Genomic DNA, 576,716 nt, shown 5'->3' with positions numbered 1-576,716 from the left:
CCTACCTATTAAAATGGCTAAAACCTAAAAGTCTGAAAACACTGTTAAGGTGGACGCAGAGCGTGGGGGCTCTCATTGCTGGTGGAAATGCAAAGCAGCACAACTATTTTGGAAGTTTCTCACAGAACTAAACAGAGTCTTATCATATAATGTAGCAATTGTGGTTCTAGGTGTTCACTCACCTGATTTGAAAACTTATGTCCACACAAATCCCTGCACACAGGGGATTTTCATAATAGCCCCCAAAACCGGAAGCAATCAAGATTCTTTCACGGAATGAACAAATAAACAAACTGTGGCACATTGATACAATGGAAAACTACTCAAAAGTAAAAAGAAGTGAGTTATCAAGCTACAACAATACATCGGTGAATCTTAAATGCATATTGCTAAGGGAAGGAAGGCAGTGTGAAAAAGCCACGTAACTCAATGATCCCAACTATATTACATTCTGTAAAGGCAAAACTATAGAAACAGTTAATAGATCAGTGGTTACCCAAGGTTGGGGAGGGCGGTAGGAGAAGAGTTGAATAGATAAAGCACAGGAGATTTTTTAGTGTGATAATACTTTTCCTATAGGATACTATAATGGTGAATGCAGGACATCAAGCATTTGTCAAAACCCACAGAACTTTACAGAACCGAGAATAAACCTCAAAAGAATGTAAATTAAAAACCAGAATTGGGGAGGCACCTCGGTGGCTTAGTCGGTTAAGTGTCCGACTTAGCCTCAGGTCATGATCTCACGGTTCAGGGGTTCAAGCCCCGCATCGGGCTCTATGCTGACAGCTCAGAGCCTGGAGTCGGCTTCAGATTCTGGGTGTCCCTCTCTCTCTATCCCTCTCCCACTCATGCTCTGTCTCTCAAAACTAAATAAACATTAAAAAAAAACATTTTTTTAAAAAGCCAGCATTTGGGAGGCAGAGGGATCCCAAGTAGAATGCAAAATATGACAAAAGAATCTAAATGTATCACAAATGTATGCATGGGTAAGGAGGAGAAAGCTCTGACCACAGTGACTTTGGAAATGCGTGGAGTCTGTAAAACCCAAAGCAAACGGAACTACACATAAATACTGTTCTCCAGTTGGTAAAGCTGTTCCCCAGGAAGGTAACGATTCTGAAACCACAATACGTGTATACTGGAATTGCAAAGTTAAGTAAATTTCTAGTGGATGGTGGAGGCTGAGTTCCTCACTGTTGCAGTGGGAAGTTACAGACGAGCAAGAGAAGGAAGCTAGAATGATCCAGTAGTAATTGAGTAGTATTGGAGACACCAGTATGAACTCGATTATTTTAAAATGGATACAGATCGATACAGAAATATTTACATATATAAGCATATACATGGGTCAATGTTCAAATATATTTCTTTGCTCTGTCAGCTGAGAAGCCCTAGAAGCCATAACCCTCCAGGAGCACATCTCCTGGTTCTTCTTCTCTAATACCATTTTTCCAGTAAAAGTAACCAAAGCTCATTGGAGAAATGTCTGATTCTGGGCATGGTCCAAGAAATAGACTAGAGGAGCCTAGAGCATTTTTATGGTCAGCAAGTAAGCGACAGCTCAAGACACAAAACAAAGCAAAACCCCAGGATGATGGGGAATATCAAACAGATACAGGAACCAACTGAAAGAGCTGCCAATAGCCAGAGCTGGAAAATTTTGAGCCACAAAATAGAATAGTAATGGATAGTATCCCCAAGTGTAAAATAAATATCCAGGAGTCCATTTTGATATAAATAAATGATTGAATAAATAAGTAAGTAAATAAATAAATAGGGGAGAATAGAGAAATGTCCCATGCAGGAGGATTTTAAATAATTTATATAGATATTTATATATCTATATTTATATAGATATTTATATAGATATATCTATATATATAGATATATATATAGATATATATAGATAGATAGATATATATATAGAATATATATAAATATTTATATAGATATATCTATATATATAGATATATATATAGATATATCTATAAATATATAGATATTTACCATTAAGGAGTACACCATAACTCCACACTTGGTAAGCCTGGGTTGTGCTTAGTGACTTTCATCCAAGGAGTACAGTAGGGACGGAAGAGAAAAGAGTAACTTCACTGTGAAGAAACCCGGATAAACGCTACCCCGGCCAGGTGGTCAAAATTAACAGCAAAAGGGCTAATCCCATTGATACTAGGCATCCTTGATATGACGTGATGAGAATGGCAATTTACTCCTCTGCTCTTTCTTCTAAAATGCATTGCCTCGGTCCAATCATGAAGAAAACCTCAGTAAAATCCTAACTGAGGAGCAGTTTAGAAAATATTTGATCAGTACTCCTCAAAACTGTCCAGGTCATCGGGGCGCCTGGGTGGCGCAGTCGGTTAAGCGTCCGACTTCAGCCAGGTCACGATCTCGCGGTCCGTGAGTTCGAGCCCCGCGTCGGGCTCTGGGCTGATGGCTCGGAGCCTGGAGCCTGTTTCCGATTCTGTGTCTCCCTCTCTCTCTGCCCCTCCCCCGTTCATGCTCTGTCTCTCTCTGTCCCAAAAATAAATAAAAAACGTTGAAAAAAAAAAATTAAAAAAAAAAAAAACAAAAAAACTGTCCAGGTCATCAAAAAACAAGAAAAATCTGAGACACTTTTACAGCCAAGAGGAACTTAAAAAGCCAAGACAACCAATTGCAATGTGGTATCCTAGATGGGGTCCTGCAACAGAAAAGGAACATTACACATACGTTGAGGAAATCCAAAGACAATGTCTTTGTAAGTGTAGGAGATCTCAGTTAGAATGAGAAATTATGGGACTAAAACTTTCAAGAGCTCATCTGTCTTTAAACGCTGTCTTTCGGGGCACCTGGGTGGCTCAGTCAGTTGAGCGCCCAACTTCTGCTCAGGTCATGATCTCACAGTTCGTGAGTTCCAGCCCCATGTCAGGCTCTGTGCGCTGACAGCTCTTTGAAAAAGAAATAAACATTAAAAACATTATTAAATGCTGTCTTTCACACAAGAAGTTTGATTCCCATGCTCACCCCCCAGAACCTAGCAAAGATTTCACAATATCTATATGGCATTCATCAGACTACGTCTCTGGCTTTTTATTCCATTTTCATTATTTCCAAGCTTATAGTGAAAGGTTATGATTCCCCAAATTCCCTAAATTCCTTTTATTATGCTCAAACCATTTACCTGAATGACACTTTTCCCTCTAAATCTTAAGTTTATAAAATTCCATCAATGCCTGATATTGGGACGGTTTATATTCTCAGAAGGAACATCTTCTGCAAGGGAACTGAATAGACTTGAATTTTGTCGAGCCACTGACACTGGTATTCCAGACCCATGATGGCACTGCCGGCTTGCCTCCTGCTTTCGGGGCTATGGACAGACAAGGACTCCCTCTTGACTCCTCTGCCTTCCTAGAACATGAGAAATGCTCACCCCTGATATTCCAAACATCCTTTAAAATTCTGCCTGGGGGGCACCTGTGTGTCTCAATTGGTGGAACATGCAACTCTTGATCTCTGGGTTGTAAGTTCAAGCCCCACGTTGGGTATACAGGTGACTTAAAAATTAAAAAAAAAAATCTTTTTTTTACAATATAAAATGTATTGTCAAATTGGTTTCCATATAACACCCAATGCTCATCCCAACAGGTGCCTTCCTCAATGCCCATCACCCACTTTCCCCTCTCCCCCACCCCCTATCTACCCTCAGTTTATTCTCAGTTTTTAAGAGTCTTTTATGGTTTGGCTCCCTCCCTCTCTAACTTTTTTTTTCCCTTCCCCTCCTCCATGTTCTTCTGTCAAGTTTCTCAGGATCCACATAAGAGCGAAAACATGGTATCTGTCTTTCTCTGTATGACTTATTTCACTTAGCATCACACTCTCCAGTTCCATCCACGTTGCTACAAAAGGCCATATCGCATTCTTTCTCATTGCCACGTAGTATTCCATTGTGTATATAAACCACACTTTCTTTTTTAAATTTTTTTTTTCAACATTTTTTTTTTTTTTTTTTTTTTTTTTTTTTGGGACAGAGAGAGACAGAGCATGAACGGGGGAGGGGCAGAGAGAGAGGGAGACACAGAATCGGAAACAGGCTCCAGGCTCCGAGCCATCAGCCCAGAGCCTGACGCGGGGCTCGAACTCACGGAGCGCGAGATCGTGACCTGGCTGAAGTCGGACGCTTAACCGACTGCGCCACCCAGGCGCCCCTAAACCACACTTTCTTTATCCATTCATCAGTCGATGGACATTTAGGCTCTTTCCCTAATTTGGCTATTGTTGAAAGTGCTGCTATAAACGTTGGGGTACAAGTGCCCCTATGCATCAGCACTCCTGTATCCCTTGGGTAAAATCCTGCTTGAGCTGTGGAATCTTATTTCAGTGCTTTGATGTTGGAATCAAGGATGAAGGTACAGATACTTTAGGAGAAAGAGTCACCTCAAGACACAATCACATCTAAGAGCTGTCATAGCAGCTCAAATGATGTGGCATCAAGTTAACTTGATTATTGACATGGGCGTGATGTCTTGAGCTGGATTCTTATTCAGAGAGCCTAGGACAAGAGACCTGTGGATCCGGGGGACACTGCAGTATTTATAATAGTGTTATGAAAGATAAACGATGGATACGGATTCTATTTGATGTGCATCTATAAAGCAAAAAATAAAAACCCATATCCTAGAATATTTTCAAAAGGGTATTTTATATTTTCAAAATATAAATGTCCTAGAATATTTTCAAAATTCTGAGAATCTTGCCTCAGCACGTGCTACCAGCTTGCAGAATGACTCACACCCAATAACACCTTCTCTGTTGTCACAAGCAACGATACAAAAGCCCAGAGGAAGAACCGGCTTCTACTAGTAGGAATCTATGTCCACGGCACTCATATTCCTGGAAGAGACCAACTCCAGGAGCTTACCAAAGTGTTCTCCTGGGAATCAGAGACTAAGACTAATATAATTTCATTTGAAGATGACCTAAATTTGAGTTCTTCCTCTTTTGTTCAATATTTGTATAATTTAGCTAAAGCACTTGACTTCTGTGAGTCTTATAGGAACCCTAGAAACTTCTTCATGGGGTTTAGGTGCTAGAAATCAGATCAATCAGTCAAAATCACCTAGGCCAAGTCTAATGTAATACATTATATTAGAATGTAATTTTAAAAGAGCTCCTTTATTTTGAGATCAAGAGAAATTAGTTTGATTAAGCTACAAAGAGTTTCCTTTTGTTATTTTTTGTTTGTTTGTTTATTTATTCTTAAGAGAGAAAGAGAGAGAGAGACAGAGTTCAAGCAGTGGAGGGGCAGAGGGAGAAGGAGACACAGAATCCAAAGCAGGCTCCAGGCTCTGAGCTGTCAGCACAGAGCCCAATTTGGGGCTCGAACTCAAGAATCACGAGATCATGACCTGAGCCCAAGTCAGACGCTTAACTGACTGAGCTGCCCAGGTGCACTGTTTTTTTTGGGCGGGGGGGGGGGGGGGGGATTGAGAGATAGAGAGAGGAAGAGGAATGTGAAAACTTTCCCCCACCATGCTGAGATTGAGACTACCAAAGGAAAAGAAAGATGATGTTTCCATGTACAATTGCTTCCCCTGCTCTGTACGTTTCATTAGGGCCTTCCTTAAATTCACTGCTGCTGACGAATAGAGTCTGAGTCCCCCCGTATCACAGACAGGATGATACACGAAGGTTTGTGCAGAGCACGAAGCTCTAAATGCTTGACTTCTCCCTTGCTTCCATTTTCTGGCCTAGGCCCTCCTTCTCCTTACCTCTTCATTGTCTCCTCTGGGAATGCTGTCTCCGAGGCGGGAAGAACACTGAAAAGATGAGTAACAGTTGAAAAGTGTTCACCTTGGACATGGCTGTGTAGGCACCTCACAGCCTATGGGCCCTGATGCAAAAGGCATCAACGGAGACAGCTTCATTTTTATTAATGGTCCCTATGAAAGCCATAACGGCGAATATAAATGACAGTTTTAACTGATAATGTTAGTGTCTTGATTCACCCATTGCATCAGTTCACTTGAACGGTAAAAATTTATCTTCTGCTATAAAACAGAGAAATGAAGACTAGTTTAAACAGCTCAGAAATATGCGCTTTTAAAGAGTCACCGTAACAAGTGGATTAAACAAATACTGCTTGTACTTGAGGTTAATGAACACAGAAGGGGTCAGACACCTTAACTGAGGGAAGAAAATGAAAGTCAACAAGCTAAGAATCAATCTTGTTGTAGCAGGATTCTTGCACAGAATCATGACACCGAGGTTTTCTTTCCAAGAAGCAACTTTATTCGTGCTGGCACAGCTCACTTGGGTTCACATCCGAAGAACTGAGTCCCGAACCACCACGTGGCGTAGTTTTTTTTATACATTTTTTATTTCTTTGCCTCCCATATATGGTAACACGCAAACATGCAGTCTGATTAAGTGGTCTCATGTTACAAGGTCATGAGGGATGTCACATATGAGTATAGCCAGGTTGCCTTGTGGGTTTTTTTTTCCATTCCTTAGGGAGGGGACCCTACCACATTGTCCTACCTCAAAGATGTTATGAACAAGCAAAATATGAGTATTATGGTACTTTACATAGAACGGGTGACTTTGTACTGGAATCTCCATTCATATGTGAAGAAACTTAAGATGTTGAAGATGAATAAGAAATGCTGTATTTGGAAAGACAAACCAATAAAAAATAATTGTGGACGGTGGTCAACGAAATATAGATCCTGGGGGGGCGCCTGGGTGGCTCAGTCGGTTAAGCGGCCGACTTCGGCTCAGGTCACGATCTCGCAGTGCGTGAGTTCGAGCCCCGCGTCGGGCTCTGTGCTGACAGCTCAGAGCCTGGAGCCTGTTTCAGATTCTGTGTCTCCCTCTCTCTCTGCCCCTCCCCTGTTCATGCTCTGTCTCTCTCTGTCTCAAAAATAAATAAACATTAAAAAAAAAAAAAAAAAAAAGAAATATAGATCCTGGGGGAGGGAAAACCTAAGTGGCTCAAAAAGAGCTTTTTCAAATTTATGAAACAAGAGATGAAAATAGCTAAGAATGGAAGATAAGCAGCACCTGGGTGGCTCAGATGGTTGAGTGTCAGACTCTTGACATCAGCTCAAGTCATGATTTCACAGTCATGGGTTCAAGCCCCACATCGGGCTCTGAACCGGATGTGGAGTGTGTTTAAGATTCTCTCTCTCTCTCTCTCTCTCTTATCCTCTCCCCCATCTCTTTCTCTTTCTCTAGACATAAAAAAAAAAGAAAAAAGAAAAGAAAAGTAACGTAACCTTCCCAAGATCAGGGTAACTGATGATGCCTTTAGTCAGAACTGCCTCAGCATAAACACAAACTTTTATGGCTGGAACCAAACTAATATGTCTGAGTTAGAAAACCAGCAGCTACCAAAGCCTGACTGGGAAATATCAGAGACTGACCCCTTGTTCAGACCAGCTTCAGAGCCTACTGTATCAGTCACGCCCTTATGCACCTCGTTGCTGCCCACCTCACAAGGTTTATTCTGTTATGAAGAACATTTTTCTCTATTGTATATACTAACCGTGTATACAATAAGCCTGCTGAACGCTCTTATTCTAAAAGTTTGTAGGTTTTCTTGGAAGCTTTTATATGTCAATATCAACAATTATGTCTTTTCCTTTATAAATAACCCTATGCCCTTTTCTTTCCTGCCTGCCTTCTTTCCTTCTTGATTTCCTTATTACATTAGCCAAAACTTCCAGGATAATGTAAAATAGGAGGATGAAGGGCGCCTGGGTGGCTCAGTCTGTTAAGTGTCCGACTTCGGCTCAGGTCATGATCTGGCAATTCGTGAGTTCAAGCCCTGCATCGGGCTCTGTGCTGACAGATCGGAGCATGGAGCCTGCTTCGGATTCTGTGTCTCCCTCTCTCTCTGCCCCTCCCCTGCTCATACTCTGTCTCTCTCCGTCTCAGAATAAATAAACATTAAAAAAATTGAAACAGGAAGATGACAGCAGACATCCTTGCTAACATTACAGTTGACTAATTATATTGAAGGATTATACTATGGGATGAACAGACTTTTGAAGGTTTCCCAGGGAACGTGACCACAATATAAAATATTTATTTCCATATAAGTATATTCACCTTTATAAACACTTGATTTATTAATGAATTTTTGGAACATAATCCCTTGGTAAACTAAGGATAGCATCTTTAATAAATTGGTAATATACATAGAATGTCACTGTGGAACTTTCTGGAGCTAGAATTAACATCAGGTTTAGCAATTAAATGGTTGTAAATTGATAATGATTTCATATTCCTACCTTTAAGTTCCTACCTTATGAAATACATAAATATCCAAACATATCTTCATGAAATGTTAAAATATTTGCAGTAATGTATACTTAGAATAGAAAAGAAAGCCTTCCCACTAGGTGATTTAGACAGATACACTATTCTCAAAAAATAATAATGAAATACATAAATTGAAAGCATTTCTTACTTGGCCATCAACATATATGTGCAGTGCTCCTGCTAGACCATTTCGCTGGTAAAGACTCCCTGAGCACAAACACAGATCATTCATGGGAGAAACAAGCCATTTTTTTTTTTTTTTTTTTTTGAAGTCAGCCTCTATAGATCACCCTGATCTGGGAACAGAAAACCACTGCAAAATTCTATCAGCGACAACAGTGTGGAATAAAACATCCTCCGCAGATAAATAAGAGATGCAAGAGTTAGTGTTATATATGAAATTCTCTTTGTACTACATATAGGTGGTCAAATTAAATCTTGAGCTTAACGACTTAAAAATCATTAGCAACTCTTGTGGCCACTGGGTGGCTCAGTCAGTTGAGGGTGGACTGGCTCAGGTCATGATCTCAGGGTTTATGAGTTCTGCCCTTAGTCGGCTCACTGCTGTAAGTGCAGGGTCCGCTTTGGATCCTCTGTCCCGGTCTCTCCCTGCGCTTCCCGTGTTCACTCTCTCTCAAAAAGAAATAAACATTCAAATAAAATAAAATAAAATAACATCACTAGCAACTCTGCAGTCATCAAGGAAAACAATACAGTAGCAAAAGAGGAAATGGTTTTCGAGGAATTTGGTTTTTAAATATACAGGTATTTACTACTAGAGGCCATTTATAGCTATGCAAATTTTAGCATTAACAAGGTACGCAGTGCATGCCTGTAAACATTCCTCTGGGGGTTCCCAAACATCTTATTCATAATATTTACCACTTGGGTGATTATGGTGCCCTCTGACCTCAAGCACAAGGATCAAAATATCCTCCTGGTATTTATGTAATGGTGTATAATTTAATAGATTTTCCATTTTCTGCCTCCATGATTTTGTGCTCTAGGTTCTGCCCTTGTGTTCCTCTACCCAAATCTGGGTAAAACATACTGCAAACGATTGTTCCATCAAGCTTACAGCAATGCTCCCTGCACTGAATTCCTATGCTCAATCACTATTCGTTTAGTAAATGGATGAGTTACCTTGACAGTCATTTGACATCTTTATAAGGTCTTACAATGTCCATTTCTTTCCTTATGGTCCTCATTCTTTCCAAACAAGGCCCAGTCCTTGTCTTGTATTTCTTAGTATCTCTCAATAAGAAACAGAGTAAGCACACAATAAATTTGTTCATTAAAGATTTCTTAGAATTTCATCCTATAGCAGTATTTATTCCAAGTAAAAGAGCAGTGATTAAATGCTTTGTGGAGGTTTATTACATATTTATTGGTTTAATACCTATATTTTATCTGTTTATTTTATTTTATTTTATTTTAGAGAGAGAGCATGAGCAGAGAAGAGGGGCAGAGGGGGAGAGAGAGAGAGAGAGAGAGAGAGAGTCCCAAGTAGGCTTCATGCTGTCAGCACAGAGCCCGACACAAGGCTCAATCCCACGACCCTGGGATCATGACTGGAGCTGAAATCAAGAGTCAGACACTCAACTAACTGAACCACCCAGGCACCCCAATACCTGATTTTAATTAGCAGGAATAACTTTCAAGATTAGGAATCTCTTCTGGTTTCCTTGGATCCATTGGTAGGTGAAGAGGAAATTCTTTTGGCTTAATATGCTTTTAATGTTATGTTTGTACATAAACCTTGACTTATTTGGGGCTCATTTACTCAATGAATGGTATGTTGTGTCTCATTTCTCTATGACATTTTTCAAATACCAAGCAGTCTTACTTATAAAGTCAATAAAAAGGGGTTGACTCTGATCACTAGTTTGACATTAGTTTTTTACATGAATCAAGTTTGTTTTGTTTTCTTCCATAATCTCTACTAATCATTCCTTCTTGTTTCTCAGGCTTATAGTGGCATCATTTTGTTTATATTTGAGAGGCATTCTTTAGAATTTCTTAAAATTTCTAAACCCGGAGTGTTAACCTCTCTATTTTGTATGCCTGAAAAAAAAATTTTTTTTGTATGCCCTTGTTCTTGAAAAATAGTTTCGATGGATATAGAATTCTAGACTGAGACCAGTTTTCTCTTATCACTGAAAATATTATGCCATTGTTTTCTAGTGTTTACTCTTGCTGTTGACACAGTTTTAATTGTCTCCTTTTATAGGTCATCTGTCTATTCTCCAGCTGGTTTTAGGATCTTCTCATTATTCTTCTGTTATTTCATGACTGTGCATATAGTTGTATAGAGGCCAAAGGTAGACTACTCCAAGATAGGCCACTTGGGCATGACGATTATTTTGAGCTGAAGGCAATCGATAGCCTGTGGGCTCAAGAGAAATTTTGCCCTTCCCTTAACTAACCAGAAGAATCTGATTGGACGTCTTTCCCAGAATAAGGGTTATTACCAGAGATAAATTTTATCAGAATGACCCATCTATATGGCAAGGCAAGCATTTAGTTGCCAAACATCTGCTCTTTTTACTGTCTTGTGAAGTGCATCTCTTTCCTCCGAAGTCCCAGACCCCTGCCCTCTTCTCCTTAGTTCAGGATGACATATAAGCCTCATTTTGCCCAACTGTCTTTGGAATTTCCATGTCTGTGTGTATTCCCTTTGCACCCAATATTAAATCTGATTTTCTCCTGTTAATCATTCTCATGGCAATTCTTGAGATTTTTAGTCTGGCTTGAAGGACCTTGAATAGGACAGGAATTCTTTCTCCCCAACAGTTGTGTATTTCTTTTTTGTGTCCTGCTTTGGGTTAACCAGCCTTCCTGGACCTGAGATTTACTGTTTTTAAATAATTCTGGGAAATTATCAGTCACTGTGTTGGAATCCTTATTTTCTATTATTTTTATCTGGAAATGCAATTAGAGGGGCTCCTGGATGGCTCAGTAGGTTAAGCATCTGACTCTTGATTTCAGCTCAGGTCATGATCTCATGGTTCATGAGTTCAAGCCCCGCATCGGGCTCTGTGCTGACAGTGCAGAGCCTGCTTGGGATTCTCTCCCTCCCTCTCTCTGTTCCTTCCCCACTTGTGCTCTCTCTCTCCGTCTCAGAATAAATAAACTTAAAAAAAAATTAGAAATGCAATTATATGTGTGATAGTCTCACTATATTCTCCGGATCTTTTAAATTCTCTTACATATTTTTCTTAATCCCTGTATCTTTTAGTGCTATATCCTGGAAAATTTCCTCTGATCTGTCTTCCATTTTACTAATTCTTTCATCAGATTGTGTAATCAGTCCATTTATTTCTAACTTAAATTATTCAGATTTTCTTTCTAAAGTTTCTTTTCATCTTTTCAAAAAGTCTGCTTTACTTAAAAAAATAATCTTGGGGCAGCTGGGTGGCTCAGTCGTTTAAGCCACTCGACTGACCCTTGATTTTGGCTCAGGTCATGATCTCAAGGTTGTAAGATCCTGCCCTGCATTGAGCTCCGTGCTGACAGCATGGAAACTGCTTAAGATTCTCTCTCTCTCTCTCTCTCTCTCTCTCTCTCTCTCTCTCTCTTTCTCTGCCCCTGTCCCTTGCTCGCACTGGTGGTCTCTCAATAAAAAAAAATGAAAAAATAAATAAATAAGAAATAAATATGGTAACTTAAAATAGCCTCATGTTTCTTACACTTTCAAGTCTTTTATTTTTCAAAAAGGAATTAAAAGATCCTTATTTCATATTTTGTGTCTGATCAAGACAGTATTTGAAGTCTTTGTAGGTCTGATCCTATTGTCTATTACTTCTATGGGTTCCCATTCACAATGACTTTCTTCCTTAAGTATTCTATGATTTTTTTCTAGTAAACTCTTTCGGTGGAAATCTTTTGGAAACTGGAAGGAAGCACATTACATTCCTCTGAAGAGAATCTGCTTTTGCTTTTGCCGGTAACTTAGGGTCACTACCAGAATTTAAATTAGTCTCCACTTGGGGTTTTTTGTACCACAGACGTTTCATGAATCCGAGCAAAAAAAAACTAATGTCGGATTGAGCTCGTGGTTATAAATTTGGGATTGGGGGAATTATTTTTCTCTTCAAATCTGTGCCAAGATCAAGACAACTGTGGTTTTTTTGTGTTTGGTTTTGGTTTTGGTTTTAGTTTTTGGTTTGGTTTGTTTTTTTGCTGACTACTTCCACACCGTGGGTCTATTCCCTATTCCTATTCACAATTAGACTGAGTACGTAACGCCTTGAGTTTCCATCTGAGACACCCAACCTTAGGCCAGTCTTAACTTTTATATCCTGCTTCCCACAAAAATCGCAGCCATAAGGGAAGCACCTGGTTACCCAGTTTGGCAGATACCCTGAGGGTGAAAACTCACTTTGGCGTTTTACTTACCTCCCAGAGTTTCATTCTTAGATACCTCGTGTCCTTGTTAGCTCATCAATTTAATTTTAAAAATTAAAAAAATATATACTCAATCTGGCTTTCTTCTTGCTGCTTTCTTTGGAAGGGCTTTCCAAGATTTCTAGTTTACCTTACTGGCAGAAATACAAATCAGCAGCTCTCATTTTTACAAAAACGATAAAGCCATTAAAATATATACATACCTACATACATATGCATATTTCTAAAAGGTATATCAAGTATCGTAGTACAATTTACAATCCACCACTAATCTACAATGCTATTTTCTCATGCTCTAATTTTTCACATGCATATGAGTTCAATGTTGGAGTGTTTCATCGATCTTTTAGTTTATTCACATAACAGTCCCAAATTCTTTTAATTACTGTAACTCTACTATGTTTCGAAAACTGGTAAGGCTAGTTCTCACTGGCTACCCTTCATTTTCAGAATTTTTCTGAATCCTTTTACATGTTTATTTTTCCAGATTAAATCTTCTTATTTTGGTTAATACAACATTGCATTTATGGATAAATTTAGTAAAAATGGCTTATTTTTGATGTTAAATCTTCCCTTTCATAACTGAAACATGTCTTTCCATTTATCCAAGATTTCTTTTATATCTTTAAAAAGAGTTAAATATTCTCCTAAGTGATGTGTATTAAATATAATAAAGGTTTCCATTTAAGAGAATATCATTAAGAGGGAAGGAGGCAAACCCTAAGAGGCTCTTAAATACTGAGAACAAACTGAGGGTTGATGGGGCTTGGGCGAGAGGGGAAAGTGGATGATGGGCATTGAGGAGGGCACCTGTTGGAATGAGCACTGGCTGTTGTATGGAAACCAATTTGACAATAAATTATATTTAATATAAATAAAATAAAATAAAATAAAATAAAATAAAATAAAATTTCTCTGCAGCATTATGGATCATCTGACTAATGTTCCAAACTGGTTTATCAAGGGAACTGGGTGGCTCAGTGGGTTAAGCGTCTGACTCTAGACTTTGGCTCAGGTCATGATCTCAGGGCTCATGGGTTCAAGCCCTGTGTTGGGCTCTGTGCTAACAACTCAGAGACTGGAGCCTACTTCGGATTCTGTGTCTCTGTCTCTCTCTGCCCCTCCCCTGCTTGTGCTTGGTCTATCTGTCTCTGTCTCTGTCTCTCTCTCTCTCTCTCTCTCTCTCTCTCTGTCGAAAGTAAATAAACAAAAAAAAAAAATTTGTTTTAATTCAAATTAGCTTATCAAATGATTATTCCAGTGTTCCAATTTATATAATATTCCACAGTTTGGAAGAATTTAAGTCATTCTAATTTTTTAATCATTATTAATATGCCATCATAAATAATGTTACAATAAATATCTTTGTTGACACATCTTTGTAACATTTCAGAATATTTCCTTGGACTAGATACCTAGAAGGAAAATACCATTTCAAAAATTAAACATTTTCAAGCATATACATGATACACATGAATAAATAAAATCGTCAATTTATTAATAACCAATTATATCTTTTTATAGATTTGTAAAAATTAAATTTTATAGTTTTTTAAAAATTTATTTTGAGAGAGAGATAGAGAACAAGTTGGGGAGGGGCAGAGAGCAAGAGACAGAGAGAGAGAGAGAGAGAGAATCTCAGGCTCAGCACTGTCAGTGCAGAGCCCGATGCTGGGCCCAAACTCACAAACCATGAGATCGTGACCTGAGCCGAAATCAAGAGTCGGACACCCAACCAACTGAGCCACCCAGGTGCCCCATATTAATTCAATGTTAATGTATTAATCAATTATTTTCTGAAAAGGCAAAACTAATATTGTATTCTCACAAAGAACATTGTACATAGGAGAGAATGTGGGAGGTGGGGAGGGAGACACAAAGAACCAGAGTGTGTGTGTGTGTGTGTGTGTGTGTGCACTCTGTACTAGCCTCAGAGTACATCGTGGCCGACGGTGCATATTCTTATTTTTTAAAAAGTCTTTGTTGATTCAATACGTTAAATATGACATGGTATTCTAATTTCTACAATTGTTTATTGTGCCAAAGATTGTTTTTTAAATATTTTTGTAGGAGTTTTGGCTCAGGTCATGATCTCGTGAGCCATTTTTATCCAAACATCTTACAGATCTGTTGTTACAAAGAATTTGCAGACTTGAAGCTTCACAAATGCAAAGGGTACAGTTTACTTGAGATTTACTTGTATTTGCATTAGTAAACTAGAGTGACGGAGTCTCTTGCTGGCCTTGGAGTCTCTGGCTGGTGAGAACTGAGAGAATACTCAATAAGCAAGGTGAGAAAACCATTAAAGAGTACACCATGGTTATGGCACCCCTGGCTTCCAGCCTGGAAAGCCAGCAGGATCAGGTAGAGAATATCAACCCTGAAATCCCCAGTCCCTGCGAGCAAGAGGTCACGTGCCATTCCCCTCACTCCCCTATGACGTGGGAAGGAAAAGGAAGGTAACAGCCTTTTTAACACTGAGTATTTTTAGGTTTTCAGCCAAACAAGAGCTTAAAGGACTGTTTAATTACAGAATTAGAATAAGTTTAAACAGCATCAGATATTTAATGGATTTGTTTATCTACTGACCTGCCAGTGGAGTACAACAACCCCGTCCAGTCTCTGTAACTTTTGCAATGCTGCTATAACTGCAGTGACATAATGTTCTTCTGTTTTCTATTTTTATTTTATTCTGCCTTTCCGATTCTGAAAAGAATGTAGAAAGATTAGAAAGTCCAGCAAAGAATGAAGAAGCCTTGGGGAAAATTATCCATAATTGTATTATGTCCATAACGGTAGATAACCACTACTAATAATGTGACAAATTTATTTAATCTTTTTCTTTTTTGCTCCTCATTAATAAAAGACTTAGTTTTATGTTCTGGATTTTATATTCTGATTTTTCTTACTTGAGTATTTTCAAAATTTCCTTTTAAACTTAATTTTAATGGCTATGTGATATCAAATCATATGAATGTATGAAAAATTACTTAACAAAATACCTTTTGATTCTTTCTGATCTTACAACGTTAAAAATAGTATCGCAGTGATGAGGCTTGAATATTAAACTATATCTGCAGTTTGTCTTATATATCTATGAAAGGTTCCTAAGGGATATTACTGCACAAATTGATACGACTGTTTTTTATTGCTCTTTTTTTCTTTTTTTTTAAAGCAGCAGTGATGACCCAGCTGAGTCTTTTTTTTTTTTTAACGTTTATTTATTTTTGAGACAGAGAGAAATAGAGAGCATGAACAGGGGAGGGGCAGAGAGAGAGGGAGACACAGAATCTGAAACAGGCTCCAGGCTCTGAGCGGTCAGCACAGAGCCTGACGCGGGGCTGGAACTCACGGATCGTGAGATCATGACCTGAGCCGAAGTCGGATGCTTAACCGAGCCACCCAGGCGCCCCTTTATTGCTCTTTAAATATGTAGCTGGATTCCTTTTCACATGGATTTCAACAATGCATAATCACATCAACAAAGCCCTTTTATTCTTAACCTCTACAGATCCACTTATAATGTGATTACTTATGTAATGGAGTGTCTTCTGGAGATTTAAAAAATGCAATTAAAAAAACTCTTAAAATTTTCTACCTTCTGTATGAAAACTTGAATTTGCCTTTAGAGCGTGGTTTCCCTTTGTTCTAGAGGAGAATTGTGTGGCCTGTAGGCGGCCTGGAAGTTAAGGTGAAAGCTAATGGACCTTCCAGTGAGGTCCAATATGATGCGATGATAGAGGTTGTGTGTGGGTGAGTCAGGTGCCTTATTCCTAGGGCACAGATAGGGAGAGCGGTGCCTAGTGAGTAGAATTATAAGGGAATATTTCCTCTGGGAAGGAATAGAGTTTGAACGGTTAATCATGACTTCATCACCCAAGGACTTCAGCGCTACTTGATCTCAGAGCCATTTTTATCCAAACATCTTACAGATCTGTTGTTACAAAGAATTTGCAAACTTGAAGCTTCAAAAATGCAAAGTGTACAGTTTACTTGAGACAGAGCAAAATTAGAAGTGGCTGTTCAAGCCCAAAGAACACAGGGTAGTTTATACCTGTGTTTTAGATATTAACCATGACGTTATTTGCAAAAGGGAAGTTCCCTGTGTTAGAGAGAAGAGGAAGGCTGAATTGATCTGATGTGGCTGATTTGCAGGATAGACGTGCTAGAAAGATAAGGAAGAGAAAGGGTGTACTGGCAAGAGAGTATTTATTTATTTATTTATTTATGTATAATTTATTGTCAAATTAGTTTCCATACAACACCCGGTGCTCATCCCAACAGGTGCCCTCCTCAATGCCCATCACCACTTTCCCCTCTCCCCCACCCCCCCATCAACTCTCAGTTTGTTCTCAGTATTTAAGAGTCTCTTAGAGTTTGCCTCCTTCCCTCTCTGTAACTACCCCCCCTTCCCCTCCCCTCTGGTCTTCTGTGAAGTTTCTCAGGATCCACATTAAGAGTGAAAACATATGGTATCTGTCTTTCTCTGCCTGACTTATTTCCCTTAGTATAATACTCTCCAGTTCCATCCATGTTGCTGCAAATGGCCAGATTTCATTCTTTCTCATTGCCAAGTAGTATTCCATTGTGTATATAAACCACATCTTCTTTATCCATTTGTCAGTTGATGGACATTTAGGCTCTTTCCATAATTTGGCTATTGTTGAAAGTGCTGCTATAAACATTGGGGTACTAGGGCCCCTATGCATCAGCACTCCTGTATCCCTTGGGTAAATTCCTAGCAGTACTATTGCTGGGTTATAGGGTAGATCTATTTTTAATTTTTTGAGGAACCTGCACACTGTTTTCCAGAGTGACTGCACCAGTTTGCATTCCCACCAACAGTGCAAGAGGGTTCCCGTTTCTCCACATCCTCTCCAGCATCTATAGTCTCCTGATTTGTTCATTTTGGCCACTCTGACTGGCGTGAGGTGATATCTGAGTGTGGTTTTGATTTGTATTTCCCTGATGAGGAGTGACGTTGAGCATCTTTTCACGTGCCTGTTGGCCATCCGGTTGTCTTCTTTAGAGAAGTGTCTATTCATGTTTTCTGCCCATTTCTTCACTGGGTTATTTGTTTTTCGGGTGTGGAGTTTGGTGAGTTCTTTATAGATTTTGGATACTAGCCCTTTGTCCGATATGTCATTTGTAAATATCTTTTCCCATCTGTCAGTTGCCTTTTAGTTTTGTTGATTGTTTCCTTTCCAGTGCAGAAGCTTTTTATCTTGATAAGTTCCCAACAGTATTTAAAACAATGTACCAAGAAGTCAGGGCTGGATCAGGAGATAAAGCTAGTTGGAGGAGTACACATGTGCTTCAAGAGAAAGAACAGGGGCATTAGTGATCTCTGTGAAAATGACAAAGAGGAGTAGAGGAAAAGTGGAGTTGGGAGGTGGAGAGATAGAAATTAGGGCTGGTGAGAGAGAGAGAGAGAGAGAGAGAGAGAGAGAGAGAGACTGAAAGTAAAGATTCTAGAAGAAGTGATGTCATTCAGCATTGGAGGATCTAATAAATCTTGGGCACTATGTTTGGCACTGGGGATTAAAATATATATAAAACCCAGTCCCACCCTTCAGTTGTTCATTAGTACGTGGAAGAAGACAGATCTAGTAAACTGATCATGTCAATACAAAGAGGCAATGGTTATGTAGGTGTAAGCACAGGACAATGGAGGAGTGGGAACATTTACAGAGATGCAGAAGTAGGAGAAGGCAGAGAAGTTCACAGACAGTAGGATCAAACAAGTTTTCCGATAAGAGGCACTGTCTCATATGGGTCTTAAACGAAGACTAGAAAGTAGACACACAAGGAACTGCAAGAGGAAAGGTTCCAACTTCCTACAGCTCTATGGCACCTCTCTGCTCCCGTGGGTCTTCCCACGTGCTCCACGTGTACTTCAAACACACAAATATCTCCCTTCCTTTGGCTATTGTTGCCTAGCGGGATTCTTCCCAGTTTTGCCTCACATCTAACAGAGTCATCTCTCCTCTTCCCAGCCAAAAGCTCCTTCTCGCTTTGATCTTATCTCTACTCTCTGCCTACAGTCTGGATCTTCTTTGTTTCCAGTTGCACTGCCACCTGGGCTTCAGACTCTTGCCAGAGGTCCCAGCTGGGCCACGGTCTCACATCACTTGGGAAGACAGGTCAGAGAGCAACTGCATGAGAGCAGCACCAAACTGCTGAAGCTTAAGGAAGTGGTAAAAACTGGAAGAGAGAGAGGGCTTCGTGTTTTCAAGAGGCAACTTCAGCTGCAGTGTGGAGAACAGATTCAGGGTGAGCACGACCCACAAGTACGGTCATGGCCAGGCAGTGACTGCATTAAGAATGGGACATGAGACAACAAGATATGAGCAAGGTGAGTGGCCGTAGGGAAATATTTTGGAGATTACATCAGTAGCCTTGGAGATGGATTTGACATGGTACTTGAAAACAAATTAAGGACACAGCTCAATGTTCCAATCTGAATAGTTGGGTAAAATCATGGTGCCACAACCTAAGCTGGAAACACTAAGAAAAAGGTTTCTGGATAATGATCATGAGTTCAGTCCTGGTCTCACTGAATCAGAGGTGCTCATGGGCCATCCATCCAAGGGCTATATCCAAAAGGCAGTAGTTACAACAGTCCAAAGTCACTCTCCCCTCAAAGCTTTGCAAGAGCTTGCCCTTTGACTCATAGGAAAACCCAGCTCTTTGCCATGGCCTGCAAAGCCCGGCCACCTTCCTAACCTCGTCTCCTTGTACTGCTCCACTCTACTCCAGTCCTTTGGTCAACTTGCTGTCTTTTTCTTAACTTGTTCTATTAGTCAGAGTTCTCCAGAAAAGTGGAATCAATAAGGTATGTGCGTGCATGTGTGTGTGTGTGTGTGTGTGTGTGTGTATGTAAAGAGATTTCTCTTAAGGAACTGACAGAAGTGATTATGGTAGCTGGGGAGTAGAGACATAGGGAAGAGCCGATGTTGCAGTTGAAGTCTAAAGGTCATCTCCTGCAGATTTCTCTCTTGCCTGAGGGAGATAAGGCTTTTTGTTTTATTCAAGCCTTCATCTGACTGGATGAGGCCCATCCACATTGTGGAGACCGATCGGCTTTACTCAAATTCCACCTATCTAAATGATAATCTCCTCAAAAAAGACCCTCCTGGAAACATGCAGAACAATGTTTAACTAAGTATCTGGGCCAAATTGACACATTAAATTAGCCATCCACCTGCCTCAAGACCTTAGCACTGGCTGCTCCCTCTGCCTGGGGGACCCCTCCCCGACTGTGAGACCTACTGGGACCATACCATTCAAAACAGCAACTTGTCCCTCGACTCCCATACTTGGGCCCCTTTCACTTGTTCCAATTTCCCCACTGCATTTCTTACTTTCTTACTGTGCAACACACCACAGAATGTACTTATTTATTGATTTATTGTGCTTATTGTTCATTTGTGACTCAACCCCTTCACCCCAGCTTGATCGCAAACTCTGCAAGGTACAGGTATTTGCCTGTTTTGTACACTGCTTAGAGCAGTGCCTGACACATAGCATGTGCAGAAATAAATATTTATCGAGTGAATGAAAACTGAGATTATTTTTTAAATAAAGGCTCTAAATTATGCATGGATTTTATCATTGCTTTTCTTAACTCCTGAGAGAACCTTAGAGGTTACTATCTGTCACTATGAAAACCTAATCTAAAGTTCAATGATTCATTGAACTTTTCTCCTTTATTTTCCTCTATTATAGTCATAAGATTACATTTCATAATTTTCATTGTATCTGGGGACCTTTTGGCCAAGGGACCAAAGTCAAAAGAATCAATAATACATAGTTCTAATATCATGTACCTTGATAGAGACAATCAGAAGAACACTTCATCTTTGTGGTATTCTTCCCCAAAACTCATCTTCCCTGGTCTCATCATAAGCAAACGTTAAACACAAATTGACAGACATTTTAAAAATACATGACCAGTACCCTTCAAAAGTGTCAAAGTCATGAGAAACAAAGATTAAGAAATTGTCACAGACTAGTAAGACATGAAGACTTAATGCAACGTGGTATCCTGGACAGAAAAAAGACTTTAATGGACAGACTGGAGATACCTGACTAAAGTCAGTACTTTATTATTATTGTCTTTCAGTTTCCTTATTTGTTTATTTTGAAAGAGAGAGAGAGAGATAGCACACAAGCAGAGGATGGGCAGAGAGAGAGAGAGAGAAAGGGAGAGAGAAAGAATCCCAAGCAGGTTCCACGCTGTCAGTGCAGAGCCTGATGTGGGCTTCAAACCCACGAACCATGAGATCATGACCTGAGTTGAAATCAAGAGTCAGACACTCAACCAACTGAGCCTCCCAGGCACCCCTAATAAGATTATTTTTATCTATTCACCTATACTTTAATCCATCCCTCTATTTGTGTATAGAGGTGGAGAGATACTTAAAATAATGATCACTCAGTGTTAACACTTTATTATTCAATGGTGGGCTTTTTACTTTATTGTTTTTCTTTGTACTTTTCTCAACTGCTTAATGTTTAAAATTATTTTAGATCAATAATAATAGAAACAACAAATATGTAATAAACACTTACTATGAACTAGAATTTATAGAGTTAGAATTTCATACCTTATTCTCAATCCCCACAATAACCTATGAGTGTGTTTAATGTTTTTGTTATTAGAATTTAACTTCCTAAGTTACATATTTATAGCAGTAAAACTCAGTTTGACAAGGTGTTCTGTGAAAATGGAAGTCTCTTCTTACATATGTATCCAATTTTTTGCACTTCCCAAAAGCAGCCGTTTTAAACTTTTTAGTTGTTTCTTATAGTGTTTATCTACATATTTCTTCCCCCTAAACGTGTGTGTGCAAGTAATTCTTTTTTTTTTTTTAGGTTTATTTATTTATGGAGACAGAGAGAGAAAGACAGTGAGTGGGGGAAGAGGAGAGAGAGAGAGAGAGAGAGAGAGAGAGAGAGAGGGAGAGAGATTCCCAAGCAGGCTCCACACTGTTGGTGCAGAGCCTGACACAGAGCTCAAACTCACAAACTGTGAGATCATCACCTGAGCAGAAATCAAGAGTTGGAAGCTTAACCAATGGAGCCCAAGAGACCCATGATGCAGGTAATTCTTAATTTTTAGTTTTAGATGATATTTCTTGACTTTCTACTATGGAAGATGAGTATATAGATCTTTTAAGCTGTGCCCCTTTTAACTACACCCATAACTTTGTTAGGTCAATATTCTGTGTTTGCATTATTATGTCCATGTAAATATAATTCATAACTAATCCATGATTATACCTTCCTGGAATAATGTATTTTTCCCCTGGAGTTAATCATTGTTTCTTTTTCTTCTTCTTCCTACCTAGAATTTCAACTCATCTTCTTTTAACCTTATCGAAACCCTAATTTTATGGGTACCCATCACTTCCAATTCCAGCCTTTCTGCAATGAAGCATCATGCTCTTGGTCTCCCTTAGGTCATAGATTTCACCCTCCTTGGCTCTGCTAAGTCAGTTGACACTGGTCAATTTGCTTTCCAGCCTCCAAAGTTTTTTTGCCCAGTTTTCACTTTAAATAATGAGCCACATCATTTTTATGAAGACAAAGCTATTTAGTTAAAAAGGAAAAAAAGCCCTTAACATCTTCCTGTAACCCTTTCAGAGTTAAGGTCAGGTTTCTCAGCATATCATTGGAGACCCCTTGGGAATTGGTCCTCTCTCTACGCAACCTCTTCTACCATCTAAGCAGGGCCTCTGGAAGAAATCGTGGACCGGGATCCTTTGGATTACTCTCACTATTGCCTCCTTTAATATTTCTGTGCCTAATTGTTTTTCTTTTTGTGCAATAGAAACCATGACATTTATCTCATTGAATGTGTTTTACCAGACCAGGCCAGGAAATCTCATGCTACATTGTGAAAAGCAGCCATTTTAGAAATTTCTAAAGCTTCCGCAGAAACACCAAGGTATTGTCGATTAGGTAACTTACCTTCTAAGGCTTATCTAGATGAGCCGTGTTTCCAGTTTTGTGTAGTTACATAAGCATTTCATTACTCACTTTGGTTAAAGTTGAATTGCCAATTCCCCACCCACTCTATTAAAACAAAAGGAACTTGAAAAGGCAAAGGACAGCATAGATTGTCAAACTGCAGAATCTTACGTGTCCTTTAGATTTCATCCTTTCCCACTTAACGAAAGAGGAGATTCAGAAGGTGGGGTCCTCTCAAGCATCTCGAATGAATCCAAAGAACCAGTCAAATGAGAGCTGCTCAACTCTTAGAGGGTAAAAGTGGCCACGTAGCCATGGAATAAGTTTATTACTGTTTGAACTTGTCTGTTTATAAGGTGATTGAACAGGAAGGGCCTGGAAGCTGAGCTCTCCATGGACTTAAATGCCAATGTAAACCCTGCCCCCAGAAAGCTCGGACACAGTTGTGTTGATGAAATTAATATAAGCCCTGACGCGATAATGTTTTGAGAATATTAAATAGGTTGTTTTTTATTTTCCTTGTTGAGCATCTTCTCCAGTACCCTATGTCATTCACACTGTGCCCGATGCTACCTCAGGGAAGAAGGTCCAAACTACAAGAAAATTCCATAAAATGGGAAGGATGTGACAGAGGGCAACACACTTCAAGATTAGGAGGTGAAGAAGAAGCCCTTGGGAAGGGGAGGGAGGTAAGACAAGAGGTCAGAAACCGGGGTCCTTTTCCTCATTCATCTGCCAATCCTCTCTCTCCTTGTTCCTCCTTCCTTGTCCAAATTGCCTCTTCCTAGAGTAAAATCCTTTACTAGTTCTTTCAACAAGGATCAGGAAGAGGTAGATATTTTCTGCCTTATTTTACCCTTTCAATTGAATAATAATTTAGCTGGGGAAGGGACTCTAGGTTAACAGTTTTGAAACCTCTGTTCTGTTGACTCTGTATGAGTCCGGCATCAGGCTCTGTGCTGACAGCTGGGAGCCTGACCCTGATTCAGAGTCTGTGTCTCCCTCCCTCTCTGTTGCTCCTCTACTCACACTCTGTCTCTCAAAAATAAACACTAAAAAAAATTGTTTTAACTTGATGAGTTCTATTGAAGTCTATTGTCATTTTTGTTTTTATTTTTTTAATATTTATTTATTTATTTTTAACATTTTCAAATGGTTATTTATTTTGGGGAGAAAGAGACAGAGTGTGAGCCAGGGTGGGGCAGAGAGAAAGAGGGAGACACAGAATCCAAAGCAGGCTCCGGGCTCTGAGCCGTCAGCACAGAGCTCGCCACGGGGCTCAAACCCACAAACCATGAGATCATGACCTGAGCCAAAGTCGGACGCTCAACGGACTGACAGCCACCCAGGCCCCCCTGAAGTCTATTGTCATTTTTAACCAACGTTCTCTTTGAGTGTAACTTTTAAAAATCTCGGGCTCTCTTAATATTTTCTTTTTATTTGACATGTTCTGTAATTCTTTATCCTGAACATTCATGTTTTTCAATAATTCAAGAAAACTGTCAGCCATTATGTTTTGAAATACCGCTGTGCTTTCCCTGTCCACTCTTTCCTTTGGAAATTCCTACTACACACAAGACATCTCTCTTCTTTCTTTCATACCTCTTAAACTCTTTTTCATATATTCTGTACCTTAAAATCTTTGAAATTGACATTCTGTGTATGTTTCTACATTTCACGTCATGAATTCCCCATACAGGGAATTAAGTTTTCGAGTTACAACTATTTTTCCATTTTTATTTTTAGGAGTTCTACTTTTTAAAGGCTGTTTTTATATAGACTCTTACTTTTCTATACTTTGCATTATTTATCTTTTAAATTCTTTGACACATATGTATTTTATAGCGCTATAAGCTGAAGTTTTGAGAATGTATATATCTACTCTTTATTGACTCTGACAACTTTCACACATTATGAATTATATCCCCCTTTGTAATTTTTAAAACTTGGGTTTATCTTCAATGGGGATATATATTTTTTTTCTACAACCTTGGATTTGAAGAGCCATCAAAAGTAGCTTATTTGTTTATTTGTTATTTGGATTTTGCTTTTTCTGGGTTGCTGAGTGGTACCATCACCAATGGGGACAAGTTTTTATGTTAACTTTTTGACTTGGGGCAGAGGGGCAAGTTGGGTTTTCTTAGACCATGCAGGAAGCTTCAAACGCACAGATTGAGTAAACTTGAGTTATTTATTTCTTGTGGGTTTTTTTTCTTCATACCTAAAGACCTAGGAATTGGCCAATTTAAGTCTCCCTGGGGAGAGTGGGGAGTTCTTCTCATCTTTCCATCTTGATACATAGACATTTTCAAGATTTCATGACCATTATATGCAATAGTAAATACACAATGAAAAAATTTCCTAAAACAGTGTTTTTTTTTAATTTTTAACTGTTAAACAGGGTGAAACACTATTAAATGGAACATTTTACTGAAGTAATAAATTAAGTTTTAAAATATCTAGTTCATTGTTTTCTTTCAGCAAAATCCCATTATTTCATTAAGAAGATGTTGATAAATTTATTTTTTGTATTTTTTTAGTTTTCTTTTTATTGTATCTTTAAGATTCTTTAAAATGTTTATTTATTTATTTTGAGTAAGGGGGAGACAACGTGCAAGCAGGGAAGGGTCAGAGAGAGAGGGAGAGAGAATCCCAAGCAGGCTCCATGCTGTCAGCATGACGGCCCGATGTGGGGCTCAAACTCACAAACCATGAGCCAAAATCAAGAGGCGGATGCGTAACTGACTGAGCCACCCAGGCGTCCCTATCTTTAAGGGGTTTTTTAATTGTTATTCATATAGTTTAATAAAGATACGTGAATCGGAGGTTTATGTTTTGTCTATGTTTGTGCATTATTAACATTTAAATAGAGACTTGGATTTTCAATTCAGTTGAACCATAAGAAATTGCCATACAATCATTTTTTTTTAACCTACAAAAATTGCAGTAATACATAATAACTTTTTAGCCTTGAGCAAGATGTTTAATCTCTTTGAGTCTTCCATTTCTCACCTATAAAGTAAAGAAAAATAGACCTGACCTACCCCACAAAGTAGTTGTTTATATATTAGAACAGGATTTCTTTATGTTATCTAATGGATCTTTTTTTCCTCCCACTAAGGGATATGTCCCAAGAAATCTGGGTCTTTTATAATCAGACAGCTTCCTCTGAGTTAGTAGAGGTGCCTTGATGTCCCAACCACTGGGCAAAAGGACAGAGGAGAACTAACCAAAGGGTAGAATTTTTCCAAGGAGATGGTAGCTCCAGCTCCTTCCCTCCACCACAAACCTCAAAAAAAACCTCTTTCTTTTAAAGTTTATTTATTTATTTTGAGAGAGAGGGAGAGGAGTGGGGGAGGAGCAAAGAGAGAGAGAATCTTAAGCAGGCTCTATGCTGTCAGCATGGAGCCCAACTCAAGACTCAGTTCCACAAACTGTGAGATCATGACCTAAGCCAAAATCAAGAGTTGGATGACTAACCAATGGAGCCACCCAGGTGCCTCTCCATTCTTATTCTTTTTTTTTTTTTTTTTTAATTTTTTGTCAAGTTAGCTAACATACAGTGTAGTCTTGGCTTCAGGAGTAGATTCCCATGATTCATCATTTACATACAACACCCAGGGCTCATCCCAACAAGTGCCCTCCTCAATGCCCATCACCTACGTCCCCCACCTCCTCAAACCCCCCACCTCCATCAACCCTCAATTTGTTCTCTGTGTTTAAGAGTCTCTTATGGTTTTCCTCCCTCTCTGTTTGTAATTATTTCTCCTTCCCTTCCTCTATGGTCTTCTGTTAAATTTCTCCAATTCCATACATGAATGAAATCATATGATATCTGTCTTTCTCTGACTGACTTATTTCACCTGGCATAATACCCTCCAGTTCCATCCACATTGTTGCAAATGGCAAGATTTCATTCTTTTTCATCACTGAGTAGTATTCTGTTGTGTATATATATATATATATATATATATATATATATCCCCCACATTTTCTTTGTCCATTCATCAGTTGATGGACATTTGGGCTCTTTCCATAATTTGGATATTGTTGATAGTGCTGCTATAAACATTGAGGTACGTGTGCCAGTATGAAGCAGCACTCCTGTATCCTTAGGATAAATTCCCACTAGTGCTATAGCTGGGTCATAAGGTAGTTCTATTTTTAACTTTTTGAGAAACCTCCACACTATTTTCCAGAGTGGTTGCACCAGTTTGCATTCCCACCAACAGTGCAAGAGGGTTCCCCTTTCTCCACATCCTCGCTAACATCTGTTGTTTCCTGTTCTTTTAGCCACTCTGACCAGTGTGAGGTGGTATCTCGGCGTGGCTTTGATTTGTATTTCCCTGATGAAAAGCGATGTTGAGCATCTTTTCATGTGTCTGCTGGCCATCTGGATGTCTTCTTTGGAGAAGTGTCTATGCATATCTTCTGCCCATTTCTTCCCTGGATTATTTGTTTCTTAGGTGATGAGTTTGGTAAATTCTTTATACATTTTCTATACTAACCCTTTATCTGATACATCATTTGAAGATATCTTCTCCCATTCTGTGGGTTGACTTTTAGTTTTGTTGATTTTTTCATTCGCTGTGCATAAGCTTATCTTCACGAGGTCCCAATAGTTCATTTTTGCTTTTATTTCCCTTGCCTTTGGAGATATGTCAAGTAAGAAGTTGCTGCGCCTAAGGTCAAAGAGGTTGTTGCCTGTTTTTCTCCTCTAGAGTTGTGATCGTTTCCGGTCTCCCATTCAGGTCCTTCACCCATTTTGAGTTTATTTTTGTGAATGGTATACGAAAGTGGTCTAGTTTCATTCTTCTGCATGTTGCTGTCCAGTTCTCCCAGCACCGTTTACTAAAGAGACTGTCTTTTTGAACTGGACCCTCTTTCCTGCTTTGTCAAAGATTAGTTGGCCATTTATTTGTGGGTCCATTTCTGGGTTCTCTATTCTATTCCATTGGTCTATGTGTCTGTTTTTGTGCCAGTACCATACTGTCTCGATGATTACAGCTTTGTAATACAAGCTAAAGTCTGGGATTGCGATGCCTCCAGCTTTGGTTTCCTTTTTCAACATTACTTTGGCTATTCAAAGGATTGTTTGTTCTAGCTCTGCGAAGTACTATTTTGATTGGGATTGCACTGAATGTGTAGATTGCTTTGGGTAATATCAACAATATTTGTTCTTCCAGTCCATGAGCACTTCCATTCCTATTCTTTTTTTTTATTGTTTTTTATTTTTTTAATTTAATTTTTTATTTTTTAAACTTTATGTCCAAATTAGTTAGCATATAGTGAAACAATGATTTCAGGAGTAGATTCCTCAATGTCCCTTACCCATTTAGCCCATCCCCCCTCCCACAACCCCTCCAGTCACCCTCAGTTTGTTCTCCATATTTATGAGTCTCTTTTGTTTTGTCCTCCTCCCTGTTTTTATATTATTTTTGTTTCCCTTCCCTTATGTTCATCTATTTTGTCTCTTAAAGTCCTCATATGAGTGAAGTCATATGATTTTTGTCTTTCTCTCACTGACTAATTTCACTTAGCATAATACCCTCCAGTTCCATCCACGTAGTTGCAAATGGCAAGATTTCATTCTTTTTGATTGCCGAGTACTACTCCATTGTATATATACACCACATCTTCTTTATCCATTCATCCATCTATGGACATTTGGGCTTTTTCCATACGTTGGCTATTGTTGATAGTGCTCCTATAAACATGGGGGTGCATGTGTCCCTTCGAAACAGCACACCCGTATCCCGTGGATAAATGCCTAGTAGTGCAATTGCTGGGTCGTAGGGTAGTTCTATTTTTAGTTTTTTGAGGAACCTCCATACTGTTTTCCACAGTGGCTGTACCAGCTTGCATTCCCACCAACATTGCAAAAGACATCCTCTTTCTCCGCATCCTTGCCAACATCTGTTGTTGCCTGAGTTGTTCATGTTAGCCATTCTGACAGGTGTGAGGTGGTATCTCATTGGGGGTTTGATTTGTATTTCCTTGATGATGAGTGATGTGGGGCATTTTTTCATGTGTCGGTTGGCCATCTGGATGTCTTCCTTGGAGAAGTGTCTATTCATGTCTTTTGCCCATTTCTTCATAGGATTATTTGTTTTTTGGGTGTTGAGCTTGATAAGTTCTTTGTAGATTTTGAATACTAACCCTTTATCTGATATGTCATTTGCAAATATCTTCTCCCATTCTGTCGGTTGCCTTTTAGTTTTGCTGATTGTTTCCTTGGCTGTGCAGAAGCTTTTTATTTTGGTGAGGTCCCAATAGTTCATTTTTGTTCCATTCCTATTCTTAAACCAATGTTGCATGAAGGCTTCTACTACTGTCATAAATAACATTCTAATAAAAGCCAAAACACTCATAGTATGACAAAGTTCAAGAAGAGAAGGATAGGTTCCTAGATGGAAAGGCCATAAAGACTCAGGCTACTTTCATCAAAATTCATATACTATTTTGGTTCAGAGAGAGTGAAGCTCATGGTTACACTGTATCTATCTAGCAGAACAAGCTAGCTTTTAATAATAATGACTATTAAACAACTGTTATATTTGTAGAATCTCAATTTGGTGGATAAAATGAAGACAATCCATGCACAATAGATTTTCAATAGAAAATAAAAAAGGACAGCTAACAAAAAGTTGTCAGTGAAGATTCCTAAAAATAGGTGAAGACTGGAAGGATGGGGGGGGGGGAGAATACATCTATGTATGTATGTAGATATATAAGATCTATACATAAATACATGGGCATATCAGTAAAAAATATATAGCTTTTGACTTAGCAGATACAGAGACAAAAAAATGTTTGCAGGCAATCCTTGGAAGGAATACTTAAAAAAATTTTTTTTAAATGTTTTTATTTATTTTTGAGACAGAGAGAGACAGAGCCTGAGCAGGGGAGGGGCAGAGAGAGAGGTAGACACAGGATACAAAACAGGCTCCAGGCTCCGAGCTGTCAGCACAGAGCCCAACTCAGGGCTCATACTCACAGACTGTGAGATCATGACCTGAGCTGAGGTCTGACACTCAACTGACCAGGCGCCCCAGGAAGGAACACTTTGGAAGGGACATCTTACGCAGCATGAAGAATTAAAAATTGCCAGATGAAATTTACTTGTCATTTTCAGACAGCATCACTATACATTTACATTGCTTGCCAGAGTGACAGCAGATTTGGATCTGGAGTCCAGGTGTAAGGATGATAATAATAATTTTTCAACGACCAGCCTCAGGCAGTCATGAGAAATAGTATGAAATGAGATTTTGCAAGGGGCTGTTGCAGACATGAATCATATTTATCACAAGAAATGAATACTACTTTTTAAAGTTTATTTACTTATTTTGAGAGAGAGAGAGAGAGAGAGAGAGAGTGAGGTAGAGAGAGAATCCCAACCAGACTCTGCACTGTCAGCATAGAGCCTGATGTGGGGCTCGAGCTCATAAACCGTGAGATCATGAAACCAAGAGTCAGACACTTAACTGACTGAGCCACTCAGACACCCTTCTACTGTTTTTTATGTTACCAATTTTATTTATATGGGGGGACATAGAGAATAGAGGACAGAACACAATGCAATTAATTTCTAAAATTCAAGTCCTTTTATGAGTCTCTTCATTTGATTCTGGACAAAACTCTAGTTGTAGGAGGGAGATTTTCAGTTTTCCCAGAAACTCTGATGAAACCTGGTTTTTATTATTACTGATGCAATGTAAATCTTTCCCATTCAGGATTCCTGTGTTCAGGAGCTATGTGGAAGCAGCCATAATTTTAGATTTCTGTTTTAATATTCTCCTAAGAATACTCTAGAAAAATAAGTGTATCTGGCGGAAATATTTCTTATTGTTACGGGGACGCTCCCACCCTCCAGAACGCATCACAAATTGCAAAAACGAGCATGTAGGCACACACACACTCACGCACGCATGCGTGCACGGCCCAAACAAGTGCCTCCTTATTTTGCCTATTCAAATACATCTGAATTTTTTAAAAGTGATTCTCATGTGATTTTCTCATTTGATTAATAACTTTAGCAAATTATACATTAAAGGTAAAAATTAAGTCTCCTCGTGCCACTGGAGCTTACAGGAGAAGAGGAAAGAGAGGAGTGGGGTCCCGCTTGTAGGGGTCTCTGACAGGTCAGACCCATACAATCATGTCCTAAGCATCTCGCTCAAGTGGCTTAGGTAGCTTTTGCTTCAACCGACTTTCTTTCTTTTTCAATTTCCCCAAAGTCTACCGTAAGCTCATTAGTTATTCACTAATCAAATACAATCCCAAAGCACTTTAACCTGTCCACAACCTCTCTGATGTTAATAGAAAATACAGAATGGAAACAGGCTCACCTCCGCCTTTGCAAGGTGACTCAGCTTTACATGAACACAAACTGTCCCTGCATCTCCTAGGCTAACAAGACTGTAATAAACACATAAGTTTGCAGCTCTTTCTGAACCACTGAAATATTCCTGAACTAGACCTTAGTCATCTTTCTTCTCTTCCCCTTCTTTTCCTCTTCCCTCCATCTACCTTTGTCCCCAGACAGGATATTCCATTAACAAACACCACTCTTCACACTGTTGAGAGGGAGGACCCTGGGCAAAGGGACCAAAGGTTGGTTTTCTTCCTCATGTAGTGGTGCTAGTAGGATCTGTCTGTTAACACACACTAAATTGTGCTTACAAAGGAAGACACTGGGAATCACGAAAAATTTGTGTGGTGCAGACTGGATCCCAGAGTTTGGAAACTCCGACATAGCTCTTGGTGACAGCCCCACGAAGCTTTTTTTTTTTTTTTTTTTAACACTACACATTCATTTTGATGTTAAAGAAAAAACATATTGTCTTAGGATTTCTTATTCCAAAACGAGAAATTATTTTGGTTGAGGTCAGTCTGCCAGTGTCAACCCAAGAGGGACCTGTATTAACATTGAAAGTTCCAAGTTTGCTTGTTAGAAAGCTCTTACCCTGGCTCGCTTTACATTTTCTACTCCTCTGCCAGGTTGTAAAGTCTTAAAGGCCAGTGACTATGATCCTGAGCACTACACTGAGTAGACGTTCGTAGAATAAATTAGGGAGAGAAGGGAGTCGCGCTATCCCTAACTCACCCTCCTGGCGCAGTCAGCACCCAGTTCCCCAGAATGTGATCAACCTTTTCAAGTATCACAGTGATCTTGACTGGAGCAAAAAGGAAACAAATCTCTCAGGAGAAACCAGGAGGTCTCCTTCTAGTTAGTCAACACATGCAGGACAGAAGATGACTCATATAATCCCCATGAGGCAATCATTAGGCAGTAGGATTTAAAGTCAAGCAGCAATGTGAGTGAGTCACAAGAGTCATGTTTTAAGTTTGAATATCTGGGTTGTTTTGCTCATCAGTTAAACAATGGGCAGGATACCCTAAATTCAGACAAAAACAACAGGCTCAGATTATTTTCTGTTTTCATTTAAATACTCTTTTTGCACAAAATTATTTTAGTTTTATGACTATGGAGGAAAGCACATAAATCATAAATATTTCTTCAATTTCTTAGGTCTTTTGTATGCATTCCTAGGAGTTAATATTTATTTCCAAATTAAATAATCATTCTAGGGGCACCTGGGTGGCTTATTCGGTTAAGCATCCGACTCCTGACTTCGGCTCAGGTCATGATCTCATGATTTGTGAGTTCTACCCCACATCGGGCTCTGCACTGTCAGTGTGGAGCCCACTTGGGATTCTCTCTCTCCTTCTCCCTCTGCCTCTTCCCCGCTTATGCATGTGTGTGCTCTCTCTCTCTCTCTCAAAATAAATAAATAAACATTAAAAAAAATAATCATTCCAGTAACACATATTAAATTATTGTGGATACTATTTGAAGTGAGGACAGGACGATACAGTTTTTCCACAGGAAAGCCTCTCCTAACTCAATCGGAATAACGGTTGCTCTTGAGATAACATGAATTCTGTTATATTTTAAGCAATATAACTGATAAAACATTAACACAATATTAAAGGAGACTCAGTAGCAAAAAGAGGGAAGCTTAGAATCTCATTCATATGTTACTGTAAGTTAAAACCAAGTTTTTCTCTTGGCTTTTGGTAAGAATGAGGTAGGTCACTTCTCTTTCTTAAAAGCATTTTCAACCTCTTTGGATAGCCCTTGGCATGAGTAAGCTTTCTCTGGAGGCAAACAACCTTAGCAGTTTTGGCTTCCCATGAAGGGCCTTCTGCACAGTATACATTTGGTGAATGAATAAGTGAATGAGTTAATACATTTCTCAACTTTGAAATGCTGGGCTTATGGCAATTCCTCCATACAGTCTTCTTGAACTGTTTTGACACCTTCTCAACAATTCTGTCAAAGGAGCTTCTCCTCAGGACACCTGTTGACTTTGAAAATTGCCAAATATACATTTGTATACCCATCCCTATGGGTATGACCCTAACTAGACTGTTCTGTTGTACTCTGGTCATTCGACTCAAGGCTTCCTGCTCTGTAATGATCTAGGTGGGTAAGAATAGAACATAAAACGTAATTCCTTCCCCCAGCATTAATGGCTGTAATGTCATTTACCAGTCTTAGTTCAGTCATCACAGAGTGCCTGACTGATAAGCTTTATAAATGGAAACCTAAAACTCATGACCCATCAGCACAAGTAAGCTATGCATGTTCCGCTGTAAGGTAAGCTGTTTGGTATAATAGTAATCCACTTGGCATGTCTTCGATGAGCTGTAACATAGTAATGAAGTCTGACTACAGAAGCTTCCTGAATTTTACTATTTATATAACTAAACTTTGTATATGACCATCTTAATCTTCTTGTTACTTGTGTAAACTTTTTTTTGAAAGTATTTTTTAATCCAGGGTCAAAATCCAGGATTTTTTAATCCAGTTGGTTAAGCGTCCAACTTCGGCTCAGGTCATGATCTCACAGTCCGTGAGTTCAGGCCCCGTGTTGGGCTCTGTGCTGACAGCTGGGAACCTGGATCTTGCTTCAGATTCTGTGTCTCCCTCTCTCTCTGCTCCTCCCCCATTCATTCTCTCACTTTCTCTTTCAAAAATAAATAGACATTAAAAATTTTTTTAATAAAAAAAGTATTTTTTAATCCAGATCTTTCAAAGCTTATTCTGATAATAACATGTACAAGAATTAATAGTCCAACTCCTCTGAAATACTAGTTCAGAAATTCATATAACTTGTTAATTAAAAAAAAAAAGGAGAGGGGGCACCTGAGTGGCTTAGTTGGTTAAGCAGCTGACTTTGGCTCAGGTCACGATCTCGCAGTTTGTGAGTTCGAGTCCCATGTCAGGGCCTGTGCTGATAGATCAAAGCCTGGAGCCTGCTTTGGATTTTGTGTCTCCCTCTCTCTCTGCCCCTCCCCCACTCATTCTCTGTCTCTGTCTCTCTCAAAAATAAATACAACGTAAAAAAAATCTTGCCTGCATGCTGCTTGCAACATTAACTGAGTAGCTCCTGACCATGTTCCTGGGATGCTCAAACAAGTGAGGGGGGTAGTAATCATTTCACAGTATATACCAATATTAAATCATTAGGTTACATGCCTTAATTAATACAGTATTATAGGTCAATTATATTCCAATAAAACGGGGAGGGGGGGAAAGGGCGGACTGATAGGTGGATTGACCCTGTTTCTCTGTCAACATCAGAGAGAGCCAGTCTTGAATGACCACCACTGATTCTGAATCTTTGAACATGTTTCTTTCAATTTTTTTAATGTTTATTTATTTTTGAGAGAGAGAGAGAGTGTGAGCAGGAGAGGGGCAGAGAGAGAGGGAGACGCAGAACCCGAAGCAGGCTCCAGGCCCTGAGCTGTCAGCACGGTGCCTGACGCGGGCCTGACTCATGAACCGTGGGATCATGACCTGAGCTGAAGTCAATTGCCTAAACGACTGAGCCACCCAGGAGCCCCTGAACATGTTTCTTTAAGAGCTTGTTGCCCTGGGCATCTCGAATGCTCCAAAGTGGAGCACAGGGAGCAATCCCATCTCTGCTCACGAAAGCAGGGACGCTGAGGAATCTAAGGCTGCATTACTGTACATGTGACACCTAAGGAGTTAGTAACTGGGATAATTCCACATCTGGATGAGATTTCCAGAAAAGCAGCAGCCCCACTAATTAACACCAAACACTACAATACAAAAGAAGTACACGTAAGGGATAGACATGCGTTATTTAATTCTTCCTCTCCAGACAAGGGTGAGTTTGGTTCAATGGTTTCTAATAATGGTGAGTCGATACACTTTATTGTTTTTGTGTATTGGGGAAAGACATGCACACTCAGAGTCAAAAAAACTCAAAAGTCCTAACCCTGCCCTTTACTGTCAGTATGTCCTTGAATGAGTTACTTAAGTTCTGTGAGGCTCAGTTTCCTCACCGTTAAAGTGGAGGCAATAATATCTACCTCAAAAACACGGTGCCTAGTGTAGCTGGAGGTCAATAAATGCTCATTCCCTGTATTAAATTTTCAAATGTTTTGGGGTGCCTGGGTAGCTCAGTTGGTTAAGTGCCTGACTCTTGATTTCGGCTCAGGTCATGATCCCAAGGTCGTGGGATTGAGCCCCGCGTTGGGCTCTGCACCGAGCATGGAGCCTGCTTGGGATTCTCTCTGTCTGTCTGTCTCTCTCCCTTTGTCCTACCTCTGCTCACACACACGCATGGATGGTCTCTCTCTGCCCACCCCCACCCCCCCCAAAAACAGCTAAGTTAACAGTGGTGTTATTTGAAGCTTCCTGTATTTCCAGAGTATTACTAGCTTCTCAATGTCCATTTGGAAAATTCAGGAGGTATAAAACAGCTTTCTTTTGCACTTACACCATTGTGAGGTGATGAGAAGAACCTTCCAAATCGGTACTTCAAGGAAAATAAAATTCGAACACCAAAAAACTTGGTGGTGGTTACAAACCTTAGTATTACCTTACAGGGCTTGTGAAAAGTGCAGATTCCTTATATCATCCAATGGACGATCATTCAGCCTCTAATAAGAAGGCAATTCTGGCACATGCTACAACACGGATGAGTCTTGCAGACATGCTAAGCGAAATCAGCTACTCACACAAAGACAAGTACTATCTTATTCCACTTATGTGAGGCCCCTAGAAGAGTCAAATTCATAGACACAGAAAGTAAATTGATGGCCGTCAGGGCTGGGGTCGAGGGAAACGGGGACTTATGTTTAAGGAGTATAGAGTTGAAGTTTTGCAAAATGAAAAGAGTTCTGAAGCACCTGAGTGGCTCAGTCAGTTAAGTGGCCGACTCTCGGTTTTGGCTCAGGTCATGATCTCACAGTTTATGAGTTCGAGCCCCGTGTCAGGCTCATTCTCTCTCTCTCTCTCTCTCTCTCTCTCTCAAATAAACTTGAAAGAAATGAAAAGTTTCAGAGATGGATGGTGGTGAAGTTTGTACAATGGTGTGAATGAACTTGATGCCCCTGGACTGTACCCCTAACAGTGGTTATGATGATAAATTTTATGTGTATTTAACCACAATTAAAAATAAAACTACTAAACAATAAATGCAGATTCCATGTTACTACCAGTGATTCTGATTCTATGGGTCTGAATGGGCCCAGAAATTTGCATTAAAATTTTTTTTAACGTTTATTATTTATTTTTTAGAGAGAGAGAGCACACAAGCAGGAAGGGCAGAGAGAGAGGGAGACACAGAATCCGAAGCAGGCTCCAGGCTCTGAGCTGTCTGCGTAGAGCCTGAGACTGGGCTCCAACTCACAAACCGCCAGATCATGACCTGAGCTGAAGTCAGAGGCTCAACTGACTGAGCCACCCAGGCGTTCCAAGAAATTTGCATTTTTAACAAGCAACCCAGCTGATGCTGATCTTCAGATAATTCTTTGAGAAATACTAGTTTATAACAGAGATAAAATACAAGGATGTACTGAGACCAGATAGAAATGTATGATTTGCCAGAAATGCCAGGATATAGCTTTCTTCGATGAAGACAAGTTTTAAAAAATGGTTCATGGAGAAGAGCTCTGGAAAATAATAGGACAGAGTCCCAGGGCTTCAAAAATGTCCCTAGATTTGACCTAAGAGAAGGCGATCGGCAGGCACACAGCACCTTGTCTGACGCAACTGTGGGTGGAGACATGAAAAGTTAGTGAAGGGGAGGGATTGTTCACATGCATAAATCACCCTGTGAGGAAAGTGGGTAATTGCGTGGCATTTAGGTAATTATGCATGCAAATTAGAAGAGCATATAAAACAAAGACAATTCTTAGTACATTCTAGAGCCAGCATGCCAGTCACACCATCATTTCCAGCTGCTCAGATGTAAGTACCAGCAATGACATAGTTTCCAATTGTTTGATGCTCTGATAGTCATGGATCAAAGCAAGAATGTTTTATTTGGAGGGCATTTTGTACGTTGAATGAAGAAAAACTATGATGGAGTCTTTTCCAGTTGACCTTATATTCTCCCCCACACTAAAAACCGCACACTATTTGATAAATATAGGCATAAGTAAGTGCTAAAAATAATTCTTATTCTCTGTGTTGATATTGAGTAGAAATTCCAGAATTTTTTTTCTTTCAATTCTCCCAACTCTTCAAGACATATGAGAGAGAAGCAGATAATAAAGAGAACAAAGAGAAATGAGGTTCTTCCTCCCTTTTTCTAAAATTCTATGTTGGATAGTGATATTTTCATTAGTAATGTTTTGAATTTGTGTTGCCTTCGTATCTGCTCTGGGATAGCTTCTGTTCCTTCTGACATTCATATTTCAAAGTATTTCTGGGGAAGAGCCTGCCTTTTAGACCTCCTCATCTCTCCTATTTCTCTTGAGTTTGAATTTCTCAATTTGATGCCTCTTAGGTGGCCACGGTGAAAAACCCATCATTTAAGATCGTCATAGTCTGTGAGGGTGAATGGATGTGTTCTCAGTGGTTCCTAAATTTTAAAAATCAATTAGTGGCAGGGAAAACTGGGCCTGGAGCAGATGTATGAGTCGAATAAGATAAAAACAATTAAGATCCGGCTCTTGTATACCATCTAGCTATGGGAGAGAAGTATGTAAACAAAAAGTAAAAGAATTCATTCTAGGCGCTGTGATAAAGGTCTCTATGGGTAGCGTGAGGCTTGAGGGAGGGAGGTCAGCAGGCTGGGATGAGCCACGCGGGGAGAGGTTGGGAAACCCTTCATCCGCAAAGTGAGTCTCCAGTACTAAACTCCTGCCTTCAAACAGCTTAAAGTAAAGAAGTCTACAATCTCATTAGAGAGTCCAAAATAAAACTATACTTAAAAATGGTGAATAATTTGTTTTTCAGATGTGTGAGAAGGATTAATAGGCCAAAAAAGGTTATGGAAGAGCAGGGCAGGTGGGTGGGACTGTGAACAAAGGACTTTTTGAAGGAAGGAAAGTGGAGCCCAGCCTCAGGATGGGCAGGAGGGCAGGAGGGCAGGACATAGGTAAGCACAGTGGAGGAGATGGGGGAGCACAGGGAGGGGAAGCGTCAGAGGAAAGACAAGGACCACTAGGAAACCACCAGACTGGAGTAGGTGTGGAGGGATTGCAGGGTCAGATCAAGATGGGGTTTTGGAGACAGGTAGTTCGAGGATTGATGGAGATGACGGTGATGTCCCACAGATTCCTGATCAGGGAAAGTCACGTGCTGAGAGCACTCTGAAACATTTCCGGGTTTTCCTGAGAGGAAAGCAAGCGTAGTTTCAGCTTCCAAAGCTGGACTACAAGGAGCTTAAAGTGGAGGCCGGGAGGCCAGAACAGGGGCTCAGCAGTCCTCAGCAGGGGAGGCAGCGGCACAGAATGGGGAGGGGTGGGACAGTCAGTCACCATCTCTGATGGCAACTTAATACATTTGTGTTTCTCTTCCTACTTTTTAAAACGATTCATCATCATATGTGTCCACTGTGAGGTGGTCACAGCAAACAACACTATCTGTTGTGATCCATCAGAGAAGCTGAGTCTTTTCAAAGGACACAGAATTAGCAATGAGGCAAGCGTGTCTCAGAACTGAGGGCCTCTCAGTCCAGATCACTCTGATACAGGGCTTCTCAGCCTCAGCATCGCTGACGTGTTGGACCAGATAATTCTTTGTGGGGGGCTGACCTACCACGTGGTAGGACTTTCAGCAGCCTCTCTGGTCCCTACGGTAGGTGCCAATAGCACCCCCCTTCGCCCCTGGTTGTGACAATGAAAAACATCTCCAGGCTTTGCCAAATGTCCCCGGGGGTAGCAAAGTCACCCTTGGTTGAGAACCACTGCTCTGATATATCATGTGGTTTAATTTTCACAGGAATAACGTTTCCTCCTATGCTCTCCCTAGGCAGATATTTTCCATTACCTTCTCTGCGAACAGCAGGTTAGGGCAGGTCAGACACCGAGTCTTTGCAGGAGGCCCAGAATCCAAGGAGCAGGGTCACCACTTTCACGACCAATTCATTTTAGAAATGATGGCTAAGATTCACTAGCAGTGAAAGGCCTCTCCCTTGAAGTGTCCTTCTATGGTGTTTCACCCTCACAGCCCGGTTCCACCTGGCACTTTGAGAATGATGGGTTGATACTGTCATCTCAGAAAATTTTTCTACCTCCTGAGACTCCGTCCCAATCCCTGTGATTTTGCTCCTGGGAATGTCCTCATTGGTCCCTGACCTCTTTCTTCTTTATTCCCATGCTCTTCCAGACTAGTCCCGTCTAAGTCAGCTCCGAGAAACTCGGCCTTATTTCTCTAACTCATTTACTCTATGACTTATGAAATCCTTATTGACTTTACCAAAATTTTCTATACCATTACAGACTTTTTCTGAATGTTCCTTTCCCCTTTAGCCAAAAACTAATTTTATCCTTGTGACTCAAATTTCCTCCTTGACCAAAGACAGTGGCCATTTCTTGAGCTGCCTTCTTCCCGTTGACCCCGTTGAGGGTCCTTCTTCCCAGGACCCTCAGGTACTGACATAATCCTTGACCTCCACACCCACCTCTAGACCACTTTTCTGCCTTCTGTCGGTATCCTCTTTAAAAGTCATCTTCTGCACATTCCTGTAACCATCCCACCTTCTCAACTATAGACTAGGACATTTGACTGTAGAAAAGGGACTGGGGTCCAGACCTCCTCAGCAGGAAAATCTCTCTGAGTTCTTTTTTTTTTTTTTTTTTTTGATGTTTATTTATTTTTTGAGAGAGAGAGAGGAGAGACAGAGTGCTAGAAGGGCAGGGGCAGAGAGAGAGGGAAACACAGAATCCAAACAGGCCCCAGTCTCTGAGCTGTCATGACATCACAGAGCCTGATGTGGGACTTGAACCCACGAATTGTGAGATCATGATCTGAGCCAAAGTGGGACGCTTAACCGACTGAGTCACCCAGGCGCCCCAAACCTCAGTTCTAAATGCAATAATAATATACATGGAATAAATACTGAAAATACCAAAAGGTTGGGTAGAATAATAAGGAAAGAATTAATTGAAGAGAAAATAGGTTCCCTCTCATCAGCAAAAACATTCAGCCCTTTCTCCACTTGGGCAAAAATAACTGCCTGCCTCCAAAAATTACTCTAAAACAGATCAGCTACTGTCCAAACATCTTCTTTTCTTCCCTGGACCACTACATATATCTCCAATGTGTATCTACTTAGGGATGATAGTCTTGTGGTGCTTCCTCAGTGTCATTCTGGAACCCCAGCCTTCTTATCCCCTAAATCTCAGAAATCTGCCCCTGCTCCTTCTAGAAACAGCCTTTCTTTTTTCTAGGTTATGCCACAGGATGTCTTGCTCCTTCAGAGTATTAGGTGTTAGTAGGAACGCTTCTCTCCACCCACAGGTGATGGTATTTGATCCAGCAATCAAAGTCATGTGGAACAAACAGGCCATAGATCGGAACAGAGTGACTGTGCCTTGTGAGAGTTTACAACCTTGACTTAATGCTCTCCTGCTGGACTAAACTTTAGCTTCACGGTTTGAGAAGATTGAGTTAGTAACAACACTACGTTTGATACACTGAGTTATATTTGGACTATTCTCTACACTAGTGGGGTGAAAATGGGAAGGCCTATAATTTAATCAACATTGACAATGTTTTAAGAAATTTTTTATTGGGTAAAATTCATACAGCATAACATTATCCATTTTATTTTATGTTTTTAATTTTTTAAAGTTTATTTTTGAGAGAGAGAGAGAGACAGAGAGCGAGTGGGGGAGGGGCAGAAAGAGAGAGAGACACACACACACACACACACACACACAGAATCTGAAGCAGGGTCCAGGCTCCAAACTGTCAGCACAGAGCCCAACGCGGGCTCAGACCTATGAACTGTGAGATCATGACATGAGCCGAAGTAGGATGCTCAACCGACTAAGACACCCAGGCACCCCAGCATTAATCATTTTATTTTATTTTATTTTTTTTAAATTTTTTTTTTTTCAACATTTTTTATTTATTTTTGGGACAGAGAGAGACAGAGCATGAACGGGGGAGGGGCAGAGAGAGAGGGAGACACAGAATCGGAAACAGGCTCCAGGCTCCGAGCCATCAGCCCAGAGCCTGACGCGGGGCTCGAACTCACGGACCGCGAGATCGTGACCTGGCTGAAGTCGGACGCTTAACCGACTGCGCCACCCAGGCGCCCCAATCATTTTAAAATGAACACCTCTGTATAGTTCCAAAACATTTTCACCACCCCCAAAAGAAACCATATCCATCAAAATAGGATTTTTAATCCAACCGGGAAATTACATATGATTTGGACAATATTTGCAGCAGGCATTGGGTTTCTGTGTTCTTTTCTCATCCTACTGGTATCTTATAACCCACTGGTAAATTATGACTGTCTTTATGGTGAATACAGTGTTAGCAAGGTGGGAGTCAAGGATGACAATACGTTATGTGAAGGAAAGCCCTTTTAGTCCAGGTAATCTGCCTTTCTGGAAAATTGTTGGGTGATACAGCTCTCTGCACAGTACATTCTTCAAAAAAGAGAGGTGTTGGATGTCGGGGAAAATAACTGCTTAAATGACCTCTCTAGGAATTTGGAGGAAATGAAACTTAAAAAAGAAATCAGAATAGGGAGGTAAAAAACAGTGTCTGGCACATGGCAGGTGCCCAATAAATATTTGTTGGATGAATGAATGAATGAATGAATGAATAAAAATAGCCTTAAGTGAATGAATGAAATAACCCAGAATGAATGAAGGATGGAAGCATGCATTAGAAGTGGATACAGGATACAAGAAGCAGGGTTTCTTTCTTTTTTTTTTTCTTTTCAATATATGAAATTTATTGTCAAATTGGTTTCCATACAACACCCAGTGCTCATCCCAAAAAAGTGCCCTCCTCAATACCCATCACCCACCCTCCCCTCCCTCCCACCCCCCATCAACCCTCAGTTTGTTCTCAGTTTTTAACAGTCTCCTATGAGAAGCAGGGTTTCAAGTTGTGTTCCATGACAGGAAGCCCATTGATGATTAACCATGTCATTGTAGTTAGACCAGCCTTAAAAACAAATAGGAAACAGATGTAAAGAATCCATCATTTCCCAAACATCTACACTTTAGGCAAAAAGATAAAGCTTCCATAGCTTTTGCTCTTTATCATGTTTAAAGATTTGAAACCACCGGAACTCTTTAACACCTAGGGGAAACGGTGTTGAGAAGAAAATATTGATTGGGTCACCGGGTTGGCTCAGTTGAGCGTCTGACTCTTGCTTTTGGCTTGGGTCCAATCCCAGGGTTGGGGATCGAGCCCCACGTTGGGCTCCGCTCTGGGTAAGGAGCCTGCTCAAGATTCTTTCTCCCTCTGTCCCTGTCCTCCACTCACACTCTCTCTGTCTCTAAAACAAAAAAAAAAAAAAAAAAAAAGAAAGAAAGAAAGAAAGAAAGAAAGAAAGAAAGAAAATATTGATTGAATTTCCGTACTTAAGGTTTTTAAAAAGGGCCCAGAACTTGAAGGGCATCTGTTATTATATAAATTGTTGTTTACAAGCTTGGATTGTTCCTCGTGTGGTCATAAGTTTATATGACCATTTCTTAGTCAGTCTTGGGGATATTATTTCTAGTTTGCACTTCCTTGTATGGGAAGTACGTTTTCTTTCCTATGACTATTAGTTGAAGTATGCTGTTCATTGTTTTAAATTGTCTCTCTAGTAAACCCCTTGACTAGAAGAACATTTAATAAGATACATGTCACCACGTGATTATCGGTATTATAACATTAATTAGAGCTCTGGCATATTTTCATCTACACAATAATTAGTTTGACAGGATTTACCAAGACCTAGAAGTTACTCCATTTTAAGAAAGTATTGATTTCTGCTCAGTTATAGTGAAGTTAGACATTCTAACTCAGGGGCAACAGGCATATGTGGCATATTTTTTATCTTCAGGAGGAATATTCTGTTACTTGCAGGAAGCCCTCTGTTGCAGACCCTTCTTTCGCATCCACAGGCTTTGCTGGAGGATTTAGCTTGCTTCGGAACCCACAGCCACAACCTTCTGTGTTCATCTGCTCGTGTTTAGAGGCGTCTATGTGCTCATCCTGTTCGAAGTCACTTGATAATGCACTTGTCCTCCAACACGGCGCTTGACAATTGTCTTAGCCTGTTTGGGCCGCTATGACAAAATACCATAAACCACGTGGCCAACAAACAATAGAAATTTATTTCTCACAGTTCTGGAGGCTGGGTGGTCCAGGATCAGTGGGTCAGCAGATTCAGTATCGGGTGAGAACCACTTCCTAGTTTATAGACAGCCGCCTTCTCACGGTGTCCTCGCAAGCCAGAAGGGCCTAGGGAGCGCTCGGCGGGTCTCTGTCCAAGAGCATTAATCCCATTCGTGAGGGTTCCACCCTCGTGGCCTGATCACCTCCCAATACCACTTCCCGATACCATCACACTGTGGGGACACAGACATTCAGTTTATAGAAACAATAAACCTCTAATCATGCAAAACAGCGAATACAGCCAAGGAACATAATCAGGTGCCAGGACAAAGGTGATGTCTCAAACCCTGAAATTTGTGTGGTTTAGACACTGTTTGAAGCATGCCGCATAAATGAGAACAAATGACTAGGTGAGGCAATGAAGTACCAGAAAGTAATTAGAATATACCCAAATTAAGTTACAGAGGTTAAGTTAGAGAAGACTCGATTAGTTAGCTCTGCATAAACTTCTAATCAGACACTGCCTTGGTCCTGGTAATGAATTTAGAAATAAGACATGAAATTATCAAATTCTATTTAATGGAAATTTGCCTGCTTAAATCACAATACAAGTTTTGAAGAATTACAGTCTTGGTAATATGCTAGTCACATGAAACAGAAACAGTTTTATCCAGTTTCTCGAAAAACCTGTTTCTTAATCAAAAAGAAAAAATTCCAAATATGTTAATAAATTCTTTAAAATGCACAGATTTGGGGGCGCCTCAGTGGCTCAGTTGATTAGTCTGACTTCACCTCAGGTCATGATCTCACCGTTTGTGGGTCTGAGCCCTGAGTTGGGCTCTGTGCCGACATCTCAGAGCCTGGAGCCGGCTTCAGATTCTGTGTCTCCCTCTCTCTCTGCCCCTCCCCCACTCCAGCTCTGTCTCTCCCACTCACACTGTCTCTGTCTTTCAAAAATAAATAAGCGTTAATTTTTTTTAAATGCACAGTTTTTTTTAGATTAAGTTTTAAATTTTAGTTTCAGTACAGATAACATACAGTGTTATATTAGTTTCAGGTGCACAATAGAGTGATTCAATAATTGTATACATTACTCAATGTTCATCATGATAATTGTATTCTAATCCCCTTCACTTGTTTTCCCCATCCCCCACCCACCTCCCCTCTGGCAACCACCAGTTTGTTCTCTACATTTAAGAGTTTGGTTTTTTTGTCTGTCTCTTCTTTGTTCATTTGTTTTGTTTTTTAAATTCTACCTATGAGTGAAACCACATAGTACTTGTCTTTCTCTGATTGACCTATCCTATTTCCTTTAGCATTATGCTCTCTAGCTCCATCCATGTCATTGCAAATGGCAAGATTTCATTCTTTTTTATGGCTAAGTAATATTCCATTGTGTATATATACCACATCTTCTCTCTCTGTTCATCTATTGATGGACACTTGGGTGGCTTCCATAATTCAGCTATTGTAAATAATGCTGTTATAAACATAGGAGTGCATGTATCCCTTTGAACTAGTGTTTTTGTATTTTTGGGGTAAATATCCAGTAGTGCAATTACTACATCAAATGGTAGTTCTTCTTTGGAAAAGAAGATGTCTTCTTTGGAAAATTTTCTGCTCAAGTCCTCTGCCCATTTTTAAATTGTATTATTCGGAGGTTTTTTTGCTGTTGAATTGCATAATTTCTTTGTATATTTTGGACACTAACCTTTATTAGATATGTCATTTGCAAATATCTTCTCCCGTTCAGTAGTATGCCTTTAGTTTTGTTGGTTGTTTTCTCTGTCGTATAGAAGCTTTTTATTCTTCTGTAGCCCCAAGAGTTTATTTTTGCTTTTATTGCCCTTGCCTCAGGAGACATATCTAAAAGGATGTTGCTACAACCAATGTCAGAGAAAATATTGCCTGTGCTCTCTTCTAGGATTTTTATGGTTTCAAGTCTCACTTTTAGGTCCTGAATCCATCTTGAGTGCATTTTTTTTTGTGTATGGTGTAAGTGGTCCACTTTCCTTCTTTTGCATGTTCCATCCAGTTTTCCCAACACCATTTGTTGAAGAGACTGTCCTTTTCCCATTGGATATTCTTTCCTGTTTTGTTGAAGATTAATTGACCATATGATTGTGGATTTATTTGTGGGTTTTCTATTCTATTCTATTCCATAAAATGCACAGATTTTGAAAAAGCTTCCAGTTTAGTCTGAGTCATCATTTGATTTGATTTAAGTGGTATATTAATTAACCATAATGGTCCACTTAATTAGAGGTTACAGAGAGGCTGTTGTGCACCTGTAGACGGAGACAGGACAATGCAGTTTTCAATCTCAGTCATTTCATTCTGATGGACATTTCTTTGAAGCTCGGAAGACGCTGAGATCAGGCTTCTGTATTAGAATTTTCCCTGACTCTTTCTGTCCCACTTTCCCTCACCCTGGGTTGGCAGTCTGTTATCAAGGCCTCCATCCCATCATCATTGCGAGCGCTCCCACTTCTCCTGCTGCTAACTGGGGAGAAGTTTCCCCAACAACAAATGAAAAAGATTTGTTTTCCAGATGTCCCTTGATGTGTGCTCAGAAACTGAAAGGGCGCCTTCTTCTGAAAGGAAAAGCAGACACGGTGGAGGTAGGCAGAAGTGCTGTAGGTAAGAATTTCCAAAGAATGAATGCTATAAACCGCTACAACTGCTTACTGAGGTATTACAAGAAACGTCAGTAATCTTTTTTTCTATAAAACACTCTAAAGTTCTCAAAGAGTCTTCAATATTTTTTTATCCCACTAGATTGTGAAATCATCTTCTACAGAGGTCTTTCAGTGACAATACTAAAAGCCTTTATCAAAATGTGCACGGTGATGACAATTGAGTTCTAAATATGCATGTGTTTATGTATGTATACACGGCTGTGATTTTAACTAGACTATCTATACACACAGACACAAATGGGCAAGAACTTTAGGATGGCATTCAAACAAGAAAAAATACCCCTTGAATTAGGATGATAGGATTACAAAATATCTTTTTTCTCTTTTACTACTTTGGTGTCATCATGCTGTATTACCAGTTTGAAAACAATTTTGGTCCTTATGGCTCAAATGATTTGAAATGAGTTCTGCCCATAAGGAAGATTTCCTCCATCTCGGAAGCAGGGCGAGAAGAGATAGTATATGGAAATCCTTCTTATCCTGGAAGCTGGCCAGGTGTGAGGAGGAAACTAGAATCCAACCAGCCACATGGCTGGGGAGGACACTCTCTGTGTCTGTGTCTGTCTCTGCCTCTCCCTGTCTCTGTCTCCCACATTATTTCATTAGAGCTTACTACGTGCTAAGGACTTTATATACATTATCACTTTTAATTCCACAGCCTTATGAGATGGGTACAATTATTACTCTCACTTCACAGATAAGGAAGTGACATAACCACCCAAGGTCACACATCTAGTAAATTATGTAAACAGAGCTTGAACCAAAGACTCCTGACTCCCAGCCCATGCTCTTAGAATAGCATCTAAAGTCCCTTGCTTTGGCCTGACTGGCTTATGTTATCAAGACCATGCCTCTCTCTCCAACTTTATGTCTCTCTTTTCCCCCCTCGCCCTACACTCCTAATTACCATGATGTCCAGAGACATTAGACCAGAGTGTCGATCTCTGTTCTGTATCAGCACCTTTGCATTTGTCTCTGCTTGAAAAGCCCTTCATCTAGCTCTTTTTTTTTTTAAGTTTATTAATTTATTTTGAGAGAGAGAGAGCAAGAGAGACAGAGAACATGAGCAGGGGAGGGGCAGAGAGAAAGGGAGAGAGAGAGAATCCCAAGCAGGCTCTGCACTGATGCTTCAGAGCCCGATGTGGGGCTCAAGCCCATGAACTGTGAGATCATGACCTGAGCTGAAAGCAAGAGTCAGACGCTCAACCGACTGAGCCACCCAGGCGCCCCTCATCTAGCTCTTAGCGAGGCTGGATTCATCACATCCTTCAGATTTCCGATTACGTGTCAGTGTCTTGACCAGCCCATGTAAGGTAGTCCCCTCCCCCTCAAAGTTGCTCTCCCTCACATCACTGTTAATTTTCTTCATAGTATTTCTCACACTTCTCGTACTCATCTCTCATACTTATAAAAATAAGTCTTTTATTTATTTACGTATGTACCATCTTTTTCCTCAGGAATGCAAACTCCATGAGGACCTATATCATGTTTGTCTTTGTACCTCTGTCTGGTTCCAGCACCTGGCACAGGGCTGGACACACAGCAGGCTGAGTAAATACTATGTGCCCTTCACCACATTGCCTGGGGCAGGGAACCCAAGAGATTATTTCTTGTATGAAGACGAGGTAGGTTCAAAACATTTTGTAAGTAGCTAGATAAATCTACTTTTTGCCCACGTTTTGTGCAAATTCAAGCCCCTCTGAGGACTTAGGTATATTTATTTTCCCAGTTCTTCACATGTCTGGCTTCCAAGCATTCAGGTTCCAGCTCATATGGCATCTCACAGGAGCCTTGGCCGGAGCCAGACCCCCCTCCAACCTTCCCATCCACCACTCTGTTATTTTGGTTCACGGATCACACCCCAAATTTATGTGGCTGTGTTTATTATTTTTTTTTCCCTCTGCCCATTAGAATGTAATGTTCGTGAAGGAACGCTTCATGTTAACACTGTATATGTGGCATCTGAAACATTTCCAAACACACTGGATGTTCCATAAATAAATTATCTGTGGGATGAGTCAGTACCCTGGCCACTTATACATATTTTCTTTTTGGTTCTAGTAGTTTTGAGATGGATTTCCTTGGGATTTTTGTAAGGAAACAATCACCATCTATGGTCAATTTTTTTCTTTTCCAAGTGTTACACTCAATACTTTTTCTTTCTTTACCGTACCGACTAGAACTACCGGAACAATGTTATATACTACAGGAAATGGCAGGCGTATTGGATTTTTTTCCACTGAATCAATTTACTGTTAATTATGATATTGGTATGGTCTGGCACAGACATTCCTTAACCAACTGAGCCACCCAGGGACCCCTCAGACATTCCTTTCCACACCAAGGAAATATGCTTCTAATCGTAAAAAATTAGGGCTTAAAATTTAACTTAATTTAATTTAGTTCGATCCAAGAGAGAGAGAGCTCTTTGAATTTTATCAAAGAGCTTTTGATGGTGTGGTTTTCTTCTTTTGAACTCCTCATAAAGTAAAATACGTTAATATTAACATATATCTCGCCTTTCTGAAATAATCTCTACTTAGTTATTTTTCATGCATTTCTATCTTTGACATACTGGCATTTTTCTTGGGGTTTCTTCCTACATCTATAGTCACAAGGGAAGACGTACTGTGTGTGTTTTGGGTTTGTGTGTTTATTTTTTGACTTAGCTTTCTCAGGTGCTGCTGTCAGGATAACAGCGGACTGGAAGAATGCCTTGGGAAATGTTTTACCTCTTAAGTTTTGGAGTCGTGTGTAGGATATTCGTATAAATCTCAGAGCCCCCTTCTTCCCTCCTTCATCCTTCAGGTGGAATGGAAACGTTAAAGACCCTTACAATGGAAGATGTGGAGGTGAGGCAGAATCGAATGTCTAGGGGTGCCTGGGGGGCTGACTCAGTTAAACATCCGACTTCAGCTCAGTTCATGATCTTGCGGTTCATGGGTTCAAGTCCCGCATCGGGATCTGTGTTGATAGCTCAGAGCCTGAAGCCTGCTTCTGATTCTGTGTCTCCCTCCCGCTCTACCCCTCCCTGGCTTGTGCTCTTTTTCTCTCTCTCTCACAATAAATAAACATTAAAAAAATGTTTAAATAAAGAATTGAATGTCTAGGACTAGGATGAATAGTAAGTGTGTATTTCTTCGTTCCTAGATTTAGTCAGATTTTGGGGGTTTTGTCAGGCAGATTTTGAGATCTGCCCCTCACATATAGTGACTTCTGACATGAGAAAACACAAGGCTCTTATCCCCTTGCCTGACATGATATTCTTTTTAAGTTTATTTTTGAGAGAGAGAGGGTGAGTGGAGGGGGGTGCAGAAAGAGAGGAGGAGAGAGGATCCAAAGCAGACTCCACACTGACAGCAGAGAGCCTGATGTGTGGCTTGAACTCAGGAACTGTGAGGTCATGACCTGAGCCAAAGTTGTACACTCAACTGACTGATCCACCCAGGAGCCCAACCTTATACGATATTCTAAGTTTCAGAACCGTACTGATGCTATCTGTCACATCAGGGCTTAGTGACTTGTTTAAACACTCCAGAAATCTTTACGAATTTTGCATAATATTTCTATTACTCAGAGGGTCATGGCACCTCCTTATCATAGGGAGCTCTATGCAGCCACAAGAAAGGACATTATAGAAGACTATTTAGTACAATGCCATATGTTAGATATATATGGAAAAGGAAGGATGTAAAGATATAAATAAAAATATTAAAAATAAAACTAGTAGTCAGGTGCCTGGGTGACTCAGTCAGTTAAGTGTCTGGCTTCGCCTCAGGTCATGATCTCACGGTTCATGAGTTCGAGGCCGGCGTTGGGCTCTTTGCTGACAGCTCAGAGCCTGGAGCCTGCTTCAGATTCTGTGTCTCCCTCTCTCTCTGCCTCTCCCCCGCTCGTGCTCTGTTCATCTCTCAAAAATAAATACTTGAAAATTTGTTTTAAATAAGTAAAAATAAAACTAGTAGTTGGATTATAGATAATTTCCTCTTTTCCATATTCTTACATTTTAGTGTAATGAACAACCATTCTTCTATGAGGGGACTTCCATGACTGGTGTAATTTCCCAGCCAGCCTCTCTCCTGGATCCTTACTTACTCCTCAGGGTAGATGGAAGAGTAAGTCCTCTGAGGGGAGGGTGATAAAGGTAAGAAATCCCTTGATCCACCCTTTTTGACTGGATGGAACTAATCCATCAGAAACCTCGAAGCACTTGGTGGCCTTCTCCTACCAGCTTCTTGTCACTAATTTTCGCACTCTCCACATCCACGTCTCCCTCTGGTGCTCTGCCCCAAGGTGGAGTCTTGGAAGGAGTGGTACCCATTTCACTGAAGAATCAAGTCACATTTTGCTGTTAACTCACCAGTAACGCAGCTGAGATTTTTATTTCCACCTGTTCGACTCTTGCCTTTTATTTTCCAGTCTTTGCCAAACCCTAATAAATAGGTCACACTTATGTAGTCAGAGAAAATGTTCCTTTTAAAATTGTAGGTCTCTCTGTGTGCAATGAATATTTTTAATAGCTGCCATTTACTGCAAGCTGGCCTTGATAACTGTTTGATGTGCGTCATCTCCGTGAATTTTTTTCGGTGAATTTCTATAGTAATCTTATAAAGTTGGTTCTATTGCTATCCTTGCTTTTGTAGAAAAATGAAAACAAACAAAAAAAAGCCCTAACATTCAGAGAGTCGAAGTTGCTGTTCTCCTTGGAATCTTGATTCCATAATTGTGCATTCAGGACTGATGCTTCAGGGGTAGTTAAAAAAAAAAAAAAAGAGTTTTTCTATGTGGATTTGCAAAGTTCTTCACTGAACAATTGGAATAGTAGAAACAGAAATGAACAACTTGGCAGCTGCCTTCCCAGTTCTCCATCTCTTGTTTACTAAGAAAGACCTGTTACCAACATCTTACATTCAAGCTGGCTTGTGTTTGCTTGTTTCACTGAAAGCTACCCCCCAAACTCACCCCATAGTGTGCTGTTGAAAGAAAATATATTACGGTAGGAAAACTATCCCCAATCTACAGAGGTGATTTTCTCTTATAAAAAATTTTTTTAAACATTTATTCATTTTTGAGAGAGAGAGAGAGAGAGAGAGAGAGAGAATCTGAAACAGGCTCCCATCAGCACAGAGCCCCACACGGGGCTCAAACTCATGAACTGCGAGATCATGACCTGAGCCGAAGCCAAATGCTTAACCGACTAAGCCACCTAAGTGCCCCTACAGAGATGATTTTCAATAGCCTACTGGGGTCATAGGTGAATTTCGGTGACAGAAATTCAGACATTCAAGCAAATATGTGATCAGCAGTTCTCTTGGCTGGGTCAGCTGTCAGGGAAGAAAAACATTCTAAACCAGCCCTCTCTCTGCTGGGGATTTGGCTGGCAGACTGGAGAAAACAGGAGACTAAGGGAGGTTTCTAATGATGATTGCTATCTATCCAGCTGTTGCTTTCAAAACCAAACTGATGACTATCTCTCCAGTTGGAAGGCTCCTGGGTTACCAGATAAATACTATGGTCAAAAATGGCTGCTTGGAGCTGACAGAATGAGCCCATGAAAATAACCCTTTGAAAATTATTTTTACTTTAATTTTTTTTTATGTTTTGAGAGAGACAGAGACAGAGCATGAGCATGAGTAGGGTAGGGGCAGAGAGAGGAGACACAGAATCCGAAGCAGGTTCCAGGCTCTGAGCCGTCAGCACAGAGCCTGTCTCGGGGATCAAACCCATGAACCATGAGATCATGACCTGAGCCAAAATCGGATGCTGAACCGCCTGAGCCACCCAGGCGCCCCTGCCCTGGCTTTCTTATTGGGCCACAGGATTTTGGCCATCACCTCTGAGCAGATGACTTCCAAATCTACTTCTCCATCCATGTTTCAAGTTTCAAGTTTCTCACTTTTGCTGAATAGCTCCATGTGGACAAACTGCAGATTACTTCAAACTCTTTATGTTTCAAACTGAACTGATATTTTTATAAACATTATGCTTCTCCTATCATCGAAGAGACCGCTCTCCTTCCAGACGCTTCTCTCGAAACTTTGCATTATCTTTGTGACTCCTTTGTTAACCCTCGTATCTAACGAGGGTCGAAGTCCAACCGATGCCTTTGGATCGCAGCCCTCTTCTATCCCCACCTCCGCTGGCTTTCATTCAGGTTACCTTCCCTTCTTCTCCTGCATCAGTGTTCCAGCAACTTGGGGTCCTTCCCAACATCCTCTTATCTGCTGCTACCAGAGTCATCTCCCCAATGTTCTTCAAAACCTATCTTGACTCATCACTGCCCACGCAATGGAGTCCAGATTCCTTAGCGTGGCATTCATAGTCAAGTCACTGCCTTATTTACTCTTTAAGTGTCCTATGCACCAGCCCAGGGTTTTTCAACCTCTTATTCATTATTGTGCCTCCAATATCACCCTTATTTGGAATGCCTACTGTAGCCAAAACAGATCATTTACCAATCCCTGAATTCTCCAGCTCCCAAGATTTTGCTCACTTTGGCCGTTAGAGGAGATGAGGGATTATGAGCGGGTTCCTGGAGTGTAATTCTGCTATTTGGTGCACTGTATCCCTGGTCTAGAGTAGACACACATCTCCTCCCACCACCCTCCATTTCTTTCTGCAGAAATCTGACCCTTCATGTTACAACCCAAACACCACGTCCTCCCCCTGATCACTCAGCTGGAACTGACCTCTTTCTGTGCCCTAATGGAACTTTCTTGATACATGTATTATGTTCTTCTTTGTTATGCAGTTGTTTTTCTGTTTGTGTTCTCTCTCCCACTGTGTTATAAACTTCATAAAGATAACAGTATCTTCTTCACAGTGCACAACGGCCTTCACACAGGAAGCGACATTACATGTTAGTTGAAATCAATTCACTGATACACCAGGAGGATAAAAGCCTACCAGTGCCCACATGAAGAAGTCCCATATGTATGTGGAATAAATGAACACATTAATGAGTAGAAAAAATGGACATCGTACATAAACCACACTCCTAATCTACCATCATTAACACAGAGACTATGTTAGAGGGGTGCCTGGCTGGCTCAGGTGGTGGAGTGCATGACTCTTGATCTCAGGGCTGTGGGTTCGAGCCCCACATTGGTGTAGAATTTACTAACACACACACACACACACACACACACACCACACACTATTTTATTATTATTTTTTTAACGTTTTATTTATTTTTGAGATAGAGACAGAGCATGAACGGGGGAGGGGCAGAGAGAGAGGGAGACACAGAATCGGAAGCAGGCTCCAGGCTCTGAGCCATCAGCCCAGAGCCCGACACGGGGCTCGAACTCACGGACCGTGAGATCGTGACCTGAGCTGAAGTCGGACGCTCAACCGACTGCGCCACCCAGGCGCCCCAGGAAGTAGACTTTAAATGTCAGTAATCCTCACCACTATGCAAGATGCGATTAAACGAAGGCTATGGGACAGTCACATTGATCTGATAAAGTTACTTTTGGGCAGAAAGATGAAAGAAACATGTCTTCCGCCAAAGGCTTGATTATGAAAGAGGACTTCAATCACCTCCATCCATTTCGTCCTCGGTCTGCACTTTTTAACTGATTAAGACCTGATTAGCTCTTCCCAGTTTATCTCCTAACTCAGGCAAAAGATCCTGAGGGCAAAGCATCCCCCCATGGGACCTAAACTACCCTCCCAAGCACTAAGGTCCGCCCTGAGCTAGCTGGACCACAGGTGGCTGACCCCATGACAATCACCAACCTGACCTTTACTGCCCACCTGCATGTACCCATGATCTTTGTCCCACATTTTTCTTATCTGAATCTGGTACTTTGGAAGTACCAGTACTTTGGAAGTACCAGTACTTTGGAAACAGTCTTTGTGACGCTGGCAGTCTGCAGTCTCCCTGGTGTTGGTCTCATGGAAATAAATCCCTCATTTCACCACTGCGAGTTCCTCTGCCTTTGGAATCTGTCAGTGGCCAGTGGCCAAATCTGGTCTGTTTGGGACCCCTGGAGCCAGGCTTTCTTACAACCCTACGCCCAGGCTCCAGTAATTTTTAAAACGTATATATACATGAATACATTTGGAAACTTCCGTATCTCAGAATAATACTTTCTAGGAAAGCTATTTCTGTGGTTTCAGAGGATTACATTTCCCTTTAGTCCGAGGATTAGGTGTTTGAAAGTGGCACTTGAATCACCTCTCTGAGATTATTAAGAAGATGATCAAATTGGGGCGCCTGGGTGGCTCAGTCAGCCAGCATCTGACTTCGGCTCAGGTCATGATCTCATGGTCCGTGAGTTCGAGCCCCGCGTCGGGCTCTGTGCTGACCGCTCAGAGACTGGAGCCTGCTTCAGATTCTGTGTCTCCCTCTCTCTGACCCTCCCCTGTTCATGCTCTTTCTCTGTCTCAAAAATAAATAAAAACATTTTAAAAAAAAAGAAAAGATGATCAAATCTTACAGAAAACTACAGACAGGTGATTTTCATCACCCTTGCCCCGGGGCTGTCTTCTCCTAAATCACCATAAACCATTCTGCGGTTGTAAAAGTTTTTTGTTTTATTTTGTTTTGTTTTGTCTTGTTCCTTAAAGCCTGACAATGACTTTTGTAGGAGGGTGGCTTGGGGGTGTCTGTGAGAAGGGAGGCTTGGCAAAGAACTCATTTCCAGGAACTACATTTATCCCTTGGGCCTGGTCAGGCCACAGCCCCCAGTGCATTGAGTTCAGCCTTCTTTCAAATAGGGTAACTCTTGTGCCAGTTCCAAAGCTCCTACTGCAATTCTACTTCCTATGGGCTCTTCTTTGAGAAGGAGGATTAACTGTGATTCGCATTCTTTCTCAGCCCTTCAACTAGTCCAGCTCGAGTTCTGAGAGCAAAGAGCAGCAGCGAAAACACACAGTACGTTGGCGCCAACCCTTCAGCTCCGGCCTCCTCTAGGTGCGGCCTTGTGTAGAATTGTTAGTTTGATTAAGTCTGATAGGCCGAGGCTGCGGGTGGGGGGGAGGAGACGAGGGAGGCCCCGCCCCCTTGGAATGGGATAGGTTCCCTCTGTCGGTGGGGCCGTGCCTTTCGCTTCCCGGTTGGATAGGTGGAGCGAAACATGTCATTAAGGTGTTGTCGACCTGAGCCCCGTGGGTGTGGGCTGTTCCCTCACTTTGTGGTTTTAGATTTTCAAAGGGGCGGCCTTCTTATTGGTTGTGGGATCAGGTTCCTGAAGCTGGTCTTCTGTACCTTGAAAAATGTCCTCGTAACAGAAGGCGCCAAGGAGCTGAAGTGCAGTTCACACACAGGAGAGAAAATGACGAAGGTTCCTCAGGGGTTTGATTTCAGTTTCTTAAATGACGAAGAAGCCAGGAAGATCCTTCAGGTGCTGGAAAGAAATGAGGAGCTGCAGAGGGCAGACAAGGACAGGATCAGGTACACGGCCAACTCCTCTCACTCTTTTCCCGGGGCCTTGCGGGGGCGCGGGCGCGCGCGGAGGGGGCGCGCGGCTGGGGCGGCGCACCTGTCGGGGCCTCCGGGGCAGCGCGCCGCCCCGCGGGGGAAAGCGGCGCTCGGTTTCTCCCGCGAGGGCCGTGGGCGTCCCGGACGGGCTGGCCTGCGAGTCTCCGGGGCGGGCACGGCCTTCGGAGCGTTTCTCTTTCCGAATGGGTCCCGCCGAGCCGCCCCGGCCGGCACACGTGGGCGGCGGGCGGCCGCGGGGGCCCGGGCGGGGTGGACTCGGACGTCTCCGGAGCGGTCGCCGGGGGCGGAGGCCGGCTGGGCGGGCGAAAAGGGGCGGGGGCGCTGCGCGGCGCGAGGTCCTGGCGGGCGCGCACCCACGTGCTTACTGACACCGGTCCTGCAGGCGGTGCGCCCTCGCCAGTGTCGTTCTCCCTCTGCCCCAGAGACGCCTCTCTCCGGCCCTCGCCGACAGTCGGCGGCGCCTGGGAGAGATGGCATCTCCCCGGCGGCGAAGTGGTCCCACCCCAAGGGCCGGAACTCCAGCAACTTGCCAAATTGTGTGGAGTGAGCTGGCGTCGGATTGGGACGCGCGGAGTGGCCACAACGCGTGGGTCTCCTTGCGGGTAGTGCTGCGCAGTTTCACCCTTAACCTTACTATGCAGTGTTACAGGTGAGGGATTAGATACCAGAGAATAAAATCGAGAGATCATTGCCTGGGATGTAAATGAACCCGTTTTTCTGCTGGCAAAGTGCCGGATAGGCCCTGGAACGAATACGAGGACTTTCTCACCGATTCTAGAATAGACCCATCCAAGGCCTTCTCCGGTTGACCCTGGAAGGGAATTCGGGCCATCACTCTCAGACCAAAAAGTGTGTCATTGATTGGAATTTGGCAAACTGTTTCGTTTGTGAGCCGTTTCTTGGTGATGTGGGTTCTAGGTTTCCCCCTCCTTTCAAAGATTCCAGTGCCCATCCCTCGCCCCCCAGGAAAAAAACCTCCAAAGATGCGCTTCACCTAGGAAAACCCTAGTTGGTCTTCGTAGAAGCAGTTAGAATACACTGAACCCAAAGCCCTGTCTTCACACCTCTTTAGTAGATACATCTCTTGAAGTTGGAGGATGTACATTTCACATCATCATATTCTGCCTTCAGAAAAATAGGCTCCATCATTTCCTCATTGCGTGTCCACACCCATACACATCCACGTGCGTGCACCCATACATATGCACGTGCACCATCCACAGGCACACCCAGCCTGGGGAAGGAGGACTTTAGAATTGTATGTAGTTTGTTTTCAACACATTTCCCAAAAGGACTAAGGAGCTGGGGGGCTGTCGGTGTGTCCTTGGAAGTGTTTCCTGTCTCTGGAGAGGATGGGGCTTAAGTGATCCAGTATAGATAGTTGGGGAAACTGAGGGGAGAATTAGGGAACAAGAGGAGGGAAGGAAGTATCCACTGAGGATGCTTCATGGCTTCTCATGAAGTGTAGTTTTAGAAATAGTAGTAATATTATGTATTTTAATTTTCATTCAAGAGAATTTTGGCTTTTTATATTTGACCTGATGTTTGCCTTGTGTTTCCTCAATAGTAGCTCATGGTGTCCATAGCAGTCGCCTTTGGGGGGAGTTAGAAGTATTCGTAGGTGGCAAGGCCATTGGGCTGGGCCTTAGAAGGAAGGCGGAAACACCTTTTCCGACTGCATGAAACTCATATCCTAACTGGGGCATCAACAGAAAAAGGCATAATGCTAAGACAAAATCAGTACTGTAACTATTCAACTATTAACAATAATCACCTCAATAATTTTTAAAATGTCATCATTAAAATATAAAAATAACTTAGGGGGTACGCCTGGGTGGCTCAGTCGGTTAAGCATCCAATTTCGGCTGGTCATGATCTCCCAGTTCATTGGTTTGAGCCCCGCGTCGGGCTCTGTGCTGACAGCTCAGAGCCTGGAACCTGCTTCAGATTCTGTGTCTCCTTCTCTCTCTGCCCCTCCCCTGCTTGGTCTCTCTGTCTCTCAAAAATGAATATACATTAAAAATTAATTTTTTAAATAATGATTTAGGGGGGCGCCAGGGTGGCTCAATCGGTTGAGCGTCTGACTTTTTTTTTTAAGTTTATTTATTTTGAGAGAGAGTACAAGCAGGGGAGGGGCAGAGAGAGAGGGAAAGAGAGGATCCCAAGCAGGCTCCATGCTGTCGGCACAGAGCCTGATGTGGGGCTTGAACTCACCAACTGTGAGATCATGACCTGAGCAGACACCAAGAGTCAGACGCTTAACCGACTGAGCCAGCCAGGGACTGCTTCGACTCTTGATTTCAGCTCAGGTCATGATCCCAGGGTTGTGGGATGGAGCCCTGAGTTGGACTCCGTGCTGAGCATGGAGCCTGCTTGGGATTCTCCTTCTCTCTCTCTCTCCCCCTCTGCCACTCTCCTCCACTTGTGTGCTTTCCCTGTCTCTCTCTCTCTCTCTCTAAAAAATAAATAAAAATAAAAATAAAAATAAAAATAACTTAGGGACATTGGACACTTGGGCCAAATGCTCAAGGCAATTATTTCTAGTACGTTCTTTCCCGCTGGTTAATTCCTGAACCCCACTATCACATCCCCATCACTCGGTAGCAGTCTGATGGCCTTGCGCTGCTCACCAGCTCACGTGCGTGGCTTTAGTAGCAGATGCTGACATGCAGAGAAGACCTGAGATAACATGTCAACTTGGCTGCCGTTGCTCATTTTGTGATCATATTTTCCAAATCAAAAGTCAGGACACGTGACTTATCATGCAAGAGTATTATGTAGGAGACAGTACAACAGGCCTGTCTGAGAGACTCTGGGAGGGCTTTTTGCTCTACAGGTTTTCCCCACTATCCCAAAAGAAAACATTTCCTGTGAAAGCTTCATAAGCCAACGTGGCATAAAACAAAGAGGCAATTACCATTAATTGATACGGAAGAAATTTTGAGCTTTCCTAGCCCCCAAAATAACCTCTTTCAGGTGTTTCTGAAACCTTAGGACACATCTTGATGAATGATGCCCAGAATAAGTCAAGGTAAAGCATAGACGCTCGCACACACGGTTCCAAACCTCACAGCTTGTGTGCCGAGTGTAGCTCCCCAGGGAAGGAGCTTGGCAGGGCCACTCTCGCCACTTGGGGTGCGCGGCCTCCACAAAGCCTCCCTGCGAAACGTGCTAAATGTTATTTTTGCTTTTTACTTTTTTCCATAAAAGTGAAAATCTTCTTCGGATTTCATTTGGTTGGTGAAAACAGGTACTAATGTCGGACTTGCATAAAAGCGAAGTGGCTTAATGCAAACTTTGGAATATGGGTGGGGAAGAAGAGTATCTGAATTGAGAAAGAGTCTTAAGATATCTTGGCTAGAACAGGGGCGCCTGGGTGGCTCAGTCGGTTGCGTGTCCGACTTTGGCTCAGGTCATGATCTCATGGTTTGTGAGTTCGAACCCCGTATCGGGCTCTGTGCTGAGAGCAAGGAGCCTGCTTCAGATCCTCTGTCTCCCTCTCTCTGCCCCTCTCCCGCTTGTGTGTACGTGCATACTCTCTCACTCTCTCTGTCTAAAAAAATAAATAAGCATTAAAAAAAAAAAAAAAAGGCATCTTGGCGAGAACAATAAGGGACCAAATGGAGAAGTTTGTCAAGTTTGCTGGTTGGGCACAACTGAGGAGTTCATTTATATCTATAATAGGCTTGAGGTGTCTACAAAGCACCTTACAAAGAAGTATCTTATAGTCAGAAATATAGAACCACAGTGTCATGCGGGGCCAGAGATGCCCAGAGGTGGATGTTAAAGGCCAGAGAGTAGTTGAATTCATTGTGTGAGACCCAATAGCCCCACCCATAGACATGGTCCTGAACACACAGAACTTCCCCTGCTCTTCCCTCATCGGTATCAGATCTCTCTGGCCCCAGCTTAGTGGGAAAGTATTTGCATTAAATATTATTTATGTTCCTGATAAAGAGTTGATTCAAATACTGAAGAAAAACACTAAGATTCAAACTGATAAACAGGCAAAAGATAAAAATAAGTTGTTCATGCTCGAAGATATCCTAACAGTAAACAAAACATTATGGGAAAATGTTCACCCTCACAGTGATAAAGAAATGCAAATGGGAGTAATATCAAAATACCACTTTTAAAAATAACAGGAAAAAACTGTCGGTGAGGGTTGGCATGAAATGGATAGATTCAGCATCTTGTTAGTGGCATATAATAATAATAACAATTGTAAGTGGAATACAATCCTTTTGATAAACAATATGGCGCTACCTATAAAGTTATGCCTTAACCTTGACCCAGTCCAATTCTTGGATATTTCTCATTAGTAGGAGTCTGGGGTAGAGAAGATGGCCACACCAACATTTATTAAGTGCTGCCTTTTATAATAGTAATTACTGTGATTTTGATAACAACTCACATTTATCAATCCCTTACTGTATACTAGGCACTGTACTAAACGTGTTACATGTGTTTAATTGTCCCAATAACCTCGTTATGCACACACTTGAATTTCCGTTTCACACAGAAGGAAACAGCTTAACAAAGGTTGAGTATCTTGTCCAAGTTAAGCAACAGAGCCAGAATTTAAATCCAGATCTAACTTAAAAATTATTTTACCCATCAGCATTGAATAATCCTCACCACCATCCCTTGGGGGTAAGTTGTGTTGATGGCTTTGTACAGAAGGAAACTGAAATGTCTCAGGGTTAAGGAACTTGCCCAAGGTCACACAGATCCCCAGTGACAGCTAGAATTTGAACCCAAATAAATTCTTTCCACTGTACTGTATTTTTCCCCGAGGAAAAACAAGATATTTACTCTCAGATAATAATTACAGTATTAAAAAATAGCAGAAGAGTGGGAAAATAAAACCAACATAGTGGAGCATTTCTAATCTAAATATCCAATAAAAGTTCAGTCATTGTGATCGACAGTTATGAAGATAACTGTATCTTGCCCGGTTCGATATTTTAATTTTACCTTTACTGACTATCTTGTTGTCAAGGTGGTGTAGACCCCCAAAGCTCAGCACGAATACAGGTGAGGGGCAATGCTTACGAGTCATTGGTCTGTGAAAAAGCAGACACAAAATACTGACTGTGTTGTTATTTCAGTTTCTTCTGGGGACGGCAACTAGAAGAAAATAGGCAAAAATCTACGCTTCTCCTTTTGGTGAATCTCTGGGGCCTGACGTGGCTCCCGGCACATGGTGGACAGACAGTAAACATTTGCTGGAAGGACTGGGCTTGCCTGGCAGCCATGAGTGTCTCTTGTCTGCCCTCGAGCTCAGCACTGCTAGGATGGGGAAAGGATGTGTGATGTGCATTGCTGGGCAGCACTGCTGGGCACTGCCGTCTCCTGAGGCTCCAGGAAGGCAGAGGAGGGGAAGGGTACTGGATTCCGTGGCTTAGAGGTCAGAGACCCCGAGGACAGGCAAGGTGCCAGCATGCAGTAGGCTTCCAGCGAATACTTCCTTGATGGGAAACTCATGGCCTGCATGGGCCAGAGTCAGGGTCTTCTGAAATCCCTAGCTTCTCTCCCCACTTCAGCTCAGTGTGTTTTACCTTCTTCCCCTTCCCCAGATCCCCTCCACGCTCCAGACAGGATTCCTCCCACCTCTGAACCCCGAATCGCACGATAGTCTGTGTTACATTTATCCGGCTCTGCCCTGTGAGTCTAGAATCTGTACTACAGAAATACTTTGAGAGCCATGTAAAGAGGTGGAAATTACCACTTTGGTTCCAGTCTGACAGTTCCAGGTAGGACTTCTCAGGCCTTGCGCAGTCTGTGGTTCTAGCCACAGTGAGGAAAAATGGCTGAGAGTTAGAGTCACAGTTTATTGGCAGGTGGAAATTTTCCCCATACTTGTCTCATACTGTGGAGGCAATTGTGTGTGTGCATGTGTACATGTATATACACAAATACATGTAATATATATATATTCATATATGTATACATATTTAATACATAAAATCTAAAAAGCATCTTTTTTAAACATTATTTTTTAAGTTTTATTTACTTATTTTCAGAGAGACAGAGACAGTGTGAGAGGGGGAAGGGTAGAGAGAGGAGGAGAGAGAGAGAATCCCAAGCAGGCTCTGCACTGTCAGCCCAGAGCCCGACATGGGGCTTGAACTCTTGAAACCATGAGATCGTGACCTGAGCCGGAACCGAGAGTCAGATGCTTAACCGACGGAGCCACCCAGGTGCCCACATCTTACTTTTTTACAAATCTTTGAAAAACACAACTACCTTCTTGTCACCCCCCATGTCCATCCCCCAACGCCACCTATCCCTGTCTCATAAATGTAACCGAAACAGGATGTGCCGAGAGATTATACCAACTACTCAGCTCACAGAACAGATACCAACAAATCAAAAATGTTTATTTTTCCTCTTTCAGAAAACTTACAAAGTATAAGACATCACAGCACCTGATGCAATCAGGTTGTAAAATGGCAAGTCTAAATTTAGACTATCTTTGCTTAATGGCAAAGCTGTGGCCCAGGAGGGTTTTCCAGAACTTAGTTGTTTGTTTTGTTTGTTTTTTTAATGTTTATTTTTGAGAGAGAGAAACAGAGCTTGAATGAGGGAGGAGCAGAGACAGAGGGAGACAGAATCTGAAGCAGACCCCAGACTCTGAGCTGTCAGCGCAGAGCCCGATGCGGGGCTCAAACTCACCAACAGTGAGATCATGACCTGAGCTGAAGTTGGATGCTTAACCAACTGAGCCACCCAGGCGCCCCCTGAACTTAGTTATTTCTGATTGATGTATACTATCGTACTTGAGCCGCGGCTCCAGAGGGGGAATGTTTATCAAAATGGTGGAGGGTCCATAGCTGTGGACGCTGTAGCACCTTGCAGAGTTTAAAAGCTAAGACACACAGTCTCCTGTCCTAGGCTTTCTGCCTGTCCTCTGCTGTCCCAGCCGGTGAAGTCAGCCTCTGGCTAAGAGATCAATTTTCAGGAAACACTGGACTCCTATTTATGGGACATCTACTATGTGCCAGACATTGTGTTGGCCCTGAGAATACAGCAGAGAATAAAACACAGATTCTGCACCAAATGGCTTCCATCTATGAAAGTTTTTGGTTGATGGTCAATGCTGTAAGGCGAAGTGTTCATACTAACGCAGCTTGCCCTGGAGCAGCCCCGTGTGACCTCGGGAAGGGACCATGAAGACCACCTGGAAGTCACAGGAGGACCAGGTAGGCTTGCTTGTTCTGATCGTTTAATAAGACGTGGATTAACATGGATCTCCAAGCTGTCTGCAGTTTCCAGTAACATCCAATTTAATTAATTCCTTTAATCCTAGGGGCCATCTTTCTGTCAAACACATTCTCCTGTCTAGTTACTGCCATGGATGGGTCTCCCTGTGCAGTACATGTGGGATTACTATAATAGCGTAGTTTCGTACTGCAAGGTTTGGGGACAGTGTCGTTTTTTAGCCTTTGTGACATTATAACTCTTTTAGCTTTTAAAGTCTTTCATATCTGTTTAGCCTTATCATAATCTGATAGAGCAGGTATTTTTTTTAATGTTTATTTATTTATTTTTTGAGAGAGAGAGAGAGAGAGAGACAGAGGGAGAGTGGGTGAGGGGCACAGAGAGAGAGGGAGCATAGAATCCGAAGCAGGCTCCAGGCTCTGAGCTGTCAGCACAGAGCCCGATGGGGGGCTTGAACCCACGAACCGTGAGATTATGACCTGAACCCAAGTCCAATGCTCAGCCGACTTGAGCCAGCCAGGTGCCCCCAGAGCAAGTATTTTTATCGTTGTCAAAACCTAATGATAATGACAGTAGTAATAGCCCATATTTATTTAGCCCTTGCTCTGTGCTGAACTCTTTATGTACACTTTCTCATTTTAATTCTCACACCCCTCTGATGAGTTAAGGGCTCTTTTTGCTAATCTCCATTCTACAGGGGAAGGGTGGGGGAGATAAGTAACGTGGCTGAGATAATAGTGCAGGGAGTATTGGATTCGTGAAGTCCGTGTGCACTTAATTACTACACAGCACTGCCTCCCACCATGGCGTGCAAAAGGTTGGAGTGATTAGCCCTACACCGCCCATCCAGCTTGTAAGAGGACAGATGTTTTCACTTGAAAACTCTCATTTCCAGGGCGCCTGGCTGGCGCAGTCAGAAGAGCGTGTGACGTTGGATCTCAGAGTCGTGAATTCAAGCCCAGCCCCACGTTTGCTGTAGAAATAACTGTAGAAAATAAAATAATAATTTTTAAAAAGCCCTCTTATTTACACTGAGTATGAAATTAGAGAACATACAATTCTAGCTTGCCATGTGCCCAACTAATATCATTAAAGAAAAGGGCCTAAAAAGGGCGCCTGGGTGGCTCGGTTGGTTGAGCGTCCAACTCTTGTTTTCGGCTCAGGTCATGATCCCGCGGTTCGTGGGTTCAAGCCCCAAGTTGGGCTCTGTGCTGACGGCTCAGAGCCCGGAGCCTGCTTCAGATTCTGTGTCTCCCTCTCCCTGCCCCTCCCCGGCTCATGCTCTCTGTTTCTCTCTCTCAAAGAGTAAACATTAAAAAAAAAAAAAAGGGCCTAATGGATGTTAGGGTACAACTGGTGGTTATTTGCCATATATAGAAAAAATTGCAGGTAACCATTTATGTTTTAAAAAGGATGTATGTGGGGTGCCTAGGTGGCTCAGTCCGTTTTGCATCTGACTTCGGCTCAGGTCATGATCTCTCAGTTCATGGGTTCGCACCCTCTGTCAGGCTCTGTGCTGACAGCTCAGAGTCTGAAACCTGCTTCAGATTCTGTGTCTCCCTTTCTCTCTTCCCCTCCCCTGCTTATACTCTGTCTCTCTGTCTCTGTCTCTCTCAAAATTAAACATTGAAGAAAAAAAAAGAAAAAGCATGTATGCATTTTGTAAGGATATGCTCCAAACTGTTAAGATGGCTATCTCTTGGGCATGATATTTAAAGGGACTCTAACCATTTTCCTATTATTTTATTTCTAATAATTATTATGGGTTATTAAAAATGACGGCTATTTCTTTTTTCTTTAAGATTTTATATTTTTTATGTAATCTCTATACCAATATGGGGCTCGAACTTACAACCCTGAGGTCAAGAGTCACTTGCTCTACCTACCCAGCCAGCCAGATACCCCGATGGCTATTTCTTTTGATAATAAATACAAATATTTGACTATCTTTTTAAACTTCATATCTTTCAAAATAATTTGTCTTAAAAAAAACCTGGATGTTTTTCTGCCCTTTTCTTGATTATGTTTTATACATATTGTAATGTTAATATATCCGTGGGTACGTTAGGTTCTGTACAGTCAATCTTGACATGGTCAAGGATTGTCTTAGGGATGGAGAGTATCACACACCTAGTAGATGCTTTAATTAATTGGACCTTGACTTATGTCTGTGAAGGAATGCGAAGTAAGGGAAAGAAAGATTTGGGGAAGCCAAGGACAAAAAAAGGGTCAGGTTAAGCCTAGTCAGAAAACATTTTTATTCCTGTTGGCACACATGAGTCTTAAGACTGAACCAGCTGGCTTCGAGCCCTGCTGAAGCAATTTGGGTCTGTTTTTCTGCAGTTAGTTCTGCATAGGCCCCATATTTGAGAGCTGTAGGCTCACCTCTCTTTCCTCAGGAACGTTTCCTTATTGGCATTGTCAATGGCCCTGTTTAAAGGCCATACTTAAAGTCTCAGCTTGGCATACCACAGGAGCCAGCTTCCTCATTCCACGTGCATTAGGCTTTCTAGATGAAAGAGGAAATTGGGGGCTGCCGTGACCAAACTCCCCACTTCCCAAGGAAAGGTTGTGGTGTTTTATATTTCTATCAAGGTTGCTTTGGTTTCAACTTTAAAACAGTGCATTTCACAGCAGTGGAAGGGGGAAGGGGGCTGGGGGCAGACGGAAGAGTAACGCGTCAACCACAGCTCTGTTCTCCAGATTTGTTAAGATGTGTTGTCCAGGTTTTGGGAGGGGCCGTGCTCCCTCTGAAGGCACTCAGGAAGGATGTGTTACCGGCCGCCTCCTAGTTTGTGGTAGTTCCTTGGCCCATGGCAGTGTAACACCAGTCTTCACAGGGCGTGTATGCGTCTGTCTCTGTCCACATTTTCCCCTTTTGATAAGGACATCCGGTCCTATTGGATTAGAGCACACCTTAATGAGTTCATTTTAATTTGAATAGCTCTGTAAAGTCCCTATCTCCAAATAAGGTCATAGTCTGAGGAACTGGGGGTTAGGACTCTCCTATGTCTTTCTTAGAGGACACAATTTAACCTGTAACAGTAAGGCTGGTTCAGTACTTTAAAATAGATTACTGTAAACCACCGTATTATCACATTAATTGATGCAGAAAAGCATTTGACAGAATTGAACACGCATTCATGATAAAAACTCTTGGCAAGAAAGACATAGAACCTGATGAAAGGCATCTGCAAGAAAATTTATAGCCAACATCATATCTAATGGTAAAAGACTAAATGCTTTTTCCCAAAGATCAGAAACAAAGCAAGGATGTACAATCTTTGTACAAGGATGTACAAGCGTCTGACTGTGGCTTAGGTCATGATCTCAACAGCTCGTGAGTTTGAGCCAGCCCCGCATCAGGCTCTATGCTGACAGCTCAGAGCCTGGAGCCTGCTTCAGATTCTGTCTCACTCTCTCTCTGCCTCTCCCCAGCTCACATTCTGTCTCTCTCTCTCTCAAAAATAAATAAAAACATTTTAAAAAATGTTAAAAAAGAAAAAAGAAAATCCCCCAAAAACATCTGCCAAAAAAAAAAAAAAAGTCCTGGAATTAAGAAGTAAATGTAGCAAAGTGATAGGATATAAGATCAATAAACAAAATCTATTGAGTTTCCATATAGTAGGAATGAACCATTAGAAAAGCAAGGGAATTGAATAGAGAAAACAATTTTGAAAATGAAGAATAAAATTGAAAGAATCACAGTACTTAGATTTTAAGGCTTTACTGTAAAGCTACTATAATCAACATAGCATAGTATTTGTGAAGGGAAAGACCTTTAGATTAATAGAACAGTATAGAGTACAGAAGTAGACTCCAAAATACAACCAATGGATATATATACATATATATATATGTGTATATATATATATATACACACACATACACACACACACACACACACACATATATATATATATATATATATATATATATTTTTTTTTTTTTTTTTTTTTTTTTACCAAGGTGCAAAGGCAATTCAATGAAGGATAGTCTTTTCAACAGATGGTGTTGGGATAAGTGGGCACAAGGCTGGAAATGTTTTCTTCACCCCAAATGAAACCCATTAGTTCTTCTTAATTTCAGCCCCTCCTCCTACCCCCCCACCCCCCCCACTCCCCCCACCCCCACCCCCCCCACCCCCAGTTACTGGTAATCACCCATCTGCTTTCTGTCTCTATGTATTTACCTATTTGGGATGTTTCATATAAATGGAACCATCCAATATGTAACTTTTTGCATCTGCTTTAGTTAGCTTAATATTTTCAAGGTTGACTCACCTTGTAGGATTTATCTACACTTTGTGCTTTTTTATAACCGAATGATATTTCATTTGTACATACCACAATTTGTTTATCCATTCTTCTGTTGATTAACATTTGGGTTGTTTCCGCTTTTTGGCTATTGTGAATAGTGTTGCTATGAGCTCACCTACAAGGATGTGAGTCCCTGTTTGCAATTCTTTTGAGTATAGACCCAGGAGTGGAATTACTGTGATATTTCGTAACTCTGTATTTAACTTTTTAGGAACCATTGAACTGTTTTCTCCCACATTGACTTTATACAGTTGTGATCATATTGTGTATGTTTTTGTTTATTTATGTAACATCTAACATAAAAATCACCCCTTCAAATTAAAGATTCATAGTCAACATTATTTTTTGTGGCTGCATACTGTTTTATATATATTTTATAATTTAATCTTTTAATATTTTAGCCACTTTGATTTTTTATTATTTTTAAAATAAAAACTTTTTAACATTTATTTATTTTTGAGAGACAGAGAATGGGGGAGGGGTAGAGAGAGAACGAGACACAGAATCCAAAGCAGGCTCCAGGCTCTGAGCTGTCAGCACAGAGCCCGATGTGGGGGTCGAACTCAAGAACTGTGAGATCATGACCTGAGCTGAAGTCGGACGCTTAACCGACTGAGCCACACGCCCCGATTTTTTCTTATTTTTTGCTTCGTGTTGCTTTATTAGATAACACTGTGACAAACCTTTGTGATAACATTGTTAATTCCATTTAAATTGTTTCTGTAGAGCAAATTCCACAAAGTAGAATCATTAGTTTATAGCACATTTTCTAAATTCTTGTGACCTGTTACCAAATTACTTTCCTAAAAATGTTCTACCAAATTTCACCTTTACCGGCAGTATGGGAAGCCTACTATTTTACCTTACCCTCCCAGACCTGGATGGTATTATTATTATTATTTAAAAAAATTTTTTTTTCAACGTTTTTTATTTATTTTTGGGACAGAGAGAGACAGAGCATGAACGGGGGAGGGGCAGAGAGAGAGGGAGACACAGAATCGGAAACAGGCTCCAGGCTCCGAGCCATCAGCCCAGAGCCTGACGCGGGGCTCGAACTCACGGACCGCGAGATCGTGACCTGGCCGAAGTCGGATGCTTAACCGACTGCGCCACCCAGGCGCCCCGATGGTATTATTATTTTTAAGAATCCTTGCTAATTTTGTAGGAAAAAAAAAAAGAAAGAAAATTTTAATTTAATTTCTAGCACTGGTTATAATGAACTTGAACTTTTTTCATATGTGTACACTTCATGGTTTGTGAGTTGTCTATTCATATCTTTGCCTATTTTTATTTCGGGATTTGTGTTCAAAATGCTCTTTGTCATACGTAACGGATCTAACCATGGCTTTAACAAATTTGGGACAAATTTTTCTGACATAACAGGATATCTAGAAGTAGGCACCCACTGGCTGGGTTAGTGGTGTAGGATGTCAGGATGGTGTCTTGCGACACAAGATGGCTGCAACTGCTCTGAACATCACATTTCTGTCCCAGGCATGAAGAAGGGAAGATGGTGGAGCCAATTATACCTGCCATTTATCATGGAAGTAAAAGCTTTCCCGTATGCCGTCCCAGTAGATTCCTCCTGATGTCTCATTGACCAGAACCGTATCGTAAGGCCACCCTTGCTACAAGGGAATTGAGAAACCAGGAAGTGGGATTCAGATGTTTGGCTTAGACCAATCATGATCCCTCCCCTGAAACTGAATGCTTTGCTGCCCACACCAAAACCAGAAAGGAGAGTAACTGGAGAGATTAGATTCTGTCTGACATAGTATCTCATTGTGTGTATATATTTTTTTTTTGATTTATATATTTCTGTATACTTAAGGAAATTGACTTTTGTCCTATTTATTACAAATACATTTCCTAGTTTTCAGTTTGCACTTCTATTTATCTGAATCATAAGGAATTTTTTTCCCATCTTTATAGAACAAAATGTACCAGGTTTTAAAAAATGTTCTTTTTAAGATTAGAAAGTTCTACCATCTAGAGATTAGGTCAACATTCATTTACCTCTACCTTTTAAAAATCTTTTTAAAAAACTAACTTTTTTGATGTGCCTTGGTGGCTCAGTCAGTTAACATCCGACTTCGACTCAGGTCATGATCTCACGGGTTCGTGAGTTTGAGCCCCATGATGGCTCTGTGCTGACAGTTTGGAGCCTGCAGCCCACTTCAGATTCTATGTCTCCCTTTCTCTCTGCCCTCCCCCTCTCAAAAATAAATAAACATTAAAAAAAATTTTAAAGCTCACTTTTTAATGATCTGATATATATTTTATCTTTAGAGTAGGATAATTCTGCAAATTGATTTTTTTTCCCAAATGGCTAGCAAATTTATTTCCATCTACTTCTAAGGCCTGCGGTTGTTCCTTTTAGAGAAAGAACTGGGGAAAACATAATAACAGCAACAAAGTGTTGATAAGGCAAATCCTATACCATCAGCTATCGTGAAACTAAGAAGGAAATTGTAGGGAAGAGGCTCTTGTACAGAGAAGTGTGATTTGTACTCTATTAATACACATAGATAATGGGTCATGTTTCAGTTTTCTTCCTCTTCCCATTTTCTATGCCAGGTAGCAAACCCAACTGAGGGTAGACCATTCATCCTGAGATCTGCTTCAAGTGACCTGGTTGTCTTTTTGGTTCTTTTGACAGCCAAACCAGTACCCTGGTAAGATGATGTAAGTTTTTAATATGTAACAGAATTAATCTGCTTTAGAAATTAATCACAAGGAGGGGTACCTGGGCAGCTCATTTGGTTAAGCGTCCAACTCTTGACATCGGCTCAGGTCATGATCTTATAGCGTGGTTTGTGAGATTGAGTCCCACGTCAGGGGCTTTGCACTGACAGCCGGGAACCTGCTTGGGATCCTTAGTCTCCCTCTCTCTCCGCCCCTCCCCTGCTCTTGGGCTCACGCTCTCTCTCTCTCTCTCTCTCTCTCAAAACAAATAAACGTTAAAAAAATTAATCACAAGGATAAGTGATTAACAAGATTACTAGACAAACAAGCAAACAAAATTAAAACCTCACATGTTGTGAATTTAATGTTTACCTCTCACAAGGGAGCTGGCACACAGCTCTTGAGGATATCATCATCGGCACATCAATCACGGTTCCACCAGGAAAACAGAAAGTAGTCCTCATGTAAAATAGAATGTAGTGCAGCGAATTGGTTACAGGGTGGTAAAAAGAGATACCAATCAGGGAACATTGAGGCAAAACTGAGACTGGCAGCTACAGGAAGCCTGGAGGGAGCAGTGTGCTGGTAACTAGCTCCCCCTGGAGAAAAAAAAAAAAAAAAAAAAAAAAAAAAGCCTTGATTTGTAGCATTGGCCAATTTCCAGCTAGCATTAGTTTAACAACCAGCTTGCAAAATTCCTGAGTATTTAACAATCTGCCCTTGTGAGCCAGTACAAGCCAGCTCTGGCACACCCCTGGTTGGGGAGGAAAAGGGAGCAGGTGGTGTTATCCAAGCCTAGGCTATGATCCCCACCCCCGCCCCGAGAGAAACTGCAGCCAACCGTGCAGGCCTGTCTGGGGATTTGGAGGCATGGGGAAGGCAATCACTGCCAGAAGTTTTGCATGAAGCGGAGGAGGAGAAAACCCTGACTTCTTCCTTCTTCTCGCCCTCCAGTCTCCTGCCAGTGTCTGGCTGGAAGCAGCTGACAGGTGGTGACAGCCTAGAGATTCAGCTTGCAGAGCTCATCGGCCAGCAGCACTGAGCAGAGCAGGGGAAGGACAGTTCCTTGTTGTCTTTTCTCTCCTGTTCCTGTTGTCCTCTTCCTTCGTCCTGTAGAGTCTGCACTTTCTCACTGCCCAGGCTTAAATTGCTGAAGCTTTGCTTCCTGCCAGATAATTCTTACGCGTTTTCCTTCCTGTTATCCTGTACAACTGTCCATGGTCATTCTGTGTTGTTTCACCATTCCCCTCACTTCGGCACATTTTGGGAGTTGCCGCCTTCTGCTCTGGCTTCTCCGGGCTGCTGCTTCCTGTGTCCTGCCCAGTTTCCATCTTGCTCCTGTGAGTCAGGGTCTTTGGGTAGAAAGGAGGAGTCTCACTAAGGGCACCTAACGTAGAGAGGGCTTTGCAGAAAGGTTACACGTGGACTGAAACTGGAGTTTGAAGGACGTGGGGAACCAACACGGCTCCAGGGACCAGCCACACACTCTGCTTGCACGTCACAGCCCACACTGCCCTCTTAGGATGCCCTTGATTGTTTGGCTGCTGCTTTTCACATTCTCTCATGGGCATGACCATCATGCCAGGTCACATGACACCTGTCTGGCCAGGCCGTAGATGGTCTGCCTTAGGGTCAGTCTGCAGCACCCTCTGGGGGCAAGTGTAGTAACTGCAGTTCCTGAGCAGGGGCCATAGACCATCTAGTTCAGCTAAAAGTGATACAGTGTTGGTGTGGCAGGTGCTAAGAAGGGGCTTGCATTTGCTTTCTGTGTGCCCACCTGTGCACTAAGATACTTGTTGTCTTCTTGGTCTCTATGATGACAGGTCCTGGCCCACAGGCTCTGCTAAGACATGGGTTCTCAAACCTGGCTGAAATGACAACCACCTGAGAAGCTCTCAAAATTAACCAATGCCAGACCCCCACCCTGACATTCTGGCTTAATCGGTCTGTGATCAGGCTGGGCATGGGTATCTTTTTAAAGCTCCCTAGATGACTCCCTTGTGCAGGAAGCAATCCCAGCCTGGCTGCCTGGGCATCGGGCACTGACTCCTCCTGGCACATCTTTCCTACACTCCTTTGCACAACTTCAGGGAGTGTTGATTTTCTGGAAACCCTGTGGTTTGGGAGGGGAGAGCCAGGAGTCCTAGCAAAGGACAATGGAGAGGGCTGTGCCTGCGTCAGATGTAAGGAACCTTGTTTCTAGTGCTTTCCCACTTTAAAATTACTTGGTAGGGGGGCGCCTGGGTGGCTCAGTCCATTGAGCGTCCGACTTCAGCTCAGGTCATAATCTCATGGTTCGTGGGTTCGAGCCCTGCATCGGACTCTGTGCTGACAGCTCAGAGCCTGGAGCCAGCTTCGGAATCTGTGTCTCCCTCTCTTTCTGCCCCTCCCCTGCTCATGCTGTGTCTCTCTGTCTCTCAAAAATTAATAAACATTAAAAAAAATTTTTTTTAATCAAAAAATAAAATAAAATAAAACTGCTTGGTAGGATCAAAAGGGAACCTTCTGTCCCTGGAGCTGTTTAGTCTGGCAACGGGAAGAAGTGCTTTTTGCTTTTTGTTGCTTTGTTTTGTTTCACTGCCCACTAAGTGTGGGTTATGCACAAACACAAACGCTGTCATATCCACAAGCAGCTTAGATCCTGTTCTTGGGAACTTGCTGTCTTGCTGTAGCCACAGGTCCTGCACACTGACTGTTGAGTGGTCATGTTCAAGGTCAGGAAGTAGGAGGGAACAGATAAAGAAGGCCACGGGGAAGCCCAAGGAGTTTCTGAAAGGGAAAAGCAGCCTGGGGTCAGTACAGATTGGCCGGAGGCAAGAGGAAGGAATTATGTACCTCTCTGTGCTGATGCTGTGATTATTCAGGAATACTTGACTGGTGACATCTTAACTATATGCACTAGTATAAAGCCTACTGGGTGCACTTGAGCCCCCTAAACAAGGTAGAAAGAATGAATACGATTATCCTTATTTTCCCCGGAAATTATTAGCCTGATTTCTCTCTTTTCTCAAAGAGTCTCAGGACATAGTCAGGTCCATTGGTGGATGTGGGACGTGAACACACGACTCTGACGGTGCCCAAGGCACTTGTGCCGCATGTTCTGTGGCCCTGTGGGTGAAGTGATCCAGGCAAGGGATGGTGGAGGCAGGTGGACAAGTGTCGGTTCGAAGGGAAATTAATACCTCAGTTTTAAGGGCGTTAGATGGCAGTTGAGAGGACATGTGATCAGAGTTCGTCGCAGTGGCAGTGTGGGGTCAGGTCGAGGGCCCCTGTGATCTCCATCAGTCCCACCCCGGAAGCCACACCAGTGAGCTCACCATCCACGTGAGCCCCGAGGCTGCCCGCGAATCGAGGCTCTCCCCCTCCCCCCCACCTCCGTTAAGTGGGAATCCTTAATGGTTGTCCAATGTAGCTGACACGCAGGCAGGAGTGACAGCAGGGCCCTGGAGCTCCGCAGACAAAATCGTCACAGGCTCCCCCATGGCCAAGGACCATCTGTGGGTCTATATGAAACCCCCTAAAAACAGCCAGCATGTTCATTTAAATTGTGGCAGAGCTCAGCTGGGGACCCAGGTTTTTCCCTTTTTATTTTTAGGCTTTGAAACTGCAGAACCTTTTTTTAAATGTTGATTTGTTTTGAGAGAGAAAGAGTGAGCGGGAGAGGGGCAGAGAGAGAGTCCCAAGCAGGCTCTGCGCTGTCAGCGTGGGGCCTCACGCAGGGCTCAGTCCCATGAAACTGTGAGATCGTGACCTGAGCAGACACCAAGCATCAGACGTTGAACCGACCCAGCCCCCCAGGCACCCCTAAACTGCAGAACTTTTAACAGCCTATTTTTTAAAAAATTGCTGTTGTGTGTTTTATGTGTGGTTTTCTTCTTTGCTTCCAGATCACAGCAAGCTATATAAAAACAGCTTTTTGAGGGGGTGCCTGGGTGACTCGCTCAGTTGAGCGTCCGACTTCGGCTCAGGTCATGATCTCACAGTTCAAGAGTTCAATCCCCACGTCGGGCTCTGTGCTGACAGCTCAGAGCCTGCTTGGGGTCCCCTGTCCCCTTCTCTCTGTGCTCCTCCCCTGCTCATGCTCGCTCACTGTCAAAAAATAAACTTTTTTTTTTTAAAAAATGGCTTTTTGGACTGTGTATAATTGAGGGTGGTCTAAGCTGCCGGCCGAATTCCTGTGCGTTTGTGCATGTCGTGGCTCCCCGTCAGGATGCACAGAAGCCACACAGCACAGAAGTGTGTGCTCTGCTTTCTGAAAGCCGCCCCTCAGTCGTGGGTACTGGTGCTTCACCCCCCAGAGTAGGCAAAGCACCACAGCTCCGCTGGGCTCGTTCCTCGTGGGGGAGCGTGTCAGGGAGGGCCTGGCCACGCTCCTGCTCTCTCTGCTCCGCTTCCTGGGGATTCCCCCTCCCTCCTTAAGGACATCACTCTCTCCCCTATTCTCAGCACCCACCCACCCCCCATCCCGTCCAAACACATTCTCATTTGTAGGTGATACTAACCTCGGCTCCACGCAAGGCAGCTGGAAGGGCCAATAAATTAGGTCATGTCTGTCCACAGCAGTTTAATTGCTTGGCCACTGCCGTCCAGGCAAAAGTCTTTAAAAGGTTTATGAGTAACATATTCCCTGCAGGGTAGCTGTCTCCACCTTCAAAGCACACCGTACCCCACCCTCGCCTCACTCTGCCTGGCGTTCTGTACCCGGGTTCCGCGGAGCTCTGAGTCCAGCCTCCCGCCCAGCTGCTTTTCATTTGCCCCATGTGTCAATGTTCCACACCCTGCTCTGGGCCTTACGGGTGCTTCAGGAGCGCTTACGGCCCCAAAAAGATACATACGTTTTTATTGTAACTTTTTTTATTAGAAACAATTCCCATGGGTCTAAGGACCCACTAACAAGTGTTGTAAATGGCACAATTTCCCAGCCGTGCTTCCGAACAATGATAGTCTCATCGTGAAAGTTGATAAAAAGGCTTTTCTGTTCTCAGCTCATCTGACCTTCCTCTGTGAGGTGCTCCAGGCCACTCACGGGTGGCAAAAATGGAAGCGTCTTCACCTTTAGGGGCCTGGGTCTCTTGGGGAGGTAGGGGCCCCACCTCCTTTGGCTTGGACCGGCCTACCCTCCCGGGATGCAGCAGTCGTCAGGACATTTTAATTGCAGGTCGGTCAGTCGTCAGCATCAGGTGTTGGGAGTTGCACTGCAATTTCACGTCTTTCTCTTGGCATTTCCAGGTGTGACGAGCTCCTGTTGGCAGCGTGAAGGCCTTTGTCTGTGGAGCCTGTCGCTGCCCCAGGACCCTCCTCGTGGTGCCTCGCAGCACTGGGGGTCAGAGGCTGGGTACCCCTGTGTTCCTCTTGGGGTGAGAGCCCCATAAGATAGATTTTTTCCCCCATATCGTGGATTCAGCAGCACTTCTGTGGAGCAGCTCTCATTATTTAGCAGATGTCCTTGAGATTCTGCTGTGACCCTAGTACCAGAGATACAAAACCAGGGAGGGAGAACGTTTTAAAACAGCGTCTCTAAGGGCGCCTGGGTGGCTCAGTCGGTTAAGCGTCCAACTCTTGATTTTGGTTCAGGTCGTGATCTCACGGTTTATGGGTTCAAGCCCTGCATGGGGCTCTGTGCTGACAGCACACATCCTGCTTGGGATTCTCTCTCTCTCTGCCCCTCTCCCCCTCTCAAAAATAAACAAACATTAAAAAAAAAAAAACAAAACAACCCAGCTCATCTCCTGTAACGTGGCAGACAATAAGCTAGCTGTGCACAGGGACACAGAGGTCATTTAACCCCACGTGAGGTCTCAGGGAAGACGTGGAGGAGGAGACGATGCCCGACTTGAGTCTGGAAGGGGGTGTGGGGTGAACAGAAGTGGGAAGCAGATTCTGAATGGGGTAAACGGTGGTAGGGAAGACATGGGGTGTGGAGGACTGCGGGGACCTATGGGCATCGCCAGGAGTGAGGATCACTAGAATACAAAGTGCAAGCCAGTCCCCGGCCAGAGGGCTCGCTACAAACTGAAGGCCTGTGGAGCCACTGGGATGCCTGTCGCAGTAGAGTGACCGTCAGTGGTAGATGGCTCTGGGTGCGGCGGACGCCAGGATGACACGAGGTATGTGTAGGGGACTTGACTGGTGATGCAGAGAAGGGGAAAGGCTCGAGAGATATTTGGAAAATTAAACGAGCAGGCCTTGGGGCTGATCGGCTGGAGAAGGGAGAGAGGACCGTTCGTGTGAACTCAGGTTTCTCACTTTGAGGAGCTTTTGACATTTGGCCTGCTGTTTACACTGAAACTGGGAGATTCCAGTAAATTCTACGCTCTGTGAGTCCAGAGAGTGCGAAAGGACCTCAATTCCTCCACCACCTTTTAAACATCGAGCTACTTCATCTCAGGATGTACTTTACCTCTTGGCAACGAAGGTCACATTTTAGGCCTGGATCGCCATCCAGGGAGGGGTGGGCGGAATTCAAAGCAGAGTCCTGGCAAGGGAGACTGGAACTCGCTCCCCGGGTCCAGATGGCCTGGTCAAGGACTCTCGGGCAGAGGCTGCCAGCAGCCGCCTGACGGCCGAGGAGGGACTGACCCACAGGAACCACCACACGGCGGGCCGAGGTGAACAGCCTGCCAGACAGCAGGCGCCCAGGCAGCCACGGGAACCTGCAGGTGCTTTCATTTCCTCCCCGTCACCTTGGGACTCCTGTCGGGAGCTGTTGCTCGCTCCCGTGCTCAGCAAAACTAATTGAGGCTGACTGATTAAGGCCCTCTTCCCCTCCAAAAAGAAAAAGCCAAAGAACACAAAAAACACAAAACACCAGACATCTCAAGCGCTGTTTCCCTTCGTGAAGAAGCGGCAGGCTGACCTGATAACAGTGCCCTTCTCTGTACGGGTCAGCACGAGGGGGGAGTCTCCTCTCTCCGGTGCACCCCCGTGCTCCAGGCTCGGGCACCGGCGATCTCGGTCTTGAAGCTTGTCCCGAGTCACTAAAGAGAGAGAGAAAGGCAGCATTCTACCCCGTGCCACCTAACACCGACCAGGTAAGCTGCTGTGTGCCGGGACGGAGCCCCTGGCAGCTCGTCTGGCCCGGGTAGTCCAGAACCCGCATGAATATATCGGACGTATGTCTCTGGGTTCAAAGCAGCCACGCTGAACGCAGTGCCATCAGTGGGCATGACGAGCAAGGGAAAAGATGCCCCTTGCCACGTTTACCGTGACGGGAGTTTATCTAAATAAATGGCAGCTTCTTTGGGGATCCAGATTAGTGATATTTTCATTTCAGTCAAATAAGACCTACTTGACAAGTATTTTGAGGACCTGCTGCGGTAAACGCAGAGTGTAGAACCCAAGAAATGTATAATCTCTTTGGGCGGACAGGGCATGAAAATTGAAACCGTATACTGCACATGACCAAGTAACTAATGGGTGGCAGGGGTTTTGGAGAGAGAGAGAGACGGAGGGGTTGGTGGTGAGAGGCGGATGAGCGGGCTGCGGATGAGGGGAGAAAGACTCCCAATTCCGGCTTCTTAACGCTCCCTTTGTGCCAAATCTGCATCACACACTTACAGAACTTTAATCGGCAGTTAGACGTGCAAATCTTCAATTCAGAAAGGCCATTCTGGTGTCAGTGTTGGGAACTAAAATCCTAAAGAATGAGGCTGGTGTTTGTGTATTGTGGGTAATGGCAGACTGACTGTGGTGTTTCCTCACCCCTGCCTTCATCCCCGCACCCCCCCCCCCCACCCCAGGATCTCTTCACCCTCAGTAACTTCTGCTACGTGTTCGCTTTTTTTTTTAAGCAGAAATTGCTAAAAATAATTTTTTAAAGTTGCACAAGGAGAATGAGATTTAGGCTACCTGTTTACACTTTATCACTGAACTTATTAATCTGTAAATGATAACTGGAGAGGCACAGAATCACTTCTGATGAAACAGGAGTTAACTGCGTGTCGAAAGGTGATGTGTCATTCTCCTTATCTCCGGCATTTAGGTGAATCTGCTGAATCGAGGAGCAGTCACCCAGTGTATTGGTGTTTGTGTGAGTGACAGACATGAGGCCAGAAAAAGAAAAATATTTTTAAGTTTATTTATTTATTTTGAGAGAGAGGGAAAGGGAAGGAGAGAGAATTCCAAGCTGGCTCCACACTCAGCACGTGGAAACAGGATGGGCTCAATCTCATGACCGTGAGACCACGAGACCATGACCTGAGCCAAAATCAAGAGTCAGACGCTTAACCCTCTGGGCCACCCAGGCGCCCCTCGCGAAACGAAATCTTTAACTTCCCCTCCAAGATCTGTTCTTTATAAGAGAGTGTAGGAAGCCTCCAGAAGACCTGTATGATCTTAGTACTGAACCTTCTCCCATATGTGTCTAACAAGGAATTGAGAGAATTTCAGAGTCTCTGGGACCCTTATTTATAGCCCAGTGACACAGGATAGTAACAAAAATATTAGTAGATAATGACTGACTTCCATGAGGAAGCTTGGACGATTTCTCTTGATGCAAGGCCAGCAAATAAAAGCTTACTAGGAACACAGAAATAAGACAAAAACAAACCAAAGCCACTTCCTTTGCTCAAATTTCTCTCTACCAGTGACGATCTTCAACTATATCCCCTTCCTACACACACACAATCTATTTTCCAAATCCTTCAATCATTCACTGAAGAACAAGCATCACTAGTGAGGAACAGTGGCAAATTGAGACTCTGCCCTAGTAGGGCTTACACTCCAGGAAGTATATTCCCACCTGTCCTTTACGACCCCTCTCCGCCAATGCTTTCCCCGCACTAATCATATCCTTCTTGATTATTGCAAGGCAAGAGTCTTGGTTTCCTATTACATGATTGTGATATAATAAGAAATATATATATTTGATCTTTGTCTCTGGTTCCTGGAATCGAGCTTCTAAAACCCTTGTAATTTCATGAGTGGCAGGGATGAGAGGAGTCTTTTGTTATTCATAATAAGATCCTTTCACCCTAACCTGGGTCTGTAACTCCTGGAAGTTGGGGTCAGAGGAACCAGGATTGGAACTTTTAGCCCCAACCCGTGACCTCCAGGGAGAGGTGGACAGGGTAGGGGCTGGAGACTGACTTAATCAATAATGGCTGATGGTTAGATCACCCGTGCCTACATAATGAAGCCTCTATAAAACCCTAAACAACAAAGTTCGGAGAGCTTGTGGGTTGGCCAATGAGAATGCATGCACATGCCAGGAGGTGGCACACCCCTAAACTTCATGGGGACATGGGGACAGAGCTCCCCTGCTCAGGACACGTCTGGACCCTGTCCTATGTATTTCTTAATCTGGCTGTTCATTTGTATCCTTTACAAATACCCTTTGTAATAAGTCGGCAATAAGAAGTAAACTTTACCTGAGTTCTGTGAGCTTTTCCAGCAAATTCTCAAATCCAAAAAGAGCGGCCTCGGGCGCTCAGTCAGAAGTACTAGGAGCCTGGGTTTGAGATGAGTGTCTGGAGTGGGGTCAGATCTTGTGGGATTGAGCCCTTAACCTACGGGGTCTGCACGAACTCTGGGCACTTAGTGTCAGAAGCGTTGTGAGTAGAGAAACTATTTTTCTTTTAAGAATCTATCATGTCCCGTGTTGTGACACAGCTATTTTGTACATGTCCTTGCCTGCTGTTAGAGCTGCCATCTCCTAGTGTGTTCACGGCGTCCTTGCAAACTCACATGCTCATTATAGTTGAATTAGATTCATTTTATTTTCTTTTTTTTAATTTTTTTTAACGTTTTATTTATTTTTGAGACAGGGAGAGACAGAGCATGAACAGGGAGGGTCAGAGAGAGGGAGACACAGAATCTGAAACAGGCTCCAGGCTCTGAGCCATCAGCACAGAGCCCGACGCGGGGCTCGAACTCACGGACCGCAAGATCACGACCTGAGCTGAAGTTGGCCGCTTAACCAACTGAGCCACCCAGGCGTCCCAGATTCATTTTATTTTCAATCCTTTAGCTCATTGCCAGCACTGAATTGAATGATGGGACAAAGAACACGTCAAGAAGGGCATTGCGAGCAGAGGAGACTAACTTGGGAAAAAGCCCGGAGAATATGGCCATAGGGTTTGGAATGGTTGCCCCTGGGGTTTAAATGGGAGGACAGTGGAAAACAAGTCCACGTGGGTAAGTCGGGTGTCTGGTCACGAGGCACTGAGTTTACAGGAGAGGAAAATGAGACGCATAAATGTTACTTGATCAGCCCAGGTAACAAAGGGATCAGAACCCCACCATCTGAGTGTCCCCGCTCTCCAGGCCCGGCACCCTCACACACGCGCAGACAGGGATTCTGTGCAGCCAAGCCAGTCTGGGGCAGTTGGATGGGAAAAGGTGAAGATAGTGCTAGAGAGTGGCTCTGACCGTCCTGTCTGTGTCCTGGGGCCACAGAACACCTCTCTTTGTATTTACCAAGCAGCCTGAACAGAAGCAAGAGGAATAATGGCAGGTAAACAACCAAGAAAACTCTTTGAAGACAACATTCAGCCCTGCTCTGTGGTCTGTTGTAGGAGCCAGTCTGAGCTCCTGCTTGATGCCATAGGGCCCGTCTGCGAGCTACTCTCTGAAGCAAATACCAGCAGTTACCAATTCTGACATCCGTTTTGTCCTTGGCCTTGAGCTTCAGAGAGCTGATATTTTCCATGACACCTGGGTTAAAATAATAAGCAAAGGTGTTGAGCAAGTAAGTCATAAAACACACATACACACACACACACACACACACACACACACACACACACACGCATATGCAGTTAACATACAAAATAATAGGGGCGCCTGGGTGGCTCAGTCGGTTAAGCGGCCGACTTCGGCTCAGGTCATGATCTCGCGGTTCGTGAGTTCAAGCCCTGTGTCAGGCTCTGTGCTGATGGCTCAGAGCCTGGAACCTGTTTCCGATTCTGTGTCTCCCTGTCTCTCTGACCCTCCCCCGTTCATGCTGTGTCTCTCTCTGCCTCAAAAAATAAATAAACGTTAAAAAAAAATTTTTTTAAAACGTACGAAATAATAACTTCTCCAGTAATCAGACCTTTTTTTAACGAATCCCTCCCTCTTTTTTCTGCTTATCAGGTATCAGTTTAGCAAAGATTATTAAGAACAATAATAATTCATGTTGGCAAAGACGTAGGGAAATTTTCCTTCATAGAGAATCTGCTGGTTGGAGAAAATTTTGATATCACATTTCTCCTGAGCAATTTTGTGATACATTTCATAAGTCACTGAAACATGTCTGTCCTTTGTCTCATCAATCCCACTTCAAACAAATTTATTATTCTAAGGAATTAATCGTAGAGGTACACAGCGCTAAGTTTAAACTATGTGCATTTCAACAATTTTGCTTGTGAAATAATAAAAACAACTCCTGTATCCAACAGTAAGGGAGTAGGTATATATATTATGGAACCGAGATAGGATGATAAGAAAATATCGATGTAGCACAGCATTCTTAATATAATGCTAAGTGAGAATTCTTAGCTGCAAGACAGTATTTGTTGCATAAAGGCATTGTTACAAAACGCATATGCATGTAAGTGTCACGTTGACCAAGCTGGACTCCTGGGACATCATCAGAGAGCGTCTCTGGTTTTGCCTGTAATTGCCACTGGGTAAAACATGACCAGTCCCATGACTTTTCTGCTCGCCGTTAGGTAATAAAAGTCCTTGGTCACTTGAAGCCACAAAACAGTGTCAGGTCAATGTGGTGATTAGACCGGTTGGTACCTGACTAATGCCGATCTCATTCCCAGCAGCAGCCATTCCCCCGGCACACTCACTGTGCGCATCAGGGAGAAGCCCAGAACGGCGACAGGGATATGATCCTCCCTTTCCCCCAAAGCCTCCACCTCCCCCTGCCCTGAAGGGAGGAGGTAGGGGGTGGGTGGGTGGGCAGAGAGGTACAGGCTTGGGTAGGGGTGTGGGGGTGACTGAGATGGCTATAGGATGGCGCCCACACTCTCTGGGGAGACAGATGTTTACATTTGCCTCTTGCGAGCTCACGTGGGGTTTTTAGGCTCTGTTCTCCTGCAGCTTTTGGTGAAAGGGTCTGGTGTCCCCTGCTCTCTGCCCAACCTCGCCGTGTCCCTAGGAGCCCAGTGGTTCGCCCACAGCCTCTTTCCACCAAGGACTTTTTACCTCTTGAGCTAGCTCTGGTGGAAATGAACTAAGAGAACCCCACACCTCCCCGGCCTCTTCGGGGGTTCATGTCTCGTCCGTGGGAAACACACACAGTGTTTCTGCCCGAGAAACCCTGGAAGTGAGGACTGATTGCCAGCTGGGCAACCTCCCTTCAGTCTCCCTTTACTCTGCGCCGGCTGGCACCAGCTTCTGGAACTTCGTCTTCTTGCCCTGGAGTCGGACACCAGGCAGCCTTTCCCCTAAACTGTCGGCAACATAGATGAAAGCCCAGCGATGCTGTTAAAGCCCCCCTCTCTGAAGAAAATCTGCTCACGGCTCCTCAGTCTCCACTCTTCTGACCCAGTGGGGGTAGGGGACTTGTAATCTTAACAAGAAGGCTTTGGACTTGTTTTTGGTAAGGACGCTTAACGTGAACTCTACCCTCTTAAGGTTATCGGCGCGTAATACAGTGTTTTTATCTTTTGGCCCCAGTGTTACTCAGCAGATCTCTAGAACGTACTCGTTTATGCAGAACTGAAATTTTATACTTGATTAGCGGTTCCCCATCGCCCTCCCCCTCACTACCACCGTGCTATCCTTTGCTTCTATTAGTTTAACTATATTAGAAACCTCATATAAGTGGCATCACTCAGTGTTGGTCCTTCTGTGTCTGGCTAATTTCACTCAGCATCACGTCCTCAAGGCTCATGCATGTTGTCACATTTGCAGAATTTCCTTCTTTTTAAAGGCTGAGAATGTTCCGTTCTATGTTTCTATCACATTTATTTTTTTAAATTTATTTTTCTGTTTCTATCCCATTTAAAAAGTCCACTTGTTGATGGAATTTAATTCTTTCTACAGCTTTCCACCATTGTGAATAATATTGCTGTGAACATGGGAGGTGCAGATATCTTTGGAGCTAGTGTTTTCATTTCCTTCAGATGTATTCCCAGAAGTGGAATTGCTGGACCATATTCTATTTTTTCATTTTTTGAGGAACCTCCATACCGTTTTCCACAGTGGCCGCACCAGTTTGCATCCCCATCAGCACTGTACTAAAGGGTTCCAATGCCTTCCTCCCTGCCAACATTTTCTTTGTTTTGTTTTGTCTTTAAAATAACCATTCTGACAAGTTGTGAGGTGGTATCTCACTGTGGTTTTGATTTGTATTTCCCTGATGATGAGTGGTGTTGACCATCTTTTCATGTGTCTGTCGGCCATCTGGATGTCTTCTTTGGAGAAGTGTCTATTCAAGTTCCTAGCCCATTTTTATTTTATTTTATTTTATTTTATTTTATTTTATTTTATTTTATTTTATTTTATTTTATTAATGTTTGTTTATTTATTTTGGCGGGGGGGAGAGGCAGAGAGACAGGGAGACAGAGAATCCCAAGCAGGCTCTGTGTTGTCAGTGCACAGCCTGACATGGGGCTCGATCCTACGACCGTGAGATCATGACCTGAGCCGAAATCAAGAGTTGGACGCTTAATCAGCAGAGCCACCCATGTGCCTCCAGCCCATTTTTAAGTCAGGTTATTAGTTTTTTTGCTGTTAAATTGTAAGAGTTACTTAGATTTTTTGGAAATTAACCCTTTATCAGAGATGTTATTTGGCACATGTCTTCTCCCATCCCATAGGTTACCTTTTCACTCTGGTGATTCTTTCTTTTGCTGAGCTGAAGCTAATTTTTGGTTTGATATAGTCCCACTCATCTATTTTTGCCTGCCTTTGGTGTTATATCCATGAACTCACAGCACACTTTCTAATTCCAAAATACACTACAAAGCTACAGTAATTAAAACAGTATGGTACTGGCATAAAGATAGATCTTTAGATAAGTCCATGGGACACAGTCAAGAGCCCAGAAATAAATTCATGCCAGTATGTCAACTGATCTTTGTGCCAAGAATACACAGTGGAGAAAGTACAGTCTCTTCAACAAATGGTTCAGGGGAAACTGGGTACCCCCACACAGAAGAATGAAACTGGACCCTTGTCTTACACCACACACAAAAATCAACCCCAAATGGGTTAAAGACTTACACATAAGACTGGAAACTGTAAAACCACAATAAAACATAGGGCAAAGGCTTTGGCTGTTTTTTGGTTTGGTTTTTGTTTTCATTTTTCGGTTTAATAAATCCTACCAAGCAAGTTCTCCTGACTGGTCTCACAATTCACCTGGATGTGTGGAATCTCTTGCTTTCACGCCCCAGCTAAAACCGAGACAGGCTGGCTCCCCCTGTAACATCCTAGTATGCCTGCTTTAAAATGCTGGGTGAGGGGCGCCTGGGTGGCTCAGTCGGTTAAGTGGCCGACTTCAGCTCAGGTCATGATCTCGCAGACTGTGAGTGTGAGCCCCGTGTCAGGCTCTGTGCTGACAGCTCACAGCCTGGAGCCTGTTTCAGATTCTGTGTCTCCCTCTCTCTGACCCTCCCCTGTTCATGCTCTGTCTCTCCCTGTCTCAAAAATAAATAAAACGTTAAAAAAATTAAAAAAATAAAATGCTGGGTGAACATTTGCACACACAGCAGTGTCTCTGGTTGTGGGGATGATGAGTGACTTTTTTTTCTTCCTTTAAGCTTTTGCAAGTCTCCTGTATTGAGTGTAATTTTACTTTTGTCATTAGAAAAAAAAAAAAAAGAGGGGGCGTGTGGGTGGCTCAGTCGGCTGAGCATCCGACTTCGGCTCAGGTCACGATCTCACGGTTCGTGGGTTCGAGCCCCGCATCAGGCTCTGTGCTGACTGCTTGCTCAGAGCCTGGAGCCTGCTTCAGATTCTGTGTCTCCTTCTCTCTCTGCCCCTTTCCTGCTCATGCTTTGTCTCACTCTGTTTCTTAAAAATAAATAAATGTAAAAAAAAAAATGTAAAAAGGAAAAAAAAGAGAGAAAGTAAAAAGTGTAGAATGGCAAATCAAAGTCCGTTTTGTTGACACTTAGGATCTCCTGTCCCAACACTGAAGAATTCCCTTTGAGCAGATTCCCATTGGTTGATTATGGCGGCTGCTTTTGTTATGCTCTTGAAGGTGATAAGGGTCAGGCGCTGGTTTACCTAGCGCTGGGCACTTCACTGGAAGTCTGGGGCGGGGCCAGTAAGGAGACGCAAGGAACGGCGTCACCTTGCACAGCCAGTCTTTGGAAACTGGAACACTGATCGGCACCAAACAGTGGGGTGGTAATCAATCAGTCGGTGGCTCCCGACGCTGCTCTGCTTGTCCCTGTTTACTCCCAATGTCATCTCTTGTTGCCACTTTCCTCTCGGCCCCATGGCTTCAGTCTGTTCAAGACTCGCAGACGCTACGCTATGTCACTTCAGTTTGTCTCACTTGCCATCACGGTTGCAAGACACGTGAAGAGGAAGAACATGACTCAGTTGTTAATCACTGACCGAAATAGAGCACATCGGCCCAGCAGCATTCTTTGTCTTGTTTAGCTTTCAGGTCAAGCGAATTCCTGGTTCAGTTGATGAGGACCAGGAATGTGGAAAACTGTGGATCCCATGACCCAAAACACAACTTGTGTATGAGTGGGACAAGCCCCCAACACTTCACGACCGCCCATGTGCTTGCTAGGAAAGTGGCCCGTGTCTCTCAGATGACACCATGCTTAATTCATTACTGTTGAGTCCTATTTGGGGATATTGGTGATGAGAATAGAGCAGCCGGAATGATTCCAAGCAAAGCAAAACAAAACAAAACGATGAGGGAATCAGACATCTAATTTTCTTCTTCTGTGCCAAGCATTATTTTATCCTACCTGAAAGAAAATAACCATTTTTGCAAACGAGGCCTAAGTGACTCAAAGCTAAACAGATGATGACTTTTAAAATCTAAGGTCATTGTTCTTAAAGAATAGGCCACGCCTACATATGTATGCCAGGTAAACAGTTCTTTTTATTTCCCCCTTTCTTCTGTAAAATACACCTAGCATTACTGCCTCATTACGTTTTGACACTTCATTTCTGAGAAATGGGTGGGTTGTTGACAGGTTGTGTACAATTTTGTACCTCTTCTTGACGCACTGAGACACACTCCCTTCAAGTACACACTAGCCACCAATGTTACATTATCATTTTTGTTGGGTCGTAAAGCTTTGTTTAGGCCTTTTCTCCAAAGACCCATTGAGACCTTATGATAAAGCACTGAAGACATTATGAAGAGTAATCCCAAATTTGGTTGGTTATTGAGAAAGAAGAATTTATTTTTTTTTTAATTTTTTAATGTTTGTTTATTTTTGAGAGAGAGAAAGAGAGAGACAGAGGGCAAGTGGGAGGGGCAGGGAGAGAGGAAGACACAGAATCCGAAGCAGGCTTCAGGCTCCGAGCTGTCAGCACAGAGCCCGACGCGGGGCTCGCACTCATGAACCCATGAGGTCATGGCCTGAGTGAAGTCGGACGCTTAACCTACTGAGCCACCCTGGCGCCCCTTCCCAAGAAAGAAGAATTTAAATACTAGAATCTGGAAGTTAAAATGGTAGCAAATAACACATAACAACAATGTTACCAGTAAAATGTCTTTCATAGGAATGTTAAGTTTCCATCAACAAGTTACCTAATTTGGAGTAGACACGTGCATTTGTACTGCGCCTCTCATACTTCATTTCACCCCACTACTGATTTTGTTACAGAATCATTCTAGGAGTACTTCTTTGGAGTGTGTTTGGGTAAATAAATGTAACTACATCTAAAAGCAAAACCTAATAGGCTCTTCTGGATAAACAATACCATATGAAACATTGTGTGTGTTGGATATAACTGATCAGCAGAGTAATAATTCTAATGAGAACATTTAGTTCAGGGATTCAGGGGGAGATGTTCAAAGCAAAGCCTTTGCCATGTGATTCTGTAGTAATTTCTGAAGATGTGGAGTGTTGATTTGTCAGGTTGATAGATGGAGAAAAACAGTTTAAACCAAACCCATCATGAGACAGGTTTGCTAAAGTAAACTTGGAAAAGGCAGAAACCATTTGGATAAGGGTTATTTCAAGGATTAACTCTTTTTGAAAATGTGTTACAAACTGTGATCCAAACCAACGAGCCTTCACTGATGTCCACATCAAACTTGCTTTGACCCTGTCATTGAATTCTGCAGTGGGTAATGCTTTGCAAGTCACGGACTTTCTGAACCTCCATTATCCCAGATGGGGATCCAGGGACACTACTCTTCATGGTGGTGGCATTTGGGAAACGTCAGGACATTTTCTCCATTCTGTGTCCTGAGAGCAAAGACTGAATAGCTGATTGTAATGTCTCTTTCTTTTTTCGTTCTGGGTTGCATAATTGGTCAGGGCGTGGGGTAGGGGTAGGGAGAGAGAGAATGTCATATTTCAGCATTAAGTTTATTAAAGGTACTTCCGGAATGTTGGGCTTGAGTTGGTTTTCTGACATCGCTAAGTTTGCAAGGTACCAGGTGAATTAAATTGAACACGATCTATGTGGGGATTAATTACAGTGCAGGCAATGTAGTCTTGTGACCTTTCCGCCTCGATCTGGAATAAAGCTGCCTGGGCATCGCTTTCTTTCAACCTTGTGAATTGCCTAGGCTCCCCTGACACCGTTCCTCTTCCTGTATTTTTTTCCTGGCAGGATGTGTTCTAAGAATTAGCATTAAATTGCCTGAATAGGAGAGAAAAAACAGGCTCTGCGTTCTTATGCATGAAAATGAAGGAGGGACGCACGGATATGCACAAGTGTAGTTCTGTCTTGTTACCTGATTACATCACTAGCGGTACAGAGGGTGTGGCCCAAACTTAGGATGCAGTCGTCTTTGGAAAGAAGCCATGAATAATGTAATATGCAAGCAGATCCAAGCTGTTGAGATCATATACTCTTTCCGTGGATCAGAACTTACTGGCTCTCACCTGCCTTGCAGTTGTGCTGGGAAGAGCCCCCACAAGAGGCACTTAAGCCCGTTTTTGTAGCTCTAAGCAACTTCCCTACACTGTAGAATCCTAACCCACAACTGGAATTAGCCTTTGCCTTACAAGTTTCTGTGGAAAGATGTCTGAACATCTCTATATACGTGGAGGCGGGGGAGGGGGGAAGGGGGGGCACCTCGGTGGCTCAGTCGGTTGAGCGTCCGACTTCCGCTCAAGTCATGATCTCCCTGCTCGTGAGTTTGAGCCCCACGTCGGGCTCTGTGCTGACAGCTCAGAGCCTGGAGCTCAAATTCTGTCTCTGCCTGTCTGCCCCTCCCCTACGTGCTCGCACGCGCTCTCTCCCTCTCTCAAATATAAAATAAAAAAATTTTTTAAAAGAAGTGTAGGTGGGAATCAAAGGCAAAAAACTCTCATCTTTAACTCACTTGTATTCATTTGTTGGGTTTTACCCAACACACATTTAGTCACTGCTTGCTGTGTGTTCAGAAAGTCTGGTGCTGTGGTTAGGGAGCTGACACCCCAGTGCCATGAAGGAAAGTGCAGAGACAGGCCAAGAGGTGAATAGTTGAGGACCTGAGGAAAAAAAATGTGTACTCACTCTGGAAATAACACACACTACCATGCTGAGTCGTTGGGGTCTGAAGCTAGATCAAAGTGCTCTTTGACTTCCCATGGGATGACCACAGGCATGTTTGGTTTTGGGTTTCATGGTTTCCATTTTTTTAATTATTGTAATAGCACCTACCTCCCTGAGCACCTGTGGTGATTACACGAGATGATGCGCGTGGAAGGGCCCAGCACAGTGACTGTCGCACACGAGCTTATCATTTAATCCTAGCTCCACTTCCCGCCCCTGGGAGGACGCGCGGTGTGCACGGTTCCCATAATGCTCAGCAGCATCACGAAGGTACTGGAGGTAACCCAAAATGTTACCTTCACCTTCCATAGAGGTATTGTCAGTTTGAATCTGGAATCGTAAAATCTCTTCTAGTTTATATTCATCACATGCTGGATCCAGAGAGAGGCAGCAGAAAGAAAGAATGGAGGGGGCGGGGGGGGGGGGAGTGTAAGGACACTGGACACATGAGAACCATGTAAAAGTTGGGATTTCTCAGGCCAAAACACGGCAGCCCCGGGGGCCACAGAGCTGGAATCTATGTGATCTCAGACCTGAAAACAGATTTGTTTACCATGTTCTTAAATATGAGGCTGTACTCCCTTGAAACATTAGCAAAGACATGCTTAGAATCATAAGAAGTGGGAAGGTACCCCTGGGAGCTTCTAATTCAAACCCCTTATTTTATAGATGAACAAATGCAGGTGCAGAGAGAAGAGTTTCCCAAATTCATATCCATTTGTTCACCAAGGGCTTACGGAGTCCCTACTGTATGTCAGACATCACTCCAGAAGACAGGAACAGGCAAGGTCCTTGCTCTCATGGAGTTTGCTTTAGTGGAGCACAGAGGAGATGACTGACAAAAAAGCAAATGAATGAGGGTGTTTTCATAAGAAGATTAATGAGACAGAGAAAAGTAGGCCAAGTCCCTTGATTGAAAGTATGGTTGGGAGAAGGGACTATTTCTGTTGGAGGGTCACAGAAGGCCTCTCTCCGACTGTGACATTTTGGCTAATGCCTAAAAGATACAAATGAATGGCCAAGCAATAAAGTAGGGAAGAACGCTGCAGGTGGAGGGACCAGCAAGTTCAAAGCCCATTGGGGACCAGAGTGGCTTTCGAAAGGAACAGAAGGAAGGCCAGCTGCTGACTGGAGCCGGGAGACGCATGATGAAAGTGGGAGAAAAGGCAGAGGTCTAGACCGTGGAGTTTGGGATTCTAAGGATGGTGGGAAGCTCCTGGAGAGATTTAAGCAGGGCATAGTGACATGATATAACGTACATTTTTAAAATGGCGGCTGGGTGGAGCCCGAATGATAGAGGAACCAGAGTATGAAGCAGGGAGAGCAGGAGGGAGTTCCTGCAGTCACCCAGGTGACAGACAGCGGTGCTTTGGGCCAAGGAAGTGGCCGTGGAAATACCACCACTTGCTAGCTACAAACTCCAGGAAAGCTAGGGGCTGTCTCTTTCGTGTGCTAGTTAATCCCAACCTTCTTAGAACAGTGCCTGGCACATAGTATGTGCTCAAAAAAAAAAGCCAAAAACAAACAAAAAACCCAAGCTGAATCGCATGTGTGACTACTGACTTTCTAAAGTTAGACTGGAATCCAGGATGAGATAAATACAAGTGTAAACTATTCTCAGCTCAAGGGCTGGGTGGCTCAGTCATTGAAGCACATGACTTCTGCTCAGGTCAGGATCTCACGATTCTTGAGTTGAGCTGTCAGCACGGAGCCGCTTTGGATTCTCTGTCCACCCCTCCCTCTCTGCCCCTCCCTTGTTGGTTCTCTCTCTCTCTCTCAAAATAAATAAACTTAAAAAAACCCCGACTATTTTCAGTTCAAAGATGCTTACCTTAGGAGAGTTTAGAAAAGTAAGCCTTTTTAGACGTTTTACAAAAAATGTGCAAGAGTCTTAGCAATTGTGTGCCCGAACCTTGGTGTTAGTGCATTCAGTGTGGTGTGAGGGCCGGTCTAGTAACTGGCAGGGAGCTGACCCAGCATGCTCCCCCTGTCTGAAATCTGCACTGCAGATTAGTTTTCTAGCGGTCACACTGTTGACTTACGTCCAGTCTGGAGATCTGGGAGGAGGAGGTGGCCCACCCTTAAATAGTTGATGCTTTTGAGCTTCTTTATAGGGAAAGGAAAAGCCCAAGGGTGATTCTCTTTTCTGCCATCCAGCTGTTTTGCTGGGGAAGGTGATAGACGTTTCCAGCCTCACTCCTCATCCACCAACACATTTCACAACATCACACTCACTCAGCCCTTCATTTTGCCAGGCATGGGTGTATGGGCCTTCCATGCATTAATTCGCTCAATCCTCACCCAAACCCCATGAGATATTATGACTCCTACCCCCACTTCATAGATGAGAAAACTGAGGCACAGAGTGGTTAAAATCACACAGTTCATGAAGATCAGGGATGGTGTTCAAACCAGGCAGTCTGACTTGAACGTAGCCAGTCAGTATTTTAATGTCTTCATTGGAAGAATGGAATAATAATATTTACCGACCACCATTCTTGCTAAGATTAAATGAACTAATACGTGTAATTACGCCTGGCCTAGAGTATGCACCGTGGAAATGTTAGCTAGGACTAGCTTTCCTGTATCATTATTATAGAAAAATTACTTTTACATCCATAATTTTAACTGGCACCCAGGATCCCATCTCTCACTTACGTCAAATGTTGATTGAGTTGCTTTGCCACCAGGGCACAAGTTTGTAGAACTCATTCATTACCCCAGAGGTTCGGCAAGTACCTATTGATCAACCGTTAAGTCAGGGACCGTGCTAGGCCCTGGGGATGCCGAGACAATGAGACATGGTACCCGTCCTCAAGAAGCTGACAGCCTAGTGGGCGGCCAGGCAGGTGTAATGACAAGTGATCCGGCATAATTTGCAAAATCAGAGGTGACACGGCGGGCTTTCCCAGGTGGCTTGGGTAAAAGGAATGGATGGAATGGATTAAAAAGAGGTAAGATGAACCTAGGAAGACAGAAAAGCCATGATGGCTGGCTGCATGAGAATTTGGCACTTAGTCTGATTCAGAGTGGACAGCCAGCCTTCCTTCAGCACCTGCTTTAGGACGACTGATCAGTAAGATGTCACTCACTGTGATGTGACCCGGTGTGGGAATTACACATCTTGGTGTTACCTAGACCACTTATTTTCTTCTTTGTGTCGTGACTTCATCTCGTGTGGGAATAAACATCCGGGAAGGCTCTAATGGCCCATTTAAGAAATACAGAAAAGGTCGCCTTTTAGTCCAGATTGGGTGATCTCAATCACAGCTATTCAAGGAACCTAAAAGGGCTTCATTATCTAGCTTGGCTTGAACGCTGGTGCCATTATTTTGCGGCCACTCTTTGAGTTCTAAAGGTTCGTGTTTTTGTTCTTATTGTTGCTACAGTTCATCCCTTCTCTTTGAGAGTTCCCTTCCTCCAGACTTCCCTCTGCGGTTTAACTTTGCTGTCAGCACAAGAACACATTTTTCAAGACACCTGCTTGCTTGCTCTCATCCCTGCCTCTCCGTGAGTCATGGTTGTGGACGGAAGCGAACAACAGGCTGTGATGTCAGGGACAAAGGCTCTCAGAAAACAATCTTCCGAAGAGCCAGAGAGAGAGATTGGAGGCCAGGCCCCGGGCTGTGAAGCTGCTGGTGCAGCCGTGAACAGAGGCTTTTACTTTCTTTCCTCCGCCTCATCCTGGCTGAGAACTCATGTTTGTTTTAACACTTTCCCTATCAGATGAGCGATAAGAAATCTGTGCCTGGAAGTGCACCTTTCAGGAGCAGAAAAACAAAGGGGCTCACTTTCCTGAAATGCGTTTCCTTGGGGTTTCAGGGTTTGGAAAAGGTCCTTAGTTGGACAGCCTGATCCAGACTCCATTATAACATTCACCCGACGTCCTAGCTCTGACTCAGGAAACAGCTCCCGCCCTGTGTCTTCGTTTGTGATTTTCTCTGTGTTGTGGTTGCTGGGCAATATGAAACCACAAAAAAAAAATTATTGAATTTCTGCGTGGGAGGAAAAGTTTAATGCTGCTTTGATCTACGATTCAAGCGACAAATCCACTTGTACAGGATTCAGTTGCACAGTTTTTTCTAGGGTTCACTGATGTTGAAGCCTGCGAGCCCAGGAGAGGGTGTGAGATTTGGGAAATATTTTGGCAAGAGGTCCATGAAGCCGAGAGGGGAGGGTTGATAGAGATCAGTCTGCTGGGCTGCCTGGAAAGCAGAACAACGTGTAACAAGATAGTTCGTGAACAGGAAGGCCAGCTGTAGGTGTCCAGAAGCCGAGGACATAAGAAAAGTGGAGAAAAAGTGAGAGTGAGGAGATGAAAAGGGGGAATGAGAATAGCACAAAGAGGAAGGGATACCCTCAGCAGGAGCAGCTCCTAAGGGAGCAGTGTTGAGAAATGTTTGAGATCTTTCTGCCAAGAAAACGGAAGGTATAATTGGTGCTTTCTGGCCTAGGGGAATTGTCTGCTCTCAACGTTTGCCCGCCTGTACGCTCCTCGGTCATATTTGGGTTATCGTTACTACCTTTTTCATTGGCGAAAGTCACTCTGAGCTAACGTATAGCAGTTGCATGCTTATCAAGTCATGAGTTCTCATCCCAGGGCAGTGCTCTAGCCTGCGGGCCCAGTGAAGTCTCCGGAAGCAAGGACATCAAGTCCAAACGCAGCATTGTGAGGATTTAGCAATAATCACTGCAAAATCCTGTGAGTAGGAGCCCCACAGCACCTGCTGTGATTAATTTTTATAACTTCACCCGGAGACCGAGAGATTGGCGAGGCTGTTTGGTTTTTGTTTTTGTTTTTTTTTTGTATGAGATTTTGTTTTAGGACCCTTTTCAGACTTATGATATTTCTTAATGATTTAATTCTGATGTAGGAATAATGAGTCTTTTCATTTCACTGCACATTTAATTTTATTTAATCTTTTAAAAAAAATTTTTTTTAACGTTTATTTATTTTTGAGACAGAGAGAGACAGCATGAATGGGGGAGGGGCAGAGAGAGAGGGAGACACAGAATCGGAAGCAGGCTCCAGGCTCCGAGCCAACAGCCCAGAGCCCGACGCGGGGCTCGAACTCACGGACCGCGAGATCGTGACCTGAGCCGAAGTTGGATGCTTAAGTGACTGAGCCACCCAGGCGCCCCAAATCTTTTAATTTTTTTAATGTTTATTTTTGAAGGAGAGAGAGAGAGACAGTGTGAGTGGAGGAGGGGCAGAAGAGAGGGAAACAAAGACTCTGAAGCAGGCTCCAGGCTCTGAGCTGTCAGCACAGAGCCCAACGCGGGGCTCGAACTCATGAGCTGTGAGATCATGACCTGAGCCGACATCAGATGTTCAAGCGACTGAGCCACCCAGGCACCCCTTCACTGTACATTGGAAACCAGAAGATATCTTCAAGATAATCTCATCTGTGTTTATGTTTTTAAGTTGTGCATAACAAATCATCCCAAGGCTTCAAGGTGCAGAAGGACTTCTGTTTATCAGCTCACAATTCTGTGGGATGGCCATTTGGGCTGCACTCAGTCGGGTGGCTCTCCTGGTCTCGCCTGGACTCTCCCACCGGGCTCAGCTACATCTGGATGGGCTAAGGTGGCTTCTTCACTCACAGGTCTGGCAGGTGGCCATGCTGGTCTGCTCATGTTCTCATTCTCCCAGAGGCCAGCCCGGGCTTCCTTTTGCACCAGAATCAAGATTCTGAGAGGCAGAGAGAAGGCAGAGGCTGTGAGGCTTCCTGAGGCCTGGGCTCAGAAGTCCGACCATACCTCTTAATTACTTTCAGTTGCTCTAAGCCCAAGGCCAGCCTAGATCCAAGGGACAGGAGTGACAAAGTCACATGGCAAAGAAAGAAGTTTGGGGAAGTGAGGAGTTGTGCAGACCTGTTTTGTAACAGTCTGCCTCATCATCCAACCTCCTTTCACAAATGAGGTAAATAAAGCCAGGAAAGTTAAATATTTGGCCAAGATCACCCAGCTCGAACCTGACCCTGGTCCAGTGCTCTTTGAACTCTCTGAGCAGACAAGGGGTGCGGGGCCAAGAATGGAACATAAAGAGACAGCTGTCATTCACGGAGCACATGCTAAATGTTAGTAGGAAGTGAACCGGGAAGATGAGTACAAAAGTCTGCTCAGGGTAAAGATGAGCAAAGAAAAAATGAGTTGGAAAGGTCAGCAGGGGCACAGCGGGAGAAGGGAGACAAGATTCATGACGTCAGGAGGAACCTCGGGGGACAGACTCGTTCTGCGGGTGCTCGAATGGCATCACAGCAGCACGGGGACGACGAAGATTTGTGGGGATGAGGAAGGAACATTGGGAGTTGGAGCAGAGGGCTGAGATTGTGGCTCAGCAAGAAAAAACCTGATTTAGTGGAGTCAAGTTCATCAGCCTGGGGGTAGAACAGATTACAAGTGTAGGCACCCGTCCCTCCTGATATGTTGAGTCAGGCCGGACTGACGAAGCCAGCAAGGTGTGCGCTTGTAATTCATCTGTGTGCCTGTCCTCTGGAAGCCTCAAGGGTCTGCTCGTTGGCGTAGATTGCATGGCCTGCCCCACATGGCTGCCTGAGTATGTGACAAGCCCGAGTAGAGGAGGAAGAGCCCGGGGAAGCCTGCCTGGCTATGAACTTGGTTGAATTCCGTCTGCAAGCGAATGTTCTCTCTCCCGGACTGAGGCCAGCTGAGACTTAAAATACTGTCCTTTTAAGGTTGACATGTCTTCAGGTTAAGATTATTTGTTTTTTCTGCTGGTGTTGAGCTTTGATATATTTTTTTAAGTAAATAGATCAGTCTAAACCACTGGTTTTACCGTTGTGTTCTTTGTGATAGAAGCAGCTCAGTCAGCCATTATAAAAGTACTGACTATACTTTATAGGACGTAGGACTCTTTGGTGTAAAACATTAAGGAGTTGAGTTATAGGTACCTAGAGAGTTTAGACTTGTATGTCATTCACAGCTTCCCTTCCTGGGTTTTCTTCACTTCAAAGGCCAGAACTATTTATGTTTTACTTCCTTTAATAATCGGTAAATGCAATGCCTTTTTTTTTTTTTTTTTTTTACTCCCTGACCCTTGGGTTTTCTGGCTCTTGGCTGTACGTATTTACCCACTTTCCTGACAGCTTTGGAATATCTCTGCTTTAAAAGCCACTGCATTTCTTTTTTTTTTTTTTTTAAGTTTATTTATTGAAAAAAATTCTTTTTTTTAACATTTATTCATTCATGAGAGACAGAGCATGAGTGTGGGAGACGCAGAGTGAGAGAGGGAGACACAGAATGTGAAGCAGGCTCCAGGCTCTGAGCAGTCAGCACAGAGCCCGACACGGGACTCGAACTCACAAACCGTGAGACCATGACCTGAGCCAAAGTCAGACCCTTAACCGACTGAGCCACCCAGGCTCCCCTTATTTATTTATTTTAAAGTAGAAATTACTTTACCCCAAGGTGGGGCTCAAACTCACAACCCCGAGATCAAGAGTTGCACGCTGTAGTGAATGAGCCAGCCAGGTGCCCCAGAAGCCACTGAGTGTCTTTGAAATCATGCCCTTTTATGTATCTACATGTACTACTGTCTACATTTCATTTCTCATTGCCTACAGGAGACAAATATTAGCATAAGCACATCCACAGATTATGTTTTCCTTCCCTAAACCTAATCAGAATGAAAGTCAGAAACCTGGGGGGAATAATTAGAGTAAATAAGAAAAGTAACGAGTCCGTGTTTTATTAAACGTGCCTCATTCCGGTGAAAAACCCTGAGGCATTGTCATAAATTGATAAAATGTACAATTGCCAAAACACAAAATGTCATTAGTAAGCAGACATGTGGGAATGTAATCAAACCTCCCTACTCATCAAAGAAATGTAGCATTTTTTTTTTTTAAGCAAAGGAAACAAAATTCCTTAAAAATAGCTGCAGCACCCAGGTGGCTCAGTTGGTTAAGCATTTGACTCTTGATCTTGGCTCAGGTCATAATGTCACCATTCGTGAGTTTGAGCCCCGAGTAGGGCTGTCAGCATGGAGCCTACCTGGGATTCTCTCTCTTTCTCTCTCTCTCTCCCTTCGCTCTCTGCCCCTCCTCCGCTCACGTGTGCTCTGTCTCTCTCTTTCCTTCTCTCTCAAAATAAATACACGTTTTAAAAAGAAAGAAAAATAGTGGCCCGCAATTACAAGCATGGTACCTTGAAAGTATTAAATTCAGAACATAAAAATACTCAAAATAATGGCATGTAGTATTCTGTAGGTATCCAGTTACCATCTTGTACATCACTGGTGTGAATAATATGCTGCAGCCTTTGTGAGAAGCATTTTGGGAGGGTGTATAAAGAATGAAAAAAAAATGTGATTGACTCTTGGATACAATAATTCAATGTCTGTTAAAGGCACTGCAAAAATTGAAAATTCACAATGGTGTTCCCTACAGCGGTATTTGTAAGGGAAAATCGTCATGTTCTTCACCAGAGAAATAGTAAATAAATTATAGAAATCATGCTAGCTTGAATATTATGCAAATATTTAATGATTGCTCCAAAGAGGAGTAATGGTAAAGGTGTTCAATATATAATGTTGTTTTTTTGAAGATTACGTATGCCCCATCTCTGTGAATGGCATCATCTGTGCACCTGTGTGAATCAGAAATTGAGGCATCTTCCTTGACATGTCTCTGACTGCTAGCTCTCCAGAGTCACTTCATCACTCGGTGGGCACTTGGAGGTAAATTTTACCCACAAAGTAGCTCTGAGCACGTTCTACTTTTCTTCTGCTTCACCACCATCCTCCTGGTCTAAGAAAACACCTCTCTCTCCTGGACCCTGCAAGTACCCTGACTACTCTCCTCTTCTCCACTGGAATCTTCTCCCCACCTATAGCTGGGATGTTTTTTCTTTAGTTATTTTTCTTTAATTATTTCTATTAATTATTTTTCTTTAATTATTTCTTTAATTATTTTAAACAAATTAATTTTCTTTAATTATTGAGGTATACTTGATGTATAGCATTATATTACTTTCAGGTGTGCAACATATGATTTTCATATTTGTGGACACTGCAAAATGATCACCTCAGTAACATCTATCACCACACATAGCTACAACTTGTTTTCTTGTGCTGATGACTTTTAAGATCTACTCTCTTAGCAACTTTCAAATATGTACTACTCTGTTATTGACTATGGTTGTTGTGCTGTACGTGACGTCCCCAGGATTTATTTATTCTGGAACTGGAACTTGGTTTTGACTCCTTTCACCCATTTCTCCACGCCCCCCCCCCCCCACCCCGCCCCATCCCTCACCTCTGGCAGCCACCAATCTGTTCTCTGTGTCTATGAGCTTGGTTTGTTGTTGTTGTGTAAATCCCACATGTAAGTGAGATCGTCTGGTATCTGTTTTTCTCTGACTTATTTCACTTAGCGTAACGCCCTCAGGTTCTATTCACGTTGTGGCAAATGGCAAGACTTCATTCTTTTTTATGGCTGAATAGTATTCCGTTGTGTGTGTATAATTGTGTATGTATTGTATTGTACATATATATTATACATATATAGTTTCATATTACATATAAAATTGTATTTGTGTCATATTTTGTTTTTCCATACAATTACAATTCCAGAGGCGCATGTACTTTTTGAGTTAGTGTTTTCATTTTCTTTGGATAAATACGCAGAAGTGGAATTGTGGGTCATCTGTGGTAGTTCTCTTTTTAATTTTTTGAGGAACCTCCATACTGTTTTCCACAGCGGCCGCACAAATTACATTCCCACCAATGGTGCGTGGGTATCCCCTTTTTCCACATCCTCACCAACACTTGTTATTTCTTGTCTTTTTGGTACTAGCCATTCTGCCTGGTGTGAGGCGAGAACTCATTGTGGTTTTGATTTGCATTTCCCAAGTGATTAGTAATGTTGAGCATCTTTTCATGTGCCCTCAGGCCGTTTGTATGCCTTCTTTGGAAAAATGTCTATTCAGCTCCTCTGTCCATTTTTTAATCAGATCGTTTGGTCTTTTTGCTACCAACTTATATGTGTTCTTTATGTATTTTGGTAATGAACCCCTTATCAGATATATGATTTGCAAACAGTTTCTCCCTTTCCATAGGTTGCCTTTTCATTTTGCTGATGATTTCCTTTGTTGTGCAGAAGCTTTTTAGCTCAGGGTGATCTTTGGAAAATGCGAACCTCGTGTGCCATGCCACTGCTAAGTCAGTAATGCGTTCTTGCTGCTGCAGGACTAAATGCCAGACTGCTCACCCCATGCTCACGCTGCATGATCTAGCAGCCGCCTCTCGGCTCTGCCCTACGGCTAGTAGGTCCGTCGTCTCCACGTCCACACTGCAGCCAGGCTGGCCTCATTTCAGCTCCTTGCTTCTTTCCTTGGGGGCACTTGGTCTATGGCTGCGCCTCCTCTGCCTGGAAAGCTCTGTGCCAGAACCACCTGCCCGCGACCCCTTCATCCTTCAACCTTCAGGCCATGTGTCATCTTCGCAGGAGAATCTTTGCTCCCGCCTCAGACGAGGCTCCTTGTTTCATGTTCTCCTAGCACCTGTTTACTTTTCTACTGTTTGCCCCCAAATGGGTGTAAATTCCATGAGGGCGAGGACTTGACTTGTTTACTGCTCTTTACCCAGAGTTTCAAACGTGTGTTGAATGAATAAATCATACTCACCACTTTTTGTTACTTTACATCTCTGTTGTTATCGGGCTCAAGTCTGCCTCTTATTGGATGGAGAGTTCCATGGTAGGAACCGTGTCTGCTCTCTTCAGCATCGTATCCCTGCATTGTACCATAGGAGGCCTTCCACACATGAATATTCAGTAAATTTTGTCACAGCCATGTGAAAAATCACGCCAGATGGGTAATAGTGTTTGTGTTAGGTTTGTGAAAACAACTGATTTTTTTCCCCTCTGTCTGCAAGAAAAATCATAATGGAAAAAAACACAACAATATAAATAAAAATTCAGACAGAAAGAAAGAATAGGTTCATATATTACATTTACTGAATACACATAATAAAAAAAGCTAAAGATAGAAACGATATCTATAATTATTCTGAACTAAGAGATCAGATGTTTTGTTTTCTTCCCCACTATGTCTACATGGGTGCAGCATTTTACGTAGCTCATAGTCGATGAAACGTGCATTTTGTTTTTCTTGCTTCATTCTATGTCACGTGCATTTCTCCAGGATTCTGCATTGCTTTTGCATACTTATTTTTAGAAACTGCATAAAGGGGGCGCCTGGAGAGCTCAGTTGGTTGAGCGTCCAACTTCGGCTCAGGTCACGATCTCACCGTTCACCAGTTCAAGCCCCGCATCCAGCTCTGTGCTGACAGCGGAGCGTGTTTGAGATTCTCTCTCCCTTTCTCTCTGCCCTCCCCCGTCTCAGAATCAAATCAACGTTAAAACAACAACAACAACAACAACAACCAGAAACTACAGAAAGTTCAGTTCAATTAATGTACAGGGAAGGGGGCTAGTTCTTCGAGACATAGTTCCTAGAGTAGAGTTCACACCGTATGAGCATTCCCGCAGAGATAGGGATTGCGGACTTCATTGGCCAGAAGCTGAAGAAGAAAGAAGAAGAAACAGGCAGCAATGGATGTGAGTGTACGTGTAGAGTGAGAGCTTGAGGTGAAATTGAGCAAAGTGTGATTATGTTCAAAGAGAGTCCCTATTGCATCAAGGCTCTAAGAAGAACCAAGAGATACAGTCACGCTGATGGGAGAATCCCGAAGTCAGGTAGCTCGGCTGTCCTCTGACGCGAGGTGGGTGTGTCGACGCCGGGGCTGGTGCTGCAGGTTGGGCTCTAGCGATGGGGGAGGACTGGAAGGAAGCGGAGGTGGTGAATAAACGTGGGGCACTGATAAATAAGGTATTGAGAAGTTGGAGACGGCCAGCACCCGGTAGGGACAGCCACTTGGGGTCTCTGAGTCTGTTCGGAAGGGACGTGGCAGGACAGGGGAGTGACGGCATTGGCACACGGAGGCCCCGAGCGGATGTTGTGGGCTGGACGTGACATTGCTGCCTGATGCTTTTCAAAATGCAAGTCTGGGCAGGATGGCCTTTGGCTTCCTTCTCGATTATTTTGTAAAACGACAGTATCGTAGCCCCAAGCAGGAGCGTGGGTTGCAGCCACCTCAGTTCAGCACCTTTAACCCCAGATTTGCTGCTCTGCGGCCGGCTTGCTCCCGTCTACTTAGTGACACCAACTCCCCCGCACTTGTGTTCCACAGAGGACCTCGCATAAAGGGGCAGGTGATGCAGAGTCACATGCCATCCTTCCCCAGACGGCAGAACTGCCCAAGCTCGGACCCCACCCACGAGCCCGACGTGTTCAGCAGCGCCACACCAGCCTGTCACATCATGGGCTCCAGTCTCCCCTTGCTGCTGTTTGTCTCCGTCCAGGGCACGCACGCTTGCTCTTGCTCTCTCTCTCTCCCTCTGGATTAACTACCTTTCATTTCCAAACAGTTCTAGCCTTTTCCCGAAATAGAGCGAAACCGTCTGCTTTGAAAAAAAAAAAAAATCACCACCAGTGATTCAGTTAAGGACTTAGAGCAGCATTTCCATTGGAAAGAGGACTGAGCATGAGAGGGCAGGGAGGAGAAGGAAGGCATGGTGGGATTTGGGGCCTGGCGTGGGGCCGACACACTTGTGCTCTGGGCGCCTTCCCTTCCCATCTCACATCCCAGTGCCCTTGCAGATTTGGCATTACCTGTGGGCTCCTCCATGCACTTTTGTGGTTTGGGGTGTAAAGAATTTCGCTACTTTTTAAAGAAATTCCTTAAATGGCTTTATTTTTGAGAGAGAGAGTGAGAGAGAGAGAGACAGAGCGTGAGCGGGAGAGAGACAGAGAGGGAGACACAGAATCGGAAACAGGCTCCAGGCTCCAAGTTGTCAGCACAGAGCCCGACGCGGGGCTCGAACCCACGAACTGTGAGATCATGACCTGAGCCGAAGTCAGACGCTTCAACGACTGAGCCACCCAGGTGCCCCAGAGAATTTTGTTATCTAAAACTAGATTCAACCGTTTCTTCTCTGCATGTTAACTCTATCTTTGGCCACTGGATGGACAAGTAAGGACCCTGTTATATGCAGTGTTGAATCCCCACTGTCCACACTGGGACTGGTACATGGACATTGCTCAATAAACACTGAATGAATGAATGAATGAATGAATGAGTAATCAGAACTAGAATATTCTGGGTGGCTCAGTCAGTTAAAGCATCGAACTTCGGCTCAAGTCATGATCTCACGGTTCATGAGTTCGAGCCCCGTGCTGGGCTCTGTGCTGACAGCTCACAGCCTGGAGCCTGCTTCAGATTCTGTGTCTCCCTCCCTCTCTGCTCCTCCCCTGCTCAAGCTCTGTATCTCTCTGTCTCTCAAAAGTAAGTAAACATTTACAAATATTTTTTAAAAAAAGAACTAGAATATTCTGGTTTTTCCATATCATTAAACTATCGATCATTGCTCATCCCAGGTTGTCATTACCAGCTTGATTATTTTAATGACTAGCAAAACTTAGATTGTCATCGTATTTACAAAAACACAGCCAAAAATGGACACAGTGGTAAAAACGAAATTCTGACTAGAGCAGCTTTCCCCCCAGACTCCGTTTACACAGTTCTTCTACTAGGTCAAGTTTAGCCTCCTGTCACATGAGTTTGCACTTGATGTGAAGAAATTTAAAGGGCACATTGATATTTTTGTTTCATTTCAGCAAACTCCAGAAGACAAAGAGGGATATCAGATGGCTTCAAGGAGTGACTGGTGAATGGTTTGAAGAAATTCAAAGAAAGAAGTTTTGCAATGAAACAGACGTTAGCCAGATGTTGAAACAACCACTCACATACAGGCTAAGGAAAGGGATGGCAGAAAATGGTGAGGAAAAAACTTACACATCTAAATTTTTTTTTTCTTATAGCCTGGTATGATAGATAAGGACTCCAATGAACCAATCCATGTTTTGGGCTATTTTAAAATCATAAGGTACAAGAGTTTTATAACATAACATACAGTAAGAAGAGTCAACTGAGAATGTACTGTAATGCCCTAGGGGTGTGTTTTTAGAATAGGGCAAGATAGCATAGTGGTTAAGAACACACATGTTGAGGGGCGCCCGGGTGGCTCAGTCAGCTGGACATCTGACTTCGGCTCAGGTCATGTTCTCACGGTTTGTGGGTATGAGCCCCAAGTTGGGCCCTCTGCTGACAGCTCAGAGCCTGGAGCCTGCTTCCAATTCTCTGTCTCCCTGTCTCTCTCTGTCTTCCACTTGTGCTCCCTCTCTCTCTTCCTCTCAAAATAAATAAACATAAAAAAAAAAAAAAGAACACACAAGTTGATATCAAAGGAGACTTCGATTCAGATGTCCACTCTGTCTCTCTGTATTCTCTATTCTTTCAGAATCCATGTGACTGTTTAAGTTACTTATTCTCTCTAAGCCTCAATTTTCTCATCTTTAAATGGGTGTGATGATACCTACCTCATAGGGCGGTTGTATACGTACAAAGTGCTGAGCTGGAACATGGTAAGCACTTCTGTGAATGGGATGATGAGGCAGAAGAAGGAGGAGACAGAGGAGGGGGGGTGGAGAATGGGTGATAGGAGAAGAGAGGGGGAAGGTGGTAAGAGAATTGCCACCTTTCTGGAACTTTGGTAAATTAAGCTCCGTAGGTAAATGCCTTCCCGGAACGTGGCAACTATGTGACTATTCACATGTCACTTACCTTCACCCATCACTTGTGTTTTTCTTTTTATTTTATTTTATTTTTTTTTTCACTTGTGTTTTTCTAATCTGTAGATGAGGATAATAAAACCTGCTTTCACAGGACTATTGTGAGAATAACAGAGTGCGTTGAAAATTATAACCTACGAAAACAGTGTCGAGTATCTTCCACTGATACAGTCACGTTGACTGCTTTGACTAATGTGTTACTTACAGTAGCAACAAGAAACATGTAATAATATTTCCACACTTTATATGGACAACATTATACAGCCCCCATAATAAATAAACCTCTCTAAAAAGACTCACAGTTCAGATTTTGAAGTTAACCCAACGTATACCATGGCTGCTTCCCCCTTCCGTGGAATCCCTCTAGTGTTTATAAATTCAGCATGTCCAAAAGTATGACAGTATTATAGACTTCGTATACGTTCATCCTGCCTTAGGATTTTTAATACTCACATATGTAACTATACATTACCTCTACACCTATTAGACCTGTTTCCGTTATAGGCACGCACACATAGAAACCACATTGTAGCAAATAACACGTACACAGAGATAGATTTTTGATGGAAATAAGGAACACTTTAAATGGCTTCATTTCCTTTTCCTTGACTTTCTTTGGTTGCAAAAAGTTACATGTATAGTATCTGTCACTATGGTTTTAAAGTACTAAAATAAAAACGTCTGAAAGACGGGGCAGCTAAAAGCCACTTGAAAGTTGAATGAGGTCCCTGACACCCCACCTTGGGCCTCGGACGGATTGGCACAGCTGGTTTACAGGGAGGGATGTCCCACGGAACTGTGGTCCACGGTGCATATTGAAAGCCTCCCTGCCCTTTCCGAGCATTTTCTCTGTTCAGCAGAACCGTCAGGGGCACAGAGCTCCCCTGATTCCTTGGGTCTCCATGGGGGAATGCCTGCTGCGTTTTCAGTCTGCAAAGGGAGGTGGGAAACAAGATCAAAGTCTTAGTTCTCGGAGATACATTCACCCGGAAATACTGAGTGATGCCACCTTTCTCCAATGTTTGTCTAGATCGTGTGGAATTACAAACATCAAGATCTAAAACTACACCCCATCAAAGAAACCCCATGTCTGTTTCTTCCCGGCTGAGCTTCAGATCGTCATTTTCTTCCCTGTTCTCATTCAGAAAATCCAGAAGGGAGACTTCAAAGCTTCTGTCACCGGCACAGAAAGGGTGAGTGAAATTCAGATCATGTGACGGCTCACTAGTTATCTGATGTCAGAGGCCGGTGGCCTGTTTTGTGTTCAGAATGTTTAATGTTTGCTCTCAGGCTTTAAATTCAGATAGGAACAAAGGAGACGGGACTTAGCTCTCATAGGGACAAAGTCCTTATGAAACCACGAAACTTGACTCTTTGGGAATCCAACTCCTAACCAATTGCACACGTCGCAGGTAGTGCCCTGGGTGGATGAAGGATTAAATGTTGGGAAGAAATGGGGCGCCTGGGTGGCTGAGTCGGTTAAGCGTCCGACTTTAGGGGCACCTGGGTGGCTCAGTCGGTTAAGCGTCTGACTGTGGCTCAGGTCATGATTTCATGGTTCGTGAGTTCGAGCCCCACTTTGGGCTGTGTGCTGACCGTGCGGAGCCTGGAGCCTGCTTTGGATTCTGTGTCTCTGTCTCTCTCTGCTCCTCCCCTGCTCTCTCTCTCTCTCTCTCTCTCTCTCTCTCTCTCTTCTCAAGAATAAATAAACATTAAAACATGAAAAAAAAATCCGACTTCAGCTCAGGTCATGATCTCGCCGTCTGTGAGTTCGAGCCCTGCGTCGGGCTCTGTGCTGACAGCTCAGAGCCTGGAGCCTGTTTCAGATTCTGTGTCTCCCTCTCTCTCTGCCCCTCCCCTGCTCATGCTCTGTCTCTCTCTGTCTCAAAAATAAGTAAAAACATTAAAAAAAAAATGTTGGGAAGAATCATTGACAGTTTCCCCCACTGCTTCCAGAGGCTGGTGTGTACCCTGGTCAGGAAGATATTTGTAAATGAAAACTACTGTTTCCTTGGGGATATAGGTATCTGTGGTCACAAGGAGAGATGACGTGTAAAGATTGAGGTGAAAGTAAATAAGATGAGGACAGAGAATTGAGGAAAATTGTATTTTTTAAACCGAGGGAATAAATGTGTTCCTGTGACTGGCAGGTTTCAGGACAGCTTCTCTGATGTGGTTACCCAGAGTTTCAGCTTCAGGCGCAGGAAGGGAGGTTTTGGGGAGAGTGGAGGCATAGTTCCGGATCGTTCGCAGTGTGAACCCATGTAAATCAGTTCGTCTTGACTCATGGGTCGTTAGATCGTTTTGTGAAAAACAAGCCACGCTTTGCTTACGTGCCGTTGAGCTGACTGCTAAATATTTTCGGCCTGTCTTCCTGGTTGAGAAGCTTCCCGCCCTCTTAAGGTGTCGGCCTCACATGTGATGTGTCCACAGATTAGGAAGGGGGCGTTGCTGCGCTGGATAGGAGGTGCCCGAGGACACCCTCGCTGCACAACAGCCCGTGGCCTGCCACCGGTGGGCGTGGGGAGAGGCTGCCCGGCCTGCAGAACAGAACCCTGGGCTCCCCTCTCCCCTCCCGGGTGGACGAACGGTGTTTCGCGCCCAGTTCCCACCTGAGCCTGCTCTTGTCTTTGCCGAAATAGTGGAGGGCTGAGCAGCATGTCGGTTTCTGTGCCGGTCCCTCCCAGAGCCGCTTGTCAGGAAGTGCTCTTCAAACAGGTGAGTGGCTTTTGCTTCATGAGAGTGTTTGCCACGCTAGGAATCCCCTCGCCTGGGGGTTTAAAGCCCAAGAGTGTGTCCTTTAAAGGACAGGCGTTTTATAAGGAGAAGAGAAATACTCCTGGCACGTGGTGTAGCTGGAACTTGTGACGTTATTTGTGTTTTCGGTGATTTTCTCTAAGGCAGAGTTTTAGATAGCTCAGCCGTCTCACATCGGGAAACCAGGAAAAGTTGAGGAACCTGTTCATTCTGTGGGCAAGTTATTTCCAAGCTCATGTTGCAAGTCACTGCACAAGTGGGTCCGAGGAGACAGAAAATCTAGATTCTCCATCTGGGTATCCTGTGTGTGTGTGTGTGTGTGTGTGTGTGTGTGTGTGTGTGTGTGTGTGTGTGTGTTTTAATGTATATTAAATTTTGAGAGAGAGAGAGACAGAGCACTAGCAGGGGAGGGGCAGAGACGGGGGAGACCCAGAAACCGAAGCAGCATCCAGGCTGTAAACTGTCAGCACAGAGCCTGATGTGGGGTTCAAACTCACAAACCACAAGATCATGACCTGAGCTGAAGTCGGACACCCGACCGACTGAGTCACCCAGGCGCCCCCGTGTTTGTTTTTTTTTAATGTTTATTTATTTTTGAGAAGGGCTGGGGGTGGGGGGCGAGGGGCTGAGAGAGAGGGGACAGAGGATGCAAAGCAGGCTCCAGGCTCTGGGCTGACACCAGGGAGCACGACAGGGGGCTCGAACCCACAAACTGTGAGATCGTGACCTGAGCCGAAGTCCGACGCTTAACCGTCTGAGCCACCCAGGCAGCCCCATGTTTTTTTGGTTATAGACCAAATTGGAAAAAAAAAAAAAAAGGAAACTTTTATTTAGCAACCGTCCTTCTTGTAGACCAAAATGACTTGTAGCTTTTTTACAACTGTGCGCACTGAAACATAAAAATAAGCATGCAGATGTGAAACAGATTTTATCCTTCAAGTATATATGTGGATGTTCGGCAGTTTTCCAAATGTGTCTTCTCTAAATACAGTTTTAGTTGCAAAGTGGAAATGGAATGTGCGGGTACAGAATATCATGAAGGCACAATTTTTTGCTCTTAAGTTTCAGTAGGTAAGCTGTACAAATATGTCCTTTTCATTTTTAAATATGTGCATGACGTAAATATTTGGATATAAATTCTGAGTGTGTGTGTGTGTGTGTGTGTGTGTGTGTGGCCAGGAGGTGGTTTAAGGTAGGAATATACATCATGTGCTGTCCTCTTCCAGACACTCTTTCCTCTTAAGTAGAACTTGACTTTCTTTGGCAGTTCTGATCTTTTGAAATACAAAATCAGCCTTCTAAATCCATGATTCAAGAGCTCCTCCTCGCCTATTACTGCACCAGGAGGGACTGGCAAAGGGCTCCGGAAAGCACAGTCATCCTGTGCCAAGTAGGATTCAGGTTTCTACTTGCCTAAGCCATCAAGGCTCAACGTTGTCACACTGGGTGCTCTGGAGAACAAGTCAGCAAAGCAGTTTAGAGGATCTTTTGCAAATCACAGAAAGGGAAACAAGCCCTCTGGGCAAAATACAGCCTTCTGTTCAGCCCTGAAAGATGTGAGTATCAGAGAAATTACTTTTCATCTTTTAAGCTGTGGTTTAACTGAGAAATGCTGCTGGATAATGGATAACTCTCCCCAGAAGAAAATGGATTTGGTCATTTCATCAGGTACTCACTTTAAAAGTTTTTTTTTTTAACTTTATTTATTTTTGAGAGAGATGGAGACAGAGCGAGAGCGGGGAAGGGGCAGAGAGAGAGAGGGAGACACAGAATCCGAAGCAGGCTCCGGGCTCTGAGCTGTCAGCACAGAGCCCGACGCAGGGCTCGAGCTCACGGGCTGTGAGATCATGACCTGAGAGGAAGTCGGACACTTAACCTACAGAGCCACCCAGGCACCCCAGGTACTCACTTTAGAAAGGCCCAGCCAGGGGTGCCTGGGTGGCTCCGTCAGTCAAGTCATGATCTCACAGTTTGTGAGTTCAAGACCTGCATCGGGCTCTGTGCTGACAGTGCAAAGCCTTCTTGGAATTCCCTCTCTCTCTCTCTCTCTCTCTGCCCCTCCCCACTCACACTGTCTCTGTTTCTCTCAAAAATAAATACAAAAACTTAAAAGAAAAAGAAAGGCCCAGCCAGTAGAAGTATATGATATATTGAAGCTTTAATGTTCTAATATCAGTGGTAAAAAGCCATGGGAACGTAGTGACTTAATGGAGTAACAAAAAGGCAAAAAGTTTTGCCATTTCTGCTTCAGATATGACTAGTTTCTTCTCTCAGATACATGTGTTTCCCAAATTATCCCATTATTATTTTTTTTTTTATTTAAAATTTTTTTTTTTTTCAACGTTTTTTTATTTATTTTTGGGACAGAGAGAGACAGAGCATGAACGGGGAAGGGGCAGAGAGAGAGGGAGACACACAGAATTGGAAACAGGCTCCAGGCTCCGAGCCATCAGCCCAGAGCCTGACGCGGGGCTCGAACTCACAGACCGCGAGATCGTGACCTGGCTGAAGTCAGACGCTCAACCGACTGCGCCACCCAGGCGCCCCTCCCATTATTATTTTTTTAAGTCTATTTATTTATTTTGAGATGGAGAGAGAGCACGAGTAGGGGGAGGGCAGAGAGAGAATCCCAAGCAGGCTCCATGCTGTCGGAGCCCGATGCGGGGCTCGAACCCACAAACTGTGAGATCATGACCTAAGCTGAAATCAAGAGTCGGATGTGAGCGCCTGCCCATTACCCTGTGACTTCAGGATAATTTTTTCCCCTTGAGATGCAAGCAGCTTTGCTGAATACACCTCGCTCCTCCTCAGACATGCCCAAATTTGCCTGATGCACAGGGTGTACCCAGTTTGGGCGCTCCGGCTGCAACCTCGCATTACATAAGCAAGACATTCAGATACTATTTTGGAAAGTTGAAAAGGCAGATCAGGGGCGCCTCGGGGGCTCAGTCAGGTAAGCATCCGACATCGGCTCAGGTCATGACCTCATGGCTCGTGGGTTCGAGCCCCGCATCGGGCTCTGTGCCAACAGCTCGGAGCCTGGATCCTGCTTCGGATTCTGTGTCTCCCTCTCTCTCTCTCTGCCCCTCCCCTACTCATGCTCTGTCTCTCTCAAAAATAAATAAAAACATTAAAAAAAATTAAAATGTGCAAAAAAGAAAAGGCAGATGGTATTTTTCCCCCCTGGGTTCTGGTTGTTTTATTCATTCATTCATTTATTTATTGAGCCTCTTACTCACTACAAATGCCTGAGTTTGAAGATACAAAAATCTCAGACACCTCGATGGAAAGGAGTAGTCAGAGGGAGCAAGATCCTTCTTGGGAAGTGCTCCTTCGGTGAAGCCAGGTGTGGTCTCCGCAGGTGGACGGCAGCGTTCTGATGACAAGAGGCAGGACAAGGGGAGTGGTTTTGGGTTTCAGCCCGGGTGGCCCGCGGTTCAGGTGATTCAGCTGATCATTATTATAATCTCATCAACAATTTAAAAATAATGACAGATCCTCAGATCCCCACATCTGAGATCCTGATTCGGAAGGGCTGCCATGGGGCACAGGGAGCTTTATTTATTTACTGATTTTAGATTCTCCAGGATATTTGGATGCTCAGTCGGGTTTGGAAACCACAGCGGTAGAGCTTCCTGTTCCGCTGTGGTAATAAGGGTTGTCGGAACTCCTGGCAAGGGTATTGCTAGCCCAGGTGATGGTTTCTCTTCTGTTTTTTTATGGGGCTTTTATCAAAGTCTTACTCTGGATCACGTACTGTGGTTAGTGCTGGAGATAAAATTGTGAAACTAAGGCAAAGTCCCTGCCCGGAGAACTTCAGGCTAGGAGGGGACGCCAGAATCCTGCATGTGGTTGGGTGTGAGTTGCGGCACAGAACTCTGGGATGTGGTGGGACATCGTGGGCTCATGTCTTTCCCACGGCAGTTTTCTGGAAAACGACTGAAAGTATCTTGAGAAAGGGATGCCCTGTGGAGTTCACACGGGGATACCGTCCAGCCTAACTGCAGCCTGGGTGGCAGCCGATTCACCAGAGATGACGGTGCAATGTGGTGAGTGCGAGGGAAGGCGCGTGGTATTCCTGCCGTGAGATCGTGTAGGAGAAGCGCTTAACTCAGACTGGAGGACCAGAAGCCTTCCTGCAAGAGGAGAGCCAATTGTGAATGGACATATAGGACTGAGCTAGGTAATTAAGAGTCGGGAGGTTGCACTGGGCAGAAAGACTGACACAGCCAAGGTGTAGAGACTGGACAAAGTAGAAACTCATGTAGGTGGTTGAGGTTCAGTGCCCTGGTACAAGGTAAGACCCATGAGAGGTGGAGTGAGAGGCCGGTAGAGGCCAGAACACAGGGCCCAGCAGTGCTAAGGATGTGGAGGGCTAAGAAGCTTGGACTTGATCCTGTAGACAGTGGGAAGCCATTAATTACTTTTGCTAGTAATGGCGTTTTTCATATATATGCATCCATATATTTCATATATATAAAGTCACCCACGACCTACTGGCCTGGACAAACACTAAAATATTTTGGTGTATTCCATGCAGGTGTGCAGGGACACATGTATATTTTACCCATTGATAGCTGTTAAACAGAGGAATGACATAATCAGATCGTCACTTTAGAAAGATCACTTCAGCTCGGCGCTTCTCAGTCAGGGGCAATTTTGCCCCGCAAAAGACATTTGGCAATGTCCGAAGCCATTTCTGCTTTTCGCAACTGGAGGGTGAGAACTTAGGGTGTCTCGTAGGTAGGGGTCAGAAATGTTGCTAAGTATCCCCAAAGAAATACCAGTAGAGCCAAGGCTGGGAAAGTGATCCAGGTGCGGCCCCAAGAACAGACTTGAGGGGACAGAGCTCGAGTCAGACCAGGTAGGGTAGTGCTGAGAGAGTGGCAGCCTGAACTAAGGAGGCAGGCCAGAGGAGAGCAAAAGGCAGACAGATTCGTGCACGGATTTAGATTGTGGAATCATGAGAACCTGGTAATTGGATGTGTCGGGTGAAGATGAAGGAAGAATGGAGATGAACTCTCCTCTCTGCTTAGGAAGCTGTCGGTTGGTGGGGAAGAAATATAAGAGGAGGGGCAGATATGAGGATAAAAATGAACACATTTGCTGATTTCTTCAACGAAGAGGGCTCAAGGAATACCGCTCATGGCTCTGAGGAGCAAAGCTTACAGCTCTTGGTTTCCCGGGTTTTGGTCTTTTGAGGACAACAAAAAGGAAATAGAGAAACATAATAGTGCTAAGATGGGGGGCAGTTCCACATGCTCTGGGAGCACATATGTTGTGTTTGTTAGATTGTCTTGAGCCTGGAAAGCTCTTCCAGGGAAAATGTTCAAGGACAAGAGTTATCCGGGCAAACAGGTGGTAGAAAAATGTTTCGGGCAAACTCTGTGCACATGCTCAGAGGTGTGCCGATTCCTCATGGCAGAGGGATATGCAAAGGTGAGAGACGAGGCTGGGAAGTGTGTGGGGACTAGATGGTGTAGGGCCTTACGAATGCAGAGAAGAACTTGAACTTTCACCTGGGAGCAAATAAAAATCATGTAAAATGTTCAACAGGGAAGTAGTGTGATGCACTTTGTCCTGATCACTCTGGCTGAAGTATGGAGAATGGACTGGATTGGAACAAAACTTGGAGGGAGAGGGACAAGAAAAGGACTAGTGCAGAAACAAAGCAGATGATAAATGTCTTGCGTGGGGTACAAATGGGGGGATGTAGAGCTATGGGTGGTTTTGAAAGGGATTTCTGAGTTTGAATCAACAGGATCTGTTGGTTGATTGGATGGGAAGGAGTAGTCATGCAGGAGGACCATGCAGAAGTCCATTTTGGACATGAGGGTCTGACTTGCCCATGGTCATCCAGATGGAGTTCTTCCATGGCCAATGCTTAGAACATGTTCCATCAGTATGTGGGGGAAGTCACCTGGGGTTCTGGTTTTTAAAAAGAATATTCCTTGGTTTTTTTTAAATTTTTTTTTAATGTTTTTAAATTTATTTTTGAGACAGAGAGAGACAGAGCATGAACGGGGAGGGGCAGAGAGAGAGGGAGACAGAATCAGAAGCAGGCTCCAGGCTCTGAGCCATCAGCCCAGAGACCGACGCGGGGCTCGAGCTCACGGACCGCGAGATCGTGACCTGAGCTGAAGTCGGATGCTTAACCGACTGAGCCACCCAGGCGCCCCTTCCTTGTTTGTTTTTGAGAGGGAGAGAGAGAGAGACAGAGAGAGACAGAGAGAGAGAGCGAGCAGGAGAGGGGCAGAGGGAGAGGGACAGAGAAAGAATCCCAAGCAGGCTCCACACTCGGCGCAGAGCCCAACGTGTGGGGCTCGATCTCATGACCCTGGGATCATGACCTAAGCCGAAATCAAGACTTGGATGGTTAACCAACTGGCTAAGACACCCAGGTGCCCCTTTAAAAATAATATTCTTGAGCCACACTCTAATCTACTGAGTGAGAATTTCTGAATGGTATCTGCAAAGGTATAGAGACGAGAAGATTTTATGGAAGTGAAATAAATTCGGTAAGCCTAGCATATAGGTACCTACAGATGACTGGAGGGCGGGGCAATAAGGCTTGAAAGGTGAGGGGTGGTCTAGGAGGCTCATCAGATAAAAGAGTCTTGTGTCAAGTGAAGATTTTGGATAATACCTTGTAAGATGTTAAGCAGGGGATTGATATGATCACATTTGCGTTTTAGACAGATCTCTGTGGGTAGTGTAAAGGATGGAGAAGAGTCTAGGAGAGAAATGATAGTTTAGTCGGCAGAGTGAGTGAGCTAGAGACGTGGGGTTGGATGTGAGAGATCTTGAAGATAGGGCATCAGGAGGGCTTGCGAGCAAATGCAGAAGATGAGGTAGCCACGTGTCCCATGAAGTCGCCGGGTCCATGGACTCTTACCAGCCTTGCTTCCAGTGACCCCACTGCTGCTTTTATTTTTTATTTAAAAAAAATTTTTTTTTAACACTTACTTATTTTTTTGAGACAGAGGGAGACAGAGCATGAACAGGGGAGGGTCAGAGAAAGAGGGAGACACAGAATCTGAAACGGGCTCCAGGCTCTGAGCTGTCAGCACAGAGCCCGACGCGGGGCTCGAACTCATGGACTGTGAGATCATGACCTGAGCAAAGTCAGGTGCCCCACCGACTGAGCCACCCAGGTGCCCCCCACTGCTGCTTTTGTTCGCTCTGCCAGCGAGAGCTGTTCACATCAGAAACATGAATTCACCTTTAGGAGGGTCTGGGAGTGGGTGCAGAGACTCTGTGCCTCCAAGCCACTTGAGTCCTGTGCCCGGCCAGCAAATCCACAAGGTCACCCACGCTCGGCCTTGCACACCATTAGGGGAGGGGCGGGGGGGAGGGCACGCATCCCCTCCCCACCCCCTGCCCCACTCACAGCTCGCCTCACCGTCGGTGCCTCTCCATCCCAGTCATGCTCCTGCTATCCTATGGGTCACATCATCCTCCCTCCTGCCCTCCTTGGGGACAATATCCCTGCCCCGGCTGGTGAGCTGCGTGGGTGCTCTGTGGGCACTGCAGCCCCCAGGGCTCTGGAAAGAGTCTTCACAATCTGGTATGTTCTCTTGGCTCCGGCAGATTGAATTACTTTCCAGTTCCCAAGCGGCCTGGCTCCTTCCCATATCTGGGCCCTTCCTCCTGCTGTTTTCCACCTTTCATACCAGTTCAACTGTATTTCTTCTCTTTGTGTATCTACTCTTTCCTACTGTTTGATTTGGATATCTTTAACATATAAACATTGTTTGGCCTCCCAGATTTTATGCCCAACTCTGGGGAACCACGAAGCAGCTAGGAGTTCAAATAAAAGAAAACTGCATCTTTCCAGTTTTGACTGATCTGACCTGAAGTCCCAGTTTGTTAATTCTTGATTCCCTTTGCTGTTCTCTTGGGGGAAGACAGGACCTCATCTTGTACAGAGCAGTGAATCATTGCCGTCTATTAAATCTTGAGCTGTAATTCAGGCAGAGCGCTGCTTGGCACAGGATTATGGATCTAAAAGATTAAAATCGATCTCAGTTTGGGACCCATGTCTTGTAAATTTTTTACCTACTGAATTTGAGTGAAGCAACATAAAGGGTAAAAGCATAATTATTTTCCAAGATGGCTTCATAGCAAATAAGGCACCTTTTTCTTTTAAATGTTCATTCATTTTTGAAAGAGAGACATGTAGCACGAGTGGGGGAGGGCAGAGAGAGAGGGAGACACAGAATCTGAAGCAGGCTCCAGACCCTGAGCTGTCAGCACAGAGACTGATGCCAGGCCCGAACTCACAAACTCTGAGATCATGACCCGAGCCAAAGTCAAACGTGCAACTGACTGAGCCAGCCAGGCGCCCCAAATAAGGCATCTTTATAAAAATAAACATCCAGAAGCCACCTTTACAGGGCTTGCTTTCTAAAGATTCCTTTGTGAATTGTCGTGTCTGGCCCTGACCCTCTTTAAAATAAAAATGTACGGAAATCTATTTCCCATTTGCAAGAAGAGTCCATGTGCCTTACTTAAGAAGGAGTGCTCAGGATTTAATGAGCCTGTGGCCAGCTCTAAGCTCATGACTAACTGTGTACATCAGGCAGTGTCTTCTAACTTCTCTGTAAAATGACAGCAGTCATAGTATCCCCTTCTAAAGAGTGACGTATTGAAATGAGATAACATGCGTGTAGAGCCCGAGAACACTGACATATAGTAAGCGCTCGACACGTGTAACTATTTTTGTTTTTATGTCTTTGTGCTGCGTTCCAATCCAAATCCGGTATTAGGTAATTTCTTCTTGGCTGCCTGACATATGAAGATGTAAAATGTTGAGCCTAAACAATCATAGGAAAAAGTTTCTGAAATTTTTTCAACAAGCATTAGCCAAGAAGTATCTCCCTAGAGAACATTAGAAATATATCTTCTCAAGATACCAAGATATCACGGCAGAGGTACTGTTGATTGCTTGTCCTCCTGGTGAAAGCGAGGCACTTGTTCAAAGAAATTATTTCACATTTTTTCCACAGATGTGACAGCCATGCAGGACCTTCGGTGTCTGTGAGGCGAACCGCTACGGTGAGTAACCAGAAGCGAAACGCTACGCTCAGGAATTGTGCCTTAATGAGCCCCCTCGTTGGCCACCTATGTAAATAGGCTTCTCCTTGGCTCAGTTTTACATTTACCTTAGACATCTTAGATTTCTCCTAGGGAGTTTAAAGTTTCCCAACTGTGGTGGGTTTCTAGGACTGAGGCCATCGTGTACCACTCACCCCCTCAGCGGCATCTCTGACACTCTCCCACGGGCCACCCCTGTATATCCCTAAAGCACTGGGCAGAGGAAGACGTGAGAGGCATTCACTGCCACCCTTACAACATCATTTGCGTTCAGAGTGGAAGCGAGGATTGGCTGGAGCAAGTTCACGTGGGGCGACTGACCCAACATAACCCTCCACCAAGGGCTTAGACTTCAGTTTATCTGTTCACATGCTTACAAGATGGAGAAGCTGTAAGTCTTTGTGTCTCGCTTTTTCATGGTCTTAACTTTTGATCTTCACGTGCTTCTGTCTTACTGTGTGACTCATGTGTTTGGGAGATGAAAGAGAATGTTGGAAAGGCCCCAAGAGTGCAGGAGGAGGATAGAGGCAGTTTTCAATTTATTGCGGTCCTGGTACCAGTGCCCACATTTCTCTCGCTCTCGCCCTGTGCCCCGCCTTTTTTTTTTTTTCCCAAAAAGCATGGTAGAATTCTAGTGAGGAGTACCTACAAACAGGGCTTCTTTATTTCAGAAACTTTTAAAAGAGAGTCCCCTTTCTTCTTCAGCCTAATGCTACCTCTTTGTGGACAACATGAGCCCTGTCTCCTCTACATGCTTGAGCCCCGGCCAGATGACCAGCACCAATAACTGCTTCCCTCTCTTTGCGAAGCTGCCATCATCCAGGCACCTGATGTAGATCATTTCGCTTGATCCCCAGAGACAATCTGTAAAGTAGACTATTATTATCCCCATTTGAAAGATGAAGAAACTGAGGTTCAGAGAACTTGAAGATCATGTTCAAGGTCACTGGTGAATGGTAGAGTCGAGGTTAGAAGATCTGGGTTTCTGGGAGTCCACAGGCAGAAGTCAGTAATGCCTGGGGTTCTGTCAGCCCGGAAGCCCTGCTTGCTTATGATCACAGGGTTGCTCACCACCGGTAGACTGTCCTTTAACTGAGCGGGGGACCGAAGGGTCATGTCTCCAGCCCTGCTCCCGCATGCTTCTGGACTCCTGCTTTTCCTTGGAGAAGTACTCAGAGCTGACCTCCCTCTATCGTTCGAGAGCGTTGGGGTCTGAAGCAGACGAGGGACCAAAAACAATTGCAAATGCAAATGCAAAAGCCCTAAGAGACTCTCAACAATGAATTGCAGGAATCTACCCCCAAAACCAAGAGCACATTGCATACACCGCATGTTAGCCAACTTGACAATATATTATATTTAAGAAAAAGAATTGCAAATGCCTGGAGGTTGAAAACAGTAGAGCTAATTTGGAACTCTCAGGACGTGACAATCCAGTCTGAGGATTAATAGGTTATCTTTTGCTGGCCCTCTTGATTGCCGCTTGCATTTAACCATTTCACTACTCAGAAGCACACCCTTCTAAAAGGGTAAGACCTGGGAAAAGAAATGAAACTGAAGCCAGTGATTGTTGACTCCCGTTAATAACTTTTATAAAAATTCAGAGAGAGAGGGGCACCTGGGTGGCTCAGTCGGTTAAGCGTCCAACCGTCAGCTCAGGTCATGATCTCGCAGTTCGTGAGTTCGAGCCCGGCATCAGGCTCCGTGCTGTCAGCCTGCTTTGTTCTGTGTCTCCCTCTCTCTCTCTTCCCCTCCCCCACTTGCCCTCTCTCTCTCTCTCTCTCTCTCTCTCTCGAAAATAAATGGCACATTAAAAAAGGAAGTCAGAGAGAAAAAATAATGAAACTGTCTAAAGCAAAGGTTTTGTGTGACGTGTAGATTTCCATTACTTATTCATGGAAGTCTTATCTCCTTCACCTGCAAAAGGCTAGAAGTTGGCCATTGCTGCTGAGGCCATTGCTGCTCAGGTAATAAATTTCCCATCACTTGGTTAGCAGCCTGTCAGGAAGGGTACAGAGGGGATTCTGGTATTTTACAGGAGATTGTGCTACATTGTTAGATGACCTTCCACTTAAAGAAAGCTGCTATTTAAACGTTTTTTTAATGTTTACTTATTTTTGAGAGAGAGAAAGAGCGTGAGCGAGCAGGGGACGCCACCACAGAGCCTGATGTGGGGCTCAAACCCACGAACTGCAAGATCATGACCTGAGCCGAAACCAAGAGTCGGATGCTTAACTGACTGAGCCACCCGGCGCCCCAGAGAGCTGCTATTTAAACATTTTCATCAGCTTAACAGCAGCCAAGGTTCTCAGAAAAACGGAATTTTTAGAGCTAGAGAGAAGGTTAGAGATTTGTAGCTCAGAGTTTCTCCCAACCTCAGCACTACTGACATTTTGGACCGCGTCCTTCTCTGTTGCGGGGCCGTCGTGTGTTCAAACTCACAGGTAGGGAATGCCTATAGTTCTCCTCCACTCAAGTGTGACCATCAAAAATATCTCCAAAACATGCCAGTGTTCTCTGGGGAGCAGATCTCCCCCAGTGAGAGCCATCTCCTTATAGGTGAGGACACTGGGGTCAAAGTGGTCACCATTTCTGAGACAAAAGACAAAGACAGATAGCCTTGGCCACTTGATCACTCCTCGTCTCTGAACAGATTTTGGCTGGGCCTGATGTTAGGTGACACACCAGCTGTTTCCACCACCTCCCCCCCGCAACAACACACCGCCCGCGTACTCAGCACACCGGGCCAGCATGAGCTCCCCAAGGCCAGGACCATGTCTGCGCTCTTGTCTCTCCCCATGGCTTGGCACAATCTGAGCACTCAGAAATTGAAAGAAGAAATGAATGAGTGCTTCTAAGCTGCGGGTGCATTGGTGGATTTGGCCTTTGCCAGAAAACAGAGAACACATTCAGGAACACTCTGAAAAATTAATCTGTTGGCTTTGCCAAGGCGTTTGATAATATCACTGAGCTCAGGCTTCAGCTCCGACAGCTGTTGTACAGGTTTGGCCGCCCTAGGAAGTTCTCAGATAGTCTAAGGTTACTCTGTGACAGAGGTTTGTCTCATCATGTCAGGATTGAAGACAATATCAGTAGAGTGAATTGGGTTGAGTAAAAGCCCTCATTTTGCTTAGCCTCTTTTATGCACCGTGTTTGAGAATGTAACGGACATCCTAAAAGCCAGCATTTTCGGACTCTGGTGTCTAATTCTTTGGAACACTTTTCTAGTTCTTTTTTTAAAAAAGTTTTTTTTAACGTTCATTTATTTCTGAGACAGGGAGAGACAGAGCATGAGTGGGGGAGGGGCAGAGAGAGAGGGAGACACAGAACCCGAAGCAGGCTCCATGCTTCGAGCTGTCAGCACAGAGCCTGACGTGGGGCTCGAACCCACAAACCGTGAGATCGTGACCTGAGCAGAAGTCGGTTGCTGAACCGACTGAGCCACCCAGGCGCCCAACACTTTTCTAGTTCTTTAGACTATAAGCATTGGCAGGAATCCTCCAGGAAATCCTCTGTAGCCCCAGAAAAATAGCGATGACTAACAATGAGGACTCAGTAAGTGCTGGCCACCATTCGAAAGTGTTTTACAGCGATTAGTTCATAATCGTCAGCACCACCCAATGAGTGGGGGAGGGGTGCTGCTACTCTTATCATCATTCTTATTTCTTCATTTTACTAAGAAAGAAGCGAAGGTAGAGACAGGTTAAGTCACTTGTCTAAAGTTATGCCACTATTAAGAGGCAGAAGTAGGGTTTTGAACTGGGTGGAACTCATGTGTTTGACCATTAGGCTTTCTTCCTTTAGATGTGCTTTTCCGAGTCCTAATACTATACATATTTGGTGTCTCAATTTTTGTAATCTTTACTAGGAATCTCATACGTGTAATTTTCCACCTTGGTCTGCCATAAATCAGTCCCTAACTGCATGTACGTGGAGGGCATGGAATGCTTAAAGCAAGGTTTTTATCCACAGGGTTTATCAGCTAAATAAGGATCGTGTACGTGAGTAAAATACCCGTAAACAGCAACATAAAGAACAGGGTTAGGGGTCAGATCACATGAGTGTGAGTAGCCAGTGCCACCAGTTATTATTCATATGACTTAAGTAAGGCACTTATCCAGGATTCAGTGTTTCATCTGCAGAATGGGAATGATAATCCCTACCTCACTTGCAAATTTGTTCTAAGGATCTGATGAGAGAGGATATTTTGAAAGTATATTGAAAACGGAAGAAATGGGTGATTTTGCTCAAATATAAGATAGGTGGTATCGAGTGACTGTACAAAAATGGGTTGGAGAAGCAGGAAAAGGTATGGCAGGAAGAGAGGTGTTGGAATTCTGCTCAGTAAATACTAGCGAGTCACTTACACATGGATGCTATGCTGGGTGCACAGGATACAGAAGAGAATACTAGTTATTTTAGAAGGTGGTCCAACCTACAGGGTCCTAACCCATTTGTCTTCAAATGCTTGGTTTCTTGGATCAGGGCGGGGACTGAAATGTGTGGTAGGCAGGAAGGAGAGAGGTCTAGTGGTAAAGTAGAAGTGGAAAGAAGGTCAACACTTCAGTAGGATATCATGGGTATAATAATATGCACCATGATGGGTGTAAAACCACGATGGTAACTAATTCTTCCCAGGGAGAAGAGCTCGCAGAAACAGAGATGAGCTGGACACTGAAGGGCGCATTGCCATTTCCTGAGAGAACAGCGGAGAGGGCCGAGATAAGAGCAGAGACGTGGAGGTCTAGGATGAAGGGCACGACATTTTAGAGAACTGTGTGTAGTGAACTTGGAGCACAGGGCCCTTGAAGAGAGCTGGGGAGAGGAATGGCTGAAATTCAAGGTTGGAATAGCATTTCAACCCGATTTTGCTGCATGGAGGTGTTTTGAACCTCCTCGTCTAGGCTAGGATGGAAAATAGGCTTCATCTGTTATGGCAACTTCGTGGCGCGGAACATGGTTCGGAGGAGGGTTCTGAGTCCAAGATGGAGTCCTGACTGAGGATCTGTGTGTGCTCTGGGCCCCAGAGGGATTTACCTCCATTCTAGGTAAGAGGAAACCTCTTCCCAGCGGCCTCAGAAGATGCTTCTAGCTAGGATAGGGTGTGCTAATAAACCAATATAACAGTAAAGACAGGTGATTCGGCCTGGGCTCTGGAATCTCACGGACTGGGAAGAAATCCTTCCCTCCACCAGTGTGACCTGAATCAATTGACCTGACCTCTTGAAACCTCTTTTTTCTCAAAGTGGTCGTAATAATAGTACCAACTTCATCGGGTGGTTGAGATAATGAAAGAAGGTAACCTGTATAAAATGCTAGGCACATTGCCTAGACCATCCAGCTGCTGCTGCTGCTGCTAATAAAAACTAATTATGATACTACTCACATACAGCTCAAATAAAAGGGATCTATAGAGCAGTAATAGTGTTCAGTCTTCTCTGTGTTTGGTACCTACCGTTGCCTAGCATGACTTTTTTCTTTCTAACATTAGAGACAGAGAGAAAGACGGAGAGAGAGAAAATGCATATGAATCCCAAGCAGGCTGCATGCTCAGCGAAGAGCCTGATGTGGGGCTTGATCCCATGACCCTGGGATCGTGACCTGAGCCAAAATCAAGAGTCGAGCTCAACCAACTGAGCCGCCCCTAGGAGTGACTTTTTAAACCATTTTGTCACTGGAAAAAATACCCTTGCAGAGTTAAAATTGAGTGTAAACAAACTCTCTGTATTTTCTCTTAGTCATATAATTTGTACCTCTATGTAGGGGAAACATCCTTAACATGTTGGACGAGTAGTGTTGGTCTTGACGCAGAGGATTCGGGCAGACGTATGACCGAAGGCAGTTATATTCAGGGTCTCTAGTGGGCGATAATCCCTCCCATCTTTGAAAGGTTCATTTTCGGGGCGCCTGGGTGGCGCAGTCGGTTGAGCGTCCGACTTCAGCCAGGTCACGATCTCGCGGTCCGTGAGTTCGAGCCCCGCGTCGGGCTCTGGGCTGATGGCCCAGAGCCTGGAGCCTGCTTCCGATTCTGTGTCTCCCTCTCTCTCTGCTCCTCCCCCGTTCATGCTCTGTCTCTCTCTCTGTCTCAAAAATAAAAAATAAACGTTTAAAAAAAAAAAAAAAAAAAAAAAAAAAAAAAAGAAAGGTTCATTTTCGCCTGAGCCCTCAGTCCAAGTATTTTTCACTTATGTATGAATTTGCATTATAAAAGGCATATGATCCAGGGGGCCAAAAGGAAGGTATTCTGGTCTAGATAGAGGAAATCTGGAGTGTGTTTGGATGTTAAAAATGGTTGAGAGACACTGATGCCGGCCATTCTCTTAATCAGATGCATGTAGTCCACACAAATGATTAGTTTCTGGTTACATTACCTCCAAATGGGATCTTACTGTAGTTTTGTTTTGCCTCTAATATTTGTTTACTTCTGAATTTTATATTAGTGTGTTAAGTTATATCCAATGATCTACATCCTAAGTTATCACAGGATTGTTTCTCTGTTATTCATAAATCTCTGTGTATATTCCATTACACATAGAACCGAAAATCACAAGTCAGTGAAATTGGGGCGGGGCTCCTACAAGACATAATGACTTAGATCTTGAGGAAGAAACTAGCAGGAATAAAAATACTGGATTGTGAGGAATATAGAAATCAGGAGAACCTGGGGTTTGGAATTGGACAGACCTGTGATAGAGAAGTAAAAAAGCTGGAGCTTTGGAAAAGTTAGAGATTGGTCTTGGGCATTCAAGGGAAATGAAACATAATGGCAAACACCAAATGGAAAGAGAAAACTTGGGGGGAAGAGGCACCCAAGCAGCAAGGACTGGGGAGCAGAGTGAGCTGACCACAGTGGCTGAATGGAAAGTGCTGGCCTTGTTCAGGGACGGGTGCAGAAGGAGTTACAGACGGAGTCCTCGGAGGTGGCGAAGAGATGGTGTGACAGAGGAAATGCAAATGGTGTTTTGGCAAAAGAAGGTGAAGCTGTGGGAGGGGGTAATCCCCCAAGGTCAGGGAGACAAATTAAGCTTGAATGTAGGGTAGTGATGGATTTGGAGAAATCAAGATAGGGGGCGCCTGGGTGGCTCGGTCAGTTAAGCGTCTGACTTCCGCTCAGGTCATGATGTCATGGTGAGTTCGAGCCCTGCGTCGGGCTCTGTGCTGACAGCTCAGAGCCTGGAGCCTGCTTTGGATTCTGTGTCCCCCTCTCTCTCTGCCCTTACCCCACACTCGTTCTCTCCCTCTCTCTCTCTCAAAAATAAGTAAAAATTTAAAAAATTAAAATATATCAAGATAAACAGTTGCTGTAAAGAAAGGAAAACATCATTAGCTCTACATCGTCCTCCTAAACCCTGTAAAACCAGCAATGGTGTTTCAGAAAAAACCCAACCATTTATAAGGTCATACTTTGTAGCGCCTTTGATTCAGAGCACCGTTAATCAGTTCCTTATGTCTGTCCGGGAGGTTCTGCCATTCTGCATGAACGCTATGGATAGAAATACTTTTTGTTTTCCTCTAAATGCAAGTTCACAAATCTTAAGGTCCACTACAAGCTTCAGGTAGCCAGCTCTTGACAGACCTGAGGACGGTGTTAAATCGAAAATTCCAGCCACTGGGGCCATGAAGACCACACTCCCAATTCAAGAGGTCGATTTCTTCACTGTTTTCCAGGACGCTCCCTAAGATTTGTGTGGTGCTGTGTAAGTTTGTAGGAGTGTTTGGCAGACAGACGCTCAATAATTGCTTGCAGACTCATACTAAAAACCATTAGTGTAGGTACAGAGAAGTTTGTGATCACTTGCAAATGACAGAAACAATGAAACACTGTACGTTGAGAAAGCAGTGTTAGAAAAATTGATGTGTGGTCCTTAGACTTTACGTTTTGGGAAATTTTTGCGGAGACACGTGAGTGTTCTGGCTAGGGAAGGTCCACAAATAATCTTGCATTTTCTGTTTTAAAATTAGCAGGCCAAAATATACAGTTCACCTGTGGAAAATCAACCGGTTGACAGTGTCTTTGTCCCCGGGCGAGCAGGCATGAGGGAGGGAAGTGGTATGCCTCCCTGGGATGCTTCACAGCTGGAAAACGAGTTTTTCCAAGGTAAGTCTATGCCTTGAACTGCCTTGGGACTCCCTGCGCTAAAGCAAATAGTGATTACAGTTTGTATTAAAATGCTCGAAACATATCATACCCTGTACTTTATTTTTGAAATCCTTTTATTTACCTTATCTGAAGAGGAGGCCGTTATGCTATTTATTGTATTGCTTTATGTTTATTGATTTATTTTCGAGAGACAGAGCGAGAGTAGGGAAGGAGCAGAGAGAGCGAGGGAGACAGAGAATCCCAAGCAGGCTGTGTGCTGACAGGACAGGGCCCATTGTGGGGCTCAGTCTCACAAACCGTGAGATCATGACCTGAGCCAAAATCAAGAGTGGGATGCTCAACCAACGGAGCCACCCAGGTATACCTGTTATGTGCTATTAACACAAATATTAAAGAATCTTATATTTGAATATAATCTAAACAAATATGCCCAGACCAAGGCTGATAAATCTGTGGAGTGAGAGTAATGTTTAATATTAACCTCCGGTAAAAGGAAATGCCTTTTTAGGAAATATGTCTATAAAGTACTGTTCCTAACAGACGTTTATTGTTCCCAATCAGTACCTAAAGGCACAGTGGTGAAATCTGTTGTTGAACAATTAGTCTTGTACAACAGATGACAATAAAGACTGAAACAGATTCCAAAAGTAACTACATGCACATGAATGTTATTATTATATAAGCATAGCTCCTTTTTTAAAAATGTTTTTAATGTTTATTATTTATTTTTGAGAAAGAGAGAGAGAGGGAGAGAGCGTGAGCAGGGGAGGGGCAGAGAGAGAGGGAGACATAGAATCTGAAGCAGGCTCCAGTCTCTGCACAGAGCCCAATGCAGGGCTTGAACTCATGAACCATGAGACCATGACCTGAGCCAAGGTCAGACGCTTCACAGACTGAACCACCCAGGTGCCCCAAGCATGGCTTCTCTTTGCATAAGTTATTCGGTATCAAAAATAAGGCTGGGCATCTAAAAGTGAACTCTGAAGTCATTCACCAGCTTCACCCCGAGGAACTAAATCCGATTGGCAAAGACAAGGGCACTGTAGTTGGGACAGGTGGGGTGGTCAGTGAGGGATGTCCAGCTAGGGGGTCAGCCTTTCAGTAAGATGGCTCCTGGCAGAGAACTTGCTTCAGAGAAAAGAAGCCCAGAGGAAAATCTCTGTTCCAAAACACAGCTTTCGCTAGTACAGGAGAGCTACTGTTTACAAAATGAAAAAAAATGATTTGTCTTCTCTAAAAATAAAGAGGAAACACAGATTTTTTTTTTTTACCTCAAGAGTAATGAATAAAACAGCACTACTTGGGATTATAAGTGGCTTTGAACAATTTAGAAGCTTTCTCTGGGGATGTTAAGAGGTGTTATAACTGGGGAGGATTCCAGGTGATTTCACCTCTTTTGTTATACTTTCCTCTATTTTCTGTTATTACCATATATATGTTGCCCTTGTAGGCAGCAAAAGACTTTAAGGGGAAAAAAACTACGAACAGCTGGAAACAGAGACCAGAAATCAGAGATTTTATTACAATTTGTTTTAAAGACGGATTTTTACTCATTACATAGTTTTGTTTCCTTTTTGCCTCACCTTACGGTTTGGCACTGTTTGATTTTTGTGTGTGTAGATATATGGAATTATTTCAGAGACTGGAGATAATTTTCTTCCTTCATTTTTTTATTTCAGGATGATTCCCTGAAGAATTCCTTAGTTATAGATCTTTAATGCTCAAGATTAGTTCTTCTGCTGGCTGTGCATACTTAAATAGCACCAGCTTACAAATAAAATAGGGTGGGGAAAATCCAGAACATCAAAACTCTCTTCAGTACCTGCCTTAACCTAGTTGACATGTCCGCAGATACATCCCACATATGTTCACAAATACTGACTCTGTCACTGCAGAGTTAAAAATCAGAATTTTTAAATGATTATTTATTTACTTTTGAGGTGGGAGGGACAGAGAGAGAGACACAAAGAATCCAAAGCAGGCTCCAGGCTCTGAGCTGTCAGCACAGATCCCGACGCGGAGCTCGAGCCCACAAACCATGAGATCATGACCTGAGCCGAAGTCAGATGCTTAACCGACTGAGCCACCCAGGTGCCCCCAAATCAAAATTTTTTTTTTTTTTCAACATTTTTTATTTATTTTTGGGACAGAGAGAGACAGAGCATGAACGGGGGAGGGCCAGAGAGAGAGGGAGACACAGAATCAGAAACAGGCTCCAGGCTCCGAGCCATCAGCCCAGAGCCTGACGCGGGGCTCGAACTCACGGACCGCGAGATCGTGACCTGGCTGAAGTCGGACGCTTAACCGACTACGCCACCCAGGCGCCCCCCCAAATCAAATTTTTTAATGACAAATAATTTTAAATAACCAAGGAGAGAATGTATCATTTTATGTAACAGAGGAAGAAAGGTATGACTTCTCCAGCAGCTTAAATAATCCCATAACTTATTTCTCAGACAACTTTTGATTCTCATTAATGAACATTTCTTCAATAAACACATAATCTATGTGTTTGTATTTATTGGAACATGAATGTGGTAAAGTATATCCACTATAGGATGGCCCTTAGGGAATCTTGAGACCTTAAAAGATTATGGTTCTATTTAAATTCTGAGAGGTTTTTATTGAGGAAAAGAGGTCAAATATGATTAAATAAACACAATTCAAAGACACAGAACCTGTGGTCCTTGTAAGCATGATCTCTGGGGCTCGGATTGCCCTAGGTCCTCTGTATTATGAAGAGGTCACTGAACTCTGACATGGACACCGCCCTCTGACCTTGCCATTGAGAGAAACAGGAGCAAACATTGCTTAACGGCAGCGACTTCAAATCCTTGTAACATTATGAGCTTATAGTGAAATCATCTTTATAGTTCACTGAAAGAAAGAATGAAAAGCGAGCTTTTATGGCACAGGCGCTGCATTGTGCAGACCCAGGAGACTGCCTGGATCCACTTACTAGCTGTGCGTCCCCAGCAACTGAATCTGTTCATGCCTCAGTTTCCTCATTTATAAGACAAGCACAGTAATAGTACCAATCTTATAAGGTTATGTGAGGATTTAATGAGTTAATAAATTAAGTGTTTAGAACTGGACCTGACACATAGAAAGTACAATATTATAGGGGTGATAATGGGTCTCAATTTTTCTAGGAAAAAAACAATCGACCATGAGCATATCATTTAACAATATTGTATAGAACTCTAAATTTTATATGTTGCTCAAATCCATCCAAATAAGAATGTTTATAAATTTTTTTAATTTTTATTTATTTATGTACGTATTTATTTATTTAGAGAGCTAGAGCATGAGTGGGGGGAGGGGCAGAGAGAAGGGAGACACAGAATTGGAAGCAGGGTCCAGGCTCTGAGCCGTCAGCACAGTGCCCGACGTGGGGCTGGAACTCACAAACTGTGAGATCATGACTTCAGCCAAAGTCGGATGCTTAACCGACTGAGCCACCCGGGTGCTCCTATAAATTTTATAAAGTGTGTTTATAAATTACATGCTTAAGCTTTTGGTAGTAGTGCCATTTGCTTAACAGTACAACTAAGAAATCACGCGTTATTTATAGACTCTCATTTTTATTGCAATCCTCTGAGGTAAGCATGGTGGGAAATATCTTAGCTACCCTAGTGACACAAAAGATGAGCTAAAAAGTAAAAACACCACAATTAAAATGTTGTGGTTAGAAAACAAAAATGTAGCTTTATGTTCTTAAGGCATCGTGGAAGGTTAGTTTTGAAAAAGTATGATTTGGAAAAGCGTGAAAAAAGAAACTTCTACAACAACCTTGTAAAAGTCACAGTCTCTTAAAAACATAATCTAAATTAATGTCACCACATTTATATAAAGAGTCTCCTGGGTGGCTCAGTCGGGTGAGCATCCAATTTTGGCTTGGGTCATGATCTCATGGTTCATGGGTTCGAGCCCCACGTCGGGCTCTGTACTGACAGCTCGCAGCCTGGAGCCTGCTTCAGATTCGGTGTCTTCCTCTCTCTCTCTCTGCCTCTCCCCTACTCATGCTCTCTCTGTCTCTCAAAAATAAACATTAAAAAAATTTTTTTAAATAATAAATGATTTTATTTCTTGAAGAAGGACCTCAAAAACTCATTATTATTAGACTGTAAAATCTCATACAAAACAAAACAAAACAAAACAAAACCTGACTCATATTCTCCTTTCAGTTTTAGACGACTTGGATAATAAACTGGCTCAGGAACAATGTCCAAGCTCGGGGAATACCACAGCACCTCTCAACTATGGATCAAGAGCACAGTGCAGTCATTTTTACTCCAGGGGGAACACGCACGGAAATATCACGGGAAGGTACCAAAAACACCATAATGGAGCTTCTAATATGTCTATCTATGACATCCTAAGACCAGGAACCCCTAGGGAAGGTTTTAAAACCTTTTCTCCTAGAACAAAAACAATTTATGATATGTACAGGACAAGGGAGCCCAGACTCTCAAAAGAAGATTACGTGCAAAAGAGTAGTTTCGGTAGTACTTCTCTGTGTTTCGACAGCAGGCAGCCATCAACTTCACCGGCTACAATATATTTCACAACAAGAAGCTTACATTTTCCAACAATAACTCAGAACAAGAGTGGGTTTATACCACCAAGACACCAGCAGAGCCCCAAGAGAACTCCTTTATCATCCATTATATGGAATAGATCAGATTCTTCCGGAGGTAGGCAGAGCCAGGAAGAATTCCTGGGGGCACCTTCACCGATGGAGATTGACTCTGCTGACCAGTATGTGTATCCCAGGTGTTTTCAGGAGAATAGGAGATACGAATTCTACCGTTCGCAGAGTGTTTACCAAGGTGTCCATTTAGACGCCTGCATGGATAATGCAATGAGTCCTGACCCATTTGAGAACTCAGAAAATATGCCATTCTACCATCAAGAACACCCATTTGCTAGATCTTTCTCTAGCAGTACCTTTGGACGAAACAGGGAACAGAGATTTAAACAAAGTCCTCTTTGGGGCCAACACGAAGAACATTCGTTCTGGTCTGACTTCCCTCAAAGTAGGCATCCATTCACTTCTCACAGAGACTCCGAAATGATATCCATGGAAGTGTCAGCTGGTCACAGCCATAGCATTCACTCTCAACACTGGGGATCATTTTCTCCTGGTTACAAAACAAATATTTTCAGAGATCATGAAGAGCCACATCTCTGGCAGTTTGACTCTCAGACAACCACACTGGAGAGCACGGAGGTGTCGCGAGGCAACGAGAGCCAGACGACTCATTTCAGCATGCCGAACGTTTGCCCTGGGACGGGTCCCAGCTATCACAGCACGTCTGGCAGGTCAGTATGCCAACAGGGCGGTCCTCCTACAGAAGTACGCCTGGACAAAGAACCTTGCTCGTTTGGAAAGACTCAGACGACTCTAGCATCCTCATTGAACACCTCCTTCCCCCCGATTCCCGATGACAGAGGGAACCCTCAGAGGCCGAGCCTTCAGGATCCCACAGTTGCTGTGCACAAAATTAAGCCTGCCTCTCTGCCAACAGAAAGCTATACGGAAGTCACTGTGACCAAGAGCGATTCGGTCGATTCTCCACCTCTTACTGAACGCCCACCCAGTATCTTGGTCACACAGGTGACTAAGGAGAAAGTCTTGAAGGAATCTCTTCGGGAAGAAGACAAACAACTACACAAGATGGACCGGACACACATGACAAGTGAAGTCCCCCAACCGGTCTCACAGACAGTAACCTCTAACCATGCCTCTGATGTTCAAAATCCCCTCTCCCAGGACTCAGCCGAGGGCAAAGGGTTTGCTTTTAATGCATCTACCACAGTAAGTTCAAAGAGGTCACCTGGAGTCATTTCCAGGAAAGAGAGCCCCAAAATTCATATATCACACAGAGAGCGTTCCAGTGAACTTAAAAAAGATAAGAATCACACGGGGGACAGAAAACTTGGCTCAGCAACTTCCCTTGCTTTCGTTCAGGAACGCACAACAGCGTCTTGGCCCAGCCCAGATCAAGGTTGTCACCAGGAAGTAAGAGCAAGTACTGAAGCTATTTCAGGCATTATTAAAAATAACCACTGGAGCTCTGGACCTGCTGATGGTCAAAAGGCACAGTCTGCAGAAAAGCCTGCTATTTCAGATACCAAGGAAGAACAAGGTACCACAAGTCCTTCCACCAACTGTAGCAAACCAGCTGCTCGTCGTAAGATCCCACGCGATTCTTCAGATCTGTCATCGGGTATACTACCTGGCTCCTCACCATCGAATAATTCTTTCCTTGACACTCCGGCGATTCCTTCAACAACAGTGTTCTCCAGGAAAAGTCCTTCGGGCAAGGATCCATCTCCGGGAGAAAGAGCACAAAAGGACAATGATAGCAAGGACCAAAGTGATCAGTTTGCCCTAAGCCCCTCAGAAAACCCAAAGCGTAACGATGAGTGTGTACTTGTACACAATGAGGCAGTTGATGTTGCCAAATGGCGTTCTCACTCTCCTTTCAAGGATGGGAAAGGAAAAGGAAAAGTAAGGCGACGCATAGCCTCTCTGGAGAAGTTAAGCCAAATGGAAAGGAGATCAGCACCCACCAGTGATAACAGTAGCTCAGTGGAGATGAATCAAAGCAATTCCAAGCCTCCTGAAGTTCACACGACTTCCTGCACCTCACCAATGAAATCAGCCAGATTTCTCATCAATAACAGGAAGTCGGAAAGTAAGATAATGGCTTCTCCGTGTAGGAATGAACCACTTCCATTCCAAGTCAAAAATAATGTGGAACACCCAGCAGGGAAGTATACATTGAACAAATTCGGTCCCACTTCTTCTGAGTCAGAAAGCAAATGTTCCAAAGCAGTGTCAGACTCGGTCCCAGTAGCACCTGAAGCCACAGAGAAGGTGACAAACCTGAAAAACATTGGGTTTGCTTCTGTTAGAAAAGGACCACTTCCGTTCCTCATCAAGAGGGCCGTGTCATGTCCCTCAGGGGTACCAGATGCCTCAGATGGGAGAGACAAAAGAGAAGAATGCTTGGTCTCAAACACAGATGATTCTGCTGTAACACTAAAACCTTGGGAGGCGATCATTAGCCCTCTGGAAAATAATTCACCTGTCAGCGACTTGTCTTGGCCAAAAAGACACCACCAAAAGGAATACTTTCCAGAATGCACTGAAAAGGATGGTAAAATTGCTGCCTCCGGGACAGGCCTATTTTCCCTTTCAAATGAAGACCCTCTGCCTTTCTCTTCAGACGCGTCAAGAAAAGAAAGTGGGAAAACGTTACGTAAATTTAAGACCACTAGTACGTTTTCTGTTTCTGGCGATGAAGATAATGTAAAATGTCTTGAGGTGGTTTCAGTATATTACACTCTACCAAGGAAATACAGCAAAAAATTCTCTAACATTCTTGAAAAGTATACACGATATATCGATTCACTTACGGAATCAACTAAAGTGGAGACTGAAACCTTTCCCAATGCTTTTGAGAAAGAAAAGCTAAATTATTCTACCCAAGAGCAGTCAGGAACACCTTCATCTGAAGGTCTAAAGATGCTGGTCACCTCTGCTCAGGAGAAGACCCACTGTCTTTCTCACACCGGTGAAAATATGACCGTTTCACAATTACCAAGCCTTTGGCCCTCAGAACCAACATTACAGGAAGTGGATTCTACTGAGGCACGTGTTTCTCTTCATAAACGAGAATCTAAAACTGGAGGGATTTCCCCAGATAACTTCGCTAAAACACCCCTAGGTGATTCAGAGAGCAGAAAAGAGAGAGGGAAAAGATCACAAAGCGAAACTCTGCCTCCTTCATCAATGCTTCAGGAAAAAAAAGTTACAGAAGAGAAAGCTGAAAAGTGTCAGCAATCCAGTAAATCGGGCAACAGTGGTCCTTCTAATCTCCCAGCCCATTCAGAAGAGAATGTTGGAAGTTCCCAAAATGGAAGAAGTTCCGGGGAATGTGTAGGTACTAGGATAGCCATCACAGCTCCTGGAACTGGAGAAGGCCTTCCGAGAGAGATCGCGGACGGCAGTTCCAATGGATTGCAGCCTAGTCAAGTAAGAGGGGAAATTGGAACAGATTTCCAAAAAGAGACTAGTAAACCACTTTCTGACTTGGAAAGCCAAGTCTTTGCTCTTACTCCAGCTTTGCATAAACTACAGCTTTTTGAAGGGACTTGTTCAGGTGAACCAGATTTAGACAGTTTGCAGTCTGAACCCAGTGAGCTACCTCCAAGGAGTCAGGAGATAAGCATGACAGAGAACAGCAAGGCTGAAGATGAAATGCTAAAGTTGGCATGGGATCAACCTTCATTTCCTGGAGGAAACAGTAAACAGAAAACCAGCTTGGATGACCCAGAAAAAGGGAAAAACAGATCCGTAGTTAAACACAGATTGGCAGCCATGTCCAAAGCAAGCAGAAAATTTCCAGCTAAAGATTTAAGCCCCAGAAGACACGTAGCTACTATCTTCCCCCAAAGTGGGAACAGTTCTGGCTTTGGCAGCTTATCTCTTGGCACGGCCGAGTGCAACCTGCCGTCCCCTGAGCCTACTCCAAAGTCCATAGAGTCCAGAAATGAAAGCAGGTTGAGTTGCGATATAACGGATGTGGAAAAGTCAGAGAACTCTCTCCAGGTTCCTGTAATACCCAGTAGAGAAGCTTCCACACACTTAAGCAATCCGAAGTCTAACAGCATTTCACAGCTACAGCAGAATGGGTCTAAAAATATCTCAGAATCATCACCAAAGTATGAGAAGTCTAAAGATGTAACAGCAGCTCAGACTTTGGAAAGAGAGTCCAGAACTTTGGCCCAACCCACATTCCCCAACCTCGGGGAAGCAGACTTCTCTGACCATCAGAGAAGAATAAACCCTCCTTTTCCTTTGGAGCCTACAGAGAAATCTAGAGTAAGCATTCCATTGGCCAGTTATCAGCAACAACAAAGAAGTGCTTCATCTCTGGAGTGGGGACCTGAACTGCACCCCTATCGTTCAAACAGTTTAAAAAGCATCAATGTGCACGGTGATCTGGTACGCAAAAGTCATCCTCCAAAGGTCAGGGGGCGCCATTTTTCTGAGAGCACTTCTATTGACAATGCCCTGAGTGAACTGACCCTTGGGGATGAATTCTCTGGCAACAGCGGATACAGTCGAAGATTCAAATCCTTTTCTGAGCTTTCCTCCTGTGATGGAAATGAAAACCGGATTTTGGGTGGCGGCAGAACAAAAATGGGGCCCAAGTTTGCAACATCTATATCTAGACCTATTGACTATGGAATTTTTGGGAAAGAACAACAGTTGGCTTTCTTGGAGAATGTAAAGAGGTCACTCACACAAGGGAGATTATGGAAACCAAGTTTTCTTAAGAACCCCGGCTTCCTGAAAGATGATGTAATTAACCATCCTCAGCCAACAGAGCTACCAAGCTCAGATTCTCCTAGCGGCCAGATTCCGGAAGATGCCTTATCTCCAGGCGCACCACTTTGTATCTATGAAAAGACTCCAGTAGACTCAGATTGTGACACGGACACAACCACGGATGACGAATACTATCTGGATGAAAATGACAAAGAGTCAGAACTGTGAGGCTTCTTCAGTAACATGCATATAACCTTTCCACCAAAAGTTTGTAATGGAAATCAAGTGTACATGTGTATGCCCTTGAGAAGGACACATATAAAAAAGATCTAGTGTGGGCAGCACCTGCTCTGAAACTACCCAGATTCTCTTTTTTTCCCCCCACTCTATAATATATAAACATATATAAGCATTATATGCTTCCTAAATTCTAGAACAAATGAATTCTTGTTTTGGGGGGGGGGGGTTCTCTGCCGTTTTCTACATATATATATATTCTTAGCCTTTCTCCCCTCCCTCCACTTCATCTCTAATTCACTATCCAATTTTGGCTTTCTGCTTTACTTTCTCCCTAACTTTTTTTTACACCTTTCACTGTCATTTATAACCCTAGTGTCCCAGGCGTACACAAAACTTATTAATTACCCAGAACAACCAGAAAATTCTGTATGGCCTCTTCCAATCCATGCCCTATATTCAGGACATTAAAAAACATGTAGGGATTATGACAATGGAGTAAATATTATCATCCTGTTTGACTCATCAGCATTTAGAAGGATTAGGGTTTTTTTTTCTTTCTTTCAAACAAAGATAAGGAAATTTTCACAAGGGCATGGTGTTATATCCATAGTGAAGCCAGGGAGCAGATGTTTGATGTATTTGTTGAGGTTACAGAAGAGGAGCTGAATCCCTTTCAAACCAAAAAATATGAGTACTCCTGGCAATACCTTTGAAGACATTGGTATGGTCTGGATGACTTGTTAAGGACTGAATTAAAAAAAAAAATTTTTTTTAATATTTATTTATTTTTGAGAGAGAGAGTGCAAGCGGGGGAGGGGCAGAGAGAGAGAGACAAAGAATCTGAAGCAGGCTCCAGGCTCTGAGCTGTCAGCCCAGAGCCCGATGCAGGGCTCCACCTTAGGAACCATGAGATCACTGCCTGAGCCGAAGTTGGACGCTTAACCCACTGAGCCATCCAGGCATCCCTAAGGGCTGAATTTTAATCTAGTCGATGAGACTCAGACTAGGCAACATGCTGGTGCAGAAGGTGGCTTGGCCACAGACTGTGCTTAGGAAGGGAGCATGACTGGGCCTGCAGGTACGTGGACGTCTGTCATGAGACTGGCTTATCCTCACTGCAGCTTTCTCCTCAGCTGGTTTTTCTCATTTCTCCAGGACAATCCGTTTCTCTATTTTTATTTGCAGGATAGAACACTTTTTTTTTTTTTCTGTGCATGTTCTTGTCATGAATATCCAGCGGGAGCACTGGCCAAGCCCCTCAAATGCTGCTGAGTCAGATCAGACGCCCTGGGATTCAGTCTTCTTTGCAGGATCATTTACCAAACCCATGGGGAATTATAAGGCAGAACTTTTAAGGGCTTGTCGCTAGGATTCTCTCAATAATTTATCTAGGCTAAATACATCTCATACTGATAACTTGATTTCTAACTCTTTAGTTGCCAGGCAGAACTTCTGGAACTTTCTCTCCTAACAGGATCAATACCAGTAGATGGCAGTGAAGATAATTGACTAGAACTACAGAAAGCAATGCCATCTGGGATTTTCATACTATGAGGGTCAGTGGGAGTGTTTTTCATTTTGATTGGTTTATATTTGCTTCCTGGCCTAACTTTATTCTCCATTTTTCTCACCTAGTCTGTTTCATCCATGTAAATTAAGGATAATGGTAGTGCTGGTGAAGGAAACCGAGATCTGGAACTGATAGAAATGCAAGAAAGAACTATATTATTATTATCCTCGTAACCATTGCTTTGCCCGGAAGCAACATGCCACAGCTGTTTACATCATTTCCGGGACTCTCAAAACCAGTAAACATGTGGTAACTAACATGAAAGCTATTCCCTGAATCTGTAAATTGTTTTAAAGTCCAGGCTCCCACCAATACCAAGCTCAAAGAGACTAATCGTAGCATTTTAAGTCAACTGTTCTGAATATTTGAATTTGTATGGTAAAGAGCAAATAACATTCCATCCCTTTTTTTTTTATGTTTGTAAATTCTGCCTTTCCCCTTTTTGTATTTATCTGATTATTTAAGTGAAATTTTCATAAGCCATGACTTAAGTTTTCCATGTAATTTTTAAGATATTCAGAGTTAATATTTTAATATTAAGCTTCTCAGTTTTTGAAAAATGATCGGCTTGCAAGTTCTATTTCAGTAAATACTCTGAGTTTACATGTATGTTACAAAAGGTGAAATGAAGTTAGCTTATTTTTCACTGAGTTTAGGCTATAGCAACCGTCAGTTAAGGTGAGGATGAACAGCTACCCCGACGTCCTACTTCTCTGCACTAGAATCTACTATTTGAATTCGAAGGTAATTAATTGATGACCACTATTGCCCTATTTGCCTGTTGGTCTGGCTCAAGAATCAAGAAATCCGAAAGTTCACACAAATAGCACCTTCTGGAGTTTTATACTTTTATAAAAATGCTTCGTTAAAGAAGTACAGCCAATTTCTATGTATTTTAACATACAGACTGCTGCTTTTTAATATTCATTTTTGGTATAGCTATAGTAATTTATAATCGTCATTTTTATACCCCTGACTTGTTTTCTCAAGGATACAATCATTATTAAAATAAACATTCACGTAAATGGAGGAGTAAATCATGAGGGAATCTGTTCTAAGAAGTACCTTTAAATTATTAACTTGTTTAGATAATGTACTTCAACTGTACCCTGTAAAGTTTATGTAAAATAGGGCTTCATGAGGTTGTTTCCATTTTTAGAGACCTCCTTCTAAATGATTTACCCCTTTACGTTGTAAATACAATGATGCTTATCAAACTCCCAGCTGCTACTAACAAGGTTTTGACTGGTAGAAAGTGAATAAAAGCAACTTTGCATAGAAGGTAAACGGGTGCCTGTACTAAAGTAGAGAAACTCGCACCTCCATAAGAGCACTATTCTCTGCCGAATGCTAGAAGGTTGAAGTGGACTTATTGCTAAGTTTACTGTTAACAGTAGTGATAATGCTTTAGAATATCCCGTTTAAATGTGCGGGGTAAATATGTACATATGTTACTTTCCAAGCAAGTTTGTGAATGTATTACCACTTAGGGGCTCTCTGTGATTGGCACACCTGTGTTTCTGAAGCAAGCAAGCCTTAAGCACTTTTATTAAAATGTTAAAATGTCAAAGAATCCTTTTATGTATCTGTTCTCAATCGTTTTCTCTAGACATGAAAAGTGTTAACAAGACAAGGTGCAGATTTAAAACAATGCCTGTGTTGAAATAAATGATTTAAACAGATGCACCTTTTGACTTGTTTTTTGTTTTTTGTTTTTTTTTTTATTCCCAGCCTCAAATGATTATTTTTTAAGTGTGAAAGTTTCAGGAAAAATTCTAAAAAGGTGGCAGGGGTAGAAGGGGGGTGCCAGATGCATTCAAACAAATCTCTCTGGTTGTTGAATGAGATCAGCCTTATATGGAGTTTTAAAAACACATTGACTTCTCTTTTTCATTCATCTGCAAAAGCAATCAACCAACACAGGGAGATCAGTCTATCTGGTTGCAGACCAGGGGAGGAATGAAGAAAGTCTGGCATCTCTGTCTGAGAGGAAGAGGGAGCTCCATGGAGTTGGGTTATCCATTGCCCAGTAGCATTGGTGAAAACTGAACAGTTCTTTCCAGTTGAAATATAAGACACGCAACATTAACAAATCAATAGATTTGTACTCATCTTGTGTCTTTTCTAGAAAAGCAACTGAAAGGCTCTTTCTCTACCAAGGACAGCAGAGTGTTGTCATCTTGAATACGTGCGGTGTCTTATTAAAATTTACCACAGTACATTGGTTCAGCCAGGATTTTTAGTTGCAGACAACATAATCCTCTTGAGATTGGCTCAGAGAAAAAAGGCCTCCTTGTAAAGCATCTGCAGTTTGCTCACAAACACACTGATAGGGAAGACAAAACAGATATTCAGTGGAAATTCCAGCACCAGTATCTCGAATCATGTCACAGCATTGGACTGCCATGGGAGCAGCTGTCTGTCTCTGTTATGAACAGGAAGATGCCACATCAGGAGGGAACCAACACACAGACTCACTGCATTCACCCCGGGGAAGTCACTGCAATAGAAACAGCATCACTAGTATGGACAGACTTACACGTAAGCATTTTTATTGCTACGGTGTTCGTTGTGCCAAAACTGGCAACGGCACACTCAATGAGAAATGACCGAGGGGCACCTGGGTGGCTCAGTCGGTTGAGTGTCTGACTCGGCTCAGGTCACCATCTCGCGGTTCGTGGGTTGGAACCCTGCATTGGGCTCTGTGCTGTCAGCACAGAGACCTGCTTTTGATCCTCCGTCCTCCTCTCTCTCGGCCCCTCCCCCACCCACGCATACACTCTCCCTCTCTCTCAAAAATAAACAAACATTAAAAAAAGGGGGAGGCGCCTGGGTGCCTCAGTTGGTTAAGTTTCCGACTTAGGTTCAGGTCATGATCTCACTGTTAGTTTGAGCCCCGTGTCGGGGGCTGTGGTGACAGCTCGGAGTCTGGAGCCTGCTTCAGATTCTGTATCTCCCTCTCTCTCTCTCTGCCCCTCCCTGGCTCACACCTGTCTCTCTCTGTCTCTGTCCCTGTCTCTGTCTCCGTCTCTCTCTCCCTCTGTGTTAAAAGTAAATAAACATTAAGAAAAAATTAGAAAAAAAGAAATGACTGAAAATATGATGCAACATCCACCTATGTGATATTATGAAGCCATTAAAAAGAATAAAGTAGAACTGTATCAGTTGACTTAGGAGAATTTGTATTAGTACTATTGAGTGAGAAAAGCAAAATCTCATTTTCTAACAAGTATTAATAAAAAACCTGCATATGCATGTGTACATATGAGAGGATACAGAAGAGGCTAACATGTCATTTGCTTTGTGGCCAGGTAGGGGTTGGGAGGTGTATTTAACAAGGGAAGGGAGAGAGAAAGGGTAGCCAAGATCACCTCCAAAAAACAATATGTAGAAATATACGTGTGTATGTACAACTATGATTATATTTGTGCATTTAGAATTATATATCGGTATATAGATAAAGAATTAAAGACAATTGTTTTAAAGATTTACTATCCAGGAGAATATTTAATGTTATTTTCTGTTAAAAGGTAAAGAAAAAAAACCTTTAATTTCTACTTAAATTTTCATGACATATTGTGTTGTTATGGTTTTTTTAAAGTGTATTTATTTTGATGGGGCGAAGGGTAGAGCCTACAAGGGGCTCAATTTCTGATCTCTCTAACCAAACCATGAGATCACGAACTGAGCTGAAATCAAGACCTGAACTGATACTTAACCGACTGAGCCACCCAGTCACCCCGGAAATATTCTGTTTTAATAAAATAAATGCTGGTACTAATTTTCCCTCTGAAATCAAGACCTGAACTGATACTTAACCGACTGAGCCACCCAGTAACCCTGGAAATATTCTGTTTTAATAAAATAAATGCTGGTACTAATTTTCCCTCTGAAATCAAGACCTGAACTGATACTTAACCGACTGAGCCACCCAGTAACCCTGGAAATGTTCTGTTTTAATAAAATAAATGCTGGTACTAATTTTCCCTCTGAGCTCATGCTTTTTTCCCCTACCATTCTTTCCAAGTTTTCCTGTCATTCCAGTCTAGAGTAAACTTGGAAGAAGTTCTAGAAATGTTTTGGAGGTATGCAATGGAGACCGATATGATTGTCTCACCAGCAGTCACTTTTTGTCCTTTCCTCTGGGAACTTCATTCTCTCTTACACACACACTCGTCTCACCACCATCCCCACATACATGCTTATTGTGGAAGAATCGATGTTCTTACAAGACACTAAGAGTGTGAGCACAGTTGACTGTTTCGGAGATGGGTGCCTGACTCAGGCTGGACCAGTGAGGAGTGGTGCCTGGGGTGGAAATACCCCTATATGATGAGGTTCTAAAAGCAAGTTAATATTTAAAGCACTTGTCTCACAATCTAAAACCCATGCTAGGAACTGCACTATATAAAAGGGCAGACACTGAGGGGCGCCTGGGTGGCTCAGTTGGTTAAGCGTCCGACTTCAGCTCAGGTCACGATCTCGCGGTCGGTGAGTTCGAGCCCCGCATCGGGCTCTGGGCTGATGGCCCAGAGCCTGGAGCCTGCTTCCGATTCTGTGTCTCCCTCTCTCTCTGCCCCTCCCCCGTTCATGCTCTGTCTCTCTCTCTCTGTCTCAAAAATAAATAAACGTTAAAAAAAATTAAAAAAAAAAAAAAAAAAGGCAGACACTGACTTTAAATCCCCAGCACCCTGGAGAATGAAGGTGTTGAAGTAGGTGTTAAATATTATTGAAATAATTAATGTTTCACGCATGTTATGGGGTCTAAGCTCCTCTAACCCCATGTAAGGTTTTTATTAATTAATGACACTGAAAAAGACAATTCTCTGAAGTCAGAAGAGTAATTTATTACAAGGATACAAAGATACCCTAGAAACCAAGGGCAGAGATGCCACTTACGAACTGTAGCAAGCCTGTATAGTGCACCAGAGAGTTTTGTGTATTTATCCTCCATTTACAGTCTATAAAGCAAATGATGGTGAAGTTTCCAGTGCCTCTGCTTAAGAGATCAGCTACAAATTGAAATCTTTTTTTTCCCCTTAATATTTATTTATTTATTTATTTATTTATTTATTTATTTATTTAGAGGGATAGAGAGCAAGCAGGGGAGGGGCAGAGAGAGAGAGGGAGAGAGAATCCCAAGCAGGGTCTGCACTGTCAGCATGGAGCCCAGTGCAGGGCTCAAACCCACAAACTGTGAGATCATGGCCTGAGCCAAAACCGAGAAGTCAAATGCTTAACCGACTGAGCCACCCAGGCGCCCCCAAATCTCTTCTTATAAGGACCCCAGTTAGATTGGATTGAGGCCCATCCGAATGGCCTACTTGTACTTAATCATCTCTTTAAAGGCCCTACCTCCAAATACACATTCTGAGGTAATGGAGCTTAGTGCTTCAATATATGGATTATGGAGAAACACAATTCTGCCCAGATCGGGGAACATGAGGGTCCAACACAAACCAACATGAAACTCTGACAATGACTAATAAAGTCCTTTGTCTCTGACCCAGGAGTCTTGTGTCTTTTGATAGCATCCGTGAAACAGTAACAGGCTAATCTGTTAGTTTCTAAGAGGCTAGAATCTCAGTCCCTGTACAGTTCTCAACACCCATATTTTAGCACCTACCGCAATACACTGTGGTCTTTCCACTAAGCCACACGAGTTTTATAGTCAAAGTATAATGTCTAAAACATAGTAGACATTGAATAAGTATTTGAAATTTGATTTATGATAAAGAATCGAGGGGTGCCTGAGTGGCTCAGTTGGTTAAGCATCCAACTTCAGCTCAGGTCATGATCTCACAGTTCGTGGTTTTGAGCCCCATATCGGGCTGTGTGCTGACAGCACAGAGTCTGGAGCCTGCTTCTGATTCTGTCTCTCCCTCTCTCTCTCTGCCCCTCCTCCTCTTGCAGTCTGCCTCTCTCTCACAAATAAATAAACATTAAAAAAAATTTTTCACACTAAAAAAAAAAAGAATCTAGTCAAGGCATTGGTTGATCTGAAGAGATGCTTTTAAAGATACAGATTAAAATGAGAAAAAAAACAGGTTGGTATAGATTCAGTATTGCTAAACAGGAGTTCAGATACAATTGTATGGCTTGATAATGTGCTCAAAAAATACTGGGTGTTACCACAAGTATTATGTAATATATTAGGATATATTATGTAATATATATATATGTATATATATATATATATATATATATATATATATACATATATATATATATATATGGCCATATTTTACAAATCATATCCTCTCATATCAGCTAACCCTCAGATTATTTCTCCAGAAATTTTTTAAAGTCTGATTTTGGAAGAATGTGAATAAAATGTGTTCTACACAATTTTTAAAGTGATAGCTAAAGCACAGCAATGGTTTCCATTTAAAGCATGCAGACAACTCCACAAATAAAACCTCTCAATGAAAGTAGTACTAAATAATGCTACACTTTAGCCTTATCATTTACCACTGATTTACTACCAGTTTCTGAAGATCTTTCTAAAATACAAAGAACACTGTCTACAACCTCTACTCAGTATTACTAAAATGGGTCAAGAGAACTGGGACGGGTTGTGCCCTGGTAAAAGGGAATCATAGCAAGAATGCTGGGTAGTCCAATTACCGCCAGGAGATGAACAGAGAGGGTGCCTGGTTCTAGCGTTTCTGAATAGGGGTCCTGAGTCAAGAGGGTGCAGAATCCCTGTGTCCACTCCACTTCGGGTTCGCCCCGGCTCACGCAGCCCGAGCACAGTGTTTATTTTCTTGGAATAGATTTGAACCATAAGCAGATAAAAGAAACAAAAATAATTAACAAATGTGGATCAGTCAGAAGACAAGGCAGCCAGTGGCTTCCAGCGCTTAGGGATCCTGCCAGTCTCTTCCCGAACCCACCTTCCACATCTGAGTGACCAAGACCAGTCATACCTCATCAGTTTCAGGGGACAGGAGCCACCTGACAGACGGGAAGCTCACCGGCCAGGCTCAAGGTAAGCCTTCCGCCCCGAATCCGGTTACCCCGGTGCCCAACAGCTCCCTTGGGGTCTGTCGCAAACCTAGTGGACGCTCCGAAAACACTTGTCGAGAAAAGCCGAGTGTAGGGGGAAGGAGATTAGGGAGAAGCTGGGGGAATCTCAGAGCAGAGGACCACAGAGCTTTCAGAGGTGGCGTGGGGAGGGGAGCCAGGACCGTGCCAGTCGCTCTGCACCTTGCAAACCCAGTGAAATCGTGGGCTAAAGGCATCTTCCTAAACGACTTGGAAGTTCTTCGCTGCGGGGGCCCTTGGCTCGCCCCCCTCACCCCCACCCCGCAATCACCACTGTGCTGGCGTCCTTTAAAAACAGTTGATGAGCTCCGGCAACCGGAGGAGGGGGCGGCCGAGGGCGCAGGCTCGCAGCCTCGGCCGCTCGGAGCCGCGCCCTCCGCTGACCCCAGGGCGAGGCGCACGGGGCTTGGGGCCCGGAGAGGGCGGGGCGGCGGGAGGCCGCGCACAGGCCCGGCCCTGGAGCCCGGCCCCTCCCCGCCGCCCCGCCGCCCCGTCGCCGCCGGCGCCGAGCTGACCTCCGGGCCCGGCGACCATGCCCCGCCTCCCGCGGGCCGCGCTGCTGCCGCTGCAGCTCGCCCTGCTCGTGGGCGCCGGGGCCCCCGAGGCGTCGGTGAGCGCGCCGCGGAGCCTGGTGTGGGGGCCCGGGCTGCGGCCCGGCGTCGTCCTGCCCGTGCGCTATTTCTACCTGCAGGCCGTGGACTCGGAGGGCCTGAACCTCACTCGCTCGCCCCCAGGTAGCGTTGAGCCGCCGGCCTCCGCGCGCCCCGGTCCCCGCCGCCTGTGTGGCGTCCTTTCCCGACCCCCCCGGTCGCCCTTCCCGCGGGTCCGTTCGCCTCCCTTGGCGCCCCGCCTCCCCGGATGCACCGGGAGGGCGTCGCAGGGCTAAGTCCACTGAGTGAGTGAGTGAGTGAGTGAGTGAGTGAGTGAGTGAGTGAGTGAGTGAATGAATGAACTCCCAGGGCCCTAACTGGGACGAGGCGTGGGCCCTGAGGTCCAGCTGCAGGCGCTCGGCGAGGCCGGGGACTCACACGCCTTAGCCGACCACCCCAGCTGTGACGCAGGGAGCGCCCCCACGCGGTGAGTCATCCAGCCCCAGAAATCCTCGGATTCCGTGGTCGAGGCCTGGTGGCTTGCGGACAGCCAAGTCCTATCCCCCGGGGAGATGTCAGAGCAGTGCGCACAGGGGGCGTGAGTGTGAGATGTTTGCCTTCTCAGTTTGGAGTTGTCACCAGCAGCTTGCAGGAATTAGTGAAACTCTCGGTCCGCACGGTGGATCTTGTCCTGAGTCTCCTCCCACGCTCTCCTACACGTCTTGCCTTTGCAACGTCTTAACGACTTGTCCTGGTGGTTTCTGGGTGTTGCCAGTCAGGATTTGCTAATTTATGTCTAATTTATGTTCAGCCAACTGGCATCCTGTTTTATCAACCAAGAGGCAGTATAACCCGGCACTGTTTCCATCGCCAGTGGGAAACCATGACTACTTGTTTTTAGTTTTAGAAGGACTTTACATGGCCCTAAGGATCAGAACAAAAGATTCTTTTTTTAATGTTTATTTTTTTGATGTTAATTTATTTTTGAGAGAGACAGAGAGACAGGGTGAGCAGGACAGGGGCAGAGAGAGAGGGAGACACAGAATCTGAAGCAGGCTTCAGGCCCGGAGCTGTCAGCACAGAACCAGAAGTGGGGCTTGAACCCACAAACCTTGAGAACATGACCTGGGCCGATTTTGGACACTCAACCGACTGAGTCACCCTGGACTCAGAGAATCCCAAACAGGCTGCACCCCCCCCACCCACTGTCAACGCAGAGGTTGATGGGGGCTCAGACTCACAAACAGTGAGATCATGGCCTGAGCGGAAATCAGGAGTCTGTCTTTTAACCGACCGAGCCACCCAGGTGCCTCAGAATAAAAGATGCTCAAACCCAGGTTCGAAGTCTTCCACTATGGGGTGTTAACTATAGAAATATAGAAAAGGATAAAGTTTACTTTCTAAAATTAATTTTATAATGTTATAATGGGGTGCTTTAGAAAGAAAAGGGAGGGGCGCCTGGGTGGCTCAGTCGGTTAAGCGTCCGACTTCGGCTCAGGTCACGATCTCGCGGTCCGTGAGTTCGAGCCCCGCATCGGGCTCTGTGCTGACTGCTCAGAGCTTGGAGCCTGTTTCAGATTCTGTGTCTCCCTCTCTCTGACCCTCCCCTGTTCATGCTCTGTCTCTCCCTATCTCAAAAATTAAAAAATAAACGTTAAAAAAAAATTAAAAAAAAAAAAGAAAGAAAAGGGAAAACTAAAGACAAATTAATTTATACAGGAAAAAAAAATTATATGATCCAAAATGGCATGCTGCTAATCTTACTATTAATGAAAGAGCTATACATTCAATTAAAATTCTAATTTTTAATCTAAAAATATTGGCAAAGTGTTTTTAAGTGGTACTACTCAAAGCTGTTAAGGGAGCATCTGGAGACTCTCAGTGACCTTCATGCTCTTCAGGTGGCAGCACAAATTGCCAAAAAGTTTCTGGAAAGCCATTTTCCAAATGTACCAAGAGTGTTAAATATTTAAAAATTGAATGTACAAAAAGATAATGTTCAACACTTAGAAAATATAATTTCTGAAAAGATGTCATTTGCAAACGATGTCCATGCCCTTTAATCTCGTAATCTGATTTCTAGGTATCTGTCCTGAGAAAATGGTCAGAATGTGATTTACATGCAAGAAATTCTTGCTGCATTGTAATTACTTATGGTAACAAATTTAACTAGCCAACTATAAGGTAGTTGCTAAATAAAGTTTGGTACATTCATGTGATGGAATGTTTGACAGCCCATTAAACTTAACATTTTAGATTCCACTCATAGGAAGTATTTAAAATAGTTAAATTCGGGGGCGCCTGGGTGGCGCAGTCGGTTAAGCGTCCGACTTCAGCCAGGTCACGATCTCGCGGTCTGTGAGTTTGAGCCCCGCATCAGGCTCTGGGCTGATGGCTCGGAGCCTGGAGCCTGTTTCCGATTCTGTGTCTCCCTCTCTCTCTGCCCCTCCCCCGTTCATGCTCTGTCTCTCTCTGTCCCAAAAATAAATTAAAAACGTTGAAAAAAAAATTTAAAATAGTTAAATTCGTAGAAACAGAAAGTGGAATGGAGGTTGCCAAGGGCTGATGGAAGAGGGAAATGGGGAGTTGTTGAAAAGGTATGGTACAAAGCTTCAGTTTTACAAAATGAAAAAGGTGTAGAGATTTGTTGCATAAAAATGCGAATATACTTAACACTACTGAATTGTACACTTAAAAATGGTTTAAGCATCCAACTCTTGATTTCGGCTCAGGTCATGATCTCATAGTTAATGGGTTTGAGCCTCACATTGGACTTGAGATTCTCTCTCTCTCTTTCTCTCTGTCCCTCCCCAGCTTTCTCTGTCTCTCAAAAATAAATGAATAAACATTAAAAGAAAGAGAGTTTAAAAAAATGGTTATGATCAATTTTATGTTATATGTTATAACCATGATTTTTTTTAATTTTAAAAGATTATTTAATAATGCTTATACTAGGGGCGCCTGGGTGGCTCAGTCGGTTGAACATCCGACTTCGGCTCAGGTCATGATCTCGCAGTCTGTGAGTTCGAGTCCCTCATCGGGCTCCGTGCTGACAGCTCAGAGCCTGGAGCCTGCTTCGGATTCTATGTCTCCCTCTCTCTCTGCCCCTCCCCCACTCATACTCTGTCTCTCTCTCTCTGTCAAAAATAAATAAACATTAAAAAAAATTAAAAAAAATAATGCTTATACTACGTTATCAGTAGACTAAACAGGAAAGAAATTATATAGTTTCCTTCTAATTTTATAATAAACAGATGAAACTATAGCTCACTCAATGTTCTCAGTGGTTATAGCAAGAGAATAAGGATTTCTTTTACTCTTTTTTCCCAGGAAAATCTCCCCCCAAATAATCTTAATGTTTTCATAACCAGGAACAATTCATAAAAACCAAAAGATTTCACCAAGTCTTTTCAGACACCCTCAATTTCGTACCCTTCGATTCTCCCTATTTCCTATCATGCCACTTGATTTTTAGCTTCTATTAAATGGCTGTCCTGTAGTTCTGAAAAGCTCACCCAACCAGTTTTTTACATCTCTACCACCATTATTCACTTGCAAATCCCAAAATTTTCCCTTCTCCAGGAACTTAATGAAAAAGAAGCAATTAAAAAATGTTTTTCAGTTTTATTCTAGAGCATAAGCATGGGAGAGGGGCAGGGGGGGATGGGGGAGAGACAGAGAGAGAGAGTACCTTAAGCAGCTCCACACTCATTGCGGAGCCTGATGTGGGGCTCAGTCCCATGACCCTGGGATCATGATCTGAGTTGAAATCAAGAGTCATGCCAGTGAATGTCAGAAGAAAGCCGGAGTAGCCATAATTAGACAAACTAGATTTTATTTTATTTTATTTTATTTTATTTTATTTTATTTTATTTTATTTTATTTTATTTTATTTTATTTTTTTAATTTTTTTTTCAACGTTTTTTATTTATTTTTGGGACAGAGAGAGACAGAGCATGAACGGGGGAGGGGCAGAGAGAGAGGGAGACACAGAATCGGAAACAGGCTCCAGGCTCCGAGCCATCGGCCCAGAGCCTGACGCGGGGCTCGAACTCACGGACCGCGAGATCGTGACCTGGCTGAAGTCGGACGCTTAACCGACTGCGCCACCCAGGCGCCCCTAGACAAACTAGATTTTAAAACAAAGGCTGTAACAAAGAGATGAAAAGGACATTATATCATAATTAAAGGGTTTATCTGTCAAGATCCAACAGTTGTAAAAATATATGCCCCCAACTTGGAAGAAACCAAATATATAAATCAATCATAAACATAAACAAATGTATAGATAATAATACCATAATTGTAGGGGACTTTAATACTCCATTTAGAGCAATGGACCGATCATCTAAGCAGAAAATCAACAAGGAAACAATGGCTTTAAATGACACACTGGACCAGATGGACTTAACAGATATATTCAGAACATTTCATCCAAAAGCAGCAGGATACACATTCTTCTCGAGTGCACATGGAACATTCTCCAGAAGAGATTACATACTGGCTCACAAATCAGCCCTCAACAGGTACAAAAAAAATCAATATCATATCATGTATTTTTCACAACACTGTAAAACCACAAAAAATTTGGAAAGCCCTCAAATACATGGAGATTAAAGAACATCCTACTAAAGAATGAATGGGTTAACCAGGAAATCAAAGAAGAAATTAAAAAATACATGGAAGAAAATGAAAATATAAACACAACAGTCCAAAATCTTTGGGATGAAGCAAAGACAGTCCTAAGAGGGAATATTGCAATCCAGGCCTATCTCAAGAAGCAAGAAATGTCCCAAATATACAACCTAACCTTAAACCTAAAAGAGCTGGAAAAGGAACAGCAAATAAAGCCTAAAGCCAGCAGAAGAAGGGTAATAACAAAGATCAGAGCAACAATAAATGATATAGAAACAAGCAAAAAGACAAATTAAAACACATCAGTGAAACTAAGGTCTGGTTCTTTGAAAGAATTAACAAAATTGGGGCACCTGGGTAACTCAGTCAGTTAGGTCGGGTAAGAGTCAGACTTTGGCTCAGGTCATGATTTTGCCATTCCCAAGTTCCAGCCCCACGTTGGGCTTTGTGCTGACAGCTCAGAGACTGGAGCCTGTTTCAGATTCTGTGTCTCCCTCTCCCTCTCTGCCTCTCCCCATTAAAAAATAAACATAAAAAAAAAAAAAAAAAAAAAAAGAGGTGGCTCAGTCATTTAAGCGTCCAACTCTTGATTTTGGCTCAGGTCATTATCTCATAGTTAGTGAGTTCGAGCCCCACATCGGGCTCTGCACTGACAGTGCACAGCCTGATTGGGATTCTCTCTCTGCCCCTCCACTGCTCATTCTGTCTCTCTCTCTCTTTCAAAATAAATAAACTTTTGGGGCGCCTGGGTGGCGCAGTTGGTTAAGCCTCCGACTTCAGCCAGGTCACGATCTCGCGGTCCGTGAGTTCGAGCCCCGCGTCAGGCTCTGGGCTGATGGCTCGGAGCCTGGAGCCTGTTTCCGATTCTGTGTCTCCCTCTCTCTCTGCCCCTCCCCCGTTCATGCTCTGTTTCTCTCTGTCCCAAAAATAAATTAAAAAACGTTGAAAAAAAAATAAATAAATAAACTTCTAAAAAATGTAAAATAAAAAAAAGAATTAAAAAAATTGATAACCCCCTAGGCAGACTGATCAAAAAGAAAAAGGAAAGGACTCAAATAGATAAAGTCACAAATGAAAGAGAAGAGATCGAAAACAACACCACAGAAAGACAAACGATTACTAGAGAATACCATGAAAAATTATATGCCAGCAAACTGGGAAATATGGAAGAAATGGGCGAATTCCTAGAAACTCAAACTACCAAAATGGAAACAGGAAGAAATAGAGAATTTGGACTGACCCCTAATCAGCAAAAAAAAATGGAATCAGTAATCAAAAATCTCCCAACAAACAAGAGTCCTGGGCCGGATGGCTTCCCAAGGGAATTCTACCAGATCTAAAGAAGAGTTAATACCTATTCTTCTTAAGCTATTCCAAAAAATAGAAATAGAAGGAAAACTTCCAAACTCATTCTACGAAGCCAGCATTACCTTGATTCCAAGGCCAACGACCCCACTAAAAGGGAGAGTTACAGGCCAATATCCATTATGAACATGAATGCAAAAATTCTCAAGAAGATATTAGCAAATCTAATTCAACAGTACATTAAAAGAATTATTCACCATGATCAAGTGGGATTTATTCCTGGGCTGCAGGTCTGGTTAAATATTCATAAATAAATTAACATGACGCACCACATTAATAAAAGAAAGGAGAGGAACCATATGATCCTGTCAATAGATACAGAAAAAACATGTGACAAAATATAGCATCCATCCTTGATAAATACCCTCAACAAATTAGGGACAGGTGAAACATATGTCAACATCATAAAGCCCATATACAAAGACCAGCAGCTAATATCATCCTCAATGGGGAAAAACTGAGAGCCTTTCCCTTTAGTCAGGAACAAGACAAGGATGTCTACTCTTGTCACTACTATTTAACATAGTACTGGAAGTCTTAGCCTTAGCAATCAAACAAGAAAAAGAAATAAAGGCATCCAATTAGGCAAGAAAGAAGTCAAACATTCACTATTTGCAGATGGCATGACCCTCTGTAGAAAACCCAAAAGACTCCATCAGAAAATTTCTAGAACTAATACATGAACTAAGCAAAGTCACAGGATATAAAATCAACATGCAGAGGGACGCAACTGACTCAGTCAGTTAGACGTCCGACTTCGCCTCAGGTCATGATCTCACAGTTTGTGGGTTCGAGCCCCGCGTCGGGCTCTCTGCTGACAGCTTGGAGCCTGGAGCCTGCTTCAGATTCTGGGTCTCATTCTCTCTGCCCCTCCCCGACTTGTGCTCTATCTCTCTCTGTCTCTCAAAAATAAATAAATGTAAAAAAATTTTTTTAAATGAATAAACATTAAAAATATATATTTAGAAAAACCACATGTAGAAATCTCTTGCATTGCTATACACCAATAATGAAGCAGCAGAGAAAGAAATCAAGGAATCAGTCCCATTTTCAATTTCACCAAAAACGATAAGATAACCTAGGGATAAGCCTAACTAAAGAAGTGAAAGATCTATACTCTGAAAACTATAGATCACTTTATGAAAGAAACTGAAGAGGACACAAAGATAAAAAAGCATTCCATGGTCATGGATTGGAAGAACAAACATTGTTAAAGTATCTATACTATCCAAAGCAATCTACACATTTAATGCAATCCCTATCAAACTACCATAAGCATTTTTTCACAGAGCTAGAACAAACAATCCTAAATTTTGTATGGAACCACAAAAGACCCTGAATAACCAAAAAAATCCTGAAAAAGAAAAACAAAACTGGAGGCATCACAATTCCAGATTTCAAGCTATATTACAAAGCTGTAGTCATTCAGACAGTATGGTACTGGCACAAAGGTCAATGGAACAAAATAGAAAACCCAGAAATGGACCCACAACTAACCTTCAACAAAGCAAGAAAGAATATCTAGGGGAAAAAAGACAGTCTGTCAACAAATGGTGCTGGGAAAACTGGACAGTGACATGCAGAAGAATGCAACTGGAGCACTTTCTTACACCAACACAAAAATAAATTCAAAATGGATAAAAGACCTAAATGTGAGACAAAAAAAACCCATCAGAATTCTAGAGGAGAACAGAGGCAGCAACTTCTTTGACCTTGGCCATAACAGTCTCTTACTAGACAAGTCACCAGAGCTAAGGGAAACAAAAGCAAAAATGAATTATTGGGACTTTCATGATAAAAAGCACAATAAAGGAAATCATTAACAAAACTAAAAGGCAACCTACAGAATGGAAGAAGATATTTGCCAATGACATATCTGATAAAGGTTAGTATAAAAAATCTAGAAAGAAATTAGCAAACTCAACACCCCCCCTCCAATAATCCAGTAAAGAAATGGGCAGAAGATATGGATGCTTTTCCAGAGAAGACATCCAGATGTCTAACAGACACAAGAAAAGATGTCCGACATCACTCATCATCAGGAAAACAAATCCCAATGTGATTTGTATCATCTCACACCTTTCAGAATGGCTAAAATTAACACAAGAAACAACAGGTATTGGTGAGGATACAGAGAAATGGGAACCCTCTTGGTGGGAATGCAAACTTGTGCAGCCACTCTGGAGAACAGTATGGAGGTTCCTCAAAAAACTGAAAATAGAACTACCCTACGATCCAGCAATTGCAGTATTAGGTATTTACCCAAAGAATACAAAAATACAGATTCAGAGGGGTACATGCACACCAGTGTTTATAGCAGCATTATCAACAATAGTCAAACTATGGAGAGAGCCCAAATGTCCATCGACTAGTGAATGGATAAAGAAAGTATGGTATTATACACACACACACACGCACGCGCGCACAATGGAATATTACTCAGCCATCAGAAAGAATGAATTTTGCCTTTTGCAATGATGTGGATGGAACTAGAATATATTATGCTAAGCAAAAAAAGTTAATCAGAGAAAGACAAATACCATGTGATATCACTCATATGTGGAATTAAAGAAACAAAACAGATGAACATACAGGGTTGGGGCAGGAGAAAAGAGAGGGTAACAAATCACAAGAGACTCTTAATGACAGAGAATAAACTGAGGGTTGATGGAGGGAGGCAGGTGGGGGATGGGCTAGATGAGTGATGGGTACTAAGGAGGGCACTTGTCATGATGAGCTCTCACTGTTGTATGTAAGTGATAAATCACTGATTCTACTCTTGAAACCAATATTGTAAGGTAAACTAAAATTCAAATTAAAAAAAAGAAAATATGTGAATAAGCATGGCAATAAAATGCTTTTAAAAGAAAGAGCGCCCAACCAACTGAGCCACCTAGTCACCTTGAGGCAATTTTCCTCTCAAGATTTAGACCTTCTTACATGACTTACCAAGATTCCCTTAATAATTATTACTCCCATTTAACAGTCATATTTGTCTGAATATTGTTATTATGCTGTGTATCTCCAGGTACCTAGATAACAAACATGTGATCTTGAATGGTCTAAGCAAAGGATTTCAAACTGGATTCCAAAGAGAGAAATTAGAGGGTCTGTGACCTTGGATAAAGGGGAAAGGAGCTATCTTTCATGTGTATTTTTACTCCCTTCTGACTTAAATTGAGTATTTCGTTCTGTTCTGAACGTAGGCAAAACCTGTTAACATTGTTACATTCCCAGCATCTGATATAATGCCTGGCAGAGATGCTCAGTAAATACTGTAGAGAAAAGAAAGGAAAGGGTGGAGGCAGGGTGGTTGGAATATCCCAAGATGGCTGGATACAAATACTCACTTTCTACTCAGTCCTCCTTTACCTTCACCAGTAATAGTATATTCAGAAAATAATCTTACCTCCTACTTGGGTAGCACTTTAGTGTTTTAAACTGTGTCATGTTTAATTTGTTCTCCTTAATCATCCTGTGAGATAAGAAGGATAGGTACTATTCTCTCCGCTTTACACGTAAGAAACTGAGGCTCAGTGAAGCTAAAATGTTTTGCCTGTGGCCCCACAGCCATTAAGCATCAGAGCCAAGGTACACATCCATGCATGCTCTTTCCGTCTAATCAAATCTCCCGTGATATGATTGTCATGCATCGGCTTTCAGCAAGTTCCTGGAGAGCATCCATGGTCAGCAGACAGCCAGACATTTTTAGAAGATTACGTTTAGCCTCAAGGCAAAACAGCTTGGCCTTCTGGCACTCTGTTCCCTTGGCCATACGGGGTTGACACTCGTTCCAGCTGTCAAGCCTTCATAATCTTCCTAAACAAAACGGGAGGCGGTGACTCCATTGTACCAGGAGCTCTGGAGGTTATTCCTCCAAGTCTGAATTCTGCAGACCAATATGCTAACCTTACATAGCGTGACTGGGTGGATTCAGGAGGGGCTTGGAAAGAAGAAGGATTCAAGCTCGCTCTCCTACCTAACATAGGTGACTTTGGTCAGGTTACTTATCCTCTTGGAGTCTTGGTTTCCTGATCTGTAAAATGAGGCTGACAATACCCACCTTACAAATTCTTGTAGGAAATAAAGAACGTAGAAAATGCAAATGAAAATCTCCAGCTCAGGCACTGGCACATAATAAATGCTAAGTAAGTGATTAAAAAAAAGTATTTATTCCTTTCCAAACCAAAAGACTTCAGAAGCTCTGATTCCAGTAATAAAAGGCTTTGATCCTGTGAACCTCCTTTGGTGTCCATGGACCCTGCAGCCTCATTTAACTCACTCTCTTAAAGTCTGAATTTGTGAAGTAGGAAAATTCAAGCTCGGCTTGAAGTCTGTTCAGTATGCTGGTGCCTGGGACCAATGAGAATTCACATTCCTTCCACTGAAGCAATTTCAAAGTGCCCTCTTCTAATTCTCATTCTCTCTCTCTCTCTCTCTCTCTCTCTCTCTCTCTCTCTGTCTTTAATGTTTAACTTCTGAGAGAGACAGGGAGCACAAGCTGGGGAGGGGCAGAGACGGAAGGGGACAGAGGATCTGTGCTGACAGCAGAGAGCCTGATGTGGGGCTTGAACTTGTGAACCGTGAGATCATGACCTGATCCAAAGTCAGATGCCTAACTGACTGAGCCACCCAGGCGCCCCTCATTTTCTCTTTTATGAGGTTAAAATTGCTTATTTCTATTTCAGTCCTGGCCATTGTTAAATTGTGTTGATTCCAGCATTAATGTCATGCCAACAATGACACAGGCATGTAAGATTACTATAAACATAGCTGAACATTAAAATATTAAAAATGGCTATATTTTATTTTTATACATATATCTTGAAATGGAATGTTTAAATGCTATTTCAGAGACAAATTTTATAGTTGGAAGAGACAAGACAATATCTAGTCCAATTCTTTGAATTTAAAAATAAGGAAGCACTTTGGAGCTGTTTTTTTCTGTAAATCTATTTTTTCCAAAAAGATCACACAGTCACTAATATGTTTCTCTTATATCTGTTTTGTTTATTTAAAATCATAAATTTGTGGAGAACAGGACTCTTTGATCAAGAGACAAAGCTTTTCTGTTTCCTATTTGGGGAGAATATAATGGAAATTACCTCCTAGTTCCCAGGCTCTGCCTGCCTGATTTTCAGTTTGCCACACTGCATTGTCTTTCTGAAACCAAGTGAGAGGGGCACCTGAGTGGCTTTGTTGGTTGAGCATCTGACTTTAGCTCAGGTCATGATCTCACAGTTCATGAGTTTGAGCCCCTCATTGGGCTCTGTGCTGATAGCCTGGAGCCTGCTTCAGATTCTCTCTTTCCCTCTCTGTCTGCCCCCTTCTGTGCTCATGTTCTGTCTCTGTCTCTGTCTCTCTCTCAAAAATAAATTAACATTTTTAAAAAGTCACTTAAATAAAAATAAAACCAAGTGAGAAATAACATGAAAGCAATAACTAATATGCTTCATTTAAGCATTTCAGGTAAATGGCTAACATTTTAAATAATTTCACACTAAATTCTTTCCTTTTTTCTTACAACATTCCCTATGTTGGTTATAGTTCATTTATTTTATCAGATTGCTTTCATAATTTTATCACACTCATTTCAATGCTAAAATAAAATAGTAAAATTTAATAGCAAGATGTCAGATACTACATTACTATTACAAACTGAAGAGACTGAGGGACATCTCTCCTGACCCACAGGAAAAAGTAAAACCCTTGAAGATTAAAAGAAACTAGAAACTTCACTCACTAGATTTAGAAACTAAGAAACTAGATTTAGGTTCACTCAGTAATTTCAAAAATACATATATTAAATATACTTAATTTCATACTATGATAGATGTGGGATCAAAGACTACTTTGGTCACCACTATTTTTTTCCAGGGCTGTGAATTTCAGAGGATTCACCACCTTTTTTTTTTTTTTTTTTTTTTTAACACATTTGCCTTTGATATAGTGATTAACTGTGGTGAGGACATTAACTGATCTTTATTCTCAAAGCTCCTGGGGATCAGATCTGCCCTGATCTGCAGACTCTCTGAAGAAAGATACTGCAGTGTTTATCCCTGGATCACGGTGATATTAATCACAACAGTATTGTTTCAAAGTCTAAATCAGTCAGTATACTACAAAAAGAGAAGGGGAGGTTTACTAAGGAGGTGTTATTTACTCTGGAATAGAAAACCCACAGAATTTTGGAGTTGAAAAGGATGTTAGATCATCCTAGGATAACTTTCATTTCAACATGAGGAAAAAAGCTTAGAGAAGTAAACTCTAGCATTTACAAACGTGTGTGAAAATTTGTGTGTGTGTGTGTGTGTGTGTGTGTGTGTATGTAAGTAAGTGTGTGAGTGATATTTGTGCACAGTCTACTAACTAGCTATAATCTCTATTTAGGGAAATAAACTTAGAAGTATAGCTAGAAATTTGGGTTAACAAACGGGAAATTTCCTCAGAAATGAGGGTTATCTGGTATGAACATGGTTTACAAGAAAGCTGGTGTATATTTTACCAGGAGAAAGTTGGATCGTGATAGAGCCCTGTCATTCTAGGAGTTTATGGATTTTTAAATACCTGAACTGTTTTAAACCCACACAAAGGAAAAAAGAGCAAATAGACAAAAAGTTCTTCTCTTCTTTGCTTTTTTAATGTATTGATTTTGTTCATTCAGTAAATCTTTATTGAATGACTAATGAATCAAATGTTGACTTAGATACTTGGTTTCCAGGCATAACCCAGACATTGTTCCTGGTCTCAAGGAACTTCCACACTAAAACTTCTGTTTACAATTGATGGTATAGAAAAAAGTAACTTCAGTATAGAGACATCTATCCAATAATTGATAAGACAAAATAACCATGAAATAGTAGCATTACGTATATATATTTTTTTTCTTTCAGGTCAAACACTATTCAAGGTAGTAATCAAATCTCTTTCACCTAAAGAGTTAGTCCGGATTCACGTCCCCAAACCTTTGGACAGGAATGATGGGACATTTTTGGTGCGATATAGGATGTATGAAACTGTCAGTGAAGGGCTGAAGATAGAGGTCCTTTATGGTGATGAACATGTGGCTCAGTCTCCCTATATTTTGAAAGGTAAGTGATTATTATACAGTGCAGAGCCAGCCTTATATGTGTAGACCCCATGTGTTGCAAAATGGGTTATGATGACCTTGAAGTCATGTACAACAGAGTAAACATTGTATGCATACCTCCTGGAGCTCACTTTAAGTAATTCCATGTCTAATGGGGGGCTTGAACTCACGACTTCAAGACCAAGAGTTGCATGCTCTAAGCTGGCCAGGAGCCCCTCCTGGAGCTCAATTTAACTTGGAATTTTGAGGGATGGAAAACTAGGTAAAGAAATTTAAATGATAAGCAACAAAATCTTGTGTATTTATCGAGGTAGTTAACATTTCCAACACTCTTAATTCTTTGGCATATCTGTATTTCCATCTAGTACCATTTGCCTTCGGCTAAAGGATTCCTGTTAACATTTCTTTTAGTGTGAGAATGTTGGTGATGAGTTCTTCCAGCCTTTGTGTGTCTGAAAAAGTCTATCTTTTGCCTTCATTTTTGAGAGACATCTTTGTTAAATATAGAATAATTAACAGGTTTTTTTCTCCTTTTAGTACTTTAAAGATGTTGTTCCACTGTCTTCTTGCTTGCATTGTTTCCAACAGTAAATCTGCTGACATCTGTCTCTGTCCCTCCATCCTGCTGAAGGTTTTCTCTCTCATGGCTCTTTTAAACAATTTGATTATTATGTGCTTTGGTGTAGTTTTCTTCATGTTTCTTGTGCTTGGGTTTGTGGAGCATCTTAGATCTTTGGGATTATAGATTTCGCTAAATCCAGAAAAATTTTGACATTGATTTCTTCATTACTTTTTCTGTTCTACTCCAGAGTTCCACCAAGAATTAGTTACCCCTATATCGGACTTGAAATTATCCCAAAGCACACTGATGCTCCTTTCATTTTTAAAATTCTTTTTTTTCTCCATTTCATTTTGTCTACTTTCTTTTTAAAAAAATTTTTTTAATGTTTATTTATTTTTGAGAGAGAAAGAGACTGAGTGTGAGCGGAGGAGGGGCAGAGAGAGAGGGAGACACAGAATCTGAAGCAGGCTCCAGACTCTGAGCTGTCAGCACAGAGCCTGACGTGGGGCTTGAACTCACAAACCAGGAGATCATGACCTGAGCCAAAGTCGGATGGTTAACTGACTGAGCCACCCAGGCGCCCCTCATTGTGTCTACTTTCTATTGCTACGTTATTAGGCGCACTAATCTTTTCTTCTGCAATGTCCAATTTGTCATTAATTGTATCCAGTCTGTTTTTCATCTCTTGGCACTTTCTCATCTTCTTGAGCTTTTTTCTAGAATGCAGTTAAGTTACTTGGAAATAGTTTGAATTTTTCGAATTTTGCTTTTACAATTTGTTAGGTGAGACCAGAGCCACATTTGGTTATGGCTTTTTTCCCCCCAGCACTCAGGTAATATCTCTCTGCCTGGTCTACCCAAGCCTCAGAAATAAGGATGCTTTCCAGTCTGCCTTGTGTGAACAGACACTATTTCCAACCCTCTATGACCAGTGGGTACTACTGTTGCCTCTAATCATTCTGACTCATTCTTTCCCTGCCTTGGATCCTTTCCTCACTTATATACACACTTCAGAAACCCTAAATACTTGAGGGGGAACCTTTTGCAGATCTCTGGAGTTTTCTTTCTGCATAGTTCTCCCCTTTCATAGACTATGCCCTATAAATTCTAGCTGCCTTGTTCTCCCTGGACACTCTGCTCTGCCTCCTCAACTCAGTGAGATTGCTGGGCTCAACCTATATTTCTCCCCATTTCCATAACCTAGAAACTCCCTTAAGCAGTAACCTTAGCAATTGTAGGGTTTACCTCATCTGCTTCCTATTTCTCAGACTCAGTGTCCTTTATTGCCTCATGTCTGGTGGCTTAAAAAACTGTTTCATGTATTTTGCCTGTTTCTTGATAGTTTCAGGTGGTAAATCCATATTACTCACCTTGGTCGGAAGTAGAAATAGTCAAGAGACACAATCGTTTGTTAGAAGTTTTTATGTTAAGTTAAATATAAATATATTTTGAAGTAAAACATAAAATTTGTATAAAGTTCTTTTAAAATGAGTCCTCAGAGAAGTTTTATACTTATGGCCGGGTATAAAATTTAAATTCTTTTTTAAAAATTACACTGCCGGGGGGGTACGTGCATGGGTCAGTTGGTTAAGCATCTGACTCTGGATTTTGGCTCACATTATGATCTCGTGGTTTGTGAGTTTGAGCCCTGCGTCTCGCTCTAAACGAACATTGCAGAGCCTACTTGGGATTCCCTCTCTCTCTGCCGCTCCACTGCTTGTGCTCAATCTCTCTCTTTCAAAATAAATAAATAAACTTAAAAAAAGAAAACAAAGAAGAAAATTACACTGCCAGATACCCCTGGGTTATGTATGTCTTCTCTGAGTTGTGTTGACAGAAATGATTTTAGAGAGTCAGTGATTTAGAGATTTAGAGATTCTCCATCTTGTCTTTAAAAAAGTCACCACCCCTACTATATAATAATGCCTCAAAAGTAATACATTCTCTTTTTCTTTGCTAAAAGGTAAGTTGTCTTATGTTCCCCAGGCACTTATAACGCACTAGAACTGAATTCAGCAGCTAGTTGGCTGAGAGTGGGTGATATGGGGAGAGAGCGTATGCTCTGTAGGTCGTCTAGAGGCGTACAAGACGGGGATGGAAAATGGAAGCATGGGGCTCTGACATAACTGCTTTCACCACTGATTTGTTTAGGGCAGATTATCCCCATCTGGATAATCTTAGAATTCACCAAGAAATCATCCCACACTCATATCAGGGGCAGAAACAACTCCCCGTGTTGTGGTGCTTGTTAATGGAGCATGGCATTACACGTGTTTTGCCTTCCCTAGGACCAGTGTACCATGAGTACTGTGAGTGTCCAGAAGAGGATCCTCAGGCCTGGCAAAAAACTCTGTCTTGTCCAACCAAGGAACCACAGATTGCAAAAGATTTCGCTTCTTTCCCCAGCATCAATCTCCAGCAGATGTTAAATGAAGTTCCGAAAAGGTTTGGGGATGAGAGGGGTGCCGTTGTCCATTACACGATTCTCAACAACCACATCTACCGGAGATCTTTAGGGAAATACACAGACTTCAAAATGTTCTCAGATGAGATTTTACTGTCACTGGCAAGAAAGGTATGAGAGCATGAACTCATTGGTTCTAAAAACAATATATAGTTGACCCTTAAACAACATGGGTTTGAACTGCGTGGGTCCACTTATACATGGATTTTTTTTTTAAATAAATACAGTACAGTACTCTAAGTGTATTTTCTCCTCCTTATGACTTTCCTAATGGCAGTCTACTTTCTCTAGCTTACTTTATTGGAAGAACACAGTATATAATATAACATACAGAGTATGTGTTAATCAATAGCTATGTCATCGGTAAGGCTTCCAGTTAACAGTAGGCTATTAGTTGTTAAGTGTTGGGGGAGTCTAATATTATACACAAAATTTAGGTTGTGTGGGGATTGGCACCTCTAACTCCTGCATTGTTCAAGGGTCAACTGTAGTTTAATTATGTAGTTGTAACATTGCGATGCCTGGAATAACAGTGGCAAAGGATAGAAATGGCTTCTGGCCTTGCAAATGTGTAGCTAAGATGTCCACCACCTGAGTGTTCATCAGTTCTCCCCTTTTATGGATCTTTCTTTCCTTTAATATTTAAATTAAATGGCTTGAGCCCCCATCCCAGGTAAGTAGGCCCTGCATAAAACTCCCAACGCTTTCGTGCACTCCCAAACATTTTTAGCCCCAAGGTCACTTCTTGTAGTTCTCCCTCCATTCAGATTTCACTTTCTGCAGCTCTTTTGTTTCTTATTACCTCAAAATGACTTGAACTTAGACCACTTTTCCTGGTTTTATCCTAACCATCTCGAAAAGATAGTATGCATGGCACGTTTTGTTGATGGTTCTAGTAACAGAGAGGTTGTTTTGTACCATTGTGTAGTAAAAGCCAACCAAACAGAAATTCTAACATTTAAAAATAGACATCCCTGGGGGCACCTGGTGGCCCAGTTGGTTAAGAGACTCTTGGTTTCGGCTCAGGTCATGATCTCGTGGTTGGTGAGTTCAAGCCCTGTGTCGGACTCAGCACTGACAGTGCAGAGCCTGCTTGGGATTCTCTATCTCCCTGTCTCTCTGCCCCTCTCCCACTCATGCTCACTCTCTCTTTCAAAATAAGTAAGTAAACTTTAAACAAACAAACAAACAAGTAAATAAAAATAGACATGCCTATATTAATCAGACTCAGTCATCCTTGCCTCCAGGAATTTCTCACTGGCTGTCATTGATGTTCAGGTCCTGGCTTCTTAGTAGAATATGCTTGGGCCTCTATCTTTCAGAAGACTTCTCAACTCTGCCCCCACCCCCACTCCCCTCTACTCGACCCTTCTTTCCACACCTGCAAAACTCTCAAGCAGAGCAGTTCAAATTGCCTTTTGTTCCTCCTCCTTCCTGACCATGCAGAGTGAAGGGTGAGGATGGGAGTTTTTCTACCTTTCCCACTCAAGATTGTCAAGGTAGTTGTCTAAACCAAAAGCCAACTTGGGTGATAGGAGTTACACACTTTCCCAAGTGTGCTGAATGTGTGGCTGCAGTCACTTCTTATTTTATCTTATTTTTTAAATGTTTATTTATTTTTGAGACAGAGAGCATGAACGGGGTAGGGTCAGAGAGAGAGGGAGATACAGAATCCGAAGCAGGCTCCAGGCTCTGAGCTGTCAGCACAGAGCCCGACGTGGGGCTCGAACTCACGGACCGTGAGATCATGACCTGAGCCGAAGTCAGATGGTTAACCGACTGAGCCACCCAGGCGCCCCAATCACTTCTTATTTTATTTATTAATTTAAAAAAAAATTTTTTTTTCAACGTTTTTAATTTATTTTTGGGACAGAGAGAGACAGAGCATGAACGGGGGAGGGGCAGAGAGAGAGGGAGACACAGAATCGGAAACAGGCTCCAGGCTCCGAGCCATCAGCCCAGAGCCTGACGCGGGGCTCGAACTCACGGACCGCGAGATCGTGACCTGGCTGAAGTCGGACGCTCAACCGACTGCGCCACCCAGGCGCCCCGAATCACTTCTTATTTTAAAAAGCAGCCTCCTCCCCGCTCCGCACTCGCCCACGGTATGAGCACAATGCAGGTACCTGATCACAAAGGTGGTGCTTTCTTCCTGGCCTACCGCCACCAGTCCACTCTGCCCTGTGTCATACCTTGTACTCATGTTGCTGCCTCTAGAGCAGTGGTTTTTCCTAGTGATTAATTTGCCCCTTAGAGGACATTTGGCAAAGTCTCGAGACAGTTTCGGTTGCCACAATTTGGGGGTTGCGACTAACATCTAGTGGGTGGAGACCAGGGATACTAGTCAACATCTTACAATGCACAGAACTGCCTACAGCAAACAACTACCCAGACCAAAATGTCAATACTGCTGAGATGAAGAAACCCCATTCTATAGTGAGAACTTCTGGTATGGAGTTTGTTGTTGTTGTTGTTGTTGTTTTGTGTTTTGTGCGTTTTTTGTTTGTTTTAGGTTTTTTTGGTTTATTTTATTATTTATTTATTTATTTATTTAGGTGTGGAGTTTATTAATGAGTTTATAAACAATAGTGGGGAAGCACGAGGTTGAGTAGTCCCATCCCTGGCCCTTCCCTCTTGTTCCGGGTTCTTTGCCCAGTGGCTGGGAAGAAATCCAAGACAAATGAGACTCATCTCTGGACTTCGAGCAGCCTGCTCTGGTGGGACTTGTTTTGTTATTTGGAAGTTGGAGTGGTGTATGGATATAAACAAATTGTACTTCATCATGGTAGCTTGTAAGGAAAGTAGGTGCCCAGGGTGAAAATGTCTGAGGAGGGGGAGTCATAGAGGAGGTAACATCAGGTCTGAGTTTGAAGGATGAGAAAGGAGACCACCAAGTGAATAAGGAGGAGAAGAATATTCCAAGTGGGAAGGGAATTGCATAGGAGAGTGGCTGGCGTTTTCAGAGAGCAGCCCGAAGTTGACCGGCACCTTCTCGGGTGGAAGGTGAGGCTTATAGCTTAGCTGGAACGAGATAACAGGCCTTGCCTTCTAGCCAGACAGTTTACACCTTGTCCTGTAGGCTTAAGGTTCTCTTAAGCTTCTAGTAACATGAATTTGGGTTTTAGACATTTAGGCAGCCAAGTGAGAGCTAATCAGAGTGGGCCTCGAGCAGAACACCTAGTGAGGAAGCTACTGCGCCAATCTAGGCAAGAGATGGGAAGAGCCTAAACCAAGGCATTGACCGCGGAGATGGCCACGGAGTGGCAGATTCCGGAAGCAAATGTAGACGTGACGTGGAGGTTTGATACTTAAGGAAAACAAGGGCTTGGGTCTAACCTTGTCAATTCTTTAGTAGGTAGCTGGCAGAAAGAGTTCTTGAAGCCCTTTATTTGTACCGTTCCGTACCATGTCCACTGCTAGAACAGTAAGCAATTTTGATAATTTATCTATATTTTTATTAAGTAATCTCTATGCCCAACATGGGGCTCAACCTCACGACCCCAAGATCAAGAGTCACACGCTCCGCCGACTGAGCCAGCCAGGTGCCCTGACACTAAGCAATTTGAAACACCATCTCTGGACGGAAGGAGCTTACTCCTGGTTGCGTGAATTTGCCATCTGCCATCCTCACCCTTGACTTTCTGATGCTGCTGATGACTGACGGGCAATTTTCTCGCCTCTGCTGTTTCCATATGTTTACTTTTGCCAGCCATATTTTAAAAAGCCAAAGAACAGAAGCGTGTAGTACCCAAAACTGAGGTCTTTGCAGAACTGATGTCTCATCTTTTGTTTATTTAGGTCCTTCTCCCCGATATAGAATTTTATATTAATCTTGGAGATTGGCCTCTGGAGCATCGAAAAGTCAATGAAACCCCTGGCCCTTTACCTATCGTTTCGTGGTGCGGCTCCCTGGATTCACGAGACATTATCCTTCCAACATATGACATCTCCCACTCGACACTGGAAGCAATGAGGGGTGTCACAAATGATCTCCTCTCTATTCAGGGAAATACAGGTAAATAAAAGTTTGTTCTCGAAGACAGAGGTAAAAGGGAGTGTTCAACCAGAGAGAATAAAGGTATATATTTAAATAACCATCATTCTTCTTTTCTAACCGAGAAAGAAAGGGCAGTGTAGGATTCCTCTAATCCAAAACTTAGATGTATGGGTTGGACTAGTAAAATCCAGACCTGCCGTAACTGGGTCTCCTTTGAGTTGGTCCTTTGTAAATACCATTTGAAAATATATATTTGGTAAAATTGTCACTTAATTCTGACTCCAGTGCCTTTATATTGCTGGATGGAGCCAGAAAGCATTTTGAAAAACATAAAATTATATGTGGATGTAAGAGAATTGTTATAGCAGTGTTATTTGGATATTACCCCCTCCATCATGTAGTGAGGAATTTTCTCATTTCTTCCTTCTGCCTTACTTGATCCTTTACAACCTGAATTCTTTCTGCCCCTCCCCCACTCCCATTTGATGGCCTTACATTTTATGGCCCGACACAACTTTTTATTAAACCAGACTCCCTGAGTAGAATGAACCCTGCCTAACCCTGCCTGTCTTTATAAACTCTGTTCCCATTTATTGTGATTTGGTGGACTTATTTGGCAGATGCGACCGAAGACTCTTTGCAAACTACCTGAAGATAGCATGGATTCAAAACTGACTTTTTATTTGGTAACAGTGAATTCTTGAGAAGTGTACTAAAATATTAAAGAGAGTGAGCCTCTCCAGTTTCTATGTTTTACAATTTATCCCTTAGAAGAGTAACAGGTGTTAACTAATGACCTCTCTTTAGAATCATAGAAACAGATTTAGTTAATTCTTCTAGAATATTTCCTTCTAGGGAAAGAAACCCCCCCACACACACACACATATTTACACACATGCATATAGTTGAGTGATATATATATATATATATATATATATATATATATATATTTTTTTTTTTTTTTTTTTTTTTTTTTTAAATTTCAGAGCATGTTAGATAATCCTCCCTGTATTCAAAGGTGATGTGCTCAAAAATCTGAGCAACCTAAGGATTAAAGACGTGGGTGTTACCTAGTTATATAGTTTGTTCTGGTCACCCAGTCTAAGAACAAAAGCCTAGCTCATTTTTTATTGTGAAGCACAAAGGATGGAAGAAACTAATGCCTGGGTGAGTGGCCAAGTTGCTGAATGCTTTTTGCTTTGAACTTGATCTAGCGTTATTTTGGATAACTCCTAAAGTCATACAACAGACACTCTAGCATTTGAGTGAGCTCTCACAGGTAGACAAATAGGAGAAATGAGAGAATTCTTTTATGTGATACAGCAGATAAAAGGGCTGTTTTTAAAGTCTAAACTGGAAAGTATCTCAGGAAGGTACTCAATCCCCTATTTTTTGGAAACAGCACCTTACTTTAGGAGATGAGTTGATGATAAAAGAGCTTTAACATCTTAAATGACAATGGTATATTAAAGATGATTATGCTTACCATTTTTATAAATGTCAAACTCATAATCATATTTTTTTATGGCTTCAAACCTCTAGGGCCTTCCTGGATCAATAAAACAGAAAAAGCTTTCTTCAGAGGTAGAGATAGCCGAGAAGAGAGACTCCAGTTGGTACAGATGTCCAAGGAAAACCCAGAGCTCCTAGATGCAGGAATTACAGGATATTTCTTTTTCCAAGAGAAAGAAAAGGAGCTTGGAAAAGCTAAATTGATAGGTTTCTTTGATTTCTTTAAGGTATGCGTTTATGTCTTCCTGTATGAATATGAAGTGATAAACTTGCATTAAAAGTCTCCCAAATCACTGGGTGGGCAGATTTCTCGTCTTTTGAGCTGGCACACCCACACTTTCTTACTTTCTCCCTTCCAACAATAGGGAATTAGAGCATTCATTGTGGTCTTCTTTTTGGTATTTTTGTTTTTGTTGGTTCTGTCTACCCAATGGCCAGGACTGTATTTAATACTATAGTATGAGGATTAACCTGGGGTTTTGGGTGCATGTATTCATCTGTTTTTTTCTTGTTTAGACTTATTTTATAAGCTGGGACTATAAATACCTTTTACATAAAGTGATCTTAAATGCCTTTTGTAAACAGAAAGAGTATAAACTCCATATAAGTATGGAACTATGGTACGCGTCCTGCCTCTGCCATTAACTGTGGGACCTTCATCTCTTAGCGCCCCTAAACATGCAAGATGCCTGCCTTGCTCCTTCAGGGCACTGTCATGAGGCCCAAAGGATAGAGATGTGAACAGTATGACAGAATCTGACTGGCTAGAAAACTCTTTGGTACCAATTACTTAAGAAAAAATTAATTACCAAATCTGTGAGTACATCCTGTTCATATCAGTGTGATAGAATGAAAAAAACATTAGATTTGAACTCAAAGAATAGAGGTTTATAAATTTATCTGAACACCAGTTTTCTCATTTGTAAAAAAAAAAGAAGTTGGGGGGGGAAGAGAGGTTATCATAATATGTGCTTCACATTGTTATGATCAAGTGGGGTTTAATTCCTATGAAAAGTGATTTTGAAATGTAAACCAAGCCTTATTAATCCAGCAAATATGTAAACCGAGTACCTATTATGTCGCAAGCCATCACACTAGTCCATGAACTTCTCCACATTTCTATGTGCTCAACTCTAAAATTGAGCTTTCTGGAGGTAACACTTTCCTTTTTCATACTTATGTAGGTATAAGGAACAAGGGAAATTAGGTATACATGAAAGTGTAAATTGTTACCAGAAGTCAGTTTTAATAAACCTAGAAAATAAAAAAAATTTTTTTTCTAATGTTTATTTATTTTTGAGAGAGACAGGGTGCAAGTGGGAGAGAGGGAGACACAGAATCAGAAGCAGCCTCCAGGTTCTGAGCTGTCACTACAGAGCCTGACCTGGGGCTCGATCTCATGAGCCATGAGATCATGACCTGAGCTGAAATCTGACGCTTAACCGAGTAAGCCACCCAGGCACCCCAAACATAGAACTTTTGAAACATTTTCCTCCCTGGTCACAGAAATCTGAATCCCCATTACATAGAGTTGAAAAAAGTACTCCTATTTCCTAAATTATTTCCTAAAACTATTGATTATCTTATCCTTAAATACATCATATTTCTTTTTTTTTAAGATTTTTTTTTTGAGAGAAAAAGAGCAAGTGGGAGAGGGGCAGAGAGAGGGAAAGAGAGAATCCTAAGCAGACTCTGTGCTGTCAGTGCAGAGCCCGATGGGGGGCTCGAACTCACGAACTGTGAGATCATGACCTGAGCCAGATCAAGAGTTGGATGCTTAACCGACTGAGCCACCCAGACACCCCATTGCATTGTATTTCCTAAAATCGATGTGCTAAAAGCTGCTTATGATTTTAATACAAAGAGAAAATGTGAATTACAAAATGAAGTGTATAACTTTTCAACAGTGAAATTGGAACATGGAAAATAACTGCTTTATATTTAGTATTATGGTGTTGATGACAATCAGAAGTGAAGCAAATGGCTGTTAAATTTCTTCTTTGTTTATGTTTGTTTTAATCTCTTAGTACAAGTATCAAGTGAATGTGGATGGGACTGTGGCTGCGTATAGATACCCGTACCTCATGCTGGGTGACAGTCTGGTTCTGAAGCAGGACTCAACATACTATGAACATTTCTATATGGCACTAAAGCCTTGGAAACATTATGTCCCAATTAAAAGAAATCTTAGCGATTTACTAGAGAAAATTAAGTGGGCCAAGGTACGCTTTCTGCAGTTTTAATTTCTTGAGGTGATAACACACTTACCAATATTATTTACATGAGTTCCATCATGATGCAATTTACCTTGACATAATTTAGTCAGAGAAATGTTATTTTCTGGAACTTTTGTTCCCTTGAAATGGCTAAAGAATCAACATTGAGGTCATTTTAATACCCTTTATCAACATTTTTGAGGATTTTTTAGAAGAGTTGGAAGTCCAATGTTATATGGAATGTATATATTATATAGAATATAACAGTGTTATATAGAATATAGATTTTTCTGAAGGAATCACTATTCATGCATACACACACTAATCAAGCAAAAACACACTGAATGCAAATCGCTGATTGAAAAACCCAGGGTTAGAGTCCTTTATGCACAAGAAGACATTAAAGGCAATTACGATGCTCTTTTCTTGTTCCCAGTTAGGAAAAAGGCACAATCGATGCATGCTATACAACATTCCAAGAATTACAAGTTTTCCATAAAATATGATTTGTTTTCGTATTTTTTAAAGAAAAAGTATTAAAAAGCTGTTCTGTTTTATTATGAAGCTCTAGAAATTTACCCTTTCGTTATAAGATTTTGTTCTAAGTTTCTGAGAAGCAGTGTTTGGGTATGCAAATAAGTGGGTGCCCGAGGCAGAATCATTTTTGTGACCTTTAATAAAAAGTAAGGATTGCTTGCCAGTGGCTTTTCCTGTGGGCAGCAGAGTAGAATATTAGCTATTTTCCAAAAGTATAATTAGGAATGCTGAGTGTTCCTGGTAATGAAGGAACAGCCTGCGGGTACCAATCACCGAATTTACTATTACAGCAGTAAGATCGACTTTCACAGGTACTGCTTGGTAACAACTTTGGGGCTCTGACTGCAAATTAAAATGGAGCTCTTAAGAGATGTTAGAACATAAAAAGTGATTCATTCTACTCCAGTTTGCATTTTAATACCAAGCAGAGAGGCTAGGATGGGGGAACAGAGGATGAGCCCTAAATGTCCTGGGGAGCCAGGAGACACAAGAGAAGCTGCATGTTGGGTGAAGGTATGGGGCGGGAGGGGGTCGGGGAAGCTTCTGAGCCAGTGGAACAGGGTCCAAACATGTGTGACCATTGCTGTGTAACAGATGTCTAGCAAAGTACCTTGTCTATTTTTCAGAGCCTCGTTCTGAGGCTGTTTTCATCCCGTTCTGCGTCTTCCATGCTGTTCACATTTAACCCGACATCGGCCCTGCTTCACACTCACCAGTAGCCTTCTTTGGGAGGGTGGGTGGTCACAGGAGTACTTTTCATTTATCGTGTTGTTGTTTTTTTAAACCTTTCAGGAAAATGATGAAGAAGCCAAGAAGATTGCAAAAGAAGGGCAGCTGAGGGCCAGGGACCTGCTGCAGCCACACCGGCTTTACTGTTACTATTACAGAGTATTCCGGGTGAGTGTCCGAGGACCGTCCTGCCAGGAGGGGGTGGGAGAGCATCCTCAGACCCCATGCTGGGCCTGGGTGCCTCACTTCTTCATAGGGTTCTGAGAGTCAGTCCACGGAACTCTGGCCAAGCCGAGCACCAGCCCGCAGAAAGACAGGATCAGTGCTAAGTCTTTTTGTGGCCCCTGTATTTTTATCCCACCTCGGTATTATGAAAAACAGTGCACCGAGCCCTTCCAAATATAGATGAAAAGCTCCCCCTACCTTGGCAGTGCTTTTATGAAGTGCCTTGTGGAATTCCTAGTTTAGGTATTTTCTGAACCTCAGAGGATATCTTTCCTCCTCTAGAAAGTAAGGGGGTTGGACTAGAGATCATGAACATCTCTTTCTGCTCAACGTGTCTGCCTCTTTGTTCTTACTACTTAAGATTCATGCTTTTGGTATCACGGTATAGGATGGAAAGCCAATATTCAGCTTGCTGTAAAAAAACAAGTGAAATACATTTATTAAAATTTTTTTTAATGTTTTATTTATTTTTGGAGAAAGAGAGACAGAGTGCCAGTGGGAGAGGGAGACACAGAATTGAAAGCAGGCTCTAGGCTCTGAGCTGTCAGCATAGAGCCCAACGTGAGCTCGAACCCAGAAACCGTGAGATCATGAACTGAGCCAAAGTCAGACCCTTAACCGACTGAGCCACCCCGGCACCCCAAAATGAAATATATTTCTAATGGTTCTAACACCTGAGGCCTAAAATACGGAAATGCAAGGATTGGTTCTTTGAGTAACTATCTTGTGTTTTTACACAGTAAAATCTCACCAGGAAGAAAAAAAAAGAGAAATAATACTTGTGTTTTTAACCTAAACTTATTTTTCTGTGGGCAGAAGAAAAGTACATTTCTTCAGATGCTGGGGGATACTGTTCTCTCGTAGAAAAATTAAAATGAGGGGCGCCTGGGTGGCGCAGTTGGTTAAGCGTCTGACTTCAGCCAGGTCACGATCTCGCAGTCTGTGAGTTCGAGCCCCGCGTCAGACTCTGGGCTGATGGCTCGGAGCCTGGAGCCTGTTTCCGATTCTGTGTCTCCCTCTCTCTCTGCCCCTCCCCCGTTCATGCTCTGTCTCTCTCTGTCCCAAAAATAAAAAAAAAAAAAAAAAAAAAAATTAAAATGATAAATTACACTATTTACTAAAAGTAGCCTTTCCCTTAAATGAGTTGTGCACCCTCTGTTGGTCTGCCTGTAACTTGAATAGTAGGGGTTTTTCACCCTAAATTATTAAGTTGGTTCCTGTACCCGTGTCAGTATTTTTTGGGGTTGGGCCCCCCACCAGGAATGTCCAGCTCAAGGTATATGGAACCACTGAACTGGAAGTCTAATTTATAGGAATATTTCAGTCAGTGGCCAAGTAGGAGGACACCACGCAGGTCTGTAGCCAAAACATATGTGGCTATGAGCCTAAAGGGAAGGGTGTGTGGGACCGGCAACTTTATTTTGAGATACATATCATCTTCGTTGATTTGAGTGTTCAACACATTTAATTATTCATTCATCACTGGCGGGTAAATGCCAAGAGGTGCTGTTATTTCAAATGGGGATGCCTGGCTTGACCTCCTTTTGTGGAGGCTTCCTACGTCCACAGAAAATTATAGATTGGGGTTCCTTGTTAGATTATGAAATACTGCACTTAGTACCCGTAACAACTGAAGTTGGGACTGGAATAAAGCAGACCTTTGGTTGTAGTCTCAAGATACACAGCCACTAGGGGCGCCTGGGTGGCTCAGTTGGTTAAGCGTCGGACTTCAGCTCTGGTCATGATCTCACAGTTCTTGAGTTTGAGCCCCTCCTGGGGCTCTGTGCTGGCAGCTCGGAGCCTGGAGCCTGCTTCGGATTCTGTGTCTCCCTGCCCCTCTGCCCCTCCCTCACTTGTGCTCTGTCTCTCAAAAATGAATAAACGTTAAAAGAAAGAAATTTTTTCTAAAGATACACAGCCACTAGGAAGGATGGCGTGAGTGGGGAAGGGAGGGAGGATCCAGTGGGATGACGTGGGGACTAATCTTTGAGTTGCCTTCACACGCACATTCCAGGAATATGCCGAGCGCCAGTCCAGCAAACCGGAAATACGTGACGGAATGGAACTTGTTGCTCAGCCTGATGATGACACGTCCGTGTGCCAGTGCCACCGGGAAAGACCTTCCAGAGAAGAGCTGTAAGTCAGCTCACACTCACAGCCCTGCGTGTGTGGCCGAGGAGTTGCCTGCAAGCATTCAGATCATTCAGGTAGAGGCCACCCTGTGTCGAGCGCAGTTCAGGAGACTGAACGTGCATGGATAGAGCAGTAGGAGAGCCAGCATTACATGTGTCTTTATTATTTTCTTTTGTGTAAAAACTGCTATCATCGGCATCAGTTTGTTTTTTTAAAAAGAAAACTTGCGGGTCATAGTAGATAGGCTTGCCCAAATATCACTCTCTAGGAAACTGTTGGCACCATATTTCTTGGTGTGTTCCTGCCCCTTGTTCACTTTCCCTCCTCCTCTTCCAGTTATGAAGAAGAAATGCTTGTGCAGGGTCCTTCCGTCTCAGTGCGTAATTTCTTCTCCTGCAGGCTGCTTTTGGCATTCAGTAATGGCAAGCCTCCTCCTGGAAGGTCTGATAAGAACAGTTAAGGGAGGAGAAGATGGTTCCCTTATTAAAGGTAGCTTGGAGACTAGGGAGGCAGTATTGTCTTAAAGCTCACTTGGATCTTTTTAGCTAAGTTTTACCGAAGCCTGGGACAAAATTAAGGAGAAATTGTGTCGTAAGCTAGTAATTTCCAATCTACCTGGGTGGGACACCCAGCAAGGACAACACAGTTATTAAAGTACATGAGAACATCCTATGGGAACCATTCATTATCTATCTATTGAACAGAGGGAAGATAACGATAGTCAGGTGGGGATCTTTACTTTTTTTTTAATCTATAAAAGGATACTTGAAAACATCTGCCAGAAGCAACAGTAATAAGCCTGGTATTTTGGGAATTCACTAATATGCTGACAAGAAAGGCAAACATCCTGAATGCATCCTTGCTGTTGCAGTGGTTTTGCACTGCCAAGAGAAAAACTTTGAAATTTCCTTCGCCTTTTTTGGACGGGGTCAAGACTTAAGACTTAACGCCCAGAATTTGTTACACACTCCTTGTAAAACCACCCATCCAAGAGTCGTTGGTCATGTCACTAATGAGCACTTCCCCAAAGCAAGAGCTATCTACCCTCCCAATCTAAAAATATTGACTCCTCTCATTGAAATATTTACTTAATCTGGAAAGCACTGTAATGTAACCACTTTAAAGTAGTCATATCTTTTTCTGAAGGTCAATAAGAACACAGAATTGTGTAACTAGACAAAAGCAAAACCATATTTAAGAGCAGTGTAACCAAAGCCAAGTATCCAAGGAAAACCAATACCCACCAGTTGTTCCCAAGTACACGGTCACAGGGCAAGCTGTACTGGGACCATAACCTAATGAATCCATGTCCTGTATATATTGTACCCGGAGTTTGGGGTTTGTCAAGGCCGAGATTATGGAAAGAAAATTTGCCCTCCCTCATACCTCCCTGCCCACCAACCCCTGCTCCTTCCTTGTGGCTGATGGCATCTTGTTCAAAACATCTTAAATTTTTTAAATATCTATCACCAGCTGCCAAACAAGACTGAGAGTGAAAAGTGAACTGAGATACATCAGGCAGCCTCTGAGCATGGAACAGAGAGGATGTACTTAAGAAATTAAGTGGAGCCCTCAAAGTTAGCTTAAATGGTTTTCTGGTTTGTTGACATGAATATAACCTAATAAAGTAGTTTTACTAAAACCATGATTTTTCCCTTCAAATTCACACATTACCCACATAATCCATTAGTCATTTTTAATACTTCAACTGTCATTTAAAAAATCTGATATTTCAAAGAAGAGGATTGTAAGGATGTGCAAGTAAATATAGTAAGTGCATTTGTCTAAATAAGCTGCCAGGGTATTTGTTGCAGCACCGTTTTTATTAGTAAAATGTCGGAAACACCTTGAATAGCCTTCATGAAGGAACTGGCCAAGTAGATAATGATATATAAAGGAATATAATACAACCATTAAAAAGAATGAAGTATCTCCAAACATACTATCATGAAAGATTTCCATTACAGTATTCAGTGGAAAAAGTAAGTTACAGAACAGCATGTATAATGTGAAACCATGAATATAAAAAACAAAAATATGTTTGTATGGTTGAAAGTTTGGAAAGATTTTATTTACCAATATCTGAAGGGACGGAGAGAAGGGAATTTTTACTTTTTGCTATATACCTGTCTATGATATTTGTTTTTACTGCAAGTATGAATTAGACTATAAAATAAAGAAAAATGTAAACCTAGGAAAAGACTGTAAGTGCACAAAAGATATATATAAGAAAATGGATATTTATATTTTCCATTATGCTGTTTTTAAGTCTACTATGTCTAGAATTTTGTATCATGGGACATATTTTATACACTTTTAAATAAAGTAAATTTTCTAAATAATATTTTGAAAAAGACAACTTTCGTTTTGAAGAAAGTGGGGTGCCCGGGTGGCTGTCAGTTAAGCGACGACTTAGGCTCAGGTCAAGAGTTATCGGAGCCCTGCCTTGGGCTCTGTGCTGACAGCTGGGAGCCTGGAGCCTGTTTCAGATTCTGTGTCTCCCTCTCTCTCTTCCCCTCACCCCTTCTCTCTCTCCCTCTCCCTCTCCCTCTCTCAAAAATAAGTAAATTTAAAAAAAAAAAAAAAGATTGTAACAACCTATAGCCCTGGTATTTCTGCAACTGGGTTGGTCTAATTATAATTTTATTGTGTCTTTATGAGTGAATGAACCCAAATTTATATCACCACCACTCAGTCCCTAGTGGGATTTCCCTAATATTAGGGGGAAAGAAATTTGGGCTTGACACCATTATTTTTCTGATTCCAGCTTAAAATAACAGGAAGTGCAATGTCTTAGACAGTTTAGGTCGTCATTATACTGATTTAGTTGTTATACTGGTTTACTAAGTTATACACGACTTACTGTAGTGATCACTTAGCAATAAATTATACACGTACGAAATCATTATGTTGTACACCTGAAACTAATGTATATGTCAATTATACCTCAATTAAAAAAATAAAACTGGTTTAGGATTTACCAGCTAAAGAGCTTACATTTAGAAATCTCATTAGATTACAATCACGTGTCACTTTTTGATCCTGAGCACTAGATGCCAAATCGCTAGAAGGATCAGTTTTCTTATTTACAAATGAATAAATTACTTACATATGAAAGCTTTTGTGTATTTCTCCCACATCCTTAAAGCCCTTGGTGGCAGTGACCAGGCTTTATAATAAGTTTAGCCCCAAATCGCGGAAATGCACTGTGGTTTCCATTTCAAAATGCTTTGCCTCAAAGCCTTTAACAATCGCAGCGAGAACTAACAGATTCAACTAGCCTCACATTTTTTTCGTTTTGGATACGCTGGAGACGGAGGCGGGGCCGGGGGTGGTGGTGGAGGAGGGAAGCTCGGCGCTGAGGGGCGGGGCCTTGGGGCGGGGCGGGGCCGAGGGACAGACCGGGGGGGGGGGGGGGGCCTTGAAACGGGCCAGAACGGAAGTAGAGGTGCGTAGCTTCCGTTTGCAGTGCTAACGAGAAGTTCTGCGGAGCCAGGTACAGCGGCGTAGAAAGGTGAAGGGAAGGTTGTACCCCTACCGTGTGTGCCCATATCACAGCTGGTCTCTCCTCTCTGTAGCCTCTGTTCTAAGACCACCCTTGTCCAGCGCCCTCAAGCGCCCCCCCCTGCGCTTGAGTTCCGCTCCCCAGCCGACCCCCGTAAAAACGTTTGGTCTCCCTGAAGCGCCCCCATCCCCGGGCCTCCAGCCTCCGGTTTCCAGCGCTGCCCACGATTGAGCCCTGCGTCCTCAGCTCGGCCTCGGGGAACTCGCGCGGCCCTGGCTGACGCGGCTCCTGTTCGGCCTACAGCCTCACGGTCCCCGATCCTCGCCCCTCCGCGGAGACGCAGTTTCGTCTCCCTGGAGGCCGGGGGCGAAGTACTTGTTAACCCGCCTCACCTTTTTTCCGTTCTACCCGTGAAATGGTTTTCGTTATGTAGAGATGGAAGAGCGTCTGCCCTCCTCCGTCCTCGGCAGAAAGCACAGGAAAAGAGGAAGAGCGAGATTACAAAACTGAGAAAGGTCCTGAAACACCTTGGTTTGTTCATTAAAACAAGATAAGAGGTTCCGATCCCAGCAAATTAACTTTAGTACTCCTTCCCAGCTTTTAAAGTAAGTGGAACTGAGAATTCAGAGACTTACCTTGTAGGCTTTTTCTCATGAAGATAAAAGACTAGTGGAGCCATAATCGATTTAATAAAAATCATCACCGAGTTGGGGTAGACAAAAACCTTCCATTTCTGAATCTGTAATTGGAAGCTGGTGTAGTAAATTCCTTCATTACTTGAGCAGTGGTTTTATAGTACTTTCTAGTGTCTTACAGTGTATGTAGTGTTTTCAGGTTGGTGCATTTATTTAGAGCCTCATAGTAACCCTGTGAAAGCAGTGTCACTTTTTATCTAAGGCCACCAGCTGTCCCTACCCCCTTTCTTGACTCTTAAACCTCCTCCAAAGACTTTTTGCCACCCTTCAGTTTATCCCTTTTGCACTTAAAATTTCTCCCTCACTATGGGATCATACCTAATAACATTTTAATATGCTTTAATGTCTGTCCTATTAAAAAGAAAAACAAAAACAAAAACCACCCTGGGAATCCACTCCTGCCCACCAGCTGTTGCTCTGTATCTGCTTTTTTTTTTTTTTCCCAATGTTTTTATTTATTTTTTAGAGAGACAGACTGAGCGAAGCAGGCGAGGGGCAGAGAGAGGGGAAAACAGAATATGAAGCAGGCTCCAGGCTCTGAGCTGTCAGCACAGAGCCCGACGTGGGCTTGAACCCATGAACCATGAGATCATGACCCAAGCCAAAGTCGGACACTCAACCACTGAGCCACCCAAGCGCCCCTGTAGCTTCTTCTTGACAGAATTCTAAGCACTTGTTACTGTACCTGCTGTCTGGATTTGGCCTCTTCCTCCACCCAATCCCTGGCCTTCTTCCTTGCTACTCTGCTGAAAACTACTTCTCAAGGTTACCAGCGACTTTATCTGGCCAAATGTAGTTTTTTATTCTTAATTTACTTGACCCTTCAGCACTTGATGCATTTGAGCACGTTCCCTTCCTTGAAATATGTGGGATAGCATCACTCCTCTGTGGTGTGACTGGTTTCCGAATCATGTCAATTACAAATACCGGAAGATACTGTGTCAGTATTTTGTGCTATTCCTGATGTAATGGTGACCTATACAGCACGTTTATAAATTTAGTGTCCGTTAACATTTTCTATACCACTTTGTTAAATCTAGACAACCAGCAGAACAATAAATCAAGTCCTGGTTTATAGTTTTTGTCAGTTTCTGTGATGAAAATAGCCTGGCCACGACCAATTTCGAGACACCGAAATGACCTCAGGTATTGGGAAGACGTGTGGTAGTGCACCATGACATTATTTACACCACACATATACCGATAGACAACATATGGAGACTAGTAGTTTTCAACTACAGGTGGTTTTGCTCCCCAGGGGACATTTGGCAGTTTCTGGAGACATTTTTCGGTTGTCACAACTGTGCTTCCAGCGTCTGGTGGGTAGAGTACGGAGACTGTGCTCAACATCCTACCACATACAGGGCAGGGCCCACAACAAAGAATCCAGCCAAAGTTGTCAGTAATGCCTCTGCAGTGAACGTAAATAACCTCAAGAAATAAACAGTAAAATGTATTGTAGGAAAGGAAAAAACTTTTTCTCTACTATTTTAAGTTTTAAAATTGAGACCTGCACATTAAACTGACAAAAGACAGATTGACCAGAGAAAAGACAAATATTTTATTTGATGTTAATATTTCAATTTTACATGCATAAAATTGGGGGTCTCCCAGAAAAGGAATTAAAAACCCAAAGAGGACGTTCATTAGACCCAGGGATTTATATACCATTTTAACAAAGAGTGATGAAAGGAGTTTGGATTTATAGAGGTAGTAAATTGTGGGAAGGTAAATATATTGGAGAAACTATTAAAAGGTAGGGGTTATTTTAGTTAGATTTGTAAAGACCTGTGTCAGTGTCAACTTTTTGTGTCTAGTGATCGTGGTTATTTTTCTCCTATTGGGATGGGAAAGCAGAGAGGCAACACCTTTGCAAAGGCAAATTTGTGTCCTGCTTTTAAACAGGTGGGAAGGATAGAGAGATTTTCCTGCCTCTGTTCTTTCTAGATTGCCTTCAGCTCTAAATAATTCTTACGCAGGGGCACCTGGGTGGGTCAAGTCAGTTAAGCGTCCGACTTCGGTTCAGGTCATGATGTCACAGTTCATGGGTTTGAGCCCTGCGTCAGGGTCTGTGCTGACAGCTCACAGCCTGGATCCTGTTTCAGATTCTTTGTCTCCCTCTCTCTGTCCCTCCCCGACTCACACTCTGTCTCTTCTCTCTCTCTCTCAAAAATAATAAACGTTAAAAAATTAAATAGTCCTTGTGCCAGAGTGGCATGTTTTCAGGTGGTATATTACGGTCCCCTGTAATAGTAAGATCACTGGTGGGGGATAAATTTTGAGTATTAGTTAACTTTATTTTACTCTAAGTTTAAAGAATCTTTAGTAGTCCCTGTATTTAAAAACCAGCTCACAAAATTCCTGAGCGTTTAAATTTTGGCTCCTCGCAGCCAGTACAAGCTGTGGTGCACTGTCCAAACCAGTAGTTGATAAACCAGCAGTTGATAGTCCACTTCCCACCTGATTATAGTGCGGCTCCTGGTACCTCTCTCACCTCCCCCCACCCCCACCCCCCAACTTCTGCCTCTTCTCAAAGCCCCAGCAATACTGTTTGCTTGCTTTCAGCCACTTGAACACACCAAGCTCTTTTATCTCAGGGCGTTTTTATCTTCTCTGCCTAGAACAGTCTCCTGCAACTGTCCTGTCTCTTTGCATCTTGAAAATTAATGTCTTCTTAATAGAGGGGCCTTCCCTGACTACTTGTGCCAACATAGCCCTGATCATTTTTCATCCCACTGTTCTGTCTTTATTGCACGTGCATTTCCTTGAGTTTTTACCTCCATATTTTAAATAACATGTTAGTCTACTTGTTTTGTATTTGTCATAAGATTTTATTTTTTACTAATCTCTATACCCAACATGGGGATCAAACTCCCAACCCTGAGATCTAGAGTTTCATGCTCTACTGACTGAACCAGCCAAGTGCCCCTGCTCTTGGTGTCTTTTCTTTATTTTTATGGTTTGTTTATTTTTGAGAGAAGGTGGGAGAGGCGCTGAGAGGCGGGGACAGGGGATCCAAAGTGGGCTCTGAGGTAACAGCAGAGAGTCTAATGCAGGGCTCGAACTCACAAACTGAGACCGTGGCCTGAGCCAAAGTTGGATGCTTAACCCACGTGCCCCCTTGGTGTCTTTTAGATTTAGTTATTATCTGGTAACTTCCTGTTGCAAACCTCTTGGACCGAAGTGCCGCAACACACCTGTTTACGCATACTCATTCTCTGCCCTCATCTTCCTGATTAAAAACACAACAAGAATCCTGCCATCATACTAGGTAGGCTTAAGAAATTTTAATTGCATACAGTATAAGCTTGAGTTGTTCCAAAGTCAGCCTGCTTTGGAGACAGGAGCCAGTCGCCAATCATGTGATATTCAAATTCATATTATCATGGGTGGTATTATCGTAGGCTATGTAATTATGGGGTATTACTGTTGTAATGCCAGTAGAGTTAATACTAATATTTACATAGTTATGACTGTATAATTACTCATGGCGGAGCCAGAGCGATAGCTTAGTTTTTTAGTTTCCTTTTGCCACCAGTTGGAGAGATACTTAAGAAAACACAAGATAGGTGATGTTGCTCCTCTGGTGTAACCCTCCCAACAGCCACCCGTCACACTTAAAATTCTCACTTTCCAGGATTCAAGGTCCTGTAGGACCTGTGATCCCACTCCTCCTCTGCCTTTATCTCCCACGTCTTCTCTGTCTCTGGCTACAGTCACACTGGCCTTCGTCCTGTCCCACCTTCCTGTTTTCAGTGCCTTCACTCCTGTCTACGGAGTTCTTGGGGTGTGAGAATGACCCCCTCCATTCAGCTTTGTGCTCAAGCCAGTAACAAATTAGTATGTACTACTTTTAGCCTTCTTTATCATCCGTTGTATAATTCACTTCAATAAATATTTATTCAAAACAGTTTTTAATGGCTGCATGATATAAATGAAATGTTAAAATCTGCCCTAAATTCCCAACACCCATCCTACTAAACCCCATCCAAACAAGGGGACTGAAGTACCAGTAAGAACTCAAGCAAGATTAAGAGCAAGATATATATAGATATAGATAGATAGATATAGATAGATAGATAGATATCATATATATCTTATATATCTATATATATATCTTATATATACATATATCTTAATTGTTATGTATATTTATTAATATATCAGACACCACTTGTAAGGATCATAGATATATAGAGATATGTATCAGGTATTGATAAATAGATGCCAGTTTTTAGAAAGTTAAGCAGACACTAAAAAAAATTTTTTTTAATGTTTGTTTATCTTAGAGCGAGCGAGTGCAAGTTGGGGAGGGACAGAGAGACATGGAGACACAGAATCCGAAGCAGGCTTCAGGCTCTGAGCTGTCAGCACAGAGCCCGATGCGGGGCTCCAACTCACAAACCGTGAGATCATTACAAACCGTGAGATCATGACCTGAGCCAAAGTCTGACGCTTGACCAACTGAGCCACCCAGGCACCCCTGTGAGTCCCCATATTTTACAGATGAGAAAACTGAAGCTCAAATTAGCTCTATGAGATCAGTACTGTGAGTCCCCTTATTTTACAGATGAGGAAACTGAAGCTGGAATAAGTTAAATAACTTACACAAGATCACACAACTGAGTATGAGGTGGACTTTTTTCTAAGATTCAAACCCCAGTTTATCCTACTTTAGACCCATAGACTTAACCTATATCCCTCTGCCTCCTATATTGTTAAAACTATTTGAAGAGAAAAAATTCAGACACTTTTTCACAGAGCACTTTGTCCCTACCCTAAAAATGTCAATTTTTAAAACTCTGTAATAGGAAGAAAACATTTCCTGTTTTAAGCTTACAAAAAAAAAGAGAAAATAACCAATTAAAATATATAGATTTTTTCTTTAATTTTTCCTATAAATGGCATATCCTTTAGAGAATTTTTGTGTTTGGTCTTTGTCTCTTTAAATACAATACACGTATTAGTTGATGTCTGTTATGTATTTAAATGCTTAACGGGTTTGGGATTTATAAATCCTTATAACTCTCACATTTCACAAGTAAGTAGAAGTTGAGAATTTTAAATTTTGAGTAAAATTTATTCCCTTAGGTGAGACTCTGATAAAGCATCTCACAACCACACTGCTGTTATAAAGGTAGTGAATAACATTATTTATACTGTGAAGTATTAGTAACAGAGATTAAGTAAAACCCAATGTTCTCCCTGTGTTCAGTGCGGTGCTTTTTTTTTTCCTTTATATTTGACTATTGCAGCATTGTATCCTTTATAATGTAAACTCACAGAATTGTGACACTTGAAAGTGCTGTTGGAGTTAATTTATTGCAGTGCTTTGATTTTACAGTTTATGAAACTGAAGCTTAAAGATATTGAGCTGTTCGTCTCCGGTTCTGTTAGGTAACAGTGTGAACGGAAACTAATCCACACCTGCAGGCTTTCAGTTCAGTAGTCTTCCTCCTGGGGTTATGTGTATGAAAACTGCCACAAACAGGGGCTTACTTGCAAAGCTTATGTATAGCTTGCATTTCCTCTCTGTGTGCCGCCAACAGGTAGAATTGCAAATCGTTTATATAACCTAGGCAAACAAGATTCTTGCATTACACTTCTCTGATAACACTGGAGTAATATTAGAACAGTTTCATTATTTGACCTAATCAGTCATTCAGTTTTGAATGACATCCTTTTTAGGGTAATAAGTGCTTAAAAGGATTGAGCGTACTACAGCTTTATTTTAGGTGTGATAAAATATGCATCTTAACCACTTTTAAGTGTACAGCTTAGTGGTATTGAACACATTCATGATGTTGTACAGCCATCGCCACCATCCATCTCCATAGCTCTTTTCATTTTACAAGACTGAAACACCATGCCCAGTAAAGGATAACCACCCCGTACCCCTTCTGTGCCACTGGCAACCACCATCTACTTACTGTGTCTATGATTTTGACTACTATAACTATCTTGTACAGGTAAAATCATACAGTATTTGTCTTTTTATGACTGGTTTTAATTAGCATAACATCCTCAAGCTTTATCCATGTTGCAGCACATGTCAGATTTCCATTCTTTTAATGGCTGAATAATATTCCATTGTATGTCAATACCACATTTTGTTTGCTCTCCATCGATGGACGCTCAGGTCACTTCTGTGTTTAGCTGTTGTGAATAACGCTGCTATGAACTTAGGTGTACAAATACCTCTTTGAGACCCTCCTTTCAATTCTTTTAGGTTTATGCCCACAAATGAAATTGCTAGATCATATGGTAAACTTATTTTTAGTTTTTTGAAAGATTGCCATATCCTTTTCCACAGGGTTGCAGCATTTTATATTCCTGTCAGCAGTGTGCACAAATGCCCATTTCTCCACACCTTTGCCAACATTTCTTTCTGGGTTGTTGTTTTTTTTTTCTTTCTTTTTTTTTTTTTGACAGGCACCATCCTACTGGGTACGAGGCAGTATCTCATGATAGTTTTTATGTGCATTTCCCTAATGATTAATGATGTTGAGCGTGTTTTTGTGGTGATTATTGGCTATTTATGTATGATATTTGGAGAAATATCTGTATTGTCCATTTTTTAATCAGATCGTTGGTTCTTTTGTTGTTGGGAGTTCTCTGGGAGTTACTCTGGATAATAAGCCCTTCTCAGATACATGGCTTGCACATATCTTCTCCTACTCTGTGAGTTGCCTTTATATTCTGTTGATGGTGTCTTTGGCATAGAATTTTGATGTATAGAATTTTACTTTTTCATGAAGTCTCGTTTGTCTATTTTTACTTTCGTTGCTTATTCCTTTGGTGTCATACCCAAGAAGTCATCACCAAATCCAATGTTTTAGGGCTTTTGCCCTGTTGTTTTCTAAGCAGTTTATGGTTTTAGGTGTTACATTTAAGACTTTGATCCATTTTGAGTTAATTTTTGTATGTGGTGCTGGAAAAGAGTGTAACTCCATTCTTTTATACGTGAGTATCCAGTTTTCTCAACACTGTTTGTTGAGAAGATTGTTCTTCCCCCATGGAATGGTTTTGGCACCTGTCAAAAATCATTTGACATGTATGTAAAGGTTTATTTCTGGGATGTCTATTCAGTTTGTGTGTTTGGCTTTAAGCCAGTGTTGTATTGTTCTGAGTACTGCAGTTGTGTAATAAGTTTTGAAATTAGGAAGTGTGTGTCCTCCAGCTTCTTTCTTTTTCAAGCTTGTTTTGGCTATTCTGGATCCCTTGAGATACCATCTAAATTTTGAAGTGGGCTTTTGTATTTCTGCAAAAAAAAAAAAAAAAAGTCATTGGAATTGTGTTAGGGATTGCATTCAATCTGCAGGTCACTTTGCATAGTATTGACATCTTAAAAATATTGTCTTCCAAACCATGAACATGAGATGGTATTTCCATTTATGTCTCTTTAATTTCATCTAACATTGTTTTATAGTTTTCATTGTACAAGTCTTTCACCTCCTTGATGAAATTAATTCCTAAATATTTTATTCTATTTGATGCCTATGTGTGTGTGTGTATATATATATATATATATACACACACACACATATATATATATGCGCACATATATATATATATAAATCAGTTGTACTTCTGTATAATAACGATAAACGATTTGAAAAAGAAATTACAAAATAATCATATATGTATACATATATATACATATATGTATACACATATACATATATGTATGCACATATATACATATGTATACACATATACATATATGTATGCACATATATACATATGTATACACATATACATATATGTATGCATATATACATATGTATACATATATACATATGTATGCATATATATACATATATGTATACATATATATACATATATGTGTGTATACACACACGTATATATATGTATACATATATATGTAGTGTATACACACACGTATATATATGTATACATATATATGTACTTCAGTTGTACTTCTCTATAATAACGATAAACAATTTGAAAAAGAAATTACAAAATAATCATATATGTATACACATATATATACATATATGTGTATACATATATGTATACATATATATGTATACACATATACGTATATATTTATATACGTGTGTATATATATATACACACATATGTATATATATACGTATATATATGTATACATATATATGTATACATATATATACGTGTGTATATATATACACATATATGTATATATATGTATACATATATGATTATTTTGTAATTTCTTTTTCAAATTGTTTATCGTTATTATAGAGAAGTACAACTGATTTATGTGGTGACTTCATATCCTGCTGCTTGCTGAATTCATTTTTTAGTTCTAAAGGTTTTTTTGTGGAACAATTAGATTTTATACTTTTAAGATCATATTATCCAGAATAGATAGTTTTACTTCTTCCTTTCCCATTTGAGTGACTTCTGTTTCTTTTTCTTGCCTAATTGTTTAGACTGGAACTTCCGGTACTATGTTGAATAGAGGTGGTGAACGTAGACAAGCTTGTCGTGTTCCAGGTGTTACAGACAAAATTTTCAGTCTTTTCACTGAGTATCAGGTTTACTGTGGATTTTCATAAAAGGTTTTTATTATATTGAGGCAGTTTTCTTCTATTCCTAGTTTATTGAGGGCTTTCATGAAAAGGTGTTGAATTTTGTCAAGTGCTTTTTTTTTTTTTTTTTTGCATCAATTGAGATGATCACAATCTGTTAAAGTTGTGTGTTAAATTGATTGATAGTTGTATATGGAACCACCCTTGAATTCCAGGAGTAAATACAGTTTGTTTATGGTGTGTAATCTGTTTAATATACTGCTAAGTTTGGTTTGGTAGTATTTTGTTCAGGATTTTTGCATCAATGTTCGTAGGAATGTTGGTGTGTTGTATCAGGGTAATGCTGACCTCATAGAACAAGCTAGAAAGTGTTCCCTTCTCTTCAGTTTTTTTGGAAAAGTTTAATAAGGATTGGTAATTTCCTTAAATGTTTGGTGTAATTCACAGTGAAGCCATCAGGTCCAGGGCTTTTATTTGTTGGGAGATTTTTGATTACTGATTCAATCTCCTTATTCTAGTTACAGATTTAATTAGATGTTCTGTTTCTTTGTGATTTAGTCTTGGTAGGTTTTGTATTTTTAGGAATTTGTCAGTTTGTCAGTTTCATCAAGTATATCAAACACAGCTATAAACTGCGACTAGTTCACAGTACTGTTAATGTTTCTTTCATTTCTGCAGAATAAGTAGTAATTTCCTCACTCTCATTCCTGAATTACTAGCAGTAAATTTCTTCTCTGTCTGTCTAGCTAAAGATTTGCTAACTTTGTCGATCTTTTCAAAGAATCAGCTTTGGTTTCATTGGTTTACTCTATTGTTTATCTGTTTTCTGTTTGTTTTTATCTCTTGTTCTAATCTTTCTTCAACTAGCTTTGGGTTTAGTTTATTCTTTTACTAGTTCTGTAAGTTTTAGTTAGATTGTTGATTTGAGCTGTAAGCTTTCCTCTTAACACTACTTTCACTGCTTTCTGTAAGTTTTGGTATGTTGTGTTTTAGTTTTCATTTTCCTAATTTCCCATGTGATTTCTTCTTTGATACATTGGTTGTTTAGGAGTATGATGTTTAATTTCCACAAATGTGTAAATTTTCCAGTTTCACCTGTTATTGACTTATAACTTCAAAAGAAGTATATTTCTTTTGAAATATATTGAGATGTAATATGTTGAGGCCTAAGGTATGGTCTATTCTGGAAAATGTCCATTGTATACTTGAGAAAAATGTGAATGCTGCTGTTATTTGGTAGAATGTTCTGTATTTGCTGGATCAAGTTGATTTATTGTGTTTTTCAAGTCCTCTGTTTCCTTGTTTACCTTCTGTCTGGTTGTTCTATCATTATTGAGAGTGGGGTATTGATGTCTCCAACAATTATGGAAAAGTTATATATACAAATATATATATAATATTATAGATATATATAGATATTATAGAAAAGCTATCTAGAGAGACATATATCTGTGGCATATAAATGTCTAGTCTTCCTTTCAATTCTGTCATTTTTTGCTTCTTATATTTTGCTGGTCTTTTACTAGATACATAAATGTTTATAATTGTTATTTTTCTTATTGTGTTGAACCTTTTGTTAATGTATAATATCTTTTGTCTATTATAAACTTTTTTGATTTAAAGTCTATTTTGTCTGATATTAAGATAGCCACCTGTCCTCTCTTTTTGGCTACTATGTGCATGGAATATCTTTTTCAGTCTTTTCACTTTCAATCTATGTGTGTCTTTGAATCTAAAGTGAGTCTATTTTAGATAGCATATAGTTTTGTGTTTTTATCCATTCTGCAAATCTCTGTATTTCGAATAGACAGTTTAAACCGTTTACATTTAAAGTAATTACTGATAAGGAGGACCTTACTTATGTCATTTTGCTATTTGTTTTCTTTATGATTTATGACTTCTCTGTTTATCATTTTCTGCCTTATTGTATTCTTTTGTGTTCAGCTGATTTGTTTACAGTGAAACATTTAAATTCATTTCTCATTTCCTTTTGTGTATATTCTATACCTGTTTCCTTTGTGGTTACCATGGAGATTACATCTAACATCCTAAAGTTATAGCACTCCATTTTGAATTTATGCCAGTTTAACTTCAGTGCCATACAAAACCTCCTCTTTTACACCTCTATCCCAACTCCTTTCAATTGTTGTTATCACAAAATTACACCTTTATACATTGTATGCCCCAAAACATAATCTAATAGTTATTTTATTTTAAATATACTTGTCTCTTAAGTTACATAGAAAACAGTATGTGAAATTACAAACCAAAGTTACAATAATACTATTTTTAGACTAATAATTTTTTAAAATATATTCTCTTAAATCGTGTATAAAACAAAAACTTTAGTTACAAACCATTGTTACAGTAACACTGGCTTTTATAACTATCCATATATTTACCTTTATCGAAACTTCTGTTTCTTTATACAATTTTGGGTTACTGTCAAGTGTCCTTCATTTTTGCCTGTAGGACTCTCTTGAGCATTTCTTGCAGGGCAGGTCTAGTGGCAATGAACTTTTACAGCTTTTGTTTATCTTCAGTGTCTTAATTTCTCCCTTACTCTTGAAGGACAGTTTCGCTAGACATAGGATTCTTGCCTGATAGTTTTTTTTCATTGAGAAGTTTGAATATATTGGCCCACTGCCGGCCTCCAAAGTTTCTGATGAGAAATCTGTTACCATATTAACAATTCTTTGTATGTGATGAATTTTTTCTCTCTTGCTGTTTTCAAGAGTTTCTCTTTATCTTTGGCTTTCAAAAGTTTAATTATAATGTGTCTTGGTGAGGATGTATCTTTTAGTCCATCTTAATTGGAGTTTGTTGAGCTTCTGGGATGTTTATATTTATGTTTTTCATCAAATTTGGCATTTTTCAGGTGCCTGGGTGGCTCAGTTGGTTGAGCGTCCGACTTCAGCTCAGGTCATGATCTCAGAGTCTATGAGTTCGAGCCACGCGTCGGGCTCTGTGCTGACAGCTCAGAGCCTAGAGCCTGCTTCGGATTCTGTGCCTCCCTCTCTCTCTCTGCCCCTCCCCCGCTCATGCTCTGTCTCTCTTTCTCTCTGTCAAAAATAAATAAACATTAAAAAAAATTAAGTTTGGCGTTTTTCAGCCAGTATTCCTTGAGATATTCTCTCCTCCCCCTTCTTCTCTTTTCCTTCTGGGACTCCCACAGCATGCATGTTGGTCTGCTTACTGGTGTACCATAGGTCTCTTAAGCTCTGCTTATTTTTCTTTCATCTTTTTTCTTTCTGTTTCTCAGACTTGACAATTTCCATTGTTTATCTTCAAGTTATCTTCAAGAATCAAGGCTGGTTACTTTCTTCTGCCTGCTCAACTCTGCCTTTGAATCCCACTAATGAATTGTTCCTTTCAGTTATTCTACTTTTCAGCTTCAGAGTTTCTGTTTGGTCTTTTTTTAGTTTTTGTCTCTTTATTGATATTTCCATTTTGTGCATCATTTCTTGAATTTCTCCACATCTTCCTTTAGTTTTTGAGCATCTTTAAGACATTGGTGTTCAGGTCTTTGTCTAGTAGATCTGCCGTCAGGTCTTTTTCAGGGTCAGTTTCTATTGATTTTTTAATTTCCTTTGAATGAGACATAATTTTGTGTTTCTTTATATGCCTTATAATTTTGTATTGAAAACTGGATATTTCAGTTTAATAATGCAGGAACTCTGGAAATCAGATTCTTTCCCTTCCCCTGAATTTACTGTGTGTGTGTGTGTGTGTGTGTGTGTGTGTGTGTGTGTGTTACAGGCTACAAGGATCAGTCAAGGATCAGTTTGAATTGTAAACTTAAGGTCTTCTCAGTTCTTTTGTGAGTCTGTACCTTTCTCTGGAAATGACTGATAATTTCTCAGTTTTCTCCATATGTGTTGTTATTTTTGAATGTCCTCATTTTTAATATCTGGCTCTCCTAAGGGGAAAGGACAACAATCTAGAGGGAAGGAAAAACACTTTAAGTTCCCTGGAAGTTGCCAAATGAGAAGGGCTTGCAACAACGGTGGGGGGTGAAGGTGCATCACCAAAGGCTGCCTGCCTATTTGTCTACACCTGTGTGATCAGAAGCAGCAACCAACAGTCAGAGCACAGATCTCCTGGATTGGAGGACAGAGTCCCTTTTTGTCCACCCTGGCTCCCACAAGTGTGCAAGCTGTTCCAGAAACATGTACACAGCTGCCTGCTGCTGGGGCTGCGGTGAGGGAATGGGTAGCTGCTACTGGGCTAAGAGCAGAAATTGACTGGAGTTAACCACAAGTTACCCCCCAAGCCTTCCCCTGGAAGTTGCAAGCCTTCAATAGACACCAGAGTTCTAAAATAGTTACGTTAGATTCTGCCAGCACAGTTGTCTAGAAGTGGAGACAGATTCCTGGTGCTTCCTAGTCCACTTTCTTCCCAGGATCCTCTCTGTCTACTGCAGCTTTTTAAAGGACTCATAAACCGTAATGTGTTTTTGACTTCCCTATTACTTATTTCTTCACAGTATTAATAAAAATTATGGGTAGAACTGGTGATTTTGTTTTGTCTTAATAGTCATCTCTTTTTCTGACAATTTAATGCATGATTGACTAGTCAGCATATTTACAAAGAAGGAAAAATTCTATAACCATCTCTAATTCTAGGTTAGGGGCCTGGGTAAGTTTTTGGGTGAAACTCTGTCACTGTATATGTTGAATAAGAACAATTTATTTGAAGTCATTGAATGGGGCCGTGAAAGGTTGTGGATTTTCAATACTAGCTGCCTTGGGTTTAATACTGGCTTTGTTAATCGCTATTTGACCATAGGCCTGGAAGTGCAATCTCTATGTCTCTAGCACCAGCATACTGGTAAAATCTATTATGCAAGGTTGTTGTTTAAATTAGAACTGGGTGGCTCAGTTGGTTAAGCATCCAGCTTCAGATCAGGTCACGATCTCACGGTTCATGGGTTTGAGCCCCACATGAGGCTCTGTGCTGACAGTATGGAGCCTGCTTGAAATTCTCTGTATCCCTCTCTTTGTATCCCTTCCCCTCTCTCTCTCTCAGAAATAAATAAACATTTTTAAAAATAATTAAATAAATTAGAAAAAAGAAATTGGAACATATAAGGCAATCAATAGTAGGTAACAATTTTTATTTTTTATTATAATTATCTTGATACCACATCTCATCTTTATTATTTCCTTTATTCAACTTTCTATTTAACTTTTCGTGAGTTCTAGTGAGTTTCACATTGGAGTTTATAAAGAAGTTTTAGATATACACTTTTTGCTTATTTTAGGACTTTCAAATGCCTTGGGAACAGGAATCAGAACTTACAAAGAGGGATAAAGCTGCCAGAGTCATTCAGAAGGCCTGGAAACGTTTTCTTGTGAGTTTGTTTCATTGTTTTGTAATCTTATTGTGATATAATTTATATAGCATAAGGTTCACCTGTTGAAAGTGTATAATTCAATAATTTTTAGTATATTTACAGATTGGTGTACCACCCTTTGCTTTAAAAGCACCCATTTTTTAGAAGTTCAGAAAGTTAACATTAATTAATCATTCCATTAGCCTCGCAAATCCTTACTGAGCTCCCGGTCAGGGTCCAGGCACTCTGAAAATAACTATGATCAGTGAAAGTATCATGAATAGGATCTTTTGGCTTTTACCTCTAAAACTATTTCTTGACTCAGCAATCAGGTTTCTGAGAAAGTGTTAGGGATACATTCATTCACTCATTAAATAGTTATCGAGTACTTGACTCTTGAAGACTTAAAGTTTAATAATAAACTGTATCTGAGTTAATGCACTTTGTCATGCTTTAGTCTGGGTAGAGCTGGTCTCATTGGTGAAAGGAATATTCCAGGTTGACTTACCTGGTTGAGTGAGAGCCAATAACTAAAATGACTTCACTCTTTCTTCTGTGTTTGTAGCAACACTGTCTGCGCCTGATAATTATACATGAAGTGCGATGGCTCTGTTTCTAACACACATGATCCGTTAATCGAGTCTTACAAAATAGCTTCCATTATGTGTTTCTTTTGCCTCTTTCAAGCCATAAAACCCCTAACTCTTGATCTCCGATACTAAAATAATAATTTCCTTAAAAATTTTTTTAATGCTGGGGCGCCTGGGTGGCACAGTCGGTTAAGCGTCCGACTTCAGCCAGGTCACGATCTCGCGGTCCGTGAGTTCGAGCCCCGCGTCGGGCTCTGGGCTGATGGCTCGGAGCCTGGAGCCTGCTTCCGATTCTGTGTCTCCCTCTCTCTCTGCCCCTCCCCCGTTCATGCTCTGTCTCTCTCTGTCCCAAAAATAAATAAAAAACGTTGGAAAAAAAAATTTTTTTTTAAAAAAAATTTTTTTAATGCTTTTAAAAAAAATTTTTTTAATGTTTATCCTTGAGACAGAGACAGAGCGTGAACAGGGAGGAGCAGAGAGAGAGGGAGACACAGAATTGGAAACAGGTGATTGGGGCACCTGGGTGGCTAAGTCGGTTAATCATCTGACTTTGGCTCAGGTCACGATCTCACGGTTTCTGAGTTCAACCCCCGCATCATGCTCTGCTGATGCTCAGAGCCTGCTTGGGATTCTGTCTCCCTCTCTCTCTCTCTGCCCCTCCTCTGCTCTCTCTCTCTTCCTCTCAAAATAAATAAAAACATAAAAATTTTTTTTAAATTATTTTAATATTTATTCATTTTTGAGAGGCAGAGACAGAGTATGCATAGGAGAGGAGTAGAGAGAGAGGGAGACACAGAATCTGAAGCAGGCTCCAGGCTCTGGGCTGTCAGCACAGAGCCCAACACGGGGCTGGAACCCATGAACTGTGAGGTCATGACCTAAGCTGAGTCAGACGCTTAACCAACTGAGCCACGCAGGTGCCCCTAAAATATCTTTCTTAAAATTGTGATCAATTTAGATAAGATCTGTATGTTGAAAGGATTAAAGCGGGTTGTATCTGGAGATAAAATGGTGTCCCATGCAATAAAAGGTGTGACTGAGCAGTTGGATTTAAAAAGTGGTTAGAAACTGAAAAAAAGCAACCATGAAAGCCATGGTTCAAATCTAAGGATAATTTAAATAGTTCTAAGACTCAAAGAGAAAACATTTGATCTTAAATCTCGATATATTCTTTTTCAAGTGGCTCAGAGGATTTCTAAATAAGGATGCTTAATTTTAACACATTACTTGGCCCAGTAAGTGAGTAATTTGCATAGTCAAACTACTGTAAATGAAGGTATTTTCTTTTGTGTGAATATTTTAAGTCAAAATAATGTATATATTTCTTTCAGTAAAATAATATAGAAGAACTTACAAATAAAAACACATCTTTTACCCCCTCCTATTCTTCTCTACCCTCATACTCTAAAGGGAAGCACTTTGAACTACTTTTTGTTTTAGATGTTCTGGTAGTTATTTCTGTTTCTATATAACATGCTTGTGTAATTATTTTTTATTTGCCAACTTCAGAAGTGACCTGTTGATTTTCTGCAAAGATAATTGAGAGCTTATCTTACTTACCCGTTACACAGCCCTGCCAGTACCATATGTAATGATTTTTTAGTTCTTCTATTTGTTACCTTAATTTTTGTTTAAGTTTATTTATTTTGTGAGAGAGATGGGGTAAGAGGCAGAGAGAGAGGGAGGGGCAGAGAAAGAGAATCCCAAGCAGGCTGTGAGCTGTCAGCACAGAGGGGGACATGTTGCTCAAACTAACAAACTGTGAGATTATGACCTGAGCCAAAATCAAGAGTCAGGGTATAGCCGACTGAGCCACCCAGACGCCCTTATTGCCTTATTTCTTTACAGCACAGAGCCTGGAGCCTGCTTTGGATTCTTTGTTAATGTCTCTCTCTGCCACTCCCCCATTCACACTCTGTCTCTCTATCAAAAATAAATTTAAAAAAACATTTAAAAATTAAAAAAAAAAAGAATTTAAACCTGGGGCGTCTGGGTGGACCAGTTGGTTAAGTGAGCTACTTTGGCTGAGGTCATGATCTCATGGCTCATGAGTTTGAGCCCTGCGTCGGGCTCTGTGCTGACAGCTCAGAGCCTGGAGCCTGTTTCAGATTCTGTGTCTCCCTCTCTCTCAAAAATAAATAAACGTTAAAAAGAGCATGTTTAAACCTTTGTTTCTTGTTCCATCATGTTAACATAGGATTATGTGACTCCTTATTATGTCTGATGAAGATATAAATATCCCAACCCCCACCTTTTTTTTTTAACCTATTCTCCCAATCTTCAAACCCCTAAGTCCCATTACATCTACTAGTACACTGTCAATACTCACTTGGAGGAGTTTCTCATATATCCTGGGCACAAGTCCTTTATTGAATACATGTGGGGCAGGTATTTTCTCCAGACACTGCATTCTTAAAGATGTTTTTTTGATAATGAGAAGTCTTTCATTTTAATTAAGTCCAATTTAATCCCTTGTTCTTTATGGTTAGTACTTTCTGTGTCCTGTTTAAGAGATGTTTGCCCAGGGGTTCCTGGGTGGCTTGGTCGGTTGAATGTCTTGGGTCGTAGTCTCAGGGTTCATGGGTTTGAACCTGACATCGGGCTCTCTGCTGTCAGCATGGAGCCTGCTTCCAATCTTCTGTTCTCCTCTCTTTGCCCCTCCCCCACTCATTCTCTCTCTCTCTCTCTCTCTCTCTCTCTCTCAAAAATAAATAAACATTAAAAAATGAAAAAGAAATGTTTGCCTAAAGAGGTGACAATATCAGAACTTTCCCAGTGGGAAAAGATCCTAAGGCAGACGTCCAGCTCAGCCAACACAATATTACGTGTCAATTATATTGAAATAAATCTGGGGGGAAATGTTTAATCCAAAGCCAGGATATATTTTCCTTAAGCTTTTTCTAGATGCTTGATTGCTTTTGTTGTAGGTTGAGATCTAGTATCCTCTCAAATTAATGTTTGTGTGTGATAAGAGGTGTAGGCAAAGTTCATTTTTGTCTTTATGGATAACCAAATGATTAAGTACCTTTTACTGAAAATACTAGATCATGTCTCCATATATGTGAAGTGTTTCTGTGGTCTCTGTTCATTTGCATTGGTTTATTTGTCTTTATTTGGGTCAGTACCACACTGTGTTAGTAACTATAGCTTTGTCATAAGTATTGGTATCAAAATCCTCCAACTGTGATGTTCTTCATGATTATCACAGCTATTTTAGGGCTTTTGCATTTCCATTTAAATAGTAGAATTAATTTATTAATTTTTGCAAAAATATTTGTGGGGATTATAATTGGGATTGCATTAGGATCAGTTTGGATCAGAACTGACATTTTACTACTCCAAGTTTTCATGAACCTGGTACATATCTTCCTGTTTTAGATCTTTAAAAATTTTTCTCCACAACGTTTTATAGTTTGCAGTGTAGAAGTCTTATGTATCTTTCATGTAACTTATGGGTATTTGACATTGTTTGATGCTACTGTGAGTGGTATTAATTTCAATTTTATTTTCTAATTGTTCATTTCTAGTTTATAGAAATACAATTTATTTTTATCTGCTGACCTAGTATGTGCTTATTATTTCTAATTGATTTTTTATAGACACCTTTGGATTTACTACCTAATCATGTCATCTCTGAATGACTTTTGTTTTTTTCTTTGTAAACTTTATACCTATTACTTCTTTTTCTTTATTGTACTCCAGCACAATATTGCACTTTATTACCCTCCCAGAGAATCCCATGCAGGCTCCATGCTATCAGTGCAGAGCCTGACACGGGGCTCGATCTCACAAACTGTGAGATCATGACCTGAGCCTGAGCCGGAATCAAGGGTTAGACATTTAACCAACTGAGCTACCCAGGTGTCCCTATTACCTTTCACTTTAAAATATTTTACAGTTTCCATTGTGATTTTTTTTGACCCATCGGTTATTTAGAAGTATGTTATTTAATTACCAAATATTTAGGAGTTTTCTAGTTACCTTTCTGTTACTGATTTCTGGTTTGATTCTGAAGCCAGTTGTTTATATGATTTTTTTAAATTCAATTTAATTTTTTTTTTTTTTTTTTTTTTTTTTTTTGGGACAGAGAGAGACACAGCATGAACGGGGGAGGGGCAGAGAGAGAAGGAGACACAGAATCGGAAACAGGCTCCAGGCTCTGAGCCATCAGCCCAGAGCCCGACGCGGGGCTCGAACTCACGGACCGCGAGATCGTGACCTGGCTGAAGTCGAACGCTTAACCGACTGCGCCACCCAGGCGCCCCTCAATTTAATTTTTTATTTTTTTTAAATTTACATCCAAATTAGTTAGCATATAGTGAAACAATGATTTCAGGAGTAGATTCCTTAATGCCCCTTACCCATTTAGCCCATCCCCCCTCCCAGTAACCCTCAGTTTGTTCTCCATATTTATGAGTCTCTTCTGTTTTGTCCCCTTCCCTGTTTTTTTTTTTTTTTTTTTTTCAACGTTTTTTATTTATTTTTGGGACAGAGAGAGACAGAGCATGAACGGGGGAGGGGCAGAGAGAGAGGGAGACACAGAACCGGAAACAGGCTCCAGGCTCCGAGCCATCAGCCCAGAGCCTGACGCGGGGCTCGAACTCACGGACCGCGAGATCGTGACCTGGCTGAAGTCAGACGCTTAACTGACTGCGCCACCCAGGCGCCCCATCCCCTTCCCTGTTTTATATTATTTTTGTTTCCCTTCCCTTATGTTTGTCTGTTTTGTCTCTTAAAGTCCTCATATGTGTGAAGTCATGTGATTTTTGTCTTTCTCTGAATAATTTCACTTAGCATGATACCCTCCAGTTCCATCCACATAGTTGCAAATGGCAAGATTTCATTTTTTTTGATTGCCGAGTACTACTCCATTGTATATATATACCACATCTTCTTTATCCATTCATCCATCGATGGTCATTTGGGCTCTTTCCATACTTTGGCTATTGTTGATAGTGCTACTATAAACGTGGGGGTGCATGTGTCCCTTCGAAACAGCACACCTGTATCCTGTGGATAAATGCCTAATAGTGCAATTGCTGGGTCGTAGGGTAGTTCTATTTTTAGTTTTTTGAGGAACCTCCATACTGTTTTCCCGAGTGGCTGCACCAGCTTGCATTGCCACCAACAATGCAAAAGAGATCCTCTTTCTCCGCATCCTTGCCAACATCTGTTGTTGCCTGAGTTGTTAATGTTAGCCATTCTGACAGGTGTCAGATGGTATCTCATTGTGGTTTTGATTTGTATTTTTCTGATGATGAGTGATGTGGAGCATTTTTTCATGTGTCATTTGGCCATCTGGATGTCTTCCTTGGAGAAGTGTCTATTCATGTCTTTTGCCCATTTCTTCACTGGATTGTTTTTTGGGTGTTGAGTTTGATAAGTTCTTTGTAGATTTTGGATACTAACCCTGTATCTGATACATCATTTGCAAATATCTTCTCCCATTCTGTCGGTTGCCTTTTAGTTTTGCTGATTGTTTCCTTCACTGTGCAGAAGCTTTTTATTTTGATGAGGTCCCAGTAGTTCATTTTTGCTTTCGTTTCCCTTGACTCCAGAGATGTGTTGAGTAAGAAGTTGCTGCGGGCAAGATCAAAGAGGTTTTTGCTTGCTTTCGCCTCAAGGATTTTGATGGCTTCCTGTCTTACATTGAGGTCTTTCATCCATTTTGAGTTTATTTTTGTGTATGGTGTAAGAAAGTGGTCCAGGTTCATTCTTCTGCATGTCGCTGTCCAGTGTTCCCAGCACCACTTGCTGAAGACACTGTCTTTATTCCACTGGATATTCTTTCCTGCTTTGTCAAGGATTAGTTGGCCATACAGTTGTGGGTCCATTTGTGGGTTCTCTATTCTGTTCCATTGATCTGACTGTCTGTTCTTGTGCCACTACTGTACTGTCTTGATGATTATGGCTTTGTAGTATAGCTTGAAGTCTGGTATTGTGATGCCTCCTGCTTCGGTTTTCTTTTTCAGGATTGCTTTGGCTATTTGGGGTCTTTTCTGGCTCCATACAAATTTTAGAATTATTTGTTCTAGCTCTGTGAAGAATGCTGGTGTTACTTTGATAGGGATTGCATTGAATATGTAGATTGCTTTGGGTAGTATCGACATTTTAACAATATTTGTTCTTCCTATCCAGGAGCATGGAATCTTTTATCATTTTTCTGTGTCTTCTTCAATTTCTTTCATAAGCTTTCTATAGTTTTCAGTGTATAGATATTTCACCTCTTTGGTTAGATTTATTCCTAGGTATTCTGTGTTTTTTTGTGCGATAAGAGGGATCGATTCCTTAATTTCTCTTTCTGTCGCTTCATTGTTGGTGTATAGGAATGCAACTGATTTCTGTGCATTGATTTTATACCCTGCCACTTTGCTGAATTCATGAATCAATTTTAGCAGTTTTTCAGTGGAATCTTTTGGGTTTTTCATGTAGAGTATCATGTCATCTGCGAAGAGTGAAAGTTTGACCTCCTCCTGGCCGATTTGGATGCCTTTTATTTTTTTGTGTTGTCAGATTGCAGAGGCTAAGACTTCCAATACTATGTTGAATAACAGTGGCGAGAGTGGACATCCCTGTCTTGTTCCTGACCTTAGGGGAAAAGCTCTCAGTTTTTCCCCATTGAGGATGATATTAGCGTTGGGTCATTCATATATGGCTTTTGTGATCTTGAGGTCTGCTCCTTCTATCCCTACTTTCTTGAGGGTTTTTATCAAGAAATGATGCTGTATTTTGTCAAATGCTTTCTCTGCATTTATTGAGAGGATCATGTGGTTCTTGTCCTTTCTTTTATGGATGTGATGAATCACCAAGTTAATTGTTTTGCAGATATTGAACCAGCCCTGCATCCCAGGTATAAATCCCATTTGGTCGTGGTGAATAGTTTTTTTAGTGTATTGTTGGATCCGGTTGGCTCATATCTTGTTGAGGATTTTTGCATACATGTTCATCAGGGAAATTGGTCTATAGTTCTCCTTTTTAGTGGGGTCTCTGTCTGGTTTTGGAATTAAGGTAATGCTGGCTTCATAGAAAGAGTTTGGAAGTTTTCCTTCCATTTCTATTTTTTGGAACAGTTTCAAGAGAATAGGTGTTAACTCTTCCTTAAATGTTTGGTGTAATTCCCCTGGAAAGCCATCTGGCTCTGGACTCTTGTTTTTTGAGAGATTTTTTTTTTTATTACTAATTTGATTTCTTTACTGGTTATGGGTCTGTTTACATTTTCTCTATCTTCCTGTTTCAGTTTTGGTAGTGTATATGTTTCTAGGAATTTGTCCATTTCTTCCAGATTACCCTTTTTATTGGCATAAAATTGCTTATAATATTCTCTTATTGTTTTTATTTCTGTTGTGTTGGTTGTGATCTCTCCTGTTTCATTCTTGATTTTATTTATTTGGGTCCTTTCCTTTTTCTTCTTGATCCAACTGGCTAGTGGTTTATCAATTTTGTTAATTTTTTCAAAGAACCAGCTTCTGGTTTCATTGATCTGTTCTACTGGCTCTTTTGGTTTCAGTAGCATTAATTTCTGCTCTAATCTTTATGATTTCCTGTCTTCTGCTGGTTTTGGGTTTTATTTGCTGATCTTTTTCCAGCTCCTGAAGGAGTAAGGTTAGGTTGTGTATCTGAGATCTTTCTTCCTTCTTTAGGAAGGCCTGGATTGCTATATACTTTTCTCTTATGACTGCCTTTGCTGCGTTCCAGAGGTTTTGGGTTGTGGTGTTATCATTTTCATTGACTTCCATATACTTTTTAATTTCCTCTTTAACTGCTTGGTTAGCCCGTTCATTCTTTAGTAGGATGTTCTTCAGTCTCCAAGTATTTGTTACCTTACCAAATTTTTTCTTGTGGTTGATTTCAAGTTTCATAGCATTGTGGTCTGAAAATATGCACGGTATGATCTCAGTCTTTTTGTACTTACTTAGGGCTGATTTGTGTCCCAGTATATGGTCTATTCTGGAGAACGTTCCAAGTGCACTGGAGAAGAATGTATATTCTGCTGTTTTAGGATGAAATGTTCTGAATATATCTGTTAAGTCCATCTGGTCCAGTGTGTCATTCAAAACCATTGTTTCCTTGTTGATTTTTTTATTAGATGATCTGTCCATTGCTGTGAGTGGGGTGTTGAAGTCTCCTACTATTAAGGTATTACTATCGATGAGTTTCCTGATGTTTGTGATTAATTGATTTATATATTTGGGTGCTCTCACATTTGGCGCATAAATTTTTATAATTGTTAGGTCTTCTTGGTGTATAGACCCCTTGATTATGGTATAATGCCCTTCTGCATCCCTTGATACAGTCTTTATTTTAAAGTTTAGCTTGTCTAAGTATGGCTACTCTGGCTTTCTTTTGTTGACCATTAGCATGTTAGATGGTTCTCCATCCCCTTATTTTCAATCTGAAGGTGGCTTTAGGTCTAAAGTGGGTCTCTTGTAAACAGCATGTAGATGGGTCTTGTTTTCTTATCCATTCTGTTACCCTATGTCTTTTGATTGGAGCATTGAGTCCATTGACATTTAGAGTGAGTACTGAAAGATATAAATTTATTGCTATTATGATGCTTGTAGAGTTGGAGTTTCTGGTGATGTTCTCTGGTCTTTTCTAATCTTTTGTTGCTTTTGGTATTTATTTATTTATTTACTTACTTACTTACTTATTTATTTATTTCATCTTTTCTCCCCTCGGAAAGTCCCCCTTAAAATTTCTTGCAGGGCTGGTTTAGTGGTTACAAACTCCCTTTAATTTTTGTTTGTCTGGGAAACTTTTTATCTCTCCTTCTATTTTGAATGACAGCCTTGATGGATAAAGAATTCTTGGCTGCATATTTTTCTGATTCAAACACAATATATCCCGCCACTCCCTTCTGGCCTGCCAAGTTTCTTTGGATAGGTCTGCTTCCAACCTGGTCTGTCTTCCCTTGTATGTTAGAGACTTTTTTTCCCTTGCTGCTTTCATGATTCTCTCCTTGCCTGAGTATTTTGTGAATTTGACTATGATATGCCTTGTTAATGGTCGGTTTTTGTTGAATCTAATGGGGATCGTCTGTGCTTCCTGGATTTTGATGTCTGTGTCTTAAACACAGGAAAGTTTTCCCCCTATGATTTGCTCACATAACCCTTCTACCCCTATTTCTCTCTCTCTTCCTTTTCTGGGACCCGTATGATTTTGATGTTCCTTTGTAAGGAGTCACTGATTTCTCTAATTCTTAAATCATGCTCTTTTGCCTTAATCTCCCTCTTTTTTTCTGCTTCCTTATTCTTTATAAGTTTGTCCTCTGTATCGCTGATTCTCTGTTCTGCCTCATCCATCTTGCCACCACTGCATCCATCCGTGATTGCAGCTCTGTTACAGCATTTTTAATTTCATTCTGGCTATTTTTTACTTCCCTTTATCTCTGCAGAAGGGGATTCTAATCTATGTTTGACTCCAGCTAGTATTCTTATTATCGTGATTCTAAATTCTGGTTCAGACATCTTACTCCTATCTGTGTTGGTTAAATCCCTGGCTGTCGTTTCTTTGTGCTCTTTCTTTTGGGGTGAATTCCTTCGTTTTGTCATTTTGAAGGGAGGAAAGTAATTAATGAGGTAGAAAAATTGAAATTAAAAAAATTAAAATTAAAATTAAAACTATATTGAAATTAAAAATTAAAAACAGACACACACAAAAATCGAATAGATGATGCTAGATCCTAGGTGTGTTTTGGTCTGGGTGTTGAAAGTGGTTTGACAGATTAAAGAAAAAAAGGTGGGGGGGGGGGGAAGGAAAGTGTTTGAAAATTTGAAAGAGTGAATACACTGAAGTAGACTAAGATGATGGGGGTAAAATAGAATTTGAAAAAATACACACAAAAGTAAAGAATGTAGTAGAAAAAAATTAATATTTTTAATGAAAATTAAAAATAAATATGAATTTTTTCATTTTCTGTTTTTAAGAAAAAAGAAAAGAAATGAAAAAGAAAAAAGATAAGAAAAAATCGTTTGAAAATTTGGAAAAGTGAATACACTCTAGTAGACTAAAATGATGGAAGTAAAATAGAATTTGAAAAAATTTACATAACAGCAAAAAATAAAGTAATAAAAATAAAATAAAAATATTTTTAATAGAAACTGAAAGAAAAATGAAGTTTTTCTCTTTCTGCATTCAAGAAAAAGAAATGAAACAAAAAGAAAAAAAGAAAGAAAAAAAGGAAATTGAGAATTTGAAAAGGTGAGTACACTTAAGTAGACTAAAATAAAATGATGGAAGTAAAGTAGAATTTTTAAAAATTTACACAAAAGTAAAAAATATAGTAATAAAAAAGATATTTTTAATAAAAATTGAAAAAATGAATTTTTTCTCTTTCTGTATTCAAGAAAAAGAATTGTAAAAGAGAAAAATGAAAAAGAAAGAAAATTGAATAGATGAACCTGCTAACAGATTGAAGTAGGACTGAAATTGCTTCATTTTCCCCTAGAAGTCAGTCTGTGTAGCTCTTTATAGTCCATAAATTAAGCCGGCAGTGAGGTTTGTGTCCTTGAAGAGCGAAGCTGTCCCAGTTGGGACAGCTCCGCTGTCCACTAGATGGCGCTGCTAGCCTACTGGGGTGGATTGTTGCAGGGCTCGTAGGTGCGTACTCGCATGCGTGGGAGCAGTGAAAATGGCGCCACTCAGCTACCCAGTCTGTTCTCCTGGATCAGCAATCGTGCACTCGTCCTCTGTCTTCAACTCTCGTCCACTCTCCGCTTCTTCACTCTTCGTGACCAGGCTCCAGGCAGCACCTCTCTCCCAAGCCTTATCTCAGATGCGGCTGTTTTCCCTGGCCTCCTACTTCCGAAGGACTGCGGCTTTGACCCGTTCTGCCCCTCTGCGGGATGGTCTCACCGAGCAATGGCCGAATGAGCAATGGCTGAATATCGGCTGCACCCAGCTATGCCCGTTGGACCCTGTTTTTGCCGGTGCCCCGAGACTGCGGCCAGAATGCCAGCCCGCCCCAGAAAAAGTTCGCGAGACAGTGTAGCAGCAGCGTCTCAGGGATTATGGAAAATTGCAGCACACATCTGGCACCAGGCTGCACCCTTAACAACCTTGTCCCAGCACCAGCGAATGTGGCCGCCTTCCGGGGTCTGCTGGGACCAGGTGGCTTCAACAGTCTTTACCAAATGTCCTTCCAGCAGTGGAACCGCTTTTCCCCATGAGGCCCGAGAACCTCCTGGACCCCACCCTCTTCCTGGGGGTTTGCCCTTCCCACCAGAGCACTGCCAGGTATTGAGCTGAGGAGTTGCAGCCTTTGTGCTCCCCTTGTTTACAGTCTTAATGGAATTTAAACTTTCTCCTTTCTCCCTTTTTGGTTTAGTCCCTGCGGCTGTTTCCAATTTTCTACTTTCTCTCCAGCTGCTTTTGGGGAGGGGTGATTTTCATGTATTCTCCCCCCCCCTCCCCAGTCTCCATCCTCTCTCTGCCCACAAAAGTGGTTTCCTACCTTTCAGGGCTTCTCGCTCCCCAAGTTCAGCTCTCCGCACCACATACCTGCTCTATTCTGTGGTTCAGGTTGTGCAGGTTGTTGTGTTAATCCTCCAATCAGTTTTCTAGGTGTGTAGGATGGTTTAGTGTTGGTCTGGCTGTATTTCATGGACATGAGACACACAAAAAGCTTCCATGCTGTTCCGCCATCTTGGCTCCTCCTTCTTATATGATTTTAATAACTTGAAGTTTGTTGAAACTTCCCTGTCCTAGAAAAAAGTCTATTTTGGTAAATGTTTCACATGAACTTGAGGAAAAAAATGTACTCTGACATGGTTTAAGTCCTACTGGCTAACCATGTTGTTCAGATCCTTAGTACTTGTGTTGGTCCATTTGGGCGGCTAGAATGAACTACCACAGACTGGGTGGATGATAAGCAACAGAAATTTATTGCTTACAGTTTTGGAAATAGTCTTCTTGTTCTGCCCTTAAATACTTAAAAATCACTTGTTCCATAACCTTTCCATCAAGTCCCAATCTTCAGCTACACCACAGCAAATTGGCCTCTATGTTGCCTACATAGGTTTTCCTATTGCTTCATCACCACTGAGGAAGCCTAGGTGATCAACACCTTTCATCACCCTCCCTTGAGCTCGATCACCCACCTTCCACTTTCGCTGACTCCTTACTGGCAGAACAGGAGGGGATGATAAGCTGTGGCTCTGTGTTTTCAGCATCTCCTAATTTTGTCTACTGTGTGCCCCAGTCTATCACACAGGCCGGCAGCCCTCCCGCCAGCTTCCTCCTGGTCTGTTCCATGCTGATTGGGGCCAGAGATGTGTGGCAGGAGCTATCTGACCATCCACAGCAGGGCCACCCTCTCCATCTGCGGGGGGTAGGGGAAAGGGAGGAGCCGGGAAGCCCAAGCAGAAGTGAGAGAGCAGCAGGCTGGTCAGCTGCGGCCACCACTTCTGCCACCTAGGCCAGAAGGCCATCCCACCCCACCGTGGCCCCCTCCCCCTCTCTGTCCCCTCCTCCTCCCTCCTGTCCCCACCCTCTGATGGCTTTCTTTAGTGATATTACTTGGATTCCTTTCTCTTTGTTTTTTTACATATCTATTAATAGTTTTTGATTTGTGGTTACCGTTAGGTTTATAGATAACATCTTATGCGCATAGCTGTTTATATTATGTTGATGATCGCTTAAGTCCGAACCCATTCTAAAAGCACTAAATTTTTATTCACCATCCCCCAAGGTATCACCATAAATTTTTCTTGATACTCAACTTGGGGTTATACCTACTGGAAATTATATCTTCCTTTCAGAAAGAATATTATCTGTTTTGATGTGGGCTACACCATCTCCACAGGTAATGTGCTTCATTGAAGCAGTGGGGATTCAAATTGTCTTATTAGTGATGTGGATTCAGTTTGAATTTATTTGATTTAACGTAAGCTCACGGGTGGGGTAGGGGGAGTTTACCAAGAGTTAGTAAGGGTTTTTTGGGGGATAGAGTATGAAGAGAGTGTTACCAAAGAAATTGTTGTCTGAGAGAGAAGAATTGTTTGGAGGGGTGCTTGGGTGGTTCAGTCAGTTAATACCCGACTTCAGGGGCCCCTGGGTGGCTCAGTCGGTTAAGTGACCGACTTCAGTTCAGGTCACGATCTCACGTTCCGTGAGTTCGAGCCCCGTGTCGGGCTCTGGGCTGATGGCTCAGAGTCTGGAGCCTGCTTCCGGTTCTGTGTCTCCCTCTCTCTCTGCCCCTCCCCCGTTCATGCTCTGTCTCTCTCTGTCTCAAAATAAATAAATGTTAAAAAAAAAAAAATCCGACTTCAGTGCAGGTCATAATCTCGCGGTTCAGGAGTTCAAGCGCTGAGTCAGACTCTGTACTGACAGCTCAGAGCCTGGAGCCTGCTTTGGGTTCTGTATCTTCCTCCCTCTGCCTCTCTCTCTCTCTCTCTCTCTCTCAAAAAAAAAAAAAATTGTTGGGAGTTGTTTGACCAAATATGTGTCCTAACATGAATAGTAGGTAGGGTTTGTAAATCAGTGGAATTACTACAGTAATGAGGTTTCTGTAATGGTAATAATAGAATAATAATTATTTAGTGCTTTCTTGGGCCAGAAGTTGTTCTGAGTGCTTTATGAATATTAACTCATGAACTCCTCACCATAGCTGTAGGAGATAGCCACTATCATTCCCATTTTTTAGGTGAGACACCGAGGAGAGAATTTAAGCAACTTGTCCAGGGTCACATGGTGAGTTGGTACTAACTGTTGAACTCAGACAATATGATGCCATGCTCCATGTTCTTAACCAGTAGGCTCTATTTTGTCTTCCTCCTGGATGACTCTGGAACATGCAAAAGCAACTCAACCAATGTCCTGGGTATTTTCTTTACAGTTGCTAGTGATGCACTTCCAAAGTGAAGGGTAAAACTCGTTGTGAGAATAAAATTGGTATTGCCTGGCTTGTCAAAGTAAATCGTGAGTGGTAATATTTCTAAAATCTAGTTTACACACATAAAATCTATTATATGGTTTTTACTCATTTTGCCCTAATTAGGCAAAAAGCTAATCAGAGGTACAAAATCCAGTTTTGACCAGTCTTATGTATTTGAACCTTTAGAATGTCACTGTCTTCCAACACTTTAAAAGACTGATTGATCTAAGAAGACGAGGAGAGCCACATCAGATAGTGAGATACATCAATCCTAAAGAGGTGAGGACACTGTTTATTCATACAGCATCTGTGTTTTCCCTTCAAGATGTGTGGCTGCTTTATAAATGTGCTTGTATTTGTTTCTTTTAAAAAACTTTTTTATTGAAGCATGTTATAGAAAAGTTCATGAAACATAAATGTATAAGGTCACTGAATCATCACAAACAACCCCCTGTGTAACTTACATAACCCAGATCAATGTTTCCTACTTCAAACCACTGCCTTCCAGGCTTTGCACATCACCGCCAATTTCCCTGCTCCTGAGAGGCAACCACCATTTTGTTGTAGCTTTTGTTTCTTTAGTTTTCTCTGTTTTTGAACTGTATGTAAATAGAATCTTATGGTGCGCTTTTGTTCGTTCAGCATTGTGTTTGTGTAGCTGAATTGTATTCATTTTATGAAAAACAATGATAATTATTTCATTATACACACACACACACACTACTGTTAATTCATTCAGTGGTTGACATTTATACATATATATTTTTTCCAGTTTGAGTCTGTTATAAGGATTGCTTTGGGGAACATTCTTATTCATCTGCCCTGATGCATATGTGCACGAATTTCTTTTGGTTTCTATTCTACCTAGAAATGGAATTTCTGGGTAACGGGATGTGCCAAACTATATTCCAAAGTTACTGTACAATTTGTATTAACCATCATCCGTCTCTTGGAATTCTTGGTGCTTTACATCCTTATCAATGTTTAATTTTAGCTTTTTAATTTGCCTTTCCCTGATAGCTAGTGAAGTTGCACATCTTTGTGAGGAGTTCCGCTCCTGGTTACAATCCTGTGTGCTCTTCCTGTGTCTGTAATTGTGACCAGACACAATTACAGGGACTTTATCCAACAGGCCCCACACGGGAAAGCTGTCCCCTCCTCACAATCAGACTTGGTGCATGGTAGTGTCCTGCAGCCTCTCAAGGGAGCTCAGGCTGGGACTCAGACACCCTGAGCGGAACCCCCAACCCCCGACATATTTAAGTATCTAGTCCCAGCACTTTCATTTTTAGTTCTTTATCTGAGGCTTTGAGCTGAGGTCTTCAGACACCTCTGCTGAGACCTCTTTATGGGGGAAACCTTGAAGACCCTTTTCCCACTCTGACTCAGTCCACTCAGACTGTCCTCCCTTAATCTCCTACATACCTCCTACCCCAAATATACACACCTTATGGTCCCTACCACTGCTGGAGCCTTTTGTTCAGGATTCTGTGCTGATCCACCTGACTCTCTGTCACTGCATTGCTCACGGTGGGGGGGGGGGGGGGGGGGATGGTGAGGGTGAGATGAAATAGGTGGATTGGTGCCTCCTCTAGTTGTAGACGCCCTAACTCTTGCTTATTATCATGTAGTAAGTGGTCAAAAGCTTTCTTTCCGTTTGTGCTTGTTTCCTTAATTGGCTACTCTGACACTGACATCTCACGTACTGTTCTTCCAGATCAGCTGAGCTCCTGACATTTTTTTGGTGTCTTTTATGTGTATATTGTCTCTTATTCCTACTAGTTTAAAGCAGTTCTTTATATAGTCTTCATAAAAGTCCTTGTCATTTCGTGTTCCATTCTGTGATTTGACTTGTCACTCTTAGGATGGTCCTCACTGTGTGTTTTTTATCATGAAAAATGGCAAACATATTACAAAAGTCGAAAGAATAAAGTAATAGACTACAGGTACCCATCACCTAGCTTCAACAATTAGCAATTCCCCGCCAGTCTTGCTTCATCTATATTTCCACCCTCTTTCCCCAATCCCTAGGTTAGTATTTTGAAACAAGAATGTCTTTAGGTGAACAGAGTTCTTAATTAAAAATTTTTTAATGTTTTTTATTTTTTTTTATTTTTATTTTTTTTTGATAGTTTATTTATTTTGAGATTGGAAGAGAGAGAGAAAGCAAGCCGAGGAACAGAGAGAGAGAGAGAGATGGAGGGAGAGAATCCCAAGCAGGACCTGTGCTGTCAGCACAGAGCCTGACATGGGGCTCGAACTCACAAACTGTGAGATCATGACCTGAGCCGAAATCAAGAGTCAGACGCTCAACTGACTGAGCCACCCAGGCGCTCCTTTTTTTTTTTTTTTTTTTTTTTTTTTTTTGTTAGAGAGAGAGAGAGAGAGTGTGAGTGATGGGTGGAGGGGGCAGAGAGAGAGGGAGACACAGAATCTGAAGCAGACTCCAGGCTCTGAGCTGTCAGCACAGAGCCTGATGCGGGGCTTAAATCCACAACCACGAGGTCATGACCTGAGCTGATGTCGCATGCTTAATCAACTGAAACACCCAAGTGCCCCCAACATTCTTGATTTTAATGTACTTAAGATTATCAGTGCTTTTGTGTATGATTGGCGCTTTTTATAAGCTTCGCCAATCCTGAAATCATGAAATTATTCTCCTATATTATATAAACTTTATTGATTTTCTTTTCATATTTAGATATGCAAACTACTTGGGATTCATTTTTTTGTGTATGGTGTGGGGTAGAGATCCCTTTCATATTCTTCCTTATAGATATCAAAATGATCAAACACTGTTTATTAAAAAGATAGTCCTTTCTCCACTGCCTCCACTGCTCTGCCATGCCACTTTTATCATAAATCAAGTAACCAGTTATGTATGAGTCTGTTTGTGAATTCTCTATTACCTTCCATGATCTATTTTTCTACCCTTGTTATAATTACTTTGAGTTTGTAACAAGTATATTATATGGTAGACAATACTCCCATTTTGTAGTTCTTCAAGAAGACACTTCCAGGCTATCGTTGGATGCTTTGTATTTCCATGTAAATTTTATTTATTTTTTTAAGTTTGTTTAATGAGAGAGAGAGAGAGAGAATGCAAGCTAGGGAGGGGCAGAGAGAGGGAGGGAGAGAGAATCCTAAACAGGCTCTGCACTGTCAACACAGGGTCCGTGGGGCTGGAACCCATGAACCAGGAGATCATAACCTGAGCCAAAATCCAGATTGGATGCTTAACTGACTGAGCCACTGAAAACCAGGCACCCCTATGTTTTTGGTATTTAGAGTAATGGTATTTAGAGTAGTGTTAGGAACTGTCCCCTTTGCTTCTGTTTTCTGGAAGAGATAGTAGAGAATTGATATTTTTTTTCCTTAAATGTTTTGTAGAGTTTACCATTGAACCCATTGAGGCTTGGTGCTTTCTTTTTTGAAAGGTTAATTATTCATTCAGTTTCTTTAATAGGTATTAGTCTATTCAGATTTTCCATTTCTCCTGTGTGAGTTTTGTCAGGTTATGTCTTTCAAGGAATTGAACCATTTATCAAATCTGTGGGAATAGAGTTTTTCATAATATTTGTTAATTATCCTTTTACTGTCCATGGAATCTGTAGTGATGGACCCTCTTTTCTGATATTAGTTATTTGTGTCTTCTTTCTATTTTTTCCTTCTTAGTGTTTTTGTACAGAAGTTTATTGGTTTTATTGAGCTTTATTGGTTTTAATTTCTTTGATTTTTCTCTGGTGATTTCCTGTTTAAATTTCATTTATTTCTGTTTTTTTATTCTTGACTTTTGCTTACTTTTGATTTAATTTGTTTTCCTAGTTTCTTAAGATGGAAGCCTACATTATTGATTTCAAGTCCTTCTTGTTTTCAGATATATGTAGTTAGTGCTATAAATTTTCCCCTAAGCACTGTTTTCAGTGCATTTCACAAAATTTGATAAGCTGTGTTTTCATTTTATTTTAGTTCAAAATATTTTAAAATTCTCTTGAGACTTCCTATTTGATCCACCTGTTATTTAGAAGTGTGTTGTTCACTGTCCAAGTCCAAATGTCCAAATGTCTGGGCATTTGTCACTGTCCAAATGTCTGGGCATTTTCAGACTTCTGTTACTGATTTCTAGTTTAATTACATTGGAGTCTGAAAGTATACTTTGTATGATTTCTCTTATTTTACAGTTGTTAAAGTGTACTTTATGGTCCATAACATGTTCTATGTTGGTAAATAAAAGTTCTCTGTAAGCTTGAGTAGAATGTATGTTTGCTGTTGTTGGATGAAGTGTTGTAGAAATCTAAATCCAGTTAATTGAAAGTGTTCTTCATTTTCATAATAGACTGCTGAATATGTCAATTAATGATAGAGAGTTGTCAAATTCTCCAACTATAATAGTGGATTTCTCTAGTTCTCCTTGCGGTTCTTTCAGTTTTTGCCTTCATATTTTGATACTATGTTGTTAGGTATATATACTTTATGGATTGTTAGGTCTCCTCAGAGAAGTGGCCACATTATCATCTTGTAATCCTCTTCTTTATCCCTGATGATTTTTCTTGCTCTGAATTCAGCTGTCTCTGAAATTAATACAGCTTCTCGGTTTTTGTTTAATCAGTGTTAGTTAATATATTATATCTTTCTCCATTACTATGCTTTTACCCTATCTGTGTCTTATATTTTAAATGGTTTTCTTACAGACAACATAGAGTTGGGTCTTTTTTTTTTTTTAATCTATTCTGTCAGTCTCTGCCATTTAACTTGTGTATTTAGACCATTGATATTTAGTATGGTGATTGATGTCTAACATATTTAATGTTTTCTACTTCTTGCCCTTGTTCTTTGTTTCTTTTTTTCTATTACACCCTTTTTCTGTCTTCTCTGGTTTTAATTGAGCATTTTATATGATTACATTTTCTTTCCTCTCAGCATATCAATTATACCTCTTTTTTACTAATTTTTGGTTCCCTAGAATTTGCATTGAGTATTTACAGCTAATCTAAGGCCATTTTAAATAACACTACTATACTAAATGAAATTCCCCATAGGCATAGGAGACAGAGTCATGCTTAAGGGAAAGGAACTGCCTCAAATACACAGCTGACTCTCATCCCCATTTGAGTTTGTAGATGGTAGGTAGAAGGATAAAGAATTAAGCTTAAATCTTCTCAAAGTACTTTTGAATTTCCCATAGGCTTTCATAGTTGAAGAGATAGAGAGTTGCCATATCTAAGAAATAGGGGAAAACTGGAAGTGGACAAACCAGACATAGATTACTAAAACTGCAGTCCAGGCTTGAGCCAGCTAAATTTTTGATTGGATTGACATGATTAGCACCTCACCCTAACTGACTGAAATAGGAAGGAAAAAATTCCATGAAGCTGTACACTTAAGATTTGCCTACTTTAGTGGACATAAAAGTATATATATAATGAATTGTGTTTAAAAAGTATATACAGTTGACCCTTGAATAACGTTGGGATAGGGGCAGTGACCCTCTGCCCATGCAGTAGAGAATCCATGTGTAACTTGTGACTCTCCAAAAACTCAACTACGGATAGCCTACTGTTGACCGAAAACTTTACTAATAACATAGTCAATTAATATACATTTTGTATGTTACATGTATTATACACTGTACTCATACAGTAAGTTAAGCTAGAGAAAATAACGTGTTATTAAGAAGGTCGTAAGAAGAAAATACATTTACAATGCTATACTATAAAAAATCCGCATATAAGTGGACCCGTGCAGTTCAAACCCATGTTGTTTAAGGGTCACCTGTATAAATTTTATAAATGTAAGTTTAAGATCCTGTTATAAAACATATCTTTCACGATTGAACTATGACCCTACATATGTATGTATGTATGTATGTATATGCTTTTTAGTCAGGAGAAAATTATGCAAAACTTAAGGTAGTCTTTCAGGCTTTATAGACTGAACAATTTAGGATAATATGTATATTCTCATCTAACAGTACTATCAGGTGGTAAGCTTGAACTCTTCTGTTAGAGGACCCAAAATTGTTTTCTCTCTTTTACATTTGGTGCAAGGCATTAAAATTTAGAAGACCAATTCTATACAATTCTTAAAAAATTTAAGCATGGATTTTTGATTTAAGAAAAGCTACTTAGGAATGGTCATCTTGTGTTAAACATGGATTAGCCAATGACATTTTTTTTACTCTGAATTTACCTGTAAGATAAATATGTAAGTCATATGTTTGAGGACTTATTTAAAATTTCTGTTTTTGGAATAACAAATCACTTGGCTTTTATACTTATATGTTGCACAGAAAGGGAACATATTTGGTATCATTTTTCCAGTTACAAAAGCTGTTTTACTTATTGGATGCCCATTAGAAGTTAAATCTTAAAATATATTTTAATTTAAAAATATTATTTAAGGCTTATTTACTTGACCTATTTCATAAATAATTAATATTCAGCACTATTTTAGCATGATAGAGTGAGAAGTGGTGAGTTGATACACACAGAATTTTGAAGAGTCATGTATTTTTTTGTAGGCAGAGCTGCTAGATGCTGCTGCGGGCATTCATGTACGATTCAGATTAGGTGGTGTAAGTATGGGTGAATTCTTATTTGATAATTTTAAAGCACATTTATATGAAATTTAAAAGATTTAAATTTTAAAAATATAAATCATTTTTTGTGATTACAGTGGTCCTTTGAACTTTTCCATATACAGGTTAAATTTCCACCTGATATATACTATAAAATTTTCACTCATAGACCTATTGAAGATCTGTGTGCTAATAGCCCTAGAGATTATACAAAACTTCCAGCAAAATATACGTCTCATATTAAAAGTGATAATCTTCAGGAAGAGGATCATCGTGGCTGGTATCGTCGTATCGAGAACAATGGCTGGAGGCTTGTCTCTGATACAGTAAGAAAATAAAAATATTAATAATTTTGAATCTTACATATTTAGGAACTCTTTTGTCTTTTTGAAAAATAATTTTAAAATAATAAATCTTGGTAATTTAACTGATAAAAACTGATGATGGTAAGTACCCAGAGGTTACTAATAATACTTCAAGATCAACAATGTATCTTTTTTTTCTTTACATTTGCTTATACTTCTAGTAATCAGCTTTGATCTAGGCCATATTTATTTATTTATTTTTATTTTTATTTTTTTTTAATTTTTTAACATTTATTTATTTTTGAGACAGAGAGAGACAGAGCATGAACAGGGGAGGGTCAGAGAGAGGGAGACACAGAATCTGAAACAGGCTCCAGGCTCTGAGGTGTCAGCACAGAGCCCGACGCGGGGCTTGAACTCACGGACCGGGAGATCATGACCTGAGCCGAAGTCGGCCGCTTAACCGACTGAGCCACCCAGGCGCCCCCCGATCTAGGCCATATTTAGATACTGTTTGGAACTCAGCAGTTTAGTATCTTTATAACAAAGCAAATTGGAAAATGTTGTTGACTCTATTAATCCTTGGACTAGAGGTGGGAATTTTTTTTTTTAGTGTTTATTTATTTTGAGAGAGAGGGCGTGAGCAGGGGGAGGGGCAGAGAGAGGGAGAGAGAGAACCCCAACCAGGCTCCACCGTGTCAGCACAGAGCCCAACACAGTCCGATCCCACGAACCATGAGATCATGCATGACCTGAGCTGAAATCAAGAGTCAATCACTTAACTGACTGAGCCACCCAGGCACCCCTAGAGGTGGGAATTCTTAAGAAAAAGATGACATTTTCTCTTACAGAGCTTGTAACGATAGATACTGGTGGAAAATCATCTGGATTGTCATGGTGTTTGGAACTTTAACATGTCGTCATATTAATTGAATGGAATGATTTTAAATATACATAGTTCTTAATATGTATATGTGATGTAGGGACTTTTCCATAGACACCCATGTTTTACCTCCTCTTTTTGTGGGGATAATTTCTACCTAAGCATGTTTGGTTAGGTTAACATGATCAGGTTCTGTAGCTCTAGATGTCTGTTTATGTGGCCTCATATCTTCATTCCAATTTTTAATCTCTGGTATGTAGATTATAGAATGTAGTATATTAAATATACTAAGAATGAAAAGTGAACATGATCGAGTTGTGTATTCACACATTTATTCAACAAATTTTATTGCATACCAAACATATGTCAGGCGTCGTACTAGATGCTAGGGATACAATGGTAGATAAAATAGTCCCTTCTCTCAAGTAGTTTGCCTTTTAATTTGGGAGAGACTTAAGTAAAAAAGAGTTTTTCAGTACAGTGTAGTAAATAAGTGCTTTGATAGAGACAAATACGTAGTGCTGTGGGGGATAGAAAATTCTCCTCCTTGTGTTTTAATATGTGGTGAAGGAGAGGCAATGAATTGGAAGTAGGAAAAATAGGCAGCCAGTTAGGATAGCATGCCATACAGGAAACCACAAACTCTTGAGACATCATGATGAGACTTCCCTGTTCTTGGAGGGTGCCTGTCCTCCCTGAGAATTAGAGTCTTCGAACGTCAACAGCACTGAGAGTAGGTGAGTTTGTTCTTACCAGTAAAGAGTTTGTTCTTATGAAAAACGAAAACACTATTGGAGTATGTCTTTTCATTTACCCATTCAATGAATAGTTATTAAGTACCTCAGTATGCTAGTGCTTTGTTAGTCTTTCTGTGACATGTGCCTCTGAAAGCTCAATGCGCTATTCACCTGTGGCATAATAAGAAATACCTTAGAGGAGGTGTATTCTCTCCTCTGTTTCTCTCTTGGCATATTCCTACTGAACACACAGAACTTTTGACTGTAGCCAAATTACCTCACAATCAGTATTTCAACACTTTGTATATTCATTTTCCATTTCTCAACAGTTTTGGGTGTCTCCGGAAAACGTAGAGGTGGGAGACAAAAAAGAAAGCGAATTCCATTTCTCTAAACTGAAGAGAAGGCAAGATATGGAAAAGAAAAGAAAAATTAGAAAAATAGAATGGATGAGGAAAATGTAAGTTGATGAAATAGACTTACTAAATATATACTGTTTTAAGTTCTTCTTAAAAAAATGGTATCACTACGAAAAGAACTGCTTGTTATTTTTAAAAAGAAAATGTAAGATAATGTTTATGTTTTAAACAATATTTAGATAAGCAAACACTTAACAAATGCCTGCTATCTGAGACACTGTTACTCTCTGAGATATAAATGGAAAAAAGACATGCCTTTGATCCCAAGGAAATTACAGTCTATAGGAATATCAGATATGAAAATAAGGATTTACTCTTACATATTGGGTAACTTGTATTTTGCCCTCCAGATCCACTCTGTACCCTTCTCAACCCTTCTTTCTGTCCTAAGACACTGACCTAAATGGATTATGCTAAAAGTCATTCTGGACCTTTCTAACAAATGTTTAAAGCAAGCCAAAAAATCAGATTGCTTACAAGTTTACTTCACTGCATACCCAGAACAAATCCCCACAATATTTAAAGGAATACAAACACTTCAGTATCCCAAATCATATAAAATTCACAATGTCTACTATATAGCATTCAGTTACCAGGCATGAAAAGAAACAGGAAAATAGACCCCATTTAAGAAGAAAAATTAATTAGTAGCAACAGACCCACCAAAATATCTTTTGAAGATGAAGGTGAAAGAAACTTTTTGGACAGATAAAAGCTGAATTCTCTTATTATGAGCGGACCAGCACTACAAGAAATTTTTCTGGCAGGAAAAAAAATGGTTCTAGGTCGAAACCTGGATCCATGAAGAACACCAAAAGTGGTAATTATGTAAGTAAATATAAACAACTTTTATTCTTACTATTTAAATCTCTTTAAAAGATAATTAACTATGGAACTGTACACCTAAAGATAGATAAGATGATAAATTTTGTGTTACATGTTTTTTACTGAACTTTTTAAAGATAGGTATTAAAGTTGTAAAGGAATGAATTAATATTGATATTACCAATCAAGTTGTACTTTAATTTTTGATCCCACAATTATACTCCTTTTTCTCTTGTATTGAAAATCTGCATTTCAAGCAAAATATAATTGCTTATTTTCCTGACATTACAATTAAATTGTTCAAAAAAACCCCAATATAATACCATTATATGATGCAATTAATCACTGAATAAAATTTTTAAAAATTTAAGTTTTTAAAGTTTTTTTACTATTTAAAGCAGAAACACCAAGAACACTTAGAACAGTGCAAAAGTAAAATGTATGATAATGATGCCATAAAGGTTGGGAGAGATGAGATGGAAATGTACTGCTAGAAGGTCCTGAGTGTGCATATGAAGTAGTATAATAGTGCTTAAAGGTAGACTGTGGTTGTTAAAGATGTATATTACAAACCCCAAAGCAACCATAAAATCAACAAGAACAAAGACGTAAATATAAGAATGTAATGATGGAAATAAAATAGCATCATAAAAAACAATCAGTCCAAAAGAAGGGCGAACAAAGAGGGAAGGAAAGAACGGAGAGGACAAAGAGAAAGCAAATAGCATGATGTAGACTGAAATCAATCATATCAGTGATAATTTTAAATGCAAGTGGTCTGAGCACCCCAAATAAAGGCAGAGTTTGACAGATTGGATAAGAAAACTATACACAAGGACAGAACAGTCCTAAATACTTGTTTCCTAATAACAGAGCTTCGAAGTACATGAAACAAAAACTAATAGTACCGAAAGGAGAAATAGGCAAATCCAAAATTATAATCAGAGATTTCAAAGCCCTTTCATGAGTGATTGGTAGAACAAGTGGACAGTAACTTAGTAAGGCTAGAGAAGACTTAAGCAAAACTGGACATAATTGGCATCTCTAGAGCACTGTACCCAGCATGAGCACTGAATATTCTTTTCTAGTGCTGGTGAAAAATCCCACCAAGATACATTGTATTCTAGGTCATAAAACAACCACAAGTTTGAAAAAATTAAAATCATACAGAGGATGTTATCTGATCACAATAGAATTAAAAAGTAATTAAAAACATAAACATGAATTAAAAGTAATAAATCAATAAAAAAATTAAAAACAGTAATAACAGAAAATTGTCTGGAAAATGTCCAACTATTTAGATATTAAACAGCATACCTCTATATAATCTATGAGTGCAAGAAGTCACAAGGGAAATTTGAAAATATTTTTTATTTAATGGAAATGAAAATACAACAAAAATTGAAGGATGCAGCTAAAGCAGTACTTACAGAGAATTTTTACTTAAGAGAATTAAATACTTATATTTAAAAAGAAAGATCTTAGGGCACCAGTGTGGCTCAGTTGGTTAAGCGTCTAACTTTGGCTCAGGTCGTGATCTCATGGTTCACAGGTTCGAGCCCTGCATCAGGCTCTGTGCTGACAGCTCAGAGCCTGGAGCCTGCTTCAGATTCTGTGTCTCCCTCTCTCTCTGCCCCTCCCCTCCTGTGCTCTATCACTCTCTCTCTCTCTCTCTCAAAAGTAAATAAATATTTTTTAAAAATCTCAAATCAGTAATCTAAGCTTCCAACATAAGAACCAGAAAAGAAGAGCAAGTTAAACCCGAAGCAAGTAGAAGAAAGGAAATGCTAACAGTAGAAAGCAGTAACATTGCAAACAGAAAACCATCAGCAAAAATGAAGGAAATCAAAACTTGGGTTTTTTTTTTGAAAAGAGCAACACAGTTTATGAACCTCTAAATAAAAATTTGAAAAGAGAAATAACACATGTAATTCAGAAACATCAGAAATAAAAAGGATGTTTAATCCTATAGGCATTAAAGCAATATAGATGTATTATGAATAATTTAATGCATACAAATTTAAAAAATTAGGTGAAAGAAAAATTCATTGAAAGGCATAAACTAAAACTCAAAAAAAACAAAAAGCATAAATAGGTCCTGCTATTAAATTGAATTTTTAGTTGATAGAAATCCCACAAAGAAAACTCCAGGCACAGATAGATTTCCTAGTGAATTCTAAGAAGCATTTAATAGAGTACAATTTTATACAATATTTCCAGAAATAGGAGGGAATATGTCCCAAAAATATCTATAAAGTATTAACTGAGACTTAAGACTTATAAAAAAAGATATCATAAGAAAATAACAACCAGTATCACTGAAGAACATATATATAGGATAGTAAACATCATAAATGGAGTTTGAGGAATACACAGTTGGTTTAACATTTGGAAATCAGTCATTGTTATTTATCATACTAACAGACTTACAAAGCAAATTGGATATGACCATCTCAATAGATGCAGAAAAACTACTACAAAAATCCAACAACCATTCATTATGAACACTCTTATCAAACTAGGAATATAAGAGAACCTCCTCAACCCGATAAAGGAAATCTACAAAAATCCTACAGCTAACATTATACTCAGTGGTGAAAGACTGAATGCTTTATCTCTAAGATGAAGAACAAGGCAAGGATGTCTGCTCTCACCACTTCTTTACAACACTGGACCGAAGGTCCTAGTCCATGCAGTAAAGCAAGATGGAGGGGGAAGACACTGAGATTGGAAAAGAAGATCTGAAAGAGTCTTTATCCACAGTTGACATGATTGGGTACACAATCCTAAGGAACCTACCAAAAAGCTACTGGAATTAATAAGTGAGTTTATCAGGGTTGTGAGTTACAGAAACCAACTGTACTGCCATATTCCAGCAAGAAACATTGGGAAATCGAATTGTTAAAAAATAACATTTACAGTAGCATAAGGAAATATGAAACACCTAAGAGAAAAAAAATCTGTATGACTTGTACACTAAAAACTGCAAAACATTGCGAAGAGAACTTAAAGAAGACCTAAATAAATGACGAGATATATGGTGGTCATAGATCAGAAGACTATTGTTAAGATGTCCATTGTCTCCAAATTGATATGTGCATTCAATGCAGTAACAGTCAAAAGATCCAGCAGGTTTTTTGGGGAAATTGACAAATTGATTTGAAAATTTATATGGAAACGCAAAGGAGCTAGACTAGCCAAAACAATTTGGAAAAATAAAATTTAGAGAACTTAAGACATTGTGGTATCAGCATGAAGATATATAGATTAATGGGACATAGCTGCGAAAACTTACCAATATACATGTGTATCTCACACAGGTGCCAAGGCAATATAATTGGAAAACAATATTCTTTTCAACAAATTGCATATTAAAATCAGAAAAATGAAACTTGATTTTTATCTCACACCATTTATATGAAGTTTTGTATCTGGTGAGAGATCATAGATATAAATATAAATGCCCAAACCATAAAATATCTACAGGTAAGCAAAGGAGAAAATCTTAGTGACCTTGGTTCTGGCAAAATATTTTATTTTTTATTTTTACTTATTTTTAATTTTTTCCTATTTTAAGTTTTTTATTGAGGCATAATCTGTATACAATAAAATACACAGATTCTAAGTATAATTAGATGAGTTTTGTCAATTGAATACTTCCATATAACCACCACTCAAACTAAAATTTAGAACATTCCTACCAACATCACGTCCCATTACAGTTACCCTGACACTCTCACCCTTATTCCATTTTATATCGACAAGCAGTTCATGATAAAATAAAATACAACAACATTTAAATTTTGTATGTCAAATAGTATAACAGCCCCACATAAATCAAAGCATGTTAACATCTTTAGAAGAAATTAATTAAAAACTCAAATATGAAAAACCTATTTATCTAGGACAATGGAAGCATCAATTACTCTATTAATAAAGTTATATTAATATGTGGAGGACAAGATATCCTTATATTTTAGCACATCTTGAAGGAAGAGGTACATTGAGACCCAATATTTACTAACAAAAAAAATTCAGGTATTTTCTTTGGGCTGTCTGTACATTTGAGTTCTCCTAATACCTCTCTTATTTTATGATGGGCAGTTTATTTCCACTGCCTCTAGTTAAAGGTTTGGTGTTTTTGTTTTGTTTTGTTTTGTTTTTTGGTTTGGTTTGATTTGTTTTTTTTTTTAATAATATAATTTATTGTCAAATTGGTTTCCATACAACACCCAGTGCTCATCCCAACAGGTGCCCTCCTCAATGCCCATCACCCATTTTCCCCTCTCCCCCACCCCCCATGTACCCTCAGTTTGTTCTCAGTATTTAAGAGTCTCTTATGGTTTGCCTCCTTCCTTCTCTGTAACTTTTTCCCCCCTTTCCCCTCCCCTCTGGTCTTCTGTTAAGTTTCTCAGGATCCACATATGAGTGAGAACATATGGTATCTGTCTTTCTCTGCCTGACTTTCCTTAGCATAATACCCTGCAGTTCCATCCACGTTGCTGAAAGTGGCCAGATTTCATTTTTTCTCATTGCCAAGTAGTATTCCATTGTATATATAAAACACATCTTTATCCATTCGTCAGTTGATGGACATTTAGGCTCTTTCTATAATTTGGCTACTGTTGAAAGTGCTGCTATAAACATTGGGGTACAAGTGCCCCTATGCATCAGCACTCCTGAATCCCTTGGGTAAATTCCTAGCAGTGCTATTGCTGGGTCAAAGGGGAGCTCTATTCTTAATTTTTTGAAGAACCTTCACACTGTTTTCCAGAGCGGCTGCACCAGTTTGCATTCCCACCAACAGTGCAAGAGGGTTCCCATTTCTCCACATCCTCTCCAGCATCTATAGTGTCCCGATTTGTTCACTTTAGCCACTCTGACTGGCGTGAGGTGGTATGTCAGTGTGTTTTTTGATTTCTCTTTCCCTGATGAGGAGTGACATTGAGCATTTTTTCATGTGTCTGTTAGCCATCTGGATGTCTGCTTTGGAAAAGTGTCTATTCATGTCTTCTTCCCATTTCTTCACTGGATTATTTGTTTTTCGAGTGTGGAGTTTGGTGAGTTCTTGGATACTAGCCCTTTATCCAATATGTCCCTTGGCAGATATCTTTTCCCATTCCATTGGTTGCCTTTTAGTTTTGTTGATTGTTTCCTTTGCAGTGCAGAAGCTTTTTATCTTGATGAGGTCCCGATAGTTCATCTTTGCTTTTAATTCCCTTGCCTTTGGAGATGTGTCAAGTAAGAAATGGCTGCAGCTGAGGACAGGGAGTGAATTTTAAGCAGATTCCACACTCAGCACGGAGCCCCACATGGGACTTGGTCCCATGACCCTAGGATCATAACCTGAGCTGAAGTTGAGTCCTCTGCTTAACTGACTGAGCCACCCAGGAGATGACAGTGGGGAAAGCGGTGATGGGATTGGTTCCTTTAGCTCACAGGAAGAGTGGAACTTTGAAGTGGTGGCGGTCAGCTGGTCACACAGACTGCAGCTAAGTTCCTTTAATTCAGCAAACCCACACAGCCCCTGGCCCCTGGTACGCTGCTGTTGACCTGACCCGTGTTCTTTCCCATCCCAAGCAGTAAACAAAAAGAGAAGCAATTGGCATTGGCACGGAAAGAAGAGGATGTGCCTCTACATCTTACTCTCAGGGCTGTCGGCTCTCCTGCTGTTTTCCCCCCGGGGCTTGCACATCCCCATCCCCACAGACCATCGTGCCTCTCCATTACTTTGGTGACCTTATACTAATCAGATGCAGTGAGCAGAAAATAAGTCCCCAGATGACTTAATAAGACAGATGCACACCAGAAGGAGAGAGAGATACATTTTGCACAATGTTAAGGGTTTGCCACATAACTAAAGCTAATGGACATTTGGGGATATCCTTTCTAAAGTGAGAGACAAGTTGCACTACCTTGTACCGTCCACCTTGAAGGCACACAGCACTTAGAGGGGCTCCCTGGATTAAGGGGGTAAAATATGCCCCATTGGGGCATGCTGCCCCAACCCACATTAGAGGTAACCTACGGAGGCTGCCAGGCTCTAGCGGGACATGGTCTTCTTACAAACATGGTAGCAGGTCCACGGTGTGGTCAAGCTGCCCCACCACTTCCCCTTGATGGCCAAGCAGTCCCGCCAGTATTGGAAATGTCTATGAGAGACTGTGAACTTGTGTATGGAGTCTCCCAAGAGTTTTAATAAGAAGATCTCAGCACAGAGGGTTTAGGAGAAAGGTAGTGCCCTCTTCTGCCTACAACTGTGTTACATTTGAAAAGCAATTCTGGCTCTGCTACTGGGCCCTGGCAGAGACTGGATGCTTGGCAGTGGGATTCCAGGTGCCCTGTGGCTATGAACTGACCTGGGCTTTATCTAATCCAATGAACCATAAAACTGAGAGTGAACAGCATCATCTCAGAATGAAATGGATGCAGGATAGAAAAGAATGGGTCTGAGAAGGTCCAGAGAGCTCTGTAAGCTGTATGAGCCAGTGCCCAGGTTCCTTCAGCACTGTTTATGTTCACTGGCTCTGCTTCATCTCCATGCCTTTGGCTTCGTAGGGAGTCCCCTGTGACCAGCTAACAGAGAGAGACTACATTAGGTCTCATTCCCCATGGATCTGCACAGGATTCTGGCAACATCCAAACGTGGACAGTCACTAGATTACAGCCCCTCAATAGGCCCAGAAAATGGCCAAGGGTATCCTCCCAGTGAGCCCAGCTGGTTTTACAGTTCATGTAGGAAGGTGAAATAGCTTGAGACAGGGATCTTATTGACTGTGGGCAGTGGCTAATATCTTCTCACATAATTGGGTACTTGGAATTAAATTGGAAAAGTGGTGATTGGGTGTGGGGACATGTGTACTCAGAATGGGCATAGAGTATACTTGTGTCCTTGTGAATGCCCTCCAAAGGGTTTATGAAGCAGAAAGCCCTAAGTATTCAGATGGACAAGATGATCCATCCTGTGGATGTCGTTTTTTTCACCTGGTTGCTCACTGGAGCCATGTACAGAGTGGTCATGGGTATCAAGATCAAGGCTACAGATAGACTCATAAACATGGTCTTTTCCTCACGGAGTCTGTTCTGGCTCTATAGTCACAGCTAACTGTACAGCAAAGGCCGTTGCTTTGCCTCTAGCAATGGGATGTGCTGGCTGCCTGGCGGCAGGCTGATGATACTGGACCCTTCCCATATAGAGGTGGCATCCCTTTATATGTACAGTGATAAATATTCTGGATGTGTATTTTCTTTCTCAGCTTGCCTTACTTCTGTCAGCAATACCATTTATTATAGAAGCTTCATCCATCATCATTTTATTCCATACAACATTGCCTCTACCCAGGGGGCCCATTTGCAGCAAAAGAAGTGTGGTAATAGGCTGAGAACAACAAAATACACTCACCATATGTGCCATCGCTTAGAAACAGCTGGCTTTGACAGAATGGCAGTGTGATTTGCTGAAGATCAGGCCAAGCACCAGCAGACACACACCTGGTAATAAGTCGTTGCACATGGATGCTAATCTGTCTTATTTCTTTTTTTCTTTCCTCTATTTACTCTCAAAACAGTCCTCATCCTAAGTGAGCTCTGTTTTTCTTTTTTTTTTTTCCTTTTTTTTAATGTTTATTTTTGAGAGAGAGAGACAGAACATGAGCGGGGGAGGGGCAGAACGAGAGGGAGACACAGAATCCAAAGCAGGCTCCAGCACAGAGCTGTCAGCACAGAGCCCGACAACGGGGTTCAAACTTGTGAATTGCAAGATTATGACCTGAGCCGAAGTCAGATGCTTACCCGACTGAGCCACCCAGGTGCCCTTGAGCTCTGTTTTTCTAATTACATGGACATTCCCAGCTCAGATTCAACAGGTCTTAAGCTGAATTTCTTACATTCCTCATCATAAAAGTTGTTTCTTTTCAGCATTCCTCTCGCCCTCGGTTTATGACACCATCATTTGTTTACCCAGTCATCCAAGCCAGAAGAGTAGAGGTTATGCTTGACTTCTTACCTTTCATTAGCCCCCATGTGTAATCTGTCATAAAGTCCTATTCTACCTCCAAAGAATCTCCCAATACTGGCATTTTTCTCCCTCCCTGTGGCATCTTCTCATTGTTCTCCTCTCTCCTGCATCTGCAGAGTCCTTCTGATTGGTTTCTTCCTCTCTCATCTTCTCCCCATCCCTGCATAAATACTGAAGTGATGTTTCCAAAGCACAAATCACCTCCTTACCGGAGACATGACAGGGACTCACCCTTAGCTCTCCCCACGTGATGCTCCCTCTCCCTAGGTTGCTCTTCTCTGGCTCAGTTACATGGCAACAAGATCTTCATCTTTTTTTTTTTTTTTTTTTATTTTTGGGACAGAGAGAGACAGAGCATGAACGGGGGAGGGGCAGAGAGAGAGGGAGACACAGAATCGGAAACAGGCTCCAGGCTCCGAGCCATCAGCCCAGAGCCTGACGCGGGGCTCGAACTCACGGACCGCGAGATCGTGACCTGGCTGAAGTCGGACGCTTAACCGACTGCGCCACCCAGGCGCCCCAAGATCTTCATCTTTGATACTTGGCTCACATACCTCCTTAGCTAGGAGATGCCTTCCCTGATTTAGCTAGGCACGGGCACTTTTTTTTGGCATGCCCTCATAGATGTCTTACATACTCATTTGTCACACTTCTGCAAATATCTGTATATTTGTCTGCCGCCTCCATTAGGAGCTCTGAAAGGACAGCTTCATTAGACCTAGTAGATGCTTAATGAATATGTGTTGCTTCTTGAATGAGTGAGTGAGTGAATCCTTATAACTGGATGTTGTAATGTTTCCTTTTTGTAAGGTTGCAGGGGATGGAGAAGAAATGTTCAAGGGATTAAGCCCTGTTGGAATTCTCTCTCTCCCTCTCTGTCTCTGTCCCTCTCCACTGGTGCTTGCGTACTTTTTCCTTCTCCCTCCCACTCTCTCTCAAAATAAATAAATATTTTAAAAAACCACTTCAATTCTTACTAGGTATTTTGCATTTTAACTTCTTTCCCTGTTGGTATATTCAGAAAAAGTATTTTTGTAATGTTTTCTCTCTTTCAGTTTTCTATCGTAGAAAGAGTAGATCATTCAAAACTGGATATATTGCGGGGCGCCTGGGTGGCTCAGTCGGTTAAGCGGCCGACTTCGGCTCAGGTCACGATCTCACGGTCCGTGAGTTCGAGCCCCGTGTCAGGCTCTGTGCTGACAGCTCAGAGCCTGGAGCCTGTTTCAGATTCTGTGTCTCCCTCTCTGTCTGCCCCTCCCCTGTTCATGCTCTGTCTCTCTCTGTCTCAAAAATAAATAAACGTTAAAACAAAAAATTAAAAAAAAATAAAACTGGATATATTGCAACATTACTTATAAAGCCAAAGTTTATATTGTTGTTTTAAATATCACTCATTTATTATAAGACAAGGTATGATTGTTATGAGGTAGTCTTCATTCTGGTCACTATTGTTTGTTTTCTACTTGCTAGTCTTTTGTTTGATTACTATTATAGTCCACTTAACTATAAATAGTGACTAATATTTGAAGAGTTTAAAACAGAATTAAATTATTGGAATGAGTATTATAATTCTCTTTAAAACAAATCGCCTTTCTTTATATCCTTGATGAGAGCAGAAATAGGTAACTGAACTGTCATAAATCACTGTTGTCAAAGGAAAAACAAGTATCGTCCAGGTTTCCAAATCTAATGTCGTGTATATTTGCAAAGGTAAATTGTGGAGGAAGTCATAAAAAATGTGCTCACTCTTAGCCTTCAGAAGTTTCTGCTTTCTAAATTCATTTTTGTTGTGGCATGAACACTAGTTCATAAACCTAGGCCATTCATTGGGTACCATCATTCATTCATTCATTCATTCGGTACCTACTTTTTTTGAGTGCCTATTATGTTCAGGGAATTTGGGTAGAAGAATGCAGGCTCCACAAAGGAATCCCACCTCTGTACACAGTGCTTTGCAAATGGCGGTGGTAGAAAAGTTGTGAATTCATACTTTCTTAGAATTTGTGCTCTTACTAATCAATATAAATCAAGAGGCATGTTCCTGCTTTTATGAAATTAGCTCCCATGGATCATTATCTATTTAAAGTTTGAGAAAGCAGAAACTTCATGAGGGCAGAGACATATCTTGTCACTGCCCTACCCCTTGCCATCCAAGAGTTGGTAAGCCTTCTTTTGTTGAATGCTTACTATGTGCTAGTCATCATTCTGAATGCTTTATAGGGTCTTAACCTCTCAAGAATGCTAAGAAGAGGAGTGTTGTGATTACCATTTTAAGGTAATCTCAGGCCCAGAAAGACTAGGTTATTTGGCAAAAGTCATAGAGCTAGTAAATCACAGAAGCAAGACTCAAAGCCAGATAGTTGGATATCGGAGTCCTACCTAGCTCTACACTCCCACCCTGCCACTTCCTAATCAATGTTGACTTAGTAAGTGAAAACAATTTCAGAGCAAGTTAACTTTAAAAATGGAATACAAATGTAGATCTTAAAATGAGAAACCAAAAGAAAAATGCACCTTTCTAATATTCTTTGTGAGGAATGCTAACTTGTCTCTACACACTCAGTTCACGTTTTGTGGATGCATTCATTCATGTGCTCAGGCTACTGTAAGACAGAACAGTGCTGCCCAAGAAGTCTGGACTTGGAGTCAAATTCAAACACTGGCTCTGACATCTATTTACTATGTACATGATCTTGAAGAATTTAACTTCTCCAGCTTTTGACTTCCTCATCCATAAAATGGAAATAAAAATAGCTGTCACAAACGGCTTTGTCTTTTTAAAGTGAATTAAACACGATGATGTATGAAAAGTACCTGACACAAAAAAAGATGTTACCATCTTGTCTTCCCTTTGCTTCTCCCTCCCTTTCTCTTTCCTCCTCCCCTCCCCTTTCCTCTTCTTACCCGCCATTAGCCATGTGACCTCATAAAAGTCAGTCAACTCTTCCAGGACTTAATTTCTCTCCTATAAGACAAGAGGACTAGTTATTTGGTTTCCAAGATCCTTTGACTCTATAATCCTATGATCCAGTGATTTAATAACTTGCTTTTTCATTATATCATAACAGCCCAATGTACTGAGGGGTGGGTTTTGAAATGAGGCCTCACCGTTTAGTGCGGTTGGCTAAGTTGTTTTGTTTTGTTTTTTTCCCAAACATCCCATCACATAGAACCTGGTCTGAATGTATTTGAGTTAAATAGGGTGAGAACTTGGTTTAAATATGTAAATAGTTTTGCAATAACAACACATCTGTTAGCTGCGTCTACTAGTAATCACCTGTCTGACAAGGTTTATATCTCCCTTCCCTTCCCCTGTTTAGGTACTATACAGGAAGCCTAGAGGCCAGGTCAACAAATGCTAAAACTCTAGGTTTAATCCACACAGCAACGAAGGGGCTAATGAGAGCTGTCGAAATCGGTGGAATAGATTCGGTGATGGAATGGGAGGTGGATGAAGTGCTCAACTGGACAAACACGCTGAACTTTGATGAGTAAATACATGCTGCTTTTGTTGGGGAGCAGGGCAGGCCTCATATATTTTTCTGTTTCCTGCTCCCGTGTTGAATCTTGGACCCACAAATGTAATATTTACTTAAAAAAAGAGTATTGTCTAGAAAAAAGAAGAAATGAAGGAAGAATATTTAAAAAGATGATGTAAAAGTAGAAAAAGAAAATTAGACTTAGGTGTTATTATTATTTTTTTTTTATGTTTATTTTTGAGAGAGAAAGAGAGTGTGAGAGGGGGAGGTGCAGAGGGAGAGAGGGACACAGGATCCAAAGCAGGCTCTGCTCTAACTACAGACAGCCTGATGCCGGGCTCGAGCTTGCAAACCACGAGATCGTGACGTGAGCCAGAGTCGGAAGCTTAACCGACTGAGCCACCCACTCACCCCTAGGTGTTCTTTTTTTTCATTGAAGTGTAGTCAACTTACAATGTTATATGAGTTTTAGGTCTATAACATAGTGATTCAGCAATTCTATAGATAGCTCGGTGCTCACCACATGAAGTGCACTCCCCATCTGTCACCATACAACTTTACTACAACATTATTAACTGTATTCCCGATGCTGTACTTTTCACATCTGTGACTTACTTATTTTGTAACTCGAAGTTTGTACCTCATGATCTCCTTTATCTATTTCACCCATCCCTCCACCCACCTCCCCTTTGACAACCACTAGTTCTTTCTATTTTTTGTTTATTCATTTATTTTTTTTCTTAGATACCACACAAAGTGAAATCTTATGGTACTTGTCTTTCTCCATGTAACTTATTTCACCTAGCACTATACCTTCTAGGTTCATCCATATTTTCACATATGTCAAGATTGCATTCTTTCTTTATGGCTGAGTAATATTCCACTATATATCCATTCATCCATCAGTGGACACTAGGATTGCTTCCATTTTGTGGCCACTGTAAATGTTGCAGTAAACATATATATCTTTACAAATCTGTATTTTTTTTTTCTTTTGGTAAATACCCAGTAGTGAAATTACTGGATCAAATGGTATTTCTATTTTTAATTTTTAGGAACATCTGTAATATTTTCCACTGTAGTGCACCAATTTACATTCCCATCAACAGTGCATGAGGGTTTCCTTTTCTCCACATCCTCACCAATGGTTACTGTTTCTCGTCTTTTTGATTCTAGGCACTTTGACAAGTAGAGGGTGATATCTCATTGTGGGTTTAATTTGCATTTGCCTGATGATTAGTGATGTTGAGCATCTTCATAAATTTGTTGGCCATCTGTATGTCTTCTTTGAAAAAAAATGTTTATTCGTGTGTCTTCTGCCCATTTTTAATTCTTTGTTTTTTGTGTGTTTATTGAGTTGTTAAGCTCTTTATATATTTTGGATATTAACCCCCTATTGAATATTTCATCTGTAAATATCTCCCATTCAGTAGGTTGCCTTTTCATTTTGTTTACAGTTTACTTTGCTTTGTAAAAACTTTTTATTTTGGTGTAATCCCAGTAGTTTATTTTTGGTTTTGTGTTCTTTGCCTGAGGAGACATAGCTAGAAAAATGTTTGTAAGGCCAATATTGAGAAATAACTGCCTACACTTTCTTTTCCTAGGAGATTTATGGTTTTAGGTCTCACATTTAGGTCTGTAATCATTTTTAGTTTATTTTTCTGTGTGGTTTGAGAAAGTAGTCCAGCTTTGTTCTTTTGCATGTAGCTGTCCAGTTTAACCAGCGGTATTTATTGAAGAGAATATTGTATATTCTTGCCTCCTTTGTCATAGACTACTTGATCATATAAGCATGGATTTATTTCTGGCTCTGTATCCTATTCCACTGATTTACATGTCTGTTTTTGTGCCAGTACCAAACTGTTTTAATTACTATGGCTTTGTGTAGTGTATTTTGAAATCTCGGATTGTGACACCTCCAGCTTTGTTCTTTTTCAAGATTGCTTTGGCTATTTGGGGTCTTTTGTGTTTCCATATGACTTGTAGGATTATATGGTTTGTTCTGTGAGTAATGCTCTTGGTATTTTGATAGGGATTGCAATTAAATCTGTATATTGCTTTGGGTAGTATGAACATTTTAGCAACATTAATCTTCTAAAGTGCGAGCACAGTATATCTTTCTCTTTGTGTTGTGTTCATTTGCTTTCATCTGTGTCTTACCGTTTTCAGAGTATGGGTCTTTTACCACCTCGGTTAAGTTTTTTCCTAGGTATTTCGTTCTTTTTGGTGCAGTTGTACATGGAATTGTTTTCTTAATTTCTCTTTCTGCTACTTCATTATTAGTGCTCAGAAATGCAACAGATTTCTGTATTATATTAATTTTGCATTCTGCAACTTTGCTAAACTCATTTATGAGTTCTAATAGCTTTTTGGTGGCATCCTTCAGGTTTTCTATATATAGTATCACGTCAACTGCAGATAGTGACAGTTTGACTTCTTCCTTACCAATTTAGATGCCTTTTATTTCTTGTTTTGTTGTTGTGGCTAGGACTTCCAGTATTATGTTCAATAAAAGTGGTGAGTAGACGTTCTTGCCTTATTCCTGATTTTGGAAGAAAGGCTCTCAGTTTTTCACCGTTGTGAGCTATGGGTTTTTCCTATGTAGCCTTTATTATATTGAGGTATATTCCCTCTAAACCCACTTGTTTGAGAGTTGTTTTGGGTTTTTTTTGTTTGTTTATCATGAATGATGTTGTATTTTGTCAGATGGTTTTTTTCCCGTCTATTGAGAGGATCATATGTTTTTTCTTCTTCTTGTTAACATGATGTATCATATTGATTTGCAGCTCCTGAGCCCCTTTTGCATCCCTAGACTAAATCCCACTTGCTTGTGGTGAATTCATCTTTCAGTGTATTATTGAATTCACTTTGTTAATATTTTGTTGAGGATTTTTGCATCTATGTTATCAGGTCAATTAGCCCATAGTTTCGTTTGGTTTTGTGTTTCTGTCATGTCTGACTGGTTCTGGTATCAGGGCGATACTGGCCTCACAGAATGAATTTGGAAGTTTTCCTTTCTCTTCTATTTTTTGGAACATTTGAGAAGAATAGGTATTAACTTTTCTTTAAATGTTTGGTAGGGGCACCTGGATGGCTCAGTCGGTTAAGCATGCAACTTCAGCTCAGGTCATGATCTCAGGTTTGTGGGTTCAAGCCCTGTGTCTGGCTCTGTGCTGACAGCTCAGAGCCTGAAGCCTGCTTCAAATTCTGTGTCTCCCTCTGTCTCTGCCCCTACCCTGCTCTCACTCTGTCTCTCTCTCTCTCTCTCCAAAAATAAATAAGCATTAAAAAAATTTTAAATGTTTGGGAGAATTCACATATGCAGCCATATAGTCATGGACTTTTGTTTGTTGAGAGGTTTTTGATTACTGATTCATTTTCATTACTAGTAATTGACGTGTTCAAATTTTACTCTTTCTTCCTCATTCACTTTTAGAACATTGTATGTTTCTAGGAATGTATCCATTTCTTCCACATTGTCCAATTTGTTGGCATATAATTTTACATAACATTCTCTTATAATCTTCTGTATTTTGGGCATCTGCTGTAATTTCTCCTTCATTTCTGATTTTATTCTCTTTTTTTCTTGATGAGTCTAAAGGTTTATCAGTTTTGTTGATCTTTTCAGAGAACTACCTCTTGGTTCCATTGATCCTTTCTATTTTTCTTTTAGTATCTATGTTATTTATTTCCTCTCTAATCTTTATTATTTTTTCCTCTTACTAGCTTTGGGCTTAGTTTGTTCTTTTTTTTTTTTTTTTTTTTGGTTCCTTAGGTGTAAGCTAGCTTGTTTGTTTGAGGTTTTTCTTGTCTCTTGAGTTAGGCCTGCATTACTATAAACTTCCCTCTTAGAACGGCCTTTGCTGCATCCCACTGATTTTGGACTGTTGTGCTTTCATTTTCATTTGTTTCCGTGTATTTCTTATTTCCTCTCTGATATCTTGGTTGACCCATTGGCTATTTAGTAGTATGTCGTTTAGCTTCCATGTGTTTGTGATTTTTTTTTCAGGTTTTTTCTTTTTTTAACTGATTTCTAGTTTCATACTGTTGTGGTCAGAAAAGATGCTTGATGTGATTTCAGTCTTTGTAAATTTATTGACACTTGTTTTCTGGCCTGGCTTTGTGGTCTAACACTTGATCTGTCTTGGAGAATGTCCTTTGTGCATGCACTTGAAAAGAATACATATTCTGCATTTGGATGGAATTTTCTCTAGACATCTGTTAGCTTCATCTGGTCTAATATGTCGTTCAGAGCCACTGTTTTCTTATTGATTTTCCGTGTGGGCAGTCTGTCCATTGACATAGATGTGGTGTTAAAATCCCCTAGTATTATTATATAATTGTCTGTTTCTCCCTTCATATCTGTTAACATTTGCTAGGTGCCTCTGTGTTGGGTGCAGAGATATTTACAATGGTTATATCATCTTGTTGGATTGATCCCTTCATCATTGTGTAATGCTATTCTTTGTCCCTTGCTTCTTTGTTTTAAAGTCTATCTTGTCTGATATAAATATTGCTACCCTGGCTTTTTTTCTGCTTCCATTTGCATTATTCCATACCTTCACTTTCAGTCTATATGTGTCTTTAGTTTGAAGTGATTTCTTACAGGCAGCATATAGGTCTTGTGTTTTAATCCATTTCCTTGCCCTTTGTCTTTTGATTGGAATGTTTAGTCAGTTTTCATTTAAAGTACTTGTTCATAGGTAAACGCTTATTGCATTTTGTTAATTTTTTTCTGCTCGTTTTTGTAGTTCTTTTCTGTTCCTTTCTTGTTCTCTTGCTTTCTTTTGTATGGTTTGATGGCTTTCTTTAGTGCTGTGCTACAGTATTCTAACTTTTTCTATTGAGCCCTGGACAACAAAAGTTTCCCAGGAATCCAGCATGATAACTTGGGAATATTTCATTAACATTACTGAGCTCAAGCTACTGATTATCTCAGGCAAGACCAAACTTGCAAAGACCTTCCGCTACTAATGGCAGATGTCAGGTGTAAGTACCTTTTCCACAGCATATTCATGGTCTTCACAGTCTTCTCTTTGTTAGATCTTTGTAGTCAGTTAGATGTTTGTAGCTGTCTTAATGACACCTTGTTTGTTGAGAATTTCAGAGTCTGACATTTCCCTTCAGGAAAATTTGTAGCCACTGAAATCTGTGGACGGTTTTCAATAGTCAGATCATTAGAATAACATCAATGTGTTGAACATTGATGTTGAATGGTACAAGCCAATCTCTTCCCAAAAGGCTTGTGTGCCAGCCCCTGGTATGACAGATGGACCCTCCACTGGGAACCGTCGTGTGCGTCTTATGATGCACATTATAACAGTACCAACTGAGTACAATATTGTTATTATGTACTTTTTTTTTTTTTAATTTTTTTTTAATGTTTTTTATTTATTTTTGGGACAGAGAGAGACAGAGCATGAACGGGGGAGGGGCAGAGAGAGAGGGAGACACAGAATCGGAAACAGGCTCCAGGCTCCGAGCCATCAGCCCAGAGCCCGACATGGGGCTCGAACTCACGGAGCGTGAGATCGTGACCTGGCTGAAGTCGGACGCTTAACCGACTGCACCACCCAGGCGCCCCTGTTATTATGTACTTTAAAGAATAGGCAGAGTCAACTCTTGAACTCAAGTACACTGATGAGTACTGTCGTCCTTCTGCGGTATCCACAGCTATGTTGCTGCAGGCACTTAGAATGTAAAACAGTCCTTGTGTTAGTGTCACCGACTCAACCACAGGATGGCCACGGTGACTGTTGCCAGCGTTTATCCCGCTGGACTTCAGGGTCATCTTCTCTATCAAGATGGATGTTCCTCTTCCAGGGTCTTCCTATTTTTCAAAACTGCAAGTGAATTTTGACATAACCTGTTACGCGGTCAGCTGCTGGATAGCTTTGTCTCCTGATATTCTGTGAATCCTGTTGGTGAGAGCTCTTTGCCCATGTGTGTTATGGGTAGTCTCCATGTCTGGAGCTGCTCCTTTGATATCTAAGACGTGTAGTTATGTGGCCTTTCTAGCCAGGGACTTTTCCTGGGCCATTAAGATGTTAAGTGTAGACTTCTGAGGGATTCAGCATAGATTCCATATACACTTTATTCTGTAAAAAAAAGTTCCAAAAATATCTTCGTGGGAAAGACAGATGAGCTCTATGATATACGCAGCATGGTAATGCTCTCATTAGATTGCTTCTGTTTGTAAAACTTAGATTTCTTTTTTTTTTTTCAACTTTTTTTTTTTAATTTACTTTTGGGACAGAGAGAGACAGAGCATGAACGGGGGAGGGGCAGAGAGAGAGGGAGACACAGAATCGGAAACAGGCTCCAGGCTCCGAGCCATCAGCCCGGAGCCTGACGCGGGGCTCGAACTCACAGACCGCGAGATCGTGACCTGGCTGAAGTCGGACGCTTAACCGACTGCGCCACCCAGGCGCCCCGAAAACTTAGATTTCTTATCAGTTACAGCTGGTATGTTCATGATGTTCATGATGAGAAAAAAATTTTTATCAATTTTTATCAATTAAATAAATTCATGTCCTAATCGCAGGTAGAACAGGGTTATCGATCAGCTTAAAGATGAGATATGTTTGTGCCCCAGACTGTTAGGTCATAGAATAAATTGATTGAAGGTCCTTTATCTTGGTTCCTTGAAAGTGGAATGAGAACTTTCAGTATATGAACCCAAGGAAGGAGGATGATTGACCAACGCCTGATAGCGCTCCTATCCGAGCAACCACTGAGGACGGAATTGGCCTAAAGTTTTTTTTAAGTTTATTTATTTATTTTGAAAGAAACAGAGACAGCAAGAGCGGGGGAGGGGGGAGAGAGAGAGAGAGAGAGAGAGAGAGAGAGAGAGAATGAAAATGAATGAATCCCAAGCGGGCCTTGCACCACCAGCACAGAGCCAGACACAGGGCTTGACGTCACAAAACTGAGATCATGACCTGAGCCAAAACCGAGAAACGCACGCTCAGCTGACTGAGCCCCCCAAGCACCCTGAATTTGCCTGAATTTAAGGTCAAGCCAGATTGAATTGTCTACCAAGACATCCTGGAGGGAGTTTCCACTGCCTTCTGTTTTGTTGCACCTTTTTCATGTGACAGTAACCCAGGAGCACCCATTTAAGGCTATAAAGTTCTTGGAGCAAAGGTACCAGTAACAGGAAGGAGACAAGTTAGACACGATACTTTGTTTTTTTTTTTTTAATTTTTTTTTCAACGTTTTTTATTTATTTTTGGGACAGAGAGAGACAGAGCATGAACGGGGGAGGGGCAGAGAGAGAGGGAGACACAGAATCGGAAACAGGCTCCAGGCTCCGAGCCATCAGCCCAGAACCTGATGCGGGGCTCGAACTCACGGACCGCGAGATCGTGACCTGGCTGAAGTCGGACGCTCAACCGACTGCGCCACCCAGGCGCCCCAGATACTTTGTTTTAATTAAATACTCTTGGATAATATATACCTTCCTATAACAACAACAACAAAACTTCAGAAACAGCAGAACTAAAAATTCACATGGAATATATAAAGACTTGAAAAATCACAGAGTTTTCTGAATTATATGATTCAGAATTCTGATTTTTGCTCTACGAGGTCCCTTTTCAGCACCTTTTGGTACCAACTCCTTACTTGATTTTTTGGGTGCAACCACCTCCTTACGTGATTTCAAGGAGGCTTGGGAAAGGATGAAATAGGGTAAGTCTGAGGAAACCTGCCTCTTGAAAGGCATCTTCACCTCCTCTTTGTAGCTCATCAGGTAGCCTTATCCCTTCCTGTTCTACCTCTTCCTGGGCTGCCTTGTCTACCTGTTTAGGGAACATTGTGGCAGCCCTGAAGTTGTGCTTGATTTAAGTGTCATTGCTCATATTTACTGGACACGACAAAGGTAGCATTGTTGTCCCAGTAAGATCATAAAGCACACACTTTTCATTTCCGTTGACAGGCTGAAAACCGTTAAGTCTGGCAATCCAGAGCCAAGGAGAAGGTTTGTTGGGTTGTTGTTGTTGTTGTTTTCCCCTGGCTTTTTCCCTCCCAGAGAATTTTCTGTTTGTACTTTTAATTTAGAAGTTAAGATCTTAGTATGCCCTCAACTGAGGACATGGTCTTGCAAGAAGGAAACAGGATAAAATAAGAAGAGGTGTGCTGGACGGAGCTCAGAGGGCACGAATATGGTAGATGGTAGGCACCATTTTTATTCCTCCTCCAATTCCTTGTTCTAGGGGTTACTTTAGATACATGAGAGTTAGTTGGACATGGAAAAGTCATGAGAATTAGACATTTGCACCTGTGAATTAGTCGGCATCAGTTCAAGATTTCATAGAGAAAGTGGAATTTTAGAAGTAGTCTAACACGTACTAATGGATCAGTTGATTACTAATACGTTGATTCAGTTTAATGAATGCCCATATAATGTGCTTAGGTATATTGCCAACTGGAAGGAAATTGCTACAAGCAACTCTTCAGCTAACTTCAAAAGTAGGTGATTTTGAGGGTTGCTGGAGGGGAGGTGGCTGGGGGATGGGCCAGATGGGTGATGGACGTCGAGGAGGGCACTTTTCGGGATGAGCACCGGGTGTCATATGTAAGAGGTGAATCACCAGTTTCTGCTCCTGAAGCCAAGACTACACTGGATGTTAACTAACTTGAATATAAATTTTTTAAAAAGTAGGTGATTTTTAGTAATACTTTATGGGAAATTCTTATGAAGAAAATGATACATTCCACACACGGACATGCTTCGAAGCACCTAGCATTTCAGCACCCTACACTGTGCAGAGACACCAATGAATTTGCCAAGTCATTTGTACCTTTATGTGTAAGATAGTTATTTGGGAATATAAGAAAATTTTGTTTTATTTAGGTTGGAAAAATGGTTTAAAGAAATGAATCCTTCCCTTAAAAAGTTGCTTCTCTCATGGTTTCCATAATTATTTTTAATGAGCAAGCTTCATTTGGCGAAATAAACGCCTCAAAATGTTAGGAGTGTTCTTGAGGCTCTATGCCGCCCCTGTGCTGCCGCGGATAGCGTGTTGAGGAGGCATAGTCTCATGTCCTAGAAATATCACTAGTCCTAACATAGCTAATGCCTAACTGCGGTTGTTGTACATGCTGGGGGTCCGGGTTCTGTCCTGCGAGCGCCAGTGAGAGGCAGTACAGCGGAGAGGTTACACTGGTGGGGTGTTGATTCAGGCTGCCTGGCTTTGATTTCTGGCCCTACAGTGTACTGGCTGCATGATCCTGGGGAAGTTACCAGCTCGGTTTCCCCATCTCTAAAATGAGAATAACAGTGGCAGCTCTTAGGTCGTTGTGAGGTAATAAGAGATAATACATGTGAAGAGCTTAGAATAGCGCCTCGCATGTAACACGTACTCCCTAAGCGTCAGCTGTCATTCGCCTTAACCTACCCACTTATTTCCGAGCCAGAGCCGCCCCCACGGTCCAAGCGTCCTTCATCCACTTCAGGCTTCTCCCAACAGCCTCCAAACTGGTAAGCAGCCAGGGTGCTCCCCTCACAATAGGTAATGATCTTTTACAGATTTAAATCAGTCCAGTTAAAGCGTTTGTTTAACAAAATCTTCTCTTTCAATTACTGTGTGAAGTGCTGTCTGAAAGCGCTTTATAAGATTAATTCGATTAATTTTCAGAACAACTCAGTGAGACGAGGTTCCTGTTACAGATGAGCAAAGAGATACCGAGTTACTTGCTCAAGGTCACCCAGTCAGTTCCTGGGATGGCTGGGATTTGAACTGAGGCAGGCTAGCTTCAGAAACCACGCTCTTTAATGATGAGGACCTTCTGCAGCTTCTCCTAATTTTCCACTGCATTTGAAATAAAACCTGCCGTCATCATGGCCTTCTGGCTCCGCCTCTGGCCACCCTTCCACTCTTACGCCCTGCTGGCCCCCCCTCACTCCCAAACCTGCATCACCAGCCTCTCGCCTGTTCCTCAGAAATGCTCTGCGGTTTCCGCTCGAGGGCTTTCATGGAGTTGATGGCCTTTTAGAAAACAGCTGTAGGTAACTACCCTGACTTGACCGCAGGGATTTGTCTCTTTGATACTAAATCCCCAATATGTAGCAAGTAGTAGGTCCTCAATGGCAGAGGAAAGAATATGAAGGAATGACAAGTATAAAAACCGAAGCAGGGAATATAAATACTGAGTTAAAAGAGATTACTGTGAAGAGAAGGAAAGTGATAGCATGGTCATTGGAAGGGGCATAGAATCGAGTGGTGGAGATTTGCACTATGAGCGAAGTCAGTGGAAGATGACACGTTGTGGTTGGTGGCATGGGAGAAGAGGAGAGAATGTGTGTCATTACTCCAAGAAGCACGAGGAAATCAAATCACGAGAAGGTTTGGAACCTTTTCTCTGGAACCGTGAGCTGATAATCATGGAGCACTAGCTAAATGTCAAACTAACTAAATGCTAGTTTTTTTACATGCACCATCGCACTTAACTCTCATGATTATGAGGTACGTATGTGCTATTGTTATCCCCGTTTTACAGATGAGGACATTGAGAGGCTAAGTAACTTGCCCCAAATTACACAGCTACTTAGTAGTGGATCAAACCTCAAATCCAGGTCCTGCAGAAGCTTTTGTAGACCATGGACCACTATGGTAGTGAAAAGTAGGATGAACCAAGAAACTTGAGACACGTATGGTTTCAGTTAAGTAGTAGGATAGGAAAGTGCCTGCTTGAAGCAGGGTAGGAAGGAATGGGAAAAGGACCTTACGTGGCATATAGTGAGTAGCATATTGAATGAGTCGACGCCTTACATGTGGCGCCTTTCTAAACATTTGTCATTTCTCTCTAGGTTTCCCATTTGAGCAAGCACGGAAACGAGGATACGACTATGCGGATATATCAGAGGAGAAATTGGGAATCCCAGAAGATACTTTAGATGGAAGTTTTTATGAAAAACCAAATTTTCCGAGACTATCACCTGATCTCACTTACGGAGTATAAAGTTCTCCGCTTTCCTGAGCGGTAGCCCTTCACACCCCGACTCCATCAGTTACTGTCAAGAATCGTTTACTCTGACTGGAATGACTTGTGTGTTCTTGGCACAGAATCTGTCTACCTCAAGTAAATAAGGAAGCCTAAAGAGAAATAAGACATCGGACTCAAAACAATGGTCATGAAAGTGTAGAAATTATTCCTTGTATTCAAAGAAACTGCAGTAATCTCACAGTCACACGTAAATAAATACATTTAGGTGCAAAAAAAAAAAAAAACTTTGGATTTTCTTCTTGAAGCATTCTTCGGGTGTTCATGTCAGAGCTCTTTTTCCATTTAAAAAAGGAAAGGGGCACCTGGGTGGCTCAGTCTGTTAAGCGTCCAGCTTCGACTCAGGTCATGATCTTGGGGTCAGGGAGTGGGTCAGTGAGTTCGAGCCCCACGTCGGGCTCTGTGCTGACAGCTCGGAGTCTGGAGCCTGCTTCGGATTCTGGGTTGCCCTCTCTCTCTGCCCCTCCCCCACTCATGCTCTGTCTCTGTCTCTCAAAAATGAATACATGTTAAAAAAAAAAATCTAAAATGAATAAGGGCAGTGTAACAAGTTTTCCTTTTATCTGAAAAGCAAAAGCCCAACCAGAAGCCCCAGCGTTAGTCACCTCAGATCCTTGAAATGAAACTAGGTCACGGGGCACCCTTAGCTCAAGGAGCTAGAAGAGCAAAAATGTGTCTTTCATCTTCCACAGGGAGAGGAGTAGAGGAGTGGAGGTAACTGCTGGGCCTCCCATATCCTTCAGGTCTGAATTACTGCGTGTTCCCAGAAGCATCCTTTGCTACGAGCCCTCATCACCCTGGTCATTCTGGGTCTTTATTATTTTGTATTTTAGAGAGAGCATGTGTGCAAGTGGGGTAGAGGGACAGAGAGAGAGAGAGAGAGAGAGAAAGAGAATTCCAAATAGGTTCCATGCTCAGCACGAAGCTGGACACGGGGCTTGATCCCAGGGTACTGGGATCATGACCTGAGCTGAAATCAAGAGTCGGACGCTCGACCGACTGAGACACCCAGGCGCCCCATCACACTATACATTTAAAAGCCTGGGTGGCTCAGTCGGTTAAGCATCCGACTCTTGATTTCAGCTCAGGTCATGATCTTGAGGTTCATGAGAGCAAGCCCAATGTGGGGCTCTGTGCTGAGAGACAGTGCAGAGCCTGCTTGGGACTCTCTCTCTGCCCCCTCACACACTTGTGCACATGCTCTTTCTCACTCAAAATAAATAAACATTAAAAAAAATATCTATATACAAGCCTAATAGACTAGGGGCTTGTACCCTCAAGTATTAAAAAAAAACACATCATTCAGAGGATCTACTATATATTTAAGGAAAAGAAATCAGATTTCTTGAGCTATAATTTACATCTACCCATTTTGAGTATTTTGAGTTTTGACAAATGTATACATTCATGTCAATTTCACATTCAAGCTAGATAGTATTTCTATCATCCCCAGATTATGCATCTGTAGTCAATCCACTCATTTCACCTTGAGCCCCTGGGAAACCACTGATCTTTCAATCACTACAGTTCTGCCTTTGCTAGAATGTCATGTAAATGGAATGATTCTATATGTAGCCTTCCTTGGTTTAGCTTCTTTCATTTAGCATAATGCTGTTGAGATTCATCTTGTCGCTCTTATCAGTAGCTCATTCCTCTTTTAATGACTAGTGTTCCATTGTATGGCTTTACCACAGTTTGTTTATCCATTCACCAGTTGATGGATGTTCGGTTGTTTCCAGTTTGGGATCGTTATGAATGAAGATGCTGTGAACACTCATGTAGAGTCTTTGTGGGGACATATGTTTTCTTTTGTCTTGGGAAATACCCGTGAGAGGGAACTGCTAAGGCAAACTCTATTTTGTAAGAACCTGTTTTTTATTCCTTTTTTTTAATTTATCATTGGAGTATAATTGACATACAGTGTTATATTAGTTTCAGGTACAGAAGATACTGATTTGACAATTCTATCAATGTATACAACAGTCACCATTGCCCACAACTACTGTTTCATATCCTTATTTATTTTCTACCTGGAAGTTTGTGCCTCTTAATCTCCATCTATTTTGATCAACAGCCCCCACCCACCTCCTTTCAGCAACCACCAGTTTGTTCTCTGTATTTAAACTGTTTATTTTTTTGTTTTGTTTTTAGATTCCACATATAAGTGGAATTATGTAGTGTTTGTCTTTGACTTATTTCACTTAGCATATAATAATATCTCAAGGTCCATCCATGTTGTCACAAATGGCAAGATTTCACTTTTTTTTATGTCCAAGTAATATTCTAGTGTGTGTGGCACCTGGGTGGCTCAGTCACTTAAGCACCTGACTCTTGATTTCGGCTCAGGTCATGATCTCACAGTTTGTGATCGAGCCCCACATTGGGCTCTGTGCTGCTTAGGATTCTCTCACTCTCTCTCTGCCCTTCCCCCACTCAGGTGCACATGCAAGCTCTCTCTCTTTCTCCAAATAAGTAAACTTAAAAAAAAACATTCCAGTGTGTGTGTGTGTGTGTGTGTGTGTGTGTGTGTGTATCACATCTTGCTATTATAAATAATGCTGCAATAAAAATAGTGCATAAACCTTCAAATTAATGTTTTTATTTTCTTTGAATAAATAGTGGAATTATGGGATCATATGATAATTCTATTTTTATTTTTTTTGAGGACCCTCTACACTGTACTCCACAGTGTTTGCACAAATTAACATTCCCACTGAGAATGCCTGAGGGTTCCCTTTTCTCCACATCTTTGTCAGCATATTATTATTTTTTTAACTTTTTTTTTTTTTTACATTTATTTATTTTTGAGACAGAGAGAGACAGAGCATGAACGGGGGAGGGTCAGAGAGAGGGAGACACAGAATCTGAAACAGGCTCCAGGCTCTGAGCTGTCAGCACAGAGCCTGACGCGGCGCTCGAACTCACGGACCACGAGATCATGACCTGAGCCGAAGTCGGCCGCTTAACCGACTGAGCCACCCAGGCGCCCCATCAGCATATTATTATTTTTTGTCTTTGATTCTAGCTATTCTGACATGTGTAAGGTGGTATCTCGTTGTGGTTTTGATTTCCATTTCCCTGATGATGAGTGATGCTGACCTTCTTTTTATATGACTGTTTGCCATCTGTATGTCTTCTTTGGAAAAATGTCTGTTAGGTCTTCTGTCCATTTTAAAATCAGATTATTTAGTTTTTTGGTGTTGAGCTGTGTAAGTTCTTTATATATTCTGGATGTTAACCTGTTATTAGTATCTATCATTTGCAAATATCTTCTCCCATTCAGTAGGTTGCCTTTTTGTTTTGTTGATAGCTTCCTTTGCCGTGCTTTTCATTTTGCTGTAGTCTCAGTAGTTTATTCTTGCTTTTGTTTCCTTTGCCTGAGGAGACATATCCATAAATACATTGCTAATGCTTATGTCTAAGAGCTTACTACCTATGTTTTCTTCTAGGAGTATCATGGTTTCACATCTCACAAATAAGTCTGTAATTCACTTGGAGCTTATTTTTATGTGTGGTTTAAGAACGTGGTCATTTCGTTATTTTGAATGTGGCTGTCCAGTTTCCCCAACTGTCTTTTCCCTGTTTTATATTCTCAGCTCCTTTGTCATAAATTAATTGACCATATAAGCATGGGTTCATTTCTGGGCTGTGTATCCTGTTCCATTGATCTGTATGTTTATTTTTGTGCCACTGCCGTACTATTTTGGTTACTATAGCTTTGTAGTATATTTTGGAATCTGGGATTGTGAAACCGCCAGCTTAGTTCTCTCTCAAGATTGCTTTGGCTATTCAGGGTCCTTTGTGGTCCCATACAAATTTTAGGATTGTATGTTCTAGTTCTGTGGAAAATGCTATAGGTGTTTTGGTAGGGGTTGCAATAAATCTGTAGATTGCTCTGGGTGGTATGGACATTTTATAATATTCTTCCAATGTGCAAGCATGGTATATCTTTCCATTTGTTTGTGTTGTCTTCAGTTACTTTCATCAGTGCCTTACAGTTTTCAGAGTAAAGGCCTTTCACCTCCTTGGTTAAGTTTATTCCTATATTTAGTGCAATTGTGAACGAGATTGATTCCTTAATTTATCTTTCTGCTTCATTATTAGCGTATAGAAACACAACAAATATCTGTATGTTAATTTTGTGTCCTGGAAGATTAGTGAATTCATTTATGAGTTCTAATCTTTTTTTTTGGCAGTCTTTCTGGTTTTCTATACACAGTGTCATGTCATCTGTAAATAGTGATAGTTTTACTCTTTTCTTAGAATTTGGATGCCTCTTATTATTTTTTTTTTTTTCTTGTCTGGTTGCTACAGCTCGGACTTCCCAACACTATGCTGAATAAAAGTGGTGAGAGTGAACGCCCTTATCTTGTTCCTGATCCTAGAAGAAAAGCTGTCAGTTTTTCACCATTGAGGATGATGTTAGCTGGGGAGTGTTCATTTATGAACTTTATAAGGTATGTTCCTACTATGCCTGTGTTGTTGAGAGTTTTTACGGTGAAAGATGTTGTATTTTGCCAGATGCTTTAACTGCATCTTTTGAGAGGATCATACAGTTTCTATCCTTCCTCTTGTTAAAGTTATGTATCGCTTTAATTGAGTATGAATATGAACCACCCTTGCATCTTGGAATAAATCCTACTTGATCATGGTGAATGATCCTTTTTTTTTTTTTTTTTTTTTTTTTAAATTTTTTTTTTTTAACGTTTATTTATTTTTGAGACAGAGAGAGAGACAGAGCATGAACGGGGGAGGGGCAGAGAGAGAGGGAGACACAGAATGGGAAGCAGGCTCCAGGCTCTGAGCCATCAGCCCAGAGCCCGACGTGGGGCTCGAACTCACGGACCGCGAGATCGTGACCTGAGCTGAAGTCGGACGCTTAACCGACTGAGCCACCCAGGCGCCCCTGAATGATCCTTTTAATGTCTTGTTGGATTAGATTTGCTAATATTTTGTTGGTTATTTTTGCATCTGTGTTCATCAGAGATACTGGCCTATAGTTTTTTGTGTGGTGTCTTTGTCTGGTTTTGGTATCAGCGTAATGCTGGCCTCATAGAATGAATTTGGAAGTTTTCCTCTCTCTCCCTTTTTTTTGGAGTAGTTTCAGAAGAATAGGTATTCATTGTTCTTTAAACGTTTGGTAGAATTCACCTATGAAGCTATCTGACCCTGGACTTTTGTTTGTTAGGTGTTTTTGTTATTACTGATTCAATTTCATTACTGGTTGGTAATTGGTTTGTTCAGATTTTCTACTTCCTTTTCTAAAATTTCTTTTTGTTGTTGTTGTTAATGTTTATTTATTTTTGAGAGCAAGAGGGACAGAGCTTGAGCCAGGGAGGGTCAGAGAGAGAGAGGGAGACACAGAATCTGAAACAGGCTCCAGGCTCTGAGCTGTCGGCACAGAGCCCAATGTGGGGCTCGAACCCACGAACTCTGAAATCATGACCTGAGCCAAAGTCAGACGCTTAACCACTTGAGCCACCCAGGCGCCCCTCTACTTCTTCCTGACTCAGATCAGGTTATGTGTGTCTAGGAATTTATTCATTTTTTTCTAGGTTGTCTAACTTGTTGGCATATATTTTCCATTATATTCTCTTATAATCCTTTGTACTTCATGGGATGTCAGTTATTTCTCCTCCTTCATTTCTGATTTTACTTGAGTTCTCTTTTTTTATTGATGAGTCTTACTAAGGTTTATTAACTTTATTTTTTCAAAGAACCAGAGTTTACTTTCACTGATCCTTTCTATTGTTCTTTTAATCTCTATTTTATGTATTTCCACTCTTTTTTGTTTTCCTTCCACTAGCTTTGGGCTTCGTTTGTTCTTATATTTTTTAGTTCCTTTAGGTGTAACATTAGGTTGTTTGATTTTTCTTGATCTTGATTTAGGCCTGTATCATTATAAACTTCCCTCTTAGAACTATTTTCACTGTGTCTCAAAGGTTTTTTGACCACTATATTTTCATTGTTATTTGTGTCCATGTATTTTTTTGAATTTCCTCTTCATTTATTTGTTGACCCATTGGTTGTTTAGTAGCATATTGTTTAGCCTCCATGTTTTTGTGGGTTCTTTTAGCTGTTTTTTTTTTTCTTGTGATTGATTTCTAGTTTCATACTGTCGTGAGCAAACAAGATGCTTGATATGATTTCAGTCTTCTTAAATTTATTGAGACTTATTTTGTGGCCTAACATGTGATCTATATTAGAGAATACTCCGTGTGCACTTGAAAATAATGTGTATTCTTCTGTGTTTGGATGGAATGTTCTGTATACATCTGTTAGGTCTATCTGGTCTAATGTGTTATGTAAAGCCACCATTTCCTTGTTGGTTTTCTGTCTGGGTGATCTATTCATTGATTCAATAGGGTGTTTAACTCTTGCCTGTTTTTCCTTTATGTCTATTAATATTTGCTTTATGTATTTAGGTGCTTCTGTGTTGAGTGCATAGATATTTACGGTTGTTATATAGTCTTTTTGGAACGATCCCTTCTATCTTTATGTGATGCCTTTCTTTGTCTTGTGAAAGTCTTTGTTTTAAAATTTATCTTGTCTGGATTAAGTATTGCTACTCCATCTTTTGTTCCACTTCTGTTTGCATAGAATATCTTTCCATTCCTTCACTTTCGGTCTGTGCGTGTCTTTAGGTTTGAAGTGATCTCATGCAGGCAACATATACATGGGTCTTGTTTTTTTTTTTAGGGGGGGTGGTCTGGTTTTTTATCCATTTTGTCACCATGTGTCTTTTGATTGGAACATTTCATCCATTTACATTTTAAGTAATTACTGACAAGTATATACTTATTGCCATTTTGTTGATTGTTTTATGGTTTTTAGTTCTCTGTTCTTTTTGCTGTCTTGCTCTGTTTCCTTGTGGTTTGATGGCTTTCTTTAGTGTATGTTTTGATAACTTTCTCCTTATTTTTTTTGCGTATCAGAGTTTTTTTGATTTGTGGTTACCATGGGTTTCATATATAACATCCTATGTGTATAGCTGTCTATATTAAGTTGATGTTCACTTAAGTTCAAACACACCATTAAAGCACTCAATTTTTACTCCTTCTTCCATGTTTTATGTCTATAGTGGCATATTTTACATCTTTTTATTTTTTGTATCCCTTGACTAATTTTTATAGACATAATTGATTTTATTGTTTTTGTGTTTTATCCTCCATACTGGCTTTATTAGTGATTAATCTATCATTATCATTATTGTATGTTTGCTTTTACCTGTAACATTTTTCCTTTCATATTTTTCTTACTTCTAGCTACAGCCTCTTCTTTCAACTTAAACAATTCCCATTAACATTTCTTTAAAAAGTGGTTTAGTGTAATGAACTTCTTTACCTTCTGTTTTTCTGGGAGTGACCTTTCCTTCACTCCCACATGATAACCTTGCTGGGTAAGGTATTCTTGGTTGTAGGTTTTTTCCTTTCAGCACTTCAAATACATCCTGCCACTCCCTTCTGGCCTGCAAAATTTCGGCTGAAAAATCAGCTGATAGCCTTCTGGGGTTTCTCTTGAATGTAGCTGTTGTCTTTTGCTGTTTTTAAGACTCTCTTTTTATCAGTACTTTTTGCTATTTTAATTATTATGTGTCTTGGTGTGGACCTCCTGGGGTTCATCTGGGCCTCCTGGACCTGGATGTCTGTTTGCCTCCCCAGATTAGGGAAATTGTCAGCTATCATTTCTTCAAATAAGTTTTTGCCGCCTTCTGTCTGTCTGTCTGTCTGTCTGTCTCTCTCTCTCTCGTTTCTCCTTCTGGGATCCCTTTAATGTGAATGTTATTCTTGATGAGTCACAGAATTCCAGTAACCTAGTCTGATTTTTTTATTCTGTTTTCTTTTGCTGTTCAGCTTGGTTGCTGTCCATCACCCTGTCTTCCAGGTCACTGATCCGTTCTGCCTCCTCTGATCTGCTATTGATTCCCTCTAGTGTATACTTTTCCTTTCAGTTAACTAATTCTTCAGCCCTGACTGGTTCCTTTTTAGATTTTCTAGTTCTTGGTTGACGTTCTCACGGAGTTCATTGACTGTACTCAAGTGCGTGGAGTATCTTTATGACCATTACTTTTAATTCCTTATCAAGTATATTGCTTATCTCTGTTTCATTTAGCTGTTTTACTGTGATTGTTTGTTGCTTTTTAATCTGGGGCCTATTCCTCTGCCTCCTCGTTTTGTGTCTGTGTTTGTTTCCATGTGTTAGGTAGGTCAGCTCTGTCCCCTGGGCTTGGAGGTAATAGCTTTATGTAGAAGAGGTCCTGTGGTGCCCTTGGGCACAGACCCCCGTAGCCACCAGAATGAGGTGCTCCAGGGGCTTCCCTGTGTGGGCTGCAGGCATCTTCCTGTTGTGGCTGGGGCGCCGTCGCCTCCAGCCCAGCCTGAGGCAGTGACCCGCTCTGCCTACAGTGGGTAGACTGAGCAGTGTTTGTTCCCCACACTGTTGGGAGCCCAGCCATGACTGCCACAGGCTTCCTGGTGGGCAGGTCGGGCAGTGAGCCTGGCCGTCTGCAGTCAGCCTCGCTGCCACGGCTGCAGGTGCACTGGACGTTGGGGCTTGCTCCCCGCACAGCCAGCTAAAGGGCCCGACTGCGGTAACCGGGGGCGCGCGATGTGGGTGGTTATCTCCCTCACTCCCCAGGGTGGGAGTCACTTGGGAGTGGTGCTGGTCCTGGCCCGGGCTGCCTGCGTGTGGTGGGGCAGAGGTAGGGTGGGTGGGTCTGTAGGGGACCAGAGGGGGAGGGCCTGCTCTGCCAGCCAGGTGGATGGAATGTGTTAGCATTGGCTCCTTCAAGCTTCTGTCTCTCCAGGCTGGGGCAGGGGAAGAAAACTGATGCTGCGAGCACTTTCATTCCTGGAGAAATCCCCTACAGATCCCTGCCCCCTGGCACGTTGTCCTTCACGAATACCGCAGGGACTTTTCACACTGCTTCTCCTGTGCTGTGCCTTGGGCAGAGCTATTTAGTATGCCGGCTCTTCAAGGCTGAGGACTCCATTGCCTATTGCCTTCACACTCTCCTGGAGTAAAACCTGCTGATAATTAAAACTTATGAAGTTAAGATGCCCTGATTTTTAAACTTCCTGGAGTTAAGCCCCACTTGCTCTCAAAGCTAGTTTTCATGGGAACTCCTCTTCCTTATTGCCTGTTCCCGTTGTGGGGGTCTGGGGGGGGTGGTGTCTCCCAGTGTGGGGTCTCATCCTCCAGCTTCTTCCTGCTGGTAATGCCCCTCCTGGTTTTGGTCAGTTGCTTGGGGTGGGGGTATGGAGTGGTAAAGGGGTTCCCAACAGTGTCTCCACCCTACCTTCCTTTTCTGGTGTGGGCTTCTGTTGAGGACGAGCTGTGATAGACCTGTTCTGCCAGGCTGCAGTCCGTTTTCAGAGTTTGTTACAACACGTGGAGTTGTTACCTTGGTGTGTCTGTGGGACAAGGTGAGTCCAGACCCTCCTACTCTGACATTTTCCCTCCGTTGAACTCAAGAATCTGTTTTTTAAAGTGGCTGTACCGTTTTGTATTCCCACCAGCAGTGAACACATTTGACTTGGCCACTTGTGCTTTGTCTCTTAGTGTTGTAACATGTTTTAACTGGTCTAGTGGATGTATAGTGAATGGCATCTCATTGTGATTTTAGTTTGCATTTCCCTATGACTTAGGATGGGAGGTTCTTTAATGTGCCTATTTGCCATTTGGATATCTTCTTGCTGAGGTGTCTTGTAAAATCTTTTGCCATTTTTAAATTAGATCGTTCATTTCCTTATTGTGTTAAAATATATTTTTAAGGTGTGCTCTAAAAACAAATTCTTTACCTGATACTATTTTGCAAGGCTTGGCAGTTTTTATTAATGTCTTTTAAGGAGAAAAATGTTGTCATTTTAATAAAGTCCAGGTTATCATTTTTTTTTTTTCTTTTCTGGCCAGTGTTTTAATGTGTTATGTACAAAATCTTTGCTTAAACCAAGTCACAAAGGAATTCTTATACAAATTTTATAACTTTAGCTCTCACATTGAGGTATATCATCTAGTTCAAGTTAGTTATTATATATAGTAGGAGAGAGGATTTGAGATTTGTGGGGGTTTTTGCATATAGATATGTTTTATTGTTGTTGTTATTGTTGTTTTTGCAAACACTGTCTTTTCCCTATTAAGCTACCTTGGAGCCTTTGCTGAAAATCAGTTACCATATATAAGGGTCTATTTCTGGATTCCTTATCCTGCTCCATTGATCTGTATGTCTTATCTGTATGACAGTACCACCTTGTATTTGTTTCTGTGGCTTTAGTGTATGTCTTTCAAACTTGTATTTGCTTTCCAAATTGTTTTGGCTTATTCAAATTCCTTTGCATTTCCATTTGGATTTTATAATCCAATTGTCAAGTTACAAAAGGAAAAAAAAAGAAAAAAGCCTGCCTGTATTTAGATTGGATTGCATTGATTCTCTGTATCAATTTGGGGAGAATTGCTATCTTAACAATATGGAGTCTCCCAATCCATGAACATAGTACATCCCTCTGTATATTTAGGCCTTTGCTTTCCTCATTAATGTTTTATAAATTTCAGTGTCCAGGCACCTAACATATTTTATTGAACTTATGCCCAACTATTTCATCTTTTTGATGGTATTTTTTAATTTCAATTTTAAACTGTTCATTACTGGTGATAAAGGAAAATTTCACAGATACATAATTTCTGGATGTAATTGACTATCATTTAGCAATTCATGATTTGGGAAGAATCCAGTCTAGAAAACCAAAAGGAGCTTCTTAAAGCAAGAGGGTTTCACAGACTAAAATGAAGAGGAAGTTGGGCATTTAACTGGTTAAAGTAAGATTACTTTATTTATTTTTTGATTTTTTAATGTTTTTATTTATTTTTGAGACAGAGATAGAGCATGAGCGGGGGAGGGGCAGAAAGACAGGAAGACACAGAATCCAAAGCAGGCTCCAGGCTCTGAGTTGTCAGCACAGAGCCTAACGTGGAGCTCAAACTCACAGACTGTGAGATCATGACCTGAGCTGAAGTCGGACGATTTATCGACTGAGCCACCCAGGCGCCCCAAAGTAAGATTACTTTAAATGGAGTAAAGGGAAGTCTTGGAGCTTGGTTAAGAAACTTCTGCTGAGCAGGTAAGTGCCAGTTGGTTGGCTTGGGCCTTCTTTTTCTGGGATTGCTGAGCATAGAAACTCAGTTAAGTTTTGGTTTGCTGATAATGGGACTTAGAAAAAGTGACTCCATCTTGGGCCTAGTCTGGACACTTTGACACTGATACACAGAAATATTGTTGACGTTTTGTATATTGGCCTTTATTATTTGATCTTGTTAAACTCACTAGTTCTAGAACATAGGGGCGCTTTTTAATATACAGAATCCTGAGGATTTTCTACATAGATGATCATGTCATATGCAAATGGAAGATAATGGTACTTCCTTTTCAAACTGTATGTCTTTTCTTTCTGTTTCTTTGCTCTATTGCAAGGGTAGAAACTCCAGTACAGTGTTGAATAGAACTGGTAAGAGTGGGGGCGCATGGGTGGCGCAGTCGGTTAAGCGTCCGACTTCAGCCAGGTCACGATCTCACGGTCCGTGAGTTCGAGCCCCGCGTCAGGCTCTGGGCTGATGGCTCGGAGCCTGGAGCCTGTTTCCGATTCTGTGTCTCCCTCTCTCTCTGCCCCTCCCCCGTTCATGCTCTGTCTCTCTCTGTCCAAAAATAAATAATAATTAAAAAAAAAAAAACTGGTAAGAGTGGCATCCTTGCTTTGTTCCTCATCTTAGGGGGAAAACATTTAGTCTTTGACCATTAAGTATGAAGTGAGCTGTGAGGGTTTTTTTTGTTTTTGTTTTTTTAATGTTTATTTGTTTTTGAGACAGAGGGAGACAGAGCATGAGTGGGGGAGGGGCAGAGAGAGAGGGAGACACAGAATGTGAAGCAGGCTCCAGGCTCTGAGCTGTCAGTATAGAGCCTGATGCGGGGCTTGAACCCATGAACCGTGAGATCGTGACCTGAGCCGAAGTCGGATGCTTAACCTACTGAGCCACCTAGGCGCCCCAATGAGCTGTGGGTTTGTTTTTTTTTTTGTTTGTTTTTTTTTGTTTTTTATTTATTTTTGGACAGAGAGAGACAGAGCATGAACGGGGGAGGGGCAGAGAGAGAGGGAGACACAGAATCGGAAACAGGCTCCAGGCTCCGAGCCATCAGCCCAGAGCCTGACGCGGGGCTCGAACTCATGGACCGCGAGATCGTGACCTGGCTGAAGTCGGACGCTTAACCGACTGCACCACCCAGGCGCCCCAGAGCTGTGGGTTTTTAATAGTCCTCCTTTATCAAGTTGAAAATGTTCCTTTTATCCCTAGTTTGATGAGTTTTTATCATGTATGCTGAATTTTGTCACATGCCTTTTCTGCATCTCTTGACATGATATGGTTTTTCTTTGTTAGTTTATTAAACTGACAGCAAATATTAAGCCAACCTGGTATTTCTGGAATAATGTCATTTGGTCATGATATACTTTTTTAATTGATGGAGTTGATTCACTAATATTTGTATCATGTTCATGATATTGGTCTTCAATTTTCTTGTAACTCTTGTAATTGTTGATATAAGGGCGATACAGGACTCATAAAAGGGCTCTTACTAATATCAGGAGCATTTCTGTAGCACTGGTGTCATTACTTCCTTAGAAGTCGAAGGCATTGATTCATCAGGATTATTTTCATTGTTATTTTATCCTTTCCATGCCATGAATATGTTTGAGAGGTAGGAGATCCATTTTCCAAGTTGGTTTACACTGCAATGACTTTCAACAAATTTGTAATCAGCTGATTACCCATTTTTCTCTTAGAGTATTTCCAACTTTTATAATCATGAATATCTAAAAGAAAGTTTTTAAAAAATACTAAGTTTAGGGTGTGTGGGTGGCTCAGTCGGTTGAGTGTCCGACTTCAGCTCAGGTCATGATCTTGCAATTTGTTGGTTCAAAACCCGCGTTGGGCTTTGTGCTGACAATGTAGAGCCTGCTTCAGATTCTCTGTCTCCCTCTGCCCCTCCCCTGCTTGTGCTCTCAAAAATAAACACTAAAGGGGCGCCTGGGTGGCTTGGTCGGTTAATCGTCCAACTTCGGCTCAGGTCACGATCTCATGGTCCGTGAGTTCGAGCCCCGTGTCAGGCTCTGTGCTGACAGCTCAGAGCCTGGAGCCTGTTTCAGATTCTGTGTCTCCCTCTCTCTCTGCTCCTCCCCTGTTCATGCTCTGTCTCTCTCTGTCTCAAAAATAAACGTTAAAAAAATTTTTTTAAATAAATAAACACTAAAAAAAATCTTTGTAATATTAAGTTCAGCAATATTTACAAAGATTTGTAAGTCTACAGTGAATATTCAAACACTACATATACCACCAGGAAACATTTTGGGGTGGTTTTCAAATAACCTAACATTAAAATCTACTAGCAAAGTTAACAACCCTACTCAGAATCTGGTTTCAAAACTGTCGGAGGAGATATTTTGCTTCTAGAACTTCTCTTTTTCTTTTCTTTTTTTCTCAGCTCTAGGGTTAGAGGCTTAGGAGATATTGTGCTTCTAGAACTTATTTTTTTCTTTTTCTTCTCAGCTCTAGGGTTAGAGGGTTAGGGTTAGTTTATGTGTGTGGTATTTTGCAGTTCAGAGACTACAGAGGGTTAGGGTTATAGTTATGGTTATGGGTTAGGGTTAGGGATTAGGTGTGTACCTGGTTATCCTGTGGTTCACAGACCACTCAACAGACTAAAACCCCAGATTTCTGCCCGGGTGAGAATAGACATAGCAGCCATCCACTGAGCTAAGGCAAGGAGGGATTGGCGGCTCAAAATACTCTAAATACGTATTCAGTCGGTTCTTCTGTTTTTATGTCTACTGTCACAACCATTTTCTGAAATACTACCAATACCTAAATGTTTGAGGTCTTCTCCAGGATAACTAGGCCGCTTTTCTCATAGCATATTCAGGAAGCCACTCTTTTCACATCTACAGTTAGGTTACTTTTAGGATCTGAGCTAGGTGTTAAGTGTTAGATTCGGGTATTAGGGTATGTACGGGCCTGAGATTTTACAGCTCCCAGACCTCCCTCAGGAAAACCGTAGACCGCTGCTGGGGCCAGGGGTAGGGCTAGAGGTCCCCGCAAGGACTGAGTGCAGGGCAACGGGCCGGATCTGGGTAGCTGGCTCCCCAGCTGACCTGCGTACAAGCTGCCTGTCTGCGCCAGACCCCAGGCTCTTTAAGGGTCCGCTGTGCCCGCCTCTTGCTCACCGTTGTCTCCCGGGAACTAGCACCATGCCTGGCACACAAGACAAACATCTGAATAAAATAAATGAGTCCTAGCATGTATTTTCTTTTAGAAAATTTTATTCAAAAACAGGGAACAGTGCAGGCTTTAAGAAATACATTCAATGGTACTAAAGTCTATCTACGGAAAATATATAATTTCATTAAAGTGCAATTAAAATACTTGAAGTGGCATATATTTCTAGGTTTCAAGTCCGTATACTAGCTTTCTACTTTTTTAAAGAATTGCCTACTGTAACTAAGAAATCCACAGCTTTTCCTATTTCCTTCATACCGAATTTCTAAGTGCATATATTTTAAGTATATACTGTAAGGAGAGCGGGACTGACCACAGAATGAGGCAGCGCTTTCTCTCCTTTAATCTAGACACGAGTGTTCAGTCTACAATCTATTAGCCTTTCTATTGGCTTTCATTGAGCAATTGGTGACGCCTAGATTCTTCTTACTTGAAAGCTTCTAAAGTTAGAGACTGTCCATTTACACTTGTACCTTCACTGTACTATATTCCGGTCGTGGACAGGTTACTTTTACTTTCTCTCAACTTCACTTTCTCCAGATGTAAACTGGGATAAAATCACTAATCTTCCAAGAGATGCTGCATATATTTCCGGTACTCAGCATGCAACAAATGAACAAAAAATTCATCTCCAGACAGTGTTCCTGTCGGAATCTTTGAGAAGCTTAATTCTACCACCTGTGAATTAACTCTTCCTCCTACATTTGTTATCTGCACATTTGGCAGACTGGACAAAGCCATTATAGTAAGAATATGTGCAACAGGACAGAAAACTTACAGCATACCTCAAGGCACCTCGAGGCTGAAGCGTAGATTAATGTCATTCAAAGCTCTTTGTTTGCATCAACTAGCAAGAATTAGCCACAGTTCATTTACCTATACTGTCATCTAGCTCATTATCTCTTATTCCATCCATGAAGATTCCAAGGCTTTCATAAAGATGTAAGTTTACTACATTCCCTTGATTCACTACAGTAATAAAACTTCCTATATATACCAAATTATTCATGTAGGCAGTGTATAAGACAAAGATACGTCAAGATTAAGTTGGTAATTTGAAATGCAAAATGATCATTTCAAGATGAGTTCTCCAGAAACCTAATCTGGAAGGAACTGTTCTTAACCCTGGTCACTCAAGATTCCCACAGAGAAAACCCAGCTGAAGCTCACCTTACAAAATCACGAGACACACGAATCAACAGTCCGCCACATACGAGATTCAACAGACACAAGCGCAGGAATGTGATTAATGTAGAGCTATTACACTATAAAATGGGGATGTGTGAAATGCTTAGTGACAGAAAAAGAACAGAAAAGTTAAAAACAAGTGGACGTTACAAAACAAGTAACAGATCTGACGAATGATTCAGAGCTAAGAATGAAAAATTATTCTTGAAAAAAGAAACCTGATGAATGGTCTAAAAAGATTATGCATAGCTAACAAGAGAATTCATAAACTAGAAAAGGGATTCAAGTCATCAGAGAAAGAGAAAAGAGCACAGAAGGGTTTCAAAGATGAAGAGAATAGAATGAGAAGGGCCAGTATACATTTTTTTTTAAAAAAAAAATTTTTTTTTTTCAACGTTTATTTATTTTTGGGACAGAGAGAGGCAGAGCATGAACGGGGGAGGGACAGAGAGAGAAGGAGACACAGAATCGGAAACAGGCTCCAGGCTCTGAGCCATCAGCCCAGAGCCTGACGCGGGGCTCGAACTCACGGACCATGAGATTGTGACCTGGCTGAAGTCGGACGCCTAACCGACTGCGCCACCCAGGCGCCCCAACCAGTATACATTTTTAAAAATAGAAACGATACGGTGTCTTTGAAATCTGTTCTCCATAATGTAACAACTTCACAATCTAGTAACGCTGAGTGATCTTCCCACTGAAAACCCAAATATGTTTCTTAAGTACTAATTTGCTTTTAACGTTGATTATAATTTTTTCAATTTACTTATTTTTGAGAGAGAGAGCGTGCACGCAAATGGGCGAAGGGCAGAGAGAGAGGGAGAGAATCTGAAACCTACTCTATGCTCTGAGCTGTCAGCACAAAGCCCAACACTGAGCTCAAACTCACAAACTGTGAGATCACAGCCTGAGTGGAAGTCAACGCTTAACCAACTGAGCCACCCAGGTGCCCCTCAACATTGCTTAATTTTATTGTAGCTTTACTATGATATATAAACAGTTACAATTGTAAAAGTTTTTTTCCTTTTATAAATACCAAATAACTTATTCATATATAATACCTGAGAAACAAGTTTTAATTAAAAGCTACCTCAAACTTAGCAGTTTATTTCCTTTAATTCACTGTCAGTTATGTTCCTGCCCTTAAGCTGAAGCAGAAGTCAGTGGTTATACTGCGAACAACACAAGTATGTACTTGGGAAGAAGAAATACACGTTCAGCCCAGAAGTACAGCATGAACGACACTTCTAAAATGTGAGAGAAGAGATTTTCGTGGAGACTGTCGAGGCATCTTCTGGTGACCAAGGCAAGTATTAAACATTTTTTAAAAACACAGTACACAGTTCATTTGGTTGTACATTAACGCCTATTCCAAGTACGCCGGCTGTGTTAAAAATGAAGGCCGTGATGTCATTTCGAAAGGCTGAACCGCAGGGCGAGGCACATGCTGCCTCACACCCACGCTTTCCATCCCGGGAAGAGCCGGCTGAGGTTCTTGGGGTCCATGGCCTGCTGTATGAGCAGATTCACCTGCCCCCTGACGCTGAGCACGGTTCCTTCCTCCACCCCTTTCAGTTTCTCTTGGAGCCGCATCAGGACGCGTTCGGCCACTTTGTTCAAACTCTGGTCGATGTCACTAAGGACAAACACAGAGGCTGCATGAGGCGGAGCGGGTTAAAGGGCCTTGGGAAGAGGAGGGTCTGAGCAGGCGACAGCAGGGCTCACCCGAGACCGCGTCTGCACTCCTGGTCGTCCGCACTGGGAGTGGAGTGGAGCTCCGCGTCGTCCTCCGGCCTCTGCTGTAAATACAGAGCTTTCAAAGGATTCATGGTCCAGTCAAAGAGGGGATCGTACAGGAGGACCTAGGCAGGGAGAAGAACAATGTGCACCTGGACGTGTATTTAGACACAGAAGAACCCGCGTGATAAAGGTAACGGAGGTCAAATGCTAGGCGGAAGGATGGAGGGGGGTGGAATGGGCCAGCCTATGGCAGGCACCCCCCACCTCCTTGTGGAGGAGACCATGCGAGCACAATACTCCGGGCTTCTCAACCCCCCAAACCATTCTTCTTGTGTGGGGGTGCCGACCTCCCCCCACCTGGAAACTGCTCTATTCAAGAGATAAGGACTAGTCACTTTCCTCCTCCTCTCTCCTCCTCACTGCTATGGTCCTGGGCAAGGGCACCTGCTCTGCCCACCCCAGCTCCCCTCGGGCTGGACCCAGGCAGAGGTCAGGTGTGGGAGTTGGACAGGACCAGCCAGCCTGTCTGGGCTTCACCTCTAGCCACGTCTCCAATGATTTTATCTGTACTAACCCGAACATTTTGATTTCTACCTTATTCTTAAGGCTTTTTCCTTTTCTCTCCATAAGTTTCAAATTTGGAGAAAAGAAAGGGTATACTTTATTGAAAACTCCTCAAAACCGAAGGTCTAGTGCAGTGTGGAGACAGATGTATGTAGTAGAATTTGAAAACCAGAACAACTGGCATGGCCAGAGCAAGGGACTTTAGGTCTTAAATTTTAGTAAATGAGGTCATGAGACATTTTTGACCTTGGCAATGTAGAACAGCTAACTGCCCCTGCTGTTTATAAGCACAGACTTTTTTTTTTTTTTTTAATACTCCTTAGCAAAAATGCTTACCGCATAGGTCTTAATAAGTGCAAACTCATTTCCAGGGATGATGACTACAGAACTGTACCATTTTTTTTGCTGCTTCATGTTTTCTCAGTTCTGTGGGCTGCAACTATAAATTGCCTTTAGCGTTACATGTTCAATTCCAAGACAGGTACTGATTCAGCAGTACCAAAATTGGCTCATCCATTTCATGCTTTTAAGCAACCCCCAGAGCCATTAAAAACCATAGGGGCACCGACCCTGAATATATGTGGTTTGTCTGCAAGTTCGAGGATTCCTGTGTGACATTAAGTTGGGCATTGACATGCTCTAGAGCGGAGGCATCCAAACCAGATTCACCCACACAAGGGAGGTACATTTTTTACAATTCCAGTATAGTTAAAACACAGTGTAATATTAGTTTCAGGTGCAGGATACAGTAATTCAATACTTGTATACATCACCCTTTGCTCATCACAAGGGTTCTCATTAATCCCCATCACGTATTTCCCCATTCTCCCACCCACTCACCTCCCCTCTGGTGACCATCAGTGTGTTCTCTATACTCAAGAGTCTATTTCTTGGTTTGCCTGTTTCTTTTTTTTTCCCCCTTTGCTCATTTGTTTCCTAAATTCCATATGGTATTTGTCTTTCTCTGAATAATTTTGCTTAGAATATACACTCTAGCTCCATCCATGTTATTGCAAATGGCAAAATTTTATTTTTTTATAGCCACGTAATATTCCACTGTATATATACACCACTTCTGTATTCATTCATCTACTGATGGATGTTTGGGCTGTTTCCATAATCTGGCTATTGTAAATAATGCTGCTGTAAACATAGGGGCGCATGTATCCCTGTGAATTAGTGCGTTTTTTAAGGTAAATACCCAGTAGTGCAACTACTGGATCATAGGGTGGCTCTAGTTTTAACTCTTTGAGGAAACTCCATACGGTTTTCCAGAGTGGCTGTACCAGTTTGCATTCCCACCAAAGGTGCAAGAAGGTTCCCCCTTTCTCTGCATCCTTGCCAACATCTACTGGTGATTTTACCATTCTGACAGGTGAGAGGTGATATTTTATTGGGGTTCTGATTTGCATTTCCCTAATCATGAGTGATGTTGAGCATCTTCTCGTGTGTCTGTTAGCCATCTGGATGTCTTCTTTGGGAAAATGTCTATTCGTGTCTTCTGTCCATTTTTTAATTGGATTATTTGGTTTTGGGTATTGAGTTTTATCAGCTCTTTATATATTTTAGATACTAACCCTTTATCAGATATGTCATTTACAAATACCTTCTCCCATTTAGTAGGTTGCCTTTTAGTTTTGTTGATTGTTTCCTTCACTGTGCAGAAGCTTTTTACTTTGACAGAGTCCCAACAGTTTATTATTTTTACATTTGTTTTCCTTGCCTCAGGAGACATATCTAGAAAAAAAGTTGCTATGGCCATTGTCAAAGGAGTTACTTCCTGTGTTCTCTTCTAGGATTTTTTTTATGGTTTCAGGTCTCACAGGTTTTTAACCCATTTTGAATTTGTTTTGTGTATGGTGTAAGAAAAGGGGTCCCGTTTCTTTCTTTCGCATATTGCTGTCCCGTTTTCCCAACACCATTTGTTGGAGAGACATTCTTTTACCCGTTTTATATCCTTTCCGACTTTGTCAAAGATTAATTACCATATAATTGTGGATTTATGTCTGGGTTTTCTGTTCTGTTCCATTGACCTATGTGTCTACTGTTGTGCCAGTACCATACTGTTTTGATTACTACTGCGCTGTAATGGAACTTCCGAGCCTGGAATTGTGATGCCTCCAGCTCTGCCTTTCTAAGACTGCTTTGGCTATTTGGGGTCTTTTGTGGTTCCATACGAATTTTAGGACTGTTTCTTCTAGCTCTGTGAAAAACGCTGGTGATTTATTAAATGTGTAGATGGCCTTGGGCAATCTAGACATTTTAACAGTATCTGTTCTCATACATTAGCACGGAATGTCTTCTTCTTTCCTTGGGTCATCTTCATTTCTCTCATCAGTGTTTTATAGCTTCCAGAGTACAGCTCTTTCACCTCTTTGGCTAGGCTAATTCCTAGGTGTCTTATTTTTGATACAATTATAAATGGGATTGTTTTCTTAATTTCACTTTCTGCTGCTTCCTTATTAGTGTATAGAAATGCAACAGATTTCTGCACATTGATTCTATACACTGTGTCTTTACTGAATTCATTGATCAGTTCTAGTCATTTCTGGAGGAATATTTTAGGGTTATTATCTTTTTTGGTACCGTGTCAGCAGCAAATACCGAGCTTTACTTCTTCCTTACCAATGTGAATGTGTCTTCTTTCTTGTCGTCTGACTGCCGTGGCTAGGACTTCTGCTGCTGTGTCGAATAAAAGTGGTGAGGGGGGCCGTCCTCATCTTGCTCCTCATCGTATTAGGGGGAAAGCTCTCAGTTTCTCACTATTGAATATGTTGTTTCCTGCAGGTTTTTCACATAAGGCCTTTATTGTGTTGAGGTATGTTCCCTCTACACCTGCTTTACTGAGGGCTTTTATAATGAATGGATGTTGTACCGTGTCAAATGCTTTTTTCCGTGCCAACTAAAATTATCATGTGGTTTTTGTCTTTTATCGATGTGAGGCATCATGTCGATTGATTTGCGAATACCGAACCTACATCTACATCTGTTTGTCAGAGATACTGGCCTGTAGTTCTTTTTATGGTGTCTTCATCAGGGTGATACTGGCCTCATTGAATGAATCCGGAAGTTTTCCTTCCTCTTCTATTTTTTGGAATGGTTTGAACAGAATAGGTATTAATTCTTCTTTAAATTAACATTCTTTAAATGTTTGGTTGAAACTGTCAGTGAAGCTGTCTGGTACTAGACTTCTGTTTGAGTCGATGATCAAAAAATCCCAACAATTTCATTGCCGGTAATCAGTCTGTCCAATTTTTAAATTTCTTCCTGCTTCAGTTTTGGTAGGTTATGTTCCTAGGAATTTATCCATTTCTTCAGGTTGTCTAATTTGTCTAATAGTTTTTCATAATAATTCTCTTATAATTCTTTGTCATTTTTTTTTTTTTTTTTAAAGTAGGCTTCATGTGCAGCGTGAGCCCACCGTGGGGCTTCAACTCAAAACCCTGAGATCAAGACCTGAGCTGAAATAGAGTCGGATGCTCAACCAGCTCAGCCACCCAGGTGCCCCCAATTGTTTGTATTTCTGTACTGTTGGTTATTTCTCCTCTTTCATTTGTGATCTTGTTTGAGCCCTTTTTTTTTTTTTAATGAGTCTGGCTGGAGGTTTATCCATTTTATTGATCTTTTTAAAGATCCTGGTTTCATTGATCTGTTCTCTTGTTTTTTTTAGTTGCCATTATCATTTATTTCCGCTCTAATCTTTATTTCCTTTCCTCTGCTGGTTTTAGGTTTTGTTTGGTGTTTTTTTTCTAGCTCCTTCAGATGCAAATTTAGGTTGAGATTTTGAGGTATTTGAGTATTGCTTTATACTTCCCTCTTAGAACTGCCTTTGCTGCATCCCAAAGATTTTGGACCATTGTGTTTTCTTTTGTTTCTTTGATCTCTTGGTTGACCCGTTCATTCCTTAGTTACTTAATGTCCATGTATTTGTGGTCTTTCCAGATTTGGGGGTGGGTGGGTGGACTGACTTCTAGTATCCTAGGCCAGAAAAGATGGATGGTATGACTTCAGTCTTTTTTAATTTCTTGAGACTTGTTTTGTGGCCTAATATATGATCTGTTCTGGAGAATGTCCCATGTGCACTTGAAGAGGATGTGTAATTCCATCCTAAAACAGATGGAATTTTTGAATATATCGGTTAAATCCATCTGGTCCAGTCGGTCATTCAAAGCCACTACTTCCTTGTTGATTTTCTGTTTGGATAATCAGTGTGAATGGGATGTTGAAAGTCTCCTTCTGTTATTGTATTACTGTTGATTAGTTCCTTTATGTTTGTCATTAACCGTTTTACGTATTTTGGTGCTCCCCTGTTATGTGCATGCTTACAATTATTGTATCTTCTTGTTGGACTGTCCCCTTTATTATTATATGGTGTCCTTCTTGGTCTGTTCTTACAGTCTTTGTTTCAGAGGCCATTTTGTCCGATAGAAGTATTGCTACTTCTGCTTTGTCCTGACATCCATCTGCGTGATAAATGTTTCTGCACCCCCTCACTTTCAGTCTGCTTGTGTCTGTCTTTAGGTCTGAAATGAGTTTCTTGTAGGCAACATATAGATGGGTCTTTTTTTTTTTTTTTTTTTTTTTAATCTACTCTGTCACCCTATGTCTTTAGATTGGAGCATTTAGTCCATTTGTATTCAAAGTAATTACTGACAGATATGTAATTATTGCTATTTTGTTATTTGTTTTGTGTTGTTTTTGTGGTTTTTCTCTGATCCTTCTCCTGCTCTTTCATGGTTTGCTGACTTTCTTTAGTAATTATAATTGGATTCTTTTCTCTCTATTCTTTGCATATCTATTAGTATTTTTTGATTTGTGGTGACCATTAGGCTTATATATAACCTTTTCATATAGCAGTCTATCTGAAGTGGATGGTTGCTTAAGTTTGAACCCATAGGGAGGTACATTTTATTAATCGACCAAAAGAAATGGAGGCTTCTACTATTATAAAAAGCCTGTATGTTCTTCTTGGGTTGAAGAAACATAAATTATTTCCAACTCTAGGGCTTCTGCTGGAGTCACAGTTGCCAACTCCGAAATCAAGGAGGAACCAGAGTATTTCAAAACTTGACTTTAGTCTTACTATCAGAATGGAACACAATAAAGGGACACAGCCTGATTAAGCTAGAACAGGGTTTCTCAATCTCGGCATTCCTGACACGATCGGGCTGAACGCTTTGTTGTGGGGGTGTCCTGTGCACTGAAGGAAGCTCAGCGGCATCCCCGGCCTCGACCCAGTACAGGTTGATAGCTCTTAAAAACCACAAATGTTCCTGCCCTATCCCCAGAAGTATGGTTTGCGTATGGTCAGCCTCAACATTTTTTTAAAAGGAGTGCAGGTGATCCTAGAGCACAGCCGGTCCGGCACCACCGGGTAAAGGCATAAAAGCTGAAGACTCTAAGGGAGGGAGGCTCGCCTATGCTCTGGCCCCCACGTTGCCTTGTGGAGGAGACACTACTACCTCTTGCTCCACACACCCTTCTCGCCAGCGTGGTGAGTGCCTGCTCCAGGTACACAATTTTGTCCTGGGTAGAGCTGGTGTCACAGGCCCTGCAAATCTGCTTTCCTTCCTTCCCTTTCTGCCTGATCAACATGAGTCAGTGACTCAATGGTTCTGAACCTGGGCAGGGAAAAGGAGATACGACCTCCTGATTTCTCTTAAAACTCCAACGGAAACCATTCTGAAAGCAAGTAATGCCATAGGAGAGATCGAAGACCTCAAAGTGCTGATTTAAGAATCGAAGACTAGAGATTACTTATACTGCTGTAAAATGCCCAGAAATTTGAGAGGACTGGAGGCATTTCTAAACCATGATTTACTGATTTATGCACCCGCCCCCCTCCTGCTGCCCGGCAGCTTCCCAACACATGAAAATGAAGCACCGATCCTCAAACCAGTCACCTTCTAACAAGACCCACAGTCTCTCAACAGAGATTCCCTTATAATCCGCCTTACCTCCACGATGGTCAACAGGGTTTCCTGAGAGCTTCTCATAACCTCCATGGTTTTCTCACAGCATCTACAAACACGTTATAAATAGGGATTTTGTTACACAACACTGTTTCCAACATACCTTCATCTATGTACATTCACGTATACCGTGCTGAGACTATTCTTGTTAATAATTCCCAAATTAGTATCTCAAAGAGCAGAGTACTGGGCAGACTGTTTTCAGTAAATGTTTTTGAAAGGAACAGAAGTTATGTAGGTGAACGTAAGCTAAGCATTATAAGGATAACACAGTACTACTATGAAACATTTCTCTGTCCTTGATTATTGTGGTAATTTTTAGCTCATTTTAACTAGAATCTACTCTTTTAAAAGCGGAGTACACGGCCCAATGCTGGGAAAACTATGGGGAACTGCGACGTGCTCTCAGCAGGAACTGGTACATCAGACACTCCTTCAGCACAGGTTATAGGCCCGACAATGAGCACCCAACGGAGTTCTGGGCAATAACAAGAGAGTTCACTGGGACAGGGGCATTAAAGGTGGAGGCAACTGCTTCCAGAGGGGGCTAGGAAGGAGGTTAATATGTCCTGTGAGGTGAGGTCCCGGATGGTCAGAAGGAAGGGAAAACTATGACTCTTTCTATCTCGGGTTTCTCCTTTCTACCAATAAAACACTGGAACATAATTTAGCAGTGAATTCTATAATCTACAGAAATCAATCATCCAAATAATTTTGACACCAAAACTAGAATTAAATAAAAACTTAAAAAAAAAACCCCGATTATGTTTAATGTTAAGGGATTATAAGTAAAATTCTGTTTCTCTCAAAAAAACCCAAAAAACAGGCCGGTGGTCACTAGAGGTGGTAGGTGGGGGAGGGGACGGGGAGGAAGGTGGCGAAAGGTACAAACTCCCAGGTAGGAGACAAGTACTGGACACGGCAAGTACGACAGGAGGACACCAGTTAACACTCTGGTTCTCCCTCGAACACAGCTGTGTGATACGTAAGGAAGTTGTTAGGAGAGGGAATCTTAAGAGTCATCACAAACTTTTTTTGTCTTTTTCTGTTCTTCGCTTTTTATAGTATTGGTATGGGATGATGGAGGTTAGCCGAAGCTGCTGTGATCTATATATATATCTATATAGATATATATATATAGATATATATATATAAATCAAACCATCATGCCGTGTGCCTTAGACTTCTACAGTGATGGATGTGAGTTATTGTTTAATACAACTGGGGAGAAAAAGAAATAAATACACACCTTCTGAAGACCCCTTCAACACCAGTAATGCCCATCCCATCCACAATATCTCTGGTGAGTCTGAAAGGAACCGTCTCAGGAGTAGGCAGGATTTTACCCTGTTCAAAAGCGACTCCTAAAGTCAACAGTACAGCAGCGTTAGGAGCTTCCCTCCTCCCGTGTGGCACGTGAGCTGTGCATATACCCCAAATAATCTGTCACCGACAATCCGGAGCACCAGAACCCACAGTGGTTTATTCTTTTTCTGCTCTGCTTGCCTAGGAGGTACACCTCAGGTTGAAAAAGTGTAACTACTCTAGACATTAGAGAAGTTCCAGAGTAAACAGTGATTTTTTTTTTAAATGAAATAATGATGGATAAGATTTAAAATGCAAAACATACTATGTATGTAATCTTAATTTATATTTCTTTATTTAAATATACACAGGGGGACCTGGGTGGCTCAATTGGTTAAGTGTACAACTTTTTTTTTTTTTTTAATTTTTTAACGTTTTATTTATTTTTGAGAGAGAGAGAGCGTGCGAGCTGGGGAGGGGCAGAGAGAGAAGGAAACACAGAACCTAAAGCAGGCTCCAGGCTCTGAGCTGTCAGCACAGAGCCCGACACAGGGCTCGAACTCACAGACTGTGAGATCCTGACCTGAGCTGAAGTCAGATGCTTAACCGACTGAGCCACCCAGGCACCCCTAAAGTTTTTATTCTGAGACAGCTATAGATTCATATTCAGTTGTAAGATACAATACACAAAATACAAAATTTCTCATATACCTTTTATCCACTTTCCCCCAATGGAACAGCTTACAAAACTATATACTACAGTATCACAACCAGGATACTGACACTGATCGAATCAAGACACAGAGTATTTCCATCACCACAAGGATCCCTCGTACTGGCCCTTTTATAGCCACCCACATCCTCCCACGGCCTATCACCGCCCACCCTGTGCTTCCAGCAATCACTACTCTTTCGTAATAAATGCATTCTGGGGAAAACCATATAATACCCTTGATCTCCTCTATTCTAATGGAAATCAGCCTTACTCTCTCTTGGCAAACCACTTACGTGGCTACTACAGAATTTGTAATTTCCTAAGACTACACCCTTTTACAAATCTTAAATTCCACACTAAGTGAAATCTTTTCTTTTCCCTTGTCTACCTCTGCAGCTGCTCAGCGACATGCGGCCTTCACTCGGCCATATTTCGTGTCTCACCATTCCCGCAAACTCGTCTTCATTCTTCACCCCTCTGTATTTGCTCTCTCTCCTGTCCGGATGATCCTTGCTCGCTCACTCTAAGACCTGCCTTAAACGTCCTGTTCTAGAAGAACCACCCGTTACGCCAGCAGTCAGCCAGTCCCTCCTGCACATGCTGCTGCTATCTGAAACATCTCCTGCTGTGGTGTATCTATCTCCTTCTCCCCTGTAATAAGCTGGGGGCAAACATCATTTCTTAAGACACCGTATTTGTTAAACAGAATAAAGATGCATTTCTCATCTTTCGCCACTTACCTAAATCTATGTGTACGAGCTCTGCGGACTGCTCATTTATCAAGATGTTCTGTACGTGTCTATCACCAAGTCCAAGTATGTAACCGACTGGGAGAAAAAACAACAACCTGAGATCACTGGTATCTATTTCTAGAACACATTTAGCCACAATGTCAACTAATACCACCACCACATGACTTTTTAGTGTAGGACATTTAGCCTAAAGGCAGATATGTATATAACTTGCCACTTTGTGTTTTAAGTTAAGTCTTGCCAGCTATTTTCATTTATACTACATTTTACAAATCCTAGATGATGTGCTTAAAAAAAAAAAAAAAAGCTTTCCCTTTACAAATAAGCATACATCTAAAAATATTAGTACATACTTCCAAAATTAGTGTGGTTAAAGTCGAGACCCATTATGTGGCAAGGTCAAAGCAGTATTATATGCATTCGAATATTTTACTCAGTATACTTTTAAAGTGAGAAGCCTATGGGTAAATTCTTCATTCCTCAGTGAAACTTTCTCCCCTGTGATGAATTACATTTCACACAAATTAATCATTAATTCATTTCATCAGATATCTATCCAGGGAAAACTGCATTTCTGTTTTTAACGTAGATGATGGCATGCACGAATGCTTTTAATCCAATGAAAAACACCGTGCGGTACTGCAGAAGCAGTGAAGAGGGAGTCAGGAGGCTTGTATGTGTAGCCACATTAACTGGCTCTACTTTCTTGTTTATAAACTAAATTAGCTCAATCAGATTAGAGATTCTCAGTGTGGAAAAGAAGAGGGTTTTGTATTACCTAGAACTCTTTCAGAACGTACATGCCCTGCCCTCCTGGAGTGTGGTACCTAAGTGATGGAGGAATGGTCTTTATTACTTTAAAATCAATAGATTAAGAAATCTCTGGTGTTCAACATGAGTTTTCATAGTTTAGGATTATGTTAATTGCCCTATCTAGCTATTCCAATCTCTTACCAGTTAAAAAACAAAAAACAAAGCCAAAATATGCATTGTTGCATATTTAAATATATACCATGATTTCTAATGCAAAAATAAAATTCTACTAAGCAGATTCAATTACTGCATGATATTAGAGATTCTGTACAGAACAACAACAATAATTAAAGGAGACAAGTTAAATATAGTTATTATGGGTTTTATGATTTTCCAAAGAAAATGTGAGAAAACAGTGTATTGAGGGAAGGGAAAATACACCATATGCACTATGCAACAAAGAGGAATGACCAGCCTGGTCTCTCTTCCTTAGAGGAGAGGAAGCCTTCTGGGCAAAAGCTCGCAGGAGCTGCACTTAGAAGCTGAGAGTCAGGATGAACAAGAAACGAGATCTCATGATGAGGATCGCCCAGCTGACAGCCACCACCATGGCCGCCCCCCTGGAGCTCAGAAAGCACAAGTGCTGCATCTGCCCAAGTGTGTGAGAAGCTTACCGATAGAAGAAGTAGCCACGCTGCGCGTGTAAGCCAGTCGCTTCTCGAACCAAACAGCCGGGTCCAAGAATTTTTCCATGCAGAAGTAACGGAAAACCGGTTGAAAATTTTGGCAGATATCCGTGAAGGTTTTATATTTCTCTTCGAAAGACTTCTTTTGTACATCCTTTTGAAAGACCCAACATAAAACTTTCTCAACGCTGTGTTCAACTACTTTCAACACCTACTCGGAGTTTCTCGACAGAACCTAGTACGACAGACGCAGAGGCGACCAAGAGGTGAACGAGGCATCACCTCCGCCACCGGCAGCTGCCAGTCTGCTCAGGGAAACAATTACAAGTCAGAATCCCTTTAGGGTTCACGTGTCAATCTCGGGGGACACCAACAGTGGCTGTTCTTCTCTTAATTCAGTTCTAAAATCTATGTGGACATATACACAAAAAAGCCAGAGGCAGCTCTAGCCTCACGGCACCAGGGTCAAGAGGAAACAGAAGAACGGAAGCGTCACTGATGGACGGCCAAGCAGCTCACGTGTTTCGGATCTGTCCTCCGAGACCTTCTGACGGTGCTTCGTCCTTCCCTGAAGCAAAGCTTATCTAGTTCAGTGGGCCCAACTCGCAGCTCCATGCTGACGAACCGAATCTGCGTCTCTGGCCCCGTGTCTTTACTAAGCTCCAGCCCGATGTGCTTCTCCAGCGGCTCACTCAACACGTGCGTGGGGACCACTTCCAAACCCAAACCTCTTCCCCGTCTCAGCCTCGGCAAACCTCAGCCACTTCCTCTCTCCTTCCACCCCCTCACCAGAAAACCGGGTGCCTCTAATGACTCTCTTCCCCAAACCCACTTCTAGTCAGCAACCAAATCCCATCAGTTCTGCCTCCTTACTGTTTCTGGTGTGTTCCCCCATTCTCCGTTCCTCCTGTTATTAGTCTTAATCAGGACCCCTGTGTCATGCTTCTCGTCAGCTTCTCAAAAATGTAGCCCACGGTGCTGCCAGAGTCATTTCTCTAAAATGCAAATGTGGTACCAGCACCTTCTCGAGGGTTCTCTACTGCCCACAGGATAATGTGCAAATTTCCTGGCATTTCACGAAGGAACCTTCCATTTTCTGACAACTATTGCTGCAAGTCTCACGTATACCTCCTCCTCAAAGACGAGGCCTAAGCAGTCTCTAACTGCCTCTCCGTGCCCCCTCTTGCCCTTTGACCGCGTGCTCCTTCTGCTTAGAAAACCCGCTCGGGCAGTAATCTCAGCTCAAAGGCCACTCCGCCATGAAGCCCTCCAGAATTTGACCCCACCCCTGTCTGTCTCAGGTAGAGCTGCCCACCTCCCGCCCTGCGCGGCGCCCTGGACAGCCTTCCGTGACAGCGCCCACAGAGCTCTATCACACACCTCCCATCTCTATAGAACAGCACAATGAAAGGAAAAGCAAAGGACTTTAGAGCTGGACAGACAAGAGTCACATCCTTGCTCCACCATTTACTGCCCGCGGGCAGGTTACATCTCCGAACTTCCTCTCTTTTTAAAATGGGAGAAATACGGTGATGATTAGTCCTAACGTCTGTGACGTGTCAGCAGTTGCTGGGAGACAGGGGGCATTCAGTAAATGTTGCTGACTGGCTGAATGACCGTCAGGCCAGATGGCGTCTTGTGGCACGTGTCTTTAAAGGTCTATCGGTTTCATATAAAAATTACTTCATAACCTGTTTTTGGCTTTAGTCAGCGCTTGAATCAGCTCACCCCAAACTGGAAGCAAATTAGCATTCCGCTGAATGTGAAATCTCTCATCAGACCAAGGCTGACACTTTATATAGTTGAACAACTTTCATTTTTCACTCACACAAACTTCCATTCCGGTGAGCCCACTTTCTCTTACTTTGTATCATTAACCTTAGTATCATTACCCGATGAAATTAAAATATTCTGTACTCAGTAACATTCGGTAACTGCCAGCTTTAATAAGCTATTAAATAATCTTGCAATAATTCGTGCTTCTGAGTGTCACTCACCATCATTTTCTTTTGGCACTGAAGGGCGCTGAAATCCTTCGGCCTGTATCGCTTATGAGCGCCATTCTCGTTGTTAACAAGAAATTCACCGATAGGGACGGTTCCCGTGCACCATTCGAGAACTCCACTTCGCTGAGAAAGCGGAACCACCTGAGTCCCAGATTAGATACATTTTGATTAGGCAAAGGTATCGCCGGGCACGCGGCGGTCACTCAACTCTCAGAGTCCGCACGAAGCAGCTCTTCAGGTGGGACCGATATTTCCCTGTCCAAAGGAGACAAAACTCCTTGGAGGAAAATAAACTTAGACTCCAAGAACACGATTTTCCAGCCCGCCGCGTGGACTTCTGAGGGCCTGCTCCTCTCTCAAGCTCCAGGATTCGCTGAGGCCGGTCCTGCTAACTATGCTTTCCTGCATCGTCTGTGACGCAACGGTTTGCTCCATTTAGCAGGGAGCTGCCTGCTTTCCTTCTACTTAACAGCAAACAAATTTAAAGAATGTCACTTTGAAAAATACTGGATATAAATCTTAATACTTTGATCATTAGAAGTACATATATTCTTGCTTTATAGTCTTGTTAGCTACACCAAGAGGAAATCTATTCCTGAACATGAAATGAGCAATTTTACTGCAAAGATTAGAAATTATGACACATATAGAGATACGTAAAGTACAGAAAATGATATAAACATCCCTTTACCCACTAATCAGGTTTCTCAAATCTAAAGATTTTCTCCTATGTGCTGCAAGAGAGGAAGCTCCCTTTGAACCCCTCACTGGTCCCATGCCGTCTGCCACCAGTAACTTTATCGTGTTCATGTATTTTCTGCTATATTTTTGTTTCAAAGCAATATATGCATAAATAGTTGTAAGCTTTAAGTAAAGGAGTATTATACTCGGTGAATGGGCCTGCAATTTGTTTTTTTCTCACTCAACACTATTTTACCATTAGTTGTGTGAGTACACGTAACTAAATCGTTTAACAAACATACACTGCAGAAGTACACCATAATTATCCACTTGCTGCAATCTGCATGTTAATTAAGATTACATTCTGTCCAGATTCCCCTGAAGTGTTGCTACAATGCCCTAGTGTACTGGTTGGTGACAGTATCTCAGTGTCTCCCGGGTACGTGCATACCTGGGAATCCAATATGTGGGTCACAGGGGATGTGCACCTTAATTTAGTTAACCAGATACTGCCAAATAACTACCCAGAGTGCTTATGCCAATTTATATACCCAGAAGTAGAGTTCATTCCACAACCTTCCCGACACAAAGTACTGTTAAGACTTTTATTTTAATTGTGCTAATCTGGGGCACCTGGGTGGCTCAGTTGGTTAAGTATCCAGCCTGGGCCCGGGTCACGATCTCACGGTTTGTGAGTTCAAGCCCCGAGTGGGGCTCTGTGCTGACAGCTCAGGGTCTGCTGCCTGCTTCCGATTCTGTGTCTCCCTCTCTCTCTGCCCCTCCCCAACCCATGCTTGCTGTCTGTCAAAAACAAACTTAAAAAATAAATAAATAAATAAATAAACTGTGCCGATCTGAGACAGGTAAAATGGTAGCTCACTGTGGTTTCAATTTGTATTTTCAGATTCCCAGTAAGGCTGAGTAAAATTTGGCAGGCTTATTGGTCACTCAAGTATTTTCCTCTTGTGACTTGTCTGTATTCTTTACCGGTTTTCCTACGGACGTGTTAGTCTTTTTATAACTGGTTTGTAAGAGCTGTTTATATGTTCTGTATATAAATCCCTTGTTATTAATATTACAACAATTCTTTGTTATTATAATATCCTTAAAGTCATTTTTCTCAGTTGGCCACTTGTCTTCATAGAATATTTGATTCTATAAAGTTCTTACTTGAATGTGCTCAAATAGGCTGCACTGTACTGTTTTACGGTCTGTGTCTTTAATTTACTACGTGTGTTGAGGGTCTGTTCTGTGCTCACTGGTGCCCACGTGCAGGAGAGTGGCGCGTGAGGTAGACGAGGACCATGCTGTCCAACAGCTTCACGCTGGCGATGGAACATACGCGCTCACAGACACGTAATGATGCCAGAGAACAAGGACGAAAGAATGAAACAGGCACTGAAAATAGTGAGTAAGAGACATCTGGTCAGAGAAGGGCTCCACGAGAAGGTGACCGGAGAGAACCTGAATGACATGAGGGAGGGAGGCATGAGCTGAGGGAAGAGCATTCCAGGCAGAGGGGAAGAGGGAAGCCCTGAGCTCAAAGAAAAGTGGTGCATGTGAACAAGAGAGAGCGGGAAGACCAGGTGGGCCCAGGGGAGGTGACGCCATCACGAGGAAGAAGAGGGATGAGGGTGGGAGAGGGGCAGATAAAGGTGGAAAGGGAGCAGGAGAGGCAAATCCCTTTCCTTCAGGGACAATGTGAAGTCATCTGGAGTTCCGAGCAGGAAACGGACATACTGATTCAGTCTTGGGACTCTTTAAACAGATCATTCTAGCGGTTGTGAGAAAACTAGCTTTGCGGGGCCAAGGCCAGAAGTAGGGGCTTAGCCAGACGCCATTGAAGAGATGTGAGTGCAGGGCGGACTGCCAGACGTGTAAAAAGTGGGTCGAATGAAAGCGGACGGGTAAGGAAGTGCTGATGGAACAGATGTTAGATATGAGAGATGGGAGGGGTTAATATGCTGAATATTTGGTGATATTTAGAAATTACTGCTAACTCTCCTAGGATGACACTACTGTGGTTCTCTTTTCTTTTTTAAAGAGACATCTAACTACACATTGAAATAAACGTTTACAGATGAAATGATAGGACATTTTGCTTCAAAATATAATTATCAGAGAGGAGGGAATGGGTGGAAGAAGAAATGAAACAAAATTATCCGTGAGTTGACCACTACTGATCACTGGGTGATGGTACAAGGGAATTCATTACAGTATTCTATCTACTTTTCTATATGTTTGAAATTTTTAGCAGTATTAAAAGTAAAAAGGAAACTGCACCTCCGGGATATGGACGGAGGACCGGGGTGAAGGTCCCGCTGAGCTGAGGAAAAGCAGTTGTGTTTGGCTTGGGTGTTGGGGGGTGGAGATATTAATCCAGTATCTCTTAGACCTCGACATGACTCCCTGATCTGGTCAGGAGCCAGGCCTTCCAAGTGCTGTATGTGACCTGACACAGACCCTCATCACAGACCAAGCAGGGGAGGAGAAGCAGGGAAGACAGCCAAAGGGGGAAGGCCTGGGGCGGCAGAGCCGCCGTCCCCAATGTGGACGCTGCCCGGGACCAGGCTGCAGAGACCTTATGTGGCACACAGACTCTAACATGTTTACTTTCCCAGAAAACACTGGCCGGCCCCGAGTCTGAATAATGGCTTCTTTCCTATGCTCTTGATGAAGGAGCAGAGTCCTGAGGTACTTACCTTGTATGTACAGATAGTCAATTTCCTCTTCCTGGTCTCGGTGTTTCTCTGCAGCAACGTGTTACACATCTGGAACACCTGCTGCATGACGGCGTCTTGTCTCAGGTCATCACGGCCCTTCAGGACATCAAACGCAAATAATGAGGCTCAGTCCATTTTCTTTATTACAGGACCATACAGAGGGTCACATCAGGACAATGACAGGGCTCTCAGAAATCAATCCGGGCAGAGCGCCTAGGTAGCTCAGCCGGTTAAGCGTCCAACTTCAGCTCAGGTCATGACCTCACAGATTGTGGGTTCGAGCCCTGCATTGGGCTCTCTGCTGACAGCTCGGAGCCTGGAGCATGTTTTGGATTCTGTGTCTCCCTCTCCACCCCTCCCCTGCTTGCACTCTGTCTCTCAAAACTAAGTAAACCCTGAAAAAATTTTTAAAAAACCCCAAATCAATCTGGGCATCTGTACTCCTCACAGTCTCTTAAAATAATTAAGACCTATCACTAACTACTCTTTCATTTAGAATTAGCTCTAACACTGGGTAGGCAGACCGATTCAGGAAAAAGCTTCCCTCAGCTGCATCTGTAGCCAGGCTAACTGGAACCCCTCTGTTCCTCCACTGGAGGCACAGCACTGTTCTCTCTACTCCTTCCCAGCAAGGCCCCCAGGACTTGGGAGCAGAGTCAGGGAGGAAGGCTGTCCCCTTCCTCATACAGTTAATAGCAGCTGGCACAGTGCCAGTCTCAGGATAGGGAAGCAAGAGCCCTCAACTTGAACTATTCAAGAAAATAAGCAACAATCACCAAACAGATTTTCCAGAATAAGCAAGCTGTTAACCTCATCATACTGTGCATGTTAAAGGCATTCTTTTATTTCAATCAACTCTTATAATGATGGCCTTCCAGAGACACAAAAAAATTAGGAAAAGCAATCTGCTTCTAGACAATGATGTAATTTATATTTTGTAAGTTTTCCTCACTTGTAATATTTGAGAAGAAAAATAAAGACCCAAGCAGGAAGTTGTGCTGTGACTTTTCTCACTGAGCCTGTAAGGACCACACCACCCGAGGGGAGTCTCACCTTGACAAGCTGTCTCCTTTCCTTTCCATCAGAGCCCAAACAATCGATTATTTTAGGTAAATTTAAACCTCCTGCTAAATGAAATTCTGCTTTAAATGACTGTATAGTCACCAGATTTCCATATTCTCCAGTAGGATCCACCTGATAAAAGTATAAATGTGATAAACAGGTCAGGTATATTATGGGCGTTTAAAGACGAATTATAAATGACAATTTTACTCTTTATTTTTTACTCTTTTGTTAAAGTTTGTTTATTTAGTGAGAGTGCATGAGTGCAAGAGGGGCAGAGAGAGAGAGAGACAGAGAGAGAGAGACAGAGAGAGAGAATCCCAGCAGACTCCATGCTCAGCGTGGAGCCCAGACATGGGGCTCGATAACCCACGAACTGTGAGATCATGACCTGAGCCGAAATTAAGAGTTGGATCCTTAACTGACTGAGCCACCCAGTGCCCCTATAAACAACAATTTTAACATGAAACACAGGAATGAATGACAACATGCTACGGGTTAAGAGCTAGAGTGATAATTTACTTCCTGTTTAAATGAAAGAAACATGGGGTGCCTGGGTGGCTCAGTTCGGGCAACTGACTACTGATTTCAGCTCAGGTCATGATCTCCTGGTTCGTGAGCTCAAGCCCGGCGTGGGGCTCTGTGCGGACAGTACGGAGCCTGCTTGGGATTCTCTCTCTCCCTCTCTCTCTGCCCCTCCCCCACTTGTGCTCTGTCAAAATAAACTTAAAATGTTTTTTAATTACAAAAAATAATAGATGAAAGAACCAAAATTCAACATGGAAAAGGTTTATAAACTCCCACAAGTTACCTCCCCTAAGTACCTCTCACTAAAAGAGGGGCACACAGTGTTGGAAAGGGTAGCCACAAAGCTGCTTTCAGGTCTGATCAGTGACTGTGTCTATGTTCAGTCATCTGAGAAATAGTGAAATTTATCACAAGATAGGAAGGTAAATTTTAGAAAAGTGTGGAGAGTGGTTTCCAGGGTGGTAATGGCTAAATCTGGCATTTTCTGGAAATACTCAGCTAACTACCTTTGCTATTGTACTTGGAAAGGTACTATTAGTCCAGATGACGGAGCTACATTTCAAATCAAGTAACTACGTATACCAAGAATGTACTCAAAATGATTTTTCTTTCATTAAAAAAATTTTTTTTGAAGTTTTTATTTAAATTCTAGTGTTAGTTTCAGGTGTACAATACAGTCATTCTGCCCTTGCACACGTTGCCTGGTGCTCATCACAGCAAGTGCGGCCTTTATCCCCATGACCTATTTCATCCATACCCCCCACCGGCCTCCCCTCTGGTGACCACCAGTCTGTTCTCTAGAGTTAGGAGTCTATCACTAAACTATAACCTTTATTATTACTACATGTATCCCTGCCAACGTGGTCTTTCTAGCAATAAAGATCACTACAACATAGCTAGAAGTTTCACATATATTACAGTTACTACCATAACCTGTACCGTGTTACTTAATACCGTAACACTTCACGGTCACTACATTCTAACACATCCAGAATTTTTTAAATATAAAGTATTTAGGGACTTTATTGCCAGGTTAAAAATTAGTCTTGGCATAAGCACAGGAACCTTTCCTTATTTTGGCCAATGAAGGTAACCGTCTACAGACCTTCCCTACAGGGAAGATGGGAGGTACAAAACTGAAGGCAAAAGAAAAGAAAGCAGGAGAGTCCTTTAAGTATTTTAAGGGCTGGGTCAACGGAATGTATAAAGAAACTGTATGGTGAGACAAATGAAAGTGCTAATTTTGGCAAAAAAAAAAAAAAAAAGAAAAAAAAAAAAAGAAAGTCTGTTTCAAATGGTTTAGCCTAATCAAGAGAAATGTGAATTTAGTTCAATAAAAAAAATCAAAACAGCTAATAGTAAATTACCTTAATTTCCATAGTTGGGACAACAACATCTTCTAAATTCTTCAGTTTAGTAATTGGCTGGTCTGCTGGGATATTTATGCCTTCTGTATTTAAAATAAAGAGGTTCTGGTGAACACCTGTACCCTGACCAACAGCTCGGAAGGGAAAGCAGGAGAGGTCAGCAGACGCCACAGACCCCAACCTGCGGCTCAGGCCCTGACTGAGGAATCAAGAGCCAGGGCTTGCGACACAATGTAGCTCAGAGAAGAGCATGGCTGACACACGAATTTGCAGGTAACCTGGCGCTAGTGATTAGGTCCCATCCCAGCTGAGGGTCCAGGCTGAGCACCTTAAGATAATTCCACAAGTTTGCACAGCACACAGATTAATGTACTCCTGCCACATCACTATCAAATGTAACCAAAGGCTGTGACAATCAATACTCTTTGTTTGCTTACACAAATACCAGAAAAGTCTCGTTCTTATTTTAAAGTAGCAAAAATGTAAATATGAAGAGACAGTCCTGAACGGAAAAGGGAATATAATTGTCCAAGAATGCGGAGAGAGACTTTCGAGCGTATGCACATAACCAAATGTTATAGCAGCTTCTGATTACCGGAAGAGACACGGCAAGAAGAACGAGGGATTATATATGTGCCAGATATTCTAACACCTGTGGAGGAAATGGTGAGGCCTTCTCACTCTTAAGTACCAGAGCACAGTGAGTAGCTGACATCATTTTAAGAACTTTCGACCCTGAAAATTGTCAGTTATTTTAACGCACTGGTCTCTACACAATGAATTCTCTGCGACAAGTATTTGCACCAGAATATTACCCAGAGAAACCAATTAACTCAGCGCAGTCATCTATCATCAGATAGATATAAGATATTAAATGAGAAGTGACAAGGGGATGTTGAAGTCACTGGGTGGATCACATGTGAATCGTAATCATAAAGACCTTCATGTCTATAATTACTGTTATGTGTATAAGTTAAAAGAGATTACATATTAAGCTCTATAATTAATATATCCCTACAGAGAAAAACAGCAAGAAAACAACACTCTTTCTTCCCAACACATACTTCTCTGCGTCCTCCACTGAGTGGCATCTAAGTTTGCTAATATGATGTAAGCATCACAAAGTGCCTCTACACTTCTGACCATATGAGGTCTCCTACTTCTGATAGTACATATTATTCTGTTTGCAGCCTCGGTTCGATCCTGTTAGTAAAAAAAACAAGCAAAAAAACATTACACAAAGGAATACCCGACACTGGCACTTTTCAGAGTTATAACAAAAAGAACCACCAAAGTTAATGGACTGATCTAAGCACTGGAAGGACTCGCATCCCCCAGAAATGAACAAAACAGTCACCTTGTGAATGCAATACACCAAAGCTATAATACTATCAACAGTAAATGACTTAGGTGTGCCTTGAAATGTTTTTTCTTTGCTCAATGATGTGAGGGAAAAAAAGTATTGGTATGTCCTATGCTTTGAGAATATTCAGGAATTCTGAACGATTTTTAGGTGGCATGATAACAAAGGATTTACAAACTGAGTATGAACAACACACCTTCTTAGAATACCTGAGAATTAAGAAGAGAACATTCTGGGAAAAAATGAATACTATAATTCAAAAAGGTATGTATGTTTAATCCAAATACCTCATCAAGCTGAGAGCTTTGTTTAGGTGCATTTTTACTTATTCTACTCCTTCTTGCCGCCTCTGGTTTGGTCAAAAATTCATCTTTGTTTGCATTTGCTAAAGCCAATATAATAAACAAGGTATGATGGGGGTGATCCATAGCAATTGTAGAGATAAGCTGTCAGAAAATAAAGAACTATTAGTTTTATGCAATCAATCAACCAAAAAACAAAAGTGGAAAATCCATTACATTTTTCATTTTGTTTGACGTTAAGACACATAGGGTACCAGATGCCATAGTGGGTAGAGCGCTGTATATGTGTGGGACAGAGGAATGTGAGCATGATACAGAAATGGAGTAACTTACGTGGAGAGACGAGACAAAAGGAGATTTTTATTCCCGCCCTTTTACAGCATAATAAATGCAACTGACTGGGATATTTTTTATCTTCATCTCCTAGAGTGGGACATTAGCGTACAACCCATGAAAGACAACCAATTGTGCTTTGGTCTGCAGGCGTACTTACGTTATTGAGGACTTCGTGGAATCCTAGGCCCCCCATCATTTTGGTCCCCATTCTAGCAGCCAGCTGGTACATAAGAGGCAGGAATTTGTATGACGGAATGTTCATTCCTTTGCTCTACCGTTAAAAAGAACAAACAAACCTTAAGAAACAATGCGTTTCAAGAAGCCTCACATCTAAGCAAATAAATTACTCTAAGGTAACGCTGCCAGCACAGTCATCTGCTGGTTGTTACTAAAACTGCACTAGCTACATTTTTCCCCTTAAGATTCATCTTCTCTTAGTTTCAGTGGTATTCTGGATTTGATTCACTGGTGAGTCACAGTGCTTGATCCAAAAGTAAACTGTTCAGACCTGGAACACCTGCACTGATTACATTCCATGAGACGGGAGGGCTGCTGTGATGGTGACCCCTGGGAAGTCCGTGTGTAATAAAATGGGGTAACCGGGTTCCCTGACGCCAAAAGCAACAGGATTGAATGTGCACTTGCAGCAGAGACTGCTTGCTTGTAACTACTATGTGTCTTATCATTCTTCTCATCCAGAAGAGCCACTTTATTTTTAAGCTTCAAATGGATTGCCGATGGAGATCCTGTAAGCATAACTTTAATATTAGGTATCCTCACTGAAATCTAAAATTTTTAAGTAAAAACTCAGGAAATACTACTGCCTAAATGTTTCTTAAAAATGTGTTTGTCAGGGGTGCCTGGGTGGCTCAGTCGGTTAAGCGTCCGACTTCAGCTCAGGTCACGATCTCACGGTCCGTGAGTTCGAGCCCCGCGTCGGGCTCTATGCTGACAGCTTAGAGCCTGGAGCCTGGTTCAGATTCTGTGTCTCCCTCTCTCTCTGCCCCTCCCCTGTTCATGCTCTGTCTCTCTCTGTCTCAAAAATAAATAAACGTTAAAAAAATTTAAAAAAGAAAAAAAAAATGTGTTTGTCATTTGCAAAAGTAATTCACTGTAAAAATCCCAGAAAAGATAAAGCCAGAGGAAAAACCTGCCTGAAATCTCCCAATCTGGCATTCTGGTACTTTCCAGCAGTAACTGCAAAGGTACGGTGAAAGAATGACCTAAAGGCTCTCGTCTCCGCATAAACCTGCATCATGAGAGCTGATCAAGTACGTAGGAGTAGAGCACCGAACCAGATGGCAGGGATACAAAGAATACGCAAAATCAGTGACACTGGCAGGCTCTTGTCTAAGCTTTTCAAGCGCAGGCTAGAATCTGGGGTTTACAAAGACGACTTGCCTTCATCATGCCATTGACTTCAGAAACTCCAGAATTTTCAAGCCAGAGAGAACAAAGACGGAATATCCACATATCATGCGCTTCTCCACTCAATAAGCAACTGATGTAATTTTCAACTGCTTTACATAAGAACCGCTTACGATCCTCTTTCAGGGCGCGGAGCGCACACTCATCCAGCTCCAGCTCTCGCTGCACCTTTATCGTGTATCTTGTGTTGGATAATTAAAGGAAGATGCAAAATCCATCAAAACGTATAGAACTACATCATACATGATATACAACATAAATGAAAAGCCAACTGTCCATCCTAGGAGAAAAAGCAAAATTCTAAAAATTATAAGGGAACAAACTTAGTATCTCAAAGTAAGTCTGGGCAATTCAAAAGTCATTGTAGGGGCGCCTGGGTAGCTCAGTTGGTTAAACGTCCAACTCTTGATTTTGGCTCAGGTCATGATCTCACAGTTTGTGAGATCGGCCCCGTGTCGTGATCTGCATGGAGCCTGCTTAGGATTCTCTCTCTCTCTCTCTCTCTCTCTCTCTCTCTCTCTCTGCCCCTCCCCACCTGTGAGCACACACGCTCTCTCTCAAAAATAAAAGTAAATATCAAAAGCCATCCTAGGCAACCAGGGGCCAAGTGGACTCTACTCAAGATACCTACTTAACTTTATTCTCTACTTTCACTATCCTATTCAAACAAAAGGGACGCATGAAGAAAGGGTTTAAAAAACACACACACATCAGAATAGATAACTCTTCCGTATTTAATTTCACCACCTATCTCCTTTTCACTATGATACCAACAAACCCAAAAAGCAAAACAAAAAGCTAACATCCATACAGTCTACAATGAGCTTAGAACCACAGTGCACAATCACGCCCCGGTTCTGTACATCTTGTCTATACATACAGTCACTGCATTTCTGTGCATCTTGTCACTTATCACTGGTGGACATGTAGTTACCTGGTGGTCTGAATTTTATGCTCCCTAAGAAGGCCCACTTCCTCTTTGGCCCTTTTCAGGAGAGCCTGCTTGTTTTCAAATTCTGATGATTTCATGTAGTTTTCAATTCTCTGGTACTGCGTATCCGAGAACCGTGCTAATGAGAGAAATGCCTTCATTTTTCCATTCCTAAGCTCATCACTGCTTTCTCCGTCATAATTTCCAGCAACTTCCACTGCCTTCAAGAAAACACAATAATTTACGTTATTTACACAGGTCCTAAATGTATCTAAAGAATCACTTAAAAAGACAGTCACAGTAATGTTCAATTTATACATATTTTTATGGATAAGATAAATTATATGAAGCACGGTATTTTGAATTTTCAAACAATTTGACAGTGTAGAAATAACCAAAACAGCTAATATTTTAACAAACTGTAGAAAACAAAGGGCTTCATAAAATTTAAAGACAGTCATATTCTACTTTTCATGCTATACTTATTTATAGTGAGATAGCTACTTCCAAAATTAATTAAACTACAGGAATAAGGGGAGAAACAAGAGGGAGACAGGGGCCGGAGCACAAAGTCCTGATCCTGTTTGTAAGGCGGTTGGGTTACAAGTGCACAGTCAAGACTAACTTGCATGTTCCTTAATCAGCTCTTCTTGTAGATAAGTAAATGGAGAAATGACCAGAAACAACTTCAGAGAGTAGGTGGTGTGTGTGTGGGGGCGGGGGGGGGGGGGGGGGGGACTGAGGGAAGACACATCTGGGCTTCCTTTCAAAACAGGGTCCTTCTTTTTTACCACTGTTTCATCCTGCCCTAAAAATTACATGGAGCTGCTATAGTAATAAATACCCCAAAACTGAAATCTTCCTTTTATTTGCTTTTGAAATGCACATGGCCTTGATGAAAGATCAAGCGTACTCATGCTGAACAGCTCTCCTAAGGGTTGTGAGAAAACCTTACCTTTTCCAGGTAGGTCTGCATGATGACCGCAGGGTTTTCTAAGCAAGTTTCCGCCAACCACGTGCCGCAAACCCTCAGACATTCTGTGTACAGAAGTCTTAGGCTGGGATCATTCTGTATATGAAAAGCAAAATCTTAAAATGTAATTCACTATCATGACTATGCGAAAGTATCTTCCATGTAGGGGAAAAAAGCAGGTTAAAAATATTTTTCCTCGTATATGCCAGGCACTTTAGCAAGGCTTGATTTCTGTATGTTACCTCATCTCATCCCCACAAGAACCCTGTGAGGCGAGGACTCTATTACCCTTCATCTGCAGAGTGCAGGGGCAGTACGGACGTACAGAGGGAGCAGGTACCTTGAGCCAGGCTGATCCCGGGCCCCACTTGTTAAGTGACATGTAAACATCATACTGTATCAGCTCCCGGAGCTCTGGTATAATGGTAAAACTCTCCGATGAGGATGCCCTAAAGTGCCCAATACCGGAAAGGCAGGTGCGTGTCAGAAGGAGAGCACTGTGGCCACACCTGCAAACACCGCACGACTCCCGCAAACACCTCTTCTGTGCCTATGATACGCTGGAGAGACAGCTACAGAGGCACACAGATTTCCAGTAACCAGTGGGTAATGTTAAATAAAATATGAGACATTCTTTTTCCTAAGTATGAAGACTGACAACTTAATTGTTCCAACTTGCTTCCTTTTTAAACTTTGGTTCTCTCACACATTTCCTCTTCCATTTCTTTATTTTGAATTTACAGTAGCTATTTCTTCCCCCTCCACCTCCTGTACTGGCTATTTCATGTTTGTTTCCATCATACTCTTCTCGAATTCCATATAAAGTTTAAAAAAAATGCTTAACACTGGGTTAAATCAAATAAATCTACCACAAGATGGACTAACAGAATGATTGTAAAGAGAAACTAAAATTAGTATTTCTAAACTTCTTTACAAATAGTAATTTTCCAGGCTCCTTTTTATACCTTCTTGTTCATAGATAAGCAAATTTCAAGGCTTTAATAAAACTGTGGACTTATTAAAAATATTTTAGGGAGCACCTCAGTGGCTCAGTAGGTTGAGCGTCTGACTTGATTTCGGCTCAGGTCATAATCCCAAAGTCGTGGGATCAAACCTCCTGTTGGGCTCCACACTGAGCATGGAGCCTGCTTAAGATTCTCTCTCTCGGGGCGTCAGGGTGGCTCAGTCAGTTAAGCGTCCGACTTTGGCTCAGGTCATGATCTCACGGTTCGTGAGTTTGTGCCCCGCATTGGGCTCTGTGCGGACAACCCAGAGCCTGGAGCCTGCTTTGGATTCTGTGTCTCCCTCTCTCCCTGCCCCTCCTCCGCTGATGCTCTATCTCTATCTCAAAAACAAACAAACATTAAAAAAATTAAAAATATATCTATTTTAAAGCTCAGTGGTTGCTTTACAACAGTAAAATACTAATTCAGCCAATTAAAAAAAAAACAGTAAACCTCTGCACCACTGGAGTCCAGCTTCTTGATCATCTGCTTGAGGACACTCAGGGCGAGACTCTGCTCGTTTCTTGCCCAAAATACTTGGGCCTCCTCCAGCTGCCACTCGGAGACTCCACGACCAGGTGGGTTGTACTGTTTAATGTGAAATATTGCCCGTTCGGGGAGCTGAAATGAAAACGACATATGGGAATAAATACCATTACTGTTACTACTGCTAGCACGAATCATGGAAGCAGTAACTCCCATCACTGACGACTGTTTGTCAGGACGGTCTCAAGTACATCTGTGCCTGCCTCCCTCAGCCCCGCATCCATCTGGTTCTCTCACAAATACATACATATAGATGTATACATAAGCACATGTACGAACACACGTGTGTGCATGCGTGCAGTATATAAGACCAATGAATTGTTATCAATATAGTCAGTTAGGTATCTTCTCATTTCAGAACAATGAGACTGAGGCTTAGAGAAGTACCCTGTCCAAGGCTTGAACTCAGGTCTGATGCCAAAACGGGAAATCTTGAACAATTATCCTAAGCAATATTTTTATAGCAATCTGTTTCTCGGTGACGCTTCTGTTTTACTCGTGCTTTCCATTTTCTGGGTCATAAAAGAAAAAGTCATAGGGTGAGACGACATCATTTTAAATCTTATTACCTGAGTGTTCTTAAAAGTTCGGGCTAGTATGGAGAGTTCTACAAGGTGCGTGGTGAGAATATCCTTAAAACATTCTCTCTGGGAGTTTTCCATTTCCTTTTCCATCAAGATCTCCAAAATGACTGTGCGGAGAGCCATGATGGGCTCCTGAAAACTAAAGTCACTGTCTTTGAGAAGCTGGGAGTGTTTCCGCCACTTAGCGTAGACTTCGGAGGGCTGCCTACTGGGGACCGATCTGAAAGCAACATCACAGAAGCCACGTAAGCAAGAGAAATTGAAGGACAAAAATGCTACCACACAGCTTCTGCATTTAAGATAAAACACAAAGGAGTTTTGACAGTAATGACACGAGAGCTTAAAAAGGATACAAAGTAAGCACCAAAGTTTAGAAAACTACAAAACCAGCAGACTTGTGAGGGTCAGCACAGGGGCTACAGATGACGAATGTTTTTAAAGATTTTCTTAAAAATACTCTTAAAGCTCACAAAAAGCAGCATTTCTAAGTATATATTCTTCTGAAACGAGAACACCTTCATGAAGCTTGGTGTCAGAACGCCGACACCTCTAGTCCCGCTTCAACGTTCCCTGTGGCAAAAGGCGGCATGTGAGCGAGGAAAGGGAACAGATGTATTAATTTCTGCTGTGCCCAAGTGGGTGCAGGGGAGGACTCTATGCATAATTACAGCTGCTAAAGAAATCACAATTCAGGGGGAGAAATGCTGGTAGCCGGCAAAGGTCTCACTCCCCAACATTATTGATTAAAGGAAGAGAAAATGCATATTGTGCAATTAGTTTACATGAAAAGGATGCTTCCCACACGGTCACACTAAGCAATACCGTCCAATCCTTGAGGGCCACTGTACTGACAGGAATCAAAATGAAGAAGGGACAGTAAGAAGATGACAAAATGGTGACTAGGAAATGAAAGCTCCTTCAGGAAGCTTCCAGATGGGAGGGGCCAACATGGCAGAGAAGTAGGGGGATCCAAAGTTCCCTCCTCTGTGAAACAAAGCAGTGTTGAAACTGAAGGACTTTGAATTCTGAGAGTCCGGGAGGAAAAGAGACAGTCACTTCCAGGGACCCACAGGGACAACCTGACTGCCGTAAATGCATGATTCTGAACTGGGAGAGATGAAACGAACGGAGGAGAGGGATTCCCTTCTGCAGAGACACAAAGGGAAGAGAAAGTGCAGCTGGGGAAGCATAGGACTGTATCTGGACAAGAGAAAAACCTCAAACCAGGACGGAGAAAAAGCCCATCTCTAACTGCAGGGCTTGCTCCGGACTGGGCCAGCTGTCCGGATCACGCGACTGGGCAGGAGGGGAGCCAGCCCCAGGCTCGGGGACTAGGTCGTGGGTACAGTCCGCAGTAGGAGAAAGCGATCCCCTCCCTGGAGTGCTGCGGGAAAGGGCAAAGCCTGCTGCGCCTGCCAGTCGGGGACCACGTATCCGGCAGCATGGAAGGGTGCTTCCCCAGTACCCGGGCGCAAGGAGCGGGAGTTTGAGTCCCAGCCAAGCCCCAGGCATGGGAGTCGGTGGAGCAGGACAAACCGCCTGGTCTGCGTCCTCATTTGTGTCCGTGGCACAGTGAGGACGGCTCGAACAGAGTGGTTTGGAACACCAGGTCTGCGAAGAAGAGACTGGGGGTTGCCATCACCACCAAGGGGGGACTTCAGCTAACAGACAGCAGGGCCCACAGCGGAGGCGGGACCCGCCTACACCAAACCACGCCCCTCCGCGCCGCGTGCTGTGTATCTACGGGAACAGGATTGGCGCTGAGGAACCGGACGCCCCCTCGTCCAGACCTGAGCTGCTGCATTGCCTGGATTACTTCTCGGATAATTCTAATTATATACATATATTCTTCCTTCCTTTTCTTCTTTTTCTCTCTTCCCTCCTCTAGTCTGGTTACTCTGGTTGCTGCTTTGTTTAAGCAGACATATTTAATCCATTTTCTTGATACATGTTCCACACCTCCTTCTTAATTCTCCATTCTCTCTCTCTGGATTAAGCTGTATAGTTTCTCTGTCTGGATAACTTTATTTTCTTTTCTTTTCCCCCACTTCCTTCTTTATTTTCCCTTCTCTCTCTCTGGATTAAGCCAAAGAGTTTCTCTGCCTGGTCAATTTTTATTTTTTCTTTCTCCCCGGCCCCTGTCATTTCTCTCTCCGTATGGGATAAGGTCTCTTCCAACAGCACTGCCTCCACCCTATGGTTTACTTGCAGCTGGTGTTTCTGTTTCTGGCTTTTCGTTTGTTCGCGTGTTTTTGTTTTCTGAGTTTTGTTTGTTTTCCTTTCCAGGGCTACTTGAATGAACAAAAAGCACACTTAGTGGAGGGTTCAAAACACCACTACTGTAGGGAGATTTAGAATTTAGAATAATAGTCATAATACTAATCGCTGGCGGGCGCCTGAGTGGCTCAGTCGGTTGAGTGTCCGACTTCAGCTCAGGTCGTAATCTCACAGTTCGTGAGTTCGATCCCCGCATCGGGCTCTGTACTGACAGCTCAGGGCCTGGAGCCTGCTTCGGACTCTGTGTCTCCCTCTCTCTCTGCTCCTCCCCTGCTCATACGCTGTCTCTCTCTCTCAAAAATAAATAAAGATTAAAAAAAATAAAAAAAAAAAAAGATTAATCGCTGGACTTGAAAAAAGCATAGAAGACAGCAGAGAATCTACTGCTGTAGAGATCAAGGAACTAAAAAATAGTAATGATGAATTTAAAAATGCTGTAAAGGAGGTGCAAAATAAACTAGAGGCAGTCACAGAAAGAACTGAAGAGGCAGAGGGGAGAATTAGAGAACTAAGTGGCTCAATGAAACAGAACAACATCCGTATCATAGGAATTCCAGAAGAAGAAGATAGAGAAAAGGGCCGAAGGTGTGCTTGAAAAAATCACAGCTGATAACTTCCCCAATCTGGGGAAGGAAACGGACATTGAAATCCAGGAGGCACAGAGAACTCCCTTCAGACGTAACTTGAATCTATCTTCTGCACGACATATCACAGCAAAACTGGCAAAATACAAAGACAAAGAATTCTGAAAGTAGCTAGAGATAAACGGACCTTAACCTACAAGGGTAGACATATAAGGGTAGTAGCTGACCTATCTACTGAAACTTGGCAGGCCAAAAAGGAATGGCAGGAAATTTTCAATGTGATGAATATGAAAAACATGCAGCCAAGAATCCTTTATCCAGCAAGCCTGTCATTCAGAATAGGAGAGATCAAGGTTTTCCCAAACAAAACTGAAGGAATTCATCACCACTAAACCAGACGTACAAGAGATCCTAAGGGGGACTCTGTGAGTGTTACGGAGACCACAAAGGACCAGAGACATCACTAGAAGCATGAAACCTACAGACAAGACAATGGCTCTAAACCCTTATCTTTCAATAAGAACACTGAACATAAATGGACTAAATGCTCCAATCAAAAGACACAGGGTATCAGAATGGATACAAAAACAAGACCCATCTATTCGCTGTCTACAAGAGACCCATTTTAGACCTGAGGACACCTTCAGATTGAAAGTGAGGGGATGGAGAACCATCTCTCATGCTACTAGAAGTGAAAGAAAGTTGGAGTAGCCATACTTATATCAGACAAACTAGATTTTAAACTAAAGACAGTAACAAGAGTTGAAGAGGGCATTATATAATAATTACGAGGTCTATCCATCAGGAAGAGCTAACAATTATAAATGTCTATGTGCCGAATATGGGAGCCCCCAAATACATAAAAAAATTGTTTACAAACATAAGCGATCTTATTGGTAAGAATTGCAGGGGATTTTAATACTCTACTTACAACAATGGAAAGATCATCTAGACAGAAAATCAATAAAGAAACAATGGCCCTGAATGATACACTGGACCAGATGGACTTGACAGATATATTTAGAACTTTTCATCCAAAAACAGCAGAATATACGTTCTTCTCGAGTGCACATGTAACACTCTCCAAGATAGATCACATACTGAGCCACAAAAAAAAAAACCCTCAATAAATACAAAAGAATTGAGATCATACCATACACACTTTCAGATCACAATGCTATGAAACTTGAAATCAACCACAGGAAAAAGTTTGAAAAACCTCCAAATGCATGGAGGTTAAAGAACATCCTACTAAGGGGCGCCTGGGTGGCGCAGTCGGTTAAGCGTCCGACTTCGGCCAGGTCACGATCTCGCGGTCCGTGAGTTCGAGCCCCACATCAGGCTCTGGGCTGATGGCTCGGAGCCTGGAGCCTGTTTCCGATTCTGTGTCTCCCTCTCTCTCTGCCCCTCCCCCGTTCATGCTCTGTCTCTCTCTGTCCCAAAAATAAAAAACGTTGAAAAAAAATTAAAAAAAAAAAAGAACATCCTACTAAAAAACAAATGGGTCAACCAGGCAATTAAAGAAGAAATTAAAGGGGCGCCTGGGTGGCGCAGTCGGTTAAGCGTCCGACTTCAGCCAGGTCACGATCTCGCGGTCCGTGAGTTCGAGCCCCGCGTCAGGCTGGACTGATGGCTCGGAGCCTGGAGCCTGTTTCCAATTCTGTGTCTCCCTCTCTCTCTCTGCCTCTCCCCCGTTCATGCTCTGTCTCTCTCTGTCCCAAAAATAAATAAAAAAAAAAAAAAAAAAGAAGAAATTAAAAAATGTATGGTAACAAACGAAAATGAAAACACAACAATCCAAACCCTTTGGGATGCAGCAAAGGCAGTTCTAAGAGGGAAATACATTGCAATCCAGGCCTATCTCAAGAAACAAGAAAAATCCCAAATACGAAATCTAACAGCACACCTAAAGGAACTAGAAGCAGAACAGCAAAGAAACCCCATACCCAGCAGAAAAAAAGGAATAATAAAGATCAGAGCAGAAGTAAATAATGTAGAATTCAAAAAAACAGAACAGATCAATGAAACTAAGAGTTGGTTTTTTGAAAAAATAAACAAAATTGATAAACCTCTATCCAGGTTTCTCAAAAAGAAAAGAGAGAGGACCCAAATAGATAAAATAACAAATGAAAATGGATATATCACAACCAATCCCTCAGAAATACAAGCAATTATCAGGGAATACTATGAAAAATTATATGCCAACAAACTGGACAACCTGGAAGAAATGGACAAATTCCTAGATACCCACACACTACCAAAACTCAAATGGGAAGAAATAGAAAATCTGAACAGACCCATAACTAGTGAAGAAATTGAAAGTTATCAAAAATCTCCCAACAGGGGCGCCTGGGTGGCGCAGTCGGTTAAGCGTCCGACTTCAGCCAGGTCACGATCTCGCGGTCCGTGAGTTCGAGCCCCGCGTCAGGCTCTGGGCTGATGGCTCGGAGCCTGGAGCCTGTTTCCGATTCTGTGTCTCCCTCTCTCTCTGCCCCTCCCCCGTTCATGCTCTGTCTCTCTCTGTCCCAAAAATAAATAAAAAACGTTGGAAAAAAAAAAAAAAAATTAAAAAAAAAAAAAAAAAAAAAATCTCCCAACAAATAAGACTCCTGGACCAGATGGCTAGTCCCGGGGAATTCTACCAGACATTTAAAGCAGAGTTAATACTTATCCTTCTCAAGCTGTTCCAAAAAACAGAAATGGAAGGAAAACTTCCAGATTCATTCTATGAAGCCAGCATTATCTTGATTCCTAAACCAGACAGAGACCTCATAAAAAAGGAGAACTATAGGCCAATATCCCTGATGAACATGGATGCAAAAATTCTCAAGATACTAGCAAATCAAATTCAATAGCATATACAAAGAATTATTCACCATGATCAAGTGGGATTCATTCCTGGGCTGCAGGGCTGGTTCAATACTCACAAATCAATCAGTGGGATTCATCACATTAATAAAAGAAAGGATAAGAACCATATGATCCTGTCAAAAGATGGAGAAAAAGCATTTGACAAAATACAACATCCTTTCTTAATAAAAACCCTCAAGAAAGTTGGGATAGAAGGAACATACTTAAACATCATAAAAGCCATATATGAAAGGCCCACAGCTAATATCATCCTCAACGGGGAAAAACGGAGAGCTTTCCCCCTGAGATCAGGAACACGACAAGGATGTCCACTCTCACCACTGTTGTTTCACACAGCACTGGAAGTCCTAGTATCAGCAGACAACAAAATGAAATAAAAGGCATCAAAATTGCCAAAGAAGTAAAACTTTTTTTTGCAGATGACATGATACTCTACAGGGAAAACCCAAAAGAGTCCACCAAAAGACTCCTAGAACTAATACATGAATTCAGCAAAGTTACAGGGTACAAAATCAATGTACAGAAATTGGTTGCATTTTTATACACCAATAAGGAAGGAACGGAAAGAGAAATAAAGAAATGGATCCCATTTACAATTGCACCAAGAAGCATAAAATACCTAGGAATAAATCTAACCAAAGATGTAAAAGACCTGTATGCTGAAAACTATAGAAAGCTTATGAAGGAAACTGAAGAAGACACAAAGAAATGGAAAAATATTCTATGCTCCTGGATTGGAAGAATAAGTCTTGTTAAAATGTCAATACTACCCAAAGCAATCTACACATTCAATGCAATCCCAATCAAAATTGCACCAGCATTCTTCTCCAAGCTAGAACAAACAATCCTAACATTTGTATGGAGCCACAAAAGACCCCAAATAGCCAAAGTAATACTGAAAAAGAAAACCATAGCAGGAGGCATCACAATCCCAGACTTTAGCCTCTACTACAAAGCTGCCATCATCAAGACAGTATGCTACTGGCACGAAAACAGACACATAGACCAGTGGAATAGAATAGAGAACCCAGAACTGGACCCATAAACGTATGCCCAACAAATATTTGGCAAAGCAGGAAAGAGTATCCAATGGAAAAAAGATAGTCTCTTCAGCAAATGGTGCTGGGAGAACTGGACAGCAACATGCAGAAGAATGAAACTAGACCACTTTCTTATACCATACACGAAAATAAAATGGATGAAAGACCTAAATGTGAGACAGGAAACCATCAAAACCCTAGAGGAGAAAGCAGGCAACGACCTCTTTGACCTAAGCAGGAGCAATTTCTTACTTACTTGACACTTCCAAAGGCAAGGAGATTAAAAGCAAAAATGAACTATCGGGACCTCACCAAGATAAAAAGCTTCTGCACTGGAAAGGAAACAATCAACAAAACTAAAAGGCAACCATGGAATGGGAAAAGATATCTGCAAATGACATATTGGATAAATGGCTAGTATCCAAAATCTATAAAGAACTCACCAAACTCCACACCCAAAAAACAAATAATCCAGTGAAGAAATGGGCGGAAGACCAGAATAGACACTTTTCCAATGAAGACATCCACATGGCCAACGGACACATGAAACAATGCTCAACGTCATTCATCTTCAGGGAAATATAAATCAAAGCCACACTGGGATACCACCTCACACTGGTCAGAGTGGCTAAAATGAACAAGTCAGGAGACTATAGATTCTGGCAAGGATGTGGAGAAACGGGAACCCTCTTGCACTGTTGATGGGAATGCAAACTGGTGCAGCCGCTCTGGAAAACTGTGTGGAGGTTCCGGAAAAAATTAAAAATAGATCTACCCTATGACCCAGCAGTAGCACTGCTAGGAATTTACCCGAGGGATACAGGAGTGCTGATGCATAGGGGCACTTGTACCCCAATGTTTATAGCAGCACTTTCAACAATAGCCAAACTATAGAAAGAGCCTAAATGTCCATCAACTGAGGAATGGATAAAGAGGATGCGGTTTATATATACAAGGAATACTCCTTGGCAATAAGAAAGAATGAAATCATGCCATTTGCAGCAACGTGGATGGAACTGGAAGGTATTATGCTGAGTGAAATACATCAGTCAGAGAAGGATAGATTATCATGTTTTCACTCATATGGGGATCTTGAGAAACTGAACAGACCATGGGGGAAGGGAAGGGGAAAATATAAAATAGGTACAAACAGAGAGGGAGGGAGGCAAACCACAAGAGACTACTAAATACAGAGAAGAAACTAAGGGTGGGTGGGGGGGGTAGGAGAGAGGGAAAATGGGTGATGGGCACTGAGGAGGGCACTTATTGGGATGAGCACTGGGTGTTGTATGTAAGCCAATTTGACAATAAATTATATTCATTAAATATTCATTAAAAAAAAAGTATGCTTCTAGTACAGCATGGCAGCATAAAACAACACCAATGCCAACACAGTGCTGAAGACAGAATGGCCGATCACGTGCTATGGCGAAAAAAACCATGGAAAAGCAATTTTATCTGGGGTAGGAAGGGAGAAAGCTGTCAATCAGCACAATGATGCTAAATTTTAAAAACCGGAATTTTTACAGTAAATATTTTTGAAAATGTTTCAGCAGTCAGCGCTCACCTCCCGTCTCAGTTCCCTGGTCAGCGCTCACCTCCTGTCTCAGTCCTCCGGTCAAGGCTCACCCTCTGTCTTAGTTCTCTGGTCAGGGCTCACTGCACACAGCAGACCTGCCCTCAGGGGAGAGGCACAGCATCGCAGGAACCACATACCTGGAGAAAAGCTCCCCGATGTTTTCGAGCTCTCCAATGGCCTGCAGCCTGCCGAGGGTGGGGTAGAGCGAGTACACGGACTCGAGGCTGCCCCTACACAGCTCCTCCACTTCTCTCACCCTGGGGGCAAAAGACAAGACGCTTGGGACACGAAGAGGCTTGCAGAAAGATCAAAGTTCAAATCTGTGGATACAGAGTTGCTTTGCTGGCTGTGCTGTTGACCTCATGCTGTGGAGGCCCCAGCATCCTGCGGCAGAAACACCATCCTCGCACGGACCTGTACTGCAACCCGGCCCTAAGCCGCAGGCTGTCTAATCTGTACTCCCCTGCACCTAGGTTTCTTCGCTTTCAGAATTCTTCTGAACATTAGAGAATACACATAGAAAGAGCCTAACAAAATGGCCAGCACATAATAAGCACCAAAATAGCAGCAAATATTTTTGTAACCAAATACAGGATTTAACAGGTCACTAACTACTGTTAAATAAATAGTATGTTACCTGTGTTTAACCTGTTATAGTTAAGTACCTTCTGGTGTATTACCTCATTGCGCCTCATAACAAGCCTAAGTATTGGTAAGTACTAACCACAGTCAGCACTTAACAAAAAGAACACCAGTGCTAAGAGGTAAATGCCATACAACTACCAACGGAGGCGAGGTTACAACTCTTGAGACACAGAGGCCCAGGAATGGGACAGAGAGGTGGGAATCTCGTTCTCGAGGGCTGTACATAAAGAGCTGACCTGGTCCCAAAGGGAATTTTTTTTTTTTTTTTTTTATAAATTTTTTTTTTAACGTTTATTTATTTTTGAGACAGAGAGAGACAGAGCATGAACGGGGGAGGGTCAGAGAGAGGGAGACACAGAATCTGAAACAGGCTCCAGGCTCCAAGCTGTCAGCACAGAGCCCGATGCGGGGCTCGAACTCACAGACCGCGAGATCGTGACCTGAGCCGAAGTCGGCTGCTTAACCGACTGAGCCACCCAGGCGCCGCGGGAATTTTTTTTTTTTTTTTAAGGAAAGAACAGATTTGAACCACATGAACAAGTAAAAAGATCTTATCAGAAAAAAAGAATGTAACAATTTATGTAAGCACCTAACATGAGCAAGCTCCTCCATCTAAAACAAAAAATAAAAAGGTACTACTATAGAGTGTGTGTGTGTGTGTGTGTGTACACACACACACACACACACACACACACACACACACACCTGACAAATATGAATAGAGAATTCTCTCATATAAAACTGCTGAAACACAGAGAATGCCCTTCCAAGATACGGAAAACACCCACAGTTCCTATTAAAAACATTCCTGCAGAAGATAAAACTCATCTGAGCAGTTACTTCTCAGATGTACATAAGCTACAAAATTGTTACTCACAGGATTTCGCCTCCCCCTTCTGCACTGTTTGAATCCCAACACTGACTGGCATGATTTATTCCACAGCGAAGGTGTTGCCTGACAAGAGGGTAGGAATGACGAAGACACAACCTGACCAAAGCCACCAAGTTCTTACCCTTCAGCAGTGCAAATTCGCATGCTGAAATTACTCATCAAGTTTTCAGAAAAGCAGCCATGACACTAAATGTTAAAATACAGTAACTCTTTTTACAATACCTGGCATATCTGAGACCTTCATAAAATGCGGAGAATTCTCTATCTCTCAGAGACTGTAGAGCATTGTACACGGATTCATGGTAACTGGTTCCCTCCATTCCTTTACTGAGATAAGTAAAACATAAGAGAAAAAATATATTTAAAAACAAAAAGTCTTAAAATGTACATGTATATACAATATAATTGCACCAAAAAAACAAAATTTGACAACTAAAATTAAGGCGTCTCCATTTCAAACAATGCATTTCTAGAAATTCTGGCAAGAAATACAAAGAATCTTGTGGATCATTTAAATTATTCAGGCAGAAAAAAGTGTATTTCTCAGATCTTTTGCCTGGTTCTAATTCTCACTTATTCAGCGAACACCAACTATGTGCCAGGGGGCACCAGGCTCCAAAGCCGGGGCAGAGCCGGGGGGGAAGGGGGTCCATGACTGGACAGGTCAGATAAGGTCGCCATTCCCATGGAGCTCATGTTGTGGTTCAGAGAAGATGGACAATAAATAAGCCAGACGCTGACAAGGAACGTGCAGAGAATTAAAACGGTAACAAAAGAGAAGGACCGGGTGGCAACTTGAGATGGATGGTCAGGGAATGTCTGAGACATGACACTGTCCTACTAGAATCTGCATGACGAGAAGCCACACCAGGGGCAACAGGGGCAACAGGCAGCAGATACATTCAAGGCCTTTACGTACCAACAGCCTGGTGTGCAGGAAGAACACAGAGAAAGCCTACGTGCCTGAAATACAGCAGGCAGCGGGAACAGTATACGGTGACTTAGAGAGGAAGCAAGAGTAAATGCTATAAAAATATGAAAGCGTATCTCTCTAATCATATAGCAACCTAACAGTCTGAAATCTGAAAGACACTCCAATTGATGAAATTTTTTTCTGTGAAGGCAATTAAACATACAATTAATATGGTTTCATTTTTTGGTGCCTATGTCATCAAAAGACTTTTTACATAAATGAGAAATCTTTTCTAAGATCAGGTGTTTGGCTTTCCATTTGGAGCAAATGGTGATGTTACATACAGGGCTACAAACGGTATCTTCCCATGTTCCGGGATTAGCAGTATTTTTTCATGAAAGAAAATATCCCATCGCTAAAGATAAGCAGTCTTAGGAGTGCTGTCCAGCCACGACGGTGCTACCTGACCGCGGGGACTGGGAAGCGGAAAGGCTATACTTCTCTTTGGGTTCATAAACAATCAATGAGAAGATTCTCAGGAGAAAATACATTTTACATTTCTATTTTCAAGTATGTCTGGCAGCAGGCGAGGGGGTGGGGGTGGGGGCGGGGAGGGATGCCCTGATGGAATTAGAGGGTGTAACTCAACCCAGGTATGTGAACTGCTTACTGCTGTCACGTTTAAGCCACTCGGGCATCTCTATAGCCTGCAGCATGTACAAAACACGAGAAACCCCCCAACTCTTGTTATGCTCACAGAGTAAGTTTAAAAACAGTTCGTTAAAGGGGTGCCTGGGCGGCTCAGTCCATTAAGCATCTGACTCCTGATTTTGAGTCAGGTCACAGTCTCACGGTTCATGAGTTCGAGCCCTGCGTCAGGCTCTGTACCGTCAGCACGAAGCCTGCTTAGGATTCTCTCTCCTTTTCCTTGTCTCTCTGCCCCTCCCCTGCTGATGCACGCTCTCTCTTTCCCTTTCTCTCACTCAAAATAAATATATAAACTTAAAAAAGAATAAAAACAGCTCATCGGTTACAACCAGAAGAAAATGTCCAAGCTCTTACTTGGCAGAAACACAGTGGTCCCACTGCATATTCCTCCACGCTGCTTGGTAACAGAGCTCCTGCAGCTCTGCACACCACTCTTTATTTTCAAGGTCTAATCCTTTTAAATAGACGGAAAGGATATGGCAGAGTCCCAAATTCTGCAGGGCCTAAGCAGGAGTTAAAAAAAAAAAAAAAAAAAGTAGTCAAAGATAACAAAACTAGCGAAAAAATAACGGCCAAACATGAAAAGTAGGGGCGCCTGGGGGGCTCAGTCGGTTCAGCAACCAGCTTCAGCTCAGGTCATGATCTCATGGCTTGTGAGTTCAAGCCCTGCACTGAACTCTCCACCCTCAGGAGCCTGCTTCAGATCCTCTGTCTTCCTCTCTCTCTGCCCCCTCCCATGCTTGCACCCCCCCCCCCCGCCTCTCTCAAAAATAAATATTAAAAAACAACAAAACATGAGAAGTAACTTTCACAACACCATCACTGAAAATCCCAAGTACCATTTCGTTTGCTCTCCCCGAAACATAAAGACAGAAATTGAAGCCCGGCTGAGGGGCGCCAGCCAGCAGCACAGATGACAGCCTCCGGACCACCTGACATACAGACTACGAGCAAGAGTTTACGTGAGGCTTTCCACGGAAAGGACGTAATCCACCACCTGCCACGCTGCGTGCTGGCGAGGAATGTCTTCTGCTGGCTAACGAGACTGCGATCAACAAACTCACACCATCTTTCAGGTCAGCGACCCTCTGGGTTTTGACCCCAATGCCCGTGTCCAGAGTTTACGTGGCCGGCTGAAGACGCCACCCATATACTGAAATCCCCTCACGCGACACAGGACTTCACCAGAGCAGAAGAGAACTCACCTGGATGATTCCTGCCTGGCGGGTGGATGAGGAGATTGCCGACTCAAGGTCATATGTCACCAAGGCTTTCCCCCACATGGCTTCATGCTCGTACGTTCGCAGCCTGTAATTACAGATTTCCAAGGTACCTCTGAGTTCTACCTGCGTGTGGCTCCTTCACAGAATTACCATCCCGCCATCCAGAAGCATGGGTTTTACCTGGTAAGGGGCTGGAGCATCTTCCCCCCACCACAGCCGTACAAGCTATCTGGCTCTCCGATACTTCTATAGATTTCTAAGAGCAGATCCTAAAAACGGGGCAGCAACATAAATTGGAGATGGGAAAAATACCACTTTATGAATTCAACAAACTGGAAATTGTATCATTACCAACACGTCTCCCAACTACACATTATTGTCATAAACGTAAAAGATAGTGATATGGAAATGTATACCAAAGATGTGAATCGGCAACACAACAAACAGATCCCAGACAACAGAATGGCTCCCTGAAAAGAACTGATCACAATTTCATGCATTAAATAAGAAATCAACCTCAATTTATCAGGCTTTCAAACACATGCATAAGTAATCGTTAAAACAAAAACAAAGAATCCTATCAACAGCTAAAAATGGACACAGGAAAATGACATCTGCAAAGTCTGACTCTTGGAAACTGAATGTAGTAAAAATAAAGGTCATGAACTTTTCTTTCAAAGAAAACTCAAAACTGAATTATTGTACAATTGGTAAAACACAGTAAGGATAAAGAAGCAGCCTGATGACTCTAATCTTTGTTGTAAAATGTACACAGAATGGATTCTGTTTAAAACCATCTCCGTAAAATAAAAATGAAAACAGAAAGACAACAGAAGATTGGAAAAACTAGAAACCTCTGCACAGAAAACCAATCAAGCAATTTTACTGCTTAATGGTGCTTGCTCTGGGAAATATTTACTAAATACAACTTTATGGATACCGGCATAAGTCTGTAATTCTAATTCTTTTTTTTTTTTTTTGTTACTGTTTATTTATTCTTGATAGCACAAGTGTGAGTTGGGGAGGGGCAGAGAGAGAGGGGGAGACAGAATCCAAAGCAAGCTCCAGGTTCTGAGCCATCAACACAGAGCCCAACGCAGGGCTCAAACCCACGAACTGTAAGAACATGACCTGAGCTGAAGTCGGACGCTCAACTGACTGAGCCTCCCAGGAGCCCCTGCAGTTTGAATTCTAATTAAACTGTTTTTATTCATGAACGTGAAATTGAGCCCTTGGTGCTGGAACGTTCACTACCCAGCTTAGCGCAGTAGCCAGCCTAGCACAGAAAATACTGCAAAAACTCAGCAAAAGAGGGTAAAACTATAAAAAAGCACAAATGGAAAAGAGAAAGGAGAATGGGATCAACAGTAGAGAACATACAAGACGCCAGGAGAGGCTGATGGTGCTGAGGGTTAGTGAAACATCAGAGAAGATGCTGAAAGGAAGGCGACCCCCACGCTAGTAACACAAAGTTCACAGGGCCCACGAGCAAGTGCTGCTTCTGGGAGGAGGTTAGTCTTTCACAAGTCCAGCTGTTAAGGAAAAGGAGGCCAGAAAGGGTGACAGAAGAGAGAAATGACTTCTTTTTATTTTTTTTAATATTTATTTATTTTTGAGAGAGAGAGACAGACAGACAGACAGACAGAGACAGAGAGTGAGCTGGACAGGGGCAGACAGGGAGACACAGAATCCAAAGCAGGCTCCAGGCTCTGAGCTGTCAGCAGAGAACCCGACGCAGGGCTCGAACCCACAGACTGCGAGATCATGACCTGAGCCGAAGTCGGACGCTTAACCAATTGAGCCAACCAGGCACCCCGGAAATGACTTTATTTTTAAGTAGGCTCCATGCCCAAAGTGGGGCCTGATCCCACGACCCTGAGATCAACAGTCACGAGCTCTACCAACTGAGCCAGCCACGCGCCCCTGCAGGGGAATGACTTGAACAGAAGTGTGACAACGTCTGGACACCTCCAGAGGGAGCAGAGTACAGTGAAGAGTAACTGCTCTGAGAAAGAACTCATAAACAACGAAGCACAGGAAGGACTGTGTTGACTAGAAGGAGAAAGTGTTTCTCCACTTTAACAACAGGAAAGGTTACACTGAGCGATGCAGGGGGATTTCGTGTTTGATGGGGAGATGTGCTGGGACTTCGTCTCTACCTCCCCGGTTTTCTTCGAGAAGCAGGAGGCAAGCTACAAGCAAAAGGGAAGAGACAGGGCGCCTGGGTGGCTCAGTCGGTTAAGCGTCCGACTTTGGCTCAGGTCATGATCTCGCGGTCTGTGAGTTCGAGCCCCGCGTCGGGCTCTGTGCTGACAGCTCAGAGCCTGGAGCCTGTTTCAGATTCTGTGTCTCCCTCTCTCTGGTCCTCCCCCATTCATGCTCTGTCTCTCTCTGTCTCAAAAATAAATAAACGTTAAAAAAAAAAAATTAAAAAAAAAAAAAAAAAAAAAAGGGAAGAGACCAAGTGGAGAGCTAGAAACAGTCATTTCAGAGGACTGAGCCGACCAAAGAAATTCAGTGAAAAAAAAAAAAAAAAAAAAAAAAAAAAAGAAATTCAGTGAGAATGGCCAACTTAGGAGTAGGCATGAAGAGATTTATGGAAGGGGTTCCTGGGGGGCTCAGTCGGTTAAGTGTCCAACTCTTTGTTTCAGCTCAGGTCATGACCTCATAGTTCGTGGGATCAAGCCCTATGTCGGGCTCTGCACTGACAGTATGGAGCCTGTTTGGGATTTTCTCTCTCTCTCTCTCTCTCTAAATACATAAACATTAAAAAAAAATTTATAGAAGGAATCAGCCCTGCGATGTGACATACAATAAACAAGTAAACAAATGAATATATGATTACAAATGTTAAATTCTATAAAGAAAAGAAACAGGCTACTGTGGCAGAAAAATCTGTATGAGATAGGTGGTTTTACTTCCAAGTGTCAGATGAAGGAACTCAAGGTTGGAAAGGGGGAGTGATCTGCACAAGATTTTACAAGCGGCAGGGTCAGGATCAGAACTCAACTCTGTCCACCCCAAGGCCTAACGTTTAAACTGTGAGCTTACGTACAGGACACTCAGCCCAAACAGTAACGTCAGTCTGAAAATCAAATGACGTCTCTAGCATCTCTATAATAAAATAATAATACAAAATAAATAGTATCACAAATAATAAGGTCTCTGTAATATTTACCTGTAAACTTATTCCAGTTTCTTCTTTACTTTTTTCACTCAAACTAGAAATCGTTGTATTTTGGCTTGCTTCTTCAAACATAAGGCTTCTGTTTGTCACAAGAGCACATCTTTTAATGAAAATATACTATTGTGAAGCTTACTAACACACACACACACTATAGCCTTGAATGAGAAAAACTAACCAAGATCACAGATAAAACATAATGAACCATTCGTACTTTAAAATGTAATACGACTCACACCTAGAATGGAAAAAAATTGTGAATATTAATTCTTCTCATGATTATCAAATATTAATGACAATCTCATAGACAGGAAGGCCATATGTCAAACTGCGCTTATTTATAGGGCCAGGCCTGTTTAAAAATAAATGCTCTCCAATTTATAATGTTCTGTCAGGGGTTTTACCCGAAGTTCAACCTCATTAATAATCACGGGCACACAAGACCACACCGAGACACCACATAACAAGCGATAAATCGTTAAAAATTAGGAAGTGTGATAATACTAAGTGTTCACAAAGAGGGGCATGGGTGGGATCCACCCACCCAAGGTTATAAAACCACTAAGTGACAGGAAGGAGGCACAGATCTGGGTACCCCAAGGCCTCACCTTTCAGCCCTGCACGTACATACACGATATTCAGTCCCATCAGTTAATTTCAACTCCCAAGTCATGTCAGCTATAAAGTTGGTGACAATAATTATCCCATGTATAAAATCAATAGTAACCTAAGTGGGAGTGCCTCTGTTATTACTTATCAATTGATTCCTGTTTGGCTCCCTCCTTCAAATGTAAGGCTTTCTACGGATCCACTCCCACAACTCCATTTCTGACAAGTATGCAAATAGCTGTGACCACTTTCAGAAACAATCTGGCACTATCTTGACAAGGCTGAACTTCTGCATCCCCTGCAGCCCAGTAGTTTTCCCCTTAGACACAGATCCTGAACCGGGGAAGGAGGAAACGAATCGTGGTGCACCGCCCCCCGCTGGGACACGCAGTGGCAGTGACAAAGTACTGACCACAGCAACACACGACATAGATAAATCTTACAAAGATACCGAATGGAAAAACAAGTTCTAGAAAAGCACACACGTAATTTGTCATGAAGCTCAAAAATGAGGAAAACTAAACTATATTTATGTATTCATATTCCTAGGATAAAAACAGCACCTATAAGAATGAACACAAAACACGAGCTCATGTTCACCTCCCGGAGGGAAGACAGAGGGATGGGACAGAGGAGACTGCTGCCTGACAGAAGAGTAGCGACAACATCCAATTTATGTGTAGCTATTACATCTATTTTCCTTATTGGCAGGTCATGCAGAAAACAGTTTTCAGAGGAGAAATTTGGAGAGCAGGGGAGACAGTACTAGAGGTTGTAACTTTGTCCGTCTAAGGCTGTAATTAATCCAGGAAAAACAGAGCCGCCAGGACCTGGCAGACGCTGCCTCAAGTACCAGTGACACTCACATAACCGAGGTCGTGAATGAACACCTTTGGTCTAAATCTGTTTGAGGGAGTTTTACAATTCTTTCTGAAAAATTATGGACACTAGCTTTGAAATCTCATATGTTCTCAGGAGCAAATTAACAAACAAAACTTTATGGTACCTGACTGAGTCACTGAAGAAAACCAGCGTTCCCTACCCTCCGTCAAGCTCATCCCTCTGTCTGCCCTTCCTGTCCCATCAGGCACTTGGGGAAAAAATCAAAAATCAAAACCAAACTGTTAAAGCAAATTGCAAGCCTTCTCTGTCAAGGACTTGTTCCTAAAGTTAACCAAATCAAAATCCGGGCCTCCTGCTCGTTAAACAATTCTGCAAAAGTTTGCCAAAATCTATCCCATCACCTATCTACAAATTAAGGTGATTTTATTTACACTCATAGACGAGTGGTGCCTGGGTGGCTCAGTCTGTTAAGCGTCCGACTTCGGCTCAGGTCATGATCTCGCAGTTGTTGAGTTGGAGCCCCATGTCAGGCTGTGTGCTGACGGCTCAGAGCCCGGAGTCTGCTTCGGATTCTGTGCCTCCCTCTCCCTCTCAGCCCCTCCCCCACTCATGCTCCGTCTCTCAAAAATAAATGAACATTATACTACTAGACAAGTGTATTCACTCCCGATTAGAAGAAATACTAATTAGAAGGAAATACACAACGAAACCAAGATACTGAAACACATTCAGATCATAATTACTACTGCCAAGTATGTAGACCCTGACTCAAATGTTAAGTCTCTAAGAATGGGCAATGATCCATTTCTTACTCATATTTAACGAACATAACTGTCTTCATACAGTCTATAGTGATGATGAACCAATTACATATTATACATAGTATCTACATATCATAGATTTTTGTTTTCATTTGAAAAGGAGAAATTAAATACCAAACCAAAGACTTAAGAAATCAGTCCAAGTAACTCATTTATTTATGTTTGGACGAGGATCTGAATTCTGGCTCCTGGTTTTCCACAGTCTAAAAATCACACTGTTTCCAGCTTAAGGACAGTCCAAGGTAGAAATCGTTAAGTAGCAAGCATGAGAAATATAGCAACATATTATATCTTTGCCATTGCAATTCTGTAATAGGAGTGATTCTGTGGTGGGAAAATGAGGCTAAGAAGAAAAATAAACACTAGGCTACTTCAAATGAGTAAGATCTCACGAGTGCAGCTGGGATAATACAGTGTGCATTCTCTACTCTTTAACCTCCTTGCTTTCTTGTTTTTCACTAAGATCTAGGACAACACCTATTCAACTCCTATTAGAATTCTAACCCAGAGGAAAAGTTAATTAAGTTGGTAGAAATACAGGTAGATAGCAAAGTAATGAAAGTAATTGAGTCACAGAAAGAAATCAGTACATTACTTTATAATAAACAAGGAAAATGGACCTTGAACAAGCTGGGGGATTAGTGGTAAAAGTAATTTCACTAAAATCAAGCAATCACTCAATCATCTGAAAACTATTTATTGATCACTTCTATTAAATTCCCAACGCTACCGCTATGGGGAACAGAGAGATGAATAAGGAGTTTGCTATCTAGAATTTATACAATTCTTAAGGAATAAACATCTGTTTTATTTCAGAGCAGAATTATTTATATCTTTTAAAATATTATTTCACTTTAATAGAAAACTTCTATCTAAAATGTCTTTTAAATGGGGGAATGGGAGCAAAATAAAATACATACCTTTACTGAAACAATGTCAACACTGATTTTAAAAGCAAAGTGTCTAAATTCCATTACCTTTTCTCCTGGTCATCTGTGCTTTTCTTATCTGCATAAATTTCTGCATAGAGCAATGCTGTAAAGTGAGCAGCACAAGACTGAGCCACCTTAGCAACCTCCAGGTAATTCAACTCCAGCCAGAAAGCATCATCAAAAACGGTTCCTAAGGAAGGCCTAAGGAAAAACTTAACATCAAGTCATGTCCATTTCTTTAACTTCAATATCAAAAGAAGAGTATGCTGATATAGAACACAATGGTAGCAAGCGTTAAAAAGAAAATTAGATTCAAATAGCCAAAAACCGCATGTCCCCAACATACAGCTGTAAACATGTTAACATACTACGGCTGAAGAGCCCTATCTGACCCCTTTCGGATCACAAACCCCGTATGGAATCTGAGGAAAGCTATGGATCATCAGAGCTCATACAAATTTGGGGTTCACACCTACCCTCCATCAAGGGGTCTATGGACTGCAGGCTAAGGGTAGGCTGCCCAGAATACCCAATAACACCTACGGAAATCTTTTTTAAAAAGTGGCCAATTTAATGGAAATACTGTTTCTTCAAAACACAAGTACATGTTTTTCCTAATGCAGCCCGTTTTCTCTCTGTTTTTTCGCCTAAGTTACTTGATAAAAACCTTCTGGGAGTAACAGTGGGTCACAATCGGAAGCAATCATCTATCTTTTAAAACCAGCATTATAAATGAAATGCGACAAGGTAGTGGGTAACAACACTGGTTTTAGGCCAGCATATGGCCTGGTTCAAGTCCAGTTGGACCACCCACTACAAGATATATCACCTTCAACAACTTCGATTCTGAAGGTTTAATTTTCTCATTTGTAAAACCGGGGAACAAGAGCCATCTTCCACGGAATTTGCAATGATTAAATAACACGTATCAGGCTGATGAATACAGCGCCTATCACAGAGCTGACGCTTAACTGTAGCTACGGAGGGGCACCTGGGTGGCTCAGTCGGTGGTTGAACGGGGAGCCTGCTTGGGATTTTCTCTCTCCCTCTCTCTCTGCTCCTCCCCTGCTCCCACTTGCCCTCTCTCTCCCCACCTGTGCCCCTCCCCCACTTGCACGTGCTCTCTCTCTAAAATAAAAAACAAAACCACCAAAAAACAAACCCTGTGGCTGAGGAACCTGAAGTTCAGAGATCACAAAACTTCTAAGCACCAGAATCGGACATAAATTGAGGTCCTTTACACTCCTTTGTTCTGTTCATATTCTCTCAAGGAATCTTCCGTACGGCCTATTTAGAATGAAAACTAAATGTGAAGAATGTTTATCTCTTCCAAGGACTGGAATGTCAACACCACTCTACCTTGATGACGAATCTGCACTGAATGATTCAGAGGTGAAACGGACTCCCAGCCCCAAGAAATAACATGCTTCTGGCTACAGCTACAGCTTTTTATGGGCTTTCTCAGGAAAGGGTCTCTACGCGACAATATAGCGTATCGGTAACTTTCTAATTGGAAACATACTGAAACCCTGACATTTCTAAGAGCAGTGCGGGATGGTATGCGGGGGACAAAGAGGAATTCATTTGAAAACGGAAAGGCATTTAGGGATTTTGCACTCCTCCCCTACTCTCCTTCCCACCCTTCGTCAACCACTGCCGCCACCAGCATACACGCACATAAGACGCCACTTCCTACCTATCCAAGCTGCAGGCTTGATTTAACCAAAGTGCCACCTGAATATGGGTTATTTCAAGAAGATAGAAGCATCACACAAAGTACATACAGCACCTTGGAAAGAGCACCACCTCAGAGAACGTGACAATGCAGCCGGCAGTAACAAGTGACCCTTCTAAGTCCCCAAACCCCAAAAGCCATGTTCACTCCATTACCTCCTTTGTCTCCTCATGTAGTCCACAACAGCAAGCATGGTCCTCTGCGACTTTTTATCCACACAGCATCGGAAAAAGTGCTCTGAGTCTGACAAAGAAAGACAGCTCCCCTTAGTCTGGGCAGACTTGCTTAAGGGCATCCTTCCTTCTGGGCGTGCGTCTGTCTCCCTCTACACTCTTAGCTTCTGGTGGGCAGTCACCTGGCATAAAACTGGTTCTTAATAAGTATGAATCGATAAGAACTTAATGGCATTTCTTACTCTTTTACAAGAAACTGTGCTTATTAATGAAACTGAGAATTTAATTACAATTTATATTTTATTTCTGAAGGGGGCTAATTCACTGGCTCAGTAAATACTTACCGAGGATCTTTTATGTACTGGGCAGTTGGGATACAACTCTGAGTAAGAGAGACTGTTTCTGTGCACACAGAAGTCACTGGCTTGCCTGAGAGTCTCACCTCTGTGTGATGAGGATGTGACAGGGAAGTGGAGAGTGGACAGGCACAAAGGATGGAACCTAATCTAAACAAGGAAAGGTTCACAGAGAAAGGGGTATCCGATGGAAGAGTGGCAGACAGTGTCCCAGGCAAGAGAAACAACCACCTACGGCGGCTGCAACAGGAACTCACTGTAAGAATTTCAGTTGTGCTGACAGCAGCAAGGATGCTGGGGGCAGACACAAACAGAGGGACTAGCAGGATTTATAACACAGAAGTGGCAGGACCTGGCAGTTGGGTGAACATGAGAGAGGTCTAAGTGGGTGCCCTTCACTGACGAGGTGCATGGTCGGAGAGGCCGAGGGGAGGGGATAGGAGGAAGATGGCAAGTTTACTCTGGAGAAGTGAGTCCAAGGTGCACGGGACACAATCAAGTGAGGTCAGGGAGACTTACAGACATCAGATCTGATGGAAATGTGTATTTGCTTTCCTTGTAAACAACAGAATTCTACAGGTGAAATTTAAATTTTCATTTATGGTCACAGATACTGGCACTTTACACAGAGATAAAATAAAATGGGCAGATTTCTACCAACGAATGGTGATAGGACACATATACATATATACACATGTATGTATATAGGATAAATATGAAAACAATTATCATGTTCATGATAAGGAACTGCCAGGTCATCACAAGCAATGATTACATTAAAGTTGGTAATAAAATCGTCTTCAACAGAACTTTAAATTATTTTAATATTTAAAGTTTAAACGCTTACTGGTAATTGAATCACTTACACCATATTTCCCAAGTTAAGGACAGGAGACACAGTTTAGTTTGCAAAGTCTCTACAAGAATTATTTCATGAATTTCATTCCAATAATCTGAAGAAAATTCATGTAAGCATGTTTTGGGTCATTTACATGACAATGTATAATCTACTCAGACCATAGAGTGAGCTTCCAGGTCTACGTTTATAGTTGGGTGTAATTGCTGTCAACGAAGAACTACGTGAAACATAAGCCTAAGTGACACCTCAGTCGTGTTGAAGGTTTTAGCAGTAAAGAGGGAAACGAGTGGGACAAGTCACAGCTTCTGCCAAAGTGACTAGAACTGTATCAAGACTGGGAAGAGCAAGTCAGTTGCAGCAAAACAGCACGTAAATCGGTCCTTCTCTTAGAACTGCACTGGTCTCCAGTACACCAAGTGAATTTGCACCTGGTTTTGTGTTTGCACATAAAATACATTAATGACACATGTTAAAGACAGTAAGTTACCATTACAGATTTGTGATTCGTTTTGCCTTTATTTAATCTTAGGTTTGAAAACCTGACCCAGAAGAAGCCCTCAACTATGCGCATATATATATATATATAATATATATATATATGTATTATATACCCCCCATAATACAGTGCTCCTGTTCCCGGTGGAATTTCTCCCACTATAAGCTCTACCATGGGAAATACTTATTATAAAGCATGAAAAGAAAGGAGGTTATGTGAGCAAATGAAGTATAATCTAATTTTTGTTTGCAAAAACTCCAAGGATATGTACCACATGTGAATGGTTGTTATCCTTGATCATGGAATTATGGGCAACTTGATTTTTTAATTTCTGCTCATTTCTATTTTCCACAATAAATATTTGGTAATAAAAAGGGTTGTTTTCAAACAAATGAGTCGGGGCCAGAGCTTTAGCATGAACATTTCATCATCTTTCCAACATGGTACTCCTAACATTTGCTTGCATTTATTAGCCTGCTTTTTCCACTGCTAGACTGTAGGGCGTCTTCTCTGTGTGGCTAAGGTCCGTGCCAAGCCTAGTGCCTGACACACACCGAATGCTCAGTTAGTTGCTCCCTTATTAAGAGCCACAACTTCCTGAGGGAGTACTGTGCATCAAGTGTTATCCCAGGTGCTTTATATGTCATCTCATTGAAAACTGGCTACAACCTTCATCTCCATTCTACAGATGAGGAAATAGTATTTAGATGCTATGGAATTAAGCCAATAAAGCATCCTGAAGGGATTCAAACAAATCCACCTTTCTCTAGAACTGAGAACTTAAAGTATAAATGCTAGAAATTGAACAGAATACCTGAATCCAAATTTGCAGGGGTTGTGGATCGGCTCGTTTGTGAGGAGTGTCTGAAACAGTTAGTGAAAAATCCCTGAATGTGTGTAGACAGCAGAGTTCTCCATGATTCATTTGTATCTTGGAGTAAAATATCATGAATCAAGTATGGAAGCACAGTCTGACAAAAGTCAGTTTTCACCTAAAATATACAAGCATATCAAATCAAGAGTTTGAGTGAAAATAATGTACTTAAAATTTTTATCCATTACTGGCATATTAGACTCAAAAAAAAAAAAGATAGATCAATCTGCCATGAACTCAACGTACCTCTAAAACACAACCAAAAGACATGTATCAGGCAGTGCTTAAACAAATCAAACTAGAGTATCTATGTCAAACATGTGTCAATTACATGACAACTGTTCATTTCCGACCTGGGCCACCTGCATGCAATGAAACAGGATACTGCTTACAAGTGAAATTATTAGGTCACTACAGCAAATAAAATTTCACTGTTGACAAGTATTACTAATAACAAGCAGCTTTCAGGGCACCTGGACAGCTCAGTCGGTTAAGTGTCCGACTTTGGCTCAGGCCATGATTTCATGGTTCGTGAGTTCGAGCCCCACATTGGGCTCTATGCTGACAGCTCAGAGCCTGGAGCCTGTTTCAGATTCTGTGTCTCCCTCTCTCTCTGCCCCTCCCCTGTTCACGCTCTGTCTCTCTCTGTCTCAAAAATAAATAAACGTTAAAAAAAAAAATTAAAAAAAAAATAAATCAACATTAAAAAAAATTAGAAAAAATAAAGCAGCTTTCTAGTTTGTTATAAAGGAAAATGGGGATTGAAGTTAAAGAAAAAAGCTGGAAAGCTGATGTTTGTACATTTATTACACTCAGTGAAAAGCTACAACAGTCATGTTAAAATGTTTATTATTTTAATAAACTCCAATTTATGGGTATATGATGTGGGTACTTGTTTGTGATCTACTCCAAGGTATAGATAAGTACTTTAATACCCGTGGTACACTGAAACAGCATACAACCTTATGTTTGTCAAGGCACTCTCTTCATTACTCATCACATACTACACACACAAAACAAATGATAGATTACCAAATGCACACTTTATCTTTTCCTTTTAGACTAAAGACAAATCAAAATGGCAGTTTTAGAAATAAAGAATTTAAGGAATTTGGAGCTGGGGTGTTGTCTCTATATATATTTGGAATATTTTATCTTGTGACCCAAAGTCAGGACTTTATAAAAAATCTCAGGTATGTTCACTAATGGGAAATGCGATGTGTGTGTGTGTCCAGGGTTATCACCATGCTGACTTAGCACAAATGCTACGTAGTAATGCAGAGAGTGTGAGAATTTATTCATTGCCAACAGTTTTTCTGTAGAAGTAAGGACCGTTTTTTAAATTGCTTTCAATCAGGGCACTTTACCCAAATACTCATTTCTCTATCAGTACTTTGAACTGGCAGATGTCTGAACTAGTCAGATACTCTGTTTTCACACTGCTATTGAATCATGCAGCTTTTGAAGCCTTAGAGCATCATGATATTGTACTGTTTGGCACACTTGATAAAAGCACACAAAGTTGGTGTTTAATTGGGTATGTACCTTTACCTTCTATTGAAATAAACTGTACTGTACCTTCAAAAATAAAAGAGCAATGCTAACTGCTACCCTAGTTCTTTTTCTCACTCACGAAAGTATATACCAGGGAAAGAGAATCACAAAGACCTTAAAAAAAAAAAGTAAACTAACAACAAAGCAGGAGACTTTTGGTTCATATAAATAATTTACAACCATCCGTATCTTAACTATCATTAGTGGCACCCTTTAGAGCTCATCTAGGAGGTAGCTAGCCCACAGCAGAAACCGATCGCACAAAGTTATAGCTAAATATTTAAACACGCCCGTGCAATGGGTTCCCAACGGCCGAGCGCGGGCACTGCTCCATGGAGGTGACGCTCCATGGAGATGATGCGAGTACCACAGATCTGCAGACCAGAATCGTGTACACAGAAGCCGAACGGGACGTGACCAGCCAAGAAAGCTATTAAGAGAAGGCTCAAATAAAAACAGCAAAGGTAGGAAGGGAGTAATTAAGTCAGACTAACTAATCTTACTTCACACATTGGCTTTAATAATTGAAGAATTTCACTCTTTGTGCCTCCACTATCCAAAAATGCACAAGTCAGCCTCTTTATCCAACTGTCATGATTTCCACTTTGAGGAGTCCACAGGCTCGTATCATCCAGGCCTTCTAAAGGACTTTCTTTGTCCAGTCTGGGTACTTCTAAAAACTAGAAAGAAAACAGTCAACACATGTAAGTAAGGCAATTAGAAATACATTCTATCTTTCTTATGCAGAACAAATATCCAGACATAAACGAATCTGTTTCCAAACCAAACTACAGTTAAAACAAAATCTGGAAGCAATGGGTACATTTTAAAATTAAAATACATTTATGTTTACATGAATGGCAGAGTGGTATGCCAAAAAGTTACTGGTCTACACAGCAGGATGCATGAGTTCGAACCTCAGCTCACTAGTGTGTTATATGAATCACAAACTCTCTGCAGCACCTGTCTTGTGGACAGAACCAGTCAGGGTCCACCACACAGAACTGATTTCAAGATTAAATCAGTTCTCAAAATGTTAAAACTACAGTGTTTTATAGCTTAGATGACTGGTTTTATTAATACTTTATATTACCAGTAATTTCACTGAGACCGAAACTGTATTGATGATCTATTAAAAAGACTATTACAATAATGGGTATATGTCCTCAAGTTAATTTGGTGAAAATTCTACTGTGTATTTCCCAGGTGCTTTATGAAAAGAAAATACTAAAGAGGAAAGTTTAGACTAAAGAGAAGGAAGAGTTCTTATGTATTTACTTTCAGAACCTTGCAATGGTTATTACCGTGGACAAAGGAGAAATCTATAGGTCATCTTAGATTTCACTACAGATGGTGTTTTTTTTTTTTTACTATGTAATTTATTGTCAAATTGGTTTCCATACAACACTCAGTGCTCATCCCAACAGGTGCCCTCCTCAATGACCATCACCCACTTTCCCCTCTCCCCCACCCCACATCTGCCCTTACTTTGTTCTCAGTATTTAAGAGTCTTTCATGGTTTGCCTTCCTCCCTCTCTGTAATTTTTTTCCCCTTCCCCTCCCCCATGGTCTTCTGTTAAGTTTCTCAGGATCCACTTGAGAGTGAAAACATGGTTTCTGTCTTTTCTCTGACTGACTTATTTCCCTTAGCATAATACCCTCCAGTTCCATCCACGTTGCTGCAAATGGCCAGATTTCACTCTTTCTCATTGCCAAGTAGTATTCCATTGTACATATAAACCACTTCTTCTTTATCAACTCATCAGGTGATGGACATTTGGGCTCTTTCCATAATTTGGCTATTGTTGAAAGTGCTGCTATAAACATTGGGGTACAAGTGCCCCTATGCGTCAGCACTCCTGTATCCCTTGGGTAAATTCCTAGCAGTGCTATTCCTGGGTCGTAGGGTAGTTCTATTTTCAATTTTTTGAGGAACCTCCATACTGTTTTCCAGAGCGGCTGCACCAGTTTGCATTCCCACCCACAGTGCAAGAGGGTTCCCGTTTCTCCACATCCTCACCAGCATCTATAGTCTCCTCATTTGTTCATTTTGGCCACTCTGACTGGTGTGAGGTGGTATCTCAGTGTGGCTTTTATATTTCCCTGAAGATGAATGACGTTGAGCATCTTTTCATGTGTCTGTTGGTCATTTGGATGTCTTCTTTAGAAAAGCGTCTATTCATGTCATCTGCCCATTTCTTCACTGGATTATTTTTTTTCAGGTGTGAGTTTGGTGAGTTCTTGATAGATTTCGGATACCAGCCCTTTATCCAATAAGTGGTTTGCAAATATCTTTTCCCATTCCATGGTTGCCTTTTAGTTTTGTTGATTGTTTCCTTTGCAATGCAGCTTTTTATCTTCATGAGGTCCCAATAGTTCATTTTCACTTTTAATTCCCTTGCAAGTGGAGAGATGTGTTGAGTAAGAAATTGCTGCAGCTGAGGTCAAAGAGGTTGTTGCCTGTTTTCTCCTCTAGGGTTTTGATGGTTTTCTGTCTCCCATTCAGGTCCTTCATCCATTTTGAGTTTATTTTTGTGAATGGTGTAAGAAAGTGGTCTAGTTTCATTCTTCTGCATGTTGCTGTCCAGTTCTCCCAGCACCATTTGTTAAAAAGACTGCCTTTTTGTCATTGGATATTCTTTCTTGCTTTGCCAAAGATTTGTTGGGCATACATTTATGGGTCCAGTTCTGGGTTCTCTATTCTATTCCACTGGTCTATGTGTCTGTTTTTGTGCCAATACCATACTGTCTTGATGATTACAGCTTTGTAGTAAAGTCTAAAGTCTGGGATTGTGATGCCTCCTGCTTTGGTTTTCTTCTTCAGCATTACTTTGGCTATTTGGGGACTTTTGTGGGCTCCATACAAATTTTAGGATTGTGTCTTCTAGCTTTGAGAAGAATGCTGATGCAATTTTGATTGGGATTACACTGAATGTGTAGATTGCTTTGAATAGTATTGACATTTTAACAATATTTATTCTTCCAATACAGAAGCGTGGAATATTTTTCCATTTGTGTCTTCTTCAATTTCCTTCATAACCTTTCTATGGTTTTCAGCATACAGGTCTTTTACATCTTTGGTTAGATTTATTCCAAGATATTTTATGGTTCTTGGTGCAATTGTAAATGGGATCCGTTTCTTTATTTCTCTTTCCGTTGCTTCATTATTGGTGTATAAAAATGCAACCAATTTCTGTACATTGATTGTGTACCCTGTAACTTTGCTGAATTAATGTATCAGTTGTAGCAGACTTTTGGTGGAGTCTGTTGGGTTTTCCATGTAGAGAATCATGTCATTTGTGAAAAGTGAAAGATGGACTTCTTCTTTACCAGTTTGGATGCCTTTTATTTCATTTTGTTGTCTGACTGAGGATGCTAGGGCTTCCAACACTACGTTAAACAAGAGTGGTGAGAGTGGACATCCCTGTCGTGTTCCTGATCTCAGGGGGAAAGCTCTCCCAGGGAGAGAGGGGGAAGTTTTTCCCTAGTGAGGATGATATTAGCTGTGGGCCTTTCATATATGGCTTTTATGATGTTTAAGTATGTTCCTTCTATCCCGAAGGACGGTGCTATTTTAACTTCCTTCGGGAATAAACTGTTGCTTGTGGCACAATACCTACACTACACACCACACCCAACACCAAAGGCTTTCGAGGGATCAACGTAAGGGTTTTCTACTCCTAAGAAAAAAGGCCTATCACTAAGAACTCCTCCCATCCCCTGCGTCAATCTGAAGTTGAGCTTTCTATCTCTCAACTATTCCACACTGCTAAAATTAAAAACAAATTCCCCTGGATTCAAGAAGTACAGTTGGAATTACTTATGAGAAAGGTTAAACGTTAGTATAATGCTACTTAAGAAACTTGACAGTCATATCTCACAGCACATACAACTGTTCTAGACAGTGTGTATTCAATAAACATTCACTATTTGACAGACCTTTTTTCTCGATGTTCTAAAAGGCTGTAGATAGATCAGCATGGGATCAGTTGTCGTCTTATAAATCTCCCAGAAAGTATGTCCAGTCTTTGTGGCTAAGATGCTTTTCAAACAGGTAACAGCAGCTGATCGCACTTTGACACTGAAAAACATACATAATTCAAATGCCTATAAAGTATATCAATTATGGTCATGAATCAACCTCGAATAAAAAATTTAAGTAAATTTACATTACAGTTGGCCCTTGAATAATACAGGAGTTAGGAGTGCTGATCCCTCCACAGTCGAAAATATGCATAAAAATCTTGACTCCCCCAACACTTAACCACTAACAACCTGCTATTGACCAGAAGCCTTACTGATAACATAAACAGTCAATTAACATATATTTTATATGTTCTGTGTTATATACTGTATTTCTACAAAGAAGCAAAGCTAGGAAAAAGATGTTTTTAAGAAAATCATAAGGAAGAGAAAATATATTTAGAGTACTGGGCTGTGTTTATCAAAAGAAATCCACATAGGGGCGCCTGGGTGGCGCAGTCGGTTAAGCGTCCGACTTCAGCCAGGTCACGATCTCGCGGTCCGTGAGTTCGAGCCCCGCGTCAGGCTCTGGGCTGATGGCTCGGAGCCTGGAGCCTGTTTCCGATTCTGTGTCTCCCTCTCTCTCTGCCCCTCCCCCGTTCATGCTTTGTCTCTCTCTGTCCCAAAAATAAAATAAAAAACGTTGAAAAAAAAATTAAAAAAAAAAAAAAAAGAAAGAAATCCACATAGAAGTAGATCCGCAGAGTTCAATTCTGTGTTGTTCAACTGTAAACTGTAAAAGCCAACTGTGTTAGGCAGTTTTAACATAAGGAAAGTTTACACCTATAAAATTCTACAGCATCAAAGCCAAAATTATCAGTGAATTTTTAATATTCCTTCAGTAAGCCTGAGTTATTAATCACTGCAGCAATTCCCTTCAATGACTACAATAAAGTTTACATTATGACTGCTATAAATTAAAAGTACTCAGGAAAAGAAATACTTGGAAATAACAATGGCTAATAAATATGGGCAATGAGAACCACAGAATACAAATTCACCTGAGAAAACAATACTTTGATAGTGCTTTATCTAAAAGATATAAATAATTTGGGCAAAATAGAATAGCTTTTCCCTCAAATGATAAAATTATTGTCTGGAACAATTTTATTTGTTTTCTTCTATTGTTTATTTATTTTTGAGAGAGAGTGAGTGTGTGTGTGAGCAGAGGAGGGGCAGAGAGAGAGGGAGACACAGAATCTGAAGCAGGCTCCAGGCTCTGAGCTGTCAGCACAGAGCCCGATGCGGGACCCGAACTCATGAACCACGAGATCGTGACCTGAGCCAAAGCTGAACATTTAGCTGACAAAGGCACCCAGGCACCCCAAGTCTGCAACAATTTTAAACAAACAGTAAGTACACACGTATTCTGACCAGAACCTAGTTGAGAATCATGAGGTAAGGCATCTGAAACCTGTAATAAAACCCTGAAAGTCCTTTTGCTTTGCAAAATATTAGGAAAAGGAGGGCTGTGATACAAGAAAGCTGAAAATACAAGTGGACAAGAACATCAAAAGCCTGACCCTGTAAACTGGCGATGAGCTATGAAATAAGGGCTTGTTCCTCCTGGGTTTCTCAATTTAAGATGTGGAAGCATAAACCCTAAACCTGGATTCACCTTTCATCCCCTCTCCCTCACTGCTCCACACCCGACTCACAGGCAAGTCCTGCCGGCTCTCCGTTAAAAACACACCTTGGCTCCAGTAATGTTCCACCTGCCCTCTGTCCCCACCACCCTAACCCGAATCACCATCATTTCCCCTCTGGACCACCCCAGCTGCTCCATAACTGGGCTTCCCGTTTCCCCTCCACAAGCCATCTGCCACATTCAAGCCAGAGTGAAACAGTAGGCTGCATCCTGACACTACTCTGCTCAAAACTCTATGGCTTTCACGTATGTTTCAAATATAATCCAAATTTCTTAATCAGAATTAGTCCTACCTTTTTAATTTCAAAAATACCATCGTCTTCTTTCTGCTCCTCAGACACACCACGCTAATCCCCGCTCTGGAGTTATCTCCCAGTCTGGAATGTTTCATCCCTTATCACCTACACTTCATTCCCGCTCACACCCATCAGTGATCAGCGGGATGACACTTGCTCACACAAGCCTTCCAGGACCAGCTCTTGGGAGAATCCTCTGGTCAACATTCCCTTGGTAGACCGGAGGCCCTCAAACGTCATGATTTGTTTCCTCTTACACAAAGAGATTCCTTATGCTTTACAGTTTAAGTCACATTAAATATCTTTGCCCACCCTTTTCAGAAGAGCCAACTCCAAATTACCACATAGTGAATGCTGCCTGCCAATTTTCTGTGGAAACATCTTCAACGACTATGCCATATACACTTTGAAATACAGTTTGACTAATGAGATGGATTACTAAGTGGATAGAAGGATGGCTTGAGGTGATGAAGCAGAGAAAGCAGTGAAACAGTAAGGGTAGAATCTAGGTGGTGAGTATACGGGTATTTGCTGTAAAATTCTTTCAACTTTTCTGTAGGCTTGAAATTTTTTAAAATAAAATGTTGAGAAAGAAATGCTGTCAGCATTTTTATTGTAACAAGAAAAGAGAAAGATACATGCCCATTAAATGAACAATGAAAACATGTCACGTAGACATTACTGCCAGCTATTTATTCTCTCAGAGGTGGGCCAGTTGTAGGCAAACACATGTAAGACACCTTATTACCTTAGAAGGGTGTCTGGTGGTGGGCAAAACTCCTCTGAACCCACCCTCCCCAAAACGGTGGTGATGAGGTGCTCACATACACCAAAAATAAACAGATACATAAATGGGGCAGGGGTGTGCAGAAAGAAAGCCCAAGTGAATTCATAGCCACCAAAGCAGTAGTCAGGATAATATGTGTGGCACTTTTGTTTCGCATAATGAATAAATGGGCAAAAGAAAACTCTGTCTAAGCTGAAGACTGTTGGAGTTAGGAAGCTCCTACTCCAGGACTTACTGGAAAAGGATCATAATTCTCTAAATGAGAGGAGAGCAGCACCTGTGATCTTGACAAGGGCCCCAAGCATCCTCTTTGCCAATTCTATTTTAATGTTCTGTACAGAACCACCTGGTACTTTTCTTACTGTTTCTCTAGTCTACTCTCACTAGAATTTAACATGGACCTAGTCTGGTGTGCTCACCAGTTAATCCAGGGCCTGGCACCTAGCAGGGTTTCAGCGATTATGTGAATTAATAAAAAATACACCAATTTTCATTAGAATACCTGAGATTACAAGTATGGCAGTTTATGGGGTGCCTGGGTGGCTCAGTAGGTTGAGCATCCAGCTCTTGACTTTGGCTCAGGTCATGATCTCATGGTGTGTGGGTTTGAGCCCCATGTCAGGGATTCTCCCTCTCCCTCTCTCTCTCTGCTCCTCCCCCGCACGTGTACATGCTCTCTCTCAAAACAAATAAATAAACTTAAAAAAAAAAAAAAAGTATGCAGCTTACAGGGGAAAAGTTTAGTTAGGAGAGATGTTTGTTTATATAAAGTATCATTCTCCTTGAACATAGGACAAGGTAGGTGCTATCCGATATAAAGTATCATTAAATACTCACCAATCTTCTACTAGCGTATTATTCAGGTAGGTCAGCGTTAGGAAGGTCCACTGAAGTTCTTTATCTTCAAAGAACTCCAGGGCCTTGGTAGAAGATGTATCTCTGCTATGCTGGATAGCTATCGTCGAGAAGTCTATAGGACCCACTTCTCCCAGGCAGCTTCCAACAGCCTCTGTATAGAGAAACTCCTTGTCAGTACACTTGTAGCTTAGAGTTCTTCCATAAAACAACTTTTCTAACTTCAAAAATAAAATGTTTTGTCATTCTTCAAGATTTGAGTGGTTAACCAAAGACTGAATAAAGAAGCTGCAATACATTGTATCACTGCCTTTATACATCCATGTGGGCAAAGGTATTTTCCCATATAAAATCATATCCAGGACAGAGAAGTCATTAACAGAATATAGGTATTAAGAATGAAAGCGTAAACAGAGCTACTGTATGAACGTTATCAACAGACTTAAGCCTGTTAAAATTTTAAGTATTACACACACGAAGCACACCAATCTGAAACACTTACTTTAGTGAAAATTCATACATGTTTTTTTCCACCTGTGTTATCACTACCCAGATGAAGATAGGGAGCAGTTTCTGCATGCCAGAGAACTCCCTCACGCTCTTTTCCAGGAGTGATGGAATTTATTAAAGTATGTTCACAACTTTTTTGATAGCTCTCTTTTCCAAAGGTGGAGCCTGATTCCTCTCCCCTTCAATGTGGGGTGTCCTTGGTGATTCACTTGTAACAAACAGATCATGTACAAGTATTTCACTTCCTTCTTTAAATTTATCCCCAGGTACCGGATTCTCTTAGAGGCTATTATGAACAGAATGGTAAATGGAACGAAATTTTCTTTTCAGATTGTTCACTGCTGGTGTACATAATCACAACTCAATCTTGTGTATGGATCTTATATCCTGCGATTGTGATTCATTTGCTGGCCCTGTTACAGTAGCTTTCTTGTAGATTCTCTAGCATTTTCTAGATACAGAATGATGTCATCTGTGGATAGAGACAATTCTACCTCTCCCTTTCCAATTTGGATGCTTTTTCTCTTCTTGTCCCACTGCTCCGGCTAGAATTTCCAGTACAACTTGGAACAGCACTGGTGAAAGAGGGCAACCTTGTCTCTTTCATGATGTGGGGGTGAAAGCTTTCAGTCTCTCACCACTAAGTATGATGTGAGCTGTGGCTACTTAATAAAACCATGTTAAGATTTTATGCTACACAGGAAAGCCACTTAGGGCTCCTGTAGCAAATCAGGTTTGTCTCTAGAAACAGTGCCACCATGGATAAGGTATAAATTCCTTGGTCAAAGGAAACTTCTAGGGCGTTAATAAGATTCTGTTTCCTGGTCTGGATGCTAAAAGCACAGGTGTGTTCCATTTGTGAAAAGTTTTCGAGTTACATACTTATCATTTCTATACTTTTCTGTATGTAAGGTATATTTCAATAAAAAATTTACAAAAAAAAAAAAAAAAAAGAAGTGCCCCAGATAACAGGCTCCCCCTGAGATGTGAAGGAAGGCTTCACTGAAAGGAAATAGTATCTGAAGGACCTCTTATTCCTCCATTTTTCTTATTTGAATCAATGCTGTCATGACAACTTCAAGCTGACTTCAATCATTCAGTGTTTCCAGCCTGGGATCACTAAGTCTAAACACCTCTTCTAGGCAGGATGTATGGTGGCCATTTATCTTACAATAGGATACCCTACAAATAGTATAGGACTTGAATGTGGTTTTAATTTTTTTTTTTTTTTAATGTTTGAGAGGGAGAGAGACAATATAAGTGGGGGAGGGGGAGGGGCAGAGAAAGAGGGAGACACAGAATTTGAAGTAGGCTTCAGGTTCTGAGCTGTCAGCACAGAGCCTGACGCAGGGCTCAAACTCATGAATGGCGACATCATGACCTGAGCTGAAGTAGGACATTCAACTAGCTGAGCCACCCAGATGCCCCGAATGTGGTTTTAATATCTGAGTTTAATTCATCTAGCCCTCCAAAACCTCATCTTATTTCTGTCCTACAAAAAGACTAAGTACTAATCAGTTATATTTACAAAATGTATCAAAGATAATCTGCAACTTAACGCTACAAACAGGTATTTCAAACTTTCCTAAAGATAACCAAGGCCTTTTCAAAAGAACGGTTTTGCACACGTGTATATCGCTAACTTTTCACTTTTTTTTTTTTTAATTTTTTTTTTAACGATTATATATTTTTGAGACAGGGAGAGACAGAGCATGAATGGGGGAGGGTCAGAGAGAGGGAGACACAGAATCTGAAACAGGCTCCAGGCTCTGAGCTGTCAGCACAGAGCCCGAAGCGGGGCTTGAACTCACGGACCGCGAGATCATGACCTGAGCCGAAGTCGGCCGCTTAACCAACTGAGCCACCCAGGCGCCCCCGCTAACTTTTCACTTTTATAAATGTTTAAGGAAAGTACAAAAGGAGGGCTGCTTAAGGCCATCTGAACTAGACAGAACTATACCTCAGCTAGCACTGCACGTTTCCCTAATAACCCAAATGACAAACTTCTACTGACTGTGAAAACAGGAATGGCCACTCAAACAGAAAAACTCACATTCATTTAGCCAGAGATTACCTAAAACTTCTCTTTCACCAGTGTGGCTCACTGCCATCTTGCTTAACTGCAACAAGCTGACGATTAGTTTCACCATTATGCCATCTTGTGGGTTTTCTAGGAGCAGTTTTAAAAAAATTAGTTTCAACTACACCGGAGAATAAACATTTCTTTACAATAGGCTTATATATCAAATTATCTAAAACACTTTTATCAAGTTTTATTTTTTTAAAACAAGGTTTTAAAACCATAAGAAGGTCAAAAAATATATAGTGAATAGATCTCGACTTATAAAACAGAACCATGTAAAAATGACTGGCAATATTTGGCAGAGAGAGAAAGAGAAATGTCTTCATATGTTGCACAGATAAGTCAATACCTTAGGAAAATCACAGTAAGAAATACAAAAATCATTCAACATCAACCTGAAAGAGACCTTGGGAGCATGTCTTGTTCTTCAACATCTAGCATTTAGTCTAGAACAGCAATATCCAATAGAACTTTCTGCAATGACAGAAATGTTCCATAATCTGTACTGTCCAACAACATCCACTAGCTCACTTACTCCTGAGAACGTGACATGAGCTAGTATGACATAAGAAACTAAATTTTAAATTTTATTAAACTTTAATTCACTGAAATTTAAGTAGCTATGAACAGCTACTGGACAAGAGAAGTCTAGACCAATGAATGACCCAAACACACGAGAACAAAAGATACAGTTTCTCATCTTTACACAAACACTCATCGCAGAACAAATGTGCTATGAGCTCTGAGCTCAGGTGGTCAAAATCAAAATTAGTTTTTATTTTATTTTTTTTTAATTTTTTTTTTTAACGTTTATTTATTTTTGAGACAGAGAGAGACAGAGCATGAACGGGGGAGGGGCAGAGAGAGAGGGAGACACAGAATCGGAAGCAGGCTCCAGGCTCCGAGCCATCAGCCCAGAGCCCGATGCGGTGCTCGAACTCACGGACCGTGAGAGCGTGACCTGAGTCGAAGTCGGACACTTAACCGACTGAGCCACCCAGGCGCCCCCAATATTAGTTTTTAAAGTTACTGGAAAAAAATCACAATGGAAATATGAAATTAATGGGTACAAGATGAAAATCAAAATGTAAGTAGAGAAAATTTCCAAGTACAATATTACAGTAACCTAAACTGAAATCAAAATAACATAAAAATGAATGTTTTCTTAAATGAGAAAAAGGTAGAAACACATATACAAATATGTGTGTATACAGAAAACACACACATATGCACACAATTACATGCACACACATGGCTAAGAGGCTGTAAGTGGGATACGTTTCTTCTATGAATACGAGTTGGAGCAAGAGGCAGAGAGACACATTGCCTGTATGCCTGGCTCTAAGGAACTCAAATTTCTGTCTCAGGCAGCAGGAAGTGATTAAAACTTTTCAAGCAAGAGAATAATGCAATCATGTTTGGGTTCAGAGAAATCACCCTGGATGAGGTGCAGGGGATGGATGAAATGAGGGTAATTGAAGGTGAGGAGGCCATGTAATGACCTCTTTCCCAGTTAGAAGAGAAATGATAGAGGTTTGAACTAAAGGATCAGAATCTAAACGAAGTCCGTGGCAATTAATCAAAGAGTAAGAGTTTACAAAACTCAAAAAAAAAAAAAAAAAAAAAAGTTTACAAAGCTCTTTCCAAAAGAAATAGGTACAAATAACCCGGGTCATTGACATCAGTACCCTGAGATGCTCTTATGAGATCCATCATCTGATCTTTATGTTGTGCCAGCTGTCTGCGAAGATCCTTCAACCCTTCGAGCCTTGTCAAAGGAAGTGCATCATAAACACTCACGGAGAGAAAATGATTTATTTCCTGAAAGAGAGCATTAGTTAAAAACATAACTGGTTTTTTGATTTGTATGAAGTCTGCGAAATAAAACTCAAAAGAAAAAAATTACTAAGACCCTTTCGCAGACACTGACTCACAGCTTTATTATTACCAAACAAGGTAGAAATAAATGACTTCTTCCATTTCAGTCCTACAATGTGGTTTGGTTTTTTTGTTTTGTTTTGTTTTGTTGGCCAATGTTTTAATCTTGACTCTCTCACAAGAACATCTTTAAGATTTTAAGATTATAATTAGCATATTCCAAGGGAAAAGTTTAAATTTCTACTTACTTAGTACTGTAACTCTCATTTTATATGTTAGTACACTTAGCTATATTATCACATTGATATGTAGTCAAATATAGAGTATGGTTTTAAAATTGGAATAAAATTTATGCTAAAAAACACACTTGAAAATAATTTTCAAGTTTATAAAGATTAAAGTAAGATTAAAACTTGAAAAACTCTTTAAAAATTCAAATATCATCTCTACTTCAAACATCAAATTGTCCTTCAAAAGATCACACAGTAATTTTGAGGAATTAATGAATCTGATGCATACGAAAATCAAGCATACTTTATATCACATTTCTTCAATACTTAATTTCAGACCGTAACAAAAAAAAACCTTAATATTTACAATTTTACTGCAATACAAGAGGAAATCTCAGGTTATTTTTTATCACAGTTTTTTTTAAAAGACTCAGTTGTTTTCTTTCAGAGAATTAGAAGTGTTCAAAAAGTATTGCTCTTTATCCTAATACAAAACAGTAAGATGATGGAATAATTATTACCTCCAAAAGTGAAAAGGGTCCTTTACTGTATTTAATTTTCTGCTGAGTAAGACGCAAATCCTTAAAGACATCATGGTCAGGAAAAGGATCTAAAAGTTTAATTGTCATATAGAGGTTTTCATTATCCTTGTTATCTATCACTAAGTATTTCAACAAGTCCAATACCTAAACATAATTTAAAAAAGAAAAAATCAAAAGGAAAAAATGGTTTAATTATATTTTAAAGTAAAACAACCAAACCTACTATAATAAGTGATAAAAACTCTACTGGCCTAGTTCAGATAAAAGGTTCTAATTACTTCTATAGTACCAGCTATTACTGTTTTCAAATGAGTCAACAAATATGTAAGTTGCTGCTATAGCATGGGCACTGGGGTAGAGAAATGCCAATATTACCGGAACATTTTATTTAAGCAGTATCTCACACACCATGACAGTAGTATGAACTGCTGTCCCTCGTTTTCATTACCTCTATACTTCAAACCAAGGAAGAGACAGACACTGTTAGGTAATCCAAGTTACTAGATCCAAGTTACTGGGGGCGCCTGGGTGGCTCGATCCGTTAAGCACCCAACTCTTGGTTTCAGCTCAGGTCATGATCTTGAGGTTTTGTGGGTTCAAGCTCCACACTGGTCTCTATGCTGGGAGTGCGGAGCCTGCTTGGGATTCTCTCTCTCTCCTCCCTCTCCCTGCCCCTCCCCCACTCGCACTGTCTCTGTTTCTTTCAAATACAAAAAATTTTAAAAATTAAAAAAAATTATTAGGTGCTCTGTAATTAAATGATTACAAGGCTTAATTAACTGAAAATGTTTTTCCAACCATTTTTCAAAGAATATTTTCACTGAAATGACCCACTGCACCAAGTAAACGTAAAACGTTCAGCTCCTTCCAATAACGCTTTATCAATGTATGTCAAATATCTTTGTGAAGATGATTTGGGCATCACCTGTTCCTGAACCTCCATCTGATCATCCACAAGGGGTATGAGTGTACCGACAATGACGTGAAGGTGATTTTCTAAAGCATCCTTGCAGTAAGTGACTGCTGTGTGGCAAACCCGGCTTAACAGGTCACAACACAGGGAGAAGCTTCGTAACGACACGTCCATGAAACGAGAAGGCCTGTGACACAGGCAAAAAACAGTAAGTTCTGGGAAACTGCTTCCATATGAGCTCATTAAAAAGTCATTTTTATTCAGCAGCTCTAATTCTGAAGTGACCCCGACACAAAACTCACTTTTGTTTCTAATTCCTTAATGGTTTAAAAACCAAAAAGAGAAGTGACAACAGCAAAATGAGAGAGTAGACAGCTCCAATCCCCCCTCCTGACAGGCTGAGCGGGCAGAACTTTGTCAGAGCTCTGTCAAATAGGCAAAGGTGTACAGAAGTCGAGCAAATGCTAAAAAACAAACAAACAAAAAACAAACAAAAACGGCAACTTAAAAACAGTTGGAGGGGTGCCTCGTGGCTCAGTCGGTTAAGCATCTGACTTCGGTTCAGGTCATGATCTCACAGTTCATGGGTTCGAGCCCCGCACTGGGATCTGTACAGACAGCACGGAGCCTGCTTGGGATTCTCTCTCCCTCTCTCTCTGCCTCCCCCCGTTGGCGCGCTCTCTCTCTCTAAATAAACAAGTGTTTAAAAAAAAAAAAAAAAAAAAAAAAGACTTAAAGCTTCATGGCGTTCTACCAGCCTCTGCCTCGCTACTCCCTCCCCAGCTTGGCGGGTGTGATGAAAAAACTATAGTCCCCATTCCCAGCATGGGATCCTGGCCCTTTGCTCTGGATGGAGCAGAGCAGAGCGTATTTGTTAATGACTGTGTGTATCTGTCCTAAGTCTGTCTGGGAGCTACCTGAAGGGCGGGTGCTTCACTCTGGTTTGTCTTACTTGAATCTCCCCAGGCTGTTAAGAGCCATGAGCAGTGCTCAAAAGCACCATAAATAACACTGGCCAACTACCCACAGCTGTGAGGGGCAACAGATTATTGTTCAGACATGCAACAGACTGCCTAAAGCCTTGGATGAAAAGCTGGGAAGAAAGTTTCTTCCTGAAATTAGAGAGTTCAAAATCTCTCATATATCTGGGACACTGAGAAAGCCACACATATGCCCAAGGTAAGAAGCTTATTCAAAAAACACCCAGGAAGACCATACGCGTTCATGCTGGGCTAGTCCCTAGGCTCGGTGAGAACCTGCCTGTGAAGGCAAGTCCTCACAAAGAGCCAACCTGCAGAAGTTGGGAAAGATTCTCATTCTCTCATTCTCTCTCTCTCTCTCATTCTCTCTCTCTCTCTCTCTCTCTCTCTCATATTCAATCACTTGCTCTCGGCATTCAAGGAAATCTGTGTAAAAATACTACCTGAACACAAGGAACACTCTTCAGTAGCCACATACGGTGAGGAACACACCCTTGGCAAAAAGAGTTTGCACACTCATGAAACATATGGACCACTACAACCTTCGACAATTAGGGGGAAAAAAAGTCAAACCCTAGGGAAGGGGAGAGTGTGATTTCCCCATTTACCACAATTTAATAGTAAAATAGCCAGTTTTCAGAACAAAACAGAGAGCCCAGAAATCCACACTTATATAGTCACTTAATCCACAGCAAAGGAGGCAAGAATCTACAACAGGGAAAAGACAGTCATTTCAGCAAACGGTGCTGGGAAAACTGAACGGCTATGTGCCGAAGAGTGAAACTAAACCACTTTCTTATAATTGCACACAAAAATAAACTCAAAATGCATTACACCTAAATGGGAAACCTGAAACCACAGAACTCCTAGAAGAAATCACAGACAGTAACTTCTTTGATATCAGCCAGAGAAACATTTTTCTAGGTACGTCTCCTCAGGCAAGGTAAACAAAAGAAAAAATCTCATCAAAATAAAAAGCTTTTGCACAGCAAAGGAAATTATCAACAAAACAACAAGGTAAGATCTAAGATATCTCCAAATGCTATATCTGATGAGGGTTAATATCCAAAATACATAAAGAATTCACACAAAAATTAAAAAAATAATCAGATTAAGGTGCCTGGGTGGGTCAGGGGGCTGAGCATCTGACTCTTGATTTCAGCTCAGGTCTTGATCCCAGGGTTGTGGGGCTGAGCCCCACATGCTGAGCATGGAGCCTGCTTCAGATTCTCTCTCCCTCTCCTTCCCACTTGTGCTCTCTCAAAAAAACAAAACAAACAAAAACAACAGCAAAAAACCCAGGTAGTACTGACACAAGGGCAAACCAAGGACATAGAATTGAGAATCGAGAAATAAATCCACACATCAAGGGCCAAATGATTTCTGATAAGGATGCCAAGTCCATCCAAAGTGGTGCCCACTTTCCCTATACATGGTCCTACGCGATTTCTTCCATCTGGCTTTTCCTGAGCTATGCCCTTCTCTAATAAAGCGGTATTTTAGTCAGTAAACAGCTATCCTGAGTTCTGAGAGCCACTCTAAAAATGACTCAGAACTGTAGGAAGAGGGTCATTGGAACCTGCAGTGTAGAGCTGGCTGGTCAGCACAGGTGCTAATCCTGGCTAGTGACTGCCATTGGAAAGGAAGGAGGGGCAGGCAGTCTTGCAGGACTGAGACCTCAATCTGTGGAATCTGACACTAACCAACTACATCTGAGTTGAACTGTAGGACACCCAGCAGGTGTCTGGAGAATTGTGTGAGTGTGTGTGTGTGTGTGTGTGTGTGTCTAGAGAGTGGGTGTTACACACACACACACACACACACACACACACACACACACACACACACAGGAACTGGTGACCAGAACCACTATAGTGACATAGATATTTCAGGCCATCTAAAATTAGTTTATTTTAAAATGATGAATTGGGGCATCTGGGTGGCTCAGTCAGTTAAGCATCAGGTTTCAGCTCTGATCACAATCTTACAGTTTGTGGGTTCAAGCCCTGCGTTGGGCTCTGTGCTAACAGCTCAGAGCCTGGAGCCTGCTTCAGATTCTGTGACTCCCTCTCTCTGCCCCTCCCTGGCTCACACTCTGTTTCTCTCTCTCAAAAAAAAAAAAAAACAAAAAAAGATTTTTTTTAAATGTTGAAGACCCTTAATACTAATATTTTTTGAGATGAAGAAATAGTAATTCAATTTTTAAAAAATATTAAGTAGATATATATTAGAAAGCAAAATAAAGAAAACAATACTGTGGCTTCTACATCTTAAAACTATGTAAATTTTCAACTAACAGGGTAGAAAAAACTTACATATTGCTCTAAATATATTTCTTACCTTTTGTTGATATAATGAATCAAAGTGTAAATAACATCTCGAAGAACAAAGGCCCACGCTCCTCCTAAGGTACTTTTTATGTCTTTCAGTAATAAACTAACAAATAGGTGATATATTTTCAGAATTCTGTGCTTTTTATAAACATTATTTGTCTCAGCGGCTTGTTCACATATGGCTAGAAGAATTTTCTGATAGGAATCCTAGAAAATAAAGAGACATTTCATAAAAACTTATGTAATCATTTATACTCAGCTATAACAAATGTATTTTATATTCAAAATAACAAATTACAGAATTTTGTGTTGGTTTAATATCAAAGGCAAATATTTCATTAAGAAAATTAATATCATGAACTTAAAAAACTATTGTCAATTTATCTAGCTTTCAGACAGCAAAAAATAATTTAAAAAATATCTACACTCTGAGCTAACATATGACTAAACTATCATGAAATTCAGGCTTCATCAATGAATACTGACAGGTAAGATACCAAGATATAAACTTGTTGAGGAGTGTTTTACTTTTTAATTAATTCAGATGAATTTTCCATTTGTTCATCTTTTTTTCTCTTTAAGATGCACTTACACAGATTTTTGAGCTGAAAAAGAAGGAATTCTCTCTTGTTATTTTAATAGAAATGTGTACTCACAGGGCTTTTGGAAAGAATTTCTAAGATGCTTTTAAGCTTGGTTTTATGGCAATTACTGATATAGGCAAACGTCGCTTTGATCACGTGTGATGGGAAATGAGGTGGGTTAGGAGCAGGGTCCAAATCCCTAAGAGTCAGAAGAAAACACGCAGTCATCATTTTCAGAACAAAATTAAGACAATAATAATCCCACATTCTACAACTACTCTTCCATTGAAAAACTTGGCTTTTAAATAAAATCACAAATGACTTATGACGGTCTACATGTTAGCAGTCAGCATATCTAAATACCTGTGCCCTCCATGACTGAATCAATTTTAAATGATTTGCTGACGAAATCTTTTATGAAGTTAATGGCAATCCCACAAATGAGCCTGGGTATCACTTCACATTTGAATTAAAGTTCTAAGCTAGTACTGTAAAAGCACTAATACCTTAAGACTGGGAAATCAAACACTATTTACATCAAATGAAATTATACAGTAAAAGTATTCGGGTGGATATTATTACTTTTTTGCACAGCTGGCATGGTAGGGAACTCAAAAATACGTAAAGGGTGCTTTCAAGAAGCTTACAATCAAGCTGGGAAAGTAACATATACAGCCAAGTGCGTCTCACATCCAAGTTAAGCTGTCATAGGTAAGATTCTGAGAGCTAAGGAGCATCAAGAAAAGGTGATCTAGAAATGCAAGCCACAGGTAAGAAACCCATGGATGTGTCCATGAAATTTCAAAAAACAGAATGAAAGATTGAGAAGGAAAAGGTCAACGGATTTGCAAACCAGGTGATCCACCTGAAAGAGCGAGCAATCATGGTGGGGAGACTCCAGTAGAGGCAAGGAGGTGGTACTTCCAAGTCAAAGGCAGTTACTTTTAAAGAAACAATTTAAAAGCATAGCTGTGCCTAAAAACTGAAATAGACATTTGAAGGTGTCAAGCAATAAGCTTCCCAAGGAAATTCTGAGATTGCAGTTAATCCGCTAAATTTAAAATACCCTTACCCTGAAAAGTCACCGAGGTCAGTGCTTTGGCTGCCACCAGAAGTTGCTGGTTCGTGTAACGTCATCAGTAACTCCACAACAATCTCTGGTAAATTACTGAGGAATAAGTGATCAATCTGTAAGGACACAAAATTAAAATAATGTTTAAGTTCTTATGTCTGTGAGCTTTAACACGGCTCAAGGGGCTAATGTTACGGCATCATTTCCAAAATGAGTCAGTGACCGTAAAAGGAAATAGATGATGAAAGACCTAAGATCTGCCAAGACATACGGCTAACTCCACTTTTTTCTGCTATGCAACCGACCTGTAGCCTGGGGGAGAGTAAGGAAATCTAACCAAACAAGACTCCCTTAATCTGACTCTAGTTTCATTTTAAAGAATCATTTTAACTAAGGCTTCAGCTGTAGAACTGAATTCCTCAACCTAGTAATTTTCCTGCCAACCAAATTCCCCACTGACCTACACGGCTTCTCAGTCTGCATTTTACTCTTGACTCACTTGGGAGATCTCTCTCACTTAACAATACTTGTAAGAATTCCCAGTGACTGGCAATAAGCATTTCTCTGTTCCCTGCAGAACTTTCCCCCAGATTTCTACTTGGCTGATGTGCCAAATTCTGAGCCTAGCTGGCCCCCACATCCCCTGTCATCATCAGTCAACCAAAATCCTCCCAGACAGGAGCAGGTTCTCCATCGATCCACCTCCTGTTACGGCGGCCTCCCAGAGAGAGGCACACATTCTCTAATTATACAGAATGGGCCTGCTGCGTTACATATACCCCAGCCAAGTGAAGGACGGTCATGAAGTTGTGAAGGGGGACTCATTAGCTCTCCAAGTTAGGAATTACAAGGGCACCAAACTTAAAGGCAAATAAACAGCTGATTTACTTGGTGTGTAAGAAGGTTTGAAAACACACTTCCTCATAACAGAAGCATTTTAAAATGTGACAAAAAGGAAGCCAAACGTAAAGGTGCTAGCCTTTCCCTCAGGCTTACACATCCGTCATTCAGGTCACCACTTCCAAGGTTTCAACCCTCTTAAAACACCAGCTCATTTCAAAGTATATCTGGGACAAGGAAGGACAAACTGGCCCCATCTGATTAATAACAAAGGAAAAACTCATGAATTCCCTTACACAAAAAATGACCAGCGGCTTCACTAGTTTCCTATTATTCTGTAATAAGCCCGATCTGTACTGTTTAGCTGAGGGACAGCCTGTTCAGATGTCTAGGTACAGCTAAACAATGTTGCAACTGTTAATATTTTTGGCTTTCCACAAGTGACAGTTTTAAGAGGCTTAGAGACTAATAATAATAGCTGCACCAACCCTTACTCACTGAAAAAAGAATCAACAAGATGGATTCAGAGAAAGTGTGTATTAGAGAATCAAAGAAAAACTTAACTTGTGACAACTTAATGCTAACTGGAATCGAAACTAATAAAAATGTATGTCTTTAACCAAGAAGATAAGAAATTATCATTTAAGTTTGCCTCTCTTCATTCTCAAGACTGATGTTTCAATCAGGCCTCAGTGTAATTATGTTCTCCTCCTAGACTTACTCTGACTCTGAAAATTGCTGTCTTTTGGTTTGAATAATTTTTAAAAAGTAGTAAGATTAGGTCTGCTTAGAAGTCTAAGCAGGAAGATGGGCTGGGAGGGGATAAAAGCAGCGTCTTTCATAAATTCCATAACCTCTGGAGCTGTAACATCCAGTTCCAAGTAACTTTTGAGAAGGGAGCTCCTTGTTTGCCTCCAGACTAAGAAGCAGCTATGACTGACAGTGGTCCCTCTAAGCAGCTGGGAAATTCGTTCCGTTTGCTGGCTCCATATAGGTCAGGGGCAAACAAAAAAAGTCTTTTGAAGTTTATCTAACTGTAATTTTAACATTAGCCAACTTTGCTTAGTCATCCCTTACTTACAAAACAAAACAAAACAAAAAAGTTGAGAGTTACCAATCCTCTTTGACCTTAAACAAAGTTTATATATGTGTTTTTAATGTAATCTCCCTCAAATTATTTTGGATGTATGTAAGTTATATTAAAAACAGAAGCTGTTAGATCCTTTTTTACTTGACTCCATCTTTTCTCAAATTATGAGTATTCACTACATACAAAGTAGCAGGGGTACAAAGCAGAAAAAAAAAACAGCAGAAAATCTGTCCAAGTACTCACAGCAGAGAAGATAAACCATATTCTTAAGTAACTTATATTACACGTTAAAAGGTGTTAAGTGTCACGGAAAAAAGAAAGAGCAGAGCATGGGAGTCTGGGATCATACTTCTCCCTGAACAGTAAAGAGCTCAATGGGACTGAAGAGAAAGTGAGGAACACTTTGTATACACTGTCCAGTAGTGCATGGATTGAACACCCAGCTTGCATTCACGTATTACTGCCAATAAAAATAAATTTTAAAAATGAAAAAGCAATAAATTTCAAAGTTTTTAAAAAATTTTTCTGATTAAAAACACTTCATTTATAAAAGCTACTCAAAAGAAGAGACCACTGTAATAACAACAACAATAAAAAAATTCACGGATTGCCTACACCAGACAGTGATGACTACATATTAAATTTTACTACATAAATGATGACTGGTCTTTTTTTTTTTTTTTTTCAACTTTTTTTTTTTTTTTTTTAATTTATTTTATTTTTGGGACAGAGAGAGACAGAGCATGAACGGGGGAGGGGCAGAGAGAGAGGGAGACACAGAATCGGAAACAGGCTCCAGGCTCCGAGCCATCAGCCCAGAGCCTGACGCGGGGCTCGAACTCACGGACCGCGAGATCGTGACCTGGCTGAAGTCGGACGCTTAACCGACTGCGCCACCCAGGCGCCCCGATGACTGGTCTTAAAACTTTAAAGTCACATGTCAGGGGGCACCTGGGTAGCTCAGTTAGGTGTCCGACTTCGGCTCAGGTCACAACCTCACAGTTTGTGGGTTCAAGCCCCAAGTCAGGCTCTGTGCTGACAGCTCGGAGCCTGGAGCCTGCTTCGGATTCTGTGTCTCCCTCCCTCTCTCTGCCCCTCTCCCACTTGCAGAGCGTTCTGTCTCTGTCTCTCAAAAATGCATAAACATTAAAAAGAAAATCTTTAAGTTACATCTCAGACCAATTAGGGGCTCAAGAGGGGTGTCTGGCTGGCTCAGTTGGTAGAGCATGAGACCCCTGATCTCAGGATTGTGAGTTCGAGCCCCACATTTGGCCTAGAGCTAGTAGGTAAAAGTGAAGTCATACCTGTTTTCCTAGAAAGTTTTCATCTTTGAGTGTGTCGTAGACTTTGGTAGCAGTCTCTCTCTGCTGTGCTGTCTCACTTTCTCCTGTACCCTCATAGGCAAAGTAAGGAAGAATATTTACAAGAATCTTTGGAAAACAGTGTGTTAGAAGAGTTTTCCAATCCTCTTGAATCTGATTAGCAATGGACTTCACCTCATCAAAACGACTTCTAATCACCAGATGTGGGATCAAAACCTTGTAACAAGATCTAAAAATGTAAAAATTTCAAGTACATGTTATATATAACTTCTCAAAGTCAAATTTTACAATACAGCCCTTAAAATAATGAAACGAGCATTAGAACATCACTTTGTCTAGACCACTAAACATTCTTACTCTAATTTTATAAATGCAGAGATGAAGTTAAATAAATTTTAAATAATCACATAAGAAAACAGAGATCTTAGAATACACCAACCTAATTCTATGATCAAAAAAAGTGGGAAATGAATTTCTCTCTTCTACATAATCAATTTATGCAAAATTATTTCATTTATGTAGAATGAAATGTGAAAGAAATGTATGAATTCAAACTACTTTTCTAAAGTTTACTTGTTTATTTTGAGAGAGAGAGAGCAGACGCACAAGCAGGGGAGGGGTCAGAGAGAGAGGAGAAGAGAGAGAATCTGAAGCAGGCTTCACACTGTCAGCACAAAGCCTGATGTGGGACTAGATTTCACATATGGTGAGATCATGACCTGAGCTGAAATCAAGAGCTGGACACTTAACCAACTGAGCCACCCAGGTGCCCGGTGAATTCAAACTATGAATGTAAATACTGTTATAGCCAAAATGAAACAACAAGGATCACTGAATAACGCACTGCTTTCCCATCATCCTGAGACCAAAACATTATTCTCTAGATGATTCTTCAGTTGTTCCAAATCTATTTTCAAAATTTTCTTCTCAAGAGTTAGGATTTAGCAAAATAAGTATTTTTATGTTACACTTTAAATCTAATAAAAATAATGACAAAATGGTCCATAGCCAAGGAACAGAAAGGAAGAACAACACAGAAATAACAGCCACTGGTAATTTCTCTTTGGTTTGTCATAGGCAAGAATACCAAACATTAAAGCTAAAAGAGGGGTGCCTGGATGGCTTAGTTGGTTAAGCGTCCAACTTCAGCTCAAGTCATGATCTCACGGTCCGTGAGTTCGAAACCCATGTCGGGCTCTGTGCTGACAGCTCAGAGCCTGGAGCCTTATTTGGATTGTGTCTCCTTCTCTCTCTGCCCCTCCCTCACTCGTGCTCTGTCTCTCTCTGTCTCTCAAATATAAATAAATGTAAAAATAAAAAAAATTCAAAAAAAAATTTAAAGCTGAAAGAGTCCTTAGAGACCGATGTTACTTTCTTACTGTACAGATTGAAAAACCAAAGCCGAGCAGATATTTTCATGGCTTGCCTAAAGTTACACAGCTAGTTACTGGCACAGCTAGGACCGGACCCTAAATCCAGTGATTCCCTTCAGTACACTCTAATTAAAACAAGCAGCCCTGTCTCTCCTACTATACAGCCCCCAAGCTCCGGATGTGTGTGTGTGTGTGTGTGTGTGTGCGTGAGTGTGTGTGTGCACACGTACATGTGTATGTGCATGTGTGTATGTGCGTGTGTCAGGTGGGGGTGGGGGGCTCCCAAACATTACCCTCTAATTTTAAAATGAACATATTTCATGTGTGTGTACACCTACCTATAGAAATCCTCAACATTTGTGTAGTTTAATAAAATAAAAGGAAAAGAACATAAGCTGTGTTCAGTATCTTGAAGATTCAGCCATTCCAAAACCAGATAATCCAAATGAGAAGCCATGAAGTCTTCTAAATGTCTGTACCCAAAGGTTTCAGAAACTTTCTCTAAAACCTGCACAAATCAGAAAGAAGTCAATGCTTTAAGAAACCAACGAAATAATATATCTAGATCTAAATCCTTCATTATTTACAGCATAACTTTGACACGTTCATTCAACTCTTCTATACCTTGGCTTCCTCATCTATGAGACGGAGATAATAAAAGTACTTCTACTTCAGAGATGCTAAACAAGAAAAATGTATTTAATATAATTAGCACAGAGCCTGGCACATAGCGACCACTCAGTAAATGTTAAAAGGTTAACTGGTCTAAGACTGATTACCCACAAGCTGGCCTACTTTAAGGGTCCATGGAGACCATGCTGGTAGAATCCTGAATGGTCTGTCAGGCCACTGGTCTATCACTGGTTCATCACATGAACATCTATGATGGAAAGGCGTGGAACTTTCCAAACCATGGAGGTGAGGTGGTGGAACGGGGCATAGGCAAAAACATTCAACAACAATGTGCTGATGTGATTGCACAAATGGACTCTAGTGTTCCTTTCCCAGTCCTGCAACTTTAAAAGTGTCACAGCTCTATGATTTGACTTCTAGCCCTGCTAGATCCCAAGGTCGTGACCCAGAACTCCCAGGCAAAACACCTGCTACTGCTCTTTCCTCTATGGGTCTCCCTCAATAAAAGCAATTCCAGAGGGCCTGGTCTGCCTGATGAAAGGTCACTGATCCCTATCAGTTCAATGAACACCCCGTGACACGCTGGAGGTAAAAAATAAATGATACCACATACAAATAAACATACGCTAAAGAGTTACTACTTTCCAATATTCCAGATCTAAAAAATAAAACGGTCTCCAAGAGACACTTTAAAATAAGTTTACACTTTTTAAATTATTTACAAGTTACCCAAGGAAGATAATAAAAAGTATTCATCCACATGTACCTTTTTAATGAGGTGAGGTTCTAATCCACTCTCTTTCACAGCCTTGCACAGGGCAAACAAAGCCTGTTTCTCACAGACGGGGCTGCAGCATAAAATCACAGCCATCGTCATCAGCAGGACAGATTTTCTGTTATAAACCTCATCTACGAGTTCAGTGTTCTCAGCTCTGTGAGCCTGCGATGGAATTTTAAAAACAATGATGTCATATGAGTACACAAACATTACAAATAAACCAATCAGGCTAAAATCAATGTTCACCATTATAACGTCTAAGCAGCCAGTGAGCAATTTTATTTTTTTTTAATTTTTTTTAATTTTTTTTTTTTAACATTTATTTATTTTTGAGACAGAGGACAGAGCACGAACAGGGGAGGGTCAGAGAGAGGGAGACACAGAATGTGAAACAGGCTCCAGGCTCCGAGCTGTCAGCACAGAGCCCGACGTGGGGCTCAAACTCATGGACCTCGAAATCATGACCTGAGCCGAAGTCAGCCGCTTAACTGACTGAGCCACCCAGGCAGCAATTTTAAACCCTAGAGTGATGGAGCCAAGAGCAGAGATATGAGAAAATATCAAAGTTTCTACAGGGCAAAAACTGTTTCTGATAATATCTTAGGCAAAGAATTCACAAACATTTCAGTGAGGTATAAAGCAATTTAAAGAAAAACAAGAAAGAAATTGCAACAAGGGCGACCTGATGGTCACCAGAGAGGCAGGTGGGGGGGGTAAACAGGTGATGGGGATGAAGGGTGCTCTTGTGATGAGCACAGGTGATGTAAGGAAACGCTGAAGCACCACATTGTACACCTGAAGCTAGTATAACACTGTAGACTAACTGACGAGAATTAAAACAAAAACTTAAATAAAAAAAAAAAAAATCCAAGTAGGGGAGAATAACTAAAAGCTCCTTTTCAATTACAAAGTATACATCCTGGGATGTTTTTATTATCATAATTTCATAGACAGCACTTTATACTGCAAAACATACAGTCACATGTACTGTCGAAAGTAAAAATGGGGGCGCCCGAGTAGCTCAGTTGGTTAAGCGTCCAACTCTTGATTTTAGCTCAGGTCATGATCTCGCAGTCGTGATCTCAAGCCCCACGACAGGCTCTGTACTGGGCAGGGAGCCTGCTTGAGATACTCTCTCTCTCCCTCTGCCCCTGTCCCACTTGCATGCGTGCATGGGCATGTGTGCTCTTTCTCTCAAAAAAAAAAAAAAAAAGGTAAAAATAAAATCATGCAACTAGACAGAATGACACATGCTTCTAGTTTAATGACCCATCATTATAATATCCCAACAGATGTGAACATTTTTTGACTAGCTGTAATTGATAAAAGCCTCTCGGGCACCTGACTGGTTCAGTAGGTGGAGCATGAGATTCTTGATCTCAGACTTGTGAGTTTGAGCCCCACAATCGGTGAAGAGATTACTTAAAAATAAAATCATGAGTGGGGCACCTGGGTGGCTCAGCTGGTTAAGCGTCTGACTTTGGCTCAGGTCATGATCTCGTGGTTTGCGACTTCAAGCCCCGGGTCAGCTCTGTGCTGACAGCTCAGAGCCTAGAGCCTGCTTCAGATTCTGTGTCTCCCTCTCTGTCTGTCCCTCCCCCACTCACACTCTGTTTCTTTCTCTCTGTCAAAAATAAATAAACATTTTGGGGCGCCTGGGTGGCTCAGTCGGTTAATCGTCCGACTTCAGCTCAGGTCATGATCTCGCGGTCCGTGAGTTCGAGCCCCGCGTGGGGCTCTGTGCTGCCAGCTCAGAGCCTGGAGCCTGCTTCCGATTCTGTGTCTCCCTCTCTCTCTCTGCCCCTCCCCTCCTCATGCTCGGTCTCCCTCTGTCTCAAAGATAAAAATAAATAAACATTTTAAAAAATTTTTTAAAAAATCTTAAAAAAAAAGTTTCTCTTCACAGTTAGAAAACTCTCCTACCCATTGATCCTACTTCTGGTTTTTTGGAACGAGGAAAAGGAAGAGCCTTTACTAAACGGCCATCATTGACATGTTTGAAAATAGCTATGAGGTTCCCACTAAGTCAGCTCCTTCACCAACTCCTTAGGAGAGACAGGATCTACAGACTCTAACATCCTAGTTAAAAATCTACTTCTACTCAGAACCAAACCCAAAATACAAGCTGCCTTCTATAATGTATAGATGAGTCCAGATTCTTTTTATCAGCTTGTTTGTGACAGTAAGCTTCTATTAATGACATCTAAGGCAGAATTTGTTTCTTTTGATAACTATTGCAATGGGATTCATACAGTGCTCTCAAGAGTAAAACCTGTTAGGACTTGTTACAAATGAATTTCTATCAAGTCAGTATTTTCCCTTCTTGCTTAAGACAGGCTAATTTTAAAATGTACCATATGGGGCCCCTGGTGGTTCAGTCGGTTAAGCGTCCGACTTCGGCTCAGGTCGTGATCTCGCGGTCCGTGAGTTCAAGCCACTGAACTGTGCTGACTGCTCAGAGCCTGGAGCCTGTTTCGGATTCTGTGTCTCCCTCTCTCTCTGACCCTCCCCCATTCATGCTCTGTCTCTCTCTGTCTCAAAAATAAATAAACGTCAAAAAAAAAAATTTTTTTTTAAATGTACCATATACATCTCTATTAAATCTTATATTATTCACATTCATTTTTCCAAACTATTGAAACTTTTTTTGAAATTCACATTCTTTCACGCAACTGTCCAAAAACTGTCCTTTTGTGTTATCACCGACTAGATAGTATTTGATTAACCACCTCATATACTTTTCACAAACATATCAAGGCATAAATAAGTGAATAAATTCTAACACTCAGATAATTTTGCCATTTAAGAAAAATATTATTCTACAAAGAAATATAAGAATCATAAGGCTCCCTAAAGAACACCAATATAAGTTGATCTCCCCTATCAGAACAGGGTTTTCAACCCGTTTCTTCCTACCATCACCTTTCTCCAAATTGGTTTTTAACCAGATCTTACAAGAAATATTTTAAGAAGACAGAAATCACATCAAGCAACTTTTCCAAACACAATGGTATAAATCAATTTAAAAATCCTGACAAAACCACAAATGCACGCAGTCTAAACAACATGCTACTGAACACCCAATGGGTAAATGAAGAAATCAAAGAGGAAATAAAAATATACATGGAAACAAATGAAAATGAAAACACAATGATCCAAAATCTTTGGGATGTAGCAAAAGCAGTTCTAAGAGGGAAGTTTATAGCAATACCTCAAGAAACAACAAAACTCTCAAGAAAACAACCTAACTTTACACCTAACAGAACTAGAAAAAGAAAAAGCAAAGGCCAAAGCTGGTGGAAGGAAGGAAATAAAGATTAAAAAGGAAATAAAGAAAAGAGACAACAACAACAAAAACAGAAAAGATCAAGGAAGCCAAGGGCTGGTTCTTTGAAAAGATCAACAAAATTGATAAAGCTTTAACCAGATTCATCAAGAAAAAAAAGAGGACTCAAATAAAATCGGAATGAAAGAGGAGAAATAGCAACTGATACCACAAAAATACAAAGAATAAGAGAATACTATGAAACATTATATGCCAACAAACTGGACAATCAAGAACAGATGGGTAAATTTCTAGACACATAAAGTTCCAAAACTAAATCAGGAAGAAATAGAAAATGTGAATAGATTACTAGTAAAGAAATTGAATTGGTAATCAAAAATCTCCCAACAAACACATCCAAAACCAGATGGCTTCACAGGTGAATTCTACCAGACATTTAAAGAAGAGATAATATTTATTCTTCTCAAACTACTCCAAAAATGAGAAGAGAAAGGAAAACTTCCAAATTTGTTCTATAAGGCCCTGATACCAAAACCAGGCAGACAGACAAAAAAGAGAACTAGGGGCCAATATCCCTGATGAATGCAGATGCAAAAATTCCCAACAAAATAATACCAAACTAAATTCAACAATACATCAAAAAGACCATTCGCCACAGTCAAGGATATTTATTTCAGAGATGTAAGGATGTTTCAATATTCACAAGTCAATCAATGTGATACATCATATTAACAAGAGGAAAAATAAAAACCATATGATCCCCTCAACAGATAAAAAAAAATTTAACAAAATACAACATCTTTCATGATAAACACTCTCCGAACAAAGAGGGTTTAGGGGAAACAAAGCTCAACATGATAAAAGCCATATGTGAAAAACCCGCAGCTAACATTATACTCAATGGTGAAAAACTAAAAGCATTTACTCTAAGAGCAGGCACAAATAAAAGGTGTCCACTCTCACCATTTTTATTCAACACAATACTGGAAGCCCTAACTACAGCAACCAAACATGAAATAAAAGGCATCTAAATTGGTAAGGAAGAAGTGAAACTGCCACTATTTGCAGATGAAATGATACTACACATAGAAAACCCTACGGAGCGCCTGGGTGGCTCAGTCAGTTAAGCATCTGACTCTTGATCTCAACTCGGGTCATGATCTTGTGGTTTATGGGTTCAAGCCCCGCATCGGGCTCTGCGCGGACAGTGCAGATCCTGCTTGGGGTTCTGTCTCTCCTTCTCTCTGCCCCTCCCCTGCTGTGTTCTCTCAAAATAAATAAACTAAAAAAAAAAAAAAAAAAGAAAACCCTAATGACTCCATCAAAAAACCATTAGAACTCATAAATGAATTCAGTATGCTGTTGCAGGATACAAAATTAATACACAGAAATCTGTCGCAGTTTTTTATACACTAGTAACGAAGTAGCAGAAAGAGAAACTAAGAAAACAATGCCATTTACAATTATACCAAAAAGAATAAAACACCTAGGAGTATATTTAACCAAGGAGGTAAAAGACCTATACTCTGAAAAAATAAGATATTAATGAAAGAAACTGAAAATGACACAGAAAAATGGAAATATATGTCATGGTCTCATATTGGAAGAATTAATATTATCAAAATGTCCATACTACTCAAAACAATCTACAGATTCAATGCAATCCCTATCAAAATACCAACAGTATTTTTCACAGAACTGGAACAAATAATCTTATAAAGCTTGTATGGGACCAGAAAAGACTCTGAATAGCCAAAACAGTCTTGAAAAAGAACAAAACCAGAGGTATCACAATCACAGTAATCAAAGCAGTATGGTACCGGCACAAAAAAAGATACACAATCAATGTAACAGAAGAGAGAGGCTAGAAATAAACCTACACTTACATGGTGAGTCTATGACAAAGGAGGCAAGAATATACAATGCGAAACAAACAGTATCTTCAATAAAATGGTGCTGGGAAAACCGGACAGCTACATGGCCAAGAATAAAACTGGGCCACTAACTCCATACACAAAAATAAACTCAAAATGGATGAAAAGTCTAAATGTGAGACCTGAAACCACAAAATTCCTAAAAGAAAACATAGGCAGTATTCTCTTGGACACTGACCTTAGCAACAGTTTTCTGTATATCAATTCAGGCAAAGAAAACTAAAGCAAAAATAAACTATTGGGAGAACACCAAAATAAATGTTTTGCCCACCAAAGGGAAACCATCAACAAAACGGAAAGGAAAGAGATATTTGTAAGTGATATATCTGATAAGGAATTAACATCCAAAATATATAAAGAACTTCTACAATTTAACACCTAAAGAAAAATTTGATTAAAAGATGAGCAGAGTACCTAAACAGACATTTTTCCAAAGAAGACATCGAGATGGCCAACAGACACATGAAAAGATGCTCAACATCATTCATCATCACGGAAATACAAACCAAAACCACAATGAGCTATTACCTCACACCTGTCAGAATGGTTGCTATCAAGAAAATCAGAAATAACAAGTGTTAGTGAGGATGTGGAGAAAAGGAACCCTGTGCACTGTTGGTGGGAATATAAAATGGTGAAGCCAATGTGGAAAACAGTATAAGGTTCTTTAAAAAATTAAAAATAGGAATCCCTTATGATCCAATAATTTCACTACTGGGTACTCACTCAAAGAAACAAAAACACTAATTTAAGAGATATATGCACCCCTATGCATTATTCACAATATCCAAGTGAGGGAAGTAACCCAAGTGTCCACTGACAAATGAATGGATCAAAAATATATGGAGGATGAGTGGGCAGGTGGGTGCAACAGAATATGACTCAGCCACAAAAAAGAATGATATCTTGACTTCTGCAACAATGTGGATGGACGCAGATGGTATTATGCTAAGTGAAATAAATCAAAGAAACACAAACACCATAGGATTTCACTTCAAGTGAACAAAAAAAAAAATCAGACTTTTAAATACAGAGAAGTGGTGATTATCAGAGGGGAGGTGGGTGGAGGAATGGGTGAAAGAGAGAATGGAGATTAAGAGGTACAAACTTCCATCTATAAAATAAGTCACAGGGATGAAAAATACAGAACAGGGAATATACTCAATAATAATGTAACAATGCTGTATGGTGACTACGTTTATAGTATGGTGACTACGTCTATCATAAGCACTGGGTAATGTACAGAATTATGAAATTATCATGTTATACACGTGAAACTAATATAACATTGTACGTTAACGATACTTCAACTTAAAAAAAATTTTTTTTTAAAGTTTATTTTTATTTATTTTGAGAGAGACAGACAAGCGTGAGTGGGGGAGGGGCAGAAAGAGAGAGAAACAGAGACAGAGAGAAAGAGAGAGGGTATCCTAAGCAGGCTCCACACTGCGCAGAGCCTGACGCGGGACTCAAACTCACGAACCACGAGATCACGACCTGAGCCGAAACCAAGAGTCAGACACTTAACTGAGCCAACCAGGCACCCCTCAATTAAAATTTTAATGAAAAAGGAAGCCATTTACACTCAATAAATTTTGTTCTTCCCACAAAAATAGTACATCTAAGTTGAATCAAAAGAAATTGTCATTATTGGACCAAGTCTAACCTATAACAAGATAATTTCAATTAACTCATACAGTTGTTTTAGTAAACCAGCGGATGTCGTCTTAGACCACACTTGGTAAAGTAGTATATACCATATTTATAAGAAGTGTATGATACTAGCAAGTATTAAAATTACTACTTCTCTCATTCCTTCCTGAGCTTTCGAGTATGCATTTTCAAAAGCTGTTTGCTGAAGCTTCAAAGGAAGTGCTTTCAATAATGTGGAAGAACCTCCGTGCTTCATATCCTGGAATAATCTTAAAAAAAAAAAAAAGTAAAAAGTGAAATAATTTACCTTAAATACAACTTTCCAAAGTATATTATCAGACACAAATAAATCACTATGTGACACACACTAACATACTGGGTCTTGTTTCAAAAAACTAATGAAATCTGAGCCCATTTAAGCAGCTTATATTTTAGGTAGATGTGTTAGAACGTAACATTTCAAGCGTTCAAGAATGCTGAACAACCTGACAAAAACATGCAGTCCTAAAAAATTACAGTTGCTCCTTTAAGTACTCAAACATAAAACAGGTCTACACGATAGAATCACTCCAGTGACTCTATGACTGCATGTTCACCAGAATAAATATAATCGTAATTAGCACAAAATGAAATGTCCCAATCTTCATTTTATAAACTCATATAAAAGTCACAGTGACATCCAAACATTCAATACCTTCTGGAAGTGGTTAAGACACACATCTTATTCAACTCAACCACTTACTAGCTGTATGGCACGGAGCAAGTTACTTTCTCTCACTAAGCCACACTTTTTACTCACAAAATGGAGAAAATAATAGTATCTAAGTGATAAAAGTGTCAGAATTAAGAGAAAACATAAATGCCAGGCCTACAGTATATGCCCAGTAAGTGCTACCTACTTTCAATATCACAACTAGTGACCCACAACTGTGCCAGACGAGACACGCTATCTGCAGCATTCGAGACACGTCATGAATATAGGACCTATTACCTATTGATGGACTCTGCAGCCAACATGCTAACTTGATGATGATTATCAGCAAGAAAATGTGGAAAGACTTCGTTCACAGGAAACTCTTTCCCCATCACATTAAGAATAGCCCATTTTGAATAAGGATCAGCCTATGGGAAAAGAACTAAGGTTAAATATGAAATACTAAGACAAAAATTATCCATCAACAAACAGAAACAAAGGCTACTTTAAAAATTTCAATAGAGACCTTATTAATAATTGATGTGGAATAACTCACCTCGAGCAAAGTTTTAAGGCATTTTACTAGTGCCATTCTTACAGAGAATGTGCATTTCCCCTCCTTTGCTAAGTGCCTGAAATAAAGTGTTTCAAAGTCAAATAATTATTCCACTAAAAGCTCAGTCAAAATATATCATTGAGTATCATACTTATTCTAGGTTTCTTCTAAAATTTCTTTTCATACTAAATTTAATTCTCATTCTGTAATCTTCATAGGCCAATATTCTCAGCTTCCAAAAAACTCCAAATAAAAAAAGTTACTTTGAAAAGGAGTTCATTTTAATGTACCTTATTTGTTTTCTATGATCATGCCTCATTTGGGGGCTATCATACTTCAGCGAACCATGTTATTTATAAACTTGCTTTAAAAGGAAAACATTTGTAAAACTTGTTTTTATATCAAAGATTTCAAAACCACATTCTACACTGATTCAGAAATCCTTACAAATCAAGTGGGAGGAGGGCTCTAAAGATGTGCTCCTCTGTAAATATGGTAAAACTTGCCTCGTGTCACGTCACGCTGTGCCTACATGCATACACTGGGGACAAGGCCAATGTGTTCACTGTTCTTCAAGCAATCAAGGAAGGGAACAAACTACATTCTGCTATTGTTAAAAGATGTATATACTCACATTCAAGGATTCGAACAAATCACTAATGCAGAAAGACAAAGTTAACAATTGCATCCAGAGTAGTAAAAGAAAGTTAAGAACGCCACAAAATACTCTGCACCTACCAGAACGCTCCAATCACTGTTAGAAACTGCCCTTGGGCATCCCTTGTGTTTTCAGCATCCATACTGCCTTGACACAGGTTCATCACTATATGAATGACGTGGTTTAAAACTGTCTTGCAAACATCCTGGTCACGGCGATACAAAGAACACACGTTGCTGTAGTGGAAAAAATTTAACTTTATAAGTACAGCACAACACACCAGTTAGTTTATAAATTTAAAGTGAACATAACACATGGTTTTAATTTCTTACGATAGTGGCTTTAGGAGTTCAACAACCTCTTCCATCAGCAAAGGATGTTCTTCTCCAGGAAGCTCCTTTAAAAGCACTAGATACTAAGACAGTTGAGGGGGTTAAATCATTTTTTTTCTATAGGTCATTTGCTTAAATAAGTATACACACGTAACCATAAATTCACACATTAATGCATGCACACATGTGCACACACACATACACACACAAGACCAGTGAATTTGTAAAAGAGGCAGTAAAGTAACAAAAAGGGTCTGAAGTCAAACAGAGCTGGACTCAAATCCCAGCACTACAACCTATTACTTGCATGGTTAAAAAACGTGCCTTGTCATCGGGGCCTTGTACTCTCACCTGTAAAATGCAGACAGGGCACTTACATGGCCAGGTTACTGAGGATTAAAGGAAATGAATGTAAATGTCTAGCATGTATTGTAGGAATTCAGTAAATAGATAGTTGTAATCACTGTTGGGGTTAAAAGCCTGCGCAAGAATCTGAAATGATTATTATGTTCCTACCCTCCAAAAATAATGCTTCGGGATAAGACTTCAATGGTTCAAAACTGTTCTATGGAATTTTGGACAGCAGACATAGTGGTGGGCAGGGAAAAGGCAAATACACTGGCTTCTCTTCCTAAAGGCAACCTTGTAGGGTTCTCTATGGTACTGGGGATACCAAGGGCCACTCAGCAACTACCAGGTATAATAATGGCAGTTGTAACTAGGCAGCTGGTTTCCGAGAGCCGCCAAACAATTTTCTAGCTATAGTAAGAAATTCAAAGATACTTTTTCCTATCATCCATATGTAGAAAAATGCTTCTTCCTCCTTCTCAGATGTTATAAAAGAAGATTAAATTGGACCATTTTAAATATTTGCTTTGAGAGTCACATGCACGATGTCATAGAGTATCTTGAACTGACTTTAAACACCAAAGCCTCAAGAAAAGCTCAGAGCCTTCCTCACTGGTGGGGGCTGGAGACCTGACTAGAGTGTTGGCCAGGGTCAAAACCAGGGGATCACACAAGGCTCAACTGAGCACATTTGCTGGGGGCAGAGGATCAACAAGCTTGTTCACGACAGCTGGAACATGACAAGGATTCCACAAGGATTCAAACTTCAGGACTATAAGGTTCTAATTACGGAATCCCCTGGCATGTTTCCTGGGTCTGAGGAAACACAGGCATGTTTGCCAATTTTCTGGGACTAGGGACATGCCCACGGACTCACCCAGCATACTTGCTGGGCCAGAGGCTCTCCCTAAATGTTCAGTAGTGCTGGGGCGAAGGAGATGACTTACATGGTCAGGAGCTAAGTAACATATAAGAATACTGAGTAACCAAGTAAATGTATGGAAGTTAAATGGGAAGCCAGGTCCCTTACTGTTGGGAAAGGTAGCTAGAAATATGGACAGAGAAAACAACAAATCCTATGATGTTGGACTGGAACTGAAGAAATCTATCGGTAGGTAGATTAATGGGGTTAGGGCAGGAGAGGGATTCCTTTCTTAATAGTCTCAAAAAACAAACAAACAAACAAACAAATCTGTATCTACTTATTAGGAAACATGAGACAAACCCAAAGTGAGGGCTTCTAAAGAACAAGTGGCTATATTTCCCTTCTTCTGATGCTTTTAGCCTAAGGCCAACAGAAGAAGGGAATAATAAAGATCAGAGAAGAAATAAACAATATAGAAACAAACAAACAAACAAAAAACCCAGAACAGATCAATGAAACTAGGCGCTAGTTCTTTGAAAGAATTAATAAAACTGATAAACCCCTAGCTAGATTTACCAAAAAGAAAAAAGAAAGGACCCAAATAAATAAAATCACAAATGAAAGAGATTACAACGAACACCACAGAAATACAAACAATTGTAAGAGCATAATATGAAAAATGATACGTAACAATTTAGGCAATCTGGAAGAAACAGATAAACTCCTAGAAACATACAAACTACCAAAACTGAAACAGAAATAGAAAATTTGAACAGGCTCATAACCAGCAAAGAAATTGAATCAGTAATCAAAAATCTCCCAACAAACAAAAGTCCAGGGCCACATGGCTTCCCAGGTAAATTCTACCAAACATTTAAAGAACAGTTAATATGTTTTCTTCTCAAAGTGTTCCAAAAAGTAGAAATGGGAGGAAACTTACAAACTCTTCTATAAGGCCAGTATTACCTTGATTCCAAAACCAAAGACTCCAATAAAAAAAAGAATTATAAACTAATATTCCTGATGAACATGGATGCAAAAATTCTCAACAAACTACTAGCAAATCCAATCCAATAAATAGTACATTAAAAGAATCATTCACCATGATCATAGTCCTGGGCTGCAAGGAGGGTCAGTATTTGCAAATCAATCAATGTAATACATCACATTAATAAAAGAAAGCATAAAAACCACACGATCCTCTCGATAGATGCAAAAAAAAGTATTTGACAAAGTACAACATCCATTCTTGATACAAAACTTCAACAAAGTAGGGATAGAGGGAACATATGTCAACATTCATAAAGGCCATATGTGAAAGACCCACAGCTAACATTCTCAATGGGGAAAAACAGAGCTCTTCCTCTATGGTCAAGACCAAGACAGGGATGTCCACTCTCACAACTGTTATCTAACATAAGACTGGAAGTATGAGTCTCAGCAATCAGACAAGAAAAACAAAGCATCCAGGGGCACCTGGGTGGCGCAGTCAGTTAAGCGTCCAACTTCAGCTCAGGTCACGATCTCGCGGTCTGTGAGTTTGAGCCCCGCGTCAGGCTCTGGGCTGATGGCTCAGAGCCTGGAGCCTGCTTCCGATTCTGTGTCTCCTTCTCTCTCTGCCCCTCCCCCCTTCATGCTCTGTCTCTCTCTGTCTCAAAAATAAATAAATGTCAAAAAAAATATTAAAAAATAAAAATAAAAAAAAAACAACCAAAGCATCCAAACAGGCAAAGAAGTCAAACACTCATGATTTGTAGACAACATGATATTCCATGTAGAAAACCTGAAAGACTCCACCAAAAAATGCTAGAATTGATACACAAATTCAGTGAAGTCACAGGATACAAAATTAATGCAGATATCTGTTGCAGTTCTGTACACCAATAACAGAGTGGCAGAAAGAGAAATCAAGGAATCGACCCATGTATAATTGTACCAAAAACCCTAAGATACTTAGGAATAAACCTACCAAAGAGGTAAAAGATCTATAGTCTGAAAACTATAAAACACTGATGAAAGAAATTGAAGAAGGCACAAAGAAACAAAAACATTCCAAGCTTATGGATTGGAAGAACAAACATCATTAAAAAGTCTATACTATTTAATGCAATCCATACATTTAATGCAATCCCTATCAAAATACAACCAGCATTTTTCACAGAGCTAGAACAAACAATCCTAAAATTGGTATGGAACTACCAACAACCCCAAATGGCCAAAGCAATCTTGAAAAAGAAAACCAAAAGGGGAGTTATCACGATTCTGGATTTCAAGCTATACTACAAAGCTGTAGTCATCCAGGAAGTGTGGTACTGGCACAAAATCAGACATGTAAGTCAATGGAACAGAATAGAAAACCCAGAAATGTACCCACAATTATATGGTCAACTAATTTTCAAAAAAGCAGGAAATAATATTCAATGGAAAAAAGACAGTCTCTTCAGCAAATGTGTAGGGAAAACTGGACAGCAACATGAAGAATAAAACTGGACCACTTTCTTATACCATACACAAAAAAATTCAAAATGGTTGAAGGACCTAAATGTAAGACACGAACATCAAAATCCTATAGGAGAACACAGGCAGCAACCTCTTTCACCTCAGCCATAGCAACTTATTAGACACATCTCCAGAAGCAAGGGAAACAAAAACAAAAATGAACCACTGGGACTTCATCAAAATAAAGACCTTCTGCACAGTGAAGGAAACCATCAACAAAACTAAAGGGCAGCCTATGGAATGGAAGAAGGTATTTGTAAATGACATATCGGATAAAGGGTTAGTATCCAAAATCTACAGCAAACTTAGCAAATTCAACACATCCCCCCAAAAAATAATCCAGTTAAGAAATGGGCAGAAGATATGAATAGACACTTTTCCAAAGAAGACATCCAGATGGCTAACAGACACATGAAAAGATGCTCAACATCACTCATCATCAGGGAAACACAAACCTAAACCACAATGAGATACCACCTGATACCTGTCAGAATGGCTAAAATTAACAACAGAGGAAACAACAGGTATTGGCTAGCATAAGGAGAAAGCAGAACCCTCTTACACTGTTGATGGGAATGCAAACTGCTGTAGTCACTCTGGAAAACAGCATGGAGGTTCCTCAAAAAGTTAGGAATACAACTAACTACCCTATGACCTAACGGTTGCATTATTAGGTATTTACCTGAAGGATGTAAAAATACTGATTCGAGGGGCGCCTGGGTGACTCGGTTGAGCGTCTGACTCTTGATTTCGGCTCAGGTCATATCTCACGGTTCATGGAGTGGAACCCTACACTGGGCTCCACACTAAGAGCGTGGAGCCTGCTTGGGAATCTCTCTCTCTCTCTCTCTCTCTCTCTCTCTCTCTCTCTCTCTCTGCCCCTGCCCCATTCATATTCTCTCCCTCTCTCTCTCTCTCTCTCTCTCAAAATAAAGAGACATTAAAAAAACATACTGATTTGAAGAGACACATGGTGGGGCGGGGAGAGGAGCAAACCATAAAACAGACTCTTAACCAAAACCAAACTGAGGGTTCCTGGAAGGGAGGTGGGCAGGGGGATGGGCTAGACGGCTGATGGGTATTAGGAGGGCAACTGTTGTGATGAGCACTGTGTGGTGTGTGCAAGTGAAAAAAAGAGAAGGACAAATGCCTATACTATTCAAAAATACGAACGTCCTAAGGAAAGACTAAAGAACTGTTCCAGATTGAAAGAGACTGAAAACGCATGACAATTCGAGGCAAGGATAGAGAATTACTAAAAGGCAGATGTGGTAAAATGTTACCTGTGGAAGCGTGTGAAGGAAATATGGGAATTCTTGTAGTATCATTACTTTACTGTCATCTTGAAATTACATCTAAAAATATCTACAACATGTAAATAAGGTCAAGGCAAGACTCAGAATTCAACTACAAGGTATGTATTATTTTTACTCGGGAGTCTGTGTTTCTTGGCCTACTTTAAAGTAATTTATAATAATTAATTATAACTAAAAATAATAAATGTATCCAAAGTCCAACCGAGTTTTAATGTTTCACTATCCACTTAAAATTTTTTCACAGTACATGAAAAGAAAAAGTCTATTTTATAACTAGCATCAGATTGTTATATTTTTATAACCAGCATTTTTTTATAACTAGCATTTTTATAACTGGCGTCAGATTTGTTCCTCAAGGAAGCAGTTTCAAACCATCACAAGTCCCATATACTCTATCCAGCAACATCAGACGGAACTGAAGGTGTGTCACTTTCCCTGAACTCACCATGTGCAGGTGGAGGGATTTAGCAGGGTCCAGCATGCTGGAATCAATTAACATTAACAGTCTCCTCCGAATGTCAGCTGCTCTGAACGACACGGTACTAGTCTGAGCGGTAGTTACACACATACACAAGAACTTGAGCATGTCGAGGAAAAGTAGATCTTGCTTTGAAAGATGTTCTTCAGCTAAAGGATTCATGGCACCTGAATAAAAAGCACTTATTAAAACTAAGAGAGGGACACAACACACATATATTGAACATTAACTCAAACATTTTCCAGTCTACAAAAAAAAAAGAGAGGGATGAAAGTCTACGGAAAGCAAAATTATGGTGAAAGTGATTAAACACTAAAAGCTTCAAAATTCTTCATGAAAAGTTACTCTAGGATTCTGTCATCAATAAATAATCTATACAAACATTCACGGAAGCACTGCCAAGTACAGCGAAACAGAGAGGAACCCACACTTCTGACAAAAAAAAAAAATGGTCACGTGAGTTATGGTACATATGTTAATTTGGATACTATGAAGCCATTAAAAAGTACAATGATCGGGACACTTGGGTGGCTCAGTCAGTTAAGCATCCTATTTCTGCTCAGGTCGTATCTCACAGTTCGTGGGTTTGAGCCCCGCATTGGGCTCTCTGCTAACAGTTCAGAGCCTGGATCGTGCTTCAGATTCTGTGTCTCGCTCTCTCTCTGTCCCTCCCCTGCTCTAAATCTCTCTCTCTCTCTCTCTTGCTCTCTCTCAAAAATAAACATTAAAAAAAATTTTTTTAAGTATAATTACCAATAAAGCTTAATGAAAAAAAATGCTCACAGTTGTTAAAAGGAAATGAAGGCATAAAAAAACATGTGAACGGTTGATGCTGATTCCAAAAAGACAAAAAAGGTTAAAAGCGATGGCCCCAGGGGTGTTTTCACTCTCCTGCTTTGTTTTCCAAGTAATCTATTTTAAATTCCTTAGATGAAGAATAACACAGGTAACTAATAAATTCAATTCAAAATCAGAGAAATCCAAGGTACACAGAAGGGAACCAATCCCAGCAGACTATAGAAGGGAAAATAAAATGGGCAAAAAATTGGTATCTCTGAGGCCTTTCGTAATGCCAAATCAATACAAAGGGAAAAAGAAATCCCAAGCAGTAAATGCGTATTTACCAATAGTATTTTGACCCTCTCCAGATACGTTAGCATCACTAACACTGCCGGCAGGGTAATCACTGAATAGACTCATGGATGACTGATCCTCCGCCTCCATCAGACTTTCGTCAGGATCATCTTCCACTGATTCCACTTCTCCATAGTCAAACGGCTTTCTGCTGAAGGATGCCTTCAGAGAAGAAAAACAAAGATGTTTAAATTGGCTTCTTCCAGAAGCATGTTTTAGTTAAAATTCACCTAATCAAACAATTCAACATTCACATGTATGAATGCTGCAGTATTATTTCTATTAAATGTCTAACAATAGGGGCGCCTGGGTGGCGCAGTCGGTTAAGCGTCCGACTTCAGCTCAGGTCACGATCTCGCGGTCCGTGAGTTCGAGCCCCGCGTCAGGCTCTGGGCTGATGGCTCGGAGCCTGGAGCCTGTTTCCGATTCTGTGTCTCCCTCTCTCTCTGCCCCTCCCCCGGTCATGCTCTGTCTCTCTCTGTCCCCAAAATAAATAAAAAACGTTGGAAAATATTTTAAAAAATAAATAAATAAATAAGTGTCTAACAATAAAAAATGGATAAACTGTAGTATGTATATACAACAATGATATGCAAACCTTAAAAATAATTTCTTACAATAAGCTTTATAACACCGAAATGTCATGAACATATGGGGAAAAGTATAAATTGGTATGACTTTTTGAGGAAATTGACAATATCCATCAAAAAGTAAAATTCGCATTCCTTTTAAACAAGCAATTCCAGTGCTAGAATTTATTCTACATTCATGATATACACACATACTAGTAGACAAAAATACAAGAATCTTTACCACAAAACTCTCTGTAACAACAACAAAATAGAAACAACATCTAATGCTAAGGTCAGATGGACTAAAAATACATATATACCATTCCCATATAATGAGATACAATGCTACTTTAAAAAAACAAGTAGGAGCGCCTGGGTGGCTCAGTCAATTGGGTATCTGATTTCGGCTCAGGTCATGATCTCGCAGTTCGTGAGTTCAAGCCCTGCGTCCGGCTCTGTGCTGACAGCTTGGAGCCTGGAGCCTATTCCAGATTCTGTGTCTCCCCCTCTCTCTCTCTGCCCCTCCCCTGCTCGTGGTCTGTCTCTGTCTCTCAAAAATAAATATACATTAAAAAATAAATAAATAAATAAAAAACAGCAGCATGTAGCAACATAGAAAAATGACCAAATTACAGAATATTTTTCATTCAACATACATTTGAGTATGTAATGTACGTGCCAGGCACTGTTCTAGACTAAAGAATACATGTAGCAAAAGCCCATTTGTATGGATGGAAGAAAAGTCAATGCCATGATGAGAAGGTGTTGTTCGTCTGACACAGTTTTTGTTTTTATTTTTAAAGATAAACAATTATTTTGAATTCTGGTATAGTGTTACATAGAAATAAGTGTAAGCCTGGATGATTACTTTACAATCATTCAGTCTATTACTAATTACTGAAAAACTAAAAGCCAACCAGTATGTACTGATATTAAGAAGCAAAGAATATATTCCCCTCCAAAACCAAATAACTTCAATTTCCACATTTAAAAATACTTAAGGTGCCATATATCGTGAGATGAACACCTACCGAAGAGAGGTATCAACGAAAAAAGAATCAAAGAATCAATGAAACAGGGTGGTAAAACACGCATACTTACTAAACTTCTACAAATATCTGCAATATCATTCATTAGCTTTGATGTCAACAATCTCAGGAAAAATCCAGATGCAATCTTACTTGGACTGGGCTGTAATGAAGACAAAAACACAAGCAAACAAAAAAATAAAAACTTATTCTTGGCAGACAATATCTTCTCTATCTTAAATGAAATACCAATTTTCTTTGACACTGGGAATTCTCTATCATGAGAAGCATGGATGATCAGTTTACTATCAGGGCCAAGATATAAACTGCATCAACAACACTAACCTCTTTTCTTAGAGTAATAACTACAGCACATTTAAGTATATTGCGTATAAACATTAAAGTAAAATACTGACTACTGACCCTAAACACAAGTGATAACTGTAAGTTTGAATTCATACTTCCATTTCTCTCCTTCCCCATTTACAGAAAAACACATTATGTTTTTTTAGTTAAAAAAAAAACAAAAAGAAAAACACATTATAAAATTAAAAATATGTGCTGGTAATATTGTTATGTAGCCATGTAGTTATCATTGGCTTTCGAAAAACTTGCTTTCCAACTGTGACTGACACTCTGGCCTGGCTCAGGTACAACTTAGGCCTATTCCAAATCGAAACAAAGATGACACAGAGCAACACTCTTTGTGCCCAGGGTTCTACAAGACTATCTGGGCAAAAGAGAACAAGGCATGTGCTGGAGGTCTCTATCTTCATGGTGCTCACTAGCCCCGGTACAGTGGTATGCACCTCACATGGCCACAGTCAACAAGTTTTTACTAAATGAAAGAAAATACGCTGGCCATAAAAGAGTTGCCTCTGTAGTTGTCTATAAAAGTGGTAATCCCAGAAACCTTCCTGAAATGATGAAATTCGTTCCTGAGAAACTCAGATCACCTGTTGCTTTATTCCTGTGGATGCTACCTTTATTTACATTCCATTTAATTGTAAATTACAAATGGACCAAAAAACAGTACCACCAGCACCCAGTTATCCACCACGCTGAGTGACCACATAGTGAAGTAAGAACACCTTACCCTGGTACAGTTAGACAAGCAACGTGTACAGAGATGCATCAAATTTCTCAGCGAGACAATCCTAGATTCTTCATGGGGCTTATTTTTAAACACAGTGATACTTTCTCCGGCACACTGCATGAGAGACTATTGATAAAAGAAGAAAAAATCCAAACTCTAGTTAAAATGACAGTTTAGGGATTGCTCTTCAAAGTCTACTTAAGAAATAAAATTAGTGTTCTTAAGTTATACTTGGCTATCCAGAGCAAATAAAAGTCATAGTAACAATTAACAGTGTTTTTAATGACTTAACGTACACTCTGTTCTCCTTACAAACCACACGCTGACAGAACAGGACTCAGAGATGAAAGTAAGTTTCATGTGTCCAGCAAAACTGCTTAACACTCAGTCAAGGATTCTTTAGGATAACTAATCACAGAAAAAAATGTTTAAAAGTGCCCATACAAGTCAGTATTTTTCTTTAACAAGATTAAGTGTTAACGTGATACTATTTCAATTACTCTACGTATAGTTGGGTTAAAATCAAGTTTTAAGGAAGGATGGATAGTTCCATTTCTCTCAGACAGCATAAACCAAAGAGAAAAGGTTACCCTATGTAGAAGTTTTTATGTTTTCTCAAGCAAATATACCAATTTCCCCAGGAATACATTGCACTCATATTTATCCAGAATGTGAACAGAATGAATTCTCATACCTTGGCTTTCTGGAACAACTCTGATTTATATGCTTCCTCTTCAGCTATTACACCCATGTAACAATAGCAGCCAAGAACACCCACCACAAGACTTGAACATCGGATAAGCGTTTCTGCATCTGTAGACTTCAAGTGAAACAAGAAAGAAAAAATATACACGTTTCACAAATAATTTTGAGTACCACAGTTATCTTTTGTAGGAACAAATCTTAAGTACACATTAAGAAACTAGTTAACTGATTTAATAGTGGCATAATTGTGATTATCTCTAAAAACATCTAAGAGATCCCTGCGGAGTTGTGATAAGTAGAAATCTTGGGAAAAACAAAACTATCTCCTAATGGCCAAGTTAGGCATCTATCTCCTCTTACAGTAGCACAATGTACTGTACACAAAGGCCCTTAATATTTGAGGTGCAGTGGAAAGAAAAAAAATAATACACAAATAAAAGTCTATAACTCTTTGAATAGGAGTAGAAATCAGATTCATATAAAGAGATATTAAAATGACATTTTGAGCTTCAGAAAGGTAAGAACCCCGACTTACTCAGCTTTTTAGACTCTAGAAACTAGCACAAATTTTGCAAGTAGCTATCACTCAGCCAAATTTACACAATTATTTACAAATCTGCAATGGCTACACAGAAAAATAACATTTCCAGATTGCTCTGTTCCTATATTGTAGGAAATGTCATTTTAGGGGAAAACACAGAAGGCTGTATTACTTTGTCACGAAAATGGTTACAAGCGTGATCTAGCAGAATGTCAGTAACTAAGGATAAGACATATGAAACAGACACACTATCTCTTCTCTGGTTCTGTGGGTCATCATCCCTGGCTACCGAATTCACTCCTCTGAGTAACTTGCAGATTTTATTTTATTCAACAAATATTTCACCATTTACAATATAACAAGGCATTGTGGAAGATCCAAAGATTAACAAAAACACAGACGTCCTTTAAGGAGATTTACAGCATGGCTTGAAACATCTGCGTATAAAACATACACACAAATATCCATGGGACAAGGAATATACTAAGAGTTACTTTAAAAAGAAATAGTAGGGGCGCCCGGGTGGCTCAGTCGGTTGAGCATCCAACTTTGGCTCAGGTCATGATATCTTGGTCCTCGAGTTCAAGCCCCCACATCAAGCTCTATGCTGACAGCTCAGAGCCTGCAGCCTGCTTCAGATTCTGTCTCCCTCTCTCTTCCCCCACTCACGCTCTCTCTCTCAAAAATAAAACATTAAAAAAATTTTTTTTGAGAAATACTAAGTACTGTGAAAATCAAAAGATGAATTATTATGGCTGAGATTATCTAAAAAAGGCTTTAGCAGGATTTTGACATGTGGATGATTTTGAACACACAAAAATGGGTAGAAAGATATTTATTTCACGTCAAAAATAACGGGAGTTTCAGCAAGAGAATGGTACACACAAAGAAAATTTGTGATCTTTTTTTTTCTTTGAGAAAGAGAGAAAGAAAAAGAGAGAGAGAGAGAGAGAGAGAGAGAGAGAGAGAGAGAGAGAGAATCTCAAGCAGGCTCCATTGCTAGCGTGGAGCCCAACACCCAACGCAGGGCTCAATCTCACCACGAGATCATGACCTGAGCCAAAATCAAGAGACGAACACTTAACCAACTGAGCCACCCAGGCGCCCCAAGAGAATGTGTGATCTTAAGACAGTGAAGAAAACGATTTATGAGAAATTACGAGTGACCTCTAAACTATGGGTGACTGCTAGATCATTTATTACATTTTATTAACACTTCTCCCTCTTCAAGTGTCACCAAGATCTTTTAGATCAGTTTAAATGATGTTCTTGTCTGTTATTGTAACCTCTCCCTCCTCTCAGTTGAGAGGTTCTTTCTCATCATATAATCCCTATGCTCCAAACCATTATTGTTCCCCACGCACCCACACAAAGAATTCTACTTCTTTAACATCTACTGGAACTCCTGGTACAAAAGAAACACAAATTATTCTTCTTGGGTCTTTCTGCTCTTGTAGTAAGTCTTCCCTATTTGTACGCATGTACTGTCACTATGCTTTTTTTAATTAAGCCTGTCACCATCCTCAGGGCCCCTTCTGCCTGTTTCTCCTTCCTGACAGTCCACCAAAGTTGAGTCAGATGTAGGCTTTAGTTCTTCTGAAAATCTCACCTCAAAGGAGTAGTTATTTAGAAGCTGTTCTGATAACCCCAGAAGACAGCGATCCAGTGATTCCTTGAGGTTCTGGTGGACAGAAATGCCTCCACTGGACTGGAGCTTTTCTACGGGACATTCCTTCACAATGGTTAAGAAATCCATCTTGTCGAAAGTTGTCTGAAGAAACAGTTCTTCAATTTCTGAGAACGAAGACTCCTCTGCATCTTTGTGGTGTTGTTCACTTAAAGAGAGTAAGACCTTAAATGTACAATCAAGTGACCAACTGCTTCACCTCCACGCAGCAGCAATATATCACAAATGAAAACTTTAACTTAGCATCTACTTTACAGACTGCTTACACAATTAACGGATTAATCTTTCTAAAGGCTTCTCGGCTTTGGAATGGCTACGCTCGTGAACCAGCTTTCATTTTGCAATAGCAAATTCCACTAACACATGGATGAAAGACACATAGGTTATAATTTCAAAGGCAAAGTCAGAAAACATTAAAAAGAAAACATTAATAGCACCAGGTACAAACACTAAGATAAACATTATCTGAAAACACTTTCCTTTTTTCCGCTTTGATTTCTCCAAAATGGAGGAGTTTTTCATGCTATGCCCTCTCAAGGGAGATCAGGAGTCTTAATACTAGTGAGTCATTTTCCGCCACAGTGATAAACAGGGGCCTCTTGAGTCAATCAACTAAAATGAGGTTTTTAGACTTATTTTTACTTTGACCTATCCTCCATTACCATTAGTTTTAAAATGAACAGATTTTACATGGCATACAAAAATGGGTCACATCTTTAAAAAACTCATGTCTTAACCACCCATGATAACTATTCTATTTCTTCCATTGGCCTGAGTTGCCATGCTATACTACACGGCGTTAAAAACCAGTTGACAGGATCTAAAATTATAGAACGCAGATGACTATCACTGAATTAAAAGCAGCTTTTTCCCTGGCTCAGAGATGGAATTTTCTTTAATTGATCAACTTAGTTCATAATTTTTAAGACGTAGCTACTACCCTGCTAAAATTATCATCTTTGTAATTAACAGCCATAGCTTAAACGAATACAGAACTCTATTAGATAACATACCATTCTGGCACTCTTTGGAAAAAATTCATTGCAGCTTTAGAGTTTTTCATAGTGAGACTCACAAGAATTTTCTCGAGCGCAAGATGAGGAAAATTACTACAAAGGAAAATTAAAAAAAAAATCTTCACTTAGAAGACCAAAACCCATTGAATGCATTGTTTATACTTAAATATCCATGTTTGGTTGTAAATCTTGACATCACTTTCTTTCATCGTTACTGAATTTTTTAACATCTAAAACAAGAATTAAGAAGCATACGTTTATTTTATGTTACTATAATTTTCAATACTTCCTGGCAGCAGACTCATCTAATTTTTAAAAATTGTATCTGAAACAGATTGTGAAACTAAAACAAAAGCACTAGGACCCAGAAAATCCCACCCTCTACTCCTTCAGTCCTGACCACCAGCTGTGGAAAGGTTACAGGGTCAAGCTGCTCCCCGTTCTGGGGCTTAAGCCCCATTGTGACTGTCTCCAGTTTCCTCCCCCCATTAATTTAACACCCGTCACGCACAAGATACTCCCGTTCTGATTCCGGGATACGGCTGCGTCAGACATACATGCAGATGAACCTACTCACAGAAAATCACAAAGGAACACGGAAGTGCTCAAAGAATTATAATCCGTATTATTCAGGCACATCCCCCTGTGTTCTCAATATCTCAGCAGAGATAAAAACAAAGTAAAAGGACAGGAAGACATCCAAGCACAAAGACACAGAACACTGGAAAAACAAAGGGACTGTTTAATATCTGGGGTAAGGTCTCAGAAACCCCACATTACCACTGTGCGACAAGCCATCGAGTATCAAACAAGCACAAGCCTCCGGTACCTCCCCATACAAAAAGGAGCTGGATGCTAATGAATTCAAATCACCTGTGAAGAACTGGGGGCGGCTCGGTACTGTCTTCAAAGTCATCCTCTAACTGATAGAATAAGAGCCATTTCATTATCAATTCCTTTAACGAAAAACTTCTATTTACTTCACATGTATTCTGCTCCACTCCTGTCTTTACTGTTTCTGGAACAACGCAGATGGTCAGGGCCAAAGTCAAGCAGCACACTGCAGAACTACAACAAAACAGAGGGCGCTGTTGTTAAAAATAAGCTTTCCCCCCACCACCACCCTGGGCCCAGTCCTAATAGTTCTATGTTTTCTTTCTGCAGTAAGTGCCATCACGAGAATAACCAAAATTAGATTAAATGTGATGAAAGAATGACAAAGCGTTCCCCACCCTTGAGTGACAGAATAGGAGAGTCAAGAATGGGAGAAAAGCATTGCAAGAGGAGACTATAAATGCTACCTATATATTCTTGCAGGAAAAGCAGCAATGCACCAATTTTAAGTTACCATCTCCTGTCCACATTCTTTCCCTCAAGAACAATTTGAATCTCTTTGGTTTTTTTTTTTTTTTTAATGTTTATTTTTGAGAGACACAGACACAGCATGAGTGGGAGAGGAGTAGAGAGCGGGGAGACACAGAGTCTGAAGCAGGCTCCAGGCTCCAAACTGTCAGCACAGAGCCTGAAGCCAGGCTCGAACTCGGGAACAGGGAGATCATGACCTGAGCCGAAGTCAGATGCCCAACGGACTGAGCCACCCAGGCACCCCCAGAATTTAACATATTTTTAACTGAAGTGAAAAACTACAAAAACCAGAGGGGAAAAAAAAAAGTGTATGTATATATAAAAATCTAATACAATACATAAATCAACCTACCATGAAGGTCTGCAGGCTGACCCAGTAAATAACTTCCAGAATTCTCTATCAACCTCAATTAAACCACCTTGAATTATAGCTCCAAGTAAGCCAAAGTTTTCAGCTTGTATTCGTTCAGAACTTATACCGCGAAAAGTAATAGACCAAATTTTAGTCCAGAGTTTCAATAAATCTGATTTCTGTGAGCTTTCCAGGTCTGATTTCTTGCCTTGACACGATGCAAGCTCCACAAGGCACCGTAACACGTACGGCGTGCGCTCCCCATGTCGCTGCTGAGGCAGAAGCTGGTACAGTATCATCAGTAATGGTGACAACTCATAGTTAGGTAAACTGGAAGGATATTTTGATATTAATTGGGTTGCAATCTGTAACCTAAAAGAAAAAAGTGTAATTAATTTGAAAATGATTCAAGTCTATTAACAAGCTAACAGAAAATAAATCTACAGACATAGCACCTTTACAATATCCTAAAGAATCACCATCATTACTTTCCATACTACTCTCCAAATAAAAGACTCTCAGTATTTATTAAGCCCTACTTCCTAAAGTGGCAGGAAGAATGACAACTTTTTGGCCAGGTAGGGGAGCTGTCATATTTCCCTTACACAAAAATTCTGAGGAGTAACTAAAGGTAAGTGCACCTGACTGGCTCCGTAGGTAGAGCATGCAACTTTTGATCTCAGGGCTGGGAGTGTGAGCCCCACACTGAAGCCTACTTAAAAATAAATAAAAAGTAAATTATCAACTTTCTTTTATTTATTTTTTTGTTAATTTTTTTTTTAATTTTTTTTTTTCAACATTTGTTTTTGAGCCAGAGAAAGACAGAGCATGAACAGGGGAGGGGCAGAGAGAGAGGGAGACACAGAATCTGAAATAGGCTGCAGGCTCTGAGTGGTCAGCACAGAGCCCGACGCGGGGCTCGAACTCACGGGCCGTGAGATCATGACCTGAGCCGAAGTCGGACGCTTAACCGACCAAGCCACCCAGGCGCCCCATATTTTTTTTGCTAATTTTTTAATGTTTATTTTTGAAAGAGAGAGAGAGAGCACACAAGTGGCAGAGGGGCAGAGAGAGAGAGAGTCAGAGAATCCAAAGTAGGCTCCATGCTGTCAGAGCAAAGCGCGAAGTGAGGCTCGAACCCCACGGACCATGAGATCATGACCTGAGCCAAAGTTGAAAGCCCAACTGATGGAGCCACCCAGATGCTCCAATTTTTTTTTAAATAAAATTTATTTATTTTGAGCAAGAGAGCAAGCAGGGGAGGGGCAGAGAGAAAGAGAGAGAGAGAATCCCAAGCAGCCTCCATACTGTCGGTGCAGAGCCTGATGTGGGGCTCAGTCTCACGAATTGTAAGATCATGACCTGAGCCGAAATCAAGAGTCAGATGTTTAACTGACTGAGCCACCTAGACGCCCCTAAATGACCCAATTTTCTACTTCTGATTATCACACCCATCCTTGCTCTTTAGCCACGAAGACTATTCCTCTAAAACAAGAACAAAAAAGCCAAACAACTATTCTTCCTAGATGTTGGTTAAGTCAAAAAATATTTGCTGTGAATTCTTAGAATGCATGCTGCTCAAGAAGAAGAACTTTATCTTATTCATCCTTGCATCTATAATGCTTGGCACAAAGCAAGTATTCAATAAATAACCCTGCAGGAAATGAACAAATTGAAGAATCTGAAATAGGGATCCTCCACTATATAAAATAAACATGAGCTCAAACACTAGGTATCTAAATCAAGACGCTTTCCCCCACAACGCAATTATATTTAACTATTACATCAACATGGGGAAAATGGAGGCAGGGATCACAGAAGCTTGACTGTCACCTACAAATTTCTAAGTGTCCTTGTTCAAGCTGCGGAACCTTCCTCAGTTTGATAAAACGAACAGGCTGGACTGGATGAATTCTAAAGACTCCTGCCAAACCTAATATTTTATGTTATCACAGAAGTCAACAATTTAATCATTTAAGTAACTGTGTATGCTGTACCCAGCAAAATTTAAAAAAGACAACCTTTTATTGTGGCAAGAGGTCCAAATTATTCTGTGATTTCTGAATGCCATCTTTAATTTCTTCCCAAGCTACTTTTGCTAGCAGGTGCTGTACCTGCCAAAATGTCTATGTTGAGATGCACAACTCGGGAAATTCCACGAGCCACACATGACTGTCTCCCAGGCTGCTGTCCCCCCATCTCCTTTGCTAAGGCCGTGGCCCCGGCTCCAGCACATGAGCCACGGTGGTGGACCTCAACACGTCCCAGCAACCACCTTCCCCTCTGCCAATGACTGGTTTAGGAGTGGACAGATGACCTAGTTATGGCCAGGCTGTTGTAGTAGAGGTCTCGTAAGAAAAACTAAATGAGACCAGGATGACACTGAAAAAGGTAACATTTTACCAAGGCACAAGATCAAAATCATTCTGTGACTTCTGAAGATGATCTTTTATTACGTCCCAGCCTAATTCTATTTTCCTCTTTTTGCAAGTTGCACCGTAATCATTAAGTTCTCTTTGTGTGATAGCGTAAGATTGAGAAATCTCCAAAGATCTGGTATCTTCATTAAAAACCTGTAAAATAACAAAAAGACAACTTACTTTTTTTGTTTTTTTACACTGTTCCTGTTTTCTAATAGTTCATGAGGGAAAAAATGTTCCTCCTCAAATTAGACACAGCAAAGTCATAGAGCAAAACTAATAAATTATGGAAATATATAAGTATGATAACATAGTAATGAACAAACATTTTACAGGACTGTAACAGCTCTCCAGGAAGCACATATTACCAAGCAAAAATCTGTATTTTCAATGGGATTAAATTTAAAAAAGCTTTTTTAATTAAAAAAAAGTATTTTAAGTTTAGCATTAAGAAAATATCTGACAAATGAAATTACCCAGGATGTTAATCAAATTTCTGGGAAAAAGTTTTACTTAAGAAACATTAAGCCATAGGGGCACTTGGGTGGTTCAGTCGGTGAAGCATCCGACTTTGGCTCAGGTCATGATCTCGCAGTTTGTGGGTTCGAGCCCCACGTTGGGCTCTGTGCTGACAGCTCAGGGCCTAGAGCCTGCTTCAGATTCTGTGTCTTTCTCTCTCTGCCCCTCCCCCACTCACACTCAGTCCCTCTCTCTCTCAAACATAAAATAAAAACATTAAAAAAAAAAGAAAAAACTGCCATCAACTGATGAACGGGCAAACAAAATGTAAAATACCCACACTACTAAACATTATCAGGCAATAAAAAGGAATGAACCACTAGTTCCTAGCACAACATGGCGGAAAGACTACAAGTTGTTTCCACGTAGTTTACAGTTGTGTTTCTATTTCATTTACATGAAATGTCCAAAATAGCAAATCTTTAGAGACAGAAAGGAGCTTAGTGGTTAGCTGCTAAAAACTGAAAAAAGCTGGGCACTGGGACTGACTGCTAACAGGTACAGAGTCTGTTTGGGGAGTAGTGGAAATATTCTGGAATCACACAGTGGTGATGCTTGCACAATATAGTGAAAATACTGAAAACCACTCAATTGTGTACTTGTATGCTATGTGATTTCTAACTCAGTAGAAAAAAAAAATTTTAAACAAGAAACATAATCTGATTTTCTACAGACAACCTTTTAAGAATGAAGAGTTCATCACTAGTTTTTACTAAGTTCATATGTGCAAATAGTTATTTTTTAAGTCAGAAGATTAATTCCAAATATTTACAGTATTTTGAACAGAAAAGCTACATATACAAAATAATTTGACAAGGTTTTCTATCAGAACGCACATTTGAAAAGTCCAGTAAAGGGCACCTGGGTGGCTCAGTTGGTTAAGCATCCAACTAGATTTTGGCTCAGGTCAAGACCTCACAAGTCGTGAGATGGAGACCCGCATCAGGCTCCACGCTGGAGCCTGCTTAAGATCCTCTATCTCGGGGCGCCTGGGTGGCGCAGTTGGTTAAGCGTCCGACTTCAGCCAGGTCACGATCTCGCGGTCCGTGAGTTCGAGCCCCGCGTCAGGCTCTGGGCTGATGGCTCGGAGCCTGGAGCCTGTTTCCGATTCTGTGTCTCCCTCTCTCTCTGCCCCTCCCCCGTTCATGCTCTGTCTCTCTCTGTCCCAAAAAAAATAAATTAAAAAAAAAAAAAAAGATCCTCTATCTCTTAAAAAAAAAAAAAAAAACACCACCAAATAAAAGGAAATTAACGGAAAATTTCAACCAACTGTACCTGGTGACAAATATCTGCCATCAGGTCAATCAAGTTTTCCTTGACAGCAACATTACGGGATCCTGAAGAGTATTTCCCTCTGCTTCCTATATGACTTATCTCATTAATCAGCAGATCATATAAGTTGTATAAGATACTTTTCCATTTATTTGATTCATAAGCACCTGTAATTCAAAAAAAGAGAATATAATGTACATACACACTCCATTTGCCCCACCACCTCCCACAAAAGCATTCAGCTACTGAGGGGGAAACTGGGCCAACTGCCCACTCAGTACTAATGCCTCTTGTGACAATGTCCTTGCCAAACTCTACTTTGTAAGTGTCCGCTTCATGCTCATCTTACCTGTGTTTCCTATAAAATTCTTCAATAGTCTGATTTTTCTCTGATCAACTCAATGAAAATCTCAATCGAACTTTAACTGTGTCTCTCCCCTGAGGCAAATGTAATTAACAGGCTCTGTCATTTACATGAGGACCAAGTTCTCACTACATCATTTAGAGAAAAATGTTACCAGTTCCTTTAACTGGTGTACAAATGACATGTTACCCAGACTCCTCATTACTCTGGTCACCTTTCCCTAAACACACTCCAGTCTACTAGATCTCTCTTCAAATGGTGACTGTCCAAAATCTGGTAGACAGAATACTCCCACTGTCATCTGACCAGATGGGTAACAAAGGAGCTGTTACTCCCCACAAAGAACCATAAAATCTACTAACGCAGTCTAACACTACATTAGTGTTTCTGGCAAACTCACCATCCTGTCAATTTTCATCCTAAATATACCATTAACTAAAACCCTAAACATATCATGCCATCCCATAAATTAAGCCTGATCTTCATCCTGGTGAAAGCTGTGTGAAAGATGACAAACTAAGAGAATCCGCCATTCTTTGACTTCAGTGGTTTCTCGGGCCACAAATACTCTAACTACACATACTAGAAGAGCCCATTAAACATTGCTACTTCTGAAAAAAATTGGCTATAACTGTTTTCCTCCATTTTAGCTGCTATTACTCAGTGTAGCATGATTTCCTAACACAGTCATTATGCTCGCCATGATGAATTCATCCAAAGGCCAGTACAAGGCCAAAGGTAAACACAGCCTGAGCATGGGGGAACTCGTTCAGTTCCTGTTCCGCCCAATAAAGTTCCCTTCTACTGAATGAAGCGAAACCATCCCAGCAGTACTCTTTCTATGAAGGTATAATTGACATACAACGTTAGTTTCATGTGTACAACGTAATTATTCAGTATTTGTATAACCTTGTGAAATGACCACAGTTAAGTCTAGTTAACATACCTTACATAACAAAAAAAAACAAAAAAAAAAAAACCTGATCTTCCTTGTGATGAGAACTTTTAAGATCTACTATCCTAGCTGCTTTCAAATATGCAATATGTATTAACCAGCAATACTCTCTTGATGAAAAACGAAGGCAAAGGTATCAAAGAGGAGAAATCATTCATTTCTGGTATTCCCAGCAAACAGGGGCCTGGATCAAGTATGAGGTTTAAAGCAGCATGTACACATCTCCCTGAGGAACTGACTAATCTGACTGCTTTGGGTCCATATTTATCTTTTCTACCTCCTAATAAAAGCCACATGTAAATAAACAAGACCCTGCCTTCTCTGAACTCTTTTACGCTATAGTATCAGAAATACCTTTTAGCACCTAACTGCTGCATCATCACCTCCCAGAGGGGACATCACGTCATATTTGTGTTTCCTCGTGATGCCTAGCAATGTACTAAACAAACGGCACAATATGACTTGCTACCACAATTTCAAATTCTAAAAACAGTGTGAGAAATATCCCTGTGACTAATACCATTATCAAGCACAGTAATCCATAAGAAGGTCATAACCTCCTACAAAATACAATTTTCATACTTAAGCCCCTACATTTCGATGAGGAAGTAAATTCAAAACAGCAAAAACTGCCTTTTATTACCTTTCTCTTGGGTTTTAGCTCCCTTTGGATGACGGATATAAATCTGCAGCTGAAATAATTCAATAATCACTTCTTTTAAACAATCATTAAGTCTGTGTTGAGTCCAAATATAAAGCAAGGTAGGAAGAACTTCATCTCCTAACTGACACACGCAAATTCGAAAGTTAACAGCCAACGTCTTGAGGAAGATAACAAATGCTGCTAAGATGTGGTTTAGACCTGCAGAGCTCTTCTCTTGTCTGTCACAGAAAATAAACACACTCCGCTTAACAGGGAAGACAATGAACACTGAAGACAGTTATGAAGTTGCACGCTGGAAAGAAAAAAGTATCTAATCTTCAAATAACAATAGCCTTAGTTTCAGAACTATTCAGGAAACAAATCCTAGTGGGACTACAGGCAGCAACAACATTATCTGGTGCTAGGACACCAGCTCTCTCTGCTGCTCAAACACCATGTATACAATGTTTCATATTATAGACTAATGCAGCACAAACGTAAGATATTGATACTTCCAAAATACACGAGTTCATTTTTTCTTAGTACATCTATTATCAAAAATGGGGAAAATCAAACTACTTAAGAGGATATTTATCTTTTTTTTTTAATTTTTTTTTCAACGGTTTTTTTTTTTGGTTTTTTTTTTTTTTTTTTTTTTTTGGGGGACAGAGAGAGACAGAGCATGAACGGGGGAGGGGCAGAGAGAGAGGGAGACACAGAATCGGAAACAGGCTCCAGGCTCCGAGCCATCAGCCCAGAGCCTGACGCGGGGCTCGAACTCACGGACCGCGAGATCGTGACCTGGCTGAAGTCGGACGCTTAACCGACTGCACCACCCAGGCGCCCCGATATTTATCTTTTTTAACAAAGCAGCACTGATCTCCCATTTAAAAACATCATTTTCATGTTCTGCCTTTGGATATTCAAGAATAGCTGGAGTGATACTTTCTTTAGGAATCTACTAATTCTACTACAATGGGCCGATGTTTTTGTTTTTGTTTTTTTAATTGGTAACATTTTCAGATGCTAGATCTAAAAGACAGACTTGCAGAGCACCTGGGTGGCTCAGCCAGTTAAACGTTTGACTCTCGATTTCAGCTCAGGTCATGATCTCACAGTTCATGAGTCTGAGCCCCACGTCGGGCTCTGGACTGATAGCATGGCACCTACTTAAGGTTTTCTGTCTCTGTCCCTCCCCTCTTGCACTCTCTCTCAAAATAAATACACATTAAAACACACACACACACACACACACACGCACTGAAAACAAAAGATATACTTGCAAAAAGATCAAACAGATTTCCAATACAGAACAAAAGGAGACTAGATTACCTTGCATGATGAATAGCTTTGGAAAAGAAATCCAACAATTTGGAATTCAATCCATCAGTTTGCGAACAGCACCCTCTGGCCACAGCATGAATTATTCTAGCCACTAAAACTCTATTAATGTCTTGTGCAGGTTTAAGGTACAGATTGAAGTACACAGAGAACAACTCTTAAAAAACAAACAAAAAAAACCATTTTAGTTATGTTATCAAAAAGAAAATTATCAAAGCATTTAACTTAAAGGTCCTGCTACAATTTAAATTTCAATAATCCCATACAGACAAAAAGATTAAAAATTACACTAATTTACACTCAAAACAGTAAAAGTGTTCAATCAGTATTCAATGTTATGTTAGGTAAACTGCCTTCGAGAGGAACAACTTAAGGCCGCAGACCATGTGCAGCTGGCCCTCAGACAAGCTGTGGCACCTCTTCAATATCTATGTCCTTCCATGGACGTAGTCCTTACGTCCTACCTAACAGTCCTTCTGTTAGGTCTAACAGAGCATGTGACACAGGGCACACACAATCTACTATTTTGTTTTAAAGCCAGTTGATTAATAACACGTGTAAAATATATCAAGCGCATCAAGAACCATGTCAAGGGGATAAAATTTTATTCTACTTGAAACCTAAGGAATCAGAATGCCAGTTTCCTGGGTGTTGGCAGAAGACAAGATATTCTTGATCCGAGAAAAATGACAGTTTATTTCTCACAGCAATGACAATAGCCACAGGACCTTCCTTCTTACATAAATTCTTCAGCCCCAAAGGCAACCTGAAGAGGGGCAAGGGACATGATACCAAAGTGAGCTACATTATAGAAGAGAAATCTCAAGCCACCTGTAACAAACGGGCAGCAAGCAAGCCTGTCCTTGCTCTGAGCCTCGGAGCCTCAGAGCCTTGCTCTGAGGAAGCCATCATCTCTGGCTTCCAAGGTCTGCTATACACACGTACTTAAAAAAAAGTCAGGACGGGGCGCCTGGGGGGCTCAGTCGGTTGAGCGTCCAACTTCAGCTCAGGTCATGATCTCACGGCTCATGAGTTCGAGCCCTGTGTGGGGCTCTGTACTGACAGCTCAGAGCCTGGAACCTGCTTTGGATTCTGGGTCTCCCTCTTTCTCTCTGCCTGTCTCGCACACATGCTCTGTCTCTCTGTCTCAAAAAGTAAATAAACATTAAAAAAAAAAAAAAAAAAGCCAGGAATAAAGCAGCCAGTGTCTGCTCATAAGACACGCAGAAACATTGAAATGCATTGAGAATCATCTCCCAAAACAATGAAAACCAAAGTTGCTAATGCAGAATTTTCTTCCCATAAAGAGAAAAACACAAAGTCCTTGGCTGGTAAAGTAAGACTAACACCATGGGTATCTGCCTTTTCAATTGTATAATATCACATAATTCTGCAAAAATAGTTTACAATCAGTTATCAAATACAAAAGAATAAGGACAATATAAATACCTCAAACATGATAGTAAAGAAAATGATTGTTCAAATGATTCCTATCGTATCTGACATCAATTTATGCAACTCTACATCAGTGCTTCCCAAAGTTTCATCACGACATACAACACCTAAACGGTAAAACTGTGAGTTAATACACACAAACGTGGAGAAGAGAACACAGGAGTGGTTACCTTACTCTTATTAGTTGGTAGGTGCAGAGAGGTGAAATGAGAAAGCCAACTGTCTTGGATTAAAGCTCAAGTTTTAGGGCATTTATGTTAGATCAGGGAAGTTGATCCCAATTCTCATAGAATCCCACATACTATCCTAGCAAGCGGTTAAAAAAAAACCAGTATAAGCCGTCAACAGAAGTCTCAGAAGCAAAGAGTCCAACTTCTTCAAAAAAAGGCTGTAGGACATGCCTCCAGGTGGATTCACTTCCTCCATGAATTCAACAGACAGAAAAGCTCAAAGAATGAATAGTAAAGGAACATGATATTTAAAAGGACTTCTGGAGTTAAAAATTTTAAATTAAATGTAGATTCCTTAGGACTTTATACATAGACACTCATGCTATCTGCAAACTGGAACAGTTTTCTTTAGTCCTTTCTAATCTGTACGCCTTTTATTTCCTTTCCTGGCCTAACTGCCCTGTCTAGAACCTCTAGTGCAAGGCTCAACAGGAGTGGGGAGGGCGCACATCCTTGCCTTGTTCCCAGTGTCTTTTATGAGTGGTTTTAAATTATCGATTCATAACTATTCAGAGTATCTATTTCACAGTGGGTGAGTTCTGATAGGGTGTGGTTTAAAGGAACTGGTCCAGAGGCATCTGGGTGGCTCAGTCGGTTAAGACCTGACTTCGGCTCAGGTCATGATCTCAAAGTTCCTGAGTTCGAGCCCTGCATCAGGCTCTGCACTGACAGCTGGGAGCCTGGAGCCTGCTTCAGATTCTGTGTCTCCCCGTCTCTCTCTGCCCTTCCCCCACTCACGCTCGGTCTCTCTCAAAAATAAACATTAAAAAAAAAAAAAGAAGGAATCCATAAAGGAACTGCTGCATTTAAATGCATAGAGTTGTCCATAGTATGTCAATACTCTTTTAATAGCTGCAAAACATGCAACTGTATCTATTTCCTTCCTCATATCAGCAATTTGTGTCTTCTTTTGTATGTAAGTCACTCCTGCTAGCAGTTCTAGATTTTCTTGATGTTGTCAAAGAATCAGCTTTTTATTTAATTAATTGTTCTCTCTTGTTTTTCTGTTTTCAATTCCAGTGATTTCTTTACTTCCACTTGCTTCAAAGAGTTTGGTTTTGCTTTTCTCGTTTCTTGAGGTGGAAGCTAAGGCTACTGATGTGAGACTTTTCCTCCTTCCTAGTATGGGCAGTCGATGCTATAAAAATTGCCCTTTCCATATAACTTTAGCTGCATTCTACAAATTTTGACATCTTGTATTTTTTTTTTCATTTTCATCCAGTTCTAAGTATACTTTGATTTCCTTGAAGACTTTTCTTTTGACCCATGAATTCAGAAGTGTGTTATTTATTTTCACAAAAGTACTATTGTGGTAGGGTCCTCTCCCTAAGGGGAGAAAAAAAGGGAGAGAAAACTTCAAGGTAACCTGGCTATCCGCCTGCGTGACAACATCCCTCATGACCTGGGAAACTGAGACTACTTAGACTGCATGTTTATGTGTGTTACCATATATGGGGAGACAAAGAAATAGAAAATGTATTTTAAAAAACTATGCCATGAGGGGCGCCTGGGTGGCCCAGCCAGTTAAGCGTCCGACTTTGGCTCAGGTCATGATCTCGCGGTCCGTGAGTTTGAGCCCCACATCAGGCTCTGTGCTGAGAGCTCAGAGCCTGGACTGCTTTGGATTCTGTGTCTCCCTCTCTCTGACCCTCCCCTGTTCATGCTCTCTCTCTCTCTCTGTCTCAAAAATAAAACGTTAAAAAAAAAAAATTAAAACAAAACAAAACAAACCTATGCCATGTGACGTTGAGTGCTTAGTTCTTTGGGTAGGAACCCAACTGAGTGGTGCTGGCACAAATAAAGTTCCTTCCTGGATAAAAAGCTTCCGTGTTTGGGGCACCTGGGTTGAGCATATGAATTCAGCTCAGGTCATGATCTCATGGTTCATGGGTTCAGGCCCTGCGTCGGGCTCTGTGCTGGCAGCTCAGAGCCTGGAGCCACTTCTGATTCTGTGTCTCCCTGTCTCCCCCTCCCCCGCGCGCGTGTGCTCTCTCTCTCTCTCTCTCTCAAAAATAAATAAACGTTAGAAAAAATTAAAGAAAAAAGCCTCGGTGTCACGACTCTGCGAGAATCCTGAGGAAACAGGGTACTATGGTAGAATATAAAAAGACAGGAACAAATTTAGAAGGGGAGACCAGAACACAGCAGTGGCATTAAGTTGAGACCTGCAGGATGAGAAGAAACCAGCCAGCCAAAGGGTAGCCTCTAACAAGAGGAGGACACGTCATGAGGCAAGAAAGGGCTTGCACTCTCGAAACAGTGCGAGATGATCCGTAGCCGTGTGAGAAGGAAATACTAGAACTCTTATTTTTTAAATTAAAAGTAATTACAAATAAAAAATTAAGCTCTACTGATGTAGAAATCAATAACGGCCATTTGGGAAGAGAGCTTTGGCAGCTTCTTATAAAACTAAACAAAGTTTTACCATATGATCCAGCAATCATACTTCTTGGTATTTACTGAAATGAGCTGGAAACCTATCTGCACACAGATGTTTAAGGCAGCTTTATTCATAACCTGTCAAAGCCTGGAAGCAATCAAGGTGTCCTTCAGTAAATGAATGGAAAATTACAGTGTGGCACATGCAGCCAATGGAATATTATTCAGCGCTAAAAAGAAGTAAGCTATCAAGCCACGAGGTGGCACGGAGGAACCTTAAATGCATATTACTAAGTGAAATAAGCCAGTGTGACAAGACAATGTACTATGACCACATGATACCAACTACATCACATTCTGGAAAAGGTAAACCTAGAGAGACTGTAAAAAGATCACTGGTTGCTGGGGATCAGTGGGAAGGGAAGGATGAACTGATAGAGCATGGAGGATTTCTATGGCAGTGAAACCATTCTATGTGACACTATAATGGTAAATACCCCTCATTACACATTTGTCGCAATCTATAGAACGGACGACACCAGGAGTGATCCCAATGTCAACTGTGAATGCCAGGTGACAGGAGGGATCAGTATGGGTGCGTGGACTGAAACAAATGTGCCACTCTGATGCAGGAAGTTGACAAGAGCAGAAGCCATGCCAGTGTGTGAGGGCTCGCGCGGACTCTGTACTTCCTGCTCAATTTTGCGATGAATCTGAAATGGCTCTAAAAAAATGCAGTCTGTTTGTTAAAAAGTGTCTGGAGACCACTGGGTTAGAGAATCTGAATGAGGGCCACTGTAGCCAGAACACAGAGATCAGAAGGACGGGGGCAGGCTTTTGGTTAGGGTCAGAGAGGTAGGCAGAGCTACCCCGCGCTTCCAAGGCCGAGCAAAGGGGGAGTCGACATTTCTTGCCAGTTTTACAGGAAAGCCACGAAAGGTTTTAACTTTTCTTCCTTCCTACCTCATTAGAAAACCTGCCCTCTTCCTTGGGACAGTCCCAGAGCTCTTCCTTTGAAACACTTATTCTCAGAAAACATAGTCCATTTTCCTATGTATTCACACACTGTCTCTGCATGAAATCCTTCTGATTACATTTAGGTATACTCTAGTTAATCTCCTCTCTAGCAGGACCCCTCTTTCCCTTCACCTTACGACCAAAGCTTTGGAAAGTGTCGTTTTGCTAATCCATCTCCTCACTTGTCACTCAAGCTCTCACACCAGTCTGTGACAGGATTGAACACCATCAACCAACTGACTCTAGTTGCCATTTACAGAACGAATCACCCATAACAGCAGATAGACTTTCTTTTCAAATGCATATGGAGCATTCATCAAATTAGACTTTATCCTGGGCCATAAAAGAAGTCATAATAATTATAAACACGTCATAAGAAGTATGTTCTCTGGCAATAATGTAATTAGACTAAAAACCATAAAAGGGAAAATGAAATAAAAAATAGGAAAGTACCCCCAAACAATTGGAAATTAAATAACACACTTCTAAATAATCCACAGGTCAAAGAAGAACTTTCAAGAAAAACAAATCTTGAAGAAAAATGAAAATATAACAATGCCAAAATGCATGAGATGTGACAAAGCAGTGTTTAGAGAAAAATTTATTATATTAAATACACATATTAGGAAAGAAGCTCTCAAACCAATGATGTAAGCTTCTACGTTAAGAAACTAGAGAACAAATTAAACCCAAAATAAACATAAGGGAAGAATAATACCAGAAATCAATAATGAAAGAGGCAATACCAAATCAAGCCTACACACATTAAAAGGACAACAAGGTAATAGTGTTTAAGAACAACTTTACGCTCCTGCATTAAACAACTTAGATAAAGTGTACAAATTCTTACACAAGTTACTAAAGCTAACTAAAAAAGAAATAAACTAAATATTCCCATATCTGTTAAAGAAATTGAATTCATAGTTAAAAATCACCTTCCAAAAATAACCTTCAAATTCAATCTAGTAATACGTAAAAAGAATAATACATCATGCCCTAGGAGGGTATGTCCCAAGAATGCAAGGTTGACTTAACTTTTGTACACCAAAGAACACTATTGTCAGCATTAAAGCAACCCATGGAATGGGAGAAAATAGTTGCAAACCATATATCTGACAATCAGGGGTTAACATCCAGAATATGTAAAGAATTCCTACATTTCAACAATAAGATAACAAGCTGATTAAAAACTGGACAAAGGAGGCACCTGAGTGGCTCAGTCGGTTAAGCATCCAACTTTGGCTCAGGTCAAGATCTCACCGTTCCTGAGGTCAAGCCCCACGTCAGGTGAGCTTAAGCCCAGCACTGACAGTGTGGAGCCCATGTGGAATTCTCTCTCTGCCCCTCACTCTCTCCCTCCCTCCGTCCCACTCTCTGCCCCTTGTGGGATTCTCGGTCTCTGCCCCTTGCTCACTCACGCCCTTTCTCTCTCTTTCACTCACTCAAAAATATATAAATAAACAGACACACAGATACATAGAATAAAAACTGGACAGAAGACAGGAATAGATACTTTTCCAAAGATGATGTGCAAATGGCCAATAAGTACATGTTAAAGTCATTAAAGAAATGCAAATCAAAATCACAACGAGACACTACTTCATACGCATTCACATTAGGAGGACTACTATCAAAACAAGAAAAAGAACAAGTGTTGGTAGTAAGAGTGTGGAGACACTGGGAACGTTTGTGATTGTGGATCTGTAAAACGATGCAGCCCTTGAGGAAAAGTTTTGTGGTTCCCCAATAAATTAAACACGGAGTTACCATATAATGCAGTAATTCTACTTCTGGATAAATACACAAAAGACCTGAAACAAAGGACTCAGGCAGCTCTTCCTACCCAAGGGTCCTGTCCTGTCCCTGTGCTTTAATAAAATCACCTCTGTGCCACCCTCCCCCCCAAAAGAAAGGACTCAAAGAGCTATTTGTACGCTCATGTTCATAACAGCATTATTCACAACAGCCAAAAGGCAGAAACCACTCAAATGCTCAATGACAGATGAATGGATAAACAAAATGTAGTATATACACACAGTAGAATATTACTCAGCCTTAAAAAGGAAGTAAGTTGCGAGACACACTACGACATGGATGAACCTTGAAGACACGAGTGAAATGGGCCATTGACAAGAGGACAAACACTGTATGATTTCACTTACACGAGGCGGCCAGGGTGGTCAAACTTACAGATACAGAAAGCAGAATGGTTGCCAAGGGCTGCAGGAGTCAGTTTCAGTTTGGGAAGATGAGAAAAGTGTTGGAAATGGAAGGTGATGGTTGCACAACAATGTGGATATAATACGTAACGCCACTGAACTGTACACTTAACAATGGTTAAGACGGTAAATTTTATGTCATGTACGTTTCACCATTTAAAAAAATCATACTGAAGCTCTTTGTCAATAAGATACAGCAGAAAAAAATAAATAAAAGTCACACAGCTCAGAAATGAATGGAAAAAACACAGAACAGGACTGCCTAAAGACAAAACCCCACAGAAGCTAAAAAAGAACTCCTAGATCTAATAAGTGATTTTAGCAAGGTCCCAGGACACAAGATTAATACACTAAAATCAGTTGTACTTCTGTATGATAGTAATGAACAATACAGAAATTGAAAATTTTAACATTATACAATTTATAAACTATTGCTATATAAATCTAATAAAAATATACAAATCCTGTATGCTGATAATCATAAAACATTGATTTCTTTACGTCAAAAAAGACCTATTACAATGAGCACTGGGTGTTGTATATAAGTGATAAACCACTAAATTCTACTTTTGAAGTAAATACTAACACTATATATTAACTAACTTGAATTTAAATAAAAATTTGGAAGAGAACAACAACTGCAAAAACAAAAACAAAGACCTAAACAAAGAAATACATCATGTTCATGGATTAGAAGACTCTACATGGTTAAGAAGTCTATTCTTCCTTAATTGTTCAGTAGAGTCCGTGCAATCCCTACCAAAATCCCAGCAGGATTTTTTGTAGAAATCAACAAACGGATTCCAAACTTTGTATGAAAATGCTGGCTGGCTTCAGGCCATCTTCTCATCTCCTCAAAACTCTCCCTCTAAAAAGTCTCATCCTTAACCATGGGCTCCATCAACATCACTACTAAAGATGGGTTCTGAACATCAACTTCACTTCTTGAGCCAAGTCCTCATTAGAGAAGCAAGTTCTCATCAGAGGAGGGAGCTAACTAGAAAAACAATTCAACCAAGGGGCAGATGGTGAGAAGTGAAAGTAGTATGCTTAAAAATAAAAAGAGCATTTCAGAGAACATGCCAGATGACGGAACCATACTTAGGATGCTACAGGAAGGACCACCTTTGTTTCAGTGAGACCTGTGGTTACATGTAATAATCTAAGATACACAAACCCTCTGAATACTTAGGATGGACCACTTTGGTCATAGAGAGGTGTCACAGTATCCTGGATATCACTAGCCTATTCTCTATAAGACTTGTTGAGGGTCGGATTTGGGACACAGACTCCCTTATGTCCAGAACAACAACAGAGGCCCCAGATGACATCTAAGAAATTAATACAGCAGCTCAGAAGGCTTTCCTTCATGTGGGAACAGTAGAGTATAATGCAGAGCACTGATCAGGTCATAGTTTTACCATCCACATGTATCTCATTTTGAAACGAGAAACTGACGACAAATAATACAGACAAACATCTTTTCAGGTAGTCAGCAAAATTTATCTTGAATACTTACAATGAAAAATACTGAGCTTTTAGATTTTCAGAGGTAGTTGTATTAGACGACTCTGACATGGCTTAGAGTGGCTTCACTAAAGCCAAATCCCATTCTCACCCATTGAACCCACTCAGCAACGGAAATGCTCCACCTCTGAAATCAATAAACTCAAATGTTTCAGTCTCTGACCCTAACTTCCTTCCTTTGTGGTCTCTACTAACTTTCACCTACAGGCTGTCAAAAACACTCGATTCCTCCCTGGCACCCACTCTCCTCATCTTGTAGTCACTGGGGCCTGTACATCCTGTGCTATTCGTGATGTGCGCTACCTTACAAGTGACCTGCTACAAGCCTAATCCAATGGATTCTTCTGTGTTTTATCATTTCCACCACACTTAAAATGTCATCCCCCTTCCAACCTGAAACTCTGTTGCTTTCACTTCTACAACACCTCTCCCTACTGGTTTTCTTCTTTGTACTTTAATCATGGTGGGGTTTGGGTGTCATTGATCTGTGAAGTCACGGCTTCCAAACATATCTATGTCATAGTGTGTTAGAATTTTTGGTTTACTTGGTTTTTTCCTGCCACTGGCCTGTCAAGTTCTTGAGGACCGGTATGGCTTCTTTCAATTCTGTAACTCCTTATCTATGATAGAGACAATAACTTCAGAAGTCCTTAAAAAAATGAAACTAGGTGTTGGATTCTGTAACCATTTCATTTTACCAGGACACTGTGAAACGGCCAGGTCATTTGGGGGATACAGATTCCGACCAGCCTTTTAGTGACATTTCATTTCACAGAAAAAATTCAAAAATAACAAACTTCAAAACATACCTAGCCACTGTTGCTGAGTTATTTCACACCAGTATTTTCTCACTGAAAGAATATCCTTGAGCAGTATGTTGCTGCAGTCGGCTCCATAAACAGTACCATTAAACGAATCTTTCACCGTATCCATGACATAATTCAAGAGTTCTTGACATTTTAGTCTGGGTGCTCCTATTTAAAAATAAACAAGCAAGTAAATAAAAACGTATAAATCTTAAGACAAATAAGAACACCTGGAAGTACAACTATATAAATAATTCCATGTGGGAAATTACTATTAACCTCTTTCTCACAGAGCAGGGAGCAGCAAACTATGGCCCGTGGGCAAAATGCAGCCAGCTGCCTGTTTTGGGAAATAAAGCTTTACAGGGCCACAGCCACATCCATTCATTTATGTATTGTCTACAGCTACTTTTATGCCACAACAGCAGAGCTCAATAACTGAGACAGACTAGAGAGCCTGAAAAGTCAAAAACGTTTATAGTCTGGTCCCTTGACAAAAGAAGTTTGCTGATCTCTATGGGAATATATAGCAAAAACAATCATTCATCCTATCCTTAATAATTCACAACTTCTGGAATTAGACCTAAAATGATCCAACGTTTCTTGGTACTTTTTAAAAAGAACGAATTCATTAGAATAACTTGAGATTGTAAGGAAGACATTTACACTAAAAATCAAATTACTTTCAAATCCTACAACAGCATGTATGGCATATAAGTATGTAAGGCAGTAATATTTCCTCTTTTATTTACTAGAGGTCCCAAAAATTCAGTACTAAAGGATATACTCTTAACAAAAGGATATTTAAAAACTGTTTCTTATTTTCAGCAAATCACACTGATGTTGCAGCTAAAATTTTATCCTATTTCAACATTAACAATCTTAAAACCACACATTAACATTTTTTTTGTTATAAGCTATCAGCAGGTCACAAATCATATGTATCTGATCATATTCTAGTTCAGCATTTTCATATGGTGACAACCATCAAACTACAGTAAATAAATACACACTGACATAATCGGAGTACTATTTTCATTTGTGGCCTCTATTACAATTTTAGGCATCTCTGGCCAATCATGAAATGCACAATCCCACGATCCTCTGCTTTAACACCCTGTGTATCTTTCTCTTATGGTCCTTGTAACATTTTCTTATCCATAACGTCTGTTATATTATAACATTCCTAAGGAATTAATCTCTATATTGCAACACAACCCAGCAACTGTCCTAAATAGTGTTTGCTTAGTAAACATTTATTAACCGCATAAATTAATGTCAGGATGAAATCACATTCCCCATGGTCTTAGTCCCAACATATTTCCTTCCTCTGCCAAATTTGAGAAAGGCCTCAAGAATTATGCTGACATTCTTTTCTATAAAAATCTGCCTCCAGAGGACAACTAAGTTGGCTGAAAAGGATTTAAGGAACCTCACAGAACTTAACATTTTACAAATGTGCTTTGTGCAGAAGCAGATAAATGCCTACATAAAAGAATGAACAAATGCTTATTGGTTCCTTCCCAACTGTCTTTTTTCAATCTGTTTCTTTCGTCACACTTTGAATACCAGTGCTAAGTCTGGCAAAGTCTGCACATGTGTTTCAATTCCCATCAATTCTCTCACCTCTTTGAAAAACACAAAGAAGTGAGATGACATAATAGTAACACCCTACCTTTGTTCTGAGGTTAAAGACATTTAAGTTACAAAGTTAAACCTGAAACTGGAGCACCTGGGTGGCTCAATCAGTTAAGCATCAGACTTCAGATCAGGTCTTGATCTCAGGGCACATGAGGTCACGAGTTCGAGCTCCGCATCAGGCTCTGTGGTGACAGCTCGGAACCTGGGGCCTGTTTCAGATTCTGTGACTTCCTCTCTCTCTACCCGTCCCTCACTCAAACCCCCCATCTCTCCCCTTCAAAAATAAATAAACATTTTAAAAAAATTCAAAGTTAAACCTGAAAGAAAAGGAAGCTTCAAATGAAAACAACCACTTTTCAACCATTTAAATGATCTTATATTGATAATTTTATCTACTCTTTCCTATAAACAAAATATTGATACTTCCACACATTTTCAAATGTGATGTCCACTGTTAATTTTGTGACTGAAGGTCTTTTCACTCTAATGCAAAATTACATGCTGCAAAGTTTTCTGAGGGGTTACAAATGGGCTTGGGTATCGTTCTCTCCTTACTCTCTAAGTACAGATTAAAATCTAATAAGAACCCAATGTCAGTAGCCAAGAAATCAAATTTTAATAAATGCAGGGCTATCCTACAGGGCAAAAGCAGGTGCAGAGTATTTCAGTGTAGCTTTCCTCTGTCCATGCTGGAGTCCCTGACATGGGCTTGCCCCTATCCACACAACTGGCATCTCAGAGCTGGAAAAATAAATTTCTCCTAAACCACCACTTTTTAGACTCAAGTCTCATACCACCATTCTAAAATATCATTTGCTAACCATCTGTATCCTTCTACTCAATAACGTTTACCAACACTGGCCTTTTCTGATTCTTTTTATTTTACTAAGTTCCTTATTTTAACTCCAAGATAGCCTACAGTGTCATATTTCTTTCAGGTGTCCAATATACAGTGACTCAATGGCTTTTCTGATTCTTAAACTAAACTTGGTATCGCAAAGCCACATTTTTTAAAATTTATTTTTAATTGTTTTCAGTTTACATCCAAATTAGTTAGCACATAGTGCAACGATTTAGGAGTAGATTCCTTAGTGCCCTTTAACCCATTTAGCCCATCCCCCCTCCCACAACCCCTCCAGTAACCCTCAGTTTGTTCTCTATATTTATGAGTCTCTTCTGTTTTGTCCCCCTCCCTGTTTTTATATTATTTTTGTTTCCCTTCCCTTATGCTCATCTGTTTTGTCTCTTCAAGTCCTCATATGAGTGAAGTCGTATGATTTTTGTCTTTCTCGAATTTCACTTAGCATAATACCCTCTAGTTCCATCCACATTGTTGCAAATGGCAAGATTTCATTCTTTTTGATTGCCGAGTACTACTCCATTGCGTATGTGTGTATATATATATACATATACACATATATATATATGTATATATATATATACATCACATCTTCTTTATCCATTCATCCTTCGGTGGACATCTGGGCTCTTTTCATACTTTGGCTATTGTTGATAGTGCTGCTGTAAACACTGGGGTGCACGTGTCCCTTCGAAACAGCACACCTGTATCCCTTGGATAAATGCCTAGTAGTGCAACTGCTGGGTCGTAGGGTAGTTCTATTTTTAGTTTTTTAAGGAACCTCCATTCTGTTTTCCAGAGTGGCTGCACCAGCTTGCATTCCCAACAAAGCCACATCTTTGAAGAGTGAACAGAGTTTAAGCCGAAGAGTCTGTACACAAACATTTCTGCTTCTAGCTTTCAGGATTGTATGAAGCCCATTTCTTTACATGAGCCTACAAGGATCCTGTGTTTTGATTCAAAAATATGAACTCTTTAAAGCATTCACCGCATCAGTTCAAAATGGAAATATGTGGCTCAACAGAAGCAAAAAAATCACAGTTATTTTCTTTTTTAATCAATAGAAGGCACAGTTATAGTTACAAGAGTGGGTTTTGACTGCCAAGAAAGCCACTGTGATCTCAAAATGAGTTACAAGTATAGAATAAAAGATATACGAGTCCTGCACTGCTCTGTACCAATCAGAACATACCTATAATTGAGTCCCACACTTTGAGAGAGAATTAAATTGAAGAAAATTCAGAAGAGACTGACACAAATACTAGGTCATACGAGCTGAAGGAAGTTTATCTGTTTAGCTTAGAGAAAAAGCCTCAGAGAAAATGTCATGGCTAACTTCAAATACCTCAAAGGATACCATTTTGAAAGAATTTATTGGGATGTGTCTTCATTACCTGAGAAGGCAGAAGCAATAAATAACAAAGGGAGACAAGTTTTTACTACTATTAAAGCTATTCAAAGATAGCAAAAAAAAAAAAAAAAAAAAAAAAGCCTCAAAAGGTTATGTTCATCATTAAGGCCACCTAAGGGCTAAGAACAAATAGAGGGGGTCCAAGAAGAAGAACGGGCAGCTGGAATAGTAATTTTTAATCTTTCAATCCAGGCACTACCATTCCATGCTTGCATAAATTCATCCAAATAGTTAAATCTATAGTATTAAAAACCATGATATGTACTAGAGATTAGAGTTAGCATCAACTATTACCTCAACACATTACAACCAGACTCAGGCAAAGTAACTCTTAATAAACCAGCTCGTTACAACTAACAACAGCACTTACTTTTATTTGCACATTTGATGAAGTATTTGACCAGACTACTAATTTCTTGCATCTTTTTCTGCCTGGTGGCTTGTGTTGAGGCTGATACACCTGCTTTTGCTGTTCTCAGACATTCTGTTTCTTTTTGAACATATTTCTGTAAAAATCTTCAAGAAAACAAAGTAGAATTTCAGAAAACTCATTAAATGCTTAAATTATTACAACAGTTCAGGGCGCCTGGGTGGCTAAGTTGGTTGGACGGCTGACTGCGGCTTGGGTCATGATCTCATAGCTTGTGAATTCGAGCCCCACATCAGGCTCTGTGCTGACAGCTCAGAGCCTGGAGCCCGCTTCGGATTCTATGTCTCCAACTCTCTCTGCGCATGCCCCCCACCCCCCCGCCACTCACACTGTCTCTCTCAAAAATAAACATTAAAAAAAAAAAAATTATTGCAACAATTCTAAAAAGTCCTTATGCCATTATACAGAGAACAAGCCACAATGTGCCATCGATGTACCAGCTAAATAAAACAATTTTCTCTTTCAAGGCCTAAGCCCCACCACACCCGCTTAAAGTCTGGTCTGGATCTGGAGCCTCCGTGATTTTCTGTTGCTTTCCTGCTTGCTTTTTCACCTTATTATTAAAAGCTTACAATTGTTTTAGGGCTCTTGATTCTTTATTGCCTGTTATTCTGTACAACCCACACCTTTCCTAAGCAGTTGGTAACACTTCTACCTTTGGAATTAAAGGCGGCCTAGAAAATATTCATGATTAGCTGAAAGTGCCAAGTGCATCTCTGACCGATCTGAACAGTTTACGCAAAAGTCATCTTTAGATAATAACTATAGTTGTGGTATTTGAAATAAACTAACCAGAGGAAGAGAAGCATGTATTTTTCATGTTATCTGCACTGAAATCTGTAAGTCATTCCAGTACCAAATACGCAGTAAAAATAAAAGTGTTCTTTCTAAATACTAACAACTTCCTTGACTGAAAATGTTGTTTCATGTTTCCCAGTATTCTCTATTAATTTAAAATATTTCACTCATGTGCCCTAAGTCTTACAATCTATTTCTAGTTACAGACTTCACAGTTAAAAATTATATTTTAATGTAAAAAAGCATCAATTCTGTCTGCCACTCCAGTCCACTAATCAATTCTGTCTTTCCAATGCCTGAATCCTGAATTTTGTTTGTTATTGTTAAAATTTAACATATGGCAGTTACTTACAGCAATATAGATGTAAAAATAACAGGGGTGCGGGTGGGACTCAGTCAGCTGAACATCCGGCCCTTGGTTTCAGCTCAGGTCATGATCTCACAGTTTGTGGGTTCAAGCCTGGGTGTCAAACTCCACAAGCACTGACAGTGCAAAGCCTGCCTGGAATTCTCTCCCTCTCCCTTTCTCTCTGTCCCTCACCCTCCTGCATGCTCTCTCTCTTTCTCTCAAAATAAATAAACAAGCTTTAAAAGATGCAAAAATAATAAAGTACTTTTTATAACTTAATTTTTTTCTCGAATTAGAAATTAAGACTTTTGAACTAACTAGTATGAAAGGAATTTTCTCTAATCTTTTCATTCCTTCCTTCCTTCCTTCCTTCCTTCCTTTATTTATTTATTTATTTATTTATTTATTTATTTATTTATTTTCTAGAGAGAGAAAGCACCAAGTAGGAAATAGCAAAGAAAGAGGATTTTGCCAAAGTCAAAAATCAACTAAATCTGCATAGCGCAGAGCCTGACATGGGGCTCGAATTCATGAAGTGTGAGATCATGACCTGAGCTGAAACCGAGAAACAGACGCTCGACATACTGAGCCACCCAGGCACCCCAGAATTTTCTCTAATCTTGAGTGAGATATGTCTAAGACCTTTTATTGATCAAATGACTTAAAAAATGTAACTTTTTCTACATGAACATCCTTTAAAACTTATGTTTCAGATGAATGTTAAGCACCAATTTTATATACGAAGCACAATTGTATATAGGGAGCAAAGTAACACCTACATACACAAAAATACCACAACAAATAAAAATGAAAGCAAAAACTAAAGACGCTAAAATGAAATTAGAATGGAATACCTAAAAACAGCATCCCAATTCAAGTATTTCCCTTGTTTGGAATCTGAATGCCGATCTAAGTGTTGAACAGTTTCAGGATCCCGGATAAGGCGCTTAAATTTCTCAACTTCTTTCTGAAAATGAAGAAGAACATGGTAATGGGTTGCCAATCACACACCTGCTACAAGGAAATATAAAATTTCAGGAATTTACTACCCTTCGTTCTGTAGCTCTATCGTGTTCCAATTGACGACAGCAAATAAGCAGATCGTTAAGTGCTAGACTCATGGTTCAGAATTTCAGAAAACGTCACTGTAAAAAATACATACATGCAAAATTACTTTAGACCTTCGGATTGTGGTATTAATACATAGGCAGGTCAAACTACACAACTAGAGATATACTGTGCTCAAACATACAGTGGTTTTCCTTAACGTTTCCATGTTCAACTGAGATTTTCTTAAAATATATCAAAACAAAGCTTCAAACATGTAAATTTGTGTGCAGCAGTGGGATAAAAATAGAAAACATGTAATTTATTGTTCTGAGAACTTTTCTTTTTTTTTTTTTAATTTTTTTGTTAATGGTTTTATTTATGTTTAAGAGACAGAGACAGAGCGTGAGCAGGGGAGGGGCAGAGAGAGGGAGACATAGAATCCGAAGCAGGATTCAGGATCTGAGCTGTCAGCACAGAAGCCAACATGGGGCTCGAACTCAGGAACTGCAAGATCATGACCTGAGCTGAAGTCAGACACTTAGCCAACTGAGCCACCCAGGCGTCCCTGAGACCTTTTCTAGGAGACATGATACTTCTATTTTTTTTTTTTCAATATATGAAATTTATTGTCAAATTGGTTTCCATACAACACCCAGTGCTCATCCCAAAAGGTGCCCTCAACAATACCCATCACCCTCCCTCCCCTCCCTCCCACCCCCCATCAACCCTCAGTTTGTTGTTTTTAAGAGTCTCTTATGCTTTGGCTCTCTCCCACTCTAACCTCTTTTTTTTTTTTTTTCCCTTCCCCTCCCCCATGGGTTTCTGTTAAGTTTCTCAGGATCCACATAAGAGTGAAAACATATGATATCTGTCTTTCTCTGTATGGCTTATTTCACTTAACATCACACTCTCCAGTTCCATCCACGTTGCTACAAAAGGCCATATTTTGTTCTTTCTTGTTGCCACGTAGTACTCCATTGTGTATATAAACCACAATTTCTTTATCCATTCACCAGTTGATGGACATTTAGGCTCTTTCCATCATTTGGCTATTGTTGAGAGTGCTGCTATAAACATTGGGGTACAAGTGCCACAATGCATCAGTACTCCTGTATCCCTTGGGTAAATTCCTAGCAGTGCTATTGCTGGGTCATAGGGTAGGTCTATTTTTAATTTTCTGAGGAACCTCCACACTGTTTTCCAGAGTGGCTGCACCAATTTGCATTCCCACCAACAGTGCAAGAGGGTTCCCGTGTCTCCACATCCTCGCCAGCATCTATAGTCTCCTGATTTGTTCATTTTGGCCACTCTGACTGGCGTGAGGTGATATCTGAGTGTGGTTTTGATTTGTATTTCCCTGATGAGGAGCGATGTTGAGCATCTTTTCATGTGCCTGTTGGCCATCCGGATGTCTTCTTTAGAGAAGTGTCTATTCATGTTTTCTGCCCATTTCTTCACTGGGTTATTTGTTTTTCGGGTGTGGAGTTTGGTGAGCTCTTTATAGATTTTGGATACTAGCCCTTTGTCTGATATGTCATTTGCAAATATCTTTTCCCATTCTGTTGGTTGCCTTTTAGTTTTGTTGGTTGTTTCCTTTGCTGTGCAGAAGCTTTTTATCTTCATAAGGTCCCAGTAGTTCATTTTTGCTTTTAATTCCCTTGCCTTTGGGGATGTGTCGAGTAAGAGATTGCTACGGCTGAGGTCAGAGAGGTCTTTTCCTGCTTTCTCCTCTAGGGTTTTGATGGTTTCCTGTCTCACATTCAGGTCCTTTATCCATTTTGAGTTTATTTTTGTGAATGGTGTGAGAAAGTAGTCTAGTTTCAATCTTCTGCATGTTGCTGTTCAGTTCTCCCAGCACCATTTGTTAAAGAGACTTTTTTCCATTGGATGTTCCTTCCTGCTTTGTCAAAGATGAGTTGGCCATACGTTTGTGGGTCTAGTTCTGGGGTTTCTATTCTATTCCATTGGTCTGTGTATCTGTTTTTGCGCCAATACCATGCTGTCTTGATGATGACAGCTTTGTAGTAGAGGCTAAAGTCTGGGATTGGGATGCCTCCTGCTTTGGTCTTCTTCTTCAAAATTACTTTGGCTCTTCGGGGCCTTTTGCGGTTCTATATGAATTTTAGGATTCCTTGTTCTAGTTTCGAGAAGAATGCTGGTGCAATTTTGATTGGGATTGCATTGAATGTGTAGATAGCTTTAGGTAGTATCGACATTTTGACAATATTTATTCTTCCAATCCATGAGCACGGAATGTTTTTCCATTTCTTTATATCTTCTTCAATTTCCTTCATAAGCATTCTATAGTTTTCAGCATACAGATCTTTTACATCTTTGGTTAGATTTATCCCTAGGTATTTTATGCTTTTTGGTACAATTGTGAATGGGATCAGTTTCTTTATTTGTCTTTCTGTTGCTTCATTATTAGAGTATAAGAATGCAACTGATTTCTGTACATTGACTTTGTATCCTGCAACTTTGCTAAATTCATGTATCAGTTCTAGCAGACTTTTGGTGGAATCTATCGGATTTTCCATGTATATGATATTTCTATTAAAACGTAAAAGATAAACAGAAGACAGACAGGTCAAGAACAAGGAAAAGGGCACCCAAGGATTTAACACTTTAACAGCAGCACCCTTTCTTATATGTAGCGATGTGTCATTTGTTGAGCCAAAAGTTTAATTTGCTGTGCTCTGGAATTGATAGCTAGGAGGTTATCAGAGCTGGCAAACCTTGCCTAGCACTTAAGTCTCAACTGGCTTGATGGTTCTCACTTAAAAAAAAAAAATTGTTTTTAACGTTTATTTATTTTTGAGAGAGAGACAGAGCATGAGTGGGGTTGGGGCAGAGAGAGAGGGAGACACATAATCTCAAGTAGGCTCCAGGCTCTGAGCTGTCAGCACAGAGCCTGATGTGGGGCTTGAACTCACAGACAGTGAGATCATGACCTGAGCTGAAGTCAGATGCTTAGCTGTGCTGACAGCTCAGAGCCTGGAGCTTGATTTGGATTCTGTGTCTCCCTCTCTCTCTCTGCCCCTCCCCTGCTCATGCTCTGTCTCTGTCTGTCTCTCAAAAATAAATAAAATGTTAAAAAAATTTAAAAAAAAATACTACAGAGATATCCCTTGCAAAAGTCAAAAATCAACTACATCTTACTGGGCTTGAATGCCATTGCTGTAGCTCTCCTCTTAGGTTTTTGAACATAATCAAGCCTACCTCTGATGACCTTTAAAAGAACTCATATAAGAAAAGCATTTTGTGTCATTAATTGTGAGTCACTTTACAAAGAAGCTTCATCTTTGTTACACTATAAATATTTACAAAGAAAATATGTACCTTTTTTTGTGTATTACCTATCTCAAGAGGCAAGGGGGGGGGGGGGTGTCTTTTACCCATGCATTCACATAAATTCTACTCATTCTTTAAAGATCAAGTATGTTTCCCTGCTGCTATTTCACTCACAGGATCTTAAATCCGGAACTGAGAGAACACATCCAATCTTCGTACAAAGAAATCTCTCCTACAAAATTATTTCAACACTCTTTTAACATCCAGTGAAGGCACACTACCTAATGAGCCTACCTATTGCACTGGTAGAAAAGTCTAAGTCACTTCTTCATTTTTATTCATTGGTTGTTCTGACTCTTATCCCTAGTACAACCTCCTCTACACTGCTGTGGATTACAGATTGTATTTACTTGACAGTCTTATTTGTTTGGTCGTAAACTTCTCGGGGAAAACAACTATTATTTTCATGTTCATGCTATTTTCATTTCCATTCCTCACAATTTTATCTAGGACTCTTCCCCCTTCTTACTCACTCTTAGCTTAAAACCCTCTTGGAGTGAGTCAATATGGAAAACAAAACTGGGATTGTAACCAATGAAAACACCTTAGCAATATCCAAAGAACCATAAACGTAGGCACATTTATTTCTAGATATACTAAACGTGTTGTTTGTAATGTAAAAAAAAAAAAATCACATGTTTACTGACCACGTGACACTTCCAGGAAGATGTAGCCCTCAAATTTTCTTTTTTAAAGCTGTGATTTTTCTGCTGGCTTCCTTCTATTTTTCTCTCTTCCGTTTCCCAAAAATGGATTACTTTCAAGAAAACACAACAGTCCAATCAGGAAATGTTCAATCACTGATACATGCAGCATTTACTGAGCAACAACTGTGTTCGAGGTACTATGTTACGGGTAAGAGACACAAATCCTACCCTTGTGGAGTCAGAAGTGGTGAGGGAGAGTGACGACAAACGAGTACACTGAAAAATAAATGTATAATTCCAAACTGATATATGACTCAAAGGAAACACAATATACAATAACAATGGAGAAGATCACTTTTGATAAGGAGCCAGGGAACACATCCCAGCAGAGGTTACAACAAAGCCAAGATCTGAACGGGTGCCAATCAATGAAACAGCTAGAGGGCCAACATTGCAGCAGAGACTAGTATCACCAAAAGGTCTTAAAATGGAAAAGTGCAGGTATGTTGGAGGAAGTGAAAGAAAACCAAAGAACTACAAAGCAGTCAGCTACAGCAAAAGAGTCAACAGATCAGGTAGAATTTGATTAATACATTCATCCAGAACTATCTACATTCCACTACCAACATGCAGTTAAACAATACACATTTCCTAAGCAACAGCCTCTGAAATGGCAAATCCAATGTCCCTTTTTAGATCTCCACCAAGTTGGTCCCTTTACAGAATTTGACAATGATACCTACACCCCATCTTCCCGCATACAATTCTGCCCTTGGCATGCCATTCTTTCCCGGTGTAATAGTGTGGGCTCTGTACTTAGATTATACTGGTTCAAATCCTCATCCTGCCATTTACAAACTGTATAAGCCTGAGCAAGATAGCTATTTCCTCTAACGTCAGTTCTGTCAACGATAAAATAAAAAACAATACCAAAGGTATTGTAAGGGTGCCTACTTCAAAGGTTTTGTAAGGGTGCACGAGCGTGTTTAACACAGTGCCTGGAACACAGCAAATGCCCAACCATTGCTAGCAATTATCATTATTCCCTTTGTTTCCTTAATCTTTTTTGCTGGTTCTTCTTCCACCCACACCTGCAAGAGGATCTTTGTGTCCTTACTTCTCAACCTATGCTCTCCCAGGGTTGTCTTATCCATCCCTAAGACCCCACCATGCTGAAAATGCCCACATCTTTCAATCCACGCCAGACCTCACTCTTGAGCTTCAGAAACCTTCCACACTTTATGCCTTTACATGCATTTCCCCTTGTCTGCAAGGCCCCTACCATACCCCTCCGGGTTCAGTGGCAACTGAACAATTGGAGGTCTTACCACACAACCTCATTTGCTCCTCTGCCGTCACAGTTCTCTTTCAGATTATCCCCCTGAGCTCTAAGGGTCCTTTTACTTCCTGTGTCCAGCGGGGCACACGGGTGGCTCGATCCTTTGAGCATGGGGCTCTCGATTTCTTTTTAGGTCATGATCCCAGGGTCGTTCGATCCAGCCCAGCGCTGAGCTTGGAGCCGGCCTGGGATCCTCACTGTCCCTCCCTCTGCCACTCTTTAAAACAAAACAAAACAAAACAAACAAACAAACAAAAAAGCCTAAAACTTCTCGGTACCCTGCAAGAACAACAGCGAACGCTCTTGAGTGCTCACCACAGGCCAGAATAATCACAAGGGAGACTGTACAGCGCGGTTGCAGATGTCAGCCAGAATTCCAGCTCCAGCAAAAGTAATTCCACACTCCGCGCTCCAACGCACGCCAATCTAGTTTAAACCTCAACAGATGCTCGTAGATCACATCTAATAAAGAAGAGGGGGGGCATGATTAGTCAAGTCATTTAGTTACAGCTGGTCCATACGGGGACAGAGAAAGGGGACGCGCAGGACTCAACGCGGCATTTGGCAGAAGAGTCCCGGCTATTAACTCCGCTAAGTCCGCTACGGGATCGCAGAGAGAGCGGGAGAAAGTGCAGCGCTGAATAATACGCCTCTAGAAAGCAGCAGGGTACACCGGCCATCAGGGGGCTGGCACAGAATGGCTTGGACGCCCCTCAAGTACCCCCACGCAGAAGCCGCTGCCTGCTCGCCGCAAACCTACCGCTGCACTCGAACGGCCAGAGTGCAATTTCCCAAAGCGGAGGCAGCGGCTGCAGCCTAAATCCCGCTCCACTCGCCTTTCCCCGCGTCCACAGCGGCTCCAGCCGAGTAGACACCCACTATTCCCGCTTCCGGTTCAAACGCGGCGTGCCCGCACAGCCTGGGTGTCCGGAGGAAGAAGTCAGAGTGACCCAGAAGCGGGCACGGTCTGCCCATGCGCGACGACCCCCGCACGCTCTCCGCCTCCTGCCCTCGCTCCCCTCAAAACATTCGGCTCGTCTGAGCGAACGCGCCTGCGCGTCGCCGGCCAATGGCATGCGAACTTGAGCTCTCCGCTCGCCCTCCGACTTGGGCTCCGGCGCCTGCATCCCACCTCCTCGCCGCCTTCAGCCCCACCCCTCCTAACGCGAGGACGGAAGTGACGACAGTTCCGACGGGAACGGAGGCGGGTTTCATTTCGGCGCCTTTCTTTCTCCGGCGGAAGCGATTGGCGGACGTGGGGCGAAAGAGGCGGGCCAAATTGCCGCGGGTTCGGTGCCGCCACTGGAACCGGGAGATGCGGCGCAGGAGCTGTCGGTGTGTGGGCTTTCACCTGAGTCTCGTCTCCTATTGCGGTTCCTGCTGCGGCTTCGGTCATGCTGTTACCTTCGGACATTGCGCGGCTGGTTCTGGGTGAGTGCAGGCGCGGGAGGGACAGTTATTGGGCCAGGCAGAGCAGGACGGAACGACCTTTGGGGCCAGAGGTTCTCCCGGGGCGGGGAGGCTCTGGGGCTTTGCCTCCGCGTTTGCAAGTTCTGACCGGCGGCCGTTCTCCCCCAGCCGGGCTCTCGGACCGCTTAAGCCTCTTTGTGTGGATGCTGCGCTCCCCGGAGGCTGCGTGGCGAGGGGAGGGCCCAGGAGAAGCCCGGGCGGAACACCTGAGGCCCGGATTCGGAGGGGGAGCCGGGCCTGCAAGCTTCGTTGGGACCCCTGCAAGGAGCCTTGTGGACGAGACGGACGGACCCACGTTCTAATTAGGAAAAATGAGGACGTCCCTGAGCCACCCGGTCGTGCAGAAAGACCTTCCCGACGCCCTATTCGTCCCTCGCCCTTAGAACTACGAATGTGGGGCGAACGGGGGTGATCTTGCCTCCCCATCCCTCACCCTCCCTCCCCGCAGTTAGTCGTCCGGCACCGAGGTCTGAAATGCCAGCTGCATGTTCTAAAACAGGACGGGCGAGCAATTTCGCAGAGGAAATGCCTTCCAGTTGAACGTTTTCTAGCTCTGATGGTTAGTGTTTTCCTCCATTTGAGGACGGTCGGTTCAGCGGGCCTGTTGTCAGGGCGTATTGTTTCTGTGGGAAACGGGTTTTGTTGTTGTGTGTCCCCAAAAGAATGGAGAGGGTCGTGCTGCTGAGCACCAGATCTGTAGGAAGCTCAAACCCTCAGATCCCGAGCCAGTGGTTTGCAGACCTCATACGCGACACCCCTGAAAGTAAATGGTAAACATCTGTGATGAAATTTCCCGTCGTGTACACAGTAGTTGCTACTGTTACCTTATTGTTAGAAAATCCCATTAGTCTTACTTTTTTAAATACTCAGCCCTGCCCAGAAAAACAGGCCTTCGTGCACGGGGCTTTTGATGAGCACATTTTGCAGGAAACAGGAGAGACTAACGGTTCCACAGCCCGTTTTTGGAGAAACTAGTGACATAAGCTTAAACTAGTATTTTTGCTAATGTTTGGTTACTGTTTTGTCCACTTTATGAGAACTTATCAGTAGTTAGTCTCCATCTTTATCTGTGAGGAAAAAGCTGGCTATCTTGTAATTGTTAGTTACATTTATGAGGTTTATGGTAAACCTCATAACCTAAAGTAGACTTTCCCAGTGTTGAAGATAATATTGACATACTTTGTTTTTTCTTGAAGGTGTATCATTTGGTTATGAATTTTTGAGTTTTGGCAATTTGGTTAATCCACCGGATCTTATGTAACTATAGAAGTCCTTAACAGGGTTTCTCACCTTGTTCGCTATTGACTTTTGGCACCAGATAATTATTTATTATGGGGAGCTGTCCTGTGCATTGTGAGATGTTTAGATACCTGGCATGTATGGATAGATGCCAGTAAGACCTCAGTCCCACCCCCCACCCACTTATGACATTTTAACACATGTCTCTAAATATTGCCAGTTTGTTCCCTGGAGAGCAAAATCACCCCCAGCTAAAAACAACCGGTCTTAAAGCAATATGATTTTCTAACTGGAATAATCCACACCTACTTGTGTTCTCCACAAGCCATCTGCTCTGCTTGACTTCCTAGTTTTTTTAATGGATAAAAACTCCAAATTAATTGTTTCTTTTCCTAAAATTATTTGTCATTCACATTCCATTTTAATTGCCACCAGTCCTACTTAATATGCCCGCCCCTCATGCCTTCTTTTGGACTTCTTTAGTGGCTTCTCAAATAGTCTTGCTATTGATATTTACTACTGAACAAGTCTGCCTAAAGCATTCACATTACACCTCCTATTCTAAAAGTTGAAAAACGTATGCACTTCCCAAAATTTAAAGTTGTGCAAAAGAGTATAGTGTAATACAAAAGAAAAGGTCTCCCCACCCACACCCATTCGTAGTCTTCTCACTTAGTATTATGTATCTTGAAGTTATGTTAGCACCTGGTGATCCATAATTACAAAGCATAGAAGCCTAAAATAGTAATAGTTTCATTATTTCCTTATGATTCTTCTTTCAGTACAAAGCACCTTTTTCAGCAGCTCCCTTTTTGTTGGTTCCTTTTATTCATAATGTTCTTTAAGCAAATCTTTGCTTAGTATCGGACACTGTACTAAATGCTAAGAATAGACAAGTTCTCCCTTTAGAGTTCACATAATTAGGGTTGTGTTTTTTTTCTTTTACCCTTACGCGTGTACCCCTCCTGCCCCCCAAATACTGTTCCTAGACCCCACCTGATGTTCCATCTAATGCCGTGTTTACTTATGTTTGTGAAATGTACATAATATAAATATATACAACACTTGAGCCATTTTTAAGTGTATGATTTTGTGGCATTGAGTACATTTACATTGTTCTGTAACCATCACCATCATCGACCTGTAGTTTTTCATATTCCCAAACTGAAAGTTGCCTTTTTGTCCTTGGTATTTTTGATCAGAGATTAATAAGACCAGCTTCGAGGGTTCTTGGAAGCCCCCCAAAACTGTCTGTAAAGATTTATGTACAGTTGGGCATTTTTATGGGTGTAGGATCCAGAACTGTTTTCGGATTTCTCAATAGGTTTGTTCCTTTCTATATGATTCAGAGTCCGTTCAGGAAAACTTAAAACCAATGTGAGTATTTAAAGGGAAGGAATTTAATGAGAGAATTGGTTACACTGGTGATCGAAGAACTAAGAAGACAAGCAGCTTATGTGAACAGACTCAGAGTAGCCTCAGCAGGAAGCCACTATGATAATCAGGAGGACAAGGAGAGATGAAGCAATCCAGAGGCTGGGTTCTCTCTGGGGAAGATGGAAGGTAGACTTGTCTGGTGAGGGAGCAGTTGTCACAGAGGATATTCTGCCAAGGTAAAGAAGAAGTGAGAGAAAACAATATGGCTTCTTCCAGTTGCCCTCCAGTCCCCCACCAGTGCTTCGCATTGTTTGGATGCAGCTAGAAGCCAGCTGACCTGGAGCCTAGGAAACATTGTGTGGGGTCAGGTTTCCTATCTTTCGCAGCAGAGAAAGAGGAAGAAGAGATTGAAAGCAAACAGAACCAAAATTGACACACTCCTGGAAGGTCAAGAGCCACTGATCCTATTCACCTGTATATAGCTAAGACATTGTAAATACTTGATAAATATTTACAAACGTTCAACTGTGATCGTAACAGTTCTTTTTGCCTACTGACGTCATTTACCCATGTTTTCTGTTTTTATTCAGATTGTGTTTATTCATATTATTTATTCTTAATAATATGTCATTGCTGACATTTACAGCTTTTTATGATCCTTACTCATTCTGTCTTTTCGGTTGTATCTCCAGCTGTTCTCTTTCATATACGTTGTGCTTCCTCCAAACTGGGCATGTTCTCCATACATGCTTTTCATCAGCTTTGTTGGGGATTCCCCAACCATCCTTTGAGACTCAACATCTTTGTGATAGTCATAATTTTCCCCAAGTCTAGTAATACTTTCTCTAGCCCCATCCCCTCAGGAAGTAACTCCTATTGTGTTACTACCTTTTCTTTGTATTACAGTTACTTGCATATATATCTTTTGGGTCCTTTTAGGTAACTTCTTTATAGACAGAAACTTTTGTTATTTGTGAATCTAGTTACATCAGTAAGTTAAGTCTTCCCAAGAATCACTTTCTTTTTTTAATTTTTTTTTATTAGTTTTCTTTATTTTTGAGAGGCAGAGAGAGACAGCGCGTGAGTCGGGAGGGGCAGAGAGAGAGGGAGGCACAGAATCCGAAGCAGGCTCCAGGCTCTGAGCTGTCAGCACAGAGCCCAATGCGGGACCTGAATCCCCGGACCGTAAAATCATGATCTGAGCTGAAGTCGGATGCTCAACTGACTGAGCCACCCAGGTGCCCCAGAATTACTTACATATTTAAAATATCATTAATCATTAAATAATTGGATAATTTCTGGAAAAGTATTATGTGTCGGAGATTGGGGCACCTGGGTGGTTCAGTCAGTTAAGCTCAGGTTGGGCTCAGGTCACGATCTCATGGTTGGTGAGTTCGAGCCCGGTGACGGGCTCTGTCTGACAGCTCAGAGCCAGGAGCCTGCTTTAGATTCTGTGTTTCCCTCTCTGCCCCTCCCCTGCTTGCATTCTGTCTCTCCCTGTCAGAAATAAAACAGTTTTTAAAAAAAATATGAAGGAGTTATTTTCAAGTCGGGGGGTTTGAGATCTCTTGCTTTCTTCATGAGGCACCTCTCTTTCTTTCTCCATAAATAGAATGAAAGAAGATCGACTCTTGCCATGAGTCTAAAATTTTAATACTCTAGGTATAATTAGGATTTTATCTTTCCTTCTCTTTTCTAGTTATATTTCCCCTTTGGTCTATTTTGTTACTCATTACTCCCTCCACTGAAAAGCAGGCTGAAGACAGTATTATATTAAGAAAAAAGGAAACTCAGGCATGCTTTCTTACCTTTTGTACATCTTTGAAAATAAGTTTACATAAAAGTTGTTTTTAGAAGTAAAAAATAATCACTGTTAATTAAAGAGTAATTATATGTATTATAATAAGATCTTTGACCCCTATTTTGTATTTTCATTGTAAATTTTGACATTTGGAATAATTTATACCTAAAACTTCCACTATTATTATTTTTTTTTTTACAATTTTTTATTAAATGAAAATTTTACATACAGTGGAAATCACTCATTCTCAGTTCTGTGAGTTTTTGTTTTATTTAATTTTTTTAATTTACATCCAAATTAGCGTCTGGTGCAACAATGATTTCAGGAGTAGGTTCCTCAGTGCCCTTTACCCATTTAGCCCATCCCCCCTCCCATAACCCCTCCAGTAACCCTCTGTTTGTTCTCCATTTTTATGAGTCTCTCATGCTTTGTCCCCCTCCCTGTTTTTATATTTTTGTTTTCCTTCCCTTATGCTCATCTGTTTTGTCTCTTTAAGTCCTCATATGAGTGAAGTCATATGATTTTTATCTTTCTCTGACTTAATTTCACTTAGCATAATACCCTCCAGTTCCATTCATGTAGTTGCAAATGTCAAGATTTCATTCTGATTGCCGAGTACTACTCCATTGTGTGTGTATATATGTGTATATATATATGTATATATACACATATATACACACCACATCTTCCTTATCCATTCATCCTTCGGTGGACATTTGGGCTCTTTCCATACTTTGGCTATTGTTAATAGTGCTGCTATAAACATGGGGGTGCACGTGTCCCTTCGAAAGAGCACACCTGTATCCCTTGGATAAATGCCTAGTAGTGCAACTGCTGGGTCATAGGGTAGTTCTATTTTTAGTTTTTTGAGGAACCTCCATACTGTTTTCCAGAGTGGCTGCACCAGCTTGCATTCCCAACTTCTATTATTCTAATAGAATTGGTCACGATCTAGTACTTGATGATAAGTAAGCTTTTAGTAAGCAAATAACTGGTTATATATATATATATATATGTGTGTGTGTGTGTGTTTGTGTATACATATACATCTGCGTGTGGTGTATGTATATATATGTATGTGTAAGCTTTGAAGTAGTCAAAACGGTGAAGTAGGCACTTAATACAATTACCACATTGTTTTGGAAGTCTTAAGACAAAAGTAAAGCAAAATACATCAAGTCTAATCTAAAGTGTCCAATCTGGATCGCCCAAAGTTGGGCATGTTTTTTGTTTTGTTTTTAAAGAATTGGTGTGTTTTTTTTCTTATGATTTTATTTTTATTTTTTTTTTAATTTTTTTTAACGTTTTATTTATTTTTGAGACAGAGAGAGACAGAGCATGAACGGGGGAGGGGCAGAGAGAAAGGGAGACACAGAATCGGAAGCAGGCTCCAGGCTCTGAGCCATCAGCCCAGAGCCCGATGCAGGGCTCCAACTCACGGACCGCAAGATCGTGACCTGAGCTGAAGTCGGACGCTTAACCGACTGAGCCACCCAGGCGCCCCTTAAGATTTTATTTTTAAGTAATCTCTACACCCAACATGTCACTCAACAACACGAGATCAAGGAATCGCTGGCGGAGCCAGCCAGGCGCCCCTGAAGAATCCTTTTACTTCATCTGAAGCAGTCATCAACCCAGATGGTATTCTGATTCCACTGTCCAAATCACATCAGTCTAGAATAATTGACCCCACCTTCAGGACCACTCAGAATCTGGGATTTTAGGATGCTGTGGGTATTTGGGGTTTTTTCCTAACTCTTTATGTAACCTGATACAGATCTTGGAAAAACCATTTAATGTCGTCTGTGCCCAGTTTCTTCTTCAGATTGAGGAAGCCCAAGGTCCATCTCAGGTCTAAATTCTTTGATTCCTGGATAAAGAAATCTGCAGGCAGGAGGCTCTCGTCAGTGTCTCTGGTAGGGTTCCTAGTGCCCTGCAGCCCAGCAGCAGAATGAAGCTCACTTACTGAAGGGCCACCTCATGACTTAATGGGCTTTGATGTGGGCAGCTACGTTTTAATTTTCTCTGAGAGCACATTCCCTGGGGTAAACTGTGCTTTGCAGTGGAATAATGACCATGTCAGATACTTGGATTGCTAGAGAGTATCTCATTTAGAAGTCAGTTTCAAATCACGTTGCTCTGGTAGTTTTTCTATCAAAACAAAAGCTCCCAAACGAATATTTATCTCGGAGTTTAAATCTGTTGGAATGATAAAAGGATCTAAGAGTTAAGCGTCTGTAAAATATTTGAAGCTGGGTGAAATCGCAAATACTAATTCTAATAATCTCTGTTAAATTTGAGTAGAAGCCAAAGGAACTAACAGAATCCCTGGGAACACTTTCAATATAAACTGTTAATCCTATGGTCATGACTAATAACTCGAATTATAAGAGTTGAGGAAAGGCATAAATTGTCTGTACAAGCACAAAATCATCCCCACACATGAGAAAATGGGTCATGTGGAGGATGCTGAAAAGTCTCTTGTCCCTCTCTGGTAAACTGATGATAATGCTATGAGATGGAAACCAGACTATAAAATAAAGTAAGCCATTCTGCCTGAATTTTCAGGATTAGGTACCCATACTCCTGCACACATGCATCATAGCTTTAAACATCACTAGTTTTCTCTGATTATGGGCCAGACATATTAAATATTTTTTTAACATCTTTTTTTAATGGACTCTTTTAAAATTTGTTTTGAGAGGGAGTAGGTATGTGTGTGAGTGAGTGAGTGAGTGAGTGAGCGAGTGGGGGAGTGGCAGAGAGAAGAGAGAGGGAGAGTGAGAATCCCAAGCAGGCTCAGCACTGTCAGTACCAAGCCCAGTACAAGGCTCAATCTTAAAACCTGAGCCAGTATCAAGAGTTGCACACTTAAGTGACTGAGCCACCCAGACACCCCATATTTTATTATCTTATTTGATCTTCTCAAGGGCCCAGAAAAGTAGCAACTGCTTGCTCTATGATACATTGGTGGAAAGCGAGGCCCCTAGAGGATATATGTGTGCTATAAACTGCTTTTCTTTTAAATGCCAGAAAACACTGAAAGACCGTCCTTGATCATAGATTTTTATTCATTTGTTCATTTAGCTATCCATTTATTCAGGAACTCGTTCAATTTTTAACAAACCCTTCTCCAAAGAAAGCTTCCTGAAAATCCAGCCTATCCCTCTTTTTTGCTGTATTTTATTGTATATGTGTATGCTACATACACAATATTGTGTATGTGTAAACAACATATGTATTATTAATGTATATGCTGTGTTCACCAGTTGATGCATATTTGAGTTTTATAAAGCTTATACAAACTTAAAAAATGTTTATAACCTTGCTTACAAGTTTGTGTGTGGACGTAAGTTTCATTTCATTTGAGTAAATACCAAAAAGTAGTTGCTAAATTGAGTTTACTATCTCACTATTTGTTTTCTGTTTGTCTCATTTGTTTCCAACCAAAAAATGTGCCATTTTTTCCTACATTCTTAGGGGTTATTTTTAGTATTCCATTTTCTCTACACTACTAGCTTATTAACTTTGGCTGTTTTCATTTTTAAAAAGTAAAGCAGAACACATTAAATCTAATCTAAAGTGGGAACTCTAGATTGCCTAAACTTTGACATGTTTCTAAGAGCCAAAGATAAATATCTTAGATATTTTAAGATGCATTGTAATTTTTGAACATTTTTTATAGAAGTAACTTAGTCTTTTAACAAAGCCTTTTCTGAAGTGTATACTGAAGTGTAATGTCTTATGATAAGCCATAACTGTCTGATCTGTGACCATTCCTTGGCCAGCATATGCTACCACAAGTGACCATATTATTCTGAGAAAGGTTACTTCTGTTACTACATTGTGTTTAGGGAGGTACTTCTCAACCTTACTTCATTATCATACCCTTAAGGAGTATTTTTAGACTTCCCACCCCCCCCCCATTTCCAAATATTTTAATGTCACAAGTACACTATTTATACATATTGTATGTATATCTGTGACTTATGCATAAAAACAGTGGTATTTTCTTTGTTCCCTTGCTGCCTCTGTACCAATTTTCATCCCCTTAAGGCTATGTTGTTCTTTTGAGAATGTTTGGTCTGCAGAAAAGCAAATCCACTTTAAGGAATTAGATTTCACACCACCACCTGTTAGAAGTCTCAAGTGGTTATGAATACATCTGGGTGATTAGAACTTTTGAAACTCTCCCATGGAAAGAAGTTGTTTATCTTCAGTTTAAATTTTGAAGCATATAAAAAGCTCCACCTGCCCTGATTCCAGAGTGACTCCAGTGGTTCTTAACATATTTTAAACTTCTGTATTCATGAAATCCTAGTAGCAGCTGACTTACTACAAATAATGTAACTCAAAAAGCAAACCTTCATAAAAATGATAACTTCTCAGCTGGCTGTAGAATTATAAGGGTTTATATTTGAGCTCTTTATTTGTAAAAAATAAAAAAGTAAAAAATAGCCATTTATCCTTGATCTGCTTTCCTATTTGAGGTGATTTCACGTCTTCAGTGATAGAGATATTGAAGTAGAAATATATGAGATAAAAGGTTTCTTCTGTTTCTAAATGTCCTCCCATACTCCAAAGGACATATCTTTGGGGTTTTTATTGGTATATTTATTTGTTTCTTCCTGTAGCATTAGTTAACAAAAGGTTGGAAAACTGATTCATCACCTGTAAGTAGAAAGTGGTGAGTTGGTTCCCAGATCCCAATTAGGCCATTTCCTAAAATGGGATGACAGTTTTCTGGCTCTTTCCTTTTATAACCTTCATATATAATGACTTCATAGACACTCTTGCTACTTTTTTGACTTGGAGGGCCTGGTTAAAGACACAGTTCCAGGTGAGAAGAGTAGAACCTTATAATTTTAAAGTTAGGAAGAGACCTAAATAATTGCATTGGTAGTTAAATACTTGAGTACTGTACCAGCACTGAGATGAGTCTAGTACAAAAGGATCTGATAAGAGGAGTATAATACATGCCAAAAAAGAGTCTCTGAGTAAGTGGTAGTTACCCTAGACCTGAAAAATGAGTTGGAATTAGCTAGACTAAGAAAGGATAAGCTGCCCAAGCAACAGGAATGACATTTACGATGGCCTTGATATCAGAACATTCATGAATTTGCACAATTGAGAGACCAGTTAGTCTGAGAGAGATGGAATGACACAAGTCTCAAGAAGAAATTGGGATGGAAAACAAGTAGAACTTCATATAACATGTTAAGAATTAAGGATTACATTTTTACTTTGAGTTTCATGTACCACAACATGTAGAATTCAGTGGTTTTCAGTATATTCACAATGTTGTGCAACCATCATCACTATGTTAAGTCCAGAATGTTTCCGTCATCCCAGAAAGAAACCCCAAACCTGTTAACAGTCACTCCCACTTGCCCCATCCCCCCATCCTCTAGCAACCACTAATTTCCTTTTGTCTCTGTGGATTTGCCTATTCTGGACATTTTATATAAGTGGAATTATAGTAAAACCTTGGTTTGTTGAGCAGAATTCATTTCGGAAACATGCTTGTAATCCAAAGCTCTTGTATTTCAAAGTGAATTTCGAGAACCATTGACTCAGTTGTGATCACGTGACATTCATTGTCATGTACTACTAGCATTGTGAGACGTCACTGGTTTATCAAGTTAAAGTTTTGTATTAGAAATGTTCACTGCTCTTACAGAACACTTGCAGAACAAGTTATCCAAGGTTTTACTGCATACAATGTGTGAGCTACTGCTGCAATCCAAGGTTTTACCGTATACAATACGTGATCTTTTGTACCTGACTTCTGGAACGTAATGTTTTCAGGATTCATCCATGTTGCAGCAAGTGGAAGTAGTACTTTGCATGGCTGAATACTGTTCCATTGTATGGATATTCCACATTTTGTCCATTCACTGATGGACATTTAAGTTGTTTCCACTCTTTGGATATTAAGAAAAATGCTGTGAGCACTCATGTACAAGTTTTGTTTGGACATACTGTTTCAGCTCTCTTACATATATACCTTAGTAGAATCACTTGGTCATTTGGTAATTCTATGTTTAATATTTCTGAGAACTTCACAAGGAATTTTCTAACGATTTTGTACTACTTTAAATTCCTACCAGCAATGTATGAGATTTCCAGTTTCATCACATCTTTGCCAATATTCACGACTGTCTGAATTCTGGCTATCCTAGTGGTATGAATTGGTATATCTCATTGTAGTTTTGGTTTTAAATCTTCCTAATTACTAATGAAGTTGAGCCTCTTGTGTGCTTAATGGTTTGTTCTTTATAAATTCTGGATTGTAGTTCCTTATCAGGTAGATGAGTTGCACATATTTTCTTCCGTTTCATCCATTGTCTTTTCATTGAAAGCACAAATTGTTTTTAATTTTGGTAAAATTCATTTCATCTAATTTTTTCTTTCGTTGCTTGTTCTTTAAATGTCATAACTAAGAAACCATTACCTGATCTGATGTCAGAAATATTTACACCTCTGTTTTGTTCTAAGACTTTTATGGGTTTTGCTCTTAAACTTACATCTTTGATCTATTTTTAGTTAATTTTTATATTTGGTATGAGGCATGAGGGTCCAACTTCATTCTTTTGCATGTGGGTATCCAGTTCTCCCAGCACCAGTTGTTGAAAAGACCATTTCCCCCATTGAGTTGACTCGGCGCTGTTTCTGAAAATCAGTTGACCATAAATGTCTGGACTGTGAATTCTGTCCCATTGATCTGTGTCTATCCTTATGCCTGTAACATATTAGCTTGATTACTATTACATAGTAGTATATTTTGAAATGGGTGTTTCTCCACCAGCTATTTCATCTTGAAGATTGTTTTAACTACTCTGTGTCCCTTGTATTATGGATGTTAGGATCAGTTTGTGAATTTCTGCACAAAAGACAACTAAAATTTTGATAGAGATTATGTTGAGTCTGAGAGTATTGACATCTCAATAATATTAACGCTTCTAATCCATTAACAAGATATATCTATCCATTTGTTTAGTCTTTAATATCTTTGAGTGGTATTTTAGTTTTTAGTATAATCATTTCCTTCTTTTGCTAAACTTATTCCTGTTTTATTCTTTTTGATGCTGTTGTAAATGAAACTTTTTTTAATTTCATTTTTGAAATTCATTGTTCATTGCAAATATATAGAAATGCAGTTAAATTTTGTATATTCATCATGTATTCTGCAGCCTTACTGAAGTCATTTATTGACTTGAATAGTTTTTCTGTGTACGTGGATTCCTTAAATTTTCCTATTTAAGACATCATATCATCTGCGAATGGGGATATTTGATTTTTTTCCTTTCCAATCTGGATGCTTTTTATTTTATTTTCTTTCTTAATTGCCCAAGCTAGAACCTCTAGTACAGTGTTGCATTGAAATGGCAAGAGCAGGCATCATCTTGTCTGTGATCTTATGGGGGAAGCTTTGACTCTTTCACCCTTGAGATGTGATATGTTACCTGTGGGATTTTCATAGATGCCTTTATCAGGTTGAAGAAATTCCCTTATATTCCTAATATTTGCATCATGAAAAGATACTGGAATTTGTCATGGTTTTTCTGCATCTTATGAGATAACATGGTTTTGTTCCTTATTAATATATAGGGTAATGGCTACTAGATATTTAATATCGTGTGTTACATGGATTTATTTTTGTTTTATTGAACTGGTCTTGCATTTCTGGCACAATTGTACTTTGTCATGGCGTATAATCATTTTTAAATGTTACTGAATTTATTTTGTTAGTATTATGTTGAGAATTATTACATCTGCTTTCTCATGGGGGATATTGGTGTGTAGTTTTCTTGTGATGTTATTGTCTGGTTTTATTATCAGATTATTACTACCACTAGCATCTGAATTGGGAAATCTCTCTTTTATTTATCTATTACTTTTTTTAAAAGAGTTGGTGAAATTTTTTCAGTGTTTGATAGAATTCACCAGTGAGGCCATTTGATCCTAGGCTTTTCTTTGTGAAAAGATTCTTTATTACAGTTAAATCTCTTTACTTGTTTTAAGTCTGTTCAGATTTTCTCTTCTTTCTTGAGTCCGTTTAATGTCTCTGTAAGAAGTATCTGTTTTACCTGGGCTCTCTAAATTGTTCATAGTACATACAACTATTCATAGTATCCCTTTATAATCCAGTTTATTTCTGTAATTTAATAGTAATGTCCCCCCTTTTCATTTCTAAATATAGGAATTTAAGTCTTCTTTATCAGTCTCATTACAGATTTGTTGATTTTTGTTAGTCTTTTCAGAGAATCAACTTTTAGTTTCATAGATTTGTCTCTTTTGTTATTCTGTTTCATTTTTTTTTTTCTACTCTATTTTCTTTCTTCTGCTTTCTTTTGGGTTTAGTTTGCTCTTCTTCTAGTTTATAAAATGGAAGGATAGGGTATTGGTTTGAGATATTTTATCTTTTTTTTAAGTTTTTATTTATTTTGAAAAGAGTACATGCAGGAGAGGCAGAGGGAAGGAGGGAGAGAGAAAATCCCAAGCAGGCTCCAGACTGTCAGCACAGAGCCTGACACAGGGCTCAAACCCATGAAACATGGGACCATGACCCAAGCCAAAATCAGGAGTCAGTTGCTCAACTGATTGAGCCACCCATGTACCCCCAAAATATTTATCTTTTAAATACAGGTATTTACTGGGACGCCTGTGTGGTTCAGTTAGCCCAGCGTCTGACTCTTGATATAAGCTCAAGTCTTGATCTCAGAGTCATGAGTTCAATCCCTGCATTGGGCCCTGAGCTGGACGTGAAGCCTACTTGGAAAAAAAACAAAAAACAGGTATTTAAAGCTATAAATATGCCACTAAGCACTGCTGTAGTTGTATCCTGTTTTAGCATGTTGCATTGTTTTTATCTCAAAATATTGTCTCTTTTTGTTTTCTTCTTTGATGCTTTGATTATTTAAGAGAATGTTGTTTAATTTCTGAATATTTGTGGGGCACCTGGTTGACTCAGTCGTTTGAGCATCTGACTTCACCTCAGGTGATCGCAGGGTTCATGGGTTCAAGCCCCACGTTTGCTCTGTACTGACACTTCAGAGCCTGGAGCCTGCTTTGGATTCTGTGTCTCCCTCGCACCTCCCCCTTTTGCACTCTCTCTTTCTCAGAAATAAATAAACATCAAAAAACTTCTTAAAAAATTTCTGCATATTTATGAATTTCTTATTATTGATTTCTAATTTCATTCTGTTAGGGTCAGAGAGTATCCTCTATATAATTTCCATCAATTTTTAAATTTATTATATGTCCTAATACATAGTTTATGCTGGAAGATGTTCACATACACCTGAGAAGAATGTAGATTCGGCTATCGTTGGGTGTAGTACACTATAGAAGTTAGGTCTAGTTGGTTTATAGTGTTCAAGTCTTCTGTTTCCTTATTGAACTCTCTAGTTGTCTATTCATTATTGAAAGTGAGACTTTTTTGAAGTGTATAACTTTTATTGAATTGTCTAGTTCTTGTTGCACTTTTGTGAGTGTCTCCTTTGTGTTTTGTGTATCTTTTGAATGATTGGATATTTTTTCGCCATCTTTGCCCCTACTAACAGTGTTTGTCTCACTTTGTCTGATTCAGTGTAGCCTCTTCAGCTCTTAGTTCCTGTATGAATGGTGTATCTTTTTCCATCCTTTTATTGTAATCCATTATTTAAGTGTTTATTTCTAGAAGAGGGAGAGTGAGTGGGTATGGGGCAGAGAGAGAGAGGGAGACAGGGGATCTGAAGCAGGCTCTGTGCTGACAGCCCAGAGCCCCATGTGGAGCTGGAACTCACAAACTGCGAGATCATGACCTCCTGAGCTGAGGTCAAACACTTAACCGACTGAGCCATCTAGGCACCCTGAGAGAAGGGATATGAAACAGGCTCCACAGTCAGCATGGAGCCCGACATGGGGCTCAATCCCACAATCCGGGGATCATGACCTGAGCCAAAATCAAAAATGAGATGCCCAACCAAATGAGCCACCCTAGGGGCTCCCCTAGGATTCCCTTTAATATTTCTTATAGAGTGAGTCTGCTAGCAACAGTGCGTCTGGGTTTTGTTTTGTTTTGTTAATGTGGAAATATCTTAATTTGTCCATTTTGAAGGAGTTTTGCTGGTCTTGGTTGACTTTTTTGTTAGCATTTTGTATGTGTCATCTCCCTGCCTGTGGTCTCTGTGGTTTCTAATGAGAAAAAAGCCGTTAATCCTACTGCGGATTGCTTGTATGTGATGAGCTGTTTCTGATTTCAAGATTCTCTCTTGTTGTTTTGACAGTTTGAATATGCTGTGTCTAGGTGTGGATTTCTTTCACTTTATCCCACTTAGAGTTTATTGACCTTCCTGCATAAATAGATTAACGTGTTTCCAAAAATTTTGGAGGTTCGTTATTTGTACATTATTTCTTCAAATAGTCTTTTTGCTTTTTTTGTCTCTGCTCTCTTGGGACTTTGATAATGCGTGTCTTGGTCCAGCTGATGGTACCCCACAGCTCCCAGGGACTCTGTTCACTTTTCGTGATCCTCTTTGTTTTTGTTCCTTATGCTGGATACAGATCATTTGATCTGTGTTCAGGTTCACTAATTCTTTCATTGCCTTAAATCTGTTGAGCCCCCCTCTAGAGAATTTCTCATTTTAGTTCTTTTCAACTCTAGAATTTCTACTTGGTTTTTATTTTGTTTATGCTTTTTGTAGAATTTCTGTCTTATTTCTGTTTGGTGAAACATTGCTCTCATAATCTTTTTAGGTATTTATGAATAGTTTTCTTTAATTCTCTGAACTTATTTAAAATAGCTGACTTTTGGGCGCCTGGGTGGCGCAGTCGGTTAAGCGTCCGACTTCAGCCAGGTCACGATCTCGCGGTCCGTGAGTTCGAGCCCCGCGTCAGGCTCTGGGCTGATGGCTCGGAGCCTGGAGCCTGTTTCCGATTCTGTGTCTCCCTCTCTCTCTGCCCCTCCCTCGTTCATGCTCTGTCTCTCTCTGTCCCAAAAAAAATAAATAAAAAACGTTGAAAAAAAAAATTAAAAAAAAAAAAAAATAAAAAAATAAAATAGCTGACTTTTTAAAAGTTTTAACTATAGTGTCTTGGTTTCCTTAGGAATGATGTCTGTTGACTACTTTTATTTCCCCTTGCATATGAGGCATACTTTCTTGTTTCTGTGCATGTCTCATAATTTTTGGTTGAAAATTTGACGTTTTAAATAATATAATGTGACAACTCTTATAATCAGACTCTCTTTGTTACTGCACTTTATTGCTTCAGTAGTGGCTGTGAACTGCTGCCTGAACTAATTCTGTAAGGTCTATAGTCTTTAAATTTATATCCTATGATTGGAGAATGATTTTTTTCATTTTTTAAATTTATTTTTTTTAATGTGTATTTATTTTTGAGAGAGAGAGGGAGAGCCAGAGCTTGAGCAGGGGAGGTCCAGAGACAGCGAGAGACACAGAAATCGAGGCAGGCTCCAGGCTCTGAGCTGTCAGCCCAGAGCCCAACGCGGGGCTCGAACTCACGGACTGCGAGATCATGACCTGAGCTGAAGTTGGACGCTTAACCGGCTAAGCCCCCAAAGCGCCCCCATCCCCCTGCCTTTTTTTTCATTTTTTAAATGCTTGCTGTCAGTTAGTCTCCCTTTGTTTACCAAGGGGCTGTGTGTATATTGGGCACACTTCAACATTCAGCTAAACCATTGACGACTCTGCCTGAGCTTTCACTTCCTGCTTCTGCAGAGCCTTACCTAGTAAACCAGAGGCGACGGCTTGGGGCCTTGTCACGTATATTCTGAGTATGCACGTTGCCCTACAGTTGCATGTGGCCTCCTACTATCTCAGGAATATATCCTAGCTCTTCATAGCCTGCCATGTACTCTTCATGCCCCAGCTTTTTTTTTCCTTTTAACTTTGAGTTAGCTTGTTTGTCCTACTCTTCTGTCACAGGCAGCTGTAGTGTTTAGCAATTCGTGCCGGTAGTTTTAAGCAAACATCTTAAAGAAGTTTCTTTGCACTGGGTAAATTCGGATTCATCTCAGAGACAAGCCATGCAACCAGAGTTTTACAGGGAATTTTCACACAGATCACATTATGACAATTTCTGGAAATGAGTCTTTGGAAAAATTTCAGCATATCCAGTCCCTCCATTGGCTGCTAGGCTGTTTGTTTTAACTGTGATTGCAGGCTATTGACTTTCAAGTATATATTGCTCAGCTAGGGAGATGATCATGGGAATAGAGCTAGTTTAAGTGCCAAGATGTTCATTATACGTGATGTTCATCTGTTTTTCTTAAATGCTCTCAAAACTTTGATTATATTCAGAGTTTTGTGACCGTTTTTTAATAATTTGTGCTAGCGTTCTCATTTCTTTTATGGACGAGAGGATTTTTGGAGGTCCTTATGTTGCCATTCCTACTGAAACTGCTAAGATTTTAGAAATTTAAACTGAGAGATACAGGAAGTGATGGAAGGGCTTTACACATGATCAAAGGGCTTTCCACAAGGGTTTAATTTCACCAGCTTTGATCCACAAGTCAAGGCAAGTGTGATGTTTTATACATGAAGCACCTTAGTTCTGCAGAATATAAGTGATTTTTTTTTCCCTATATTCACAATGCTTATTTTAACAGAATGGAAGAAGAAGCTGGTCTCCCAGGATCCTATCCAATGTTCTTTCTGTACTATACTACCTTTTTTTAGTGGTTGGTAATGCTAAGAAACAAAACAGCAAGGATAGACTGACTGCTAGTCAGGTCATATGTGTGCAAGTACCAAGCACTGATACGTAAGATTGTTCCATAAATGTTGGTTAGATGTAAATGCTAATAAAGTTCTTGTTGAAATAGTGTTTTGACTCCCAAAGGGCATAAATTAAAAATCAAAGGAGTGCTGTTCTTGCCTTTCTTGAGAAGTAGGTCTTTTGTTCATTTTTCTCTTAAACCAGTAGGCAAATAAGTGAAATGTACAAGTAAGTAGCAATTTTAGGAGAATGTAGTATTTTTTAATAAGCCAGTAAGTTAATTTATACTCTATGCCATCCTTGTGAGTATGGAGTTCATGGAGTAGAAGAACATTTATCATTTCCTTATTAGTTCTCCTGTTATTTATCATTATTTTATTCTCTTCTAAGCATTACTGGGTGTTGGTTGCTGTTTATCAGACACCTTATATTTCTCGTTTACCTGGAGTTTTTTCCATCAAACAGCCATCTATTCTATGAAGACTACTTACTTTGTACTGAAGCCCATACTGGTGGTTCTGGGCAAGGCTGCAGAATCCCAGCACATTCCACCTAAGGGTTCATTTGTGATATGAAACTGCTGGAGCATTTCAACAGCATTTTGATAAAAATAGAGAAGCTTACTGGCATCACCTAAACTTCTGTTTTTCATTTAGGTTACTTGCAACAGGAAAACCTCACTTCTACCTGCCAGACTTTTATTTTGGAAAGTTCAAATTTAAAAGAATATGCCGAACATTGTACAGATGAAGGTTTTATCCCAGCCTGCTTACTGGTGAGTGATGTGTTCCTTACAGGAAATATTTCCTCACTGGCCAACATGAGAGACTGTAAACACAGTCTTAAAATCAGCTCATTAGCAGTATCAGAATTCGTAAAGATTTGATAGTATTCATGCATGAGTGGAAAGACCCAGAGAAGGCCAACTCTTCTTTTCACACATTTATTTCACACAATTACAACTTTTGCCTCTAAGAATCAGTTTCAAAATGACTCTCTCATTTCTAATTAATTCCACTACTATTTATCTTGAGGCTCACTTGTTTTCTGCTTGCTATGGACTAAAATATTTGTGTCCCTCAAGATGCATATGTTGAAACCCCATCACCAGTGTGATGCTATTTGGTAGTGGGATCTTTGAGAATTAATTAGGTTTAGATTGGGTCATGAGGTTGGGCCCCATGTGTTGTGATTATTGCCTTTGTAAGAAGTGGAAGAGAGAGATCTCTCTCCTTGAGTAAGCACAGAGGCGATGTCTAGAAGCCAGGAAGGTGGCCCTCACCAGGAACTGAATTGGCTGGCACCTTGACCTTGGACTCGCTGGCCTCCAGAATAAGAAATGCCTATTATTTAAGCCACCTGCTATATAGTGTCTTACACTTAACCAATTTTTTCCTTCATCTGGTTGCTTACTTTAGATAAATAAAAAACAGGTATTTTGTTATCTTTGTTGTCACTTCAGCTGTGCTGACAGCTCAGAGCCTGGAGCCTACTTCATATTCTGTGTCTCCTTCTGTCTCTGCCCCTCCCCTGCTCACAGTCTGTCTCTGTCTCTCTCTGTCAAAAATAAATAAACATTAAAAAAAAAAAAAAAGATTACTAGACCAACAGAGCATCATTGGGAATACAGTGGGTGTATTTTGTAACCACGTTATTTGACATAGTATTTTGTTAATTTATTTTAAACATGGCTCCTTAGATTCATTTCAGCTGTCACAAACAACATTCTTTTCTGTGGAGGAAACCTGAAAAGTAAAACTGCTAGGGAATATCAAAGATAGTGTATTCATTTAAGATGTCCATTCTCCCCATTTTGATCTATAGATTCATTACAATTAAAATGCCCATAAGCATTTTTATAGATAGCAATAAGCTGATTTCTAAATTTCATGTGGAAAAGCAAAGGGACGAGAATACTCCAAACTGTTCTTAAAAAGGATAAGTTGGAAGAGTCCTGTTACTTAATTGTAAGACTTATTAATGAGTTCTGGTCATCATGATCCGGTGATGTTAGGGGGAGGTTTGGCACTTACATCAGTGGAACAGAATAGAGCCCAGTGTAGACCCATGCAAAACTGATTTGTGATTGAAGTACAAAGGGAATTCACTGGAGATGGTAATTTATCAACAAATGGAGATAGAGCAATTAGTCATGCAGATTCAAAAAAAGATTCTCTACACATACATCATACAAAGACTACCAAAATGGATAATAGACCAAATGTACAGCATAGAACTATAAGACTTTTCAGGAGAAAATTTATGTTAACTTAGATTTGATGATGAGTTTTAAGTATGACACTGACAAAAAGGAAAAATTGGTAAATTAAACTTCCTAAAAATTTAAAAATTTTGCTTTACAATAGACTGTTCAAAGAATGACCAACCATAGGCCGGAAAAAAAAAATTACATTATCAGTTATGTGATAAAGGATTTGTACCCAGAACACCCTTTTAAAAACTATTAAAATTTTTTTTAGTGAAATTATTTTGGGGGTGCCTGGGGGGCTCAGTCAGTTAAGCATCCTACTCTTGATCTCGGCTCAGGTCATGATCTCATGGTTCGTGAGTTCGAGCCCCACATCAGGCTCTGTGCTGACAGCTCAGAGTCTGGAGCCTGCTTCAGATTCTGTGTCTCTCTCTCTCTGTCTCTCTGCCCCTCCCTTGCTCTTACTCTGTCTCTTTCTCTGTCTCTCTCAAAAATAAACATTAAAAAAAAAAAAAACACTCTTTAAAAAGAAAATCTCTTGGGGCGCCTGGGTGGCGCAGTCGGTTAAGCGTCCGACTTCAGCCGGGTCACGATCTCGCGGTCCGTGAGTTCGAGCCCCGCGTCAGACTCTGGGCTGATGGCTCGGAGCCTGGAGCCTGTTTCCGATTCTGTGTCTCCCTCTCTCTCTGCCCCTCCCCCGTTCATGCTCTGTCTCTCTCTGTCCCAAAAATAAATAAAAAACGTTGAAAAAAAAAAAATCTCTTTATTTTTTTTTTTAATTTTTTTAATGTTTATTTTTGAGGAAGACAGAGAAAGAGAGAGAGAGAGAGAGTGTGAGTGAGTGGGGGAGGGGCAGAGAGCGAGACACACACACACACAGAATCTGAAGCAGGCTCCAGGCTCTGAGCTGTCAGCACAGAGCCCCACGCTGGTCTCGAACTCATGAGCCGTGAGATCATGACCTGAGCTGAAGTCGGGCACTCAACCGAGCCACCCAGGTGCCCCAAAAAAGAAAATCTTTTTAAAGGGCAAGAGATCTGAAGATGGCAATAAGCTAATTTAAAAACTCCAAATCATTTGTCATTGGGAAAATGCAAATTAATACTCTAAAGAGATACCAACAGGGGTGCGTCCATGGCTCAGTCGGTAAAGCCTCTGACTTCGCCTCAGGTCATGATCTCACCGCTTGTGAGTTTGGGCCTCACGGGGGCTCGATGCTGACAGCTCAGAGCCTGGAGTCTGCTTCCAATTCTGTGTCCCTCGCTCACTCTGCCCCTTCCCCGCTCATCGTCTGTCTCTCTCTCTCTCTCAAGAATAAGTGAAACATTAAAAAAAAGAGAGAGAGGGACGCCTGGGTGGCTCAGTTGGTTAAGCGTCCGACTTCGGCTCAGGTCATGATCTCGCAGTCTGTGAGTTTGAGCCCCGCATTGGGCTCTGTGCTGACAGCTCAGAGCCTGGAGCCTGTTTCAGATTCTGTGTCTCCCTCTCTCTGACCCTCCCCCGTTCATGTTCTGTCTCTCTCTGTCTCAAAAATAAATAAACGTTAAAAAAAATTTTTTTTTTTTTTTTAAAAAGAGAGATACCAGCATATATATATTAGAATGGCTACTGTAAAGAACAGTTTAAAAACTGTCAGATCATTAGCAGTAATGGTACAAAACAGCAGGAACTCCCATTTATTGCTGCTGAGAATGTAAAATCATACAACCACTTTGAAAAACAAACTGGCAGTTGTTTATAAAGGTAAACGTGTTCCCCATGTGACCCAGCACTCATACACCCAGATACTTAATCCAAGTAAATTGAAAAACATGTTCACACAAAAGCCTGCACACTAATGTTTATCTGTGATGGTCAAAAACGGAAAACAACCAAGCTGTCCTTTAGCCAATAAACGGATAAACTGTGGTACAGCCATAGAATGGAATACTACTAAACAACAAAAAGCAAACATGCTGTTGACTCAAAAAGCGTGAATGAATCTTAAATAAATCCCTCTGAGTTCTTCTAAATTAGCCATTCTCAACAAATAAGGAAAATGTAATGTAGATAATGGGAGCCAGGTTTCTCTGTGAGAAAGAACATACAAATAAGATTAAGAATGGTCGCGGGGGTGGGGCACCTGGGTGACTCAGTGGGTTAGGTGACCAACTTTGACGCAGGTCATGGTCTCACAGTTTGTGGGTTCAAGCCCCACTTCAGGCTCTGCTGACAGCTCACAGCCTCTAGCCTGCTTCGGATTCTGTGTCTCCCTGTCTCTGCACCTTCCCCACTAACTCTTGTGCACTCACATTTCTCTCTCTCTCTCTCTCTCTCTCTCTCTCTCAAAAATTAATACTTTAAAAAGAATTTTTTTTAAAAGAAAGGGCAGATTAGGAGTGGGTCCTTACAGTTTTAAAACTTAGGTGACTGGATCCCTCCCTTGCAGCTGAAAACTGCTTTTCTGCCTTTGGACTATCTTACTTAAAAAAACATAGTCTTAGTGTCTTATTCAAACAGACAAGGTCCTTGGGGTGCCTCAGTGGCTCAGTCAGTTAAGCTTCCGGCTTGGGCTCAGGTCATGGTCTCATGGTTCATGAGTTTGAACCACATGTCAGGCTCTGCACTGATGGTGCGGAGCTTGCTTCGGATTCTCTCTCTCCCTCTCTCTCTCTCTCTGCCTCTCCCCTGCTCACTCTTCACTGTCTCTCTCAAAATAAATAAATAAAATTTTTTTTAAATTTCAAACAGGCAATTTTCTCGACTCGTGGAAGATTTGATGCAACTCCTAACTTAAGTGACTCTTTATTTTTGATAACTTGTTCTTCACCCCCATCAAAACATCCAGGGCTTTTATAACGTTATATAGACGTTCTATGGTGGAAGATTATTGGCAGTGTTGCACAATTTTTGTAATGCTTGATTTTTTTCTTTTCAGTCCTTGTTTGGAAAAAACTTGACAACAATTCTGAATGAATATGTAGCTATGAAAGCAAAAGGTAAGAATTCAAGTTCAGGGATTCTTTTTATCAAATTTTTAAGTAGAAATAATTTTTAAAGGATAATGCCTCTTGCAAATCAAAAGAAAACTTTTCAAAAAACAAAACAAAGCAAAAAACTTATCTCCATTACGATGAGAGAAGTTTTACTGGGAAATACCTAATTAAAAAGTTTGCATTTATATTGGGAAATTGTAAAAATCTGAATGCTGATGAATGTAACAAAATAAATTTTGTAAAAAAGAAAACTCCTAAATGCAGGTCTCTGCCTTGATGAACAGCATTGCTACGTGTTAGAGAATTTCAAGATAACAATTTAAGTCCTTTGTAGTCTAAATCTGGACACAGGACCCAGTCATAAAATTCTGATTTATATTAACCAGAATATAAATTAATAGTTGCCTAAGTTAATATTTAAGGGGAAAGTTAAAATTGTTTTATTCTCTAATATTATTTTTGTAGCTCAGAACATTAACAAGAATTACCATAAAACAATAGCATTGAAAAAAAGGAAAGATGCTTCATGTTTATTGAGTATTTGTCTGTAGGCAGCTTTGTGCTAGATGCTTTCATATGTTTTGTAAACAGTCCTTAAACTAACCCAGTAAGAGGTATTTATTGTTAAAATCCATTTTTAGGGGCGCCTGGGTGGCTCAGTCGGTTAAGCGTCCAACTTTGCTCAGGTCATGATCTCACGGTCCGTGGGTTCGAGCCCCGCGTCGGACTCTGGGCTGACAGCTCAGAGCCTGGAGCCTGTTCTGGATTCTGTGTCTCCCTCTTTCTCTGACCCTCCCCTATTCATGCTCTCTCTCTGTCTCAAAAATAAATGTTAAAAAAAAAAAATTTTTTTTTAAATCCATTTTTATTGTTAAGATCCCAGGAAACTAAGAATTAAGCCAAACAACTTTTCCCAGATTGCAGCCCTAGAAACTACAGAGAGTAATATTAAATTTTTTAAAAATGTTATGTTTGTTTATTTTGAGACAGAATGAATGTGAGCTCCGGAGGGGCAGAGAGTTGGGGGGAGAGGGAGAATCCCAAGCAGGCTCCGTGCTGCCAGCACAGAGCCTGAAGCAGGACTTGATCCCACAAATCGTGAGATCATGACCTGAGCCAAAATAAAGAGCCCGATACCTAACCAACTGAGCCACCCAGGTGCCCCTCTACGGGAATTTTTACAGTGTAAATAACATCAAAAACTATATGCTATTGCAATATGAACGTTTAATCCCATTTTTATGTTGGGTAGCTTTCTCTGGTTTGAGTTTTTTGTAAGTATATGGTAAAGATTTTAAATATCCTGTAAGTTCCCCAACACTCTGGACTTTAAGAGCATATCCTAAAAAAAAAAAAAAATAATCAGTTCTCAGGAATTTTACCTGGAACTCTTAAGTATAGTAAGTGGTGGTGCCTTTTTTTTTTTTTTTTTTTTTTTTTAACGTTTATTTATTTTTGAGACAGAGAGAGACAGAGCATGAACGGGGGAGGGTCAGAGAGAGGGAGACACAGAATCTGAAACAGGCTCCAGGCTCTGAGCAGTCAGCACAGAACCCGACACGGGCTCGAACTCACAGACCGCGAGATCATGACCTGAGCCGAAGTCAGACGCTTAACCGACTGAGCCACCCAGGCGCCCCAAGCGGTGGTGCTTTTATTGAGGGGTTGCTGACCAATCACAGTAATTTGGACATGAAAAAATTGGTTGTGGAAAAATAATTTCCACACTCACAGGAGTTTGCATAACCTTTATGAAATTTATTATAAATCACATTATTTTAATTCACTTTTAAATGTCACATGTTGTCAACTAGAACAGATTTAAGATAGTTTGTCCTTTTGGGGGCACCTGGCTGGCTCAGTCAGTGGAGCATGTGACTCTCGATCTCAGGGTTGTGAGCTCACTATGTTGGGTGTAGAGATTATTTAAAATTTTTTAAAAATCTTTAAAAAAAAAAAAAAAAAGGAAATAAAGTAGTTTGTTTTTTATTTAATACAAAGAAGATATAAAATCGTTCTTAAAAAGCTTCAGAGACTTTACAGATGTCCATTTCCACTCATTGCGTCGGATAGTCAGTGGCTTCAGAAAAGAAAGAAGTACAGCTTTGCAGGTCATTTTACAAAGTAGGCTTATTTCCTAGTTTCCAACATAAGGTCAACAGTTGAGAGAAAAGGTTTTTTCCTTGTTGACTTTGTGACCAAATTAAGTGATGAATTTTCTTCAGCCATATTCATTAACTTTTATTCTTCCCTAGAAACATCAAATGATGTTCCAGCAATTATGTCATCTCTGTGGAAAAAGTTAGACCATACGCTTTCCCAGATCAGGTAATAAATAAAAAGCCTGTATAGTAAAGTTATCAGAACATGCATGATGATTTGGGAATGCAAACACATGCAGAAAGCTCTTCAGATTTAAATCTTCTTATGACCCACACAGTGCACTTCTGTAATACTGATCTAATTTTAAATTTACTCCAGAGGTTATGGATATTCCTGTTTTTTATTGGAATAATTTGAAATAAAATACATATTTAATAAAATGTTTAGAAATAAGGAAATTGAGACTTACACATGTTTAATGATATTCCCAAAGTCCCTTAGCAATTTAGAGGCAGCTCTCTGGGTACAATATAAATCTAATCCAGCCTTGTGTGAATTTTCTTACACAGTTGAATCTTCATTACTCATGCCAAGAATTGATGTGTTAAATTCGTGCCTCATTGGTTCTTCCCCTGTAAAGAAACAAGCCTAAATAAAATGCTACTTGTGGAATCTTCTAATTTTGGAATTTTCTCATGGTACTAATATGCACCTTTTACCGAGATCATGGCCATGTAATGCCCTACTGGTAAACAGCTCTTACCTAACTTTAGAGTATAGTATAAAAACAGTTTCTTACCCTTTTTCCCAGAGAAAGTGGAACACTCAGCATAAATGCAGCAGGGGCTTCATTTCCTTCCCAGTTTAAACTGCTGAAATGGCTTCAAATGCTTTCTGTCTAACTCTATCACATCTTATTTGGTACTCTTACCTTTATTCCCCCTTTCTTGACTTTTTCCCCCCTTTCAAATAATCTTGAAAGACATTCACAATTAGCACCTATAAATATTTATCAGTTACTGAGATATTTTGTTGAGATGCTACATAAAAATAAAAGGCTTTTAGTCAAATATTCTCCAAGATTGGTGTGTGTGTGTGTTATTAAAAATGCTTTTTCAATTGAGTAAGTTTTATTGCTCTTTTTCATAGAGACTAATTTAACAGATTTCCCAGGAAGAGAGCAGTGTCTGTGATTGGGTAACCAGTTCGTAATAAAAGGAGAATCACCTTATACTGTGAATTTTCTTATATGTTTGCTTTCCTCCTTTGTTAGACACTGAATAAAATAGTTTTATAAGTAGTAAACTTGTTAAAAGCAGGATATCCTTTGAAATTAACTTCGGGATTCTGACATATTTATGTATGGAGTCCTATGTGAAATGAAGAATTTCTTTGTGAAGGTATCACTGTAGTGATAAAAGGTAATTAATAACTACAGAATTTTATCCGTGGCTTCCTTAAATATATAGACTTCTTAAAGTCAAGTCGAATTCTTAAAGGGATGTCAGAGTTCTCTAATGTTTACCGCATTGGATAAAAACTTGATTATTAAAATTCGGTGTGTGTGAGTGTGTTAACATGCCACCATTCTAAAGCAAGTAAGATTGGTCACCCCTCAAAAAAATGTGCGTATCTTTTTTATCTGAGAGAGGTCTATTATCTTTTAATTCAGTGTACTTCAGGTCTGACTGTTAATAAACTAGACCGTATCTTTTAACGTCTAACTCTTTTATTTGTTAGGAGCATGCAAAGTTCTCCAGGGTTTGTTGCCAGTCAGAGAGGTAGGTATTCAGCTTTATAAATAATGTTTAGCATTAATTCAGACTTAAACTGTCAAATTTATGCTAAGTATATATTTTGTTTAAACTACCGCTCTTTGGAGCGCCTGGGTGGCTCAGTCGGTTAAGCGTCCGACTTCGGCTCAGGTCATGATCTCGCAGTCCGTGAGTTCGAGCCCCGCGTCGGGCTCTGTGCTGACAGCTCAGAGCCTGGAGCCTGTTTCAGATTCTGTGTCTCCCTCTCTCTCTGCCCCTCCCCTGTTCATGCTCTGTCTCTCCCTGTCTCAAAAATAAATAAATGTTAAAAAAAAAAAAAAATTTTAACTACTGCTCTTTGAAGTACAGTTATTACCATAATAGGAAATTATATTGTAGAAAAGAGCATTTGAAGTACTCCCTGTTTTTTTTCATTGACTCTAATGTATTCATGTCTTTAATTCTCATTTCATTGGTTTGTTTCTTAATTTGTAGAGGTGTTATTAGTATGAATTACTAAAGAAATATACTCATAGATTTATAAACTTTGTGTATACAGTTGACCCTTGAATCACACTGCTTTGAACTGGGTGGGTTCACTTATTCATAATTTTTTTCTGTTAATAAATACAGTACAGGAATATGAATGTATCTTGGCTTCCAGTGACTTTCTTAATCACGTTTTCTTTTCTAAGGCTACTTTGTTGTAAGACTACAGTATAATATAACATACAGAATGTGTGTTCAATTGTTGGTTATCAGTAAGGCTTCTGGTCACCAGTAGGCTATCAATAGTTAAAGTCTGGGGGGAGTCAGAAGTTGTATTTGGATTTTTGACTGTGCAGAGAGTCGGTGCTCTTAACCCCTGTGTTGTTCAAGGGTCAACTGTATGCATTTTAGTTTGTTTCATACGAAATTAACACCTAAAGTTGTTACTTTCAAGGGCTCTTTTTCAATCTATAGCTCTAACATGTTATTAAATAGTAGGATGTGTATCACATAGACTTGTTAAAATTGCCAGAGCACTCTGACACTGAGTTAATTTTTTAAATTCTCCTGTGTTGCAGTCCGAACAAGAAGTGGAATTGCAGAAATCAAAAGACAGAGAAAGCTGGCGTCTCAAGCGGCTCCCGTCAATTCAGAGTTGCTGACTTTAGCGTATCTTTCAGGACAATGTCCTGCTGCTACTCCTTCAACAGCCACACAGCTTGTCCGGTCAGCTGGCCAGATTACAGCTCCTGTGAGGTCAAATTTTGTAGTGGTTAACCATTCACAGTCACAAGACACTGTGGCCAGTGAGTTTAAATTTTGTTCTCTGAGTTTTGTTTTTAATCACATTGTGTAAATAGATGATATATTACTGTCTTTATAAATTGTAAAGTACTATAAACTGGAACAGACTTTGGGTAAGTTTGTCTTAAAGTGAGCATGTTGTTATACTTAGAAAACATTTTAATCACGTTGAGATCGTCTAGTATAGCTTGCTTGTTGTGTACTTGAAATGGTTGAAAACACCTGATACTAAGGGGCGAAAAGCTATTTAATAACAGAGTTGGGATTAAAATTCAGATGCCAGTTGCACTTAGACAAGTTTTCTTTCTCTTCTGTGCAGCTGAAACTTACTGCCATCCATTACATCCTCCCTCATTTCCATCTCTTCTCCAACCTTTTTTACACCCCGGGGTAAAAACATGTAGTATATATACACTATAGCGTACACTTAGTTTACAATTCTTACACTTCCTCCAATCTGCCATGTTTTGTTGAGACTGTGCTGTACTTAATTGTAAAACCTGAAGTCAGACAATGGGGCACCTGAGTGACTCAGTCAGTTGAGCGTCCAACTTTGGCTCAGGTCACATCTCATGGTTCGTGGGTTTGAGCCCCACGTCAGGCTCTGTGCTGGCAGCTCAGAGCCTGGAGCCTGCTTCAGATTCTGTCTCCCTCTCTCTCTGCCCCACCCCCCACCTGCACTCTGTCTCTCAAAAATGAATAAATGTTAAAAAAAAAATTTTTTTTAATCTAGGGGAGCCTGTTTATAATGACAAAATACTGAAAATAATCTGAATCTTGTCTGCTCAAATGGTGGTCAGTGGACCAGAAGTATCAGTATCACCTGGGAGCTTGTCAAAAATGCATAATCTTGGGGCGCCTGGGTGGCTCAGTCAGTCAAACGTCCGACTTCAGCTCAGATCATGATCTCTCGGTTTGTGAGCTCGAGCCCTGCGTCGGGCTCTGTGCTGACAGCTCAGAGCCTGCATCCTGCTTTGAATTCTGTGTCTCCCTCTCTCTCTGTGCCCCTCCCCCACTTATGCTCTGTTTCTTTATCTCGCTTAAGAATAAATAATAATAACATTAAAAAAAGTTTAAAAACCTGAAGTCAGACAATAGATATTACTCATTCTAATATATTCTACAGTGCCTTGCACATAGTGAAGCATTCAGTGTATGCTAACTGAATTTAATATAAAATAATCATTATGTGATGCTGCTTATTCCATTAATTCAAGTTTAGAAAACTATTCCATGTCCTTGACTTAATACTTTTTTTCTTGAAATACAGCTGGAGAGTCTTTAAGTATCATTCCTGGTCCTCAGGAAAGGAAAACTCAAGCCAGTGTAATGTCTCCTGCTAGACGCAAAAGGTAAATGCCTTTTAAAAGGAAGAGTTTCTAATAACCATTAAAATTAAATAAGAATTACACCAGGATATTTACATTATGAATAAAATAACAAGAATGGACTTACTTCTTGGGATTATTTACTATTATATTCATTGCAAAATGCATTTTTTTCCCACATTTTAACCTCCTTGATATCTAGTTGTATCTTATAGTCAATGGCTTATCACTGTTTTGTTGGAAATCTGTTCTTTCTAAAATAGTGCATAAAAATATGTCTTAAAATTGGTACTATCAGATTTTTTTAAGTAGGCTGTTTTTGAGTAAATATAAATAATACTGGCATTTTCACAAATAAATATTTAGAGTCTCAAAGTCAGAAATCTTTTCAGGAAGTCTTTGAGATCAAAGTTCTTTCTGTACTTAGCCCTGTGTCTTTGTTTGAAGGATATTTCAGAAAAGAGAGAATAGTTTTTAAATGCTTTTTCTGATTTCTTAACTGCCACGCCATGGGTATTTTTGTTACGCTTTTTACTTGGTTGTCTCCCATTCAAGGCTGACCTCCCCTCCTTTATTGTTTTAATAGTAAAATAACGATAACAGTATCTAACATTTATAGAAACCTTGGCCCTTTTTCTTAATTTATTTATTGTTTAATTTACATCCAGGTTAGCATATGGTGCAATAATGATTTCAGGAGTAGATGCCTTAATGCCCCTTACCCATTTAGCCCATCCCCCTCCTACAACCCTTCCAACCCTCTGTTCTTTAAAAGTCTGTTATGTTTTGTCCCCCTCCCGTTTTTATATTATTTTTGCTTCCCTTCCCTTATGTTCATCTGTTTTGTATTGTAAATTCCTCATATAAGTAAAGTCATATGATATTTATCTTTCTCTGACTAATTTCGCTTAGCATAATACCCTCCAGTTCCATCCACGTAGTTGCAAACGGCAAGATTGTATTCTTTGGTTGCCGAGTAATACTCCATTGTATATATACACCACATCTTTATCCATTCATCTGTCGATGGACATTGGGTTCTTTCCATACTTTGGCTATTGTCGATAGTGCTGCTATAAACATCGGGGTGCATGTGCGCCTTCGAAACCACATGCCTGTATCCCGTGGATAAATACCTAGTAGTGCAATTGCTGAGTTTAGGGTAGTTCTATTTTTAATTTTTTTGAGGAACCTCCTTACTGTTTTCTAGAGTGGCTGCACCAGTTTGCATTCCTGCCAGCAGTGCCAAAGAGATCCTCTTTCTCGCATCTTCGTCACCATCTGTTGTTGCTTGAGTTGTTAATGTTAGCCATTCTGGCAGGTGTGAGGTGGTGTCTCATTGTGGTTTTGATTTGTATTTCCCTGACGATGAGTGATGTGGAGCATTTTTTCCTGCGTCATTTGGCCATCTGGATGTCTTCTTTGGAGAAGTGTCTATTCTGTCTTTTGCCCATTTTTTCACTGGATTATTTGTTTTTTTGGGTGTTGAGTTTGAGAAGCTCTTGATAGATTTTGGATACTAACCCTTTACCTGATAGGTTGTTTGCAAATATCTTCTCCCATTCCGTCATTTGCCTTTTAGTTTTGCTGATTGTTTCCTTCACTGTGCAGAAGCTTTTTTATTTTGATGAGGTCCCAGTAGTTCATTTTTGCTTTTGTTTCCCTTGCCTCCGGAGACGTGTTGAGTAAGAAGTTGCTGTGACTGAAGTCAAAAAGGTTTTTGCCTTTCTCCTCGAGGATTTTGATGGCTTCCTGTCTTACATTGAGGTCTTTCATCCATTTTGAGTTTATTTTTGTGTATGGTGTAAGAAGGTGGTCCAGGTTCATTCTTCTGCATGTTGCTGTCCATTTTCCTAGCACCACTTGCTGAGGAGACTGTCTTTATTCCATTGGATATTCTTTCCTGCTTTGTCAAAGATTAGTTGGACATACAGTTGTGGGTCCGTTTCTGGATTCTCTTTTCTTTTCCATTGATCTGAGTGTCTGTTTTTGTGCCAGTACCATACTATCTTGATGATTACAGTTTTGTAGCATAGCTTGAAGTCCGGGATTGTGATGCCTCCAGCTTCGGGTTTTCTTTTTCAAGATTGTTCTGGCTATCCGGGGTCTTTTCTGGTTCCATACAAATTTTAAGATTGTTTGCTCTAGCTCTGTGAAGAATGCTGGTGTTATTTTGATAGGTATTGCATTGAATATGTAGGTGGCTTTGGGTAGTATCAGCATTTTAACAATGTTTGTTCTTCCGATCCAGGAGCATGGAATATTTTTCCATGTTTTTGTGTCTTCTTCAATTTCTTTCATAAGCTTTCTCTAGTTTTCAGTGTATAGATTTTTCACTTCTTTGATTATGTTTATTTCTAAGTACTTGATGGTTTTTGGTGCAATTGTAAGTGGGATCAATTCCTTGATTTCTCTTTCTGCTGCTTCATTGGTGTATAGGATAGCAAACAATTTCTGTGCGTTGATTTTATAATCTGCGATTTTGCTGAATTCATGGATTAGTTCTAGCAGTTTTTTGGTGGAATCTCTTGATTTTATAATCTGATTTTGCTGAATTCATGGATCAGTTCTAGCAGTTTTTTGGTGGAACCTTTTGGTTTTCCATCTAGAACATCATGTCATCTGCGAAGAGTGAAAGTCTGACTTCCATCTGGCCAGTTTGGATGCCTTTTATTCCTTTGCATTGTCTGATTGAGGCTAAGACTTCCAATACTTTGTTGAATAACAATGGCGAGAGTGAAACCTTGGCCTTTTTATGAAGTCTTTTCACATACTTCACTTTATTCAATTATTTCATAAAATTAATAATACAGTTGGTCTTATCCCATTAAAAAGTAGGTCAAAGAGTCAGAACCTACCTTGCTTCAGACCACATAGTAAGTGGTAAAGCTGGACCTCAGATTCATTTTTTATTAATCCAAATTTAGTAATGCTTTTCTGTTCTACTGCCCTTTGTTCCCACCACAAAGAGGAAAAATGCCTGGTGTTCCATGATCTTAAGATTTGTGTCTGCATATGTAATTATCATTGAATCTGTTTTACATCCTAGTTAAAAGACAAGCTTTAAAATGTGTTTCAGTGAATCTCAAAGGAAGAGTAACACTCTGTCTGGACCTCATTCAACAATACGGAATTTCCAGGATCCAAATGCATTTGCAGTAGAAAAAGTAAGTGACCTTACCAAGGTTTGCAACTTGAGACATTCCTGAGTTTTAAAATACTGATAGAGAAACGGATATATATATTTAGTGTGTATATGCATTTGTGTGTTACAATATTTCTACAACACTGTGCAGAGGAATTGCCATCAGATAGAGAGTAGTAAAATTTATGAGTAGGAGACAGTCCATTTAGATTAGGTCACATGAGCAAGTGCACCAAGTAAGAAACAGTGTAATGTTCCGGGAACTGTAAATATCTTGTGGGTGCTGGCTTATGTGATACAAAGGGCATTTTACTAGAGGCAAATTATTTGAAACCTTGTATAAAAAGTTAAAGAGCTTGGAATTGTGTTTTGTAATCAGTTAAGAAAGGGTTGGTAAAGGATCTGTGAAAACAATTGTAAAGTGTTGTATTTGAGTATTAATATGGAGGGAGCCACAATTTCGGAGTTTCCACCTAGATTTATTAAAACTATCCTCGCTGTCATTTACTGGAAGCTCTACCCTATTCTTTTTTCTAATATTGACTTTCTTTTCCAGCAAATGGTTATTGAAAATGCACGAGAAAAAATATTAAGTAACAAATCTCTTCAAGAAAAGCTTGCAGAAAACATTAATAAATTTCTGACTAGGTAAGCTATGTGTGTTTAAAATGCTTCATTGTTTTCACCTAACTGAGAGCTATGGTAAAATTTTTCTTTCTGTATTACAGTGACAACAATATTGCTCAAGTACCTAAGCAAACAGAGAGCAACCCTACCGAACCAGAGACTTCAATTGATGAGCTCCTGGGACTTCAGGTACAGGTTACGGTGTGTGCATATAGTGCATATGCTCGTAGTTAACATTTTGGTTTCATTTCACATCCATTGCCAACAGATTAGATGTATAAAATTATTTAAAATAATAATTTTAGAGATTTCCTTCTTTATCTAAATGTAATATAATGTGTTCCTGAAAATGTGCTAGTGAATTTTCAAATAATCAGTGTAAATTGCATTGTTTAAATGGTAAAAGGAGTAAGACATCCTAAGCCATCTAATATCTCCAGTTTCTCCATGTATCACTAAAGCTGTCTGCTATAGCTATACAGCCCTTGTCCTGGATATCCAAGTATTTAATACTTTCAGGTACCTGAGTGGGTACATGGGTGCACAGGAAGCAACAATACGATACAGCGTATATTTAAATGAGATTCCTTTTATCTGCTACAGACTATGTTAAAACGTGAGGGAACAATGAAGTTCTACGTTAAAGATATTTAATGATTCCAAATAAAATGAACAAGACACTTGAAAAAGACAGGTTACTAACTAGTGTGACCGCTTACCGCTAACAGAAGGAAGGTGGGGCTGTAGTCACTTGGGCTGCTCAGTGATAGTGAAGATGGAGGACTATAAGCTGGTGGAGGGAGAATACAATATTGTATCTTTGAGATTTGTTCCTGTGCAAATACTTTCTCAAGAGTGGCAGAGATTTGTGACTGTAGCACATCCTTTCACTTGGGCTCTCACGCAGTGTAATCAGTGCTTGTTGCCATGCCCACCAATTGAATTCATTGTAGCAGGTTTGCTTCAGATGAATTCTGGGTCAAACCACTGATTAATTTTATTTTATTTATTTATTTTTTGTCCACTCTTTCAGAATATTTTAAGAAAATTTTCTAGGCACCTGGGTGAGTCACTCAGTTGAGCATCTGGTTCTTGGTTTTGGCTCACGCCATGATCTCACGGTTCATGGGATCAAGCCCTGCCTGGGGCTCTGCGCTGTTAGCATGGAGCCTGCATGGGATTTTCTCTCCCTCTGTATCCCTACCCTGCTCAAACTTTGCTCTCTCCCTCTCTAAATAAATAACTAAATAAATAAATAATTTTTAATTGTGATATTTTCCCATAGTGAAATTCTGTAAATTTAACGAACTATAAGTTTTTTGTTTGTTTGTGTTTTGTTTTGTTTTTTTTTGGTGGAGAGAGAGCATAAGTACGGGAGGGGGCAGAGAGAGAGAATCTTTTTAATGTGAGAGAGCGTAAGGGTAGTGGGGTGGAGGTGGGGAGGGGAGAGAGAGACAGAGAATCCCGAGCAGGTTCCACACTCAGCATGGAGCCCAACACAGGGCTTGATTCCATGGCCATGAGATCATGACCTGAGCTGAAATCACGAGTCAGCCACTCAACCACCCAAGCCACCCAGGCACCTAGAGAGAGAAAGAGAGAGAGAGAGAGAGAGAGAGAGAGAGAGATTGATTCTTAAGTAGGCTCCATGCTCAGTGCGCCGTCCATTGTGAGGCTGGATCCCGTGAACCGTGAGATCGTGACGTAGGCTGACATCAAGAGTCTGATGCTCAACTGACTGAGCCACCCAGGCGCCCCTAAATAACTTTTTAAAAGAATAGCAAGACATATTGCCCAACTTGAGTAGTAAAAACATCAGATACACTAAGAAGTGATTAGTTGTATGAATAGGTGAAGTAGAAATTTTTAAGTAGTTAAAAATCTTTGTGACCTTGGAGTAGCAAGATATTTCTACACATAAAAAATTTAAAAAAAAAGAAAAAAGCTTCCTTAAAATTTAAAATACCTGCTTGTTAAAAGCATCATTAAAGAAAATACCAAACCACCAACTTGGAGAAAATATTCATAATACATTTATCTGACAAGTTTGTATCCACTGTATAAAAAGAGCCCCCACAAATCAATAGTAAAAAGATAAACCACCCATTTTAAGAAATGGGCAAAAGGCTGGGACAGACAAAAGAAGATAGAGGAATGGCTAATAAGTCTATAAAAAGATAACTTTATTTGTCATTTGGGAAATGAAAGTTAAGAATACAATGAAGGGTGCCTGGGTGGCTCAGTCAGTTAAGTGTCTCATTCTTTTTGGCACAATTCATGATCTCATGGTTTGTGTGAGTTCGAGCCCCGTGTCCGGCTCTGTGCTGACAGCCCAAAACCTGCTTGGGATTCTCTCTCTGCCCCTGTCCTGCTCATGTACTTACTCTCGCTCTCTCAAAAAAATAAGTAAACTTTAACAATAAAATGAGATACCTTTCACTCACTACAGTGGCTAAAAAGTTAAAAATCTGACAATATCAAATGGAGACAAGGATATGAAACACCTGGAACTCTGAAAGATTGCTGATGGAGGTTATGAATGGTACAGCCTGCTTGGAAAACTGATAGTTTACAAAGTTATGTATCCACCTGTACACCTTCCTTTTGACCTAGCAATTACGAGGCTGCTTACCCAAAAGAAATAAGTATATGTTTACAAAAGGATTTCTATAAGAATGTTCACCAAATGTCCATCAACAAAAAAAGGAATAAACAAATTTTGACAGCCATGAAATAGAATACTGGTGAACAGTAAGAAGGAATGAGCTATTAGTATATATAGCAACATGGATGAATCTTAAAACATGTTGATCAAGAAGATAGACTAACAATGCAAAGGGTGTGCTTCCATTTATATAAAGTTGTGAAACATGCAGCACTAATTTATGGTGATAGAAATCAGAAGTTGTTGCCCCAGTGAGGGTGAGGGGAGTGATTTGCCGAGAAGAATTCTCTAGAAGAGGGAATGGTGTGTATAGGTATGTGAGTTTCTTGAGTGGTGGAAATGTTTTACTTTTGTTTTGTTTTGTTTTGTTTTGTTTTCCTTAAAGATTTTATTTTTAAGTAATCTCTACTCTCAATGTGGGGCCCGAACTCACAGCTCTGAGATGAGCCCTGGGTGTCATAAGACATGAATCAGTCACTGGGTTCTCCTCTTGAAGCCAAGACTACACTGTATATTAACAAACTTGAGAATAAGAAATAATAGTGATAATAGTAATAAAATAAAATCGAGATTGACAATCTTTGTTTCTTAAACTAGAAAAAAAATAAGAGTCACAGTCTCCCCCGACTGAGACAGCCAGGAGCCCCATTTTAACGTTTTTTATTGGAGTAGTGGTTACATAGTCCTTAAAATTCTCAAAGCTCATTGAGCTGTGCTCATTAAGCACTTAAAATCTGTGCCTTTTATTGTGTGTAAATTCTACTTTGATTTTTAAAAATAGTTAGAAGACTGATTGGAACATGTATTTCAGGATTCTTCTGGTTGTAACTTTTGAGGTTTAGAGTAAAACGATTGACCAGAAGAGTATATTTCATCAACATTAACTTTTATAAGAGTGCATCCACCATTTCATAATTTGATTACATTGAATCCTTGACATTATTTACATGACTGTAAATTTTCAAGTTCATGCATATAGAAATATTTGTTCAAGCTCCAGGCTTCCTCCCAAATCACATTTCATCAAGAATTGTTGATGTTCTCTGTACATCCTCATAATCAAAGTTGACTGGCTCTTTAACTTCAGACAGGTTCTTCTTTTCATTTTATGGCCATTTTTATTAAAAAAAAAAACAAACCAAGTTTTTACCACTTCATGAAAGTTCCCCTTTAACTCTTGCTGCATGTGAATTTCCTGTCCAACAGTATTCAAATGTACACCTTATCAATCTTGAAAAATGCAACATTGCAGCATGACTTATAAATAACTAAAATTGAGAATTTTAAGTCTTCAACTATGAGAAGAGTAAATGAAGACCCTAGTCAGAATGTACTGAAACTTCTTTGAAATAATAATATTTTAGTTGACAAGACTTAACAGTTTTGCTTCTTAGTCTATATTTCTTTTATTTTTTTTTCTTTAAAAAAAACCATTCTATTTTCCTGTAAAATTGATGCAAGTGGAAAATAAATCATTTTATCTAGCTAGATTGCATACCCTCTGGCATACTACTCCAGCCTTTCACTGAGTATCTGTCATATCCCTGTGTGAAGTAACAATCTAATCTGTTTGCTCCAACTTTTAAAGGAAACAAAGGTGGTGGTGATGGTGGTGTTTTACCCCAATGACTTGTGAACTTGAAAAACCTCAGCACGTTTTTGTTGACTGCTTAAGAGTAGGATGTACCCTTCACCCTCTTGGTTCCTCACCAGCTTTGGATGCATTGTTTTAAAGTGTGTTCAGTGTCATTCTGTTTAAATCATATTGGTCTCAAAAAGATGTTGAAATGTTTAGTAAACATGGAGATAATATTCAATTCAATAATAAACACAAATTAAGAGAACAGATTACTTTTATTTAATAGACTAACGATGCTTAAAAATTGATATTGCCCATTATTGTTAAGAGTTTGTTGGGGCGCCTGGGTGGCTCAGTCGGTTAAGCGGCCGACTTCAGCTCAGGTCATGATCTCGCGGTCCGTGAGTTCGAGCCCCGCATCGGGCTCTGTGCTGACAGCTCAGAGCCTGGAGCCTGTTTCAGATTCTGTGTCTCCCTCTCTCTGACCCTCCCCCGTTCATGCTCTGTCTCTCTCTGTCTCAAAAATAAATAAACGTTAAATTTAAAAAAAAAAAGAAAAAAGAGTTTGTACATTGTTACACAGAACAGGAACTCTTAACACAACTTCTGTGTAAAGCTACTTGGTAGTAGTCTTCAGAATTTTATTTTATTTTTTAAATGTTTATTTATTTTGAGAGTGGTGGGGAGAGAATCCCAAGTAGGCTCCCTGCTGTCAGCATAGAGCCCAGCACGGGGCTTGATCCCGTAAACTGTGAGATGACAACCCGAGCCAAAATCAAGAGTCGGATGCTTAACCAACTGAGCTGCTCAGGCTCCCCAGTTCTCAAAATTTAAAAATTTTTTTTTTTAACGTTTATTCATTTTTGAGAGACAGAGAGAGACCATGAGCAGGGAACGGGCAGAGGGAGGGGGAGACACAGAATCCGAAGCAGGCTCCAGGCTCTGAGCTGTCAGCACAGAGCCCTTTGCGGGGCTCGAACTCACAAACTGCTAGATCATGACCTGAGCTGAAGTTGGACGTTCAACCAACTGAGCCACCCAGGTGCCCCATTTTTTTTTTCCCCCAGTTCTCAAAATTTTAAATGTGTATATCCTCCGGCTGCTTCTCATCAGTGGAATCGGTAATTCTGTTGGTAAGAATTTATTGTAAGAAATGAACAGATTCCGGGGCGCCTGGGTGGCTCAGTTGGTTAAGCGTCCAACTTCAGCTCAGGTCGTGATCTCACGGTCCGTGAGTTCGAGCCCCGCATCGGGCTCTGTGCTGACAGCTCAGAGCCTGGAGCCCATTTCAGATTCTGTGTCTCCCTCTCTTTTTGCCCCTCCCCTGTTCATGCTCTGTCTCTCTCTGTCTCAAAAATAAATAAACGTTAAAAAAAAAAAAAAATTTAGAAAGAAATGAACAGATTCCTAGATAAAGATTTTCATTGTGGTATTCACTACTGTAACTGAAAATTTGAAAAAATTCTAATATCCAGCAGCGGTAATTGGTTAAATCGTGGCATAGTTAGCAAACAAAAAGTCTGTTACAAAGGGATTCATTTTTCTTACATAGATAGTGGATTAAACATTTAGTTTTGTACCCTACTACTAGACAGTATAGGGAAATTTTAAAAACTCACAAGAACAAAGGAAAGAGGATAGAAAAGGGAAAAAAGAAACTTACAGAAGTTAAAATGGACATGTAGTACTTACGAGATTCCGAGTTGTAAGCCAGTAAAGGCGAAGCTCGGGAAAAAGCAACTTTACCACATAGAAATCCCAAAAAGCTTAGCACCAGTAGCTCCGAAAGCAGATGTAAAGATAGCTAAAGCAGGAAGACAGCGTGCAACATTTAGGAGGTCGTAGTTAAAGTCTCAGCATTGCCCCCATTCACACTGTTTACCAGAAACACATTTGTCAGCCCTAAACTCATCCACCAAGAAGTCTAACTCCCTCAAAACAAACAAACAAAAAAACTTAGTGGTGCCTAGGTGGCTCAGTCAGTTAAGCTTCCGACACTTGATTTCAGCCCAGGTCATGATCTCGTGGTTTGTGAGTTCAGGCCCCACATCACGCTCTTCACTGACAGAGCAGAGCCTGCTTGGGATTGTGTCTCACTCTCTCTCTGCCTCCACCCTCTGCACACTCTCCCTCTTCCTTTCTCTCACAAAAATATAAAAAAGAAAAAAAAAAACTAAAAATACGGATAGTTCTGTGAGATTATTCTGTTGCATACCTGGTAATTGACAAGCTCCCTCCCTTAGCACAGAGTTTGCAGGTAGCTTTTGGCATGCTACTAAAATGTGAACGGACGTGCAAGGATTGTCTGACACTTAAGGAAAGCATTTAATGTTAAGAGGCCAAAACAGGTAGATAAAAAGTGTGAGATTTTATACAGGAGGAGGCCAAACTAATAGGAAAATAGATGAGAGTTGTGGTTACCAGAGGCAGGGCATTGAGAGTGGGGCAGTTGGATGAAGGCGGTCAGCACTGCGGGGTCATGTACAGCATGATGAGTCGTTAACACCGCTGTGTGGCATATTTGAAAATTGTTACGAGAGTAAGTCCTAAGAGTTCTCAGAAAACTTTCCCTGTTGTTATATCTGTATAAGACGATAGATATTAACCAAACTTACTGTGGTCATTATCTCACACCATATGTAGGTGAAGACATTATTCTGTGCACTTACTCGTTGCTGGATGTCAAGTTTTTAAAAAAGAACATTTATAGTGTGATTTTACTTATGTTTAATGTTTGGGAATATATGCACCAAGACAGTTAACTTTAGGAAGTTGAATGAGGGAACATTCATTTTCTGCTTTCTAGTCTTGTTTTAATTTATTTCACATGAGCCTAGTGTCATAATCAGAAGAAATTTTCCTGGAGGGAAATAATTATACATAGAAGTTGAGAGCTATCAGATGTCCTATGATTATTTTGCTGGCATTAAACTATACTAATTGAGTTAGGATCACTCTTTTTTTTGCAGAGTGAAATCCATATGTCTGAGGAGGCTATCCAGGACATACTGGAGCAGACAGAATCAGATCCGGCATTTCAGGCACTTTTTGATCTCTTTGACTATGGTAAGTAGACCATTTCTTTCAAGGCAGTTAGAAGAAAAAAGTTTCCATTTCTTGGGCACCTTAACCAGACTGAAGCAAAATTCCCAGAGCATCTGGAAAAATATCCTATTTTCTTCAAAGCAAGTCTATGGCTGTGAAGGGTCTGGGAGTGGGGGAGGGTGGGTTTTTTCCTTAAATTTAAGCTATAAAAATGGAAAACATTTTGTATTTTGTTTTTTGTGTGGGCATTTTTGCCAGTCAGCACAAATATGTTGAGGTTAACACATACATTATATTAAACACAATTGGGTAGTACAAAAGGAATGCGAGAAATTGGCTATTGCCCTCAATTTTATGGTCTCATGCAGTATTCTCAGAGTTAGTCTCCAGACCAGCATTATCAGCATTATCTGAGAACACGTTAAAAATGCAAATTCTTGGACTCTCCAGATGATTCGGATGTAGGCTAAAGCTTAAGAACTACCAGTCTGTTAAAAAAATCTTTGGTTTTGTCCATGATATACAAGGCTATATCCAAAAGACATAAAGTTAAACATTTGATGGATCACCATTAAGTTGTATTAACTGATGCTTTTTTTATTTTGATCATTTAACCAGTTATTTCCCTGTTCCCTTTCTAACAGGTAAATCCAAGAATAATAAACAGATATCCCAAGGCATTTGCAGTCCACATCTGGACACCAATCCCAGTGTAGTGTTAGCAGATGAAACTAATCTAGCAGTTAAAGGTTCTTTTGAATCAGAACAATCTGGTAAGAATAAGTTTTTTTCTTTTCATTAAAGAAAAAATCCCAAGTCTTTTAGTAATTTGATTAAAAGGAGAATTTTTAGTACTCATTCTTTCATAATTGTTGACCTGCGCAATTTAGCATTAATAGAATTGACCAGTTTGACAAAAGTCTATATAACATTTAACAGTTTTTTGTGTGTTATAAGTCCAAATCTCTGCTATGTAACGTTGGTGTGTGGTATTAATCATTTAGCCTGGTAAGCACGTGCAACTGAGTGCTCAAGATCTATATCTTACTTGCTTAGAGGAGATTATATACTGTAGTGATAGTCTTGAATTCTGGATATTAAAACATTTTAGGTCATATTCCTGTGTTTCTACTGAATGTTGAATGTTGCACACAGTAGACAGTAACATCAAATGCTGATGATGCACAGTGTACTTGGCCCATTTCACCGTGAAAAATGTATCAGATAAAGTAAGGTTGATAGAAATGGTAAAAGTTGAAAAGCCAGCTACTGTGAAAACAGCTGCATGTGTGGGGCCAGTTTTACATACTGATAAACATTGGATGTTCTGAAACCCATATACTTTTTCCTTCATTGTGTCATTTGTTTTCCAAGAGGTTTGAAAAACAGTCTGGCAGTTACTCAGAAAGGCATCAGTAATTAAAAAAAAAAAAAAAGAAAAAAAGTGCCTGTGAATTTTTTGATACTCAGAAAATGTGAGATACGGTTTTTCAGACCTGCCCTTTCCGTTATGTCTGAGATGCGTTACTTCCTTGGCAAAACAGGTCCTAACAGTAAACGTGACTCCCTCAGAAAGCAACACATGCTCCCTATCTGTCTCTTCCATCCTATTTTGCAGGTGATCAGTCTGGGCAGCCCCCATTTTGTACATCCTACCAAAATGAAGACACATCCAATGCCTTGAAGAATGGCAGCAACCACGATGAGCTTAGACCAGAAGCACAGGAACACTTTTCTCAGATAGGCTCTAGTGTCCAGAAAAAGGCATTTAAAACGGGTGTACCTAATGAACAGAAGTGTAACCTCGATATTTCCTTTGAATCTGTGCCTCATTTGAATGACTTTAACCAAAGAGTAAATTCTGATGCCGAATGTAATCAGCGTTGTGCCGAATTATACACCCATCAGATGTCCACTGAAACCGCCATGGCAATGGAGGTCGGAAAGAGTTCTCTGTTGCCGGATGCGCCACGTGATTCTCCATTACAGCCTGATCAGTCTGGTATACCAGTAACGTCATTTGTTTCCCTCGGGGGGGAAACTAACAGTGAAAACTTCGTTCTCTCTGGGAAGAGTTCTCAGCTTTTATCCCAAAATATTCCATTAACTGGAAAGACATCTAAAACAAGTCAGTTTTGTGAAAGCTCTAACAACACAGGAAGACTTAAAACTAACCTCCCTGGTTCTAAGTCACCAGACCCTAAAGAGATTCTGCAGAGTGAGACTGAGATTCACAACGGATTGCCGGTCACATCACAACAACATGTGGATTGCCATGATAATTCTCCACTTCAAAGCAAGATATTACCTGTATCGGTTGAAAGTTCAGGTTTAAATATATCCGAACAAGTAGACATTTGTCTGGAAGATACAACATCTTCGGTTAAACAGCCGCCTAATGGTTCATCATCTCTTGAGTTAAATCACGCGGAAGAACATGAAACTCAGCCTTCAAGGTCTGAGAAAGTTGCTGGCGGTTCGCAAGAGCCTTCATCTTTAAAAGAAGATGGAGATAGTATTTTTCTCACTTTAACTGAGAATGGTAACTGTGGGGAAGTTGCATTGATTGCTCCAGAAGGTGATCCTGTAGAAGATAAACGTGCTGTTCTGTCAGAATCTGTGTGTTCTTCAGTGGGAGGTTCTCATCCTGAGTCCCAGAACACCAGTGACAGACCTGGTGTTGACAGCTCGGCAGACGTTGATGCAGCAAATATTGTCTCTCTCAAAATTATCATTAGTGATGATCCATTTGTTTCCTCAGATACTGAACTGAACAGTGCCGTTTCTAGTATCAGTGGGGAGAACCTGCCGACTATAATACTGTCCTCTCCCACTAAGTCCCCTGCCAAAAATGGAGAATTGGTTAAGTGCCTGTCTTCAGAAGAAGCCCCAGGCGCTCTCACATCTGCGGAAAGAACGGGGGATTCAGCATCGGTGGAACAGAGCCTCTTGGCCCTCAAACCCGAAGACTCCGCAGTGAATGCTCAGAGTGAAGGCAGCGTTGCTTTTTCAGCCAGTGCCCCACCGTGCGTCTCCAAGGATGGCGGATACATACAGTTGATGCCAGCTACAAGCACAACTTTTGGAAATTCGAATAACATTCTGATAGCTACATGCGTGACTGATCCAACAGCCTTAGGAACCACTGTCAGTCAGTCTAATGTGGTGGTGTTGCCTGGAAATTCCGTACCTGGGACTGCTCAGCCCCCGCCGCCTCAGTTACAGACACCGCCAAGGTCAAACAGTGTATTTGCTGTCAATCAAACCATGTCACCCAGCTTTTCACAAGGTAACTTCAAGAACACGTTGAAGTTCACATCTCTGGAATGGTATCTCATTTCTCTTGCGTGTGCAGTTACTGACTAGCAGGTGATAAATCATGGATATATAGTGTGAGAAAAGACTGAAATTTGTGTTGATGCTCTTGTTTTCTCTCCCTAATTCATTCACTCAGACCTTTTTTTAAATCTAGTGGTAAGTTATGGAATTCATGGAGAGCCTGGGTGGTTCAGTCAATTGAGCGTCCGACTCTCGACTTTGGCTTAGGCCATGATCTCATGATTTGTGGGTTTCGAGCCCCACGTCAGATTCTGCACTGCCACTGCGGAGCCTGCTTGGGATTCTGTCTCTCCCTCTATCTGCACCGCCCCCCCTCAGATAAATAAAGTTTTTTTTTTTAAGTTACAGAATTCACTGGTTTCAGTGATTCTTGGAGATGGAGCTGATGATACATCATTCATGTACCTTTCCTTATATATTGGTTCCCAAACTCCTTTCCCTTTTTTTTTTATATTGTAGGCATGTAATAAAATGTGACTAAATGTGAACAATCAACTAGCAAGCATGATGGACCTGCTTGAAGTGCTGTTTAAAATAACATAAAAGAGGGTTCAGAATTAGTAGAGAATGTGGGACTTGAGCTGAAGCTGAGAGAAATGAAGTAGTAATTGGAGTAAAGGAGGGGAATTCTTTTTTTTTTTTTTTTTTTTTTGGAAGGTTCATGCATTTATTTTGAGAGTGAGAGCAGGGGAGGGGCAGAGAGACAGAATCCCAAGTGGGTTCCATGATGTCAGCACGGAGTCCGACAACGGAGCTCAATCCCACAAGCTGCGACATCATGACCTGAGCCAAAATCAAGAGTCGGATGTTTAACAGACTAAGCCCCAGGCATCCCAAGGAAGGGAATTCTTAAGTGTAAGTAGGTATTTGAGAGACTGAAGTGAGTGTTTGTGAAAGTGAGATCCACCTGACAGGAACTGTTAGTGACTCTAAGGAAGTTTCACTTGTGCGACAGGGATATATGAGGATAGCCACAGACTATATTGTTGATTTCTAGGGAGCATATAGCCATTGTAATTTCCCCCCATAGTTTTGACGGTTTGTACACTTCCCTGGACTCTTTTTGACAAGTACCACCATTAGAGGTTATAGGTTGGAGTTCTGAGCGAGTCTTGAGCCATAAACATTCAGTTGAGACCCTAATTTTCTGGTATAAGATTGAAACTTGAAGCCTTCACCATCAATTTTCTGATCAGTTTCACTATTCTAGCCAGACAGTCAACATATAACTATAATGTGATCTCCTGGCTGTGAAGTCTAATGAATTACTCGTGATACTTACCTCGACCAAATGCTGTAAGATTGCTTTGTATGTTTGTGTGTGTACGTATGTATTACAGGCCTGAGGTCTTTTATTTTTTTACAGTTATCACACCATGAACTCATAGGCAATGGACTCTGGCAGCTCAGGCTCCTTTCCCTTGGTTCTCACAAAGTGTGTTTCTCTGGGTGGGCAGGCTGGTGCTGCAGTTGAACCCAAGTACCTTTCTGTTTGGCTTCCTGCTTTATCTGTTCGTTTTCCTTCACACACTTCAAGAAACTATCTCGGTTCTTTGAGCGCTTAATGTGCTCAATATGTACATTATTTCTGGGTGAGAATCTTGACCTTAACTTACTCATCACAGTGCCAACAGCATGCCAGGTACCATTGTAGACTGTTGAGTTCTGCCCTGTTAACAGTTGGCATTCCCTTTTGAACAGTGCCCATTCGCTTGATGTCCGCAACATCACCTTTCTTGTAGATTTGCATGAATGTGTCCAAAGAACAACTCCGTATTTTCTGAAAGGCCTAGAGAATATATAGGGGGTACTCCCCCTCTTTCCCTTTGTGTTGGTCCTTTGCGTGAATTACTGGAAGATGGCAGTTCTGGCCGAAAGGGCCATAAGATTAATAATTCAGGTTGCCTTTTTCTTAATTTGTAGCCTTGCTGTTCCTAAATTTTTTTAAGGAGAGTAGATTCTAAGGGAAAGAGATACAATTTTATAGAATTTATTTTAAATTAATAATTACTTTGGAGTCTCTTGTTTATGAGAAGCTTACTGAGATTTTTTTTTCTTTTTTTTTAAGGATCTGCCATCATAATTGCCTCTCCTGTCCAACCTGTACTCCAAGGAATGGTGGGGATGATCCCTGTATCTGTGGTTGGACAGAATGGAAATACCTTTCCTGCTCCTCCTCAGCAGGTAAGATTTTTTAATTGAAAATGGCACAGTGATGCTTCTCGAACGTAGTATAGTTAACGGCTGCTTCTCTTCTAGGTCCTTCATATGCCTTTGGCGGCACCTGTATGCAGTAGAAGTATCCCTCAATTCCCCATCCCTCCAAAGTCTCAGAAGACTCAGGGACTGAGAAACAAGCCTTGTACAGGTACGTTTTTAAGTTCATTAATGTCAGTTTTATGTTCTCTATGTGCATTTGTTTGCAGCAACGCCACAGTATTTTCTTTTTGAATACTTGTCTCATTCCCAACAGGTGATTGTCCAACCTTTGCTTGAAGTTTTTTTTTTAGTAATAAAAACAAAAAAGGCAAATGGAACAAAATAGAGTTCGGAAAGAGACCATGTACTTAAGGAAATTTGTATGTGGTGGAGGTAACATCAGAAGTCAGAGAGAAGGGGAAAGATTGTTTAATAAATTAATTTCATTGGCCATGACATACATTATAGGAAATTTTGACTACTCCAAAATTAAAGATTTGTGTTCCACAGAAGACACTGTGTACAGAATAATACCCGATCTTCATTTCGGGGTTGCATCTAGTTCTCAGACTTCCCATCCTCGTGGATGATGAATGCCTGTGGTGTCAGCCTGGCCCGCAGCCTAACCTGCACGATCCTTAGACCCCTCCATCTCCAAGTCTGTATGTGTGTGCCAGTCAGCCTCTCCCGTACCTCTTCCCCACATACCGGAGAACCTCGGCCGCCAGTGTGAGTTCCCATTACTTGAACTTTCACACTTCACATGAACCTCCCATTTCCTTCCTGGAGACTCCCTTCCCCATCCAGGCTAGACCCACGTGTATGGCCTCAGCCAACACATTCTTCTACTGTCCCTCTTGCTGCTGTCCACCCTGGGTCTGTCCCGGCACCCATCCCTGCCTTTATACCTGGGCTCTCCGGCATTGCGTTCAAAGTGGGGCTGTTCACGGTCTCTTAGCGGTCACTCCACATGTCCTCCTGGCGCTCTTTCCCATCCCCCTTCAGGCTCTTTCTGACTTCACAGCTCTTCTCACGTCTCTTCAGTCCCCACCCTCCTCCTGTCAAGCCAGCACTCTTCTCTCCCACCTCATCAGTAGGAAGCTGCATTTTCTCACATCACTCCCATTTGGTGTGTACCTGTTCTTCCAGAATCATTCCTCCCTTTCCTTTCTTTCTTACAGGAATAATGATCTTGCTCTTCCTAAGGTTAATGCAGTCTGCCTGCATCTTGTGTCCTATGTATGTCTTAAATTTTTCTTGTTTGGATCCTTCCCTCTCTGGCTGTAAAGTTCCTTGGGTTTGTCTCACCTGCCAGCCCTTTGTTTATCCCCAACACTTCCGTCTCCCATTCTTTCTTCATCCATGTTTTTGTCTTTTCTCCTGTTTCCACTGCAGCTGTTTAAATGGAGATCATCAGTGGCCTCCTGATAATGTCATATGCTTTGCATCATTTCCATTCTAACTTTATTCCCTCTAGCACTTGATAATGTTGGTGGCTTTTGGACCCACCACTCAATTAGTGCACTCCTGCTCTCGTGCCTAACTCAAGACCTTCAACTTCGACATGTCTTGGCCTCTCACCTCTTCCCTGTCAAAGACCTCCTCCTCTCCCTGCTTTTTTCTCCTTGGTTGATGTCACCATTGAGTCTTCCTTCACCCTTCATGTCTCTATGAATGCCCATCCCTGTCTCCTGACGCCTCTCTCATCTCTTACCTGGAGTATTTGTAGCCATGTATGTAGAATTTCTCTTTGCAGTTTTCTTGCTTCTCTAGTCCATCTTCTACACTACTGCCAGAATGACTTCCTGAAACATAAATCGATTTATGCATCTTCCCTATTTTCAACTCTTAAGGATTCTCCATGAAACCTTCTGCACAGGGGCGTCTGGGTGGCTCAGTGAGTTGAGCGTCCGACTCCGGGTTTCAGCTCAGGTCATGATCTCATGGTGTGTGAGTTTGAGTCCTGTGTCAGGCTCTGTGCTGACAGCGCACAGCCTGCTTAAGATTCTCTCTCTCTCTCAAAAAAAAAAAAAAAAAATTCCCTCCCTCCCTCCTTGTCTCTCAAAATAAATATATATATAAAAAAAGAAACCTTTTGCATAATGCACAAGGTCCTTTATGAGTTCATCTCTGCTTTTCTCTCTAGCTTCATATCTTGCTACTCCCCACATCAGTTCCTAAGTCCTTGGAAATTAAAATATGGCTATTAAAACTCCAGAGCTGGTGCTCTGCCTGACATAGGCTTGCAAATATGAGAGTTAAATGGGCAGAATTTCAAAATAGGCATTAATATATTGCTTTCTTTAGTTTTCTAAATCTAAGGAGTACCCTTAAGTGCTATTTTGAACATTGTAATCGGTAAATCCAGAGACTGGAATCATAATATTTGCCTGAAGTTGGAAACAAGTCATTTGCTCCATGTGTGCATTTCCTCTGTAAAATGGATGAGTGACTGTCTTTTATATAAAATTAGAAGCTGCTTTTTACACCCAGTATGTGAGAGTACTTCATTTGTACATTAGCGGTCATTTAAATTTTTCTCATGATGTGTGATACTATGGTCTGTTCCGTTTCCTTTCAGAGTAATGTACTCTTTCTCTCAGGAATGTTTCTCTTTTCTAATTATTTCATTTATAATTCCAGGAAAGCAGGTAAATAATTTGGTGGATTCATCTAGTCATTTAGTTGGATGTCATGCACAAAGGTGAGCATCCATGTAGTTTCCATTCTAGATTTTTTGAATGCTCAGATAAAAAACATAAAAGATGTCTTTGTGTTGCTAAAAACAGTTAATTATTGATTTGCAGAACTAAAGTGTCTGACAAGGATTTCTTTATGTTGCTAAATTTTATTTATTTATTTTACAGAACTGAAGTGTCTGACAAGAATATGGCCACCGATCTCGGGAAAAAATTGGAAGAAATCACGGTTCCCTTCTCATTAGAGAGTGTAGTTCCAGCTAGCAAACCATTTGAAAGCCACAGACGTGTGCTCTGTTTTGATAGCACTGCTTCTGTGGCGAATACACAGGGCACAAACCATAAGGCGGTGTCCCAAAACAAGGAAAGGAATGACATTTCATTTCCTAATCTCGAGTCACCCACTGTGTCCTCCACCTCCAAGGCCCCTTCTAATAATGCTCTCAAAAGAGACCGAGAGAAACCTCCTTTGCCTAAGATTTTATCTAAATCAGAAACTCCCAATAGCCGACATAGCACCACAAAAGAAACTCAGTCAGAAAAGAAAGTCCCACCGACAGAAATTGTACTTGAATCTTTCCATAAAACAACAGCTAATAAGGAGAATGAATTATGCAGCGATGTCGAAAGGCAGAAAAATCCCGAAACTTCAAAACTGTCAAATGGGCAGCAAAATGGGGGTATACGGAATGAGAAAACCGTAACTTCACTGCACGAACTGACCAAAAAACAAGGCACGTCCTCAAGTAGTAAAAATGTCATTTCGGTAGGTGCAGCTGGGAAGGATCCAAAGCAAGAACAAACTAAATGTGCCGCTTCTTTGGTTAACCCGCTAACCAAACCTGGCTCAGAAATGCTGCAGGATGGTCAGTGGCCCAGCCCAGTAAGTAGGCTCCCCGATAGCTCTGACTCCCCTGTACCCCGGACAGCGGGCTTGGGGGCAGGGGACAAACATAAAGAAGAACCTAGAGATGGGATCAAGGTCCCCTCCAGTAGGCGTTTTGGTGAAGACAGTAGCACAGCCAAAGTCATGGTCCCTCCTGTCACCCCAGACCTGCCTGCCTGCAGCCCTGCCAGCGAGACGGGGAGTGAGAACAGTGTGAACATGGCTGCCCACACGCTGATGATTCTGTCCCGGGCTGCCATCTCCAGAACCACCTCGACAACTCCCCTGAAAGACAACACACAACAACAATTCAGAGCATCTTCGAGGAGCGCCACCAAAAAGCGGAAGATTGAGGAATTAGATGAACGCGAGCGAACCTCCCGTACTTCCAATAAAAGTCTTGCAAATTCGTCACTACCGATGAAAAAGAAGAAAATTAAGGCAAGTTTGAAAGTCTTAATTTCAAAACCACACCTTTGCCCTTCGTTCAGTGCTCACAGTAGAGATCTCCGCGTTTTTGCCAGAGCTCCCTAACTGCACGTTCTGGTCGAGACAGCTCTGGGTTTTGGTTGACAGAATGTGTTTATGGCGGTGTGTCTCAGCCAGTGTGGTACTCAGTGTGTGTCTAGGTGGAATGGAGCGTTTGCAGAACCGTTGCTAAGGCGTTTATCTCTAAACGTCTTCCTTGGGGAAAGGAGGTTTTTGTTTCTGTCACGGTAGGACCCAGGTGTTTGGGAGAATGCCGTAAGGCATGAAAGATTGGGAAGCCACTGTCACGTGTGGAATTACCAAGTAGAAAGCAACTCTGCGGCTCTTCCTTCTTGTTTTTTTTCCGCACGTCCTGCCATCTCTTCCATTGGCTCTAACAGATGCTAATGTGTTGGAGCAGAGGAAAAATTACATTTACCTGTTTTTTCTTTGACCATAGTTCTCTGTGGGAAGGTAACGCAGGGAGAGCATTGATAACTGAAACCCATTTTTCCTAAACCTCTTTAGCCATTTAGTGAGTGAACTGAATAGAAAGAAAAGTGTTCAGGATGTCTTAGGGGAAGTATGGTGCCGGGGGAAGACCGTGTTGGCCTCGATGCCGTACCAGCCTGGGTTGGAATCTCACATCTTCTGTTCACTGGGCCTGTGGCTGTGGTGAAGCCCGTGGCGCCCGAGTCTCAAGTCTCGGCTGCATCACCTGATACGAGGTTACCACACGTCTTCCCCCAGTGTAGTGTTGATAAGATACGGGGGTGCATTAAGTGTTGGGAACTTGAACGGTACCTGTGACTGACAGTCAGTAAAGCTTTCTAAGGTTTATGTTTTGGTAATAATGACCGCCTTTATAGAAAGCGTGTTCTAGCTTACTCAACATTCATCAGCTCTGGATTTGTATAATGTCTTTTGCCCTAAACTAATGTTAAAGTACCACTGAGGTATAATTTAATAACTTTGGATTTAGAAAATGTGTTTCTGCTTCTCTGTGTAACTAAAGTTCCAGTGAACTAAAAGTTTTGGCAGAATTGTAGTATAGGAAGAACCTGATATAAGGTTGCAAATGAAAGTTTTTTGCCCTTGTTTGAGTTCAATATGTTAACTTAGGTTTATTTTTTCTTTTTTTTCTTTTCTTTCTTTCTTTTTTCTTTTTTTTCCTTTTCTTTTCTTTTTTTTTTTTTTTTTTAACAGAAAAAGAAGCTACCCAGTTCATTTCCAGCTGGAATGGATGTGGACAAATTTTTGTTATCATTGCATTATGATGAGTAAACACTCTGAACCTAAAAGAACAGTAGCTGTTTAAAACTCGTATCCCTTAAACTCTGAGTGTAAACTTAGAGTTTAAACTTAGTGTAAACCCTTAAACTGACAGAACCTGACCTGCACTTTCCTTGTACTGAAATTCCACTTTATACCTGAATCATGCTGTTTCTGAAGCAGCTTCCTACTTTGTACATAGATTTACCTGGTATATTTTTTATTTTGGAAAAAACATTTGCAGAAATGTAAGTAAATCCAATCTGCAAAACTGTATAGCTGTGACAATTACGTACTGTAAATATTGTATGAATCTGGTTGAAATAGAGGTTAAATCAGCCTAGCGTTCTTACATTGTGTTTTTTGACTTCTTGTGATCCCTAACTCTGAGGTTGATGCATCTGGACTAGTTTCTCACTTTTGGGGGGAAAATGATGCTTTTCCTTACAGTTGCCTTTGGTGACTGTCCTACAAGATGTTTGAAGACAGCCACAAAGTAGTACAGAAGTGATGACAACCTCATCTGGTGGTAGAGAGACCAGAAATTAACAATTTAGGATTTTTTCTAGAGTGAATACTTTATTACCCCTTCTTGTTACAGCAAAGGTTGTATTCCTGAAGTTTTACACTTTCACTGTTTCTTCTGATGGTTCTGGTCTCTTTGTTTAAAGAGAATTTTGTAAACCATTTTTGAGTGTTCTGATCTTTTGTTTATAACTTTTGAGATCTTTTACAGAACTTTAAATGTTTAGACTGTTGAGCCATACAAAGTCTATTCATGTGGTAGTTGAGACTTCTTGGTATGTATATCCTTTTCCCCCACATACTGGGGATTTGAAGAATTGCACTAATCCATAGCACTTCTTACGTAGTAGTGACCAGTGCACATTTGATTTAAGTCTTGTGTTCTGGGTTAAAGCTTGTGTGGAGGGCCATCGTCTGGGAAGCTGTGTCCATCATAAGATGTAAAAAAGAAAAATCATAGTTTTATATTTTAATGTAGTTTCTCCTAAAATGGGCTGTTACATAACTGTGTCTATACTTAGATATAGTGCCCCCTAAGGTGTTACGAAGAGTTACTGTCACAGAGTCCTTAAGGAGAATGAAAGAGGTGCCTTCTGTTTCAGACTCACATGCATCAGTTAAGTTGAAAAATTCGTTTAAATCTTTATGAGAACAGAAATTATCTTTAATATGTGACCAATTGTGCCTAGATTAAAGTATATTCTCTTAAGTGCTTTCTGTTTGGTTAAATATCAGTATATCAGGATTTTTTTCTACAGGTGTGTATGTTGTTAAAGAGTCCTTTTCCTCGGCCTTATTTTTTTATACTGGGCCTTCAAAAAACTAAATGCATCCTACTTCTCTTTCTCAGTGTGGAAATCATGTCATAATTGCCGAATCTTACTGCAGAAATTTGTCTTGTGAGTTATGATATGGCAGTGGTCTATTCATAAGGAACTACATATCATACACTTAATGTTTATTTAACTCAGTGTGATACTGTACTACAGTTAGGTTTGAATAAATATTTTCGGTAACTTCAAAAGTTTGAACTACTTTATATTGGCAGTCATTCTCATTTAGATACTTTGATTAAATTCCTTTGCAAGCCACTTTTTCACAAGTTCACATGATGTTGGAAAATACAGATTTTCTTCTCATTCAATTAATATGTATTAGTATTTGCTAAGTACTAAGAATTCACATACAAATAAAGTTTGCTTTATTCAAGATTGTTAGGTCACCAGCCAGGAGCCATTAGATATAGTCCAAAAACAACCTGTACTTGGAACTTGCATTCACGTTCAAGAGTAAAACCATAACCTCCATTTTACCTTAAAAGTCCAAAGTACTGAACTTAGTTGTAGCGTATACTCGGTAATCTATTTTAACAGTCAGGTGCCCGGGGACTACGTATTTGGATCAGAGTATATATACTATAAACAACTTATGCCTACTTTTGTAAGTACACGTAAGGATCTACTCTTTATTGTGGACATTACTTACTGATTAATGTAGTCGTGTATTAAATCTGGGAATTCTTGTAATTAAAGTGTTTGACTATTTTAGCCCGGATATTATTAGAACCTTTTAGTATGTTGAAGTTGTACATGGGAAGAGCATCCATCAGCGTTCGGCCAAACGCTAGATGTCATGACTCTTAGGGGAGGATAAGATTTTATTTTTGATAAGGAGTAAATTCAAATGCAATATTATTATATATTTTACATTCATTATTTCTCAAGCCACCATCTTTCAGCCATAGCCTCAGCTTCTTGAAATTCCGCATGAAGTTTTCACTTTATTATTAGCCTTTTTGTTTTCTTTCCTTTTTTTTTAGGTAGGCTCCGTGCCCAACGTGGGGCTTAAACTCACAACCCCCTGATTCAGAGTCACATGCTCTGCCAACTGGGCCAGCCAGGTGCCCCCAAGGCTTTTTCTCCTCATAGACTTGTTTCTTTTTATAAACACTAGTTAACATTTGGCATGCTTTTTTCCTAAATTATTTTCTCTGTATAGCTGAACTTAAACTGTAAATATAACATCCTAATGCTGTTTTTCACTTCACATAATACCAAGCATTTTCCAGTTTTTACCAACAGAAAAAAGAAAAACATTTATATATGACAGCCATTAAGAGTCATGATTTTAATTTATGAATGATTTAAAAGGTTAGAAAGTTTAAAAAAAAATAGCACAGACAGATTTGTAACCAGTTATTATTTGTTTGTGTTATCAGTTACTTCCTTAGGAGACATTTATTTTTTTTTAATTTTTTTTAATGTTTATTTATTTTTGAGAGAGACGGAGACAGAATGCGAGTGTATTAGAAGCAGAGAGAGAGGGATCCAAAGCAGAATCCGAAGCAGGCTCCAGGCTCTGAGCTGCCAGCCCAGAGCCCCACATGGGGCTTGAACTCACAAGCTGTGAGATCATGACCTGAGCCGAAGTCAGACGCTCAACTGACTGAGCCACCCAGGCGCCCCTAGGAGACATTTTAGGAGAGCAGAATTACCAAATTAAAAACTGAGTGCACATTTTTTTTAAGGATCTCAAAATATTTTCCCAAATTCTTGCAGAAAATTTTTTCAGTTTGTCATTTCTTCCACAGCATCGGTTTCTCCCTTACCAGAGATACAGTGAAGAATGTCATCACTGGTTTCTAGGCTTTTATTTCTTGATTTATTAAAATTAGGTATTAGCTCCTAACCCATATAAAAATTTTTTTAGTATCTGGTCTGAGGTAAGGATCAAAGTCTAATTTTTCCCTAAATATTTAACCATTTGATTCTATAATTGATTAAAATAAGGTTTCTCTCTTCACATGCATCTGCTTACGATGTCTCCCTTACTCTGTCCTGATCCACAATCTCTGACTCACAGTTTTAAAATCCAAAAGGTTCTGACACCAATTTTTTCCCCTAAGTTTAGCATCAAAATCATTTTATGGCAAAACCTGACCTGATTTGACATGAGGCTACATGAATCTTTATCTCATTTGGTATGGATATTCACGTTTTACTAGAAAAGTAGTAATGTGCTTAGTGTGCTGTTTGAGATTCAACTGGGTATGAAACACACATCATGTTACTTTTTAAAAATCCTGAATATTATGAATCATGAAACCCAGCTAACCTTAAAGGTATAAGACCAAAGACGCTGAACCTACATTAAATTTATACATACAGGGGCACCTGGTGGATCAGTCAGTTGAGCATCCGACTTCGGCTCTGGTCACAATCTCACAGTTTGTGGGTTCAAGTCCTGCTGTGGGCTCTGTGCTGACAGTCGCAGCTTTCTTCAGATTCTGTGTCTCCCTCTCTCTCTGCCTGTCCCCACCACTCGTGTCTCTGTCTCGGTCTCAAAAATAATAAACATTAATAAAAATTATACATAGGGGCACCTGAGTGGCTCAGTCGGTTCAGCGGCCAACTTGAACTCAGGTCACGATCTCACAGTCTGTGAGTTCGAGCCCCGCCTCAGGCTCTGTGCTGACAGCTCAGAGCCTGGAGCCTGCTTCAGATTCTGTGTCTCCCTCTCTCTGTGACCCTCCCCCGCTCACACTCTGTCTCTCTCTCTCTGAAAAATAAACATGGAAAAAAATTTATATGTATGTATACTATATACTGTGGGTATAGATTTTGTGCCATTGATTAAATGATTATAGCTTTGTGTCCATTATAACTACTATTCTTTTCAAGTACTCACTCCTGCCATGTGTCCTGGTTAACTGTTTAGAATCACTAGTTTTCTTTAGAATTAAAATTCTTTTGTGGGGGGCGCCTGGGTGGCTCAGTCAGTTAAGTATCCAACTCAGTTTCAGCTCAGGTCATGATATCATGGTTTGTGGGTTCAGGCCCCTTATCAGGCTCTGGGCTGACAATGTGGAGCCTGCTTGGGATTCTCTCTTTCCCTCTATCTCTGCCCCTCCCCTGTTAGTGTTCTCTCTCTCTCAAAACTAAAAACATTTTTTTAAATGTTTTAATTCTTTTGGAATATTCATTTGAAGTACATTAACCCTGATAATGAAAGAGGCAAATGGTAAGGGCAATACGGTATATATCTATAGCTTTGTAGTTGCCGCTAGCCTCATAAATTTCTTGCTAAACAGAGTATTTTGTTGTTGTTGCCATTTTTAGAGAACTCTCGTTCTAACTGGTTATTGTTTTTTAGTTAGTGTAAAATCTGTATGGAAGCATAAAATAACAGTGTGCCAGCTGTTAAGTTCACATACTAAAGTGGGTTTCCTAAAAGTACACACATCCACTTAATCATCCAGATGAAGACCAGAACATTACCAATACCCTAGAGGCCCTTCATACTTCCTCTAGCGACTGCTCACCCCAAGGGTAATAATTGTCTTGGTTTATATATACACCATAATTTGAGCTTTTTTTTTTTTTTTTTAACTCTGTGTGAATGTATTCGTGCAATATTACAGTCTTTTATAAAAAGTTCTTTTGCTCAATATTGCAAGATCCACTCGTATGTAGTTCAGATGTCATCTTCAATGCTATGTATTTTAAGTTAATCCATTTTAGAGTTGAACATTTCAGTTTGGAGCTATTATGAATAGAATTGAATATATTTGTACGTTTTTGGGGTGAATGTATTACACTTCTCAGTTGGTTATATACTCAGGAGTAGGGTTGCTGGCTTAGCGGGTTACACATATACAGCCTTATTCACATTTTTCAGTTTCCCAGAGTGGTTTTGCTAAATTGTGCCACTATCAACATTGCAAAAAGAGTTCCATTTGTTTTACATCATTGTCAGTAATCAGTATTTTCATTTTAGCCATTTTGATGGTGTATATTGACATCATAATGCAGTTTTATTTTGGTTCTTCCTGACAATTGAACACCATTTCAAACGCTTATTGGCCATTTGGATAGTTTATTTCCTTTCGTGAAGTATCTGTTCATGTCTTTTTTTTTTTTTTTTTTTTTTTTTTTTTTTTTTTTTTTTTTTAGACAAAGAGTGAGCAGGGGAGGGGCAGAGAGGGAGAGAGAATCCCAGGCAGGTTCCGTGCTGTCAGTGCAGAGCCCCTGCACTGCACTAACTGGCCAAGCCACCCAGGCGCCCCTCTGTTTGTGTCTTTTGACCACTTTTGTATTGAGTTGTCTGCCTTTTTCTTACTGATGCGTACATTTCTGTGTTCTAGATACAAGTCCATGGATGTCCAATGTCTGAATATTTTACCATGTTTTTCTTCTAGCAGTTTTATTGGTCAGCCTTTTGTGTTTTCATTAAGCATCCATCTGGAAATGATTTTCCATATGGATATCCAGTTAACCCAACACCAGTACTGAGAAAGACTGTCCTTTCCCAAATATGTCATACTGTTCCCATTGTCAGGAGCTGATAAACTGTGTATGTGTGAGTTTGCCTCTGGACCTCTTTTTTCTTAACTGAAATATCATTAACCTACAGTGTTATCTTTCAGGTATATAACATTGATGCAAACAACTTTACACATGACTTGGTCTTCACTACAATAAGTGTAGTCACCATCTGTCGAACATTATCACAACGTCATTGACTGTATTCCCAATGCTGTACTTTTCATCTCCATGACTTAATTTATAACTGGAAGTTTGTACCATTGGTCTACATTTTAAAGATGTGCCAGTAACACACCAGCTTGATTACTGTAGGAAATCTTTGTGTTTTAGATTTTATATTTGAGCCCCTTAACAAAGTGAGCTCTATGAGAGCCATGGCTTTCCTGATGCTTACTTTTTACTTAACAAGATGTATCATCCCTAAATAATTATTAACTAATTTCATTTCTTCTTACCACACTGATTAGCCCTTCAAGTACAACTAGTAATGATCAAAGTAGACTTCCATGTCTTATTCCTCATTTTAAAGAGAATGTTCAATACAGTGTTGGATTTTGTTTGCAGTGTTTTAAGAATTTACATCAGGAGTATTTGTTCAGCTTAATTAGGTGCTGTTCTAACATCAATTAAAATATTTTTGTTAAATTCATGAATTTGTTTTTATATTCTAATATTGTATACTTTGCAATCTTAGTGATTCTTTAAATATAACTTGATTTGTCAGCATTTTAATGTTTATAATGAGATTGGTTTCAAGCTTATGCCAGTTTTTCAATGAATTTGAAACTTTCTGTGTCTTTCCACTTTATCTGAATATTGAAATAATAAATAGTACTTGTTTTAGGATTAATGTGATGTTTAAGACAATTTATGTAGAGGATTTAGGTCAATGGAACATAATAAGCACCTTCACAACTAGCTACCAATGCTGTTTTTTATTTCTGTACTCTGCAACAGATTATTGAGAACGGGAAATAATTATTCTTTGAAATTGAATCACCTAAGCCTGGAGGCTTTTGCAGAAGCAATTCATTTTATTTCCCCAAGATTTCTTCTAGGCTGATGGGTATAACCAGGCTTGGAGCTTTAGTCTGAATTAAATACCATGTTTTTCCTCTAAATCTTACCCGTTCTTTTTAGAGATTAATTTTTTGACAAAATCACCTCTTAAATTTAAAAATTGTATACTGTTCTGATTGGCTAATTTGTAGTTTATTCTTAAATGTTTGCTATTTTCTTCAGAGTTCTTCTGCATGTTTTACTTCTTAAATTGAATCAAGAGTTATCTCGCTTTTTTTTCCTTTTAAAACTATGCAAGCATTTAAGGCTATGAATTTAGTTCTGATTTCAACTTAATACATCAAGATTTGGAAGATAGGGTAAGTACTTTCCTATTCTTGTTATTTTTTATATGTTAACTTAATTACTTAGAATAAGCATGCTTTATTTGCCTAAAAATTTGTTTTTATTATTCTGGTAAGAAGATAAGTTGATATTTCTGTAAATCTTGCATGGATGCCAAAAAACAAATATTCTCGTTATAAATATGCTTAGGTTTGATCTTTAATTTTGTACTATCAAATTCTATCTACGTTTGTTTTTGACTCTTTTGTCCTAAACCTTTACTTTCCCATAGAATTATCTTGGCCATGGTTTTCTTTTTATTTTTTTTAACTCTTTTTTTGTTTGTTTGTTTGTTTGTTTGTTTCTGAGGGGGCCAGACAGAGAGAGAGGAAGACAGAGAATCCCAAGCAGACTCCATGCTGTCAGTGTAGAGATGCCCAACGTGAAGTTTGAACTCATGAACCATGAGATCATGCCCTAAGCCAAAATCAAGTCGGACTCTCAACCACCTGAGCCACCCAGACGCCCCTTGGCCATAGTTTTCACTTCATCTGTTTTCCTATATTGCTTAGGGCAGTCTGTCACTGTCATAACTATCACTGTCATTTTTTTTTTTCAGCTTTATTGAGTTAAAATTGATGATTAAAATTGTTAAAATATTTAAAGTGTACATCATGAGTGGATCTACAGTACATTTTGGAAGGATTCCTCCCATCAAACACATCCATCACCTCCCATGTTTATCTTTTTGGGTGTGTGTGACCTTTGAGCTCTTAGAAAATTTCAACTATACAGTATTACCCACTGTTGTCATATATTAGATCCCGAAAGCATATTCACATTAGACTGAAATGTTGTACATACCCATTTACAAAATCCTGGTTCCACCCACCTCTCCCCCCTACCCCAACCCCTAACGACACCTCTCCTTCTCTGTTTCTAGGAGTTCGACTTTTTTAATTCCACATATAAGTGATAGCATGCAATATTTGTCTTTCTCTGGCTTATTTCACTAAGTATAATGCCCTCAAGATCCATCCATGTTGTTGCATATGCAGAATTTCTCTTTGTCGTGGCTGAATATTCCATTGCATATATTTACCACCTCTGTTTTTATATGTTCATTTGTTGACTATCACTTAGATGTTTCCGTATCTTAGCTACTGTGGATCATGCCTTTTCAACGTCCTGTTTTCATTTCCTTGGAATATTTTTTTTTCCTATTTTTTCTGATTTTTTGACTTTAATTTTTGAGAAAACTCCACACGGTTTCCATAATGACTGCATCAGTTTACATTCTCATTAACAGTGCACAGGGGTTCTGTTCTCCACATCCTTACCAGTGCTTCTGTCTTTTCAGTGATAGCCATTCTACTAGGTGTGACATGATACGTTATTGTAGTTTTGATTTTCATTTCCCAGGTGACTACTGATAGCACCTTTTCATGTACCCCCTGCTCATTTATATGTCTTCCTTGGAAAAAGCTCTCTTCAGATCCTCTGCCCATTTTTTAGTTGGCTTGGTTTTTTGCTATTCACTTATGGGAGTTCCTTTTGAACATTAACTCCTTATCAGGTACATGGTTTCTAAATATTCTGTCCCATTCCATATGTTGTCTTTTCTTTTTGCTGGTTTCCTTGGCTGTGCCTAAGCTTTTTAAGTCTGATGTAGCCCCATTTGTTTCCTTTTTTTTTTTTTTTTTTGCTTTTGCTGCCTCTGCTTTTGGTTTCAAATTCAAAATACCATTGCCAAGGTCACTTTCAATGAGGTTGGTGGGGGATGGGCTAAATGGGTGATGGGTATTAAGGAGGGCACTTGTGGGGCGCCTGGGTGGCTCAGTCGGTTGAGCACTGACTTTGGCTCAGGTCACGATCTCACGGTCCGTGAGTTTGAGCCCCGCATCGGGCCCCTGTGCTGACAGCTCAGAGCCCGGAGCCTGTTTCAGATTCTGTGTCTCCCTCTCTCTGACCCTCCCCCATTCATGCTCTGTCTCTCTCTGTCTCAAAAATAAATAAACGTTAAAAAAAAAAAAAAAAAAAAAGAGGGCACTTGTGATGAGCACTGGGTGTTCTATGTAAGTGATGAATCACTAACTTCTCCTGAAACCAATACTACACTGTATGTTAACTAAACTTGAATTTAAGTAAAATCTTGGGAGGAAAGATGGTCACTTTCTGTGTATTCTTCTAGAAGTTTTACAGTTTCGGATCTTAGATTTCAGCTTTTAATTTACATTTTGGGGTAATTTTTGTGTATGTTGGAAAGGGTCTAGTTTCACTCTTGCATGTGGCTACCCAGTTTTTCCAACACCATTAATTGAAGAGTCCGTCCTTTCCCCATTTTATATTCTTGTCTCTTTGTCATAAGTTAATTGATCACATGTTGCATGTTTTACTTCTAACTCCTCTATTCCATTGATCTTTGTGTCTGCTTTATGCCAGTACCATACTGTTTTGATTACTTTAACTTTGTTTGAACTCAAGAAGTGTGATACCTCTGTCTATATTCTCTCTCAAGATTGCTTTGGCTATTCAGGCTCTCTTGTAGTTCCACACAAATTTTCAGATTCTTTGTTGAAGTCCATCAACATGGAATATCTTTCCATTTGTTTCTTCTTTAGTTTCTTTCGCAAATGTCTTAATAGTATCAGTGTACAGATCTTTCCCCTCCCTGGTTAAAGGTATTACTAGATACTTTATTCTTTTTGATAAAATTGTAAATGGGATTGTTTGTTTAATGTCCCTGTTAGTAGACTTAGTGTATAAAAATGTAGTGGACTTTTGTATATTGGTCTTATGTCCTACAACTGTACCAAATCCGTCTATTAGTTTTAACAGTTACTTTGATAGTCTTTAGTGTGTTCTGTATGTCATATTATCTACAAATAGAGACAGTTTTAGTTCCCTTCTGACTTTCATGCTTTTTATTTCTTTTCTTTGCATAATTCTTTGGCTAGGACTTCCAATCTATTGAATAAAATTGATGAAAGTGGGTATCCTTGTTCATGTTTTGGAGATGAGACCTTGAGCTTTTCAACCATTATTGAAAGTATATTAGCTGTGGGCTTATCATAGATGATCTTTATTAAGTTGAAGCATATTCTTCTTATATCCAGTATGTTGGGAGTTATCAGATTTTTTTGTTTTGTCAAATGCTTTTTCTTCATCTGTAAAGATGATCACATCATTTTTACACTTTATTTCGTTAATGATGTATCATGAATTTGCAGATACTAAACCATCATCCACTTGCATCCCTGGAATAAATCTCATTTGATTGTGATATGTGATCTGCTTAATATGCTGTAGAATTTGATTGGCTAATATGCTGTTCAGGCTCTTGGCACCTGTGTTCATGAAGGATTAGTCTGTAATTTTCTTTCTTGTAGTGTCCTTGTGTGGTTTTGGTTATCAGGGTAGTGCTGTCCTCATAAAATGATTTCTTCTATTTAAATGCTTGATAGAATTAAGCAGTGGAACTGTCTGGTCCTGGACTTCCATGTGAGGTTTTTGATTACTGAATCAATGTCCTTACTGTTAATTGATCTGTTCAGATACTGTTTCTTCATGATTCATTCTTAGTAGGTTGTGTGTTTCTAGCAATTTATCTGCTTCTGAGTCTTCCAATGTGTTGGGAATTATTCATTGTAGCCTCTTATTATCCTTTGTATTTGTGTGGTATTTGTGTGATGTCTCCTTCATTTAGACTTTTATATATTTGAATTCTCTTATTTTCATTCCATTTTTAGTATATTTGCTGCCAAAGCAAGTTCTCTTATTAAGTCTAGCTAATAGTTTTTGTTTCTGCTTTAAAAACAACAAAAAACAGGGGCGCCTGGGTGGCGCAGTCCGTTAAGCGTCCGACTTCAGCCAGGTCACGATCTCGCGGTCCGTGAGTTCGAGCCCCGCGTCAGGCTCTGGGCTGATGGCTCGGAGCCTGGAGCCTGTTTCCGATTCTGTGTCTCCCTCTCTCTCTGCCCCTCCCCCGTTCATGCTCTGTCTCTCTCTGTCCCAAAAATAAAAAAAAAAATAAAAAACGTTGAAAAAAAAAAAAAACAACAACAAAAAACAGCTCTTAGCTCTATTGGTCTTTTCTGTTGTCATTTTTGTATCTATTTCATATATTTCCACTCTGGTATTTGTTATTTCCTTCCTTCTACTAACTTAAAGGTTGCTTTGTTTTCTTCTCCTTGAGGTGTAGTGTGTTTGAGATCTTTCTTGATTCCTAATGTGAGCATTTGTCACTGTGAACCTCCCTATTAGAGCTGTTTTTGCTACATCCCATAAGTTCTGGTATGTTGTATTTCCATCTTCACTTGTGTCAGTCAACATTTTCTTCTAATTTTACATTTGAGTAATCTGCACCAAACATGAAACTCAGACTTCTAACCCCACCATCAAGAGTTACATGCTCTGGCGACTGACCCAGCCTGGTGCCCCTGTGTCAATATTTTTTTAAATTTCTCTTTTGATTTCTTTGATCCATTGATTCCGTTTAATGGTTTTTAATTTCCACATATTTGCGTATTTTTCACTTTTTCTTCTTGTAATTTCTAGTTTTATACCAATGTTAGAAAAAATGCTAGATAGTATTTTGATCACCTTAAACTTACCACGATTTCTTTTCTGGCCTGACCTATGATCTATCCCAGTGTTCCATGTGCACTTGAGAAGAATGTGGATTCTGCTGTTAGATGGAATGTTTTGTAATTATCTAAGTCCATCTGGTCTAACATGTTAAGTGCAGTATTTCCTTTTTGATTTTACGTCTGGACAATCTTTCCATTATTGAAAGAGGTTCCTGAAGTCCCTTCCTCATTATATCATGCCCCTGTGTCAGGTGCATCAATACCTGAAACTGTTTAGCCTCCTCTATGTCTTAGTCTAATTTGTCCAATGTGAGTATAGCTTCCGTGCTTTCTTTGGCCTCCGTACATGGAATATCATCTTCAACACTTCACTTGCAGTCTGTGCCCTGGAAGCTGAAGTATGTTATTTGCAGGCAGCATATAGTCCAGTCTTTGTTTCTCCATTCAGCTACTCTGTATCTTTTGATTGGAGAATTCAGTTCCTTTGTATTTAAAGGTATTATTTACAGGTATGGATTTACTATGGCCATTTTGTTAACTGTTCTCTGGCTGTTGTGTAATCCCTTTGTTTCCTTTTTCACCTCTCTCTCCCTTTGTGATTTGGTAAATTTTTGACTCTATCTTTTTGTGTATCTGCTATAGGTGTTTGTTTTGCAGTTACCATGAGGCTTACATAAGGCAGTTAAGTATCCTTTTTTTAATTTTTAGAAATCCCCATCAGGGGAGAGAGGCAGAGGGGGGAAAAGAGAATTTTTTATTTTTGAGGGAGAGAGCATGTGTGTGCACAGGTGGGGGAGAGGCAGAGGAGGAGGGTGGGACACAGGATCCAAAGCAGGCTCTGCCCTGACAGCACAGCCCTATATGGGACTCGAACTCATAAAACCTCAAGATTATGACCTGAGCTGAAGTCGGATGCTTAACCAACTGAGCCATCAGGTTCCCCAGAGAGAAAGAAGGCTCCACCCAAATCAGGACTTGATCCCTCAACCCTGGGTTCATGACTTGAGCCAAAATCAGTGTTGGTGTTCAACCCACTAAGTCACCCAGGTGCCACCAGGACATTTGTAATAGTTCATTTTAAGCTATAACAACTAACTTCAAATGCATACAAAAACCACACTTGTACATTCCCCTACCACACTGGTTTTGATGTCGCTATTTTTACCTTATGCAACCATTAAAATATTTGTAGTTATACTTATTTTAATACTTTTGCCTTTTAACCTTCTTACTACAGTTACAAGTGACGTACCCACCACCATTAGAACATTAGAGTATTCTGAATTTCACTCTATTTATCTTTACCAGGGACACTTAAACCTTCAAATGTCTCCTTGTTACTAATTAGCTTACTTTTGTTTCAGGTTGAAGATGTCCCTTTAGCATTTCTTGTAACAGTGGCCTAGTGGTGTTGAACTCTCAGCTCTTGTCTGAAAAACTCTCATTCAAATGTCAAAGACAACTCTGCTGGGTAAAGTACTGGTTGGCATTGTTTTTCTTTCAGCACTTTGGACAGATCCTGCCAGTCTCTTCTGGCTGCAATTTGCTGAAAACTGCACTGATAGTCTTACGGAGTTTCCCTTGTAGGTAACAAATCATTTTTCTCTGCTGCATCGAAGATTTTCTCCTTGGCTATAACTTTTCACAATTATGGTACGTCTTGATGTGGAGCTCTGTGGATTCATCTTATTTGGAACTCTGGGGGCTCCCTGGATGTGGATTTCTGGTCACTTCCCCAGATGAGGGACTTCAACCATTATTTCCTCGAATAAGCTCCTGGCCCCTATCTTCTGGGACTCTGGTATTGCATGTATTTGTCCCCTGGATATTTTCACATAAGTCCTTTAAGTCACCTTCATTCTGTTTACTCTCCTGATTAGAGGAGTTTCATTGTCCTGATTTTGGTGATCCTTTCTTCCACAGGGTCAAGTCTGCTGCTGAACTGAAGTTTTCAGTTCAGTTCTTGTATTCAGCTCTGATTTCTCTTTGATACTTTCTTATACTTTCTCTTTTTTGCAATACTGCCCTTGTTTATATATTGTTCTCCTAACCGCAGTTAGGATCTTTATGACTATTATTTTGAACTCTATCAGGTAAATCACTGGTCTCTGTTTCATGAAGGCTAGTTCAGTTTTATCTTGTTCTTTCCATTTTCCTGGACTCTCTTCTTTGGTTTCCACACATTACATACAACAACCCCTCCAAGTCTTGATGGTGACCTTGTGTAGGAGATGAAGCAGATCAGTTAGCCTGGCCAGAGTTCTTTGTTCTCTTACTCTGTGACTGTCCTGCTGCCGTTCTCAGTGGCTCGCAGTACCTGAGGGCACACCCATACCTGAATGACCTGAAGGGAGGATCACAGGCATGAGTGAAGGCTGCACTGTCAGGCAGCAGCTGGGAAGGCAGGTGGTTAGGGCCCTTTCAGAGAGAAACCAAACAATAGCCTTCTCTGCCCCCCCCCCCCCCCCGCCTGTGCACTGGAGCCTGTGGGGATGCTCCTGCACCCATTAATAATGGGTTATTTGCTGCCATTCTCTAGTACCCAGGAGTGCAGGCCCTGTTGCCCCCCAAAGCCAAGTGATGCAAGTACCCAACCTTTGGCAGCTGCAAAATGTGGGACACCAAACGTACACACTACTTCTAGGAAGATGCCGGCAATGTGCAGTGGGTTCAAGTGAGAAACCAGAGATAGGGTCTGCTGGCCTCTCTGGTCTGTCTTCACGTTCTCTAGAACTTTGTTTTGAATAGTCCTTTCTTTATATAGAAAGCCCTATTTTAACACTTTCTGCCTTCTCATAATTTGTGATACATGCCAACCCTCTAATTTTTTCAGCTTTTATATTCTATGGTGATTCATTTTATAGAACTCATGTTTATACTCTAACGGCATTTGCCTTTATTTAGCATATATATATATACATATATATATATATGTATATATATATACGTATATACACGTATGTGTGTGTGTGTGTATATATATATATATACGTATATATACATGTATATATATATATATATATATATAAACTCCTATTTTACCCCTACATTCCCTTTCTCCCCAGCCAGTCCTTTTAAACTTTAAAAATTTTTAATTTGGGGGCACCTGGCTGCCTCAGTGAGTAGAGTACACGACTCTTAATCTTGGGATTATGAGTTCAAGCCCCATGCCAGGTACAGAGCTTATTTTAAAAAACAGGGGCGCCTGGGTGGCTCAGTCGGTTAAGCATCCGACTTCGGCTCAGGTCGTGTGATCTTGCGGTCCATGAGTTCAAGCCCCGCATCAGGCTCTGTGCGGACTGCTCAGAGCCTGGAGCCTGTTTCGGATTCTGTGTCTCCCTCTCTCTCTGACCCTCCCCCATTCATGCTCTGTCTCTGTCTCAAAAATAAACGTTAAAAAAAAAAAAAAAATCTTTAAAAAGAAAGAAAGAAAGCAAGCAAGCAAGCTACTTTAGGGACGCCGGGGTGGCTCAGTGGGTTAAGCGTCCCAACTTCAGCTCAGGTCATAATCTCACGGTTTATGAGTTCCAGGCCCCACATTGGGCTCTGCTGGCAGCAAGAACCAGCATGGTTCAGATCCTCTGTCTCCCTCAAAAATACCATTTTGATTCTTCTTCCTATGTGCTGGTAATAAATTTAGTCATTTTTGGAGGAGATATCAAAGCTCTTGCATACCTAAAGATTTCTCATATCTTTAACACTTTATTTCAATAAAAATCTGTAGGTCACATGTATTCTAGTGTTTAACAAATAAGGACTAAGGCTACTCATTTTTCTACCTAGATGTTTTCTCCAGAATATCTTCGTATGATTCTGTTCATTAATTTTGCTAATGAAAGGCCTTCCCAACCTGCCCACTTAGTACTTAAAGATGGGAGTGCCGCAGGTTTTTGTTTTTTAAAGAATACCATTTACTGGTTGGTTCTTTTTTTCTTTTCCTCTCAGTTTTTCCAGATCACGGACTTTTAGATGCAGTGTTAATTCTGTTAGTCTTCAGTGAAGTATTCTAACATATTTTGGGTTTTCTTTTCTTGTGTATGTTACCCACCTCATGTTACAGTCATGGCAGATACTTACCGAGCACAGTGAGTAAAGAACTTGGGCTCTGGAGTTCTGCTTGGATTTGTATCCACCTCAGCTATTCCGTGCTTCAGTTTCCTTGTCTGTATAGTAGAGAGAATAATAGTACCTACCCTCTTGAGAGTCTTTGTGAGAATTAAAGGAGTTAGTCCAGGTTGAGCCACAAACGTTAGCTGTGACTACTATACAGATACTTTCTTTAAGTATTATTTGAATCTTAATAACATTTTTTTCAGGGCGCCTGGCTGGCTCACTTAAGTGTCCAGCTTCAGCTCAGGTCATGATCTCATAGTTCATGAGTTCAAGCCGTGCGTCAGGCTCTGTGCTGACAGCTCAGAGCCTGGAGCCTGCTTTGGATTTTGTGTCCTTCTCCTCTCAAAAACAAACATTTTTTAAAAAGAAAACTTTTTTTCCTTATGTTGCCTTTTCCTTCTAAGGTAAGGATGCATAATGAAGTATTTGCCAGGAGACTATGCACAGAGACCGTTTCTGCCCCTCCCCCCCGCCACGCCCACTCCCCACTGCCCACCTCAGCTTGAACAGGAGCTTTCCCTGCAGAGGGAGCTCTGCAGCTGAGGCTGGCATCCGTAGGCCAGCCTCTGCCTAGAGTGTAGTTTTTTTTCCCAGAGGAAATGAAATTCAAGACACGGTGCATTTTATCCTGCTTAAGGACAGGCACTGTGGCATACCGGAATAGGCAGTCTGTTCCCTTCCTTCGTAATCCAGAGTGCAATGCCCAGGATCTTCTCAGACCCCTGTCCTCCTAAATCCTGCCTGCTGATAGGAGAAATTCTACCCATCCGAGACCCGAGCACATGGTTATCTTCCTGTTTCCAGCAACACTGACCACACTACCTGTGGCTTCTTCATTAATGGTAGGAGGCCCTGCCGGTGTGACAGAACAGCTGCCCTCACTTTGAAGAGGCTGCAAGGAGGGACACCGAGGTGGCTCAGTCGGTTAAGCATCTGACTTGATCTCATGGTTCCGTGAGATTGAGCCCCACGGTGGGCTCTGTGTTGACAGTGTGGAATCTGCGTGGGATTCTTAAATTACGATGGTCTCAAATGGAAGCTTCTACTTAAAAGTCACTAATACTGAACACTGGTGTTTCAACTAGTATAGCTTTATAACAAAAGTATTTTAAACTTTTCAAGATTACCAAAGATTTAGAGAAGAAAAAATTTATTTAGAATTTCAAAAGATTTGAGAGTTGACCTTGTTATTAAAAAAGTTACGAAAATAAAACCCCAACAGACCTCGGGTACTTCGTCATACTGGTGGCTCCGGGCCCTTCGAGCCACCTCAGGTTGTTGCTCTGGACACGCGGATGTTCTACAGCCTCTGGACCAGCATGGCAGAAGCCCCTCCTCCTCCGTTGCAGATACTGGCAAGACCATATTGCCCTGGCTTCAAGGTGTGAACCATATGAATGACAATCCGGGCTCCAGACATCCTGGGATGGAGAGATCATTTTGGTCTTTAATAAATTATAGAATATATAACCAAAACCTGTTTCAATTCCAAATTAACTTGAAAGGTCTAGGGGCCCCTGGGTGGCTCAGTCGGTTAAGTGTCCCACTTCGGCTCAGGTCATGATCTCGGGGTTCACGGTCCTTGAGTTGGAGCCCCCGCATCGGGCTCTTGTGCTGACAGCTCAGAGCCTGGGGCCCGCTTCAGATTCTGCGTCTCCCTCTCTCTCTGCCCCTCCCCTGCGTGTCTGTCTCAGAAATAAACATTAAAAAGAAAAAAAGGCTTTCATTACAGACAGCAGAATTTGACCCCTTTTCTTAAACCGGAGAGAGAGGTTTCCAGAACAGTTAGGGCTTTTTTTAAAAGCCCAAGGGTAGACTTTACTTTTAAATAATCTTCTTCATCGTAAAACTAACCGTTCTTAGGCAACAGTGACATGGCTGTGTTCGGTGTCAAGTCCTATCACAAGTGGGGTTTGCTCTTTCAAGGACGCTGGGAAGGAAACGGTTAAGAGTAATAGGAATGAGCAGGAAGCAGTCTGGTTTAGACAGAGATACAAAGGTCGTTAAGTAGCCACTAGCCCAGACGCAGTTATTTCCAGAACCACCTACCCGATCGGATGTCCCAGAGAGACGGCACCTCCGTTGATGTTCACTTTTTGGGGGTCAAGCTCCAGCATTTTCATGTTGGCTAGCACCACCAGACTAAAGGCTTCATTTACTTCCCACATTGTAATATCCTCTTTTTTCAATCCTGCATCTTTAAGAACCTAAAAATTTTATTTTACAGTTAACATTTATTTTCACTGTTTTCTTGGAATTCCGCAATTTGGGTTTCTATTTCCCCCTCATGCAACAGATATTTAAATTTGGAGTTTCTTAGTTTCCAGCAGGAAGGGCCTTTTTAATTTTCTGCTTTTAATTTCTCATCTTACTGCACTACAAGCAAAGGATCTTCTTTGCATTTCTTTGTTTTGCAGCGAAACAACTTAATTTTCTTGAATGTTCCATGGGTACCTGAAACGAACACGTATTCTCTATTTGGGGATTCTGACTTGACAGCCTTGAGATCTATTTGCCTTGATGCTTGGTTGCAGATCTTCGTCTGCCAAATCAAAGAGTGTGGGTTTTTCTCTACATCTCCTGTAGTTTCTCCTTTATAAAAGTTGCCATGGGGTGCAGGGGCACAGACACTCTTAGCTGTTGTACCTTCACTGTAAATTATTTCAGGTCTTTTATTCTATCAGCTATTGTTCTGGTGGTTCCTCAGCTATGCAGGAAGGCTTTGGGGTGTTAATGGCTGGATGGTGATTCTCTCTCTAAAATCAGGCTATTTCCCCTTTTATTGTGAACTTGAAACTATTCCTCCCCCTTCCTCTCTTCCCCCAGAAGGCTTAGTATTTTAAGCTCTACTGCTCCAACAGCCTAAGGCAACAACAGGGCACCTGAGCGTGGCCACCTGTCGAGCTCTCAGTCGGGCCAGGGTCAGGAGCACACTTCTGCCTTCAGAATCCCTGTTGACCCCCCCTTGCTCTCCAGGGCGGCACTCACTTTCAGAGGCCGTACCATGCCCTTCCGTTGCTTTCTCAGATCTGCCCCCTGCTGCCAGACCATCACTTCCCATCCTTTCTGATCCTCTCTACCCTTCTTCCTCACTGATTTCTGCTCTGTGACTGCTGGTCTCAAGTTCTCCCTCAGGGTGACGCCCTCTCCTTCTGAAAGGATTTATTTGCGCAGTCTTCTGCGATCCTTCAGCCCCTCAATGCGTTCAGCACCGTCTCTTCCTGTGACCTCCCCCCCACGCACACAAAGCAACTTCCCTGAGAGACATTATCAGAGCGATAGCTTGGAGTATGTAGGTTTTCCGTTTTTAGGTTTACTCTAAGACCGGCTCCCAACAGTTCCCTTGCAGAATGGAGACCTCCTAGTAGTGAATATGTGCTTTGAATTCTAGAACCAGGCCCCTCAGTATCCCCTTTTCCCTTGCCACGCCAACCTCCTACTCTGGTCATCACACCAGGTGTGAGGTTCAGCATCATACTTAAAAATAATTCACAGTTTTTGTCTGTTCCACTGAAGATGTCTGTGGATTGCTCAAATTATTTTCAGGAGAAGTTGGAAGATTCAAAACCAAGCTCTGTCCTTCAGCAGACGAGTGACACTGAAAACCTAAACCTTGCAGCGTTGGTAGAAACAAACCAGAGGCCGGCATAACGGAGGACCGGCCCTCATCTGTTCTCACCTTAGGTACAGCGTATACGGGTGCAACTGGAAAATCAATAGGGTCCACAGCAGCATCGGCAAATGCTGGGGTTTAAAAAATTTAATAGGTCGTTAAAATCTTTTGTACAAGTGATCGCTAGCAGTTGTTATATATAATACACAAAGATGCAAGCTTCCCAATCCTAATAGATGTAAACGTATTTGTTCCTTTTCTAGGATTCTGTGCTTTATAAAACCACATTAGTCATCAAAGCCATGGATTTTCACAGGTAGGAGGTTGGAGGGAACTGGCCTCCAGGGACACTGGCATGATCCACACAAAACCGTGGGTGCTGCAACAGGCAGAATGCCACGTCCTGCCGTATCCAGTGAGGATGCCTCCAAGCATCCAAAGTACCCGACAGCCTCAACAACGGAATCACTGGTTACGAAATGTCAACAGTGCTGAGGTTAAGAAACCAAGACCTGGCCTAAAACTGAAGTTGTAAGGCTTTTAGTAAGTAACGAAATGGTATTGGTCTAACACACTGAGAAGGCAAAGCAGATTTTACAACTAGAAATACATGTAACTAGATTGAGGGTATGACGAGGTCACACAGGAAATCTAGCTTCTCGGGCATTTATTATGAGCTATTTCTTAGTCCCTAATTTCGTACACTTTCAATAACTACCTTTCCCCTTGGTGCCACGGTAAAACATGTACATTGTACTCTCCCACTCCTCATATCGGACAGGACAAAAATTTTTAAAGCTTACTCTTCCCGTAAAGCAATTTGTAACAAAGGTTAAAGGAGCTGCTCGCTCCCACTATGAGTTACATCCCATCACACGGTACACGTGTAGACACCGTGTATTACCAGCACAGAAACCCCACTTCGGGAAGTGTGCAGACGTGAAGGGATAAACGAGCTGAGAACACGACCTACCCACTATCCTTGCCAGCGGCTTAACGCTGAGCCTCTTGGCGGCATCCGCAGTCATGAGAACCACGGCGGCCGCGCCGTCGTTCAGCGTGCTGGCATTGGCCGCCGTTACTGTGCCTGCAAGCACCAGTGAGCAGGAGGTGAGAACACAATTTCACACGGAATTCACCAGGATCGATTTAATAAATTCCTGCAGGGTAATGCCTGGGTGGTTTGCTGTGTGAAAAATGACCACGATGCATGGTGAGAATTCCAGCTTCCGGGAAGCACACGCAGAGCTAACTCTAACACTCGTGTAAGAGTGCCTTGGGTTAGTTCTGGACCCGTCTGGTCAAAGCTAGCTCAGAAACACGTGTGTGATGGCACTAGGTACGTGCTGGCTTGCACTTCAGGCATACGGACCAGCCCGCTATTTTTTCTCCCCAGAGAAAGAGAGAAGCAAAAACTGAGTATCAAAACCAGGTACTTGTTCTCTATAATCACTTCAAGTTAGACGTCAAGAACTCTAAAGATCATTCAACTTTTTAAGTTTATTTGAGAGAGAGTCCGTTTGTGAGCAGGGGAGGGGCAGAGAGAGCATCCCAAGCAGGCTCCGCACCATCATTGCAGAGCCCGAAGTGGGCCTCACGCTCAGGAACCGTGAGATCATGACCTGAGCAGCAATCAGGAGTCAGACATTCAACCGACGGAGCCACCCAGGCGCCCCTCGACCGAACGTTTTAAACATCGGAATGTTGGGGCGCCTGGGTGGCTCAGTCGGTTGGGCGTCCGACCTCAGCCAGGTCACGATCTCGCGGTCCGTGAGTTCGAGCCCCGCGTCAGGCTCTGGGCTGGTGGCTCGGAGCCTGGAGCCTGCTTCCCATTCTGTGTCTCCCTCTCTCTCTGCCCCTCCCCCGTTCATGCTGTGTCTCTCTCTGTCTCAAAAATAAATAAAACGTTAAAAAAAAAAAAAAAAAAAAAAAAAAACATCGGAATGTTACAGTATGTAAACTATGTCAACTAAGCAGGTTCTTTTTTTTAATTGCAACAAAGACCCTACAGTAGACCGCAGCTAAAAATATAAAAATATGTTTCTGTAATATGAATTTTATATGATACTTTAAAAAAGACTGATCCAGGGACGCCTGAGTGGCTCAGTCAGTTAAGCGTTCGAGTGGATTTCGGCTCAGGTGGTGATCAAACGGTGCGTGATTTCAAGCCCTGATTCAGGCTCTGCACTGACAGCACAGAGCCTGCTTGGGATTCTGTTCCCCCCTTTCTCTCTGCCCTTCCCCCTGCTCATGCATGCATTCTCTCAAAATAAATAAAACGCTTTTTGAAAAATAAAGACGACTGATCCATTCCTATAGTTGGTATTGAGAAACTCAATCAGGAAAGGCAGAAAAATAACTTTGGGTTACGACAACTGTATATACAGCCAATTTTAAAAGCAGAACTGACCTTCTCAAGGATTCCAAAAGCATTAACTTAAACACTGGCATCCACTTACGGTAGCATTTGACAGTTACTGAGGGCCTACCTGGCACTGGCGATAAAACAGGGAACAACTCTGCTGTCGGCTTCCTAGTCAAGAATCTTACAGGGATTTAACATCTCAACGACTTTCATGTCACAATGCACTTTCAAGATGAACTGCGAATGAAAAACTGCATTCTATACCTATTCTACAATCTCCTCCCTAGGATTTCTATTTTGAAGGTATTAACCAGTAAGCGATTTTAAAGATTTTTTTTTAATAAACCTAATTTGTTCGTTTCACATGAGCCCGACATAACTGAAAATGTTAAGTAACAGCTATGTTTTCTAGAATTACTTTTTAAAAAATCCTTAGGTGGTTCCCAGACTAGCTATGGTACATTAACTCCTCTTTTTGTCACGCTTCATTTCACAGTACTAACCATTTTCTTTCTGGAAAACGGTCTTCAGCTTTGGAACTTTGCTAAAGTCAACACGTCTATATTCTTCATCTTCTTTCACCACTACATCTGGTTTACCTGAAACACAAGTCTTTTAAGTAATCACCGGCCAAGACCACAGTGAGTCGGTGCGATGCGTGGGCAAGGACCCGGGCAGCCTGGGCCTCCTCTGAGCCCGTGCACCTCGCACCGCCCTGGGGACTCCACTCTACCTTCCATCACCTGGGCCCTGAGAGTGACTGAAAGAGGAGCTTATTAAATAGTTGGACGATTCGGATCTTAGATGTGGCCACACCTCGTTCTCTTCCCTCCCTATTCTGCCACCACAGATACGACCCACTCTCCTGACCCTGGGGTCAGGAGAGGCTCCAGCGATTCCGTCATTTGGAGCCTAGTCATCATTTTTGAATGGAAATGTAACCTAAACCAAAGGAACAAGACTTCACTGTGGATTTAGTCTGCTGGAGTCGGGGGGTGGGGTGGGCGGGGGGGCACCTGCCCCGTGATCTCTGTGACCACAAGCCCTACAGAGGGGGCTCTGGGGATGCGGGTGGGACAAAGGGGTGTGGAGCCCAGAGCCGCCTAGCCCCGCCCTTCTAATAAAACCCCGGTTTCACTTAAAAGGCTAATATACGGTCTGTCACTTACACTGCAAAGGTTTTTAATCCATTTCTCGAATTGAAAGTATTATTCTCAGTGGAATCTGGGGAGGTGGAACTTGATAAATTGGGTTTAATTCTATTCTCTCTCAACTGGCAACGTTTCACTTTAGTGACCATAACCATCTGTGTCCTCAGTTGAACAAAGATAAAAACATACTAATTTAAAACCAGATTTCCACAACATGTAAGTCCACTAAAAATCAAACCGATTTTGGAAGGTCACGCGTCTACCTTTCGCCGAAATCGTGACAGGAACGACCTCCTCGGCAAACCTCCCGGCGTCCCAGGCTGCCTGACTCCTGCCATAGGAGCCCACGGCGTACGCGTCCTGCTCCTCGCGCGTGATGTGCAGCTTCTTAGCCGTGTTCTCGGCACAGTTCCCCTGATTCAAGTTGGGATCTTTATCAAACTAATTCACTTGACGTAACTTATAAAATACCAACTTTGTATAACCTAAAACCATGGTTAGCCGGTAAACTCAGTTTCTAAAAATACACTTCTTTCGATACCGGGTAATTTTTCACTCATGTCTCCTCGTCAGGCACTTGAGTGAGCTCAGAAGTTGCTAGTTCAAAGGCAAATTCAACAGCTGTGGAATCCGTCATTAGAAGTCAGGACACCCCCTATCCCCCTGGGTGGGGCGGTTTATTCAACAACAGAGCCAAACTGATGCAGTGGGCAAAGGACAGTATTTTCCCAAAATGAATGGTGAAAATGAGCATTTAGAGAGCCCATCCTTCCTCTCCAAAACACACTTATTTTAAAAAGTCAAGCAGGGGGGCGCCTGGGTGGCTCAGTCGGTTAAGGGTCCGACTTCAGCTCAGGTCACGATCTCACGTTCCGTGAGTTCGAGCCCCGCGTCGGGCTCTGGGCTGATGGCTCAGAGCCTGGAGCCTGCTTCCGATTCTGTGTCTCCCTCTGTCTCTGCCCCTCCCCCGTTCATGCTCTCTCTCTGTCCCAAAAATAAATAAACGTTAAAAAAAAAAAAAAAAAAAAAAAACTTTAAAAAAAAATAAATAAATAAAAAGTCAAGCAGGGACAGTTGGGTGGCTCCATCGGTTGCATACCCAACTCTCGATTTCGGCTCAGGTCACGATCCCAGGGTCATGGGCTCGAGCCCCGTGAAGGCTCTGCGCAGAGTACGGAGCCTGACTGGGATCCTCTCTCCCCCTCTGCCCCCTCCCCAGCTTACCCATGCAATCTCTCAAAATAAACTTAAAGTCAAGCAGTATTGTATACTAGCCGGTATTTCTCCTTAAAAAGCAATAATTACCATATGGATTTTATTGTAGACGTCAGTCAGCCCATCCTTCACAATCAAGTCTTCAAGCTTGACGCCACCGTATGGTGTAGCGCCTCTGTTCATTACGTAGGGAGCGTTGGACATGCTCTCCATCCCACCTGCCACCATCACATCCTGCCCGGCAGCGAACATGCACAATGTCAGTTCCAACAGGAGCTGAGCTGCAGACCCAGTATGCCCGCTTCACAGCTCCAGCACACAAGCGTTCTGTGGGCTTCATTCAACATCTGTTACATGGCGAACATACAAATACCCTCTTGCCCCCGATGAAAAAAATGGTCTAAAGTGTGTAATGATGGGATGGGGCGCCCGGGTGGCTCAGTCGGTTAAGCATCCAACTTTGGCTCAGGTCATGACCTCGCAATCCGCGGCTCTGAGTCCCACACCAGGCTGACGGTGCGGGCCTGCTTGGGATCCTGTCTTTCCCTCTCTCTCTGCCCCTCCTCTGCTCACGCTCCCTCTCTCAAAATAAACATTAAAAAAATTCTGTCTCTGCCCTTCCTGCACTCGCGTGCGCTCTCTCTCACACACTCTAAAATAAAATAAGAAATTAAAAAATTCAGCAAAGCCAGGAGAAAACCTGCACAATTTAACAAATGAACCTGGGTATGTAGGAACCATAAATGCGTCATCAATTCTGGGCTCAGTCGAGGATTTGATTCCCAGGGTCAGCACCTTATTCTCATCTCTGATGAAAACCCTCTTATTCTGGCAAATAAAAAAGTCACGATGGGGGCGCCTGGGTGGCGCAGTCGGTTAAGCGTCCGACTTCAGCCAGGTCACGATCTCGCGGTCCGTGAGTTCGAGCCCCGCGTCAGGCTCTGGGCTGATGGCTCGGAGCCTGGAGCCTGTTTCCGATTCTGTGTCTCCCTCTCTCTCTGCCCCTCCCCCGTTCATGCTCTGTCTCTCTCTGTCCCAAAAATAAAAAAAAATTAAAAAATTAAAAAAAAGTCACGATGTTATAAATCACCCAGAATCTCAGAAAAAGACCAAGTAAAAGGTCACCCAAAGACTAAAACATCTTGGCTGAAAACTGTTTTTTAACACAAGACCCAGAAGCTATCATCTGACGTCTCCTCCAAGCGCGATAAGCAAATCCAGACGGCGAGCGTCAAACACCACAGCGGCTGTACTCGGGACAAAGGATCGCACTTCTAAAGCACTCACAGGCGACGTCTCTGGGGACTTCCGACACCACAAATTGGAAAAGGAGGTGCTTCTTACCTGATGTCCACACATGAGGCTCTGAGAGGCCAGCATGATGGCCTTCATCCCCGAGGCACAGACTTTGTTCACAGTCGTGCACGGAGTAGACAGAGGTAAGCCTAAAACCGACACAAGTCAGGTCACACTTGTGAAAAAAGAAGACACTCTTTGACAGCCGCAGAGTTAAAACGAACACAACAGAGCACGTTAACTTCTAACCCCCAATGGCATCGCTCTTGCCCATATAAATCCATGTTCGATGACGCATCTGACATCTCGTTTAAGCGGACATGGCCTCCAACGTGCTGCGCCAAACACCTTAAGTGTAGAAGAAGAACAATTCCCGGTACCTGCGCCCAGGACCGCTTGCCTCGCAGGGGCCTGACCTTCGCCTCCTTGTAGAACGTTCCCCATGTATGCTTCCTTCACTTCTTCTTTCGGAATCCCTTTTGTGACACAAATAAAACAGGCATGTCCGTATTTTATTCAACTGAATAATCAGTGATTACTAATAAGGTACACGACATTATATAGCGGGAATGGTTTCTTTTTGTCAGCTGTGAGATTCAGACTCACTGTAGGATTTCCTTTTTAATGTTTAAGAGACAGAGAGAATGAATGTGAGTGGGGGAGGGGCAGAGAGAGAGAGAGAGAGAGAGAGAGAGAGAGAGAGAGAGAGAAAAGACAGAATCCAAAGCAGGCTCTGAGCTATCAGCACAGAGCCGGACACAGGGCTCCAGTTCATGTACCGTGAGATCATGACCTGAGCCAAGATCAAGCGTCGAACACTTAACGGGCTCAGCCAGCCAGGCGGCCCTGTAGCACAAAGATTCCTTCACAAGAAAATTAGAAATAGAGGCATTAAGGGACACCCGGGTGGCTCAGTTAAGCGACAGACGCTTGATCTCAGCTCAGGTCATGCATGATCTCACGGTTTGGGAGGTCAAGCCCCGCATCGGGTTCTGCACTGACAATGCAGAGCCTGCGTGGGATTCTTTCTGTCCTCTCTCTCTCCCTCCCTCCCTCTCAAAATAAATAATAAACATTAAAAATGAAAGAAATGGAAGGCATTAAGTCATTTCTAAATGTTATGTACGCAGTTAGTGCAAAACAAATACTTGTTCCATTTAATCACTGCCCCCCTCAACACAAAAAAGCACGGGAGCTGGGGTGCCTGGCTGGCTCAGTGGGCAGAGCACACGACTCTGTTGCTTTCTTTTTTTGTCAGTTTTTATTCAAATTCCAGTCAGTTAACACACAGTGTAGAATTCATTTCACGTGTACAATTGAGCGATTCAAGACTTAGGGACACACGACTCTTGATCTCGGGTCATGAGTTCAAGCCCCATGTTGAGCACAGAGTTTACTTATTTAAAAAAAAAAAAAAAAAAAAGCCAAAAGCAACTACTGACCTGCCTTTTCAATGGCCCCCTGAATTGCAAGGGAACCAAGCCTAGTGGCTGGCAGGGAGGAAAGGCTGCCTAGAAAGGATCCAATGGGCGTTCTCGCGGCACTTACTATGACCACTTCCTGGCAAGACACAAGATGGGAAGAACAATTTCAAAATTTCACCCAAACCATCTCTCATTAAATCAACATCACTCACAGATCCACAGTGGTCCCCCAGCCTTATTCACTGGGGATACCTTCTCAGATGCCCAGTGGATACGCCTGAAACCGGAGAGAAATGAACACTATACTCGTTTTCCTACGTGTGCACAGCCGTGACGGAGTTCAATTCGTAAGTCAGGCACAGTAAGAGGCTGACAACAATGACTAGTCAAACAGAACCACTAGAAGAATACACGGGCATCAAAGTCACGTGCACATGGTCCCTCTCCCAGGATCTTACTGTCCTGGATGCCCCCTGAGGACCACCGTGGTGAGTGATGATAAAATGCCCACGGACGCAGGTGACGTGAGGTGAGCCGGCCAGGCACTGGGACAGAGCGTTAGGTTACTACTGGCTTTCTGGGGACATCACAAGGAGGATCGTCTCCTTCCAGGCCCAGGCTGACCACTGGGAACAGACACCATGGAAAGCGGGGTCGCAGATAAGGGACTGCTTTATTATCTAAAAAAAGAGACTTTTTATGAATGACTACTCCTTAAAACCATCTCAGTATCTGAATAGCAGTAAGACTAATCAATCCAATAATGGTGCTTTAGGATTTAAGATCTAACTGTAAACCTCAGACAAACCAAGTCTAAAGCAGGCACAGATGCTTCCCCATTGTCCACAAGAGGTCTGAAACCAGAAGGCTGAGTTTTGATTCTACTACGCCCTCACAATTTAGGAAACGATCAGTTTCCTTGTCACCCGCACCATCAAGGGCGCTAACCAAAAGGCTTCTTCACTGACGGCGGCTCTGGGTGGGGGGCGGTCCAGACCTGCGTGCTGGGTGGACGGGGCTGGGCCTTGTAAGGAGGACACGGCACAACCATAATTTCTTAAGTGATTAGTAAGATAATATTAACATGAACCATAAGAAAAAATAGATAAAGCCCTCTTAGACACTGTCAAACTATTTTAACAGTTTTCTCCTCACACTTGCCTTGGGCATTCTCCTAAGGCCGGAGATAAATAAGGGAAGTGTTCCTTAGATTTCTGGCCATCAGGGACACTTGGGCGGCTCAGTCAGCTAAGCGTCCAACTCTTGACTTAGGCTCAAGTTATGATCTCACGGTTTGTGGGTTCAAGCCCCACATGGGGCTCTGCACTGACAGTGTGGAGCCTGCTTGGGATTCTCTCTCTCTCCCTCTCTGTCTCTGTCCCTCGCCCAATTGTGCACCCTCTCTCTGTCTCCCTCCCTCCCTCAAAATAAATAAACTTTTTTTTTTTTAAGTTAAAAAAAAAAAAAAAGATTTATGGCCATTAGGAAGTCATTTGAGGGACTCGAAAACAAAGAGAACCCCTCAGAAAGCACCAGGTGATCAGATGATGGTCCTTCCTGTCTAATACCCAGCCTGGTTCAGTTTCTTTCTGCTAGTATCTTCCATGTGGCCTCTACATGTCCCTCACGGTATAAAGAGGGTCCCTGAGAGTAAGGACGAACACAGCACAGTTGAGAGAGAAGGCTGTTTGGCAGGAGACAGTGGGGACGGAGCAGACATTTATTACGCAGGGCAAGGGCAGTAGACTGATGTCTCTTCAGGGGCATTTGGGAGTTTAACCTACTATTTCAAGAATTAGCTATTCCCAACCACAGCAGCCCCCAAGGTGGCCCCACAAATATGCAAATATAAAGATAGACATTTTTTTTATTGACCACATTTTCCTTTAAATTTAAAAAATGTTTAAGTATGATTTAAATTTATACTTACATTCAAAGTGGGTTTTGATACATAACTTCGCTCCGTGTATTTTATTTCCTGTAATATAAACAATTATAAAGTTATCGTGTAAAAAGTATTAACCTACATCATTTTGTACTTCTCAGCAGCGAGGTTATGGGGACTTCTTTCTGCTTCCGTGTGTTTTTAATTCCACATTCTACACCACGCATATCACTGTTACAATCTGAAAAAATACTACTTTGTTAATACACTTTTTAGCTATTCATTGAAATGTTGCTTTAACTTCAGATAAGTTTATAAACTTAAAATTTCTAGGCCTTTTTAAGTGTAAGTTTTATAAAATGTAGTTTTACGTTAAATCTAAATTCTAAATTAAGTAATTTTAGAGCTCCATAAGAAAATATCCTCGTTGTTTAAAAAATATATAAATAGGGGCGCCTGGGTGGCGCAGTCGGTTAAGTGTCCAACTTCAGCCAGGTCACGATCTCGCGGTCCGTGAGTTCGAGCCCCGCGTCAGGCTCTGGGCTGATGGCTCAGAGCCTGGAGCCTGTTTCCGATTCTGTGTCTCCCTCTCTCTCTGTCCCTCCCCCGTTCATGCTATGTCTCTCTCTGTCCCAAAAAAAAAAAAAAAAAAAAATATATATATATATGTATGTGTGTGTGTGTGTATATATATATATATATATATATATATATATAAATAAAACTTGTTATTTTCTTCATCCACTTCTAACGAATGTACTGATTTATCTGAGGCAAACATACCTCCTATAAACATGGCCTATATTCCCAGACAAATTATTTTTCAAGAAAGAAAAGGGTAAATACCTTGCCGTACACCCCACTTCTTTCTGCACGGCTCTTAGGAACAAAACCCATCAAGACCAAGTTGAGGAAATACAAGTCACAGTTCAGAGACCTGACTTTCCTGGAAATGAACAACTTACAGGACAAAGAACAAAGAATAAATTTTTTTAGCCTCTGAAGTCAGAAAGCAAAGTAAATACTCAAAACTAACAACTTCTATTTAGAACCTACTCTTGTTGATAGTTATCAATGGGCAATCACACCTCAGTGTAACAAACCCACAACACATAAAGGCTGGCCTGACTTCGCGCAAATAACCCACGGCAGCTCTCGATTTATAACTCAGCACGAAAAGAAAGTAGATTCGACGAGTGGTTATGAGCAGAGAGAAGCGCAGTAACCGCAAGAAACTGGTTTATCAAGTGTGTAGATAACAACAGATGCAAACAGCAACGTAAGAGAGAATGCTGTTCCGGCAGTGGAAGAACAGCATTTAAGATCATCTTCTTTCCCCAGGTTAATATGACGAAGTAAGTCACTCTTAGGTAGAAAGTTCACATAAACGACTTTGCTACAAGAAATAACCTAATTTAGGGGCGCCTGGGTGGCTCAGTCGGTTAGGCGTCCAACTTCAGCTCAGGTCATGATCTCACAGCTCGTGGGTTCGAGCCCCGCATCGGGCTCTGTGCCGACAGCTTGGAGCCTGGAGCCTGCTTCGGATTCTGTGTCTCCCTCTCTCTCTGCCCCTCCCCCACTCATGCTCTGTTTCTCTCTGTCTCAAAAATAAACATAAGAAATATATTAAAACATATATATACATATAATTGTTACAATATTCAAAGCAGCTCATATTCTGAAGTGATGTCTTTACAGTCTTTGTGAGGAAGGGATGTCAAATACACCTGCTAATGACCTGATCCTTCACTCGCTCAGTAACACCTGGAATCGTTTACTTTCCCGAAGGCGACATCAGGAATCCGGTATCCATAAAATATAATCCCTCTATTACAGCAGCATCATAGTCTTACAAAATGAGAAATGTCGAAATTACATGTACACATTCCACGCTCCAAAGACAACATGTAAAAAAAACACAGGGAGCCTCATAAACCATCCCCAGGGATCAGTGAGAAGGCTTACTTGGCATGACGCAATGCTCTCCAGACACAGAGTTCCAACAAAACGCTGCGGGCAGCAACTCTACATTCTAAGTTCTTCTTTCCAATAAATAACGTCACAAGTACACACAACAGAGGTCACCGACATGTTGTCACTTCCAGACTAACCCATCTGCGCAGACCCTGAAATGACATTCCCCCGCCATCTCTACCTGTCCCTCTGGAAGCTGAGTCATTAGACGAGCCAGGTTTGTGACTTCACTCTCCTGAGCTTCCCATGTACGCACTGGCCCAAGGCAGCACACGAGGGCCTCGGCCGGCGAGACCCAAGTGCACCTGCCAAATGCCCATACTCCTCCCTCTCAGCTGTGCGAAAACAAGTGCGCCCTTAACACATCATATAATCAGGGCTGCTGCGGACAGAACTGACTTCTCGTGAAGAATTCCAGCTTATCCTCTGTGATCCAACTTTGAATTACAAGTTCCCGCTGGTATTCCCAAATATTTGGAAACTAACACACTTTTAATGGAAACCCAACATACTCGATCTTGTGGGCTGTAACTAAAGCAGTGAAAAGAAATTTTTTAAGTTCCCATTTGCACTGAACATGCCAGTCACGGCCTCTCCAGCTACAGTCCTTTCTCAAATGGGGTGGAAGGGACAGCCCTAAGTACCTCTGACTGCACCCTCCTCCCGCTGGCCAGAGCTGACAGCACCACGGACGGGGTGGACTGTGACCCAAGCGGCACCCCGAGAGACCGGCTCAACTGGGTGATGACGGGCCCTTCAACGGAGGGGTCCCGGGCGCTGGAGCCGTCGGCACCACGGCCAACGCGGCGTCACAGCAGAGGTGGCAGGGGAGAAGGGAGCCCTCGGCAGGCAGAGAAGTAAAGGAAGGCAACCTAACTGTTCCAACAGGAGGAAAGAGCTTGACGGGCCGCAAAAGGCAAAGGCAGTTCCTCGGAGACGGACCTTTCATCAGGGTCCAGGAACGCGGCCTATGATGCCCTGGATGCCGGGAGCTGCCCGCGGTGAATATTCCCAACCCCCAACCCCCACTCCATGGCGAGTCTGGAAGGGAGGCGGAGCCTCGGAATCACGCGGCCTTTACTCGGGCCACTCCTCCTCTTCAGGGTTCCTGGTTCTAACCCAGGGCTCCCAGGCCTCTCCGCCGGCCCGATGCTGCCTGCAGCTGCGCTTTCAAAGAAGTCCACAAGTTCAGGCGCGCCTCCCCTCCTCGTCCCCCCTTCCCCCAGCCCCCGCCTGGCCTGGACCCAGGCGCACAGTCAGGCTCCGCGGCCTCCCACACAAACACCCGCAAACTTCCCAAACCGCCGACCCTGAGCCTGAGCGTTCACCTCACTGCTCGGCTTCCCGGTCCCCAAGTTCTCCAACAGGTGGCCTACGGTTACCACCCACTTACCAACGCCCCTTCCACCCCCCGGCCTGGCACCAGCTCAGCAGGGTCGGCGCGGCAGGCAAGCCGCTCGGTCTCTCGGGAAGTGGGTCCGGCCCCGGGCTCCCTGCCTGGGCCTCCTCCAGCCGGGTCCCCTCCACCGCAGGGCGCCGGGACCACCAACTGAGGCCTCCCTCTCCTCGGCGTCCACGGTCACACGGTCCTGGGCTGTGTCACCCCTCCCAGCCCGCCCAGGGCCAGGGCCTCCCCTCTCCCTCGGCCTCACGGTCGCCCAGATGACCTGCAAACTGTCTCCAGCCTGACCTCCCCACCGACCTGCAGACTCAGGATCCAAGCACCACCTCGTTGGCCTCAGTTCCGTGTCCAAACCACTGCCCTCAATTTGCACCCCAGGAAACTGGCTGCCTCCCAGCACGTCCCACCTCCAAACATCGCAGTACCCAAGTGCTCAAGCCCAGACCCTACACTCACCCTTCACCTTCCCCAAAACCCAGATACCCTACCCCAGATGCGGGCACTCCCGTGACCAAAATACACCTAAATTCTTCCCCCTCTCCACCTCCACTACTGCCACCAGGTCCTGTCCCGCTCTCCCACCAATATGACAGCCTCCTGCCCAGTTCCATGCACCCAGCTTTAAAAATGTCAATCAGGGGGCGCCTGTGTCTCTCAGTCTCAGCCTGTTAAGCATCGGACTTTGGCTCAGGTCATGATCTCCCGGTCGGTGGGATCGAGCACTGCGTCGGGTTCTGTGCTGACAGCTCAGAGCCTGCTCGGGATTCTCTCTCTTTATGCCCCTTCCCCACTGGCGCGTGCTCTCTCTGTCTCTCCCCCTCCCTCAAAACAAATACACAAACTTAAAAAAGTTATGCTAATTGCAAGCAACAGTTTTCAATGTAGGTATTTCATTTCTCTAATCCCACTGTTAAAAAATCTTACCTAACTACCTTGTTATATTAAATCTTTACAGTCTGAGTGCCCTGTTACGGGTTGAACTGTGCTCCACTTCCCAACCATGCCAAAACAAAGAAGCCCTAACCCTTGTACCTTAGGCTGTAACTTTATTGATAGTGGTCCTTATGGAAACAAGCAAGACGAGTAGCCCTAATCCGGTAGGACTGATGTTCTTACAGAAAGAGAATTTTAACACAGAGACAGACATGCACAGAAGAAAACAGAAGACTGGGGGAGACTGCCCGGTGAAGACAGAGAACTGGGACCATGTATCAACAAACCAAGGAACTCCAAAGATCGCCAGCAAACCACCAGAAGGGATGAAGAGGCAAGGCAGGATTTCCCTACAGGATCGGGGGGGGGGGGGGGGGGGGAGGAGGGGGTGCGGCGTGGCAACACCATGACTTTGGAATTTCCAGCCTCCAGAACTCTGAAACGTTTCTCTTGTTTTAAGCTGCCCAAATTGCACAATTTTGTTACAGTAGCCCAAGAAAGCTAACACATCCCCCTTGCTGAAAACCTCCCCTCCCTGGGCTTTCAGACACAGTCTCTTGCCCAGGGTTTCCTCCCATGATGCCATGCTCTCTGCCCTCCCCTTCACAGGATCCTGCTTGTCCAGCCTGTCCTGAAATGCCCTGTCTCCCTAAGGCCCCATGCGAAGTCCTGCTCTCTTCTCCCTCCATGCACTTGCTCTCACGGAGCTCATCAATGCCTGCGAAGGCTACCGCCTTCCGCGGCTGGTCGTTTCCAAATGTGTATTTCACGCAGTTCTCTTACAGGCCACACCGTTTCCTCTAACTGGCAACTCCAAACTCAAGTCCAAAATACAAGTCATCACTTTCTTTCTACTGCCCCACATCTGTTCCTCTGAAAACCTCTACCATCCACTAAATGGCAGGCCAAGGCCCCCAAATTACACCTAACTCCTTCTCGCTCAGGTCTTCTTAGCCAATTACTCATGAAGGGCAACAGATTCTACCTCCAGGCTACCTCTGGAATCTCTCCTTCTCCGCCTATGTTTATTAGCACAGCCAACTGCTATAGGACTTGCCAGCTTACGGCAATATCCTGACTTTTCTTTTGGCCTGCGTTAAGAAAGCAGGCCAAGGGACTGAGGTGCAAAAACCATGGGGTGAAAGGGAATGGGAAGTGTATCCATCAGGGTTCAACCAGGAAAATGAAAACCACTGTATTTGAAACATAACTGAATGCAGAGATTAAATACAAAGGTGATAGGAAAGCTAAGAACAACAGGAGACAGGCAGTACAGATTAACAACAGGAAGGCATTAGCACATTTAGGATGTTAGGACAAAGGGAAGAACCAAGGTTACCAAAGCCAAGGGGTCAGGGTCACCTTGCAAAAACGAGAACCAAAAGAGCCCCTGACTTTGTCCGCAACACCATCTAAGGGCAGACGGAGAGAAAATAATCCTGGCTTCTCCATTCCTATCTCCCAATCTCTTACCAGCCTCTGAACACAGCCAGAAGTCAGCTAGTAGACACTAGATGTTTGCACACCCAAGAGGAACCCCTGCAGCAATACAGAGGGCAGAAAGGAATCTGACAACAAACAGACCCAGGACAGGCACAATGCAGTAATTTGTTTTATCAGTTCGAGTATTTAAGACAAAAACAAAAACAAAACAAAACAAAACAAAACAAAGGGCTCCTGGGTGGCTCAGTCAGTTAAGCATCCAACTTTGTTTCCAGTCATGATCTCACAGTTAGTGAGTTTGAGCCCCGCATGGGGCTCTGTGCGGACAGCTCAGCACCTGGAGCTTGCTTCGGATTCTGTGTCTCCCTCTTTCTCTGTCCCTCCCCCCGCACTCACCCTCTGTCTCTCTCAAAAATAAACAAACATTTTTTTAAAAGGCAGTAATTTGGGGTCAAAATAGGAGCTTCAAGGAGGCGATGCTCAGTAGTATCAAGAAGGTAAACAGGAAGAAAAATAATACAAAAAAAGAAAAGCGCTGGTATTCTTTGAATGAGTGGCAGGGAAATCTACCTCCAGCCGCTTAGTGATTACAGCTGGCAGGGCAACAGGCTCCAATGAAGTCCGTTCAGGTTTGCTGATCATGAGACACTTGTGTGCCAAGGGTAACAGTCACATTCCATTCAACAAACTGGCACTGAACACTGAAAATCCCGTTAACAGATTTCTGTAGTTCAGTAAATGACCACTTAATTCAAATTACCAACGCTGTGAACTTACAGCTCCACTCTTCCATCAGCAACTGTGTGTTTGACGGTAATATCTTAACTATAAATTAAGAAGGCTCTGCACCTGTGTTTCTTAACAGGGCCTAGTTCACCTGGCCAACACTGGCTGAAACCCTGACCTCCCAAATCATTCCATGAAATACCAAACAAGCTCATTAAGAACTGATCCTGGTACATTTCCCAACTCCCCTCTGCAGCTAGGTGGGGGGAGGACGGGGAGAAAGAAAGAAGAAAAGAACTCCTCGTTCCTGGAAACCCACTCTTCCTGCCTTTTCTATTTGCTCAGTCACCGGGGGTTATTTTTAGACTCCTTTACCCTTGGCCCCGCACCCTCCCTGTCTGTCAAGTTCCACATTTATTCTTTCATAAATCTCTTGCATAATGCTGCTCCCTTTTTCAGCTTCTGTTGCCAGCATGCAGCTCAAGTTACCTCAAACCAAAACAGACAATGGTTTTCTCCCCCACTTCAATCCTCCAGATCTCTGGCTATGACAACTCTCCCCCCCCCCCCCCGCCCCCTCCCAAAAAAAAAAAACCACATCAACGGTCTCCACTGACTTGGGTCAAATCCCAACTCATAAAAAATGACGTGGGTGAACTTCAAAGCGTATTACCCCAATCAGCCTGGAAAACTCAGGCCTCACCAGCCACACCCTGAAGTCTTACTAATCCCTAAATTTTGCCTGATCCTGAATCCAAGGTGCAGGCTCCTTTGCTTTGAGGTATGGGAAACACAGTCTTGGCGTTCAAGGCCGTGGCTCCTGTGCACCGCCAGCATAACAACCAGAGGCGAGGCACGCCCATGGAGGCCACCCCTTCCAAAATACGAAACATCAAGTATAATCTATTCCTTGTATGGTGAGCAGCCATTTATTTTCCCTGGCAAATGTGAGCTGCACCAAGGGCCTCTTTTTATTCCCCCTTAGGGCCTCACGTCTCGCAAGCCCAATGAAGACCTACTGCACGAACATAAAACATCCTGACAACGATGCTCACAAACATGTTTTGGTTTTTTTTAATCCCGGGAAAAATTTAAAAGGAAAGAAGGAAAACCCCGGGGAAGACGTTTCGCTCAGGGCGCCCGCCAGGGAGAGACCCTTCGGCCTGCAACGGTCCGAGCCCCGCGCAACCCACGCGCGGGTCCCCGCAGGCGCCAGGCAGCGGCGCGCATTGAGCATGCGCGGTACAGATGGGCTTCCCGGCGAGAGTTCCCGAGGCCTGCGCCTGGAGCTTCGCGGGCCGGGGTCCTCCCCTGCGCGGGCCGGCATTCTGCAGCCCGGGTCCCAACCCCTCTCACCCGCATCAGCCTCCGGAGCAGGGGGCCGCGCCCACGGGCGCCGCCACGCAGGAGAGCCGCCAGCACAGCCATGACCACCAAGCACCCAGGGACACCTTCTACGTGGAGACTGCCGGCGCACGCCAGAGGTCCCCGCGCCGCTGCCCCGCCCACCCCGGACGGCCGCGCCCCGCCCGCTCCTCCAATAGGAGCCTCGGACGGCGAAGATGGACGCAGCTATTGGCCGACATCCAGGAGGGGCGGGGCTACGGAAGACCTTCTGGCCGGAGGAGCGGGCCTGAGCCCGGAAGGGGCGGGAGGCGCGGCTGCTCCAGTCTTCGCACTTCCGACCTTGTAGTGCCAGGGATGTGGTGTCACCTGAGTGTTTTCTGCCGCTTAGGTCTACACAGCTCATTAAAGTATTATTCAGACATCTGATTGGGTTTTAATTTATGATGAGATACTTTTGCAGCTATTTCAGTAGGAGGGGAATAGAATGCATATTAACAGCTAACTTTACTGAACAATTAAGAATTTTTTAAATTTAATTTTATCTTTTAAGTAACTTTTTTTCATTTTATTTTTATGTAGGCTCTACACCCAAGGTGGGACCCACCTGAGATGTAATCCCATGCTTCACCGACCCAACCAGCCAGGTGCCCCTTTTCTAATGACTACACCCAATATGGGACTGGAACTCACAACCCTGACATCATGAGTCACATGTTCCAGCGACTGAGCTAGCCAGGCACTCCCACAATTCAAAAAAGAATTCTATTAGTCGTCAGGGCACCTGGGTAGCTCACTGGGTTAAGTGTCCAAGTTCGGCTCGGGTCATGATCTCATAGTTCATGATTTCCAGCCCTGCCCTTGGGTTCTGTGCTGACAGCCCAGGCCCTGGAGCCTACTTCAAATTCTATGTCTCCCTCTCTCTCTCTGCCCCTCCCCACACGCACTCTGTCTCTGTCTCTCTCAAAAATAAACATTTCAAATTTTTTTTCAAAAAAGATTCTCTCCCTCTCCTGCTCCTCTCGCACACCCACACGCTCTTGCTCTCTAAAAAAAATATATATTTTAAAAAGAATTCTATTAATCCTCACAAAAACTCCATGAGTTAGATGCTATTTTTATCTCCCCCTTAACTAATGCGCTAACTGAACAAAGAAATTAACTTTTTTGTCAGGTTGCACAGAAAGTGGTAGCACTGGGGTCGGAACTGGTATCTTCACATGGCATTGCTTTCCTGTTCCTTTTCCCAGAGAACCACGTAAATGTTACGATTATTATCCTCACATTTGGGGGAACCCATTACTTAAGCTTGAATTTTCACCTGTAGATAGTCAATCTTTGTGTCGCTAACATTACTGTCTTTTGTATTGATTGTCATGTAGAGGATACAAGGAGTGACAACAAAGTGAACCTTTAATTCAACTAACCCCAAGCCCAACTCAAGTTTTTCCTACAAGAAAATTCCCACCCTTCATTAGGTTTCGTTGGCAGCTGAGGGAGATTGAATTTTTAGAAGATGGCCACACCCGTACTCAGCTCACCCAACAAGCTCTTCTTTGTGACGAATGCTCCCTCCCCCCATCAGCGGTGGGGGCCCGTGTCCCTAGCCTGGAATCTGGACAGTGAGTGCGGTCTGGCAGGAGCGACGTTGTGTGACTTCCCAGGTGAGGGCCAGGCAGAAACATGAATAAAAAGCCTTCAGGTGATTCCAGTCCCCAGCCTTCAACCCTTCCAGGTGAAACCCCAGACACCACTATCTTATAGTGCAGATAAGCCTTCCCTCTGTGCCCTGTCTGAATTCATGATCCATGGAAACCATCAAAGAAATGAAATGGCTGTTCAGCACCCCTATCTTTAACTTCCCAGACACACCAGGTTGTCCCTTAAAGTGGTGTTTGATTCCTCCACTTACCAGAACTTCTATATTCAACAGGTCACCAAGTCCTAACCCCTTCCTTTCAATGTCACACTCAATGCCTTCTCTTTTGCTGACCCTCTAGGACAGGAACAAACCTATTCATACTTAGTGCTTCAATAGCTACTGAAAGAAAATCATTACACTGTGTATCCACGTGTAAGCTACATTTGTGTGTGTGTGTGTGTGTGTGTGTGTGTGTGTGTGTGAAAGGCCCAAGATATAAAGCTAAATTTTTTACATTGAATTTTAATTGGATATTTATTTATTTTTTAGAGAGGGAGACAGATCACAAGCCAGGGAAGGGCAGAGAGAGAGGGAGACAGAGAATCTGAAGCAGGCTCCAGGTTCTAAGCTGTCAGCACAGAGCCCGACACGGGGCTCGAACTCAGGAACCGTGAGATCATGACCTGAGCCAAGATCAAGAGTTAGACACTTAACCGACTGAGCCACCCCAGGCACCCTAACATTAAATTTTTAAAGAAATAACTCAGAAAATTAAGCAGCTGGTCTGGCCTAGTACACAGGGACGACCAGTTGTGACAAGAGAAAGCTGATGAGTACAGGAGGGGATCAAGTGGTAAAGGGTAAAGAGGATAGAAGAAGAGTCACTTATGCAGCTCTTGGTACGGGACTGTTCTTTCACAGTATAACCCATTTACTGCTCACAAAAAAAAAAAAACCCCACTGTAGGGGATGTTACTATCCACATTTCACAGCCAAGGAAATTCAGATACAAAAGTGGCATAGTTCGACCAAGGTCTCAGAGCAAGCAGTTAGCGACGCGGCTGCAATTTGAACCTGGGCCGTCTGGCTGTGGGTCTAAGCTCTTAACCTCTGTACCAGTTTTGCCTTGGGCAAGGCTCACCCTGCAAGCGCAGGGGGCAGTTTTGATTGGACAGTCGCACCACTGTGTTGGGCAGGACAGCTTCTAGAGAAAGTCAAAGAGACTTAGGGTTAATTGGGGGAAGACAGCAAATGTACTCCTGAGCTTCAGTAAACAGCTGCTTTTCAAAACTAAAGTCCAAAATAAATAAGCTTGGGGCACCTGGCTGGCTCAGTCAGTGGAGCATGTGACTCATGACCTTTGGATCTGAATTCCAGCCCCACGTTGGATGTAGAGATTTTTTTTTTTTTTCTTAAATAACAGGGAGGTGGGGAGGGAAGGCAGCTTCATCACTAATGTGAGCAGCATGCAAGAACGTAGTTAATCATTTCACTTAGGATTCTAGGGACTGAGGGGTGGTTGGCTGGAGCATGTGGCTCTTATCTCAAGGTCACGAGTTCGAGCCCCACACAGGGGGGGGTAGGGCTTACTACATAAATAATCAATAAATAACAAAATTAGCTAAGACCCGAAGGCTTACAGAGACTAGGAATGAGAACTTTCCAGGCATAAGGCACAGCTTATTAAAAAGAAAAAAACCTAAACATTTGAACATTCAAGATTTTTTTTATAGGAAATAGAAAAACGGCCTGCCAGAATAATTGTAGCACTTGAGTGGTCTAAATTTGGTGCAGTGTAGACGCCTACATAAGTCAAAACTCATTCTGGTCTTTATCTACATCTGTCAGATAATGGTGAGTGTCCTCCAATCCCCGTCTCCCCTGCTGCCCAGCCACAGGGGAGTGTGACAGGAGAGCCACCACATACACAGTAAATTCTGTGTTGTGAGAGTAGACGTGAGTTCCCCGATTTAAGCCAGCCTGTCTAAAAACGTAGCCCACAGGAACACTAGCTGTTAAACAGAAGATTGACGTGGTCGCCTCCTCACAGAAAGGCCTGGTGATCCACAAAACCCTAAAATAGCCAACAAGGCGACTTTCCTCTTATAGCTGTAAAGAGAAGAGCAGTTTCCCCCGTTCATGCTCTGTCTCTCTCTGTCCCAAAAAATAAATAAAAAACATTGAAAAAAAAATTTTAAGAGAAGAGCAGTTAACAGAGCTCGAACTGCTGTTCCTCTTGTTTTGTTTTTCTGGGAACCCTGGAAGTCACTGGACAAGTCAAGGTGGGTGTGAGGCAGATGGGGAAGACAGGAATGCCGAGGACAGAAGGAGTGGAGGGAATAATCCTCAAAGTGACAGACCTCAATTTATGAAAAGATAACGAAATTTGACTGAATTTAGGTGAAATGACTGGATTGAAATTTCTTTCAGAGATAGAAATGGAGTGTTAAGATTAAAAAAAAAAAAAAAAGATGAAGTCCAGTTTAAGAGAGAATTAAAAAAAATTTTCTTTTGTATAACCGGATGTGTAGCTTTTATTTTTTAAATTTTTTTAAAATTTATTTTGCGAAAGAGAGAGACAGAGCCGGAAGAGGGGAGGAGCAGAGAGAGAGAAGGAGACACAGAATCCGAAGCAGGCTCCAGGCTCTGAGCTGTCAGCCCAGAGCCTGCTGTGGAGATCAAACTCATCAACCTTGAGATCCATGACCTGAGCTGAGTCGGACGCTTACCCGACTGAGCCACTCAGGTGCCCCCCCCCCACCCCCCCAATGTGTAGCTTGGAGTTATCTTTTCTGCTATGGTAGGTAACACAGTATCTGAACGTAGTTATATTAATAAAGGGCTACATCTTTCAGGGCACCTATCTGGTTCAGTGGGCAGAACATGAGACTCTTGATCTCTGGTGGTGACTTCGAGTCCCACTTTGGGTACAGAGTTGGTCTTTTTTTTTTTTTTTTAACAAAAGCAAAACAAAACAAAACAAAAAAACAGCTACATAAGTTCAAAAGGTAGCTCATCTTAGACTGTAAGTGAACTACATTCGTTAAATAGACCTAGCCAGTAACCCCATCTACTGGCAGAAGTGTTATGTGGATACTTACGTCTTGGAAAGTAATAGCACTAGTCTTGATAAAATACATTTTTTGGCCTCTTCCGCTCCGTAATGCCCAGAACTACAGTCATAAGCCCTAGCATGGTTTTCTAAAAGTAGGAGTTAGTTTTAGGAAGGTTAGAACAATATTTTCACATCAAGGAACACAGTGGAAAATAAAAATATTTAAGAGAAATGTAGGGGGAAATGTGGATATTAGATTCATAAAACAAGAAAGGGGTTACTGTTCACGTCAAGTATAAAGGTAACTTCTGTAATAGTCCATTGGAATAACTCATTGTACTAGGTTGAAGAGTGTAGCCCAAAGTTCTAATCCCCATACCCATGAAGGTGATTTTATTTAGAAACAAAGTATTTTGCAGATGTAATCAAGTGAAGATGAGGTTCGGATGGATTAGGTTGGGCCCTAAATTCAGTGCTGGTGTCCGTGTAACAAGAGAAGACACACAGAGACACACACACAGGGGCAAGAGGCATGTGGAGAGGGAGGAAGACGCTGCTGTGGTACATCCGGAAAACAACAGACACCACAGGTTCTGGCCACCACCAGAAGCTGGGAGACAGGCATGGAACGGTCTCCATTAGAACCTACAGAAGAGGGGCGTCGGGGTGGCCCAGTGGGTTAAGTGTCTGACTTTAGCTCAGGTCATGATCTCGCAGTTCTTTGGTTCAAGCCCCGCATCGGGCTCTCTGCTGACAGCTCGGAGCCTGGAGCCTGCTTCGGATTCGGTGTCTCCCTCTCTCTGACCCTCCCCTGCTCATGTTCTGTGTTGCTCACTAAAAAATAAATAAATATTTAAAAATTCCAAGAAAATAAAAACCTACAGAAGGAACCTCCCAACACCTGTATCTCAGACTTCTAGCCTTCAGAATTGCAAAAGAACACATTCCTGTTGTTTTAGGCCACTCAAACTGTAGTGTTTTGTTATAGCAGCTGTACAAAACTGATATACTCATCCTGGGTCAAATTAATATATGCAATTTCCTTATATTTTCCATTCGTATGTTCCATAAGACATCTCCTTGTTTGAAATTCTAGGAAATACAAAATACAGAGTGTCAAGACAGCTTCTCTGGGAGACATATGGAAATGTTTATACCCCATCACGGAAATAAGTTTCTAGGCCCAAGGTGGACACCTCCTGTCTGGGGTCCCACGTCAGGAAATCAAAACTTAGGTGAACTTTCAAGTCCCCGTAAGTGCTCCCCTTGACTAGACATGCAATATATCCAGCTGGTCAATAGCCAACTACCAAGAATCTGTAATGGTTTCCTTGTTCTAAATAAAGTCAACTATGCACACCCAGCCAATCAACAGAGCCAAATTAAGCCAAATACAGACGTCCCTGACTTACAATGGTTCAACTTATGGTTTTCTGACTTTGCAATGGTGAGAAATAACAGACATCGGTAGAAACCATATGTGGAATGTTAAATGTTGATCTTTCCCTGGGTGGGATATGCGGTCCATCCAGTCTTGTGATGCTGGGCAGCTCTCAGTCAGACACGGGATCACTAGGGCCAACAACAGATACACTGACAACGCTTCTGTACCCATACAACCATTCTGTTCATCACTTTCAAAACAGCGTTCAATGAATTACACGAAATAGTCAGCACCTTATTAGAAAACAGGCTTCGTGTCAGATGATTTTGCCCGACTATAGGCGAATGCAAACATTCTGAGCACGTTTAAGGTAGGCCGTTAGGCGGAACTACAATGTTCGGCATGTTAGATGTGTTAACTGCATCCTCAACGATATTTTCTTTTTTAAAAAATTTTTTTGTAATGTTCATTTATTTTTGAGAGAGAGAGAGCACGAGTGGGGGAGGCGCAGAGAGAGAGGGAGACACAGAATCCTACGCAGGCTCCAGGCTCCGAGCTGTCAGCACAGAGCCTGACGTGGGGCTCCGACTCATGAACTGCGAGATCATGACCTGAGCCGAAGTCAGATGCTTAACGGACTGAGCCACGCAGGCGCCCTGGTGTGGGAAATTTCTAAGAGGTAAAAATCCTTTCCCTGCTTTTATGCTTTAGATTTGGAGTGATCCCTCAGCCATAAGCTACAGAGAATGACCCGATTCACATCTTCTGGTGTCTGAGGCCTCAAACAATGAGGTATAAGATGAATTAGGTAAAAAATTGGAGGTATGCCAGTCATCCAAAAATGTCACAGATTTAGAGCAAATCTAATTTTACTGATCCCTACTTACCACTCTGCACAGTCTACTTCAAAATGTAGGGCAAGACACAACCCAGCAGCCACCTCAGATGCTCCAAGCGTGGCACAAAATGTTTACTCATTCAGCAAACACAGTAGAAGTAAAGGTAAATGAAGGTCAGATTCTAGGCATAAAACAGAAGTAGAATTAATAAAGTGGGGTGGGGAGGGGAGCAAGAGAGACTTAGATCAAGGTTACTAACCTGGGAGACTGCATTAGTTCTTAAATAGAGCAAGTTTGTGATACACGATAAAATGTTCCAGAATGAGCTGGAAAGACATGTTGGTCCTGGCAGGGAGAGCCTGGGCTGGAGGCGGTCTGGAGCATTAACATGCAGTTAGCAGTGGAAGTGAGGGTAGTGGATGAAATCACTCCGGGAGATCATGTGGCTCAGCAAGAGGAGGGAATTGAGAGGAAGCTCTGGGGTGTGCAGGCAGAGAAAGAGCCAAAGAACGAGAGAGGTGAGTGTAAGCTGAAGGGAGAATGGTATCTTTGACACCAAGGGTTGAAATAAATTCACTAACTAGGACTGTGAAAGATGCAATGCTGAATGTGGAATTTAAGAAACAAAACAAATGAGCAAAGGGGAAAAAGCAAAGAGAGAGGCCAACCAAGAAATGGACTCAACTACAGAGAACAACACACTGATGGTCACCAGAGGGGAAGTGGGAGTGGGGTGGGGGAAATAGATGATGGGGATGAAGGAGGGCACTTGTGGTGAGTAATGGGTGATGTATGGAAGTGTTGAATCAGCATATCATACACCTGAAACTAACATTACACTGTGTGTTACCTAACTGGAACTTAAACAAAAACTTAAAGGAAAAAAAAAAAAGATGGAAAGGTGCCTGGGTGGCTCAGTCACTTAAGCTCTTGACTCTTAATTCTGGTCTAAGTCATGATCTCATGATCTCAGTTTGTGAGTTCAAGCCCTGTGTCGGGCTCTGCACGGATAGTGTGGAGCCTGCTTGAGATTCTCTTTCCCTCTCTCTCTCTCTCAAAAATATAGAAACATTTTTTTTAAAAGATGGAAATACTATAAGATCGAGTAAGAGGAAGATTGAAGATGAACCTTTGAAACTTTGATGAAGCAACAGGGAGGTCAATGGTGACCTTGTCAAGGGGACCGGAGGGGACACAAGGCAATGGTACTAAGTGGAAGAGAGAGAGACAGCGGATTACTCTCTTAAGACAGAAGACAATGGAAGGAGGAAAACAGGGTCGCAGCACGAGCAAAGTAGGGGAGGAATATTTTTAAGCATGGTGGGCACTTGCACATGTCTGCACGCCGGTGGGTCTCAACATCAGCATTACATCAGCATTACCTGGGGGGCGTGTGGAAATTCAGAATGCTAGGCCCTACCTGACGATTTCTGCAGATCTCGAGTAGAGCTCAAGGATGTACTCTTCCAAGTTTTCAAGTATGGCACTGCTGGTCTGTGGACCAGATCTTAACAACCGCTGTTGTAGGCTAAGGACGAAATAACCAGATGGATGTTTGGAAGGTAGAGGAAACATAGGAATTTTTGGAGCACTACACGGGAGGCAGAAGATGGGTTTTAGTGAGAAAGTAAAATAGTTTGTCCTTGACTAAGAAGTGAGGTATCTCTCCTCTGAAACAGGCAGGCAGGTGAAGAAGTGCAACTATGAGAGATAAAGCTAGAGGTGGAAGGAAGGCAAGTTATCAAAGTTCATGGCTGAAGGCTTCATTTCCTCTGATCTGCTCAAAGCAAGGTCATCCCCTGAGAATGGAGGAGGTAAAGTAAACATTCAGCAGCCACAGGAGAAGGCACTTGTAAAGATATTCCCAAACTCTACTCTTTCTCAGAGGCATGACCCTTGTGGTGTCCTAACGGAGTGTTAATTTTCAAACCCGGCTCATACAACGTATGTGCCAGACAGGTTTCTTTTAGCACTCATTTTTAGCAGGACTGGATCCAACTTTTGACATTTTGAGAACTCTTTTTGTGAAAACAAGTTATATGAAATTACAAATTTGCCATTTAAAATGGATTTTTTTGTGTGTGTTGAGTTGTAGGAGTTCTGAATGTATTTTGGTTATTAACCGCTTATCAGAAATATCATCTGCAAATATTCTCTCCCATTCAGCAGCTGCCTTTTTGTTTTGTTGATGGCTTCCCCTGCTTCACTTTGATATGATCTCGTTTTATAGTTTCAGGTCTCACGTCTTTAAACAAATTTTTTTTTTTAACGTTTATTTATTTTTGAGACAGAGAGAGACAAAGCATGAACGGGGGAGGGTCAGAGAGAGGGAGACACAGAATCTGAAACAGGCTCCAGGCTCTGAGCTGTCAGCACAGAGCCTGACGCGGGGCTCGAACTCACGGACCGCGAGATCATGACCTGAGCCGAAGTCGGCCGCCCAACCAACTGAGCCACCCAGGCGCCCCAAGGTCTCACGTCTTTAATCCATTTAGCTTTGTGTATGGTGTAAGGAAGTGGTCCAATTTTCCCAACATCACTTACTGAAGACTGTCCTTTCCTCATTGAGTATTTTTGTCTCCCCTGTCGTAGACTGATGGTACAGGCATAGGTTTATTTCTGGGCTCTTTGTCCCACTCCATTGATTTACGTGTCTATTTTTGTGCCAGTAACATACTGTTTTCATATCCAGGCTTTGTTGTTCCATCTATAGGGAATAGGAAGAAGAGATTTGGCATAATTCTGAAGGGTGCTAAGATTTTCAGAATGGTAAATGAGCACTGGCTCCAACCTAAAGTCACCAGCTGCATAGGCCCCTAACGAGGGTCAGCCTGTCCGTTGAAGCTTTCGGGCATGGACTTCTCCTCTTCAGCTCTGAAGTTCCTGATGGCACCTTCTTCCAGTAGGCAGCTTATATCATCCACAGTGAAGATCCGTTAAGTGTAGCCACACTCATTAATTTCTCTCAGCTAGACATTCTGGATTACTTGCTGCAGCTTCTACATCAGCACTTACTGCCTGACCTTGCGCTTTTATGTTACGGAGATGGTTTCTTTCTTTAAACCTCATGAACAACCTCTGCCAGCTTCCAACTTTTCTTATGCAGCTTCCCCACCTCTCTCGGCCATCACAGAATGGAAGAGAGTTAGGGCCCTGCTCTAAATATCAGGCTTTGGCTTAAGGAAATGTGGCTGATTTTATCTCCTGTCCAGACCACTAAAACTTTCCCCATGTCAGCAATGAGGTGCTTCGGTTGGTTGGTTGGTTTTTATCATTCGTGTGTTCACTGGAGTAGAAGAACTTTTAATTTTCTTCAAGAACTTTTCCTTCCATTCACAACCTGCTGACTGTGCAAGCAGCCTGCTTTTGGCCCATCTTGGCTTGCGATATGCCCTCCTCACTGAGCTTAATCATCTCTAGCTTCTGAGTCAAAGTGAGAGATGTGTGATTCTTCCTGGCACTTGAACGAGAGTTACTTGGCTTAATTTCAGTACTGTTGTCTCAGGAGCAGGGAGGCTGGAGGAGAGAGAGATCGGGAAACAGCCAGATGGTGGAGTCCTCAGAACACACAGAACATTTATGGATTAAGTTTGCCACACCCTTACATGGGTGCGGTTTGGGGCACCTGAAACCATTATAAGAGTAGCATCAAAGATCACTGATCACCAGAACAAACGTACCCAACAAAAACCTTTCAAATACACAAAAATTATCAAAATAGGACACACACACAAAGTGAGCAAATGCTAATTGGAAAATGAAGCTGGGTTGCCACAAGCCTTCTATTTGTAGAAAACTTACCTGCAGAGTATAGTAACGTCAGGTGCAGTGAGGTAGGCTGGTGCAAAATTCCTAGAGCCTTTCCCAGGACCTGAGCGGGGGCCTGACCAAGTTAGAGTTACCATGAAACTCGAGCTTCTGGGCCCGCCTCTAGGTTTAGGTGAATCTTCTACCGACACCATATTTTTCATTGCTTTCATTTCCAAGTCAACTCCCTGCCCTGCCCCAATCCCTGTTCAAGTCCAAAGTTGAGTTTAGGGTCATTACGAAGTACAATAGACTTAATGTCTGGGTCTCTCCAAAATTCATACTTTGAAACCTAATCCCCAGTGGCGTGGTATACTAGGAGGTGGGACCTTTGCTTGGAGAGGTGATTAGCTCGTGAGGCAGGGCCTTCATGAAGGGGAGTAGGACCCTTAGAAAAGAGACCCCGGGAGCTCTGTCAACCCTCTGTCCTCCAGGTGAGGCCACAACCACAAGTCTGCAGCCTGCAACCTGGAACAGGTCCCTCACTGGAACCAACCGTGCAGGCACCTTGATCTCCGACTGACTCCAAGCCTCCGGAAGTGTGAGAAACACGTCTGTGGTTTATAAGCCAGTCCGCGGTACTTTGTGAACACACTGTCCATCCTCATAACCTTATCACTAATCTCTAGCTTTGGAATTTAAATACCTCATAGATTTTCAAATAAACGCAAAACATGAGATAATTCACTTTATATGTTTTCATTTTTATCTGATATAAAAATTCAATTTGTGGTTCTGATATGACTTCTCTAACCTGATGAAGGAATGCGTCAATCACTTTCAGGTCTGAATTTTTTTCCCCCTTTTCCAGACCTGATAACCTTATGCTATCATCAATGGAAACAGGTACATTCATGAGAGCTTTCATTTTGGACTAAAATTTAAAATCTACAAGAAGTGGGTTACTCTTTGTGTTTCTGATTTGTAAGGCTAAGATTTACTATTTCACCATGAAATGCATAAATATACCTATTACACAAATTTAAATTTAACTCTTAAAAACTATGTAATAGTAGAACATCAACATTTTCTGGATAGGTGAAAGCTTTTATATTACATTTTTATTTTGCAAGAAAATAAATTATACAACTTAAAAAATAAAATCCAAAAATTAAGCAGTTCATCAAAATATTTCAGCCTACTGCATACAGAAACTGCTACCATTTAAAATTGTACAGCATTATCATCTCAGTATGTAGTGGCACACATTCAAAATCGTATATACCATACGAAGATAGATTACAACTTAGGAACGCAAATTTGTTCAACACTCCAGACGACATATATAGTGTAGATGACAGGAAAGCTCTCGTGTAACGTTTATTTCACAAACATGACCTTGGAAGAGTTTATAAGATAGCATCCCAGTCATTTACATGAAAATAGAAAAACCAGCTTGAGTTTAAGATAGCAAATCTTTCTGGAAAACTAGCAAATCTTTCACCCAAATTGAATTTCGAAAATTTGCCCTGTGAGCAGGGCTAATGACATCCTACTGCAAAGAATGCAAAATACTTTTTAATTACTCTGATCATATTTTGTATTAAATTCAATAAAAAGTAAAAACAAGGAAGCTAACATTTCATTTTTGGAAATTTCAACATTTATGCACAAAATAAGAGTAAGAGACTTAAATGAACAGGTTGACAATGCAGGGACCCCTCCAATAAGTGTAAAAATTGGAAGACTTCATAATTTATTTCAAGATCCTCATTAAACCATTGGAACACTAATGTTCTAATATTTATCTCATTGTAAGCATTAAAATGAGATATTAGCATTAAAAGATAAAGCATTAAAATGAGCATTATCTTTTACTTTGTAACTTTTGCTTCGTGTCCCGGACCCCGGCAACGGGAGACGACAAAGGTTCACACTGGCCAGAAGGCTCCATCTTCCCATGAGAAACGGAGTGTTCTGCCTTAGTTAACCTCTGGCTCGCCTCCACTGCCCCACCCCAGGCCCCAGTGGCAGCCTGGACTCCTCTCCCTGGACTCTGTCAGGTTTCGCCCCTGCTCAGGCAGCACGACTTTTAAGTGCATTCAGAGAACAGGGGCTGGATAAAGAATGCTAACTGTCATTCTGTACCTCTAGCAAGTGCCTCACAATCTTTTTGTCAGACTCTTTTTTGTTAATTAGCAAACCTACCGTCCAGACATATTTAAAGAAAACTTAACAATGGTATAGGCACCTCGTCAACTAAATTGTTTTCATAAACACCAAAAAGTAGTTAAATTTTGTATACATAACAGAAAAAAATGGTAACTGTAAGTCTACAGTATTTGCTGCTGTTCAATTTCCCAAAATACAATTAGGACATAATTCGCTATTAAAAAATTTATAAAATTGAATAGAAAACTTTGCTATGGATTTAGTTACCCACTTTTGCACTAAATTTTCCATTATAAATCAAAACATCATGACTCTCAAATGACCAAAAGATGAGAAATTCCAAAAATGTTCTAAGAACAATTATGGTTTGAAGCAACAAATCTAAAACTTTAAAAAATGGCCTGTAATTTCCCTTTCAACTGTTCTCCCCCGTGGGCGTTCTCCTACTGGATAAGCACATATGCTCAGTGTTTATTAAATGTAAGGGCCACAATTATTACAAAATTATTATTTTCTAAATTTCAAATGTACCCATTGTTCACCGTCCTCTCATTCAGTTTATTCTCCCCAACACACTTCGTGTAATACCTGACATGTGCTGCCCTAGAGCTGGGCATAAGATTTTAAATTAGAGACAAAATCCTAATTTTCTAGGAGTTTCGGAACAGGCATCTGAACATCACCAGCGACACCTTAGGATGTTGTAAATTTGCTTTCCATCCCGGCAGCAGACAGCTCACGATGCTTTCTGGAGGAGGGGGGGACACACTCACTGTGACGCTCCTGAGAGCACTCTGCGTAGTACTGTCCACTGTCTACCTCTCGGAGCTCAGCTCTCTGCTTCTTACTACTTCCAAAGTCAAAGGTTTAAAATAATACTTAATATCAAACAAGATACAAACGAATTTGCGAGAAAACTTGGAACGTGCAGCATAACGAATAAAAATCCATGTGGGAGCCACTCTTTCCCAACGGGGAATCGTCCGTCCCATCTCGGTTGCCCGCGTCCTCACATCCCGAGCTCCACATTACTCTGGATATTCAGTTCCCAGCAAACCAGTCAGTTGCTACTTTGGATTGACTGAAAGGAACAAGGTAAGTGTTGCTTTCGGAACATTTTAAAAACATTTATTTTTAAAATATATAAATATATATGTACATATATTTGGCAAGTTTACTGCTCATATTAAGACCGCAACAATCTGCTTATGCTTTTCAGGCCTTAGGCTGTGGTTTTGCTATTCCTCCTAGGTAACGGACACTCACTACTCTTTAAAACAGAACGTCTTCCTTCCCAGAAACCTGAGGCTATAAATCCCTTATCATCAGAGTTTAAAATTCCAAAACATTTCTATGCTGCAGATCAAGTGATCAGTTACGTAACCGTACTAATAGGACAGGAGGAGATTTCTGCCTTGTTTTTAGTAAATTTGGATATAATCAATTTGGCATAATAAATATTAGATAAATATTAAGTGTGTTATTGAACACACTTAATATGTTTGTTCTGCGATTTTTTTTTTCTCTGCAATTTAAATGATCTGTCTCCATACATTTTCTTAAACGGTTGAAACAACAAAGTAATATAAGCTTTACTTTTTCAAAACAAGCTCTCCAGCCATAGCAGATTTTAAAACTCCTTATTTAACAACAAACAACTAAACTAGCAGTCTCCTGCTTAAAAAGAAAGCCAACATTTGTAAGTTGGAAAAATCTCCTATCATTTTCAGGTCACCGTTAAATCCGGTTATTATACTGAAGCAGGGCGTGAACAAATAATGTGATGCTATTAAATACTTCTCTCCTCACCTACATCTGTCCCCCCCCACCCCGCAGTGTCATGTACACCAGCTCCCTCTTTTGATCGAAAGAAACCAAGAGTGCTATTTCTAGTTTTAATTGCATTTAAAAAAACAAAACATAACAGCATTATTCAGTGCACGAATATCTGAAGATCCTTCCTGGTGCAAGTACATTTTTGTCAGAGAGGAAAAAAAAAAGAGGAAAAAAGCAATTAAGAACCCCGCCCTCACCCTGCCCAACTATTTCTTCCGATGGGTATAAATCAAATTTACTGTGAAAAGTTCATAATGGGCTCTTCATGAATGCAAGTTTCTCCACAAAACAGCATGCTGTTACCGAGTGTGCAACATGAAGGGATGCCGTCATGCTAACTAACGTGACTGGCAAAATATAGTTGTTTTGTCAGGTAAGGCAGAGATTTTAATAGTTATGTAATCAAAGTCCAAATAAACCTTCCTCCAGCACAAACTGTTACAACTTTCTGCCCACGCACTCTGAAATTTGGGTTCTAATGTTGTCCATGATATTCAAACTTATGCCATATATATGAAAGTGTTGATATCGGATTCATCTCTTCTGATGTATTTGTGCTCTATTAGCCATTCTATTTGCTCTTTTATCATTTTCTTTTGTGGCAAAAACATGTTTTTCAAAATTTCTACTAGTTCAGTCTGCAGCTGAGCATTGCTAATTTTCTTTCTCATCTTCATTATTTGTATGATGGCTTCCTAAAAGAAAAAGAAAAATGAAAAATCATTAATATATTACATCTTAAAACAAAAAAAAAATGACCTTTTTATGTATTTCATCCTCTTTCCAACATCCACCCCAATGATCAATCACTAGCAGATAAGTCTTGAGACCAGCAGCTTTTACTGAACAAAAATACTTTTCACTCCCTGTAAAAGTAAATCTGATGATAAAGATTTTGACACATGAGGAAAAGCAAAATAACCTAGAACCTCTCTGTGGAAAACCACACCAAATGTTCTGGAGTACTCCCAATACTTTTTCCACATCATGCACATGTTAACAATTTATCTTGCTTGTGAACACAGTATGTACGTAATCTGGCATTGTGTTACCCATCACCTAAGAAAGAGCAAATCCCTTACTCCTTTTCCATCATATTCAGAGTTAATTCTTTGTATAGTAGCAAATGCCAGCTGGTGTCTATTTTTAAAAATCAAACATTACTACTCTTTATATATTTATCAGATTAATAAATTATATTTGCTATAGATAGTTTATTGATTCAATTACTTTGACTTCTTACAGGAGTAAGCACTGTTCATCTAAGTCAATTTTGTAAGTATTTCCTTGACGATTTAATTACTATTAAGCTTATAACAGAGATAATCAGAAAATGATTAAGTGTTCTTTTCTCTTTTGCTTTTCCAGGATAATCTCTGTCCTTAGCAAACCAAAGGCATCTATCTACCTTGGTGGAGATTAGAGCTTGCTAAAAAAGGAAATGTGAAAACAGAAAATTAGGGGTAGGGGTGTGTGTGTGTGTGTGTGTGTGTGTGTGTATATACACATATATATACACACATATATATACACGCATATATATACATATATATGTGCGTGTGTATATATATGTATATATATATACACACGCACATATATATATTTTAAGTTTGCTTATTTATTTTGAGAGAGAGGATGTGCATGGGAGGGGCAGAGAGAAAGGGAGACACAGAATCCCAAGCAGGCTCCGTGCTGTCAGCGTGGAGCCCAATGCAGGGTTTGAACCCACAAACCGCGAGATCATGACCTGAACTGAAATTAAGAGCCAGATGTGTAACCAACAGAGCCCCCGAGGAGCCCCGGTAGTATCTGCTTTTAACATTCAAAGAGGTGTTTTGCTGCAAAGCAGTAATAGGCTTGGTGGCCAGGAGCTGTCCCCTATGGAGGGAGACTTAAGGATCCCTCCCCTGTCATTAGGAGAGGGAGTGAACTCCTCCCATTATCAGTGCGACAGGATGCCAGACTCTGGACTGCAGGGCTTGCATCAAGGGTCCCGAGGGAAAGGGGGAAAAGGGGAAGTCTTCAGGCACGTGAAGATCACAGGAGCCAGGGAGGAGGAACAAGTGTAAATGTCTCCAGTCCGCCCTCCTCCCAGCTCTGGTGGAGGAGGAGAGGAAGGTAGGCTGTGTGAGAGAAGTGGAAAGGAGAACAGCACAGGGGCTCCAGCCCCGGGTCTGCACTTATTAGCTGCCGAAGACGGCATGATGTGGTACGAAGAGCTCACTGCGGAACTCCTCTCAGGCCCCACACGATGCGGACAGGGTCTAGAGCCAACAGACCCACAGGGCCGTCAGGGCCAGGGGAGAGGAATCTCGCAGCAGCAGCTGATCATGACAGTGTGCCGGGCAGGCCAAGGGGCCACACCGAAAATGCGGCAGAGTCTCAGAGAGTTTAAGAGCTCAGTTAAGAACGGAGGGCAGGCAGTCAGAGCAGGGAAGGGGCCAGGAGGCCCTTACCAACCGGGAAAAGGAGCCCCAGCTCCTGTGCTACAACCAGCAGCAGCAGCAGAGAGCCACAGAAAGTCAAACTCCCGCAGGTGACAGGTAAAGTACCCCACAGATGTCAAGAGCAAGAACCCAGGACACTGTCACAATGATGTGACGATCCCTTCACTGTCACCACAAGGTCACGTGGACTCCTTTCACCCTCCGTCCATCCCGATGCCATGTGGGAAACAACAAAGAGCGAGGATGGGTAGAGCAGGGTCAGGGAGAAATGAGAAAGGCTGAGCGTTACGTCAGGGACAGCCTGGATTACGGGACTGCACATAATCACCCATCCGTTTCGGACAAAACAGAAAAACTGAATTAAAAAAAAAATTTTTTTTTTAAATGTTTATTTTTGAGACAGAGACAGAGCGTGAGTGAACAGGGGAGTGGCAGAGAGAGAGTGGGAGACACAGAATCGGAGCTGTCAGCACAGAGCCCGATGTGGGACCCGAACCCACGAACTGTGAGATCATGACCTGAGCTGAGGTTGGACGCTCAACCGACCGAGCCACTCAGGCGCCCCTCTGCACATCTTATGGAAGGACTATACTTGCCAACCCGTCACACAGCTCAACTGAAATCCATCTGGAATTTATCCTGGTCTAGCCATACACCAGGACTATATCCAGATTTTTCACCCCAAACGTAAAACTCTCTAAAATCTCTTACTGAATAATCCATTCCCTTTCACAGCCCATGGAAATTATTTCCTTTATGGTAAAGTTCATCTATACTTACATAGTAGGTTCACTTCTGAGTTAGTTTCCTCAACTAATCTGCCTGTCATACTGTTTTATTTTTGCAGATATTTTACTAAGCTGTAACACTTGGCAAGTTCCACTAACACCTTATTCTTACCTTTTTTTAAGGATCACAAACACTCATTTATATTCTTTGTCATAAAACTGAGAATCAATTTGTCCATTTTTTTTAACGTTTATTTATTTTTGAGGGAGAGAGACAGAGTACAAGCAGGGGAGGGGCAGAGAGAGAGAGAGAGAGAGAGAGAGAGAGAGAGAGAGAGAGAGAGAGAGAGAGACACAGAATCTGAAGCAGGCTCCACGTTCTGAGCTGTCAGCAGAAACTGACGTGGGGTTCAAATCCATGAACCTGAGCCAAAGTCAGACGCTTAACCAACTGAGCCACCAAAGCGCCCCTCACGTCCATTCATTTTTGAGAGAGAAGAGTGTGAGCCATGGAGGGACAGAGAGGGGGAAAGAGGATCCAAAGCAGGCTCCAGGCTCCAAACTGACAACAGAGAGCCCAAAGTGGGGCTCACACTCACGAACCGCGAGATCATGACCTGAGCTAAAGTCAGATACTTAACCAATTGAGCCACCCAGACCACCCCCTAGCTGAACTTTTATCATGGACAAAATTGACTCCTTAAGTAACTGAGCCTTGTCACTGAAAAATGTGGTATTCCATGGTGAGCCAAAAAAGGCAAAACCAGGCAATGGGACAGGAGTCTGGTTGGAGGGGGCGCTGGCTGCAGTGACACAAACGCTGTGTATCTTAGGTGATAGTCCCCAGGTACGTACACTTATCCAAACTCAACGACAGCTAAACTGTGAAATGTACATTGTAGCATATGTAAATTACACCTCAATATAAAGTTTTAGTAAAAAAAAAAAAAAAAAGAGTAACATCTTCTATTTATTCAAATCTCCTTCTGAACCCCCTAGGGATGGCCACCGTCTTCACACAGGCTGTCAACATGACTCATTAAAAAAGTGCCTATGGGGTCTCTGGTTTCATCTTTCTCTTAAGCTTTTAAAATTTACATGTTTATTGCTAAACAAAAAAGCAACCGACTTTTATTCCTTTCTCTCTGCTACTTTATCATATTGTATGCTGTGTAAGTAATGAAAAGTGTTCATCTTTCCTCTTTTCATTTTTTACTGAATCGGCCAGCAGTTTCAAATAATATTCAATAAAAATAGCGAAACTGGGATCACTTGGTTATAATAAGAATACTCCTAAAGTTAGAATGGACACATATCAGTCTGCAACAGGCACTCTTCTTATGTTCAGAAGGATCCCAATCTTAGCTTTAACATGTTTGCTGGCTCAGTCTGCGGGCTATTCTAGATCCTGGGGATATGAGCTGAAGCCCCACGTTGGTGTGGAGAGTTCTAAAAATAAATAAATAAAACTTAAAAGATAACTTTTTTAAAGTATTCCCTCATTTCACACTACAATGAAATTATAAGACTTACATAAGAATTTGAATACTTCAATCCTAGAATTGTAACTTATTGCTGACACACAGTTAATCAGTCATGGTCAAAGGCAGACACAACCTAAAACCAAGGTTTTACCCAACAAATAGAATCTACCGGTGGGGAGGGGAGGAGGGGAGGTGGCACCTGGGTGGCTCAGTTGGTTAAGGGTCCGGATCGTCATTTTGGCTCAGATCGTGACCTTGCAGTCGTGGGATCGAGCCCTGCGTAGGGCTCTGCACTGTAAGCATGGAGCCTGCTTGGGATTCTCTCTCTGCTCCTCCCGTACTTGAACTCTCTCTCTCTCAAAATAATAAACATTAAAAAAAAAAAAAAAATCTACCAGAGGCCACCAAGACATACAGACATCTCTTGCAGCAGCTAAGATAAGGTCAGCAATACAATTTTTAAGTTCCAGTAAAGTGAAAATTAGTTCTTCGTTACAGGTGGAATACCTACTACATGCTTTAAAATTTGTTTTTAACATCTGAAGATAAAAAAAGAGAAATATTTCTGAAACCAATACTGCACTGTGTAGTCATTAAAATTTAAATAACAAATACCAAAAAAATGCAATTTTTTTCAAGACGTAGACATTCTGTCTTAACGTCACAAACCTGGGTTCTTAGTATTCGTAGCTGAACTATCCCTTCATTCTCCTCTTCTCGCATCCTTTCTGTAGTGAGCTGCAAGCGTCCAATCAAGTTGATTTTACCTCTTTTCTGAACTTTTGCATTTTTTCTATAAAAAACATTGAATGAAATATTTTACAGAGGAAGGCCTTTTAAACACATCACAGCAACAACGTCCGAGAAAAAAGATATAGAAATTTTCTGAAGACTACTATACTAGAACTGTTCAAAGGAAAAGTTACCAATAATCGACAGATAGCTTTAAAATGAACCGTAGGATTTCCCCCAAACACAACAAAGGTTCAGTTAATAAAATATGGGTGACAACATGCCCTGTAATAACAAAGCTAATGTAATTTACATTGCCACGAGAGAGCTGAGATAGTTGGAAATATATGGGCTGTCATTCAGCATTATTATCTAAATGGATCTTAAGGAGAAAAAGTGATTTCTGTGAATAGAGCTTCTTTAGAGTGCAAAAGGATGCTTAAAGATGAAAAGCAGTATCATCAGATACCAAAATGTACCCATGAAAAACACGTAAACGAGTGAACATCTCCAGTCCTCAGTATGTTTAATGAACAACTAAATGGCAGAAACCTGGAGCGGTGTCAGGGTACACACAGGTCTTAAAAGTAACGTAAGGAAAACAACCATTTTGCTAACAATAAAACACCAAAGTCAAACAAGGCATTTTTATTTTACATCAACCAACATCAGCCTTACATTAAACTGAACTCCTGGTTCACCGAGAAGAGGGTGCCTTCTGTGAAGTCTTTGGGTGAGTTGACTTGAGGTTCATACAATAAAACCTGCCGCTTGAGCTTTGGGAAAGCTACTAAAGACTATGAAGAAGAAACAGAACACAATTACCATCTATAAGTGGTATGAAAGACCAAGATCAGTTCTCCAACATGGCTAACAAAATCACAACCAACTTCTGCCTGGTGCCTCGACCAGTCCAACACTGTGAACGTACGGCGAGGAAAGGACAAGGCGGGGGGCAGCTCACGAGGAGGGAAGCACTAAATGATCCCTTCACAGGAAGACAGAGACTGCAGGGATCGGTCATACACGAGCTCAACAAAATCAACTTGCCACTGACACACCAGCTATTTCTCTCTAGACAATTATTTATTCTGGAACTTCTAAGAGGTCTATGGAGTAGGGGTAACATGCAGCTATGAGCAGGAGACTAATGAGTACATTTTACAAGCCCCTGAAAAGACCAAAGTTTTCTAATTCTTGCATTTTTGGTCATTAAATCTTTGAACACATTCTTAGTATGAAATTTCTGGTCACATTCCTCACAGGTAAGATTGAAATACCAACTCAATCTTTCTCTCCACCCCGCCCCCCCGCTTTTTAAGTTTATTTATTTATTTTTGAGAGAGAGCGAGCAAGCATGAGTAAGGGAGGGGCAGAGAAGGAATCCCAAGCGGGCTCCATGGTGCCAGCGCAGCCCGACGTGGGGCTCAAACTCATGAACCGTGAAATCATGACCTGAGCCGAGATCAAGAGTCAGGTGCTCAACAGACTGAACCACCCATGCACCTCAACTCTCCATTTTTTCCTCCTCTTTCATTATCTTGGTAACTTGCTTATTTTCAATTTCTTTTTTTTACCATGAATACCTCATTAATGTATTAACACCTCATTAGCGGTTTTTTTTTCTTGGTTAAAGGTCATTTGCAGAGTGTTATGAATTCATAAATTTATGATAAGCAAGCCATCAAATATTTCCTGCTGTGTAACTGGATACACTTTAAAAACAAAAAAACATGAAACAAACCCATAAAGTCCTTCTAAGCTCAGCGTCAGGCAGTTCAGTTGCAAGTTTTAGATTTTCAAAGCTGATTTTCTCTCTGGGTCTTTGGTTCCATGCAAACAACACAGCCAGCTGAAATGTTGTTACCTCCAAATCATATTGCCCTACTTCATTCTTAAATGTTATCTGCAAGAGAGAAAGTAATATAAAGGTAAGAATCTCTTCAGGATGATTACCACCTCCCTGCTAGAATACTCTCCTTACATGAGATTATCCACGGAAAAGACTGGCAGTTGTCTTCCAATATACATTTTTCCTTTCCTACACAGTAGTAACAATTTTAACAGACCTTAATGACCACCCAGAATTAAAGGCTCATCTTCCAGCTTTCAAGGAGCGAAATGTGGTCTTGTGACTAGTTCTGCCCAATGAGAGGTGAGTGGAAATGATGGGGGAAACTTCTAGAAGTTGCTTCTAAAGTAAGGAATACTTTCATCTTTCCCTTCCTGTTGGGCTGGAAGACAGCCACAGTGGGCATCACACTGGATTCTGCAGAATCCATGGTGATACAACCAGAAGCTAAGTCCCTAACGACTTCCTGGACTAGATCCACTGCATGTGTTCAAACTTTTACACGGGAGAGAAACAAAGATCTATCTTGTTTAATCAACTCTTACTTGGAGTCCTGGTACTTTCAGTCAAACCAATATCTGAACTAACACACCATCTACTTACAATTCCATTTGACATGAGATGATGCCAATGTAATTTTCTACCACTATGATTTTTTTTGTAGAATTCTTCTACTTCAGGTATCAAATCCTCCAGTTCAGTAGGAAGGGAGACAAAGACTTTCTCAGAGCTTCTTGACCATGCTCCAGCATTCAGAATTTTTATATTAACCGAATCAGCTATAAGTAGGAATATCGGGAAATATGAAGTAAATAATCTTGAAAATGGATAAAATTCAAAAGAAATTAAATATGTACATACTGGATAAGCTTTGGTGAAAAATAAAACCCTAAAGATTTAAAGTGCCTAAAAAAAAAAAAAAAAAAAAAAAAAAAAAAAAAAGGATTAGAGGGGCGCCTGCCTGACTCAGTCAGTCAGGGGAGCATGGGACTCGACCTCAGGGTCGTGAGTATGAGCCCCATGTTGAGTGCGGAGATTATTTAAATAAAAATAAAACTTAAAAAAAAAAAGAAGTTATTCTCTTCATGTGACTGGATCTGAAACCTGTAAAACTCAGGCAAGTGAGTAGTGGCTATTAAAAATAATACATACATACATATAGATACATACATAAAAATAAAGATTACGAATCTAAATTCTGTTAAATTCTGTTTTGCCAGATGTCTTCAAGGAATGTGGACTTTGTAACATCTTTGTACCTATTACTACTAAGGTTCAATTCTAATTTACTGGAAAACAAAGATATTCTCTTTAAGAAAGCCTATATACATAATATATGTAATTTTAAAATAATACCTGGTAAAGCCAATTTGTTATTTTTGTGCATTTCCTTAAAAGCTTGGTTCAAATCTTCAGACACTTTTATGTCCTGAAACATTCTAGCAAGCTTATTTACATAATCTGCGGGCATACCAACTTCCTACGAAAAGCAAAGACAAAAGAGGTAATGAACGATAATATATAGAAGCTTTAATATAAAATTAAATTTATTTATTAGAATATTCATAGTCTAATATCTCTTAAATTTGATTCTTAAAAACTAAACAAGAGAATACAGGTAACCCAGGCTTTCTCTGCATGAGTTCAATGTGCGTGAATCAGTCACCACAGTAGAGTTAAATCACACCAGTCCCCCAACAACACAGCTCAACTTTCGGTTATCACCGTACATTAAATATGAGTAATGCACAAATTTACTTCTCATCAGTGACCAATCACCATCCGCCTTTCGAAATCTGTTAGTCATCTGTTTATTCAGTTCACCCACAGAAAGCAAAGCACAGTGACAGATCCACTTGACATTTTATAAAAATGGATAATCAAGTGAGCTCAATGGCCAATGAAGATGATAAAAGCACACCAAAGAAATAAAAATAAAGCTGGAAATGAAAATAAACAGAACCTAAATGAAATTCTAGAAGAGCGATCTGAAGTTGTAATGTTGATACTTGCCAATGATGAAGACTAAATACACAGGCAGGGGAACTTAGTGAAGGCAAATTATCAGCACAAACAAAAGGAGCAGGGACAATAATAACAATAATAATGATAAGATGCTGCAGAAGTGGCACCAGCAAAAACTTTCACGACCTTGAGCGCCCAAAAACAACAGGCTGGAAGCTGACCCAAACCTACAGAGACAATGACAACTCTCCCAGGCGCATGGATGATGCTCATTCTGTGTTCTAAGCCACATGACAAGAAGGCACGTGCTAGTCAAACGATCCTTCATTTACACGACGGCTCTCCTGAGATATAATGCATCTGTCACAAAACTCACTCTTTTCCAGTGTACAATTAAGTAGGTTCTAATGTATTTACAGAGTCTCTATAGATTTAGTGTATTTAGTGTATTTACAGAGTCTCTATGGATTTGGCTACGGTGGACATTGGCAATTAGGGGAATCGTACACTAGGTGGTCTTTGTAATGGAATTCGTTCACTGAGCATGACAATGTCAACAATCATTCACGTTGTAGCATGTGGCAGTACTACCTTTCTCCTAACTAGTAAGAAATATTCCATTGAATGATTAATCCACATTTCGCTTATCCTTTCATCCGCTGAACAGCACTTTGAGCCGTTTCCACTTTGTGGCTCTTATTAATAATGCCGCTACGAACATTCATAGACAAGGCTTTGTGTGGTCATACGCTTGAGCGGAGTTACTTAGGAACAGAACTACTGGGTCAACTCTGTTTAACTTTTTGAGCAACTGCCATAGTTTTCCAAAGTGACTGCACCAATTTATATTCTCATCAGCAAAGCATGAGATTCCAATTTCTCCTCTTCCTCGCCAACACTTGTTACTGTCTTTTTAATTTTAGCTTCCCTAGGGAGGAAAGGAGGAGGAAAGTATCTCATTGTGGCTTTGATTTGCATTTCCCTAATGACTAATGATGTCAAACATCTTTAATACACTTATTGGCCATCTGAATATCTTCTGTGAAGAAATGTCTATTTTAATCCTTTGCCCATTTTTAACTTTTCACTGGTGAGTTGTAAGAGTTCTTTATATATTCTAGATATGAAACTGGACATATGAATTGCAAATAATTTCCTAAGCAGTATTAAGTTTCTACAAAGAAATAGTAGTACTTTATGTTTATGAAAGTTTGTTATAAATTACAGTATACTGAATACATATTCATTTACAAATTTGTTCCTATATATTTATTTTTAATTTTTTAAATGTATTTTTCTGAAAGAGAGACAGAGTGTGAATGGGGGAGGGGCAGAGAGCGGTGGAGACACAGAATCTAAAGCAGACTCAGGCTTTGAGCTGTCAGCATAGGGCCTGATGCAAGGGTTGAACTCACGAACTGAGAGATCATGCCCTGAGCTGAAGTCAGATGCTTAAGTGACTGACCCATCCAGGTGCCCCTTCTTCCTATATATTTATAACAAAGAGTTTCTAATGTTTTGACAGAAATTTCTCAGTCACAAAATAATTTTCCCCACTGACCGTTAATATTAAGATCATTTTGCACACTGTCGGTTTGCAGGGTAATTTTTACTATCCTGTAAGTATCATGCAAAGCAGGGCAATGTGTAAATGTGTATTTTGAAATACATATATAAAATATATATATAACTACACACACTATATACAATCTTGCTATGTATTAATAAAATCATATTATAAATCATTAACACCATATATATAAGTAAAAGATATTCATTACAGTGAACTGACAGGAACAGACTTAAAGTATTTTGATATGAGAATTTAGTTATGATTAAATTAGCAGTGATTATCCTAAATAAACCATCGTCTTTTACGTATTGGTTCTTTTGCCTATACAAAAGCCTTTACTTACAGTTACGCATTTACTACTAAAAATACCTTAACAATGTAATGATCTGTCCTATAACCCATTTAATAAGGTCAGTTCAAATGGAAGTGGAAATAGAAAAGAGCAAAATATCAAAAGCACAACAAGAGCAAAGGTGTTTCACTAAAAGTCTTTATTAAGAAAATATACTTTATTAGATACCTATTTTACGTAATTGGTGCCATGTTCTTATAAAATGTCCCCTACTTCTTCGACACTAACAACATCACTTGAGCACACATAAGAACCATGTGCTATAGTAAGGAAAACAAATATTAAAAAATTTACTTACTCTTAGCCACTCTACCATATTCTCTTCAATTTCACTATCAGCAGAGATGTCTAATATAAGACGTCGCGTCAAATGAGCTTTGTGATATCTCATAAAAACGTCTTTATTTTGTACGTATTTAAGTACCAACAGCTGTACAGAAAACAGAGTTACTTTCAATTCATGTACACTCTTTGCCACCTCTCTCACTGAGCCCTTTCCATATCCCCCAATGTCAAAGTCCAGAAATTTACATGAGTATATACAGAGAGAGGTCTACTGAACTGCCCGTGTCTGAAAAATAACCAGTCCTGACATACTATTTTACTAAACAATTAGCAAATTTGAGACTGTAATCAAATAACCTTTTAGTTTCTATAAACATCAAATTTCCAGATTTCATATGCAACGTAATAAAACTTTACATGAAAATTAAGGGTTCTCCCCCAATTTTCTCTTCTGTAAAATCTTTTCACTTTTTTTCTGACACTCATCTTCTATTGTCTATATTCTCTACCTTTACTTCTTGTTTTTCTTCCTCTCTGTATTCCTGGACTTACAGCATATTACACTAACAGCCAGGATACAAAAATGAAAGCAACTAACTCTTCCCTTCACTCACTGGTGTTGAAACACCTATCCTGGGCTCTCACAAAAAGAAAGAGGTGAAAAACTCCTAGTCTCTCCACTGCCATTCCAAACACCATCAGCCCCATTTCCCCCTTCTTTGTCCTTTAATAGAAGCTGGCACTGAATTCCTTGAAAACAATCAAGAAGGGGTAAGAATTAAATCTATTTTCCTTTCTAGAAGCTACAAAGTAAAAACTTCCAGGAAGAAAAACAACTGCCCTATAGAGATCTTACATTGTAAAATTTCGTATTAGCTGCTCATAGATAAACATTTTAAAAAATGTGATGCTATCACAGAAAGTCTTACAAGCAAAACACAAATTCAAAGTAAGATAATTAAAATTTCTGTAATAAAAAAAAGATATGTACCACTTCTTTAAGCTTTGCTTCAATCTCTTCAGAGGTTAGTTTTTTGCTTAATGGTGTTTTTCTTAACAACATGTCACAGTAATTGGCAAGCAGCTCAGGGCATTTTGATTCAGGCTGAGTTTTTAATCCCACCCTAAAAAACAAAATAAAAGCAGTTGATGAAAAGTGACTGGTATCTACAAATATTTTTTTTTCACCGTTTATTTTTGAGAGAGAGAGAGAACGAACAAGAGCAGGGGAGGGGCAGAGAGACAAAGAAGGAGAAAGAGAATCCCAAGCAGGCTCCACACTGTCAGTGCAGAGACTGACATGGGGCTCAAACCCATGAACCATGAGATCATGTCCTGATCCTAGATCAAGAGTCCGAAGTCCAACCGACTGGGACACCCAGGTGCTCCCTGCAAATATTTTTTCTAGAGCCAATTTTTCATGAGCAAGACAATGAGGGGGCATAACTTAAGGAGGCCCTCATCTCAGGTTCCCAGGGCCTGCAGGGCCCTGAGAGGGAAACCTCGAAGTAGTCTGTATCCTGGGTGAGGGCCTGTCTACCGGTAGCCTTGTCAATAATCTTTAAAAACTTTTCTTCAGGTACTTACTTGCTAAATACTTCTGAAAAAGTATGTAAGTCCTTGCATATTTTTAAGTTAACATTAAAAACTTTTCATTATTAATATGTCAAGAAAAAAGTTACTTCATTCTCTGAAATGTATCCAATGTAACTTAAATTCGTTATGTGATATCTACCATCATCCATTTTCAAAAACTGTAAACAAACTTTTCTTAAACAATGAAGAACTTTTAACTCTATTTTACTTTGCCAACAAAACTTAAAAGCCAGTGTACTATATTTTTATGCTTTAAAGTTCTTTATCTTACTTCTCTAAACTATGTAGGAAATAAATTTAAATTCAACATTTCAAAATTCGTGTATATAAAACTTACATGTTATTTTCCCAGAATTGAATTAACCAAATTATTTTAAGTACACAACTTTCCAAAATAACAAACTTGTAATGCCTGTATGTATAAAACATAGGCAGTACGTTACTGTTTGTGTCAACTCTTACTGAGGGAGATGAAACTTTTCCCTCCAACTTATGAACCCAGAAATTACTTTTATTTCTACTTTTTTATCTTTATAAATATATATCTGTCCTGAACGATCTTATTCTCATAAGTAAGTACATGAGACAGGAAGTTTTTCTGATGTCACTCAACTTGTTGAGAACCTTCCGGGTTACTGGCTTAAAAAATACATACAAATCTAACACCAAAGGTTATTTTTAATAATGCATCAAACTAGCCATCAATTGTGTGGAAAGCAAAGAACTGGACACCCTATGACTTGCAAAAGGATCTGATACTTAGTTGTAAGAAATTCATTTCTCGGGGGTGCCTGGATGGTTCAGCTGGTTAAGCATCGGACTCTTGACCTCAGCTCAGGTCATGATCTCACGATTTGTGAGTTTGAGCCCCTACACAGGGCTCTGACAGCACAGAGCCTGCTTGGAATTCTCTCTCCATCTCTCTCTGCTCCTACCCCACTTGTGCTCTTTCTCTCCCTCAAAACAAATAACTAAACTTAAAAAAAAAAAAAGAATCCATTTTCTGTACATCAATACCAATATTTCAAAATATTCCTTTCTTATGCAACTCGGAGGTTTTTTTAAATGTTTATTTATTTATTTTTTTTAATTTTTTTTTTTTAACGTTTATTTATTTTTGAGACAGAGAGAGAGACAGAGCATGAACGGGGGAGGGGCAGAGAGAGAGGGAGACACAGAATCGGAAGGAGGCTCCAGGCTCCGAGCCATCAGCCCAGAGCCTGACGCGGGGCTCGAACTCACGGACCGCGAGATCGTGACCTGGCTGAAGTCGGACGCTTAACCGACTGCGCCACCCAGGCGCCCCTAAATGTTTATTTATTTTGAGAGAGAGCGCGAGAATTCCAGGCAGTCTCCGCACTGAGCACGGAGTCTGATGTGGGGCTCAATCCCACGAACTGTGAGATCATGACCTGAGCTGAAATCAAGAGCCAATCATCTAACCGACCAAGGCGGCTTTTTATGTTTCAAGGCAACACACCATACTAAGAATAAGGGGAGGTGCACCTTTCTTTGCACAGCAGGGAAGACTAATTGTGGGGAGAAGTGGAAAGGGCAAATTGTAACGATACTTCCACCAGAGGGCGCCAATTTAGAAAAGAGCAGATGCGGAAGCGGAGGACTGAAGAACGCATTTCCTTTAAGGCTAACTGGCACTCGCTAGAAAGGTTTTGACGTAGACATGGGCCAGTGGGAAGACCACTAACTTACTTCCCATCCCTCTACCTTCATCTACCCGCACTGCCAATGCCTAGCTCCCGCATGAACTCCTGCCAAGTCTGCAGCGATCCATCATCTCCCTTCCTCCAATTCACCCTGCTGGGAAGACAGAGGTCAGTCCTTCATCCTTGACTCTGGGAAGGCAGCGTGTCATTTCCTCTCCTGGGGCTGTTTTAGGGATTTTTTGTTTCTTTTCAGTTTTCCAGCTGTTTCACTATGACGTACTGATTTAATTTGTATTTATCCTGCTTGGGACTCAAAGAGAATCTAAGAGTTGGCAGCTTTCATCAATTCTGGAAATTTATGGCCAATAACTTCAAATACTGCTTATGTCCCCTTTTCTGCTCTAATTCCAATTACATATTGCTATAGACATGTTACCTTTTCTCGGTAACAATTTCCACCTATTTGTTCATTAATGTGTATTATTTGTTCCCTATCACTTATCTATTTAAGCTTGTTATTACTAAGATATAATTCACATACCATGCAGTTCATCCATTTAAAGTATGCAAGTCGAAGTTTTTAAGTATATCTATAAACTTGTGCAACCACCATAATAAAATTTTAAAACATTTTCATTACCTACAAAAGAAACCCCACACTCATTAGCCAAATGCCATTCTCCAGCCACCCCTCCCTCCCAGCGCTGGTTACAAGTATTCTACCTTTTATCTTTATGGATCTCCTTTTCCTGAACACCTCATATAAAGGGAATCATACAATGTGTGCTCTCTGGTGACTGACTTTTTAAAATTAGGATAATGTTTTTAAGATTCGTCCATATCATAGCACATATTGCCGGTTCATTCCTTTTAAAAAATATTTACCTTTTTATTGTGGTAAAAAACATTTCCTGTTTTAATCATTTCTAAGTTTACAATCCAGTGGCAGTAAGTACATTCAAAATGTTCTGCAAATATCGCCACTATCCGTACCTTGTTCACTGCCCTACACAGAAACCCTACATCCGTTAAACGGTAACTTCCCAGTTCCCTCTCCCCACCCCCACCAAGTCCCAGCAGATATCTACTCTACTTTATTAATGGACCTGCCTATTCCAGATACCTTATGTAAGTGGAATCACACAATATTTGTCCTTTTGTGTGCGGCCTATTCCACTTAGCACTTCTCAGGGCTTCGTTCATGTTGTAGCATGTATCAGATTCTCATTCCATTTTAGGGCTCAAGGAGAGTCCACTGCATGGCTGTACCATATTCTCCTTACCCCTTCACCAGACAATGGGCATTTGGGTTGTCCTTTTGTGGAAGGCTATTAAGAATAATGCTGCTACCAACATTTGTGTACAAATAAAACCAATTTTTTTTAAATGTTTATTTTTGAAAGAGAGAGTGCAGAAGAGGGGCAGAGAGAGAGGGAGACACAGAAACAGAAGCAGGCTCCAGGCTCCGAGCTATCAGCACAGAGCCTGACACGGGGCTCGAACTCATGAATGGTGAGATCACGACCTGAGCCAAAGTCGGCCGCTTAACCAACTCAGCCACCCAGGGGCCCCATAAATGTTTTTGTTTTTGTTTTTTTTTAAGTAACCAATGTATTCACCACATCAGAAGAATACAGGAAAAAAAAAAAAAAACCTTAAGCATTTCAACACAGAAAAAAAGTATTTAATAAAAGTCAATACCCATTGATTTATTATCAAAACTTTTAGCAAGCTAGGAATAAAAAGCAATCTAATTAAGGGCATCTATGAAAAACCCTCAGCTAACTTTGTAATTAGTGATGAAATATTAAAGGCTTTCTGCTCCAGCTTGCCAAAATGACAGGGATGCCCACTTTAACTACATTTATCTAAAAATGTACTTATAATCCTAACCAGTTTATCAAGGCAAGAAAAGTAAGTGGTATAAAAATCAGAAAGGAAGATATAAAACTTGTATATTTACAGATTACATGATTATTTACACAGGAAAACCTTAAGAAATCTGCAAAACAACTATAAGAACTAATAACTTCCACAAGGTAACAGGATATAAGATCAATATACTAAAATCAACTGTTTACCTACAGATAAATTATACTACCTGACTTTAAAACTTACTACAGAACTATATTAATTATGACTATATAATAATGGCCTAAGAATACCTAAACAAATCAATGGAATAGAATAGAGAGCCCAGAAATACATACATATTTCGTTTTAAAGTTTATTTATTTTGAGGGGGCCTGGGTGGCTCAGTCAGTTGGGCATCCGACTTCGGCTCAGGTCATGAACTCGTGGTTCACGGGTTTGAGCCCCGCGTCAGGCTCTGTGCTGACAGCTCAGAGCCTGGAACCTGCTTCAGATTCTGTATCTCCCTCTCTCTTTGCCCTTCCCCCGCTCATGCTCGCTCTCTTTCTCTCTCTCTCTCAAAAAAAAAAGTTACAAAGTTTATTTATTTTGAGAGAGAGACAGAAGAGAAATAGAGTGAGAGTGGGAAGGGTCAGGGAGAGAGGGAGAGAGAGAATCCCAAGCAGGCTCTGCATTGTCAGCACAGAGCCTGATGTGGGACTCCATGTCACGAACTATAGGATCATGACCTGAGTCGAAACCAAGAGTGAGATGCTTAACCGACTGGGCCGCCTGAGCACCCCAACGTACATATTTTTGAGTGATTTGATTTTGACAAAAGGTCCCAAAGCAATGAAGTGGGGAGGGAAAGTAATTCCAATAAATGGTGAAAGAACCACTTGTTACCCATGTGGAAAAGAAAAAAAGTCAGATTTAACCCCTGACTTACACTATACATAATCATTAATTTAAGATGGATCCTAGAACTAAGAACCTAGAACTTTCACATTTATGAAAGCTAAAATGATAAAGCTTCTAGAAGAAACAAAAGAGATTATCTTCATGTCTCAGGGGTAGAGGTAAATGAAGTTTTCTAGATGAAACATAAAAAGCAAAAAACCATAAAAGAAAAGCACATATCTCTCAAATGATCTATATTTCAAAGAATATGTAAGAACTGTTATAGCTCACTAAGAAAAAGGAACAATGCAGTGGGAAGAAAAAAAAAAAACAGACAAAAAAGATACTTTATAAAGGAAAATATAAGAAGGCTAGGGGCGCTTGGGTGATTCAGTCAGTTAAGCATCTGAACAACTCAAGTCATGATCTCACAGTTCATGAGATCAAGCCCCACACCAGGCTCTGTGCTGACAGCTCAGAGCCTGGAGCCTGCGTGGATCCTGTCTCCCTCTCTCTCTGCCCCTCCCCTGTGCTCATGCTCTCTCACTTTCTCAAAAATAAACATTAAAAAAAATTTTAATATAAGAAGGTGAAATAGTACACGAAAATGTGCTCAACAACAATAGTCACAAGGAAATGGAGCCGAAACCATAATGAGACAGTCACTACAAACTCTACAACGACTGAAATTAAAATGACAAGTCTAACTGCTGGTAAGAACGTGGATCGGCTAGCACGCCCTGACTTCACTGGTGGGAGTGTGGGAAACGAGCCACTGTGATATGCCGGTACACACCTGAATCTCAACACCACTATGCTGCACTCAAAGAAGCTTTACAAAAAGAAGTGCATATTGTATGATTCCATTTATATAAAGTCCCAGGTGAGGCAAAACTAATCTCGGCCGAAATCATCAGAATGGCTGTCTCTGGAAGAGGACGGGGTAGGACTGACAGGGAAACGGGTGTGAGGGGATTCTTGAGGATGATGAACATCCGGTCCATCGTATATGGGGTGCAGGCATTTGTCAGGTCTCACAGAACCGGACACTTGGGATTTAAGTATCTGTCCGCATGTAAATTTTACCTGAACACATATACCGACACCATATTCAATTAATGACCGTCTGCTGAAGTGTTCAGGGAGCGAAAGTTACTTGTGCCTGAAATTTCTTTTGAAATCCATTTAAAAAGCTGACTGATGATGTATACAGAGATATATATTTGACAAAGCAACAGGTGACAGAAATTTGAAAATTTTTGTTAAAAAACGCGGGGGGCAGGGATGAATGAGGAAGACCTTTATGTATCCATATGAAGAGATTCTGAAAATGTAGTGTTTATGTGTTTTATATATTTCACAATGTATAAAGAAAACAGGACAGATGCCCTCCTAAATTTTGTCAAGTCGGCAGAACATTTTTCCACTTAAAAAAAATAATAAGATCAACGTTTTTTGGTCACAAAAAGAGATAATTTAATATGAAATTAAAATTCAAGACAGTTTTTTCCCTCAAAAATGTGAGACAATTGTTAATATTCAATGGCAACAAAAATCATTAAAGTAAAAACAAAACAACAACAAAAATCAAACCTAACAGTTTGCATATTCAATAATGTATAAGACACTCCAAAAAATGAAAGAATTTTAAACATGATTTTTAAAGACTTACCCTTTCTGCTTCAAAGGTAATTCAAGTTTAAATATGGTAGCATCATTAACAACTGCTTTATATGCCTGTAAAGAATTTAAAATGTAATGAGCATTATTTTTTGTTTTGAAAATACAGCTAGATATTCTATTTATTTATTTTAAATGTTTGAGAGAGACAGAGAGAGAGAGACAGAGTGTGAGCAGGGGAGGGGCACAGAGAGGGAGACACAGAATCCGAAGCAGGCTCCAGGCTTCGAGCTGTCAGCACAGAGCCCGATGTGGGGCTCGAACTCATGAATGGTGAGATCATGACCTGAGCCGAAGTTGGATGCTTAATGGACTGAGCCACCCAGGCGCCCCCTACCCTTGTGTTTTTTAATGTACAGCTAGATATTTTAATGGTGTACCTGGCCTGACAGAATTTTTCAGGTCAATGACTTCATGCCCCTCCTGATGCTATGATTGTCGTTATTCTCAAGCGGGGTCTTAGTGCTGCCTGACCGCCACACCACCTTCTCTTGTCAATACACTCTCCCAGAACACATCTCGTACCATCAACTTTCTCTTCAGCCTCCAATATTTCCTCTTCCCGCTGATGATGTGGCTTCCTATTTTCCTAATAAAACTGAAGTGATCAGAATTCCCTCCCATTTCTTCTCTATCTTCACTTTTTCCCCCCACCCACCATTTCTGCAGCCTTGCCATACAAACGTATCGTTATTTCAATCTTGAAAATTCTCTCTTGCCTTTGTTCACCTTCAGCCACAGCCTCATTTACCTCTCTCTCTTTAAGCTCGAGTAATGGATGAAGTGCGCAGCCCATGGTCTCCAATTTCTCTACGGCCGTTCCTCCTGGGAAAACCTTCCAGGACCAGGCTTTCGTGCCACAGCTCCGCTAACTGTTCTCACTAAGTCACTGACGACCTCCATGTTGCTGAAGACAATGGCCGATGCCCATCCCATCTGACCTCTCAGCAGCCTTTTAAAACAGCAGATCACAGCCTCCTCCTTGAAGTGCTCCTCCCACTTGTCTCCTCCCACAGTGCACTCTCCTGGTCATTCCACTCATCCCCCTCTCACCTCAGGAAAGTTGCTTCTTCATCCTTCTCATAACCAAACTGACTATCCCAGGCTAGTCCCTGAATCTCTTTGCTATCATCACTCATCACACTGGTGATCACAGCTAGCGTCCGTGCTTTAAATACCATCCAGACGCTAAAGCTCCCCATTTACGATTCCAGGTCTATTCTCTCCCTTACATGGCCGCCGTGACGCTGCCACATGGACAGTGAACAAATCTTTCAAAATTAACTTGTCCAAAACTGATCTCCTACCTAATCTCCCTACAACCATCCCCCACAAACTGCCTCTCCCATCACCTTCCCCATCTCAGCAAGCACATGCTGCTAATCGATCGGAACAAAAATCTGTCATCTTTGGTCTCTAGTACATTCTACATCTGATTCATTAGCAAATCTTGGGTAGTTTGCTGTCATCATCAGTATCCAACCAACCATGACTACCTCTACCCGCTACGGTTCCGAGCCGAGCCTCCATCCTTACTTCACAGAATTGCCCAAGTAGGTTCCTAACTGCTCTTGTTTCTTCCCTTGCTCCTCTTAGTCTATTCTTTTTGCAGCAACCAAGGGATCCTTTTTTATAAAATTTTTTTTAAATGTTTATTTATTTATTTTTGGGAGACAGAGGCGGGGGGGGCAGAGACAGAGGGAGAGAGAATCCCAAGCAGGCTCTATGCCATCGGCGCAGAGCCCAATGTGGCGCTCAAACCCACAAACGGTGAGATAACGACCTGAGCCCACAGGTCATGACCAAGAGTCAGACACTTAACCAACTGAGCCAACCTGGTGCCCCAACCAAGGGATCCTTTAAAATGTAAGTCATATGGGCCGCCTGGGTGGCCTAGTTGGTTGAGCATCCGACTTCGGCTCAGGTCGTGACCTCACTGCTTGTGAGTTCGAGCCCCGCACTGGGCGCTGTGCTGACAGCTCAGAGCCTGGAGCCTGCCTCACATTCTTCCCCCATCTCTCTGCCCCTCTCCTGCTCTCTCTCTCTCGCTCTCAAATATAGAATTAAAAAAATTAAAAGTAAGTCATATTCATTCTGTTCAGAACCTTTCAGGGACTTTCTGTCCAATTCAGGGTAAAAACCAAACTCCTTACCATGGCTCATAGCCTGACGTGATCTGGCCTCTATTATCTCTTTGACTTCATTTCCTACTCTTCTCCCCTCACTTGATCCACTCAGGCCACAATGACCTTTTTCTCCCCTGTTCCTGGAATAGGACAGGGATATTCCTGCCTACAGCATTTGTATCCGCTGTCCCCTTTGGCTGAACACACTTCCCTCATATACCACATGACTTCATGTCTTAATCACCTTCAATCTGGATTCTAATGTCCCCTCAATGAAGACTTTGCCAGCCGCTCAATTTAACATTTCAAACCAACTCACTACTTCCATCCTCCCTTAACATCTTTCCTCCTCTCTCTCCCTCCCTCTCTCTCTCTCTCTCTCTCTCTCTCTCTCTCTTCCTATCCACTTACAAACAGAAAGAGGGGAAGAAAACAAAACAAAAACCCTCAACCCTACTGGAGAAAGTTGATTGTCTTTTTAGAGACACAAGAACAACAGCAAAAAAATCTAACTTGGGAAATAATGAAAGATAGTTCAAAGCAAAAACACTGATGGTAATTTCTATAGTGATAGGTTTACAACACTTTAAAAGATACAACTCTAAGGATAATTCTATGTTTTGTTATTATCCCATGCTAGCAAGGACAGAAGAAAGGGTAAGGGAAGCAGGGTAAGTGACATAATACCCAGGAGTCCTGTGAGAAGGGCAGAGGGTGGAGCAATCAACTCTGCTTGGGACAGGATGTCGGGGGAGGCAGGCTATCAAGGAAGTTCCAGGAGGAATGTACTTTGAGGTGGGTCTTGAAGGGTGAAGAAGGGAAGAATAGGAATTCAATAATCAGTAAGAGTAAAAAACGGGAAAATATTCTTGGAAAAATGAAGGAGCAACTTTCTACTAAATTCTAGTCCATAAGCATACCCAACGCTTACAAAAACATGTACCAAGCCAAATATAATAAAAATGGTTGCCCTCCACTGATTAAAAAAAAAGAGTTGCTAGGTTTTCAGTTTGTAACTTAGTAGCATAATGGTGCAAGTTTCTTTTTAAAAATAAATTATGGGTCGTTCATTGGTTAAGTGTCTGGCTCTGTATTTCAGCTCAGGTCATGATCTCACGGTTGTGAGATTGAGCCCCGCGTTGGGCTCCACACTGGGCATGGAGACTGCTTAAGGTTCTCTCTCTCCCTCTCCCTCTGCCCCTCCCCTACGCGTGTGGTCTGTCTCTTTCAAAAAATTGTTTTTAATTTAAAAATATGACATCTTAAGGACTGAGAACAAACTAAGGGTAGCTGGGGGAGGTGGGGGAGAGGGGAAAGTGGGTGACGGGCAGGGAGGAGGGCACTTGTTGGGATGAACACTGGGTGTGGTATGGAAACCAATTTGACAATAAATTGTATTTAAAAGAAAATAAAAAATAAAAAAAATAAAAATAAAAATATTATGACAGTAGTATTGATACACAGGAACACATACCTTATCTCTTGCAGTAAGAAATCGTGGATCATCTTGAAAAGCTTCTTTGACAAGTTTACTAAATCTATTAAATAATGTAAGTAACTGCTCAACGTATTTCTCAGAGTCCTAAAAATAAAATGTTTCATACTCAAATGAGATTTTAAAAAGAAAACAATACAAAAAAATAATATAAATGTAATTTTAATAAATCATTACAGAGATAAAATTTGGGACTTCTCTGAAAAAAATTTTTTCCCGATATTAAAAGATGTTCCAATATTACTGTTTTGCCATCAATCACTATTTTAAATACCCGATCTTCCATTTAAAAAACAACCTTGACACACATTCATCCTCGCCACTGAGGAAACTTACAGTAGTAATGGTTTCAGCAGCTGCTACCATATCTGCCAGGCCAGCGCTAATGATATGTTCCTCCAAGTCTTTCAGCATTGGCTCTATCCCATTGGGAACCTTGTCCATCAATGAAAACATTAAATGTAGTTCTGAAAGGACAGAACACACTCATGAAATCACCTCATCCATCAAAATAAAGTTTCTCATTGGTCTAGAATGCCTATGATAGGAAAAGTATGGAGAAATATTAGCTGGAAATTGAGAACCTTAATAGTACTCTGTAGGTACAATTAGTTTAGGAGTTGTTATAATAAGTACTATAACTTCTTGATCTACATTCTGACAAAAATTGTTTTTAAAGGAAACTCAAATTAAAAGTGACCACACAAAAAAAAAAATAAATAAAAAAAATAAATAAATAAAAGTGACCACACAGCACAAAACCTAACTCCTCTTAAAAGGTGAATCATTTGACCTTCAATTCCACAGAACAGTTTTTATTCTAAGAAGCACAAAAATTTACGTAATAGCCTATTTCATAAAGTAGACACAATATTAAATTCATAGCACCATATCATTAAGTGGCAAAAAAACTCACATCATCAGAGTAATGATTATAAAAGAAAAAAGTGTATTAGGGATAACATGAAACTGCACTCATTGATAGGGAATTTTTCAGTTTATGAAAGCACTCTTTCATGTTATACTGTTTAACTGACTTCGCAAAAATCTTGCTGCACAAAACTGTTTGCGACTAAATAATCCTTTTGAAGGGAGTCCAACAGGGATCAGATAAGATAGAACTCTACTTAGCTTGGCATACAAAGATTCACATATTTCATTTATGCCAATGAGCTTTCTACTACAAAACTATTAACAAGTGTATGAACCTAGGTGAGCTGAAATACATACTTTAAATGCAGCTGGAGATTTTTATACACACTGAAATCCGGAGAGCAATACATCAAAGTGTTAAAAGTTGTTATCTCCACGTAGTAGAAATATAGGTAATTTTTTTTTACCATATTCCTTTTGGTTGTAATGTACTTGCAACCTCCCCAAATATACCTTTATTAAGAAAACATGTAAATAATAAAAAAAAGTACTTGCAGAAATCTTAAATTGTAACATATTTTAGGGGAGAGGGATGAAGAGCATTACCATGGAGTGTTATTTTACTTTCTAAAAATATTTGTTACCAAGTCCCACACAGAAGTCAAATATCTAGTTCTTTCCTATCCCTATGTTTACCATTTAAATTAGCCTTTAAAAGCAGGAGTCCTACCGTTTGAGGACACACTGAAATGCAACCCCCTCCCCTGCACATTGATACCGAAGGGGAGAATGTTTAAAATGCAAATTTGCAACCTTCTATACGTTAAACATCTTACCATTTTCTTTAAGCACAGTTTACCGGAACAAATATACCTCTATATAAAAGAATAATCTAATAGCAAACTTATTAAAAGTGATTCGATTCAAAGATACCTCTTAAAAGATTATGAGAACTTTATGTGATGTTTTACCTACTTTCAGTTTCATTTCGCTTGATCATGCCTTGGCACTCGGCTAAGATAGTCTCTTTAAAAGATGTCACCAGGGCATTTACACAGCATTCCATGAGCTGAAATATAGCAAAAACTGGTCAAGGCTATTTTAAGCACAAATCTACTCCACTCTGCTTTTTAAGCCCCATAAGATCATACTGTTCAACAACAACAGCAAAAAACTGAGTATACTGAAAGCAGATTTTACTTACCTTTACTACAGAACGCTGAAGGTGGATACTCTATACTAGTTTACCAAAGTATATTTACACCTAAGAAAAAGGCTATAGAACTTATGTTCTCTTTAGAAATTTGAATAAAGCCCCGCAAGGAGGGAAGGAAAAAAACTGGAAAATATACAAATCAAAATGAAAACAAAATTAAATAAACTGATGAATTCTTCTTGTCTGGAGAGAACATGCGTTAAAATTAGATTTTAAAATTCTGAAAGTATGAATACATCCATTCAACTAACCACCACGAGATGCCTACTGTGTGCAGGCATCAAAGAAGTGGTTCAGACAAAGATTAAGGTATAACCCCTGCTATGGAAGAGGTCACTGTCTACTTAAGGGCGAGGAAGAAAGCAAACATAAACTAAGAACAATTCAGTTAACTGGCAACACACACACACACACACACACCCAACAAACAAAAACAGGCAGAGGAACTATGCACTTCTTTCTGAGGTAGTTAAAATGGTCTTGTGTACAAGATGAAATCTAAACTGAATCTTGAAAAATAACTACAAGTCCAAAATGGATTGAGTATTCTAGGAATAAGAAGCTGGATACGGTAAGGAATAAACAGTGGAAGAGAAAACTAGAAAGGTAGCTGGAGGCAGATTATGAAGGAAAATCTACAGTTTGGGATTTTATTCTATAGGCGGGGCAGGGAACAAAGAATCAAAGGTTTTAAACAGAGGATAAATGCAATGAACTTCTACTCCCCCAAGAGTAGACTGGTCAAGGAGGCTGTTGTAATATTCCAAGGAGCATGGCCAGGGTCCAGTGTTCCAGGCGGTCTTCAACATAAGCCACCCCACCCCCACCACTGCTCCTTTGTGTCACAGAATTACTTCTTATTCGTGCAGGCCTCAATTAAAATGAATAGGTCGTGTAAAGCAAGGTACCCTACGGATGACTGGTACAAATCTTCTCAAATGAAGATCATGCATCTGTACTGAGGAAGGGAATTATGCGTGTCTTAAAAGCTCTTTGTTAAAAATTCTCCTTGGAATTGACATAGTGTTCATAATTACTGATGCTGAATTTAGGCAATAGGGATTCACTATACTACTTTTTAAATCTTAAAAAAATTTGAATAGAAAGTTTTTTTCAGGTCCCTTTTTGAGAATTACGCTAACAACTTTAAAATCCATGTGTGCCAATTTCCTAGGAAAACAATACACACAGGGGCGCCTGGGTGGCTCAGTCGGTTGGGCGGCCGACTTCGGCTCAGGTCATGACCTCACGGTCTGTGAGTTCGAGCCCCGTGTCGGGCTCTGTGCTGACAGCTCAGGGCCTGGAGCCTGTTTCAGATTCTGTGTCTCCCTCTCTCTGACCCTCCCCCGTTCATGCTCTGTCTCTGTCTCAAAAATAAATAAACGTTAAAAAAAAAAAAAAAAAGAAAAGAAAACAATACACACAAAGGTGGTGGGGAAATTTCTGCCTTGCCCAGGCGGGGAAGCTCTGCCCCAACTCCTGAGTAGTCTCACTTGACACCAGCTCTGTGATGCGCACAGCTGACCAGGGCCGCCCTCTGCAGCAAGGCGGATTGTGAGGAGGTAAGTCTAACTACACATAACGGAGAAGAGAGAAAGTGCCATTGAAATAAGCTCCAAGCCTCTGTCACTTCATCTCCATTTTCATTTTGCTTTTTATAAAAGTTTATTTATTTTGAGAGACAGAGAGTGAGCACATGTGAGCGGAGGAGGGGCAGAGAGAGAGGAGAGAGAGAATCCCAAGCAGGCTCTGCGTTGACAAACATGATGCAGGGCTTGATCTCACAAACTGTGACATCATAGCCTGAGTTGAAGTCAAGAGTTGGACACTTAAACGACCGAACCACCCAGGCTCCCCTCTCCATCTTCTATTTCACTGAAAATTTATACTTGAATATAAGTGAAGTTAGTCCAACTGCTGCAAATTCCTAAAGTCCAGCCTGTGTTTCAAATCGTTGTGAAAGAAATTTCTTTTTTTTTGTAGTTTATTTACTTATTTGTGCAGGAGGAGCAGAGAGAGAGGGAGAGAGAGAGAATTCTAAGCAAGCTCCGCATTGGGCCAGGAATCTGATGCGGGGCTCGAACTCACAAACCATGAGATCATGACCTGAGTCGAAATCAAGAGATGGATGCTTAACCAACTGAGCCGCCCAGGCGCCCCTTGTTGCGAAAGGTTTCAATGACTGTAACCAGCTTTTTTTTTTTTTTTAATAACACAGAACAACAACAAAAAAAGCAGAGTGCATCGTACATAATAACAGCGAGTATTATTTCATAGAACTTTGGTTTCAGATATGTGCAAGTAAGCACAGTATATACTAAGCCACAATACATAATGTATTTCTTATTGTGGGTTATAATGAGAATTAAAAGGAGAGGACAAGATGATTGAAGAAAACTGAACAGGATCTGGTAACTGCTTAGATGAAAGATAGTTATGAAAATAAAAGTCTGCTGAAGCAGTTTCTAGTTTGAGAGGTTTAACTATATATATAGCAAGGAGTATCTTTCCAAGAGCACCTACTCTGTGTCAAGCATTGCACTAAATGCTTTACATACACTACCTTATTTAACCCACATGACTACCTTATCAAACAGATATTTAACACATAAGGAAACAAGCTTACGGAGGCTGAGTAACTTGCAAATGTTGTACAGTTAGTTCATGAGGTCTTGTAATTTGAGGCTGTATGTGACTCCACTATCTAGAACTTCTGTTACATTAACAGAGCAAGTATATACTTAATAATGGCTACATGCTGAGAACTAAGTGCTTTAAGGAAGAGAGAAGTATAGAACATGGTTTGTATCTTCAATAATCTTATAACCCATCTGGGGACATGTATGTGTATATCTAAAAATTTGTGTATAATTCATATATAATAGAGGTACATTAAAAGAAGTTCAACTCATTAATAAACCAAAGATGTAGAAATAAAGGCATCATTGTTACACTATAAACTTCACAAGGACAAAGACTATGTTTTGTCCACAGATATGTATTCGTGGCTTCACACACAGCTGGTGCCTGGTAAGTAACACAACAAAGTAGCCTATAATTTGCTACTAACTCTAGTGGTGGGAAAAAATAGGTACAGTGGGATTTCAAGTAAGAGGAAGCTGATGAAGGCTAGAGAATGTGTGGGGACTTTATCACAAGATGGACCATAGGATTCTGGAGGATTTAAACAGGCAGAGAAAAAGTATAAAGTAAAACATTAAGAAAACAGGTAAAAAATGCTTGAAAATGAATCCAAGAAAAAAAATGAATAGAAAAAAATATAAGAATGAGGAAACATTCTTGGGGCACGTGGGTGGTTCAGTTGGTTAAGCGTCCAACTTAGGCTCAGGTCATGATCTCTAAGTCTGTGGGTTCGAGCCCCATGTGAAGCTCTGTGCTGACAGCTCAGAGCCTGGAGCTTGCCTCAGATTCGGTGTCTCCCCCTCTCTCTGCCCCTCCCGTGCTCATGCTCTGCCTCTCTCTGTCTCTCAATAATAAATAAATGTTAAAAAATTTTTTTAAAAAATAATGAAGAAATATTCTTTATTGGAGTAGCATGACTCTTGTTGGACAGTATTAAGTGAGAAAAATAGGTTAGGGCAAAATTATGAAGAGGCTTGAACATCAGATATAGGAAATAATGATACTATAGTTCCTGAATAAAGAAGTAAAATAATAAAAGTGGTGAAAGTTTATAAAAAATTAGCCTGAACTCACAAAAGAATAAAAACGGTCCATAATAAGAATAAAGACGTCTAGCCTCATTAATAATTTTTAATTTTTTTTCAGGGCGCCTGGGTGGCTCAGTCGGTTGAGTGCCCGACTTCGGCTCAGGTCATGATCTCACAGTTCGTGTGTGTGAGCCCTGTATCAGGATCTGAGCTGACAGCTCAGAGCCTGGAGCCTGCTTCTGCTTCTGTGTCTCCCTCTCTCTCTGCCCCTAACCCATTCATATTCTGTCTGTGTCTCTCAAAAAAAAAAATAAACATTAAAAAAATTTTTTAAATTTTTTTAATGTTTACTTATTTTTGACTGAGAGAGAGAGAGAGAGAGAGAGAGAGACAAAGCATGAGTGGGGGAGGGGCAGAGAGAGAGAGGGGGAAACACAGAATCTGAAGCAGGCTCCAGGCTCTGAGATGTCAGCACAGAGCCCGATGCAGGGCTTCAAACTCATGGACCGTAAGATCATGACCTGAGCCGAAGTCAGATGCTGGCTGACTGAGCCACCCATGCCCCCCATCATTAATAATTTTTAAATACACATAAACATTTTTTTCAAGTCTATAATACCAGGAAAACTGTCAAAATCCACAGATTGACAAAAGCGAGATAAGCAAAGATCAACAGGCACACTGTTGATGGGAGTAAGGATCACCACATTTCCAAAGATCAGTTTGGTATCATGTAGCGATTTGTAAAAGTGCATACCCTTTGCTTCAGCAATTTCATTTCTAGTAAATTCCATTCCAAGAGAACACCACATGTGTGTGCATAAAAGTGTTAAAATGACAAAGGCATATAAGGATGTCCTAGGAAGTACTATTCATAAGAAATAAACTATAGTAATGACAATAATGAAAATGCCCATCATTAGAGAATTGGTTAGGTATACTGACTAGGTATGTATCATTAAGTACATACAGATATGAAAAAGAATGTTATAATGAAATTCTGTATCATATAGAGTAAAATATATGGGACATCATAAATTTCTTTGACATGATAAAAGAAAGGAAGGAAAGAAAGGGAAGGGAAAAGAAAAAAGGAAAGAAAACAAAAAAGGCAATGACCAAGTAAATATAACAAAATGATGATCACAGTTGAAGCTAGGGGCTGGGTACGGGCGTGGGGTTCATTACTCTTTTCTCCACTTTTGTAAATATTTAAAAACTTTCATAACAAGGCTTTTTTTTTTTAAATAAAAGAGATTAATTATGGTATAAATCCCTATGTGATGAAAAATCCTTCAGAACACTATTTTACATAGGCAAAAAGAAAAAAGGGAGATTGCTTGACAGTTTCCCCCTTATTGTAAAAGAGTCTTAACAAGAGCATCAGTTCCTTGAGAGCATAGATCATGTTCTTCCTCTTTTGTATTTCTTTCCCGTCATTTACCAAAATACTACATACAGAGTCAACCCTACATATATTACTTGTTATTTGAAAAATCTGCCTTGAAAGGAAAGGAGAGTGGGAAGCCATCCCTCTCACCTTGTACCCCCTTTCTGTCTCCTTTTGCCAGCTTCAGTGAGGAACACAACTTTTTGCCAGGTGCCATCACCTTGCGTATTTTGCCTGAGATGAACACAAGCTCTAAATCCATACAGATCTCTCCCCAGAGGTCTGCAAGGTGTGACACTTTCACTATGAATGTGCTCCATGTTCTACCTCCCTCTACAGCAAAACTCTGCAAAGATGGCACCTGCCATGCAACACAGCAGCCACTCAGGACCTGCTGAACGAGGATGGAGGGCGGGACAGGTCAGCCAAGTGGCGTGGAGAGTCTTCCTTTAGTGGTATTCAATTTGCACCTTTAATTCTACTTCACTGAAATTTAGTACAAAGCAACAAGAATGGCTCGTTCATTACGTAAATCTGCACAAGTAATAGTTTGCTTCAGCCCAACTATAAAGTAGGGGATGAACTAAAAATTATCCTAGGTTTCTCCACTTTAAGATTTTACTTTATCATTATAAGGTCTTTAACCATACAAGGGAACATATTCAGGAATTCATTCATTCTATGCGTGGAAGGTTATTCTCAAAATTAATTTCCCTTGGCCTTTCTAGCTTGGTTAAGATTTCTTTGTTTTACCATTATAACTAGTACTTGCTTCATTTATCAACTATTTACATGACTACACAGAGCGACGAAGAGTCAGACTTACCTTCACTTTTTCGCCATCACCCTTAATACACTAAAATCGTGAAAGTTAACAGCTACTTTAATGTTATTCATTTATGACTTGTGGCCTGGCTGCTAATTTTTTAAATCAGTGTTTTGTATGGACAGTAAAATAGTTCCTGTCTTCGAATCAGCAACTTTCTCCAAATCTGAGCCCCGGCAGCAAAAACTACCTGCCAGGCACAGTGTTTTATTAAACTTTGACCACACAAGTGGGTATTATCCCATTTTACAGTTAAGCAAACACAGATTACAACGGTTGAATGACTTGCCACAGAGCACACAGCTGGTAAAATGACAACAATGGAAACAAAATCCTCACGTGGTGGCCACACATACACCCCTAACCGCTGTTAACACCACCCCCCCCCCCACCATCTTTGCCTCGAAGACTTGCCACCACCAGTCCCCTCTCTACTCCATTACACTGCTGTACAAACCATCCACTTTATTTTAGTGTCCATCTGAAGACAGGAAGCAGATGGCTGCTATTACCCACAACTGGCATAAGACCTAACATATTTTAAGTGCATAATAAGTACTAACTGAGTGCCCTCATGGAATGCCAAGGTATGTCAGACAATCACCCAAAATATTAATAGCCATAGGAAAAATGTTAAATTTATCCTAGTTTAAACTTTTTCTCATTCTTTTCTACCATGTTTCACTTCTTTTTCTTAAACGTTTATTTATTTTGAGAGAGAGAGAAAGAGAGAGTGCGAGCACACATGCAAGGAAGGGAGAGGCAGCGCGAGAGGGAGAGAGAGAATTCCAAGCAGGCTCCAGGCTCCGTGTTGTCAGCATGGAGCCCGACTCAGGGCTCGATCCCACAAACAATGAGATCATGACCTGAGCCAAGATCAAGAGTCGGACACTTAACTGAGGCACCAGGTGCCCCTCACGCTTCACTCTCTGCTGTCAAGTGCATCTCTCCAGCGGTGCAGCTCTGAAGGCTCTCTCCTGGTTTTACAGACGGGCTGTGGCTCATGTGTCCCAGGGCCACCGGAGGGAGAGAGAGCTGGTGAGAGCTGCGCGCATCACAGGAGTGAGAGGGACTGGGCGGCGCTCCTCTAAGCACAACTAGCACCGCCCTCAGCTGCCAGCACCCCCAGGACGGATGACATCCCAGGTGTCCCCTGAACTGCGAGCAGCGGAAGCTGCTCTAAGGGCTGTTCTCTGGCGAAGGCAGTCTCCTCCATGACACACACACGCTGCCAATGAGCCACGCTCGCACCCGTGTGCAATGACACACACACAAAGCATGTGATGCAAGCTGGTGACCGCAACTCAAGCTGGATGAATTAAAACCTAGGAGCCAGCCTCTTATCTTCTTTCAGTCACAATCTGGAAGGCCAGGCTGGCAGCTCTCAGGGTCCCCGCTTCAACAGCACAACAACAACAACAAAGACTGCCAGCTGTAGAAGATAACAGAGCAGACCAGGAGAACAATATGTATCTAGAAAGTTCTCACAAAGTTCCAAGTCTGTAAATCCAGATATCCTTCATTTTAGTTTTCTCCTTGTACTTTCCACACTGGATTTGACATGAACTGACACATTTGCCTTTTTTGTTGAGATGGGTTCTTGCTCCTTGCAACCAAGAGAGTTGACTACACGTGTGCTATATGCGATACGTACATTCAAAATTATATACCAAACTTTGTGTCTCTTCTTTATACACCTCCAAAGGGCTTAGCATTATCCTTAGGAACTCGGGATCTAGAAATGGACTTTATAAGAAGCCTAGCTTCACCATTTCCTAGCTATCAGAGGCTAACCTCTACTGTCTCTGAGTTTCATTTTCTTCACTTATACAAGAGTAACAGCACCTACCTGCTAGTTCTACGTCCAAAATACATCCTGAATCCCTCCACTTATATATCCAGCTCCACTGCCATCGATACCTCTCCCCCTGATATAATTTGTGATCCAAATACCCCACTGCAAACCAAATGCCCTTTCGTAATATAAAAATTAGAGGACATCAGTTCTCTGCTTCAACCCCCAGAATGGCCTCCCACCGCATTAAGCTCCTGTCCCCTCTCTCCTCCATCTGGGTCACTCACCGCCTCTCACCCGCCACACTAACCTTCTTCCTCTGTTCCTCACACAGGCTAAGTCTGTTCCTGCTTCGGAGCCTTCGCACTGGCTCTTCCCTCCACCTAGAAAGCTTTGTCCCAGATCTTCACAAAGTCTTAGGTCTTAGTTCCAATGTGACTCCCTGAAAAAGACCTTCCTTGACCACATTCCATAAAGCAAAAGCGACAGCAGAAGCATTACTGGCGCTAATTCACTTTCTACAGCATTATTCTAGTTAGAAAGACGTGCTTATCCTGGGACACTGCAAGGTCTTGACACATCCTTTACTGGGAATATATATAAACAGCAGCTCAGACAAGCACAAAGATTTGAGAGACAAACAACAGCTGAGACAGGGCTGAACAACAAGAAGAAGTAAAACTACCACTATTTACAGATGACAGGACATTAATATAGAAAACCAAGAACACAACACCAAAGAACTGTCAGAACTAATAAACGAATTCAGTGAAGTTTCAGAATATAAAGTTAATATGCGAAAATCTATTATGTTTCTTTACACTAATAACGAACTATCACAAAGAGAAATCAAGAAAACAAGCTCATTTACAACTGCACCAAAAAGAATACCCAGAAATAAATTTAACCAAGGAGGTAAAAGAACTATACACTCAAAACTGAAAGACACTGATGAAACAAAATGAAAAACACACAAAGAAATGGGAAGATATTCAGTGCTCATAGGTTGGAAGAATAGTGTTAAGATGTCATGAGACTACAAGTAATATACAGAATCAATGCAAGCCCAATCAAAAGTCCAATGGTATTTTTCACAGAAAAAGAACAATCTTACAATTTGTAGGGAACCACAAAAGACCCAGAATAGTCAAAGCAATCTAGAGGAAGAAGAACAAAGCTGGAGGCATCACCTCCCTGACTTCAAACTATATGACAAAGCTCTACAGTAATCAAAATCGTGCGGTATCAGCACAAAAACAGACACGCAGATCAACGGAACAGAAAAGAGGGCCCAGAAATAAGCCCACACTTATGCGGTCAATTAATTTACAACAAAGGAGTCAAGAATCTACAATGGGGAAAGGACAGAAATACACACGAGGAAAGGACAACCAAGTACCAACAAATGGTGCTGAGAAAACTGGATAGCCACACACAAATGAAGGAAACTGCACCACTCTCTTGCACCACACACAAAAATGAGCTCAAAATGGATTCAAGACTCAAACGTAAGACCACAAACCAGAAAGCCCCGAGAAGAAAGCATGGGTGATAAGCTCCTTAACACGGCTCTTGGCGATGACTGTTCTGAATAGGACACCCAAAGCAACAAAAGCAAAAATAAACACGCAGGACTACGCCAAACTAAAAAACTGCCGCACGGCAAAGGAAACGCTGAACACAATGAAAAGACAACCTACCAATGGGAGAAAGTCACTGCACATCACCTATCTGACGAGGAGCTAGTATCCAAAACGCACAAAGAACTCCTACGACGCAACAGCAAATAGTAAACAATTAGAGTGAAAAATGGGCAGATCTTCCCATGCGTCCGATGACGACATAAGATGGACAACAGGTCATTCAAAAGATGCTCATCGTCACGAAAATGTAAATCGGAACCGCAGTGGGCCATCACCTCGCACCTGTCAGAACGGCCAGTATCAAGAAGACAAGAAATAACAAGTGCTGGCGAGGCTGTGGTGAAAAGGGAGCCTGTGTGCACTGTGGGTGGGAAGTGAACTGTGCAGCCACTGTGGAAAACGCTATGGAGGTTGCTCGAAAAATTAAGAACAGAACTACCATATGATCCAGCAATTCCACTTCTGGGTGTTTATCCAAAGAAAATGAAAACACAAACTTGAGAAGATATATGCACCTCCTATTCAATGCACCATTTACAATAGCCATGATATGGAAATAGCCTGAGTATCCATCAATGGATGAATAAGATAAAGAAACTGGTGTGTGTGTACGTGCATATAGGTATATGCGTGCGCACACACATGCACACACACACACAGATATACACAATGGAATATTATTCAGCCAATAAAAAGAATAAGGTCTTGTCATTTGTAATAACTTGGATGGACATTGAGAGCATTATGCTGAGTGAAATAAGGCAGAGAACGATAAACACCATGTGAATTCTCTCATATGCAGGATCTTTAAAAACAAACAAAAACGTGGGGCTTGAACTCACAACCCCAAGATCAAGACCTGAGCTGAGGTTGAGTCAGATGCTTAAGGAACTAATGCTTAACCTCATACATTGAATCTTAGAAAAGAGAAAGAGAAAAAAACCCCAAACTCATAGATACAGAGAACAGACTGATGGTTGCAAGAGGCAGTGGATTAAGGGTAGGAAAAGTGTATTTTGTTTTTAGTTTAAAATAAATTGAATAAAACTTCTTTAGAAGTCATTTTTACTTACTGGTTTACTTGTCTTTATACATCCTTCTCTATCTGAATGTTAACTCTGTAGGAAGCAGGACTTTGTTTCGTCCATGAGGTACTCCCTCTCCTCCCTCATCAGTAACAGAGACTAACTACATATTTACTGAATAACTGAGTGCTCAGTAAACACACATTCAAATGGTCCAATGAAAAAAAACAAAACAAAATCTAGAGGATTGTAATCTCTAGCTACAGGATCCCATTCCTCAATAAACCCAGGGCATATTCACCAACAAACGAACGAACAAGTCCTTAGATTGTAGAATGTCTACCCTTATCCCACGGCCCATCACATTGGAAGAAAAGCAGTCCAGTGGAAAAAGCTCTAGTTCGGAGCCAGGCAACAAAAGCTGTAACTCATCATTACCTATCGGACACTGAAGACAATGATTTTTCACTGCTTTTCACCAAGTGCTTCGTAAGTAGGGTTCTATCATGTATACACACTGCCTTCCCCAAAATTCTAACTTAAAACACCCTGGAGTCTTCTAAGTATACAATCTTTTAAAAACTGGAGAGGGCTCTCACAACTAGCTCCCCTCTGACTCTACTGTCAGATTATTCTAATAACTCAGGCTCAACATCTTTTAGTCATCCTACAGGTTATTAAAATGTCTTTTAGGGAATGCCTGTCTGGCTCAGTTGGTAAAACATGCAACTCTTGATCGCGGGGTCATGAGTTCAAACCCCACACTGGGCATAGGGCTTACTTGAAAATAAACGCATAAAATAAAATTTCTTTCAATTATTCCTTCAAAGTGTCTCTTACATGCCTTCCTTTCCATTCATTTATCATCACGTACCTAGTTGAAAACCTTTTACTGCAGTGTCGACAACTAAAAGCAAGTTGCTTTTTGCAGCAAAAGTTGCAAGTTGCCTCTTTAAAGGTCATACACACCATGGCAGATGAATCTTCCCCAAGTGCAGCTTTGATCCCCTAGTCACCAACTTTCATGGCTCTCCAATACCAGAGCACTGGCTCCCAAAGCTTTCAGACCAAACAGCCCTTTAAACAGCAAATCCTGACGTGAAATTTACCTATATTGTTTCAAAAACATTGATATAACTCTCTAATCATAATATACAGCAGACATCAAAGGAAAGTTCTTTATAATAAGTCAGTATGTATTTCAACCTGTAAATTCTTGGGCACAACCGAATGAGAAGTACAACAGAGCAGTCAGATACTTTCATCTCTATGTGGCATTGCTGGGAATGCGACAACTAGAAATGCAGTCGCACACAGCTACGCTGGTGACTCAGACACCATGAGCAGTACCACTACAAGCGACGGAAGTTTCTGACAGTAAAAAAATTTTTAAATGCCAAACAGCAATAAAAATATTATCTTTCCCCAACTTATACAATAATATTATCCCTGGAAAATAAAGTGTATTATTAATATCATGCAAAAATATTTTGGTTTATAGGTAAAATAAAATTCAGTTTTAGACCCAAGCATAAACAAGATGCTCCCTTACATGAGTGGCCAGTGGGACACTGACCGTTACTTTTGGGATGTGATCTAATCTTTATGTGGGACCACCTGAGCACTGGGACATGTAGCATTCCTGACCCCATTCACTAAAAATCACTGTGACAACCAAAAAAACCCTCCACAAATTTGGATAATTCTTAGAGGTAGATGTTACCTCCATCGAAAACCTCTGGCCTAGAGATTTCAGCTCAAAATGAGTTATCCTAGTTCAAAAATATTAATCTAGAATTCAACTGTTCTCCACTTTTTTCCCACCTTTTGCATATGGGCATCTGTATGTTGTGATAACTAAATAACTCACAGCATTACTAACTTTCCACTGATTCGTCTCTGTCATAATCTGCTCTACTATCGACAAGCAATTTCAAGTAAAAGGTGAATTAGGATAAATCTACCAAAGGATCCTAAAGATATTATTCTTGTTATACAATAAACTTAACATTTAAACATTCTACACAGAAGAAACTGTGAGAGGAAGATCCTGGCAGTAACTTTATTGGCTACATAGATATGACAAAATCCCTTTGAGGTACAAATGTTTATCCATTAAAAAAATGGAACTTTGTGTTCATTCCTAAAATGGAAGAATGGTGTAACGTTAGGAACTCTGTTAAATGTGGTTTACTGAATTAGTTCAATGAAGGAAAATGCCATGTGATCAACTCCACTGATGCTTTCCAAATTAAAAAGGCATTCTTCATAATCTGCTTTTTTTTTTACATTTTATTTTGATTTTAGCATTACAAAAAAGTTGCAAAAAGAGCATAGAGCGCCTACACATTCCTTACCCGATTTCCCCTAACAGTCGTCCCACACATAACTACAGCACAACCATCACAACCACGAAAACAGCACACTACATCACCTAACCACAGACCTTACTCTAAACTCACCGTGTTCCCACTAAGGTCTCTTCCCTATTCCTGCATCTTATCTACACGCTCACCAGTGCCCCCTGGGCTGGGGCAGTTCCTCGGTCTCTTTTTTTTTTTATCTTGGCACTTAAAAAAAACATTTTTTTTAACATTTTTTCATTTTTTGAGAGACAGCATGAGCAGGGGAGGGGCAGAGAGAGAGGGAGACACAGAAGCCAAAGGCGGCTCCAGGCTCTGAGCTGCCAGCACAGACCCCAACGCAGAGCTTGAACTCACAGACTGTGAGATCATGACCTAAGCTGAAGTCAGACGCTCAACCGACTGAGCCACCCAGGCACCCTTGATCTTGGCACTTTTCAAGTTTTGATGAGAATACCACAGAATGAGGTACTCTTCTCAGTGCATCCTCTCAAGGTACATCATGTCAATATGTCCTATTACTGGTAATGTAAACCTTAATCACCTGACAAAGACAAGGTCTTCTGGGTTTCTCCATTGTAAAGTTACTATTTTTCCCTTAGTAACTGTCTGGGGGAATATACTTTGAAACTACTAAAGTAGTCCATTTCACCTCAAACTTTGGCCATTAACTTTAATACCTATTAGTGAAACTTTTCTACAATTACTACTGTGATATTTGTCTAATAGTGATTATCAATTTCCCTCCATATTTATAAGGTGGAAATCTCCTGTGAGAATGAGTTTGAGCGGCGCCTGGGTGGCTCAGTTGGTTGGACATCCGACTTCAGCTCAGGTCATGATCTCGCGGTTTGTGAGTTTGAGCCCCGCATAGGGTTTCTGTGCTGACAGCTCAGAATCTGGAGGTTGCTTCAGATTCTGTGTCTCCTCCTCTCTCTGCCCTCCCACACTCATGCTCTGTCTCTCTCTCTCAATAACAAATAAATGTTAAAAAAAAAAAAAATTAAAAAAAAAAGAATGAGTTTGAGCATTTTCTTTCTTTCTTTTTTTTTTTTTTTTTTAGTATTTTTATTTATTTTTGAAGGAGAGAGAGAAAGACAGAGCATGAGTGGGGGAGGAGCAGAGAGAGAAGGAGACACAGAATTCAAAGCAGGCTCCAGGCTCTGAGCTGTCAGCACAAAGCCCGATGCAGGGTTCAAACCCACAAACCGTGAGATCATGACCTGAGCCGAAGGTGGATGGTCAACTGACTGAGCCACCCAGGCACCCCTAGTTTGAGTATTTTCTGTGTTTAATGGCCATTATTAGGTATATATTTCTGTGATTTGTCTGTATCTTTTTCCAATATCTTTCTTTCAGGTTCTTACTCATTTTTTGTTTCTCAATTTGTCAAAGTTCTTTATATAGCAGGGCTAAGAGGCCTCTTTGTGATATATGCCACAAATATGTTTTCCCAGATTGTCAGTTTCCTTTTGACTTTATGATTCTTTTCATAATTTTTAAAATCTAGTCAAATTTATCAATCTTTTCTTTTACTGACTCTGAATTTTGAGTCATGTTAAAAAGACACCAAGGTTAAAGAGGAACTCTTCTAGGACCTGTATGACTGAATGCTGTAATACACAGAGTCAGCTTTTTCCAAATGGCTACCGAGTTGTTCCATCACTATCTTTTTTTTTTTTTTTTTTAAAGTTTATTTATTTTGAGAGAGGGAATGAGAGAGAGAATCCCAAGCAGGCTCTGCACCACCAGTGCAGACGTGGGGCTCAAACTCACCAACCATGAGATCATGACCTGAGCCAAAACCAAGAGTCAGAGGCCTAATGGATTGAGCCACCCAGATGCCCCTCCCATCACCATCTTTTAAAAAGTTTATCTTCACTCCCAATGATTTGAGATCCAACCTTTTTCACATAAAACTCTGGACTTTCTACCCCATCCCACTGGTCCACTATGCATTCATGTGCCAATATCACATTATTTTACAGAAGATGTTTTAATGTCTGATGGAGCTTGCTCTGCACAGTTTTTCTTTACCAGTATTTTCCTGGCTGTTCTTACATGTTTATTTTTCCACACAAACTTTCATATCAACTTGTCCTAACTTTATTAAAGTTGTATTTTTGTTGGAATTATGGTGAATTTGTAAATTCATTTAGGGAAGAACTGATATCTTTATAATTCTGAGTCACAGAATTTAATAACAATAGATGTCTTGGGAAGTCTGGGTGGCTCAGTCTTAGGTTAACTGACTCTTGGTTTTGGCTCAGGTCATGATCTCATGGGTTCGTGAGTTTAAGCCCCGCATCGCATTCAGCGCAAAGCCTGATTGGGATTTCTCTCTCTCCCTCTCTCTCTCTGCCCCTCCCCCACTTGAGCTCGGTCTCAAAAGATAAACATAAAAAATTTAAAAAAAGAAAAAAGAATAGTCTTTCCAATATTTCAAGTCTACTTCTGTGTCTTTTTGAGTGTGTAAAAAGTTTTCCGCCTACAGGTTTCACACATTTCTTGTTAAATTTATTCCCAAGCATTTAATTTTCTTTGTTATTACCATAGTGAGATTTTTCTTAATATTATATTCTATTTATTATTTATGCATAGGAAGACTATTAGTTTTGTACATTATTTTTACATCCTACTACTTTACTGAACTGCTTTATTTTTTGAGTTAATTTTACCACTGATGGTCTGGAGTTTTCCAAATACACTATCAAATCATCTCTAAACTTAGAGTTTTACTTCTGCTTGCCCATTCTTATTACTGCAATTGATTTCTCTAGTCTAAGTGCAAAGGCTGACACCTTTGCATACAATACAATGTTAAACAGAAAAAGAAACAGTGGGCACCCTTGCCTTGTTCATGATTTTAGTGGAAAGGACACTGGTGTTTCTCCATGAAATAAGATACTGGCTTTAGGACTATGTATTACAAATTTCTGATAATATTCATAATAAAAGATGAATAAGTGAATACTTCTTAACCTAACAAAATGCAAACATCATGCCAAACTCCAACACCATGCTTAGTGATGAAAATGTGGACGTATTCCCATCAAAGACTGAAAGAAGACAAAGATCCCCAATATTTAACATTTTTCTAAAATTAACTATTAATAGATTTAGTCCATTGAAGATGAAATAGGAGATATTAACATTAGAAAGGAAGAAGTAAGCATCATCATTTTAAAATGGTATCATCAGCTGCTTGGAATACGCAGGGTAACAAAATAAAACTCTTATAAACAATGAAAGAATCCAGTAAGCTGTTTAGTACTATATTAACATTACTTGAATGTACATTTGATCTTTATTAGCGTTGGCCTCACAACTGGGTACTACCTGGGTGAGATTTCCTCTATTATAGAAAACAAAACAGGTCCAAAAACATGTTTTCCTGCATATGTTAAAAACTAACCAGGTGTAAAAAACTGAGGATGATTCATACTAAGTTGATTAACCATAATAAATTGCTAATTTACAGAAAGAAAAAAGTGCCAAAAACATACGTACTTTAATCTTAAATTCTGGAGTGCACTACTGTGTACCCCATATGAAGAGACCGTAACAGTAAAATACATTCTCCCTATATTATGACTGTCCTCCATTAAAAAGAATAGTTTGATATATAAGAACATAGCATTGCATGTTCTGACCTCTAGAAATACTTCTTCTCAGAGAATTTAGGACAGTAAGTCTGCTTTGAATTATTTGTAGTATGGAAAGTGACTTGTTTCTTACTAACTATTCAAATAATACTGTTCATGGGCACCTGGGTGGCCCAGTCGGTTAAGCATCTGACTCTTGATCCCAGCTTAGGTCTTGATCTCAGGGTTTTGAGTGCAAGCCCCATCTTGGACTCTATGCTGGGCATGAAGTCTACTTCAAAAAAATAAATAATAGTAATACTGTTCATACTTTATTTGTATCAGGACTTGGTGAGTTTTTGTTTACTGTTCCTTCCATCACAATATACTTCAATTTAACACATCATTTCTCTCTGAAAATAGAAACTGTAAATTAGCAATGTAACAAATATTATATACACAGTACCAGGGCCTCAGCTCAGTGAGGTATATAAATAGTAATGCATCTGCATTAAGCCTGAAATTCCCAATGTTATAATCAAACCTACGGTTTTGTACGTGGTTGTCCTCTGTACCAAATTTTGTTGTACAAACAACACATTGGTTGCTGATGAATACTAATCTATTGTTAACAGAGTGATACCCTTTGAAGAAAAAGATGGCAATAGTAATTGGGAGAGGGCATGACAGATTTCTGAAAGATTTCTGAATTGCTGGTAATTCTTGTTATGGTGATCTTACAGGTACGTTCACTTTGTGATAATTCATACTTGACATTTCTGTGCACTTTTATGTATATACATTATACTTGAATCAAGTATATTTTAATTTTTAAAAATAAGCAGAAAACTGAAACAAAATAAAAACAAACCACACAAAAAGACCTCCAACATCTCCAATAAAGTCCAATTTCTCTGGAAGCATGCTATATTGCACTTAGGGTCTCTGTTGAAAACAGTAACAAAAAAACTCATCTTTAAACTCTAGAATCATTCAGCTTGATGAGATCCTCACACTATGTGTAAACTGTGGAAGAGCAAATTCACATCTTCTATTTTAACTTTTTCTGTGTGTGTGTGTGTGTGTGTGTGTGTGTGTGTGTGTGTATGTGTTTCAAAGTATAAAGGGAGGCTCACTTGCTCTATACAAACTGTCATGTGTATTTGAGTATCTCTGCCTTTCTCATTCTCCTTTTCTTGCTTTATCTTATTCTTAGACCATCTATAGCTGAATTTCCTGAAGTCTCATATGCATATAATACAAATTAAGCTGTATAAACCAGAGCAGAAAAACAATTCTACCTTACAAAACTGCAACATCCCCACCCAGACGCTCCAGGCACAATGATCAACTCAAACTCCTCACGCTCACTCATTATTTCTTCTGCACCATCCAGACTTACTCTTCCCCCAGGCCAAAACCCCAGAAACACCCGGACTCAGTTCCTTTTAATATCTAGCCCCACCCACAGACACCAGGTTCCATTTCTGGGAAGCCTTTCTCTCCACTCTTCTGGGCTATGCCCCCACTGCTACAGACCTATCTGGTGCTCCCAAACCCTAGCATGAATGATCATAAAAACCACCTACCTCCTATTCTTCTCTCTTCCCCATTCCAATGAACCTTTCATCCAGTCATGTCCTCTCTCTGAAGGACAGCGCTGAGCGAGGCACCTTGCTTAGAAACATTCATTGGCCTTCCCTGCACTTTGAATGAAGCCCAAGCCTGGCTTTCAAGGTCTACACAGAATTCCTACAAATAACCATGAAATTAGCCCACTTTCCTGACCAATATGAGAGTTATTTTAACCACTAAAAGAGGACACATACTGTATATTATGAAAAGACAAACATAAAAACCAAAGGAAAAAAATCTAACTCAGCCTGATTTCTGAACAAAGAATGAACATGACTATCTTTCAAGACCGAAGAGCCAAAGAAAAGTCAGAAGCAAATAAATAAATAAATCCATCCATAGCTGAAAATGTTTGGTTACAGGGAAACACGAATGTGGCCACCCGGAATGCAAATCTAAATCTAGTTCCTCATCCCCAAAGACTGAAAATAACTACAGGAAACACTACTGCTATATGTGAGCAATTTCCGAGACTATGCAAGCTTGATTCTTGCTTCCTTAGGACGGCACGTTAAGTTATTCTCCATGTAGAAGAAAACAGCGAGGACAGATAATAGAGCATGGCTATGATCTCTGATCAGTTTCACTTTTTTTTTTTTTTTTTGAGGAAATTACAGTATAAAAACACCAAAATAACAATATAAAGACTGATGTTCTCTGATCAAGTAGTATTTTATCTCACAAGATAAGGTTTGAAAACATCCTCTCAGAACAAGAAAAAATACCCTCCATGGTCACTATTTCAGTGATCACAGCCACTTTACAGAACATAATTATCGTGAATTATAAGGATCCACTATATCTCTAGGGAACATATTTTACTTGCAACACAAACATGGTTAACTTCGGATACGCATAAAACAATACAAGGACACTGTTCAAAAATTAAGTACATTAAATGTAGTGAAGCCTGGAGCAGGGATGGCAAATAGATTTCGTCTTGAACGTCAGTTCAAAAGAACAACGAGTTCTGAATAAGGTGTCCTCTGAAGCTGGGATACCAGGGGAGAGACTGTCCTCGATTAGTAATGTTGGCCAGAGATGAGAGAAAGGAGTCAGAAGACCTGCACCACACATTTGCCATCCCTTGGCTACCGTACTTCAAAGAAGCTCAAAGAATACATAATCACAAAATTACTTACTGCTTCAACAGAGTTGCATTCCCGCCTTGTTTCTAAATAACGTAGTGCTCGTTTTTCTTCTTCTTTCAATTTAGCGTCTGCCTGCCCAGAAGCAAAATAGCAATCATTTTTAAGAATATCAAGAGAACAGCCGAAATTATCACATATACTAAGTTCCGACTTACATATTTCATATAATTCTGTACACCATTTTGTTGTAAATACGAGGGTGCCTGTGTTCTATAAAATCTCTCTGTGGAGTCCAAGTATGCCTTCTCAAAATTATCCCTATAAATTTGAAGCTTATCCTCAGGATTAGAACAAAGGTTAACTGAAAAACAAAAAATAAAATTTTACTCTAATTATGTTTCAAATCAGTATTTTGAGTACAATAATTGAAATAACAAATAGTGAGGGGTCATTATGTGCAAGGGACTGTGACAACGCTCAAGAGAACATAAATATAATACAAGACCCTTCTCCATAACAGACTTAAAATGGTAACAGCATAAAGCACTAAAGTGATAAACAGTACAGACAACATGGGCTATTGTATTTCTGCATAGGAAAGGGCATGACTTCTAACTAGATGGTCAAGAAACCATCCACAGATGAGATGAGATTTGAGATGAGTCTTAAGGGAAAATGAGAATTTACATAGAAGCTAGTAAAATAAGCAAATAATCTGAAGTACAAAAATCCCAAGGCCAAGTCAAGGTATAATGACCAGGTAGAATGGGAAGTTAGGAGTGGCTGTGGAGGGGTACATGGGTGGCTGAGTCAGTTGAGCATCAGACTCTGGATTTTGGCTAAGGTCATGAACTCTGGGTTTGTGAGTTTGAGCCCCATGTTGGGCTCTACACCGACAGCATGAAAACTGCTTGGAATTCTCTCTCTCCTTCTCTCTCTCTCTCTCAAAAAGAAAAAAAATACGAGTGGTTATGGAAAGTTTCGAATCTCAGGTTAAGTAACCTGAATTCAGCATGGTGTAACCACTAAATGGGTAAAATCAAATAAAAAGTACTTAAAAATTAATCTCATGAACAGTACATGGGTTAAATGATAGTAATAAGGTCACTATAAGACAACTGTTTCAAAAGTCCAGAAGCAGAGTTTACACAGTATAAACTGGTGGTAGCTGATAGAAGAGGAATAAATTTCAAGGACATGGCTAATGAAAGCCTAAACACTATGATATCTCAAGACATATGGGGTAATAGAGAAAGCCAATCAAAGATAACTGCAGGTTCATTAACACAAAAAATTCTTGGGGCGCCTGGGTGGCTCAGTCGGTTAAGCGTCCGACTTCGGCTCAGGTCATGATCTCACGGTCCGTGAGTGCGAGCCCCGCGTCGGGCTCTGTGCTGACGGCTCAGAGCCTGGAGCCTGCTTCCGATTCTGTGTCTCCCTCTCTCTCTGCCCCTCCCCTGTTCATGCTGTGTCTCTCTCTGTCTCAAAAATAAATAAACGTTAAAAAAAAAAAAATTTTTTTTTAAATTCTTACTGAGGAGTACTTTGTGCCCACATCCTACATCCAGTAAAGATACAGTGTCAACAACACAGTTAACTGAACTAAATTATGATGACAGGGAGGCACGGGTCCTATGAATCAATGTGAGAGGGACCTAAGCTAGCCTGGGAATTAGGGAAGGCCTCCAAGAGGAAACAGAGGATGCAGATGAGCTAGAAGACAGAGGGAGGAGGAGGAGGACTATTCTGAGAGAAAACACTGTATCTGACTTAAATAATAAATAAGAACAGCACTGCCAGAAGCTGAAAAGTTCAGAGAGGAGTATGTACATGAAATAAACATACTGTCTGAAAATATAAGCACAAAATTAGTTACCATCTTTAGGAGCTAAAGAATCAAAATCTACATTTCTCTAATTCAGGTCACTGAAAGGATTTGCCAGCCAAGAAATGAGTGACATGGAGAAAACAAGTATTAACCACACAAATATGGGTTTTTGTATGTGGCCTTGAAGAGATTTCATGCCTTCTGTGTACTCTTAACAGCATCTGGCACTAAACATAGACGTGTCTCTATGCTAGTACACATAACTCTGGCAGTACTATTCTGTAACTGTCTCAGAATTTCCAGAAAAAATTATCATCAGGAAAGTTCAGAACATACCATAGGATTCTCTTACTCCAATGACCAGCTGAGAATCAAAAGCTTCTCCTAATCTTTCAGCATGTACCAGCTTCATTGCACTATCCTGGAGTCTGTTTTTTATATTTGAAAAGATTGACTCATTCCATGTATCAAGCATGAGCTAGGATAAAAAGAAGCATGAAATCATTGCAATTATTAATATACTAAGTACCATACAGACACACAAAAACTTTAGCTATAAATACTAAAAAAAGGAAACCACATTCTTAGGCCTATATTCACTTGAATGCTTCAGGGAACTAGTATATTTAAATCTGGTAAAAAAACACATGGTAAATGTTAAAGAACACATTTCAAAATCTAACATAAATGGATTTGAATTCCAGCTCTATTACTTATTCACTGGCTTTCCCATCTGTAAAATAGTAAAAGTAAGAATACAAATCTTAAGTGGTTGTTGTAAAAATTAAATACAGTAATACCTGGAAAAGGTTACCTCCCCTACAGTTACGAGGTTACATTTCAGAAATACTGGTCAGTGTTTGGAATGCTCATGTGCAGGTTTGTACGAACATGCAATAAATGCAAAAAGCGCTGAATGAAAACCTGCCTGATACTAGATCTTAAAAAACACACACAAATCCACCTGAAAGATGTTCCATTTAAATGATGGAAATATTACACACATATCCATATGTATTATCATTCCAAGTAACTGGGTCAGATACAGAAAATATATTAACAACAGTAGCATCAATAACGACAAAAATAACAGGTATGTAACATTCACTACGTACCTAGCACTGCTCTAAGTACTTTCCACACGTAACTCATTTAATCCTCAATACCGATATATAGGTGTTATTATCTCCTTTTTAGAAATGCAGACTCAGAGGCACTGAGAGGAAAGCTAACTCCCCACATGCATACAGCTCATTAATGGCAACACTGGGATTTGAATCCAACAACTATGGTCTCAGAATCTACGGTCTTAATCATTAAGTGATGCTGATTCCTGTAATCAGTAGGGGATGGCAAAAATTAAAAGAATAACGGAAAAACAAGAGAGGACAAGATTATGGAACTGAAAATTAAAAAGCACGTAGAAGTATTTTTCTTTTTTGGGGGGGAGGGGGATAATTTCTCATATTGCAGTTATTTCTACCACCCGAGAACCACTGGGTGTCTAAATTTACAGCATCCCTGTCGACATCAGCACAAATTTTAGAGCTTGGAAGGGGCAGGAATGCCGAGGCAACTATTTGAGGGCCTGAGTTTGCATTCAGCAAGTAGCAAGTCGTTTAAAGTCCAAGAGGCATTTCGTACTTTTCTTCCACTTTTCAAATCTATGTTTCTATTTGATTCTCAGAAGCAAGAATACATATGAGAAATGAGGGCAGGGAGCTTAAGTCATTAAGGATTGAAGAGCTGAAAAGAACACCTGAGATTCCACTTTCAGAGCTGAGTTCTTTCAATTAAATCACAAGGAGTTCTGGACACAGAACTTTTAACTAGAAACTATGCAAAATATGAAAATAAACAGTACATGAGTTCACAATAACTAGAATCAAGTAAAAAGAAAAACATAACAATAATAGCAGCTCAGTCACAATGAAACACCAAGATACGAGAAGGTAATCTAAGGAGAGATTTTTGAAAGAGGAAAAAAGTAAAGTAATCTATAGGAAGGTAAAAGTACAAAGAAAGAAGAAGGAAACAGAATACAGAAGATAAAACTAGGAAAAGGCAGTGATGTCTGAAGGCACAGATCCGCAACTCAACACCACGTGGGATAACGAAACAGAAGTGCAGCTCAACGCGGTTGGAAGAAAGACAGTATTATTCAGTAAAACCCAGCAAGAACTTAAAAGGAATTTATATGTGAAGTAGGAAAGCCCACTTAAAGTCTAAATTACTTCCTAAAGTTGTAAAATAACCCTCTTTCTGAAGACTAGTAAGGGGGACAAAAAGCAAAAATAAACTTACTTTTCGAACAATACTGTCTTCTACGGTTGATTTTTTATTGCTGCCCTGTTTACCCATTAAAGTAATCTCCAGTTGACAAAAAGGCTTCGGTAAAATATCACACTGTGTAAAGAATTTTCGCCATTCAACAATGTATGCTTTTAGCAAAGCTGTATCATCTTGATGGCTCAGTACTCGCTGGAAAAAAAAAAGAATTATATGAATTTGAAATAAATACAGGTAGGTGCTTGAAAGAATAACAGAACATAGCCATGCTATAGAACATTTTATTTACTGTACAAACTATATTATACTCAAGAAATTAAAACATGTATATATCCAAGAAAAAAACACGTTCACAAAGACTTACTATGGCAATCATTTTGATATATACATAAAATCATCATGTATACATGAAACTGATCAAATGTTATATGTCAACTATATTTCATTTAAAAAAAAATCCCAAACCCTCTATCCTTAAGCTATCACCTTTTTATCCTCCCCACTACCATTCCCATCCATCCCTTTCCTGGCCCTAGCAACCATTCATTTGCTTTTGGTGTCTATATATTTGCCTGTTCCAGACTTCCACATGAACGGAAACTTACAATATGTAGACATTTATGACTGACTTCTTTCATATAACAGTTCTGAGGTTCACCCAAATCCTAGGACCTATCATTACTTTATTCCTTTTATGGCTGAATTCTATCCCATTTTATAGATATACCACATTTTATCTATCGGTCCACTGATGGACATCAGGGTTGTCTCCACCTATTGGCTATCATGAATAATGCTGCTATAAATATCCATATCCCCAAAAAAGTTCATAAAAAAACCTGTGTACACTCACCAAGAAAGAGAGGACTGAAATAAACAACATCAGAAATGAAACAGGAGACATTACAACTGATAACACAGAAGTACAAAGGAGTGGGGCTCCTGGCTGGCTCAGTCAGTAGAGCACGTGACTCTTGATCTCAGGGTTGTGAGTTTAAGCCCCACACTATAGCCTACTTAAAAAAAAATTACAAAGGACCATAAGAGACACTGTGAACAATTATACGCCAACATATTCAACAACAGAGAAGAAATGGATAAATTCCATAAGACCTAAAATCTATGAAGACAAAAGAAATAGAAAATCTGAACAGACCCAATCACTAGCAAGTAGACTGAATCATTAATGAAAAATCTCCAACAAACTGAAGTCTGGGACCAAATGGCAACAATGGTGAATTCTACTAAACACTGAATGAGAATATCAATCCTTTTCAAACTCTTCCAAAAAACAGAAGAGGAATAAACACTTACAAACTCAGTTAATGAGGCTGGTATTACCCTGATACCAAAAACCGGTAAGGATGGCCCAAAAGAAGAAAATTATAGGCCAATATCCCTTAAGAACATGGGTGCAAAACTGCTCAGCAAAATATTAGAAAACCAAATTCAACAATACATTGAAAGGACCATACACCATGATCAAGCGGGATTTATTCCACGGATGCAATGTTGGTTAGTTCAGCACTCACAAATCGATCAATGGGAAACACCACATTAACAAAACGAAGTATAAATCTCATATAACTAGAGTGCCTGGGTTGTGAGGTTGGTTAAGCGTCCAACTCTTGATTTTGGCTCAGATCATGATCTCACAGTTCAGTTAGTGGAATCAAGCCCTGCATTGGGCTCTGCGCTCCAGGGTCTCTCCCTCTCTGCCCCGTCCTCGCTCACATTCACAAGTGTGCATTCTCTTTCTCTCTCTCTCAAAATAAACATTAGAGAGAGAGAAAGAGAGAGAGAGAGAGAGAGAGCGTGCGCACAGGGGAGGGACAGAGAGAGAGAGGGAGCCACAGATTCCGAAAGTGGCTCCAGGCTCCACACTGTCATCACAGACCCCACGTGGGGCTTGAGCCCACAAACCATGAGATCATGACCTGAGCCGAAGTTGGATGTTTAACTGACTGAGCCACCCAGCCGCCCCAATAAATAAACATTTTTAACAAATCATATGATCATCTCAAATAGATGCAGAAAAAGCATTTGACAAAATCTAATATCCATTTATGATAAAAACTTAAAGCAGGTATTGAGGGAATTTACCTCGGTATAATAAAGGCAATATATGACAAACACATAACTAAAATCATACTCAGCAGTGAAAAGCTAAAAGCTTTTCCTCTAAGATCAAGAACGGGACAAGAATGCTAACTGTTGTCACTTTGATGTAACATATACTGGAAGTCTTAGAACACCCATACAAGCCAGACGACAAGAAAAAGAAATAAAAGGCATCCAAGTAAAAAGAAGTAAAACTGTCACTATTTGTAGGTAATATAATACATTAAAAAATCATGAAGACTCCACTAAAAAACTGTCAAAACCAGTTAAGTTTAGTTTTAGTAACACAAGATACAAAATCAATATACAAAAATATGTTGTGTTTCTATATAAACTATCAGAAAGAGAAATTAAAAAAAAAAAAACAATACCATTTACAATCGCATCAAAAAGAATACCTGAAAATAAATTTAACCAAGGAGGTGAAAGAACTGTACACCCCAAATTGTAAGACATTGATGAAACAAACTGAAGACACAAATAAATGGGAAGACATCCAGTCCTCATGGAATAGAAAAATAATAGCATTAAAATGTTCATACTACCAAAAACAATATACAGAATAAATGCAATCCCAATCAAAAGTCCAGTGGTATTTTTCACAGAAAAAGAACAAACAATCTTACAATTTGTAGGGAACCACAAAAGACCCAGAATAGTCAAAGCAACCTTGAGAAAGAAGAACAAAGCTGGAGGCATCACCTCCCTGACTTCAAACTATATGACAAAGCTCTACAGTAATCAAAATCGTGCGGTATCAGCACAAAAACAGACACGCAGATCAACGGAACAGAAAAGAGCGCCCAGAAATAAGCCCACACTTATGCGGTCAGTTAATTTACAACAAAGGAGTCAAGAATCTACAATGGGGAAAGGACAGAAATACACACGAGGAAAGGACAACCAAGTACCAACAAATGGTGCTGAGAAAACTGGATAGCCACACACAAATGAAGGAAACTGCACCACTCTCTTGCACCACACACAAAAATGAGCTCAAAATGGATTCAAGACTCAAACGTAAGACCACAAACCAGAAAGCCCCGAGAAGAAAGCATGGGTGATAAGCTCCTTAACACGACTCTTGGCGATGACTGTTCTGAATAGGACACCCAAAGCAACAAAAGCAAAAATAAACACGCAGGACTACGCCAAACTAAAAAACTGCCGCACGGCAAAGGAAACGCTGAACACAATGAAAAGACAACCTACCAATGGGAGAAAGTCACTGCACATCACCTATCTGACGAGGAGCTAGTATCCAAAACGCACAAAGAACTCCTACGACGCAACAGCAAATAGTAAACAATTAGAGTGAAAGATGGGCAGATCTTCCCATGCGTCCGATGACGACATAAGATGGCCAACAGGTCATTCAAAAGATGCTCATCGTCATGAAAATGTAAATCGGAACCGCAGTGGGCCATCACCTCATACCTGTCAGAACGGCCAGTATCAAGAAGACAAGAAATAACAAGTGCTGGCGAGGCTGTGGTGAAAAGGGAGCCTGTGTGCACTGTGGGTGGGAAGTGAACTGTGCAGCCACTGTGGAAAACGCTATGGAGGTTGCTCGAAAAATTAAGAACAGAACTACCATATGATCCAGCAATTCCACTTCTGGGTGTTTACCCAAAGAAAATGAAAACACAAACTCGAGAAAATATATGCACTCCGATGAATACTACAGCATTATTTACAACAGCCAAGATATGGAAACAACAAAAGCATATCAAAGACAAAGAAAATGTTATATAGGGGCACCTGGGTGGCTCAGGCAGTTAAGCAGCCAACTCTTGATTTCAGTTCAGATCATGATCTCACGGCTCATGAGAATGAGCCTCACATCGGGCTCCACACTGACAGGGCAGAGCCCCCTTGAGATTCCCTCTCTGCCTCTTCCCTGCTTGAGCTCTCTCAAAATAAATAAATAAACATTTTAAACCAAGAAAAAGAAAATGTGGTATATATACACATTGGACTGTTTCCCAGCCATTAAAAACAAAACAAAACAAAACGAAGTCTTGCCATTGGCAAGAACACAGACCTTGAAGGCAACAACAGTTAACAACTGTATTCGATATTAGAAAGTTGGTAAAAGCTCTTAAAAGTTCTCATCACAAGAAAAAAAAATTCTGTTAACTATGTGTGGTTATGGATGTTAACTAACTTACTGTAATCAATTCGCAAAATATACAAACATCAAATCATTACACTGTACACCTAAAGCTAATGTCAATTATACCTAAATTTAAAAAACCCAACTTGGGGCGCCTGGGTGGCGCAGTCGGTTAAGCGTCCGACTTCAGCCAGGTCACGATCTCGGGGTCCGTGAGTTCGAGCCCCGCGTCAGGCTCTGGGCCGATGGCTCGGAGCCTGGAGCCTGTTTCTGATTCTGTGTCTCCCTCTCTCTCTGCCCCTCCCCCGTTCATGCTCTGTCTCTCTCTGTCCCAAAAATAAATAAAAAACGTTGAAAAAAAAAAAAAATTTAAAAAACCCAACTTACACAGTAATGTTCACAGAAGCATTATTCAAAACAGACAAAAAGTAGTAACAACCCAAGTGTCCACCAATGACGAACAGATGAAAAAAACTGGTGTATAGTCATACAGTGGAATATTATTCAGCCATAAAAAGAAATGCAACAAAGATAATTATTACAATGTAGTTTAATCTTGAAAACATTATCGTCAATCAAAGCTAGTCATAAAAGGCTTCATATTGCATGAGTCCATTTATACAAAACGAACAAAAGCACAGAAGGAGAAAGTAGATTAGGGGCGCCTGGGTGGCTCAGTCAGTTAAGCATCCGATTCTTGGTTTTGGCTCAGGTCATGATCTCACAGTTGTGAGATCGAGCCCCACAACAGGCTCAGTGCTGCCTGCTTGGGATTCTCTTTCCCCGTCTCTGTTCCTGCTCCGGTCATGCTCACATCTCTCTCTCTTTCTCAAAATAAATAAGTCAACTTAAAAAAAAAAGTAGATTAGTGGTTGCTAGAGTTTGTGGAGAGTGGGTAATGAGGGGGCGGGTTAACTGATCAGGGGTACAGTTTTTTTTTAGGGCGACGAGAATGTTCTAGAATTTGTGGATGATGGTTGCACAACTTTATGAATATATAAAATATGCTTTAAGAGGGTGAATTTTCTGGGATGTAAATTACATCACATTTTTTTTAAAAGGGTGGGGTCTATCTCTCCACCACTGGTTTGGGTTGATCCTGTGATAGGCTTTGACCAAGAGAATGCAGATGCGACACCTTGAGACTTCCAAACTGACCTGAGGAGCTCTTGCAGATTTCAGTATCACCTCTGAGGCTGGTTTCCTCAAGAATGGGAAGCCACCTGACAGAGAAAGGCCCAGATGGAAGCTAGCACCGAACACCAAGTTTGTGAGAGAGGCTCTCCTGGATCATCCAGTCCTTGCAGAGCCAACAGCCACCTGCTGGCACATGAACACACCAAGGCCTGGGGCCCCTGGCTGGCTCAGTAGGTAGAGTATGCAACTCTTGACCTCAGGGCTGTGAGTTCAAGCCCCACATGGGGCATGAAGCCCACTTTAAGAGAAAAAAGAAGCAGGGGGAGGGGAGCTAAACTTAGGCCAAATCAGGTGACCCTAACCCCAATTGCTAAATTATACACTTAAGAGCAAAAAAATACTTACATCAATATAACAAAATAACAAAAGAATTAAATACCCGAATAACTCCCCAAGCCTTGTACATTTATTTTTCACTTTCCATTTTGTCATTTTATATAATGCTATAAACATTTTAATGCAGATGGAAACAATCTCTCCTGTTTAAGAGATCTGGTCCTCCCTAACAAGATAAGTTCAGTCTAACTACTGGCTAGTAAAATAACTCAAAAAGCTAAATTCTCTTAAAGGTTTAGAAGTCATACATATATGCCTAGCATTACTACTCCTACAATTTAAATGCTCAGAATCAGTGACACTAATCATCCTCCTCAGGGTTTTTCTGAGGTCTACATTCCAGATTTCACTGGATCATATTACAGTGAAACACTTAACTTAGTTTTCCAGTGTAAAGTGTATTTTTTTAACATTTATTAATACGTAAGGTGATTCTTTATGAGCCCATTTCCAGAAAATGAAGGATAAAGGTCTATAAATTTGAAATAAATATAATTTATATTCACCAAAAGTCATAAACAGATAAGGTGATATGCTTCCAAGGCAAGTAGAAACTATATTTCTAAATGAGTTCTAGAAAAGTATACTTTTCATTAAATTTTGATACCGAAACATTTATTTTTCTAAGCAAAGCAGAAAAATATTACTTATGTTCATTAAAAGATAATTTCCTATAAAACTATAGTTTTTAAAAAATCATTTATCAAAATGACAGAATTAATGATGTTATCAATAAAACATTTCATTTTGTAAGTAACACCCCATGTGACAGGATTCTTTTTTCATCATGGTAGTGGCTATTAGCAGAATTAAATATATAACAATCATACACGTAACTTCAGTATCTTATATAGAAAAAGACCATTTTTTAGGTTAGGCTAAAAATGTTAGGCTGCTATCAGTATTTAACAAAATTTCTAACAGACAACTTTGACTAATGTTGTATGAGACACTGACATAAAAATTCACCTAAAGAATAAAAAAATTCTAGCTCTGTAGTTTTCAAAACTTCATTTTAGAGAAAGGAAAACAATCTCAGGTCTTCAGGCCCTTCCTTCTTCAAAGTGTTAAGAGTATGGGGCACCTGGGTGGCTCAGTCAATTAAGCATCCGACTTCAGCTCAGGTCATGATCTCACAGTTAGTGAGTTCAAGCCCTGTGTCGGGCTCTGTGCTGACAACTAGGAACCTGGAGTCTACTTTGGATTCTGTGTCTCCCCCTCTCTCTGTTCCTCCCCTGTTCACACTGTCTGTCTGTCTGTCTGTCTCTCTGTCTCTCTCTCTCTCCCTCTCAAAAACAAATATTAAAAAGAATATTTTTTAATAAAACTGAAGCAGGCTCCAGGCTCCAAGCTGTCAGCACAGAGCCTGACACAGGGCTCAGACAATGAACTTTAAGACCATGACCTGGGCCAAAGTCAGATGCTTAACCAACTGAGCCACCCGGGCGCCCCAACCTAAAGAGCTTTGAATGACCTTTTTTTCATTTCAATATTACGAAACATTTCTACATATTATAAACAAGAGTGAATTTCAGCCCAGCAGCAGCAATGTAAAGGACAATGCAAGGATTTTACAGTTGAAGAAATATCTGGAATTGAAGAAAATTACTATCAGCTTGAGAAGAGATACAGACTGCGAGAAAAAAAACTGATTCATGTGTACTGACACTTGACAAAAAAACAGTGGGGGTGGGGACTTCTAAAGAACATATAAAAAACTTAACTCTTTATATCTTTTTTTTTGACAGAGAGCGAGCATGTGCACGTGCAAGCGGGAGAGGGGCAGAGGGAGAAAGAGAGAGAAAGAGAGAGAGAGAGAGAGAGAGAGAGAGAGAGAGAGAAACTTTAAGCAGGCTCCATGCTCAGCACAGAACCCGACCTAAGAGTTGGACAATTAACTGACTGAGCCACCCAGGAGCCTCTTTACAGCATCTTTTAATGGAGGATGATATACTCTCTTAACAGAAAAGGCGCTAAGCGGCAAAAAAACAACCAAATCCAAATCATCTCATTAAAAATTTTAATCAAAATGGGGCACCTGGCTGGCTCAGTTGGTAGAACATGCGGCTCTTGATCTTGGGGTTATGAGTTCGAGCCCCACGTTGGGGGTAGAGACTGCTTAAATAAATAAACTTAAAAAAAATAATTAACAGATGTCCAAAGTCAATGTGATATTTTAAAATTACTTCTGGAAGCCCTACATTCAAAATCAGAAAACAGGAAATTCTCTGAGTAAAGTCTTAAAATAAACTTAATACAAAGATGCAGCACTTACTGCCTGTGCTTGCTTGATAAACTCAAGAATATCTTCTTTTAAAGCCTGATGAATTTTTGCTGGACCTTTATCATCCCAGAGACAGACTGCATGCACATCCCTGTAAAAATAAAAGTAAACGAACATGAATACCAGAACAAGAACAAAGACAAAACTCACGTCAAGTTCTGCATGAATAGTTTCCATGGATCAAGCTACACCAAGATGAGGGTGGCTGAATCCATCCCTAAGAACCAAGAATTTTTTGTAAGCTGTTGTCACACATACACTTGGTTCTTTTTTTATTTTACTTTCTCTGTCTGTTTTCCTCCTTAATCTCTATTTACTGGATTTTTTTTTTAAGTAGGCTTCACGCCGAGCACAGGGCTTAAACTCTTGAACTCATGACCCTGAGAACAAGACCTGACCTGAGGTCAAGAGTAGGACATTCAACTGACTGAGCCACATAGGCATCCCCTCACTGGATATTTTGAATTACAAAAGCAAGCTCCCTTCTTCCAATCCCACATCCCAAGGTTCACTACTATTAATTTCTTTCTCATGTAACGACAAGTGTAAATTCTAATTCTTTACCAGAATATATGCAAACTATTCTTTAAAAAAAAATTAGTCATTTAAATACTAGCAAATCTCTTAGCTTCCCCCATATAGTCGCTATATTTACACACTAATTACCGCTGTATCTCTGTTATTTAAAAAAACAAAACAAAAGCTCTCATAAGTTGGTATACTAAAACTCTGAATTTATAAAGCTGATATTATAGAAATATATTTAATGTTAATACAATATTGTCAATAAGTTAATTTCTTAATTGCCAAGCTGTAGAGTAGGGAAACTTATAACAAAAGGACAGAATCTTATATCAAGGATTCTTTTATCAAAAAATGTTCCCCAGTGATTCATTTAGTACCTAATGGAGCCCCTCTTATAAAAAATGTCAGAGAAATCAAAGTAAGACATCTCCAGAATTGTAATATTGTAACAATGACCAAATAGTTTGCTTTATATACAGAATCTTAGGAACATCAATATAACAATGTTCTGTCTGCATATTCATTTGAACTTACTTTGTCACCTGTTAAATTTAGCTTTTACCTTAATAGTGGTATCTAGCTCACTGCCCAGGATGCAGCAAACATACAAATCTTTGTTAAATAACAACAAAATAGGCAAATCTGACTGCTTACTATGTGCCAGTTACTTTTCTAGGCTGTTTTTACTCATTTAAATCTTCACAGCAACTCTGAAAGAAATACCCTTTTTATCACCATTTCACAGGTGGAGAAACTGTGGCAAAGAAAGGTTATGTAACATTCCCAAAATTACACAGCTAGTATATAGTGGAAACAGGCAGCTGGGCTCCAGAACACACACTAAACCATTCCCCAAATTCACTCTTGCACCTCTCCAAACCAACCATTCAGCCAACAGCAGTCAAAGTGATCTCCATAAAACAAATCACATCATGTGAGCTGTACCCTTAAAATCCTCCAATGGTTCCCTACTACTGTTTGAATAAACTATAAAATGATTAACTGATCCCTCTACAATCTCACCTCATGACTAAAATCAACCGGCTAAAATCAACTGATACAAAAATAGGTTGATTCTGGGGCACCCGGGTGGCTTAGTCAGTCAAGCGTCCACTCTTGGTTTCAGCTCAGGTCAAGATCTCACAGATCGTGATATAGACCCCCATATAGGGCTCTGCTCTGACAGCTTGGGGCCTGCTTGGGATTCTCTCTCTCCCTACCTCTCTGCCCCCTGCCCCTCCCCGAGCTCGCATGCGCACACCTGCGCTTTCCCTCTAAATAAATAAATAAGCTTAAAAAAAAAAAAAAAAGTTGATTCTAATTCAGTATGTGTGCAACTACTGTGCATATAAACCCAAGATAGTTCAGGAACCCAGGAGAGGGGGAGAGTAGAAGTGAGAGGCAGAGGGGTAGTAAGGAAAAGGGAAGGCTCCCAGGAAGAGTTGGTTTCCTGAGCTTAATCTCCAAGAACAAGTAGGAGTTTGCCAGGCAAAGGTACAAAGGGGTGCAAGAAGGACATGGTACACACAAGTACCAGTAGGAGTACAGAACTGTGGATTACTGTGGTGCTTGCAGTGAATTTAACCAAATCACTGTGGTTCTCATGTCAAGCAGGGAGTGGTAAGCAAGAACTTGGGCAAATGAAGCCTTTTGCAGCCACATACTACATTCAATCATGGTCCTACTGTATCCATCCACCTAGACATCTCTCCAATTTGGACATGTGCAGCTATTACCACCACCAAAGTCAAAACCACCATCATCTCTTACTTTATTTACTGTAACAAAACTCACATGCATGGACTGCTTACCATGTGCCAGGCACTGTACACATACTGACTCGTGTTAGTTTAGGTCTTCCCAGAAGCAGAGGGGATTACACATGCAAGAGATTTATGGAAGGAACTATATGCAAGGGAAAATGCGAAGTGTGCTACAGGAAGCTGGGCGAGTGATAAGCCCACAATGCCAGTCTGATCCCCGTAGGGAAGGGTGGAAAGGAAGGTTGGGTAGGAAGAGCCTTAGACTGTCTTGCAGTTCTAAGAAAGTTTGGGAGTTCTGAGGCAGAAGTCACCCATCAGAGGAGTCTGTGCCACCCTGAAGTAGGACTAACCTAGTATCCCTGTACTCAAAGTAGTGCTAGGTACATTTTAGAACGGCTAAAATGTGGCGTGAGTCTCATAAGGCAAGAGGGAATGGTGTGGTTAAGAAGGCAGGGTTGGGTCACTACCAAGTAATCTTACCCAAGAAAGAGCTAAACTTGTGACTGATTTAGCACATCTTCCCCAGCTCCCTTTTCTCAACCTCCAGGTATTCCTAACTTTTGTCACATCAGCCCTCTTTTCTCAACCTCCAGGTGCTCCTAAGTATGTCAACAATACGCTCATTCTTATTCAAACACAACACTACTCTTCATCACCCAGAAGACCCTGTCAACTCTCCAGGTCAATTTTAACACACAGTTTGAAAAACATGTAAGGTACCTAAGGAATGGATTATGATAATACCCTTAAAGCTCTCTATGTTCCTCGCCCAGATCCTACTCTCTTCTATCCTCCCCAGAAGTAACCAAGCCTGAATTTACTGTTTTTTATGTTTTATGACAGACTATGAGTATTCCTGACCTTCACAGAAATTGTATCAATAATCTTTTGGAATCATTTTGTACTCAACATTGCTTCTGCTATTTACCCGTACAGACAATATGCAGTTTTAGTTCGTGCAGTTTATCTGTTGTATCAAATGGCACATCAGTATAAAAGGGAAGGAGTAATGGCCAGCAATAAATGTATGAAATTAAATCCGAATGGTTAAGAATACATTCTCTTGGAATATAAAACCAAAGTGCTCTTAAAAATGTTTGGGAGCTCAAAAACCACAAAATACCTAGGAATAAATCTAACCAAAGAGGTGAAAAATTTATACACTGAAGACTATAGAAAGCTTATGAAAGAAATTGAAGAAGACACCAAAAAATGGAAAAAGATTCCATGCTCCTGGACAGGAAGAACAAATATTGTTAAAATGTCGATACTACCCAAAGCAATCTACAAATTCAATGCAATCCCTATCAAAATAACACCAGTATTCTTCACAGAATTAGAACAATCTTAAAATTTGTATGGAACCAGAAAAGACCCTGAATAGCCAAAGCAATCTTGAAAAAGAAAACCAAAGCAGGAGGCATCACAATCCCGGACTTCAAGCTATACTACAAAGCTGTAATCATCAAGACAGTATGGTACTGGCACAAAAACAGACACGAAGATCAATGGAACAGAATAGAGAACCCAGAAATGGACCCACCAACATATGGCCAACTACTCTTTGACAAAGCAGGAAAAAATATCCAATGGAATAAAGACAGTCTCTTCAGCAAGTGGTGCTGGGAACACTGGACAGCGACATGCAGAAGAATGAACCTGGACCACTTTCTTACAACATACACAAAAATAAACTCAAAATGGATGAAAGACCTCAACGTGAGACAGGATGTCATCAAAATCCTCAAGGAGAAAGCAGGTAAAAACCTCTCTTATCTTGGCTGCAGCACCTTGTTACTCAACACATTTCCGGAGGCAAGGGAAACAAAAGCAAAAATGAACTACTGGGACCTCATCAAAATAAAAAGCTTCTGCACAGAGAAGGAAACAATCAGCAAAACTAACAGGCAACCAACAGAATGGGAGAAGATATTTGCAAACAACGTACCAGATAAAGGGTTAGTATCCAAAATCTATAAAGAATTTATCAAACTCAAAACCCAAAAAAAAAATAATCCAGTGAAGAAATGGGCAAAAGACGTGAATAGACACTTCTCCAAGGAAGACATACAGATGGCCAACCGACACATGAAAACATGTTCCACATCACTCATCATCAGGGAAATACAAATCAAAACCACAATGAGAATAGCTAACATGAACAACTCAGGCAACAACAGATGTTGGCGAGGATGCGGAGAAAGAGGATCTCTTTTGGACTGCTGGTGGGAATGCAAGCTGGTATAGCCACTCTGGAAAACAATATGGAGGTTCCTGAAAAAACTAAAAATAGAACTACCCTACGACCCAGCAATTGCACTACTAGGCATTTATCCAAGGGATACGGGTGTGCTGTTTCAAAGGGACACATGCACCCCCATGTTTATAGCAGCACTATCGACAATGGCAAAGTATGGAAAGAGCCCAAATGTCCATCGATGGATGAACAGATTAAAAAAAATGTGGTATATATGCACAATGTAGTACTTGGCAATCAAAAAGAAGGAAATCTTGCCATTTGCGACTACGTGGATGGAACTGGAGGGTATTATGCTAAGTAAAATTAGTCAGACAAAGACAAATATCATAGGACTTCACTCATATGAGGACTTTAAGAAGAGAAAACAGATGAACATAAAGGAAGGGAAACAAAAATAATATAAAAACAGGGAGGAGGACAAAACATAAGACTCATAAATATGGAGAACAAACAGAGGGTTACTGGTGGGGGTACTCACTAAATGGGTAAGGGGCATTAAGGAATCTACTCCTGAAATCATTGTTGCACTATATGCTAACTAATTTGGATGTAAATTTAAAAAAAATTAAATTAAAAAAAAATGTTTGGGTGCTGGTTGAACATCCGCCTCTAGCTTTTGGCTCACATCACGATCCCAGGGTCGTGGGGTAGGGTCCTGCGTTGGGCTCCCCACTGACCATGGAACCTGTTGAGATTCTCTCTGTCCCTCTCCCCCACCTGTGTTCTTTCTAAAATAAAAATAAATAAATAAATAAATAAATAAATAAATAAATAAATAAATAAAAGAAAAGAGACATGTTGTAAGGGAAAGTCTTAACTACTTAATTATATTATGAAAATCAGGGAGTCGGGGGAGTAGGAGAGGGACAAAGTAAAGGTTTTTCAAAGCTTTCAAGGGGACAGGGAGAAGGGACAGGAGAAGCATCAAGCGGTAAGAAGTATTCCAAACGCTTCAACCTCCTTGGGTACAAAGAAAGTAAAACAGAAAGAATGTGACTCTGGTGTGACAAACAGGTATTTTGCTTTTAATTAATAGTAACACTATATGCTTCTGATTGAGAGTCGGAAACAGAAATATAACCACTAATGGAAATGAATTTTCAGATTAACAAAAAGAAGGAAAACAAAAAATGAAGCAGTAAGAATATCTAATAATTAGTGATAAAGTTAGAGAAGCAATAAAACAAGAATATCAGCTATAACATTACACATGAACTCAATAAATTATCCCACTGGAAGACAGTAGGCCCTTCAAAAAGACAAATATTGTGTGATTCCACTTATATGGGGTACCTAGCATAGGCAAACTAGGAGAAAAATGGGCTCCGTAGAGACAAAGAACATGAAGTTTTAAAAATGGGTAATAATGTTGATGTTTGTACAACAGTGAACGTGCTCAATGCCACTCAACTGGTTAAAGTGGTACGGTTTTATATAATGTAATGTTTATGTAATGTAATTTCCAAAAAAAAAAAAAAGGTACTAGGAAACACAAATAAAATAAAGCAGGGTGGCAACACTAGTATCATCCACAGAGGAATTTAAGGTTAAAATAACTACAGAGAGGACACATTATATAATAATGATAAAAAGCATTATTTATCAAGATATACCCAATTCTTTGGACCAAAAAACAAAACAAAACAAATTTATCTAAATATAAAACAAAAACAGAGGGGCACCTGGGTGGCTCAGTCGGTTGGGTGTCCGACTTCAGCTCAGGTCATCGTCTCAGAGTTTATGGGTTTGAGCCCCACATCGGGCTCTGTGCTGACAGCTCAGAGCCTGGAGCCTGGAGCCTGCTTCCGATTCTGTGTCTCCCTCTGTCTCTGCCCCTCCCCCCCTAAGGCTCGGTCTCTCTCTCAAGAATAGACACTAAAAAAAAATTTTCTTTAAACACAAAAATAATTACAAATTTAAGAACTTGATACAAATACAATGCAATACGTTAAAGCATCCTTACTTCTACCAGCTAGGAGGCATTCAGCTGAACCATTAAATTCAATTATGAGTGGCTCAGACTATTATGTTATTTTTCTTAAATAACTAGAAGTCTAGAGATGGGCAGCTACTGGGGTTCATTCAGAGACTGAGAAGAGGCTCCTTCTCTTTCTACTCAGACACATTAGCGTGGCAGCCTCTTACTTCTGTGAAAAGGAGGACTGTGCCAGGCACGTTAGTTTAATTCATCTGAAAAGCAAAAACTTTCTCAGAAGCCCTCCTGTAGACCTATTTGCTGGAACTGTGTCACATGGTGACCCAAACAGCAAGGGAAGTTGAAGAAGTGACTATTACAATATGCAGCCAAGTGGAAAGTACATGGCACAGAATGGGGGTGCCTCAGCTAATCAGCAGTGTCTATCACAAAATCTCTTAACATCTGAAAATCTAGACAAAAGAAAATTAAGGACATAGAGGAATGTAAAAATACAATCAATAAATATGACTTATTAGAGATTCTTATTACAACTATCAAAATGATAATTTCTTCGGGGCACCTAGCTGGCTTAGTCAGTGGAGCAGGTGACTCTTAATTTGCGGTCGTGAGTTCAAGCCCCACACTGGCTATACAGATTACTTAAAAATAAGATCTTAAAAAAATACTATTTTCTATGAGCATATACACGCATATAAAATTTGTAAATATATTTATACTTATTAAAAAATTTTTTTTAACTATTTATTTTTGAGAGACAGAGCATGAGTGGGGGAGGAGCAGGGCTAGAGGGAGACACAGAATCTGAAGCAGGCTCCTGGCTCTGAGCTGTCAGCACAGAGCCCGACGTGGGGCTTGAACCCAAGAACCGCATGAGATCAAGACCTTAGCTGAAGTTGGACGCTAACCAACTGAGCCACCCAGGTGCCCCTATAAAGATATTTTTACAGGCTATTTTCCTGATCATAATATATAAATAAGTAAATGATTAAAAAAAAAAAAAAAACAACTCCATTGTCAGAAGGTAAGTCCTTACATAATATGTGGATTAAAGAACAAAAAAACTTACTAACTAAAGAATCTACTAACTTACTAAGAGAGCAATAAAAAGGCAAACACTTCAAACTGCAAAGCCTGTGGTAATAATAAAAGCAGCATTAAAAAAACGTATAACCCTGGATGCTTTCATTTCATTTAAAAAAAAATTTTTTTTTTAACATTTATTTATTTTTGAGACAGAGAGAGACAGAGCATGAACGGGGGAGGGGCAGAGAGAGAGGGAGACACAGAATCGGAAGGAGGCTCCAGGCTCTGAGCCATCAGCCCAGAGCCTGACGCGGGGCTCGAACTCACGGACTGCAAGATCGTGACCTGAGCCGAAGTCGGACGCTCAACCGACTGAGCCACCCAGGCGCCCCTCATTTTAAATATAAAAAGATAAAAGAACTAAGAATTTATCTGAAAAGACACTAGAAAAAAACCCAAAATAATTCAAAGTAACCAGAAAGAAGATACTAATCAAGATACAAATTATGGATGTGATAAGGAGAATAAATTGAATATTCTTCTTCCCAAAGAACTGATTTTTGCCTTTTCCTTTTTTCTACCACACAATTATTTTGTATTTCATTAATTTTGGCTTTTGTCTTCCCTTCCTTATACTTCCTTTAGTTTTACCATGCTAGGGTTTTTTCCTCATTAAAAAAAATTTTTTTTTTAGTTTATTTATTCTGAGAGAGACAGAGACAGTGTGATCCGGGGAGGGGCAGAGAGAGAATCCCAAGCAGGCTCTGCACTGCCAGCACAGAGACCAATGTGGGGCTTGAACCCACAAAACTGTGAGATTATGACCTGAGTCAAAACAGAGAGTTGGATGCTCAACCGAGCCACCCAAGCACCCCTTTTCCTCATTTCTTGAAATGAGCACTTAGATCACTGACTCCCAACCTCTTTTTTTCTAACACATGCATGAAGGCTATAAACTCCTTAATACAGAAGTTGTTTTGATATGATACATCTTATCAAAACAATTTTTAAAATGTGGTTATGTGAAAAGACAAAATGGATCACTCCTCAAGACCAGATAAAAGTGGGGCACCTGGGTGGCTTAGCTGGTTAAGCATCTGCCTTTGGCTCAGGTCATGATCTCAAGGTTCATGGGTTCAAGCCCCACATTGGGCTCTGGACTGACAGCCTGGAGCCTGCTTCAGATTCTGTCTCCCTCTATCCCTGCCTCTCCCCTGCTCGCACTCTGCCTCTCTCTCAAAAATAAATAAAATATTTTTTAAAAAAGACCAGATTAAAGAAAAATGCATAGGATTAGGGATGAAATACATGGTATATCCACACATACAATATAAATACGCTATTAATAATGCCATTTCCAATTTCAAAACCTAGAGGAAACAAAAATGAAATATGAGAATAGACTCTTTGTCTTACTCCCAATTAAAAAAAAAAAATGTTTATTTATTTTGACAAAGCACGAGGAGAGGCAGAGAAAGAGACAGAGGGGAAAGAGAGAATCTCAAGCAGGCCCACGCTCAGTGCAGAGCCTGACTCGGCTCGATCTCACGACCACAAGATTGCAACCTGAGCCAGTTATCAAGTCAAATGCTTAACCGATTGAGCCATCCAGGCACCCTTTATTCCCAATTTTAAGTAGAATGTTTCCAACATATCACTATTGGGATGATGCCTGCTGCTGGAATACTTGACGAATTTATTTTTCCCATTTTTTGGAAACATTTCTTTCTTTATGCCCTCATCTATGGAGATGATCAACTTCTCATGTGACTTTAACTTTTTCTATTTGGTTTTAAGTTCAACTGTCATTTTATCTTCCTCCTTTTATTGATTTCTCTCCTTATCTTGTAAGTTTCTGAATCAAGATATTTTAAATGACCCTAAACGGTCATGTGCGGATACCCAACTCAGTTCGGAATGCTGTTTGTGTTCTTCGGCTTCACAGTCAGTTTCTGTGGAACAATTTTTATCAGCTAAAATGTTTTGGTTTCCACTCTCTTGTGGTTTTGGATGGATGGTGTCTGTCATTTTCTATTTATATTCATCTTTTGGTCAGGATTCCTAGTTTAGGAGCACCTCCTCTTTAGTTTACGAAAGCTCAATTTCTTAATGGCCGACGCTGGGAACAGAAGAAAGGGTATGTATTTCGTATCTGCTGGATCCTTAAATCCTCTAATTACTTACCCGTCTGGAAACATTTTTATCTTGCCTTAATCTTGATTCCACACTTGACTAGGTAGAGAATACCAGGTTTAGAATAATATCCCTTCAAATATTTAAAGAAAATGTTTCATCAGACTCCTACACCCAATTTGACCAATGAGAAGTACTGGGGATAGCCTGCTTTGAGACTTAACTGTACTTCATCACTCCAAGAAAAGTAGGACTATTTTGTTCATCCTTGGAATTCTGAAATTCCTTAAGGATGTGTCTTGGCATGTTTTTTTTAGCACTTTCAATATTAAAACTCGTGGCAGGGGGCAGTGGGCACCTGGGTGGCTCAGTCAGTTGAGCGTCTGACTTCGGCTCAGGTCACGATCTCTCAGCTCATGGGCTGGAGCCCAGTGTTGGGCTCTGTGCTGACAGCTCAGAGCCTGGAGCCTGTCTCAGAATCTGCGTCTCCCTTTCTCTGCCCCTCCCCTGCTCAGGCTGTCTCTAAAATAAACGAACATTAAAAAAAAAAAAAAAAAAGTTACATCTTTATTAAAAAAAAAAAGACTCGTGGGGATGGGTGGGAAGGGACAAGAGTATTCAATTTTCTTCTTATATTTTTGGACTATACCCTCTCCTCTACTATTTCTATTCTCTCCTGGCATGACTTTACCCAATTCTAGATCGACCTTCTTCCTTTCTTTCTTTTTAATGTTTATTTATTTAGAGAGAGCGCAAATGCAAATGCAGGAAGGACAGAGTGAGAGAGAAAGAGAAATAATCTCAAGCAGGCTCTGCACTGTCAGCACAGAGCCTGAGGTGGGGCTCTAACTCAGAGACTGCAATATCATGACTTGAGCTGAAGTCAGACACTTAACTGACTGAGCCACCCAGGTGCCCCCATATTTCTTAAATTCCATTTTATTTTCCATACTTTGTTTTTGCTCTACATTCAGGGAGAACTCTTTTATTTTTCAAATCACTGATTTGGTCTTTCATTTTTTAGCTCTTTATTTTTTATTTCAAAGGTCTCTTCTTTATCTTGACTTTCATTTTCAGTGACATCTCTTTCATTTTCTTCCTCTTTGATATAAACTGGAGTTTTTTTTAAGAGTTCTTTTCCGAACCTTGCATCATCTATTTCCTCTAAGATGGCCCTTGATGATTCCCCATCTCCTGGTATTCATGGCCGTGTAAGTTCCCTCCTACAATGTACAAGCATTTGCATGATTAACAGCACATATGTAACGGTTTGTCACTTCCCAAATTATGTTATAATCACCATGAATTCCACCTTGGGAGGACCCTCTTTCACTCTGGGGAAAATACGCTGCCACACTGTAAACTGCCCTACGGAGGGGCCCACATGGTGAGGAACTGAACACCTGCCAACAACCATGTAGGTAAACCCGAAAGATCACTCAGCCCTAGCTGAGTCTAGGCCTACATCTTCTGCTGAGCTCCACTGCAACCTTGAGAGAGACTCTGAGTTACGCCACCCAATTAAGCTGCTATCAGCTTCCTGACCCTCAGAAACTGTGACAGAGTGTTTTTTACTTCCAGATGCTAAAGTTTAGAGGAACTTGTTATGCAGCAAGAGACAAATGATAAACAGAGATAGAACAAAGAGAGGCAGAAAACTATTGTAATCATTCAGATGAGGAGAGGGGGAAGAAGCTGGGATGGAAAGAAGTTTCATTCAAGAGATATTTAATAAAAATCTATGAAACCTAGTAATCAACTGAATATGAGGGAATTAAAAAACAGAAAGCTGATGGTAGCTTCTACATGTTCGGTTTGAAACTATGAATAACACATTTTTATCATTCTAAATTTGGAGTATTTACAGAACTTAAGAGACCAGACACATAGAGGAAAAAACAGACCATTTGAGTCTGGAAGTTCATGTCACGAGAATAATCTAGATTGCTTTTGCAGATATGAGAACTCAGTTAAAGGAATAAAAAGAAATGAAACTCTGGAGGAAACCAAAATTTAAGAGGTGCACAACAAAAAGTCAGCTTACATGACAGAGATGAGGCAGACAAGAGAGGAGAAAGTGGCGTCAAAAACCAACTTGGGGGGCGGGGGGCACCTGGGTGGCTCAGCCAGGTGAGCATCTGACTCTTGGTTTCGTCTCAGCTCATGATCTCATGGTTCATGGGTTCAAGCCCCACGTCAGGCTCTACGCTGACAGTGTGGAACCTACTTGGGATTCTCCCTCCCTCTCTCTCTGCCCCTCCCCTGCTTGTGTGTGGCCCCCCTCTCAGATTCAAATCAAAATAAACTTTAAAAACAAAAACAAAAACCAACTTACGAACAATAAAAATACATTTTAAAATAACTTATAATAAAGATAAATCTTCTTTAAAATGAAGCATCCCAAGCTCAAAATAATTTATTATTTAATTCTGGCATCGACTTCACAAACCAGAGTCAAACCAAGTATGTATATAGAACAGCAGCAGTTATTAACCAAGGGAGGTACCATCCCCACAGAGGCTCATGGGGAAAAATCTGAGAGCTTTTCTTTGGTTTCATTAATGAGAAGTAGGGAGGAGAGTACACAGGGAGTGTCCACTACTAGAGGTGATGAAGGTGAAGGCCACAGGTGATAAACATCCTGCAATATGCAGCACAATCTTGTTTAACCACTTAAAATGCCAACAGTGCTCTTACTGAGAAACAAGGATATATGAGAAAAAATGGAGTAGCCAATGTACTTTAAAAATAATACAATATTTTAGTGCCTCAAATTTAGAAAGATATAAGCAATCTAGTTATTAACTCGTGATCAAACAGGCTAAAATCTGAAAGGTTTTAATTAATGTAGGTCTTGCAATTTTGGTGATGGCATGTAAGATATACATACAAGAAGTCTTTAACCTAAAAGGACTACATATCGAGCTGCCTTAGATACCTCAAGGAGATCAAGGAATTTTACAGAAATGACGTGATGAGACCACTAACTAGGGCACATACAAAGGTGTTGACGATTTCTGCTTAGAAACAGACTTGAAGCAGGGACACCATCACACTACGCTCCCTCTCCTGGTCAGGAGTGCACAGGAAACAAGCATTATTCTACATGATAAATGATGTTATCAACACAAATTGGCAAAAACAAAACAAAACCAAAAAAACCCCACCACATTCAACATATTATTCATAAAATAGTTTAATCAAATAATTTAAGAAAAATATATAATATACATGAATGCTACGAATTTTTTAAAGGGCTTAGCTATTTCTTACTGAACTCTAATTTTTCAAAAGGCAGAATCATGTGTGTAAGTTAATTAATATTATGCAACAAGTTCTACATTATTTAGGGAAATTAAATTTTTCTTATGTGATAAAGAGAAAAAGAGCACAACAGCTTAATGTGTTTGGGTTACTCAGTCACACACCTACAACTCACTAGTAGAGTATTTCACTAGACCATACACAAAAAGATTATAGCAAGTCTGAGACAGTTATCCTTAGGAAGCTATGCTTGCAAGGCTGGTGCTTGGCTACTATCTGGGAACTTGAATTTTGCAAAGGTTCTCACCGTTTCCCTATAAGAATGGCTCATGGTGCCTTAATGTTTCAGTAAACAATCTGATTTATGATGAACACTTGCTTTTCAACTAGGAGTCCAGAATTTTAGGTCATGTCAGGCAGAGGCTATTGTGACCAGTAAAAACCCTGGGCACTGAGTCTTTAATGAGCTTTCCTAGTAGACATAATTTCACATGTGCTGTCACAATTAGTTGTTGGAGAAGTGTCTCCTGTGTAACTGCAATGGGAGAGGATGCTTGGAAACTTGTACCTGGTTTCCCCTGGACTTGCCACCCCACCTTTGTTGCATTTTGCTTTGTATCCTTTACCGTAATAAATCAGAGCCATGAAGATGACTATATGCTGAGTCCTAGGAGTACTCCAAGCAATCAATGAACCTCGAGGTGGTCTTGAAACTGATACAACTGGTGTCAGAAGTGGAATTCACTAGCACCGCTGTGACTCACTGAAACACGGTGACAGCACTGTCTGGTAAGAGGAAGAAGTGATGGGATGATGAAGTTTTGTCGTTTGGGGGGCTATGAAATCATCCATGGTATGAAACAGCAGCTGAGTTGCTATCTGTTTGAAGAGAAAAGAGTTACCTCGGAAATTTGAAAACGAAAGGTCTAACCCCAGCAGAGTTGGCTAGCTCAATCCCCTGGCTGCTTTTGGCCATGCCGATAAAGTAGGAGGAGAAACGGCACAGTCTGGGTGACACCTGTGATTTCTGTTCTTGCCTCCAATTGGAAAGAGAAAAGGCCCAGAGTTTTGGGTGAACCAAAAATGTCAAATGTTGATTTTGGTTTCCCCCGCAGCCATGAGGAAAGAGTTAAATGAGATGCCAGGGTTGGAGAAAGCTTTATATAAACCATGGGAGAAAACGTTGGGGGTGGGGTGCTTGCAGGGAGAAGAAACTACTCCAGCTGTTTCTTCAGCCCAACAGCTATTGCTGAAGCAAAATCCTTCTCCAGGCCCCTTGCACTCCAGTCAGGAACTCCCAGCAACTGTAAATGCTAAAGTTACTGCTAGGGGTTTGAACAGGAGGTCAGGGGAGGAGGTTTAAAAAATGGCTTTGTATTTTGTAGCTATTATATCTGGATGTATGGCCAAAAAAGATGCAAAATGCTATATGCTTGTACTTTTGTAACTGCTGGAGGGGTTGTATCTATCAGGAAAGTATGGCCCTAAAAATTAGCGGACACAATTTTCTTGCCTTGAGTTGCTGGGGAGGTGACTGGCATTTAAAGTGTTTGAATATTGGCAACAGAATAAAAGTCTCTGTAACAGGTGATATTTACTATTATTTTTACCTATTAGTATGTTGAGAAGACAACATGAAAACAAAGGAAATCTTCAGACAGAAATACTTTTGGAGTTTTAAAAAGCAGTTTTTAGTGGCCACTGAGCTCTGGCGAAATCAGATGTCTGACCCTCAGAGGCTAATGACTTTCCAGCCTGATGTGCATATTTCTGAGTGGGTCAATTTGGACTCCAAGACTGGTAAGATAAAAAAGGCTTAGAAAAGTCTTGCTTGTCACTTGGACTTGGAACATGACTGTGTGCCTGCAGCATCTTGGCTTCCTGCTGCAGAAGAAAACTTGCTCTCTTTTTTAGAGTCCTGAATTCACAGATCTTAACTGCCTGGTCTCTGAGCTGAAACTGGATACTGTCTGTTTCTGACTGTTTCAACCTCAGCATAAGCTGTACTGAACTAAAGAGCCAACGTATACTCAGCGAGCAGAGGTCTGCCATGAGGACCGCTGCAGATACCAGACCCCCTTTGCAGAACCATAGACTGAAAGCATCACGGATTCTGGCTGGACCACCTGAATCACTTGCAGATGCCTACAGAAAAGGGCTTATTCTCTGATGGAGCCGTCTGAAGTCAAGCTTCTGGCTGACGCTCTACATGTGATACAGAGACTAACTGCACTCCTAACTTGTGGTCACCACCAAGAGCTGCAAGAGTAGTCAATCTCACTGTGATTGACTGGTGTTCAGTTTTCTGGACTTGTTGCAGTTTTCAACAACTGATGAATAATAACCTGATTCTATTTCACTCACCTCACCTCAGTAAGGCACCTTGGTTGCTAAAGGCCGCTGTCTCCAGAAAGGAAGTGATCTTTTCTAGGCTGCTCACTAGATAAATGATTGGGACAAAAGGCATGGGAGGTGACATAAACTTTAAAACTTTCTGAAAATTTGGAATTTCATCCAGACCAACACCTAAAAATGATACATCTTTCTAGTTAAGGTGTGTAAAAATTGTTTTTCTGTAAAAATGCTTTTGCTCCTCTTGCAAATCCACCTGACGGCGGGGGGGGGGGGGGGGCAGTTTTCATTACTGAGTGAGACACAGTGATTTTACAAGAGAGAAAAAACCAAACCCAGCACCTGAGAAGGCTCACGGGAAGAGGAAGGCACTACTGATTTTTTATTTTCCTAAGTATTCTAAAATTCCTGACATTAGCCTTCCACACTGCTGTGAGGACCCTGAAGTCAAACTTCACCATACTCAGAGACAGGAGGACGCAGCCCAACTCCTACACGCTCCACAAAGAACACATCTAAACATCATCCACTAATGAGGCAAATCAGTTGGTGTCATGAATAAACAAAACTATCTGGAACTAATGTCCTTTAGGCACCTCATCTGAAGACAAGGCCTGAAGTGAATTAACAGAAATGGATTGAGAACTCTACAGCCAAAGGTCCTCCGGGACGAGGGAAACTGGGGGCTGGTGATCACATCCGACCTGACTAATGTATGTCTTGCCTGGAGTCCCTTAACAATTGCAAACTCCTTGTATCTGGGTTGCCGCACAGGTCCTCTGAGACTGCACTTCTTTGGGGATGTACTGTAATGATCATAACGCTGCTAAGACTCTGGACAGTTCTCAGGTGTGCTTCCACGTATAGGCCAGAGGTGTGCTGGGCCTGAATTGATGGCTCAGGCCACATTAAAAAAAAAAAAAAAAAAAAAAAAAAGGTTCATTATTGAAACTGAAGGAGAAAACCACCTAGTTTCCTAAAATAAACTTCACGGTTGATGGGATTTATTGTCACTCATTAAATCTAGGACCTCTAAAACACATAACTGAAATCAGTACTAGAGCCTGGTCTTGCCGTGCCCTGTGGTATCCCACTGGTAACAGTTTTGCTGTTAAGACATTTTCGGTCAAAAGCCAAGAATTAATTTAAATGGTCAACAATTTCCTACACTGATATAAAACTCTCCTAATGATAGGAATGGACCCCGGTGCCTTAAACGTACAAAATACGTACAAACTCTATGGTTTACACTGAACACCCGCTCTCTCTGAGCATCTGGAATCTGGGTACATATCAAGCAGAGGCTACCTTTGTGACCAGCCCCTAATGAAAACTCTCAGGACGGGGTCTCCAAGAGCGTCTCAATTAAACAACATATCACACATGGTGTCAATCCTGTCGCTGGAGAAGTGAAGTGTGTCCTGTGTGATTACACAAGTACTCTTGGAAGCCTGTGCCCATCGTTCCCCAGGCTTTACTCTCTGTGCCTTTCTTTGTACCGATTTTGCTTTGTATCCTTTTGCTGTAATAAACCACAGCTGTGAGTATGACTGAATCCTCCCGGCAAATCACTGAATGGAGATGAGGGCTTGGACGAGTAATAATTGTAAACGAGTAAACAGTCCAGTCTAGAGTCAGCATTTCATTTGAATATACAAATGCATCACCAAAATTTCCTTTACTTTAGCAAAAAGTTAGAGTGAATGGATTACTTACGAAAACAGATCAAACCACTGCTGTTTTGTAACAGATTCCTGGCGTAAAAGCTTCAAAACAATTGGACGCATGAAATCCCATTTGTCTTCAAACTGAAGTGAACCTTTATTCTTTAAAAAAAAAAAAAAAGATAAACAGTTTAATTTAAATGCAGTTAAATCAGAAGTGTCCATTATTTTTGTCTTTTAGAGTTAGCTAGAGAAACACAAGGCTGGACATGTAAAAGAATCGTTTTCTATAATGGAATCCCTAGAAAGTTAATCTGGTTTCAGAGAATCGCAGGAAGACACCACAAAAAAGAAAACTAATTGTACAAACGTGGAAAGAATTTCGCCTTGCCCAAGGACAACTTCTGACCTTTGTCCTTGACTTCTGGTAGTTAATCTGTGGGCTGTTAGAATGTACATCTGATAAGAGAGTTTTTGTTCACCTGGTAACCTTGGGACAAACTGGACAATCTAACAAACGTGATTCAGGGAGGGCGCTGGCCACACCTATGGAGTCCTTAGGGTGGGGGCTGACCAATCCAGAAACACCAGCGTAACTATGGGAGGTGGTTTTGGGTTAACCAAAATGGAGACCGAGATGATTCACAAGTAATCAGTCAGTCGTGCCTACATAACGTCGCCCCAATAAAAACTGTGGACATTAGGGGTGCTGACTGGCTCAGTGGGCGCAACATGCGATTCTTGATCTCAGGGTTGTGAGTTTGACCCCCAAGTTTGGTGTAGAGAGTACTTAAAAATAAAAATTAAAAAACAAAAACAAAAAACTCTGGAGACTAAAGGTTGGATGAGCTTCCCTGGCTAGTGTGGAGGTCTCTTTTAAAAAGTAAAGGGCCCACAGCAATCCCCTGACTGAATACCGACAGACCCACGAGGTGACCCACCTCAAACTATCCATAAGCCCTAACTGACCAATGGGCTACTTACAACCAGGCACAGTTACCAACAAAGGGGAAATTTGTTGTGTCCCCATACCTCCTCACCTTTCTTCTTTAAGTATAGCCTTCATCCACTGCCTCGTAGCAGACAGTCTCTCCTCGGCTGTCCTGCCTGCCACTCCCTTGCAATTCATTCAATGAACTTCTATCTCCTTGCTGCTGCCTTGGGTGAATCCTTTCATCGCCCACACCACTGGCTTCCACCTGATTGTCACCCCCCATTTGGGGGCCCCCATCTGATCGAGAGGGCCACCACAGCTAGCAGGACCCAATACACACTGTCACACATCAAGGCCAAGATAGAGAGGTGATCTGACTACAGTGGAGAGGAAGAGGAAAGCTCCTTGTCTGGAACTCTCCTAGACTCTGCCCTATGTGTCTCCTTCTTTGGCAGATCTTATCTGTATCCTTTCTCATAATAAACCATATCAGGATCTATGAGTCTAATTAACTACTGAACCTCAGGATGGTTTGGGGAACCCTCCAAACTTGTAGCTGGTATCAGAAGTGAGGGTGGTCTTGTGTGTGGAGACTGAGCCTTCTAATTTCATAGTTGCCCTGAACTGCCCACAAAAAGTGTAATGAAAATCTACATAAACTGTGAAAACTGAAAGAAAAAAAAAACGACAAAAGAAGAGAAAAATATCCCACTCCTTTTTTAATGCTAACAAAATACTTGACCGCGAACTGCTGAGAAGAGCACAAGAAATAGAAACTGTATACAGATGTAATGAGAACGTAGATGCCAAAATCTTAAACATTAGCAAGTTAAGGAAGTGGCATGTCAAAAGAATGGCACTTCATAATCACGCGTGGTTTATCCCACGAATGTGGAAGTAGCTGAATATTAAAAACGGTCATCAATTCATTACATTACTAACAAGACAGAGAGACTGTATGTGTTTAGTCAATTACTACTATTCCTTTTCAAGGTAACTGGGGCCACGGGACTTGCTTTCACCAATAAATTTCCACAAAAGTCACCAATTTTCGAACATGCCTATGAAACATTTACAAACACACCTATGAAATTCATGATTGCTTTCACTATATATAACGTTGAAGATGACGCTCACTTATAGCAGATAAGGTTCCAGACTGATGGCATGGGACCCGCAAATTCCCTGAAATTATAACCCAGGAGAGGTTTCTAAGCATGTGGTCTAACCAGAACCTACACCAGAATCACCTGCTTGGTAGTTTCACATATACATTTCTAAAACTTACCTCAGACCTACTGGATCAGAATCTCTTAAATTCAGAATCAGCATATTTAGCTAATCCATGATAAAACTACATAAAAATGTTGGAGGGTTTATGACCAAACACAGGCTAAGAACTACTAACACTAAACTCTTGTGAAAGCAAGTGATGCTTCTTGCATCCACAGACAATGTTTCTTTTTTCCTTTTAATCTTTTTGGTCATCCCCTTCAACCAAGCGTGCACATGAAGAGGGACGCACATGGGAGTGGTGAGGGAGGAAGGGCACACCCACCTCACCGGCCAGATCAACCAAATCAACCCTGGTAATCGATGAGATGACAGAGGTCACAGCCAGATCATGCTCGCATCCTGTATCCATGAACAATGATGATCCTAAAAGTTACTGAACTGTCTGGCCGCAGGTACCTATCTGTTTTAATCACAGTATTCTTATTATAAGCACCCACGAGTGTATTCACTCAAAATTTTGTGCGAGGGTTAGTTGTGCTTCTCCCCTGAACAGCTAGTTTGTTTTTACCTTATGGACTTCAGTGAATCATGTAGGTAACTTTCCTCTCAGTGTTGACTATGGAGAAATTCAGAGTTAGATTTGTAATTCTACGGCATAAATTCTGTGTACTAACCTCACGGCCGGCTTCACTTTTCCTATTGTTCCCTCTGAGGGAGGAGCATGCAAATAAACAAGTTTGAAAGAACCACTGAAAGTTTTCTTGACTGAGACATGCAGACTCATTATATATGCCCTTAATTAGAGGATACATTATAATGTCAACTAAGTCCATTTCCATAAGCAATTTTGGCAATTTGTAAAATTAAACATGGTATAAATCTTATAATTAAAAATCAAAAAGGTACAGAGAACTGGAGTAAACAGGTCTTTGAGATAAATACTCGTTAGACTCTGAAATCTATTAGCTATGGCAAAATAACAGGAAATACATTTTGGGTCTTCTGTTTGTTGAAACATTTTCCCCAATACTAAATTAAAAACAGAATGCAATAACTGAATGTTTTCTATTATTCTTTGATCCAAAAAATGGTGCTCAAGCAATTCTTTGGTCTATTCTCTGTTAAACTGAAGAGCACTTCATTAAATCATAACTAAGCAGCAGGACACCAAATCTATCTACAAAAGAGAGTGCTTTATTAATATGTGAAGGGACTTTCCAATTATGAACCCTGATTTATGAATGCTTCCATTGGCTAACTGAAGGCTGCCTTATCTCTATTAATTTGCTGCAAAGTCTCTTCTGCTTTCTTCCACTATTACTCAGAACAGCAAGTAGGCTGAACTCACCAACTGCTACTATCTGGGAATATCTCACCCCCTGGCTCTTTCACCAAGAAGATTTCAGCATCTGCCACATCCCTGCCCTCTATCCTTTCTTCCTTTCAGCCCAACTCCCTCCCTCACAGGTATTCTTCTCAAACACACAGAAAGGTTATGGGGAAGCCAGGGAGGGGCAGGTCCTGAAGGATACCTCAGGAAAGAGTATTTCAGGCAGAGGAAGCAGCCCTTGTAAAGACCAGAGTAGGGGCACCTGGGCGGCTCAGTCGGTTAAGTGGCCAAATCTGGCTCAGGTCATGATCTCGAAGCTCGTGAGTTTGAGCCCCGCATCGGGCTCTGTGGTGACAGCTCAGAGCCTGGATCCTGCTTCGGAGTCTATGACTCCGTCTCTCTCTTCCTCTACCCCACTTGTGCTCTCTCTCTCTCTCTCAAAAATAAATAAATATTAAAAACAAATTTTAAAGGAGGCACTAAGCAGGATTTCCTGACAGTATGCATCTGGGATGAGAGAAAAGAGTAAAGCATGACTCTAAGGCTTTTGTCTGATATGTTAAGACCCACAAAATGGGGTCCACTGCAGGGGCCCAGCCCATGTCCAAATCTAAACTAAGTCAGCCTGCAGTTGGGGAAAAACCTTACTGCCAAGGAAACCTAACACCAATCACAGTCCTCCTACACAGCTTTAGTTAGCTTATTCTACCCTACAGCAGAGGACCTACTTGCTTTATATGGAAAATCTCCAACATCCTAACCAATCAGGCCCTGTTTTTGTCCTGCCTCTTCTAACATTCTATAAAGCTTTCGCTTGCCACAAACCCTTTAGGAAGAGTGTTCCACGGGTTGTTAGGCACTGTACTCCCTCAATCCATGGATCATCTTCCCTAGCATCAAGGGCATCAAAGTTGTTACCTAACTGTTTTAGTTTTGTCGTTTGACACATCCAAGAAGTATGGCACTGCCGTCAACTGAAATGGAAAAAACTGTAGATGGAACAGGCTAAGAAGGAAAGCCCTGGAGTTTGATTTCAGACACATTACACCTGACACATATATTAAACAGCCCTTTGAAGATGTTGAATTAGCTGTTTCATAAGAAACTCTAGAATTTATAGAAAGGTCTAGGCAGGAAATTAAAATATGCAAGTCACTGGAGTACAGATGGGTTTTACAACTTGTTACTGTCACTACCAAGAGAGTGAATATGAGAGAAGAGGGCCAGGCTCGAGGCCTTAGGCACCCAACATGAAAGGGTGAGAAGAATAAGAAATAAGAAAGGAGATGGAACAATCGCAGAGGTGGCAAGAAAATCAAGAGCACAGGATTCTGGAAACCAAGGGAATAAAGCGTATCAAGGAAGGGGGAGTGATCGAGCGCAGCACATGCTCCTGGAAGATTATGTAAGAGGACTACTGAAAAACAAATACGGAAGTCATGGAGACCTTCGTATTAATAATGTAAGAGCAGTTCTCATAGAGCGGTAAGGACAAAAGCCGGGGAATGGAACTGAGAGAGAAAAGAGAAAGAAAGAAAACTGGAAAAGTACAGACAACTCTTGGCAGTCTTACTGTAAAAGAGCACAGAAGTGGCATGGTAGCTGATGCAGAGAGGGAGACAAAATTTCTTTTCAGATGGGACGGACACAGTATATTTTTATACTGATGGGTATATTCCAGGGTATAACACTGATGACGTGAGAGAAAAGGAAGGAAAGTGCTGGAGAATGTGAATTGAAATTTAATTTTCCCAGGGTAAGCAAGAAGGAAAGGGGCACAGGGCACAAGGTGGAGGAAATAACTCTACCGTAAGAAGGTAAGGCAAAGTACATACATGCAGATGTTAGTAGAAGGGTAGATGAAGTAAGTACCACTCTCCGAAGTTCATTTTTGATTACTTCACGTTTTCAGTGATGTAGAAAAAAGGAAAATGCCTTGGAAGACAGGTAAGAACATACTAGAAGTTTGAGAGAAAAGATGTGAAACAGATACTGAGGAAAGTAGAATAAATGACCAGGGTAATGTGACGGGGCTCATTTATAGAGTGTGGTCATGGATTTCAAGTGAAAAAAGCACTGGATCAGTAGAGTGGCAACGGAGGTAGCAAGTAGCAGTCAGAGTTTATGTTCTTTTTTTTTTTTTTTTTTTTTTTTTAATTTATTTTTGGGACAGAGAGAGACAGAGCATGAACGGGGGAGGGGCAGAGAGAGAGGGAGACACAGAATCGGAAACAGGCTCCAGGCTCCGAGCCATCAGCCCGGAGCCTGACGCGGGGCTCGAACTCACGGACCGCGAGATCGTGACCTGGCTGAAGTCGGACGCTTAACCGACTGCGCCACCCAGGCGCCCCTCCACTTTTCTTTCATTGCAAACATATGGCATTTTGCTAATTTGGGGTTATAGCCAACAATTTTTTAAAAAATTTTGTTAATATTTATCCATTTTGAGAGAGAGAGAGAGAGAGAGAGAGAGAGAGAGAGAGAGAGAGAAAGCGAGTGAGCAGAGAAGGGGCAGAGAGAGAGGGAGAGAGTGAGAATCCCAAGCAGACTCCATGTTGTCAGCGCATAGCCCAATGTGGGGCATGAACTCATGAACCATGAGATCATGACCTGAGCTGAAATCAAGAGTCAGACACTCAACAAATTGAGCCACCCAGGCGCCCCCAATAAATTTTTTATATGTGCTATCTGTGATACAAAAGAGGATCTCCTTTTGTTAATCTCCACAAAGCTTCTTTCACATTTCCTTGGGTAGTCTGAATATCCGATAACTGTAAATATGAGTTATTTATTTCTCATATTATTTAACTTCATTATAATCTTCAATGTACATCAACCACTTTGATCATTTTACTTTATAAAATCTATTAATTATGTGTCAGGTACTATTTTAAATACTGACAAGCACTGGGGTGCATAGGTGTTTCAAACAGCTAAGCGTCTGACTCTGATTTCAGCTCAGGGCATGATTTTATGGTTTTTGAGTCTGGGCCCCATGTTGGGCTCTGCACTGGCAGTGTGGAGCCTGCTTGTGATTCTCTGTCTCCCTCTCTCTCTGCCTCTCCCCTGCTCATTCATTCTCTCTCTCTCTCTCTCTCTCTCTCTCTCAAAATAAATAAGTAAACTTTAAATAAAATTTACAAGTATTGATTCATTTAATCTTTATAAATATCCTAGGTGTTTGGTATATTATTATTCTCACTTTATAGATGAAAAAATTGTACACTGTACCTGAAATTAGGTTAGGTTATTTCCCTAAGGTTATAGATAATGAGTGGTAGAGCAGGGGTTCAAATCCAAGCAGTTTAGTTCTGTTAGTTCTGCCACATTCTTAACTACTTCCTGGATCTTTCTTGAATGAGCAGTAGAGGGACTTGCAACGTATGGGTCAGAGCCAACCCTTGACTTGATTTCATTTAAAAAAAATGCAGGAAAAAAACCCCAAAAAACTATGATTATAAAAATTAAGTGACCATCTAAAAACCACAAGATAGAACCATCACTATAAAAAGAGACTTAGTTATCTTCAAACGTGGTACAGAAGGGAAATAATACTATTTTCCAAAAAGCTAAAAATCTTTCTCCATTGAAATGAGACATTTCACAGTACGCTTCCCTTTAAAACCTTTAGTTTGCAGGGGCACCTGGCTGGCAGGTGGTAGAGCATGTGACTCTTGATCTCAGGATTTGAAGTTCAAGACTCACATTGGATGGAGAGATTACTAAATAAAGTCTTAAGGGGACCCTAGGTGGTTCAGTTGGTTAAGCATCTGACTCTTGATTTTGGCTCAGGTCATGATCTCATGGTGGTAAGATCAAGCCCTGTGTCATGGAGCCTGCTTGGATTCCCTCTCCTTTTCTCTCTGACCCTCCTCCATTCTCTCTCCCTCTCTCTCTCAAAATAAATAAATAAACATTTTAAAATAAAATAAAATCTTGAAAGAAAAAGACCTTTAGGTTTCCTTTATAAAGAAAAAAATCCTTTTTAAAGAAATTTTGATAGTCCTTGAATTTTTAGAAACCAAAACAACTAATTTTAAGGGAAAAAAAAAAAGAAAAAAGAACAGTACTGATAGAAGAGTTTGACCTTATTTGAGGGGTTTCTTCATCATTTATTTATTACATTTACTCATTCAACAAATGTCTTGAGTGCCCACTACACATGAAGAATTATGCTAGTCACTGGGACTTATAAATGAAAGGTGTTCTGGGGCACCTGGGTGGCTCAGTCGGTTAAGCATCTGCCTTTGGCTCAGGTCATGATTTCACAGTTCATGAGTTCGAGCCCGGCACTGGGCTCTCTGCTGTCAGCACAGGGCCTGCTCTGGATCCTCTGTACCCTTCTCTCTCTCCCCATTCCCTGCTGTCTGTCTCTCTTAAGAAATAAACAAACATTAAAAAAATTTTTTTAAATAAATAAATGAAAGGTCTTCCAGGAACTCACACTCTAATATAGTGTTCCTTAAATTGTGGTTTATGGATTCCTAGAAGGGTCCCAGGATATACTTTTGAGGCTCAAAACTATACAAATAAATTAATTTTATGTTCTTTTTTTTTTTTTAAATAAGGTATTAATGCAAGTAGAGTCTGGATCATTTGTATGACTTTTTAACCAAGCACTAACCACAAAGAAAGGAATTGATAAACCGTACAATATAAAAAAATAAAAACTTTAGTCTTAAAAGACACCATTCAGGAACTGAAAAAGCTACCCACATAGTGGAAGAAGTATTATTTCTAATACATATATCCAAAATAGGCTCTTATCCAATATATGTAAAGATTCCAAACAAAGCAAAACATGTGAAGATTCCTAAAAATCAGTTAAGAAATGAAAAACAATCCAATGTAAAACTTGGCAAACACTGGTAGAGACCCTCCATAAAGACAGTATCTACATGGCCAATAACCATATGAAAAAGCACCCACCATCATTAATCATCAGGGAAACATATATTAAAGTCATGAGAAAAAAATCACTATAAACCACCAAAAAAGCTAGAATAGAACAGAATGACAATACCAAGTATTAGACAAAATTCAGTGCAACCAAAACTCTCAATGTGCTGGTGAGAGTGTAAAGAGGAAACTCTTCAGCAGTATCTATGAAAGCTAAACATATGCATACTATGTGAACCCCCAATTTCATGTCTAGGTATGCTTCCCAATGAGCTGCACACATATGTCTACCAAAAGACATCGTATCTCAATTCACAATAGTAAAAAAACCATAAACCCCTAAAAGTCCATCAGCAAGAGAATGGATAAACTGTGAAATATTCGTAACAGTGGAACACTATACAGCAACAAAAATTTAACATGTAATAAGAGGAATCTCAAAGAAATCATGTTGAGCAAAAAAGTCACACACAAGAGTACACATTGGCTCCTGAACAGACAAAACACACCTACAGTTATTAGAAGTCAGCATAGTGATTACCTTGTGGAAGGGGTTACAAGTTAGAGACTAGCACAAGACAACAGAGAGGGGGCTTTCAGGGATACTGTTAAATATTCTATTTCTAGATCTGGGTGCTGATTATACAGGTATGTTTACTTTATAAAAATGCATCCAACCATAGACTTATGATTTGTGTGCATTTCTGTATACAGGTCATATTTCAACAAAGCTTACTTTAAAAATGGGCATGCTAGTATTGTTCATTTAAAAATTATTTTTTTAGTACTGTATTTAATTTGTAACATTTTATTTTATTTTATCATTTCATTTCATTTCATTTCATTTTAGAGAAAGAAAGTACTCAAGCAGGGGAGAGGGGTAGAGGGAGAGAAGAGAATCTCAGGCAGTCTCCATGCTCAATGAGGAGCCCAACACGGGGCTCGATCTCAAAAACGGTGAGATTATGACCTGAGCCCACATCAAGAGTTGGTTGCTCAAGTGACTGAGCCACCCAAGTGCCCCTTGTAACTATCTTTAAAAAAAATTTTTTTTAATATTTTTTATTCTTGAGAGAGAGACAGAGACAGAGCACAAGTGGGGGAGGGGCAGAGTGAGAGAGGGACACAGAATCAGAAGCAGGCTCCAGGCTCTGAGCTGTCAGCACACAGCTGGACACGGGGCTTGAACTCATATGCCATGAGATCATGACCTGAGCTGAAGTCAGACCTTTAACCAACTAAGCCACCCAGGCACCCCATGGAGAGAACCTGTGACTCTGATCTCAGGGCTGTGAGTTAGAGCCCCATAATGGGTGTAGAAATTACTAAAATATTTAAATAAATTTTTTTAAAAAGTTGCATTTGGAAGAAAATAAAGTTTATTATTTCTATACATCTTCTTCATGATAACAAAAGTACAAGAAAAGTTAAAGAAGAAGTTGAGTCAAGACAAGAAATAATATCACGCACACAATTAGAATTATTTTTTACTCATCGGCACTCTTTCACTCCCAGAACATTTTGACGACACAGGGAATTTAGTTGGTTTAAGATTTGTATTTGTTCCCTCTGTGAAGTTCTGATCCTACTGATTATGAATTATATTCAATGATGGCACCCTAGGGGCGCCTGGGTGGCGCAGTCGGTTAAGCATCCGACTTCAGCCAGGTCACGATCTCGCGGTCCGTGAGTTTGAGCCCCGCGTCAGGCTCTGGGCTGATGGCTCAGAGCCTGGAGCCTATTTCCGATTCTGTGTCTCCCTCTCTCTCTGCCCCTCCCCCGTTCATGCTCTGTCTCTCTCTGTCCCAAAAATAAATAAAAAACGTTGAAAAAAAAATTAAAAAAAAAAAAAATGATGGCACCCTAATTAGTTTACAAAAGGAATCCAATTTGTGTATTTATCTTGGGTCTTTCCTGTAAACAATGAGGCTAGCTATTTGAATGTTGGGTTCCTATATGGTCTATGAGCCACTGGTACTCCCAGTTATGTGATTTTAAAACTACATTTGCAACCCCCATTAACCAAAAGAACCACAAAACTCCAGTATATATTCAAATCCTGGCAATTCTATGTTTCAGCCACACCAACCTTTTAAAGGTGCTCCTTAAATATGCCAAGCTCACCAGTGCACCTCAGGACTTTGCCCTGGGCAGAATGCAGACCATTCAAGTCTAGCATCAGTATTGCCCCACAGAGGTCCTAAGAAAACTGCCTTTCCCCCTTTCCTCTCTGCAGATCCAGAACCTAGATCTTAAGCATACAGGAGATTTAATTTGGCTTTGAGACTGAAAATTTTATGTTTTTTTTATATATGTTTATTCACTTTTGAGAGAGAGACAGTGTGAGTGGGGGGGGGGGGGGAGGGCAGAGAGAGAGGGAGACAGAGGATCTATAGCAGGCTCTGTGCTGACAGCAACAAGCCTGATGTGAGGCTCAAACTCACGAACCATGAGATCACGACCCAAGCTGTAACCAGACACTCAAAACCGACTGAGCCACCCAGACGCCCAGAGATTGAAATTTTTAATGTAGAGTAATAGAATTGTTAATTTTCATTTTTTAAAGTAGGTTCCACACCCAGCGGAGAGTTCAACAGAGGGCTTGAACTCACGACCCTGAGAGATCAAGACCTGAACTGAGACTAAGAGTCAGATGCCTAACCAACTGAGCTACCCAGGCACCATGGGTAACAGAACTTTTTTTAAAGACCAGAAAGTTAGGAGATGGGGCTGAAATGTCATCAAGTGGCAGAGAAGGAAAATTCAACAGAACATAGTTGAAAGCAATATTTAGGGGAACAAATTTATTTTGTTGTAAGACAGTGCCCCCAGCTTCTAAACACTCTTGATTATACTGTTTTCATCTCAGCTCTCATTACTGCAAAACTACCCCATGTGTTACTTCTTTGGTGTCAGTATTTACACATTTGAATAGAAGTTCCAAAGACTAAGGACCCTATCTGTCACATTCCCTACTGTATCACAGAATAGTATCCAGCACAGAATACACGCCTACATATTTGCAGAATGAACAAACTCTGTACAGAGATGAAATATCCCTGAAGTTACTTGTAAGTACTACATCTATTATGACCAATGTTTTAACCTGAGCTGTAACTTGTTTGGGTGTTTACACAGTCCATCAGGTGCCAATTTATTCTACCTACTATACCAAAGCAAGAGTCAGATGGCTTTCTGTGACACAACTGGGTTCACCAGGACACCTAGCAAAACATCTAATAAGAAACACCTGTCTTTGTCTATCTCTCTTCTCCAGCCTTCTCCTCTGTCCACCAGACGGATGTCTAGCGTCCTCCTGATAACCTCCTGCAGTCTAAAATTCCCCTCTTCTAATCCATTGATAAACAACTGATCTCTCAAAGTTCATCCTAAACTGTCACGTTCTGTTAGCAGCAATAATTAATATACATCACCTCCAGATAATGGTAATTTTGTTCACTCATTTCTCTTCACAGAATATGAACAATTCTCACATTTACATTTATCATTGCTTTTTAAATTTTTTAAATATTTATTTTTGAGAGAGAGAGAGCGAGCACGAGCATAAGTGGTGGAGGGGTACAGAGAAAGGGATACAGAGAATCCAAAGCAGGCTCTAGGCTCTGAGCTGTCAGCACAGGACCCCACACCAGGCTCAAACCCATGAACCACGAGACCATGACCTGAACTGAAGTTGGATGTTTGACTGACTGAGCCACCCAGGTGCCCCATCACAGTTTTATAGTAACTAATTCAGTCTACTATTCCTACTTCCACCTCTACCCATGGCCAACAATCATAACCCTGAATTCCTTTTTTCCCTAAGCTGTGTCAAATGTAAGCATGTCTCTAGGACAGGACACTGGAGGGAGGGCAGGCCCCCTAAGGATCATGTGTGCCTCTTACATACCCATTCAGAAGGGCAATTTCCCACAACTCAATGAAAACTGACGAGTTACGTTCTTAAATAAGGCTCTCATTTACGTTCAAATACAAATTAAAAGGAATCATGCACTTGGGTATCTTAACCATTCATTGACAACATTCACATCTTGATAATCATGTCCATAATTCCTTGCCAAGCATGTTCCTGACTCAGTGCTTTTACACAGGCTGTTCCCATTCCCTCTACATGAAACTCTTCTCCAAACATGTACAGGCTTCTTCCCTTGCTTCATTCAGGTCTCCAGTCCAATGTCCTCTCCTCAGAGGCCTTCCCTCATCAGCACAGCAATTGCACTACTAGATATTTACCCAAAGGTTCAAAAATACTGATTCGAAGGGACACATGAACCCCGATGTTTACAGCAGCACTGTCAACAATAACCAGATTATGGAAAGAGCCCAAATGTCCATCGACTGATCAATGGATAAAGAAGATGTGCTATAAATGTATGGCAAGATTTCATTCTTTTTGATGGAATATTAGCCATCAAAAAGAATGAAATCTTGCCATTTCCAACAACGTGGATGGAACCAGAGTGTATTATGCTAAGCAAAACGAGTCGGTCAGAGAAAGACAAATACCATTAATTCACTGATACGTGGAATTTAACAAACAAAACAAATGAACACAGGGGAAGAGGGTGGGGGAAAGATATGGGGAGGCAAATCATAAGAGACTCTTGGGGGCACCTGGGTGGCTCAGTCGGTTAAGCATCTGACTCTTAATTTCAGCTCAGGTCATGATCTCACCGTTGGTGAGTTCAAGCCCCACATGGAGCTCAGAGCTGTCAGTCATTCTCTCTCTCCTAGCCTCTCTGCCCTTCCCCTTCTGTCTCCCTTCCTCCCTCTCAAAACAAACTTAAAAACAAACAAGCAAAAGATAAGAGATTCTTAACTACAGAGAACAAAAAGGGTTGATGGAGGGAGGTGGGTAGGTGATGGGCATTAAGGAGGGCACTTGTTGTCTTGAGCACTTGGTATTGTATGTAAGTGATGAACCACTAAATTCTACTCCTGAAGCCAATATTACAGTATATGTCAACCATCTAGAATTTAAGTAAAAATATGGAAAAGAAAAAAAACCCCACCAGATTCCACTCTATCCTTTCCCTAATTGTTTTTCTTCATAGCATATACCTGGCCTATAGAATGTATTTGTTTATATGCTTTTTGCCTCTCTCTCCATAAAAAATATAAATTAAAGAAACTTTTTAATGTTTATTTATTTTTGAGAGAGGGTGAGAGAGAGAGAGACAAAGCTCGAGTGGTGGAGGGTCAGAGAGAGAGAGGGAGACACAGAATCGGAAACAGGCTCCAGGCTATGAACTGTGAGACTATGACCTGAGTCGAAGTTGGATGCTTAAGTGACTGAGACACCCAGGCCCCCCACCACCACCTCTGTGGATCTAATTAGAAGGGAACAGAACCGGAAATTTCTTCTTTTAACCAATCAACACTCACTCACAGAGCGTCTACAATGCAGATACTTCACTCGACTCCTCTTTTTAAGCAATTATCACTCGTTTATGGAGCACCTACCATAAACAGATCACTGCAGTTGATGGTTAAGGCATCAAGATTAATAACAAAGTCCTGCAATAATGGGGCTTACAATCTTGGAAGGGAGCTAGATATGTAAATAGATTATGCAAATAATATATAAGTATATATGCATTATGTATAAGTATATGCTTGTAAGTACACTTATATGTATATACTTATATACACGTATACACACATGTGTATATGTATAAGTATGTAACTGTTATGAAAATAACATATAAGTACACAAATATGTAATATATAAGTATACAAGTATATAATATATAAGTATACAAGTATATAAGTACACAAATATATAATATATAAGTGCTGGAAAAAACCTGATGTAGTGCTCTGGTTATGCAGGGCAGGCAACAATTTGAAAAGAGAGCTCTAAGAAGAAAGGAGGAATCTGGGCTGGGTCTTAATGACTAAAAATGAATTTAACAGGCAAATATTGAGGGATAGTGGTATACTACTGAACCAACAAGGAACCAGCCAGGTAGAGGTAGGGATATGTGAGAGAAAGAGAGAAAGAGGGTGAGAGGGAGAGAGAGAGAGGGGAGAGAGGAGGAGAGGACATGGGAGGGAGACAGATATTAGGGAGAAGACCCAACTGGAAAGATATCAAAGAATTTGAACCATCAAAGGTATGTGAGCAGGAAAGTGATATGGTCAGAACTGTGTTTTGGTCCAGAGCTCAGATCAGAGTTAAGAGATAAAAATAGTGAAATCATGGGAGTTAAGACTGCCCCAGAAACAGAAGGACAAAGATAGAAAAGGGCTGAAGATTAAATCCCAAGAAATAACTACATTGGGGAGGACAGGAGGGAGGTCAGAGAAAAACACAAGTGATCTGAGAGACGGGACACCAAAAGAGAACCTCAGAAAAATTAAAAGGGAAGCAGAGATAGTCATCAACAATATCAGAAGAGAGGATGGACGTAACATTTCGCAATCACGAAGTTGCTATTGCTCTTGAGACCGACAGCTTCACTGTAAGCAGGTGGGGGTCAGGGGAGAGTCGGGTCACAGTTAAAGAAAAAGGTGTAGAATTATAAAGGCAGTGAGTGGGGGCCACCTTTCAAACAACAGTGAGAATGAATGGAAAGAGAAAAAAGGGCAAAAGTTTGTGGCCAAAGCAGAGTACAGGTGAAGTTTATACCAGGAGACAGGGGAACTTTCTTATCCCTATAGAAGTGAGGAGGAGACTGAAACAAAATCACAGGGAATGTACTGACAAGTCCGGGGGGGGGGGGGGGGGGGGTGGAATGAAGGCTGAAGAACGAATGGAAGGAAGCAATACAGTGGGTGCCTTGAAAAAGAGGAGACTCTAAGGGAAACTGGAAAAATTGGTGATACTGATCAAGGTTAAGGGCACTCGAAATAACTGAATAAAGTAATAGGCTAAGAATTAAATGGGGTGGAGACTTGAAAAATAAGATTTAAACAACTGCTATTTGGGGTAGGATTCTCAACTAGAAATGAAGAAAATAGCAAAGAGCACTTAGGGCCTAGATACTGCAAAAGCAAAGGAACAAGAATTATATGTTAAAAAAACAGAGTAGTAATATTGAAAGGTTTTAGGCAAAATAAACCCCCCAAACAACTGATAATTGTTTATGACAAAACATACACCACCAATCTCTGTATATTCAAAAGACTTCCAAAATCCAGCCATAGTCCACTTGCTTTAAACAAAGTATTATATCAAATTCCAATATTAAAAAAGTAGGTGGTTTGTATTGCTTTGCCTACTGACTTGCAAGTTTCACATCAAAGTTTCAATCTTGTTATCTCTCAAAACATATTAGCTATCCCTCCAAACGGTCATCCACAAAGTCCAAAATCTTAACTTCACCCAAGTTACTGGCAAACAGGAAAAGAACTTATTTTTTCAGAAGAACACTGAAAGCCTCCCTTCAGGGTTGATGATTTATCACTTATCATTTCTTCAGGTACAGCTGTTTAACTGATAATGAAGCAAATTCTAACTGTATTGTCATCTAGCCCATGTTTCTCCGTTGTAACCCCAGGACATGACAATTTCGGCAAATATGATCTGGTGAAATCTAACTGCACAACGTCTAAGGCATATTTCTCTTGTGAATCACGCTATTCGTCCTATCAAAAAAGCAAATAAGGCTAACGTGGCCACACCCAACCAGCTCTGTCTCTATTCAAGGGTACCCCCAGACTTGAATTTAAATGAGCCTATGAATTATGTTATGGGTCTACCCTGGCAGGGTCTCACTACATTTCTCCAGGAAGACAGACTGTTCACTTTTTATTTTTATTTTATTTTATTTTTTTAACGTTTATTTATTTTTGGGACAGAGAGAGACAGAGCATGAACAGGGAAGGGGCAGAGAGAGAGGGAGACACAGAACCGGAAGCAGGCTCCAGGCTCTGAGCCATCAGCCCAGAGCCTGACGCGGGGCTCGAACTCACGGACCGCGAGATCGTGACCTGAGCTGAAGTCGGACGCTTAACCGACTGAGCCACCCAGGCGCCCCAGTTCACTTTTTAATTAGTTACTTTTTGTTTTTAAGAGAGAGAGAAAGAGAGACATGTTGCACACGCTGGAAAGGAGGGGAGAGAGGGAGAGAGGGAGAGAGAGAGAGAGAGAGAGAGAGAGAGAGAATCTGAAGCAGGCTCCACACTCAGTGCGGAGCCCAACACGGGGCTCTTATCCCAGGACCCTGAGAGCAAGACCTGAGCCGAAATCAAGACTCCTATGCTCAACCCACTGGGCCACCCAGGCACTCCTAATTAGTTACTTCCGTTAAGTATAAAAATGAGACCACCTCTCTCCCCACCCCCAAAAAGAAAGAAAAAAGGCAAAAAACAAACAAAAAACCAATACAACAGTTTTCTGGCCAACTTGAACATGGAAACTTTTGGTGATACAGACAGAAGAATCAAATGTCTATTTATAACGTTCACTACGTTGGTTATACGTATTTTTTTTAATTAAGTTTATTTATTTTTGAGACAGAGAGAGACAGAGCATGAACAGGGAAGGGGCAGAGAGAGAGACACAGAACCGGAAGCAGGCTCCAGGCTCTGAGCCATCAGCCCAGAGCCTGACGCGGGGCTCGAACTCACGGACCGCGAGATCGTGACCTGAGCTGAAGTCGGACGCTTAACCGACTGAGCCACCCAGGCGCCCCTGGTTATACGTTTTTTAAAATCGCAGACTTTGTTAAACAATATTCAGAAATTCACTCTCCCCCTTTTCAACACTTCATGAAACAATTTCACTGAAAAATTTCCAGTGTGACTTTGGCATGTGTCTTCATGTTCACTGAACTGAATGATTCATTCACCTGTTTTTTTCCAAAGCATTACCACCTTCCTTTAATTTACAAACGTTGTCTGAGTTAATATGAAGTATTATATGTAATATGACGTATATATAATATGAAATATTATATACAGTATTTCAGAACTTCTTGAATCCCTGTGAACTTTTTAACCTGAGTCCTAAATGCCCATTTTCTATACCTTCAAGCAGTCTTTTCGTTCTATAGGTGGGCGTTGGGTACGAAGAATCGTAATCCCGACAAGGTAAGCACTCTTCTAGTATTTATGAAGTCGCTTAGCTTGGCAAGGCTTTGTACGGAATAGAATAAAGCGACTTTCTCTTTTCTGAGAGATAATTCTTGGGGGGGGGGGGGAGGGCCTTGGTTTACATCCAAGTAATCATCAAGCCAAAAAAAAAAAAAATCACAAAGAATCACAAACCCAAATACTTCTTAAGCACACTTCAATGAATAACATTAACTACCGCTTATATAAACAAGCAGAGGCACCAACAGGCGCCTTCAGAACTTTTCTTTCTGACCCGATCAGAACTCTGCTATACTGTTACAAAAGGAGGGTAGAATGGGTTACTCGATGCCCATGAATTCGTTTTCTGAGAGAAACAGCAGTCGTAGTAACTCAAGTTATTCGTGTGTACTGTGTACGAATTCCCCGCCAGTCACTGTTTTAAGCCTTTTGCATACATTAACTCAATCTTAACGATGCTCCTATGAAATAGGTGCTATTGATAACGCCCTGTGATGGGTAAGGAAACCTAGGCACAGAGAAGTTAAGAAACTTGCCAAAAGTCACACAGCTTCTGAGTGGCAGGCTGAGCGGAAGCTATACCGCCTCTTACACTAATAAAATTAGGTCTACATTTCCTAAGACAGTCTCACCTGTCGGACAGTTATCATCAGTTGCCTAAAGGAGACCTAAGTGAGGTGCCAGCATATCTTCATGTACTTCCTATTATCCGTGTGCCGTGTCTTCTCCTCCTCCCAACTTTTTAACTGATGGGAGAGAAGACGCTCCTGCGGGCCTAGCCCTTCCCGGCCTTCCCACACGCTAACTAACTCGAGCCGTTTCCTCGGATCCCGTAACTTTCCCAAGCTCCACACCGCCGGGAGCACTTCCTCGCTCGGTCCTCCGGCTGCACCGCACCGGGGTCGCGAGGCAGTCTCCCAAGGAAAAACCCGAACTCCAGAACCGGAGAGCAGGACGGAAGGCGCAGGGGGCCGACAGGAGAGCCAGGCCCCGCTCGCCGTGCGGCCGGGAATCGCTGGCAGACTAGACGCGGCGAACAGAAATTCAGAAGGTGGGAGCGGGGAGGGGGAGGGGGTCAGTCAAGTCATTGAAACCTACTGGGCAGCATTTTCTCGGATCGCCCTCTCACGCGTCCCGGGCGCCCGCCTCGGAGAGAGCCGAGACCCCCGAGAGCGCGCACGGCCCGGCGGGTCCGGGCGCGGCAGCACCGCGCACCCGCCGCCCCGGGGCCGGAGCTGGTCCCCCGCGCCGGGCCTCGCACACCGCGGCCGACCGGCGGGGCGGACGGCCGGCGCCTCCCGACCCCAAGGCCACAGACCCCCGCGTTCCGGCCCGCGGCGGCGGACGGCCCCCGAACGCTCCCCGCCCTCCGCCGCTGTGCCCGAACCGGGCCTCTCCCGGCGAGCCGAGCCCAACGGGGGCGCGGGGTCCAAACCGGGCTGCGCTGAGGGTCTTACCTTTAACAGATTAGACGTCGCCATGTTCCTTCAACTTAGCGTCTCGCGAGACGGCGCGAGATTTCGTGGCGCTCCGGGCCAGGCCCCAGGCGGAGGCCGGGGTTCCCACCGGGGCCGACCCGCCCGCCGGCCCGCACCGGGGGTGTGCTCTGCACCGCGGGGGCGTGCCGACAGCGCTGACCTCGTCCCGGGCACCTGGAGCTTCCTCACTCGTCCCCCCTACATGGTCACCGGAGCTCCCCCACGCGAAAGAGCTCATGCAAACGCTCGGGGAGACGGCAGCGGCGAATGGTGACGAGGTAGCGGGAGCCGACCTGAATTGGAAGAGGAAGCATCGACTCCACGAGCCTCCCCACTCCTTCGGATTAGCCT

At 41.0% G+C, this 576,716-nt stretch overlaps 7 protein-coding genes and 2 long non-coding RNA genes across 35 annotated transcripts; 5 read left to right on the top strand and 4 right to left on the bottom strand.

Moving 5' to 3' along the window:
- The first annotated feature begins 55,073 nt into the window (after window positions 1–55,073).
- EXPH5 (exophilin 5) lies at window positions 55,074–135,854 on the top strand. Of its 6 annotated transcripts, XM_058686674.1 has the most exons (7): window positions 55,325–55,435; window positions 62,381–62,688; window positions 102,043–102,203; window positions 104,087–104,249; window positions 114,822–114,870; window positions 122,872–123,007; window positions 127,198–135,854. In XM_058686674.1, the coding sequence occupies exons 3-7, from the start codon at window positions 102,152–102,154 to the stop codon at window positions 132,582–132,584; spliced, it is 5,787 nt and encodes a 1,928-aa protein (XP_058542657.1). In that variant the 5' UTR covers window positions 55,325–55,435; window positions 62,381–62,688; window positions 102,043–102,151; the 3' UTR covers window positions 132,585–135,854. The 6 variants fall into 6 exon arrangements, with proteins under 6 accessions (XP_058542656.1, XP_058542655.1, XP_058542657.1 ...); XM_058686673.1 differs by lacking the exon at window positions 62,381–62,688 and having other exon boundaries at window positions 55,074–55,435; window positions 122,875–123,007; XM_058686672.1 differs by lacking the exon at window positions 62,381–62,688 and having other exon boundaries at window positions 55,074–55,435.
- A 5,825-nt stretch (window positions 135,855–141,679) lies between these two features.
- Window positions 141,680–171,610, top strand: POGLUT3 (protein O-glucosyltransferase 3). Its single transcript, XM_058686680.1, has 9 exons — window positions 141,680–141,947; window positions 154,697–154,894; window positions 157,744–158,030; window positions 161,718–161,934; window positions 163,459–163,655; window positions 165,456–165,650; window positions 166,974–167,078; window positions 169,150–169,271; window positions 170,029–171,610. The coding sequence occupies exons 1-9, from the start codon at window positions 141,746–141,748 to the stop codon at window positions 170,060–170,062; spliced, it is 1,557 nt and encodes a 518-aa protein (XP_058542663.1). The 5' UTR covers window positions 141,680–141,745; the 3' UTR covers window positions 170,063–171,610.
- Window positions 169,159–234,938, top strand: C10H11orf65 (chromosome 10 C11orf65 homolog). 10 transcript variants are annotated; one of them, XM_058686686.1, is made up of 9 exons: window positions 169,159–169,271; window positions 187,269–187,358; window positions 201,990–202,082; window positions 208,324–208,377; window positions 208,506–208,706; window positions 210,635–210,765; window positions 222,887–223,057; window positions 231,462–231,517; window positions 233,859–234,932. In XM_058686686.1, the coding sequence occupies exons 2-9, from the start codon at window positions 187,278–187,280 to the stop codon at window positions 234,008–234,010; spliced, it is 939 nt and encodes a 312-aa protein (XP_058542669.1). In that variant the 5' UTR covers window positions 169,159–169,271; window positions 187,269–187,277; the 3' UTR covers window positions 234,011–234,932. The 10 variants fall into 10 exon arrangements, with proteins under 10 accessions (XP_058542669.1, XP_058542673.1, XP_058542667.1 ...); XM_058686684.1 differs by lacking the exon at window positions 169,159–169,271 and adding an exon at window positions 172,679–172,764; XM_058686683.1 differs by lacking the exon at window positions 169,159–169,271 and adding an exon at window positions 172,691–172,782.
- A 15,679-nt stretch (window positions 234,939–250,617) lies between these two features.
- Window positions 250,618–381,966, bottom strand: ATM (ATM serine/threonine kinase). 11 transcript variants are annotated; one of them, XM_058686664.1, is made up of 65 exons: window positions 381,712–381,908; window positions 381,271–381,417; window positions 379,617–379,726; window positions 375,618–375,713; window positions 375,423–375,535; window positions 373,362–373,507; window positions 369,084–369,248; window positions 359,439–359,604; window positions 358,107–358,345; window positions 356,148–356,311; window positions 354,337–354,506; window positions 351,934–352,305; window positions 351,090–351,284; window positions 350,214–350,309; window positions 349,123–349,348; window positions 346,962–347,087; window positions 346,268–346,393; window positions 345,245–345,334; window positions 343,562–343,733; window positions 342,405–342,604; window positions 336,932–337,014; window positions 336,680–336,835; window positions 335,942–336,017; window positions 335,683–335,813; window positions 334,840–334,960; window positions 327,807–327,980; window positions 326,746–326,915; window positions 325,017–325,263; window positions 321,783–321,898; window positions 320,783–320,909; window positions 320,134–320,333; window positions 316,826–317,000; window positions 315,880–316,044; window positions 314,939–315,071; window positions 313,242–313,337; window positions 310,640–310,811; window positions 306,988–307,129; window positions 303,552–303,728; window positions 301,435–301,612; window positions 298,892–298,979; window positions 297,047–297,202; window positions 293,791–293,899; window positions 290,793–290,881; window positions 290,595–290,697; window positions 289,744–289,892; window positions 287,991–288,095; window positions 286,369–286,488; window positions 277,866–278,100; window positions 277,204–277,371; window positions 275,729–275,842; window positions 274,777–274,994; window positions 273,816–274,023; window positions 272,572–272,685; window positions 272,064–272,222; window positions 271,478–271,616; window positions 270,414–270,496; window positions 268,510–268,650; window positions 267,436–267,552; window positions 264,044–264,193; window positions 262,035–262,200; window positions 260,596–260,682; window positions 259,085–259,199; window positions 257,821–257,884; window positions 251,285–251,421; window positions 250,618–251,195 (listed from the first exon to the last, which is right to left on the bottom strand). In XM_058686664.1, the coding sequence occupies exons 4-65, from the start codon at window positions 375,687–375,689 to the stop codon at window positions 251,012–251,014; spliced, it is 9,195 nt and encodes a 3,064-aa protein (XP_058542647.1). In that variant the 5' UTR covers window positions 375,690–375,713; window positions 379,617–379,726; window positions 381,271–381,417; window positions 381,712–381,908; the 3' UTR covers window positions 250,618–251,011. The 11 variants fall into 11 exon arrangements, 10 of the variants coding, with proteins under 10 accessions (XP_058542647.1, XP_058542646.1, XP_058542644.1 ...); XM_058686663.1 differs by having other exon boundaries at window positions 381,234–381,417; window positions 381,716–381,908; XM_058686661.1 differs by having other exon boundaries at window positions 381,716–381,908.
- Window positions 279,832–286,359, bottom strand: LOC131486772 (uncharacterized). Its single transcript, XR_009249438.1, has 2 exons — window positions 284,565–286,359; window positions 279,832–280,007 (listed from the first exon to the last, which is right to left on the bottom strand). It is a non-coding gene; the product is annotated as an uncharacterized LOC131486772 (long non-coding RNA).
- LOC131486773 (uncharacterized) lies at window positions 368,805–372,747 on the top strand. Its single transcript, XR_009249439.1, has 2 exons — window positions 368,805–368,862; window positions 372,380–372,747. It is a non-coding gene; the product is annotated as an uncharacterized LOC131486773 (long non-coding RNA).
- A 119-nt stretch (window positions 381,967–382,085) lies between the features above and the next one.
- On the top strand, window positions 382,086–433,220 carry LOC131486769 (protein NPAT). Its single transcript, XM_058686679.1, has 18 exons — window positions 382,086–382,386; window positions 400,222–400,340; window positions 404,692–404,752; window positions 407,005–407,077; window positions 408,593–408,633; window positions 409,674–409,901; window positions 411,170–411,251; window positions 414,307–414,394; window positions 414,929–415,020; window positions 415,101–415,188; window positions 422,213–422,309; window positions 422,933–423,061; window positions 423,907–425,577; window positions 427,696–427,811; window positions 427,887–427,995; window positions 430,470–430,530; window positions 430,694–431,852; window positions 433,086–433,220. The coding sequence occupies exons 1-18, from the start codon at window positions 382,350–382,352 to the stop codon at window positions 433,161–433,163; spliced, it is 4,329 nt and encodes a 1,442-aa protein (XP_058542662.1). The 5' UTR covers window positions 382,086–382,349; the 3' UTR covers window positions 433,164–433,220.
- Window positions 433,221–450,270: 17,050 nt separating this feature from the next.
- Window positions 450,271–469,970, bottom strand: ACAT1 (acetyl-CoA acetyltransferase 1). Its single transcript, XM_058686660.1, has 12 exons — window positions 469,830–469,970; window positions 462,041–462,088; window positions 460,129–460,246; window positions 459,067–459,162; window positions 458,735–458,835; window positions 457,481–457,624; window positions 456,439–456,589; window positions 455,528–455,623; window positions 453,633–453,746; window positions 452,726–452,790; window positions 451,096–451,253; window positions 450,271–450,467 (listed from the first exon to the last, which is right to left on the bottom strand). The coding sequence occupies exons 1-12, from the start codon at window positions 469,899–469,901 to the stop codon at window positions 450,347–450,349; spliced, it is 1,284 nt and encodes a 427-aa protein (XP_058542643.1). The 5' UTR covers window positions 469,902–469,970; the 3' UTR covers window positions 450,271–450,346.
- Window positions 469,971–481,579: 11,609 nt separating this feature from the next.
- CUL5 (cullin 5) lies at window positions 481,580–576,470 on the bottom strand. 3 transcript variants are annotated; one of them, XM_058686657.1, is made up of 19 exons: window positions 576,345–576,470; window positions 557,481–557,590; window positions 540,497–540,596; window positions 532,467–532,643; window positions 530,499–530,640; window positions 528,550–528,695; window positions 528,386–528,466; window positions 509,071–509,164; window positions 507,559–507,689; window positions 507,202–507,309; window positions 503,594–503,658; window positions 496,902–497,034; window positions 495,924–496,055; window positions 493,092–493,215; window positions 492,339–492,514; window positions 491,628–491,789; window positions 490,562–490,680; window positions 489,821–489,944; window positions 481,580–485,187 (listed from the first exon to the last, which is right to left on the bottom strand). In XM_058686657.1, exons 1-19 carry the CDS (start codon window positions 576,366–576,368, stop codon window positions 484,993–484,995), a joined length of 2,343 nt encoding a protein of 780 aa, XP_058542640.1. In that variant the 5' UTR covers window positions 576,369–576,470; the 3' UTR covers window positions 481,580–484,992. The 3 variants fall into 3 exon arrangements, with proteins under 3 accessions (XP_058542640.1, XP_058542641.1, XP_058542642.1); XM_058686658.1 differs by lacking the exon at window positions 576,345–576,470 and adding an exon at window positions 554,039–554,291 and having other exon boundaries at window positions 557,481–557,595; XM_058686659.1 differs by lacking the exon at window positions 557,481–557,590 and having other exon boundaries at window positions 576,345–576,453.
- Window positions 576,471–576,716: the final 246 nt, after the last annotated feature.

The sequence above is a fragment of the Neofelis nebulosa genome, chromosome 10, assembly GCF_028018385.1.
Source record: "Neofelis nebulosa isolate mNeoNeb1 chromosome 10, mNeoNeb1.pri, whole genome shotgun sequence".
In the NCBI taxonomy this organism is placed as follows: domain Eukaryota; kingdom Metazoa; phylum Chordata; class Mammalia; order Carnivora; family Felidae; genus Neofelis; species Neofelis nebulosa.
The sequence above is the reverse complement of the archived record's forward strand: the minus strand, read 5'-3'. Positions and strand labels throughout refer to the sequence as shown.

Bases quoted from the DNA above. Each gene is read 5' to 3' on its own strand.
- EXPH5 (XM_058686672.1), top strand. From the start codon at position 55,119: ATGTCATTAAGGTGTTGTCGACCTGAGCCCCGTGGGTGTGGGCTGTTC. The intron at 104,250-114,821 runs GTGAGTGAAATT...TTTTTTCCACAG, and splicing joins CTGTCACCGGCACAGAAAGG to ATGTGACAGCCATGCAGGAC. The intron at 123,008-127,197 runs GTAAGTCTATGC...TTCTCCTTTCAG, and splicing joins GGAAAACGAGTTTTTCCAAG to TTTTAGACGACTTGGATAAT.
- POGLUT3 (XM_058686680.1), top strand. From the start codon at position 141,746: ATGCCCCGCCTCCCGCGGGCCGCGCTGCTGCCGCTGCAGCTCGCCCTG. The intron at 158,031-161,717 runs GTATGAGAGCAT...TTGTTTATTTAG, and splicing joins TACTGTCACTGGCAAGAAAG to GTCCTTCTCCCCGATATAGA. The intron at 167,079-169,149 runs GTGAGTGTCCGA...CGCACATTCCAG, and splicing joins ACTATTACAGAGTATTCCGG to GAATATGCCGAGCGCCAGTC.
- C10H11orf65 (XM_058686681.1), top strand. From the start codon at position 198,806: ATGGCTGAATATCGGCTGCACCCAGCTATGCCCGTTGGACCCTGTTTT. The intron at 199,166-201,989 runs GTATTGAGCTGA...TTGAACCTTTAG, and splicing joins TCCCACCAGAGCACTGCCAG to AATGTCACTGTCTTCCAACA. The intron at 202,083-208,323 runs GTGAGGACACTG...ATTTTTTTGTAG, and splicing joins GATACATCAATCCTAAAGAG to GCAGAGCTGCTAGATGCTGC.
- ATM (XM_058686664.1), bottom strand. From the start codon at position 375,689: ATGAGTCTAGCACTTAACGATCTGCTTATTTGCTGTCGTCAATTGGAA. The intron at 310,812-313,241 runs GTAATCTCTGGC...TTCTCTATACAG, and splicing joins TGGTGAAAGAGAAGTTTTAG to AGGCTGTTGGAAGCTGCCTG. The intron at 260,683-262,034 runs GTAAGCTTCTCA...TTTTTCTCCCAG, and splicing joins CGTGGCTACTTCTTCTATCG to TCGGTTACATACTTGGACTT.
- LOC131486769 (XM_058686679.1), top strand. From the start codon at position 382,350: ATGCTGTTACCTTCGGACATTGCGCGGCTGGTTCTGG. The intron at 382,387-400,221 runs GTGAGTGCAGGC...TTTTTCATTTAG, and splicing joins CATTGCGCGGCTGGTTCTGG to GTTACTTGCAACAGGAAAAC. The intron at 427,996-430,469 runs GTACGTTTTTAA...TTATAATTCCAG, and splicing joins GAGAAACAAGCCTTGTACAG to GAAAGCAGGTAAATAATTTG.
- ACAT1 (XM_058686660.1), bottom strand. From the start codon at position 469,901: ATGGCTGTGCTGGCGGCTCTCCTGCGTGGCGGCGCCCGTGGGCGCGGC. The intron at 458,836-459,066 runs GTACCGGGAATT...TGTCGGTTTTAG, and splicing joins GCAAGCGGTCCTGGGCGCAG to GCTTACCTCTGTCTACTCCG. The intron at 450,468-451,095 runs GTAGGTGGTTCT...TCTCCATCCCAG, and splicing joins TCTCTGGGACATCCGATCGG to GATGTCTGGAGCCCGGATTG.
- CUL5 (XM_058686657.1), bottom strand. From the start codon at position 576,368: ATGGCGACGTCTAATCTGTTAAAG. The intron at 532,644-540,496 runs GTAAGTGCTGCA...TTTTTTTTCCAG, and splicing joins TTATCAAGCAAGCACAGGCA to CGAGTACTGAGCCATCAAGA. The intron at 507,690-509,070 runs GTAGGTAAAACA...CTGTCCTTTCAG, and splicing joins CAAGCGAAATGAAACTGAAA to AACTACATTTAATGTTTTCA.